This window comes from Mesoplodon mirus (assembly GCF_964341445.2).
Source record: "Mesoplodon mirus genome assembly, chromosome: 13".
Lineage (NCBI taxonomy): Eukaryota > Metazoa > Chordata > Mammalia > Artiodactyla > Ziphiidae > Mesoplodon > Mesoplodon mirus.
This window is the reverse complement of record NC_138989.1, coordinates 5,671,946-6,079,574: the sequence shown is the minus strand read 5'-3', so window position 1 is coordinate 6,079,574 and position 407,629 is coordinate 5,671,946. Positions and strand designations below refer to the sequence as shown.

General features: G+C 54.8%; 2 protein-coding genes and 2 long non-coding RNA genes across 37 annotated transcripts; 1 reads left to right on the top strand and 3 right to left on the bottom strand.

Moving 5' to 3' along the window:
• The first annotated feature begins 14,729 nt into the window (after positions 1–14,729).
• On the top strand, positions 14,730–30,754 carry LOC309814290 (refilin-A). Of its 2 annotated transcripts, none has more exons than XM_082639919.1 (3): positions 14,730–15,121; positions 26,279–26,388; positions 27,776–30,754. In XM_082639919.1, the coding sequence occupies exons 1-3, from the start codon at positions 14,915–14,917 to the stop codon at positions 28,107–28,109; spliced, it is 651 nt and encodes a 216-aa protein (XP_082496045.1). In that variant the 5' UTR covers positions 14,730–14,914; the 3' UTR covers positions 28,110–30,754. The 2 variants fall into 2 exon arrangements, with proteins under 2 accessions (XP_082496045.1, XP_082496044.1); XM_082639918.1 differs by lacking the exon at positions 14,730–15,121 and adding an exon at positions 15,300–17,132 and having other exon boundaries at positions 27,776–30,753.
• A 3,596-nt stretch (positions 30,755–34,350) lies between these two features.
• NCOR2 (nuclear receptor corepressor 2) lies at positions 34,351–259,111 on the bottom strand. 28 transcript variants are annotated; one of them, XM_082641462.1, is made up of 49 exons: positions 258,889–259,111; positions 226,962–227,008; positions 186,742–186,959; positions 179,861–179,988; positions 176,181–176,358; positions 169,354–169,533; positions 166,325–166,438; positions 155,866–155,922; positions 148,986–149,038; positions 138,697–138,763; positions 131,676–131,848; positions 130,589–130,682; positions 127,754–127,932; positions 124,232–124,286; positions 121,643–121,741; positions 107,856–107,980; positions 106,270–106,442; positions 104,196–104,258; positions 91,554–91,696; positions 83,750–83,897; positions 79,375–79,425; positions 77,628–78,255; positions 69,893–70,013; positions 68,879–69,035; positions 64,699–64,863; positions 63,467–63,621; positions 62,653–62,755; positions 62,354–62,458; positions 61,965–62,068; positions 58,541–58,691; positions 55,623–55,763; positions 55,147–55,233; positions 54,145–54,443; positions 51,942–52,296; positions 50,586–50,807; positions 49,759–50,010; positions 48,843–48,992; positions 48,593–48,712; positions 48,301–48,502; positions 45,532–46,073; positions 44,309–44,458; positions 43,935–44,080; positions 43,241–43,434; positions 42,222–42,371; positions 41,438–41,586; positions 40,635–40,688; positions 37,489–37,575; positions 36,108–36,287; positions 34,351–35,507 (listed from the first exon to the last, which is right to left on the bottom strand). In XM_082641462.1, the coding sequence occupies exons 3-49, from the start codon at positions 186,844–186,846 to the stop codon at positions 35,326–35,328; spliced, it is 7,536 nt and encodes a 2,511-aa protein (XP_082497588.1). In that variant the 5' UTR covers positions 186,847–186,959; positions 226,962–227,008; positions 258,889–259,111; the 3' UTR covers positions 34,351–35,325. The 28 variants fall into 28 exon arrangements, with proteins under 28 accessions (XP_082497588.1, XP_082497613.1, XP_082497615.1 ...); XM_082641487.1 differs by having other exon boundaries at positions 41,438–41,583; XM_082641489.1 differs by having other exon boundaries at positions 41,438–41,583; positions 48,310–48,502.
• A 70,330-nt stretch (positions 259,112–329,441) lies between these two features.
• LOC309814921 lies at positions 329,442–346,303 on the bottom strand. 4 transcript variants are annotated; one of them, XR_014295777.1, is made up of 3 exons: positions 345,966–346,303; positions 344,165–344,902; positions 329,442–329,958 (listed from the first exon to the last, which is right to left on the bottom strand). It is a non-coding gene; the product is annotated as an uncharacterized lncRNA (long non-coding RNA). The 4 variants fall into 4 exon arrangements; XR_014295778.1 differs by lacking the exon at positions 345,966–346,303 and adding an exon at positions 345,727–345,817; XR_014295779.1 differs by lacking the exon at positions 345,966–346,303 and adding an exon at positions 345,727–345,817 and having other exon boundaries at positions 329,442–329,798.
• A 23,698-nt stretch (positions 346,304–370,001) lies between these two features.
• Positions 370,002–381,138, bottom strand: LOC309814525. 3 transcript variants are annotated; one of them, XR_014295716.1, is made up of 4 exons: positions 380,975–381,138; positions 376,544–376,726; positions 373,029–373,884; positions 370,002–372,123 (listed from the first exon to the last, which is right to left on the bottom strand). It is a non-coding gene; the product is annotated as an uncharacterized lncRNA (long non-coding RNA). The 3 variants fall into 3 exon arrangements; XR_014295717.1 differs by having other exon boundaries at positions 376,544–376,723; XR_014295718.1 differs by lacking the exon at positions 380,975–381,138 and adding an exon at positions 379,834–379,916.
• Between the last annotated feature and the right edge of the window lie 26,491 nt (positions 381,139–407,629).

Below are 407,629 nucleotides of genomic sequence, written 5' to 3'. Positions count from 1 at the left end.
TATTAACATCTTGCACTAGAGCAGAACCTTTGTGACAATCGATGACTCAATATTGGCCTCTTTTTATTAATTAAAGCCCATTAAGATTCACTCTTTTTTGTTGTACGGTTCTACGGGTTTTAAAAAATGTGTAAGGTCGTGTACCCACCTTTACACTATTATACAGAATAGCTTCACTGCCCTAAAATTCCCCTGCGCCCCACCTATTCATCCCCTCCCCTCAACTCCTGGCAACCACAGATCCCTTTACTGTCTCCATAGTTTTGCCTTATTCAGAATGTCATATAGTTAGAATCATACCATATACAGCCTTTTCAGATCAGCTTCTTTCACTTAGTAATATGCTTTTGAGTTTCCTCCATGTCTTTTTTGTGGCCCGTTTCTTTTCGGTGCTGAATAATATTCCATTGTCTCATTCACGTCAACATTTTTATGAGTGATTTTTCACGAGACCTTCAAAGATGTGCTGATCACATTAAAAAATGATACGAAGCTGGGAAGAACAGTCTGATGAATGATGTAATGTTTTGAGCAAAGCATAGTAAAGATGAATTGTACAGAGATCAAACCACATCTTAAAAAAACAGAAGGACTGGAAATGGAAGATATGAATTTATAACAGCACTTGTGGAAAAGACAGAACTTAGCTGACCTTGAGCTCAGTATGAGTTATTAAGTGCCAGTATTCACTGGACACTCACAATATACCAGACACTCCGTTAAGTATTAATACTTTACACAATTATCTCATTGTGTTCTTCACAATGACCTTGGTTATTTCATGCCATGCTTTCATGCTTTGCACAAGAGTTGCATTCATTGCATCTCCTATGGGAAAAAAAAAAGCATATGTACCCATTTTTCTGTAAAGAAACCCCCAGGAGGTAGGGTCCAGTCCTCCTGGAATGCAATAATGTTTTCTACCATTTCTTCTTCAATGTTTCTAACATGAGGATTCAATTTAATTCAACAAACCTTTATTGAGCATCTACTATGTGCCCGGCACTTTTCCAGGGGCTAGGGATTGATTGGTGCATAAAACAGATAAAGTTCCTTCCTCCATGGCGTTGCCGGCTAATAGTGTGAGAGACACAAAACAGTGAACCTCATAATTTTAGGTGGCGATACATTATATGGAGACCACAAAGCAAGGTGCCCGAATACAGCGACTGGGAGAGGAGGGTGGGGCGATTAGGCAGAATCAGAGCAGAGCCCTGAATGGTAAGAAGAATCCAGGTGTTGGTTCCAAGAAAAACATTTCCTCCCCCTCCATTTCCTCTTTGATTAGAAACCTAGGCACAGAGGGTGACTATAGACAAGCCACTTTTTTGGGTCCGGGCAAGAGGAGAGATCCTAAGGAGCTTCCAGATGTCCAGCTTTCTGTCCAGCTGGCTTCAAAGTAGAGTCTTCCCAGGATCCTTGACCCTGGCAGGTGCCAGGAACCTCACCGTGGGCAAACCCTAGCGAATGTACAGAAAGCAAATCTGAAACGGGGGTATTTTCTTGACCTTGGATTATTTTTGCAGCTCCTGAGTTTCTTTGTACGTTAAGGAACCCTGGGAAATTATTTGCTTAACAAGAGCGTTCGGTATTTCTCAAAGTCTGTTTTTAAATAAGCTGCTTTCCCTTTGCTCTGATTTTTCTTCTCTTTGTTTGGCTTTTGAGCAAAAACTTTCTATCCACTGTGATATTTTCCCCATGAATAGCTAAGTAGGATGGAAAAACAGTAGTAGGAAATGCAGTGGATGGCCAGAATCAGGGTAAACAGCAGCCTGGGAACATTCCAGAAGAACCAGGATCAGCATTCCAACCTCAGCTCATGTCAGCAAGTGGCTCCAAAGCCAAAGTGGCTTAAAGTTCCATGGAGGGGATTCCCCTTGCAAGATGCTGCTTCTCTAAGTCCCTCAGGTGGGACGTGGCAATTGCAGAGGCCTGGCTTAGTGCGTCCTGTAGGGCGGGGGTCCCCAACCCCTGGTACCGGTCCGCAAGCTGTTAGGGACCAGGCCGCACAGCTGGAGGTGAGAAGTGGGCTAGTGAACGAAGCTTCATCGGCCGCTCCCCATTGCTCCCCATTTTTGCATTACCTCCTGAACCATCGCTTGCATTACTGCATGAACCATCCCCCCCCCACTGCTGTGAACCACCCCCCCACCCCCCCACTGCTCGCATTACCACCTGAACCTTCACTCGCACTCCCCAGGCCATGGAAGAATTGTCTTCCACGAAACCAGTCCCTGGTACCAAAAAGGTTGGGGGCCGCTGTTGTAGGGAACAAAGAAAGACACATACTTTGGAACCATCTGCTGGGTGAAGTTGGTGATAGAGCATCTTGTATCCTCAGTCACTTGAGGGACAGTGGCTGATCCGAATTCACCCCGCGATACTAAATCTCGCCTGCAAGGCTGTGACTTGAATTTGAAAGGATTAACATAAGTCCTTGGAAATGGCAACTAAAGCCTTGAACTTTGTTTGCTATTTATTTATTTATAAATTTTTATTGGAGTACAGTTGATTTACAGTGTTGTGTTAGTTTTTGCTGTACAGTAAAGTCAATCAGTTATACATATCTCCACTCTTTTTTAGATTCTTTTCCCATATAGACCATTAACAGAGTATTGAGTAGAGTTCCCTGTGCTCTACAGTAGGTCCTTATTAGTTATCTGTTTTATATATAGTACTGTGTGTATATGTCAATCCCAATCTCCCTCCCTCCCCAACTTCCCCCCTGCTAACCGTAAGTTTGTTTTCTGCATCTATGACTCTATTTCTGTTTTGTAAATAAGTCCATTTGTACCATTTTTTTAGAGTCCACATATAAGTGATATCAAGATATTTGTCTTTGTCTGACTTACTTTACTCAGTATGATAATCTCTAGGTCCATCCATGTTGCTGCAAATGGCATTATTTTGTTCTTTTTAATGGCTGAGTAGTATTCCATTGTATATATGTACCACATCTTCTTTTTAACATCTTTATCAGAGTATAATTGTTTTACAATATTGTGTTAGTTTCTGCTTTATAACAAAGTGAATCAGCTATACATATACATATATCCACATTTCTCCGCCCTCTTGCGTCTCCCTCCCACCCTCTCTATCCCACCCCTCTAGGTGGTCACAAAGCACTGAGCTGATCTCCCTGTGCTATGCGGCTGCTTCCCACTAGCTATCTATTTTACATTGGGTAGTATATATGTGTCCATGCCACTCTCTCACTTCGTCCCAGCTTACCCTTCCCGCTCCCCAAGTCAAGTCCATTCTCTACGTCTGTGTCTTTATTCACAGTGTGTAAAACTGTGTCTTTATTCTAATGGTTCATTAGAACCATTTTTTTTTTAGATTCCATATATATGTGTTAGCATACGGTATTTGTTTTTCTCTCTCTGACTTACTTCACTCGGTATGACAGACTCTAGGTCCATCCACCTCACTACAAATAACTCAATTTTGTTTCTTTTTATGGCTGAGTAATATTCCATTGTATACATGTGCCACATCTTCTTTACCCATTCATCTGTCTATGACATTTAGGTTGCTTCCATGTCCTGGCTATTGTAAATAGTGCTGCAATGAACTAAACCCTTGAATTTAAAAAAAAAAAAAAAGATCAACTCTGAACCACAAGGGCTGTGAAAAGGTCAAATGTGAAGGGAAGGATGTCAATCATGCTTTTAGACAATTTTCTTGGGGGAGAAAACATAGAAAGTAAAAGAAAAAAATCATCCTCGGTCATTTGTCTGCTCTAAGCATTAAAGCGGTTACCACACTTTGGTAAATAAAAATGAACTTAGCTTATTTTTAGTTTTTATCATTTTAGATTTATTTTTCAGGATGAAGTTCCAATCAAACCTCTTTTTTCCTATTTATTTATCATACATTTTTTTCCTCTTGTTTTTGAAATATGGAATTTGTGGCCCCCATGTCAAGTGGCTTGACTCCAGATGACCCTGTTCTGTTACCTGTTACCTGTGGGAAATGAAGCCCTTCTATCCTTCCTTTCCTGGGCTTGTCCACTACCCTGGTGTCACAGGGAGAAGCATTTCATGCTCCTGGGCAGTGTCCCAGTAGCTGGCCTCTAGATACCACTGAGTGGAGAGCTCCTTCTTCTGGATTCTTCTGTGTGAAGGAAAAGCCCTACTTCTCACCTTCCCCATCTCTTCTGTATGGGTCAGGATAAGCAGTGTTAGCTGCTGTAACAAACTACCTCCACATCTCAGTGGCTGCAGAGCCGTCAGTCAGCAGGCTCTTCTCCATACAGTCACTCAGGGACCCAGGCTCCATCCATCCTGTGGCTCCTCCCTCCTTTAGGTCCTTGGAGTCCTCTCCATTCAGCCAGTGGCTGGAGAAGGTATGCAGGAGAAGTTCTACAGACTGGGCCTAGAAGTAGCACACGTGGATCCCACCCACATTCCAGTAGCTGGAACTCAATCCTGTGGCCACACCTAACTGCCCAGAAGCCTGGGGAATATAGTACAGCCTTGTTCCCTGGAAGAAGAGTGGAACTTCAAAACCAGTGAGCGTTAGCAATCTTGTCGCATTTAACCTATTTTCCCCTCTTCTTTTCGGTATCTCCTCCCTGTTCTTGATTATCTCTGCTAAACACTGGTGTGTCTGCCTCAGGCATCCATGTTCACCCCGATGTAGCAGGTAATCCTTACCTCTTCCCAAACCTCCTAGCATCAGTTTGCCAACTTGCTGATCCCAAGTGTCCGAGATGTTCTTTAAGTTAAGCTAGAGTGCATGTTCATTCTTATGCTCCACGTGGGCACATGTGTGTGTGCAAAATATTTATCCAACCTTTGCAAAATATAAACAGCATGGCTAATTGCAGAGAGACACGGTCTAGTTTGAGAATCCATCCATCCATCCCTTTGTTCGAACAATAATTAGTGAGCTCACAGTATACAGAGCATTGTGGTAAGTGCTGTGCAGAAAGGGGGAAAAAAGTTTACAAGGCATGCTCTCTGCCTTTGTGAAATTTATAATCTAACTGGGGAAATAAGAACTAAACACACACGAAGGCAGCAAAAATGCCAAGTCCACACATGCAGAGACAAGTAAGGATCATTCAGGAGAGAAGGCAATGTGGGCCTTCTGTGCACACACCCCGTCTCCCTCCGTCCCCCATGTGCACACGATGCATCGATTCATTTTTGTAGGCAGTGGCTTTCTTCCCCACACCCTCCATGAATTTTCCTGTCCTTTTCCTCCAGTCCTTCACAACTGGTCTCTTTTACTTTTCCCCTTCCATCTCCTGTGTCTTGTCTCCCTTTCTCTGTTTATTTTCCCCCAGTCTTCTCTCTGTCTCTCTCTACATTCTTCCCTTTACAAAGAGCACCTTGAGTTTGTGGTGGCCTCAGGGCCTTTGCACCTTCAGTGTCCTCTGTGAGGAATGCCCTTCCTCAGGCTCTACTCAGGGCCAGCTCCTTTCACCATTCAAACCCACCACCCAAGGGGCTTCCTTGACTCCCCTCACCACCCCATCAACAGCAGCTCCATAGTGGCTATTCTCTATCCTGTTGTATTTGTATAGTATTCATAAGTCTCTGAAATTATCTTGAACTATTTTCTCTACCACCCATCTCCAGCCCCGATTGGAAATTCCATAAGAATGGGGAGCAAGTTTGACTTATCCATGGCTGTATCCCCAAAGCCACACATACAGTAGGTGCTCAATTAATAACCACTGATTGAAGGGATAGCAGACAAGAGGCTCTCTCCCTTTCCCTCAGTGTCTCGGGACTGAACCGGGAGCTTTGCTGAGCTCTCCGCCCACAGCCATGCCCTCCCTCAAGTCTGGTACCCAGACTCTGCCTTCCCAGAGCCCCCGGGCATCAAGCCAGGAGCCTGGAGCCTTTCCTTTGCTTCCTACTCGATGCCCTTGGTCTCCACTTTCAGCCGCAAACCACACAACCAAAAAATCTGTCCGGACTTGTGTCTTCCTTCAGGAATGAACAGAAATGGTATTTGTTTGCCCTTCTCTGCAGTGTGCTCACCCCGGGGCCCTCGCGGCGGGGATACAGGGCCCCTGGCAGCTTTCCCTCGGTCCCTCTGAGGTGCAGAGAAAGAGCTCCGAGTTTGTTCTCTCCCCTGCACCCCTCTCAGTTACTCTGGCTTCCCTTTGGCTCTACCCAGGCTAGACTTAGTCTTATGTATGTTTAATGTGCACAGATATCCTGTCTGCTTCTTTATTCAGATGTAGCTGAGAACGATTGTCCAGTTAGAGTGTTTGCCATACCGGCTCTTGAAAAGCCATAGTGTTTTTTGGAGGACTTTTTTCTCAGTGTAACAACTTTTTCATACCCCAAACCCTCTAAATCAAGAAGTGATGTTTTGGCATTATGGGTCCAGGCACACATACACACCAATTCATGTGACATCAGGCTTTCAACTCAGAGAAAATCATTTGAAACCCATTTGGATGGTGTGCCACATTGGGAAAACCCCAAAACGTTTTGCCTTGCGTAGATTTGCCAAAAGAGAGGCGTAAAGAAGGGCTGCTTCCACAGCTTTTAGTCCGCTGTGTGTGGGCCCCGGGTCCACATGTGTCAAACCCTAAAGATATTTGCGTTTACTTTTAAGTGCAGCTTGTGAGCAAGACAACCGTGAACCCCTACATTGAAAAAATGATAACAAAAGTGGTACAGAAACATGAATGTATTGGGACTTCCCTGGCGGTCTAGTGGTTAGGACTCTGCGCTTCCATTGCAGGGGCCGCGGGTTCGATCCCTGGTCGGGGAACTAGATCCTGCATGCCGCACGGCACGGCCAAAACAAACAAACAAACAAACAAACAACTGGCCTGAACGCTTTGAAACTGTCAGTGTCTAGATGGACATAGAAAGGCAAGGGATTATTCTAGAAGAAAGGACAAAAGAGAAATGACTATTGAGGGTGTGAAGTGACTCATGCTCTTGTCTGAAAATGATTATCAAAGCCTGCAAAGATCTGAGATTTCAGCTTCCTGGCCAGCTAAGAGGTTAGTCTGCCACTGTCGCCTGGGCCCTGGCAAAACACAGGAGATTCTAGGGTCAGAGACAGAGGATGTTGTGACTCACAGCCTTTGCAGTAGACAGAGTGCCAGCATTTTCTCGTGCCCTTTTTCCCGAGCCCCAGGTCCCACAGGGCCACTCAAAGAAAGCCAGGTGACACCCGCACTCACAGTGCCTTGCGTTATAGCAGAGGAACCTTGAGTTGAGGGAACCCAAATATTTTATAATGGACAGTAAGCCTGCCTGATCTTCCCCCGCCTGCCCCGGACCAGAGGGAGATATTATCTTTCTTTCTTTTTCTTTTTTTTTTTTTTTTTTTGTGGTACGCAGGCCTCTCACTGCTGTGGCCTCTCCCGTTGTGGAGCACAGGCTCCAGACGCACAGGCTCAGCGGCTGTGGCTCATGGGCCCAGCCGCTCCGCGGCATGTGGGATCCTCCCAGACCGGGGCACGAACCTGCGTCCCCTGCATCGGCAGGCGGACTCTCAACCACTGCGCCACCAGGGAAGCCCGATATTATCTTTCTTATACTGGGCAGTAAGCGTGCCTACACTTTGCTTTGGAAGGACGCACTATCTCTACCTTCCCAGACAAAGGGCAGCCACGGCTTCTGCTCCCAAGATGTTCTGAAACACAAGAGACCCCCGGAGAATTGACCCTCAGCAATGACAACTGAGAACGTCGTATGCTTGGACGCCAGATTGAAAAAGAAAGCAGCTTTCAAGGACATCCTTGGGATAATTGGGGGAATTTTGATATGAAATCAAGGCTATATAATATCATTGCATTAACAGTTGAGGTGTGGAGGAGAAGGGTGTTTGGGCTTTCATGATATTATTCTTTCAACTTTACAGAACAAACATTGGAAGGGGACACGGCTTCCCCAAGAACGCGCAGCTGGCCCGCCCCCCCGCTTCTCCTGACTTAAAGGACTGTGTTTTTACTGCACTCTGTCACTGATTTTATCCCTGCCCTGCCTTAATTAAGTGCTCTGAAGACATAAATAGGTTTTCTGTTTACTCAAGCTTGGGAGAAGCTGGCAGAAAAGGCCTTTTCAGCTAAAAGCTCCGTAAACCCGAAGGTGTGAACCAGTAAGTTAACAGCTGCAAAAACCCTTTCAGCTGTGGGCGCCTCTGCATGTGGCTGTGAAGTGATGCAGGCGACCCCCTTCTGGAAGGAGAGAGGGGAAGAGCAGCAGGAATACCAAGCTGGGGAGGCAGCCCGCAGACCCTTAAAGCAGAGTTTTAATGATTTCGCTCAAGGCATTGAGGATCCTGAGGCTGGTCCAGACCCACGCGTTCAGAGGTCCCCAGAAGAACGCAGTCCCGGGTCCAGATACACTCTGGATGCGTTTTGTCCTCACCTCCCTCTCCTAGTGGGGCAGGTTGTCAAGAGCTTGTCCTTGCGCGGACCTCGGTCCCTGCCCTCTGTGCACGGGCCCGAGGGCGGTGAGGCCAGAGCAGGCCCTGACCCCCAGACAGACAGCTGCTGCAGAGATAGAGCCGCAGGCTCAGAGGACGTACTAAAAATGAAGAGGTGAGTCACCGGTGAAGCTACGTCCCGGCGGGGACACCAGTGGCTTGCACTGAGGACTGAGCAAGGGCGCTATGGAAAACTCTCAGGCCAGATGGCCAGCAGGGCAGGGGTGGGCAGGGCATCCACTGGCCGGGCCCCAGGGCTGGGCCTGGCTGGACTCACATCATTGTCATTGTACCGCACTGGGCCTCTCACTGAAAACCTATTCCATTGGATCCCATGCCCTTGGGAACAAATCTAATGGGAGAAACAGACTCACAGACAGAGAACAGACTTGTGCTTGCCAAGGGGGAGGGGGGTGAGGAGGGATGGACGGGGAGTTTGGGGTTAGCAGCTGCAAACTAGTATGTATAGGATGGAGAAACAACAAGGTCCTACTGTAGAGCACAGGGAACTACATTCAATATCCTGTGATAAACCATCACGGAAAAGAATATGAAAAAAGCATGTATAGGGCTTCCCTGGTGGCACAGTGGTTGAGAGTCCGCCTGCCGATGCAGGGGACGCGGGTTCGTGCCCTGGTCCGGGAAGATCCCACATGCCGCAGAGCGGCTGGGCCCGTGAGCCATAGCCGCTGAGCCTGAGCATCTGGAGCCTGTGCTCCGCAACGGGAGAGGCCACAACAGTGAGAGGCCCGCGTACCGCAAAAAAACAAAAAAAAAGCATATATATATATATATATATATATATATATATATATATATATGTAAAACTGAATCACTTTGCTGTACAGCAGAAATTAACACAACATTGTAAATCAACTCTACTTCAATAAAAAAAAAAAATCTAATGGGATTTGTCCAGAGTTTATGATAACAAAGCAACTGTTTCTCACCTCTCAGCCCTCTGCCTCTCTGAACTCCAATTAAAGTCCTGATGGCTATGTTCAAAAACTAAATAATGTTTGATTACTGTTATTTGCTGGATTCCCTAAAGGTAGACAATATCTGTGCACTCTGCACATAAAAGATAAAGACTTAGCTCACATTTCACCTCCTTCTCTTAAAAAAAAAAATATATATGTGTGTATGTGTATGCGTATGTGTACTTATATACATATATATTCACTATATTGATTATATGTTGATATATTGATTATACATACACACATATGTATTTACTATGTTAATTACTTTGGTCACTTTACCTAGAGAGGAAGTGAGGTGCTGTGGTTAAGAGCGGAGGCGGGCTAAGCCTGGAGAACTTTCTCTGGCGTCGTGCCGAGGGCTCAGCCTGGCACTGGCAGGCCTGGAAGCTGACTCCAGTTATCCTTACATTTAATCCCAGTAGATTGAATCCTCATTTAATCCCTTTATTAATATCCCCGCATTATAGACGGGGATGCTTAGGCACAGAGGGGGCATGCAAAGCGACCAAATCACATGGGGCTGGGGTTCAAACCCAGGCAGCTGAGCATGCCGACAGCAAGAAGACCCCCTTTCCTTCGAATGGGAGCTCTCCTGGGGGGTGGTCAGTATATACAGCTGTGATCATACCCAGCGGTGGGCAGAACCTGCGCCTCATGGGCCCCATCACCCCACCCAGGGGTGCACCCCATTCCTGCCAGCAAGAGCTCCCCATCTGGAATTTGACAGAGGCTCCTGAAATAAGAGCAGACAGCTCTGATCTGCCCGCAGGCCCTGCATTCTCACTGGGGGAGGAAGGGGGCTTTTCGGTGGGTTTTGACTTTGGCCCCCGCAAAGGGACAGCTCCTTGTTTCAGACAGACTCTTTTTTTTTTTTTTTTTCCGGTATGTGGCCCTCTCACTGTTGTGGTCTCTCCCGTTGCGGAGCACAGGCTCCAGATACGCAGGCTCAACGGCCATGGCTCACGGGCCCAGCCGCTCCGCGGCATGTGGGATCTTCCTGGACCGGGGCACGAACCTGTGTCCCCTGCATCGGCAGGCGGACCCTCAACCACTACGCCACCAGGGAAGCCCCAGACAGACTCTTGAATGATAAAGAATGGGCTCTGCTGTGTGAGTTTAGGCAAAACGCTCACCCTCTCTGTGCTTCCATGTTCTCATCTCTAAAGGTGATGTAGTTCTCCATAGTCTGCTAATCTTTCCAGAATATGATGTCAACCATTGAGGAACTATGGGGAACTATACAGATCCGATTAAATAAACCAGCCACCGCCTCCCCAGGGACTGCTATGTGCGTGACTAGGGCCCTTCTGGGTGCGTCGCGTAAGTACAATTACTCAGATTTCTGTGTGTGGTGTGCACAGCCCACCAGGAAACGGGATGGCCAAGCCCTGTCCTCAGGGGACTTCCATGCAGTTGGCTAGAGCAGGAGGTGATCCGTGAACAATCACCATGTCACATGAGCAGGATCTTTGCTTTCAGTTCAGCCTGGTCCTTTGGGGTCTTCAACGTGCTCCCCAGACGGGCCGTTTGCTTTGGTACTTTCTGTGCAGGTCACAGAAATGCCCGTTTGTCAGGCATTGGGACCTAAGTCTCGCCTCTCCCATTTCACGATACGTTAGTACCGTTGACAGCTTTCCCCCACGTCCATCCCTGCGGCCTCCCCTCTGCCTTTCTGCTTAGTAGCTGTGTGACCACAGGCAAGTCACTTAACCTCTCTGAGCCTCCATGGATTGATCTCCTTTATTTTAAATTAGAAGTAATACGCATGCATCTGGAGTGTCAGTGTAGCTTGTGGGGTTCCAGGGTGAGACAGTGTGTGAGCAGAGGCCTTTGTCAGCTGTCCCTGAAGGCACAGCCCCACTTCATGAATGTTCTTCACTGCTGCTCGGAACAAGTGGCTAATGGCTGTCCATGAAAAAGCCTTTTCTCCTCTGTGCCCTTCCCCTTCGTCGTCTGGCCTTTCTCTCTCCCCCTCACAAAGCAGCCTGGGAAAGCCCCCCTGATGCCGGGGGGCTGGGTGAGCCCCATGGAGCTTGGGACCATTCTAGGTCACCTTTCTTAAAAGCAGGTGACTCCACGAGCTCCTGAACGAATGTCTCCCTTCCCGGGAGTGTGTGGTATGGGGGGTCTCCCTTTCTCTCCAGCACAGGACACCCACTTCAGGACCCCTTGTTGGGGTAGCCTAATAACTTCTTTTCTGTTAAATATCGACTTTCTCTGCCCGATTTTGCTCAGTCTCCACTCTCCTCTCTTTTTTTGGCTGCACCACGTGGCATGTGGGATCCTAGCTCCCTGATGGGACCCGTGCCCCCCGCAGTGAAACGCAGAGTCCCAACTACTGGACCGCCAGGGAAGCCCCTCCACTCTCCTCTCTGTAATCCAGCTTCGGAGGCAATTTGCATCAGATCTTTCCTAAACTCTACAGGTTCCCCATCCCCTGGCCGATAAAGTCCAAATACCTTAGCTCCACGTACGGTCTCTGCAAACCTGATCTCGTCCTCCGCCCACAGCACCTGGTCCAGAGCAGGCACTTGGATCTGCAAAGACCCCGCCCTGCTTGCTCTTCTGGCCTCACGTTACAGAGATTCAAGCTTCCTTTCCTCCAGAGACTGGCCAAGACAGCCCCCCACCCACTGCTAGCTCCTGGCTCAAGCTAACTTATGGAAATTTCAGCTTTTTCTCCCCTCTTTGACATTTGCAGACCATCTGACACAGTGAGAAACAGAAGCTTTTACAGTACCAGCTTTCAGTGGATGGGCAGCCCCCAGCTGGTGGCGGTGGATCCAAATAGGTCAGAGGTCATGGTCACTGGGGTCATTTGTGTGGGCCACTAACTGCGTGTTTGACATTTGTAGTGCAGTCATGTTTTTCCTGCTGCTGGGTGTAGACACATCTTCAGCGTTATTCCATTTCAGGAGAAGTTGTGTGTGGGCACAGGGAAACTTCCAGAACCCGAGTGGGCATGGTCATGAAGGCACCCCTGATAAGCATGAATGGCACAAGGGAGCCAAGATTAGGGTGAGGAGAGTAGGGCCCTCACCTGGAGTCCACAATTTAAGGAAATGTCCCAAACGTGGAAATCGCGACACATACTATATCTTACTGCAGCGCTGTAAAGGCCAAAATTAATGCAAAAGATTCCAGATGATCAAAATAGCAACATTTTAAATAAAGTCAAGATGACACTTCAATGATGCAATCCTGCCCCACATGCCTCCCCCTAATTCCCCACCAGCCTTCGGTGGATGTTGCTGCCAGATTCACTTCCCTGGGCTAAGAAGTAATCCGTTCCTATCAAAGAATTTTCTCCAGGGCAGCCTGGCAGTGAGGGCAGTGAAGACGATCTCGCTTCTGGGGGCTTGAGTGAGTGAGCATTTGGGAAGGAACTGCATCTTAGTGTGCATCTGTTCTGCAAATCACAGCCCCCGCTTTTGTCCTGTGAGATGATAAGTCACCCACGTATTTCTGGTCACGGAGCCCAAGGCTGAGGAAGAATTGAAGAATTGAATGCTTGCCTAAGAACTGAAGCAAACGGAGTCAGCTGTTCTGTGTTGTGTTTTGTTTTGTTTTTTTCCTCCAGAATGCTCCAGATATTCAGAGCTCTGGCTTATTCTGTTTGGGCAGCAGACTTCCCATGGTCTTCCTGGTTGATATGGAAATGGGCTGCAAATTCACCTGATAACATGTCCTTCTGTGCCCCCCCCAGCACTCTAGGAGGCCCCCCAACCTTTCTGTCCCTTCCTGGAATGCAACTCATTCTCAATACTGAGAGCACCTTTGTCCCTGTTGTCCCCCCGCCTGGAAGGCTAGTTCTCTTTCTCCAGCTCACACGCGGCTGTTCAGGACTCATCTTAAAACGTCCCCTCCTCAGAGCGGGCTTTCATGAACACCCCAGCAATGAACTGTCCCTCTGATGATTCTTGCTGGCAGTGCCTTGTCAACGCCCTCCTTGAAACCCACGGCCTTTGCTTCCCGGTGTGTTTTCCCCCCTCATCTGACTGGGCGCCCCGGGGCCAGGCTATCTTGCTCGTGGGCCATTCTGAAGTGGACCCCGCGCTGGGGGCACAGCGGCGGCTTGATCAGTCCTGATGGAATGACCGTGCTTTAGCCTGGTGCCCTCAGTTTGGGGGTGTCTGAAGAGCAGACACCAAAGGGAAACCGAACTAGTGTATCTGTCCACACGCTCACACCTTCCCTGCCTCCTCTGATCCCTTGGCTAGACGAGGAGCCTCTCTCACATTCCTGCTCTTTTCAGCGCAACCTCTAGGAACCCCTGGAGTCCCTGCTTTCAGAATGGAAGGCTGGATCACCTGGCGGGGGGGAGGGGGGTGTCTGTGTGGGTGGATGAGTGGGCGGGAGCTGGACTGACAAGGACCTCCTTGTCAGTCATCTGAAGAAAGGGAAGCAAGTGACTTCTCCCTTCCGAGGAAGGAAAAGAAGGGAAAGATGGGAGAGACTCCGTCAGCAAGCAAGAACCTGCTTGGAAGAAATTGGGGAAACAGCCAGATGCTGGAGGATTCAGGAAATGTTTCTAATCTCCCTGTCACCTGCCCCATCCCCATTTTCACCCGAGGCTTTCCACCCCAGGGGACCAGTATGTTGGCCTTGGGTACCCAAATGATGGAGACACAAATACCCCGGGACTGTGGGTTCGTGTTTTAGAACATCAACAAAGGGGCGCAACGGCCCGCTGGAAAGAGGGGAGCTAAGGAACAGGTCTTGAAGCTTGCGGAGCATTGAAGCCTCTGGTTTCCGCCCGCTCCCTTGTAAGTTACAGATCTTCTAAAACAGAGGTCTCTGAGGATTCTTTTATTCGGACTTCAGTGAGCTGCAGAAACCTTGAAAGGTCACCTCAGACATTACTACTCCTACTACTGTTACTTGGGATGACTTGGGGACCCCACGAGTCACCCCTTGGTGCCGCCGCTGGGGTGTTTATTCCGGAGGATTGCCGGGCTGTGCAGACGCCCTGGGCGCGGGCTGGGGGGGTGGAGGCGCCAGACGGGGCGGTTGCCCACCGCGGAGGAGGCCGGGGGCGGGGTGGGCCGGGAGGAGGCGCGGGGAGGAGGAGGCGCCTAGAAAAGGAGGCGCGGCCGGGAAGGTGCGGAGAGGGCCCGGAGGCGGCGTGCGCCTCGGGCTGGGCCGGGCGGCGGGCGGCGGAGCGCGAAGGGGAGGCCGGGCCCGGCGTGGCTGGAGCGCGGCCAGCGGCGGCGGCGGGCGGGCGGCAGGCCCGGCGTGGCAGCGCGGAGGGGCAGCCGCCCCGAGCGCACGGAGCCGGGCGCCCGACCGCCGGCCCCTCCTGGGCGCGGCGCGCGCGCGCGCGCGGCCGGGCCGGCCGGGGAACCGGGGACTCGGGCGGTGGGGGGCGGGTGGGCGCCGGGCCCGACGCACCGTCTCTCGGCTCTGCCCGCAGGTCCCCGGCGCGCAGCCCCCGCCCCGCCGCCGCCCGCCCCGGGCCCCGGAGCGCGGTGGAGCAGCCCCCCGAGGAGCCGGGGGCCCGCGCCCGGCGCCCCCCAGACATGGTGGGCCACCTGCATCTGCAGGGCATGGAGGAGAGCCTCAAGGAGAAGAGCCGGGAGGGCTTGCTGGACAGCCCCGACTCCGGGCTGCCCCCCAGCCCCAGCCCCAGCCCGCCCTTCTACTCCCTGGCCCCTGGCATCCTCGACGCCCGCGCGGGGGGCTCTGGCGCCTCCTCGGAGGCCCCCGGACCCGGCGAGGCCAAAGCGGTAAGCACGCGGCTTCGCGCAGAAACCGGGGACAGAGCCAGCCCCCCGGATGGGGTACTTCAGGAGCCGGGACAGGGTTCCCCCCGCCATCCCCCCAGCCAAGAAGGTGGCCTAGTGACAGCCACGCTCCGCAGGTGGGGATCAGGGCGCGTAGGTGGGGACGGTCCAGCCTGACCCCTGCAGCCCTCTCTCTGGCTGTGGGCCTAAGGAGTGATCGTCTGTCTTACTGTCAGCAGTAAAAGAGCAGGGGTTGAGGACTGTCCGAAATTCTCCGAGAGGTTGGCTTCAGGCTAGGGGAGCTGGAACCCCAGGTTCCCTGTTTACTGTTCTCCCTGTGCTGCCAACGTGAAAGACTTTTTTTTTTTTTTAACCAAACGCAGACAGGAGCCCTTCCTTCCCGGGGTGTTGAGGGCTGCTGACGTGGAGCCGAGGCGGTGCCTGGGGAAGGCTGGAACCCCAGGTCAGGACACGCGAGAGTTTTACCTCTTGCCGGACTTAGTGGGGCCTTCAGGTGGGCTCCGGGGGTCACCCAGCTTGGTGGCTGGGCTGAGACTGGACTCCCCGCACCCCTTCCCCGGCAGGCGGGAGCCAAGCAGGCAGGAGCCAAGCAGGCGGGATCGGGCGCCTTTGGACTTGAGGAAATGACAAGTTGAGATCCGGAGGCTGCTAACAATCCCAGTGGCGTTTCCCTGTTCTCGCGGCTCTCTGCACGCCTTCACATTGTTTCTGCCGGGTGTCCTAGCACGACTTCCAGTCCGGCGCCGCTTTCCTGGGGCCCCGGCAATGCCCACCTGGTACCTCACAGGGCAGTAAATGCTTCCCCCGAGTTGGAAATCCTCCCAGGAGCAGAAAGGAATGGTTCCCCTGCCTCCAGGACTATTGATGAGAATGTCACTGGTGTCTCCCTTGCTCCTTGGTCCAGTGGGTCCCAAACTTGAGTGGGCACGGGAATCTCTCAGAGATTTTTTTTTTTTAAGTATTTATTGATTTGGCTGCATCAAGTCTCAGTTTCATCATGCGGACTCTTAGTTGCGGCATCTGGGATCTAGCTCCCCGACCAGGGATCGAACCCAGCCCCCTGCATTGGGAACATGGAGTCTTAACCACTGGACCACCAGGGAAATCCCTCTCTTGGAGATCTTTAAAGCATATCCATGCCCACCTCATACCTCCAGACAGTGTCATTTGATTGGTAGAGCCTGCGACCTGGACATCAGGATTTTTTTTTTTTTTTGAGGTACGCGGGCCTTTCACTGTTGCGGCCTCTCCCGTTGCGGAGCACAGGCTCCAGACACGCAGGCTCAGCGGCCATGGCTCACGGGCCCAGCCGCTCCGCGGCATGTGGGATCCTCCTGGACCAGGGCACGAACCCGCGTCCCCTGCATCGGCAGGTGGACTCTCAACCACTGCGCCACCAGGGAAGCCCTACATCAGGATTTTTAAAACCTCCCCGGGTTATCCTCATGTGCAGCAAAGTTTGGGAACCGCTGGCTTAGACCAAAATCATGCGTTGAATTTGAACTTTGGTCTGTCTTTTGGGGGCTGGGGGTAGGAGAGGCGTTCTGGACGTCCAGGGATTGATAGATGTGACCCAGGCTGTTGGCAGTGAAATTGATCCCACTGTCTGAACGCACCAGCTTTCCTGCAAGAGTGTCTCAGACTTGGCACAGTTGAATGGAGGGGGTGGTATTTGGGCTCTTGCGTTGGGAATAAATCCCTGTGGTGTCCTACACAGTGGGCCTTGGAGAAAAGGGACAGGGAAACAGCCTTCCTCTTTATTCTTTGGATGACCCGGAATCCCCCTTATAGAAGGTTTTTTGGATGCTTTTCCTGCCGGCCAGGCCAGCCAGGGGCAGCCATAAGAACAGTGTGCCTGGCTTACTTGTCTTGGCTGTCCTAGTTGATTGTATTTTTTCCCCCTCCTTGCTAACTAGATGCCAGGTATGGGACTGAGCTTCTCTGATCTTTCTAATTTGGCTTGAAGGCAAGACCTGGGGCTGTTTCCACACAGGTAATGACGTCTGCATTTAGATAGCCTTCCCAGGTGCTAGGAGCTGTCCTAAACTCTTTACTTACGACAACTCATTTCATTTTCACAGTAGTCCCAAGAAGTATGTAGGTGCTCTTATTACACCCATTTCCCAGAGGGGGAAGCTGAGGCACAGAGGTTAGCGACTTGCCTAAGCTGATAAGTGGCGGTGCTGGATTAGAACCCAGGGAATTGGGCTCCGGAGTCTCTACCCTTGAACCTTGCATTATCCTACCTTTCACTGTGCAGCTAATTAACTACCTGTGTTTTGTTGTTGTTGTTTTGTTTTTTTTTTTAAAAAAAAAAAACCACAAAATACCTCTGAACCTACAGGATTTGGAAATGCTGCTTTTTTTTTTTTTTTTTTGGTACGCGGGCCTCTCACTGTTGTGGCCTCTCCCGTTGCGGAGCACAGGCTCCGGACACGCAGGCTCAGCGGCCATGGCTCACGGGCCCAGCCACTCCGCGGCATGTGGGATCTTCCCGGACTGGGGCACGAACCCGTGTCCCCTGCGTCGGCAGGTGGACTCTCAACCACTGTGCCACCAGGGAAGCCCATTGGAAATGCTGCTTTTAATAAAAAGAGAGGAAATGGTTGCCACAGGGAAGCCTCTTCTCAGCCCTGGGGCCTGCAGCTAGGGCCCCGGGCACCTAAGTTATTGTCACACAGGCCCCCTCCACCACCCCCCGCCCCCCACAGGTTAACTCCTGTTAAATGTTGCTAATCTGGTGTTTAACAAAACCCTGCTTGCGGGCGACTCACTGACCATGCTTTCCAGGCGCAGATGTAGGCAAAATATTGGCTGCCGATCTTGCACAAAGGGACAGAAACCTCTCCTGCGTCTTGGAGTTGATGGTTTCAAATGGCTGGCTGCAAGCAGGGCCACGTTTGCTCTGGCACCCCCTTAATGGCACCTGTCAGACCATGTGGGCCTGGGGTTCAGCCTGGGGTAGGCACCTTTGTTCTGACACCCAGTTTCCAGCACTGCCTTCCTGGTCAACACTGGTGGCACACACCCCAGCCAGGGGGATGAGCTGCAGTCCTGTCCCCACCCCCCTGGCCACTGAGGTCCTCGCTAGCTTGTCACCGTATTTATTATGCTGGAAGTGCAGGTTAAATTTGCTCACCCTCTAGAAAGAGGTTCCATTTCTCCCCACTTTGTTTTAATAAGCTGGACTTACCTTCTGGACAGTACCCCGTGGATGTAGGGTAACTGGCTGGCTGCGACATTGCCCCCCAAGACGTAAAAGGCACTGGGGAGCAGGCTGGGTATAAATGAATCCCTCAACCCCACCCTAACTTGATCATAGGTTTTTTTCTGGCCCACTCTGTGGACCAACGATGGTACCGTTCCTGGGAATTCCCAAACCAAAGGAAGATCTAGGAATCGGTCATTCGTCCCACCAGTACTTATTGAGCACCTACTGTATGCCATGTGCTGTTTTGGGCCGTGGGTGACATAATGGTGAACAAGATGTTCGAGGTCCCTGCCCTCATGGAACTGGCATTCTAGTGGGAGAGACAGTCACCAACTTAAACATGTGATAAAACACCAGGTGGATTTTTAAGTGCCCTTAAGACAAAGAGCTGGGTTCAGGTAGAGCTCCTTTAGACTGGATGGTCAGGGAAGTGACATTTAATGGAAACCAGAAAACATGAGAGAGTGGCCTTTATGATCATAGGGCTGAAATGTGCGTCAGTCCAAGGGGATGGCAAGTGCAAAGGTCCTGAGGCCTGGTTGAGTTGCAGCCGTGAGGCTGGTGGAGGGCAGTGCAGGGACTTGTGGGCTAAGCTGAGGCCAGAAAGTAAAATTCCATTTGGTCTTTCCAAAATGTACTTGTGACTGTTTTATTTTTATTTTTTAAAAAGGCCTCATGAGCTCCCAGACCCTCCAAATTAGAAACCCAAATCAGAGACTTGACTGAGAAGTGCCTGTGCAGAACAGGCTCTGTGGAGGGCTTGTCTCCCTGCAGTGGGCCCCTGGTCGCCTGCAGGACACCGGGACAGCCAAGGCCGCCTGCCGGGCCAGCCAGGGTTTGCCTGTCAGCTGCATTCATCCCACAAATATTTAAGCCAGGCCTGGTGAGGGATACAGCTGTGAACAGGACAGCCGCTGTCTGTGTCACCTTTGAGCTCTCGGGGCCTGGACCTCCGGCTCCAGATTGAGGGAACACTCTATGTCCTTCCTGCCCCCCTCCCCGTCCTGCCTGGTGGAGCTGTGGGGAGAGGTCGTGCTGCCAGGAAGGATGAGTGAGTGTGTGTGGCAGATACCCATCTCCCCAGGTTAACGTGGCCGGTTCAGGGAACTAGCCCTGTCCCCTCTTACCACCCTCAGGGAGAGCACAGATGGCATTTGGGGTCGCAAGTCGTCTTCTCTGGGTGCACCTTTGAGGGAACAGCCACCACCGGGGTGGGTGAGGTGAGGACAGATCACCCACCTGTGGCACATGAGGGGCTTGGCCGTCCGTGGGGTTGTGACCGGAGGTGACAATCTGAGCCGTTACCCCCTCAGCTGTGGATATGGGTTCTCTAGAAGCCAGTGGCCTGGGCCCCGTCGTGCGTTGCCCCATCACCCCCATCTGATCTCCTGGGCTTTGATTACACGTCGAGTGTATGTCCGAGTGGCACACCGGGGAATTTCCCTAAGGACGAGGTGCTGGTTCCCCGGGCCCAGATTCCGAGGGAAGCCCTTGGGGCCGGATCCGGGTAGAATTGGGGGTGGGGAGTGGGTTGTCTTTGCCCATCCTCGAAAATTTCCCGGGGCTGCCCAGCTCTTGGAAATCTTTGTCACTGCCAACTCTTAGGATCTTGGCTGTCACCACCCCTGCCCCCAGCCCAGGACACCTGGATTTTCTCATTTCTCTGTTTCTGGTCTGTGATGGTGAAACCAAGGCTGAGGGCAGAGAGGGAAGCGAGTTAGGAATTTAGGGCGTCAGCACCCAGCGTTAGGAAGGACAGAAGCACGGATGGACGGACACACGGATGGATGGATGGATGGATGGACAGACGGAAGGATGGACAGGTGAGCGCGTGCGTGGACAGATGGATGGACAAATGGATAGATGGATGGATGGATGGGTGGATGGATAAATGGACCGATGGATGAATGGATGCATGGATGGACACACGGATGGATGAATAGATGGATGGGTAGATGGACACACGGATGGATGGATGGATGGAGGGATGGATGGATGGATGGACAGGCAAGTGGATGGACGGATGAAGAGAAAAATGGATGGACCGGTGGATGGACAGATGGACTGAGGAGACAGGGGTCAGCCCCCATGGCCCCCTTGCAGGCTCACGCTGTGTCCCTGACCAGCGAAGGTGCCTGTGAGCAAGCTCAGGTGCAAGAGAACCAGGTGTGTCAGGCCACGGAGGGAGGAGCCTGTTGGCGGAAAGGAAGGCCATGAGGGGCCAGAAACCCTGGTGCCTCCTTTCAGCCCCCGTCCGCTTAATCCTGGATGAAGTGGCCTCCAGAGGAAATTCAGCAACGTCTCTGACAGCCTTGCATCTCTGTGAAAGGCTCATCTGAGCGAGAAGTTCTACCCGTAGCTTTAGTGTGCAAAGAAGACAAATAGGCCCATGCCCTGCCAGGTGCTCTGGGGGCGAGGGAGTGAACAGGAGCCACCTTCCTGGGAAAATGCCCCTAGGCGGGGACTGACAGGGACTCTCCTTGGGGTGGGCGTGGCCTGTCCTTTGTGCCCTTGGGACTCCTGGCCTCCCTGCTGTGGGGTGGGGGAAACAGATATGGTACAAAGAGGCCTGAAGTCTGAGATCCGGGTGTCAGCAGGGCCATATTCCCTCCGGAGGCTCTAGGGAAGAATCCATCCCTTGTGTCTGTCCCAACTTCTGGTGGTGGCCGGCCATCCTCGGCACGCCTTACCGTGGAGATGCACCCCTCCATCCCTCCCTCCGTTCCCCCTTGGCCGTCTTCCCTCTGTGTGTCCTGTGTCCAAAGTTCCCTCTTTTTATAAGGACACCAGCCGTGTTGAATTAGGGCCCGCCCCCGTCCAGTGGGACCGCATCTTAACTTGATCACATGTGCAAAGACCCTGCTTCCAAAGAGGGTCACATTCACAGGTCCTGGGGATTAGGACATGAACATATCTTTGTGGAGGCCACAAACCAACCCACCAGCATCCTGCTGGCTTGGGTCCATCAGGCGCCCAAGGGCATCTTGGGGAGCGGGCCCGTCCCTGAGCCCTGCCTCTGACCTGTGATGTATGGGTTTGCTCAGTTTCACTGCTCTGAGTGCCAGACCCTGCGCCTGCCCTGTTTGGGGTCTCCTGGACTCCCCGAGCCTGGCCCACTAACCACCTCTGTTGTGCCGTGTTGTGCAACGAGCCTTTTGGAGTCCCTCCCCTCACCCCAGGAGTTGCCACCCATACCCAAGGCCTTTCATAAAAATGATAAGAATTCTTGGGGCGTAAATGTCCCTCCTTGGATCACTTTCCTCATGGGTGCAGGTCAGCGTCCACCTTAGCCCAGCATGGGAGCTTTGGGTCTCAAATCCCAAAACACGCCGAAGATACTCAGTTTAATTCCAGTCGCGGTAGAAGCCATCCCCCACCAGTGAGGTCAGTGGCCTGAGAGAGGCTGTTTCGGCCCTTACAAAGGTTCCCTGTGGCTGTGGTGAGGACCCCCCCTCCCATGTCTGTGTGGGGTCTCCCCGGACCCTTCCTCCTGACACTGACCCTCCGCTGATGGGGGCTTGATACTCCCTAAGTGGAAGGTTCTGTGGGTCACATGTGGCTTCAGCCACGTCCCGTGCGGTGGCAGGTGGGGGACCGCCGTGCGTCACACTGCTGCGCCATCCCTACCTGTCCCTGCCAGCCAGGCCCGGACCCCCCGGTGGGGCTGGGCTGTCACCGCGCGGCACGGAGCTCTCAGGACGGAGGACTTATCTTTCTCTGCCGTCCTGTGGGCCGTGCCCTGTACCGCAGCCAGGAAGGGGGAGCTCTCCAGACGCCGGGGTGTATTTTTACTTCCAGGCGTGGAGTATGTATCCTCACCCGGCGGCTCCAGGGAAGGCACATGAATCACTGGGTGAGGCGGGGCGTGGGGGCATGGTAGGCGGAGGGCAGCCCGCTGTTCTCTGGGTCCCACTTTCTCAGAAGCACTCCCTAGTCCCTACAAACACACCCTGCCTGCCCAGGAGACCAGGGAGCCAGACCAGCCCCCTCCCCAGGCTAGAACAGGGTTTTCCCGGTCCCTAGAAGGAGCTGGGGGCTGGAGGCTGGCCCAGCTGTGTCTCCATCCCAGGGTGGGCGTGTGTGGCGTCTGGGAGTCTGGGGTCCGGCCTTCAGCTCTCAGCTCCCCCGTGCGTTCCCCTGCCCCTGCAGCCCAGGGCTGCGAGGGGACCCGAGGACACCGGCCAGCTTGCGCCCGGGCATCAGCCACATTGTACAGATGAGCAAACTGAGGTACTGTGAACAGGTGGCTGGCACAGGTGGCTTTCTCGACGGGTCCTCTTCAGAGGGAAGCAAGCACCAGGGCCTTTGGGGAAACGAGCTGGGATGTGGCTGCCCCAGGGTTGGGGGGCGGTGAGGGGAACAGGGCGCCTGGGAGCTTTCTTTGCTCCAGGTGGCCCAGGCCAGGCCATCAGGTACAGCGGCAGCAGCAGGGGGTCCCCTGGGTGCTGGAGCCCAAGCCCCATCCTCAGCCCGCCCCCCACGCTGGCGGCTCCGATGGGAATGTGAGTCCAGCGTGGCTGGAGGGCTGCCCTTGTAGGGCCAGCAGTGTGCCTTCCTGGCCGGCTCCCGGGGCTGGCTGGGCTCCGCACACAGCGCTGCCATGTTGATGTTAAAACACCGCTGCGGCTGCAAGACTCGGCTCTGAGCTTCCGGAGCCCAGCGGCTGTGGGATGGCCGGAACTGCCACTGGTCCCTGGAGCCCTGCGGGGGCAGCCTCAGGCCTCGGCAGAGACTGCCTGAGCTGGCTCGTCACCCCCGGGGCCCCTGGATGCCAGCCTGCGTCTGGATTTTCAGAGGCTTCCTCTCCCTCTTGTATCGTGTTCCCAGGTGGGGCAGATTTTAGCTGTTTTTCCACCAGGGCCCTTTGGAAAACGGTGCCCAGAGCTCCAGCTTCCTGGCCTAGTCTGTGAAGTCAGCTTTGTCCCCTCTGTTGGCAGCCAGTGTGGGGAGTGAGATCCGGCCAGAATGGGGCCCCAAATGTGCACTCGGGCCGCGCCAGGAGGCTCAGGGGGACCCGAGAGGGATGGTGGTACCCAGCTCTGTACCGAAGGCTTTGCTTCCCAAGGAAGTCCTCCCTGCCCATGAGCTTGGGAATGGTTCTTTCTTGGGGGTGCAGTGGGGGGATGGAGACCAGTAGCAGGCTGCCGCTCCCCCGCTCCAGTCCTTCCACCTAGAGACACCTCCCAAAACCTTAGCACCCATGTCCATAGCCCCTCACACGCCTGCCTCATCCTCTCTCCTCTTCAATGTCCACAAGAAGGGCCCTGGGAGGCACTGTGCCTCATCCGACTCACACAGGGCCTGGCGCACAATAGGTGTTTGGCGCACAGTAGGTGCTCAGCAAACCCCTGCACACATCTGGGAAAGCGCCATACTTCACGCTTCAGATAGTCTTACGGGGAGAGAGTATGATTTTTATAAGCATCAAGTCATGGAGTTTTACAGCTGAGGCCAGAGCCACAGAGGATGCCAGAAGTGCCTATATCTTGTCACTGTTTTATTTTTTTAACTTTTTTTTTTTTTAAATTTTTGGCCACACCGCGCAGCTTGTAGGATCTTAGTTCCCCAAACAGGGATTGAACTCGGACCATGGCAGTGAAAGTATGGAGTCCTAACCACTGGACCGCCTGGGAATTCCCATCACTATTTTATTTTTAAACTTAAAGCTCCTGAATGATGTATACTTGCTTCTGAAAGGTAGGAGCAGGGTTGTCTCAAGGTTAAAAAGGGTGTGGATTGTACCTCTCTCTCCTGAGAGGACCCCCCCACCCAGGCACCACCCCTCGAGCCTTTGTGAAAAGCACTCAGAATACAAGCCTTTTCTCCGTAGGCTTGTATTCTGAGACTTTTATACAAGACTTGTGTGGCGCTTGCTCCGTGCCGGGCACTATCCCACACATTCACACACTTTGAAGCATTGTCCTGACTGCGGCCTGGGAGGCGGGTGCTCCTGTTGCCCCGCTTTGGGGACCAGCAGGCTGCAGCCCCGAGAGGGGAGTTGTTCTCTGGGTCACATGGTGTAGTAGCTTCCTGTCGCTGCCCTAACAGATGACCCCGCGCATAGTGGGTTAAAACAACACAGATTTAATAGCTTACAGTTCCAAAGGTTAGAAATCTAAAACAGCTTTCACGGGCTAAAAGCAAGGATTTTGGCAAGGCATCCTCTCTGGCTGCTCTAGGGGAGAATTCTCACCTTTCCCACCTTCTAGAGGCCGTCCACAGTCCTTGGCTCCTGGCCCCGTCCATCCTTAAGGCAGCAGCATAATGTCCTCAATTTCTTTCTGACTCTGACCCCCCTGCCTCCCTCTTTCACTTATAAGGACCCCTTGTGAAGACATTGGGGGCCCGCTGGATACTCCAGGACAGCCTCCCCATCTCAAGATCCTTAACCACATGTGCAAAGTCCCTTGTGCCCTGTAAGGTCACGCATTCCCAGGTTCTGGGAATTAGGACGTGCACATTTTGGGGGCCATTATTCCACCTGCTATGCCCAGCAAGGGAGAGATAGGACAGCTTGATGACAGCTGCTGGGGGCCTAGGGAGAACCCCCTCTTTCTCCAAGTCTTAGATCTTTTCTTCCTGTGGTCCTTCCTCGGCCCCTGTTCTGGGGACGCTGTGAGGGGGCTGAGGAGGGGGCTGCGGGGACCATGTCCATAGGCTGATAGCGGATTTGAAGACAGGTGTGGGCCTGGCCCAAGGGCTCATAGGACGGGGGTGGGGAGAGGTGGAAGGGGGGCAGGGCGCTGCTTTGCGCGTGTGAGGTCCTGCCTTTGGACAGCATGGGGTCTGCGAGGTGCCAGGCGCTGGGGCCAGAGGGGTCATCAGGTCCTGAATCTTAAGGAGCTCGTGGTCTGGGGGCGACACCCAAAGGGGTCACAGCGATGGAGACCAGCAGGTGGGAGCTCCAGGAGCCCCTCAGAGGATGTTGGGGGAAGACACGGGAGCTGATGCCTGAGTTGTCACCCTGGACGGACCAAGTGAGAAGGAAAGGGAAGGACGTTCCTAGTACAGGGAACAGCATAAGGCAAGGCACAGAGGCAGCCTGGGCCGTGGCCAAGGCGAGTGAAAGGTATGTGGGCAGAGGCCTGTGTGGGAAGCGCCCTGATCCTGTGTGTGAGGGCAAGCTTGCTCTGAGCAGGAGGTGACTGGACAGGTCTTGGGGCTGCAGCACCCGTCCCGTGGGCCTGAGAGGCGGCCGGGGGACATGGGTGAGGGCGCAGACTCTGGAGCCAGACCGCCAGGGTTCCAACCCCAGCTCGGCCTCTGCCCAGCTGTGTGGCCTCAGGCAAGTTACTTAGCCACCCTGGGCCTCAGTTTCAGCATCTATAAAATGGGGATGCTAGTAACAGCTCCCTCCCATGATCGAATGTATGGAAGCATGGAGTGCTCAGAGCCACGACTGGTGTGGTTAGCGCTCAAAAAGCATAGCTGCTGTGATCTCTCCTCGTCCAGGTGAGGACAAAGAAAGCCCTGTGAAGGCGTTGAATGAGGGGCCCACAGCCACGCACCAAGAAGGGCCGGGAACTCTTCCCTCGATGAGCACGGTTTTCAGTCCCTCGCAGAGCTCTGACCTGCCGTGTCACCCAGGGGCACAGCTTGCGAGGCTTAGGCTCAGGGGCTCCCTGAGAGGGGTCCCAGTTCTACAGGGTTCTGAGCCTGGCTCCTGGAGCTCGGGTGGGCTGGGCGTTGTAGAAAGAGGCCGTTACCACATCCCCTTATTGAGATGCCCAGGAACTGAGGGGCAGGCCGGTGGCTGGGTGGGCATCAGAGCGCTTGGATTCCACAGAGGGACGCTGGGGTGGGCTTCCCGATGGACCCTGATGGACCCCGCAAAGCAGGCTTCCAGAAAACCAGGACTGGAGTGGTGTGGGGCAACCCTGTGGCAAAGGGCTGCTCACGTGACCCTGTGTCCCTGGCTCTCCCCGCAGCCCCTCCCCCTCCCCCTGAGCACCCCGGCGCGCGAGATGAGGCCCCGGATGCTGCCCGTGTTCTTTGGGGAGAGCATTGAGGTGAACCCAGAACCCACGCCCGAGATCCGGTGAGTGGGGCGGCTGGGCTGGGTGGGGCGGGGTGGCCAGGCCGGGGCGCGGCAGCCCCTCCACGTGCTGCTCCCCGAGGAGGCATGGCTGTGATTTGAAGAGACTCTGTCCCCAGGTGGCCTTCCCTGCCACCCCTCCAGCCCGTCCCGGGCCCACATGCGACCATGTCCACGCTGACCTTCACCCCCAACCTGGCTGGGTTTTATTTTGAATTTGCCCCTTTATCCCCCGGGGAGCCATTGCCCTGAATGTGTATTAGGTGCCCTCCCACGTGTAGGACGTCTCAGGTGGCACCTGTACTTCTGAGTTAAGGCCACCCCACCAGGAGCTTTCCCCCAGCCATCTGCCCTCCTTGGAGGGCTTCTGGGGATCGGGCTTCCAGAAGGTGGAGTCTAGGGTCCGTGGGTCTCACCCACGTATCCCTGGGACGCTCAGGATGGATTTGTCCATGTCACCCCGGCCTGCCCAGGGGTGTGGGACCCACTACCTCCTCCCGCTTCCCCTCTGGATAGGGTCCCAGGTCCCCTTTAAAGGTTTTTCTTCCCAAAGAGCGCTCCTTTTTAGTTTTTATCACAGAGGCCCCAGCCAGGGTGGATGCGAGCTGCCTGGGCTCTTGGGAGCCCTGCTTCTCTTCCCACGCGGGTCGCCTGTGGGGTGCAGCGGGGAGGGAGACAGGTGAAGTCCCCACGCCCCTCCCTGGAGCTCTTCCTTCCCGTGTGATGATCTGGGAACAGAGCTGGGGGCACTGGCCAGCTGGTCACTCCTAAGGAGGGTCACTCACCTGGAGGTGCTGCGGCTACTTGTGGGGAAACTTAGTTTGATAACATTTCAAACTTAAGGAAAGTTGCAGGAAGAGTACAGGGAACCCCCGTTAGACAGATTCATTGGCTCTTTCCACTTGGCCCCATTGGTTTGAATATCTGCTCACTGTCTCGTTCTACGTAAACGAAGCTTTCTTCTGACCCGTTTGAGAGGATGTTAGTGACACCGTGACCTTGAACCTCTAAGTAACCCCGGCTGGTGTCCTTCCTAAGTACAGGGACATCCTCTCACATAATGACAGTGCACTTGCCAAAATTGGGCCAGCTAAAGCTGAAACACGACCACTGCCTGGTCCAGTTCCGCCCACTGTCCCCAAATGTCCTTTTATGGCCTATTTTTATCCCAGTTCAGGATCCAGCCAGAGTCACGTGCGGCATTTAACTGTCCTGTCTCTCGAGTTTCCTCCAAGCCAGCTGGGTCCCTCAGCCCTTCCTTGTCCTTCTGACCTGGGCATGTCGGAAGAGCCCAGGCCGTTCTGTGTTCGCACTGCCCCCCGACCACGCGGGACAGTGACCTGGCTGCCCCACCCGGGGCTCACCCCCGTGCTCCCGCCCTCCCCCGCAGCTGCAATTCTGAGGTCAAGTACGCCTCGGAGAAGCACTTCCGGGACAAGGTCTTCTACGCGCCGGTGCCTACGGTCACGGCCTACAGCGAGACGATCGTGGCCGCGCCTAACTGCACTTGGCGCAGCTACCGCAGCCAGCTGACCCTGGAGCCGCGGCCGCGCGCCCTGCGCTTCCGGAGCACCACCATCATCTTCCCCAAGCGCGCCCGCAGCTCCTTCCGCACCACCCTGCACCTCAGCCTGGGCCGGCCCCGCCGCTGGTTCACGGCCAGCGTGCAGCTGCAGCTGTGCCCGCGCCCCGGGCCCGGCCTGCTGGGCCCCGCGCCGCTCTGACCGGCAGCCCGGCCCCCACGGCGGCCGGAGCACGGGCTCCACGATCGGGAGGGACCCCGGACTGTGTCTTGCCCGCGCCGCATCCGCTTTCTCAGCACCTACCTGGTGAGGCAGCGTGGGCCTGGCTTTCCCGAGGAGCCCGGGGCGGGGGCAGGTGGGTAGGCGGTGCCTGCCCTGACGGCCTGGGAGAGAAGAAGGTGTGTGTCCCTGGCTGCCCTTGAAGCGGGGGACACCCCGAACGCCGGCAGGACAGAGGCGTCCGTCCCAGCCTTGGCCGGGGGGCCCCCCCACCAACCCCGGCTCCCAGGCCACGTGGGAGGGAAGAGGGGTGCCATCCAGACACCCACCGCCCCTGGAGAGGGCTGTTTCCAGAGCAGGCCTTTCAGATATGTGCAGCTGGACGCCCAGAGCCATAGCCCAGCAACCTCTGCTGGACGGTGAGCCGGGAGGCTGGGCGAAAGCCAGAAACGCTGCCAGGGCTGGTTGTGGGTTGTGTGGGGAGCGGCCTGGAGGAGCCCCGCCCGCGCTGTCCCAGTGCCCATGCCCCAGTGCGGAGGATGGAGGGCATAGCCCGTCTGCACCGAGGCCTTTGAGCTCTGTGTCCGGAGCCTCACCCGCAGGGCCTCCTGCTAACCTCTGTCCTGACACCTTCAGGACCAGGACTCTGGACCGTCAGAGCCCTTGCGCCAGGTGCCAAGGGGAGGCGTCTAAGCCGTTGGAAATGACCACTGCCACCTGCCCGAGGCTCCCGGCCAGCTGTCAGCTTTCAGATTCCGTGGGGTCCAGTGCCCTCGCTCAGGCCTCCCGTTCCTACGGTGATGACGCTGCAGTGGCCAGTGCTGCAGGGTTCACCACACATGTGCAAGGTCAGGGGAGGAAGACTGGAGACCCTTGTCTCCCTGGGAAGAGCCAGGATACGTGGGTGCTGGGGCCACGGCCTGGGGCTGCCCGCCACCAGTGCCCCAGAATCCCCCAGCGTGGCCGTGGAGATGCCTTCAGATCTGACTGGACCCAGCAGGTGGAGGCTGCCCTGCCGCTCCTCTGGCATCCCCCCCAGGACGGGGCTTTAGCTCCCTCGCTGCAGGGAAGGGCTGCTCGGAGCTAGCGTTCAGGAGAGGTGAAGTGACTGATATATTTTTATATATCTACAGACTGTGCATGTTCTCGCCACAGAGATGCTTTCTGATTAACAAAGAAATAACTTAAGAATCGATTATCTTAATAAAATGTGCAGACTCGAAGAGACTCCCTCTTCCATGTTTCTGAGACCCTCAGGCCCCACCGTGGGTGGGACTGGTCTTCATAGGCCTGTGGCCCCTCCCCACTGCCCACAGGGGGCAGGGAGACACTTGGAAGGCTCAGAGGGAGCCCTATGCCCCTCACCCCATCCCTGTAGACAGCCTCAGAGTGCGCCAGCTCCACCCAGGAGCTAGGTAATAAATGCAGAGGCCCAGGGCCCACGCTGGGACTTGGGTCTGACTCCGGGGACGGTCCCGGGAATCTGCACGTTGGATGCTCCTGTGCTTTGCACTCCGCACGCCAGCCCTCGGCACCTGCAGACGCCCAAAGCCAGCTCTGTCCCCGGAGAAGTGCCCGGGCTGCCTCTGCAAAGCAGGTGGCCTCGGCCTTAGTACACCCTCTGCGCATCGGGTCCACATCCTTGGAGGGGCCTCCGGGGCCCCAGACTGGGAGTGAGGAGGACTCTCGGGGCAGTGTCCTTGAGGGGGAGAGTGCCGGTGCCTTTGCAGGGGCTCCTGCCTCAATGGAGGACGATGTCTAACAGGGCGGGGCCAGGGTGAAAGCCAGGAGGGCAGGGCCAAGAGACAGGGTCATGTCACTGAGAGGAAGAACCTGGAGGCGTCGGCCGCTCAGTACGGGCAAGCGGGGTGCAAACACAGCCTTGGGAACTCCGAGAGCTCAGCCTGTGTAGAGAGGGGACTGTGTGCAGACACACGCTGGGGAGCGCATCGCGGGCACCAGGCAAATGCAGCTGCACGAGTTTGCTTTCCAATCACAACCCTGATTTCCCCACTTGGAAAGATAAGTGGGTTGGGCTTCTTGACACGTGCAATTACGGTGCCAACGAATCCGGTGACCTTGGAGATGCCTCTGGGATTGCCCTTCAAGAAACAACTTCTGAGGCGTGCAGTTAGCGGATGGCCTCTAACTAGAGCTTTCCAGCAGCTGCCAGGCTCCTCCCGGGCGCCCCGCCAACGGGAGTGCGGTGGGACGGGACCAGTTGCCCGAGGCTCAGTCCCTGCCAGGTCCTGCTTCCTGTCCCTTTTGTCTTTCACAAGCATCACCCTGACAGGCCTCAGACCCTCCTGACTCCATCTCGGCACCACCCTGAGGACCCGGGCCGCACATGTCAAACAAGACCGTCTCCTTTGATCATGCAAACGGCTTCCGCCTTCCCCGATGACCTTGGAACTCCAGCCTGGGAGGAAGAGGACGTGGGGTGCAAGGGCTGCGGCCCATCAGGCCCCCAGGTGCACCCCGGTTTCCCTCTGAAGCAGCTGTCTGTCCTACGGGAACCCAGAGGACTTGGAGACCCGGCAGAAAGAAGTGGCAGCTTCATCTAGGTCCCGTCCCAGCCCTTGGGATTTCCACCCCCAAAATAAAGAGCCTGGAGGCCAGTGACCCCGCTGCCCGCCTTAGGGTGCTGCCTGCAGAAGCTCCTCCTGTCCTCTGCCTTCCTCCACACTCCCCGGATCCAGATGCACTGGGCAAGGGGGGCAGAGGTCACTCACTGAAACCCCCTGGGAGGGGAAGACCAACACGGGGAGGGCCCGGTGGCTGGAGGAAAAGCCTGTCGCTTAACTTCTCTAAGCATCTGCAAGGAGGCACATGGACTTACCTGCCTGGCGGCTGGGACAGTGAGAATCCGTGCTGGTAAAGCTCGGGCTGCCATCCAATCAAGCCGGGACCCTGCTGGGGGCAGGTCAGGGTGTCCATCCTCTCTCTCAGAGGGGCAGAAACACTTCCCAATGTCGAGGGCCGGCTCTGGCCCCAAAAACCCATCCTGAGTCCCCTCGCTCAGCCTCTTGTGCCGTCACCCCGGCCAATCTCTGGGTTCATCTCTGGATTCACACTCGCAGGCCTCCAATCAAGCTCGGCGGCCCCCACCCCACAAACAGGTGCCCCGTCCGTCCGTCCAAGGGCTCGTCTCTCCTCCCCAGAGTAGCCTTGGTGAGAACACACAGCCCTGGCGGCCGACGCGTACACGGAGCGCTGCCTCTGTCTGCAGACCGCTTGGCCCTGCTGTCAGAATTTTCTGCATTTAGTCTTCCCAGTGAGCCTGTGAGGTAGCTGGTGAGACATTCTGATGAGGAAGCGTGACCTGGCTGAACCCCGGAGGAGGTCGGGTGGAAGGACAGCCCGTCACGTGGCTGCCACAGCTAAACCCTCCCGGCTTCCTGGAGAAGCCATGAAAACAAAGGCGTCTCCTTTGATGGCCCTCCTTGGCCTTCTAAAGGTGGAATGACCAGGGGGCCCTCCCACCAGCAGCCAGCGATCAAATCAGTTTATCCCTGTAAATATGCAAATAAGATTCACCGTTGCCGGACCACCTGGAGTTTTTTTCTCTTCTCTCTCCTTTCCTTGCAAACCCATTCTTTCTTTCTTGCCTTGTTCCACTGACTCCTGCACAGGTGAGTAAACTGTGTCTCTATAGAGCTACACAGCCCATCTCTGAGGTACTCCTCACAGCAGTATCATTATCCCATTTTACAGATGGGGAAACAGAGGCACAGAGGGTTCAAATGGCTTGGCCAGGGTCACATGGCCATTACGTGGCAGCTGGCTCCACAGTTTGTCTTTACTCGCGTGCTGCACACCCTCTCGCCTGCCTCATACGTGGCCTGGCCCCATCCCCACTCCCCAAGGCGGTGGGGCTCTGTCCTGGCCTTCTCTGCCGTGCCAACCCCCATGCTGGCCCTGCACTAGCCTCCTGGACTGCTTCTCCCTCAATACACCCAGCACCCTTGCAAGCCAACAAGACCCAATTTCAGAAAACCAGCAAATCGCCTTACTGGGCATTGACTGTTCCGTCTCAGAAATTCCAGGGCCTCCACACTGCCTTCTGTCTAAGCCACCCTGGGCTCCTGAATGCCCCTGGCTGGGTTTCACCTCCCGGCCTTTGCCCACACAGGTTCTTTCCACTCAGCCCCTCCCCTCCCCAAGAACCACCACCTCCAGGAAGCCACCCCGACTGCTCCAGGTCAGCTGTCACAGTGTCTGTGTCACCTGGCCCGAGGTGGGCTTGTCCTGAGCCAACCCTAGTGCTGTAGGGACCAACCCGTTCCTGCCCCCCCTGTGGGCGGCAGCTCTTCGGGTTGGTGGGCTGGGACTCCCTCTGCAGAGCCGCTTGTGCCCTTACTGGAGAACTCCTGGCCAGAAAGAAGTGAAGGGACCTGGTTCTAGCTCTGACCTTGGGCACCACCCTCACCATCATAGTGAGGGCTGCAAGTCACCGGCATCAGAAACACCTGGGCCGCTGGATGAAAACACAGATTCCCAGCCCCAACCCTGGACCTAGAGAATCATTCCTATCCTCTGGGTGGGGCCCAGGAATCTGCACTCTAACCAACGTCACAATGTTCTAAGATGCTGGGAAATTAGCCAGCAAGTGTCCTGCGCTTTGCAGATCACGTTCTCGTTTTCTATGGAATCGGATCCTCACAGCATCAGTTCAGCTCAACAGTTGCTAGGGGCTCAGTCAACAACAGAGTCAGGAAGAGAAAGGCAAGATCTTTGCTCTCGAGGGGTTCTGTCCAGTAGCTTGCAGGGTGTCAGCAAAGACCCAGAGGAGAGAGAAGATGGGGAGGGATAATGGGTTCTTAGAGGCGAGAATGACCCAGCTGGGTTTTGAAGTATGTGTAGGAGTTTTCCAGAGAGATGGGGGTCAGGGAACAGCAGGGGCCTCCATTTTAAGATGGAGCAGTAAGAAAACCAAACAAGATGGGGGTGGGATGAACCCTCTGGGGGGGTTGCTGAGGACTCGCTGGGTGAGGTTGGAAGAGAGGGTGGACCCTTCACAGGCACCAGGAGGCCATGAGCTCTCCCTACACCCCACAAACATCACTGTGTGGGGTCTGTGCCACTGGGTGCCAAGTGGTGTCAATTCTGAGGCCATGGAGACAGGGGGATGGCAGAGATGAGCCTGTGGGCTGACACTTGTGTCCCTCCCACCCCCGTATCACTCTGGTCTGACTACAGCTGAGGGAAGTGCCATGGGATGCTGGGTGGCACCAGCAGGCATGGCCAACCCCTTGTGGCTGGTGTGGCCAGCACGACCTGACCCATCCTGGATTCCAGGTGGGGGCTGGCCTGCACCCGGGACCGGAGGGAGGCCCGGAGCAGGACAAGACTCTTTTCTGGCCCAACACTGCCACCTGCCTGTCGGCATCAGTACTACAGCCCAGGCGCCAAGCTGAGCCCTGCGGGGCTCCAAAGACCTCTGCTCATTTCGCCTCACAGCACAGGTTCCCAGGGTAAACTTGGAGCGCCAGGGAGGGTGGGCAGAGTCCCCTGAGGACGCAGATCTCTCTGCATGCCCAGGTCCACACCCTGGGGAGACGAGGTGCCGGGCTGACCAGCAGTTCACAGGTAGGGCAGGGGATGGGAATTTCTGCATCCAGTGGGTCTCGGTTCTCCCCTCCACTGCTCCCCACACCCTGCCCCGCCCCAATGCTGCAGGCACGTCCATGGTGAAGAGTCGCAGCCTCTCTGGAGCTCCAGCCCTGCTCCTGAAGGAACACAGCTCGTGTCTGAGACACGTTCTACCAAGACTGCAAGACGCCAGTTGGCAGCTGCCTCAAGACCCAAGCTGGGAGGGAGGGCTGTCCTCTCTTCTGCTGCGTATCCAAAGCAGTGACGGCAAAGGGTCTGTTTGTTCCCTAACATAGTGTGGGCAGGAATAATTTTTAAAGTATTTAACAGTTAAGAGCTGATGATGGCCTTCTTGGATACCATCACCATGGCTGTGAATATCTGACACCCTCCTCGTGGGTGTGAAAATTCAATACTCTCACCATGGGTGGGACAGTTCAAGGTCTGCACGGTGACATCCTTACCGTGGGCGTAAATATTCGCCTGCAGAGGGGAGAGACTGGTGAGTCAGGGGATGTGCCCTTGTCCCCCGCAGGGTTACACTCCCACCGTTCCCCCCCGCCCCCCACCCCGGCCCAGTCGCCTGTCCTCCTGGCTGCCGGGGCCAAGATAGAGAAGGAGCCTCTGTAAGTCGAGTATAATTCGCTTTTTAATGAGAAGAACGTGTGTAAATGACAGGACGCCACCGCCGTGCGCAGATGGTGGTCACAGAATCCCCTTCAAATTCATTCTGCCCAAGGAGGGGAGGGAGGGAGGACGCAGGGGGGCTCGAGAGCTGGCAGCCCCTGCCCCACCTCGGTCCTGCGGACTATGGGGTCGCCGACTGTTGGCCTGCGCACGCCTCTTGAACGGTAAGCAGAGATCGAAAGCACAGCAGCAATAATACTGGGTAAGTCCTTCCTTGCTTAAAACATCTGAATTAATTCATTGAAGGTATCAAAAATATACCCTGTAAACCAATATATCATTTACACCTGCCTTTCCTTCCCACCGCTGCGGCAACGATGTATGAAAAAAACAGTCCAGTTCCTCGGAGCAGCCGCTCACCCCAGGCCGCACCCGGCCCTGTCGCCCGCCCATCTGGCCTGACTTGGTTTCCAGCGGTCTCGTCGGCTGGGGCAGCCCGTGGGGACTGGGACAAGAGCGCTGGGGCCTGGACAGGGCCTGTGTCCGTCTGTCCAGAGTGCTAAGCGGGATGGGGAGGGAGGGCGGGTGCGGGGGCTGCCAGCTCAGTTTAGACTTTGGTTCCAAATGCGTTAGGTGGGGAGGCAGTGGCGTGGGAGGTGCGTGGTCGTCCTGCTTTGGGTCCCTGGCCGCCCCGGCTGTGCGCGTGTGGCCGCCACACGCCTGCCGTGCCCCCTCCCCGGCCCCTCCCCTCCCGAGCACCAGGTAAACATCCCCTGAGTAAGGTCACTGCACAGGGCCAGCCGGGGCGGGAGTCGTAGTTAAGGCTTTAGACAGGCAAGGATGCCGGCTCTGGACGGACGGACGGACAGACGGGCGCACAGGCAGACTCAGGGGCTCCTTCCTCGGTGGGGGGAGTCGGCAGCCGCCCGCTCCTCGTCCCGCTGCTCCGGCCGCTCGCCGGCCCACCCCGTTCTGAGCCTCACTCGCTGTCGGAGAGCGTCTCGTACTGCGAGCAGAGCAGCGGCTTGGGCTCCTCGTCCCAGGCGTGATGGGGGCCGGCCAGGGGCCCGCTGCCCGCGGGGAGGCCAGGCGGGGGCGGGGAGGCCATGACCCCCGCCTGCAGCCGCATGATCAGGGGGTTGTAGGGAAACGGTGTGGACCCTGCGGAGAGGTCGGGACAGAAGCCCCGGGGGCCCCGGTGAGCCTGGCGGCCCCCAGGGGCCCACCCACCCGCCACCCCGGGAACTGGGGCCTTGGCCTCCTGCCTCCCACCCCTTCTATCTCCTGGAAGCTTTCTCAAACTGCCCGCCTGGCCTCACTTCCAGCACTCCCACGCCACTCATGCCCGGCAGCCTGTTGCCCGGCCCAGCGGGAGCCGCCTCGCTGTTCCTGCCCTCGCCCCCCTGCGTCTGTCCTGCAGCCAAGAGCTCTCTTGGACCTGCGGGAGATCACGCACCTCCCCCAGGGACCTCCTCGCACGCACAGAGGAGTCGGGGGCTCCCCTGAGGCCCCCCCAAGCCTGTGGGACCGGCCCTGCCCACAGGCCTCTCTCGTCACTTCCTGAATCCTGTATCCTCTTTCTAAATCGTGCTCTTTCTCTCCACCTGGGCCCTTACGAGAAGCATCCTGACCACCTGTGAGCCCCAGTTCAGCTGGCCACGGCCCTGGGCGAGTGTCTCAGAACAGGCCTGACCATGCGCTCTGCACACAGTAGGTGCTCGGGCAGCTGACCGGGCCCACCTGCCCGCCCCCGGTGCCCACCTGCGGACGAGGGCCGGTCCTCCCACACGCGGTTGGTGAGTGGGGTCCGGCGGTTGCAGTCTCCCTCCGAATGCACTGAGGAGACGGAGGGTGGCCGGTCCCCAGACGCCAGGCCTGGGGCCGGGGACTTGGCTTTTCGGCTGCTGGGTCTGCCAGAGACTTTGGCCTTCCCGCCACCACCTGCAGGGGGACACGTGGGAAAGGGCCGAGTTGGACTGAGGACAGCGCTCGCACTGTACGGGTGGGGGTGGGTGGGTGAGGCCCTGGACCCCTGCTTCCCGGGCCCCCCAGGGAGGGGGAACAGCAGCCCAGCCCCCTGGGAAGCCAAGGAGGTCGACCAGATGGCCAGACCCAGCCAGGAGCCTGGATTTGGAGGGGGTTTCTACTAGGGGAGTGAGTAGAACTACTTGCAAAGCCCCCTCAGGCTGCCCTGAGGCCCCCTACCCACCAGGGGCTAACACCTCAAGCACGGAGCCTCAGGCCTCTGGCTTGACCCTGACCACTGCCCCAGGACTGTGCTGGGGCTGGGCAGGCTGCAGGCCCTCTGCAGAGAAGCCAGGGCCCCTGAGGCCAGGCCTGGGCCTTCATTAAGTCCAGAAACTTCTGGGGGTCACAGTGTCTAGGTCAGAAAAATGGCTCCAGAACTCTCTGCCTGGCCCTTGCTCTGATATGCAGAGTGTTGATTAGGGACCCAGGGCAGAGGGCGAGCCAGCCCGTCTGGTTTCCCTGATTCATCTGAGTTTGGATCTGGCACACAGATGCTGGTCTCCACCCCATCAGCCCCGAGGGCCAGCCGTGAACATGCCTGCTGGCCGCAGCAGACACTGGGCCCACTGGCCTGGCTGCCGTGAGCCCAAGGGTCCCCCCGATCCACACAGAGAAGGTGGGTCCTCACTCCAGCCTGATCTCCCCCAAGGAGACACAAGCTGGGCCAGGACGTGGGCATCCCGGGACGAATGTCCAGCCGGGGAGGAAGGCAGGGCAGGGCTCGGGCAGCGGCGTGAGTGTTTTTAGAAAAGCGGCAGCTCCTTCGGGCCCAGCGGGCGAGGGCGGGCCGGGGCCGCGCAGACACCTGGGGGTGTCCGCCCGGCTCGGGGTTACCCAACTCCAGGACCACGTCAAACACGCACAAAAATAGAGTCACAAGCTCCAAAGCTGGAGGGGGGTTGGTCAGAGGAACGCGGAGGGAGGCGGGAGGATTAATGACACCGGCTTGGGACAGACGGGGTGGAGGAGGCCTGCAGACCTGGCGAGGTGAGCGCGTGTTCCCTCCGTCCGTCAGCAGCGGTTACGGGCATAGCAGCGGGCAGGCTGGCACTGGCATTCAGAGGGTTAAAAGCATTGGCGCTGAGCGGGTGCTCCTCCCACTGATCATATTTACCCATGAGCGCCTTTCTAATAATGGCCTCCAGCCCCATGTTGGTGCTGGCATGCTCCTGCACCGCCTGGCTTCTGCAGGTCATGAGGCCTGGGAGAGAGACACACACACAAAGGGGGCCGCAGGGGCCAGAGGGACAAGGGGGAGAGAGGGAGAGAGAAGCAGAGAGGGAGAGAGGGAGGAGAAGAAAGAATACACAGTGAGCACATTTTGGCAAAGCAACGATTCTTGATTTCCCTATCTTCCCCCCGTGTTTCCGCTGCAGGGTGATGGGGGCGGAGGGCTCCTTCTGACTCGGGCCCTGGAAGCCCTCAGGAATTCCCGGTGGGGGAAGAGGTGGGCTCGGGGTGGTTAGATGACCGCCCCCCAAGCCTCATTCCTACGCTGCCCTCGGGGAAATCAGAAGCCCCTTCTGGATCCCTAACCCCCAGCTGGGGCTGCTTCTTTTTTAAAAAAATCGAGTGACCTTAAAAAGGAGCGGGGAGCGGGATCAGGGGGTCCCCTTATTTGGGGGAAGGGCTGCTGGGAAACTAAGTCAAGCCAGAGCTCAGTGCTGGGCGTTGGGGGGGGGGGTCCACCCTGGTTCCCGGGGGCTGCTGGGAGGAATGGAGGGAAGGTGACCAGACGGTCCTCCGGCCGCCCCTGCCTGCGAGGCCTGGGACCCTCAAGCCCCCTGTCTGCCCCCGCAGCTGGGCCTAACTCTCCTCCCACCCCCTCTCCCCGCCCGGGAGCCACAAGGAGAAAGAGGTGCAGAGACGGACGGTGGAGAGGGGGGTCGCAGCCATGCAGTTACGGTGCGTGCGGGGGTCAGGGCAGAGCTGGAAACAATCACATGGCCGCCCCCGGCCCGGCCACCCGGCACAAAGTGGTCTGATCAACAACTGTCCCTCATGAATCCTTCCAGACACCCGCTTCAAAGTCACGCCAGTTATGCCTCTTTTTCTGTTTACCAGGTTTTCTGTCCCTCTCTTGTTTACTTGTGAACCATTCTGGGGACGTTTGCAAACCCTGGGGAATGTGTCTCTTTTTGGCATTTTTGTTAAACCAGACTTTGCTTCCAAAAACCTCCAACGAAGCTCTCTGCCTGCCACTGGGCAAAATTTTCATGGATTTTAAAACTTCCACTCTAAGTCAATTGTATGATTACCAAGTGGCCGAATAACGGGTCTTGCTGACCCCTAACGCGTCTGTAAACCGGACTGATGGTTACTGGGAGGCTGGGAGCAACGTGGCAGCATCTGAAATCACATTTCTTAAGCGACTATTTGCCGTCTACGTGTTCATTTTCTTTTCTTCCTTTTAGTTTCAAACTCATTCACAGCCACAGGACCCCTTGACAGGTTTTTAGCTGTGTCTGGGCCATGCTTCATCAGCACGTTAAAAAAGTCATGTCGGTCAAGAAAAAGCAAAATTTCCAGCAGGGGTGAGTGGGGCGGGGAGTGGGGAGAAGCATTTATGATCCTACAAACTGAGACACTGGGAAGTGGAAATAAAAGATGCGAGGGATACAGGTCACGATGGTTCCTCGGTAGGTTAGCATCCTACGATCACAGACGTTACTGAACCTGCCACCCAAGGTCACGGGTCCATGGTCTGTCAGTGCTAGGCAGGAAGCTGACCGTCTCAGGTCCTAAAGCAGGAGCTAATTAAGCAGCAGAGACCGGGGTCTGGGGAAATTTTGTGTGTGTGGCCTAAACTGCTTTGAAAAAACGTTGAATCTAATTTATATACAAGTTCCTTGTACCGCATGAATTTCTACAGCACACACGCACCTGTGTCGGTGTACGAGCATCTCTGAAATGAAAACATGAAGACATTCATTTCTGTCCATCTTGTTGTTTTGACCGAATTGTCTCCTCCCCATTGCCTGAGGCTCAGCCAAGCCCCCAGCGTCTAGTCTCCGGGTGGGCGGACATTCCCCGGTTGGGACCCCCATTTAGAGGCCCCGTGGCCCCCTGATAAAATCCAATGGCTGCCTTTTGCTCACCACATTCCCAGAGCTGTGACGGCCCTCAGGGAAGGTCAGCACATCCCCCCAAAGACTCCTCGTTCCTCCCCACACCGGGCAGGCCTCTGGCGGAGGGGGTCAGCCCTGTCTGCTCTGGCTCAGCCGCTTCACACCAGACACCAGGTGCTTCCCCAGAGCCCCATCCCAGTCCTTCTACAGAGGCAGCGGAAACGCACAGTGTAACCCCACGGGCTCCAAACCATCACAGAAGGCTTCAGTTGCAGTGTAAACATGTGTGTGGGGGCTTCCCTGGCGGCGCGGTGGTTGAGCGTCCGCCTGCCAGTGCAGGCGACATGGGGTCGAGCCCTAGTCCGGGAAGATCCCACATGCCACGGAGCAACTAAGCCCGTGCGCCACAACTACCGAGCCTGCGCAGGCTCTAGAGCCCGCGAGCCACAACTACTGAGCTCGCGTGCTGCAACTACTGAAGCCCACGCGCCTCGAGCCTGTGCTCTGCAACAAGAGAAGCCACCGCAGTGAGAAGCCCGCGCACCGCAACAAAAAGTTGTCCCCGCTCACCGCAACTAGAGAAAGCCCGTGCACAGCAACGAAGACCCAACACAGTCAAAAATGAATAAATACAATAAATTTATATATAAAAAAAAATGTGTGTGAATTTTACACTCATCTCTGGAATACATCTGCACTGTTTCCCCAGCTCCCTGGATGGAATTTTCAAGTAAAACTGATGCTCCACCTATAAAAAAGGCCCACGTGGACCACATGCACACACAGGCCCACTCCACACACTCACATCTCCACCTGAGATCCCAACAGACAGGTTCCGGGTATTTGTGTGTAATTCTGATACTGAACTACATGCACTAGAAGGCCTTGAAATTGAACTCCAAATAGACACTCCTTGCCAGGCCCCGCCGGCCTTTTGTGTGTGTCTGCATCCCCACGGCAGGTGTCTGTCCCCTCTGCATCCCCACTGCAGAGAAGGGGACACACTTGAACTATGAAAGGCCACCTGTCACCATGGCTACGGCTGATGTGAGGCCCAGTGACCTCTGAGGCCTCACTCCCAAGTCTCCTTCCAGGTCCAGACACCCAGCTTGACCTCCCTGGGCGCACAGTGACGGGGGAGGGGGAGGGAGGGGACGGGCTGTCGGCCGAGCAGCCCGGGGTGGCCGGTTACCTGCTCCGGTGATGGCGGGCATGTTGAAAATCTCCGTCCCGGGCTGGCCAATATCTGGAGGGGGATGACGAGATGGGTGAGGCCTACAGGTCCTGGAAAGCACCTGCCCCGCTATGTCCCCTGTCTGGTCTCGGCAAGGTGCGCCACCTGGGAGCTTGCGCAGCGCAGACAGATTTAGCAGGGCTGGGGCAGGGCCTGAGAGTCGGCATTTGGAGCCAGCTCGCTGAGGCTGCTGACCTACTGGCCCAGGCACAACACTTGGCAAGGTTCTGGACTTAGCAGCCTGGGCCAGTGACTGTCTGCAAGGCTGCAACTCCAGCCCCAGAAAGAGAAAAGCCTCTGCAAGGTCCCCAAGCTCCCCGCGCTAATGAGCTTTTTGAGGCCGGGGATGTGATGTTCCTTCTTTCATTGGTTCACCCACTCCTGTGTTCTCTTGAGCATCTGCTATGTGCCAGGCGCTGTGCCGAGAGGGTACAGCTAAGCTAGGACTTACGTCCAGTAACCTCGTAAGTGGGGTAAACAAATCACAGATGTGAGGCGCATCGTGCACGGGGTACACACGGGGTCCTTGTAAGGGCGTGGCCCCGACCTCTGGCGCCCAGTACGAACAGACCCGTGCATGCCAATATCCCCCGAGTGCCCCCTGTGATAACCCAGCAAATGCCTACGGGAAAAAGACGGACAACACGGGCTCCCTGAACGTGAGGTGACGGGCCAGTGGGAGAGGTGGCTGGCGGGTCCACCCGGCTGTGCTAACCCCCGGCCCCCGGCAGCCCCGCTCCCAGGGAGGGCGGGCCCCTTACTGTATTCTGGCTCGTTCCGGTTGTGGGTGTTGAGCTTCTTGTTGATCTCCTGTTTCTTAGATTTGACCATGGCCGAGTTGCTCTCGGTCAGCTTGCTGAAGAAGGCCGGCGGCTGGCTGGTGTTGCCTGGGGATTTGGAGCCCATCCTGCTGCGAGGATCAGACACCCCGGGTCAGTTCACTTGGTGCTGAGCTTGCACACCCTTGATGAACGGGGTGCTTACCACCTAAGCTGCCTTAGAAATTCAGAATGAAGCTTCTCCCACCTCGTGCTTGCTTCCCCCACCTCTTAGGGCCCATGTCTTCCGAAATCCCCTCTGTCATCCACCTATCCTTGGGCTCAGGGTGTCTCTGCAGAGCCCCGGCTGCCCTGGTGGGCCACGCCTGTCTCCCTGCAATAGCCGGACTCCCAGAAAAGAGCCTCGGGAACCAAAGTGGGCTCAGACCACATCTTCCCCTGAGGTCAGGGGGCCCTTTCTCTCCCCCCCTCCCCCCCCCTCCCCGGGGCCCCAGTTTGGTCCAGCACACTTAGCTCTTTATTTCTCAGATCCTCAAGGGCCGGCAACAGGGGCCGGGCCTGAGCTAAGAGACCCCAGCCCAAGGCTCAGGAAGCTGCCGTGGAGGTGCGCCAAGTTTTGACCTTGTTTAGCGGGTCTGAAGCCCCCCGGCTGCACCCCAAAGCCCTTGCCAAGCCCCCAGCTGCACAGTGGTGGATCGAGGCCGCAGGTGGGCAAGGGCCCGAGTCCTGAGCGTCCCAGGAAGGGGAGGGGCTGCCGTGCAGGTACCTGGGCTCCACCTGCTCCCCGTGCCGGTACAGCAGCGGGTACACGGTGCTCCGGGGATGCCCGGGCTCTGCCATGCCCTCCGGCGGGGACACAGGTTCTATACCGTCCTCACTGCTGCCCAAGGCTGACGTCTTGCTTGGCTCTGGAGACCTGGATGGAGAGAGGGTCCCTGCGGTGGTCAGAGCTCAGAGCTCTCCCTCTTGCAGGGGGCGCACCCCTCCCTCCGCTCCCCGCTAAGCCCTGCCTCGTTCTAAACCGGGGGTCGGCACGCTTTTCCTGCAAAGGGTCAGACAGCAAACACTTCAGTAGTCTCTGCTGCATATTCTCCTCCTTTAAAAACGTAAAATCATCTTTCGCTCACGGACCATGCAAGAACAGGCCGTGGGCTGGATCTGGCCCGCGGGTGGCACTTTGTGGAACCCCCGCTGCACCCCAGCGCCAGGGACCCCACTGTCCCCCCAAAGACACGCTGTTGTCTCCCCAGCTCTGGGCGCCACCCGCAATGGCTCCTCCATCCCAGAGCGGGGGTCCCTCCCCGTTCCTCTCCTCTCGGACCAGGGACCCCCCCAGGGATAACCAGGAGTGCAAGTGTGTATGTGCCCGTTAGGAGGCGGCTCTCAAATCACACGGCTCTGCTTCGAATCCCAGCTCCACCACTTACTGGCTGCGTCCCTCTAGGCAAGTGAATTCACTGCTCTATGCCTCAGTTTCTTCGTCTGTGAAATGGGATAACACTGCCTACACTTCCTAAGGTTGTGGTGAGGATCCTGGTTAACAGGCGTGACGTAGTCAGCTTGGTGCCTGGAACCCCCCGAGTGCGGCGTATGTAACAGCTATGGTCCAGCTGCGCCGTGACCTTGAGCAAACTCCCCAGTCTTCCTGAACCTCGGTTTCTCATATGTGCGATGGCTCCGGGTGGGCCTCGCACTTTACTGGGCTCAAGCTTCCCGCAGCAGACACCTAACAGAGCCCTCTCGGTGGTGACCAGCAAGGGGCACCCGTCTCCCACCGCCGCTCACCTCTTGCCCCCTTCACTGTGGGGTGAGCCACGGGCCGGGGCGCCGTGGTCCGGGGCTGGGAGGTAGAGGTCGCTGGGTGGGCGGCGCAGGTCCAGGATGGGGCAGCTGGCCCCAGGGAAGGAGTAAAGGGGGGCCGGGAGGGGCGCGCTGAGCTGCTGTGGGTGGTGTCGCGTGTAGTCCTGCGTGATGACCTCCTGCAGGCCGAGGGTCAGGGGACAGGAGCAGGGTCAGGCGCCAGCCATCTGCCAGGACCTTCCAGGCGGGGTGAGGGCTGGACTGAGCTTTGGGGGCAGAACCCGGGGGCTTGGTCCTTGGCTCGCCAGGGGCTTCGGGCCTGCCCACACAGCCTCAATGCCCCCAAGTGCATGGGGTGGGGGCACTGGCCCAAGTCTCAAAGTGGGCCCCCAGGTGGGTCGGGTTCCCCTGACCAGCGTGTGTAAGATGTGGATCGCGGCTGGGCTCGTGCACCTGAGGCTCCGTCAGCTGGATGAGGGGGCGGATATAGCACCTGAGTTTGAGACTCTGGGACCCCTGGCATGGCTTGCCCTCACCAACCCCGGATCCCTGGCTCACCTCACCAGGACTCAGTTTACCCACCAGGTGGTGCGTGGACCCTCCCCCCCACCCTTCCTCGGGGCCGGGTCCCACCCCAGGTACAAAGGCAACGAGGAGGGGGCACAGGAGGGGTAGTTACACTGATGTGCTGTGCCAGCGTGACCACCCGCTGGTGACCTTTGACGCCTGGGGTGGTCTGAAGCAGCGGGCTGGACGAGGGCTGGCTCTCGGGCAGCGGCCGCAGGTGTGGGAGGTGTGCAGCCTCGCCGCTGAGCTTCCCCGGGCCTGCGGGCAGAGCAGGGCAGGTCAGGGCGTGGCTGGGGGGGGCGAGGCGTGTGCCTGGCGGGGCTGCTGCCCTCAGAGCCCGGCTCTGCCCTCTGAGCTGTGGTGCGAGGCCGATTCCGCCACCTCTGAGTGCCTCAGTTTCCCCACCTGTGCGATGGGGTGACAACGGTCCCTGTCTCACACGCGGGGGGGGGGCGGGAGGGGGCTCAGAGGCAGGGGGGACCCTACCTGGCTGCTTGTGCCGCAGGTCCCCTTCCAGGTGGCTCTTGTCGAGTTCCTCCAGGTGCTTGGGGAGCCCCTTGTCATGGGTCAGGCTGGGTGAGCTCACGGGGCTGACGGGCTCCACCCCATCAGGGCTGTAGCCGCCGCTGTGGTAACCTGAAGCCGGGTGAGGCCGCGAGTCAGGCCAGCGCGAGGGCCAGGCTGTCCCTCCCTGCCTACCCTCCCAGCTGGCGGGGGCCCCCAGGCTGGGGGTGGGAGCTGGCGCGGAGGGAGAGAGAGGGAGAGAGCCAGAGTGGGGTCTGCTGGCCGGCCGGCCAGGGGTGGGGGCAGAGTGAGAAAAGAGGGACGGGGGCTGCAGGGGGAGAGGGCGTAGAGAGGGCCGGACGCAGACGCAGCGCAGAGAACAGGACGCACAGGCAGGCGGGCGGAGGGGGGCGGGGAGAGATCCAAGCAGAGGGAGAGCTGGACAGCAGCACAGGTGGGGAAAGGGACGGAGACACAGCCCGGTGGTGCTGGCCTGGGGGCGGGGAGAGTGAGATGGGGGAGGAGGAGTCTGCGAAGGGAGTGTAGGGGCAGCGGACGGGACGGGCGGTGAGGGAGTGAGGTCGGTGAGGGCTGGGGCGGGAGCGACCCTCAGGTCCCAGTGTCCCCGCCGGGCCACAGCCCCGCTCCAGCACGGAGGACCCCCCTCGTCCCCGGGGCTCCTGGCCGGCGGGCTGGCAAGGGGAGCGTGGGGCAGGGTACCCCCAAGACTCCCTCACGACCTGGGCAGGACGCAGGGGGCAGGTTCCCAGGTCCTCCTGGAGAGTGGCGGCGCTCCCCCCCTCCCCGTCTTCTCTCCACCGTATGCCGGGGGGGTGGGGGGGGTGGGAGGCATCGGCCTGCGCCCCTCTGCAGCCCCACTCCCCAGACAAAGGCGCAAAGGGGGAGATGGGAGGCGCGGCTAAAGTCAAAATCACAGATCCATTCATTAAAGGAAAAAAAGCGAAAATCCAAAACAACACAAAAAAATCATGATAGAACGATGTGCAAAGGATGAGGCTGCCCCCCCCCGCTCAGAGGGGGTGTGCGCGGCTGGAGGAACCATCAGAGCGTGCAATCGACGAAGACGACTTTCAAAACAAAATACCAAAACCAACGAAAAATGGGGGAAAAATAAAAAGCAGAGATCTGAAAATATCTTTAGGCCACAAGACGGAGCGGGTGGGCGGCGGGGCCAGAAGTCTTACCATCGCGAGGGGAGTCGTTGGCCAGCGAACCTCCTTCTCGCGGCCCTTTATCGTGAGCAATTTGACGCATGATTATCGCGTCTATGAAGGTGGCCGCTGTCAGGGTGGTCTTACCCAGAGAACGGAGTTCCAATTCCTGGATGGAAAAGGGTTTACTTTGAGTCTTTTCCCGGTGCAGGTCCGAGGCCGAGGCGGGCGGCGCTGGCTGGTCCGGGCTGGCGTGGTGGGGCGTGAGGCCCTTCGCCGGGGCGCGGGTGATGGCTGCGTGGCCGGAGCCAGGCGGCGCCAGGGGCCGGGGCTCGGAGCCCTTGCCGGGGGAGGATGCGGGCTCCAGCCCTGCACGGGCTGGGGGCTTGGCGAGGAAGGTGTGGCCGGCGTCCGCTCGGGGCCGCTCGGGCCGGGTGACCCGCGGGGCCTCCTTAGGCAGCAAGACAGGCTCCAGGAGGGTGGGGTAGACCCCGTCGAGGGTGCCACCCAGCGGGCAGTGGGTGGCAGGTGGGAATGTGGCGGCCGGGCGGACAGGCGAGGAGGTGGAGGTGGACCTGGGGGAGGAGAGAGGGAGGGTCAGCAGCTGCGGGACTGTGAGGCCGAGGCAGGGTCACTCCCTCGCTTTGACACCCTGCGGAGTCACCCCTGCCCGGAAGAGCTCCCTCTCTCCATACTGCTCTCAGAATAAACGCTGCTGACCGTGACCTGGGAGACCCCGTGCCACGTGGCCTCACCTACCCCATCCACCTGTCGTCCATCCAGCCCATCAGCTTGTCAGCCCAAAACTTTTTACTGAGCACCTACTATGTGTCAGGCGCTGCTCTAGACACTGGGGTACGGCAGTGCACAAAACAGACAAAAGCGCCATACATTCTAGGTCAGAAGAAAGACTACGCACGTCTTAATGTGATAACGTGATAAATTAAACCCCTGTCAGCATGGCAACTGCTCGAAGGTGAACGAGTCTGGGTTACGTTCTACTAAGAGAACGGCAAGGGAGCTCGTAGGCCGGGCTCCCGGGGGACTCTCTGAGGGGCTGGCACACGTGCTAGGTAGGAAGTGAGTGAGCCACGGGGAGACTCAGAACACTAAGGGCAAGGTGATGATGCTCCCACCTCCGCCATCAGGGGCCACACAGGGCTCCCTGTCATCCCCTCTGCCTGGAGCGCTCTTCCTCACCCCAGAGGCTTATGGGTCTAGGCCATAAGCCCTGAGAGGGCACTGCGTGCGTCAACCATTACCGTGTCCCCCAAACCCAGCACAGGGCAGGAGACCCACCACAGGCCCACGAGGAAGAAGGAGTGCACAGATGCAGTCTCTCTGACCTTCACAGGGTCAATGTAACCACCCCTGCTCTGCACACGAGGAAACAGGCTTGGACATGAGCTGGCCCGACCCCATCTCTCGTGGCCTGTCAAGCCTAGCGTTTCCATGAGGAAGCCTTGTGTGAACCCTCTCTCCCAGGGGTCTTACTCAGCTGCCATTGGGAAAGGGCTTCATGTCCCCGCTACAGCTTCTCCCCGGTGGCTGCTGGTGGGAGCTCACGCCTGGGTACCCCGCTCTGCGAGTCAGGTGCTCCTGCCCTGCGTACCTGCTGGGGACCTGACTCAGAGGGGACAAGCCTATGCTCTTGGGAAATGATGTCATTTTTCATAACTGGAATGGTGGTGGGGAAGGTATGATTTAGAGCAGCCAGATGGAAGGATACTTGCATGAGTGGATACTTCATTCTGGAAGAAGCAGCCGCCTCCAAACTGTCCCCGGGCAGGGAGGGGTACTGGGGAAGCTCCCTCCCCCATCAGGCAGCTCTGCCCACAGTCCTTGGGCGGGGGTTGGGAGGTGGGCCTTGGGCCTGTTGTGATAGGAAGTGGACTCCGGGGGGTGGCGGGGGGGACACCTATGGGACCTCTGAAGCTTCTCCCATCTTCACGGAACCTCTGGACTTTGTCCGGGCAAGAGAGACACTATCTCCTCCCTGTAGGGCCCTGCTGAATCCTGGGAGGAACAGGAAAGGCTCACCTCACAGGCCTCACCCTGTCTCTCCCTCTCCGCTCCACAGACTCCATTCCTGAACTCGACAACCTACCCGACTACTCACCCACCCACCCACCCAACTCATCATCCATCTACCCGATGAACCATCTACTCATCCATCTACCCACCCAACCCCCCAGCCATCTACCCAACTCGTCCCCTGTCCACCTACCCATCTATCCACCCACCTCCCCACCTACCGACCTAACCCAACCCGACCACTCATCCACGCACCGACTCAACCCATCACCTGTCGACTCACGCATCTGCCCATCCATTCACCTACCTGCTCACCCATCTAACCCAACCTCCATCCAACTACCCACCCATCTGTTCACCCACCTCCGTCCATCCACCTGTTCACCCGGCTCTCTAACACAACCATCCATCCACCACCCGCCCACCCGCTGTCACCTATCCATCTGCCCCCCGACCTGCCCGTTCATCCAGCTCCACCACCTGTCTATCCACCACTGACCCACCTATGCATCTACCTACTTACCTGTCATCCATCTACTTACCCATCTGAAGTCTGTTATCCGCCCATCCATCCAATCATCTATCCACCCACCCATCCAACTAACCCAGTCACCCATCTATTTACCTTCTCACCCACCTGGCCACCCACCTGCCCAGCCATCCCTCACTCTCCCGTATACCTCCCAACCCATCGGTACACGTGCGCATCCCCCCAACCCGTATCCAGTGACCAGCCACCCCCCCACCTGTCCCCTCCCCGGTGCCAACCTTGCCCACCTCAGGACCGTGGGCGTGCTGGGCTCCACGGAGGTGATGATGCTCTTCATGCCCGTGTTGTGCAGCACGCTGGGCCTCTGCTGGATGGCGTCCTGGGTCCGGGGTGAGATGGGCGAGTGCTGGTGGGAGTGGGAGGCGGGGCGGCTGCCGCTGCTCCCACCCCCGCCGCCGCCGCCGCCACTCTGCTCCGTACCTGGTGGAGACAAGCCGCGCGATCAGAGGGACGGGCCACGCGCAGCCACGGGGACCGCTGGGGCGCGTGCTGGCGGCTGCGCCGTCCTACCGGGCCTCCAGATGGGCGCGTGCTCCACCGTGGTGCTGGACGCGAGGATGGACTTCTCCCGTTCCCGCTCCCTCTCGGACGAGGACGTGGCCGCGGGTTTTGTCAAGTGAGTGGGGCCTCCTGGAAACCCAAAGGCCTGCGGCTCAGCCCCGGACACAGGAAGGGCCCTGGACTTGTCTTCCGGGGTGGAACAGAGAGGGCAAGGCATCTGCCCGAGGACGCCCAGAACGGGGGTGGGTGGGGGCATCACCTGGGGAGAGCGGGGAGCTGCTGAGCCGGCTGCTGAAGTGCTGCGGTGCCGTGGGGAGGTAGGCTAGGCGGTCCATGGCGGTGGCTGGAGTGCCTGGTGTCGGGGGCACCAGCACGGGCAGGTGTGGCACTTGGGACAGGTCGATGATGCCTGTGAGGGAGGAGGCGGGGCCGGGCTGCAGCGGGCGGGGGAGGAGAGGGGCCCGGCTGCCTGCTGGCGGGACCCCCCCAGCCAGTGGAGCACCGCGCGTCCTCGGAGAAGCAGCACGGCCGGATGCTCCCTCCTCGGTCCCCGCACCGGGCCCGCAGGACCCTTCTCTGAATGCCGGGTGCTTACAGCACCCCGTCCCTTCACTCCCAAACCCTGAAGTGGGTGTGGCTTGCAGTTGGCACCCCTGCATACCTTGCTATGCCCATTTTGCTCTTTTGCTGTGCCCTTGGTGTGCCCTTTTTGCCTTTGACCCTATGCAGTCCTTTCCTGGTATTCAATCCCCACTGTACGAAATACCTAGTGTGACCGATTTTACCAACTGGGCCGTAACTAGTACTTGGTTGTTCCGGAAGCACATTCCAGAATCAAACAGCCTCACATTTCCATCTTTTTTTTTTTTTTTTAAACTCCAAGGACCACACATACCAAGAGGACACAAGCACACGCAGAGCCCGTGTGTACGCATCCAGGACACACACCACACACAGCCCTGCACCACCCGCCAGGTCTCTGTGTGCTCTCAGCGCAGCGATACAACCCGAGCCTCTAAGGCAACTGCTCTAGCCGCCTCGGCAAGGACAGACGTGCACGCGTGGGCACGCACGTGTCCTGTGCTCTCAGGACCCTGGGCAGACCAGGAATAAGGGCAATTCTGGGGGGCGGGTTCTGCCCACCCGCGCGACTGGCAGCTCTCTGCCCCACCCACCTCGCGGGCCGGCGGCGTAGTTGAGCGCCAGCGAGGACTCGCGGGGCGACAGGCCCCTCAGCATGTCAGCTCGCTGGGCCATGGCGGTGGCCGCGTTGTGGTGCATCTGCTGCGAGGTGATGTAGTCGTTGATGATTGTCTGGCGGTTCTCCAGTGCCGCCGTGTCGGGGTAGCCGCGGATGAGGTAAGGTGGGTACAGGTGTGGGTAGGTGGGGTTGGGGGCCAGGTGCCGGGGCAGGTAATAGGCAGCGGCTGCCGGGAGAAAGGGAACAAGGTCAGGCCGGCCCACACCTCGGCTGGGAATGCCACGCCCGCCCCGCCGGTCCCAGTGCCCTCACAGCTTCTCCCAAACACCCCCCAGAAAACAGAACTAAGAGCCTAGAAGGAGAAAACCCCTCGCTGCCCCAACACACATGCGGGTGCCTCTGACTGATAATGTTCTTTGGATGGAAATTCCCCCAAACACAGGGCATCCAAAATGGGGATCACTAAAATCCCTCTAAGGGCTGCATCCTGCTAAACGGATTTTCAGATCATGTCCGTCTGGGGAACGCTCACCCTTGAGCCCTCTTTTGATACATTTGCGATTTTAAAAGCACTGATAAGTTCCGCAGGAAAAGAAAACCACTGAAAAACGTTTAACCCAGCACGTCCCTCAGACCCCTAAGAGAAATTCTGTTTCTCACCTAAACTGTTGACGTGATTACACTGTTGGGTCTCCCCCACACCATGCCTCAGTTTCCCCACCTAGTGGCGCCTAGTTGATGCCTGAGGAGCCCTCGGGCTGACACTGATGCCGCAGGGTTCTATGGGTCCGGGGCAATCACCTGCATCCAGAGGGATCCCACGGGGTATGGAGGTGGGGTCAAAGGCCAGCGGGATGTGGCCGCGGTACAGGTCCACGCCACTCACGCCCCGGAGCAGGTGCTCGTAGGGCGACATGGGGTGGGGGTGATGCTCAGGCACGGTGCTGTGTGGGGACTTGGCAATCTCACGGGGCGTGGACGTCAACTTTCGATCCTGGGATGTCTTGCTGGACGAGAGGCTGCCTGTGGGGAAGGGCCAAGTGGGGATGGCATCAGACCTCTGTGCCATAGGTGTCCCAGCCTCCAACACGGGGGCTGCCAAGGCTAGTGCTTATGGGAAGTCATTTGAGGGTAGGGTCTCCGGGATCCCAGGGACCAGGCCTTGTCATCCATCCATTTGCGTCTAGTTCATTTTTCCTTTCATTTATTCATTCACTCACTTGCTTCTGTTTTTTAGTTCTTTTTAAAAGTTCATTCTTTCTTTCCTTCGTTCCCTTTCTTGTGCATTCCTTCAATCAACCAAAAATATTTATTAAGTGTCTACAACATGCTGAGCACTTTCTAAGAGCTAGGGCTCCCCCGCTGGACAAAACAGAAAAATCCTGGCCCCTGTGGGGCTGACATTCAATGTAGGAGATAGATGATCACCTAGTCATCGAAACAGAATCTCAGAGTAACAAATGCTCTGAGGAAAAATTTTAAATGTGACAGAATGCGACCAGAATACTGAAGGGGGGAGGGCGGTCATAAGAGGCCTCCCTGAGGATGTGACATTTGAACAGAGTCCTGAAGGGCGCAAAAGAAACCAGTTAGGTAAAGATCTGAAAGGCGGGTGGTGGGCTGGGGGCGGGGGTCGGATTTCAGGCACAGGGGACAGCACGTGCAAAGGTCTAGAGCAAAGAATGAGCTGAATGTGGTCAAGAAAGAGACATAAAGCAGCAGATAAAGGAATTTAGTAGTAAGATGGAGAGGTGGGTGGGGCGGGATCCTGCAGGCTCCCAAGGCCGTGGAGGAAAAGGGTGATTTTTTTCCTAAGCGCAGTGAGAAGTCACTAGAAAGATTTAAGCAGAACAGTGGCGTAATCTGATGTAAATATTTCAAAAAAGTATTCAGCCTGTCGTTTGGGGAGCAGATTATTAGCAGGACAAGAGAGAAGTCAGGGAAGCCAGGTGATCTGGAGGTGGCCAAGAGATGGAGAGAATCCTGAGGATGGTTTGGAGGTAGAACCCACTGGTCTGGCAGGTGGCATGGATGTGGTGGCCCCGAGGATGCTCCTGAGCTAAGGAGTGGATGGTAAGGCAGTTTCAGAGACCGGAGCCCACCGAGGCCGTGCCCCACCCTGTGGCCCCGCCCCACCTCGCGCCCCGCCCCACGCACCCTCCTGCAGGCGCGGGGTTGGCTCCCGTGTGGTCACTGGTGATCCGCGGGGTAGGTGGCTGGCGAAGGGCGCCGCGTGGTCCTCGTAGGTCAGGGGGCTCTGCCGTGGCTTGCCCAGCTCAGGCACGATGACCGGGGCCCCCCGGGTGATGGAGCCCCCCGAGCTGCTGACAGTGCCCGGCCGGCTCTTCAGACTCTCCTCGTAGCAGGCGCGCTCCAGCGCCCGGGTGTCGGCCATCACGTCCAACGGGTGCACCGCCGGGAACGTCCGGCCGGGGCTGCCGATGATGGAGCGCACGTCGTGCTTTTTGGAGCCGGTGGAGGACGTGCTGGTGTCATACTTCAGTGGGGTGCCCTGAGGAGCAAGGGGGGGGGATGAGCATCAGCGACACAACCTCTCTGAGCCTCAGTTTCTCAGCTATGAAATGGGAGCGACATCTCATGCCTCCAGGGGCGGCGGAGGAAGGGCTTTGCTAAGCCTAAGATGAGCGCACACCTGTCCCTGCCCTGCCCACCCCTGTCCTGGACCCTGGCCACCAGAGTCACCAGGGGGGCTGCAGAAGGGGGCACAAAGTTCAGAGGTCAGCCTTTCCTGGAGCAAGTGGGGGAACCTGTGTTGGCCCTTGGGGTTTGCTGGAAAGAGACTTAAACACCCCCATGAGGGCAAATACCTTCTTCCTGTCAGTCTGGGACTGTCTGCGGCCCATCCAATGCCAAGCCAGAAAAGCCAGCCAGAAAATCCAGTTCCACCGCCCTGAGGCTCAAGTCTCAGAGGTCAGGGCAGAGGTTTATGTTTGCTCTATGGCCAGAAAGGGCAGCTGAAGAAGCAGGGGTCATGGATGAGCTGCAGCCTGGCTGCCTGGGAGAAGACCCAACCCTGTCTGCGCAGGCCGGGGAAACCCAGGATACGGTAGGCTCTGTGTCTTTGCCAAGTAAGAGAACTCTGCTTTTATTCAGGAGTGGTTTTTTTTTTGTTTTTTTTTTTTTTGTGGTACGCGGGCCTCTCACTGTTGTGGCCTCTCCCGTTGCGGAGCACAGGCTCTGGACGTGCAGGCTCAGTGGCCATGGCTCACGGGCCCAGCTGTTCCGTGGCATGTGGGATCTTCCCCGACCGGGGCACGAACCTGTGTCCCCTGCATCGGCAGGCGGACTCAACCACTGCGCCACCAGGGAAGCCCTTCAAGAGTGTTTTAATTACTTTCTTAAGAAGGGGAAATGCCCTTATTTTGAAAAGAATATTCCAGAATCAGACTGGCCTCCCTTTTGGATCCATGGGGAACTCTTGCCAATGGCTTCACAACTGCCCAGAGGCTGAGAGCCAAACCCGTCCCCTGGCCTTCGACAATCTTCCCACCGCTCCCACCTTCTCCCGGGGCACCTCTGTGCCGTTAGCCAACTGTAGGCCTCCTGGACACCCTCCCTAGTCCCTGCCACGTCACAGCCACGCAGCCCCCGATGGATCCCACGCTCCTTCCTCATTCACATCAGCCACCTCTGACCACATGAAGAGACACTGGTCCTTAGGTGGTTTCCACCGACCAGCTCCTCACACAATCAGAGCTCATCTTCCCTTACCAGGCTGGGGCCTCTGGGGGGCCAGAGCCACGGGGGTGGGGGTAGGATGAGGTGCAACATGCCGGTGGGAGAAGTGGATGCCAAGAAGCAAAAATGTTGCAGATTTAGGGACATCTGGATTTGAGATACACAACTTGCCATTTACTTGCTGTGTGACCCTGGACAAGTTGTTTAACCTCTCTGAACCTGTTTGCTCACCACTAAAATGCAAACAGTAAGAGAACTACCTCAGAGTGCTGCTGTGAGGGTTAGATAAGTCATGATGTCTTATGGTTATGGATTGAGGGTTCGATCCATGACTGGCGTTCATTATTACATCTAGCTCTGGGGTTTGGCAAGCTTCTTGACCTCTCTGGGCCTCAGTTTCTCCACCCGGAGAATGGGGATGATAGGTATGACTCTCCTGGGCTGTAAATACAATTGAACGAGGTCCTGGATATAGTATAAAGGCCTTGGTATGGAATCTGGAATGTACGTGATGACGGCTCAGTGATGAGCAGCTGTGTGATCTTGGGCGTGGCACTCAACAAGTCTGGGCCTCAGTTTCCCCATTTGTAGGGGCCAGAGCAGTGCCCATCAGCACCCACCGCCCCGATCTCGGCCCCGCCGCCCAGCCCCGTGCCCGTACCTGCGTGATGGAGCCCTCCTTGAGCGGCCGCGGCGCCAGGGGCAGTTCAGGCGTGCGCCGCATCTCCTCCCGTGGGATCTCGTGGATGGAGCGGCCGGCCTCCTTCACTGTCGCCACCAGGCCCTCGTGGGCCGGCTTCAGCTTCAGGGGGCCCAGGGCCTCCAAGGGCCGGGCCTTGTAGGCCTCGGCCAGGTCCCGTGGGGGCGGGGGGGGCGGGGGCGGCGTGCCCTCACGCTTCAGGAGCTTGGCCTCCCGACGCTGGTAGTCTTCCTGGGCCTCCACGTAGGATCGTGGGATCCCTGCCAGGGAGGACGGGGCGCTGACCCTTGCATCTGCACCCCGCCTCGCCCATCCTAACCTGGGGCCTCCGTGCTGGCAGATTCTGGAGCCAGACTACCTGGGTTCAAGTCCTCACTTGCTGTGTGACCTTGAGCACATGACTTGCCCTCTCTGAGCCTCAAGTTCTTCACACATAGAATGGGAGTAGTAACTGAAACCCCTCACCAAGTCAGGAACATTCAGTGAGATAATACAGATAAAATGCATAAAATGGGGCTCACAGTAGCTGGCTTGCCACTGACCAGCCAGGAGGACTTGGGCAGGGTATCTGACCTCTTTGATCCTCCCACCAATTGTATCTTCCTCTCGGGGTCTGTTCCATACGATAATATATAGAAAGCGCTTGGGGTAGCACCCAGCGCAGAGTAGAGTAGATGCTCAGTATATGACATCTACAAAGTTGAGGGTGATGGGTAGTATTTTGCTTTCTCTTTTTGTTTTCAAATACCTAAGGAATGCCTTGCTCTGCCTTTCAACCTGCACACATACCTGTCATTTACACGTGTGTTACATGCCTTTCCACATACCTGGGCACCCATGGCACTCTGGTATGCCTTCCCTCTCCCGCCCACCCTGACTGTAAACCCAAGGGCTTGTTGTAGCTGCCACGAGGGCGTGGTGGCCAGGCATGCGGGGGCACTTGGGGAGCAGAGGGCAGGGTACCTTGCGTGATGGAGCCTCGGATGTGGTGCTGCTCTTTGAGATGGTGGGGGCTGTGTCGCTCAGGCGGGATGGCGCGGCCCATGAGACCTGGGAGGGGGAGGGCAAGAGCATCATCTCGCGGCTCCCCGAGCCGGCCTTGGCAGTGACGAGCCAGGGTCTACAGCGCCCCCTCCCAGCAGCGGGTCCCTCCAGCCACTAGGTGTCACTCCCCATGATGATAGTGGTGGCGGCATAGGACCACTTCCCGGGCCCTGTGCTACCTCCGGATGGAGCTTCAGAAAAACCCTGCCTCAGTTTTCCTATCTGTAAAGTAGGGCCAACCATCCCATCTCCTCCCTCCAGGGGGAGCTGAGAGAGAGAAATTCTCTCCCTTTCCTGCCATCACCCAGCAAGTAGGGAAGCCCCCGGGGCAGGTCCTAGGCCCTCCCGTTGCCCTTCTGTGCCCCCTGGAGTAGGGAGCTGGGCAGGGCACACACCTTCGATGCTGGCTGAGGAGATGGCCCTGCTGACACGGCCCTCCATCATGTCATAGGTGCGCTTGGGGGCGGCCGTCTCGTGGGGAGGTCCTGAGCTGCTCCTGCCGTCCTCCTTGGAGCACTGGGACATGGACATGCCACCTGGAAACCAGACCGATCTCACGATGAGGGGCAGCCCCAGGGCAACTGTGTGCACTGAGCCCAGAACCAGCAAACCGGCCGGGCCCAGTGGGCAGGAGTCAACAGCCTGCAGTCCAGCCCAGGGCCTGTTCTGCTGGCAGGTAGGTGTGTGCCTTTGACCACGCGCGGGTATGTGAGTCTGTGCACAAACACGTCCACTCGTGGGAGCCGACATGTGATGTGAACATGTGTAACCACGTGCATGTGAGCAAAGATGCACCAGCCGAGTGCGAACATGCAGGGTTACCACAACCATTTGTGTGTGTCACTGTGGGTCTCTGTGTGTGTGCACGTGTGAGAGTGTGTGTGTGTGCGCACCTGGCCACTGAGAGCAAAGTGAGGCCACATGGAATAAACTCTGTGCATCTGTGTCCACGTGGGGAGAGTGCGTGTCTGCGGGGAAGGGGGGAGGGAGGGGACGAGGAGTGTCCACAGCAGAGGCGGCCTCGCCAAGCTAGGCTGAGCCCAAAGGGCGAGCGCCTCAGGCTGGCACGCGGGTCCCCGACAGGCTGAGGGTCTGAGCAGCCAGGAGGCGAGCCCTGAGGAGGCCAAGGCTGGGTCTCGCCCATCAGGCTCGGGGCTCCTCGAGTGGGCCTCTCCTCCCAAGGGTGGCTGAGTCCGGGGGTATCAGAAGAAAGTTCCCGAGAGCCCCGTGCCTGCCCCTTGGGATAAAGGGCGCACTCGCTCTCCCAGGATTTCTGATCATGACCCCTCAGGGCATGAGCTACTCCAGGGGCTGCAAACTGGTGGCCAGCAGATAGACCGCGTTGCTGCTCCAAATTTTGCTCAAAATTAATTGCTGATGTTTAAACACTGAGAGATTTCAGATAAAAACAGAGAGATAAGAAGTCTGGCCAGCGAGCTCACACTCATTACAGGGCGACAGTCAGCTATCGGAGAACAGAGGCGGGGCCCCTGTAGTCACAGCCATCATTCTCCGGGTCCTCCCCGGCCCCTACTGCCTTCCACCCGGCCTGCGGCCCTCTCTATTCCCAGGAAGCACGTGAGTAATTGAAAGCCTTGGTTTACACCCATTCTGCAGATGACAAACTTAAGGCCTGTAGGGGCTCAAGAACTGATCGGGAGGCCTGAGCTGAGATGCCATCCAGGGCTCTGCTCACAACACCTCAACCGCCAGCCTCTCCGTCTGCCCTTCCAGGGCCCCTGACCATCCCCCAGGGCCCTCCGCCGGGTACCGAGGTTGGCACAGAAGACGCAGCTGACACCCTGTCCCCAAGACTGTCTCCACCACTTGGCAGCAGACAGAGGCAAATGCCTAAGCCCCACGATACCACCTCCGCTTCCCAGGACCTGGGGGGCGGGAGGGCAGTCAGGCCAGGCGGAGGCGGAGGGAGAGGAAAAAGCGTCCACCGCCGCCAGAGGAGAAGCAGTTTGCAGCCTTACAGCTGCCAGCCGCTGAGAGGGGCGCCCATTAGCAGCTTTTATCTCCGCGCCGCTGGGTGCCCGAGGCTGCCAGGAAATTCACGTCCCAGCCCTTTACTTCCTTAACTCCTTCCAGGCGGGGCTCCCTGGTTGGGGAACCAGAGAGGGTGAGAGGAGTGAGGGGCACTGAAGTGGGGGGCCCAGGGCTCAAGGGGGTGGCGCATCACTCTGGTCATCGCCCCTTCCTGCCACCCACGTGGTATCAATTAGAGAGCACAGCGTTTGCCCGGAGCGCTGGGCCAGAGGCCTGGGGGACTGAGCCTGAGCTTCTGCCCCCTGGGCCTGTTCCCCTCCTACACGTCTGGCAAGGCTGGCCACAAGTTTGCTTCCTAAATTGTAAAGAACCGGGCAGAGGTGGAGACAGCTAAAGCCAATCCTTACCTGCTGCTGGCTTACATACCTGCAGGGATGGGGAGGTCACCCCCTCTCCTGGTGTCACCCCAGCCTTGCTTCCCTGTGAACCCACCTCAATGGGCCAAACACCCCCACCCCTGCTCCCCGAGTCCCAGGCCTCCTTTGCTCTTGAGGGGCCAGGAGGGCCGACACACAAAAGGACCACTGGACATCACTGCACCTCAGCTCCCACATCCGTGAAATGGGAAGACACTCCTTCACCCTGGCTCTCAACCACACGAAGCTGACAGGAGGGCAACACACTCCCCTAGATGCGTTTTCTGAAGACATTTGGCTGCCCTTGAACCCCAGCCATGTTTTCTGGATCCTTCTCTCTTGACCAACTCCAGAAACACCAAAGTCTGGGGTTTGGTGGCCAAGCCACACTGGATGCGGGCAGGTTTCCATGACTCAAGATTAACAAGGTGACGTCCCATTTGCATCCTGGGCGGGTGTCCTGAGAGCTCTCTGAGGGGGCTTCATCCGCTGGGCCCCCAGCATATGGGCGGCCCCCAGTAAACACCAAGTGACCACATGACCAACCACCTCCAGGTCACCACTGGTCCTCTCACCTAGAGGGTCCTTCCCGGGCATCAAAGATGCCCGAGGGGGTTTCCCTGGTGGCGCAGTGGTTGAGAGTCCGCCTGCCGATGCAGGGGACATGGGTTCGTGCCCCGGTCCGGGAAGATTCCACATGCCGCGGAGCGGCTGGGCCCGTGAGCCATGGCCGCTGAGCCTGCTTGTCCGGAGCCTGTGCTCCGCAACGGGAGAGGCCACAGCAGTGAGAGGCCCGTGTACCACAGAAAAGAAAAAAAAAAAAAAGAGGCCCGAGGATGGGAGGGCCGGGCCAGCCCCTGCCCGCCCACCAGCTCCCGGCAGCTGAGCCGGACGACGGGACTCACCCTCGTAGGACAGCACGTGGCCCTTCTTGCCCTCGTAGATGACGTGGCCCTTGGGCAGCCCGTCCTCCCGGCTGCGGTCCAGGCGGCTTGGGCTGTCCTCACCGATGATCCTGGTGATGGTGCCCTTGTACAGGACGTCGGCTGGAGTGCCCTGGGGGTGCGGAGGGGGTGAGTGCCCGCGAGCTCCGGCCGGGGACCCCCACACTCGCCAGACACGACCCAGCGCGCGTACACGTGCACCTTCCAAATCCACACACAGGCACATGTGTGTCCGCCAGTGCCCACGTGTTCACACAGGTACTGCTTCAAAAGGGCAGAGCCCAGCGGAACACAACCACGCAGGACAAAGCATCAGTAATATTAACAAGTGCTGAACGCTTTCTATACATCGACTCATTTAACCCCGGAAATAACCCTAAGTCAGGTACTATCGTGCCTACTCCCGATGAGGAAACGGAGGCACCGAGAGGCAAGGTGACCTCGCCCAGGGTCACCTGGCTAACGCGGGGCAGAGCCGGGACTGGAACCCAGGCAGTCTGGCCCTGGAGTCTGTGTTGCAACCTGTACCACATGGATTTTACTTTCTCAGAGCCTGGACGCTGGGATGTCAGCCACGTGCCGGTGGCCACATGTCATTCCCAAAACCAGAATGGGGACTCAAATCAGGGCAGGACACCAGAAATCTCAGCTCTAACTCAGGGTTTCTCAACCTCGGCACTGTGACCTGTGGGCCAGATGATTCTTTGAGGTGGGGGCCAACCTGGGCACCGTAGGACATTTAGCAGCCCTCCCCCCGGGCTCTACCCACTAGATGCCGGTAGTGCCTGTGACCCCCAATCTGCTCCCCCCAAGATGTGACAATCACAAATGTCCCTAGACATTGCCCAGTGTCCCCTGGGAGGCAAAACTGCCCCCGATCAAGAAACAGTGCCTTAGAGGGAGTGAGCTCCCTGTTGGGGGTTGTATTCAGGCAGAGAGAAGATAGCCACGTGGGGTAGTGTCCTGCCTTGGGCGACTTCCACAAACACGAGTGGGGGGTCAGAATATGAATCTGGAGTCAGACTGCTGGAGGGCAAACAGCAGCTTTACCAACAAGTTGCTGTGTGACTTTTGTCAAGTCACTTTGCCTCTCTGAGCCTCAGCCTGTACATCTACAAAACGGAGACAATCTCTGTATACGATTCTCAAAGGCACCCGTCACAGACAAGCTGTCCCCAAATCAAGACGTCTCTCTTCTCTTTCTACGATTCCAAGAGCTGACTGAGAGATGCAGCTCCAACTGCGTGCCAAGCCCTAGGCTGCTGCACTTTGAGTCTCCCCCTGGGAGCTTCTCTGCCAAGAAACATCCTTCTGTGGGGTAAGGGCAGCAACTAGCACCCCAGGCTTTCATCCCAGACCCTGGTCTGCAAGCAGGGGAAAAGCAAGACGCCCTGAATCCAGACCAGTTTCCTGAGACGTCTCAAAGCAGACGCCCTAGATAGGATCCCTTGGCCACACTTTAAAAGGCTTGTGCACAAACAGTGTAGAATAAATGGGCTTTAGTTTGGGTGACAGATAATCCAGGGGTGGGAAGCCACCTCTCTCATCAGGAGAGCACACGGCAGGGGAGCCGGCAACATCCCATCAGGAAAGGCTCCTCCAGGGCCAGCTGATAGAAGCCCACCCACTGTAGGTCTGCGTGTGTATGAGTTTGTGTATGTGTGTGTATCCGTGTGTTCCTGAGTTTGTGTGTGTGTGTGAGCCTGTGTGTGTCCCATGACCGGATTTCATCACCTGGGAGTGAGGCTGTGGGGAAGTCTGACCCTCACACATCTGGCAGCTGCCAGAAACAATCGCCAAGGCTGTGAGTGACCCACATGGCTTGGGTCAGGGCCACCTGAAACTGGAGGCCGATGGATGCCCAGGAGCCTTTAATCCCTAACACCTCTGTGAGGATGACTCAGCAAGAGACACTTTTAACAAAGGGAAAACTGCATCAGGGAGCGTCGATCCCCTGCCTGTGTCAGCATGCAGTGGGGCTGGGACTTGAGTGTCTGCAGCCCGGCTTTGGCCCCAGGTACCTGCGCAGCTGCCTTCTAAAGCTCATGATTTCAAAACCAGCAGGTTTTAGAGAAACATGAAGCATCAGGGCCTCTCCTCTGTGGTGTGATCTGAGGCCCCTGGAGCCAAAGACACCTTCCTATGGGAGCCTGTGGCCTGAAGTTTCACCATTCACGTGCGTGTGTGTGTGTTGGGGGGAGGGGTTGTGCGTGCGTGCGTGTGTGTGCGTGTGTCCAGGCTCCCCTTCCTCTGGGACAGCTGGCACAAAACGCTGCGTCCCCTGCTTACTGGCTACACGACCTTGGGTTTAACCTCTGGGCTTCGGTCTTCTCATCTGTAAAATGGGCTGACCTGGATTCTGTGCTAATGTAAACCATCTTGTCTGGAGCGGGTGGAAGGGAAGGAAAGGAAAGCCCTAGGAGCTAAGGACCCCAGGAAGTAGGGGGACTGCCCTCTGTGGTCCACCCGCCAGGGAGGAAGGAGAGGGTTAAACAGGCCCTGTGTACACTAGGAGCCCCGAGCTCAGTTCTGAACCCCCAGTCCTGACCCCGGAGGGCCAGAGTGGCCCCTCTGCAAACCCTTGCATGGGGCAGATGTCCCCAGCCGATCCCACACTCCTTTCTGCGGAGCTGGATGTGGCCAGGATGCCAACTCCAGCCGTCAGCCTGTCAGCACCACGAGGTCGAGGCTGGCACCAGAGGAAACCTCTGTTATCCAGGACTGAAGTCACAGAAGCGAGGGTTAGGGCAGCACAGGGGGGGCCCCAGTGGTGTGGGCGGGCTCAGCTGAGCTGCGGGAGCGTCCGTCCACTCACCGCCTTAAAGGCGGGGCATGTGCAGACTCCCTCACTGGCCCCCAAAACTTTGCTGACCCGAACGCCTCCTGCTCGCTGCTCCAGGCACCACGGACACTTGCTGGTCCTGGCGCACACCAGGGACCCTCCACCTCTCCGCCTTTGCGCATGCTGTTCCCTGGGCCCGGAATGCCGATCCCTGAGATTCCCGCAGGGCTCACATCTCCGAGAGGTCTCCCCGGCTCACCTGTCTCTGCGGCCTCAGCCATTCTCAATCGCAGTGTTTTACTCAACACAAAGCACTGGCTCCTCTGAAGTCACCTGCTCCGTTTTTACCTGTCTGCTTCCTTCTGCTACCCTCCCAGCTCCTTGGGGCCCTTGAGTTTTGTATTCTGCTCAGCACCTAAAACGCCTGGCTCCCAGGCTCACGGAGTGAGTGGGCACCCCACCTACTGAGGCAGATGCTGAGCAGAGATGCTGGGCGGACTGGGTGGGTTGCCCACTGTTTTGTCCACAGGCAGGGCCACGTCCGGAGACACTGCCTGCTAAGTGCCACCCTGGCCCCTCATGCCACAGCCCCAGGACACCTACATGGGTGATGGAGCCGCGGTACGTGATGGGGCTCTCGGAAGGCACCCGCGTGCTGGGGATGCCCTTGGTGATGCTTCCTCCTGGAACCGAGCCCAGAGACGTCCCTGGAAGACATGAGACACGGGCTGAAGGGGTGTCTGCAGCCCCTCCCCAGGCCCCAGTCCCAGAGCCACCCAGACCTGCAAGTCCCCCCCCACCTCCAGTGTCTCGAGGCTGAGGGTCCCCCTGCCCCTAAATGGCGAAGTAGACAACTGCGAAGAGAGGCTGCTGGACCCTCTGGGAGCTGAAGCTTCTTAGCAGGTTTTGGATAAAGGGGCCCATTCCTGCCTCGACCCTCCCAGGGATGCAGGGGCAGCCGCCGGGGGTGAGCCTAGCTCGCACGCTCTCACCTCTCAGCACGGACGTCTCCTGAGCCGCAGGCACCCCCAGGCTCTCCGGTGGCCCAGCCTGGCCCCGTGGGGACAGCTGTTCCTGCTTCACTCCGCTGAAGGGCGCTGGAGAGGGGCGAGAGCAGTGAGCCGAGGCTCTGGGCAGGGATTCAGAAGGATGGCCGCCTCCCTGCCCTGTCCAGGGGCTGAGGGACCTCCCCGCCACGCTCGGGCCAGAGTCCCTTAGGGTGAACTGCCTCCCTCAAGCCCCCAACACAAACAGCCTGGGCCAGCAAGGTTGGGGGGCCCTAGATCCTTACCCAGCTTCTTGGGGTCCATGGTGAGAGGCAGCCCCATGGTGATGGGGCCCACGGGGGCCTTGGCATGCTCTGAGTACGGGACGTGGAGCTGCACAGACATGCCCTGTGGGAGCAGAGGTCGTGGGGTCGCAGAGATCGTGGGGTCGCAGAGGTCGTGGGGTCGCGGAGGCCACAACCAGGGCCTCAACCCATTTTTACGAGGGCCCAAGAGGAGGGGAACCTCAGGATCACACACGGGTCCGAGAGGCTGGGGCCTGAGTTCCGGCCCTGCCGCCGCCCTGAGCAACTGTGAACGAGTCACGGCCTCTCCTGAGCCTCAGGGCCCTCACCCGCGTGGCGGTCATCGTGACCTGGTTTAAAGGAAATGGTGCCCACAAGCGTCTGAGCGAAGCACATGCCTTGCCCCCGCCCTGCGCCACACGGGGGCAGGTCAGAGAGGTGAAGGAGCAGGTGGACCGAGGCTCACCACGTGCCAGGGCTGGGTGTCTAGTGCCTGCGATTTTCTGTTTCGCAGAAGGGAAACTGAGGCACAGAGAGGTTAAGTAACTTGCCGAAGGCCACACAGTCTGATCGCAGAGCCCGTGCTCTTGAATGCCCCATGGAGGGACCCCCCAAGGTCCTGATGCCTGGGTCAGGCACAGCCAGCTCTGACCCAGCCCCTTGGGTGCCCGACCCCCACCCAGACACCGCCAGTGCCAGTGATCACCCCCACCCCGACCTGACAGGTGGAAAGACCAAAGCCCTGAAAGAGGAAGGGGCGTTCTCCGGGCACCAGGCTGCACAGGTGCTTCTGGGGGCCTGCCCCCCACCTCACCTGGGAGATGGCACCCATTTGCCTCTCAAGGACGCTGGGGTGCTTGGTGGAGGAGATGAGGGGCGGCGGGTTGGAGATGGTGGGTGGGCGTGGTAGGACGGGCCGGGCGCTGTCATGGAGGCCCAGGGGCAGCGGGTGACCTGCAGGGCACGTATCTGTCCATCACAGGGCCCCAGGAGCGGTCAGCGGCAGAGCCCCCAGGCCCCTCCCCACCTCGTCCCTGTCCTGCCCAGGGGGGGTGCCCGTCCATACGTGCCCCCACTGCTCCTCTCGTCTGTGCCTGATGAGCCGTCTGCATCCTTGGTTCAGACACCACTACCCCAGGGGAGTCTCCCTCCAGGCCCCCCCCCCACTCCCAGGCCCTGGCCCAAGCCCCTCAACTCTCTCCCAGACTCCTTAACTGGTCTCCCCGTTCCCCTTTTACTCTCCAACACTCCACTCCTCTCACAGGAACCAAAGGGATCTTTTTGAAAAGTCTACTAGTTCACATCCTCCCCTGCTATGAACCTTTATGGCTCCCCACTGCTCCCCCAGGATAAGGCCTTAGCCTCTGACACCACTTTCAGGTTCACCTGACCTGGTGCTTATGGCCTCCCCAGGCTCACTGGGCACCAAGCTTCTACCATGGCAGCCTGAGTCAGTGTCTCAAGCTTCGCCCGCTCTTTCCTGCCTCCGGACCTTTGCACATGCTGTTCCCCCTGCCTGGCATGTCTTTCCCTGTTCTTCTCCTGGCTCTTTTGGCCCACTCATCCTGCAGGATCAGCTCTGCTTAGGATGGCCTTTGCTGACATCACAGTCCTTACTGGTCCCTGGCTATGCCCCTTTGATTGCTGGCGGGGCCTGGCAGGGCTGGAGAACCCAGGAAGGATCTCGAATCCAGCCTGACTATATTTGTAAATCAAAGCAGGCCCCTCCCTCCTCACACTTTTCTCTCCACCTGCCCGTTGCCCACCTCCAAGTCCATGGTGGAAGACAGAGCTCCCACCCTCAGCCTGCCCCTCACCGGCTCACGCACCTCCTAGGGCTCCCCAGCACCAGGGGCTTTCACTGCAATCCTGTAGATTTCTCACATCTCAGCGGAGCCCCCTTCCCCTTTACTGACCAGACCATCCCTCCCGCCAGGACCCTAAGACCCTTCTGCATGCAGTTCCGAGTCAGTGCACACAGTCGGCGCCCAATGATTGCGCGCTGGCTGACTCAGCAAGGAGACCAGGCTCGGGTGAACTACTCACCAGGCGGGGCATAGGAGAAGGCCAAGGGGTCAGGGGCGTGCGGAGAGGCCTTGATCACCTCGCGAGGGGGCACAGGAAAGGGCAGGCCTGACGTCCAACACGAGGGATCCGTGGGCAGCTTCTGGCCCTCAGCCGCAAAGGCCGGGAAGAATACGGGGTTCTCTGCTGAGGGGCAAGGCAGGGCAGTCAGCCATGCTCGGCCAGCCCTCAGGCCCCCAGCCCTGGCTGCCCTGCTCAAACAAGACCCCCTGCGCCTTGCAGCGCCGGCCTCGGCCAGGGGAAGGTCCTGGCCAACAGTGATGGAGCCCCCCAAGTGTGCAGACCGGGCACCACGCTGACTCCTGTGATGTCCTGTCAAGCACGGTTGTGCCTCGGGCTTGGGCTGGGCTTCTCAGCGGCCCCTGATTCCAGCGCTGGAATCCCACAGGCACTTGCCCGGCACCGGGTCAGCAAGGGGCCTGGACAAACTTCCAAACCAGGGGGCGGCAGATGGTGGCACGGGGCCTGCCCACCATCCGATTCTGTGTGTACACTTGTGCTGGAACGTGGTCACATCCACACGTTTATTTATCATCTGCAGCAGAGCTGAGGAGTTGCGACAGAGACCGTCTGTCTGGCCCACAAAGCCTAAAATATTTACTATCTGGCCCTTTCCAGAAGAGGCTTGCTGACCTCTTCAGATGACGAAGGCGGTCAGAACAGTTTGCCATGATCCGTGTATGTGTGCTCCCGCCAGCACGGCTACGGCCCGGATGCCCGGGATGATGAGGATTATCCCCAATTTGCAGATGGGAACACGGAGGCTCGGAGAGGTGAAGTCACCTGGTCAAAGGCCCACAGCCAGCAAGGGGAGCTCTGAGCCCAGGTAGACGGGCTGCAGGCTGTAACCTTCACCTTTGCCACACACACACTGATCACAGGAAGAGGAACAACGATTGGCCCTGGATTCTCAGACCTGGGGACAGCCCGCAGACATGGCCAAAGGCCAGGCTGTCTTCACGGTGTTCTCCCGCTGGCCACTCACTCTGCTGAAATCGGTCCTAAGCGCCAAACCTCTTCCTTGAGAATTGGTGTCAGGCTGGAGGACCGATGATGGCGAGGGCGGGGTACGGGGTGGGGGGCGGGGAAGGAGTAGCCAGCTGATAACGACTGGGGAATGCCGGGCCTGGGATGGGAACGGCAGGCAGGTGTCGTCCCTCGGGCCACCTCCAGGTGACAGAGGGAGTCTCTGAAGACCCAGCGAGGCGAGCAGGAGGGCACTGAGAGCCACCTGCTGTGGGCCCAGCAGGGGGGGGTGGAGGCGTGCGCGCCCCTTGCTTCTCTCCCGGGAGACTGAGCTCCCCCCGGACCTGTGCGCCTGCTGACGTGGGGAGCCCGCAGGAGGCGCCGCAGATGCGGGGAGTAACCCGGGGTGGGGATTCTCATGCTCAACCAACCCCCAGTGGAGGCGCCCCCCACCCCCACCCAGGGCCTGCACCGGGCCCGGAAATTCCACGCACACCCTGGACCTCGCTCGTCCAGCCACCCGACCGCGCGTGCCTGGGCTGCTCTCTCCAGCTCAGCTCCGGCTGCCGTGGGAGGGGGCAGGGGCGGGGGGGTGGCCTCCGGTGCTGGAAGGGAAATCTGGGGCCGGGCCAGGATGGGCCGGCGGCCGAGAGCTTGGAGAGACAACCTGTTCCTCCAGCTGGGCCCAGGGAGCCCAAGGGATGGGCTGGCGGAGCAGCTCCAGGCAGGAGCCGGGCGGCGGGGGAGGCTCCTGAGAGACCAGAGAGGTCGGTCGGGCTGGGTGTCAAGTTCATGCATGTGCCTACGGGTGCTAGCTGCAAGGCAGGCCTTGGTGCCTGTCGCCAGGTGCCCCGTCTCCTGTGCGGAGCGATTCCAGGAAACGGCGCAGCCCTCCGCCGTGCCAACGGGCCGAATGCCAGACTCAGAAAGCACAGGTGGTGGCTCACCTTCTCCCAGGACAGGGCCTGTGACCCATCCCAGCGGGCCCTGCCTGGCCCTGTGTGGTGTCCAGCCACCCAAGTATGGCCCAGCCCGGCTCAGATCTGGCGCCGGCCAAGGCTGTTTGGGCCCCTGACACTGCCACGCAGCTATCCGCCCTGGGCTGGTGCCCCAGCCCTGGAATGTCCTTCCAGAGCCAGACCCCACGTCTCACACTACACTCTCGTCCAGCGAACCCCAGCCCCACCACGGGGAGTCCCGGTCCCAGCGTGGGTGGCTGGCAGGGTCCCAGGAAGAGGCAGACATTCTGCTTTCAACCCCACACTCGGGTTCATCAGGAGGTCCCACTGTTTGCCTTTGAAACAAAGTCCCAATGCCCCCCTTCATGGTCACCCGCACAGTCCAGGCTGCCACCATGGCCTCTTGCATCTGCCCACAACTCCCTGCCGCCCTTTCTCCTCAACAATGGCCAGAGAGGCGGAGAGAGAAGAGATCTTTCTAAAATAAAAATCAGATTGCCTGACCTCTCCCCAGTCCCCTACACACACACACACACACACCCCTTAAAATTCCTCCAGCAAAGGCTTTTTCTGCACCCAAGACAAAATCCCACAGTACCATGGTCTACGAGGCCCTACACAATCTGGTCCCCCATCTCCCTGTCCCACCTCCTATCCTACCCCCTCCCCAGCCACCACGACCTCCCGGCAGCTCCGCCAACACACCAAGCTTGTTCCCACCCCAGGGCCTTTGCACGTGCTGTTCCCTATGCCTGAACGCCCTTCCCCCGATCTTCCCACGACTGCCTTCTCCTCTTCGCGGAGACCCTTCCCTGAGCCCCTCATCACTCATTCTGTTTTGTCTCTTTTGCTGCATGAACCAGCCTAAGGTCATCTTGCTTCCTTACGTGTCCCCCTGTTTAATGTCCTCTTGCAAAAGCAGCAGCTCCTCGGAGCAGGGATTTCATCCTGCTCACTGCCGAACCCCCGCTGCCTGGCATGGTGCTTGGCGATCGTGGTTGTTCAACCAAAGTCCTGGCCCCGTGGCCACAAGCTGGCCTGTGTGCCAGCCAGGATGCACGCCCGCCCGTGTGGGTGGCATCCGAGACTTCCTGCAGCAGGTGAAGGCGGCAGGCAGGGCGGGCTGATCAGCGGGGGCGTGTCTGGCAGGCCCTGTCACTTGTGAGGTGTGGAGCTGGGCTGCTTCAGGGACAGCCCTGCTCTCTGTCGTCCAGCACACAGCACTGCCCTCAGGGAGGCCCATGGCCGAGGGCCGCCCGGCTTTCTAGAGAAGGCGGGACGTCGTACCAGAGGCTGCCGGGGGTGGGGACGCAGGTGGCCCTGGCTGCCCACACCTGTCCCTGGGTTGCGTCGGTCACGGAGGATGGCCTGGGGTCCTGCTGCCCTCAGACCCCTAGAGCAGCCCGCAGGAGCCTGGGCTAGCCCAGCGTGGGGGGAGCCTCTGGGGGGTCAGCCCCCAGTGCCTGAGACGTGCCAGGCTGGTCTGGGACGGGTGTCCCTTTGGGACACAGGCTTGAGACTTCTTGGGCCGGGTCGGGGGTCTGGGGCAGAGACAGAAGATCCAGAGAATGAGAAACCATGCCCCACCTGCCTCCAGACCTTGAGCTTCACGTGGTGACAGTAAAGCCCGCCCCGGGCAGTTGCTGCAACACAGCTGCTCGGGGAATCACCCCACTGGCTCCCCAGTGAACCCAGTGACCTCGGCCTGGAATAAGGTCAGGGTGAAAGCTGGAGGGGGAAGTGCTTCCTGCCCAGGCCTCAGAGTTGCTGCCAGCCGGTGCTGAACCTCGTGGTTCTAGAAGCTCACGTGTGGACTGAATCACGGGGAACCAGAAACTGAGCCATAGACATGTTTTCGTACATGCACAGTGCTTTTGAAAATTTTGAGAAGTTGCCAATGTTGAGAAATTCGAAGGTTTCACATGAAAAGATGGATTAGTAGCTTCTCTGGAAGAACCACCCCAGGCCTGTACTGCTGGGACTCTCGGCTGAGGCCAATATGCACCCACTTTAGAAAGAACAGAAGTCTCCAACTGCCCCAGTGCCCACCCCCACACTGCCTCACCCCCCCCGCCATGTGTCACTCATTTACTTGGCCTGTCGGGCCACTGCGGCCTTGGAGCCTGCAGGAGCTGCTCTGCACACGCAAAGGCCCCTTACGCCCACCCACCTGCCCCCTCTCCCCCATACTCCCTGGGCCACCGGCACACACTTACCCTCCTTCTCAGCAGGAGGCACAGGGCTCCTGCTTTTGCCTCGAGGGCTGCTGCTGGGCTGCTGGGGGCTGTCGCTCTCCGGTTGCACGTGCTGCGGTGGCGGAGGAACAGGGGGCGCCGCGTCCTCCCGGGCGGGCTCGTGGGCTTTGGTGACCTGCTGAGGGAAGCCGGGAGGACTGAGCATCTTCACAGCCCGTCCGTCCATAGGTCACAGAGATCAGGGAAAGCCCTCCAGGCCCCCTGCGTGGGACCAGCCTGGAAACTGAGGCCCAGGGGGAGGCCGCGACGTGCCCAAGGGCACGCGGCTTGAGGGCCAGGAGGGTAGGGCTTTGTGCAGAGTGTAGGGGGTGTGTCCGCCCATCCCAGCTGCCCGGCCGTGGATGGGGGAGCCCCCGTTACCCTCCCCACCAGCCCCTTCGCCCTTCCCCAAATCGCTCCGGGTCTCGGAGGGATCGGGGCTGACCAGTGGGACTGGGCCCGGCCTCGGGGAGTGGGCAGCGCGGCTTGGCGCACCTTGTGCCCCTCACTGGGAAAGCCCTGGTCAGCTCAGAGCCTTTCAGCCCAGAGCCCCCAGCTGCGTTTGAAGGCCCGGCCCACCTCCTCGGAGACGGACGGCTTTGGCCACAACTGAGCCATCCCGAGTAAGGGGCACCTCTGGGGGTCCTCCTGCTGGGCCTGGGGAGGAATCTTCCAGCTCCCTCCTTCCCCCAGCGAAAGGCCTCTCGGTAACTGTGGGCGCCGCCCTCCGCTCCGAGGAGCTGTGAGAGCGGGCTGGGGGAGCTCACTGAGAGGCCTGGGCGCCTCTGGAGAACCGTCGGCGGGCGGGGTGGGGAGAGAGGCCAGGGCGGACACCTCGCCAATCCCCCAGCCTCCCCGCCTGTCTCCACGGGGCTTTGCCCAGGGAATGGGAGACGCGGGCAGAGCCAGGCTGTGCAGGTGCTGGGGCCCCGCCTGCCCGGCCAGATCTACCGTCCCCCCAACAGGAGGTGGAGGTCGCAGGGGCCCGGGACTCACAATTGGGGGGATGGCGGCCGCACGCTGCTTCAGCTGCTTCAGGTCCAACGGCTTCTGGGGCGAGGCGTTGGTCCTGGCGTCGCTGGTCGCGGTGAGGAGGCTAGGCCGTGGCGACAGGAGCCTGCGGGGGAGACCAGCGTCAGGCCCACGGGCTCCCGGCCTCCTGGCTCCAGCCTGGATGACGGGGCCGGAGGGGCTGCCAGAGAGAGGCGAAGGTCCAGGATCACGGGGCCCAGGAGACCTGGGGTCACGGTGGGGTCTCCTCCCTCCCTCCCTCCCTCCCTCCTCTGGTCCATGCAGGCCTCACAAGGGGCCAAGACCCCTCCCACCCCAGCCCAGAGGCCCAGCCAGGATTAAACACTCCTGAGACAGCCCAAGGCAAGGAAAGCCCCAGAGAAACCCACACTCAGGGCCCACACCACGCTCGGCCCTTTGGAAGCTGCCAGAAAGGCCAAGAATCAACCAGCTTAAGGCTTGGGGAGCTTGGGAGGTTCAGAGGGACTCTCCGTCACCCAAATAGGAGAGGCTCAGGTGCCGGGGTAGGGCCTGGGGCGTGGTGCTGAGAGGACCTTGCTTATTGGAGATCAGGATTGGGGAGCCCCCCACTCAGCCCAAATGCAACCTGAGATGCTGGGAATCTTGCCTGCACACCGTTTGCTGAGGTGCTAAAGCGTGCGGGTACAGGCTCTGCATGGAGGGGCTGGTCAGCGTGTACACGGCCCGCCCAGCAGCCCTAAGTGGGGCTGTGGTGTTGAGCAGGGCCTGCAGGTGCCTCGTCCTCTAAAGCAAGGTCACGTCTGTCTGCTGCTGACATGCAGAATGGGGCAGCGCACCTGCGCATGGTGTGTGTGTCGGGGGGGCGGAGTGGGGGGGCTGAAACACGGTGGGATGCCAGCGACAGGGTCACCCCAGTGTAGAGGTGCAGTGTCTGGGATACCGGAGCAGAGCCTGCCCTGGGGTGTGGCTCCAGAGCTGCTCACGGGTGTTGCCCGCTTCAGGAAGTCTTCAGGGATTTCCAGAGCTCGCCAGCACTGACCACAGGGCCCTGCCACAACCCCTGTCTGCCTCCCCAGCTGGCACGAGGGTCTCCAGGGCAGGAGCTGGGTCTGCTGCAGCCTCAGAAGCCCTCACCCACCCACCGGGGCTGCCTGGCTCCGGCCCAGCCCTCGGTTCCCTCCTGTGACCCGCACTTGCTGAATACACAGCAGGCCTGGTGTTGTGCTTGGGGTGTGTGGTTGGAGACCCAGAATCCAATGTCTGCTTGCAGGGCGCCAGAGCCGGCTAGATGATCAAACGGTACACACAAAGGCATTGGCTGTGGGCTGGATTCAGCCAGAGGGCAAAACGAAGGCCAGGTCCCCAAAGCCAGAGGGTCCTGTTGGTACAGCCCTTAGCGTGTACTGTGACCATCCTGGCTGATGCCACATGCAGACTGTAATAAGCACAGCCGCTGCCTTCCAGGTACGATCCATGACCACCAGGATGTAGCTCACGCCACCCAGTGCTGGCTGCCGGACGCCCAGCAAAGAGCAGAACACGGCTGCTTCCCGCAGATGGAGCAGGACAGACGGGTGAGGTGCAGCTGCGGTGCCCGCTGCTCTCTGCAGTGAGACCATGGCCTGTGACCGGGACCACAGCCTGTGGCAAGCCAGTCCCGGGGGCGCTAACCCCCTGGCCGCATCTGCCACATACTCAGCTGAGCGGAGTCAGTCTCGGCGACGCCCACTGGCGCTGCCCATGGCGTGCAGGGCGCAGAGCTTGGCCTGACTTCTCCGTGCTCAGCTGGTCTCCACGGTCCTCTCGACCCGGCTCACCCTCCCTGCCGTCCTCACCTCTCTCGACCTCTCCAGATCCTGCTCACGCTCCAAGGACCACCCGAGGCCTCTCCTGCTGTGGCTGCCCGTCCTTGCTCCCCTGGACTCAGGCCCAGCCCCGTTTTGCCCACCACCCTCGGGCCAAGGCACCCTGACCAGGTCTGAGAACTGATGTTATCACCTGTCCTGCATTCCCCACCTGCAGCTTCAACCGTCACCAAACACTGCCCCACACGCCCGTCACAACTAATTATCAATGTCCATTTAAACCAACTTGCATTTGTAGACTTAAATTTAAAATGAATATATGCAGCCACTTTGGAAAACACTCTGGCAGTTCCTCAGAAGGTGAAACAGAGTCACCATAGGATCCGGCAATTCTACTGCTGGGCATATACTGAAGAGAATGAAAACACACATCCACACAAACACTCGTTCACACAAGATCACAGCAGCCACTATTCACAAGAGCCAAAAGGTGGGAACAACCCAAGTGGCCAAAAACAGATGAATGGATAAACAAAATGTGATAAATATATATACAACGGAATATTATTCAGCCATAAATGAAGTGCTGACACAGGCTACAACATGGATGAACCTCAGAAACATGACGCTGAGTGCAAGAAGCCAGTTGCAAAAGGCCACATACGGCATGTTTCCATTTATATGAAATTCCCAGAAGAGGCAAATCCATAGACACAGACAGAGAAGAGAGATTAGCGGACCAGGGGCTGGAGGTGGGGGATGAGGAATGACTGCTAATGGTCTGGGGTTTCTTTTTGGGGCAGTGAAAATGTTCTGGAATTCAACAGTGGTGATGATTACACAACTCTGTGAATGTACTAAAAACCACTGAACTGTACACTTCAATGGCTGAATTGTATGGTTTGTGAATTATGTCTCAATAAAGCTGTTACAGGGAAAAGATAAAGAATATACTATTTGCCAGCCATGAAATCAAGGGTTTGTTATATGAACTGTACTGTTTCTACAAATAATAAAGTAATAATGTTATACTATTTTTTTTTTTTTTTTTTTTTGTGGTACGCGGGCCTCTCACTGTTGTGGCCTCTCCCATTGTGGAGCACAGGCTCCGGACGCGCAGGCCCAGCGGCCATAGCTCACCGGCCCAGCCGCTCTGCGGCACGTGGGATCCTCCCAGACCGGGGCACGAACCCGTGTCCCCTGCATCGGCAGGCGGACTCTCAACGACTGCGCCAACAGGGAAGCCCTAATGTTATACTATTATTTGCTGTATAAATTACTCTAAAATGCAGATTTTAAAGTTAAAATATAAACTTTTATATTTTTGTAAATATAATTTTACAGGGACACAAAATATGCTTTTATAATACATATAAAATCAGCAAAGCGTCTGTGTCTCACTCTGATTGTCAGTGAACTAGGACCTCCGACTCAGACCTGTGTCCTGCCTTGGTTTCCCGGTGGCTTCTTGTCCAGGCAGGGGGCAGTCAGATTGGAGGGGGCAGGGGTCGCCCCTCGAATGCTCTCAGCAGGCACCAGCTGCGGGGTGGGGGGACAAGCACAGAGGTCCAGACCCCTCAGGATTTCCTGAGGCCCCCCTAACCCTCACCCAGCAAGGCAGGAGCTCAGTGGGGACTGCAGCCATGGGCACGGCACTTCACAGTTGACGAGATGACAGCCTGACAGCTCACGGTAAAGAGGGCGGCATCCGGGGCTTCCCTGGTGGCGCAGTGGTTGAGAGTCCGCCTGCCGATGCAGGGGACACGGGTTCGTGCCCCGGTCCGGGAAGATCCCACATGCCGTTGAGCGGCTGGGCCCGTGAGCCATGGCCGCTGAGCCTGCGCGTCCGGAGCCTGTGCTCCGCAACGGGAGAGGCCACAACAGTGAGAGGCCCGCGTACCGCAAAAAAAAAAAAAAAAAAAAGAGGACAGCATCCAAGAACAAGGGTCTGGATTCAGATCCTCAACAAGCCCAAGGGTCCTGGGCTCCCCCCACCGGGGAGCGGGAAGATGCCTGGTGCTCACGTGGCCCCCAACCCCCCTCATCCCACATCCACGGTGGGCGAGCACCACCTCCAGGGGCCCTCCCCGTGGCAGCGCCCTCCCTCTGTTCTCTTTCCTTTGTTTTCTTGGAAGACAGGGCTTTTATTTTCCTCCCTGGAGGCCTGGGCAGGGTAGGGGCTCTCGGAGCCTGGCACTGTGCACATGACCCGGGACAGGCGGGGGAAGCCAGCAACTTGGCTGAGAGCAGCCAGGGTCCCGCCCCCGACCCCGTATTCAGGGCTCTGGCTCCCAGTTCAAATCCCACCTTTGGCCGTATGACTTAACCAGCTGTGCCTCACTCAGTTTCCCCCCATCTGTAAAATGGGTACGAGAACAGTCGCTCCCTCCGAGGATTGTCCTGTGGGTGGAACATGGGAAGCCCCAAGAACAGCGCCTGGCGCTGAGCGGCTCGGGCACCTTCCCATTCCTGTGGTTTTTCTTCCCACCCTGGAAGACCAGGGCTGGGGTAGGGGGAGGGGCCACAGGGGACTCTGGGTCCTGCAACAGTATGCCCCCTCTCTGCTGAGCCCCCCTTCCCCAGCTTTCTCATCATCACTGGGCTGGGATAGGTGGGACTGTGAACAGTGTCCACACAGACGAAGTCATGTTACTCCCCTGTGCTCCCAGGATAAAACCGCACTCCTTACCTCGACCCCTGGGGCCCTGTGGAGCCAGGTCGGGCCGGGTCCCTGCCCACCTCTGTGACCTCCTCTCCTGCCTTCCGGGTCCCTGCCCACCTCTGTGACCTCCTCTCCTGCCTTCCCCTCTTCCCTTCGCTTGCTCCACACTCAGCCACAGGCCTCTTTGCTGTCTACTGAACATAAGCTCATGTGGCCACAGGACCTTTGAACTGGCTGTTCCCACTGCTGGCTTTTTCCCTCCACGTCTCACACTAAGTGTTCCGATCATCCTTCAATGGCGCCTCCTCAGACAGGCCTCCCCGACTGCCCCTCCCACTCCCCCCACCCCCAATCCCTCCATCACCCACTTATCACACGAGCATTCCCTTTATTCCATTACTGTTCCAGTTCCGTACTGGTCGCTCTCACTAAAATGTAAGCTCCTTGGAGCCAGGACCTCATGTGTCCTGTTCCCGGCACCCCTTGAGCCCAGAATGGCGCCTGGCACACACTGGGGCCCAGTTAATCATTTATGGACTAAAGAAGTAAAGGAGAAATTGCTGTTACATTCTTTCAAAGTTGCAGGGGCTCAGCAGAAGAAGCCGCATTCCAGCCTCCTCCTGGAGTGACCTTTGCGGGGAGCCTGAAGCAGTTCCAAAGTGCCAGGCTGGCTCGTAACTCCATTATCCTGACAAGAAGCCCATAAGCCAGGATACCCACACCCATCTTATACGTGAAAACGCTGAGGCCCAGAGAAGGGACTTTCTGAAGGCCCAGCCCTTCCAGAAAGTGCCCAGGCACCTTCTCTGGGAAGTGGAACAGGCAGGGGCAGGCAAGCTCAAGGCTCTGCAATCGAAGCCAGTATCTCTGGCTGTGGGCCAAGAAAACTCCCAGGTGGAGCTGCCTGGCAGAGAGTGAGGGAGAGGAAAAGCAGGATATGATCTTCCCTCCCCAAGTCGTCCGGGCACGGGCCAGAACGAGATGCATCTTGTGTCTGTCCAGGGACGCCCAGTTCACTGCGCCGGGACTGCCAGGCGGGAGGGAGGGAGGGCCGTGGGCAGGAGGCCAGGACCGGGGGTCGCCTGGGGGCCCACCCATCCCGCTGGCCCTCCCGGGAGGCGCTGGCTGCCAGGGCGCGCTCTGACGCATCTCGCCTGCGTCCTCCGGTGCCTGCCCGGCCCTGTGTGGCTGTGGCCGGGGAGGGAAGAGGTCAGGAGGCTGGCCTGAGTCCAGCCTCACCCTGGGGCCAGGGGACTGGCCTCGGTCACAGAGGGCGTGACAAACCAGGTGTCCTGACTCCCAGCCCAGGGCCCCTGCTCCCGAGGGATCGAATGCTGGCCGCTCAGGCAGGAAGAGCGGATGGAAGCCAGACCCAGCTCGGGGAGGGAAGGACACGTCCCTGGGCGGGGCTGGGGTGGGGAGCAGCTGAAAGTAGGCTGCGGGGCTTCAGGCCTGGCCCAAGAGGTGCGGGCGGGCTGTCGGGATCCAGGCCAACCCGCCGAGCTGTCCAGCCCGTCAGGCCATGTGCACCCAAAACACAGACTCCGGGAGGCCGCTTATCAGCGTGGCTGTCCCATGAGCTCAGCACTCTTCCCACTAAGAGCAGAAACATGTGTTTCCATGACTCTGTCCCCGCGGCCAGCAGGAGAGGGTGGGGAGCCGCCCGCCCTGACCCCATTACCCAGGCGCAAAGAGTAAGCCGAGTGGCCAGACCCTGGCCCAGGGCCCTCCCGGGCAGACCGAGCCGCCATGAGCACTGTTTTCCAAGCTGCGCCCTCTGGGCAGGAAGCTCAGGGTCTCTGTGCCCTCAGAAACCTGTTGGCCAGGCCTTTGCTTATCAAAGGGCCACACAAGCGGGGTGAGGGTCCCCCCCGGACGCAGGAGGCAGAGGACGACGTGGCTCACCGGCTTTTGTGGACCATGTGGGGACCCAGACCAAGTCCTAGTTTCATACGAAACGTTCTAGAAGGTGCCGTTTTCGCATGCCCCGAGGTGGATCGTGGGGCAGAGGAAACGGCTCCTGGGGAACAGGTCGGGTTTGAAAGTCAGATTTTCCTCCCTCTCGTGCTGCCCAGAACTTTTCCGAGAGACGTGAGGGGAGAGAAAACAGACTGCACTGTTTTCAGTCAAAATAAAACTGGCCAGCCTGCCTCACCGAATTCTTCAAGCCACCCCGACGTGAGCGGGAGCCGATCTCCGCAGCTCTGCCCTCCGCTGCCCACGTTTGGCCCTAAGTGGGGTCTACGAGCTTGGCTTCTGGTCGGGGGTCTCGGGGACCCTCCGCGGGCAGAAGAGGAACCAGCAAGGATCCCGGAATCCGCCACTTTCCCCCGTGTCCACCGCCACCAGCCTCACCGGCCCCTGGGACACGGCCGCTGCCGCCTTCCAACCTGTATGTATCCCTGTGCCCCTGTGGCCCCCGTTAACCCCCCGACCCCTCCCAACACACTGCTGCAGGTTTCAGAGCCTGAAACATACCCCAGCTCTCTCGGGCTCTCTCCCTCTGAGGACAAAATGCAGCCGCCCACCCAGCCAGAGGGGTCGCACGAGGCGGGCTGGTCTGCTGACCCTGCCTCTTCCCAAGCTGCCCCCCCGACCCCGCTCCACCACTCAGGGCCTGCATCACGCAGGCTCAGTCCCACCCCGGGGCTTTGGCACTTGCTGTTCCCACTGTGTTGAGGGGAGAATTGCGTCCCGCAAAATATGTTCAAGTCCAAACAGCCAAGTACCTGTGAACGTGAACTTCTTTGGAAACAGGCTCTTTGCAGATGTGACCAAGTTAAGATGAGGTCCTTAGGGCGGACCCTCACCCAGTGGACTGGTGTCCTTAGAGCAAAAGGGAAATTAGGGGACACACACACACAGGGAGGGTGTCACGGGACCACGGAGCGACGCGTCTACGAGGCAAGGACTGCCGGCACCACCGAGGCTGGAAGGAGCCGTCACGAGGCGTGGCCCTGCCGATGCCCTGACTTGGGGGTGGTCCTCTGTGGCGGCGGCTCTGGATGCTAATCCACGCCGCCCAGCACGCTGTCCCTGGCCCTCCCTGTGGCTCCTCCTTCCCCGTCCGGGCTCAGCTCAGAGGCCACCGCTGAGGGGGGCCGAGCCCCCGACGCCGCCCTCTCCCACCACGGAGCTCCTGCGTCCGGCCCGCTCGTGGCGGCCTCCCCTCCCTCCGAGGGCAGGCGTGGAAGTGGCCTCGTGCGCTGCCGTCTCGGTCGGTCAGCGTCTACGGAGGCCGCCGCCGCCGCCGCCGCCGCCGCCCGCTCACCTGTTCTTGTCGCCGCCCTCGGGCTCATCGACCTCGTCCGCACTGCAGGTGGCGCTGGAGTCGCTGTCCTGGGGGGCGCCCGAGCCCTTGGCCGCGGGGCCTTTGCTCCCAGAGCCGCCGCCCTCCTTCTTCTCCACCTTGGGCGCCCCCTCGGGTGTGGCCTCGGCTGCGGCCTCCGCGCCCCCCTTGACCTTGTCGGGCCCCTCCTCGGCGGCCTCCTCCTTGCACTCGCTCTTGACGGGCTCCGAGGGGGGCGCCTCGCCGGGCTCCTCGGCCTTGCCCACGTCGGCTGCCGGCTCTTGGGCCGCAGGGGGCTTCTGCTCCTCCCCCTCTTCGGCCGAGGGGGCGGCTGCAGCCTCTTCCTCCTTCTCCTCCTTGGGGACCACAGCAGGGGCCGCGGCAGGCGAGGCGGGTGCCGGTGGGGACGTGGGTGGGCAGGCGGCTTCGGGGGCCGGGGCGGGCTCGCTGGGGGCCGGGGCATCCTCAGGAGGCGGGCTGGGGGGCTCAGGAGGTGGCGCATCGGCGCCCGGGGTGGGCGGGGGCTTGGTCCCGCTCTGCGCGGTGTCCTTGGCGGCCTCGGTGCGGGGCGACGGGATGCTCTCGGTGTCGGAGCTGTTGTTGACAGTGGCTGTGCGGGGACAGTGAAGATGGAGTGAGCGGTGCCGGGGGCTCAGGGTGGAGGCAGGCCTGGCCCTCCCCACGGCCCCCGACAGCCCCGACGGCACGCCCTGGCTCCAGGCAGGAGCTCAGGGCGCTGTGACCCCCATCGCTTGACACCACGTAGCCCTAAGGCTCCTACACGCCTGGGCAGCGCCCCCGCCGGCCCCTCCCAGTGCCCTGTCCTCCTCTGGCCGCCCTCTCCACCTGCTGACCCTGGAGCCCAGCAACCTGTTAACTTCCAACCCCCCGGGTGGGTGGCCAGCACCCCACAGAGTCAGGGTGGGGGCGGCCAGGGCTGCAGGCCTTTGTTTTGGGGTCTCCTTGTTCTCATCTGGGCTGCAAACCCTGGCTCTGCCCCGGCTGGTGGCCTGGCCGTGGTAACACCGGTGGCCTCCCAGCCTTGCTTTCCCCATCTGTAGGGTGGGGAGAACAGTTCCCACCCCACAGGGGCTGTGACAGCTCAGGGTGACACCTGGTAACGGTTTGCTGTTGTATTATCACTGCTGTCATCACAACACGGTGACATAAAATGGGGCCAGTGAGCTCGAAGGAGCCCATGGGGAAAGGGTCCACACCGACTGCATCCCCCAGCCATTCCCACAGGGCTGGTACACAGCAGGGGCACAATAAGTATCGATCGGATGACTGAACGTGTGTACAGATAAAGGGGGAGGGGACCTTAGCTCCAGACAGGCCTGACTCTCTGGGCTTAACAACCGCTCCTGTCACTTCTTGGGTTTCAATTTTCCCCATTTTCTACAAAACGGGGACATCTGAAACCCCCCACCCTCCACACTTCCTGTTGGGGAAATCAAACTGGGTAAGCGTCGCAGGTGAACACACTAATGAAAAATCAACCAAGCAGTCAAGCCGAGCACACTAATCTGCAGGAGTGAGCCCGGGAACAGCATGGGGAACAGACACTGCGCTGAGGAGCGGGGACAGAGGTGGCGGCAGGGTGGTGCTCACAGGCAGAGGCGTGCTCACAGAGGTGGGGCCCCTCATAGAGAAAAGGCCCCCTTGGGAAGCCCCCCGCCCTGGTCAGGCCCTACCCCCGCCCCCGCCGGCCAGCTGGCCACATTCGTACCTGGGCCACTGCATTCCCCTCTGGGTACCTCGTTCCCAGAGGCGTGTAAGGCTGGAAGGAAGTGAGAGAAGGGTTAGCAGCGAGGTGGCATGAGCGGCAGGTGGGGTGGGAGGAGGCTCTGTGGCCAGGCAGGGCTGGGAAAGGGGCCCAGGGCCCAGCAGACAGCAGGAGGACCTACAGCCCTGTCCCAAGAGCCCTCACCGCTGAACACTCCTGGGTGCCCTTGGACAAGTCACTGGCTCCAGGGTCCTGGGGTGGGAGGTGCTGGCCTCAGAGGTGGGCAGGGCTGGGGGAGAGGCCTTCGGGGCTGCCCGGCCCTGTCTCACCCCTCAGACGCAGAGCCGGGTCAGCAGGGGTTGCTGGTGCCCTGCGCAAACGCTTCCTTCAGCTTTCACTGCCTCCAGACCCCTGGCCTCTCCCACTTTAAGGCCCAGAGCAAAGGCCATCCCTTCCAGAAATAATAATCCCAACAAGAGCAACACAGGGCTCACTCGGTGGGTGCTGGGCTCCGGGCAAAGCTCTTCACACACACGACTCATCTCACCCTCAATAACCTCTAAGTTGGAGATGATCACCATTCTCCTTTTCAGATGAGAAAACAGAGAGGTTGAGTCACTTGCCCCAGGCCACACTGCGTGGAGGCGGGAGGCGGCTGACCCCAACATCCTGTGTCCCTGACCACTGGTTCCTGCCCCTGCCTTCTGACTCCGGCAATGTCACTCCCTCCTTTCACGTCATCAGACCACAGGATGGAGGGGGCCAGCGCTGAGGTCCCCTGGACAAATGGTTTCGCCCCAGAGTCTATGTGTTCATCTACAAAATGGGCGGTTCACGCCTGGCTCTCTCCCTTACCCAGAGGCTTCTCTCCATCGGGGGTTCTCAGACCTGAGTGAGCCTGAGGGCCGTGAAGACTCACATGGCTGGGCCCACGCCCAAAACGTTTCTCACTCAGTAGGTCCAGTTGGGGCCCGAGAATCAGCACTCCTGATAAGTTTGAATCCTGGTCCCCAAACAGGCCAACTGGTTACCTTGGGTAACCTCTCTGTGCCTCAGTGTCCTCATCTGTAAAATGGGGTGATGACAGCACCCACTGGGCTGTTGTGACAATTAAAGGGAATAACTCAAGGCTGTTGCTCTTATGACCACGATCTTTACTAGAGACACTACGGGGCCAAATGGATCACTCCTCCCTCCCCTGGATTCACCTTCAGCCTGGCTATGACAAGGCACTTGCTGCCTGCCCCGTGGAGGGAGGGGTCTGCAGTGCAGTTGGGGCTGGTGGGGTATTCCAGAAGGTTCCACTGTGGTGACCTCAGGCCCTAACCCAGAACCTACCTCACTTCCCCTATCCTGGTCACAGGGACAGAGTTACGCAGCGAATGCCGGCTGGACTGGCAGATTCCAAGTCCACCAGCTACATGACACCCCATGAGAGTGATTCTCCTCTTCCTGGGCCTTGGTTTCCTCATCTGTAAGATGGGAACATCACCCTGTGCCTCTGGGCAGGATCTTCTAAACTGCCTCCCTGATGTGCACAGAGCCATCAGGTGGTCACAGAAGCCTTGGATTCAGCCAGACCAGCACCCCCGCCCCCACTGCCCAGCAGAGAATGCCTCTCCCCCCATCCTTGATAGGTTGTGTGAACCCTACAAGTGACAGGGAGCTCACCACCGCACAGTTCTCTTACTGGGCAGCGCCTGTTCTGCTTTTAATGCTGAGCCACAGACTGGCTTCCTTTAACTTTCCCACCAAGCCTGCATCCTGCCTGGATGGATATTTAAAGAGGGGATTGGGTTTCTGCTCCCTAGGCTCCCTTTTCCTGGCTACAGACCCAAGATCCAGAATGCAAAGACCAGAGGGATCTGGAACCTTCCATCAGACACGGGTCAGGCCTCTGGTCAACTTGGGCTAGAAAGACCCAAGGCTGTCAAGGAGGCCAGACTCACCTCCCCAGGTCCATCCCCAATGCAAGACAGTAATAACCCAATGGCTTGAGTCCCCATTTTCAACCAGGAAGTAGGATTCAGGCTGGTAAATACACTGTGGGCTGGTATAGCCTGAGTTTATTTGCACGTCTTGCTCACGGAGCCAGGGAGTGATTCACACTTTCTTCACACGTTGGCAGAAGTTTGGGAGTTTAAATGCAGAGACAGGCAGATAGGAGGGACAGGAAGGAACTCTGGCAGGGACAGGAGGAGAAAAGGTTCCCTTCACCAAGAACGTGAGGCCCCGCTGGGGAGCTCTGGCCAGGGAGATGGCGGAAGGAGAGGCAGAGACATTCAGCTACGCAGGGGTTGGGGTCTTCAGGGGTGTCATGCCTTGAGGGCTGGTGTAGACCAAGGAAAAGGGAGAGGGGCAGGGGCCAAAGGCAGACTGATCAGTGACCAGGGGTGCAAGCCTGGTGTCGGGCAGCCTGGTGTAACTCCCGAGTCTACAAACACTGATTACACAGTGGAGCCGCAGGTTACGTGGGGACCAGGCTCTCAAGTTAGGTGACCATCTCGTGCAGTTAGAAACCCTCCTTCTGAGAAGTGGGCCAAACTGCCTGTGCAATTTAAAAGACTGATTCTCGCTCTCTCTTTAGCAGCCCTCAGCTGGTGGGAGAATTCATCTAAGATCAGGGCAGACGATGCATCTGTGTGATACCTGGGGTGCCTGGTGTAACTGCCCTGAGCCTCAGTGCCCCCTGATAGAAAGCCGGGGGCTATGCAGTTTATCATCCAAATCGAGACACTTGGGAGTAAAATGAAGCATAATTATATAACTTTTGAATACTTATCGACCAACGGTATTGGTTGTACTTATATTAGTCAACTTGTAAAATAATAGTTCAGGTCAAAAAACTATTTTCAGGGACTTCCCCGGCCATCCAGTGGTTAAGACTCTGCACTTCTACTGCAGTGGGCGTGGGTTCGATTCCTGGTCGGGGAACTAAGATCCTGCACGCAGCACAGTGTGGTTAAAAAAAAAACCAAAAAACTATTTTCAAAAATAAACTTTTTTTTTCTAAAATGTGACACCAGATGTGCTGGCAAGGTAACAGGCGTCACCAGAGCTGGATGCGACCTGGACGTGTAAGGTCACCAAGCACAAGACTGAACTCACAGGGGTCAGGAGGACTGAATGGACAAGTGTCCTGTGGGCGCAGAGATGCCGATTACCATCATTATTGTCGCCACTGTCACCATCATTATCAACATCATTTTCACCATCATCATCACCATCACCACCACCATCACCATCATCACCATCACCATCATCATCTCCATCATCATCACCATCACCATCATCACCATCACCATCACCACCATCATCATCACCATCATCATCATCATCATCACCATCATCATCACCATCATCACCATCATCATCATCACTATCACTGTCACAATCATCACCATCACCACCATCATCACCATCACCACCATCATCATCACCACCATCACCATCACCATCACCACCATCATCATCACCATCATCATCACCATCATCATCATCATCACCATCACCACCATCATCATCACCATCATCACCATCATCACCATCATCACCATCATCACCACCATCACCACCATCATCACCATCATCACCATCACCATCATCACCACCATCATCATCACCACCACCATCATCATCACCATCACCACCATCACCATGATCATCACCATCATCATCATCACCATCATCATCATCACCATCACCATCACCACCATCATCACCATCACCATCATCATCACCATCATCATCACCACCATCATCACCACCACCATCATCATCACCATCACCACCATCACCATGATCATCACCATCATCATCATCACCATCATCATCATCACCATCACCATCACCACCATCATCACCATCACCATCATCATCACCATCATCACCACCACCATCATCACCATCACCATCACCACCATCATCACCACCATCATCACCACCACCACCATCATCATCACCATCATCACATCACCATCACCATCACCACCATCATCATCACCACCACCATCATCACCATCACCATCACCACCATCATCATCACCACCATCATCACCACCATCATCATCACCATCACCATCACCACCATTATCATCACCATCACCATCATCATCACCATCACCATCATCACCATCACCATCACATCACCATCACCATCATCATCACCATCACCATCATCATCACCATCATCACCATCACCACCATCACCATCACCATCATCATCACCATCACCACCATCATCACCACCATCATCATCATCACCACCACCATCACCATCACCATCACCATCATGCCCTCCTCTTGGGGCAGTCCAGGCTCCTTCTCGGTAGGACCCAGGCATTTCTGGGAGAGGTCAGCTCCCACTGCCCACCCTCACCTTCTGCCTCCTCCGCCATCTCCTCTTCGTTCCCGCTCACGCCTGACGCCTCCATCTCCTCATCCTCCACCACGGGTGGGAAGGCAGCCTCCTCACTGGCAGCAGCCGGCGCTTTCTTCTTCTTCCTCCGTGCGTTCCTCTCCTTCTCCTAGGGCACAGGGATAGCAGTGGGTGAGGGCCAGGGCAAGGGCCTGGGCTGTCAGCCCGGGGACTCCCGGTGCCGGAGGCCTGCCACAGCTGCAAGGGACAGTGATCCCAGCCACGTGGTCTTGAGTTGGTTTGAATCATACCAAACCCTTCCCCCCTTGTGCCCAACTGCACGGCCAGACATGCCAGTGGTTATTTTTATCCAGAGCTTCATTCTTCCACCATGCCCCAGATACACCTGGGGCGCAACCTGGCCTATAGGTTGCCCAGACATCCTTCCGGAACAGATGAGGAAGGACTGCCTCTGCCTGGAGGCTCCCCATGATTGCTCCAGCCCTGCCAGCTGTCCTAGCCAGAGCAGTGACCACAGCCTCTGGAGGACACACTGCCAGGCACGGTCAGTACACTGGAGAGAATGAATGAATGAAGCTTTTCCTTGCAGCCTCATCTGTCCCCAGCTGAGCCCCGGGGGACAGGCTAGCTTGGGCAGCACGTCATTTCACCCTACCAGTCTTTACAGGGCACCTCTTGTGTGCCAGGTACTGCCCCAGGGGCTGAGAATACACGACGAATGAGGTAGACAGGGTCCCTGCCCCACAGGCCACCTAGTCGGGGAGATGAGCAATCAACACATCAATTAAAAAGACGACTCAGAGGTGGGGGCATGGCTGCTGAGGGGGAGAGACAGGGTGGGGTGAGAGTGCAAGGGCGGGGCAAGGAAAAGGCTTCTCCAAGGAGATGACATCTGAGCTGAGGTTTGAGTCGAGAGAAGAAGCTGGCCAGGCAAGGCTCTGGATGAGTGGTCCAGATGGAAGGAACTGCAAGTACAGAGGCCCAGAGGTGGCACCAGCTGGGTGGTTCAAGGAACAGAAAGAAGGCCTCCACTGAGCAGCCCCGCACTTCCCTCCACGCCTCCCCCAGTCCCCAGAGGCCCTGCTCCCCACGCAGGGGGCCAGGCGCCCACCCCCAGCTCATCAGCACTCCTCCTTGACAGCTCCCGTGTTTGCACCGCACTGGGCCGGGTGTTCCAGAAGGGTGTCTCTTTACCCCCATGCTGAGCCAGCCAGAGAGTGTTGATTGGCTTACTGAGTGGCTGCATGGGCAGCGTCCAGGGCTTCAACACACGGTCGGCAGAGCCGGGGTATATGTGGAGGCAGAGTGTGCTGGGGGTCCGAGGTGACCAGGGGCTCCCAGGGGAGTGGACTGGTCCCTAAGAGGAGACCCACCCCAGTACAGCTGGTGTGACGGGAGGGGTCGCAGCCTGAGCCCTTTGGGGTCCCTGAGGAAGGAGATGGAACCTAAACACTCCCAGACATGCCAGCAGCTCCCAGAGAAGCCCCTCACGCTGGGCTGACTCGGTTCCTCCCAGAGTTCACGTCCACCCGAACCTCAGGATGTGACCTTTCATAGAAATGAGCTCCTTGTAGATGTAATTAAGATGAGTTCATATCAGATGAGGGTGGACCCTAAATCCAAAATGACTGGTGTCCTTAGAAGAAGAGGGAAATCTGGACACAGAGGCACCCAGGGGAGGGATGCATCCCCAAGCCAAGGAACGTCAAGGATTGCAGGCCACCCCCAGGAGCTGGGAGCGCAGGGCAGGAGCCTCCCCTGGAGCCTTCGGAAGGAGCGTAGCCCTTCCGAAACCTTGATTTCAGACTTTTAGCCTCCAGGATTGCAAGAGGATAGGTTTCTGTACCAGCCTGTGGTGCCTTGTTACAGGAAACAGGAAACTAACGCACCTCCCCTCCGCCAATCCCCCGGCCCCCAGGAGAAAGCCACCATCACCGTACGTGAGTGAAAACACAGCACAGCCCACTCTCGGGCAGATGCTCCATCACCTCCAGGCGCCAGCCGGCCCTGCCCAGCCTGGCCCCTCAGCACGCAGGGCTGGGAGCAAGCCTCAGGGGTCCCCAAGCCCCAGCCCCTGCCTGGGAGTGGGATCACTTCCTGTCCTGCCTTCTTCCTGAGCAAACGGGGGACCTTGGAGTGCAGCCGCTCAGAATTCGGGGAGGAAGAGGGAAATGTCTGTCTGCCCGTTAGTCACGGTTTCCGTCACCAGCACTCGGCCAGGGCCACGGCCCCACCCTGCCGCATGTCCACGGGACCACTGTGGGAACGCCCAGCTCCACCACCCGCCTGCCTCTGGGGGCTGGCGCACCCCGGTCCCGGACCCCGAGCTTCTCCCAGAGGGCCCCCGGCTGGAGCTCGCGGGGGCGTGAGAAAGGTGTGTGGCCTGTGGGTTTGTGGGTGCAGCTGAGGGGTCCCTCTTCTTCCCCGATCTATTTTTAGCAGACAAGGACTCACTTGAGTGCTGGAGCTGGGTGAGGCAGGCGACTGGCTGCCCAGGGGGGTGGGGGGCATGCTCGGAGCCTCGCAGGGAACGGGGGCTCCTATGGGCCTGGCTGGGATGCACGTCCTGCTGGGAACCTGAGGTCTCTCCGAGCCAGCAGCCCAGGCCACCTCAGGCCACGTGGGGTGAGTATGATGTCAACACCAGAATCCCCCCAAGCTCTGGGTTTCAGAGGCTGGGACTTAGTGTCCCAGGAATCATACCAAACCCTTCCACACGTGGCTCTGAACCTCAAGACTGGGACATGTGTATGGAACAGGAGACGCTGGCGATAGTAGTATTGGTAATTACAGCTGATGTCTGTTAAGCACCTACTATGTGCCAAGCATTCTTTACTTATTAATTCACTGGATCTGCACATCTCCTCTGCGAATCAGAGCATGCCACTCCCTACCTCGAACTCTCCAGACGCTCCCAGAACCTCTTGATATAAAACCCAAGTCTTCCCCGCTCCATACAGTCCAGTGTGATCTAGATCTGGACCCCGCCCAGCTCTCTGACTTGCTCACCCTCCTTGGTCTGTTACAAACACACTGCCCTTCTTGTGCAAATGGGCTTACAATGCCCCGGCCACAGGGCCTTTGCACTCGTCATTTCTCTGGCTGGACAGCCTTCTCCCAGACACCCACATGACTCATGTACCCACCTCCATCGGGGCTTTGCTCATACATCACCTCCTCAGTGAGGTCCTCCCTGATTACCCTTCAAAATCAGCTAATCTCGTTCTCCATCAATCACTTTCTACTACTATCCCTCATCTATCTTCAGACCACAATCTGAAATTATCTGTGAGTTAATTTGTCTCTAGAACTAGAATTAACTCAAGGGCAGGCATCTTTGTCTGTTCTCAGCTGTATTCCCAGCACACCAGGAACAGTGCCTGGCACAGAAGAGACACTCTGTAACTACTAATTTAGATGCATGAACCTGATAGACAAAGATGCTGGCCCAGAGAGGCAAAGACACTTGGCCAAGATCACACAGCTCATGGGTCAAGAAACCCACACTTCAATGCAGGTCAGGTTCAAGTACCTCCCTGTCTGACCACCTCTCTCTGCAGGTCTGTGCAGCCTCAGATGGAAGAGGCGACAGAGGAAAACAAGGCAAGGTGGGGCCTGGGCTGAGATGGACAGAGACAGAGAAACACGGAAGCTGAGCCCGAGAGCCTGGATTCACAGATGGGAGAAAAGGGTAACCTTCGGTCATTAGGAGGGGGAGGGAAAACCTTGGAGAAGCCACTGGTGCCAAACGTTACATAACGCTGGGACACGCTCCGCCTGCCCACCCGATCCTGCTTCCTGCTGACGTCGCCCATAGCCACGCTCGGGCCAGGCCTGGTGCAAGGCAGGAGGGGACACCCGCTGACCCTCTGCTTCCCCCACTGCTTCCTCCACTGGCCGAGGGTGACGTGTCTTCCTGAGCTCCAGACGGGGCCCGGCCAGCAGGAATCACCAGGACCTGTCTCCCTCCTGGGGTCTGGAGGGTGTGGGACAGCATCTTGTGAGGACTGCTTGCATTCTCCAGTGACAGGGAACTCAGCCAGGCACCATGGGTGGCCACTGTAAGGACGGATGGACCCAGGCTGCTGGGCCCCCCATCCCTCACTGAGCTTTCTCCGCAGCCTTCAACCTAAGTCCACTCCTTCGCTGTCAGCAGGGAACGAGAACCCGTCCCACTCTCCCCAACAGCCCTTTCTCGTCCACAAGTGACAAGCAAGGCTCCCCTGTTTGTTGGCCTCAGAACACGGCCCATCGGCCCCCACCTTCTGGTCCCCTGCTTCCCAGCAGGACCAGCCTCTGCTGAGTTCTGTGGGAGCCACGTCCAGTAATACAGGTAATGGGTCCAGGAAGGGAAGCCAGGGGCTCCCACAGACTTGGGTTCAAACTCCCTCTGTGGTGTCTCCCTCCTGTCCTCAGCATCTTCACCTGAGGACGGGGTCAATGGGGCGACCTCAGGGGTCTGGGGGAGGGGCCCAACCTGGGCCTCAGGGTCCCCCTGCTGTTCACGCCTCCTCCTCGGCCCACCAGCGATGCTGCCAGCCACCAGCATGTTCAGAGTCTGGGGACAAGGAGGGCGACCGTCTCTATCAGCTTTGGCTACATTTCACTCAGACCACACAATCTAACCCGAGCCCGGCCCCCGCTGGGTTGCCCCTCAGCTCACAAACCTTCAGTGGCTCCCACCGTCCATTAAAGAAAGACCCAGCTCCTCTGCCCAGCAGGAAACCCCACCCACACGTATACCCAGGGCACCTGCCATTGCTTCCCTGGCATACAGTAGGCGCTCAATAAAGGCTTGCTGAGTGTGTGATGAGATGATGCCCAACACTTATTGAGCACAGATCGAGGGCCAGGGCTGGCCCTTTACAAATACGAAAGCCTCTGCTGCCCACAGCAACCCTACGAGTGGGTCTGGGTCTTACCTCCTTTTACAGAGGAGGCAGCTGAGGCTGAGTGCTGAGGCCACGAACCTGCGGGCAACAGCCAGGAGGCGACAGAGCTGGGGTGTGAACCCTCCAGCCCACAGCCCTACTCCACACCATCCTGCTCGGCTGCCTCTTTGAGTGAGTGAGTGAATGCATCAATCAATCGACGAATCAATTGCTCAGGCAATCCAGGAGCAGACATACTCCACACCCAGTTAACAACCGAGGGAGGCACGGCACCCCAGCTGCCAGGCATCTGGCGGCCATGGGCACATGACTACTGATGCCACCGCCTCTGCTACCAATGATGCCACTACGGCTCTCTCTCTTAGTAGCGCTGGCGATGTGCCAGGCCCAGTTCTAAGCACTTCATACCCATTCCCTCGAATCATTCCCACAACAGCTCTTTGAGGTGGGAATTATCCCCATTTCAGAAGTGGGGAAACTGAGGCACAGAGAGGACAAGCCACTTGCCCAAGGTCACACAGCTAGGAAGTGGCAGAATCTGGATTTGAACCTGGGTGTCTTGGGCCCACAGTCCCCACCCTGGCTGTTCCTGCACACGTTATTCAGGAGAGCACCTTGAAGGCCCCTGAGGAGAAAATGGGGTCCGTGGCTTTAAAATAAAAGAATAATGACACTGATACTACGACCAGTAGTTAGAGCAGCTGACCCCCATGCAGCGCCCCCCTCTGGCAGGCACTCAGTCCTTTACAAGTGGTAACTCATTCGCTCTTCACCTGAGCTCTCAGGGTAAAGCCTATCATTCTCCCACTTTACAGATGAGGAAACTGAGGCTCACGGGGTAAAGCCGCTGCCCGAGGTCACACAGGTGCCAAGTCATGAAGCTGGCGCTTGACTCCACTTTCGCCCTGCAGCCCAAGCTGCACCATCCACCTGGCTGGAATCTCTGTTTCCCCAACCCACCCTCTCAAGTTTTGGGGCCCCCAGGGGGCGCGGCAGGGCCGTGCCCCAAGGAAACCTGGAAAGTGAGGTGGGGGCCAGCAGGCTGTGAGAGGAGATACCTGTAACCCAACAGCCTGGGCGAAGCGGGCTGGTGTGTGGGCACCGGCTGGGCTGGGCTGGGCTGAGCAGGGAGTGGGGGGAGGGGAGAGGCGGGGAGGACAGGTCAGAGGGAGAGGGGACGAAGCAGGAAGACCCCTCTGTCCCTGGGGCGATGCTCAGGGCCACACTCCCAGCCCAGTTAATCCCGAGTTGGTGTGTAGAGGCCGACATCCTGCCCCCATCCAAGCACCACCATCACAGAGCTGGATCCTCTCTGAGCTACGGGACCTTAGCAAGTGTTACGGACAGGTGCTCCTTGGCCTCGGCCCTCACTGAGTCTTCCACCCTGCCCAAACCAGAGTCCTGAAAATCTAGAAAAAAGCAGAGCTCCCTGTGTTTCAGGGCGCCCTGCCTGAAGCCCCAGGCGCACCGGGAGCCGACCACACAGCAGGCGGGGATGGGGCAGGAGGCACAGCCTAACCAGACACGACGGGGAACGGGCACAGGCAGGGGCCTGACCCAGGGAAACCTGAGGGTGAGCCTCAGCGCTGACCACAGGGCCGTGGCACAGCGTCCCCCTCTGGCCTAGAATGCTTGGGGTGGGGGTGGGGAACTGGGGAGGGATGTCCTTAAATTCTGCACATGCTCAGGGAGCGTTCAAAGAGGGTGATCCTGTCCCTGGTCCGCCCGCCATGCTGTGTGACCTCAGCAGCCTGCTCGTCCTCTCTGGAGCAAGGCGGGCTCCATGGCGGAGCAACTCAGCCTCCCAGGCCAGGGTGCACATACTTTAAACCCAGCACAAGCAGCCCAGTCAGGGGGAACGGGGAGGGTGGAGAGCTGTGTGTGCGTCCCCCTCTTGTACCTTCGTATCTACAAGGAAATATGCAGCCCGCCGATTAAAAGCATGCATCCTCAGGTCATGTAATTGTGGGTTCAAACTCCAAGTCAGCTGTTTATGAGCCTGGCTAAGCCTCAGTTTCCCCAGGTCTGAAATGGTAACAATGCTTGGCATGTCACAGGTGTGCCCAAAAGGGGGAAGGGAGGGGGATGGAGGGAGGGAGGGAGGGAGGGAGAGAGAGAGACAGAAGGAAGGAGGGAAGGAAGGAGGGAGGAGGGAGGGAAAAGGAAAAGAAAAGGAAAGGAAAGGAAAGGGGAAGAGAAAGGAAAGGAAAAGGAAAGAAAACAAGCCACCCCCAAATGGCCCTCGCTTCCCAGTAACAGCTGCAGAGGAAGCGGCCTCTCCGTGGAGACCATTTACGGGCTCAGCGAGGCGAGCCTGCTCCTTCTGTGCTCCTGGAGGAGGGACGGTCCGTGCCTCTTCTCAGTCCCCTGGAGGCCAGGGCTGGGCCGGCTGCTCCCTGACCTGTCCATTCCTCCCCCGGGGTGGCCGTAAGACTGTGAGTTCAAATGGAGTGCGGGAGATGCTGACTTAGGGTTCCTCTGCCAATGCGCTGACAGCCCTGAGTCCCTGGGGAGTCAGTGCCTGGCCCACCGAGCTCCTTCCTCCCTGCCCTGAGCCCTCAGAGGCACTACGGGCCCTCAGAGGTGTCTGACCGAGGAGTGCTGGGGGGTGGAGGCGGGGAGGCAGAGGTGGGCCTGCGCATCGCAGTACCCAGGAGGGATGCTTACGGCAGGGATCCACCCCTGCAGCATTTCCGGGGGACCACGGAGCGGGAACCTCGATGGGCTGAGACCTCGGCAAAGGAGCTGGCGTCAGACCCCTCCCCACCCAGGGCTCCCGGGCCGCAGGTCTGGCCCCAGGTCTGGCCCGCAGGTCTGGCCCACAGGTCTGGCCCACAGGTCTGGCCCACAGGTCTGGCTGGGATGCCCAGGGCAGTGGCGGGGGCAGTGGCGGGGGCAGTGGGGAGACTCACCATCTTCAGCTTGTGCTGCTGCAGGATCTCATCCAGGTTCTGCCTCTTCTTGTAGTTGAAGTAGAAGTTCTTACACTGGGACACCGTCTTGGAGCCCACCATCCGGGCGATGGCCGACCAGTTCCGGCCGTGTTCCAGGAGGCCTGTGCGGGGGAGGGCGGCAGGTGAGGGGTGGCAGGGGGCTGGACAGGCAGCAGGGGCCTATACCCACAGCCTGGAGGGCAGACAGAGCCCTGGGCGAAAGCAGCCCTGATCCCGGGGCTCAGGCTCACTGCACGGGTCCAAGGTTTCTGGAAAGAGATGGCTGGGGTGGGGGACACCAGAAGGGTGTGGGAGGCCTGGGCTCCCCGGGCTGCATGGGACAGCCTGGAACTGGAGGGGCAGGTGGGTGCAGCCCTGGGTGTACCCCTGCTGAGGCCACTGTCAAGGGTTCCGGGGACTGAGGGCTGAGGTCTGGGGCGCAGACCCCGCCCGGGGCCCCACCTCTCCTCCTCCCCTGGCTGTCTTGACCCAGCACTGACACTCGCTCGCAGCTGCAGACGAGGCCTCGGGAGACGGGCTGTTTTCCGGCCGCACCAAGCCAGAGAAAGGAAGGAACGTGTGAGCAGGGGTGGGAGGGTGGAGTCCGGCTTGGGGTGAGCTGGCCCAGGATCCTCAGCGCCCAGGTTAACTGGGGCACACCCAGAACCCAGAGCTCCCCGTGGACGTCTAAAGGCCCACCCTGGACTCGGGGCCCACCAGGCGTGGTTCAGGGTCTGGGAGTGGACTTGCCTCCCCAAATCACAACCCCCCCATCTCCATGAGCTTCTCACACAGCCTCACAGACTCCTGATGTGGGGAGAAACGCCCAGGAATTGGTAGACCCCATCCCAAATTCACCTAGGGAAGAGAAAGTTCCCTCCATCCCCACAAACTCAGGCCAGAGCTGCACCTCCGAGCCCTATTCCGCTCTCAATGCCATAGACACCAGGCTCTGTAGAAACGTCGTTCCCCCAGCCCCCCTGGAAGCCAGCCCCAAGTCTCAGCCCGTCTGCCCGCAGTGCTCCCAGCACACGCCTCGCACAGGCCAGCGCCTCTGCATCTCCAGGCAGCGCACCTTGTGTGGCCAGGTCAGCCCGAGCAGGTAGGGCCTGCCCCCTTCCTGACGGCTGCAGGAGGGGCAGATGGGAGGCTCCGGCCTCCGGGGACTGCGGGGCAGGACTGGGCCCCCAGAGGGCAGCAGGCATGAAGCCTGAGTCACGGTGCTGGGAACACAGCAGCCTCTGAGCCCCAGAGCTAGACTCATAAGGACTAGCGAAAGATTTCCCATAAAGAAGTTTGAGGCTGTTTTCCTTGAATCAAATCAAGCTGCAAGCAGGGAGGGCTACGGCTGATATTTTTCAGGGGTGTGGGAGCGTAAGGGGCGGACAGTCTGTGTGTCGGTATTTTCTTTCTTTCATTCATCCATCCATCCATCCATCCATCCATCCATCCATCCATTCAAACATGTGCCGGCGGCTTGCTACATACAAGACTCGCACAGAAATAAAACAGCAGCAAAAACAACATCAACGAACCACCAGGCCACACGGCCGAGCAACCTGGAGTTTCAACAAACCACCAGGCCACACGGCCGAGCAACCTGGAGTTTCAACAAACCACCAGGCCACACGGCCGAGCAACCTGGAGTTTCAACAAACCACCAGGCCACACGGCCGAGCAACCTGGAGTTTGCAAAGCCCTGCAAAGACCTGGTTCCCTCTTCTCCTTGCTGTGGAGGCCACGGCTGTTTTCCCATCCCCAGGATGGGGGAAACCGAGGCTCCAGGCATCAGAGGAACTCACAAGCTTACGGGGTGCGCCAAGGGGCCGAGTGGACGTGGGACCCAGGTTGTCTGCTCTCCCGCCTCTGGGCCCGGGGAGTGGGGTGCTAGACTGACAGGCCACCTGCTCCCCTGCGGAGGCCACGGGGCCACATGGCCCCAGGGCAGCTCCTCAGGGTTCCTCAAGGACAGGCACGGAGGGGAGGGCTGGGGCGCGGGATCAAGTGTAACCCAGCCCCCTGACCTTTCCCTCCGCCTGCGCCCGCAGCAGCTGCCACTTCCACAGGACCTGGCGGAGGACGACGGGGACGCGTTTATTTATATTTCCCCAGCCAGGGCCAAGAGAGCCCAGGCAAACACGTTGGGCCGGAACCCCGGGAGGGAGAGGGCGGGTCTCCCATCTGGGCCTGCTAAGGGGTAGGTATGGGGGGGGGGGACGAGGGCCCGGAGGTGGGGGGACGAACGAACCTCAGCGAGGTTGACATTTACAGACTCAACACATAAATAAGGAGGGAGCTTGGAGCTGGCTTGGGGGTTGGGGTCCTACTTAACTCCACTGGTGGCAGAAGCAGGAGCTTGGGTGGAGGGGTCACCCGGCCCTTCCCGAAAGCTGCTCTCGAAGGAGTGCTGGACCGAGCTGTCCAGAAGCCCTGCCAAGAACATGCTGTGTGGTCTCCGCCATCCCCTCTGCTCTCTGGGCCTCAGTTTCTTTAACTGCTGCGTGAAGGGCTGGGCTGAATGCCCTAGCACTGCTGGCTAGGGTCCCTGGGGTGGGGGTGGATGGGCATGAGCTTCCTTCTGGTTCTGGTTCTGGTCCTGGCACCCCAGACTGAGGGTGCCAGGCACAGGGAGATGCACTTTAGACCCCGCCATGCCTCGGAGACCACATGGACCAGACCCAGCTGAAAGCCCCCTCCCACCCACCCCCGTCGACACCCCTCTACCTGGAGAGAGCACCTCTGAGCATGTGCCAACCAAGACCCCCAAGATCCGCCCCAAGCACAGACCTCCTTCCGGGAGAGCCCCAGCCCGACAGCCAGAGAGGCAGGGGAAGGGGCACCAGTAGAAAGTCGGGGGGGGGATCCCACGGGTATAGCACTCCTGAGTCTGCCGCCCTGGGGTCCCTGTCACCGTGGCCCAAAGTCCCCCCCCATCCCAGTCCCCTCCCCGGAGCCACTCACTCACATCCTCTCATCTGCGTCTCCCCCTCCGCCAAGTTTTCCGGAAACATACGGCTTGGAGGATGCTCCAGGGATCGGAGCTGGGAGCAGCGGGCTGGGAGGCGGGAGGCTGGGCGGCCCCGGTGCCGGCTCCGCAAGGCTTCTGGCTGGCGTCTGCTGGCGGCTCAGCTCGGCCTCACATCCTTCTCGTCCAACGGCGCGAGGGAGGGAGGGAGGGAGGGGCCGGGCGGTGGGAGGGCGGCAGGCGGAGGCTGGCTCCGAGGAGGGCGGGGAAGCGGCTCCGTGCTGCGCGCCGTGGTGGCCCAGGGCTCCTCCGGCGCTGCCACCCCTGAGCCGTCCCCCCCCCCCCGCAGCTGCGGGCGTGCGAGGTGCCCTTCGCCGATGCGGGCGGGCGGGCGGGAAGGTGTCGGCCGTGCCAGGCGTCACCAGGGAGCACAGTGTCAGCGGCTCCTCTGGGCACCAATGTGCCCAGCGCGGGCGCTCAGCCCCCGGACCCCCGACGCCCCCGCGGGGCAGAATCCAAAGACCCCAGGGCCTCTCGGGCAGCAGCGCCCGGCAGCGTCGCTACGCGCCAGGGCTCGTCCGATCTTCCTGCTGCCTGACCCAGCGAGACGCGTCAGGGCTGAATGTGACCTCCAGACGGAGGCTCGCGGGAGGGGCGGGGGAGTGTGGCAGAAGCCCAGGTTCGGAAGGGGCGGGCCAACTTGGCACTGGCTTCCCCCTCCCTCTCTCCCCATCCGCGGCGGTGGCGGCGTCAGCAGCGGTAAGAACAGATGAGGGTTCAGAAAAACAGAGCTTCTCCGCCCCGGCAGCGGGAGCAAACAGCTTCTTCCGCCGTCAGTCCCCTGCGCTGGTTCCACCTGGGGCCTGCCCCCCTCCGGGCCTGACGCTGCCATGGTGGCCAGGCCCTCCGTGGGGGACTCTGGAGGTCTGGATGGGCTGGAAGGCGGAGTAGCCTGGCACTCTAGGAGGAAGCTTAGGATGCGAGGGGACTCTTCCAAGTGCAAATGAGACCTCCCACCCCTGAGGAAGGGGGGAAGGGTTTGGAGCCCGTCAGAGGGCTCTCTGCTCCCCGAGGGTCTTGGGACAACGGCGGCGGCCTCTTCCTTCCCTCTCTGAGATACCCGTGACGACTGGGTCAGCCCGCGCCCCATACAAACACCTGCTGTGGACGCCCCAGGCAGCTCCCAGGAGGTTGAAAGTTAACTGAGTTGAACTTTGGAGCAAGATCCAGGTCACGACCGATTTCTCCAACTCCGGGGTCACTGACCTGCTTGTCCCTTCAGCCCTCAGCCTTTCCATCCTGCCCAAGAAACCCAAGGAACGACAGGCCACGGGTCTCTGAAGCACCCCGATACCCCTGCTTTGCCCCCAGCCCTCGCCCTGGGCCCTGGGGCACACCCTCCAGGGCCGGCAACAGATCCCAACCACATCGGGGATGCGGGACGTCCTGCCTGAGTCCCATGATCCGTTCTGTGCAAGGGAGGCCCAAGACGGCTTTTAAGGATGCCAATCCAATCGTGTCACTCCTCGGCTTCAGATCTTCCAGTGATGACCCAAAGCTCTTGGAATAAAATCCAAAGGCCTCAGCGTGGTGCATGAGGCCCTGCAGAGCCAGTCCTGCCCCGCTGTCCAGCCTGCTTCCTACCTCTCCCCTCGCTCCAGCCACTGGGACCTTTTCTGCCCAGCCCTTGGATGTGCCCCAGGACATTTGCACTCACTGTCCCTGCTGCCTGCATGGCTTTTTCACAGCTCTCCTTCTGTCTTCCTTCAGTTCTCAGCTTCAAGTGATACCTCCTCAAGAGAAGCCTTCCCTGACCACTCTCTCCACAGTCGTCCTCCCAGCCACCCTGCCATCGTGGGGTTTTGTCATCTCCAGAGCACTTATCACTCCCTGAAATTAGCTCCTTGGCTCCAGTGCTCAGGGACAGCCGCGTCTCTGCACCCGCAGCTGCTAGGCGTGCAGGAGGCATCTGGCAAATGAACAAGGCTCCAGACACCCTGGGTACCTGGGTTTGGGAGCCCTCTGGGCATCCCCCCGTCCCAGGCATCTCTGCTGCCTCTCTGGGGCTCCCAATTAGGAGCTCCAAAGAGAGGAGGGAGCTGAGCAGTTTATCCCCCCGGGGGGTCCTGGACCCTCCCCTCCCCAGAAGAGATGTCAGGGAGTGCCCGGCTCTCACACCAGGGGCACGTCCACACGCACTCTGTGCCGGTGCCCCAGACGGCAGATTCTGCCAACATCCCCTGTGGTCTGGATTCCCTGACCTCACTTCTAATTCCTAAGGAAGGAGTTTCGTTCTGAAGTGTCAAGAGGCGGGAACTAGGAAGTGAAATTGACCAAGACAGGAAGTCAAGCCAGGAGGTCTGAGTCACAGACTTGGAGCGCAGAATGAGGTGAAGGAGCAGGGGGTAGCCGCAGAGGTGCCAGCGAGAGGGGCTTCTCTGCGTGGTGGCACACGGAGGCTTGGCCAGCCCACGCTGGCTGTCCCGGCTACCCTCGGTGGGGAGCTTCCCATACACCGTCTGGGGGCCTGGGACAAACTGTTCTCACGGGAGCAGTGACTCACCCTCCTCAGCTCACGTACACTGGCCCCCAGAAAGGCCTCGTCCCTGTTATGTCCCTCCGCACGCTGCCACCCGCTCAGGGTCCCTGCTGTAGCCTGGGGTCTTTGAACCTGTACCAGTAGCCAACCTCCACCCCGCCACGGGCGAGTTCTGATAACCTGGGGGCAGGAGGAGTCTTTCTAGCACCTGCAGTCACCACACTGTCATCCATCTGCATCCTGGGAATGTCACAGCTGCTCCCTCTGGGAACCAGCGTCCGCCACCCGCTCCCCACCCCCCGCCGGAAACACTCGCTCCCCATTACCCCAGCCAGCCCTGTGCAGTCCTGAAGTTTTCTGTTCCCTTCATGAAGAAGCACAGGCCGCCTACAAGAGGGACATATCCACACCCCTCCCGCCAAATGCCACTTTCCAAGAGAAACTCCAGTTTGCAAAACAAGATTTTCTGCCTAAAACACTATCAAAGGAGGGGGGAAAATCCAGCAGACTCAGTCCTGAGTCATGCCACTTCCTTATTTTGGAAACTCCAAGCCCTGGGTGGGTTTGACTTGGACCCAGCCCTTGCTTGGCGACCTTGCCAGGAGCCTACTGTGTATCTGAACCTCTGACACTCCCGCCAGTCCCCGAGGGGATTCGGCCAGACAACTTCACACCTGAACTTGGACTTACCGTCCAAGTAAGTCCAAGTTAACTTTTCTGTCCTTCTACTCTTTTCAAAATAAGTCTCGGTGCCTACATAAGCCTCAGCTTCAGCTATTACATCTGCAAATCACAGTGACGATGTGATCTCCCAATACATGATCAAAGCCAATGATCTCCCAATACATGATCACCTTTTAAGATGAAAAAAAAAAAAAATCACCTGTGTGCAACCCAACACCCTACCACTTTGGGAAAAATGCCATGTTCTGTGTCCAATGTCAAGTTTTCCCACAGAGCACAGCCAAGTGGTTTGCCCCCAGGGCCAAGCAGATCTATGTTATTTGCTGGGCAAGCCCCAGCTCACCGCCCCTTGGGCCTCAGTTTTCCCATCTGCGAAGCAGAAGGCATGTGCGCTTGTGTGTGCATGTGTGTGTGTGTGCACGCACACGTGCGTTCGCAAATATGAAGAACTCGCCTTGAGGGTCCCTTGGGAGGATTAAGTAATATCATTCGTGCAAAATGCTGGAACCAGCCAGCAGCCACCACCACGTGGTAACAGACATCATCACTGCTGTGTAACCTGCCAGGGGGCTCTTTCCCTGAGGAAGCACCAACTGGAACGCCCACGTGTGGATTTTGCCCCTGGGAGTGCAGGTGGGCTGGGAGATGCTTGACTTTACCTTCCAGGGTGCTGACAAGGAACAAGAGAGTGGCCTGGAGCTTGCCCTGGTGTCTGGCTGTCCCCCAAGTTCATGCAGAAACCCCGACTCTCTCCTCCTTCTGAGCCATCACAGTGGCCTGTCTCCCACACGTCAGAAGCATCCAGATCGGGGGAGAGCGCACCCAAGACAAAGCTCAGCAGTCTCTCTCCAGGCGGAGGTGGCGACAGCTCCCCACTGATGCCAGCCCTGGGATGCTGCAGGGTCCCTTCTGACAAACCTTTAAGGCCGCCCCGCTCCTGTACATCAACCGTCCTCAGCCCCGCTCCAGGCGCTGGCCCCGTCTCCTGCTGGGCCCTCCCTGATGCCCGTACTCAGAAGTGACCCAGCACCCCTGGTGCATCAGCCGCCAGCCCTGTGCGTTAACCACAGCGCCATGCCGCCCGTCGTGAGCGCCTGTGGGCAGGTGCACGGCTGTCCAAGCACAGAGGCCATCGCTCTCCCTTGGTCCCTGCAGTGAGGACGGCATGAGGCTTTGATGATAGACACGTGGATGGTAGGCCCCACGTTTCCAAGTTCCAAGGCTGGGGACTCACGCCTCCCCTCCCCAAGCCTCAGACTCTTCATCCGTAAAAACTAATTAAACCAGCCAGTGTGCACAGCAAGCATTTTGGAGGTGCAAAGCAATCAGTGGTTTCTCCCTCGGTCCCCATGAAAGGAGGCGAGTCCTGCAGGCAGAGACAGCCTGAAGTTACTGGGGGAGAGTTCGGGGTCCACCTGGGCTCCATCCGGCCCGACAGGCCTTGCTTGGGGCCACCAGATCCTGGTCCCTGCAGCACCCTACTCTGGGGCCGCACACCTCACCTTCTCCCTCCCCACCAGGCAGGCCACACGAGGCCAGGGAGGGGCTGGTGGCCAGGAGCTGGGCCAGTGCCTATTTCTGGTCTGGAATGGTGTGCCTGGGGGCTCCCCTGCCCCCTCCACAGCTGGCGCCCTGTCCACCAGAGAAGGGGGCTGGAGACCAGTAGGAGCTGCCAGCAGAGCCCTGGGCCTCCCACACAGCTGGGTCGAGACTGCAAGCCAGGCCAGGCTGACCTTTCCCAGGGGAACTAGAGCCTCACATCCCAGCCTAGTGCCTGCCCAGCATGGCGCTGGGCCCGAGGGCAGGCAGCCAGCTCCCTGAGGCTGCCCTGCACATGCTCAGTCCTCACTTTGTATGAGCCCCAGGACAGGCAGCCCTGACTCCAAGCACAAAGGAAGGAGCAGGTGCCCACCTGCCAACCTGGAATCCTGCAGCCATCCTGTCCCCTGTCCCACTCTTCCCCATGCAATGGTCTTCCCCACGCTCTCAGAGTAATAGCCAAACTCTATCCCACAGCTGGTAAGGCTGGGGGGTGAGGGGTGGCCCTCCCGACGGCCTCTCCATTCCTTGCCTCTCTTCCCCTCGTTCTCTGGGTTTTAACAGCTTCTTACTTGACCATGCTGCCCTGGCCACAGGGCCTTTGCACATGCTATTCCTTTGCTGGGAGGCCCTTCCCTCTCTCGTCATCTGATTAATAGTAGCCAGGTCCATGGACTCACTCATCCAAACCTCACACCAGCCCCATTCCCATTCTGTAACTAGAGTGCGTGAGTTCAAATCCCAGCTCCACCAATTAACAGCTGTGTGGCCTTGGGCAGCTCACTCCACCTCTCTCGGTCTCAATTTCATCATCTGGATAGACACTAGTAATAGCATCTGCCTCTTAAGGTTTGTGGGATGAAGTGACTTGATATACAAAACGCCTTTAGCTGTACCTGGTACCCAGGCGTACCGACAAGGACTTGATAGTGTTACTTAATGTTATTTCGTGCTTTGGGTGTCAGCCCAAGGGCCCTTCCCCGGCGCTGTGAAGCCACCTCCAAATGTCATTCTACACTTGCTCAGGAGGCCACTCACCTCCAACCCCCTTCCCTGCGGCCCCGGGAAGTGTAGGCACTGCTCAGTGTCACACACCCACAAGGGACAGAGCTGGGACTCAAACCCAGGAAGAAAGGCTCCAGAGTCTGTGTGCTGAACTGCAGGCCTGCCACTTCTGAGCACGTACCGTATGCCAAGGACAGCACGAATATGGCTCATGCCACTCTTAGAATGCCCCTCGGTGATGGCATCCAGCCTCATTTTGGAGGACGAGGGAAAATGAGGCCAAGACAGGGATGGGCCAGGGTCACAAGGCTGAGGAGCCGGTTATCATTACAAACAGTGACAGGGAACTCAGTGTGTCTAAGTCACCACCCCTGTAAGCGCTTCTGTTTTCTTTCACCAAAACCCCACGAAGGTGGCTGTCCTGGATTCAACAGTGCTCCCCACCCACCGCCAAATTTCATGTCCACCCACCTGTAACCTGTGAACGTGACCTTATTTGGGAAAAAAAGTCTTTATAGATGTGATCGAGTTAAGATGAGGTCATGCTAGATTAGGGTGGGTCCTTATAAGAAGAGGAAAATTTGGACAGAGACACGCAGAGGGAAGACAGCCATGTACGATGCAGGCAGGGATTGGAATGTCTAGAAGCCAAGGAGCGCCGAGGATTGCCAGCAACAGCAGAGGTTGGAGGAGGAGAGGCAGGACCCTCCCCCGGAGCCCTCAGAGGGAACCCAGCCCTGCCGACACCTTGATTTCGGACTCACGGTCTCCAGAACTGGGAGAGAATACATTTCTGTTGTTTTTAAGCTACTAAGTTTGTACTTTGTTATGGCAGCCCCAGGAAACTCATACAGTGGGTGATACTCTAATTCCCATTGTACAGATGAGGAAACTGAGGCACAGAGAGGTTGACTAGCTTGCCTGAGGTCACAGAGCTCAAAGGTCCAGAGGCTGAGGTCCAGTTTCTCTCTGGGGATGGGGGACCCTCTGCAGCTCATCCTTCTAGGCCTGGCTCCTGGAAGTCTCCTGGGATGCCTGGGGCAGGCTCAGTGGTCCCAAGGCCCTAGGGACACCTGGCTGCTCACTTCCTGGGCTCCCCGAGGGAGGGACCAGGACTGGCTCATCTCTGGGTACCCCTGCCCTGCCCAGGGTGAGGCACTGGGTCGACGTAAATGGGTAGGAGGAGGGGTGGGTACCATCTGTCTCGGGCACAGCTGGGTTTTGGGTACCTTCCTGGGTTTCTGAGGGCCGGGGGCACTGGAACATTCCTAGTCCCCCCACCCCCGCCCACTGTGGAGGAGGAGTCCTGGGGGCTGCCAGCACCTGCCTCCCGGCCCCGACCCCCCTCCCGCCGCCTGGAACATGCAGCCATTAGCAGCCACCCTGAGCGGTAATTGTCCAGATTGCTATAATTCACGGCGGACAAGCACACTGGCACTCATCACATTATCACAAATGTCACTGAGCAGGGCCTCGGCGTGCACGGTCCCCGGGGGGACTTGCACGCTGCCGTCTCCGCGGGCAGGACCCAGGATGAGCTCGCTGCCGCCACAACCTTGAGACAGTGAGGCGCACTCCCGTCTCAGCCGGTGAGTCATCCCCAGCCGTCTCCCAAAGGAAGAGAGAGAGCAGCCTCTGACTCAGCCGACTCCCCGGTTCCCGGGCAACTGGGAAGGAGCTGGGGATGGGGCTGTCATGACGACAGAAGACACAGCACAGGCTGGCAGCCCTGGGACATGCACGTGGAGCCCCTCACGGCCCTGGTGGGTGGGTCCCCGCGCAATATCACTGCCGGTGGCTGAGATCCCAGGGTCTCACGTGTGGTTAAAAAAAACATGCAATTCCACACAAATGTCCACAACAGCATTATTCACAATAGCCAAGAGGTGGAAACAACCCAAGTGTCCATCAAGCAATGGATGAACGGATAAACAGAACTCCTCTGTCCACACGGAGGAATACAACTCAGCCATAAGAAGGAATGAGGTGCTGACGCAGGCTACGACATGGATGGACCTCAACAACACGATGCTGAGAGAGGCCAGATACAAAGGGGCATAAGTTGTATGATTCAATTCACGCCGAAGTCCTAAACGGGCAAATCCATAGAGACAGAAAGCGGACTAGTGGGCACCAGAGGTTGGCAGGGTTTGGGGAGAATGGGGAATGACTGCTAATGGGTACGAGGTCTCCGTTTGGGGTGACAGAAAGTTCTGGGGCTAGAGAGTGGTGATGGCTGCACAACGCTGTGAATGTACTTAGCCAACTGAACTGTACACTTTAAAATAATTTAAATGGTAGGTTTTTACGTTTTATGTACTTCACCAAAATTAAAGGGGGGAAAAACATCACACATTTTCAAATAAAGCCTCTTTTGCACCCCATGGTGAATCCACACCGAAAACCACAAAGTAGACACAGAAGACGGAAGAAAAGGAAAACGTGGCCCCCTTGGGGGGCTGACAGCACCCACGGACCCCTGGCAGCCAGAGACTGTGCCCACAGGCCCCCGTTAGTGCTCCTCTGAGACACTGAATATAGGACCTCACCTGCGAGAGGAAGCTTCTCCTCTTCTGAATGATGCTGAGGGTCCAGCCCGGCCCTTCCTCCAGGCCGGCCTCACCAGAGGGCGGGGAGCTTGGAGGAAGGAGGTCTGGAGCCTCCGAGGGACAGCGTGCCCGGAGGACAGGAGCCCTGAGGGGAGGGGCCCACTCCCAGGCAGGGGGCCTGCTCAGGTCTGGGGCTGCTCCTGGTCAGTTTCTGAAACACCAGGACCAGACGCTCAGGCCCCTAGGGACCCTTTCCCGGGGCAGGGGGAGGGGAGGGGGTGGGCAGGGCAGGCAGCCCATGGTCCAAGGTCTCAGCCTCCGGGCCCAGCTGTCCTCGCACACAACTGTCCCTGTGCACCTGGGTCCTTCATTAGAAAGGCCATTTGCTCCCCCCCTGAGTCATGACCTGGAGCTCTGGGCACAAAGAAGCTGCACGTCAGCAGTGGGGCCTCAGCAGGACCTTGGGGACAAGAGCCGGGAGGCCCAGGTCACCAGCCCCAGGACCAGGCCATCCTCGGCCTCTGCCTCTCACTCCCTCGTCCACAGAACGGCCGGAAACAAGACTCACCTCTCAGGGCCGGGGTCAAGGTGAATGAGAGAAAGCAGGGAAAATGGGGCTCAGACGCCACCTCAGCCTTGGCCTTCCTGCCGGCGCTGAGCTAGTCTGACGGCCCCTGCACTGGGCACAGGAGAGGGAGGGACAGCCGGAGCATCTCCCAGAGATGGGGGCCGGGGGATTGACGCCGACGTAGCCCCGAAAGTGCCGGGCCGTCCTTGGGACCCTCAGTGCCTGTTGTCTCTGGCTTCTCTTGGCCAACCCGGATGCCCCTCTCTTTTCACAGATGGGGAAACTGAGGCCCAGAGATTGGTCACTGAGCCAGGAAGTCAAGGGCCCAGCCATCCTGGCTCCAATGAACAACAAATGTGCGGGTGGCTTCTACAGAGAACGTGGGGTCGGCACCACAGCGCAGGGAGACGGCGCAGCGGAGGGGAACAGCTTGACCCCGTGGCCCTGCCGCGGTGGCCACCGGCAGGCTCTGCACCTCCCAAGGCACCCAGGTACTCTACCGCCACTCCGTCTGCAAGGCCACGACGTGCTGGCCCCAGTGGCCACGGAAGCCGTACACCGACAACATGGCCACACAGACCCATTTTCTGGAGGACAAAACTGAGGCTCCGAGGAGACGTGGCCCATCTGAGAACACCCAGAAGCGGAGCGTGCCCCCTGCAGACCACACCACAGCCCCGTTTAAGGGCACAGGTCAACCTCCTCCCCACCACACGAGCTGCAGGACCTGGATGCCCATCAAGGGCCATTAGAGCAGCCAGAAACCCCTCACCTTTCTTGGCTGTTTCCATCTCTTCTTCGGTCCAGCGAGAGCTCTCGTTCATCTCCATGGAAGCTGGAAAGGAAGACACAGCGTGTTGGCAGCAGCCTGGAGTGGGGCGCTTTCTCCACCTCTAGCTACTCGGGGCGCCTGCTGGGTGGAGGGTGTGCAGGCACCTGTTTTACAGAGGGGAACGCTGAGGCGATCCAGGGCCTGGACCCTGAGCTGCCTCTGTATGCACTCGGCTGGGAGCATGGTGACCACGTGAAGGCGGGGGGGAGATGAGAAGGGACGTGAGCTTCAGATGGGCAGGGACCTCCTCTGAGCGTGGACCCACTGGGGCCGGATGATCCTCTGTCGTGGGGGCTGCCCTGGGCATTGCGGGGTGTGGAGCAGCATCCCTGGCCTCTACCCACTAGGTGCCAGGATCCCCCACTCCAACTGGGACAATCAAAAATGGTTCCAGGCATGGCCACCTGTCCCCGGCGGGAGGGCCCTGCTCTACAGGGTGATTATTATATGCTCCCCTGACTCACGCGGTACAAGGATGGGGCTGCTCGTGTTACTGAGAAGGAACGCAGCTGCCTTGGAGTCGGGGGAGTTAGCCGGGTGTCTGCTATGGCTGTTCCTGAGCCTCTCCTCCAAGTTCCCCTACACGTGAGCCCTCGCTCTTCCCTGAAAGTCGCTTAAGACGTCGGCAGGGGGGCGAGCGTGAGGGACTTCAGCTGCGCGGACTCAGTGCCTGGAACCGCGCTAGGCACAGGGTACGCACTTGGTAAAGGCCGCTGACCATCAGAGGAACGTTCGGGCAGCTTCCCGGCTCCCTGCTGCCAGCTTTCCCCTTTCCTCCCACGGCACCCCCAGAGGCAGGCTGTGGAAGTGGAGCCTGGGGTGGGAGGTGCCCATCAGAGGGCCTGGGGTTGTCTTCCACTCCGCCATTCGGCCCCAACGTCAGCCTGGGGTCCAGAAGAGCCTCCCCAGAAGTCAGGTGCGCCAGTGCACTCCTGAAGGGAAGGAACCCTCCTGCCCTGGGTCTCCTGGCACTCCGGCACCAGCCCACAGGAGCTGCACGGGGTTTGTGGCCAGCGGGCTGGCTTTGAACCCCAACTGACTGGGACTTTACAGAGGCAACATCCCTTCTCTAAGGTTCAAACAGCCCATGTACGAAACGGGTACCAACGACCTCCCACGGGAAGAAGGAAGAGGTGCCTGGCACAAACCCTGGGTGTGGACGAGGCGGGCGTCTGTGAGACAGGGAACATCACCTCCATCAACTCCCACCCCGGGAAGACATCCAGGTGGCTGGGGCCTCAGCCTGAACACTCAGGCCACGGGTCGGGGCTCCCGCAAACGCCGGAGGGCAGGCCCCAAACGGCCAAAACGCTACAGGCAGCAAGCACACACCGGCTGCCCCCCTGTGGCCGAACTTGGGAACTGCTACTCAATTCTTCTCTTGTTTCCCCCCTTGGGGTAGGGCGTGAGGCTCAGAGCACCTGGGGGTGGGCACCCACTGAGCAGAAGGAGAAACTGAGGCCCACAGAAATGAAGGTACAGGGACTTCCCTGGCTGTCCAGTGGTTAAGACTCCACACTTCCACTACAGGGGGCGTGGGTTCGATCCCTGGTCGGGGAACTAAGATCCCGCAAAAAGGGGTGGTTTTTCGGCGGCTGGCGGGATCTTAGTTCCCTGACCAGGGATTGAACCCAGGCCCTTGGCACTGAAAGAGCAGAGTCCTAACCACTGGACCACCAGGGAAGTCCCAAGGCCAGATCTTCTGAGTGAAAAACAAAACCAAATTGGTGACCTGGAATTTTATGTGAACTCTCCAGCCCTGGAATAATCACGGCTGACAGCCAGTGAGCCTTTCCCACGTCCCAGGCACTGTTCTAGGCCCTTCCTACACACAAAGTCACTAAAACGCTCACCCCACGGGGACAGTTATTACGGGCAACCGCAGTGCCGATGAGGCCGCTGAGGCACAGAGAGGTTAAGGAACTCGCCTCAGGTCACACAGCGAGTGTGCAGCTAATGCTGGGATTCTGAGCCTGCTGTGCTTGCGGCGCCCCTTCCCCAGCCCGAGACTCACCCAGCTCGGCGCTCTGTTGCGGGGTGATGGCCTCCTCACTGTTGGCCTCATTGGCCATTGAGCGGGTGATGCGGCCTTTGCGTCTTCCCTGGCTGTTGGCGGTTCTGCGGCCTTTGGAGGCCACTGCCTCCTTCTCATCGTTGTCTTCCCCAGAGGTGTCATCCGTCTTCTCCCTAAAGGCCAGGGAGGGGAGACAGGGATGGTTTCACCGGAGCCGGGAACCTAGGTGGCAGTTTCAAGAGACCTGCTTTTCCTTAGTAAGATTGAGTGCTGGCTGCCAGCGATTTTCTACTAATCAGAGGGTAGGAAAGAGGGAAAAAGCTTGGGGTGAGGGCTGGCTGGGAGCAATCTGCAAGGCTCCTTTATTCACCAGACGAGGGAGTACGCCTGGTAGCCGTCTGCAATGCCATCTTATTTATGAAAAGGGAGGTGTGAACTGGTAGCTGTTGTCTGCTTTATTCTCCTAACAGGGACGTGGGCTGGGAGTTAACCGACTGGCTATTTTATTCACCAAGTAGGGGTGTGGGCTGGTGGCTATCTGCAAGACCATTTTGTACACCAAACAGAGATGCTCTCTGCTCTCTGCCTGCAAGATTACTGGATTAACGGCATGGGGGTGCAGGCTGGTAAAACCTTCAGGTCACTTTACTCCCCAAAGAGGAGACGTCCCCCAAGGGGCCCTATAAACGGCACTGACTTTGCCTTCCGTATTATCATGGGCCACTGTGGCCTGCAGAAAACGCAAGAGGAGAGTTTCCTGCCGGTCTTATGCAGGCCGAGCCAGGCGTGTGGGGAGCATGTGACCTCAATAACTGGGGCTGGGACTTTCTCAGAAGCCGACTCAGGAGACTTTACTGCGGGGCTCCTCAGATTTATCAGCTCCGCTTTCCATTCATCTTCCTGAAGGGCCTCGCAGGAGCGTCTGGGAGACGAGGGGTAACGAAGCCAGATGCTCTCAGAAGCCACATTCCTGAGCCCACTCCAGGTACCTGGCGCTAAGCCGTGCCCACTCCCCCCCCTTCCTCGGAGTGAATCTCCAGCTGGCTGTGCTCCCGCCCCTGGCAGGCACGGGAGGCTGCCGGTGGGGGGCCCCCCACCCCGAGGCGAGGCTGTGCCTTGATCTGCAAGAACTCACACTGACAGCGATCATTGGAAAGGTGAGGGCTGCCGCCTGCCTGCATCCTCTGACCCCCCCCTCCCGCCCCCAGCATCTCAGGAGACTCGGCCGAGGAGGGGGAGGAGGAGGAGGAGAGGAGGCAAAGAGTTCCAGAGTCACTGCCTGGATTTATTCGCTCAGGAGTGGAGCTCAAATGAGCTCTCAGTCTCTGAGGCCTCCAGAGGCTTCGAGAAAGAAAGGGCGGGCAGGCGGGAGGAGAGAAGAGCGGGCTTCCGGAAGGGGGGCCGTCGGGCACAGGCGGAGCAGAAAGTGCCTCCCTTCGAGGCAGGCGATCTGTAGATGCCACCTCCTTGCACACCCGTACAGGGGGCCGTCCACGGCCCCGTTCAGGCTGAGCGCAGACCACGGCCCTGCCACCCCCAACCCGGGGGTCGCGGCCAGGCCCCTGCCGGGCGGCCACCGGCCTTACTTGATCAGCTCTTCCTTGCCATCCTCCACGTCCGGCTTCTCCTCCTCCTTCTCGGCCTCCTTCTCCTTGTCCTTGTCCTCTTTCTCCTCCTGGCCGCTGCGGGGCATCTGCTGCTGCTGCTGCTGCTGCGGGGCCCCAGGGGAGGGCGGGGGTGGGGGTGAGGGAGAGGAAGACAGTGAGGTAGGTGAGCCTCTGCACCTGGGCCCAGCGAGCTGGGAGAAGAGCGGAGACCTGGCCGCTGGGAACCCAGAGCCCCCCCTGTAGTGTGAGCTGGACAGAAACCCCCGGGGAACTGGGGAGGCAGGAGTCACGGGTGAGGTATAGAAAGTGCTAGTGTCAGACGCCTGGCCTCTTTCACTTGGTGACTGTGTGACCTTGGATGAGGGTCTTGACCTCTCTGTGCTCTGATTCTTCCCCTTGAAATCGTGCCGACCCCTCAGCCAGGGGCGGGGAAGCTGAAATGAGAGACCCCTTGATGAGAGCTGGCATCTGGCACCAGTATTTACGTGGGGCGGAAGCCCCCAAGGCAGGAGGGAGGGGGCCCTGGTCAGCTTCAGGCAAGAGCATGGTGAACATGGGGAAACCTGGGGCCCTGACACCCCAGCCTGCCTGCCCCTGACAAAGCTCAGGCCATCTCTCTAAGCCTCAGTCTCCACATCTGTAAAATGGGCAGATGGAAATGTTGTCCCCAGGTCCCCGGGGGCCCATGTGAGGATGGTTGCTGCTATGATGAGGGTCCACTTTTGCTGCCGTGGGCCTGGTCTTCCTCTCACATCAGTCAGCCCTCAGAGGGGAAAAGAGCAGGCCCCACTGGACAGGAGAGATCAAAGGGGCTCACAGCAAAACCAGCCATCCTTCCCCCACCCCGCAGGCCTGTTCCTTTCATCTCCTTCCCAAGTGGGCGGGACAGGTGCTGGCAGCAGGCTGCTGGCACTGCCCTCACCAAGACAGGGCGGACGTGGGAGCTCCTCCCCACACCGCCACCCTTTCTGTCCAGCCTGATTTCTCTTAAGACACACACTGATTCTCTTGGCCACCCCGAAGTCCTGCTTGCGGGCGGCTGCCAAACCAGACCATCTTTCCATCCCTTGGAAAAGATGAGCCAAGTGAAATGAAAACAAACACGCCGCAAAGCCTTTCAGTGTGTACTGAGGGGCGTGGTCACACCAATTCTCCAACCAAGGAGAAAGAAACCGAAGCCCACGGGGAAGGTAAGGGTGATGTGCGAGGGTTCCCGGTTCCCTTTCTCCCCATCTTTCCTCCACGCCAGGAACGCAAGCCAGTCCCTGGCACAGGCTGCCCCGGCCTGTGACCTCACCACCACCCATCCCCCCCTGCCCCTCTCTGTAGCTTTAATTTATGACTCACGATGCGGCTGAACACAGGGCCCAGCTACAGGCTTCCGGGGACGCCGGGGCACACGGCGGGGGCCTGCACATTCACGGGGAGCCGTGGGCTTCCCGAGGCGGCAGCAGTGTCCACCCCGGAACCTCCTGGCTCAGGTCGGCCCCCTTCTCTCTACTCTGTAAGAGGAGGGGCTGGAGCGGGGGGAACAGCCTCCCTCTACCCCCTGCTCTGTTGCTGTCAATTCCCGATGGGTGGCCCAGTGTCCTTGAACTAGCCTGTCCCTCACCACCACCCCAAACCCTGAAACACTAAACTTCCAACAGCCGGGGAGCTGTGGCCGCCTCTCACCCCTGACACGTGGAGCCTCTGCTGGAGCTGGCCCCGCAGATGGGAGCTGCGGCAGAGTAGACGAGGGGGACCCGGGACCAGGACCCAGAGCAGGGGGAGATGGCACGGCCGGCTGAGGAGGGTTCCCCCTCCCTGGGGGCTGCTCGGCATGGCTGCTGTGGCCACCAGGGAGACATGCCCGGCTTCTGCACACCCAGGAACCTGACGCCCAGGGCCAGAAAGGGCAGGGCCGGGGCTTTCCAACGGCAGGGAGCGTGCCGTCTCCTAAGGCCACCGTTGGCGCCCACAACGCCCAGCTGGGCTGCAGCCGCACTCCAAAGCTTTACCTGCTGTCCCTCCCAGCAGCCGACTCCAGGCTTCCCTCCTGGAGCAGCTGTTCTTGTCCCCTGGGTCCAGGCTGCTGGCGTCTCCAGGCCCCCTGGAATCTCATCCTTGGGCCGCCAAGCAGGCCACTGTCTGCGCCCGGCACGGCCAGCACGGCTGACCAGGGTTGCTGCCCAGCGAGTCTGCACCTGCGCCTTGCTGCCCAGGGCCTTGCTGCCGCCGTCCCCCTCCAGATCCTCACAAAGCCCCACTGCGGAAGATGCCAGCATTTCCCAAGAGCTTCCGGCCCGCCCGACACTGCGCTGTGCACAGTCTATTGACCAGCTCCCAGCCCCTCTGAAGTCCTGAGGATAAAGGCAAAGATGAAAAAACCAGCAGTAACAGTGACCTGGGGTTCGTCCAGGGGGGCTGCTCCTTCCCCGCAGCACGCCGAGCGCCTTGCAAATATCAATACTATTCCACTTACTGCCCTTAGCCTGCCTCAGGCGGAAAAGGGCAGTGATCACTGCTCCCATTCTGCAGAGGAAGAAACTGAGGTTCAGACTGGCAAAGCTGCACTGCCTCAGAGTGAGGGAAAAGGGGGTCTCAGAGTGGGGAGCGGGCGTGACCTTGTCGTCCCCAAAGCCTCGCTGAGAGTCTCACCCAACTCCACACCCTGGTCAGCATCATGGGCCTCAGATGGGGGTGCTATGGGCATCCCTGCCCCTTTCTGCCTAGCCTACCCTGCCCCCCTTGCAAGATTCCTAGAGCCCTGATCTGGGCCTGGGCCAGCCCGTGACGACCCCCTCCCTGAATAATCATCCACTTCACGGCATTAATAATAAAAAAGCTCCAAGTGCCATGTGCCGGGCACATGTTTTATGTACTCCCTCATCTCCTTTACCAACCCCCATCATTCTCCCATTTTACAGAAGAGGAAACTGAGGCACTGCCAAAGCTGGGAAACGGCAACGCCAGGATTCAAACCCAGAGCCTGAGTTGACCCTGGTTACACCCAGGCCTCTCTCCCCCCTGCCATCTCCACACCCCCCCCCGCCTGCCCCCACTCAGTCCCGTGAGGAGGGTCCAAAGTCCCAGTCAGCACTAGAACCTGGTCATTATTCCCGTCGCATCCCACCCAGGTGCGCGATCCCAGTGTCAGACCCCCGTGACCTTCTCCCTGACACTCCAGGGCAGGGGCAGGCGACTCCCACACCCCACCCTCTGGGAGAAGTGGGTGCGGCGACTTCAGAGCCACCCTGGAGCCGTGGCACAGAACCCCATGGACGGGCTCCCGGTTTCCTGGGGCCTGAACTCCACCTCCCTCTGGAGAGGTGTCCGTGCGCCCCGAGCTGAGTGATGCGAGCGGAAAAGGATGAAAGGGAGAAACCCCAGGTCAGCCCTGGTCTTAACCGTGGTTTCCACTGGGAGGGACCGTCAGGCACATGGTGACCACCTGCCTGGCCTCCTGGTGGGCACAGGAGGTGAGCGGCTGTCGTCGGGATGCTCCACTCACTCTGGGAGATGGACGGCGCGAGGCGGAGGCCCCACTGCCGGGCCCCGGTCAGCCACCTCTGTCCCCGAAAGCCTTCGACGTCAGAGGACAGCAGATACAGCGACGGCTAACTCAGGGACAATTCACACGTACTAGGGCTCCGCTTCTGACCTCAGGCCCATGGCGGATGGCAGGACGGCACTTGCTGGGTTTCGTGAGCAATTTAAAGCCACTGTTCTCACAACGGCACACACAGATCACCTGAGAAGCTCTGGGAAGTCCCGACGCCCAGGACCCACCCACACCAGTCGCATCAGAATCTCAGGGTGAGAGCCTGGCATCAGCGTGTTTAAGTTCCCAGCTTATTGCAATGGGCAGCCCGGTTTGACGACCAGAGCATAAGACAAGGAGCCGGCCAACTTTCTGTAGGAGCCACAGATGGTAAACGCTTCAGGGCCATCGGCCCGTCGGTCTCTTTTGCAACAACTGACTCTGCCGTTTGTAGCTTGGAAACAGCCAAAGTGTAAACAAGTGAGCATGGCTACATGCCAACAAAACTGTTTACAAACACAGGTGGGGGCCAGATTTGGCCTGCAGGCCATAGCGTGCCCACCTCTGCTCTCGACCAGCACTGTTCAAACTGAAATGCACACACGAACCGCCTGGGGATATTGGGAAAATGCAGATTCCCACTCCGTGGGTCTGGGGCAGGCCTGAGACCCTGCATTTCTAGGTAGCTCCCAGGGACACCAGATACTCTTGGTGGCCGGACGACAGCGTGAGGGGCAAGGCTTCCGGGGGTCCCTGTTTCACAAAACACGTCCAGGACCCTTGCCACTGGCAGCAGGGGATGCCTGTGGACGCGGGAGAAGAACCAGAAGCCAGACTCCGCCGTCTCCAGTGATTCCGGAGCTCGGGATGAGGTTCACCTTTGCTTTCCAGACACGCCATTGGTCATGCTGACAACGGGCTTCATGCCCAGTGCTTGGTCGTGAACCTCCCAAACCACAGCACAGCTCTGAGGAAAACCTGACCGGATCTATGGTTAGCCAGAGCCATCAGTTCAAATCCCTGAGGGACCCCTACTTCCGGAGCGCTGAGGGCTGGACACACTGAGCCTGCTCTGTGCTGAAGCCTCAGCCTGGGAGCTGTACAGAAAATGATATGAATAAAAACAACAAATGCTGATGAAGCACAACGAACATGTGATGAGGCTTTCTCCTCCTCATCTGATACCTGCAGTTAATAAAATCCTCCCAACAACGCTGGCATTATCTCTGTTTTATAGACGAGCACACAAAGACACAGAGAGGTTAACCCACCAAAGGTCACACAGCATTTCCTAGCGAGATCCTACAGGCAGGTGCTGTGTCTCTCACCCTGGAGAATCACAGGCTCCTCTTCACCCCCGTTTAAGCCAAACTGTTCATCCCCTCCACAAGCACGCGCACAGAAAATACAGTCCCCAACCGTACGGAGCTAGGACAGGACACATGGCGGCTGCAGGGACGAGAAACCTTTAACAAGGCCCAGCACGTGGCAGGTGTGACAGTGATTCATCCTGACCAGCGGGGATGAGGTAGGAGGCCTCCGAGCTGAATCTCCAAAGGCTTTTGGCGGAGAAGGATGAGACCCGGGGACGTTTCAGGGAGGGGACCTCTTCAGGCAAAAGCAGGACGACGTGAAGTCGCCCACGGTCCTTACAGGATGACGTACTGGACTTGGCTGCAGAGCTTGACTGGCTTTAACGCCCGTGCTCAGAACTACGGGAGGTGCCCTGACAGCTGTGGACAGCCACGGAGGGCTTTTTTCAGAAGGTAGAGGGCGAGCAGCATTGATGTGTTCCACGCCGTGTTTTAGGGCGATGCGGCAGCGGGTCAAGGGAGGGGTGGCCATTGGTTCCAGGAATAAGAGGAGAGAGTCCAGTGAAAAGGTGGTACCAACCATCCAGGAAGGAGCTGGTGAGATTTAGTGCCCAGATGACATGCTCAGTCCTCCAAAGGCCTGAGGAGACCTTCCCGACACCCAGCAACACCGACTGCGGCACCATCTCACTCATTCATTCAACAAACACTCTGCTGAGCATGTACTACGTGCCAAGTGCCTCCAGGGAGCAAATCCAGGAGGGGTCTGCCCTCGAGACACCCTATCTCTTGGCAGTGGGGGAAGGGAGATCGCAGGAGCCCAAGGTTGGTGGGAGGCGTGGGGTCAGGGGTCAGGACTAAGACACAAAAGTTTTCTGTTGCCGGCAGCCCCTCCCTGACATTCGGCCCCTACCATTCTGATCCAGTTCACGTGTCTTCCTGGAAGAAAAAGGCAGGCAGGGGATGCTGCCTTGGCCCGTGAAAGGCATCCTTTATAAGACACACAGATATAGGTGTGTGGGGCCGGCGTGTACCAGCTCACAAGTGCAGACTTCAGTTTCCAGGAATTTTGCAGGTTAGTTGTTAGAAACAGCCATTATGTAAAATGGAAACGCACAACTTTACAATTAAAGAAATTATCATAAAGACAATGGTAGTAAGTACTCACAATGCATCCCTTCACCATTACTTGACTCCATTTGGCTGCTACCTGTGCTCCCGTATGCCACTGCGTCCACACTGCAGAAGTAGGATATGGTCCCGTCCCCCGAGGTGCTATGCACACCCCCTTCCCAATTCCACGTTCAGTGGGTAGCTTGGAATCAGCATGATGGGAGCGTTTACACCATGGTAATCGGCATGCGCTACAGTCGGGGCTTCGCCTCCCGAAAGCTGGTTGTTAGACACTCACCAGCGCTCCACTGCACACAGACGTGTCCCCAGAACCTGAGCAATGTTCCGCACCCTCACCCGTGACGTCTGTTCTGCCTGCAAGGAGATGCCTGCTTGAGGCAGCTAAGGCTTGTTTTAACTGTCAGTCGATCCTGTCCCGCCCCTTGGAATAAAATCAGTGGTCCAGGGCACAAGGCCAGGCCATCTACCCCCTGCCTACCTCACCTACCTCCCTAATCCTCACTTTCTCCTCCTGCAAGATGCCACACTTGTTCCTGCCTCAGGGCTTTTGCACTCACTGTGTCCTCTGCCTGGGAGACTCTCCCTCCAGCTCTGCCTGACCAGTTAGTTCCTTCTTATCGCTGAGGTCGGAGCCCAAAGGATCCCTCCTCTGAGGAGCCTTCAGAGTCGGCTCCCTAAAAGCTGCCCTCTCTCCTGTCAGCCGCCTCCTGACCCCAGCTTACCGTCTGGAACCGTTGCTACCACCTGCAAGAACCACACTAATTTACTTGTGCACTGTCCCTCTCCCATGTGCACGTGACAGCTCTGGGGACCTCCTCTGCCCTGTTCACTGTGGCATCACCTAGAATGGTGACATTGTGATGGAAGGACCAAACAAACTGGAACTTGGTCACCGTCTGCCCTCCCCCGGGGCCCCCTCCTGTGGTGGCCGGAGCTGCCCCAGGCCGCACGAATGCTGCTCTTCTGGTAACTATTTCCTGGTTCTTGGCAGCCGAGCATGAAACGCTTGGATGGGAGGTCTGTCTGCCCCACACAGCCTCTCACCTCCTGGGGTCTGACTGATTCACACTCACATTTTCCACGTCCTCCTGGCCCTTTGGTGTGGTCCACCCCAGATGGTGCCGACGGGCAGCTGGGTCTCCCCTGCCGCTGCATCACGGCCCGTGAGAAGGCCGTGTCTCTCGTATCCCAAAACAGCAGCCCAGCTTGCTGGGTCCCTGGGGCCTGGCCTTCCTGAGAACTGCGCCCCTCCCGGGATGTGTCTGGGAGACTGTGGGCCTAGATGAGCCTCCCATAGGTCTCTGCCCACTTAGCACAAAACTGGGCAGGGAATCAGGGACATCTGCTCGCTGGAGCCCTAAATCTGGACACAATCCCGCCCCCAGCGGAGCGGAAGCGGCTGCCTCCCGCAGGCCTGGGCGGCCCGGGAAAGTCCAACCGACCCCCAAGCTGGAGGCCCACCCGGCCGGGGTGGCGGTTTGGGGCAAGCACGCTCGCGCTCACCCAGCAGGCAGGGACAAGCTCAGCCCAAGCTGGGGCCTGCTATGCGGCCCCTCCGGAGATTTCACCGGCTCAGGGGCGCGGCCAGGGTCTGGGAACCGGCACTGACTGCACGGTGGCTGCCCCTCCCCCCGGGGACTGCACTTGGCCAGCCCTGGCCTGGAACGCCTTCCGGTCACGCTGTCCCCTATGCAAGCTGCCTGAGGCGCGGGAGTCTCTGGAGTACAGAGCAACTGGGAACAAGGTCACCTGTCCCTCGGCAGGGAGCTGGGAGAGGAGGCGGGGGAGGGGAGGGAAGATGAAGGAGGGTGGGTGCGGGGGGGACACAGACTGAGAGGGGAGGGATGGGGGAAGGGGGCCTGCAGGAGAGATGGGGGAAGGGGGCCTGCAGGCCAGAGGTCAGGGAGGGAGCAGGCCCCACCTCCCTGGACTTCCCCCCATGACCCCCCAGGAGCGGGAGGCTGGGCGCCCTGTCCTCGTGCCCATCTCCGTGGGAAGAGAAGACAATAGCCCATGTGGCCTCGAGGAGGAGACCCCAACCGGCGCAGCTCCCAGCTGGCCCCCTCCCCTCTGCGGCCGCATCACCCTGGGGGATGGAAGTAGGGGCACTCACCCTCGGGGACAGGCCCCCTCCGCAGCACGGCCCCCCCATCGCCAGGAGGGCCACGTGGACGCCCCCAGTCACTGCTGCGGAGCTGGGCCCTGCTGCCTGGGCCGCACTGGCCTCACAGCCTCGGTTCCCCGACAGTTTGCATAGTTAAGCCGACTTCTGACCGCAGCATTCCTGGGCTCCAGCGCTGCAATTAGCTGGGATAATGTGGCCCCTCCATCCATGAATCATGAACTATAAACTGCTGTGCCGTCACCGGTGCTCCGAGCTGGCCCCCGGCTTGGCTTGGCCGGTGATTCACCTCGAGGAGAGGACGCTGGGGCACCACCCACAAGCTCACCAGCCACTCACAGCCGGATCTCGGGGGCTGGGGTCCAGGAGGTGAGGGCTTGGCCCCCTCCTGCCGAAGCCCAGGTGTGCGCGGCTGGCAGGGGCTAGAATTCCTGCGTCTCCCTCTGTCAGAATACGGGGAAGCTTCTGGAAAGTGGGCGGCATCCTCTCTTAAACAAGAAGGGCATCCTGACACTCCAAATGGCCAACACGTGTCCCAGCCACGGCAGGGCCAGGCAGCAGCGCAGAGGACGCCAGGGCGGCCTTGCCCTCTCGGGTCATCGAGGGTCTGAGACCAGACACATCGGACGGCCGATGCTTTTCAAGCAGGAATTTTATATCCCCTTTCCTAACCATCCACGCTTTCGCAAGGCAACCACCGCAATGACGAACAAGGGGCTCGGCACAGGGTGTGGTGAGGCCGTGACGGGGCGTGTGTCACCTGAACACACGAGGTGACATCTTGCTGCCCGCTCTCTGCTTAAGCATCGGGGCAGGTCAGGACCACCGCAGAGTGTAGTTTGCAAATATTCAAACATGCAGGATTCGTCCCCAGGACGGACTGGCCAGGCCCCTCTCTAGAAGGGGCCTCAGCCGCTACGAACGCCCTCAGCCTCTACGGCCCCTGGGCTAGGACCTGGCCCTCTCTGCCCACCTGGGAAGGGCCATTCCAGCGCCAGAGCACCGCCCCCAGGGTTGCTCCAGGCTGCCGTCGAGCCTCTGCCCCGCCTCGATTGCCCCCTCTGCCACTCTGTGCCCTTCCCTCCCCTTCCTTGGCAGGCGGGGCCTCCCCAGTAAGCACGCCGGAGGCCGAGGTTCTGAGGGGTCCAAGAGCAGGAGCACTGCCAGGGTACTTGTCAGAAGTGCAGATTCTCAAGCCCCACTGACGGGCGCGACCCAGCAATCTGTGTTTTCACGAGTCCTCGTGGTGAAAGTTCAGGAACTTCAGCTGGACGCCAGCTCCATCTCAGGGTCCGTAACTCAGCCTGGGACACATCCCTCCCTGGACCCCGGGAGGGCACAGCCCAAGGACACTGGCCATGGCCAATCTGGAGTGGATGGTGGTATCGGGAGAAGGAAGAAGGCCTACGATCTGGGGAGAGTAACTTCCCACCGTGGGTTCCCCTCCTCCCCAGACTTGGGGGTTTGAGCCTGGAGCCCGAGGCAGCCTCCCCTCATCACCATGGCGGGAATGACCAGGGGAGGGGTGCTGGTGGCAGGTGGGTACCCCTCTGCCTCTGGCCCTGGGCCATGTCCAGCCAACTCAGGAAACGCACCTTCTACAAGGCGGCAGCCTGGAGAAGGGCCCCGCTCACTGACACCTCGGAAGTCCCACCTCACGTCTACCTCAGAGGCTCTTAATCGGGACGGGCTGTGAGATGCCCAGACAGCTGGGCTCGGCTGACACCCTCTCTCTAGCTTCCTGAAGGATCGTGGTCTCGTACGGCTCTGAAGGCGAAGCTTTACAGCCCTGGCATGCAGTAGGCACTCAATAATTGCCTGCTGGATGACCGCACGATATCGTGCATCCAACGCCTCTGTGGAGGTGAGTGGGGGTCAACCTTAGAGAAATGAAGCAGGAGGGGCCCACCCGAGGGGCATCTGTCGGGCTGACAAGCTGAGCGGTGCCACGTGGCCATCCTCAGCTACAGCGTGGCCGGAGCCACGGGAACCACGTGAGGATCACAGCCGGTCCCAAGGTTCTGAGCTGCCAGAGGCGGGCCAAGGATTGATCGGACACAAGGACGGGACAGCAGAGCTGTCACCTGGGCGCCTGCTATGCCTCCGAGGCTGACTGCTCCCCACCCCATGGTGGGTCGCTCCCCAGGCTCCTTCCCACCTGGCTCTTCTGGCTTCACAGAGCAGAGGGTCTCTGCCTGCCTCACGACCAACCACCATCTGCTCGCAGCATCAGCCCACAGGGGGCCGCCACCGCCGGTGCCCATCCATCCATCCACGTGTAGGTGCCCAAGCACATACACCCACACCCACTCCGTACCAGGCTGGGGAACCCCTACCCGTCTCACTGGGAGATTTATCAGCAGGATCACAGGTTTTTATCACATCAGGCCTGCTGCAGCAAGTGCACCTTGAATTACCAAGAGGGGTTGCGGGGTCGGTGTGTCTGTCATTTATTTTGCTGTCACGGGGCAGAGGGAAGAGTTAAGGCCACAAAGTCAACACTTGGGTTGACCCATTTATTCCATATTTATGAACAGGGCTGGCAGGCGGTGGTGAGGGCAGTGGATCTGCCTGGCACAGGAGTCCTTCCAGGGTCTGCACGTTAATTTCCGTCCCCGGCAGGGCCAGGGCCACATGGCACCTCTTTGCAGCCACAGCCGATGAGAGGGAGGGGAGAGCCCCAAAGATATGTCCCATCCCCCAAGGAGACAGGGGCCTCGTGCCCTGCCTTCTTCTCTCCTTCTGCAAGAGGCAGGGCACAGAGGCATCCCTGCTCCATCCTGGGAGCCCCAGCCTGAGACGCCAGCTTGCGCAGACCGTTAAACCTCACCAGACAAGCCCCATGTCTCTCAGCATTGTGGATGCCACAGCTAACCCGGGACAGCTCAGATGAAAATAGGAAGCCAACGCTTCTCCTCTGCTATAAAACACTCCAGGGCCCCCAGTGCCCTGACCCTGGACTCTGTCCCAAGTCACATAATCCTCTCCCTACCTCTTCCCCCAGCCTTACCATACTCCAACCCAGAGGTCTTATACTGAGGGCCGAGGACAGATTTCGAGAGCAAATATGAGTTGTCCAACCTATCCGGTGCTTTGTTGTTATTGGTTCTTATGTGACCTAAGATTTAAAAATCAGGCAAGTTCACATAATTCCCTATCTCCAGCTCATCATCAAAAATCAGATCTGGCAATACAGGGCCAGGTAGTCAAGAGTCAGCTGGAGCTGATATGAGGCACAAGCTCTCTAGTTAGCCCCAGGCCTCACCACTCCCTATTGCCTCCTATGGGTTCTCCATTCCTTCATTCATATAAGACCCTGGAAGGTATTGAGACCCCTGCTCCTAAGACTCTAAGGTACTGTGTACTCTCTCGTGTCCTGATGCTTTTCCACCTGCTGTTCCCTCTGCCCAGGACACCCTCACCTCTGTCCTCATCCTCCCGAGAGGCTGTTCCTCAACCTCATCTTTGGGGTCCCTTACTTGATGGAGCCTCTCAGACAGACCACCGACATGCTGACTTGGAACCACCTGTGTACACTGGTCTAGACAATGAGCACAGAGTCCCCTGGGTCAGCACACAAATGTCCGACGGGCAGATGAGTCAGCTAGCAAGGCATTAACACCGTGAAGTGGAACGCATGGCAGCCAGGACCAGGGGCAGGGGGCACCAACGGCCCCCCATTCCCCAGGACTCATCTGGAGATACCCCCTCCCTAAATGACGTCAGCACACAGTCCTTGCCTCCCTCCACACCAATGTGGCTCTCAGCACAGGGTGAGAATGGCCCAGTCTCTCCCCATCTGACTCAGAACGCTTTCATCTCCAGAGCCCCGAGCCCAGCCACCAGCAAGGCCCTCATGAGCCCACCCACAGGGCCCCCACGAAGGCAGGGAGTCAGGGGGACACTGGGAAGACGAGCAAGAGAACTGACACACAGGAGATGCTCAACAAGTAGCTGACAACATTTTTAAAATCAATCCAGAGGCCTTTATCTCCCCCTTTATTTTGCCACAGTGCACGCCACGCCCTCCTTCCTGCCTCTTATGCCGGCACATTTATGCTCCCTGCCCTGGCATTTATTTGAGTTTCTGCATCTCAGTCTATAAAAATTCCTAAATGCGCTTCAATTTCTAACACGCCACAGCTAGATCTTTACAACTGAATAGCGCCAAGCCAGTAGGCCTTGGTTTTACACATCTGTTAGATGGGCGAGCAGGCTGGCCAACGGTGGCTGCACAAAACTAGAGGAAAACCCTATCCACAAACCAAACGCAGCCACCCTTCAACGATCCAGGCCAACGACAACCAATGCTCAATCATCTTGGCCTGACGTGCAGAATGCAGTGAGGGGTTTACTCTCCCGTCAGCACGTTTGCTTCCCTAATTATGTGTGGCTTAGCCAACAGAAAAGTGGGTCTGTACTCCTGAAGCACAGTTCCCAGAAAGCAAGGAGGAGACACGGGATGCAGGCTAGGAAGCTGCGTGGACCAACCCATCGTAGGCTATGGGGCTTGATCACAGAGTGATGGTTTCACAGGGGACACTGGGACCCCACAGGTAATGGCTGGACTTGATGCCCTCAGGGTCCGGCTCTCTCCAGCCTCGGGAAGGGAAGACGGTGGCCCTGGGGTAGGGGTGGGGGTCTGGGCTGGAAGACGCCAATGACAGGGAGCACCCACCTAAGAGAACCTCTGTGTCCTGTCCTCCCAGCACATGCTAATCCCGGCCTTCGTCCCTTAACCCTGTCCGGTCCCCTAGGCCAGAGGCCCCAGGGAAGGGCCTGCCTTAACCCCCTCCAGTCCAGCATCTGAGAGCAGTGCCCAGAGCCTTCTGCAGCTTCCGGCCTGCATCCCTCCTCCTGCAGCACAAGCCCACTCCCCCTTTCCCTCCATCTCCCCGACACCAAAACACTCGCGAGGCCCCTTTAAAATGTGTGCCACCGACCCCCTTCATCTTTAACATAATTTATGGAATTTTTTTTAAACGAATTCCCTTTTCCTCTAACTCAGAGGTCAGCAGACTTTTTCTATAAAGGACCAGATAGTGAATATGTCAGGCTTTGCAGTTTCTGTCAGGACGACTCAACTCTGCTGTTGTAACAGAAAAGCTGCCACAGTAATATGTCAATGAATGGGCATGGCCAGGTGCCAATAAAACTTTATTCACAAAAACAGGCGGCAGGCTGGACTCGCCCGCGAGCCATAGTTTGCCAAGTCCTGCTCTAACTTAAATCATCCTTCAGTCATATCCGAAGCACTGATGTCTGAAAAACGGCACTCTGAAGTACTGGCTGTTTTTTTCTTTCACATATGCATTACGACAAAACACCAAAAATTCTTTCTAAATTTTAAACGTTAAGTTTGTAGACCAGCCCAAGGCATCCTGGAAGCCCAGCCCTTGCTCTGGGAATGCGACCCTAATCTACCACAGGGACGGTGGGTCACCAAGCCCGGAGTTCTAGAATTTTCCAGGCTGAGGGTGGAAGAGGCCATTTCTCCCAGGTCTCTTCTCTGCTGCTGGGATAGGAGGAACACCCCCAGAGAGGGTCTCCCAGCCGCCACGGAAGGGGCCCAAACTGAGGGACCCGCTGCTGAGAAACACGAGGAGATGTCACCGCACGCTGCCCCCGAACATGCTGGGAACCCACCCAGAAGCCCACCCCGCCCCCTCCTTACCTGGCCCTTGCCGCGGCGCCGGTAGCTGCGCCTCACCAGGCTCTTGTAGTTCTCATTCTTCTTGGTCAGGTAGTAATAGAGGACACACTCAGCCACCGTCTGCAGGATGGACAGAGAAAAGAACTCTGAGGCGTGTGCAGTGCAGGAGGTCAGAGCAGGAGGCCGGGAGCCAGAGGCCTGGGTTCCAATCCTACCTCCTCCAGGTACCGACTGGGTGACCCTGGCCAGCTTACCTAACCTCTCTGGGCCTCGGTTTTCTCACCTGTGTAGTAGGGGTACTAACACCACATATTTCACAGGGTTGTCATGAAGACAAAGGAAGTTAATACACATACGTGTAAAGGACTTAGGACCACAGATCACACCCTGCAGAGGTGTTAACCTCTTCGTGTTGTGGCTGGTGCTACCGGCAGTCGTAAGGATGAAGCTGTCACCTGCCATGCCAGCCCCAGGGGAACAACGCCTCCGGCTCCCCAGCTTGGGTCCGTTCGCTCACCCTAGCTTCCTCCTCCCTAACATTCAGGGCCCTGAGTGACCTCTTCCAAGCTTCGTGCATCCAGCCTAATGTCGCCATGCAACTCTTCGTCTCTTGGGACGTTTATGTCTTTTCTCTGCTTTGGTCTTTGCCCCGCGGACCGGGGTCTGAATCCTGGCACCGCCACTTGCTGAGCAAATGACTGGCGCTCTCGGAACCCCACCCCCTCCTCGTCCAAATGGGACCAGTAAGAGGGCATCGTCCTCAGAGAGCAGCTGAAGGACAGAACACGACGCTGCCGCCACCACCTGCGGCCACGGGGCCCGGTCCAGGTGACAGCTCGCCAATGCCAGCAGCTGTGACTGAGATGAGGTGAAATGTTTCTGTGATGCTCGGTGCTGGTGCCAAGCCCGAAACTGGCCTCTGAGGGGCAATCGTGAGGGCTGCTGGGCGCAGAGGACGGCTGGGCCTCAAACCCCTGCATCCTCATCCACTTCCTAGAATGGACTGTGAACAGAGGCTGCTCCCAAGTTCAACCTGACCACAAGCATGGCCCGCAAAATAGTTAAGAAAAACATTTTATAATCAGATGCCAATATCTGCAAACGGGGGGATGTGGGTGTCTGACTTCCCCTTGAACAATTCAGGAGAGTGCCTTCCCGTGCTGGGTGACCACGGGCTGGCCCTAAGCATCACTTGCCCCTGCAGACAGGCATGGGCTGGCCAGTCCACCGAGCTCCCACCCTGCTATTGACCTCACTCACCACCAGGACACGCCAATCCCCAAAGGCACAGCTGGCAGCCCCAGCTTCAGACCCTTCTGGAAGCTCTATTTAAGTCTCAGCTTGGGCTGCCTCTTAGCCAAAGAACACCGTAAAGTTTATTCTCCAGCGTAGAGACCTCTGATTCCCTCATTCAAACAGTGCTGCTCAACTGCCAATTCCTGAAACCCCTCTGCTTCTGTCTCCGGGAAGCCCCAACCTAGAGCCTCCTGGGTTGTCCACACCCCTGGTAAGAAGCTTTCACTAACACAGAGGAGAGGCTATTTATAGGGCTTGCTTCTCCACACTGGTTTTTCAGGCCGGGAGAGATTTCGCTTCCCCACGCCGACCCATCTCCCTCCTTCTATGGGTATCGGCTCATTGAGGGCAGATGCTGAGAACAACTGTTACCCTTTAAAATACCCGCCTGGATCCGGTTCCCACCGCCCTCCCGCAGCGAGGAAGCATGCGGCCTCCAGTAGCATGGTATTTGCAAAGCTGGGAGTGGGCAGACACCCGGTCTGAGAGACGAGATTCGTCGAAACGCTGCTTTAAACACCCAGAACAGCAGCCCCAGAAAGTAAACCTTTTCAGGAAGCTTGTCTGGCTCCGCCCTGAGGATGCTGGGGTCCAGCGGGCGACTCTGACACGGGGCCACGTCCAGCCCCCCAAACCAGCTCCCTCCTACCTGCGGCTGCTGCGGCCACTGCCCAGCCTAGCCTCGTGGGTACACAAAAGGGGACTTTACTGTTTCCTGGGACGCTTTGTGTCCACCTGCCAACAGGGAGCCCGAGCAGAAAGAGGCACCGCTCCAGGCTGGGTTTGGGGGCAAGGTGGAGCTCAAGCCTCAGTTCTACGTAAAGGTTTATCCAAAGGGGATGAGGATAAACCACACGCCAGCCACACGCCTGGCTTCACATCAGGGGTGTCAGCGTACAGTGACCGTCAGAGGGACCTAGAAAGGTCACTCCATCCAGCGCCCTGGAAGATCGCCACTCTTGCCTATGAAGCCTTAATTAGGATGCCAGGCATGGCATGGCTTCCAGAACCCATGTCCAGTCTGCCAGGACACTTGCTGCCACGTCTGAGGAGCTGGTGCACACAGCTCTCCTGGGGTTTCCCAGCCGGGAGCTCCGCCCTGGGAGAAGGGGGCGGGGCCTGCGGTTGCTTCTCCCAGGAGGTAGGAAGTAGAGAAGTGCCGTCAGACACAGCAAGGAGAGCAAGGGGCCAGCAGGCAGGGGCCTCGTGGGTGGGCAGGGAGGGTCCTTCGGCCCAGCCCAAGCGGCTGCCCCCAGGAGTGGCCGCCAGAGGGGAACGGGGGGCAGGGGGCGCTGGGCCGGCGGGCAGACTCACCTTCCGCTCCAGGAAAGATGCGATCAGGCCGAAGTTCTTGGGGTGCTGCATGAATCTGCGGGGAGAGAAGGGCGGGCCTGAGACCCGGCCGAGGGGGGCTGCCCAGCTGGGCGGCCGCCGAGCTCCCGGGCGCCTGCCATCTCCGCTGGCCCGGCACCGCCCCGCTCGGAGCAATTAAGCCCAGGGGGGTGTGGGAAGGGCCGGCAGGCGGGACGGAGGGCTAAGAGAGGGCGTTCCTTGGAGTGAGTCACTGGTTTTAGCGCCTTTGAAAATACATTTGTTTGTCCTGCTGGAGGCGGATTCCAGGAAAAATGAGGACACGACATGCAGCCCCTCGGTGGGGCTCCCCCCCCTTTTAAACTCTGCCTTTGTTTCTGTCTCCGGCTGGGCCTGGGAAGCTGGGCCTCGCCTGGCCCACGCGGGGCCGCCACGGGCGAGGTCACGGGGCAGGACCCTGAGAGGTGAGAGCAGAGGCTTCGAGTGCCCGCCAGGAGGCAGGCAGGAGGCAAGCCGGCCCGGGAGGCGGAGGGAAGGGACCCAAGCTGGAGGGGTGGCGGGCAGCTGGCACCGCACCAACTGGCTTCCTGCGAAACAGGGAGAATTACTGGGAAAGAGACGGGCCAGACTGAAATGTCAGGGCCACAGGAGCAGGCGGACAGCGGGGGCGGAGATGTGGGTCACGGCTGCTGGGGCCCCGGGGATGCTGGGTGGAGCCTCGGCCCGCCCGTCCCCAAGACGCGCCACCGCCCCGCGGCCTCCCTGGGGAGAGGAGAGGCTGCTGGGGATGCAGGGGCCCCGGGGTCCCCCCACCCCCCCGCCGCCGCCGGAGGGAGCCTGGGCCAGCGCTGGCGATCGTCCTGCCCAGCCCTCCAGATGGCTGGGCAGGAGGCCAGTGGGTCCCTCCCCTGCTCCCCAACCAGACACTGGAGAAGCCAGAGCGGCCTCTTCTCTTTTCCCAGAGGAAGCCGCGAGTCAGAGGCAGCCTTCCCAGCCTGGGATCCTGCCTCGGGCAGTTCGCAAAGCTGGAGGCGGCCTAACGCCCTGATTTTCCAGACAGACAGTCTTCCCTTCTCCTCCCTCTCCCTGCCCCAGTGACACTTCCTTCCCCACAGATCCCTTCCTTGGGGTTTCCCCACGCAGAGATGGGGCCCCAGGAGACCAAGAAGCACACGTGGGAATCTCTTAGGTCACCTGTTCCACCTCCCTCCAACCTACACCTGGGTCCCCTGCCATGTTTCCTGAGAGTTTATTCTGACACGGGGTACCTCCAGACGGCTAAGCGAGGAGGCACTGAAGCTACACCCATTTTACAGACGTGGAGACTGAGGCTCAGGGAGGGGAAATGGTTGCTCGAAGTCACAGAAACAGTAAGTGATGGAACTCTCCGCCACCGGCACGTGATTCTCCGAGGCCCTGAGCGCTATCAGTTCCACTGAAAACGAGAGGTCACCCAGGACCTTGAAAGACTCAAGGTGCCAAACTGGGTCTCAGCAGACATCAGCCCAGCCTGGGCCCCCCATTCTGCAGCTACTGGACAAACAGTGTGAAATCCTTAGGTCGGAACAGCAACATGAAAAATCCAGAAAGGCCAAAACACAGAAAGCGTTCCCAGAAACCTCTTTTTTTTTTTTTTTTAAAGAAAGCATAAATAAATAAAATATCAAACACACCAGGGGGAATTTAAATACCTAATGCAACAGTAATTTTTAGTATCCATGACCATCCTACAGTCACTTCACTGGTTTTTAAATTGTACAACACCAGATACGGGACGACTTGATTTGACGTCTGTTGACCGTGAGGACCTAGAAATGAGCCGCTAGCTACCTGCGTTTCCTGTCTCTGAGCAGTAAACCCCAAACACACGGCAGGAATTGCTCCCCAAAGCGCTATTTTCTGTGGAAGGTCGCTGCATCTGTGTTAGGCGTTCGAAGGTGCACTACACCGTCCCTCTGTTTTTATGTATGTTTTAGAATTTCCATAATCAAAAGCCATCTAAACAAACAAACAAAAACTTTCCACACAAGACCCTCTTCAGTCGCTCCTCCTGCATTTCCAAGTCCTGGTGTCTGCCCTGGCTGATGCACCCCAGCCTTGCCCACGACCCAGAGCCATCCCCATGCCTGAAGCCCAGTCTAGCACTTTGGGGCCACCCAGCTCTGCAAAGGGCAGAGACAGCCCCAGTCCCTGCGGCCTGGTCCCGCAGTGGGTGGCTGGAGAACGTGGGACACCTCTTTTGAAGAAACTCTGAGGCCTTCTCGGGAGGCGGAGGTGAACGTGGACGCCCCGCAGCTGAGTCCCCCACGCCCTCCTGGCTGAGTGCTGAGGCCTCCGCCTTAGTTTCCCACCCTCTTGCCTTATGGGGGTCCTGGGTCCTGAGGAGGCGCTCTGTGCCCAGGATGTGGTTCCCTGGGACACACATTTTGAGTCTGGTGGGGGAAAGGAGCGCTTTCTCTATCTGGTTCCTCACTCGTCTCCCCAAAACAGACATTTTGCTCTTTCATTTTAGAAGAAGCCCCAAGCTTCACCTCTTAGCATCCAGTTCCTGCCTCTGCTTTCCAAAGACCCCCCACCCTGCTCCTTGGCTCCATACGCCCCTCTCCCCCGACAAGCCTCTCCATTGCAGCTGAGCCCCTACCCCGAAGCTGCGGGAGTCTGAATCCTGCCTCCACCATTTGCAAGCTGTGTGACCTTTGTTAAGTGTCTTAACCTCTCTGAGCCTCTGTTTCCTCATGTGTGTAATGGGGATGGCCTGGTAACGCTGTTATGAGGGATTAGAGGGACAAATGCACAAACCCCAGAAAACATCTGTCCAGTGTCTGTGATGAAGGATGTGCTCCACAAATAGCCACCTTCCAAGTAAAATGAAAGCCGAAAAGTCACCGGCCAGCCACATAACCCTGCCCGAGGCTTCAGCCCAGCCTCGAAGGTCCTCCTGCCTTGTTCTTCTGATACACACTGCCCCATTTCACATAAAACTGCCTTGACACTTTGTACTGGTTTGAATAGTGGCCCCCCAAATATCATGTCCTCCCAGCACCTCAGAAGGCGACCTTATTTGGAAATGAGTCCTTTGCGGATATAATTAGTTAAGATGAGGTCATGCTGGAGTAGGGTGGGCCCTGAATCCAATGTGACTGGTGAATTTATAGGAAAAGGAGAAGACACAGAGAGACAGACAGGAAACAAGACCCCGTGAAGACACACTGAGACAGTGAGATCCATCTCCAGGCCGAGGGATGACAAAGATCGCCGGCCACCAGCAGGTGCCAGCCAGGTGCGAGACCTGGGACAGACTCTCCCCTGGAGCCTTCAGAAGGAACCACCCCAGACCACACCTTTATCTTGGACTTCCAGCCCCCAGAACTGTGTGAGGATAGATTCTTGTTGTTTAAAATCACACGGCTGGTGGCCATTTGTCGCGGCAGCCCTAGGAAGCCAGCACAAGCCTCAACAGGGCAGGTTTCTCAGGACAGGGGAGGGTGGCCCGGCCAGGCCCGCCCCCCAGTGACGGGGACTCACTTCTCCCGGAAGGTCTCCTTCTCCTGCTCGCTCCACATGTTCATGACCTGACGGTCTTTGTACACCTTCATGGGGTCGTCCATGAGCCCGTTCATGTTGATGAACTTGATTCGCTGCTGGTCGGCGTCGTACAGCATCGGTGGAATCACGGCCAGCTGGCGCATCTGCTTCTCCAGGTTCTGGAGGGAGATGGAGACGGCGGAGGGCTCCGGTTGGAAAGCACAGGACAAGGGGGACAGGGTGGGGAGGGGGAGGGGTGCCTGCGCCCGCACAGGGGACCCAGGTGAGGAGCCGAGGGTAGGGATGCTCCGGGCAAGACAGGAAAGACGCAAAACCAGAGAGAGAGTGAATGACGAGTTAAAAAATAATAACAGCCCGTGCAGGGGGAGGGAGAATTTAAAGGCGGCCCCAGAGAGGTTTATGGTGGGCAGGGCTGTTAAATTAAATGCAGAGAGCGGCAGCCACCTTATCTGCAGAAAGAGGGGAGCAATGAATCTTCCGTTTGGAAATGCAAGTGCCATAAAATACCGCAAGAAAGATGTGCAGCCCAGCTGGGCCGGACTAGCTCAGGAGACGGGGCCTGGCCCTCCAGCTTCAGAGGGCACGCGGGGTGGGGCGGGGGGCTGCCTTGCTCTGGGGGGGCCCGGTGAGGCTGCAGAACCATCTCCTCGCCCGCCACGCCCCCCCCAGCCCTGGATCCAGCTCCTTCCAGCGCGCCCACTGGGGACCAAGCCTGCCCAGCCCCGTGCTCAGCAGGAGTCGGGCGGGCGCGCTCCTAATGCATCAGGATGGCTATTAAGAGGCTCTGAGCCGCCACTCCGCTGGACTCATTTCCCCAAATCTCTGCAGCCAGCCCATTACTGGCGATTAATTACCCATCTCCGGAGGCAGGCAAGGGTCCAGCCCGGCCAAGGTCAGCCGGTTCAAAGGCTCCGCTGCCCAGCCTCCCACATCCAAGCTCTCCATTCAGCGCTGGGGATTCCCAACAGGAGCAGGGGAACGCAGCGGGGGCAGGGCCCCCCCCAGAGGCCTGACCCTCCCCCAGCACCTTCACCTCGCCGACCTCCTCGGCTGCCCGAGATACACAGCACTGGCAGAGCCCAGGCAGGGTTCCTCCCGGCAGGAGCCCCACCCCTGCTCTGCTGCCCCTCCCCAACCGGGCAGGAGCGCTGACGACCGCAAGCTCCCCGCACGTGGACAGCATCGTTCCTCCCGCCCAGTCCCCTCCTCCCCACCCTCCCAGAGAACCTCAGGTCAGCCGGGGCTGGGTGAGGTGAAGTTTCTGCCCTGAATTCCCTTTCCAACCATCACCCGCGAAAGCTGTTCCCTCAGCATCCCTGGGGACGCTGGTGGCTGCCTTCTTGTGCTGCCAGGACCTGGGGAAGTGGGCCTCCGGGATGAGGGCCGGGGTGGGTGGGAGGGGGACACTGAACCAGCTGGGATGCCAGGTGCCCTGCCTGCACCAGGCAGGGAACACACGGGAAAGGGCCGCCCTCCTCTTGTTCCCATGTGCCCCTGTGGGACGTGCATGTGGCCACAGCATCGGCGGGACAGGAGCTCGAGCGAACCCACAGGCGTGAAGACAAAGGCTTTCCAAGTTCTGCTTGTCGGCAGACTGACGGGTGTTCAAAACAGGGACATAGCACGTGAAGTTTTAAAACGAAGGCTCTTTTTTAACGGCCAGAGAGTCTGAACTACCTGCATCAGACTCACGTGAACAGCCTGGTGAAAATGCAGATTCCTGAGTTCTGCCCCAGACTGGCTAAATCAGAACCGCTGGGGCAGGGCCCTAGGAAACTGCACTTCAAGCCAGACTCCCCCTCGCCAGGACTCTTAAGTCAGTCCGCAGTGAGAATCAGTGGCCTAAGCAGTGCTACCCAATAGAATGTTCTGCCACGATGCAGGTGTTTACTGCCTGCTCTGTCCAACACGGGGCCACTAACCACATGTGGCTCTGAGCAGCTGAAGTGGGACAGAGGAAGTGAATGTTTCACTTTATTTCATTTGTGTGAATTTCCATTTACATAGCCATGTGCAGCTAGAGCTGACTGCGCTGAGCTGGAGCTGCCATACCTCCCATCTGGACAAAAGTTCTGTCTGGACACAAGGCCCCGGGGAGGAGGAATGTGCCCCCTCCTTTTGTGAGGCTCCCTCTTGTCTACTGTAATGTTGGGAACATGCAGGGTGGGGCGGGGGGACTGGCACATGAGATGCTTGACCTACAAGACTTGGGAGGGAACAAGCCAGCACCAGCCCTGCCCCAGGAGCAAACGCCTCCTCCTTCTGCTTCCTGGTCATCTCTGGGCTCTGGTGACCACAGCCAGGGTCACCTGGCTGATAGAAGGTCCCCGGCTTGGTGAACAGCTGGTGAGATGGGAATCCCCCTCTGCCCCCAGTTCTGGGCACGGGGAGGCTGACCTAGAAACCACAGCTCTCAGGCACTCGTGCCCTCTGGCTTCTGGTCAGGCTCAACCAATGGGAAGCACTGAAAGTAGACGGGGGCGGGGGTCGGGAGTGAGAGGCGGGGGTACTTATCCCCTGTTTCCTCCCCGCCGTGGCATCATGGATGGGGCCCTTCCTGGCCGTGTCCTACCAGGGGGCCTCCTCTCCTCCACAGCCCCAGGAAGGCCCCTCTCCCGCTTGTCCTTCAGGCTGGGGACGGGCAGTGTCTACTCCCCTGGTGCCCCACTATCCCACCTGGGCTCTGCCCACACTGCAGTAACAAGCCCCTTGATTTCAAGCATCCAGGTGAATTCTGCTTCCTGCTGGGAGCTTCTCCACGCGCAGGGGACACAGCGGGTGGAGCTGAGGTCAGGGTCAAGGCCGTGGACTTACCTCCTGCTCCGAGAGGCCATCGATGATCTCGGACACCTCGTGCTCACTGCGGGCGGCTGACATGGAGAGCCCGCTGCCCCGCTGGCCCACCCTGCTGGAGACCAAAGGGACACGCTCAGGACCGGCCCCTCGGCAACCAGGGACACGCGGCCGGCACAGCAGCACAGACCCGAGCCCGCAGGTTCCCCAGAAGCGGCGTGTGGGCAGTGAGGAGGGGCCAGGCCTCACACCCACACAGACAGCCCCGAGCCCAGGGGTCCAAGGGAGGGCATGGAGCCCCCAGACTCACCCAGAAATGCCAGAACCCTTTTTCTCTCCTAAGATGCCCACCAAAAGAGCAGATTCCCATACAAATCCCAGCCCTGCCTTTTCGGACCTGTCCCTCAATGTCCTCCCCTGTACCACGGGAATGAGGTGGCACGTGGCTCCCAGGACTAGAGGAGGCATTCGGTGAGATACGCACCGTGAGTGTCCAGTAAAGAGTGAGATCCAGCATCCCTGCTCACGGCCCACCACCTTATCTGTATGACAACAGATGTCACAGCCGCATGTCACCAAGCACCTACTCTGCGCTGGGCACTCCTACGCAGGATCCCACCCTGTCCTCACAGCCGCCACCTGAGACCAGCATCCTTCTCCTTTGATCCACACCAGGGATCTCAAACTCAGCTGCCTTCAGGGGCCGCATAAATGAACGAAGCTGGGAGATACCAGCCTGTGGCCCACCGGAAGGAGAACTCACTCCACCAAAATGGATTTAAGCTTCTTTCAATTAAGTATTAAGGCCGGGCAGGCACCAAGTGACACATCCAAGGGCTTGATGCGGCCCCCAGGCTGCCAGTTTGAGACGCTGCTGTGGTTTCTGTTTCACGCCGGCCAGGGTGCCTCTGCGGACAGTGCCTCGAGCTGACCCAGGCCCTGGGAGTCAGGAAAGGAGGGAGGGAGGGGGGAGGGGAGGGAGGGGGAGGGGAGGGAGGGAGGGGGAGGGGGACGGGGACGGGGAGGGGGCGGGGAGGGGGAGGGGGAGGGGACGGGGAGGGGGAGGGGGTTCCCCCACACACACCGGGCCCAGCCCCCTGCCGCTCACCTCTGCATGCGCTCCTGCAGCTCCCGCTGCTTGCGGATCTCGGGGAACTGCTTCTCGTAGTACTCGCGCACCTTGCTCTCCTTGGCCCGCCGCCGGGGGTTGTTCTCAATGCGCTCCACCTTCTTCTCCCAGGCCTCCATGAGCTGGTCATAGCGTTGGCAGAACTTCTGCTCCTGCGGGGGTGGGGGGGCCCTGTGGCAGCCGTTCCTCCCGCATCCGACACCCAGCCCCTCCCCGGCTCCCCGCTCTGCCGTGTGCCCGGGCACACGTGGGCAGACACGCGATCACACGCGGGCACGTGGGCAGACACGTGATCACGCAGAGACCTGAGCAGACCCAGGCAGACCCGGGCCCCTGAAGAAAACCCACAGGCTGCCCTAAGGACCCGGCCGCCTCGCTCCCTGGGGAATGGGCCACCCCCTGCCGGCCTCCCTCCAGAAAGGCCTCGTGCTTCCAGCCACATGTGGCTGTGGAGTTTAAATCAGGTAAAATTAAGTGACATTTAAATTCAGGTCTCTGGTCCCTATGCCACATTTCTAATGCTAGTAGCCATGTGAGGCCAGGGCTACCACCCATAGTGGGCAGTGCACACAGACCATTTCATTCATTGTCAGTTGCGTCGGACGGGGCAGCTCTGGGGCGTCCATCAGGCCCGGGACGGCTGCGTGGAAAGCATTCTCTTTCTGAATAGTTCCTCATCCCCCGGCCTCAGGCCAGCCATGCTCCCCACACCCAAGGACTGGGTGTGAAGACTCAAGCTGCCGCCCATCCAAGACAAGGAAGTCCCTCTCCAAGTCTAACCACAGTGCTTCCTGCTGTATGCCCTTCCTTAGAGAAAAGACCCCGGCCCGGCCCAGAGTGTAGCTGCCTGGCTTCTGAGTCTCCAAGGTGACCCAGACCTCAAGCAGGCAGGGAGCATCTGGCTGCCTGTAAGACCCGATCTCCCCGTCTCTAACAGCTGCCATGGACAGATGGCATGGTCTGGGAGTCTCGCTTGAACGCCTCCCCGACACTTCAGCATAATCAGAAAACCCGTCTCTGGTCCTCGTGCCCAGGCACCACCCCCCCATCCTGAATTTCAGCTTCTGACCAAGGCAGCTTGTGACCTTGGTCCTCAACAAACCCAGCAGCGTGATGGTCCCCAAGTGGCCGTCAGGCCAGCTTTGAGGAGGAGCAGAACTTGACCTCCAGCTCCCAGGGGGTCCCCAGGTATGTGAGCTGCCCCAAGAACCCTTGGGAGGTCAAGTTCCAGTAGCAGACAATAGCCACACATGTTCGTGGCAAGGTGCCGAGAACAGCACCCCTGAGGGTGAGAACCGGGTGAAGGAAACCCAGCCCAGCCTCCCCACGCTCTCAGCCCTGCCAGAGAGGCCTCGATCTGATGGGCGAGAGCAAGAAAATATGTCAGATGGAGAAAAGGCGAGAACGTGTTCACCCAAAACCAGCAGAGGAAAAGAATGCAGTTACCCGTGAAGATAGGCAAGAAACCCGTAGGGCCACCAACCAGCTGCCCAGTGGAGGGGCGAGCAGGGAGGCCAGCAAGATGCCCCAGCCCTGCCTGGGGCCCTCGTGGAGCAAGGGGCAGGAACAGCCGTGCGGGCACCCACAGCCACACTGCCCAGCCCCAAGCACCACAAGCAAAGACGTGAGTAGCTCCTGAGGACTGTCCAGGATGAGGAAGTCCCCCTCCACATCTAACCACAGTGCCACCTGCTGTGGTCTGTGCACTGGAGGTACTCTCCGTCCACTGAGGGCCGAGGGCACGGGGCGCCTCGGGACAGAGCACGGCAGTGGCTGCGGCCCTTCCCTGGGGCAGCAATGACCCTGCCAGGGGGTTTCCACATAGTGGCCCCGCTGGCCAGGGAAGGAAGCAGGTCACACACTCACATACACACATGCACACACTCACACATAACACATGCACACTCCCTTACACATACTTGCACTCACGTGGACAAATACATACACTTACATTCTCACACTTACAATACACTCACACCCACACACTCACTCATAAACTCACATACACACATTCTCACAGTCACACTCACACCTCAGAGGCTGGAGCACTGCTAAGCTAGTCTGCCGGGTGCCAGGAGCAAGAATCTGCAGGGGAAAAGGAGGATGGCCCCTGCGACCACAGTCTGTGTGTGTTATGAAAACAGGTCACTCTCAGTGGGAATTCTTCTTCGTAGCATCATCATCACCATCAGCATCGCCGCTGACACTAGCTAAGTGCCACTGTGTCACATGCCAGGCACAGAGCTGAGTCCTTCCCGCGACTGACTCTCCCAAACAACAAAAGGCCATGACCGCCATCCCCTCTGTAGAGGCAGGAGTTCAGAGCTCAGGGCCGTCAGCCCGGGATCACACAATTAGGGACGGGAGGTCAGGATCCTTCCTGATGGTTGTTCTGATAAAGTCCAGTGCGTCTACTTTTCCTTTTGCTTCTCATGCTTTTGGTGTCACACCCAAGGTCTGCTGCCCAGTCCAAGGTCGTGAAGATTCACCCCTATGGGTTTTCTTTTAGGAATTGTATGGCTTTAGCTCTTGCATTTAGGTCTTGGATTCATTTCGAGTTACTGTTTGTGTTAATTCTGTGAGGTGGGATCCAACTCCATTCCTGTGAGTGTGGCAGTCCTATTGTCCCAGCACCATTTGTTGAAAGAGACGGTCCTGTCTCACTGAATGGACATGGCCACCTGTCAAAAATCCAGCAGCCAGAGATGTGAGGGCTTGTTTCTGGCCTCTCTATTCTGTTCCATTGGTCTCCATATCTGTCCTTAGGCTAGAACCATGCTGTTTTGATTATTGTAGCTTTGTGAGATGTTTTGAAATCAGGAAGTGACTCTTCCAACCTGGTTGTTCTTTTTCAAGATTGTCTTGTCTCTTTGGGGTCCCCATGAATTTTAGAGTCAGCTTGCAGCTGACAGTTCTGAGCACCCACTGCAGTCTGGACGTTGCTGTGAGCACACTGCTTGCAGCCTTTCACTCGGTGGCCTGATGAGGTGCATGTTACTATAATCCCCACCAAACAGAACAGGAACCTGAGAGCAGGAATTAAATGATTTGCCCCGGTCACTGAGCAGGGCCAGGATTTGAACCCCTCCTACCCTGCCAGGTGTGTCAGGATGGAGCTCTACACTTAGGGAAACGATGAGAGATGGGGTGACCAGGAGGTACCCCCAAAACTGAGGAAGACAGCCTCAGGCCGACGGACAGAGTGCAAGGAGGGAAGTGTTAGGGCGGTGGCTGGAGCCGGCTGGCCAGGGGAACTGGCCTCTGTGGTCACCTGGTGACCTGGCGTCCTCCAGACCCCCAGGGAGCCTGCAGCCCCGTGCAAAGGCCTTCTGCTGGGCTCAGCGGCCCAGGCACCACAGACTCGGGGAAGGCTCCCCTGCTGGCTGTCCCGCGTGTTCAGCGACGCGTGACGGCGACGAGGCGGGACTCTCCCAGCCCCTGTCCTGCTGCCTGTAACTCAGGCTGCAGAAGCAAGTCACGGATGCCAGGGCAGGTCAGGAAAAAGCCCAGAAGTGAAAAATAGGAGGTGCAAGGGATATGAGAGGAGTGAGCGAAACTTTAGCCGTCTCTAAAAAAGAAGTAGATAAAAAAGGAGGGTGGGGACAAGCCAGGAGAAAGAGAAAAGGCAGATTATGCTGAAAATATGCCAGTGCCCACTGTAGTAGGTTCAATGGTGACACCCCCCCCCCAAAAGATGTGCCCGCATCCTAACCCCCAGGTTAGGGGGTTTGAATCTTCAAATGTGACCTTATTTGAAAAAAGGTGTTTTCAGATGCCATTAAGGATCTTGAGATGAGGTCATCCTGGATGAGGGTGACCTCTAGATCCAGTGACAGGCGTCCGTGTGAGAGAAGAGAGGGGAAAGGCCAGCTGAGGATGTAGGCAGAGATGGGAGTCATGTGGCCACAGCTAGGAACTGTCTGGGGCCACCAGCAGCTGGAAGAGGCAGGGAGGAGCTTCCCCTAGCGCCTCTGGAGGGAGCACAGCCCTGCCCCCATCTTGATCTTGAACTTCTGGCCTCTAGAGCCAGAAGTGAGAGGATACATTTCTGTTGTTTTAAGGCACCTAGTTTGTGGTCATTAGTTACAGCGGCCCCAGGAAATGAATACACCCACCGTCCAGGCTGAGCTCAGCCCCTGACTAACCCCTCCTGCCGGCCATCAGTCACACACACTACCCCCGCCAGGCACTGCGCTAACTCATCCTGCAGCCCCACCATGACCCCATTTCACAGATGAGGAAAAGCAAGGCTTAGGGCAAGACGGCTGTCCCAAGATCACTCACAGCGGGTATGGTGGGTAGGGTTTGAATCTGCACATCTCAGCCTTACAGTGCCCCCGCTTATACCCCCTTCCCCCAACACCACACACACACACACACACACACACACACACACACAACCTGGCTTCAGGGGCCGTGGGGCGGGCGAGCTCAGCTTCCCAGGGGAGGACAGGGCAGGCCTGGTGGAGGCTCCTGTTGGGGTTGGGTGCCCCTCTGGGGAAGAGCCTCAGCTCTCTGGGCAGATTCCAGAGCAGGAGTGTAGGGCAGCGTGGGTCCCAGGAACCTCTGAGGAGTGAGGGCCCCACAGAAGGGGAGGTGACTGACGTGGGGAGGGGGGCGGGCGGGGAGCATGCAGATCTGAGGGGTCCCGTCTTGGCCAAGCGCCCTCCCAGTCCTTGCTGATGACGATGCATGGGGCTTTGGGCTCATTTATATAAGAACAAGAATGAGATCATTCCAGACGCCCTCCCATCGCAGCTTCTGTGGTTTAGGAATTCGTTTTCACATGGGCCTCTCTTAAGATGGGCTCAGCTTGGCCACAAAGCGAACCCAGAATTTCTTAGAAGTCTCTCCAGTTCCTTTATCTTTAAATAAGCCCATTTCCCCTCCATCCCCTCAAGGGACCCCTCCACAGGGAGCCCTGGGAGATTTCTGAACAACTTACACCCACCCAACTCCACCCCCCAGCAGCCACTGGGGTCCTTTTAAAATGTAAATCAGATCTCCTTCTTCCAGCCCCAAAGGAACCCCAACCCTGGGCAGGACTACAGGGGAAAAGCTGTGCATCAGGAAAAGCTGTGAATCGTTAGGTGTGATAAAGAGAGAATTTCCTTCCTCCAGGAAGTGTTCCGGGTGAGGGCCTGGGTGTCTGCACCTATGTTCTAACAGCTCAACACAAAAACATTCATACCTACACACACACACACACACACACACACACACCCCGAATATAAAAGAAATGTTAACCACGATGGATTCTAGATAGCGGGCTTATAGGTGTTTACTGTTACTCTTCTGTCAGATTTCCTGTATCACTGTCAAATTTTCCGAATAACTAAAAATTCTTAAAGGTTTTGTATTCTTTATTAAGAATACATTAAGAATAAGTGTCCAACTGTATTTAGAGTAAAATCTAGACATTCCATTTCCAGGTGACCTGGCGCCCAGGATTTTCGACCAGCCCCCCACGCATGCCCTGTACTTCTGGCTTGCCTGCTACATGCTGTCCTGTGCTACCCCCCAGGCCGGTTCCTGCCTCAAGGCCTTTGCACTTGCTGTGTCCTCTCCTTGACCCTCACACCCCCAGGTATTCACACGGGTGGTCCTTTCTGGTCATTCCTCTCTCAGTACTGTGGTCGGGTATCCAGGCTGTCCCCGAACCCATCCCTCTGCAGGGCACTTATCACTGTGTCTCCTCCACTCAGGCACACAGCAGGTGCTCAGTAAATATTTCTTAACTCGATGAATGAGATGGGATGCCCCGTTTCATGAACCCCATCTATCCAGCCAGGCGCCTCTGGTCACCATCCAGTCAATCTGGGAGTCTGAGGAGGTTGAAAAGAAAAGGGAAGCCCACCACTTCTCACCCCGTGGGGCCCTGGGGTCTAGGGTGCCGCCCAACCAGATTCCCAGTCGCCCAGCATCTGGGCCAGAAATGTATCCCTTCTCCAAGGGCCCAGCCGAGGTCTAAGGCCAGAACAGGGTGGGTTCAGAAACTGGTTCAGAGGGACCGAGGCCCTCGAGTGGTGAAATCAGAGCTTTTGTGAGGTGGTCTGAGAAAGAGCAGCTCTCTCTCTGGCTCTAAAAGACTCAAACCTGCTGTAGCAATTCAGGTCCCAAAGGAAAACCAGCTTGTCAATGTACTAATATGCAGACTTGAAGAAAAAAGGCATAGAAATGAAGGTGCAACCTGATCAAACCACTCCTGAACTCCATATCAGCTACACAAATTCCTTTACTGTTTAAGTCCATCTGAGCCAGTGCTTCTTCCTCTCACAGCTGAAAGAATACTAATGGGTAACTCCCTCTCCATCACTCAGTGAATCAGTGACGTAAACGCCCACCCTAAACCACAACTAAAGGTGTTCTTTCACATGTGCTCCCCCTGCCTTGGGCATGCCTCCCAGCTGAGACGGCAGAGTGTGCGGTGGGTTGAAGGAGTCCGTACCACTTTCTAAGCAAGGGGGGCCTCACTGCTTCTCTAGGCCTGGATTTTCCTGAGCCTGGAATGGGCACAGCGGGCTGGGCAAAGCTCATTTCTCAGGGAGCCCCCTGCAGTCACCGCCACCCAGCATACAGCCCACCCCAGTCTTCCACCTCTGCCAACAAACTTCTCTCTTTCTGCCTAAAATAGCCACAGTAGGACCTCCGACAAGGAACCAATTTTCCCGGCCAACATTTTGCTTTCTCCCCTTCCAGGCTGGAAAAGGAGGGGCACAGTTCCCAGCCTCCCCACCCACTCACACCCCAGCTTCCTTGAGGCAGCCGAGCCCTGAGCCCCCAGCTTCACGGAAGCAGCTGCTGTCCTTTCCCATTTCTCTCACTGCCCTTGGCTTTTCTTGACACCCTGGACACGCAGGAATGAGCTGCAGAACCCAGGGATCCCGGTGGGTGTGGCCTGAGTGGCCTGGACGGTCTCGGCTCTCAAGGAAGCCTGGTCCGTGGAGGGGAGGGGGCAACAGAGGAGATTCCAGGGGTGGGGGACGCGGTGGTGACTTACCCATTGTTTCCGGGCGTGATTCCTCCTCTTGAAGTACAAGATTAACTTTTTCCGCATCGCCTGGTTTCTAAGGAGGATGGAAACGGCCAACCGGGCAGGTCAGAAATGCGGGAATTCCGTCCAGTGCTGAAGTTTGCCCCTACTTGCCCCTATTGGCTCCCGGTGAGCTAAGACACATCTGTAGCCCCCCAGGGTGAGCCACGAACTGCCCATGTGTGCCCTTCCCCCGTCACGTACGCGGTGTCCCCACGCACACCTAGGCTGAGCGTGGTCTGCAGAAAAGAAGGTTCCGAAGCGGGGCGAGGTCTTGTGGCTTCCTGCCCTCCCCGGAGCTGCCATCACCCCTACACGCACCCAGGCTCCCCTCTCCCGTCAGCCACACCCGCCACGGGAAACCGGCCACAGAGAAACTGCCACAGCCTTAGAAACGCAGGCCGGGGAGACCAAGCCCCCGAGACCTGCAGCTGCACAGGGGCAGGGTCTTGGGGTCTGGCCTCTGTGACCACAAGCCACCTCCAACCAAGCCCCTGCTGTGCCCCCTGGGGTGGGGGTGACATGGACAAGCCAGCGACAGGCTGGTGGGAGCCAGCGCAGCAGGAAGCCCGGGAAGCACCTGAGGGGTTTCATGCCTCAGCTCAGGGAAGCCAGACCCCTCTCGCCATCAAAGCCCTCAACCAAGGAGGCCACACACAGCACTGCGGGCTCAGAGGGCAGCGGGCGCTTCCCCGGGGAGATGCGGGCTGTTCAGAGAGAAAGAGAGGCAGGCACAGGAGAGAGACACCAGACCAGGAGTGAGGGAGAAGGAACGAGAGCAGAAAGACAGACAGACGGAGCCCCAGAGGAAGGCAGGGAGACAGAGGGAGAAGGAGCGACAGAGAGGTGGATGAGATCAGATCCCAAATGAGGACAGAGGGAGAGGGGCCTGGGGCCTGGCAGAGAGCGAGAGAGAGACAGACAGAGACAGAGACAGAGAGAGAAAAGAGGGACAGAGGGGAGCAGGCCGAAAGGCAGAGGAAGACAAGATCCAAGGAAAGGGGGGCGATGGGTGAACAAGGTCCTGCTGTACAGCACAGGGAACTCTATTCAATCTCCTGTGATAGATCATACTGAATATTAAAAAAGAATGTACATATATGTATAACTGAATCACTTTGCTGTAGAGCAGTAATTAATACAATGTTGTAAACCAACCATACTTCAATAAAATAAAAAACAAATTAAGGGGGATGGAGGCCCAGAAGGAGGCAGAGGGAGACTCAGAGATGCGGACCGATACGGAAGACTCACCCCCAAGCACCCACTTCCCCTCGGCCCTTTCCCCACAACTTCCAACGCACAGCAGCGTGTAGCAGCTGGGGCCTGCGGGGGTCACAGACAGGGCCCGGAGAGCCCATCAGGCCCGTGAACTTGCTTGCCCCCCAGCCGGGTGTACAGCAAGATCAACTTTTCTGGGGAGGGGTCCCCCGACTTGCTCATATTCTCAGCCGCATCCAAACTCTTACCAAAAGCTTACACACTGATGACTGGGAGCCCCGCCCCGTCCAGCCTCCAGGAGGTGTGGTACCTGTGGGCCACCAGGACCCCAACCTCAGGAAAAAGACAAAGAGGAGGGCACTCCAGGCCCTGATGGACGAGGAAGCTCCCCCAACACACGCCTCCCGGGGGCTGAAGGGCCTGAAATCAACCTGCCCTGCGGACCCCATGGGGAGTCACTCTCTGCTCCCTCACCCCCCGCAAATAGACACCACTGCCTCAGAGACCCACCTCCCAGCGGCTGTCGGAGTCTGCCAGCACACCTCATCCCCAGGTGGACCAGGGTCCCCAGGCCTTGCAGTGATTTCCAGCAGGAGGTTGGCATCCCCACTACCTGGTCTCAAGTTGGAGATGCTGATGGGCCTGCATGGTCCCTCTTCACCTGTGGACCCCAGCCAAGCTCAGCCCTGTCTCCACCCATCTCCTGACAAGGAAAGGCCACGCCCACTTCCAGGAGGGTCAGTGAGGGGACCCTCGGCTCCCTGGGTCATTCTGGTCTCGCCTCCCATCGGCCAGGCCTCCCGCCTCGAGGTCTCGATACTTAACATCAGCCTCCCCACTCCCCAGCAGGACGGGCGCTGGGGGTCCTCAGTCACACAGGCTGAGACCACAACCCCTCATTCCACAGCAAGGTGTCTCTGAACAAATCTCAGATGGTCTCAGCCTCAGTTTCCTCATCCGAATAATGGGAGCAGTAGCATTGTGCTTTCATCTCCTCAGTCATTCAGCAAATGTTTACTGAGCACCTACTATATGCCGGGCACTGTTTGGGGCCCTGGGGACATAGAGGTGAGCAAGACAAAGTCCCCGGCCCTCATGGAGGTGACGCTTAGCGGGGCCACACTGACAATAAGCAAGATAATCAAGATAATCCTGGAGTCAGGAACTTACATGGAGGGTGGGATAGTGACTGGGGGAGGGGAGGGTGTAGCCATTTTAGATTCAGGGGTGCAGAAAAGTCTCTCAGAGATGGCTGCGAGCTGGTATCTTGATCACCAGGAGGACCCAGCTGAGGGCGATCCAGAGGGAGATGCACTCCTGGCAGAGGGTACTGGGGGTGCAAAGGCCCTAAGGTGGGAACAAACTCAGAGTGTCTGACAGGAGACCCATGTGGCTGGAGAGTGCTGGGCAGGGACACAGGGGAGCAACAGGGAGGAGGACAGCTGAGAGGTCGGCAGGGCCGGCTGTACAGGGCCTTGTAGGTCGGGGCAATGGAGAGGGTTTGGACTTGGAGACGGCAGCCGAGACGGCCAAGAAGCAATGACAGCCCAGAGCAATGAACCCGCTAGCACCGAGGTCTTGGTCTCTAACACCATTCTCCAATAAAAGGAGCCATTTCTCAGGACTCCCCTGGCAGTCTGGTGGTTAAGACTCCATGCTTCCAGTACAGGCAGCGCGGGTTCGATCCCTGGTCGGGGAACTAGGATCCCACATGCTGCGCGTGCAGCACGGACAAAGGAAAACAAAAAAAAGAGCCATTTCTCCCTGGAGCAATGGCTGCATCCAGAGCTGCGGCAGGAAATACACAAGATGAGCCCAGAACATTTTTAAGTAAAGAAAGAGTTTCCGAGGGCCAAAGCTGGAACAATTTGAGAGGCAAAATAAATAACGCTAGTACTAGATTATAGCCCGAAGAATAAAATAAATAACCACGCATCCACACGGATATAAATAAATGACCGAATAAATAAATAAAGGAGGGAGAAGGGACAAATGTTCCTTACAGAATTCCAATTAATGAACGTAGAAGGACTGAGGGAAGTTGAAAATCACTATTAGATACCACGGTGCTAATTACTGCAGGCTAGACCCTCGCGTGAACGTTAAATCAGTTGGCAAAACTTTGAGGAGAGACAGGAAATGTGCATAGCCTCGAAGCATTTCCCCCAAATATTTACTAATCATTGTGGCAGTTTAACTTGTGTCCACAAATTCTTTGATATTCCCCCTCCAGGAGGTATAGCTGGACTCCCCTCCCCTTGACAGTAGGCTGGATGGTGACTTGCTTCTAAAGCACAGAGTAGGGAAGCAAAACACAGCAACTCAGCGGTGGAGACACGGCTGACACCGCCCTGAGCAAGGGGGCAAGGTCAACACCACCTGTAGTGACATAAACACCTCCAGTCAGGGGTGTCGGATGCTCCTGATATATCATGATGGGAAGGGCACCCCCTCACCTCTGTGGGACTCTTCCCCCAGATCCACAAGCCCAGCAGCCTCCTGAGAAAATAGCAGACACCCCCAAATTGTGGGACATTCTGCAGAATCCCTGACCAGTCCTCTTCAAAAGGGTCAGGGTCAGGAAAATCGAGGAAGACTGAGAAATTATCACAGACTGGAGACCAAGGGGACATGAGGACGCAATGCAGAGCAGGAACCTGGATCAGACCTTGGACCAGAAAAAGGACATTAGTGGGAAAATTGGGAAAATCCAAAGGAAGTCTGTGGTTTAGCTAATAGGACTGTACGTACCGCTGTCCCTTTCGCAGTTTTGATAAATGTACCTTGTTCGTGTCACATATTCGCATTGGGGGATGCTGGGTGGAGGGTATACGGGGAATTCTTAGTACGGTCCATGGGTTCCACGTCCCCAGATACGGGGCCGACTGCACTGTGCCATTTTATATAAGGAACTTGAGCATCGCGGATTTTGGTATCCACGGGGTTCCTGCAACCAACCCCCCTCACTGTACTACCTTGGCAACTCTTCTGTACATCTAGCTATTTTAAAATAAAGACTTAAAAAAAAAAAAGAGGGACAAGACCTATGTTGAAATGCCATAGTGAGATCAAAGACAATTTACTTTAGAGCTTGCAGGGGGCTTGGTGTATGTTATGAATTGAAATGTGCCCCCCCAAAAAAAGATGTTGGGGTCCTGACCCCCCACCCCTAATACCTTAGAATGTGGCCGCATCGGGAAATCAGGTCATTACAGAGGTCATCAAGTTAGCATGAGGTCAAGAGGGTGACCCTGATCCCATATGACTGGTGTCCTTACAAAAAGGAGAAATTTGGACAGAGAGGCAGATACACACAGAGGGAAGATGACATGAAAAGACACAGTGAGAAGGCCACATGAAGACGGAGGATTGGAGTGAAGTGTCTACAGGCCAAGGATCGCCAAGGAAGCCAGCAAACACCAGAAGCTAGAAGACACACGGAAGGATCCTCCCCTAGCGTCTGCAAGAGATCAAGGCCCTGCCGATACCTGGATTCCCGACTTCTGGCCTCCAGAGCTGAGAGAAAATGAATTGCTCTAGTTTTTAGGCACCCAGGTTGTTGTGACAGGTTCTGGCAGCCCGAGGAAACTTGCACAGCCTGTAACAGCTTCAACAAGCACGGTGCTGTGGCTTCGAGCTGAAGAGGCCTCGGTGAGAACAAAGACTCGTGGGGGCAGAGGTGATGCACGGAGCCGCCTCTGTTCCCCAAAGCTACCAGAGGGCACGAATTCTCCCTTGCTGATCCGGGTTTCCTTCCAAAGCAAGCACCGTGACTGGCACCCAGAAGCATCCGCTTACTGCCAAAGAGGACAAATGTCAAGTCCACAGGTTGCAAATGGGCGCAGTCCACCAAGTGGAGCCAGCTCGTGAGACTGTTGTGTTTGGACTGCGGTGCTTTCTAAAAAATCTGAATCTGTTGCCAGTATTGAGAATCAGAAGCTGCTGCATAAAAAGCTCAACATAAAGCATCTCTTTAAAAAAAAATCAGGCAGCCTGGCCACGCTCCCTCGTGGCTACAGACAAGGAACTAAGAACTAACTGCCCCTTTAAAAGCGTGAGGAGCTCACCGCTCACCCCGGTCCTCACCACTCCCTACCGCCTCCCACCAGCCCTTTCCCCTCTAACTTTGTTCCCGCCCCGGAGGCATGCATCTGGGTGGTTCGCAGGCCCCTAGACATCTGGTTTGGGGTGACCGCTTGTCCAACATTCTTCTGGCAAACACTTTTTGAGTGTTTGTTTTGTTCCAAGAAGTGTTTAGGTATTGCAGCTGCTAACGGCATACTGCAGACAAATCTCCTCTGCTGAGATTGTCCAAAAATAGGGAACAGAGTCCAGAGGGCTCTGGAAGGACCGACAGACCAGCAATGTGATGAGTTTGCCGGTGGAGGCATTTATAGGGTGCAAAGGATATCTCAATCTCCTGGAGAAGGCAGGGTTTAAAAAAGCACAGCCTGTCAAGAAATATAGGCCTTGTCGGCTGACACTGAACTAGAGGGAGAAATGAGAACCAGAAAGGAGGAAAAAGGAGATGGAGAGTCTGTGGATGTTCGAGGAGAGTCTGGCCAGGCCCTGGGTAGGACTGGCCCTGGGGTCTATGGAGTTCTGAAAAAGGAAAGTGTGGGGGCAATCAGGGGAGGCTTCCTGGAGGAGGTGAGGTTTGAGATGATGCTTGGGAGAAGTAAAGGAATGGGGTGGGCAGAGGGAAATGAGGAGAATACTGGGTTCCGGGGGAGTAAGGGTGACAGTGAATTTGGAGGGAGTGAGGAGGGGCGTTCAGGGAGAGCCAGACCCCCGACTGTGGGGGAAGCAGCCCACGCAGGGCCCTGAATGCTTTGGGAAAAGCCTGTCAGACCGGGGTGACTGATGGTCCAAAACATGCTTACCAGGGGCCAAGCGCTTTTCCCATGCAAAATGACTCCAGGGAGACCAACTTACTGACAAGCTAAGTGATGTGACTTGCCCGAGGTCACCAGGCTAGCAAGGGGCAGAGTCCGGACTGCAGACCCAGGAGAGGGAAGCAGCGTGGGTGCACAGATCAGGCCGGTCTAGGAGTTTGGCTGTGAGGCCCTGGGGAAGTTATTTCACATCTCTGAACCTCCAGAGCAAGACCACAAGGACCTGTTCACAGTAACCTGGGGCCTGAGCACCCTTTCCCTCTGCACGGCCCCAAGGCATCAGCCAGCCCTCAACGAGGGCTGAGGAGGGGAAAAATCAGTCTGAAGACAAGAAAATCGGGAAGGAAGAGCTACCAGGAGCTAGCAGGCTTCCAGGCCCCGAGGGGAGGAGAGGACACCAGGTGAAGGGGTGGCCACGGCAGAACACACAGGAGCCTGAACCATCACCACTGCGTCAATCCCATGTCCTTTCACCGAATCACCTGTGGGTTCCCCAACCCAGTGAATTCAGCTCCGAGCTCTCCCGGCAGGTCCGGCCTGCAGAGAGGGGGCCAGTCCCTCCACGGAGCATGGGCTGATGCGGCTCTGGGGTTGCCCCCCACCCCATCTCCTGCCCTTTCCCCTGCTTCCCAAAGCCTGGGAGGTCTGAAGAGTCAGCCCCGAGGCCTGGGGCTAAGACACCACAGCGAGTCACCCGCCTCCCCCGTCCCCGACCCCGCCGGGAGCAGGGGTGGCCATCCCCACACCTCCCGAAGAGGCAGGTGGCAGAGGACAGCAGTTGAGGTGGGTACAGGTGACTTCAACACATCCGCAATTGCCAGTGCAGCAGGAAGTCAAGCGTGAAATTAACTTTAACTCTGCAGCCCCAGCGCGCAAACACTGAGAAATTAAAGTGACAGGGCAAGGTCCTGTGGGGAGGGGATAACCTTCCACCTGGCGGCAATTACAGCAGCCGGAGAGAGGCTGGGAGGCGCGGCTGGGGTGACCTGGTGAAGCCCTGCACCCTGAGAAGCAGCCCCAGCCTGATCTGTCTTACTGTCCTCACCAAGCTGTCTTTCTATCACAGGCGTATTGTCTGTCTGCAGCACCAGAATGGCAGGCCTCACCCACTGCTGTCCCCCCAGGGCCCAAACAGCAGCTGGCACAGAGCAGGTGCTCATAAATATTTGAATATTTGAATGAATGACTGAGGGATACCTCTTGGTCTCTGCTGATAAAGTAAAAAGAACAAAAATCACTGAACACTTCCTACACGCATGACACCGAGCTCAGCACTTCAGGGCTAGTAATTCATTGAACCTTCAGCAACCCATCTCACAGATGGGGCAACCGAGGCACTGGTAGTAAGTGACTGGCCACACGAGCCAGATGCTTGGGGCTCTCAACATGCCCCCGGCCCATCGGCTCCCCCAAATCCAATCAAATCACTTCTCAGCATAAACTTCATCGTTGGCCTCCCTTCTCACAGATAATAAAACCCAAACTCCTCACCAGCTCTGGGTGATCTGGCTAGCACCTTCCTCTCCCTCACCAACCCCCTCGGGACATACCCGCCTGCTCTGTCCAGCCCCAGGGCCTTTGCACTGCCTCTTCTACCTGCCTGGGGGGCCTACACTCCAGCTGCTGCACAGTCCCCGAATGTTCCCTCAACTGTTAGGTCCTGCCCTGATCTCCCTGGCTAGAGTCCCCCCTTACTTTCTCTCCCATCACCCTGTTTGCCATCTTCACAGCATTTTTTAAAGTAAATGACTGCACTGACTTAATGATGACCACACTGAAATTAAAATTACAGAAGTGATTATGATTTCAGAGGCAAACTATGAAAAAAAATTAAAAGTTCTAAGAAGAAATCAGTTCAAATAACTTGCTTACAGATACATTTTTCTAACATAAAGCTGACCACTTATAACAGGAAAAAAATCTTAAAATTATTTACCTCTATGTTTTACACTTAAACATCTGTTCATCCGTGACTTAGATTTGGAACAAATTTCACTAGGCGGTTATTTACATAGCCAAAATGTACTCTAGTAGACCAGAGCCATCCTCTGATGAAGATTACAGGATATAAAAATAGGGCGTTGGTTCAATAAGCTTATAGTTGTATTCTACTTAGAGATGTAGCAGTATCCTGTTTGCCAGTATTATTTGTATGGATACCTTTTTCCTTTGTTGTTTGGATTCTATGGCCGTTTTTATAGCCTGAAATCATCCACATTATTCAGCTTAAAATATTACTCATTTTTAGTTTAGTGAAAAAACTTATGTAAAAGTTTCAGTGTAGTAATATTGCTATCAAAATTGTTATGCTGAAAGGAAAAATAAAACTAGGTATATTAAAGCATAAAGAGCTTAAGATAGCTATGTGACCACAGTATTTTTTATTAGCTGATGTTTTCTTATTAACTCACTTGTTTTCTGTCTCCCCTGCTAGATAAAACTTAATGAAAGTATGGGTAACTTCGTCTTGTTCACAGCTGAACCCCCAGGTCCCTAGAACAGGGCCTGGCACATAGTAAGTGTAGTAAGCGTGTATTGAACGAATGAATGTTCCCAGCAGGTTTGCCCAGATGAGAACACCTCAGCCCCATCCCCTAAACCAGCTGTGACAGGCCCGAAAGGCCCCCTGGTCCTCACCTAACATCCATCTGGGCCTCCCCCACCCCCAGCAGTTGTCCCCACGATGAGGCAGGTCTCAGGAAGCTTATAAAGACTACGGTGGCCTGATTGGAAAATAAACCATGTAAAGTTGAGAGGGATTTGGTACCTGAGCAGCGAACACACTCTAAGGCCAGACAAAAGCACAGGCCACAGCGGACACAGAAAGCCTAGCACTACACCAGCGCTCCCAGTACAGGACACTCCCCAGCCCCTGCCAGCCACAGGCTGAGTGACGGCCGGCAATACAGGTGAAGCATCCTCACAGGCAGGTGCTCTCGAGCCCAGATGGGCCAAAGACCTTGCTGGCAACACGGGATTGTCTAGGTTGCTCCATCGGCGACTCGGGGGTGGGTGGCCGTGTTGGGCACCAGAGCCTAGACTAGTCACTCGAGTCCAGAAACTACAACAGAAGGGACCTCCGCAACAACTAGTCCAGCGCCAGGGGAGCTTGAAAACCATCGGGGGGTTTGCATGCCTCCAGGGATGGGGAGCTCACTGTTGCACGTCCACCCTGCAGTTCCACCCCAAGGAAGCTCAGACAATCAGACCAAACTGGACTGCCCGCTGGACCAGCTAAGCCCCGCCCTCCTGAGGTCACACAAAAATGAACCTTGAACAGTTCAATGACTGTGATCCCGAAGGGTCTGCCTCTAAGCTAACAGTCCTGGAGTGCTCGCAGCCACATGTTCCTCAAGGGGCAAGACCCCTTTTACCTTTGGGGCTCCTGGAAAACAACATGAGGTAATATCCCCTCCTCAGCCAAGGAGGCTATGCTCCCACTAATGCATCCCAAGAGAAAAGCCAGCCCCCTTCTGGCAGCCACACCTGGCTCCCAGCTTTACCACGTAAAGTCACTGGTCTCCAGCACAGTCCGGCTGCCCCTGCTCTGCCAGCTCGGCCCACACCAACTGTGGGGGGCACTTCACTGATAGTTTTTCGCTTCTAGCATCCATCTGGGAAAAGGCGCCCCCTCACTGGGATACGTCATGTTGGCCACTCCAAAGCCTCTGGGTCTGGATTAGTGCTCCCAGCTGCTCCACGCTGGGCTGCCCCACAGATGGACACCCTGTGCAGACCACAGGACGGTCCCGAATATGCATACATCAGAGGCCAAACCATGGGCCCCTGCTTGTTCCATGGCCGCCCCCGTCACCTTGAGCTCACTTTCCTCCGCCCGGCAGCATCCTCCTGCTCAAACAGCCCTCCTCCTCTATCTCTCCAGAGCTGTGCGTGCAGCTTGCCCACCCTCCCCAACCCCAGGTCTGTTTCCCAAAGCTTCACGGGGCCACCCCCTCTGCCCCTCCCCTGGCCTCGCAGGCCTCTCCATCCTAGGCCCAGAACTCTCGCCCAGATTGCCCCCTTCCATTCCCTCCTCCAGCACCTGGCCCTGGCTGGGAGCCCGCTGGGAACTGAGAACCCACATCCCACCCGAGGCCCCCACCCCGCTGTGCATCTGCACGGCTGCCCACAGGTACTCACATTTTGATGTTCTCATGATACTGCCTGGTGTCGGAGGGCTGGTTGTACAATGGCTGCAAGGAAAGAGACAGGGAGGCACGTCGGAGCCGGGCCTGGGCTGTGGGCAGCCGGTGCGAGCTGGGCCGGCTACTACCCCACTGCAGAGCCCTGGGACCCCTCAGCCGCAGCGCTCCAGGCCCTGGCACCAGGGAGCCATCCACTGGTGTGGGAACCAGCTGCCGGCAGGCATGAAACGGAACACGGGGACCCAGCCCTCAGCCCCGGCGAGGAACAGGCTGTAACGCTCTGGGCACAGCTGTGGGTACCATGAGCCCTCACCGCAGTGGCTGCCATGGCTGCTCTGCGGGGCACGGGGCAGGGCTGGCCTGAGCGCCCAGGGACAAGCACACACATCCCAGGGAAGCTGAGATCAGCAACGGTCTCGAACGGGGAAGACCGCCAAAGCACCGTGAGATGCCCCGTCACCACCGCTGACCGGCAGAAGACAAAACAGCCTAATAGTGCCAGGGGTTGGTGAAGACGTGAGGAGACTGGAAGGCGTGCACATGGCCGATAGAAACGTACGCAGGTACACGTGCCCCGGAGACGTGAAAAGATGAAGATGCGTGTGCCCTCCGACCCCCTTCCCCTACCGCGGAAGCCCTGGAAGCGGTCGGGCACTGTGTCCCGCCAGGAGATGGACGCCAGAATGCCCGGACCGCGTTGTTCATAACAGTAACGCATTAGAAGCAAGTGTCCACCTCCAGGAAGAGGAAGAAATAAGTTAGGACGCGTTTACGCCTCGAAGACGACACAGCAGTGAGAAATGAATGGACTGGGCGCACGTGCAGCAACACATCTGCAAACGAAAAGGAGGAAGTTGCTGCAGTGTCTGCGACGGGGCAAGAGCTGAGCTCGACGTCGTGTTATCTCCCGGCTGGACGGCAGCGCTGCCGTTAGGGGCTAACCCCCGGGTTCGCATCCCGGCTCTGCCACTGTCCAGCTGTGTGTCTCTGGGTGAGCTACTTAAGCCATCTGTGCCCCAGGTTTTCATCTGTAAATGGGGTTAAACTCAGAGAGTTGTTGTGAAGATCAAAGGAGGTAATGCGTGCAAAGCCCTCAGCCCAGCACCTGGCCGACTGAGAGGTCCAAGACGTCTCAGGGTCATTATCACCATCAGGGTGCAGTGACTGCATTCATGGAAGCCATTTTTCCTGCCCCTCCCCCCGTACCCACGCACGCCCTTGCTTTGGCCAATGGGACAGATGTAAACGTCATGAAAGCAGACGAGGCATTTCTGCTCTTTCTTCCTCTCTTGTTCGCCTGCCCCACCACAACCCCCGTCAAGAGACCACGTGTAGCCTGGCAGAGAGCTGCATGGAGGACAGCAGCACCATCCCAGCAAAACCGTGAGCCGCCAGCTGACCTCCCAGCTGCCCACGGATGTGAGTGAGCTGAGCCCAGTCGAGAGGAACTGCTCAGCTGACTTCTACACTCGTGGAAAACAGCAAAAGGTTGTTGTTTCAAACCACTATATTTGGGGCTGGTTTGTTACACAGCAGTCGCTGACTGATACAATTACCATCCCCATTTTACAGGTGAGAAAATCTAGTCCCTGAGAGGTTAAAACATTTGCCTCTGGCTGGTAAGAGATGAGGCATTCCGCCTCTCAGCTCCAGCCCTGGAGGAAGGAGTTGGCCCTTTCTCTGCTTGCTCCCTTCTCTGCATGCCCCCCTCTTTATGGCTCTGTGTGTCTTTTTTTGTGTTGCCCTCTCTTCCCTTCCCTCTCCCCATCTTCCCTCTCTCTGTCTCACACACCCACACAGGTAGCAGGAGCCTCCCAGACAGCCATGGATGACTGTGGTACAAAAACCAGATACAGAGTGTGACGGGTCAGGCCGGGCAGGTGAAGATGGAGACGTGGTGTCCTGAAGCCTCAGGGCAGGGCCCCGGGGTGAGGGAAGGGGGCACGTCAGGCCCCACCCTTGAACCTCTCCCTGAGCATGGACCTGAATACACCTCCTGACATCATCCCAGCCGATGGGGACCGCCCACAAGCAGCATGGCCACAGGTCCAACCTGCCGTGTCCCCAGGGACAGGCCTCCTGCTCTCTGTGGACAGGGCGGGGTCCTCAAGGAGGGGCCTCTGCTGCCCTGGGAATTGCAGGCAGCCTTGGCTGAGGACAATGGCACCTCTCTCCCGGTGTCCCCCAGGTTCCCTCCATGACAATTCACCATTACTCAGGCAATTGCAGGCCCCAAATCCAGCTGCTCCCCCCGGGATCGAGATGCCGCCTCGTGGCTAGCACAGGCCATGTCCCACCACACTGGGTCAGATGCCCTTCCAAGGTGCTTGGCTCAAAATGGGGAGGCTTCCCCACCCCCACTCTGGGTGTCTGAACAGGAAGGCAACAGGAGAGACCACCGTCAGACTCACTGCAAAACTTCCCAGCCAGAGAGGGGCAAGACGTTACTGCACATGGTGGAGAGCCCACATCTCAGGACAGCAAGGAGCCCTACAAAGACGCCTGTGCTGAATTCCAGGGCATCAAATGCCCGTGTTTAACCCCAGGTGACTCTGCGTCTGGTCCTTTACGTTCCTCACAAGCCAATAAAACACAGGCCGGGCGGGAATGAGTATGGCTTAAAGGTTCAGTTTCTAGGAACAGATGCGCCCCAATTTCACTAGCTGTGAGACCTTGGACACGTGCCTTGAACACTCCAGGACTCGGTTTTCTCATATGGAAAGTGGGTATAGAGCAAATAGGACCTACCTCACTGGGCTTTCGAGTGGCCCAGGAAATGTCAGACTTGGTGACTCAACTGCTTTTTTTTGCTTTTAAAGATGGCAAAGTCTCCACGGTCTAAGGAGGCCAGGAGGGGCTGAAGGACCACATAGAGGGACCCCGGGTGCCAGTGATGGGCGGGGGGCGGGGGGGCGTCCCGTTTCTACAACATGGGATGGGCCAGAACAGGGGAGACTGGCTTCTGGGAGGGCAGCGGGGTCCCAGCCCGCCTCTGACCCGCTAAACTCGCAGGGGAAGGAATCACTTTCACCCTCCAGCCCCGCTGGGTAAGAGGAAGACACAGCACCCTGCCCCTCCAGGTGGCCTTCAGCAAAAGGCCAGGAAGAAGTCAGAGAACACTGTGGGGTGTGCTACCTCTGACCAGAGGGGCTGCCCCCCAAGGAGGCACTCGCTGGGCATTCTTCGAGGTGCACTGAGACCTGGGCGGGAAGGGAAGGCTCTGGGCCCAGGGCGGCCTTGGCTGGCTGTTTGTTGCCATGGTGACGGGCTGGGTGAGGAAGGATCGTGACACCTCCTTGGCTGGTGCACTGCTGAGGGCAGGGCAGGGCAAGAGGGCGTCCCCCGTAACGCCCCTCCTCGCTACCTGCAGGCGGGGGAGCGCACAGGGCCAGGCAACGCCTAGGCGTGTCCCCAGTTAGTGGCCACGCGGCCACCTTGGCCTTCACACCCACAGCAGCTTTCTCTGCTACCTCCCAGGTCTCCAGCCCCCGCCAAGGGGACATGAGACCTAAGAGGGAAAGTCCCTGCCGCCGACCCCACAGGAGTGAGGCTGGGGGGCCTAGGGTACCTGCAGGAAGGCCCGCCCCCTCCATGCCTCCATTTCCTCCTCTAGAAATGGGGACGCAGCCAAATAATCGGAGGGAGAAAGAGAGCACAAAGGGGAGCATGTGCCAGACTGTAGGGCCCCAGACAGAAATGACTAAGAAAGAGAAGCTGGGTCTCGGGGAGAAGGAAGGAAGGTCCCCTCCAGACCTGACGGCAGGCAGCCGGCGGGGGGCCGAGAAGAACCAGGTGGACGAACTGCTAGAAACGGAGTGTCTGCGCTGGCCCTCAGCCCGCTGGTGACACGGCGTTCTTAAAATAACACCTCTGAACAGGAAGGAAACCAGTACTCAAAGCGGCAGGGCGAGGAGGCGGGGGATGGGGCTGCCCACACCCTCCCCCCGCTGCCCGCTCGGGGCCAGGCCTGGTCCCCAGGGCGCAGGGATGGAGGGCCGGGCTGCGCAGAGCCCTGCCTGGAGCCGTCCGCGCTGTTCATCATCTTCCTCTCCCACGAGGGTTTCTCCTGGGCCCAGGCCTCCCCCCGAGGGAGGTCACAGAGCGCCCATCACTGTCTTCCTCGGCTGGCTGTTCCCTGGGCTGCAGGTGGGAGAGACCTCCAGGGAACTGGATTCCCCGGGGTGCAGCCCAGTGACCCGAGACCCGGCGTGAGCAGCACCAGGCCCTTCCTCCCGGCCTGAGCTCAGACTCCTGGGTGGCACGAAGCAGGCCCTGCTGAGGGCGCGCCTCAGGGCTGCCTCTGCTTGGAGGACGCCTCTGGTCAGTCGGGCCTTGTGGTAACCAAGACAGAGGGCAGACCAGTGCAGAAGTGGTCAGCCACAACCCCATGGGCTCAGCACACCTCCCGGCTTCATCTTGTGCTGTGTGACCCTGGGCAAGGCCCTGCCCTCTCTGAGCCTCTCCTAGGACATGGATGGTGACACTTCCACAAGGCCTGACACACAGCAGGTGCCGTGTCAATGTGAGGCCCCTCTCCAGCCCCACGGAAGGCCACCAAGCCAAGAGCCTACCGACTTCTAGAGCACTCCGGTGACAGCCACGCAGCGCCCCAGACCTCGGCCTCCTGCGCCACCAGCCTTGAGGAAGCCTCTACTGTGAGACCACCAAGCAGAGGACAGCCTGCTCGCCCCCGAAGACCCAGGAAAGAATCACTGAAATTGTGAGCCCAGCAGACGCCCTGCTGTTCTCAGCGGCTCCCTTCACACTCCAACCCCCTACTCAGGAGCCTCCAGGACTACTTAGGTCAGGAAATGGGAGAGGGAGAGGGAGAGCCTCCAGGTCTGGAAATGGTTGGGTGACGCCTCTAGTCCTGCCAGCCCCACTGGCAAGAAAGGGAAACCGAGGTGAGCAGCAGCTTACTGGTGGGAATGGAAAACAGTGGAGCGACTCTGGAAAACCGTCTGGCGATTAATTCCTCAAGAGACTAAACACAGAATTAACATGATCCAGCAGGTCCAGGCCGAGGTATCTACCCAAGAGAAAGGGAGACACACATCCACATGGAAACCTGTACATGAATGTTCGCAGCCACTTCCTTTGTAATGTCCGAAAGCTAAACCAACATAACGCCCACCAATGAATAAACGGATAAACTAAATGGGGTCCGTCCGTACAATGGAATACGATTCAGCCATAAAAAGGAATGAAACACCAACACAGGCTACCTCATGGATGAACCTTAAGAACAGGATGCTGAGTGAGAGAAACCAGACACAAAAGGCCACGTATTGTATGATTCCACTGATACGAAATGTCCAGAATAGGCAAAAACCCAGAGACAGAAAGCAGATTAGTGGTTGGTTGGGAGGGAGGGGGGAGAGGAAGGAGCGGGGTGGGAGGTGGGGGGATGGGAGATAAGGAGGTGATAGTTCAGGGCACAAAGTTCTTTTTGAGACGGTGAAATGTCCTCCAATCGATGGTGGAGATGGCTGTGCGCATCTGTGAATATACGAAAACCCACTAACTTGTACTCTTTAAATGGGTGAATTGTATGGCATGTGGATTACATCTCAATAAAGCTACTCAAATTTTTTTTAAAAGAGGCTGCTAGAGACATCCCAGAAAGCATGCCCAAAGGGAAGCAAGGCCGCAGGCTGGGAGCCTGTCACCCATCCCAGGAGAGGCACTGGGCCCCGCCCCTGAGCCGTAGGAGCCCCCCCACTCCCTGTCTGGCTCTGCCGCCTGAGAGGACCTGGGAGCAGTAAGAGGCCAGCTGCTCACAGCTCCTCAGTGGCCTAAGCAGACGGACCCCAGGCTGAGGAGCAGCTGTCACTGCAGAAGAAACTCCAAACAGCTCTGCCTTCCCAAGGGTCCACGACACTGAGCGCTCACCACAGGCCAAGTGCCGCGTCAGTGAGCCTTTTCCCCGCACCAGTTCATCGCTCCCTCATCAAGATCCTCGGCTTCCCCATTTCACAGATGAGAAAACCGAGTCCCTTTCCCAAGGCCACTCGGCAAACACGTGGTGAAGCCAAGTTTAAAATGAGGCTCCAAACGCGTCAGATTTTTTCCCACCCCGCAGCCTTCACACGCACACACGCACGGGGATCCCTCGCTTCCATCCTATGTGCGTGTCCCCACGCGCCGCCCCCGTGGCTCTGCACCGCCCCGCTCAGTGGGACAGTGACAGTCCCAGGCAGGTGGGCACTCTGGCCATTTCTCCCAGGACTCCAAGGCCACCAGCCGGGAGTTCCGGTGCTCCCTTGTTTCCTATCTCTGGTGACACGTAGGGTGACGGGTGCCTGAGAGAGAAAAGGCCCGAGTCTGCTTCCCAGCTCTGCTGCTGACATGGCAGCTTCCCATCAGTAAAATGATACCGACAACAGTAATAATAACAACAAGGGCAAGTGCTAACACTCGGCACTTACTCTCCATCAGGCTTTTCCAAAACTCAGCATGGTTAGTCTTCACTACAACCCAGAGGGATGTGTGTTATTATTAGTCCCAGTTTACAGATGAGGAAACTGAGGCACAGAGAGGTTAAGACACCTGCTATTAAGTAGCAGATCTGAGAGCTGAACTCAGAGGATCGGGCCCAGAGTATGGGCTTTCCACGATAAACTACAGGCCAAATGGGTTGGACTCCAGCTGGTGAATCTTGCAGCCCGACTGGCTGGGCTTGGGAGCACAGCTGGAGCGCCGACGCACCCCTCCTCACCCCCAGTGCGGCCTGCCCGTCGCTACCTGCCCGCCCCTCTCATCCGAAGGGTGGATCTCCTGCCCCCTTCCAAGGACAGGGCTTCTCCTTCCCTTCACCCCCACCTGCCACCCTGCCCACCCCCTCCCAGAGCGCCCCACCCTGTTCCCCAGCTCACCAGCTCCACCTGGGGCCCCAGGCCTTCCAGAATCCGATGTGCAGCCTCGGCCTTCTTCTGCAGGGTGACGGAGAAGAGGAGGAATTAAAAAAAAAAACACCAGCAGAGAGAGAGAGAGAGAGAGACACACACACACACACACACACACACACACATACACACACACACACACCACCCCCCCCACCCCACCCCCAGCAGGCAGCTGCCCAGCCCAGCATGCCCATCCAGGCCCAGGGGCGGAGACGGGGCTGGGGAAGGGTCCCCCTACAAGCCCTCCCGGGGCTGGAGACAAACACAGAGGGCCTCAGCATCCCCGCAGTGGCCCTGGCAAGCCCGCCAAGTTTCGGTTCGAACAAACGCACCCTGTTCTCTGGCGCCGGGCCCCTGAAGCCCCCAGCCTGACGGCCCCCAGGGCCCGGGGCGGGCACAGCTCCTGCCAGGCCTGAGATGCCTTCCTCCGCCTTGGAAGCCGGCTGGGTGTCTACAATTACCTCCGCAGTGAGGGGGGAGGGGGGGGGAGCAGGACGAGATAGAGGCGCGGGGAGATACCCTTTCTAGGATTCTTGTATTTCACCATCATGTGACTATTTCTGAGCTGCCCTGGGGCCTCCCCGCCTCCCCACTCACAACCCGAACTTATTAGGAAAACAGGAACATATGGCAGAAAGGGCTTAGCGGCTGCGAATTCAACAGGCTGGACCCCCGGGGCCCCTGGCCGTGAAGGCGGACATTGTGTCTGGTCCAGGCTCCCAGGCAGGGACCACAGGGCCCGCTCGGCCGGGCCAGCCTGAGGACGGGGTGGGCAGAGAGCTGTGGAAGGTGATGACTTCAGGGCGGGTCTCTGTCAGATGGAAAGCGGGGTGCTCACGGCACAGATGTGGGAGACCTGAGCCCCTCCTGCGACCCAGGAAAGGCTGGGTGCTCCTGACTCAGCCAAACTCGGGAAGACCATCCAGGACTCAGCGTGGGCTGGCAGGACACGCCAAGCGAGACACCATCAACAGGTCGAAACCGTCTCTCAATGATCCCCAAATCCAGACCCACTAAACGCGGGTGACCCAGAGCCCTGCTCACAACAGAATTCGAGGCCCAGGCTTCGGGTGTCGTAGCAGGGAGGAGGGTTGCTGAGGGCCAGCCTCACCCCCTCCCCCAGCCCCCATGACAGAGGGTAGGTATGTAGGTGGGCTCAAGCTGGCACCTAGAACTAGCTCCGCCTAGAGCCCTGGGCCCAGCCCACCCAAGAACAAGCCATGATCTCGGCCCCCTTTGTGCAAAGCCAAAACCCTGAGAGCAGCAGCCTCAGAGTGTAGCTGGGGGCCGGAAAATCAGAGGGCAAATTATTATTGTAATGATGGCCATTTTATTGAGAATCTACTATGAGTCAAGCACTGAGCACACGGCATGCATTATTAATATCTGAATCACACACAACACGAAGTCAGGCAGATATAAGGAGTATCCCCATTTTACAGCTGATGAAACTGAGGCACAGAAAGATGATGTAAGGAAAAGTCCTTTTTCTGATCTCCAAGCTCCAAGAGGGGAGAAAGATAAGGGCTTGTCCCATCCAGGGCCTCCACTAGGCATGGGTCCAGAGTCTTCTACTGGGGGGAGGGGTGCAGACTGGGGGAGGTTCCAGCCTGACCACCCCAGCCCTGGCCACACCTGAAAGCCAGAAAGTGTCAGCCATGGGGTACCAAAGATGGAAGAACTCCCTAGCTGGACCAAGTGAAGGACGAGGTATAGGGTGAGGAGGGAACAGGTTAACTTCCCAAACATTTGAGCACTCACTCTGTAGTAAGCACCAGGGCATGAAACAAAATGAATGATATCGGCCTCTGCCTACAATGAACCCAGTCTAGTGGGCAGTTGGTCATGAGCAGTGATGGCAGATTAAAATGCTCAGGCAGGAAAAGTATGTGTGGTATACGGGGGAGGTATTAAGCGGGTCAGAGTCACTCTCTCCAGAAAGGTAACAGGCTGGGTTTTGAGGGACGAATAGGAGTTTGTGTGCATTTATGAGGCTCTGTCGGGATCAGCAGCAACTGCCCATCTAGATAAAGGAATGATGCCAAACACAGGAAGGGCAGGGCTGGAGCAACTGGGCCACTGGAAACTGCCACATCACACGACTGGGCCTGGGTCTCAGATCTGGGACCCGTATAGGGCCTCTAGAAGCCTGTGTGTGCCGTATGAACCGGAGTGGATTCCATCTTCAACCACACCTTCGCTGTCTCAGGAACACAGGCACCTGGGTAGGGGGCTTCCTGTAGCCCCTGGAGAAGAGACCAGGGAGGAGCCCCTTCCTTACCTGCCAAAGCCACGGGGAGCCCAGGCGACCAGGTGTGCCCTGAGCACCAGCTCACCGTCATACACCTGGTGTGAGAGTTCCTTCGCTCCCTAACAGACCCTCCCCCAGGCTCTGCTCTTAAGCCCTGAGCGGCCCTGGGGCCTTTTAAGACAACTCAGTTTCCAAAAGGCGGCACACCTACGATTCACCCAGAAGAAACCTGCCATGGAACAGTCCTAAAGATGCCTCAACACTGGAACACGGGACAGCGGGGCGGCCAAAGGAAAGGCTACACGGCCAGCGCCTGGGCTCTGATCCACTTGCCAACTGCGTGATCTTGGGCAAGTCCCTTCACCACCCCCGAGCCTCAGCTTCCTCATCTACGAAACGGGGTTAACATCAGCACCACCCCATGCAGCTGCTAAGAGAATTAAATGAGCTGACACACGTACCGCGTGAAACTCAGGCTCTGGCACACGGTGGGAGCTAGGTAAGGGCTGGTTGTTGTTATTATTGCTGTCAACAATCACGACAAGGCCACGGCTCACACCAGGTGACCCCCTACACGTGCCAGGGCTGGATCCTCTAGAAGCCCCATCTGTGTGGATTCCTGCAGGAACCCTCTGCGGAAGGTTCTAGCATCAGCCCCATTTACACACAAGGAAGCTGAGGCTGGGGTCACACAGCCGACCCAAAGTATGCAGCTCAAGTGGCAGCTAAAGGCTGGGACAGGCAGGCCCTGAACCGGCACCCCACCTCTTCACGTCGTCATGGGGACACTTCTTCCACCTCGTGCTACCACACTCCCGCTCCCGGCTTCACCGGTCCAGCTTGTATGGGTGCAGGGTGGGTACGACATCTGCTGTCAGCTCCCGGGGAGCTGGCGGGGATGTCCTGCCTACTGGGCCCCTCCCCCAGACAGGCAGGCCTTTCAAGAAACACACATCTGTCCAGCAGGGGCCGGTGTCTGGGAGTCCACTCTGCTCTAACCCTCGGCAAGTCGCTTCACCCGCCTGGACCTTGGTCTCCCCATCCGCACGACAGCCGCGCTCACCCCGGGTACCAAACTCCCAGGACTTTTACAAGGAAGTTCTACGAGGAACAAAGTGTACGCTGTCCCTTCTTTCTTCATGTCCCTCTTCAAATGGAGGGGAGGCTCCCCCCAACACCCTGGAATGGAGCACGGCCACAGATTCAGACCCACACTAGGAACTCCCTCCCACCCGCTCGGCTGACGGCTTCTCGCCACCACGAGAACCAAAGCCAAACTCTTCGCCAAGGCCCAGCGGGTCTCCCACAGCGCCTAGCCTTTGGGAAGTCACTGCCTGAGGTCACCCTGCTCAGCTGCAGGGAACAAACCAGGAGCACAAGCCAACAGGAGGGGACAGTCCGCCCCCGCTGGCTTCGACCCACCGCCAGGGCTCTTGCCTGACACTGGGGGTTCGGGCTGGGGTCTCACTAGGGAGACGGCACTCCTCCTGCTGGGGACCCCAGGGTCCGAGCGGCCTGGCCTCCCGGGGGCCGGAGCACCTGGGGCACGAAAGACCTTAGTCACCTGTGCAGACAGTCGCACGCAAGCCCCGTGGACCCATAGGACAAAATTCTACGTCTACATCTATAAAAGCACAAACATAGACACACATGTGCCACACCAGGCGACTCACGCACACACGCCTTCACACACGCGTGCGTACAGCATGCACAAGTACAATTGTGTACCCAAGCGGACACATGCATGTGCACAAAGTATAAACACAGTCACACACATGCCCCACGCAAGCCACTTTGCGTACACGTGCGTACAGCCACTCATGTGCCTCTACACATGCCACATAGCTAACGAGTGTACCCACAAATGCCCGGGCGTATCCATGCACACATAACCACAGCTGTGCCCCACACGTGCTGACCCAAACACACGTGTATCCACATATATAGGTACATGGATGCATAAATGCATAGAAGTCACGGGCTCTACCCGTGCTGAGCCATGCACACAATTTGCACACACGAGCACAGCTTTCCAGTTATACACGAACCCACACACATGCGCACGCGTACACCCCCAAACACAAACACACACACACACACACACACACACTATCCCAGCTCCTCTTGGGCAGCGGGGCCAGACCTCACCCTGACCAGCCCCCTGGCCGGCACCCCGCCCCTTGGAGCCCCAATTCTAGCTCGTCAGCTGCCTATTCCAGCCTGAGCTCCAGCCTCACCCTCCTCTTCTGCAGAGTGAAGGCAGCACCCACTCACCCAGGAAGCCCAGGAGCCCAGCCCCTATCTCCCTCTAGGCCCCGCTGCCCAGCCCTCCACACCGCGTCCATCTGCCAAGCGCTACAGCGTTTCGGGGAGCAGTCACCCCCGAGGCTCGGCATCCTCGTCTGTACCAGCAGCCGGAAGACCCCTTCCAGAGCCCTCCCGGGTGCGTGACGGAGACGACTGAGTGAGTGAGGCGGAATTCACGGACTCCTGTTCACAAGTCCGCTAGGACAACGCTCCCTGTAGGCGGAGGAATTTGGAGGAAGCCCTGGACTCCAGGAGCAGTTAGGATGGCCAGACGCAGAGGCAGAGGCAAGGGCCCGGTTCGGGACGGGGCGTGAGCCGCTGCTCTGCAAGCCCCGAATCACGACTCGGGTGGGAAGGGAGTCTGAAGCTGAGCATCAGGGTGCCTGCACCCCCAAAATGCTCTACAAAATGCTCACAGTCTTGGTTCTTACCAAGAGAATTGTTCATCTCTGTCCTGCTTAGACATCATCACACTGGATAAAAACTTTACTAGTAAGATGCTTAAAATCGAAGACAAAAAAGGACCTGGGTCCTACGCTGATTTCCTTCTCACCCCTCAGCAATCAGAAGGCCTCCATGAGTTCTGCTTCCTCACCATCTTTGGACAGGCCACAGTCCTCTCCACTGCAAATATCCTGCTACCTTTTCCCCGCAGAGCCCATCGTGCAGACCTAGCTCAAGTCTCCCCCAGGACGTCTACCTGGATCGCCCACTGCCCTAAATTCCTAGAGTACCAGCGCTGTGCCAGCTGTCCCTTATTTACACATCCTTCGCTAGTGCTGACCAGTGCTGCTTGAGTTTGTTTTACCCAAACTCCAGGTGTGAGCATCCTCCCAGACCCACCAGACCTCCACCTCCCACCCCCGACACGTTCCCTTTGCAGATCAATGAAGACCCTGTCCCCTCTGTGAGCCTTCGCCTGAGCTGTGACCCCCGCGCCTGAATGCCCTCCTCGGGGCGACGGCCCACCCACTGCTTCCAAGAGGCCGTTCGTTCCCAGTCCTGGCCCTGCAGTGCCCGTTCCTGCCCCTCGGGGCCTAGAAGAACCCTGTTTCCTGTTCTGCCAGCTGTGTGCACCTGCCCAGCCCCGCCCACGCAGACAGCCACGCCCCCTCCCCACCCTGTGCGCGCTGACGCCTCGGCCTTGTGCCCTGAAGGGATAATGCGCCAGAGACCACTCTGCAGAACAGCCAGGCAGGCCCTGCCCGGCGGAAAGCTGCGTTTTCCAGCCGGTGGGGCATTTAGAGACAGACCCTTGTGTCCGCCTCTCAGAGGAACCAGCAGGAAAGGGAGGAGGATTAAAATTTAATCCGATTGATCCCCCAAGGGGCAGTAAGTCCTGGCTGCTCCTGCCCAAGGCAACTGAGGGGCTTCCTGCCCACTCGGTTTCCGGCCCCTGAGGCTCAGCCCAGGCAGGGGGACCCCCGCCAACCTTCAGTGGGGGCAGAGGCCAGTCCCCACAGCCCCCACACCAGAGGACTCTTCCGGAGGAAGAGTCTCCCTACCCTCTGCCATTCATTCATTTGTTGAGCAGACATTGAGTAAGCACCTACTGTGTGCCAGGCACTGTTCTAGGTGCTAGAGATACAGCTGGGAGAGAAAGACAGAGATCCCTGTCCTCACAGAGCCTCTGTTCACAATAAACACAATAAACAAGAAAATATGAATTATGTCCAGTGGGAACAAGGGCAAAGGACAAAATGAAAGCCAGGGAGAGGAGGTGTAGACGGTTTTCAGGATGAAACAGAGGGTCAAAATGGGCCTTGGCTGAAAAGGGGACATTTGAACAAACAGCTGAAAGTGAGAGAGTGAGCCCAGTGGGAAAAAGGAGCTGCGGGCAGAGGGTGCAGCCAGTGCAAAGGCCCTGAGGCAAGAGCACGCCTGCATAGTCAAGGAAGTACAAGGGTCAACGGGGGCTGGGGCAAAGCGAGGCATCAGATGAAAGGAAAGAAAGGGGGATCGGGACAAGGAGGGGCAAATTCCTCAGGTCCTCGTGCGCCTGCATGTGGTGGCTTGAGTGTGATTACGTCTCCCCCCATCAGAAAGCCAATGTGAGTGGGCTGGGGCCGAGGTCGCCACTGCGTTCCCAGTGCCTGGAACAGCGGCAGGCCCAGAGCAGATGTTCAGCTACATGGCTGCTGAATGAATGAATGAATGGACAGGATAAGTGTGATGCGCCCTGCGCACCTGAACTTACCAGGCAGAGGCCTGCTCTCGGAATCCCAGGAACCAGGGTTGGAGTCCTAGCCCGCCACTCACTAGCTGAAAGGCCGCGGGGAAATGACCCAGGGCTTCTATTTCCTCATCTGAAAATATGGAGTAGGGGTGCTGAGGGAAGGCCAGTGACTCCCACTGTCAGAAGCCCATCGGGATGAAATCAGCATAAATGGGCATAAAGCCCCCAGCCTGACGCGCCGGAGGGGAGAGAGGACAATGCCTGTGCTCTGGGACCCCAACTTGGTAAGCACCAGCCCAGGCTCGGGGGCACAGGCTGCATAGGCCCGGCCAGCCTCCGCTCCACTGCCTCTGACCTCCTCTTGGGAGAAGCCCCCTCCTCTATCTATTCCCTGGGGCAGGGTGGGGATGGGGCTGACTCCACCCCCAGACTCCAGAGGTTGGCCTAAGATCCAGCCCTGACCAATCAGCGTACTCAAATCCACTGGCCTCCACTGGCTGAGAAGTGAGCTTGTGACGCCAGCCAGCCAATGAGAGCCAACCCTGGGACTGTTGCTGAGACGTCTGGGAAGCGTTTCCCACCTGGCCTGGGAGGGGTCAGTGGGCCTAGAGGTGCGGCAGTCCTTTCTCCATGTCCTGGGAAACTCCGCCTGGGAACGACACCGGCACAGAGAGAGCAGAGGTGGGGACGGAGTACTCCCAAACATCTTCGTTTGAGCACCTGAGTCCACACATACTTGAAGTAAACTAACACCAGCTTTCATTACGAGACTCAATAACCCCTCTTTAGCCTCAACCAGTCTGAGCTGAGTTTTTGCCTCTGGTACCCAAGAATCTTGACTTCCTGGACCCTTCCTGGCACAGCACTTCACAGTTTACAAAGCCCTTCCAGTCACCGTCTCAGCCACATCAACTCTGTGGCCTCAAGAATGTGGCCAGGGGGACTTCCCTGGTGGCACAGTGGATAAGAGCCCGCCTGCCAACGCAGGGGACATGGGTTCAAGCCCTGGTCCGGGAAGATCCCACATGCCGCGGAGCAACTAAGCCTGTGCGCCACAACTACTGAGCCTGCGCTCTACAGCCCGCGAGCCACAACTACTGAGCCTGCGCGCCACAACTACTGAAGCCCGTGCAACTAGAGCCCGTGCTCTGCAACGAGAGAAGCCACCGCAATGAGAAGCCCGCGCACCACAATGAAGGGTAGCCACAGTTCACTGCAACTAGAGAGAAGCCCACGTGCGGCAACGAAGACCAATGCAGCCAAAAATGAAATAAATAAATTTATTTTAAAAAAAGAAAAAAAAAGACTGTGGCCAGGGCCTGGGACGATGGAAGGCCTGGAAGTGAAATAAACCACCCAGCTCATGAGGGCACAGGCTGGACTGGAATCCAGGCCCACCCATCACCCTCCCTCACACAGAGCTGCAGAAAATCAGGGCAGGAGGAAGCGGGAATTCTGGCAGGGAGACCACCCAGGGTAAGACCTGGGAAGGGGTGTCTCAACTGCTGTTGGGGGAGGGGGAGTGCTGAGGCCAAGGAGCCAAAGACCAATCAGATCTGTAGCTATAGCTCTTTGGGGAGAACTGGTGAGACCCAGAGGGGACCCCCCAAATTACTGCTTAGGCAAACCCCCAGGGAAGTGGGGACGAGTGGCTGGCATGGAACGTGGAACAAATTTCCCACAGGGGGCACCAAAGGCCTGTGCCTTCGAGTCTGGCTGGGGAGGGCTGAGGGCTCCAGCCTGCTAGAGTCTGCCGGCCCCCCAAAAGACTGAGCCCCCCAAAAGGGCCAAGGGCACTGTGGTGACATCCTGGGCAAAGCCATCAACTTGCCACCACAGCTGCTGGAAGGAACTGTGCCTGCTCTCCCACCCAAGAATCAGGGAGGGCAGGCAGGGGGGCTGCCTGGAGTGACAGATCCAGGAGCTCTGCCTTTGTGCCCCCTACCACAGGCTCCTGGAGCCAACTCAACCCTGGCTCCGATCCCCAGCCTCAAAGCTCACTTGCTGTGCAGTCTCAGGTAGGTCACCTTCCCTCTCTGAGCCATGGCTTCTTTATGAGTGAAATGGAGAGAATAATAGTACCTATCTTATACGGGTCTGGAGAGGAATAAATGAAATCATGCAAAATATAAACAATAACAAGAAGAAAAGAATAACAAAGACTACAACGATGACAACAATTAATAGTGCCAGCTAGGGGCTTCCCTGGTGGCGCAGTGGTTGAGAGTCCGCCTGCCGATGCAGGGGATACGGGTTCGTGCCCCGGTCTGGGAGGATCCCATATGCCGCAGAGCGGCTGGGCCCGTGAGCCACGGCCGCTGGGCCTGCGCGTCCGGAGCCTGTGCTCCGCAACGGGAGAGGCCACAATAGTGAGAGGCCCGCGTACCGCAAAAAGAAAAAAAAAAAAAAAAAAAAAAATAGTGCCAGCTAGCGCCTACATGGTGCCAGGCATTGTTCTAAGGGCACTACAGAATGAACTCATTTAATCCCCACACCGTGGTACAAGGTAGGTGCTATAATTATCATTTTACTGGTGAGGAACACGGGTGGCAGGGAGACTTAATTAATTTGCCCAAAGGTCACAGAGCCAGGAAGTGGTAGAGGTGGGATTTGAACCCGGGACATGTGGCTAAAGCACACGTGGCCCCTTAGTTCTCCTATCACTGTGACTGTTATTAGTGTTACTTGGGGTAGGGGTCCAGGGCATGGAAGGGCGACCAGCCCTGCGAGGCCCAGCACCCTGTTCCCAGGCCTCCAGCAGGTTCAGTCTCATCCTGCATCTGTTGCAGCTTCAAGAGGTGGAGGCAGAACCAAACCAGTTGATCCAATAGCTTCCTGCCTGGAGCTAGAGCCCCAGGCACCCGCCACATGTTCCCAGGCTCTAGAGCAGCTCAAGCCTTGGGGTTCAGCCCCTGGGAGACACTCTGCTGTGGGTACCCTGAGCCCCTCCCCCTCCAGACACCCAGCAGCTGTCCTCCACAGATCTCTATGAGCTCCCACCATCTGCTACAGACCCTGTGTTCAACCATCCAACAGCCCTTTCCAGGGCTAAATGTAAGCAGAGGCCAGTGCTGACGAATCAGGCCCTGGGATCTGATGGCCCATGGGTTCAAATCCCAGGTCCACCGCTTCCCAGCTGTGTGACTTTGGACAAGTCACTTAACCTCTCTGGGCCTCAATTTCTCCCTGTGTCAAATGGAAACAATCACCATACCTACCCTCTGAGGACTGCTATGTAAAAAACCTGGCCCGTCGCCTGGAGGAGCTGTTCAACTAATGTTTGCTGTTGTGATGAATAATGTTACTATTGTTTTCTGCATTACAGGAATTTCTTCTGCATGAGTACCTAAGTGATTGCCCGTTCCCCCGCTGATCAACTGGCCCCTGAAGCTCTCCTAGGACCTAATGCCTGCATTTTCATTTGCATCCCACAGGCCAGCCACGGTCCACACCAGTCGGCATGTCTGAGCAGAACAAACCACAGCCACACCAAGATGGGTCTCCACTGGCCACCCTTTCCCCCTCCCACACACAAACCCAGGTTTGAGGGGGTAGGGGTGGGGGGGGGTCATACAGGTTCCCATTTCACAGATGGGAACACCAAGGCCCCGGGAGAGAGCCAGGCCCTTCACAGCGACACCTGCATCCCACCTGGTGGCCGGCACAGGGGCTCTGCGGGGCAGGTCAGGGCGTACCCGGTTCTCGTCGTAGATGATCTGCACCAGACTGCGATGCTTCGACTCGATGGGTGGTGGCGACACGGGCTTCTCAGGCTCCGGTGGCTTGGCGGCCTCCTCCTCCAGCTGTTGCTGTGGGGAGCGAGCGGGGAGAGTGGAGTGGTGAGCACGCCAGCAGGCGGAAGGAGAGACAGCGCCCCCTGCCCCTAGGCGGGAGGGCGGCACCCCTGGGCGGGAGGGCGGCACCTCTGCGCAGCAGGGCTGGTGGCCCCACACAGGAAGTCAGGCTGCTAACCATTTCCCCTGAGTCACCCGCAGGGACTCCGAGTCCCAGAGAGGCCCAAGCTCCCAAAGGGGAGGGCCCAACCAGGGCCAACTCCGGGCTCTGCAGACAGCCTTCCTGGGTTCAAGTCCAACCTTGGTGATTTATCAGCTAGGTGAGCATCAGCAAGCAGCTTAACTCCGCTGTGCCTCAGTTTCCTCATCTGTAAAGTGGGGCTCGTGGCTGTGCCTCCCTGATGAGTTAATGTACGTACTGTGCAGACTGGGGGCTCGCTGAAGGCCAGCCGTTATCCATTGTTTCCACCATCAGTACCGTCATCCTCAGGAGAGGCTGTGGAGAGTCTGGACCCAAACTGTCCAGACCGGAACACTATTTCTACTACTTACTTGCTATGTAAACTTGGGAGCTTGCTGAACTCCTGAGCCTCACTTTCCTCATCTGGAAAGTGGGGATAATTAAAGTGTCTATCCTAGAGAGCTGATATGAGAATTAAATGAGCTGATGCACACAAAGCACTCAGCACTTAAAAAGCAGCTTCTCATCATCATCGTTATTGTCATCTGCCCTGGGGTCTTCATACTGGACCCTCCTCCTCCTAACACCATAAAGGACTTCCCTTCATGCTGCTGTCTGCTTTATACCAAAAAGGCAAAGCAAAGACCAGAGAGCTTAAGACACTGGCCCAAGGTCACACAGGAGGCCAGTGCCCAGGTGTACAACCTGACAGGGCATCTTGAGTGAGATGAGAACACTGTTCTTTGCTCACAAGGCTCACACATCCTGCCCATGACCATGGAGCAAACCATTATGAACTCAAAAACACGGCCAAGACGAGAGCAACGCAGAAAGAGCCAGAAAATCCAGTTTTGGCTTCTGGGGGCACAGAGGCCTGGAGGGTTGAGCCGAGCTGCCTCAGTCCCACAGTGACCCGTTGGTAGCTTTCAGAAGGGCAGCCAGCACCTGCCAAAACACTGACATCCCTCCCAACAGCGCAAAACAAACCAAGCCAAGAAATGGAAGGAAACATAGCCAGAAAGGAGATTCTCGCCAGTCAGTGAAGGTCCTGAGGCACCAAACGTTAACCACAGAGTCACCATGGGACCCAGCAATTCCATCCCTAGGTACAGACCCAAAGAACTGAAAACAGGTGCTCAAAAACACGAACACAAAAGTTCACAGCGTGGTTCACGATAGTCGAAAGGTGGAGATAACCCAAGCGTCCATCAACTGATGCACGGATAAACAAATGTGGTCCATCCATCCATACAGTGGAACATTACTTGGCAAAAAAAAAAAGGGATGAAGCACTGGCACAGGCTGCAACATGGACGAACCTTGAAAACATGATGCTGAGTGAAAGATGCCAGACACAAAAGGCCACACAGTGTTTGATCCCACTTGTAGAGAATGTCCAGACAAATACATAGAGACAGAAAGCAGATTAGTGGCTGGTGGGGAAGGGAAAATGGAAGTGACTGTGAATGTGTACGGGGTCTCCTTTTGGGGTCATGAACATGTCTTGGAACTAGAGCTAGATAGAATGGGGTGGTTGCACAGCGCTGTGAATGTACTGAATGCGGCTGGGTTGTTCCCCTTAAAATGAGTCATTCTATGTTTTGTGAATTTTAATTAAAAAAGAAAAATGCCAAAGTGGAATTAAAAACCAAAAATCTATCAAGGGCTGCCCTGAGCCACGTGCCTTCTGGCTGCAGTCACAAACGTGTGCACATGGCCTGTGGCTTCAGCCTGGGCCCAAAGCCAGGCCCAGGGGGACTAAAGGTCCCAGCACTCCTACAAATGGACGTGGCTGTGTGCCAATAAAACTTTATTTACAAAAAGAGGCATCGAGCTGGATCTGACTGGATTTGCTGACCCCCAGGGTAGAGGATGGCTGGGGATGAGGACTCCTGTAAAGGCTAGGGCGGGTCCCTCTGTGGAGGGGACATCTGAGCAGACACCTGAAGATGTCACAGAGAGAAGCAGGAGAAGACTCGGGAAAAGGCAGATTATCAACTAACTTTCTCTCAATTAATATTAAAAATAAAATCATAAAGTTAATATTATTAATCTTCACGTTAACTTTTCTTTGGTTTCGACAGTGACAATGAGGACTTCTTTTCACCACATGACCCTGTTCCCTCACAACCTCATGAGGTGGTGTCATATCTGTGCCCATCTTACAGAAAAGAAACCGAGGCTCAGAGAGGTGAATGTTCCAAGGCAGAGTTAGGAGGCCCAGCTCATACAGATTCCAGAGCCAGGGTCAGAGTCACGTGACATTTCTCCCCACATTATGGATGAGGAAAGTGAGGCACAGAGAAGTAACTGCCCACCCCACATGTCTGGACAGCCTGGCTGTAAACGCTGACCTCCCACCCATCGTTCCTGTGCTGTCCCAGTACAGTAGCTACCTGTGGCTATTCAAGTGTAAATTTCATTTCAACTCAAATTAAACTACATTAAAACTTCAGTTCCTCAGCTGCACTAGGCACAGTTCAAGGGCTCAACAGTCACATATGGGTAGTGGCTACCACTATGGACCGTGCAGGTCTAGAACATTCCCGTCACTGCAGAAAGCTCCCTCGGACAGCAGCACACAAAAGAGCTCTCTTGTCCAATAAACATAAAGGGCATAAAAATGAGCCAGTACGTGGGCCGTGCTCAGCACACGTTCACGACTGCCATAACTACTGGTGTTGATTTCTCCGCGGCAGCTGCTGCTGAATCGGGAGTCGAGAGCCACCATTGCCCCACCCACCCGCACCTGCTTCTTCTTCAGCTTGGAGATCTGCTGCTCCACCATGGTGATCTCGCGGTCCACCCGATCCATATTCTGGATCAGCTCCTCCTTGGAGAGCCGTGGAGGTACCAGCTCCAACTCAGGGTCAGCATGTGGGGGGCTGGGAGGAGACACCGGCTCCAGCTTGCCTGTCAGGCTGCGGTCCTGCGGTGGAGGAAAAACAGGTGTGGAATCAGTGCAGGGGGCACCCCCATCCCCCCAGTAAACCGCAAGTTTCCAGCCATGACTTCAGGCACCAACACACCGGGCATCTGTCGTGCCAGCCCCCGTGTGCCAAATACAAGGTTGCTTACTGATCCCACCTCTCTGCCTTTGCCTTCACTGGTCCTCCTGCCAGGTGTTCCCTCCCCAGCCTTTTCCAAAGTGCAGATCCTTTTTATCCTCCTACATGCCAGTTTCCCCAACCGTCCCTCATGTCGTGAAGCCCTCCCTCTCTCCTTTCCCCATAACACACCTCTCTTACCCCACTTACCCCGTCTGTGCCCTCCCACCAGACCAAACTCCTCGAGAACCGGCACCAAGACCCACAACCTCCAGACTGACGCTCCGTGAACACGTATTCACGATGCTCAGTCCAAACCAGCAAGTTACAGAATATCATACACAGTGCAAACCCAGTTTTGTAGACAATATACACAAACACACAGGAAAACTATGAGAATGGGATACAGAGATGTCAAAAGGAGTTATCGGGGCAGCGGGGGAGAAGGCGGGTATTTTCACTTTCTTCTTTTTAATTTACCAGTGTTTTTCTGATTTTCCTTCACTGAGTATTACTCTTTGTGTAATGAAGTTGTTTTCAAAAATGTGTTAAACAAACAAGGGAATCCTTCATTGAGTTATTCGGCGACTCCTTCATTCCACCAACAAAAGTATATTGAGTATCCAGCACAGCTTGGATGCTCAATAAAAAAATAAAACCCAGTCCTTGTCCCGGAGCACTCACCTGTACAGCCCCGGGTTCAAATCCCCACCCACTCTGCCACCTCCCAGCATCATCCTGACCACAAGCAGATCATCGGCCTCTGTTTCCTCATCTGTACAATGGGACAATGCCCACCTCCTGCCTGCTGTGAGGCTTGAATGAGTTAATATGTGCACTCAGCTCAGAGCCTGGCACACCGTCAGAGCTCCACAGGCATTGGCCGGGGTTGTCCTGCCCCCAAACCCAGCCCCGCCCTGTGCCATGCTCAAGGCCAAGCCAGCAGCTGCTGGCAGAGGAGGCCCCAGGAGGCGCTCCAGGCCGCTGCCTCCCCACCCCCAAGGCAGCTGCAGCCGGAGGACAGAGGACACATTATTCCCGGGACAACTGCAGCCCCAGGGCTGCCAAGTGCCACCCCACCCCCCCAGCTCAAGTTGAGCAGAGGCTGTGCCATTCTAAGTCCACCCCTCCTGGCCTCGGGGTCTTGGTCACACACACACACACACACACACACACACACACACACACACACACACACACACACCGAAGCCCACGGGGCCCCAGTGTCTGGGGATCACCCTGGCCTCATCATTGCCATCCGAGACGTGGGAGAGTTGGCGTCGAGACTCGCAGGCCCTCCACACACCCAGAGCCCTGGGGGCAAAGGCAGAAAAGATCTCAAGCCCTTCAACAGCTCTGATGTGGCCCTGCCCCATGGCTCTGAGGTGGGCCTCCATGCTCCTCAGGGACGCCTAGGAAACCAAACCAGGCACCGTCCCATTCCTCGGCACACCCCACACCCTGGCCCCGGCTGCGGCGCTCCCAGGGGGCTGCCACTGCATCCCCATTGCACAGATGAGGGTACGGGGAACCTGCAGGCACAGGCCTGGCACAGCCCTAAGCCAGCGGTCGGCACACTTTCTGTAAAGGGCCAGGTGGAAAAACACTTCAGTCTTTGTAGGTCAGACGGCCTCTGTCCCAACTACTCACCCCCCACTGTAGTGGGGAGGCAGCCACAGACAGGACACAAAAGAATGGGCATGGCTGAGTGCCAATAAAACTTTATTTACAGACCCACGCGGAGGGCCAGGTTGGAGCTTGCCGAGTTTGCCAACCTGTGCTCTTAACTCACATAACTGTCACAGCCCAACCTGGAAGTGAAAATATGGTTTTCCCCATTTTCCAGATGAGGAAACTAAGGTCCAGTGAGATTCAATGACGTGCCCGAGGTCACCAGCCACAAAGCGACGGAGCCTTGGCTTGGAGGGCACAGGACGGGAGAGACCAGGCCTCATTCAGAACTCTCCAGAAGCAGGCAGAGCATGCAACCAGGTTGCTGGGGGTCCCACAGCAGAAATGGGGTCACCACCATTGCATTCATTCATCCCTCAGAGCCATGTTCTTGCAAGAGCAAGATCCCTTCCAGGTCTAGGACCCCCTGAAATTAGAGGCAAAACTGTGCACAGAAGACAGATCCCCTAGAGAAATACTCAGAAGGAGTGTGTGTGTGTGTGTGTGTGTGCGTGTGTTTGGCCCTAACTGCTCCCAGATAGGAGGGCGGAGGGCAGACACAGGGGCTGCAGGCACCTGACCCCACACACGCCAGACCAGAAGCAGCCTGCGCACCGACCGTGGCATCTCCAGGCCTTTGCACCAGCCACTCCCTCTCCTAACTGCACCTTTGTGCCACCTGAAATCAGACCCCACATCCACGGCCCCTCCCCCAGCCCTTAACTGAGATCCGCCCCTTCCCTCTGTGCCCCAGGGCACTTGGTTGGTCTCCTCCGACAGCCACAATCATTTCTCAGGGTTCTTTTTTTAGCTGGGGGTGGCTGCGTTGGGTCTTCGTTGCGGTGCGCGGGCTTCTCATTGCAGTGGCTTCTCTTGTTGTGGAGCACGGGCTCTAGGCTCACGGGCTTCAGTAGTTGTGGCGCGCGGGCTCAGTAGTTGTGGCGTGTGGGCTCTAGAGCGCAGGCTCAGTAGTTGTGGCGCACGGGCTTAGTTGCTCCACAGCACATGGGATCTTCCCGGACCAGGGCTCGAACCTGCGTCCCTGGCATTGGCAGGCATATTGTTAACCACCGTGCCACCAGGGAAGTCCCATTTCTCAGGCTTCTTGAGACAAAAGGTTTTGGCGATATGGTTCCTGGTGCCCAGTCCTGCTACCTGCTGCAGGAAACCACTCTTCTGCCCACCTCTGATCTTCCACTAGGACTGAGAAGGGACGGAGAGGAGCACAGCAAGAACAAGGGCTGTGGACAGAAGGCTTTCGGGGCCAGGACACCCTGAAACAGTTCATCCAACCCAGGGATAATTCTCAAAATGACATGAGCAAAAAGAACGTTTCCATCCCCAAACCCGACAGGAGCAGCGCAGGGGTGAGACGAAGCAGTTGGCAACCGCTAGGAACTGTTGGAAAAGTCGCTGGAAACTTTTTCTTAAATTCTTGAAGGGGAAAATCCATCTTCTTCAATGACTTCTTCCTTAAGGTTCAGGCTTAGCTTTTACTCTAAGCAAAACCACACAGGCAGATCCATCAACTGACAAATAAAGTGTGGTCTCTCCATACAATGGAATATGATTCAGAGTGACGTACAGACGCGTGGTAAAACACAGATGAACCTTAAGAACATGATGCTGAGTGAGAGAAGCCAGACGTAAAAAGCCACATATCGCGTGATCCCATTGATACGAAGTGTCCAGAACAGGCAAATCCATGGAGACAGAAAGCAGATCAGTGGTTGCCAGGGGCTGCGAGGAGGAAGTGACTGTTTAATGGGTACCAGGTTTACTTCTGGGGTGATGAAAATGCTCTGGAACTAGACAGAGGTGGTGGTCCACACCGTGACTCTACTAAATGCCACTGAACTGTTCGCTTCAAAGTGGTTAATTTCATGGTATGTGAATTTCACCTCAATCTGAATAGAAGATGATGCAAGCCTGAAGGGCGAAGGGTGCTTTCTGCAGTGCTGAGTTTTCCAGGAATGGGACCGAGGGAGCCCGGCGACTGGGCCTCCAGATGGTTCTCCCGATGGCTTCTGGCCTTCATTTAGGCCCAAAGCCACAGGAGGAAAACAACAGTCCTATATCCTCACCAGTCACCGCTAGGTAGCAGTCGGCACCATTTTCCCCATCAGATGCCCTTGGTGTAAAAATTCAGGCCAACGTGGAACAGAAAAACTCATTATGTAAAATTACAGACACAGAGGCAGCAAAAACCTTGGGGGCTGGAGAGGACCCAGTGGGGCTCCCCCTGTCTCAGACCCAGGAAAGGGCAGGGCCAGCCTCAGGCACCCACAGTCCTCTCCCCCAGTCACAATGATGGGTTGCAGGACAGGCACGGGCCTCACTCAAAGGGAGGGAGATAAACAGCTTTGGCCTGGAAATGTGGAGACAGAGGGAAAGTTCTTTTTTTGGCCTTGAATGTGGGAAGAAGAAGGTCTGGAAACTCAAACTTTCTCCTTGTTAATACAACAAGACCACGTGCAAGATGGCAGAGCCAGGGAATGGACAGAGATAGGGACCTCGTAACCTGTCACCTGGATCAAGCTGTGCCTGAAGCCAACAACCCCTCGATTTCAGTTATATGAGCCAGGACTCCTGCCTAAACCAGTCTGACATGGGTTTTCTGTCCCTTTCAGCCAACGGGGCCCCAACAGACAAAGAGATTTTCAGAAATGGTGCTGTTTGTGATGATTCTAAAGTCCCGGAACAAAGTTTGGTGAATTCCAAAGGAAGCCTCTGATGCCACAGGACTCCAGAGGCTGAAGGCCACAGAAGCATTATAAAACAGGACATTTTTCTATTTTATATTTTTATAGGAAAAAGGAACACAGCCGGGGCCAGTGGGGAGGGAGGTGCTGTTAAAAAAAAAAAAAAAAAAAATCCCCTCACATTCCCAGCTCATGTACCCAGCTGAATTCGACACAGCAGATGCAGAAAACATCTGAATCCCTCAGAGCTGTGTTTCTCCCCTGGCTTCTTCCGTTGCCCAGCATTTGCTCATACCTTCCAAATGTTCCTAACAGCCTGCAGCAATTACCGTAGTTGGTCCAGCCAGGCCCCAACACTGGGCCCATCACTCCCCCACACCCGTGGGGTCCAGGAAGAGAAGAGAGAGAAAGACAGCCAGATAGACACAGAGACAGAGATAGAGAGAAACAGAGATACGGAGACAGACAGACATAGACACACACACACCCCAGGCAGAGAAAGAGACACAGGGACAGAGAGACAGAGACATACAGAGAGAAGCAAAGACTGAGAAAGACCCACAGAGGGAGAGGGAGCACCCCCAGGGAGCCCTAAGAAGCAGAAGGACTCCCAGAGCCACTGTCAGGCCGGCCTGGAGACCCTCAGATGGACCCACACGTCTGAGGACTCAGAGCCCAGCTCTGGAGAGATGCGCGGTAGGCAGCAGAGGCCCGACAGGGCTGTCCAGAGACACCCGCCAGCCTGTTCTCCGGGTAGAACCAGACATGAGCACAGGGATATGGCGCACTCGGGGCTCTGGTCCCTCACGGGGGGTGGACATCAAGCATCCCTGCTGTGGCCCTGTGCCCCCCTTCGCATGCACACCATGCCCCTACTGCCCAAGACCCACTTCAGGGAATAGCTTTTCCAATGGCAACATCCCTCCCAGGAGGCCGAGCAGTGATGGAATCCATGAGGAGGAGGCTAACGCAGGGATGGCAGGATGGCAGGCACGGGGGACCAGAGGGGAAGCCCGAGGCGGGACAGCCTGGTGGGCAGGTCTGGGCTACAGACCTGGGCTGGCTGAGCTTCAGTGCCCGCTCCCCACTTCCCAGTGACCGTGGGTGAGGCCCTTAGCCTGGGGCCCCGTCTTAGCCTGGGGCCCCGTCTATAAAAGGTGATCGCAGACCGGGCTTCATCAGGCTGGGAAGGCACCATGGAAGGACACTCACGCTCAGCACAGTAGCTGGCACACAGTCAGGGCCTCCGTGTTAGCTTGTCATCATCATCGTGACCACCCCGGGAAACCCCTTTCCTGTCAGCCCCCCAGTAAAGAACTGGCCTCAGCCTGAAATCCCACCAATCCAGTGTCAGGCAGAGAAGAGGATCCAGCAGGCCCAAGTGGGCCACTTCCCTCCCCGGTCCTGGCTCCCAGGCCCCACCCACCCCCACTGGTGCTGCAGTGAGATGAGCACTGACCTCACCCAGCAGCTGGGCGGCCATTAATGAGCTAACGTGCATCCTCATGGCCAAGAAGGAGCATAAAGGCGCTGCTCCAGCACGTGCGGAAAGGACATCCATCACGCAGCCGGCCAAGGATGAGCATGTCATCCGGCCATAGTCCCGGCCCCACCCTAGGCACTGACAGTGAAATGACAGCCTCTGAGGCAGCTGGGGGACCCTAGGGGACAGACGCATCTGGGCCACTGGCTGTGATTCCTCCGTTTAGACAGAGAGCAACTGAGCTTCTAGCGTGGACGGTCCTCAGGTTCGCTGAAATAGCAGAAAAACCTCTCTCAGCAGCAAACCATGAGCGCTTAATCTGTGCCCATTCTCCCCCTCCAACTCAGCTCGACTTTCTGCTTAAAGAAGAGTAAAATGCAGGCGCCCTCCAGGGCACAGTGGTCCCCATGGGCTGGACACACTCCGGCAGCTGGAGGGGGCAGTGGGGGAAGAGCTGTCCCTCTCCAGCCAAGAAGTGGCCCACGGAGCCAAGCTCATCCCCGGACCCTCCTCTGGCTGCCCAGCCTCTGCACGCCCCGGGCTCAGCCCTTCTCCCAGCCTTCGTCCAAGCCATACCCCCAGCCCAGCATGCCTACCCCCCCGCCTTGTTCCCCGCCCAATCACAGCAGCACCCAAACCCTCAGAGGAGCTCCCGGCTGAGGCCAGGCCTTACCTTGGACAGGTCCTCGGAGCCCCCGGGCTGGCCAGTGGCCAACAGGGGGGAGGGCCGCAGCAGGGGGTCAGGCAGCAGCTCCAGGCGAGGGCGCTTGCTCTCCAGGAATTCCAGCTCCGACTTGCCCAGCTCAGGCAGGTATGAGTGCGACTCGGGTCGCAGGTGAAGCTCCTGGGACCTGTGGGGGGCAAGGGCACACGGCATCACGTCTGCTGCCCGTCCTGCGGGAGGAGTGCCCATCTGCTCAAGGGCGCACAGAGAGGCAGGACTCAAATACAGCTCTGTCTTCCCCCGAGTCAGCATTCATTAACTACGTTTACAGCAAGAGAACGTACTGGTGATTGATTTCCCTGCCCCCTCACTGAGTGTGGCCCCCAGACCAGCAGCCTCAGCCCCTCCTGAGGCTGGTTACAAATGCAGAATCTTGAACCCCACCCCAGACCTACTGAATCTGACTCTGCATTGAAACAAGATCCCTGGTGATTCAAGGGGAAAGTCTGGAAAACACTGTGGGTCTAACGCAGACAATAACACGCATGATGCTGTTTGCAAATCACTCACCCAAAGCAGACACCACTAGCCGACCACAGCACTCTGGCTGCTCAACCTGGCCTGGCCTCCTTTTCAAGTCAGCCCAGCAGCCTTGTGCAGAGGTAGGAGCTGTCCAGCCCAATCTCTCCCAACTAAATCTCCTTAACCCTCCTCCCCAGTTTACAGAGGAGGAAACTGGCCCAGAGAGGCCATGGCCTTGCCTGAGCACACACAGCTGAGCCACGACTCCCAGCCTCCACCTCCAGCTCCTGCCCAAATACTGCCCCTGCTGAAATGCTTTTCCAGTTGATGTTTTTTGCCCAATAGACTTAGAATAGAATCCAAACGCATTCCCCCCACCCTCAGGCCCTGCCTGGTCTGGCCCTTGGTCACCGTGCCCACTGCATTCCTGCCTCAGGGGCTGTGCACTGGCTAGGCTGGAACACTTCCACGCCAGCTCCTTCTATGATGCCTCTTTTCCTTCCTGTCCCAGTGCATGGGGCGTCTCCTCCTAACAGCAGTCTCCCTGCCCACCAGACATACCCCATCTCACCCCATCTCGTTTTCTCTTTCTTTGTTTGCAGCCATCACCACTTGCTTGTTGGTTCACGCATGTTTGGTGGCTGCCTCCCCCATCCCAGAGTGTCTGCTCCACAAGGGCAGGAACATTCATCTGTCTAGTGCCTGGCATACAGCAGGCGTTCCATCAGTGCGTGTAGGCTGAATGAATGTTACTGACTGCAGTGTGGGCTGAGGCTATGCCGCTGTCCTCTCCTCCCTGGGGGCCCGTCTCTCGCCAAAGCCAGGTCACAAGATGCCCCTCCTGCCCACCTGAGAACCAACAGCTTCACAATTACAAGATGCCCTGCAGGAAGCAGGTGGCGTCTACATTTAAACATGAAAAGGGCACCATAATAGGTTAGTGTCCCCCCAGAATTCACGTCACCTCAGAACATCAGAATGTGACCTTCTTTGGAGGTAGGGTCTTTGCAGATGTAATTAACTGAGGTGAGGTCATACTGGATTAAGGAGGGACCTGAACTCCATGACAAGTGTCCTCCTAAGAAGGGCCGAGGACACAGACACAGAGAGGGGCAGAGGCTGGAAGAGGCCAGGAACACGTCGACCTCCTAGAGCCTTCAGAGGGAGTGCAGCCCTCCTGCCATCTGGGTTTCAGACTTCTAACACCCAGGAACTGGGAGAGAACACGTTTCTGCTGTTTTAAGCCACCCGGTGCAGAGGGACTGAAGCCATGGCCCGCAGCAGCAGCGGCCTCCCCGCGGGGCCCTGGATGCCTCCATGCAGTTGTGGCAGCCCAAAGGCCCAGGCCAGCTCTCGGGAATTCTGGTCCCACCTAGGCCATCCCTCAACCTCGCAGCCTCAGCAAGGTGACAAAGGAAGAGACGATGGGACAGGGCCCCTGGGCCAGCCCAGCCTCAGTGGTCCCTGCTTGCCCCTAGAATCACTGCACGTGGCAGGAAGGATCTGAGGGTGGAAGTTATATCCTGGCCCTCCAAAGCTCCAAACCCTCCCATGGTCCCCTCGAAGTTCACCCTCCTGGCCCCCAGCCACCTGGCTCAGCCCAGCCACCCGGCCTCCTCGCCTTTCTGGAACACTCCATGCACATTCCCACCTCCAGGCCTTTGCACGTGTTGCTTCCTCTGCCTGGAAGGTCTTCACCCCGCTCTCTGAGCGGCTGGCTACTTAGTGGCCAAGTATCTCTCCCCTGAGAGGCCTTCCGCGGCCTCTCCAGCCAAATAGTAGCCTTTCCCTGCCTTGCAGGAAACAGGTCACCTGCCTCATTCTGGAGTCACCTTGTGTGTTTGTTGCATCTCCCCTGCTAGACTGTGGGCTTCCTGCAGGCAGGGCTGCCTGTCTAGTGCCCGCAGCCTACAGTAGGCCATCGCATGTTAGAAGCTCAGGATTCTCAAGAGTGCCCTGGTGGCCTAGTGGTGAGGATTCCAGGCTTTCAGTGCCATGGCCTGGGTTCAATCCCTGGTCGGGGAACTGAGATCCCACAAGCCACGTGGTGTGACAAAAAGAAGCAGCAGACCACCTGGGGGGGCGGATAGGGAGGGTGGGAGGCAGGGAGAAGCAAGAGGGAGGAGATACGGGAACATATGTATATGTATAACTGATTCACTTTGTTATAAAGCAGAAACTAACACAACATTGTAAAGCAATTATACTCCAATAAAGATGTTAAAAAATTTTATATACATAATTTTGTCACAAAGAAGTATGATAGTGTGATCAATAAAAGATTTTCAAGCATAAAAAAAAAAAAGAAGAAGACGCAGGGGCTTCCCTGGTGGCGCAGTGGTTGAGAGTCCGCCTGCCGACGCAGGGGACACGGGTTCGTGCCCCGGTCCGGGAAGATCCCACATGCCGCGGAGCGGCTGGGCCCGTGAGCCATGGCCGCTGAGCCTGCGCGTCCGGAGCCTGTGCCCCGCAACGGGAGAGGCCGCAGCAGTGAGAGGCCCGCGTACCGCAAAGAAAGAAAAAAAAAGCAGCAGCAGCAGCAGCTCATGACTCTCAGCAATTAGCGCTGTTACTGTCTCAGGCACCTTGGGGCCCTGCTCTGGCCTTGGCCCTCCCCTCACTTGGGTCCCCATCCGCCGTATGGCTTGCTCTCTCCCACCTGGATTTAAGGAAGGCAAGGCAGGCCCACAGGCCCAGTCTGCCAGCTGAGGGATGGCAGAGGACTCGGAGAAAAGGGGAGGACAAAGGGAGGGGGTGACAAAGGGAGGGGATGACAAAGGGAGGGGGTGACAAAGGGAGGGGAGGACAAAGGGAGGGGAGGACAAAGGGAGGGGATGACAAAGGGAGGGGATGAAGGGGGCTCCCCACGTGCACCCAGCTGTGGACACGTCACTCCCAACCAGCAACCCAGCCCCACTCCCCTACTTCTTGGTGGTCACGCCCTCCTGCCTGGGCCACACACCCAGAGGCCACTGCAGGCTCACAGCGGGAAGTCCAAGGGCCACGTGGATCTTCCCTGCCCATCCCCATCCCTGTCCCAGTCACAGCCGCACCAGGACAAGGGCACAGCCTGACACCTCTTCGTTTAACACCGACTTTGCAAGCTCTTCGTGAGCACAGGCCTCCACCTCCCCGTCTGAGCAATGGACGTGCAAACCCCTCCTCACCTTTCATTCCCGGGCTGAAATTCGGACAGCAGGGAGGGCCTCCTCCGCTGGGGCTGGATGATGGAGCCAGGCGACAGGTGTGAGGTGTAGTCACGGGGGTGGTGCTGGTACTCAAGCAGCCCGACGTCCTGCAGCAGAGGACACAGACCAGTGAGCACCCGTCCCGCTGCAGTGCAGCCCACACAGTGAGGCAGGGCCAGAGCCCCCTGCCCGGTGCTGCTCCTGTACCCGGGGACCCTCCCACATCCTTTCCCAGCCCTCCGATCTAGTCCAGCCAGAGGACATTTCTGGGGCCAATCGCCAAGGAGAAGTGACACATTCAGCTAAAGGACACCTGGTCCTGCCCTCTTTCCAGATGAGACAACCGAGCCCACGTGTTAACAGAGACAAATGGAAAAAGGCACAACCTGCACGTCTGCGATGGGTGCAAGTGACACAGCAAGACACGGGCATCCACACCAGGGGACAGTGGATGACACGGCAAATGCTGATGGTCTGCAAGGCTCGAAGACCAGATTCCAAAACAAAGCCCCAACGTGGGAGTCCCCCGTCTTACAGAGGGAAAACCTACACACGTGTGTCACATAGGCAAGTACAGCTCAAAGTCAGAAGGATAAATCCAGGCAAAACATGCCTTCTTCAGTAATATGCCATCTATTACCCACTGCCATCTGTGGAAAAACTAAACACTAACAAATTAGATGCACCCCGATTAGCAACTACACCCTGATTTGAGACACGTTAAAATGTTTAAAAAAAAAAAAAAAGATAGAAAAGAGAAGCCTTTCAAAGGAGAAAACAGGACAGGCTTCCTATGTGTACCAATCCAAATCGATTAGTTGTGCCTGCAGAGAACACCCAGTTAAACTGTGGGGTGGCAATCAATTAGTGATGTCTGACACGAGTACGGCTTGGGAAAGCGTGGGATTGTAGGTGATTTGTTTTCTTCTTGGCACCCTTCTTAATTCTCCCAATTTTCCAAAAAAATCTAGTCATTCTTTTGCTGTCTGGCTTTTTTTTTTTTTTTAAGCAGTTATTTCTGCAAAGAGAATTAGATGATACCACGTAGGTGTGTTGGAAATGTATGTGTTTCAGACCCTCCAAAACAAACACATGTAAGAGGCTGGGAGGCTGGAGGCGAGAGAGGATGAGTAACTAGAATCAAGAGGGATCCTATCAACCTCAGAGGCTGGAAATGAGGGAAGGGCCTTCCTGGGCAGCCCGATGTGGAAGCAAGAAGCTGCACGGCCTCTTGCACGGGGTTGAGGTATCTGTCCACCCCTTAAACTCTCTGAGCCTCAGTTTCCTCATCAGTGAAATGGATGCCTGAATTCCCTGGCAGTCTAGTGGTTGGGACTCCGCGCTTCCACTGCAGGGGGCACGGGTTCAATCCCTGGTCGGGGAGCTAAGATCCCGCATGCCGCGCGGTGCGGCCAAAAAAAAAAGAAAGAAAGAAAACTGAAATGGATGCCTGACCCAGATGGAAGGAGGCCTCTGTGTCTCCAACCAAACATCCCCCTTAACTCTCCAAGGGCTTCCCTTAAGACTGAGGGCAGCTTCCAGAAGGCAGAGGACTCAGCCTCCCCCCTCCCCCACACTCCACGATGTCGATGTCATGCACAAGGCACCAGGTGCTAATGAAGGAACAAGAAGAAAGGGCTGGAGGGAGGGGGCGGCAGCTCCTGGGATCATGCCGGCGAGGCTGCCAGGCACAGATCCGGGGTGCACACGCACGCAGAGGTGTGAGAAGAAATCGGCAAGCACTGCAGTCTGCTGGGAGGAAAATTCCCTCTCACACAAAAGCAAAATGAACAAAGCGGCAGAGAGGCAGACGGTCCAATCCCTTGGGAGAGGGCCCCGGCAGGACGGCGCCTACCACTGCCAACCGAGGCAGGAAAAGGCACACGGCCCCCAGGGCTCCCGAGGCAGGGGCGTGGGGCAGCCACTGCATGAACCCTTCTGGCCTCAGTTTCTCAGTTTGGGAACCAAGCAGGATGACCTCATTAGCACGGTCTCTCCAAGGAACACCTTGGGGGCCATCTCTGTGGTATCCACACTGATCTCCACCCCAGGGCTCTGAGTGCAGGGACCACCGAGGGTGCCTGCATCTGTACAGGAAGCCAAGAACTAGGGGGACCCCAAGAGAGACCGAAGGTGGGGCTCACTGTGGTCACAGGAGCCTGAAGACACCAGGCACTCAGGCTAGAAACCTCCAGCCACGTCTCAGGACACGAGAACCCTCCACGTGTTAACAAAGCATTCCAACCCCACCTGCTGCCCTCACACGTGTACGTGGCCCAAGCAGGCTCCTGTGTCCGTGACCCTTGGTCTGGGGGGAGCGCTGAAGACGAGAGGATTCAGATCCTACTTGAAAGCCCGTTGACGGGACCGCGGCATCTGAGCACACGGCCAACCACAGGCCTGCTGGCCTCGGCCTAGACCCGCCCCCGGGCCCGCGAACTGGGTCACGTGCGGAAGGACCATGTATCCATTTGTGACAAACTGGAAATGAAACAGACTGGTCCTTCCCACAGAGAGCCTGATAAGCACTGATCTAGGGCAGGAGTCAGCAAACGGGGCCCAAGGCCAAAGCCAGGCTCTGCCTTTTTCGTCAGGTGTCACTGGCACATGGCCATGGCCATTCCTGTAGGTGTTGGCTGAGCTGCTTTCACGCTAGGACGGCAACAGTGCCGGAGTAGTTGTGACCGAGACCGAGCGCCCGGAAAAGCCTGAAATATTTACAGAGAAGGTTTGCCAATCCCTCCTCTAGAGGAAAAGCCCACAGTGTACCCTGGGGGCCATTCGGAAAAGGATACTAGCGGGCACGTTGTCGTCATGACAGCAGCAGCCTCAAAGTCATCAACACTGCACTGTATCAGTCGCGCTTACTCAGCCCAGGCGTTGTGCAGAGGCCTCTGCACACGTCAACTAACTTGATCCTCAGGGTCTTAGAACTACCCTCGCTCAACTGATGGGGAAACTGAGGAACAGGGCGGTAAGGCCACTCGTCCAAAGTTTCACAGCTAGGAAGTCACTGAGGCAGGACGTGAATGCCAGCGGTCTGGCTCCAGAGTCTGTGCTCTGAAAAGCCCTTCTAACACTAAGGCACAGAGAGGCTAAGTAACTTGCCTATGGCCACACAGCAGGCAGGAGTGGCGCTGGGATTGACTCCCGTATCTTTGGACTTTAACGCATTCATTTAGTGCAAAGCTTGCAGGAACTCGAGAGAGAGCTCAGGGGGTCCCGCGGGGCTTGGGAGAGAAGGCAGAATCGAGCTGAGCTCTAGAAAGCTGGAAAGGAGACAAGGAGGGGAGGATGTGTTGGGACCCTCAATCCTGGGAGACCCTCAGTGCCAGGAGCCTGCCAGGACCCTCAGGGAAAGATGTGGCGTCCTGATACTGTGGGGGAGGGAAGCCAAGACCCCAGAGAAGGAGAGAACAGGGCTCAGAGAGGCTCTGAGGGTGGAGCAGGTGGGACTGAACGAGCCGTGCGCACCGTCACCGTGAAGAGAGGCTCTGAGGGTGCCTGAGGCCGGGTCAGGGGAAGCACACCTGGAATTAAGCCCTCCATCTGCGCCGGCGTAACACACCAGGCAGCCTGGACATGACGCAGGCTGAGGCACAGGCCAGCAGAGAAGGCGGCTCCCACCGCCCCTCTCAGAGTGCAGAGCCTCTTTGGTCTCCTGCCACCCCGCCAGGAGGAAAGAGGTGGCTGCCACATTCAGACACTGCCCCGGGCACCTCGCAAACATCTGCCAGTGGTGCTCAGGCCCACAACACCCATATTGCAGATGGGAAAACTGAGGCTGCCCCCACAGGGTTAAGTGAGCAGCCGAATGTCACTCAGTGAGTTGGGAGGAACAGGGATTCAAAGCCACATCTGGAGGTTCTTCCGGGCTCCGGGGTGGGGGGGACTCACCATCAAAGCAGCCCCATGCCCAGACACACTGGAAGAAGCCTCCAGGGCCAGGAGGTGCCACCCTGGATGCAAGCCTGTTGGGAGCAGGTATGGGAGTGAGCTGAGTCCCAGGAAGGTCACAGGTCACGGGGTCCAGGCCCCGCCCCCTCAGCCCAGCAGACCTGCCTCAACTACTGTACAAGGAGCTGGGACCCCTGGGTTCCCACCTGGCCCTTGGATGGGGCATTTGCCTTCCACGCCTCTTCCCCTTTTCCTCCGCCCTCTGCCCCCCAAAAGGGGGGCATCTCACAAACCCTGCCTGTACAGTGGGCTGGCGGTAAGGGGTTAGGGGGCACAGGGCTGCAGGGGGACCTCCAGATTACAGTCCCAACACTCACCTCCCACCAGCCAAAGAAAAGTGGCTCCAGCCCCGGACACATGCCCAGGAGAGCAAGACCCCCCCAGGATGCCTAGAATTCTTGTTCCTGCCTTCCCAGTAACAAGCAGGGGCCCCCAGCTGGGTCGCCCCAGCACGAGGCAGGGTGATCAGGAAGTGGGGCCCCACCGTTGCCACCACACAGGATAAGGATGCCCCGCCTCGTAGCTACCCAGGGCCCCTGCTCACCCCCTGCGTCAGCCTCCTGCCCGGAGGAAGTGACCACTGGGTCCTACCCGGACGCATCCTGCGTCACTGAAGGCCCAGCGGGAAAAGTGCGGGCAGTGTCTGAGATCAGCTGGTGACTCCAAGTGACCTCGAGAGGGCCCAGCTGGGGCGGGGATTGCAGGATGGCAGGGGCCAGAGGGACTCAAGGACTAACCGAGTCTGGGCCCTTGGGGAGGGAGTGGGAGAGGGGTAGGAATCTGGCAGGAGGGGACGAGAAAGAAGAGAAACCAGAGGCAACGGCCAGGAGCCCCCAGGGGAGGCAGCCCCTCCAAGCGGCTGTAGTGACAGTGACAATATTGCAAGTAGACACAGCTGGCTGAGTGTCTGCCAGGCCCTGTCATAAGGACCTTCCACAGATCATCACGTTTAATCCCCAGGAGAATCTAGGAGACAGATGCTCTCATTACTCCATTTTATGGATGAACAACCGAGGCTTAGAGTCATTAAGCGACTTGTCCTGTTTCCTCACCTGCAAAATGTTCCCCAGCTACAAAGTGCAGAGCGTTAAGAGTACCCTCACTTCAGTGGTAAAGAGAAGCAAGTGCAACTGTATACATAAAGGGCGTAAACAAAACACTCACCCTGTAGTAAGCACTCCGACGACAATGCTTAATTTTGTTATTGTGATTATGATAAAGGTGATGACCACACATAATAGTAAATGACCCCCAGGAGCACAATCCTCGGCCCTGGGCACACAGTAGGTGACCAATAAATAGTCATCCATTTCACAGGGGCTCAGAGTCCTGAAGCTGAAGCCGACTGCCTTCTCATGGTGATTTAACCCGAGGCCTATTATTTAACCTCCCAGCCTCAGTCTCCTTATCTGCAAAACGGGATGATAATGCAAGGTGCTCTTTCATTGGGTTGTTTGTGAGAATTCGACGACCTCATCCAGAATGTGCCCGTTTATCACAGCTGGCTCTCAAAAGCATCTTGGGGGCCCAAGTCCTCAAGAGGCCACTGTTTTCGGGACACCCCCGGGCTGGTCCAGTGGGCTCATATGCAAAAACATCTCGCTCATGGAAGATAGAAAAGCCCTCCCACGCCACTTCCTCTCTGCATCTCAGGAGGGACCACACCAGCCAAGCAGGACAGACACAGGCGTGTTCACATAGGGGCCAGCACAGCAAGCTTTGACCCCAGCTGCAACTGCAAACCCTCGCAGTCCCTCACCAAGCAGCCAGGAGGTCAAACGGGGGAGGCCCAGGACCCTGAGAGCCCTCTGGCAAGCCCCTGAGGATATAGAACAGAACCAAGCCTCATCCTCAGGGCCACATGCAACTAGAGATGAAGTCAGGAAACGGGGGTCCCCACTAGAAGGTGGACAGAGTGGGGTGCAGCTCGAAAGAGCTGACCAACGGGACTTCCCTGGCGGTCCAATGTTTAAGACTCCACACTTCCACTTCAGGGGGCACGGGTTCGATCCCTGGTCGGGGAACTAAGATCTCACAGGCCATGCGGCGCAGCAAAACATTTTTTTTTTTAAAAAAAAAGAGCTGACCAAGTGCACGCCCGCTCCCTCGCCAGCAGGCCACCCCCCCACTCACACAACGATGGGGAGACTCCCCTGTGAGCAGAACTAACCCATGGGACCCCCGTGTCGGGGATTCAGAGAATGACACGCACTGGACCTCATTGTCTCAGAGCGCTAAGCATCACTGCAGTGAATAGGCTCCAGGCCCTGAGGATTGGGGAGGGGAGGGTCTGCGAGCCATGGCCCCTAGGAAGCCACCCCAATCCTAAAGCAGGGGAGCCCGGCTGAGGCTGGGCTGACAGTGTATACAGCAGGAGCTCCACGTCTGCATGCAAACCCCACAGCCAACTCAGAGGCAGAGATCCCAGTTCAGCCTGGCCCTGGGCTCCAGCTTCCTGGCTTTAAAATGGGAGCTAAGGGCTTCCCTGGTGGCGCAGTGGTTGAGAGTCCGCCTGCCGATGCAGGGGACGCGGGTTGGTGCCCCGGTCCGGGAGGATCCCACATGCCGCGGAGCGGCTGGGCCGGTGAGCCGTGGCCGCTGGGCCTGCGCGTCCGGAGCCTGTGCTCCACAACGGGAGAGGCCACAACAGTGAGAGACCCGCGTACCGCAAAAAAAAAAAAAAAAAAAAAGGGAGCTAAGAGATTTTACCAGCTGTCCCAGGGCCTGGTAAGGCCACAGATGCCAGTGGTCTCTGCCAAAGCACCCCACCTCCCCGCGGGGGACAGCGAGCCCTGGCAGGACACTGTTGGAGCCACTCTAGCCTCAACTCCAAGGAGAAATAGGAACCCGGGGACAAGAGAAGGCCCCAAAGGTGACCCCAGGCACACATTCGTGCCCCTTACCGTGTGTGGCCGGGCGATCTGCACAGGGTAGGAAACGCCGTGGGGCGGGTAACGGGGCTCGGTGGCCCTCCACGTCTGTGCCACGGGCTGCGTGGACCCCGACATGGTGGTGGTCGTCCAGGGGGGCTCGTGGGCCCCTGTAAGCTCCCTCTCAATGGTCTCCAAGGATTAAAAGCCAGTCTTCGTCATCTGCTCGAGGGCCACCCTGTCCCAGGCACCTGTGAGGAGACCAGAAAAGCAAGCAAGATCAGTCACAGGGCTGTTCCTTGCAGACCCTGGCGGGGCCCCAATTCCTTCCTGTGGCCCCTGTGAGGAAGAGAGGGGTCCTCCGGGACCCTCCTCCACGCCACTGGCAAGCTCCGTGCCCACTGACAGCAGTGGGAGACGCCACGTGGTGTCTGAGGCCTCTCCAAGCCACAGGCCAGCAGCTGTGGCACAAGCCACATCGGTGACAGCCGTGTCCTCCTCCGCTGCTAAGGCCCTCGCTCAGCAGGCACGGGAGCTCTAACTCTGCGGGCATTGCCCCCACGACCCCACCATGGCTCCCAAGCACACTCAGCCCACCCCACCCCACCCCAGGTCCTCTGCCAGTTTGAGTCACCAGGGCAAGGTTCCCCGAAAGCACCTGGCAGCTCAGGCAGGCAACTGCTGTCCCAGGAGGGGCAAAGTCCGTACAACCGTCCAGGGTGATGGTGGTGAACAGGGTCGGCTCGAGCAGAACACAGGTCACAGTGTAACCCCGGGCAAGGTCGGGCCTGCCTGGGCCTCCCAGTGACCCTCTGGGGAGGGTGAGTGACACGACGACGGGGAAGCAGGACAGACGTGAGGTTGGCCCGGACGCGAGCTGAGGGCGAAGCGACTGGGAGCCCGAGGGCCACACCGGGGAAACAGCCGAGGACACGAAGGAGAGCCGGCTGGGCCCCCTGTGGCTCCCGGAGGGGCAGGCAAAGGATGCTGTCCACGGGGAAGAAAGCACTCATGTGCCCATGATGGAAGGAATCCACTGGCTCTACAGATGGGGAAACTGAGGCCCAGGAAGAAGAAAGGACTCAAGTCAAGAGAGCAAGAGAGCCCCTGGTCAGAAGGGGCCTTTGCCCAGAAACCTCCGGGGGCCCCCGACCCCCCCAGGACCCTTCTCTCCCTCTCCGCCAGCCACTGCTCCATGCAGCCTGCCCAAGGTTATAAGTGGCTCCGCCGCCCAGGCCCGGGCTGAAAGCCTGGCAGGTCTCGGGCCTCCTCCACACTCAGCCACTCAGAAAAGGGGTGTCTATCAGGCCCCTGCCATGTGCAAACCCCCCACTCACACCCGCCACCCAGGAGCTAAGGAGAATCCAAGATGGCGCAGGGGCCCAGCACCTGGAAGCCCCCATGTGATGTACCCTCTCGGGCTGCATCTCATGTGTGCCCCCAGCTCCCTGTAATTTCATCACAACGTCCCTCATCGCCCGGCCCTCCACTGACAGCTGTCTTTCAAGGGCGTGGACGCCCTAAACCTCTGCCCTTTGGAGGTCTGATGTGGACGGATACTGGGAGGGAAGACTGAGATCATGGTGGTCAAAGGAAGAACAAGACCCCCCTCCCTCCCACCTGGGGGCCGTGACTGCATCCCACTTCCCACCCCCATCTCCTGCTACAGTAGACTCGACTTTCTTTTTAGGAACCATCTTCCCCCCGCAGACTCCAGGAGTGATCATGTGATCTGGGCCTGGCCAATCAGATTCCTGCTTCCCCTGGGCCAGCGATTGGTTCAGGGATGGGCATCTGACCCAATCTGAGCCAATGAGAGTCAGTCTTGAGACTCTGAGAAGGAACCAGAAACAGGCACTATCCACTGGGGCTGTAAGCCAGGAGGATGAAAGCCTGGAGCTCTCGGGGGGCCACCACTTGGCAGAAACCTACCCGAGACCATACCCCCAGGAAGGCAGATCTGAAGGGGAGAGAGAGCACAGCTAGGTCCTGATACAGCCATGCCTGAAGGCAGATCAAAGCTGCTTCTTCGTTTAGGGGAGCCAAGGCACTCCTTCTGTGTGTTTTGCCTTTGCCAGCCCAACCCAGCTTTCTGTCACTGGCCATCAAAAGTTCTGACTCACCCAGAGAAGGAGGGAGTCACAAAGGAGGCAACCTTTCCATCGGGTGCCGTCAATCCTCCCAACACTGCAAAGCCAAAGAATTCCAGAGCCCAAACTGCCACACCTATGACCACCTCAGGAAAAAAGCCCACATGGACTTTTCCCAGACACCGAGACAGGAGGCACTGTGTAATTCTTTTTTTTTTTTTTTTTTTTTTACAGTACGCGGGCCTCTCACTGTTGTGGCCTCTCCCGCTGCGGAGCACAGGCTCCGGACGCGCAGGCCCAGCGGCCATGGCTCACGGGCCCAGCCGCTCCGCGGCATGTGGGATCCTCCCGGACCGGGGCACGAACCCGCGTCCCCTGCATCGGCAGGCGGACTCTCAACCGCTGCGCCGCCAGGGAAGCCCGGCACTGAGTAATTGTTACGAACGAGGGAACAGTCCTGCTCAGCCGATGGGAGCTACTGTTCATTCCAGTCACTAGTACTGTCACCGCAGTAGCTGCAGCCCGGTCACAGCGGTGCTGTGGACATGGAAGGGACGCAGAACTGCCCCCGCCGGTCCCCACCAAGAGCAACGCGGCAGCCCTCCTGCAGCCCAGAGACAAGAGACTGGCCTTGGGAGAGGGGGCAGTGGTGGCCACCAGTGCTGGGCCCCGTCCCAGAATTCCCTGTGTCCCACCCAGCTCATCACAAAGCCCAGCAGACCCTGGTGGTCTGATGCAGCAAAGCCAGTTCTATTCCGGCCTCTCTCTGGGTTTCAAACGGTTGCCCGCTCTCTGCAAGAGGAAGAGGGCAGCACCTGGCCAGAGAGAAGCTCCATCTGCTTGCCTTTCCAAGAGCACCACGCGCAACTTCCAAGTCGCTATGTGACTTTGCATTGCGTGAGGCGGTGAGAAGTCTAATTTACCAGTAGATCTCTAATCTCCTTTGCCTAATGAAATGCCAACTGGGGATGGCAGCCCCGGAAAGATGCTCACGGCGTGCACTGCATGTGGGCTCCAGAAGCCAGAGAAGTGATACCTTTCCAAACCAGCCCTGGAGAATCCTCGGCCACTTCCCCACCCTCCTCGTGCCAAGGCCTGGCTTCCCACGACCCCAACGTTCACAGAGTGTCCACTGCCGAGCTTGAGGTTCATGCCCCCACCACCCGTCAAAGGATCACTCCACCGGCTCCATGGCCCAGCATCCTCATGTGCAGGTTGTCCCCAAAGCCGGGGGACTCTGGGGATATTGCACCTCCTGCATTCACCACGAGCTTATTTTAATAAGCTCCATTTCTATCTCCCCCAACCTTAGCCACATTTTTTGCCAACTTGAAAAAAAAATTTATTTTTAGGAAAATAGTTTGACAGTTTCTAAAAATGTTAAACATAGAACTACCGTAGGACCCAGCAATTCCACTCCTAGGCACATACCCAAAAGAATGGAAAACAGAGACAAACAAATCAAGGTATTCACAGCAGCAGTATTCACTATAGCCAAAGGTGGAAACAACCCAAGTGCCCATCAACCAAGGAGTGGCGAAATAAACAGAATGTGGTCTATCTGTACAACGGAATATGATTCAGCTATAAAAAAGAACCAAGCCCTGACACATGTCACAACGTGGATGAACCCTGCAAACATGATGCTACGTGAAAGAAGCCAGACATGAAAGGACAGATACCATACGATTCCACTTATAGGAAATGTCCAGAATGATAAATCCACAGAGACAGAAAGCTGACTGGTGGTTGCCAAGGGCGGGGGGTGGGATGGAGGGAGGGGTGTGGAGCGACTCATGAGTATGGGGGTTACCATGCAATGATGGAAGTGTTTCGAAACTAGATAAAAGTGGTGTTTGCGTAACACTGTGAACGGCGGGGCAGGGGCGGGGATTAAGCTTTGACTTCATCAGCAACATTTGGAGGTGCATGCCAAGAAAAAATATGACATTACTTCATCAAAGCCAAGGGTAGGAGAGGATGAGAGCAATCCACGGGGCAACGTGGGGTCTCCTGGATCTGGTCTTGGCTGAAAAGGGTTCTGAGAGATGGATCCAGGTTAGAGCAGGAATGTGATACAGTGGCCCCAATATCACTGCAGGGTCTGGGAGCTTTGGGGTCAGGAGAGGGTGGTGGACATCCATTATCTCCAGACTCTTTGGGGTCCCCGCTGTGAGCTGAGCTCCAGGCTAGTGAATGAGGCAGGGTCCAGGCCACAGAGGGTCTCGGTGCCCCGGCAGAGTGCAGACAAGCAGCAAATAGTGACTCTGAGAGCAGGCTGGGGGCTCTGGAAGCCTTGAGGAGGGCGAGGGGGTGGCAAGGAGAATTTTCTGGAGCGTGAACCAGACACAGCCGGGGGAGGGGGAAGTGGAGGGGGCTCCAGGCAGAGGTCACCACCTGAGCAAGAACCCGGAGATGAGACCAGGCATGTCGTGCTTGAGAAATTCATCAAGTCATTCAAGGCCCACGGACCATGGAAAGGATGGATTTTGTTCAAAGGGCAATGGGGAGCCACGGAAGGTGGTTGAGGGAGAGAGGAAAGGATCGGGATGTTTGACAAGCAGGCGCCGTGAAGAGTGAGCGTGGAACCCAGAGGCCTGGGGGGCTCTCGCAAGCGTCCCTGCACAAGATGACACCGGTGGGACCGGGACAGCAGGAACAGAGAAGCAACAGCAGACGGCGTGCAAGTCGAGAAGAAGCCTGCCAGCCAAAGACACATCTTGCTCTGGGGGTGAGGGAGGCCGAGCGGCCCCCCAGGGACAGGGGCCTGTCAGTCCCCCCTCAGGCAAGGTGCCTCGGGGCTCTGTCCTCAGTTTCCTCCACTGTAGACAGGGAACATGCGTGTCCCTGCTCCACGGACCCAGGAGGACAGCACACTTGTGAAGGGTGCCTGGTAAACAGCAGGTGCTCAATAAGGCAAACGCAGCCAAGTCAGGGCTCCATAGGGAAGAGACAGCGCTCTGGCGAGGTTAAGGACTGGGTTTGCCAGGCGGTGTGGGATGCTCCCGAGCCCCATAGCGCGGGGACACCGCAAGCCCCACCGGGCCTCGCATATCCAAACCAAAAACCACGGGCCCACAGAGCCGGCTGGAGGAGGGCTGCAAACTGCAGGCCCAGCCCATGCTGGGAGCACCCGTGCACACGGCCAGGGCCACGCAGCCACCCTGGGAGAGCCACATAGGCTGTAGGTCTGATTCGGCAGCGCCCCACAAGGCTGCCAAGCCCGTGTTCCATCCACGGAGAAAGCTCACTGCCTGTGATTCTGTGTCTGCCTTGCAGGGCCTAGCATTGCACTGGGCACACAGCAGGTGCTCAACGAACGAAACTGTCAGGCGGAGGTGAGCGCCAGTAACACGAGGTGAGGCTGGAGCCCGCCACACCTGCATCTCCCTGACCCTGCTGGGCAGAGGCCTCTTTCCGGGGGGGATGTTTCTGTCCTGCCCGGACATCCCTTCTCGGGCCCCAGGCAAGACTGCCAGGGAAGCCACACCAAGACACAGACTGCCAGGGAAGCCACACCAAGACACATTCCACAGATTTTCCGAGTTCGAGCAGCCAGGCTCAGATCCGGGAGGGTGGGGTTATAGCCACTGGGGCTGGGATGTCTCTGAGGGCACGGAGAGGTGGAGGGGGTGTTTGTTAAGGGGCCGGAACGGAAGCTGAAATGTGCCTGGGAGCCTTCAGACCTGAGCCCAGGAAGATGAAAGGGAAGCTGTCTGCACCGCACACGCCTGACATTTTCTTGGAACTAACGGGACCGACGCTGGGACTTGTGGCAGGTGGGGAAGCTTCAGAATTTCAAATCAGCTGCCAGGCAGGAGAGAGGCCCCCGGCCCCGGCGCTGACCCGCGTGCTCGTCAGAACCCCCCGTGGCGCTCGAGTGGCCGCCAGTCCCACAGAGGGGACACGGTCTACGACACCCCACCCCAGCCAGCCTGTCTCGGGCCAGGGACACACACATGTGCTGGGAGCCTGTGGGCAGGGACCCTGCCGGTCTCCTCAGTGTCTGACATATAGTAGCTGCTCCATAAATGTTTGTTTCAATTGACTGCTGAATCCCCCATGAGGGGCATGGTGCCTGGCACACAGTAGGTGTGTTTTTTTCCTGGAGCTGCCATAACAAACTGCCACGAAGTGGATGGCTAAAAACAACGGAGATGGATCCTCTCACTGATCTGGGGGCCAGAAGTCCAAAATCAAGGTGTCAGCAGGGCCACACTCCCTCCAGAGGTTCCAGGGGAGGATCCTTCCTTGTCCCTTCCAGCTCCTGGTGACTCCAGGTTTCCTTGACTTGTGGCTCCACTGCTCCAATCTCTGCCCACCTTCGCATGGCCTGTTTTCCCATGTGCCTATGCTTGCTCTTCTTATAAGGACTCCAATTATATTTAAGGCCCACCCTCTCCAGCATGACCTCATCTTAACCAATTACATCTGCAGAGACCCTCTCTCCCAATCAAATCACACTCATAGGTTCCGGGTGGACATGAACTTGGGGAGGACGTCATTTAACCCAATACAATAGGTGCTCAATAAATATTTGCTTTGTTCACTGCTATATCCCAGAGCCTGGCACAAAGTAGGCATCCAATAAATATCTACTAAACAAAAAGGTGCCAGGCAGCCTGGCCCAAGGAGAATGGAGACCCGGAAGCCAGCACTGGGGCAGTGGAGGGAGGATGGTACAGGACTTGAGGACAGAAGCAGTTCTGGGGTGTGAGGCTAAGCTGCTATGGAAACACCAGCTAGAATGAAGCTGACTGTTCCCACCTTGTGTTTCTAGCTTCTGGCATGCTGTAAACATCGGGGACCGGCCAAGCATTTGATGGCCACCTTCAGCAGGGGCTCATGGCACAGAACAGATGCCCAGGAACCCAGCTCTGAACTAAGGCATGGGTGAGCCTCACCCGGCCTGGCTCACAGGAGCCTGTATGGCCCACGTGGACAGGGGCAAAGGCAAAGTTCCTGCCCCCTGCCCTGGCTGCTGCCCACTGTCAACCACGCTTTATAGGCGCCTCCTGTGGGACAGGTGCCGGGACGCAGCAGCGAATAACAGACCCAAACTCCCCGCCCTCGCGGAGCTGACATTCCACTGGGTGAGACGGGAGTAATTATAGGGTGGTGGACAGTATCTGTGCTACGGAGAAAAATAGAAGCGTGAGGTGGGTAGGCAGGGGATGGGGGGGGTGAGGTGCAGTTTTAAAGTGGGTGGTCCGGGACAGCCTCACCAGAAGGCATCTTTAAGCAAAGATGTGGAGGAGGGGAGAGAGGGAACCAGCAGATGTCTTGGAAGGGTGTTCCAGGCAGACGGAACAGCAAGTGCAAAGGCCCTGAGGTGGGAGAGGAACAGCAGGGAGACCCGAACGGTGAGAGTGGAGGTCACATGGGGCTTTCACTCCCAGTGAGATGAGAAGGATGCCACACCTCTGGGCACGGGTGATGTGAAGGGTCTCCTATATCAAACCTGCCCCTGGCATCTCTGGGCTCAAGGAAACTTCAGCTGTGCCCCCTGTCCAGGAGCCACGGGTGCAGGCCTCTGTGCATAAAAGGACTGACCCACCTGTAATCCTAACTCTATTAAAGGAGGAAGACCAGCTTCCTTGCCCCATACCTGGCAAAGAGGTCACTGGGCTCCGTAAGGAGGAGCCAGGACCCCAATCACAGCCTGTCCTTGGCCCTGCCCGAGGGGCGGTGGTCTGGAGTAGCTGAGGGTCACCATACTCAGAGCCAACTCAGGCTGCTGCCCACAGAGGTGCCACCTGCCCCCCGCAAACTGGGACCAAACTAAACAAACCCATGCTCCCAAACTCCACACATTCTGGCCAATCAGGAAATTATCTGGGTATCTACAAGGTGCAGGCACCGTTGCAAACACTGGAGCTACAGCAGTGAACCAGTCAGACCAAAAGGCTTGCCACTCAGAGCTGACATCCAGTGACAGGTCTGTCCCAACCGGGAAAGCTCCCACCCAGGTGTTCACGGGGAGATGGATGGATGGACGGACGAAGGGAGAATGGATGGATGGATGAAGGATTGATGCTAAAATGAATGAGAGATGGATGGATAAAGGAGAGATAAAGGGAAGGGGGAGGGAGGATAGATGGATGGATGGATGGATGGACGGATGGATGGACTGATCAGCCAATGCATATCTATTTAACTGTCCCATTTTCCAGGGGTTTTCTGGTCTTACTTTTTTAACCAACCCCCAGAGCCAAGCGTGTCTTTATTCCACTAATATCCCCCCACGTCAGGCTCCCTGCAAGCCACCATGGGGGACACAGATAAGCATCATCCTCCCCATGACCCAAGCCCATACAAGTGTTCCCCAAGCCCCAGGCTGCTGGGCACAGAACCCCTGGGGAAAACTGCCTCTGGTCCTGAACTCCAGAAGCACAATGGGAGGGTCTGAAGGCCCACCCTCCCCTGGGCACCGCTTCTCCTCCTCAAGCCATAGCCAGCACCCCTCCCTCCTGGGGAAAAGGAGAAAAGAAAAGCCAGCCCACTGCAGCCTCAGAAACATCTCCTCTGTGGCCAGCGGGGTTTACAGTCCCGGGTAACACGATCCATCACGCCACACGCATGCGCCAAGCAACAGCCAGAAAAACAGCTTCCCGTGGGCCCAGACTGTGGCACAGACCCCAGATCTGCTCCCGCCGGGCAGTCTTCCAGGGACCTGCTTCCCCCTCCCCATCCAGCTCAGCCAGGCCCCAGCGACCAGCTCAGCACGAGGCGTTATAAAGAGGATTTCACAAAAAAAACCCAATTTCTGGTTTCCCTGAAAACCAGGGACTCTCACATATTGCCAGTGGGGACGTAAAATGGTGCAATCACTGCGGAAACCAGTCTGGCAGCGCCTCCCTAAGCTAAACACAGAGACACCATATGACCCAGCGATTCCACTCCCAGGCATACAGCCCAAGAAATGAAAACAGGTGATGAGACAAAACGAACATGAATGTTCACAGCAGCACTATTCACAACAGCCAGAAAGTATCAATAGAAACAACCCAAATATCCATCAACTGATGAGTAGATAAATAGAATGTGGTCCATCCAGTCACTGGAATATTATTTAGCCATAAAAAAGGGACATATAAACCATGAAAACATTATGCCAAGCCACATGTTGAATGATGCCATTTGTGTGCCATGCCCAGAAGAGGCAAATCCATTGAGTCAGATGCAGGCTGGTGGCTGCCAGGGGCTGGGGGAGGGGAGGAAGGGGAGAGACTATTAATGGGTATTAGGTTTCCCTTGGGGCGGTGAACATGCTGTAGCACGAGATAGTGGTGACGGTGACACACCACTCACTCTACTAAATGCCCACGAACCGTACACTTTAATATAGTTCAAATGGTAAATCTATGTGTATTTTCCCACAGCAAAATCACTTAGGGGCATGACCGGCTGGAGGCGGGCAGGAGCTACCCACATGGGATGGACACACCCTCTCCTGGTCAGCTATGTTCGTTTCTATCCCCAGCCTGGCCAGCGGTGCTCAAAGGCCAAGGGCTCAGTTCCCCTTCTCTGTCCGGCCTGGCTGGCTGGCTGGAGCTTTCACCTCCACCATCACTTCCCGTGAACCCGACCCCAACTCCAACCTGCCAGCCTGGGCTCCCGCGAGCCTCTCTCTTTCTGCCACTCCCGTGGGCCCAACACCATGCACCACCACCGTCTGTTTACCCGCTGTCTCCCCACCCCCAGACTGAGCTCCTGACCTGCAGTTGGAGCCCCACCTGGTATCATATACATAGTAGGAGCCCTGGAGGCTGTGAGCTGTCACAGCCCCTCAGTCACTAAGGAAAGGTGGTGCCCTCCAGCAGGCCGCCCTAATCCTAGAGATGTACCCTCTCCACCAAGCCACCTCCTGCCCGCGCATTGCTACGTGTGGAAAGTGACCAAATGGGTTCAAATCCCAACTCTGCCACAAGGTAGCTGTGTGACCTTGGGCACAGTCCCGACTTCTCTGGGCTTTATTGTCCCATCTGTAAAACTCTCTTCCAAGGGCCAGTGGAAAGAGGATTCATTGGGAAAAGATCTATGGGAAGTTCAACACCCATAAATGAGTCCCCAAAACAAGAGCTGTGGCTGTTATTACCCTGTGCTGCTCCAAAAACTGGGACGAGGGAGGGAGGCAGGCAAGGTAATGGCCACGCTAGTGGCAGAGGTAGTTACCTTGACTATCCCCACTTTGCAGATGAGCCAACTGAGGCTGGGGGAGGTGAGCCGACCAAATGGTAGAGTGAGTCCCTAATTAGGAGGTGAGACCAGGGACGCCCACACCTGAAAACAGAAAAAGCAGAGGGTGCTTCCCGGGGTGAGCAGGCCCTCGCAGTCTGGAAACAAGGAGAAGGGGGGGCTGCTCTTCTCAGCCCTGAGACCTTGTCTACACGACATCTCACTCATTGCCCTCTTGTTACAGATGGGAAACTGAGGCCCAAAGAGGGTCAGCAGGCTGGTGCTGCATGGCCAGACTCCACCCTCCTCAGCTGGATCGCTTGGCCCACATGGTCCAGGTGTCTGAGGAGGTGGGCACAGTGGCCTGCGCTAAGCCCAGGGGCCACGCGGGGACGGGCTCCAGCTGCACCAGGACATCCAGGTCCTGCGACAGAAATGCCGCTGCAGCCTGGCCGGGAGGCCATGGAGGAGAGACCCCCAAACGCCACATCCTGCATCAAACCTTCCAGGGAAGGGGCTTCCCTGGCGGTCCAGTAGTTAGGACTCTGCGCTTCCACTGTAGGGGGTACGGGTTTGATCCCTGGTCGGGGAACGAAGATCCTGCAAGCTGCACAGCTCGGCCAATTAAAAAAGAAGAAGGAGAAAGAAAAAAAAAAAAACCTTCCAGGGAAAAACATGCCCCCAGCACCTGCCCCACCTCTTACCTCCCTGAAAAAGGATCCCCAGCCACTGGGAGAACCTCCGCCCACCCCCGCCACTGACTCTGCTTCGGGAAGCCCTCCCAGGTCCCTCATACCCGCCCCTTGCAGGTTCTACCTCATCCACAGGCACCCACTCACCGGAAGAATCTGATTTCCCTCACCAAACATGATTGTCCCCATTCAACAGATCAGGAAACCGAGGCTCAGAGAGGTGAACTCACTTGCCCAAGGTCACACAGCCAGAAAGCAGCCAGGCGTCATTCTGATCTCCAAAATCGCCAGCCCAGGCCCCGCACACCCCACGGCCCCTCCCAAAGCAAGCAGGGATGAGGCGCTGGTTGGAGCTGTCAAGGAGGCCAGTTTCTGTTTCCAATTTAATTGGTACGTTTGTGTCCGCTGGGCTGTGGCCAGCTCAGCCGCCCGGCCCTGCTTCCCCGCCAGGGCAAGTTCTGCTCAAAATCACTTCCTCTGTGACTCTTTTTCTTTTTTCCCCTTTTAATTTTAAAAGGAAGAGAGAGAGAGGTTGAGAGAGAAACCACAGCCCTGACAAACCTCCTGGCACACCAGGTCACAGGGTTCCGCACGAGAACCCTTGCCTGGCAACGCGACCTCCCTCTGGGGTATTTCACAAACATGACGCCGGATTTTTCCTGGCTCTTCCTCATTAAGTCCTGGGCACCCCGGGAGGGACGTGGTTTCCATTAGACCCGGCTCCTCCATCTGGCCTTCCAAACGGCAATTTTCTCTGCAGAGGGAAGCGGGGGCGGGGGACACAGAGAAGAGGCTGGTGTCTGGGCGGCAGCTGTGTGACCTGGGCAAACCGATTAACCCCCTGCCCTGAGGCTGGGATGGGGGGTGCGCCTATGAAGGGGGTCCCCAGGAGGACCCTGGGATTCTAAAGGATGAGGGGCTTGGGGTCCTGGGTCCGTCCACTTGGCTGCCTGGGTGGGACTGAACCAACAACCGAAGAGAAAAGAGGCCACAGAACCCAGCGCTTGACATTCTGCTAAGTGAAATAAGCCAGACACAAAAGGGCAAACACTGTAGATTCCGCCCAAATGAGGTGCCCAGAGGAGTCAGAGTCACAGAAGGTAAAAGGGTGGGTTCCAGGGCCTGGGGGAGGCATAGGGGGAGTTCGTGTTTAATGGGCACAGAGCTGCTGTTTTGCAAGATAAAAAAAGTTCTGGAGAGGATGGTGAGGATGGTTGCACAACAGTGTTAAGCGTACTGAACACTACTGAACTGTACATTTAAAAATGGTCGAGACGGTCAGCTTTCTGTTATGTGTGTTGTGCCACAGTTTAAGATTTTTTTCTTTAAATTTTGAACACACACACACACACACACACCTCCTCCAGGGAGGACTCCCTGACCGCTAGCTAAGAGCACCCAGGTGCTCTGTGGTGGTTCCCACTGTCAGAGCAGCCCCCATGAAAAAAGACAGCGTGGCCAAGGGTGCTGCCTAGCACTCAGCAGCCCCTCACAGCCAAGGGCTGAGAGGGACCACAGTCAAAGGCCGGTCTCAGCCCATCTCACCTCAGCACCCCATGGCCACGGGGCACAACTGGGCCTGCAGACTGGCGCCTCACAGCTCTGGTCCCTCAGAAGTCTCCACTGACCAGCCGCCTCCAACCAGATGGCCTGGACCCAGGGAAGGGCTGACCAGAAACTCTCTGCCCCTTGAGATGGGCCCCTGGACCCTGAAACCCGAGGCCAGGCCCAAAGCAGCTCTGTCAATGCCCGCTGGACTGCAGTCTCCACCCCATGGCTCACAGCCAGTGCAGAGCCCCCGAGGGTGAGGGCGGCAGCCCCTGGGTTCCCACCAACTCCCCTGCAGCAACATCTGGCAAACGTGTCCACAGCTGTGCAGCTGCCGGAAACGCCGCCTCCACACACACAAGCCCTCAAGGACGGCTTTCCGAAGAATTTATGGGGTCATCCCTAATATTTCAGGGCAGATCTCTGGGGGACGTCCTCCGCCACATGTGAACAAGGACAAATGTTTCTGCTGCTAAGAATAGCTGCTCTGGGCCGGGAGCCCACCCACTCACCTACCACCCTCCCATGCATCCCCCCCATCCTGGACCCCCAGCAAACCACCAGTCTGGACCCTTGCAGGCCCACCTCCCACAGGCCTGGCTGGGAGGCCCCTACTGCCACCCAGACGCCCAGGCCGAGGGAGAAAGGATCCACTTTGATCAGCTCTGTCCAAATGTGGATGCGACCAGGCCACTGAATTAGCCCGAGGGCATTCGTTGCTGAGTGTCTGATGACGGAGGAGTGATCAGGAATCCAAAAGGTCCTCCAGCCCTGCAGCCAGGAGTTCCAGACAGCGAACGGCTTCCCTGCCCAGGAGCAGCAGTTGATTATCAGTCCAGGGAGGGAGGAGAATCAAAAAGGCTCCAGGGCGGAGGGTCCCAGAGAGAGAGAGAGAGAGAGAGAGAGAGAAAGGGCACAGGAAGGGGGTGGCCCAGGGGATCACAGCTTCCAGTTCTTTCAGGAGAAGAAAGTCTGATTTTGAGACATCCCTCAATTTGCAATTTTTATTTAAAAAACACTGACTTGGGGACTTCCCTGGCGGCCTAGTGGTTAAGACTTCGCCTTCCAATGCAGGGGGTGTGGGGTCGATCCCTGGTCGGGGAGCTAAGGTCCCGCATGCCGTGCAGCCAAAAAACAAAAACATAAAACAGAAGCAATACTGTAACAAATTCCATAAAGACTTTAAAAATGGTCCACATCAAAAAAAAAAAATCTTTAAAAGAAAAACAAAAACACTGACTATAAACCCAATGCAATAAATCAGTCTGACATCCATATCCAGCCCTCACACTGCCAGGATGTGACCTGTGGCTTCTGACATGTGGTCAGCTGGGAGCCACAAGAGAGGGTCCAGCAAAGCCCGGGGAGCTTCAGGGAGGGGGGATGGCGAGTGTCCAACCTGGGCAAAGGCTGGAGGCGGGGCCCGGGAGGCCCCTAATGACAACAGGGAATGGGAGGGGCTGGGCCACTGACCCATCAGCGACACCACCCTAACCCCAACAGGACACACACTGGCTGTGAAAGGGGGGCTGGCTCATCTCCAGCACATGGAGCTGTCCATGGCAAACCAAACCCCATTGTCCTTGGGCCACCAACTCTCCTGCAGCCCTCAGTCCTGGCCTTGGGGGAGGCTGACCCCGCCTCCCAGGTCTGCCCAATCCGCACCGGCCACAGCAGCACCCGCTGCAGTGACTGATTTGGGAGGGGCTTAACTCTCAGGCTGAGCTGATAAACGTTCATTCCCAAGACTAGCTGGAATCCCAGGGATACCAGGCTTACCTTCCACTGGGGCCGCTGAGCCGGCATGAGGCTGTGCCACCAGGGACTGGACAAGGAAAAGCACCTCGTCACCTGAGCCCCTAGATCCAACCGTGCCTGAAGCTCACCTGAGCCTTTTGTGTTAAATACAGGAGAAGCAGGGAGTCTGACAATTGCAACCAAGAGACCTACGACAGCAACGCCCTAAAGCCGAGCTTCTAAGCCCCATGAAATCTCTCCCCAGAATCAGATCTCCTCCACCCTCTGGTCTCCTCACCTGTACAGGTAGGGAGAGGTCTAAAGCCAGCCAGAAGGAGACAAGGGGAACTGAGATGGAGCCCGGGCCAGACTCAACGTAGGAGGAAGGAGCCTGGGACACGCCTGCCCTGTCTCTCACCCAGAAGAAGTGGCGTCTCCCAGCCCAGTCCTGAGCCGTCAGTGGCTCTAATGGGGATACAGCAGACAGCAGCTTTGCAGATAAAGGTGCCCCTCCTGGCTGACTCAGATCTGGGTCACTCCTCAGCCACAGGCACACCCCACCCACACTGCCCTGCGCAGTAAATTTAGCCTCCAGCCTCAGTTTCTGGAGTAACATCCCGAGCGCACTTGTCTCCCTCTCTCTCCCTCTCTCTCTCTCTGAACATCTGCTGTCCTGAACTGAACGTGCTGATAAACAGAGGCCGGCTTGAGCAGGTCCCAGCAGCCCCAGTCAGGCCAGAAGGCAGGCATTGTCTGCAGCCAGGAGGCCAAGCGGGCTGCACCCACCTACCGGCGTGCTACGGGTCCCATTCCCACTGGGGCCTCAGTTCCCTGGGCTGTAAAACGGGCAGCTGCTCCTGGCCTGGAAGGTGGCCAAGGCTTGAACCAGCAGGTGGAGATCCTGACCCCACCCCCCTCAACCCCATAAATACTAACTTCCACCATCCCTTTCCTCCCAGCCTCCATGCGGCCCCAGACTTGTGCCGGCTCCCATTTCAAAGACAGAGAGACTGAGGGTCTGGGAGCGAAGAAGCCTGTCCAATGTCCCACAGATAGGAACGCGGCCAGGGAAAGATGAACAAACACGGCTTCTAGCTCCCAGGTTCTAAGCAGTCACTGTATCAGATCCAAGGTAAGCACCTGGCCCTCATGATCACAACCAATCCCCAGCATGCTGCTCGCTGGCATCAGTTCATCTGATCATCCCAACATCCCTGAGAGGCAAGACTGAGGCACAGAGAGGCTAAGTAACTTGTCTGAGGTCACACAGCAAGCAAGTGGCACAGCCTGGATGCAAACCCATGTAAGCCCTCTCCAGCGTCCACCTCTTATCCAATGTGTGATGGGACCCCATCACCTCTGTACCCCTGCCACCCTGCTCAGGCTGGGGGAGACCCATCTCCCCTACCAGGCTCCAGGTGTCACACCTAACATCACTGCTCATGGGTCCAGGTCAAGTTTTGCCAGCTGGAGGCGACCACGGATCACTGCAGATGGGCCGTGGCCAACTCCATGTCTAACCAGCCAGCCCCCAAAGCTTGCCGCAAACCACCGACCCCAGGCCGCAGAAGGGGAAGGCAGACAGCATCCTTGCCTCCAGCCCAGCCCCCGGCCCTTATCAGGACCTGGAACCCTCGTTGCCAAAGTCCTGCTGCCTTATTTCCCATCCCCCCACAAGCCCAAATACAAGGTCCATGAAAGCAGGAACCACATCTGTTTTGTCCATCGCTGAATCCCAGCATGCTGCACACAGCAGGCGCTCAATAAATGCTTGTTAAATCTACAAACACTCTAAGAGCAAAATTCCAGGCTCTGAGCTGAAGCTCAAAGACCACTTTGTAAACAGAGAAACTGAGGCCAAGACAGGATCTACATAAAGCCAGATTTCAGGGTGTCATCTACACTGGGCCAACGTGTCCCAGAAACTGATCCACATCTATACTGCCTGCTCCATTTTCAAGGTGGCCCAGGACTCTGATCCCTCCCCTCCTGGGAGCTGCAATGCCAGCCCATCCATTAGCCATGACTGGGACTCTGAAGGCCGTCACCACCACCGAGGGGCTGTGTGGCCTTCTCCAGGTAGCCTGCCCTCGCTGAGCCTTGGTGTAGCCATTTCTCAAGGGCACCTGGCAAATGAGGCAGCTTGCTGGGGAATGGCTGCCATCCGGGTGCTAGGTGAGCTGCCAGGCATGTGGGGAATGGGCATTCTGGGCTTGGGGAGGGGTCCAGCGTGGAACCAGGGAGCCTCCTGGTCCTGGGCCTCATCGTTAGGGGCGGGAGAGATAGCAGCAGGCAATGGGCGGGTTCCGGAATCTGTGGATTTGGCTTCTGAGTGAGGGAGGCGGACTCCAGGCTCCTCAGATGGGGCTCCCCACACCGCTGGGCACCCGACCACCTCACTTTGTCCTGGGCCCTCAGGCTTGGGTGGGGAAAGGCACCACGCAAACCCCTCCCAGGGAGAGCTCTCCCAACCTCCAAAGACGGGGGATCACCAGCGGTATTACTTTCCCTAGATCCACTGTAAACAAATAATCACAATCCGGGTGGCTTAAAACCACTGAAATTTATTCTCTAACTGCTCTGGAGGCCAGAAGTCCGAGATCAAGGTGTCTGTAGAGCCACACCCTCCAAAGCCTCTAGGGAAGGATTCTTCCTGGCCTCTTCCAGCTCCTGGTGGCTCCAGGCATTCCTTGGCTTGTAGCCCCATCCCTCCAGTTTCTGCCCATCTTCACACGGCCATCCCTCTGTGTGTCTTCTGCCTCTTTCTGTCTCTCATAAGGACACTGGTCACTGAATTTAGGGCTCACCCACGTAACCCAGGATCACCTCATCTCAAGACACATCTGCAAAGAGCCTTTTTCCAAAGCAGGCCACATTCAGATGGGCTGGGTATTAACAGGTGCACATGTGTTTTGGGGGCCTCCATTCACCCCACTACACTGGCCTCAGCTTTTTTCTGATCGCCCACCTACTGAGAGCTCACTCCCTGCTCGGTCCGACGGCCAAGGCCCAGCATAACCCGCATTAAGAAGATGAGAAAACTGAGGCGCAGACAGTTAAGCCACATGCCCAGGGTCTGAACCCATTTTCTCTGAGCAGGGCACACGGGCCTCCCTCCCGTTTAGAGGAAGCAAAAGGCTCTCACACCCACGCCTCCAGGAGAGGGCCCACCGCTGATGACTCACTCCCACTTCACAGGCCAAGAAGTGGTTCCACATGGTTGGGGGCGGGGGGCGGGGAAGGACACAAACCCCAGAGTCTCAGTTTGCTCCTGCGCCAAATGGGAGCAAATCCCACCTCCTGAAGGGTGAAAGGGGGTCCTGGAAGGCGAGAACCTCTGCCCCCGGATCATCACCACCCCTGCTGATGCTCACACAGCTGCCCACCCAGCCTCCCACCTCAGCACAGAAAGGGCCATTATGACATCACAGGCCTGGAATTATGTTATTAGCCTGGGAAGGAGGCAGGATCCAGGCACAAAGGGCTCACTGTCATGTAAATCCACACTGGGTGGGGGGCGGGGGTAGGAGGCAGCCCCTCCAGCCTTCCAGCTTCAGAGCTGGGCCGAGAAACCGACTCCCAGCCTTCCGGAAGAGTTTGGGCATCTCCAGGCCTCGGAGGTTCTCTCAGACTGGGAAGTGGGCCCTTTCCCAGGTCTGAGCCAGATCCCTGGAAAATAGCAGCTGCTCTGAGGAGGGTCCCCAACAGAACCTGGGTTCCAATCCTGCCTTCTCTACAGCTGTGCCACTGTCCTCTGAGACAGGGATGGCCAAAGGGACTCTGAGGGTGAAATAAAATCATCTCAAAGAGCTGAGCGGCGCTCTGCGCACAGAAACAACTGCACAGGAAACGCCACTACCTATTTTTTTAAACTTTTTATTTTATATTGGAGTAGATGTTGTGTTAGTTTCAGGTGTACAACAAAGTGCTTCAGTTACACATATACATGTATCTGTTCTTTTTCAAATTCTTTTCCCAATTAGGTTATTACAGAGTATTGAGCAGGGTTCCCTGTGCTCTACAGTAGGTCCTTGTGGGTTATCTATTTTAAATACAGCAGTGTGTACATGCACCGCTACCTATTCCACCTCTGAGTACTGAGTGCCTGCGGCTGTGTGTCTTTGGGCAAGCTGCTTACCCTCTCTGTGCCTCATCTGGAAAGGGTGATTCAGGGCCCCCATCACAGGGGTGTTGGAAGGACTCAATATGCTAAGCTGTGCAGAATGCCCGCCCCACCTGGTCAGTCTTCAGCACATGAAGCAGATGCTGTCAGCACCCCTCTCCTGCACCCTGGATCCCTCAAGGCCCCCCATCACCACTTTCCTTGCTCACCAGCCCCACCTCTCTGACTATCTAGGAGGTGCAGACTTTCTGGGGATGCTTGGTGGGTTCCTACAGGGCATTCCTGAGCAAACATACAATTACTGCTTTTCCAAGGACTCTAGTTTTCCAAGAATGCCCCCAAATGCATACTCAGCCCCTGGGAGCAGAACGTCTGGGGTGCAGGGAGGTGAGCTCACCATGAATTCCAGCTCGAGGGACATGGGTCTCCCTAGCCGGAGCCCTCGCAGGTGTGCATATCTGTCCCCATTCACCTTGAGAGGACAGGCCCAGGCCCACAGCTTGTGGGGGACACTGAGTCAGGAACAACTGTTTGCTAAGCACCTATGTGCCCAGTGCCAGGGACACAGTGGTTACCAAGATGAACAAAATCTCACGTGGAGGGTTTGGGGGGACACGGCTGATGGACGTGTGTAAATCCCAGGTGATGACAGTGGCAAGGTGGCAGGAGTGATGATGGGGAGATGGAGGCCTCTCAGGAGGTGACATTTGAGCAGAGGCTCAATGAGAGGAAGCTGTGAAGATCTCACAGAACGGCGTCTCAAGAAGAGCACAGCAAGTACAAAGGTCCTGAGGCAGGACCATGATCGGGGCTTCTAAGAAACAGCAAAGAGGCTCGTGGGGCTGGAACGCCCCTAACCCCCCCCCAACTCCCCGCCCCTCCAGGCTCTGCCCAGCAAAGCCAGAACCTGAGACGCTCAGCTGTGACTGAGCTGTGACTCCCTGCCAACACAAGCCTCCATTACTCCAACATGACGGTGGAACCCCTCTCGGCAGCTCAGACCCCCGCCCCGGGTCCTACAGGCACCCACGTGTCTCCAGCCTGGGATGCTCTGAAAGCCTCCAGAATCCTGAGGCACAAACGTGCCCTTCCTGGACCTCTTAGGATGCCCAAGGGCCCACGCTCAGTTACTAGCCGGCTATAAGGGGCACAGCCATCTGCTGACCCTCTCCCAGGAGCCCCTGGAGAAGCGTCTACCTTCGGATCAGCTTTGGCCAGACAGAAATGCTCTTCCCACGCTGAGTGCCAACGGAGATAACCCAGCTCACTCTGGGGTAAGCTGGTTACACCCCAAAGGCCTTCTCACCACTGCTAGAGGCAGGAAGGAGTCCGAGGGAAACCAGTACCTACCACAGGGAACAGCAGGAGGTACGGCTGCGCCCACAGGAGAGAGCAAGGAGGTCAAAGTGCTCAGAGTAAAGGCGAGGTCAGCCGCCCCAGGAGTGAGCCCACAGACGGAGCTGAGAACAAGTCCCACCTTGGGGCTGCAAAGACAGGCCTCAGAGGAGGTGACTGAGACGCGTGAGCTCTGGCTGGGCCCAGGAAGTGAGAGAAGGGGCCCAGGGTCTAGGCTTTCTGGCTTTCACAGGTCATGAGCCCAGCGCCCTGTCCAGCTGACAAGTGGGGAGAGAAGAAGGAGGGGACTGAGGCTCAGAGAGGGCAAACAACCTCCCCAGGGTCACCCAGCCAAAGAACCTCCACACACAGGCTCTGGCTTGGGGTTTGAGTCCCAGCTCCGGCCCTTACAAACTGTGTGCCCTTGGGTGGGTCACCTGACCCGAGCCTCGGTGTCCTCCTCTGAGAAGTGGGGCTCATACGGCACGCTCCCTTCCCGTGGCTGATTTCGGTATGAAATGAGATAGTGTGGGGCAAACCACAGCCATCACGTCAGGGTTAGAATACTACCAATGACAGCACCCCTCCCCCCCAGCACGTGCCAGCACCTCCCTCAGCACTTGGTGTGAACCAACACATCTCATCTTCGTGCCAACACTGTGAGGCACCACACACTACCCCCCTTTTACAGATGAGGAAGACTGAGGCACTGCAGGGCTAAGCCACCTGCTGTAATTCACACAGCTACAAAGGAGCACACTGGGATCAAACCCGGGACAGCCAGGCCCCAGAGCCTGCGCTCTCTTTCTTTTTAGATCACTGTAGATTCACATGCAGCTCTAAGAAATAATACAGCTGGATCCCGTGGACCCTTTAGCCAGCTCCCCACAATGGTATCATCCTTATAATAGCTGCAACCAGGAAACTGACATTGATGCAACTGGCCTTATTCAGATCTCGGGGGTTTACATGTGCTCACCTGTGTGAGAGAGAGAGAGAGAGAGAGAGAGAGAGAGAGAGAGTGTGTGTGTGTGTGTGTGTGTAGATCTACGCACTGTTATCTCAGTGTAGATTCGTGTGGCCACCACCAACGATGCAGGACAGTCCCACCGCAAGGGTCTCTGCGACCTCTGGTCTGAGCCACCACATGTGACTGTCTTTCTCAGTGGATGGGGGATCGAGTCCCCAGGACCCTCAGGGCAGGGCAGTGGTGGCAACCACACAGCTCTGTGGCTGACCCAGGTGGGCACTGAGGGCTTGGGGGCAGCAAAGGGGCATTCGTGGGATCCTCTGCTGCACAGGCCTTTCCCGAGGTCCCCAGGAGAGGCCTGAGGACAGTGGGACAGTGGGCAGCTGGAGTGGGCAGCCTGGACACCAGGGAATTCCCCACTGGCTCCTGCTGGCCTCAGAGGAGAGGCCCTGAGCCAGCCACTGGCCCAGCATCCGGTGTCACTTACAAACACAGGACAGTTGCCACCCTCGGCGGGAGAGCCAGCCCTGTGCACCCGGCCCCCAGCCACGCCAGGCACTGTCGGGGTGCCTGGCCCAGGCTTGGTGAGGGACAGGGCAGAAACAGGCACGCACTGGGGAAGCCCCAGGGACCGCAGCCCGGGTCCAAATGCAGACCGAGGCTGGGGCTGGGGAGGGACCCTTCTCACCTCGCTGGGGTTTCACTTCTATAAAGTGGGAGGGCTCTCAACAGGGAAGAAAAGAAAAACCGATGGAGACCAAGATGTAGCTAACTTAATGCAAGCTTGTGGTCCACACTGACGGAGCCTCCCCACACCTGCCCGCTTGAGGGCCCTGCGGGTGTGTCTCGGCTTTCCCCAAGGCAATGTGTGGGCTGATCTCCCTGAATGGACAGGAGAACTGAGGCTCCACGGGGCTCCACGACCTGTCCAAGGTCATCCTGTCTGTGAAGGGTGGGGCAGGAACCGTTCATTAGCCCCCTTAACGCCATTCAACAACTTAGGGGTGGAGACAGATGAAGTATCCATTTGCCAGATGGGAAAACCGAGGCTCAGAGCTGTGAAGTGACTTGTTCAAGGTCACACAGCCGGGATGTGAACCCAGGCAGTCTGGCCACAGAGCGAACCAGGAGGTTGCATCCCTCCCCCCACCTCATCCTCACGCCTGTGTGGCCCCTATTACTGCCCCATTTGACAGGCAAGGAAACTGAGGTTCGCACAGGGGAGGCCCAGTGTACAAAGGGACAGAACCAGGATTCCAAGCCACGCCGTCTGGGACCCCAGCCCTCCCCGGCCTGTGCTCACACGCCCCACGAGACATCCCGCTGCCCCCCAACGGCCCCGGCGCACCCAGACCTCAGGACAAGTCACTCCCTCATCCCCTCCGCTTGCAACTGAGGGCTCCTTGTGAGCTCGGGAAGCCCTTCCAACTTTCCAGTGTTTATCCCAGCTCCTCGCTGCCAGGTCCCTGGGCAAGCCTGGGCCAGTGGCGCTGATTTCAAACCAGACGCGGGCGCCCAGCCAAGAGCCGCCGCGGTGGGAGCCGGGCGCCGGGGCAGTCGCAGCGCTGCCTGCACCTGGCCCCCTCCCCTGCTCCATGGCCACTGAGGCACCCGCCCCCCAAATCCCCAGGCCCCCAACCCACCCCCCGGGGCCAACACCGATGAACAGACGCCAGGAGCACCACATCCCTGGTCCTGCCCGCTCCCCCGCAGGGACGCACACGGTACGGGGGCTCCAGAAAAGCAGCACCGTACCCCCCACGCATCACTCCCATCCTCCCGGGCCACCTGCCTGCCCAGCACCCTTTCTGGGGCTTCAGCAACTCTGATAAGGCGTCAGGGACCGCTGTGCCCCAGCCATCGCCCGCCTGCCGGGGCACAACTGGGGCGTCAGAGCACAAGCCCGTCGGCCACCAAATGCGGTCTCCGGCGCAGGTCCCGGTCCTCCTGCGATCTGTGGCCCCCAATCTCTGCCCCCTCTCCCCCCGCCGGACGGCCGGGTCACACCGCATCTCCCTGCCCACTGCCAAGCCCGGAAACTTCTCTTACCCGAGCACATGACCGGCCTCTCGCTCACGTCAGCTCCAAACACAACTTGAAGGAACTCTCCCACAAAAACAGAAAAAACAAAAAGAAAAGAAAAAGAAAGAGAAGTAGAAGGTGCCAGCAAGTGGGTCAGCGGAGTCCACACACACACACTGTTCTGCTGGCTTCCAGAGGACACGCCGCGTCCAACCTCAAACCCATCCTTCCTCCAGGGCTGACCCGGGAGAGGGGCGGCCCCTCCGAGCAGCCGTGCCGCCTTCCCGCGAGACTGCGGGCTCCCGCCCCGGCTGGGGGGGGCCCTGCAGCCGGCCCGGCCCCCAGGCCCCCGGCCTGATGCCCCACTTAGACGGGGTGGGCAGAGGTCCCCCAGGGACCACCCACGGGACCACCCGACCCACAGCAGGGTGAAAGCGCGGCGTCGGGCCCCAGGATCCCTGCTTGCCTCCTGCCCCTCCGGGCCTATAAACACAGGGAATTACATAAGTCCACTCCTCTCGTTGGGAAGCCAAAAGTACGAGCTTTTTCTCCTAGCCTTGGCAGTAAGTAATAATTCCTCATCGCCATGGTAACCCTGGCGGGCTTCCAGCCGACACTCCGGGAGCTGAAACACGGGGAGGCCTTTTTATAGCTCGGTAGAAAAACCTCACTGTTCACCGCTCGCAGGCGAAAGCGAGCTCCAGGCCAGCGTCTCCTCCTTAACCCGTCTCCTCCCAGCCGGACCGTCCACCCAGAGGGCAGCATGGCCGGCCCGGCCTGGCCCGGCCCCGGCATGAACCGAAGCCGCTGCGCCTGTCCCTTCCCGGCCCTCCCGTCTCCAGGGTGACATGGCCACTGGGCAGGCTCTGTCTTTAAAATATTTGTCCTTGTCATCTCAGGAAAAGCAAACATGACCCCCTCACATTGGTATTCTGAACCAGGGTCGTAACAGTGACAGGCCCAGAGGGTGAAAAAAGACAAGTCACAAACACACACGCACGCACACAGTCCAAAATGGACGGCTTGGTGGTCAGCCGGGGGTCTGAACCTTGGCTGCAGCTAGCTGTGCGCCTCAGAGACAGGTCTGAGCTTCTCTGGGTGTCAGTTTCCCATCTGCAGCCGGGCAGGCTCTGTTCTGCTTCCCCAGCGCTCCGAGCAGCAGTGCTGAGGTGTCAGGGGAAGCTCCAGAGGGATCTCCAGACTCGCCCCCCTGCCCCCAGCACCCAGGAGTTGGGCCCAGTGCTGTCTGCCTGAGATGGCATCCTGAGAGATGCCGAGGGGTCCCACGGGGTACAGATGCAGGAACAGGCCGCACGGCAGGAGGCACAGCAACTGCAAAAGTCTGGAGGCCGGATCGAGTTCGGTGTGTTGCAAAAGCAGAGAAAAATGGTGTGGCCGAGTGCAGTGGTGAAGCGGGGAGAGCATTAGAGGTCAAGGTCAGGGAGTGATGGGAGAGGGGTGGGGGAGGAACGGCATGAGAACTCCGGGCAAATCACGTAACTCCGGGGCTTCCCTGGTGGCGCAGTAGTCGAGAGTCTGCCTGCTAATGCAGGGGACACGGGTTCGAGCCCTGGCTGGGAGGATCCCACATGCCGGCGGAGCAACTAGGCCCGTGAGCCACAACTACTGAACCTGCGCATCTGGAGCCTGTGCTCTGCAACAAGAGAGGCCGCGATAGTGAGAAGCCTGCGCACCGCGATGAAGAGTGGCCCCCGCTTGCCACAACTAGAGAAAGCCCTCGCACAGAAACGAAGACCCAACACAGCAAAAATAAATTAATTAATTAATAAACTCCTACCCCCAACATTAAAAAAAAAAAAAAATCACGTAACTCTGTGGACTGGAGACCCTCCCAAGAATAATAATGACAATGATAGTTAACGGTAGCACGTACTGTGTGTCCAGCGCTGTGTAAGCCCTTCACATTTTAACCCCTCTGTCCTCAGGACAGCACAACAAAAGGCAGGGGCACCCAATATACAAAGAAGGAAACAGGCCCAGAGAGGTCAAGTGGCTTGCCCAAGGTCACACAGCTGGCAAGTGGCTGAGCTGAGGTTTGAACCAGGCAAATCTGGCTTGCATCAACCCTGCCATTGGGTACAGTCAGCAGGGATTCAGAGAGTGTTAGGGGCAGATCACATTTGTATGTGATCTGAACTGGCCGGGGGACTGGAATGGCCACTAGGTGACCTGTGAAGAGGCCCACGTGGAGGCCACATGTGTGCTGACTTTCATCAGCTCACCCTCCAGCCTCTCCCAGAGTATTGTGGAAGAATTCTACAGATCTGCCTTCTTTTATAGGTGGGGAAAACGAGGCACAGAAAGACGTGAGCGACCAAAAGCTATATTTTTAGACCAAAGATCCCGCCCATCGACTTTCACCCTGACTGCCAGGAGGCCATGAAACTCAGGAACGGGCCAAACCAGCCCCACCAAAACACCGGCAGGCAGGCGGTGGGGGCCCAAAGCAGCAGGCTCAGAATGCATGGGTTCCTTTTGTTCTTTTCTGTTTCTTTTGACACAGACCTGCACCCAGACTTTCTCAGAGGCTGGCCCTGGAATCAGGAGTAACACATCCACAACCCCACCAGAGCTATTTACGCTTCGGGCAGGTGTGATGCTGGGCTGTGTCATCCCGGGGTCACTTTTTGTGCCTCTCTTCTCCAAGAAGCTGGGGAGCAGATGGTTTGCTGAGTGACTCTATGAAGATGGCAAACCATCACAAACCAGAAACAGCCCTTGGCAGCCCCATCTAGGCAGAGCCAGTCACCAAACCCAAGTTTACATTCAGAATAAGTTAGTGTGTGGTCGTCTGCTTAGCAAAAGAAGGCCTCATCCCCCAAGCCTCTGAGGGTGAGCATCCCTCGGTGCTCTGAAAAAAACCAAGATTCACCAACATGTACTTCTAGGAACCTGGCTTCGGGCAAAGCTTTGGACGGTGGAAAAGATAAGTGAAGACGTTACAGGATACACTGTGATGGGGGCCACAGAAGCATGGGGTCCCCAAAAAGAGGCAGGAGGGGTCCCTAGACCAAGTGGCCCTGGGTAAGACCCCCAGCCTCTGCAGACATCAGTCTGCTCAGCTCTGAAATGGGGCACACCTGCCTGTTGTCTCTGTCACGGTTAAGAGAAACTACACCTCTAGGGGTGCTCAAGGGACAAGAGGAGACCCACAGTCACCTCTCCTGCTCAGCATCCAGCTCCAAGTGGAAGGGATCCCCACTCACTCCCTCCCCATGTGGCTGCCTCCTGACCCGGCCAGTCTCCAAGATAAGGTTGGAAGCAGGGGGACTTCCCTGGTGGCACAGTGGTTAAGAATCCGCCTGCCAATGCAGAGGACACAGGTTCGAGCCCTGGTCCATGAAGATCCCACATGCCCCGGAGCAACTAAGCCCGTGCGCCACAACTACTGAGCCTGCGCTCTAGAGCCCGCGAGCCAGAACTACTGAGCCCGCGTGCTGCAACTACTGAGGACCACACGCCTAGAGCCTGTGAAGCCCGCGCACCGCAACGAAGAGTAGCCCCCGCTCACTGCGACTAGAGAAAGCCCGCACGCAGCAACCAAGAGCCAACGCAGCCAAAATTTAATTAATTAATTAATTTTTAAAAAAAGGTTGGGAGCAGGGTGGGGGCTGGGGGATGAGAAAGAGAGAACAAGCTAGGAACGTCCAGCTGTGTTTTTACATCTTCCTCTCTTTTACTGAACCCCAGTGCTCCCAGATGTGGGTGGGTGATTACCCCCTCCCTGGGCAGCCTAGGTTTCCTCATCTGAAAAGCCACTTACAAGATGATTTTGTGGATGTCCATCTGCACAATGAGGGATTCGTCAGCCATAAAAAGGAATGAAGCACTGATTCATGCTACCACACGGACGAACCTCAGAAACATCATGGCAAGTGCAAGAGGTCGGACACAAAAGGTCACATTTTGTATGATCCCATTTATATGAAATGTCCAGAACAGGCAAATCCAAAGAGACAAAGCCAACTAGTGGCTGCCAGGGGCTGCGAGGAGGCAGGATGGGCAGTGAGCGCTGTTGGGTTCAGAGTCCCCTTGTGGGGTGATGGAGATATTTTAGAAGTAGACAGAGGGGTTGGTTTACAGCATTGTTTTTTTTGTTTTTGTTTTTTGGGGGGGTTTTTTGGTTGCACCATGCGCGTGGCATGCAGGATCTGAGTTCCCTGACCAGGGATTGAACTCTGCAGTGGAAGCGCAGAGTCTTAACCACTGGACCACCAGGGAAGTTCCAGTAAATGTCTGTTTGTTTGTTTGTTTGTTTGTTTATGGCTGTGTTGGGTCTTCGTTGCTGTGCAAGGGCTTTCCCTAGTTGCGGTGAGCGGGGGCTACTCTTTATTGCAGTGCTCGGGCTTCACACTGCGGTGGCTTCTCTGGTTGTAGAGCATGGGCTCTAGGCGTGCGGGCTTCAGTAGTTGCAGCATGCGGACTCAGTAGTTGTGGCGCACATGCAATCTTCCCAGACCAGGGATAGAACCCGTGTCCCCTGCATTGGCAGGCGGATTCTTAACCACTGTGCCACCAGGGAAGTCCCAACATTGTTTACAAAAAACCAATGAACTGTGCACTTTCAAATGATTAATTTTACGTGTCGTGAATTTCGCCTCAATTCAAAATAAATAAAGCGGTGGTTTGGTTGAATGGACACCATTCCAGTCCAGTTTACTGATCTTCTGAAAGCCGTGTCCACCTTTAAGAGTCCCTGATCTCAGGCCTGGAGACATCAGACATTCAACAAACACTTATGGAGTGCCAGCGACATGCATTGGACACGAAGAATAAGCAGGAACAGGACGAAGATCCCTGCCCTCGTGGGGGTAACTTGGGGAAAGGTGAGGAAGTCGGCCCCAGATAAAGATGTGATGAAATTCAAGGAATGACAGTAGCTATGGACTGGTGGTTTCTGAGGTGGTGACAGCTCGACAGGGGCCTGGGTGGAGTAAGAGAGACAGGTGTGGAAACGTCTCAGAGAATAGTATCCGAGCCAAGGAAACAGCCAGGGCAAAGGCCCTCAGGTAAGGCTGCATTGCACTTGGGGAGCTCCAGGAGCAGCCAGGCGCCAGTGCAGCACAGCAGGGAAGGTCAGCCTACAGGGATCGTGTCGGTCTTCAGAGTCCACCAACAGATCTTTAAGTGTGATTAAAGTAAAATTCACAACTGCATTCGTTTCCTACGGCTGCTAAAACAAATTCCTACAGACTGGACGGCTTGAAGCCAGAGCAGGGTGTTCTTTCACAGTGCGGGAGGCCAGCGGCCCCACATCAAGGGGTCAGCAGAGCTGTGCTCCCCCCGAAGGCTCCTGGGGAGGATCCTTCCTTGCATCTTCCAGCTCCTGGTGGAGCCAGGCTTCCTTGGCTTGTGGCCACATCACTCCCTTCTCTGCCTCTATCTTCACAAGGCCTGCTCCCCGCTGTGTCTTCTCTTATAAGGACTTTGGTTGTCAGATTTAGGGCCTATCCGAATCTAGGATGATCTCATCTTAGACCATCAACTTGATCACATCTGCAAAGGCCCTTTGTCCAAATGAGTCGCATTCACACGTTCCAAGTGGATATTTCTTTGGGGGACCACAACTCAACCCACTGCCACAATCAAGACTCGCCATTCAGCAGCATCAAATGCCCGGAAACATCCCTCATCTCCCCTCTCCTTTCCACACTGATTCCAGGGGACCAGGCTGGAAGCTGCAGGGGCAAATGCTTGAGCATCTTGAGGAAATCCTCCATCCCCTCTCCCAGGGGGCCCCCTGCAGCTGGCCCTCTCCCGGCCTGAGCCAGACAAGAACAGACCCCAAAGAACCCAGACCCCCTTCCCTGAAAGACGTACCCATGAGCCACTCACAGGCAGCTGGCAGGAAAGGGGCCTCCTTGATGGGGAGCCTTTGCCCCTGAACGGAGATTTCCCCAGACCAAATGCACTGCACTTCATTACTTCTTCCAGGCACGAAAGCATCACAGTTAACCCCTGGGCCGTTTTGGCTAAAGGTAGTGAACTGTCCCTTAGGGCTGGTTTCCTGTGTGTTGTTTTTATTTATTTATTTTTATTGATTTATGGCTGCGCGCAGGCTTTCTCTAGTTGCGGCGAGCGGGCGCTACTCTTCCGTTGCGGTGCGTGGGCTTCTCATCATGGTGGCTTCTCTTGTTGCGGAGCACGGGCTCTAGGTGCGCGGGCTTCAGTAGTTGTGGCACGTGGGCTCAGTAGTTGTGGCTCACTGGCTCTAGAGCGCAGGCTCAGTAGTTGTGGCACACGGGCTTAGCTGCTCCGCGGCACATGGGATCCTCCCAGACCAGGGCTCGAACCCATGTTCTCTGCATTGGCAGGAGGATTCTTAACCACTGCGGCAACAGGGAAGTCCCTCTTTTTATTTTAAAAAGGTGCCGCTCCCACCCACAGCAGCTTTGAGCTGGCCGCAGGCAGGGCTAATTGCTCACATCGAAGCGCAGTGCCATCCTGCAGCCAAGGGCACAGAGCAACGGGCAACGATGGCTGGGGCAGGGGAGCCCACGCCTGGGCAGCAGAGGAAGGAGGAGGTGTCCAGAGAAGCTCCTGGCCACCACCAGCCAGATGCCGGAACCCAACCCAGGAAGAACAAATTACACCAGACCAGGGACACACTCCCAATGTGCCAGGCACTGGGGAGAACAGGTTTCACACCTGTGTGCTCCCTGATGCCTCACAACAATCCTACGGGGTGTTATCATCCCCATTTTACAGATGGGGAAACGAAGGAACAGAGAGGTGCAGTGACTTGCCCGAGGGCACACAGCTAGTAGTGGCAAAGTCAGGATCTGAACACGGGGGGTGTGATGCCCAAATCTACATCACTAACCACTAGGGTTTACTATCTCTCAGAACAGGTTGAGCTCCTCTGGAGGGCTCTGGGAGAAATTCGGCAGCCTCAGGCCTCCACGTTTGGAAATGGTATCTCTCTGGAAGCATTAAACGTGAATTCTCAAGTCTTGGGACCCTCTGTGACATTCCCTGGACCGGTCTGCCCAGATCACGGAGGACAAAATACTTTGAGATGAAAGTCACAGCTAAGAGCAGAGGCCACAGAATGATGACAGCCAGCTGTGGCCACCAGGGAAGCTCTTTCTGGCACACACAGTGTTTTTTAAAAAATTAGGACATTGCTTATAAAATCCAGATTTCCAGCTTCTCTTGGAAAAAAAATCAGAATATCCAGCATGCCAGTTAGCCACAATCCCCACCCCTCCCTTTTGCCTCATTCCTTTCCTTGACTGCGTCTGAGTTTGGGACACTCCTTTCCCTCACCTTGGCCACCTCCCCCCAGTGTTGAAAATAGCTGAACAAGCACTGAAGGCTTCACTGGGCAAGGAAATGGCAAAGAGAAAGGAGTGCCATTCTTGGGGCTGCAGGTGACTCTCCCTCCCCCCTGGCTTGCTGTGCTGGTGGCATGGACCTGCCTGAGAAGAAGGCCCACAGAGAAGGAAGCAGCACTGAGACAGAGTCCGCTCTCCAAGGTGTGCTTTGAGCCCCTGGATCCAGCCATGCCTGAACGTGTCCTACCCTGGACTGTGCCATTAGGAGTGCCCGTCAAGTCCTCCTCGTGGCCTAAACCTGAGTGTGTCTCCACCACAACTCAGGAGTCCTAACGAATCACCCTCAGGTCTCGCCTCAACTGATACTTGTCCAAAGAAGCCTGTCCGGACCACAGGCAGATTCGAAACGTGTTATGCTCTAGTGATACAGCCTGAACTCTGTCCACATGACCCTTACTGTTTAACTGACCCTCTCCCTCTGGACACTAAACTCCTCAAAGGCACGAACCATGCCTGACTTCCATCACTCTGACCCCAGTGGCCTACAAATATCCAGAACATTCCAAGTGCCCAATAAATGTAAATGAATCAACCAGCAAAAGAACAAAAGGGAGAAGCAAAAGCCATTAAACTTGATTTCTGCCTTAAATGTGGTAAAGGACCCAACCCCTGAGGTCTATAGAACAGCCTCAGATCCAGAGAAGTACTCCTGCTGCCCCTGGCTCTCAACATTCCTGAAACATCATGACCCCAGGGCCTTTGCACATGCTGTTCCCCCAACCCCCAAACCTAGCTGGCTCATCCCTCTTCCTTGCATAGGTCTGGTTCCTTCTCATGGTCCAGGTGTCAGTTCAACTGCCACCTCCTCAGAGACCACCCTTGATTCCTCTACCTAAAACGAGTCCCCCAGAAAGCAGAGTTGCCCCACCCTGCATCTTTCCACAACCAGCATTTCTCTGCCTTGCAACAGCATGTTTGTTTACTGTACTGCCCATCTCCCCATCAGTCTATGGGATCCACAAGGCAAGGCCCTGGTGTCTTGTTTGCTGTGTATCACACCCCACCCCACTCCCAGGAGGCCATGAGGACACCAGGCTGGCTGCAAGGAGGCAGGAAGCAGACCCTCATGTCCGGACCAGTCCTGCCCAGCCCAGAGCAGCTGCTGCATGCCTGAGGGCCCTGTGTTACACGGGGAGGCTGGCCCGCCGCCGGTGCAGCCCTGCCAAGGGATTCATTTTGGCTCCAGGCTCAGGGAGGGCTGCAGGTGGAGCCTGCACAGTGCCCATAATCAACAGCAGGTGCTGTGGAGTCAAGCTTCCTGGGTTCAAATCCCAGTTCTGCCAGCTGCCAGCTGTGTGACCTTGGGGAAGTCACTTAACCTCTCTGTGCCCGCAGCATCCTTACGTATAAAATGGGGATGATAATACTAGCCCCTACCTCGTAGGGCTGCCTCAGGAAGTACATTAGTGAATGTACATGATACATTTAGAACACAGCCTGGCATAAAGTAAATGTGCAGGAATCAGTAGAAATTATAGGGTTAATAAAAATGATAATGGCGGGGCTTCCTGGGTGGCGCAGTGGTTGAGAGTCTGCCTGCTGATGCAGGGGATACGGGTTCGTGCCCCGGTCCGGGAAGATCCCACATGCCACGGAGCGGCTGGGCCCGTGAGCCATGGCCGCTGAGCCTGCGCGTCCGAAGCCTGTGCTCCGCAATGGGAGAGGCCACAACAGTGAGAGGCCCGTGTATCGCAAAAAAAAAAAAAAATGATAATGGCAAACTGTCACATAGCACTAAGGCAAGCAAAAAGTCAGGAAATGTTGGCTTGGGTAATAAATGCAGTATTTGCTCTGTGCCTGGTCCTGTTTGAAGTGCTTTACACAGGAGTTCCTACAAGGTATGCTTGTTATTATTCATTCAACGTGTTTGTTCCAGCTCTTCCAGGCAGCCTCCCCAGATTGCTCCAACCCTCAGGAGCAACATGGACACACACAATTCCTCATGTGAGTCTGTCCTCAACTCCCCTCTCCGTCCTAGGCTACAGGGAGGGGCAGGAGGGCCCCCAAACCCCATAAGACTGAAGTCAACACAAGGGTGTACATGCCCCACACCAGCCCAAGCTGCAGCCCCTGCTGGACTCCCAAAAATGCAGGCCCCATCGGGCACCCCAGAAAGTGAAACATGCTCCCTCACTGCAGTCTGCAGTGGGGCAACTCTTGGTGGAGGCCTGGGCATCCCAAGGGCATCCCAAGGGCTCAGGCCCCACTGCCCCTGACAGGGTCAGATGTCTGAGACACAGGGCACACCGTGAAAGAGGCAGTGACTTTGGCTGGGGGTCTGGGGTCTGCGTAGACGGCGTGTGAGAACAATACTGTCCCTCCAGCCACTGCCATCCTTTCTGTCCCCCAAATGATATGGGTACTGCTGGTCTCCTGGCCACCTAGCACAGCAAGGACCCCAGCGAAGCTAGCCTTTGGCGTGCACAGGCCCTTCACTTCTCAGACAGAAGAGGCAGACCCCTCCATGCCAGGGACCTGATGTGGCCCCAAACCAGGTGGTAAGAGCTGGTTAGAATGCCGGCCAAAGCACCCACCTGCTGTGTGACCTCACTCAAGTCCCTCCACCTCACTGAGCCTCAGTTTGCTCATCTGGAAAATGGGTCTAATGATCATTATCACAGGCAGGACAACGAGTGTCCAAAGAGCCAGCAAATCAAAGCCACAAAAAAAGAAACAGAAGATCTAGAAAGAGGCTATTTTAATTTCTGTAAATGGGCTTGCTTTGTCATTAAATGAGACAAAATTTTATTTCATGGTTCAGAATGGTTTCTGTTTGGATTTACGGCAGTCCTGGAAGGAATGAGTTGATCTTTTCAGCATTTAAGCCTCTGGGTGCCTTGAGCCACCCTAAGTTAGCATCTCCCTCAAAGGGCACACGCTCAGCAGAGACAGCACTCCAGGTAACCCACACAACAGGACCTGGAGGCTAAGTAAGGAGACCTGGAAGGATGCGGGCTCTGGGGCAGACAGCATGGGTTCGAATCTCACTGGTTGTGTGACCTCAGGCAAGTCACTTAACCTCTTTGTTCCTCAGTTTCTTCATCTGTAAAGTAGGGATGACAACAATCCCTACTTCACAGGGGGGTTGGAAGATTAATAAACTATAACAGGTAAAGTGCAACACGATTACTATGATAAACCCTGTTATTGTTATTGCTGTCATTTGCTGCAATTTCAAAAGGTTTAGAAACCCAACTGCAGGATAAAGACAAGTCCACCTGGATCCCTGGTGTCTGGGGGACCAGCACCACCCAGCTCACTGGGATCCCAGAAAGGCAGCGCCTCCCTCCTCCCTCCTCCCTCCAGCTGGGGGCAGGGATTCCTATCAGACGGAAGGAGATACATGTCAGAGCTGAAGATTAAAAACAAGTACAATTATCGGGCAGGCATCCATCCATAATTATGAATTTGATGTAATTAGGCACCCCACTAACTTCATTACTTATTTATTTACGGGATTGCTTATTTAATTTACAGGCCTCCTTCTCTGAAAAGTCATCTTGGCTAACACCCCTCAGGCGGGGGAGGAGGGGACCCACTCCTCTGTCCCCACCCCCACTCCCCATGCTCCTGCCTTGCCCCAAAATAGCTCCCCAGAAGACCTCCGTGACTGAGACGCAAAGCCTGACATTCACTCAGCAGTGCTCAGTGCCAACCTGGAAGGCGGAAGGTGCAAAACATCCTTTACACCTTCATCTCTCCAGCAGAGGAAACCCAGGGGGAAGAAGGGTGATTCTAGGCACCGCCACCCTGTCACCAATTCCTGACGTGACCCTCTGGACCAGCAAGCACATCGGTGCAGCCAATGGGGCTGGTACTTCCCAGCTTGGAGAAGGAGAAAGAGCACCCAGCTCTCACCAAATGACCTTCGATAAGTCACCTGACTTCTCAGAGCCTCAGTTCCCGCAACTGTCAAATGGGATTATTAAGAACAACACTTACAAGCTAGCTAACCCTAAACCCCCCAACTGCTGCTAGTCATTGCTACCCTGTGGCCTCAGCCAATGCAATAAGGCAGGAAAAAGCAAAGTGGTTTAAAGACTTTCTAGCTTCATTCATTAATAGCCAAGAACTAGAAGCAACCTAAAGGTCCATCAACTCATGAACTGATAAACAAATGGAATCATATAAGTACACAATGACAAGTGAATCTCAAAAACTTCATGCAGAGCGAAAGAACCCAAACACCAAAAAGTACATACTTTATGATAATTTTATTATGAAAACCTAGAAGTTTCTATAACCTCTATGACAGCAGATCAGTGGTTGCTTCTGGTGCAGGGTGGGTGGAGATTCTTTTGGGGGTGATGGAAGCGCTCTACAACCTGATGGTGGTGGTTATATGAATGTTTACATTTGTCAAAACTCATGGAGCTGAACCCTTAAAATGGGTGTATCTTATTACAGGTTAATTACATATCAATAGGCTTTTTTTAAACTGTAACAGAAGAATATATACATATTTTATTAATACCACTAACTCCAATCCCCATGCCCAGGGAATATATCCCCATTTCCAGGTCAGGTCTGCTGGTTCCTTCACTGCCCCTCAAGTTCCCCCAAAGCCCCTGATTTATGAGCCCTGGACAAGTCAGGTAAGGACTGAATCCCAGATTTATCCCTTCCTTCCTGGGTCATTTAGGGCAAATCACTTTGCCTCTCTGCCTGTCAGCTACAAAAGCAGGGTTATAAATAGCATGATCCTTGGAGAGTTATTGTACACTAAAATGAACCAAGGTAAAAGTACCTGCTGCAGGCCCTGGCATACAGCAGGGGCCTCGTTACTGCTGCTGCTAAATGATGAACGGGCAAGCTCCAGGCCCAGTGTGGACAGGGCTGGCCAGTATTCTTGTCCCCCCCGCCATACATAAGCCCCCGGCCACAAGACTCCCAGCCTGGGTAGCTGCCTCCACCACTGAAGGGTCCAGGCTGCCAGGGTTCCAGCATTTAACTGATGCCTGCTGTCCGGGACAGGACACGTCTCCTTGACTCCACCCAACTCACTCCTCCCAGGAGAGGGGACACAAAAGGATGAGGGCCCTGTGGGGAGGAGCTGGCCCTGAGGGCGGGGCAGTATGCCATAGAGGTCACTTGGGGACAGGAGCTGGCCGGCAGAGAAGACATCCTGACGGACAAGGGGCGTCCTGGCAGTCAGGCCATCACATATACACCAACTGGGGCAGGACAGGGTCACCCCAGAGCCCACCCATTTACGTAAGAAAAAAGACAATAGGAAAAGGACGGCAGGGAGGGGGCTTCGGGGACTGAGGGGCTCTGTGCCAGCTCCCAGGTGCCTGTCTGAAGGTGGCTCCTGCTGCCCTGGGAGTGACGGAGCAGGCAGGCAGCGCCTGGCAGCCATGGCAGGAGGGGTGTCCCCCGGGCCCGATTAGAGGGCCAGCCGCAGACAGACACGCGCAACTGTCAGCCTCGTCCTCCCAGCCCGCCTTCAGAGGCACCATTAATTGCTGTCATTTGAGGGTGGCCTGTGGGGAGAAGGAGGGGGGCTGCGGGAAGGGGAGGGGAAGGAAAAAGAAGGAGGAGGGAGAGGTGGGGGATGCAGGGAGGAGGGGAAGGGGTGGGGGGAGGAGGGGGAAGGACAGCTTGCCCAGGGCTGAGCATCCTGAGCTGGAAGGAGAGAGAACCACCCATGCATCCTCCTCCTCCACCCAATGAAGGGACCAGCGTCCCCCCTCCTAGGGGCAGAGCTCGTCGACCCACTGCCCAGGTGGGGCAAATAGAGTCCAGAGAGGTGTGATTCTGTCCATCCCAGCCCTGTGAACCTCCCCTCGCCGCCCCACACACACCTGGCCACTTGTCTGCCTGCGGGTTGGTTGGTCCTGATCTTCCTCCCCAGGGGATCCAGAAAGCCTGGCCGCCCCCCTCCCATCCACCTTCAGCCTCCACCCACCCCCAACCCCTCCCTCCTCCTCTCTTCGCTACCAGGCACCACGCTGGGAGAGGTTCAAGGCTGGCAAACCCCACTTTCCCACGGTGCCCCGCACTCACGCAGCTTTCCGGCCCAGGATGCCCAGCGTTCCCCTCCACCACCTCCACCACCGCAGGGTCAAAGCCTACACGCCACCTCCTCCCAGGACCGCCACCCTCACAAAAGATTCTGGAGCTGGGCTCCCTCTGCCCCTTGCACACAGGGGACATCACATCACCTCCCTGTGCCTCCGTTTCCTCATCTGTAGAATGGGGATAAGGACAGTGCGGTGTTGAAGCGTTTGCTGCTGTTACATGATCATCCAGGACTTCTGTCTTCCTCGACCCACACACGTCTCCCCTTCTGCCTCTTATTGTGGCTCTTTCTCAGAAGTGCCTGCTACCCTGCCCCTGACTCCGAGCCCACCAGACCCAGCCCACCCTCCCCCCCAAGATGAGGAGGGTCTCAAAAGGCCTCCCAAGCTGGAACATCTGGGTGTGGGGTCCATATTGTGCCTCTGTCTTCAGGAGGGGAACCCAAAGCATCTGCCCGGCCTCCATGCCCCCCGGCGGCCCCCGTGCCAGACGCCCCTGCCCGTCCCCAGACAGGCCTTGTCTCTGGGCTGAGGAGCCCCTTGGGTCCTACCAGGGGGCTCTCCCAGGAGCACTGGCTTCCTCGGCAAGGGGAGGGACCCCCGCCGCCCCCTCCCCCGTCTGTCTGCCTCGGCCTCCCTCAGACGTGATGGATCGCCCCAGAGGAGGAAGCTAAGTGCCTGCAGACAAAAAGCCCTTTTATCGTCCTCGGGTGGGCCACTGGAGTGACAAGCAGATAACTCAGCCACAGGAGGAAGGCTCTCCATTAGGTCTGTGGTGCAGATGGATGGAGGACCAAGAGGCAGAGGAGGAGAAGGAGGGAAGATCACCCCAGGCAAGGCTGCCTTCCTTCCAACTTCCAAGGCACCGAGAACGCCAGGTAGAAAACCCAGCTGGGGGCTTCCCTGGTGACGCAGTGGTTGAGAGTCCGCCTGCCAATGCAGGGGACACGGGTTCGTGCCCCGGTCCGGGAAGATCCCACATGCCGTGGAGCGGCTGGGCCCGTGAGCCATGGCTGCTGAGCCTGCACGTCCGGAGCCTGTGCTCCGCAGCGGGAGAGGCCACAGCAGTGAGAGGCCCGCGTACCGCAAAAAAAAAAAAAAAGAAAACCCAGCTGGGCTGATCACTTTGGGTGGACCACCACCGGTGTCCCCCATGTTCCAAGATAAAACCCATCTCTGTGGGGCCCAGGGCCTGGCTCAGGAAGCAGGCAACCTCCAAGGCTGTCCCTCCCTCCTGCCTACTGGGGGCCCCCAAAGGCTCAGGAACAAAGGAGCAAGGCCTGACTCATGCAGACTCCTGCAAACCAGGAGGCCCATTCCACACAGCCTCAGGGCCTTTGCACGGGCTGTTCCCTCTGCCTGGGAAGCCCTTCCTCCAGAAACCTGCAGCCTCCCTTGCCTCCTCCTGCAGGTCTTTGCTCCTTCTCAGGGAGGCCCACACTGACACCCCCCCATCTGAAACTGCAACCCCCAGACCACCCACACACTCCCCAAACCCCCTCTCTGCTGGTTCTTCACCCCAGCGCTCCCCACTGAAGGGCACACTACGTATCTGACTTGTGAACTGTCTGCCTCACCCAGGGAGGACGGGATTCTTGTCCAGCTTATTCCCAGCTCTATCTCCAGCACCCAGAAAAGGGCCCAGCACACAGTAGGTGCTTTAGAAAGAATCGTTCAATGAATGAAGAAAAATAAAATCTCCCAAGAGCAGCCAGTCCTGAGCCAGGACGTGCCCAGCAGTGCCCTCAGCAATCCTTGGAGGACAACCATTTGACAGATGAGGAAACCAAGGCACAGAAGTGTCTCAGCTCCTTGGGATCTGCACCCAGGTCGGCAGGAGGCCCGCCCACTGCAGAACCACCCCAGAGACCCAGGACGCCAGTCCAGGGCTGGGTGTCACAGACAAGGACTGAAACCCGCCCCCAACCTGCTTCTCGGCGCTGCAGCCTCAGGGAGGCCCCTTCCTATCTCTCGGCCTCAGTTTGCCCCTCTGCAGAATGGGGTTGCACAGGTAACCACCTCCCCCCACTGTCCCTCCCAGGACACTGCCCTCCAGTCCCTACTGCACTGGTGTGGTCCTGATGAGGGAACAGCAGTCAGAAGTGCTGAGCAGAAAGTGCCAGAACTTGACCCCATTGTGGACGCCAAGGGTTGGGCTGGGGGCTCCTCAGACCCTCCTCCGGCCCTCCTTGGGGCCAGGCCCGGCTGACAACCCTTCCCAGCCCTAGAAGAACAGCTCAGTCGGTAAGGGGTAAAGAAAGATGCTGGGAGCGCTGAGTGAGCACTTCCTACCTACTAAGCACTGGTGCTCGCAGCAGCCAACGCCCCACGTCCCGAGCCCCAGCAGCTGAACAGTGCTCGGTGACACAGAGCCAGGAAGGGGTCAAGCTGTCATTTGCGGGGGGCCAGTGCCTGCGCCCCAGCAGCTGCACCCACTGACCAGCCCTTCCTCACTGGCACGGACAGGGGCTAGGCACCCCACATGCCCTCCAGATGTGTTTCCACTGCTTCCCCAAATTGCCTGACTCTCCAGAAGGCTGGGGGGTGGGGGGGTGCGGCATTTCCTCACCACGCCCACAGGGGTCTCTGGCCACATGACTGCCTCTCCCAGGCCTGGGTCAGCTGGTCACCCTGTCCCCGGGGGGTAAGGACAAGACACAGGGAGGGGACCCGCAGATTCAGCTCCCTCCTCTGCCAGGGCTCCCAGCTGCTTCAACAAAAATACAGAAACCAAAAACCTTAGCAACAATCGCCAGCTCTGTGGGGGATTTGATTCCATCCCCATTTTACAGATGGGGAAACTGAGGCACTGGGTGGCTCGGGACCCTGCCCAAGGTCACGCAAATAACAAGCGGCAGACAGAAATATGCACTCAGGCAGCCAGGCTCCAGGGTCCCTGCCTGGGACCACTTGCCTCTCCTGGTTGAAAAGAATATAAAATAAAAGATGCCTCCCTCTACCACCAGCCAGGCCAGTACCTGAATCCCCTCCTCCAAGCCTGTGCTGGGAATTCCATGGCACTTTCACTGCTGGGGCCCGGGTTTGATCCCTGGTCGGGGAACTAAGATTCCACAAGCTGCACCGCGTGGCCAAAAAAACAAACAAACAAAAAACAAACAAGCCTGTGCCCACCCCACTGACCCTCAGCTGGACTACCTTCCCTCTCTCCCTGATACCCCAAACTCTGCCAGTACCCCTAGGACCGCTCTCCACTCCCCCTGATGGAGAAGCTTTCTGGAGAGGTCCCTGCCGTCAGATGTACCAGGTCGGCGGGGGGACAGGGAGGGCAGTGGGCACAGACCAGCCCCACATGGGCCTCGGTCTGCTTGGCTGTAAAATGGGTGCACTGGGGAGGAATCTGCCAGGTTCCCTGGGAGAGTCAAAGAATTAGCCCCAGCTCTTTGCTTCCAGCTGAGACATGGCACAGGTGACCCATCTGTGCTTCGGTTTCCCCATTTATAAAATGAGGATAACAGCCCATTTTGGAGCATCGCTGTGAGGGTCACAAAACACGGTGACATGAAAAGCACTGTGGTGATGGGCTTTTGAGCAGCTCCTCTGTGCCAGGCGCTGCTCCATATCAGCTCATTTAATTGTCACAGCAACCCTATGAGGGGACACTCATTACCCCAGTTTACAGACAGGGAAATGGAGGCACAGGGAGATGAGTGATTTGTCCTGGGCACCCGGCATGAAAGTGGCAGTGCCGGGACTGGAACCCCGGCTCTCCCGCTGGGCACGGCGACCACGGTGGCACACAGGTGTCCAGCCCGAGGGCCTCCTCCAATGTCCAACGTCCCAACTCGAGGGCCAACACACAGGCTCCACGCTCTCCGAGCCTGCAGCCCACCATCAGGGCACAGAAGCGATGTGGCCATGAACCCCAGAGACAGAGAAAACCCACCATCACACAGCTGCACTGTTGGAACAACCCCTTCTCCCAGGCACCATCTGCACATCAGTGCACTCAGCCAGAAAATACCCCGTCCCAGGGGAACCCACAACCTCCACCCTGAGCAACACTGCTGCCCAGACCCCACCCCACAAGGCCACACAGAGCCCACCACCACATCCGCCAGCAGAACCTGGCACCCCGGCAACTGCCGACCCCCTGCCCACGAGAAGGTCCCAGCAATATGAATCCGCTCGAGACAGCAAGGAGGGATAGATGTGAACCTACCAGAAACAGCCACCAGCAACGCTGTGTCCTCAAAGACTCTGGGGGACCTGCAGGGGAAAACACAGGTCTTGTTAGCAAGGATCGCAGCATCCCCATGAATGGGCTAAGGTATGACCACATCAATGTGCAGGTAGAGACGGCAAGGCCCACTGGCCTGGACCTGGGGCACTGTGTACATCAGGCCAAGTGTTTCTCCACGACAACCCTATGAGGTGGTACTGCGAACCCATTTGACAGAGGGGGAAACTGAGGTTCAGAGAATCAAAGTCTCACGCCCCAGGTCCCACAGCTAGGAAGTCACAGAGCTGGGATTCCAATCTGAACTATGTGGCTATAAAGGCAGCCCACACCCCAGCAAAGCCCCCAAGGGACCCCGGGCCCAGATCACACTGTTGCTGTGAAAATCCCCCATTAACTTGCCAGAGGACCCTATGAAAAGTCAGTAAGTGACACCTGACGGAGGGGTGGGCCTATGACTCTCATTCAAGCACTTCTGAGTCACCATTCAAAGTCAAAACCAGCACAGTAAAAACTAGTGTCCAGAATATAAAAAGCATGCTCACAAATAAATAAGAGCCAATCAACCCAATAGAAAAATGGACAAAAAGACTTGATAGAACTTCACAGAAGTGGATATAGAAATGGCCAATAAGCACTTGAAAAGATGCTCAATATCATCAGTCAACAGGAAAGTGCAAACTAAGAGACCACTACACACCCACCTGGGTGGCTAAAATAAGACAGACAATGCCAAGTGTTGATGAGAATGCAGAGCAACTGGAATTCTCAGACATCACTACTTCAATGCAAAATGGTGCAACTACTTTGGAAAACAGTTTGGCAGTTTCTTACAAAGTTAAACATACATTTGGGTGACCATATGACCCAGCAACTCTACTGCTGGGTATTTACCCAAGGAAAATGAAAACATATGCTCATACAAAGATGTGTACATGAACGTTCATAACAGCTTTATTCATAGTCACAAAAAACTGAACACAGTCCATCCATAGATGAAGGGATAAACAAACAGCGGTACATACATACCATGGACTACTACTCCACAATAAAATGGAACAAACTACAGACACACAACCACATGGAGGGAAGTCAGACTCAGATGCTAAGCACACGCGAGGATTCCACTTATAAGATTCTGGGAATGGCAAGACGCTACTTTCACGAGTAGAGGGGGCAGTCTGCAGGGGCAGTCACACTAGAACAAAAAGATGATTCCCACAAAAGTTAGGATGTTAATCACCTCTGGAGAGAAGAGCGCACGTGACTCCTTAACAATTATTCATTAATCTGCAGCCACGTGTTTATGCATTCTTTTTTTTTTTTTGGCTGTGCTGTGTGGCACGCAGGATCTTAGTTCCCCGACCAGGGATTGAACCCCTGCTCCCTGCATTGGGAGTGTGGAGTCTTAACCACTGGACAGCCAGGGAAGTCCCTATGCATTCTTTATTGTGTTAGCTTCTGTAAGAAAAAGAACAAGTAAACAAATAGCAATGGGCAGACCACCAGAGAGAGATCAAAACCCTGGCTGTGGTCCCAGCTCCTCTACTGACAGCTGTGACCTTGGAGTCTCTGACCTTGGTTTTCCCATCCAGAAAATGGGCCCACTCCCCACGGCTGTCTCCAAGACCCGTCCGTTCGCAAACATCTCAGCCTCGAGTGGACATTTAGGGAACCCCTTCTGCACCCCTTGCCCCCATTCAGGGATCAAAGGCGAGTGGAGCTGCGGCTTCCGGCTCTCATGCAGGGCTCAGGCTCTGGGCCCAGGCTCCCTGGGTTCAAATCTGGGCTCTGCCCTTCCTAGCTGTGCACCCTGGGACAAGTAGCTCCACCTCTCTGAGCCTCAGTTTCTTCATCTCTAAAATGGAAACGAGGGGGACTTCCCTGGTGATCTAGTGGTTAGGACTCCGCGCTTTCACTACCGAGGACCCGGTTCGATACCTGATTGGGGAACTGAGATCCCGCAAGTCATATGGCGTGGCCAAAAAAATTTTTTTTAATTTTTAAAAATGGGAACGATGATACATTAAAAACACCGACCTTACAGGGATGCCGTGGAGGTAAAGTGCTTGCAGAGCCAGCGTGGGCTCACTAGCAGCACTCAGTTCCTGTGGGGCATTACATTACCCCAAGGCAGGGGCTGGCAGCTAAGCTCCAAGACCCCAAGGAGCCCTAAAAGGCGCAGCTGCAGGCGGCTCATGGGGAAGGACCCTGCCCCGACCTTCCTGTCCTTTTAAGGTTTTTTTTGCTACAACGCCTCCAGGCTTGACACTTGTCCTGCCATCTGCGGCAGCTCGAGAGACAGGGCCCTGCAGGAAGGCTGGAAACAGGGAGGCCCAGGCATGTCTCCGTAGCCATCCCAGCCTCCCAGAAGCCTCTGTGGCCAGCCCCCTGCAGCAGGTCCTGCAAAGGGCTCAGGCAGGGTCAGGTGGCTGGGCGCTCTCCCCAGGCACCACTGTGGAAGGCTTGGGAGATCAGACCCCACCCGCTTCCCACCTTCTCCCAGCCCCAGCCAGTCCCCCCTGCAGTCCCCCAATGGAGGCAGAGCCCCTGATGGCGTGAGGTCAAGACCGGCCTGGGCCGGCCCCACGGGGCCATACAGAGCATCTCCCAGCAATGCCGACAACACGCAGGTCCAGAGAGCAGTTCCCAGCCTAGAAAGCTTGGGGACTTCCAGGGAGAAGCGACAGCCATGCTGTGCCCCACAGAGGGAAGTGAAAGGTGCGCTTGGCGCTTGGCGAGAGGATGGAGGATGGGGAATGCGGGCAGAGAACAGCTGATCACAGCATGGAGGCTGGAAGGAAACGGAGCGGAGTGTGTGTGTGAACGCCGGGTAGGCAGGGCTGATCGCCGCAGGGCCCCTCGGATTGGGATTTTATTCCCAGGGGCAGGGAGACCCTTAGGAGGGTTTCGCATGCAGAGAGACGACAAGTCCCACCAGAATTTGGAGAGTGCGTGCAGGCTGTGGAGTGGAGGATGGGTGAGGGTGGAAGCGGACAAGTGGATGGGATGGAGGGCATTTTGCAAGTAGAATTCAGGCGGGCAGGCGAGGGATGGAAGAGGAGCCTTGGCAGCTGTGCTGGGCTCCCGGCTTGGACAGCGACAGCTCTGGGGTGGGGGTGGGGGGCGAGGAGAACCACATGCACTTCCTGTGGCCTTTCTGTGCTGCGGCTGCTTCCCCGGTACCTCATGTAATCCTTAACAACCATCCCGGGAGGGAGGGAGGTACGGGGGCTTCTGTTTCCAGGCCAGGAAGCCGATGTTGAGCAGTAACTCACTCAAAGTCAGGAAGGGAAGGGAAAGAACCAGGATTTGAACCAAGTCTTTAAGCCTCGGGAGCCGGGGCACTGGTGGGGGGACCCTCCTTGGGCGTGAACAAGGAGAGCGGGAGTGGGGAGGTGGCCGCTCCCAGGCTGACCCCAGGCGCCCCCAGCAGGGAAGGGGCTCAACCTCTCCCTGAGCAGAGCTGCACCCAGTGGGACCTCCGTGGGCCCAGAAGGTCCCCGGGTCCCTGGGCCTCCTAGGAGGGGGGCGGCTCTGACCCCTGTGCAAGGGGCTCAAGCCAGGGGGGAGAGCCTCTCGTTCAAGGTCTCAGTCACGCTCGTGCTCACACGGCTGCACGTCCTCAGTCACACACGCACATACTCACGGCCTCATTCACTCACTTGTTCACACTCACGCATGCTTGCGCACACTGTGCTTCCACACACTCCCACACACGCGCGCTTGGCCCAGGAAGGCTCCGCAGGGGAGCCTGCCCCCCGCACCGTGTTTCCAGCCTCGGTCCTGTCGTGGCCCAGCCCAACTGCTGAATCCCAGCCCCATCCTCCTCTCCCCCAACCCCTGGGGGAGAGAGTGGGGGAGGGAAGGGAAGGGGGGCTGACCAGACTGGTTTCCCAGCAAAGCAGATACAGGAAAGAGGATGGTTTCCAAGGGTTCCCCTCCCCCAGGCCCTCAGTAACCCTCTCTTAAGCACTTCAACAGCTCCCCAGGGCCCACGGGCTGAGGCCTGCCCCCACATGGCACCAGGCCCCCAAACAAGCCCCATCAGGCCCCCCTCGGAGCTTTGGCCCTCAACTCTGCCATTTGCCCTCCCACCCCTCCTCTGCCTTCCCAGCACCAGCATAACACTGCCTTTTTCCTCCTCCAGGAAGCCCACCCAGACTACCCCAGCCACAGAAGTTGACCCAAAGTGTCCATCCACCCTGCTCAGAGACAGGAAGCTAGCAGTCCAAGGCCACACAGGTGCAGGAGGGCAGAGCCAGCTGGGCTCAAACCCAGAGAGAGCTGTCCAGCTTTGACTGGGATACCAGCATCAACCTTCGGCCAGTTGACAAGCTTGACAGAGCCCCTGCACAGGGATGGGGCCATGAATACGAAAGACAAGGGTCCTCGGGGGACATGGTCACACCTACCCACACTCAAACACCACACAGATACATCAAGAAAAGAGCAAGATGGGGAATTCCCTGATGGTCCAGTAGGTAGGACTCCAAGCTTTCACTGCCAAGGGCGCAGGGTCCGATCCCTGGTCCGGGAACTACGATCCCACAGCTGTGTGGCGAGGCCAAAAATAAAATAATAAAATAAAAAGAAAGAAAAGAGCAGGACGACGTCAAAGGGCAGTGACTGAAGTAACAGACATAAACCAGCATAAACCTGCAATGAATGACAGGCAGGATGGGGGATGGGGGGAGGACTAGAAGACAGGTAGGGTCTCCCAGGAGATGACACTGGAGCCCAGGGCTGAAGAGATAAGGAGGAAGGCACAGCAAATGCAGAGGCCTGGAGATGGGACCCAGCTAAACTGGAAGCAGTGGTGGACGGGGCGAGGCGGGGGGCGATACTGGCCTGGGTTTTATTTCCAGGGCGAGGCCACGGGAGGGGAGGGGCACATTCGGATCTAACACATAACCAAGTAGAACAGTGTGAGGCATGGCCAGGGAGGACGCTTCCGTGTCAACCCCTGTCGGCTCCATGGAGGTGGTGTCCTCTTCCCCAGGCCAAGCCTCAGCCTCTCTCTGCACTGGAGTCTCTCCTAAGGTCAGACCCTGAGGGCTGAAGTCTCAGTGCCAGGCAAGTGCTTGGTAGCTGAACCTCAGTACCTCCAAACCTTTCCCACCAGGCTGTGCCGCAGCCACCCAGAGGCAAGGCCCCGACCCCGCTGGCCCCTTGAGGCCCTAGCAACACCAGGCCTTTGCCTCCACCTGTTCCCTGGGCAGGTTGCTAAAAGTGATTGCACAAGCCAGGGCTCAGAACAAATCCTCCCTCCCAGCCCAGCCTCCTCTGGGCCTCCAGCCACGTGGGCCGTACCCTCGGCAGGGCCCCAGGAGGCACACTTTCCACGTGTGAGAAGGAGAGGGGTGTTGAGGGAGCCCCTGCAGTGCCTGCAGATGATGGGCAAGGCAGTGACGGAGGCTGCCGGGGTGCCAGTCCTAGCTCGGCCAGTCCTGCACTGGGCACCCAAGTCACTTCATCTCCCCGTGCCTCTATTTCGCTGTCTATAAACTGAGGGGTGGTAACAGTGTCCCTTCGAAGGGCTGCTGTGACCATTAAATGAGTTAATACAGCAGAGCCCCTCAGAGCAGTGCCTGGCACGGCGTAGACCTCAACAAGCTTATTAATCACAGTCAGCACTTTCTGCATCTCCCCACTTCAGGACCCTCACAGCAACACTCCAAGAGAAATGGGGAACCAGAGAAACTGAGGCACGGAATGGTCACCTGTCCCAAGTCTCTCAGCTGGAAGCAAAAGAAAAAAGCTGGGACATGAACCCTTTCTTGAATCCCCCACTCCCAGGGACCCTGGCAAATTCCTCCCCAGTGTGCTCATTTCACAGCCAAACAGACTGATCCGTATCAGACAGGTCTGTGCCCACAACTTGCCCTGGTATAAGTGACAGCAAGTTGTCTCTCCAAAGAACTCCTACACATCCCTCAAAGCCCAGCTTATGATGTCCTCTCCCCTCCCCTCGATGAATAAGCCTTTCCAGTTAGTCCAGTCATATCCTGGCCCTCACCGCCACCTCATCCAAAAACTCTGCCTGGCCTTGAGCCTTCCCGGAAAGGGCCTGCCTTATCCCTCACTGAGGCCACAAGGCCTGACGCAAAGGCAGGTGCACAGTGGGAACAGCAGGGTGAGGCTCAGAGTAAAAGAGGCTGCATACAGAGGAGGGTTCAGCACAGTAGAGCCAACGCTGTGAGGTGCAGCTGACAGCAGGGCTGAGAGAAGGCCTGGCACACAGTGGGCCCAGCCGACTCACAAGAGACCTAACACAGTGCCCGGCGCACAGTGGGGCCAGGATCACAGAAGGCACTGGGGGAGGCCTGGACCTGCCTGCCGTCTTTCACCCAATCCCCACACTCCCCACCGCTGAAAAGCCCCCCATGCACCTCCCATACCCGTGCGAGTCCCACCCACACTCACAAGCCCAATGGCCTCCTCGTCCAGGCAGCCAACACTCCCTCATGCTCAGCTACATGCAGTCTGGCGGCAGTCACAAAACCAACAACACCGGCAATAATAAGAGTGGCCATAACTGGCGTTTAGTTACTCCCGTGAGGACACCAAGCCGAGCCTTCACGTACTCACTTAACTCCCGACAACCTTTCAGGTAGGCTTATTTGCTTATTTGCTTGCTTGCTTGCTTACCTATCTGTCTATCTGTCTATCTATCTATCTACTTATTTATTTTGCTGTACGAGGGCCTCTCACTGTTGTGGCCTCTCCCGTTGCGCAGGCTCCGGACGCGCAGGCTCAGCGGCCATGGCTCACGGGCCCAGCTGCTCCGCGGCATGTGGGATCCTCCCAGACCGGGTCACGAACCCGCGCCCCCTGCATCAGCAGGCGGACCCCCAACCACTGCGCCACCAGGGAAGCCCTATTTTTTTTTTTTTTTAAGTCTACGGAGCATTTTTTTTTTTGGCCGCGCCACATGGCATGCGGGATCTTAGTTCCCTGACCAGGGATCGAACCTGTGCCCCCTGCTGTAGAAGCGTGGAGTGCTAACCACTGGACTGCCAGGGAAGTCCCCAGGTAGGTTATTTTATTATCCCCATTTTAAAGATGAGGAAACTGAGGCTTGGGGAGGTTGAGTCACTTGTCCCAGGGGTTATACAGCCGAAGAGAGAAGTCAGGACGGGCACCCAGGCGGCCTTAACCGTGCACACGGGGCTGAGCACTGTTACTGTCAGTGGTACCCCTGCCCTGTGTTCTCAGACCCTGAGCCAGGCAGCAGTAACCCGACTTAACCCTCCCTGCAGCCTCCTGAGCTGCTGCTACCCATTTTCCAGATGGACAGACTGAGGCTCCAAGAGGGGAATCGCACAGCCAGGCTGCCGCCCACTTCAGTGGTTCCCCACCTCACCCCCAGGGGGCGGGATCTCCACGATTCTCTCCCCAGTCAGTGCAGAGGCCAGAAGCCAGCGCCTGACAAGAAGCAGGAGCCCCAAATAACCCACAATATCCCTACGCGGTCATCACCTCCTCCCAGGGCAGGATCCCCTGCCAGGCTCTGCCGTGCCAGCCCAGGAGCCTTGGCGCCGGCCCTCAAGAGAGGAGACGCTCCACCTGCAGCTCCCGCTGTCCCATCTCAACCCCCTCAGTGGGCACAGGTCAAGTTCGACCAATCTGCCAATGAGCCCAGGAGGCTGGGACAAGGTCCCTGCCCGGGACCCTCAGGGCTGGAACCAGGTCCCCGAGCCAGCCTTGGAGAAAAGATGCTCCTCCACCTGCAGCCCCTGCCTTCCCATCTCAAACCCCCTCAGTGGGCACAGGTCAAGTTCTACAAAATCACCCAGGCCCCGGGGGCTGCTGCAATGCCCGCCACTTTGAGGAGAGGGAAGTGATGCCCACGTGAGCCTCCATGTGGCAGTGTGAACCCTACGAGGCCAACATGAGCAAGCCACGAAACGTGCTCTACAGACGCCCTAAACGCGATCCCGCAGACCCGGGCATTGCCCCCAGTGGGCAGGCATAACTTCCAGAAGCCACCTCTGCAGGCTGGATTTGGGGACTTCAGGTACAGTGTGACCCAGGCACCCAGGGCAGAAGCAGTCCAGGGCCCTGAGGCGTTAGGGTGTGGGGGACCTAACACCCCTCCCAGAGCTGCCTGGGTCTGCCAGACACGTCTCTTCACACCCGATGAACCGGGACGTCTCCCCTGTCCCCTGGGACCGGGTGTCGCCCTTCCCTGTCACTGTCGTAGCAAGCAGCCCAGACAGCCAGAGCGGGAGGGAGGCAGCTCTTCCACTTAGAAGCCACTGGGATATTTTATTTTCCTTCTCAAGTGACAGCTGAGGCCGGCTCTCCTTGAAGCTGCGGAGAGGCAATCATGGAGAGTTCACCCAGGTCTCTGATTCCCCACCAGACTGCGGCAGCCAGCAACTGCCAGGGCATGGGGGCAGGGCAGTGGCGCAGCCAAGCCAAGGCCACAGCCAGTGTGGATGTGAGTGGACAGGGCCTGGGGGAGGACAAAAGGGGAGGAGGGGCTGTGGCCCAACGGAGGGGGACACGTGGTCCCACCCAAAGGGGGCACAGCATATCCAACCATGGGGGGCACAGCCCCAGTCCAGGGGGCTCAGGTCCATCCAAGGGGGGCACACAGTCAGGAGGAGAATGAGGATCAGTACTGATCCTGCCCACAAGCCCCCCAGCCCCCAGGTCCACCTATCCGGGCTCCCAAAAGAGACCTGCACTGATCACAGGCAAAACCACCACAATGGTTGCCACAGCAATAATAATAGCCCCTCCTGCACGCACAGTCACCATGTGCCAGGTCCTGGGCCATCTATCCTGACCCCATTTCACAGATGGGGAAACTGAGGCCCAAAGAAGTCCAGCAACCTGCCCGAGATGGCACAGCCAGGGAGGGGCAGGGAGATGGGGGCCCGGGCGTCCTCCCTCGGCTGCCCCATCCTCCCCCCGGCTCCACCCTCAATTTGGCCCCAGAACACACTGCTCAGAAACCTCCCGCCCGCCTCCTCGCTACGGGGCGTGGGGCCATCTGCGGAGACAGCAGCCGACAAGAGCAATTAGACGCCAGGAAGGAGCCAGGATATCGACCGTTTCTGGAGGAAAGGGGGGCAGACGGGGGCTCAGGCCACACGGGTGTCGGCAGCCTGGCTCCCGGCCCAGCACAGGCCAAGTCAGGGCAGGCAGCACAGATCAGGCCGGGAGGGCCAGGGGCTTCGCTCCGAGGCCTGCGGAGGCCCAAGACGGCAGCACGGAGAGAGAAGCCATTTGTCCGTCTACCTGTCTGTCCACCACCGGCATCGCCAGCTGCAGACACCTGGAGCTCCCCTGAGGCTTTCGCTGCGTGGGCACCGTGCTAAGCCCTGTAAATTACTAACTGGTTTAATTCTTACAACCACCGTACACATGAGTTACTATGACTCTCCCCATTTTACAGATGGGGGCAATGAGGCAGAGAGGCAAGAAAGTGTACCCAGGGTTCCCACAGCTAAGATTTGCATCCAGGCATCCACTTTAACCACACATCACCTCCGCCTGGGAGTCCCCTGAGGGGTGGGAGATAAGAAAGTGGGCTTTCTGGGAATGGGGCACAGGGGACTGCATGGGGTGGAAACTTCCAGAAGCCTCTGGAAGTCCCTCAGAGGCCCCATCATAGGCTCTCTGTAAAGCTAATTCAGTTTCCACCCTGTCGGAGCACAGGCCAAGGGCCCTACAATGCCAGCTGCTGGGTTCCCCCAGGAGGACGCTGCCTGATGGTCAGCCGGAAGGGAAAACCACTGCATAGCCTCCCACCCTGCCCCAAGCTTCCCTGACCAAGAGCAGGATCTGGGCCATTAGCGGCTGCAGGGCAGGGCTGGGGGCTGCCTGGGAGAGCAGGGGTGTCATGAAACCAGCGATTGATCCCCAGAAGCAATTAACTGTCTGGGTCAAGAGATGGTGAAAGAGATTTGTCACTGGGGTGCCCAGGGGATATTCCAATGAGTCCAGCAACCCAGGCGGGAGGGGTGGTTCCCGCTGACCTGGTCTCTGCACACTTCTGGAGCACCCCACTCCTCCCCCACCCCGACAGAACTACCTCTGCACACGCCCGCTCCCCAAGACCAGCCCCGACCCACCCCCGCATCTGTGACCCGTGCACCAGGGGGACCAGCCTATCCTGCACAGATGGGGACAGAGAGGCCCAGCAAGGGAGTCCATACACAGAGTCCCAGAAGCCCCGGATCTGGCCCTAGACCCAGACCCAATCCCAGCTGCACCAGGTTCTAGCTGGGCGACCCCACGCCGGTGCCTAAATTCTGAGGCTGTTTCCTCTGCTACAAGGTGGAGGTGATAAGCAGGGGAGTTAAAACCAGAACGGCTCAGGCACAAATCCCAGCTCTACCATTTTGTTAAGCCTGAGGCCGTCACCTTGCTCCTCCGAGCCTTGGTTTCCCCATCTGTAAAATGGGGGTGATGCCAAGGGCTACTTTGTGGGGAAATATGCAGTCTGGCACACAGCAGGTGCTCAGTGCAAGCTCACCATCAGGGTTCACCAGCCCACCTCCCCAGTGACGCAAGCCCAGCCCCTCAGCACCTAGGGCACCAGGCTCAAGCCCTGAGCCAGGTCATGATGAGAATACCTGGGGCACAGACCCCCCCACCCCAGCCTCTGAAGCATGACCCAGTGAGAGACGTAGGCCACCATCCCCAACCGGGCTTGGCGACTGCCTGTCTGGAGAACAGAATCCCCTGGACACACGGCCCTCCACCCAGATCCTCCACGGACAGAGCTGGAGGGGATACAGGGCATGGGCCTCCCCTGTGTGAGAGTCCCCCAGTGAGCCTCCCAGCTTTCACCCCCTCGTGTCTGCATCATTTCCCTCCATGCATACCCTGGGCACATGCGGCCCCTGGGATCCCCTGTTTGATGACAGTAAACACCCATAACAGCTCCCTCGCTGTTCCCACTACACAGATGAGAAAACTGAGGCCCAAAGCACCCAGCAAAGGGCAGCCTCAAAGCCAGCTCTTTGTGATGTCCCACAGGAGCTCAGCAGGTGCTCAGAAGCCCGGGTCACCGGGCCAGGGGGCAACACTGAGTCACAGTGAGAAACTTGGTAGAAACTGAAAACAGCCCCAGAGGCCCCACGTACTGCCCAGAGTGAGTCGCGCTGATTCACAACCGGGCTCTGTGTTGGAAAGTTCCTGCTTCTGTGGTGGAGTGGAGGTGGGGGACACGGGGCACAGAACAGCCACTAGGCGCGAGCTGTGAACTGGCCTCAGGGCCTCTAGATCACATCCAGCCTCGTCCACCACCCAGCGCCCCATCAGCCCCATTAGGGAAGTGCCCGGGGGGGAGGGGAGGGGAGAGCATGCTCTGGGCCACAGAAATACGGACACAGCATGAAAAGGGGATCTAGGTGTTCCTGCCCTCCCCTGCCCAGGGCACAATCAAGATGTGAGCTCCTAAGGCCCAATGCCCGGTCTTCACGCTAAAGACACTTGGGCCTGATCATTCGTCATTGTGGGGCTGCTCTGTGCACTGGAAGATGTTCACAGCATCTCTGGCGTCAAACCGCTATGCCTGTGACACCTCCTCCAGGCTGGGATAAATGAAATGTCTTCAGACACTGCCAAAAGAATCCTCGGGGGCTCCCCTGGTGGCGCAGTGGTTGAGAGTCCACCTGCCGATGCAGGGACATGGGTTCGTGCCCCGCTCCGGGAAGATCCCACATGCCGCGGAGCAGCTGGGCCTGCGCGTCCGGAGCCTGTGCTCCGCAATGGGAGAGGCCACAACAGTGAGAGGCCCGCGTACCGCAAAAAAAAAAGAATCCTGGGGGCTATGTCGCTGCACTGACCCCACCCCTACCCTGACCCTTAAGGGCCTCTATTCCTGGGCAGGAAATAGCAGTCAGTGGCACCCACCCTCCCCTGGGCCGGCCCCTTGGTCTGGTCAGTTCCAGACAGGGTAGAACCCACTTGAGGGACAAGGGACCTGTGTCCAGGACCCGTCCTCCCCCTCCTCCAGGTCAGGCCAGGGCTGGTCTTGCTGCCAAGGGACCCATCAGCCGTCAACACTAACTGACCAAGCCCCTATTACGTCCTGACACCATTCCAGGGACTGGGGGCCTAGCAGTGGACAAGACAGAGGCAGCTCCTGCTTCCTCGGAAGTGACCTGATGTGGGAAGGCGGACAACACACCACGGGAAGGAATCAACCAAGAAACTTCATCGATCAACAACTACAGACCTAAGTGGGGGGCTGGGACAGTGGCTGCAGGGGGTGCGGGTGCTGCTTGATTGGGCAGCCAGGAGGTCCTCCCGAGGGTGACCTCTGAGCTGAGACCTGATGGCAGCCGCCACGCCGATCGCAGGGAACAGCATCCCTGGTGGGGGAACAGCAAGTGCAGCGGCTGAGTGCAGAGGCTGGGGTTGGGAGGGATGTGGCTGGAGCGAGAGCCAGGAGATGGGTCAGTGAGGGTGAGCAGCTCCCCGGCACCCTTGGGGCCTCTGGGTTTATTCTCAGAGGAGGAGGAAAAAGGGAACGGAGAGTGTGAGACAAGGAGCTGAAGATTCTCATTCTCCTTCGGACAGGATCCCTTTGCCTGCAGCATGGAGAGCACAGCAGGGGCAAGAGAGGATGGATTCAGGGGCCAGGAGGAGGCTGTGTGGGTGCCAAGCCAGACAGTGGATGGGGGAGGGGGACCACAGGGTCTGGTCTGCCCTTATGAAAGCAGGGAGGGTCTCGACCACAGGGGTCCCACCCCCCACTAACAGCATATCGTTGTTTTTGTGCTATCAGGGCCGAGGGGGTCTCCAAGGCAGGGTCCCCACTCTGGAACATCTCAGAAACCGGCAGGGATGTTTTTGGCTGTCCTGTGACTGGCACTCAGCCAGTGGGACAGTCCCACGCCACGAAAGTCACCCTCTCCACGCGATTTTCAAATAGCCGTTAAAAAAAAAACCTGCCAGAACCGATCCAGACACCAGCTTCTTCTTTAGCATCACTTTCATGTGTTTCCAGAACCGAAACGCTTCTGATCTCACTTGCGTCGCATCGACACTTACTCCTTCTGAGCGGGAACCAGCAGCACCTCCTCCCACTTCCTTTTATACTACAGTGTACACGGATCGTTGTTACTGTCGTTGTTAATTCTGTGCAAAGCCAAGACCGTGTGCAGGAGGAATTTCAGTGCCAAGGAGTAAAGGGGATTTTCCAAGTATATGCTCTAAATATCGTCAGGGGCTGTCGGGATGCTGTGTGGCTCTGGGTAAGTTAGCCGACCTTTCTGAGCCTTAGCTGTTTGCCTGTAACGCAGGGAAAGCGATGATGCGGTCGTTGCTAGCTCGCGAGATTGAGAGGATCAAACGAATGAACGCGGCAAGTGCCTGCCGCTATGAGACCCGGAAAAGCACCTGGCCCTCGGTCCATCATCGCATGTGGCTGAAGGGGCTGGAGGCGGGTGGGGGTAAAAGGCCCCAGCGCAGGCCCCGGCTGGGCAGGGGGTGGAGGAGAAAATCCCGCACTCCCTGCGTGGGCCAGGTGGCTCCCCGCCAGCCGGGCTTTCATCTCCAGGAGATAAGCCGCCTGCTCAAGTTCACGTTCCGGATCAAATGAACCCACTTAATCGCCTTAGGGATCTCCACTGAGCCGGCTCCTCGGGGACCCGGGGAGGAGGGCAGCTGAGCCCCTCCAGCCAAGACCCCCACCTTCGCAGCCAGGCATGGAGAGGACACCCTGCCCACCCTCAGCCCCAGCCCGGCAAGGACCGCTGCAGCGCCCCCCCAAGGGCAGGTGTGTGCACACTGGCCTTCCGAGTCTGTGCACACAGGTCACCTGCTCACCGTCACAAAGCACCTACTGTGCGCCCCGTGCCCGGGCAAAGAGGCTCTTAATCCCCACAGCCTCCCAGAAGGCAAGTGCTACCACGAATGCCACTCTCCAGATGGGGAAACTGAGGCCCGGAAAGGAAACAGCCAGCCCACGAAGGCGACAGAGCTCCTTGCGGGATCACCGGCAACCCTCAGGGCAACACCTCCCCCACTTCACAGATGAGGAGACTGAGGCAGGAACGGGCCTTAAGTCACCACCATACGCCAATGCCAAGCCGGGGCAAGTGGGCAGTGCCCGTCTATGCCTGTTGGGGGGTTGGGTGGGGTTGCTCATGCCTGGCGTGGTCCCAGCCACATCCTCGCACTTGGGACAGCTCCTGGCACACAGTAGGGACCCAGTGAGCACATCTGAATGAACAAAATCTACATGCTGGACACAGACACCAAGGAAGACTCCCTCACGGGACCTCTCTGCCCTCCTAACAGCCCTCATGTACCACAGGCGTCCTGGGGAGTGTCTGTGCCCCCCAGGGGACCCTGGGCAATGTCTGCAGTCATTCCTGGTTGTCACAAAGGGTGGCGGGTACCACTGGTAGAGACCAGGGATGCTGCTAAACATTCTACAGTGCGCAGGACAGCCGCCAAAACGGAAGTATCCAGCCCAAATGTCAGCAATGCCCAGGTTGAGAAATCCTGCTTAATTGAGCACCTACAGTGTGCAGAGCTGCACAAAACCCTGCAAGGGGACGAGATCACAGGGGTGAGGTTTTCGTGTCCAATGTCACACAACAACTGCAGGGCTGAGGACGGTCCCGGGTCCAACTGACTCAAAGCCCCACCCCAGAGCCGGCAATTACCTGCCCCATTCCTGAGGATTCCGACCCACCAGGTCTAGAAGTGCGGGCTGCAGAATCTAGATAGCTTCCCGTTCCCGAACTCTCCCCACTTCCAGGCAGCAACAGTCTGAGCTGTTCCTTTCCATCAAAACCCACAGACACCAGGATGCCAACAGTCTGTCTCTCGGGCGGGGGGGGGGGGTGGTGAGAACATGGTTGTATTTTTTTCTTTTTTGTGTGTGTGCAGGCTTTTTTTGTGTCTTAATTTTCCAATTTCTAGAGAACACAGGGACTTGCCTGGCAGTCCAACGGTTAAGACCCTTGCCATGTGGTATGGCCAAAAATAAATAAAATAAGATAAAATAAAATGAAATAAAAGAAAAGAAAAATACAGAGAACAGGTTGGTTCTGCTTCTGAAAATCAAGAAAGTCTTTTTCATAAAGCAGCTGTCGAGCCACACGCCCTACCCAAGGCCTTGGCCATGGGGAGATCTCACACCCCACCACAGAGGGCCAGCCAGGGGAGCCCCCTGCAGAACCTGCCAGCATCGGCTGGAAGAGCCACAAGCCAGCAGTCCCACTCCCAGGAATACGTGGAGGAGGAGAGCACGTGAGCACCTGGAGGCACTCAGAGAAGCTCCAAACACGGCAGTCAACCCAAGCGGTGTCTAGGGAATACACCAATCACATGGCCTGTATCCCCGTGACGAGATACTATCTCTACAGAACTTAAAATTCATCAACTAGATCTAACTGCACCAACACGTTGCAAAATCCTATTTTCTTTTTTTTTTTTTTCTTTTCTGGCCACACCACGCAGCTCGAGGGATTTTAGTTCCCAACCAGGGATGGAACCCAGGCCCTCGGCAGTGAGCGTACGGAGTCCTAACCACTGGACCACCAGGGAATTTTTAAAAATAACAATAATAGGGGCTTCCCTGGTGGCGCAGTGGTTGAGAGTCCGCCTGCCGATGCAGGGGACGCAGGTTCGTGCCCCTGTCCGGGAGGATCCCACATGCCGCGGAGCGGCTGGGCCCGTGAGCCATGGCCGCTGGGCCTGCGCGTCCAGAGCCTGTGCTCCGCAACGGGAGAGGCCACAACAGTGAGAGGCCCGCGTAGTGCAAAAAAAAAAAAAAATAAATAAAAATAACAATAATAGGTACACGATTCGCCTTGTGTATTACACTTCGAATCCTCAAAATGATCCTAGAAAATAGGTACTATTTCAGTCCCTATTTTACATATAGGGCAACTGAGGCACAGAGTGACACCTCACAGCTGGAAAGAGGCCAGGAGGGATGGGGACCCACACCATCAGAATCCCTGCTCGGGACCACTCCAGTCTGCTTGCCTGTCTCAACGTGGAGAGGAAATTACTAGGCTGAGTTATATAAAAGCTGTCAATATTCGACCACTTTTGACCTACAAAACTGGCAGAGTCCTGTGGCTCATTCTAATAGCAAATTGCAGAGCGGCAAACACAGAAAGACACGGCCACGTGCATCTTTCCAGCCTGGAGATGAGACGGGGGCCCCAGGCCGTGCAGGAAACCATGCAGAGGCCCTTGCAAGTGTGACAACATCTTTAGACGAGCACATGTCCAGTGGAGAAGTGGCAGTCTCTGGGGAGGAAACTCAAATGACCAGAAAGTCACCTGTAATTTTTATTATTTTTTTTTTTAATAAAAGGCAGCCGCCACTTTAGCCAGTGGCCCAGAGCCCAGCCTCCTGGACTCAGGCTGGCTAGAACATTCCCACCGTCTCCCCGTGGCAGCCTTTCTGCCCCCCAGACCCCATAGAGCCTATCCACGAGCAGTGGTTCCCCAGGGCCTGGTCTCCAGAGCCTCCTCTTCAGGCAAGAGAAGCTCTCCCCACCTAAGGATCCAGTTTCATTTAATTGCAGGCTTCAGGTTTCTGGACGCCGGCCCAGAGGGCCTTCGGGCCGAAGGCGTGGGCCATTTTCTTTCTTTTCAATAAAGCCGGGAAGGAAGCAGCATGTGGCATCGCCCGTCTGCTCCGAGAATGTGGAGCACTTGCCCCCTGGGAGACCCCACCCAGAAGAATCATCTGTGGCTCGTCACAGCTGGGCGGACAGGCTGGGGACACAGTTTTTTCCCCCCGGCCCTTCATTGGAGCCAGGTACCCCCACCGGATTTGAAGGAAAAAAGAAAAAATGAACACACAAACATCCCTACTTCACACCACTCCCTCCCCGCTCCAAAACCTCCAAATGGTCATCTCTCTGCTTCTAGATTTTTTTTCTTGCATTTCTTTTTCTTTTTTTTTTGCAGTATGCGGGCCTCTCACTGTTGTGGCCTCTCCCGTTGTGGAGCACAGGTTCCGGACATGCAGGCCCAGCGGCCATGGCTCACGGGCCCAGCTGCTACGCGGCATGTGGGGTCTTCCCGGACCGGGGCACGAACCCGCGTCCCCTGCATCGGCAGGCGGACTCTCAACCACTGCGCCACCAAGGAAGCCCTTGCATTTCATTTTTTTCTCCAGCACAGCCCTGTACAGTTTGCAGGTCCTTCTGTTCGCTCTGTGTCCCTCACCCATAGCCCCAGGGCAAGGGCAAGACACGGAGCGGTCACCTGATTCCAAGGTCACTGGCTGCAGGGACACACACGGTCTAAATGACCAGGTGGCACCTGGCTGCTAGGGGTCTCAGGGAAGATGAGGGCTCTTGTTTGAGTTTCCTCTTGCTGCTGTAACAAATGATCACAAACGCGGTGGCCTGAAACAGCACAGATTTCTTATCTCACAGTTCTGGAGGTCAGAAGTCTGAAATGAATCGAACAAGGCGAAAATCAGGGTGTCGGCTGGGCTGTGTCCCTGCAGCAGGCTCTCCGCGAGCCCGCATTCCTTGTTTTTTCCAGCTTCTAGAGGCTGCCTGCACTCCTTGGCTCCTTGCCCCTTCCTCCATCCTCAAAGCCAGTAGCACAGCATCTTCAAATCTCTTGGACTAACCTCCTGCCTCCTCCATATAAGGACCTCTGTGAGACCACCAGGATCATCCAGGATAACTTCCTCCACCTCAGGGTCAAATGACTGGCATCCTTAATTCCATCTGCAAGCTTAATTCCCCTTTGCCATGTAACACAGCACAGTCACAGGTTCTGGGGTTCAGGGGCACGCACATCTTTGCAGGAGACCATTATCCTCCTTCCCACAGGCTCCAAAAATCTCTGGGCCTCGAGGGAACTGCTCCAAAGGCCCATCTCACAAACCCTGAGCTCCAGCAGGCAAGTATCAAGTCCACGTGACTCGGTCTCTCCACTCCTACAGAGCAGGCACACCCCGTTCCGTCATCTGTATGGTGAACACGTACCCCAAGGGTGCCCAGTCTAGCCTTTGATGAAAATGTGACTCAGGCAGAGCCCTGTGGCTCATCACTAGAGACTTCCCTAAGATGACAACAAATAACTCATCGATCAATTTTCTTGGGCAACTTTTGTGGGTTTTGGGGGCCAGTCACAAATCACCCTATTGTTCATCCCCCACTCCAGCAAGATCCATAACAGGGAAGACGCCCTGTTGAAACGTTCATGGCCCTGCATTCTAGGTCAAGAATGCCACTGGCACCAACAAAGCAAACAACCTCTGGGAAAACGGAAGGCTTTGCAAGGTTCAACTGACCGGTAACACGACTCATGCTTGGAAGACCACCCAAAGGACCAAGCCCTCACTACACAGCTGATGGGTGGTGAGCAGGGACTGGGGAAGCAGAGGCCACCCAATGTGCCCAGCAGCACGGCCACTAGGGGCATCCCTGGTGTGAGTCAGCACCCTCCCCCCATGGCTGCTGATGACCACACCTCACTGACCCCTGCCCAAGAGCCGGGTCTCCAAGGACCTGGCAGTATGGACAGGGACAAGGTGAAACCTGCCCCATGACAACGTAACGATATTAACAATAGTAGCCATCGCAACGCGAAAGATGATAGAGGACACGATGTAATACTCTCCTTGCTTCAAAACCCTTGTGCGTCTCTTTCCTGCCAGGAAATCTGGGAGGAGGATGCCAAGGCCCAGAGAGGTTGTACAAAAATTACACAGCAACCCAGTAAACAAGATGGGTCTCAAATGCCCGGCGCCCGCCCCATGGCCTGCCTCCCAGTCCAGGACCCTCCAGGCAGCTCCACCTCATCCTCCTCCACATCCCTTCCACCCTTCTGGAAAGGGCCCACCTCCCCTCCCCAGGCTCCCTCAATGCCCCCCTCTCACTTACCTCCCCTCCAAGGAAAACACTTACCCGTCCCCCCAGTGTCATAGCACCCACCAAACCCTCCACACTTCCCTGGCTGCCATCCAAACACCGTGGAGGCGCTCTTTACAGCATGGGGAGCTCAGAGGCATCCCGGACACATGGCCAGGGGCTTAGGGGCACAGAGAGGGCAACAGGGGCCCAAAGGTCACACAGCAAACCTGCAGAGCAGCGCCTGGGGTGCACATACTCTTCCACCTCGGCATTCCCACTGGGAGAAGCACAGTTCCAGGAGGCGATGCAGCAAGGGGGCAGCAGCCAGAGCCCAGGTGCCATGAGGTGCAGCTTCCTGCCTGCCGCTGCGGCTGCTATTTATAGTCTAGACAGCGGGGTCAGCTTCCTGCAAGGCAGAGCCCAGGAGCCTGCGGGGAGCCTGGGAGTGTGACCTCGAGGGAAACAGGCCAGGCCAGGGCAGAGAGGTGAGGTGAGGTGCCCAGGGCTGGGCACATGGTGGACCCAGGCCGACCCCCCTGCCCGGGGATCCACAGTCCATGGGCAAGGGAGACAGGAGGAAAGGCTAGGTCCTGCCTGTGACAGACACCCACCAAGGAAAGCGCTTACAAGCCATGTGCCCTGAACCAATGACATCACCACTCTGTGCCTTGATTCTCCCATCATTAAACAGGGAAATTAACAGTTCTGGCCACAGCTGTCACTGTGGTCCTTGTGGGGCTCTGGTTATCGTGGGGCTTAAATGAGCTAACATACAACAACACGGAGTGAGCTCGCCCATAAAACCTCTGTCAGCTCAGCCCCTAGCCCTGCCCAGAGACCAGACAAGGAAGGTGGGGAGGAAGATGGCATGCACACAACCTGTCCACGGCAGGTCACCATCATAGAGGCCACCCCAGGTGCCCTAATCCAGCCCACTCCCCTAGGAGGCAGGGAAGACATTTACCGCCATTTTACAGATGCAGAAACTGAGGCACAGAGTGAAAGAAGAACCCAGCCCAAGAAAGGGAGAAGGGTTCCTCCTGCCCCTGGGTTTCGTGAAGTTACCTGGGGTCTTCTCTCTCAGCAAACAACAGACAGGCCTCACAGGCCCTGGGAATGCCCGCCTCGGACCCTGCAGAGCTTACCTCCCTGTGATGGAGGGGACAGGCACATGGGGCCAAGAAGGAGACGTCTCAGGCCACAAGAGCAGACAGAGGCCACCTGCCTAAGGGAACACGGGCTTAAAGTCCCCCAGGCACCTGGAGTCATCCGGCTATGATGCCTCATCCTTCCTCTAAAAACCAGCACAGCAAACTGACACCACCGCCACCAAGCACCAATCGGATTGAGGTCTTTCTCTGTGCTCTCAGCGTCAGGCAGCAAGCCCCTTCCTGTGTGACCTCACTTAACGCTCCCAACAGCCTCGAGAGATGAGCCACCTGATTGTGCCCATTTCGTGGATGGGAAAACTGAGGCCTGAAGTAGCCAGGACCTTATTATCTCAAACCTCAGCCACTCCAGAGCTCAGGAATCAGCTCTGCTCTGCAGGGGACTGTCACGACCACCCACAGGAAAGACAGGGAGGGAGCAGCTGAAGGCCCAGCGACCTCCGGGGGTCTGAGGAGGGCCACAGGTGAGGGAAAAGGTATCAGATGCAGGGAAAGGCAGACAACTTGGGATCCCAAGACATCCTGCATTGGGATGCCAGGTCAGGCCACGCCCAGCCAGAACCTGACATTCGACACATTTATTGGGCACCTACTGTGTGTCCAGAGCTGTTCTAGAATGGCGATGCAGCAGGGAATGTGGACCAAAGTCCCTGCCCTTCTGGAACATGCATTCTAGCAGGGATGACAGACAACAGCAAGCTAAACAGATAAAACCATAGTTCATCAGAAGGAGACACGTGAAGGAGGGAAGGAGAGGGCTTGAGGAGGAGAGGGTACGATTTTAATTAAGACCAGAGAAGGACCCACAGAAAAGGTGACATCTGAGCAAAGATGGCAGAGAAATGACGCAAGTCGCACGGACACCTGGGGGAAGAGTGTTGCAGGCAGAACAAGTGCAAAGATCCTGAGGCAGACACATGTCAGGTAAATTTCAACAAGGAGGTCAGTGTGGCTGGTACAGAGTGGGAACAAGGGGAACAGATCAGAAAGGGAATTGGTGGAGGGTGGGAGGGGCGGGGCACAGACTGTGCAGGGACTTTTAAGCAAGATAAAGAGTTGGCTTTTATGCTGTCTGAGATGGGAGGGCTCTGAGCACAGGAGGGACAGGCCTAAAAGAAAACCCTCTGGCTGCCATGTGGGGAACAGATGGTCAGGCTGACTGGTGAGGAGGCTACTGCAATAGTCCAAGCAAGTGATGATGAGCGCTGTATTAGGTTCCTGGAGCTGCTGTAACAACTCATCACAAACTAGGGGGCTTAAAACAATACAAATTTATTCTCTCATAGCTATGGAGGTCAGAAGTCTGAAATCAAGGTGTCGGGTGGAGTGGTCCCTTCTGGAGGCTCCGAGGGAGTCTGTTCCATGGATCTAGCCAGCAATCCTCGGCTTGTAGACGCATCACTCCATTCTCTGCCTCCGTCTTCACACGACTTTCTATTCTTATAAGGACACCAGTCCTACTGGATTTAAGGCCACCCTACTCCAGCACGACCTCATCTTAACTAATTACATCTGCAGCGACCCTATTTCCAAGTACGGTCTCCTTCTGAGGTTCTGGGAAGCACATGAATTGGGGGAGGGGACACTATTCCACCCAGTACGGTGGCCTAGATGGAGTGCAGGCAGCAGAAGTGGGCAGAAGTGAAAATGGTTAAGAATACTTAGGAGGGTGGCAGACGGTGTCGGTGGGTGTGGGGGGCAAGGAAAAGTGGGCGCCTCCCAATCTCTCCCCCCGCTTTCATCCTCCCCTAGTTTAACTGGTCACAGGAGTTACCCAGGAGTCACCACCACACATAATTCCCACCAGAACCCCACCCTGCAAACCTGGCCCAAGCCCCAGGACCCTGGTGACCCCTGACTCCCGCTGGCCTCTGCAGCATCCCTCCAGGGCCCCCGCTCCGCTCCTGGCCCGGTGGTGGCCGGTGGCTTGGCAGACAAGCCCCACTGAGCCCCAGGGCAGCACGTCCCCGACCCCCCACCTTGGCCCAGCAGGCTCGCCTCGTTAGCCTAACGAGCAGGGCCGCGGTGCCAGGCAGTTGCCATGGCCACGGGGACGGCACTGGGCGATGCTCCCGGAGGGTCTGCGGCGGGCACCAGAGTTCAGCGTGAGGACAAGCAGGGACCCCCGAGGCACCCCCTCCCCACGGGGCCCCCTGCTGTGTGCACCCTCAGGCCTGGCCTCAGGGACTTCTGACTGCCAGCATCTCTCAGAGAGGCCCCCTGGGCCACAGAGAAAAATCCACTCCCCTCCCACCCACCCCTCCTGACCTCCTGGCCAGAAGTCCCCCCTCCCCCCCAACACAGCACACAGTTATTGCAGGGGTGGCCGCCAAGGGGAGGTCGGAGGTCAGCAGACGCCGGGGCAGACAGGCCTCCAAGGCAGTGAGAAGGGCCTGGATTTCATGCAAGAAGTGCCGGGAGGCCCTGAGGGCTCATGGGGCTCTGAGTCAGGTCAGGGCACTCACCCACAGGGTCCACCCAGCAGCTCTTCACAGAACAGACTGGGGGCAGGATGGAGGCTTCTGCAGGCGCTGGGCGGGTGAGAGGGCAGCTGGGGTGACCCCCAGCTCTCTGGCTCGGCCCCACACTCAGGGAGGAAGCCCAGGCTGGGGGGTCGGGGGGCGAGGGGGGACCGCGGGTCCGTTTTGGGACAGATCGGGCCTGAAGCCCCTTTGGGACAAAGGGAAGGAGGCTGCTGGATCTACCTGCCTGGCCCCAGGGTGGGCTCCGAGGGTTTACGAGCCGCAGACAGGAAGGAGAGGGACTAAGACTCGGCCTGAAGCACGCACTCACGCCTCAAATGGCCCCTCAGCTCCCTTTGCCTCACCAGACCCTCTGAGGTCGTGTGTCATTCATCACCCCATTTCACTGGTGAGTAAACTGAGAAGCTCTGCACAGAGGCTCCATTACTTGTCCTAGGCTGCATCGCACAGCCAGCCAGTAAGAGGCAGACACCAGACTCCGCCCCGTGGCTCATTTGAGCTCTGTTCACAAGCCCTAAAACACAAACACACGTCACCAAAAACCAAGCCAACCCCAGGAGACAGGAGGCAGAGAGCCTGGGCCCCCGGGTCTCCGGGAGACACACCCACACATGCCCTCCAGTGGGTGGCCAGTTGCCGGTCTCATCTGATTCCACCCGTCGGTTACTTTTTCTCCCACTTCCTTTCCAGCTCAGAGGAATATCCCAGGGTCAACAGAAGGAAGCAGAAACACTGGAAAGCATCCACAGAGCACCAAGGCTGGGACCGGAGCCCAGAGGCCCCTCCATGCGGACACACCCGCAGCACCGCCACCGCAACCATTCCAAGATCCCTGGGCCCCGGGTATGGAACAGACGGGAGTGACCCTCCACCCAGGAGTGGTAAGCTCGTCACCTACCCCACTGCAGGGTCTTCCCTCAGGCCAAGTGGCCCCCAAGGGCCCCGGGGCCTCCAATAGGAATCCTGCACCTTCCAACCCGCTCACGGTCACCTTCCCAAGTCTGACCCAGGATGGACACCCAAAGACCCTGGTTCTTGCCCAGGGTATGACCTTGGTTAAGACACTCCCTGGGGCCTTGATTTCCTTCTGGAATCACCTGTTAGGAGACCACCCACCCACCACCCCGCAGGCACGCAGGGGGCACAAACCTGGAAACATCTCGCAAGTGTTTTCCTCTTCCCTACTCCTGTCTGCTCCAGCCCACCCCTCAAGAACTGAGACAACTGTCATGAATGCATAGGATAAGGTAAGGGGCTTCCCTGGTGGCACAGTGGTTAAGAATCCGCCTCCCAATGCAGGGGACACGGGTTCGAGCCCTGTTCTGGGAAGATCCCACACGCCGCGGAGCAACTAAGCCCGTGTGCCACAACTACTGAGCCTGCACGCCACAACTACTGAAGCCCACGCGCCACAACTACTGAAGCCCACGCGCCTAAAGCCCATGCTCCGCAACAAGAGAAGCCACCACAATGAGAAGCCCGTGCAGTGCAATGACGGGTAGCCCCTGCTGGCCGCAACTAGAGAAAGCCCACGCGCAGCAACAAAGACCCAACGTTGCCAAAAAATAAACTAATTAATTAATTATTTAAAAAATCAGAAAGCAAGGTCAAGACAAAAAGAAAAATCAGGGACAAACCAATCTGAAATCAGGATGAAGTTGGTAAAACCAAAACACAGACCAGATCAGATTGCTGAAGGCAGGCTGCAAACTTGGCTCCGAGCATCCTAACACTCAAAGCAAAGAGGGAAACAAGATGGATTAGAGACTTTGCAAAAATTTGTGAAAACTATGTAGCACCACACAGAAGGTGTTACAGCAACTCTGTAGCGCCGGACAGAAGGGATTATAGCCTCAAACATCATCTGAGAGGCCAAAAAATGGTGCCAAAGGTCATCTGCTTTAACCATCCCCACTGCCCTACTGCATTCTACAACAGCATCAGCGTAACTCAGCAAGAACAGCGAGCCAGGCAGAAGGAGGGGTTTTGGGGCCTGCTCGGTGCGACCCTCAAACTCATCAGGGCCCCAGTTTCCTTGACATAACCCTGGAAGGTTATGCTGAAGTTAAAAAGAATGTGGGAGGGGCTTCCCTGGTGGCGCAGTGGTTCAGAGTCCGCCTGCCGATGCAGGGGACGCGGGTTCGTGCCCCGGTCCGGGAGGATCCCACATGCCGCGGAGCGGCTGGGCCCGTGAGCCATGGCCGCTGAGCCTGCGCGTCCTGAGCCTGTGCTCCGCAACGGGAGAGGCCACAACGGTGAGAGGCCCGCATACCGCAAAAAAAAAAAAAAAAAAAAAAAAAAGACTGTGGGAGCTCTCTATCAGGGGTCAGCAAACGTCTTCTGTAAAGGGCAGTAGAATCAATATTCTAGCCTTTGGAGGCCTTCCGGCCTCTGTCACAACTCCTCAATTTTGCTGCTATAGCCTGAAAACCACCACAGACTAAACATGAATGAATGGGCATGGCTGCGTTCCAATAAAACTTTACTTCCAGACACTGAAATTTGAATTTCACTTAATTTCACGTCACAAAATACTCTTCTCCTGTTTATTTTTTTCAACCATCAAAAAATGTAAAAACCATTCTTAGCTTGCGCACCATATAAAAAAGCGGAGGTGGGCTGGATTTGGCCCGCGGGCCGTAGTTTGCTAACCGCTGCTCTCTATATATTCCAGAATAAACTCCTAAGATGTATTATAATTTAAAGGAGGAAAGTAAGATGTGAATAGGATGTGATATCATTTGTGTGCTTGTTTTTAAACGGAGCACACACATCCAAGTCCCTGTCAGGCGGACATATGGCCAGAGTATCTCTGAGAGGAAACTTTTCCCACGTGTATCTGCCTTGGGGGACAGAAATGGGATGGTAGGAACAGGAATGAGACTTACTTCGACACCTCTGGGCTCTGTTTTAATTTTTTAACAGGCCCATGCTTTTTCTTGTAGTAAAACACATTTTTATAAAGCCCGAGGCAAGTAGCAGGGTTTCAGTGCGTTACTTTTTGGTTTTCTGTATTTTTCAAATGAAAAATAAAAGTAACGTTATCCCTTGCCCCCCAAAAAAGTTAATCTAGTTGTTATCTACATGGAAAGACATCCATAATGTGTTAATTCATAGCAGAAAAACATATGGACCATGGTGGCCCCTATGGGAAGCAGGCCTTCCGGATGTATCTGCAGGTGCAGAAACAGACAAGGCGGGGGCTGGACCATCATCTCTACGAACCGGGATTCCTCTGAGCCTGAGTCCAAGACCCATGGACCTGAGCTCAGCTCACAGTGGGAGCTGCCCACACTTTGCACAGACCTGGGGCTGTCTCCTGTGCTCGAGAAATGACAGCCAGGGAAGGAAGTGGGGGACACTGAGCCAGCTCTCCAGTCTCAGGGACAGTGGCCTGGTAGGACCAAGAAGGGTGAGAACATCCAGCCAGTGGCCTGAATTCAGGCCTCTGGTCCTGAGTCAACAGAGAAAGCAAGGCTCTAAGGTCAAGCTGCCCAAGAGGGACGGTGCCCACCACTCACATTTTAAATGTATTAAAATCATGTAGCAGGGTTTCCCTGGTGGCGCAGTGGTTGAGAATCTGCCTGCCAATGCAGGGGACACGGGTTCGAGCCCTGGTCTGGGAGGATCCCACATGCCGCGGAGCGACTGGGCCCGTGAGCCACAACTACGGAGCCTGCGCGTCTGGAGCCTGTGCTCCGCAACAGGAGAGGCCGCGACAGTGAGAGGCCCGCGCAGCGCGATGAAGAGTGGCCCCCGCTCGCCGCAACTGGAGAAAGCCCTCGCACAGAGACGAAGACCCAATGCAGCCAAATAAATAAGTAACATAAATTTTAAAAAAAAATCATGTAGCAAATAACATTCGGATCCTAGATGGCACTAGCATCTCTTCAGGTGCTCAGTGCCACCTGAAGAGTGGAGGGTGGCTAAGGTGTTGGGCAGATGGGGCAGGTCCGGAACGTTCGCACCATCACAGAAAGGTCTCCTGGTCAGAGCTGCCCCAGAGGCTGGTGGGACAGGAGGGGGTGGGGACATTAGGAACGGGGGCAAGGGGAGGTGGACGGAGGGCACAGGAGCCTGGGCCAGCACCCAGGAGAGCCTCAGGCTTTGCTGGGAAACAGGACCACAGAAGGGGGTGTGTCCTTCCAAGATGACAAGGATACAGTGGCACCAGGCAGAGAAAAAACACACAAAAGAAGGAAAACACTCAGCTGCTAAGAGCCAGGCCCTGCTCCCATACACAGAATCTTGTTTCATCATCCAGTCCTGGGCCTTCTGATCAGGCACAGCCACATGTGGCTTTTTAAATTTAAGTTAATTAACATGGAATAAAATTACCAGTTCCGACAGCGCTAGCCACATTTCAAGCGCTCAAGAGCCACACACACCTAGTGGCTACGGGACAGCAAAGATCTAGAACAGTTCCCACCATCGCTGGGAGCGACTGGGCAGTGCAGCTGTGGACAGTCCTCTGAGGGGGCGTTATTTTCCACCCCTCCCCCACTTAAGGATAAGGAAACTGAGGCCACAAGTTCAGAGACTTCGCTGAGTTTTTAACTGAGGGAAGCAGGATTTGAATCAGGTCTGACTTCAAAGGAGCCCTTTCTAGAACCATCCCTGCCCCCCGCTGCCAGGTGAAGGGGAAGCTCGGCCCTCCCCCAGGAGGCTCCCTGTGTCCTCCCCATCAGGCTTCCCCCCACTTTCCAGGCTGCCCAAGCGCTCCAAGTTCAGTGCCTGACAGGCGCTGGGGGATTAAAGGCGGAATGGAAAACCTCAGCCTTCAGGGGCCCAGGGAGAGAGCTGGGCACATCTGTGAATCACCAACCAGCCCGACAGGAGAGGAGCCTGCCGCCTCCAGAGAGCAACAAGCCCAGGCCTGGGGCTCAGGTGAAGAGACTATGCCATGAGAGGATCCCTCCCAGCAGCCCTTTAGAGGGAGGAAGGGGTTGTGTCCAACCAGCCTGTCAGTGAGGACCTGGGGTGAACAATAAATTCTACAGCAGGAAGCCTTTCCTCTCCAATGGTTGGTGGGGGGCAAAGTAGCAACAGCTCCTGTGATATATCATGACATCCATCGGGTCCTCACAACAATAAAATCAGAAGTAGCATCATCATCATCATCATCATCCCCATCTTAGAGATGAGCAAACTGAGGCTCAGAGAAGTTAGGTAACCAGTCCAGAGTCACACAGCTTGAAACTGTAGGGCTGAACATCAAACTCAGCGCTCTCACTTTCAGCCCCTTACTCCTCTCCCCTACCCCCAGTGGGCCCTGTGCCCAGTGTACAGGCCAGGGCACCCAAACTTTCAGAGGGGCAGGGACCAGCCCCGGGGCACTCTGCTTACATATCGCTAAGCCGGGACTTCAACTCACCAGAACTTGAAATGATCAGAGGTGCGGATCTCGGACAAAACACTCCCAGACTGTCCTCTACTGTTGGTTTAGGATGATTCTTTATGGATCTTTAAACGGAAAGTTCCTTCCCCCAGGGCTAGCCTGAGCCCAGCTGGGCGTGGTGGTATGGAAGTGCCCAGGCAGAAAAGCCTCACTTCGGTCTAAAAGAAAGATAATGATGATGATTTTGATCATCATAAGCAAAAGTCACACAACCATGCGACCTTGGGCTGGCCTGGCACCTCTGACCTGCGCCCTCATCTGGAAAATAGGAAAAAGCTGTCATCTGCCCCAGGACCTCTCAAGGTCTCCAGCTACAAAGTACCCCAGGGCTGCCCGCCAGCGTACAGGCACTCATCTGATGCAGCTTTCTGGAGTCTCGTTATATGCCATGCTAAATAATTCAAAACCATGTTTTCATTTCAAAATAAACACAGCCCCATCGCCAGAGCGAATGCCAAATTTGCATGAATGTTTAAGATAAAAGGAGACTTCAAAGAAACTTCAGACCTGCCTCTGGCACTGCCCCTCCCCAAATCCTAGAAAGAACAAGTTCTCAGTCTCCTGCCCCCTGGGGCAAAGATCTGCAGGTGCTGCTCAAATAAGAAACATAATTTCTTTTTTCCTATCCTCTATGGCAGCTCCACAGAGCAGGTCTGCAGTATGTTCATTCTTGCTGCACCAAAGCGACCATGAGTAATGCCAGGTCTTAATTCTTGGTTCCGCATCCAAACTGTGTGACCCTGGGCAAGTCATTTAACCTCTCTGTGTTTCAATTTCACCATCTATAAAATGGGATAATAATAGCCCTGACTTCACAGGATGGTAATGAAGAGTAAAGGGGTAGATTCCTGTTGAGGGCAGATCCTGGCACATAGTAAGTGCTTTCTATGTGTCGGCTGTTATTACTATTATATTATACATAGTATTTTCCAGCTCCTAGGCCAAAAGTTCACTTGACAGGTCGTAAAGTCCCTTCCCCCCCTCTCCAAGGATCACTTCTCTGGGGGCTCCACATACCCACCCATGGGACAAGCCTTTTAAGATGACACCCCTGGCCTGACCCTGGGCAGCTTGGCCCTCCCCAAGCAGCAGCCCAGGCTCAGGTCCCCTCCTGGCCCCCTTTCCTGGGTGCCTGGGGCAGGAATGACCAGTTCCCGCAAGCTGTTCCCCTTGCAGGGAGTCCAGTCTCGGAGGTGGCACCTGGGGAGGCTGCCGTTGGCATTAGAGAGATGAAGAGGAAACAGAGGAGGAGGGAAAAACACACACAAATAAAAGCTCTCAACCCCCTACTGTCAGAGGCAGCATTTGATGTGGGGGACTTTCTGTTCTCAGAGCTACTGGAAGGAAGCGGTGAGAGTCCCAGCTCTCCTGCCTGTGCATCTCTGCTTCTTAAGAAGGGAGCCCCCTCCAACTTCTCCACCCACAGGCCTCAGGTCTGGGTGGGAACACAGCACAAGGTACCTCCCCGCTGCAACTCGCAGTCGGGGGTGGGGGTGGGGGGATCCGGACCAGGCAGCCTCCACATCCAGCCTGAATGGCAAGACGCTGGGGGCCGGGACTCCTGGGGCCTCCTTCCATCGCCAGCCAGCGGGCAAGCCGGCCAATCCTCCCACCCCCATGCCCTGGGAACAATCAAGCCTTCCCAGATCGGGCCTTTCACGCAGCTAAATTCGTGTTTGCAGAGCTCTCAGAAATCTTTAGGAGGTGGTATGAGTATTATTAATTGGGTGAAAAGAACGGATTATGCCAAATAAATCCTTCCCACGTAGCCAAACCCTCGCTGAGGGAGGGAGGGGGGTGCGCGCAGCCCCACCAGGGGTCTCCATCCCTCAGCGGGGCCTGACAGCCACATTACCATTTACATGGATTTATCAATAGTATTGATCCCGGAGCAAGCGTAAATAGCTCGGTGGGAAGAGGCCGGGGCTGGAGCCCGCTGCGTTCCCGCCCCCACGTCTGGGTACCGCAGACTCCCCGGGCACCCAGCGGCGGCGGCGGTGGTTAAGTTTCCAAGCAGGGACAAGGCAGCCGGCGCGGGGAAGCCAGACAGCGCCCGGGATGCCCTGGCAGCCGCCCCACCGGCCGCCGCCGCCGCCGCTTCCCAGCTCACCGCCGGCTCCGGGCCAGCCGGACTCGGTCTGTGCATCTGTTCAATGGGCTGAAGGCGCCACCTGCCCTTCTCGGTCCTCACCGGGAAAAGCAAAGGGAGGTGCAAAGAAGGCCCCTTCCCTTCCCCAGATCTCCAGGCAAAATGCAAGGCAGCCCCTTCTCACAAAATGTCCGGGCCACTGGATTAAAGGCCAAGTTTTAGAACCCAGGAATCATAATAAGAACAGTGGTTGTCGTAACACATATACAAATACCTTGTCTGTATTACCACCTCACTTCTCAGAACAACCTTCTGAACTCGGTACTATTTTTACCCCACTTTACAGACGAGAAGCCTGAGGCACAGAGAAGTTGAGTAATGTGTCCAGGGTCACACTGCCAGTAAAGTGGCAAAAGTATGATTCCAACCCAAGGCGTTGAGTTGCAGAGTCGGCTGTGAAAGGCTCAGCTATCCCAGCTCACATCTCTTCCTTTCTCTGAGGGCTCTCCCTGCACCCACCAATCCAAAAAAAAAAAAAAAAAAGAAAGAAAGAAAGAAAAAGAAAAAAAAAGGCCACCCACGACGAGGTACACAACAATGCCCTGGGACGCCCTCCCAGCTCACTCCTGGCCCGGAGAGCCCCTTCTATCAAAGCAGCCGCGGGGACCCTGATCTGGTTTTAAAAGGGCAAAGTCAAGGCCACCGATAACACAACCCAACGAGCCCAGAACTCCACAGGGATCCTCTCCCCTTCCCTCCTCCCTGCCTCCCTCACACATCCTTCCTCCAAATCTGCAAAAGGGAAAAAAAAAATCATAATAAAACCAGTTCTCACCAACAGGGGTGGAGGAGGAGGGGGAGGAAGGGAGGAGGCTGAGCCGACAGAACAGATCCGCCTCCGCTGCCTGCACCAGACCCTCGGAGAGCAGGAGCGCACGACAGGCGGCGGGAGGGCCCTCGCTGCCAAAAAAATAAACCTACAATGTAAAAATAACGCCGGGCGCCCCACGCTAATTGGGCCCGGGCGACAGCAGCTCACAGGTACAGCGTGTCTCGCCCGCCCGCCCGCCTGCCTAGCCCTCTCTCCCTCCCTCGGGCTTTTCCCTGCAAGCGTCCGGGGTAGGGAAGGCGCGCCCCACGGGTCCCTCCCACTCCCCTCCAAGTCTCTGGGGGTGCTACCCCAGCACCAGGGCCTGGGGCCTCCGGGTCCAGCCCAAGTGGGATCAGCTCCGAATTCCAACTTCCCAAACTAGTGGCATCCCAAGTATCCGCACAGCCTGGGGGAGGGACCAGGAGGCGGCCCAATGAGGCGTCACCAGCCGCGGGAGGCAGGCCCAGACACCAGGAACACCAGCCCACGGGGGAGGGGGGAGCAAGGGGTGCCTCTCCCCGGAGACCCCCATCCAGAGCCCTCCGGTCCCTCGCCCAGGAGCGCCACCGCCAACACCACCACCCCCGGTGGCGGGAACCCCCCAGGCGCCTTCCGCAGCAGCCAGGCCGGGGAGCCGAGGGTGCCATCTCCAGGGGTTCTCCAAAGCCGCACTGCCCGCTGGAAAATAAGGCGCAGTGTCACCCCCCCAAGTCCGAGGCCGCTTGGGGAGGAGGGAGGCGCATGGCGGCCATGCCCCCAGGGCCGTGGCACACGGTGGGGGGCTGCCCTACGCAGTTCCAGGGCGCCCCCCGCCCGCCCACCCCCACGCCACTTCCCTCCTGCCCGCCCCCTCACTGGGGAGCTGGAGTTCCCCTAAGTTCCCCGGCACCTCCACGCACGCGGGCCGCAGTGTCTACGAGGCGCCTCACTCCCCAGCAGGCCACCCCCGAGAGCGCCAACTCGGGAGTGCAGGGGCCCCGCCAACTCCGCCGCGTGCGCCGCCCGATCTTCCCCGATTCCCCCGGAAGCGCGCCCTGCGCCTCACCCCGGCCCTTCGCGGGGACCCCCGGCCCCAACTCACCTCACGGAGGTGGAGGCGGCGGCGCCCGAGCACGGGGCGCGCTCGGGCTGCCCGGGCGCTCAGGCAAGTGGCGGTGCCGATCGGGCTGGGGGCGCGCAGCAGGCCCGGCCTCCAGCCGGGGCGCGATCCTCCCGCCGCCGCCTCCTAGGGCGCCAGCCCCGCGTCCCTGGTCCGCAACTTGGCGCGCATCGCGGGGCGCAGGGCGCGGGCGCACGGCTCGGGCGGGGCGCGGGCGGACGCGGGGCTCCGGTGCGGCCCGGCCTGCCCGCGGCTCCGCTCCGCGGCGGCGGCGGCGGCGGCGGCGGCGGCGGCGGCGGCGGCGGCGGCGGTGGCGGCGGTGGCGGCGGCGGCGGGAGGGGGAGGAGGGGGCGGGGCAGGAGCCCGGGAGGCGGTGGCTCGGCCTCCCGGCTCCTGGCTCCCCGCCCGCACAGACGCGCCCCGGCCCGGCCCCCTCGGGCTCCTTAAAGGGCCCGCGTCGCCACCCCTGGGCCTGCGCTCACCCACTCGCGCGTGCACAGGCTGCCACACAGATACACACACACTTGGGCGCGACGCCGAGTTTCTTTTTAGCAGCTCCGCGAAGGAGGAAGGAGGGGGAAAGCGCCTCCCCATCCCGCCCCCTCCTCCTCCTGCGGGCCGTACGCCTTCCTCCTCCCCAGCCGCAGATACTTCTCTGGAATAGCGTTTCAGCTATTAAATTATAACTCAGGAGCGGCCAGTGGATGGGGAGGGGTCATATGGGGAGGGCCACACACAGGGCCTTTAAGGGACCCACACAGCTGTGCAGCGACACCCACGGTGGAGCTCGCTCTTGGGGCTCTGGCACACAGTAGGGCGCAGAACTCTCCCCAGTGGACATTCACACACTGGGCCTCAGCAGAGAGAACATCTAACCCAGGTGAACACGTGGGGAAACTCACAAACCCCCGCAGACGTGAGCGTAGCCTAGGACTTAGACTCATAAGACATAAGGTCACCCACAGATAAACCCCGGACACAGACAGGAGTTCACACACGCAGGCATACACACACACACACACACACACACACACACACGAATGTCCGTTTCTAGAGGGCGAGGATTTCTGCCCTTTCACAGTAGGGACGCAGTGCGTTGCGTGAACTCCCATTTGGGGACTTTCAGGGACACAAATGCACAGACACGATGCTGCAAGCTTGTGGTCGGGCACACACAGCACGAGTAGGCAGGGTCACAGACGAGCACACATGTGGACACTCGCCCGCGCACACGCAGGCGCTCACCGCTCCAACAGGAGCCCCACTGGCTGCCCTGACAACGGTGTGTCCTCATTTACCCTCCTCCTGCCCCTCCCAGACAGCCCTCTCAAACCCGGGGAGATCTTTTAAACAGCAGAGGGCACTGGGAGCCCCAGACCGGGACCCTCCCTCCTCCTCTGCTTTCCCCTAAGATGTACGAGAGTTTGAAATTTTTTTTTTTTTCAGTTCAACTTTCCTTTTTTGGAGCGACGTCTCAGCAGATTCAGTTCTGCCATCTGCCAACATCTGAGAACCCCCAGGGGGAGTGGGGTATGGCTGCGGTGGGGAGGCGGCCATGCGGTTTCCAGGGGCTGGGCGTGCCTCTGCCTCCAGCCGGCCTGCAGGGGTTGCCAGCTGCCCTGGCAGCAATGTGTCCCTCTCGGCCTCAAGATTCTCGGGTCCTTTTTTCCTGGGGAGGGTCGGGGGGAGCACCTGAGGCTGAGGAAATCTGGAAAAAGGGAAGTGTCTGTGGAGGGGCAGTTTGCAGTTTGGAACAGAAAGGGGGGGGGTCTCAGGTCAACGGCCCCTCCCTTCCCGTCCTCGTCCCACCAGCTCCAGAGCTGCCCGACCAGAGCGTGGGAACCCACAGGTCAAAAGCCAGACCTAAGGAAGGAAGTACTAGCCTTCCAGAGGGGTCTGGGGGAGGGAAGGGAGGGCAGGAACTGGGGAGCCCTCCTCAGCCCTCCCACCAGGCAGGCTCCTGAGCCCTCACCCTCAACCCCTGGTCACCTGAGAACACTCCCCAGGATTTGCATTTCAATGAGATTCCGCTCTGGGATTTGGCACTGAAGAGAAGGGTTTGGGGTAAATTCAGGGGTTCCTTCTTCCAGCTTCTGCCTCCCAAGGGTTGCCGTGGGGCTCTGGCTGAGTCTAGGGGCATAGGAGGGGGTCAGGCAGGCAGGGGGACTGTCAGCTTTGTAATGTCCCAGGGGTCACATGGAAACCCCTCGAAGAGCCAAGTAGAGACTCAACCGTCGGTGTCCTCTGGACCAACCCCGTGACAGATGGAAACGCCCAGGCCAGGAGAAGGGGCGGCATTTTTCTGCAGAAGACTGGCCTCTTGCCCACTCCTGTCTCTCTGGTTATTAATCTCATCCTCATGGGCTGCAGGGAGCAACACAAGTGCATGTCCTCAGAGCTCATGAATTCCCTCCAGAAACCCTCAGATGGGGGCTTGGGGGCTCCTGAGATGGGTCCCACGATACAGATGGGGAAACTGAGGCCCTGGGAGGTTAAGAAGCTAACTTGCTGGACTCACTCAGCTAGCAATTCCAGATGGGTGCTCTGAACCCTGACTCTGGAAGGATGAGGTGGAAGAGGTCTCAGCTGAGCCCCTATACCCAGCCCCCCACAGATTGCATCCCATGCCCTGAGTGCTACTCTGTGTTCTGCATCTTTCGCTACTGGGCTCTGAGCAGCAACCCCAGGGATCCACATGTAACTAATGGGAACAGCAGCTTTGAAAAATTGCTGAACACTCTGGCCCACAAACAGCCTCTCTGGAGGGCCCCTACACCCCTCGGGAATGAGGGTTAGCTAAGAGCTTCTAATGTATGCATCCAAGGGGTTCTGGCCTGAATGGAGCCAAATTCTGCCTAAGGTTCAGATCCCACTGTCCCCCTTCCAATCATTCAACCTTTTCCTCCTAAATACCTGGCAAACTATTAAGCTCATCCCTGCCTCAGGACCTTTGCACTTGCTGTTCCCTCTGCCTGAGACAGCAATCTTCTAACTTCCAGTCCCAGGTCAATATCACCTCCTTAGAAACGCCCTCACTGAACCTCTATCTAAAACCCCCAAGGCACTCTCTAACCCATCCCCTTATTCCTTTTCCTCACCATCTTTTGCCATCTAAAATTATCTTGGGCACGTTGCTTATATATTGTCTTTTGTCATCAGAATGTCAGCTCTATGAGAGCAGACACCTCATCTGTCTGGCTCACTGCTGTATCCCCAGCACATAGTAGGCACTCAATTAAAATGTATTGAGGGACTTCTCTTGTGGCGCAGTGGATAAGACTCTGTGCTCCCAATGCAGGGGGCCCGGGTTCGATCTAGATCCCACATGCATGCCACAACTAAGAGTTCGCCTGCCGCAACTAAGACCCAGCACAACCAAATAAATAGATAAATATATTTTTTAAATGTATTGAAAATGAGGGAACAAATGAATAAATGAATACAACACAGGGGAGAAGGGGGCTGGCTGGGGGTCAGGCTTGGCCCTGGAGAATCCAGAAACAAGGGGGGATGGCTGGCCTGTTTTCTAGCACTCACTCCTCTGGGATATTTCAGAGTCGAGCCTTTACTTCCCTCCATCTCTCATCCTCTAGGTAGAGGGAGGCAGTGGGGGGGGGAGTTGCTCCCCGAGCACAGCCCAGGGCCTGACACCCAGGAGATGCCCATTCAGGGTCACTGAGTCCATATGGAAAGCCACGGTGTCAGATCAAACTTCCAGCCACTCCAGTGGCTGGAAAAAAGCCCCCCTGGCCAACCCTGGAGAAACCAGGCATTTAAAGGGTAAGAACACAGGCTGCAGGGCATGGTGCCCTAAGCCTCCTTGACCCCAGTGGCCCCAAGAGCTTCCCAGGCTGGCTGGTCGGAGCACCCACAAAGGAAGCCCCTCACTCTCAGGACCTCTATCAGCGACAAGCCAAAAGATGCTCAGATGAGCATCACAGGGGCAAGCCTCACATGCACAACAGAACAGTGTAGACACAGGAGATCTTACATATACTTTTCATACTTTTGATGTGCTTTAAAATGGGAAGGGCAGGGACTTCCCTGGCGGTCCAGTGGTTAGGACTTCACACTTCCACTGCAGGGGGCCCAGGTTCGATCCCTAGGCAGGGAACTGGGATCCCGCAAGCCATGCTGCACAGAGCACGGCCAAAATAAATTAATTAATTAATTTAATATAATATAATATAATGGGGAGGGCAAACGCAAAAGCCCACAGGGCTTGGCAGGAACAGCAGGTCTGTGAGTGGAGGAGAGGTGAGTAATTGGCACACCCCATGCCTGTCCCCAGACACTCAGAGCCACCCTCTGTTTAAAACACAAGCATGGCCAAGCCAAACAGCAAACGCCTGGGTGGGCCACAGTCTGCAGGGGCCAGCTTGTTTGTGACCCTGCAAAGCCTTCGCTCCCCAGGCTGGTTTTCTACTCAGTGACCCATGCTTCCCACCCCTAGTGGAGGGGCCGGGGACAGGCGGGAAGTGGAAACTTCTAAGTGGACAGGGAACCCTTTTCCAGAAGTATGGGCAGGAGGAGGGAAAGCCTGGTTTCAATGAATGCATCCCAGCTTTGGTCATTCAGTATGTATTTTAGTAAGCACCTACTGTATGCCAGGGGCTGTGAGAGGGAAGAGCAAAGGAGATCAAGCCCAGCCTCAGGGACGGGCATACGGCGGGGAGTCGACACTCAAAATCAAAGTTATGTCAATGCCTGTGTGCTAAAAGTCCGTTAAAGGGAAAGAAAAATATGCTGGTGTTTGAAGGATATTTAAATTTTACGACACAGAGGATTTTGGAAAGGACAGGATTTCCCCAAATCCCCGTCCTTTCGTGCACAGGGGAGTCCAGGGTGCCCCTCCAATCTCACAGTCCTGCAAAAATATCACTGAGAATGTCATTCAGAGCCACCAGCCACCCCCCACTTCACTGCAAGAAACTGCCGTGTCACCCCCGGCTTCCTCTGAGGTCTGTGCCTTTATTTATGACACTGTGTTCATTTCAGAAAGAAGGAAAGGGAACGAGATCAAGCCCCTGTCTGATAGGCCTGATTATATCTGAAGATAAACAACTCATTTTCTCCCAGGGCTGCACTTCTGGGGTGTTCTGTTCCCCTGCCCATCTGCTTGAGTCTTTGCTCTTAGGGGCCAGTGGGATACGAAGAGAGACATCCAGGGAGGAAGATGGTCCCCGTAGGGCTGCTCGTGGTGGCCAGAGGTCAGGGCTGCCAGAATAGACGTCAACGGGGCAGGCTGTGTGGAGCCTGGGCGTTCCTCCAATGAAACATTCGGCAGCCGTGGACAAGCACAGAACAGGCTGTGCATTCTGATGGGGGCAGAGCTCCAAGATACATTGTTTAGCACAAAAGCAGGTACAGACCTGGGCGTGCAGTGGGGTACCTCATGCACAAAATAGAAAGGGGAATAAGTGTGCAGCTACATGCTCGTCTGTGCATGGCTACTTCCGGAAGGGTATTTATTAATTCAGGAGTACCTGCTGTGTGGTAGTCACCATGTGAACTAGGCTCAGGGAATTCTGCCGTGACTGAAATAGGCAAAGTCCCTGCCCTCCTGGAGCTGACATTCTGAAGGTCGAGATGCATAAGGAAAACGAAACAAATGTATCATACGCTGTATTAGGAGGTGGTATCTGCTCTGAGAAAAAGTAAGTCAGGAAAGAAAGACACAGTAGAGGTGAGGGAGGGAACCATGCGTGCAGTATCTAGGCAAAAGCCCAATGTGCAGAGGGCACAGCCAGTTCAAAGGCCCTGGGGTGGGAATGTGCCTGGTGTATTCAGGGAACAAGAGTGAGGCCAGTAGGAGGAGAATGAATGAGTGCACAGTGAGGATGGAGGGATGCTGTGGGAGCTTGGATGGTAAAAGGACGCACAAGAGACTGATACTAGGCGTTGCCTCTGGGTGGAGGGGGCGCGCCTGGGAGTTGGGGTTCGGATGCGGGGTGGGGCGGGGGGACGGCAATTTGCTTTGGCCACATCCCGAGTGGACTGTTTAAAGATGCATATTGAAAGTTCTTTTTTATTTTTTTTTAAGCTTGGACATCTGGTTTTGGACATCCCTGCATGCGCTTCTGGATTTTTTCTTGAGATTCAAGGAGGTCTCCTTTCTGGCATCTTTGCACCACATTTGCTGTTTTCCAGCCTCCCAGAGAATGTTAGGAATTAGCCCCTGGGTGGCCTGACCTCCCGGTTGGGCCTGGGAAACCAGCAAAAGCCCCAGCCTTCCCAGGGTGGCGGCTGTGCGTGGACGTCCAGGCAGTGTAAGAATCCACATTGCAGGGGTTACCACATGCGGTTCTCAGAGCAGCTCTGCCTTGAACCTCCCTGCATATGGGCCTAGAGCACAGGCCCCTGGTCAAGTCAAGATCAGAACTCAGAGGCCTGTCCACAGCCGGAGAGGCTGGAAGTCTTGGAGCTGGGCATGTGTGTCTTTCCTGGGTCCCCTCTGGCTTTTACCCAACAGAACCAATAATAACTCTCATTTTAAAAATATCAATGTGGCAGGTTCAACTGACTCAGAAGGGCCCTCCAGGCCTCTCAGCGCCCTCGGGAATTACTGAAGACCCAGCACTGCGTGTACGAAGTGTGCAGAGCCCTAAAATCCCAAGGGAGGGTCCATCTAGCAAGCAAGAGCAAGTTGAAATGGAAAGGATTCATGGTTTTGAACCAGACAGATCTGGGTTCTACTCCCAACTCTGACACCTCATTAAGTCACTCAGCAAACATGTATTAGGCTGGCCCCATGACCCAGCAGTGAACGGGACTCACATGGAGCTAGCTTTCTGCCAGGGCAGTGTCTATTTCTCCCTCCTCCTGGCGTGCCTTCCTGGACAGCAGAAGCCAACACTTATGTTTTCCAGACTCCCTTGCAGCGAGAGTTCTGTGTGGATTCTGGTTCCAGCAATCCACAGGTAGCTCTAGAATTCAGGACAGTTATCCACGGGGTAGAGAGAGAGTCCAGCCATTGGATTAGGTGCACTGTAGTGGGGCAGGTTCTGGAACTGGCATCTGAGGGCAGCACCTCATTCAGAGGGTGGCTTCCCGAGGGCAGCAGCTCCCCTGGCAGTCCAGCTCTGCAGTGTGTCTCTGAGTGTCATTGTCTGGAAGCTTTGCCTCAAGTACAGAGGCCACTTAATACCCTGAATGGCATTAACACCCTTAATATCCTTCAACCACCAGAGCCCATTCTCTTCCATGTGAGATTAGGGACTCAGAAAACAAACAAGTGGGACTTTCCTGGCAGTCCAGTGGTTAAGAATTCACCTTCCAATGCAGGGGTGCAGGTTCCATCCCTGGTCGCAGAGCTAAGATCGCACATGCCTCGTGGCCAAAAAACCAAAACATAAAACAGAAGCTATATTGAAACAAATTCAATAAAGACTTTAAAAATGGTCCACATCAAAAAAAACTTTAAAAAAAAAAAGAAAAGAAAACAAGCAAAGAAAGAAAGAATAAGGTTAAAAATGGTGGTGATTGCCAAAAGGAAGCTACTCAGGGACCAAGAAACCTGGAGGAAAGAAGGGAGAAGGACAGGCTTGAGGTTAGGTAATCAGGGAGGAAAGGCTTCCCTAAGGAGGTGACATCTAAGGTGGCATGCAGAGGTTGAGAAGGAGGCAGGTATGCAAAGGCCATACCGTGGGAAGTGACTCGGTGTGTTCAAAGAATGGATAGAAGCCCAGAGTGGCTGGAGTGTTAGGAGAGGCAACCCATTTTACTTCCCTGGGCCTCAGTTTTCCTCATCTGTAAAATGACTCACTGCCTGGCCAGCCTTAACAGGTGGTTTCAGGAATTCAGTGAGCAAAGACAGCCGAACACCCTTCAGAACTCCAAAGAGCTGGGGCACTTCAAAATCTTAAAGATCTTTCTTCAAGAGCTCTTTCTATAATGAGCCCTGAGCTAGCTCAGCATTTCCCAGGGTTTATTGACCTACAAGAGCTGCATAGCATAATGGTTAGACACACATACCCTGGAACCATACTGCCCGGCTATGTGACCTTGGGCAAGTTACTCAGCCTCTCTGAGCCTGTTTCCTAATCTGTAAAATGGGGAACAATAACAGACCATCCCTCATAGGATTACTGTGAAAATTAAATGAATCAATGTGTGTAGATCAGGCAATGTCTGACACATAGTCTTTTATAAGCATAAATCCTTTATGGTATTTCACTGAGCCTCATAACCTGGTAAGATTGGAACTGCTACCATCCCCCCTATACCGATGGGAAAATTAAGGCACAGATGACGAAACTAAGGCTCAGAGAGGTAAATCGCCAGCTCAAAGCCATCAATGGGAAGCAATTCACCTTTAACCCCAGCTCTATCTGACTCCTGAGCCTTCCCTGCACCATCCCACAAGATCCAGTTGGGTCATTGCTTTGACTGTAATTTCCACTGCTCAGAGGAGGCATTCATACCAGTGATCGAATGGGGGTGCAGGATTGATGTCCCCGTGCCCAAACATATGGCTCACTGTCCCCACCTTGGTCCCCTGTGCATTAGAACATTACTCAGAATCTGGTTGGTATGACTCATCATTGTCATAGCACCTGCCATGCCAGAACAATCAGTTTCACTAGACTATGTTGAACAGGCAAGAAAGCAAGAGGGACAGCAGCAGGGGAGGGAAGGAGCCTGGGGGAGACCACCCTGACTCCCCCAGCCTCACCATCCCCACCCTCCCCGTCTCTGACGCTGCTCCAACACACTGGCCACCTCAAACACACCCAGAATGCTGCCTCAGGACCTTTGCACTAACTGTTCCCTCTACCTGGAATGTTTTTTCCCAGATGGCCATGACTTGCTGTCTCACCTCCTACGTGTCTTTGATGAAATGGTGTCTTCCTACTCTTTCTAAAACAAGCCCCTCCCCAAAGCTCTCAATCCTCCTTTCCTGCTTAACTTTCCTCCTGGTACTTATCACCTGGAGACCTGAGACACACTCCCTGATCTCACAGGGACCATCTTCTGGTGAGAGGCATCAGACAAATAAACAAATCAATACACAATGGCATGTTGTAATATCAGCTAGTATTGAAGGAAGAATAAAGCAGAGGGTGACAGAGGGTGGTCAGGGAAGGCCTCTTTGAAAGGAGAGAGCCAGCCATGAGGATATCCATGGAAAAGGCATTTTAGGCAGGGGGTACAGCAAGTGCAAAGGTCCTGAGGTAGAACAGATGAGCCTGGCAAATATGAATGTCCTTGTACGCCACACAAGGAGTCCAGACTTCCCCTATCAGCACTGGGGAGACCCTGAAGGGTTTTCAGTAGGACTGTGGTCAGGTCTGGGTCACGTTTCAGAACAGTTATCCTTTTGAGCAGCACGAGGTGGGAGGCCTCGCAGTGAGAAATGATGTGTCAGGTCAGGGGCAGTGAAGTGGGGAAGAGGAAACAGATGTCGGGGAGGTTCAGAAGGCAGGATGTAGATGACCCATCCCCCCGGCATCCAAGCACAGGGGGAGACCTGCAGGGCTGGGCATGGAGACAAGTCTGGGCCAGGCGAAGGGAGTGGAGCCCGTTTGTACCTGTAAAACTGTTTGCTTTGGCAGCTGCGTGGAGGAAAAATTTCAGTTTATGTTCCCTGTGATTCCTTTGAAGCTATTTATGGAAAGGCTTACACTGAGGGTGCAAGGCCCATCTTGTTCTCAAGGTCATCGGAGTCCAAGCCAAGCCGGTGAAGGGTGTCTGATGCAGGTGGATCAGGCCTCCTCTCATCCCATCTCATTATCATTCTTAACTTCTCCTTGCCTCAGTTTCCTCCTCTGTGAAATGGGTATCATATAAGCCCTTTCCTCTTCGAGTGGGCCTGAAAATTTTTTTTTTTTTTGGCTGCATTGGGTCTTCATTGCTGCTCTCAGGCTTCTCATTGCAGGCTTCTCTTGTTGCAGAGCACGGGCTCCAGGGGCATAGGCTTCAGTAGCTGCAGCACGTGGGCTCAGTAGCTGTGGCATGTGGGTCCTAGAGCGCAGGGGCTTCAGTAGTTGCAGTGCCTGGGCTCAGTAGTTGTGGCTTGTGGGCTCTAGAGTGCAGGCTCAGTAGTTGTGGCACACGGGCTTAGTTGCTCCGTGGCATGTGGGATCTTCCCACACCAGGGATCGAACCTGTGTCCCCTGCATTGGCAGGTGGATTCTTAACCACTGTGCCACCAGGGAAGTCCCGGGCCTGAAAATTAGATGAGATGCTGATGTAAAGTCTTTAGCACAGTGTTGGGGCCACATAAATGTCAACCTTACTCATTTTATTAGTGGTTACCAGGAAGGGGAGAGGTGGGAGTGGGCTGGAGGAATCAGGGATGACTTCCTGGCAGAGGCATGACTAGTGCTGGGACTGGTTAATAACAGCTAGGGCTGGCTGGGCTCTTACAACATGCCAAGTTCATGCTTGAACTTCCTGAATCCGTGTAAGAACCCTTAGAGGTAAACACAATTATCAGCTTCTTGTTATAAATCTCCTGTAGCTGCTATAACAAATTATCACAAACATCGTAGCTTAAAACAACACAAACCTATTACTTTACAGTTCTGGAATCAGAAGTCTGAAATGAGTCTCATAGGGCTAAAATCAAGATGTCTGCAAGGCTGTGTTCTTTTCGAGGCTTTGAGAAGAATCCATTTCCCTGCTTTTACCAGCTTTTAGAAATTGGTGGCCCTGCATCGCTCCGACCCCTGCTTCAGCGTCACATCTGCTTCTCTGACTCTGACTCTCCTGCCTCCCTCTTATAGGGACTCTTGTGATTACATTGGGCCCCTGGATAATCCAGGATAATCTCCCTTTTCTGAGATCCTTAACGGAATCACATCTGCAAAGTCCCTTTGTCACGTAAAGTCACATATTCACAGGTTCCGGGGATTAGGGTGTGGACATCTTTGAGGAGGTCATTATCCTGCCTATCACACCCATTTTATACACCAGAAAACCAAGGTGAGAGAATCAGCCCAAGGTCACCTGGCTCAAGAGTAGAGCGCTGGCCTTGAACCAGGTCTCTCAGACTGCAGAGCTGACCGTCACCACCCTTTCGGGATTCTGGCTTTGCTGTGTTTATCATTTGAACCTGCATCTGGGTGCTCCAGCCACCCTGCTTCACCAATTATTTAACAAATATTCACTGAACACTTATTTTGTTCCAGGCACTGGAGATACAGCAGCAACCAAGACAGGAGAACATTCCTATCTGCATGAAGCTGACAGTCACTCAGTTGTATCCATTACAATCCAAGTAACAAAGCCCAGCACACAGCAGCTTGAACAATGAGATCATCTGTTATTTCACAGAGCAGGAAATCAGGAGGAGGAGGTAGTTCGGAGTTTGGTTTATTAAGTGCCACTGTCATGGACCCCCAGTTTCTTTCCATCTTTTTTGTTTCCCATCCTCAACTTTGTTCTCTTCTCAAATTCCCTTATGATCACAGAATGGCTGCCAGCTAATACATCCAGACACAACAGCCAGGAGTACCTGGAGAACAAGAAACCTTTCCCCAAAGCCCGCTGCCGCCTTTTGCTCATGTATCATTGGCTAGAACTGGGTGCCATGCCCATGGCTTAACCAATCTCTGGAAAAGGAACTGTGATCAGATAAATTGCCTGAGACCAATCTGGCTCCTCCCCAGAGCTGGGGATGTGTCGCACTGTGTCACATGAAGAGGCATGGGCCTTTAAATAAAACCAGGCTCCCACAGCAAGAAAGAAGGGGATAATTACTCACTCATCCAATCGCCTGAGTTCATATCCTGGCTCCGCCATGCTCCCTCTGAATAACTCTCTAGGCCTCAGTTTTCTTATCGGTAAAATGGGTATAATAATGGGACCTAATTCATAGGATTGTTATGAGAATAAAAGGAGTCAATGCCTGCAAAGCCTAGCTCTCAACATACCTCAGCTACTATTACTTTTCCTTCAACCTACTCCTCAGGGTGGGGCTCAGAATATCAATTCTTATTCCATTGCCTTGACTCTAGAAGATGTTTTTCTAGTTTCTCCCCAAATTAAAATGGAAAGCTGCCCCAAATGACTGTACTTCAAGACCCCATCCTAGAAGCCAGTGGGGAAAGGACTCATGTGAGCCCTCTTCCCAGAACCAACAATAATTTGAGAGGTACTCACTAAGAGCTGGGTGCTGGCTAAGTGTCTGGCACACAGGACCTCTCTCAAGTTCACCTTTATCAGCTGCCAGTAACAGGTGAGGCCCAGAGACACAGAGCAACTTGGCTCAGGTTACCAAGAGCAGAAGCAGAGAAGTAGGATCTGAACGCAGGTTTGATGGGCCCTGAGGTCCAGCCTGCAGACGCATCACTGTGCCCTGTGCAATGTTTTAAACATCTTATTGGCCAGAATTGGGTCACATGCCCATTCCTGAACCACCCCAGGCAAAGCGGATTGGCTCACTCTCACACTAATCAGAGTCTTGCCTGGAGCTGGGGGCGGGGCTCAGCTGCCCCTGAGGTCTTACAGCTGGTGGAGAAGCCCCATAAAATCAAGGTCCCTCCTGCTGGGTAAAAACCAGCAATACTGCCTACGCCAGTCTTTCCAGAAGTGTGACATCTGTACTGCTTGATGGCACGTGTGGTGATTTTAGGTGATGAAATTTTTAACAGATTTTAGATAAACAATTTTAATAGTTATTAGGTTTTTGTTTTGTTTTTGTTTTTTTGCCGTGCGCGGGCCTCTCACTGCTGTGGCCTCTCCCGCTGCAGGCTCAGCGGCCGTGGCGCACGGGCCCAGCCGCTCCGTGGCATGTGGGATCTTCCCGGACCGGGGCACGAACCCGTGTCCCCTGCATTGGCAGGCGGACTCTCAAACACTGCGCCACCAGGGAAGCCCCCAGTTATTAGTTTTTATAGTAGTTATTATTACCTTTTATTTGTGGCAAGTGATACTGAGTTTTCTTTTATGCTAGCTATAGAATTGCCTTTAAAAATAAGTTTAGGTCCCACCATTAATTAAAAATAAATAAATAAATACAAGTTTAGCCAAATTTTCATACACTCGGGTGGGAGTGTCAAATGGTTCAAGTACTTTGGAAACTCTATCTACTATGTCTGAACATACACACACCTTATGACCCCAGCACTTTCTATCCCAGGTATATACCCTTTAGAAATGTGTCCATGTGTTCATAAAAACACACACAGGAGGATGTCTACACAGGGTATATTCATTACATCCCAGGATAAAAACTCCCCCCCAATACCCATCAACCTAGAATGGATAAATACATTGTGATATATTTACACCATGGAAGGCTACACCATAGTTACACATGACAACGTGGATGAAACCAGACACAAAGGAGTCCAAACTGTAAGATTCTATTGACTTGAAGTTCCAAGTGAGGCAAAACTAATCTGTGGTTAAAAGTCAGGATAGTGGTCACCCTTGGGGGTTAGTGACTGAAGAGGTCTGGGTAGGGGAGTCCTGTGACAGTTAGGGAAGGTGGTTTTTCTTGAAGTGAGTGCTGGTTACACCAGTGTGCTCATTTGATGAAAATTCTTTAAGCTGTACATTTGAGACCTGTGACTTTTTTTGTCTGTCTAACATACTTCAGTAAAAAGTTCTAGAAGGTAAAGCACTTTAAAGAAAAATATTAGGGGCTTCCCTGGTGGCACAGTGGTTAAGAATCCGCCTGCCAATGCAGGGGACACAGGTTCGAGCCCTGGTCCGGGAAGATCCCACATGCTGCGGAGCAACTAAGTCCGTGCGCCACAACTACTGAGCCTGCAGTCTAGAGCCCACGAGCCACAACTACTGAAGCCCACGTGCCTTGAGCCTGTGCTCCACAACCAGAGAAGCCACCACAATGAGAAGCCCGTGCACCACAACGAAGAGCAGCCCCCGCTCGCCGCATCTAGACAAAGCCCACGCACAGCAACAAAGACCCAACGCAGCCAAAAATAAATTTAAAAAAATTTTTTTAATTAAAGAAAAACTATTAATAAAAAGAAAAATATTAGCTAGACAATAAAGCCAATGGTACACTGGCTTATGAATATGTGGAGGTTTTCAGGAATGACTGAAGTCTGAGAAGCTTATACCATCGTTATTATCATGCCTATTTTTGGTGGTTGGAGTCACATGAACAGCAAACACCTGTTGTTGATGATGCACACTAAGGAAAGAGGCTGAGGAGAACAGACGGTGCGTAGAGAGGGCTGTTTGCTTAAAGATTATTTCATTTAGCATTCAATGGAAGTAAATCTGTCTTCAGTTGCTGGGATGGCCTCTTGACATCCTCTTTCTTTAGAACAGCCTTGGGAAGGCCCAGCCCAGTCTCAGCAAATATGAGGCATGCCTACTATCCCTCCATATTCCACTCCCAGGGCAGGCATTGCTAATCGATCCTCTCTCTTGTCCATTGATTCCAGGCAAAGCCTTTAATTCTTCGGAATACAATGTCAAAGGGAGTTGCAGCAAACAACTGCAGCTGGCACTTGGATGACATTTACTTGACATTCCAGATCTAAACCTCTGCCCTGTCTTAATCAGGAAGATATTAAGCCATGGGTCCCACCTCTGCCTGGGGCACACCCAGGAGACCCACCATGACCAGGGTGTGTGGAAGAGGAGAGGTTGACAGCTTCTGCCTGAGACTGTAGCTCACACTGTGTGTTTCCTGGACACCATCTCTCTGCTCGTGGTCCTCCCTGCCCAGCCTGCAGCTGCCTTTTTGCACCCCCACCTCTGCCTCTTCTACACAGCCTTCACTTGTAGGCAGAAGGGCCTCACATGTGTCCAGCTGTACGACCCACATACAAACAGATCCCACAAAATCACCACCTAGTTTTCATAGCCAGAGTACTACCAATCAGTTAACTCTTGTTTTCTGTATTAATGGAGGCATGGAACACAGGGAGATAATGGCAGATTCATTTTGACCTTGGGATGCCATTTAGGACTCTCTTTCGTGCAAAATCTTTGCATAATTAATCGTAATTTGATTAGGCTGTGTTTTTGCTTGACAAGCATCCATTCCTTCTCTTCCCAATAATGGCATCTCAGTTTTCCTTTAGGGAACCTTTCCTCTCTCACTACTAAATGAAATAATCTCTAATGTGGTTTGGATAAAAGATATGGCCCAACTTGGGCAGGTCGTGGTGATTGTTTCAGGAATGGGTATAAGACACAACTGGGCCAATCATAACTGGCCGAGTAACTGGAGCATTCAGTCAAGAAGTGCCCCCCTTCTGCTCAGGTTGCCAAGATGATAAGAGGTAACCTAACAGCTGTTGGCACCATCTTTCCTCCACTTGAAGAAATCCAACCTTAGAATAAAACCAATACAAAGGAAAGCAGACCCAACATATGGCAGGATACAGATTCCCAATGATATCATTTAAGCACCTGGATCCAGCTGTACCCAAAATCCATACCATACCTCTAGACATTTCTGCTTAAGACTATTTAAATTGGATTTATTTCCCTTGCATTCAAAAGACTCTTGATTGGGCTTCCCTGGTGGCGCAGTGGTTGAGAGTCTGCCTGCCGATGCAGGGGACACGGGTTCGTGCCCCGGTCCGGGAAGATCCCACATGTCGCGGAGCGGCTGGGCCCGTGAGCCATGGCCGCTGAGCCTGCTTGTCCGGAGCCTGTGCTCCGCAACGGGAGAGGCCACAACAGTGAGAGGCCCACGTACCGCAAAAAACAAAACAAAACAAAACAAAAAGACTCTTGATTAATACTGGTTTAAGTAAATAAATAAATAAATATTAAAATAAGTCTGAGTAGCTTTATAAATAGACAAGAAATTATTAAGGGAAGTGTCCTAAAAACATGTGGGATAGGAATAATATTGTCAGATAAAGCAGATGCAGAAGACACAAGGCAGACAATCAAGGAATTGATAACAATTCCTCCTATAAAGATAATGAAACCACTATTCAACAGATCCTTTAGGAGGATGGGGTCCTAAGGGGCCATCTGCTCTACCAAGGGGTCTCCCCATGAAAATAGGAAATTGACATCAGTCAACGCAAGGTAGCTAAGTGAACCCATGTTAGCTTCTTGTGATTATCATATTTTCTTCTAAATAGTCACGAGCCATCTGTGTAAAGCTCTGTTCCAGAATTCTGCTAAGAACTCTGGCTGTCAGACATACCCCATCTGGGGTTTCCAGAATCCATATTATTTTTCCCTTTTAGAAAATTGGGGTCTTTGCCCATCTTCAGGCTCTTCTCTCGCGTCTTTTCTTACTGTCTCCCTGCCAGCCATGAATTCAGCTCTCTCTATAGAACATATCTTCCTCCTGTGGTATTTGAAAGAACATTTGTCCTCAGTGGTGAAGGCAGAGCTGCATCAAAGATGCACAATTCAGTGTTCTTACTGTTTCCTGAGCACGTGACCCCCCAACACACACACACAAGGGATCCATCTTTGACATCTCATTATTTCCCCTGAATTTCTGACATCCCTCTTCTTGTAAAATTCACCTGAATACCTTATTACTTGTTAAAAGTAACACACACATATGATAAAATAAGTTCCAACAGACCCAAAGGTCTCCTCCACCTGGGCTTCCAGCTCCCTGACTCCCATCCCCAAGAATGGCCAGAGTTATCAGTTTTTCCTTCCAGAGATATTTTGTTGCATATACCAGGATATACGTGCGTGTACATATATGTGTTTGTATGCCATACATATATGTGTCTCCCTGACACTTTTTTGCGTGCACGTGCGGTAAGAGATACATAATATAAATTTACCATTAATGACATTTAGCATATTCACCATTATCACCACTATCTAGTTCCAGACCATTTTCATCACTCCAAAAGGAAACTGGTACCCCTGAAGCAGTCACTCTCCATTCCTCCCCTCCCCCAGTCCCTGGTAACCACCAATCTGCTTTCTATCTCTATAGATTTACCTATTCTGGATATTTCCGATAAATAGAATCTTACAGTATGTGGCCTTTTATGACTGGCTTCTTTCAATTAGCATCATATTTTTGAGTTTCATCCATGTTGTAGACTGTGTCAGTGCTTCATTCCTTTTGATGGCTGAAAACTATTCCATTGTATTCATAGCCGACATCTGGTTTATCCACTCATCTGTAGATGAACATCTGGGATGTTCATACCTTTCGGCCTTTGTGATTAGCGCTGCTGTGAACATTCGTGTACATGTATTTGTTTGAATCCCTGTTTTCAGTTCTTTCTGGATATACACCTAGAAGTGGAATTGCTGAGTCATAGAGTGATTCTATGTTTAACATTTCAAACTGCCATATTTTCCACAGTGGCTGCACCATTTTACATTCTCATCCACAATGCCTGTGGGTTCCAGTTCTTCCACAGCCTCACCAACACTTATTTTCTGTTTCTTTTTTTTTCAATAGTCATCTTAATTGATGTGAAGTGGTGTCTCCTTGTGTTTTATTTGTTGCTGTTGTTTGCGGTACGTGGGCCTCTCACTGCTGTGGCCTCTCCCGTTGCGGAGCACAGGCTCCGGACGCGCAGGCTCAGCGGCCATGGCTCACGGGCCCAGCCGCTCCGCGGCATGTGGGATCTTCCCGGCCCGGGCCACGAACCTGCGTCCCCTGCATCGGCAGGCAGACTCTCAACCACTGCGCCACCAGGAAAGCCCTCCCTGTGGTTTTGATTTACATTTCCTTGATGACTAATGATACTCTCCTTTTTTAACACAAACACAGACCTCTATGCACACCATTTTGCTTCTCGAATATTCGCTGAATGATCTATAATTGGAGCTTATTCTATATCAGTTTAATATTGAATCCATGTTCTTCCCAGAGCTGCATAGCAATCCACTGTCCTGCTTCACCAGCCAGTCCCCTACTGAAGAGTGTAAGAATGTATCAGTCTACGCATTCCACATAATGCTGTAACAAACATCCCCCAGTGTACATCTCTGTGGGCGTTCCTCTGGTTTTCTAACTTTTCTTCCCTGGAGTCAAGGGCAGCCCCCTCCCTGCTAAGTTCTATCTCCAAGAGTCCTTCATCTTGCTCTCCCAGATTCGGCAACAAGAAAACCAACAAAGATGAGTGTTCTTTCTGAGATCTCATTTTATTCCAGGCACTTCAGGTTCCAGGCGTCACTCCACTTATTTCTCCACTGATTCTTTGAGATGACTTTTTTAACACCCATTTTTCAGGGGGGAAGACTGGGTGTAGGATCCCCCACTGAACGTAGGATCCTTGTCCTACGTTTCACAGGATCACTGGAGGCAACAGGGTCCAACCCCTGGTCTGTCTGACTCCCGGGCCATGCCCATCACCTCCAGGCAGCTCTCTTGCTTGGGACATCTGGAAAAAGGTGACCAACCCTCCCAGTTTGCCCGGGACAGAGGGGTTTCCCAGAATGTGGGAGCTTTAGTGTTAAAACCCAGAAAGCCCCAGAGAAACCACTGTGGTCTGGAAAGTCGTCCAGCTTGTGTTGGGGACACATTGCCATGAGTCATTTATGCCTTTCGTCCTTCCTCTGTTGGTTTGGGACTCAGGGGCTTTGGTGGGACTTGAACCCCAAACCTTGACTCCTCACTTCCCCCACACACACGCTGGCCGGTGCAGCCTCTACCCCCAAATTTCCCCTCCCACTCAGCCCCAGCGAGGCACTGGGACCATGACCCGCAGTGAGGCAAGCCAGAGGCCTGTCCATCAGCCAAGAGAAAGCAAATTCCCGGCCTCACTGCCAAGGTTACTGAGTCAAGGAAAGTGGAGAAGTACCCTGCATTCCGTCTCCTTGGGCGTCTGCATTTTCTTTTTTTTTTTTAAATAGGTGTGAATGTTTATTTATTTGTTTGTTTGTTTATGGCTGCGTTGGGTCTTCGTTGCTGCACGCGGGCTTTCTTTAGTTGCGGCAAGTGGGGGCTACTTTTTTTTTTTTTTTTGCAGTACGCGGGCCTCTCACTGTTGTGGCCTCTCCTGTTGCGAAGCACAGGCTCCGGACGCACAGGCTCAGCAGCCATGGCTCACGGGCCCAGCGGCTCCGCAGCATGTGGGATCTTCCCAGACCGGGGCACAAACCCGCATCCCCTGCATCGGCAGGCCGACTCTCAACCACTGTGCCACCAGGGAAGCCCAGGGCTACTCTTCATTGTGGTGAGTGGGCTTCCCACTGCAGTGGCTTCTCTTGTTGAGGAGCATGGGCTCTAGGCGTGTGGGCTTCAGTAGTTGTGGCACGCAAGCTTCTGTAGTTGTGGCACGCTGGCTCAGTAGTTGTGGCTCACGGGCTTAGTTCCTCCGTGGCATGTGGGATCTTCCTGGGCCAGGGTTTGAACCCATGTCCCCTGCATTGGCAGGCAGATTCTTAACCACTGCACCACCAGGGAAGTCCCTGCATTCTCTACAGTTCCTTGAGTTCCCATCACTCATCTTGGGATGGAAGGAGGCATTCAGGGCCCAGGAGTTCAAAGATACCTATCTGAGTATTTGTGCCCCAGCCAATTTGCCAAATAAATAACTCAACTCCGTGGCACAGCCAGCCAGCGATGGCTTGGTCACATCCATAATCATTCAGAACTGCTTGCTCAGAGGAAATCCGGGGCCCTGGCTCAGCCTCTCCTCACACTCCTGGTCCGCCAGCACCATAATTAGCTTATTACCAGCCACCTCGTGTTAATAACCTTTCTGTTCATTACTGCAAGAGGAATTAAAGAGAACTTATAGATCGCGGCCAGTAATCCATTTGTAACCTTGCATTTTTTCCCTGGGTGCCGGGCAAAGAGAGAAGTCAAGGGAATTTCCATCCCCACCTCCTCGATGCTCTGGTTCTTCTCAGACAGTTTTGTGATGTGGGGTTGACAGAGCTTCCCCTTTCGGTGGGCGCATCTCAGGTTCTCCTGGCCCCCAGGCTGGACAAAGCCGAGGGCACTAAGCGGGCCAGAGGGGGCCCTGGGAGTCCTCCAGAGGATGGGAAGTGTGGGGAGAGGATGCTTGGCCTCCCCTTGGCCTGGCCATAGTGGCCAGCTGTGGTCAGGTTGTGGTCCATCTGGCGGCTTGGTCCTGTGGCAGTGCTGTCATTTGCCCACCCAATGGCCATTCTCCCTGGACTTGTTCTTGATGGGAGAGGCTGCCTCCCCCAGTGGAGGCCAAACATTCCGGCTCCTTCCTTCCCCAGTGCAGGGAACCCTGTTGGTGCCCTGCTTTGATCCCTGGGAGGCCCTTCACAGAATCTGCACCTCCTCCCCCAGGTTCTGTGAACTTGACCTCTGACGGCTCACACCCGTGACCTTCCTCAGGAGGCGGACTTGGTGCTACTAGAGCCTCCTTGCCTCCTAGTCTAGAGTGTACGTCCCCTGTCACGGCCATCTGGCTGCACTGACTGGAGCAGGGGACGATAGCCCAGCCTCCTGTCTCAAGGCGGGACAAACTCTATGGTGCCCCAAGCAGCCCATGGGACCAGGCTGAGGCTAAGACTTGACCTCAAACTGCCCTTTGCCTGAATTCTTCCCACTTTCCTGCCCCAATTCCCCACCCCCTTCCAAACTGGCCTGGGAGCACGTCCTTAATAATACATCACCTGCACAAACATGTTCACCGCAGAGTCTGCCTCTGAGGAGACCAACCCAAGACACCCATTCGTGGCTGGGAGAGGCCCTGTGACCCTGTTTTGGACAATGGACCTAAGGGAAGTCTGAGGAAGGTTTTCCCTCCCTGATGAAAGAGTGAGACCTGTGAGGGCAATCCCCCTGCATTTTCGGTCCCTAAACACAGTTGTGTGGAAATGGGTGGCTGTGGCGACCATTTTGAGACCCTGGGGGAACATGTCTGCCACACCGAGGAGGGTGCCGTGGAGGCAGGCAAGGTCTCGGATCCTTCCTGATGCCCTGGAGTAACAATCCTGTGCCCACCTCTAACTAGACCTTTGTTTTTGTGAGATTAGGCTAAATCCTTTGTGCGGAATCTTCTAGCTAGAAAAGCTGTTACTTGCCTCTGGAGGCATGCTCAGTGACAGAGCCCCCCAACACCCCTTCCAGCCCAGGGGCTACATCTAACCACACCGGCAAACCCCTTTCTAGTGAGCGAGTTAGATCTGGGGGCAGACGGTCACCCTCATTCTGGCCAATGACCAGTGGAGTGACACCTTCTGAAAGGGCTTGGGCTTCACCTTCCTCAAGAGATGCTACCACTCCATGCCAAGACCAGTCAGACCTTGGTGGGCCGGGCCAGGACCCCATCTTATAGAACAGGGCTGTTTTGCAAGGCACATATGTATCAAGGACTCTCCTGTGAAATACAAATGGGCTAGTAGACAGACATTTTTAGGAGTCTTTTTTTAAAAATTGGGGTATAGCTTACGTACAGAAAAATGCACAAATGTTCCCATATGTATACATATGTACACACTCCACTCCAATCAAGATGTAGGACATTCTGGCACCCCAGGAGGTTCCCTTGTGCCCTTTGTGGCCTACCTCACCCTCACCCCAACCCTTGGCAACCACTGATATGATTTCCATCCCTATAGCTTAGATTTGCCTGCTCCAGAGTTTCATATAATCAGAGCCATACAGTATGTATTTTTTATACATGGCTTCTTTCACTCCACATAACGTTTCTGAGCCTCATCTGTGTCATTGCATGTATTCATATATCATCGCTGAATAGTATTCTGTGGCATGGATATACCTCAGTGTGGTTATCCATTCACCTAGTGATGGGCATTTGGGTTGCTTCCAGTTTCTGGCTATTATGAATGACGTTGCTATGAACCTGGGTGTCCAAGCCTTTGTGTGGACATATGTTTTCATTATTCTTGGGTTAAATACCCAGGAGGTAGATTGCTGGGTCATGTGGTAAGCGTGTGTTTAACTTTGTAAAAAAACTGCCAAACAAAATGGATAACTAAGAAGAATCTGCGGTATAAAAAAATAAATAAAATAAAATTCAAAAATTCAAAAAAACCCCCCAAAACTGCCAGACAGGTTTCCCGAGTGGCTGTACCGTTTTGCATTCCCACCAGCAACGTGTGGGACCTCCAGCTGTTCTGCCTCCTCACTAGCACTTGGCATTATCAGTCTTTCTATTGTCAACTCTTCTAGTTGGTCTGTAGTGCTTTCTCATTGTGGTTTCACTTTCTTTGAGAAGCAGTGTGATTGATGTGCATAGCTTTCACAGAGTGGAAAGCACCCTCCCTCTTGAGGCCTCTCAGCTTCATCTCTTAATGTAAGGCTCAGAGGGAACACCCAGCCCACCCTGGGATCCCCTGCCTGGGCTTGGGAGGGCAAGGCATTCCTGTCCTGCAAGGCCCCTGAGTCCAGAGAAAGGTCCCTCTGGGTAGCTGGCGCCTGGGCCATGATATGCTCCATACTGTTCAAGATGGAGGAGGCCACATCCTGGGGGCTGTTGGCTGACCCTGGGACCCCAGCCCCTGAAGGAGACAGGCATCATTGTAAATAAAATGGGTCTGGGGCTAGCACTGCAATGGAGCACCCACTGCCATTTCCCAAGTATGCAACTTTGGGCGAGGAATTTCCACTTTGACCTCAGTTTTCTCTTCTGTAAAATGGGTATAATAATAGAACCCATCTCATCGGGACATCATGCAAAGCATCTATCCCAGTGTCTGGCACCCAGGGAGCACTCGAGACATCGAAGTTACAATAAAGACTTCATTTCCTCAACAAATAGTATAGCCATCCTTTAGAAAAACAGGAGTAACCTGATATTTGAGTCCTTACAAAGCCTTGTACTTTTTCTTTTTTAAGTAATTCCTATTTTTTTAAATTTTTATTTTATTTATCTTATTTTTGGCTGTGTTGGGTTTTCATTGCTGCACGTGGGCTTTTCTCTACTTGCGGTGAGCGGGGGCTACTCTTCTTTGTGGTGCGTGGGCTTCTATTGTGGTGGCTTCCCTTGTTGCAGAGCATGGGTTCTAGGCACGTGGGCTTCCGTAGTTGTGGCACGCAGGCTCCATAGTTGAGGCTCACGGGCTCTAGAGCTCAGGCTCAGTAGTTGTGGCACACAGGCTTAGTTGCTCCGCGGCATGTGGGATCTTCCCGGACCAGGGCTCGAACCCGTGTCCCCTGCATTGGCAGGCGGATCCTTAACCACTGCGCCACCAGGGGAGCCCCCTGTACTTCTTTATTTCTCTTTCATGAACTTTTTTTGGTATTTTTTTTAACATCATAGCCTGGTTTGGAGCAGCAATCCCCCAATTTGAGCATCAGGATCCCCTGGAGGGCTTGTGAAAACCCTCCAGGAGATTGCTGGGCCCCACCTCCAGGTGTCTGATTCCATAGGTGTGGCCTGGGGCCTGAGAAGCGCATTTCTAGCAAGTTCCCCGATGGTGATGCTGGGGCCCGAGGACCACACTTTGGGAACCACTGGTTTGGCGTATCAAAATTAGCCTCATGGGTCTCAGCCTGGCTAGATATTAGGGTCATCATTTTAGAACTGCAGGTGCCTGTCTCCTGCCACCCAGGATTTTTATTCCACTGGTTTAGCAGTGGAACCCAAGGACATCCGTATAGGTGGAAAGCTCCCCCCAGGAGATTCTAAGTAAACCACCAGGTGAAAAGCTCCCCCCAGGAGATTCTAAGTAAACCACAGGTGAGAACCACAGCCTCTGCCTGAAACCACCTCAAATTATGCTGCGTGGGAGTCTTATGTCAGATCTCCAAATCATTTATACAGAGAGAGCGCCAAGAAATTTAATCCGATCTAGCCATTATAAGTCTGCATTCATAGGTGTTGGATGTCACTATAAACAAACCTCTTAAAGGTCACTTTAAAAAGTAATACAGGAAGCGGTTCCTTGCTGGAGCTCATCAATAATACACACCCACAAAGCAAATGAAACAAGCAATGTCCAAATTTATGCAAAAGGGTATTTGTGGTCTGGGATAACATTTCCAGTGGCCGCGTCATATGTAGATTCAGAAAATGCCATGTTTGAAAAGTTCTAGACATACGGGGAGCAGATGGGATCAGCCAAACTCCGTTTGATGATTCAAAACACAACGTCAAGGGCACGGATGGAGGGCTCGAAGAACATTATTTCATGAATGTAAGCCCGGAACAAAAAGACATATTTCTTAATATCTTATGTAACTTTTTAACGTGTGACTTTAAATAGGCGTAACTAGGCATATATAACTTTATTACTAATATGAATGTGCAAGTAAACATTTGACTATTTAATTTATACCACCAAACTTTTATACTTAAGTTGATCGAAAACATTGAGAGAGGAACCCTCTCACTGCTATAAAAGGGAGTTACCTTACATCATTTGGAGATATACATTTTTTTTTCTTTTTTTTTTTCAGTACAATGGTAAACAAGACAGATGAGGTCTCTGCCTCTAGGAAACTGACATTAGAGGGAGAAAGACAACAAACAAATAAATACAGTCTCACAATGAGTGCCATGATGAAAACTAAAGTAGTACAGAAGGAAAGGACCACCAGGGAGAGGTGCAGTTCCACTTGAGCAGAGACCAAAATAAAGAGAGGAATTGAGCCTTGTGAATACCTTAGGGAAGAGAATACCTGGTGTTAGGGACTATAAGTGCAAAAGCCCTGAGGTGGGTACACGCTGGCACTGTTCAGGGAACAGCAAGGATGCCAGTGGGAGGGGGGAGAGTGGGCAGGGCAGGCCAGGTCTTGCAGGGCCCAGAGGGAGGTGCATCGTATTTAGTCTGATGGAGCAGGAGTGCCCGCTTCCTTTGGGGCTGAGTGAGAGGTAACTCCTCATAATTCTAGATCTAGGACCTCTGTCCACAGCTGGGTCCAGCATTCTCGGGGCCTCCAGGATGGAAGTATTAATGTTTCCTGCTTCCCCATCTGTCTCCTACCTTCCCCCTTCTCCAAGGAGGACACTCAGGGCAGGGAGGGGCCGCAACAAGCCCCAGAGGTTAAGTAAGGGCTGTGCCTTCCCACCTCCAACTGTACGATGCAACTCAGTTGTGGGAGTGAGCACCTACCTCCTCCTGGAGACCAGGTACTGACCTCAGCGTGGCGCCACCAAGGTCCCCACAACACCTGCACCGGAGGCTGCAGCGAGGAGCCCACACAATCACTCTTTGTATTTTTATGGCCCTTGAGAGTTTACTTTGCTTTCCTGCCAGGCCTTTGTCATCCCCGGGGTGGGGGTGGGGGGCAGAAAGACAGGACTGATGGTACCTACTTGGTAGGTTAGGAAAATGAGAAAGAGCAGAGAAATCCCAGATCTCCAGAACCCAGCAATCCTGATTCCCATTCCCTGTCTGGCCAACTCAGAGGTGCAAGAATCCAGGCACATCTGGACTTTCCGCACCCTACCGTGGGCTCTCCTGCTGCATGCTCCAGCCACATGCGGGTGATGGGGACAGGGCCAGCTTCCTGAGTGAGCCACTTCTGCAGCCACACAGGGACCCACACTCAGAAGGGCCCCAGGCTTGGTTTAATGCTCTGCTGTCGCCATCTTGAAATTCTCAATCATTTTTGAACAAGGGATCCTGTGTTTTCACTTTGCACCAGGACCTGGCAAATGATGTGGCTGGCCTGGACAGGGTCTGCGTCCTAGACGCATGTACTGGGACCCCGTTCTAGACGCACGTACATGGTCCCTGGCAGCCAGTGGAGACGTGAGTTGTAGCCTCACTTCAAGGCTCCAAATGCTGTGGCCTGCAGATCCCCCTGGCGACTCTCCAGCCCCCGTGTTGCCATGGACGAATCTCTGTAGATGTCGGAGATGCTCTTAGCAGACATCCGTGAAGTGATGTCTGGTTTTGGTTAAATATCCAGAGTCACTCATTAACTTGCCCCACAAGCAGACTTGGAAGCCCTCCCGATATAAAACCTCCCCCGCCATCCCTGCCACCTACATCTCCTGCCGGAAACCAGGAGTCCCTCGTTCAGGGGCTGAGGACCGAGGGGCAGGGGAATGGCTCACAGTCTGGCAAAGCCTGCATCTTCCATCGTGTGAAGGTTTCCTCACCCTGCTCTCTCCTCTCCTGACTGGGGTCAGAGGCCATGTCTACCTGGTACCAATTAAAGGGGTCCAGGAGGGCATCCTGCTTACTTTGGCCACTGGGTCTGAAATTCCATCAAAGCAATCCTGTTTTGTTTGGGTGAAACCCATACTTTGAACTGTTTTGCATCTCGCACTGTAGTTTTTACAATGATTTATTTACAAGTCTGTCTCCTCTCCAGGTCAGAGCTTTGGAGGGAAAAGTCCATGCCCTGTTAATTCATTCTTCAAGAAACCTATTCCAGGGCACCCCCTGTGTTGAGACATTGGCTAGTACAAGGACTCTAGAACAGTCTTTGGATCCTGAACACTAAGCAAAGGGCATACTCTGCTTGGGGGCCTCTTAGTATTTGATGAATGAATGAATGAAAATTATGACTTACATTTGTTGAACACCTACTAGGCTCCAGGCACTGTTTTAATCAGTTTGTATGTATTTCCTCATTTAACTCTCATAATGACCCTGAGTTTTGTGCCATTCTTGCCCCCATTTTACAGAGGAGGAGACTGAGGCACTCAGAAAAGACACTTTACTTAGAGGGTTTACAACATGCATACACATACACCTGCATGCACATAAACATGCACCTCTGCCAGCCAGAAACTAGTCCATTCACAGGCAGGCAGGGTTCAGAGCCAAATTAGCAAAATATCTTGACATGGTGTTTATTTCCTCTCTAGTTCTCGAGTTCTAATGACTGTTTATTCTCATAAACATCTAATTTGTGTGCTCAGCCTCCCAGTCAGAGTGCAGTGCCAAGTGGCTCAGAATGTTTGCTCTCTGGTGGGGTATAATGCCCCTCCCTGCTTTTTTTTTTTTTTTTTTTTTAAATAAAACAAGACTCCTCGGAGCCCATGCACCTTCTGGCATCTCACAGGTGGGACATGTTGTCCTCTGCAGCCTCTGGGCCTCACCAGGCCAGCAGAAGCAGGCTGGAGGGGAATGAGGGTTCCCTGCAAAGATGGCCACCGGCAACGCCTCCCCTCCCGGCAGGTGCCTGAAACTCCTCTCACCAGGAGGTGGAGTCTCCTGAAAGTGGGTGGGCTCTGTGAATGCTTTGACCAATAGGAAGCAGCAGAAGTGATGCATGGGCCAGTTCTGGGCGAGAGAGAGACCTGACAGCTTCTGCTTTCCCTCTCTTGGGACCCAGCTGCTGCCACGGAAAGAAGCTCAGGCCAGATTCCAGACAAGATAAGCAAACACGTGGACAGACTGAAGCTTGAGGAAATGAGAGGGGGACCCCACCCGCCCTTCCAGCTCTTCCAGCCGGTGCCAAACATTGTGAGTAAGACCATGTGGACCATCCAGCCCCAGCCAGCACCCCGGCCCACACAAAGTGAGACAGGCCCCCCCCCGCTCCACTAAGTCCTGAGGGTCAGCCCTGCAAGCAGCCTGTCCCCATGTACTCCCTCTTTCCCACCCGCTGGGAGCATGCCTGCTTGTTTTCCCAACAGGTGTTAAAATAACGACCTTTGGGCTAAAAAGGAAACTGTGTGCAGGGGTGATAAGAGGGTCTAGCTGCCTGAACCGGAAGGAGGGAGGGAGGGAACGAAGGTGGGGACAGCCTGGGGGGGAATTGGCAAATTTCAGGGAGGGCTGTCAGTGTACTGAGGGGCACAGCACTTCCTTTCCTTTCCCTCCCCATCAGAATTCAACCTCCGTCATTTCTTCATGAACAAGATTTGCAGGAAACAAGGGCATAAGACCAAGAGCCCTCTCCTGCCTCAGGGCCTTTGCACTTACAAGTCCCTCTGCCTCAAATGCCGACCTCCTCCCCTCACCCTTGTTTAGAAATAGGGTCACTGTAGGTGGAAGGAGTTAAGTTAGGATGAGGTCGGATCAGAGGAGGGTGGGCCTTAAATTCAATATGACTGGTGTCCTTATAAGAGAGGAGAAGGCCATAATAAAGACACTGACACAGGCAGGGAGAAGGTCATGTGACAAGGGAGGCTGAGATTGGCAGGATGCAGCTGCAAACCAAGGAACTCCAGAGATCGCTGGCAACCCACGGGGAAGAAGCTGGAAGAGGCAAGCAGGGATCCTTCATTAGCATCTGCACAGGGAGATGGCCCTGCTGACACCTTGATTTCACACTTCTGGCCTCTAGCACTGTGAGAGGACACAGCCTGTGGTCCGTACTTTGTTACAGCGGCCCTAACAAACTAATACACTCCTGCTATGCCCTGGCCCAGTAACCTGGGACTTCAGCAAGTGCTGTTCACTCTGCCTTCAAAGTACACCCCAGATCAGCCCCTTCTCCCCACCTGTAGTGAACACCCTGGTCCAACCATCATCTTGTCTTGCCTGGACTATTGCAGTAGCCTCCTCCCTGGTCTCCCAACATCCACTCATTTTTTTAATGTCCTTTTAAAACATAAACTATTTTATGGAACAGTTTTAGATTTACAGACAAATTGCTAAGATAGGACAGAGTTCCCAACGCCCCACACCCAGTTCTCCCCATTCTTAACATCTTACATCCATACGGTGCATTTGCCCCAATGAACAAATAGATCTTGATACATTATTATTAACTAAAGTCCATACTTTATTCAGATTTTCTCGGTGTTTCCTAACGGGCTTCTTCTCTCCAGGATCCCATCCAGGACAGCATGTTACATTTGGTCCTCATGTCTCCTTAGAGCCCTCTCGGCTGTGACGGATTCCCAGACTGTCCTTGTTTTTGACGAGGCGGACAGTTTGCAGGAGCCCTGGTCAGGGATTTTACAGGATGCTTCTCACTGAGGATTGGTTTAATGCTCTTCTCAAGCTTGGACTGGGGTTACCAACTCCAGGGGCTTTTTTAAGCTGTATTGTTCAGGGTAGAAAGGCAGGTGGGTGCAGAAGACCAAGGCAGGGTCCTCCAACTGGTACTTTAAGGAATATTTTCACATTTATGTTTGTATATTTCTGTTTGTACATCCCTAGGTCACCCCTGGAAGGACACACAGAAACTGGTCCCTGCAGATGCTTCAGGGGCAGAAAAGTGGACACGTGGGGAGGAGGTGGAAGAGAGATGTCCTTTTCACTGGGCCATTTGAAAAAATCTTTAACCATGTGTATATGCAACTGAAAAAAAACAGAGAGATAAATTGAATAAAACAGAGCATGCCCCCTGCTCTGGGCCTCCAGCCCCTGAGAGCTTGGCAGGAGTCCAGAAGGAAGGTGAGATGGGGAAACAGTTGGCCAGGCAACTGGCTGGCTGGGACTTCAAAGGACTTCAGAGGAGCTGCCCTGCCCAAAAAGGCCCACCTGGGGCCAGGGTCATTCACCTCTGGGGAGGGAAGGAAAGGTCAGCCCCTGGTGCCGTCGCAGAACATCTCCAGGGAGTGGGATGTGCCTGCCAGGCCACATGGGCAAGCAGCTTCACCTCTCTGAGCCTCAGTTTGCTAATCTGTGAATTGGGGGTGTTGAGAGCACCTGATCTCTAGGGCTGGTGGTAGGATGGATGTGAATGTGAACATCAAAGGCTTGGCTCACAGCTGAGCTTAGGACATGTGCTCTTCACACTGAGAATAAAAACAAGCCTCCCTCCCAGTGGCCCACAAGGTCCTGCGTGAGTCACCCCTGCCCACCTGTCAGGCCCCATCCCCTTCTTCCTCCTCCAGTGGCTGGAGTGAGAAGGCTAGGAGGTACAGTCACAGGGGGTGTGGGGTGCAGACTCTGCAGGGCCTGGGGCTTTACAAAGACTTAGGATTTCACTGTAAGTGAGATGGGCCCACAGAGAGCTGGGAGCACAGGAGTGGCAGGACCAGGCTCCTTCTGGCTGCTGTAAGGAAAGCTAGAGGGCCAGGAGGATGCCCGGAGAGCAGGGAGGGGGCTACTGCAATGGCCCAGGCAGGAGCTGAAGGCGGCTCGGACGAGGGTAGAGCCCACTGGGGGCGCAGCTGGGAGACAAATCCACTATCACATGTGGATTCCACCTGTCCGGTACACGGTCACTATTATAGTTCACCTGTGGACCCGTCAGCCCGTTCCAGCCCTAGAGTCTGGGACTCCCTGCCCCCTTTCCCATGAAGACCCAGGCCCCAGGGACTCTGTCCCACATGCCCCTGGGCTTTTTTTAAGGGTCTCCGTCCTGAGGACCCAGCAGAGCATCCTTCAGCCCCCTGCGCCCCAGGCAGGTGAGCACGCTGCCAAGGGCACCCCTCTCCTTGAGCACCCACCCTTTCCAGAGAACGACTGCTCTGGTTGCTACATCTGTTTTCATTTGGACACAAGTGCTCATAGCAGCCTTGGTCGTACTCGCCATAGCTGGAAACATCCCACATGTCCGTCAGTGGGCAAACGGACCAACAAACCATGACCTGTCCATATACAAGGGAATACTTTGCAGCAATGAAAAGGAAAATGAGACACGGATACCTACAGCAACAGCTGAGAATCTCAAAGGCACTCTATTGAGTGAAAGAAGCTGGATGCAGAAAAGCACACGCTGTACAATTTCACTGTGTGAAGTTCAAGAATGGGCAGCCAGCCTAGAGGGACCGAAAGCATATGCACGGTTTCCTGCAATGCGGAGGGCATGGGGGGGCAGGTAAAGGGGGAGGTGATTAGAAGGGGCAAGAGGGCAGCAGCCAGTGTTTATTGAGATACAATTCACATTCTATGAAGTTCAGCCTTTTAACATAAAATTCAGTGGCATTTAGTACATTCACAAGGTAATATAGCCATCATCTCTGTTTCCAGAACATTTTCTTCACTCCCCAAAGAAACCTCATACCCAATAGAAGTCACCCCCATTCCCCCTCCCCTAAGTCCCTAAGCACCCACTTATCTGCGTTCTGTCTCTATGTATTGGCCTATTCTGGACATTTCACATAAATGGAATCATACACTATCTGGCATTTTGCGTCTGGCTTCTCTCACGTAGCATCATGTTTTCAAGGTCCATCCATGTAGTAGTCTGTGTCATTGCTTCATTCCTTTTTACGGCTGAATAACATTCCATTGTATGGCTATGACACATTTTGTCTACCTCTTTACCAACTGATGGATATTTGGGTTGTTTCCAATTTGGTGTCCTTAAAAACAATGCCACTACGTGCAAGTTTTTGTCTGGATACACGTTGCTGTTTTTCTTGGGTTAAGTACCTAGGAGTGGGATTGCCGCTGGGTCGTATGGTAGTTTGCTTAACTTTTGAGAAACTGCCAAACAGTTTTCCAGAATTCCTGCCAGAACTTTGACATGAGCTAATAAGCATCTGGAACAATCGGGAAGGTTCTATTTACCTCTTTTCGTCTTTATGAAAGGTATAATAAATGATCTGTTATGTTCTAGGAATGGAGTGATGGATGCTATGGACATGTGCCTGAAGAGGATCTGGGTGGCTCAGGAGAGGGGCAGCGGGGGGTGGCCTGAGCACTTGGGCCCCTGGAGTTGGGCTGCCTATTTTCGAACCTCCCCACCGCTTACTCACCGTGGCCCTCGAAGCGATGCCGGATTAGCATTGCTGCAGACCCAGAAAAGCAGAGCGGGGAGAAAAACAAAAGAGCCACGCTTAGCACAGGGTCCCGTAGCTGCCCTGCTCTGCCCCCACATGCCGTGCCCGGGAGCACGTGACTGTAGGCATCATTTGGGGCAGTGATCTGGACTGGTGCCAGCCTCCTGGGTTCAGATCCCAGTTCTTCCACTTCTTTGTGTGGCCCCAGGCAAAAGTACAGAACCTCTCTGGTCTCAGTCTCCCTCTGCATGAAATGGAAATAATAACAGAGCTTGCCTCTAAAGGCTTAACCCGAGTGCTTCTTGCTTTCCAGGACTGAGTGTGTGCCTGGGAGCGTGTGCCACTCTGCAGGTGTCTGTGAAGGTGTGTGTGAGTGTGGACGCGCCCTATCCTTTGCCTTCTCCATTGGGCAGACTGGAAAGCTGTCTGAGGAGGCGTCATTGGCCAGTTTTCCTGTGGTTCTCAGAACCGTTTTCATTGGAGCCAGGCTTGTCCAGGGGCCAGTGAGGGGATCAGCTTCTAATCTGAAGCCAATCATTTAATGGGCATTTATTCAACCCGACCCAGCCGGTCTGTGATTTCTTCATGATGTCCCACTCATGAGCTTCCAGCCCACGTTACTTGGCAAGGTCCCTGCCTTAGCTTTTATCAAACACCCAAAATTAGGGACTTCCCTGGTGGCACAGTGGTTAAGAATCCGCCTGCCAATGCAGGGGACACAGGTTCGAGCCCTGGTCCAGGAAGATCCCACATGCCGTGGAGCAACTAAGCAAGTGCGCCACAACTACTGAGCCTGCGTGCCACAACTACTGAAGTCAGCGCGCCTAGAGCCCGTGCTCCGCAACAAGAGAAGCCACCGCAATGAGAAGTCCACGCACCACAACGAAGAGTAGCCCTCGCTCTCTGCAACTAGAGAAAGCCCGTGCGCAGCAATGAAGACCCAACGCAGCCAAAAACAAAACAGAAACAAAAACAAAAACCCAAAACTATAACAAAATACGTTACCAGCTAACATTTACTGACTGGCACTGTTGCCAGGCACGGGGCCAAGCATCTTACATGCCCCGTCTCATGGAATCGCCACAATTCTGTGATGCAGTAAGATCGTCATCATCCTGATTTTACGGAGGAGGAAACTGAAGCACCGCGGTTAGAGACCTGGCCCAGGTCCCACAGCGAGTGAGTGGCAAGCTGGGGTTTGAGCCACCGTCAGCTAAGCCTTGGTCCTCCTGGCCTGGGTCCTGAGACCCCCTCCTGGAGGGGCTGGTGGTCTCATGGCCCCATCCCCGTCTGGACCCCACATGGCTGATTCACCATGCTGTGGGGATCCCAGTCCTGCCAGGGCCTCCCTCGAAGAGACCCCAAACCCTGAGCACTTGTGACTTTAACAAGAAGAACTGTTCCTGAAAGTTGGGGTCAGGGCTGCTGGCGGGGGAGCAGCAAGGAGGGGGTCCATTCTGGGGCAGTTTCTATCTGTCTGTCCATGTGTCTGTCTCTCCTCCTGCCTCTTCTCAGAATCAACGAGAATCCCTCTTTCCTCCAGCCATGCAGTTCCATGAACAACATATCTTGTTTCTGGAACATTCTTTGGGCTAGAACTCCCACCCCATGGCTTCCCCTAATGATTGTCCCAAGCAAAGGCCTCGTCTTCCCACCACCCAGGGCCTTGCCGAGGTCAGCTGAGGGGTCGGCCTGGGTTGGAGGGAGGCCCGAGAGGACGAAGCACCCGGGCTGGGAGGTATTGTCCTCGGAACCACGAGTGTTGGTTGAATGAATAAGAGATCCCCTAAAACAAGGCTGCAGGGAGGTATTGACATCGACACTTTTCAGATAAAGAAACTGAGGCTCAAGGTCACATGGCTTGTAAACAGAGGCGCCAGGGCTGAAACCCGGGTCAGCCGGCTCTCTCCCCACCCAGAGCCCCTCAGAAAACAGGGTGAAGCTCTGCAGGAGTCCCTGCGTGCCCTCCTTTTGCCCCCTGGGGAGAAGCAGCCAGCGAGAAGGGAAGGTGCCAGGCAGCTGGCCTTTCCCTGGAGGCGCAGAGCCTGCAGAGTCTGACTTGTGAAGGCACAATTCATCTGCCCTTGGGCTGCGCTGGCTCTGATCCCAGCCTGGTGGTGACTGTCACTCCAGATAGAAGAGGGCGCCTCTCGCCATGGCAACGGAGACGTCACCCGGGATGTATTTGCACAAAAGGGGGTGTCGGGAAACACCCACACGCTGGCAGCAGGAACACGGGCGCCGTGGCCTCTGTCCCTGCCTGGGGACAGCTGCTGGGAGGTGGCCAAGCCTCTCTGAGCAGCCACGGCCTCCCCCAGCCCTCGTGTCTGCCCTCCCAAGAACTGGGCTGTTTTCTATTCTTTCCTGACGTAAAGAAGGAAGGAGAGGTGTGCAGCCAGATGCATCTGCTCTGTGCCTAGTGAGGTGCTGGCCACTTTCACGCCTCTTTGACTCATGACCATTGCACAGACGAGGAGACCGTGGCAGAGAGAGGCAAGGAGGCTAACCCAAGGCCCGGGAAGCCCCTCACGGCATGGCGTTACTGGTGGGGCTTTGGAGGCAGAACTGGCGGGGGTTCAAATCCCTGCTTCCCCAACCACTAGCTCTATTTCCTCAGTGAAGTCATTGAGTCTCTGAGCCTCAATGCTCTCATCTGTAAAATGGGAACAGTGATCGTTTCCAGAACAGTCACTCATCATTTTTTTTTTTTTAAAGGCTGGGCCAGGGCTGGCACTCATCTTTTTTTTTTTTCCAAGCGTGCAATTCAGTGGTTTTAGTATATTCATATGGTTGTGCAACCATCACCACTCTCTAATTCCAGAACATTTTTCATCAGCCTAAAAGGAAAGCCCCAACCCTTCACAGCCACTCCCATTCCCTGCCCCCAGCCCATAGCAACCAGCAACCTGCTTTCTGTCTCTATGGATTTGCTGATTCTGGACATTTCATATAAGTGGAATCCTACAATATGTGGCCTTTTGTATTTGGCTTCTCTCACTTAGCTTGTTTTCAAGGTTCATTCACCTTGTACCACATATCAAAACTTCATTCCTTTTTATAGCCGAAAAATCGCCCATCCTACTGATAGACCACAATTTGTTCGCCCATTCATCAGTTGATGGACATTTGGGTTGTTTCCGTCTTTTGTCTGTTGTAAATAGTGCTGCTATGAACATTCATATACAAGGTTCTCTGTGGATGGATGTTTCCGTTTCTCTTAGTCTCTACTTAGCAGTGAAATGGCCAGATCATATGACAGGTGTATGTTAAACTTTTTAAGGAACTGCCAAACTGTTTTCCAAAGCAGTTGGACCATTTTGCATCCTCACCAGCAATGGGTGAGAGTCCCAGTTTTTCTACATCCTCACCAGCACTGGGTACATTGCTGTCATTTTATTGTTGAAGAGGCTTTTGAAGACGCTAAAAGTAACAAAAGAGCCCATACATTACTCATAATAGTCAACTGACGGAAGCAACCCAAGAGGCCATCAACAAATGAATGGATAAATAAAATGTGTTACATACATACAACAGAATACTATTCAGCCTTAAAAAGTGCCCCCTCTTGGGCTTCCCTGGTGGCACAGTGGTTGAGAGTCCACCTGCCGATGCAGGGGACACGGGTTCGTGCCCCGGTCCGGGAAGATCCCACATGCCGCGGAGCGGCTGGGCCCGTGAGCCTTGGCCACTGAGCCTGCGCGTCCGGAGCCTGTGCTCTGCAATGGGAGAGGCCACAGCAGTGAGAGGCCCGCGTACTGCCAAAAAAAAAAAAAAAAAAAGTGCCCCCTCCCACTGTGGGTACCATATGCCAGATAGGCTGAGAATGCCCCTGGAGGTTATTGATGCTGTCCTTGTAAATATGAGCTTAAAATGACTAGCTCACAGAGACGTTAAGGCATTGAAATAATCGAATGAGTGTTTTTATAACATACCCACCTGGCATGACCATTGACATAACTTCTGATCATATGGAATCCAAACAAATAAAATGCCCAAATATTGTTTTTTTTCTTCCCTGTTGCACCAAAAAAGGAAGGAGATTCTGGCACAAGCTACAACATGGATGAACCCTGAGGACATTATGCTAAAAGAAATCAGCCAGTCACAAAAGGACAAACACTGTATGAGTCCACTTATATGAGGCACCTAAAGTAATCCAATGTAGAGACATAAGTAGAAGGGTGGTTGCCAGGAGCTGGAGTGGGGAATGGGGAGTTAGTGTTTAACCGGGATAGAGTACCAGTTTGGGAAGATGAAAGAGTTCTGGAGATGGATGATGGTGGTGGTTGCACAGCAGTGTGAATGTACATAATGCCACAGAACTGTACTCTTAAAAATGGTTAGAATCGGGGCTTCCCTGGTGGCACAGTGGTTGGGACTCTGGCTGCCAATGCAGGGGACATGGGCTTGAGCCCTGGTCTGGGAAGATCCCACATGCCGCGGAGCAACTAAGCCCGTGCGCCACAACTACTGAGCCGGCGCGCCACAACTACTGAAGCCCACGCGCCTAGAGCCCATGCTCCACGACAAGAGAATCCACTGCAGTGAAGAGCCCATGCACCGCAAAGGAGAGTAGCCCCTGCTCGCTGCAACTAGAGAAAGCTGGCACACAGCAATGAAGACCCAGTGCAGTCAAAAAAACAAAACAACAACAACAAAAAAGATTAAAATCTTAAATTTTATGTTATGTATATTTTACCACAAATTTTTATTTTATTTATTTTTAAATATTTGGACTTTAATATTTTCATGTTTTTAAAAATATTTATTTATTTTATTTTTTGGCTGCATCAGGTCTTAGTTGCGGCATGCGGGAGCTTTGTTGCCACATACAGGCTTCTCTCTAGTTGTGGTTCTCAGGCTCAGTAGTTGCATCGCGTGGGCTTAGTTGCCCTGCGGCATGTGAGATCTTAGTTCCCCGACCAGGGATTGAACCTGCATCCCCTGCATTGGAAGGAGGATTCTTAACCACTGGACCACCAGGGAAGTCCCCACGAATTTTTTAAAATGCAGCATCCTTTAAATTTTGTCCTTGAGTCAACTGTTTTTGATTTCAAGTCATCCAGTCTACCATGTAACAGGAACAAAATTCTGCCCCTCTGGGCTTGAGGGATGCCCAGGGGAGAGGCTGTGACCCATTTGTGGCCTGTGAGACATAAGGGGAAGTCTGCTGATGGCTCCTGGGCAAGAGAGGTCTCACTATAAAATGAGAAAGATACAGGAAGAGAGACTTGTTCCCTTCTGCCCACTTTCCTTCCTGCCTTTGGATGTCATTGTGTGAGGAAGTGATGTCTGGAGCTGTGGCAGCCACCTTGTCACCATGAGGAGACGGCCAAGAGAATTTCCGAGATGTCAGCCCTGTGTTATGATATTGAGGAACTATTGAACCCACCTGGGCAGTGCCTACTTCCTGATGTCCTACTAAGTAAACAATGGATGGCCTCATGATTTAAGTCACTCTTAGCCCAGGTTTCTGTTACTTGCAGCCAAGTGTATTCCTAGCAGATTCAATACACTCCTCCTTCTATGGATTCAGGATTCAGGGTTAGCAGCAAGAGACTTTGAGTTCATCACAACCTGGGCTGGCCAGCTGTGTGGCCACCGGGAAATTGCTCCACCCCTCTGGGCTCCCAGTTTGCCTATGGCCAATTGGAGACAGTAGTGCAATATCTTTTGTAATGTAGGTGGTGTGAATTTAGTGCATTACAGGATGTCAACATGTGCCTGGTACACAGTAGGGGATTATTCAGCTATTCCCTGGGAAGCAGGATGACCCTTTTACCCTGGGAGCAAAAAATAATGGCAATGCAGGACTGTGTCTGGGCGGGGCCGTCCCCGGCCACAGTCTTGGGCTGTGGCATTTTTTTCTGGCTGCCTGAACTGAGGAAGCTGCAGAAGCCTTGGGCTGCTGGCTGGGGAAAGGACAACGATGCAGTGTTGACTGGGGGTTTTACTTTCCCTTCTCCCGGAACAAAAGCGCTGAGCATTTGCTTAGAGAAGGCTCATAAATTCCCAGCCACTGCACAGCCTTCCAACTGGAAACGAGTCAAGCGTCCAGCGTTCCTCTTTGCTGAGTTCAAGGTTGGCCCCCCTGTTGTGCTGGCACTCGGGATCCCCTGGAATGAACTGAGTCGTTGCAGGAAAGTGGTGGTTGGAAGGAGCGGCACTGCCCCTCCCAGGAGGGACGAGGGAATCTGGGAGACAGGCAAGATCACCTAACAGGGTGTCCATTACCCTGAGGAGTGGAGAGCAAGCAGGTAAGACGAAGCTGCAAGTGGCCACAAGGCGAGGGTGGGGTGTTTTCACGCCCCTTAAGGGAGGGGGTGGTGGCAACTTTGACCTCATTAGCGAGGCTGAGTTCATCTTCCAACGGCCGGGAAACTGGCTGACCCATCTTACACTCATTCCCCAGCTGCCTCGCCTGAGGCTGTTATAGACAGGATGTTTGTGTTCCCCCACAAATTCTTATGTTGAAACCTAACCCCTATGTGATGATTTTAGGAGGCAGTACATTTGGGAGGAAATTAGGTCATGAGGGTGGAGCCCCCATGTATGGGATTAGTGTCCTTAATAAAGATGCCCCAGAGAGCTCCCTCCACCACATGAGGACACAGACAAGGCAGCCCTCCATGAACCAGGAAGACACAGAATCTGCCAGCACCTTGATCCCAAGATCCAGGCTCCAGAACCGAGAAATAAATGTCGGTTGTTTATGCCGTCCAGTCGGCGGTATTTTGTTATAGCAGCCTGAACTGGCTAAGACAGGCCCAGGGAGACTTTGGGGTGATCCTGGAGGCAAAGGCGCCCACCGCCCCTGCAGAGGTGGGAGGTCCAGGTGGCCAGCTGCACTGGACCTGCAGTAGGTAGGCACCTGCAAGGTGGCAAAGTGCTCTGGCAGTGAGCATTGTGGCAACCCCCAGTTTGTTCAGCCCGACCTTCCTCAGGCTCCCCCACCTTCACTTCCCCAGCCATTTGTGCCAGGCCTTCTTCTCGAGGGGCTTCTTAGACCAGCTGCTGGTCCTACCTCCGTCCTCGAGGGAGTGATTCTGAAAAATGTTCCCATCCTCAGGAATGCAGACTCACTGCTTCTTGTTTAAAAAAAATAAAGGCAAATCCTAATGCAATATGAGCAAAAGCTAGGCTGCAAGAAATCCTGGGGGGGCCACAGAGAATGAGGAGGTGTGGCGGGAAGGTGGAGGTACTGAGTGCCGAGCGGAGGGCTTTGGGCTGAACTGGAAGGCAGCAGAGAGCTGGGGGGGGGGGGCTGTTGGGGGAGGGGAGAGCTCTGTGTTGGGCCTGGACAGGCCCAACCACACAGGCCTCCTTATGGGCTCTTGAACATGCCTGGTTGGGTCCTGCCGCAGGGCCTTTGCACCTGCAATTCTCTCGCCTGGAACATTCTACCCCAGATCTTGGCACGTCTTGGGTCAAAGATCACCTCAAAAAGGGGTCTCCAATGGCCTTTCTAGCGTAGCTGCACCCCTTCTGTCACTCTCTTCCTCATCAACTCTTTTTACGGAATTCTCTCTTCCTGTTGCCCAGACTTCCAGAATTGCCTGTTTGTTTACGGTCTGTCTCTTTTACTGTCGCAGCCCCAAGTACCAGGACTGTAGGATGAAAGAATAGGATGAACAAATGGATGGGTAGATAGACGGATGAATGAATGAATGATGGGGGTTGTTTTGGGGGGGCGGTTAATCGTGGCAGCATGCACAGTGATGTCTTGAGCCTGCAGGGTGTCCGCTCCCCTTGCAGCCCCTGGCACACTCGAGGTTGGGGAAAGCTCGCTGATGGCCCTGCCCCAGGGGGCCCATTCTCCCCCCAGCGCTGTGCAGCAGCAAAGCTTTGAAGCTGCCATTCCCTGCTGGGTCTGCAGACGGGAGCTGCCTGACGTTTCTGCAGGGGCAGGAGGCTGGTGGCGGGGAGGGGCCATAAAGCAGCTGAGCTCTTGGTTTCCTGCTGGAGAACCCCGCAGGGAAGCAGCTTTTTTTCCAGAATGCCAAGAGCAGTCTCTGTCCAAGGCACCGGGGTCCGTGCACGGTGAAGCGAGGCCTCAGGGCTGCTCTTGGCAGCAATCAGACCCCTCACAGGGCAGGACAGGAGAAGAGAAGCTCGCAGGCTGGCGGGCTCTGCTGACAACTGCACAGAGCAACCTTCAGAGCCTGAGGGATGAGACCGAAGTTTCCAGGCAACAAGCAGGCGGCCGTGGGAAGGACCCGGGCCTGGAGGAGAGGCACAGCGGTAGTGGGCCTAGGTCCTTAGTAACAGATAGCGTTTTTCAGAGATGACTGCAGCAATATGCCCATCCCACAAGGTCTTCTCACTGTAGGACCCTGACACCCCTCCAACCTAATGGGATGGTTTACATCACCTCCCTCTTGAATCTGGGCATGTTTATGACTCATTTGTCACCAACAGAATGTGATGGAAGGGATGCGTGTGGCCAAGGTCACAGAGGGTGGTGCAGGTACATTCATGCAACAGCCCCAAGATGCCATGTAAGTGCTGTGACTGCCGGGGCTGCTATGTCGTGAGGAAGCCCAAGTAGCCACGACCGGATGCCAGGTGTACCTGTTCTGACCCACAGTCCAGACGAGGTCCCAGCCAGCAGTCAGCTCCAACCACTAAATAAGATGCCTCTGCAAAGCCCTGCACGAATTCTTGACCCACAGAATCTGTGAGTATAATAAGACGACTGTGGGACTTCCCTGGTGGTCCAGTGGTTAGGACTCCACACTTCCACTGCAGGGGGCACTGGTTCAATTCCTGGTTGGGGACCTAACATTTTGCAAGCTGCATGACTCAGCCAAAAAAAAAAAAAAAAAAAAGACAGCAGTTGGAGGATGCCATGGAGTTTTGGGCGGGGGTTTGTCACCCAGAACTAGTACCCGTCTACCCTGGCACAGGGGCTTTGAGTCAGCATTCTCACTGGTCTCCCCACCTCCACTGTGTCCCATGCAGCCACCTACCACCCAGCCAACAGGTCAGGCCCTTCCCCTGTTCAGAATTCCTCGGGGTGGATGTGACTTTACCCCTCTCTCTGAGGGTAGGAAACGTGCCCATCTTTCATCAGATTTTGCCACCTGGCTCTTTGCAGGCCTCCCACCCACCTGATGAAGAAATTAAATCTTAGAGAGGTTTCAAGGGGTCACTTTGTCTTCCCAAGGACAACATGGTCAGAGTAGACTTAAGCCTTCTAGAAGGTAGGGCAAGAGTTCCTGTGGCCTCCCGTTCTTATGGTCGCTCCCAAAACTGCAGTCACACAATAACCACACCGCCACCAGCAGTGACAGTAATCGTGGGCTTGCCCTGTGCCAGTCACTGTTCTAAGCACGTCTTACACGTCACCTCATTTAGACGCACTCATCGTCCAAGCCGGTATGATTCTTGGGAGTAATTTCTTTTTTGTTTTTCATTTCTTTTTTATTTATTTATTTTTGAAAATTTTTGGCCACTCTGCACGGCACGTAGGATCTTAGTTCCCCGACTAGGGTTCGAACCCATGTCCCCTGCATTGGTACTGAGGAGTCTTAACCACTAGACCGCCAGGGAAGGCCCTGGGGGCAATTTCTTACCCAGATGATTGGGCTCCAGAGTTTGTAATAGTCAGGATAGGCCAGGTTATGCTGTGGTAACAAACAACTCTGCAATGTCAGTGACTTGACACACAAAGGTTTACTGTCCCTCACACTACACGTCCATGATGAGTCAGCTGTGGACTCTGCCCCAGGTTGTCCTCACACCAGGACCCAACCTGCTGGAAGGTGTGTTAGAACGAAAGAGAACTCTGGAAGGTCTCACGCTGGCAAATGAACGTGCAGCCTGGAATCACTCACACTCAGTGGCTGAAAACAGTCACATGGTCCCCACTACCCACCAGGGGTCAGGAAATGCCCAGAAAAAGAAATATGTGAGCAGCCTGTGCTGCCCCAGAGTCTGCAGGGCACAGTGGCTGGTATCTGGGTCCAGCATCCCCAAGGGTGCCACCCAGCCCTCCCTCCCCTCCAGGGTCTATTTCCCCCTGTGCCTGGTGAGGGACGGGCACCCACCCTCACAGAACCCACCTGTAGTGGGCAGACTAACAGCCCCCCAAAAGATGCTGTCCTGTGTTACCTTACAAGGCGTGTTACTTTGGCATATGTTACCTTACACAGTGTGTTAGCTGGGGCTGCCATAACAAAATACCACAGACTGGGGGGTCCTACACAGCAGAGATTTATTTCCTCACAGTCCTGGAGGCTGGAGTCCAAGGTCAAGGTGTGGGCAGGGCTGGTTTCTCCTGAGGCCTCTCTCCTTGGCTTGCAGACAGCCATCTTCTCGTTGTGTCCTCACGTGGTCTACTCTCTGTGCGTGCATGCCTCTGGTCTCTTTTTGTATCCTAATCCCTTCTTGTACAGGCACCCGTCTCAGTGGATGAGTTTGAATGACCCCATTTTAACTTATTTGCCTCTTTAAAGACTTTATCTCCAAATGCAGTCACATTCTGATGCTCCGGAGATTAGGGCCTCAACATGTGAGTTTTGAGGGGTCAGAGTCAACCCATAGCCCATGGCAAAAGGGACTTTGCAGGTGTGATTTAGTTAAGGATTTTGAGATGAAGAGATTATCCTGGGTTATCCTGGTGGGTCCAAAGGCATCAAAGTGGCCCCTACAAGAGGGAGGCGGGAGGGTCAGAGTCAGAGAAGGAGACAGGAGGATGGCCGCTGAGGTTGGAGTGGCATAGCCATGATCAAGGAGCAAGAAGCTGGAAAAGGCCAGGAAATGGACTCCCCCACCTGCCACGAGCCTCCAGAGGGAACCAGCCCTGCCGACACTTTGATTTCAGCCCCGTAAAATCCATTCTGATCTTTTGCCCTCCAGAACTGTAAGATGATAAATTTGTGTTGCTTTGCTGCTAAATTTGTGGTAATTTATTAGGGCGGCCACAGGAAACTGATACCGCTTGAAGCACCCATCCTTGTAGAAACTGCCCCCAGACCTACTCTACCCCCAGACAGAGGGACCCAAAGACCCAGAGCCACCACCTTGGATGATGGGGGACTGTAGGAGTTCGTAGTAAATACAAAGGGCGTGCGACCCCAAACGGCGGATCCCTTTCCCTCTACCAGGGGGACAAAACGCCTACACTCTCCACCCTCCAGCCCGCCCTGACCTCCTGACCTCCTCTCCGGCCGCACCCAGCTGCTCTTTTCAAACTCACCAGGCCCTTCCCACCTCTCTCGGCCTTTGGCCCGGCTGTTTCCTCTTCCTGGTGTCCCTGTGTGCCTGACTCATTGTCAGCCTCCAAAGAACGTCCCCCCACCCCCACCCCGGCCCCTGCCTGGCTCAGCTGAATTAATCTCATTTCACTCCCTCAATAGACGTTTACCAAGTGTCTCTTCCATTCTCACCGGGAGGTGACCAGGACAGACACACAGCCCTGACCTCAGAGCAGATCGGACGGAGAATTCCATGTTCCCTCCCTGCCCCATCTCCCCACCCCGGCACACAGCTTCCCCTCTTAGCAATAATTGGCATTCGGGTGACGCATTTGTTACATCCAGTGACTCAACACGGATACATCGTTTTTAACTAGAGTCCATAGTTTACATCAGGGCTCACTCTTGACGGTGTATATTCTGTGGGGTTGGATAAATGTATAACAACAGGTATCTGCCATTATGGTATCGTACAGAATAGCTTCACGGCCCTAAAGATCCCCTCTTCACCCATTCATCTACCCCTCCCCCCCAACCCCTGACAACCACTGATCTTTTTACTGTTTCCGCATAGTTTTACCTTTCCTAGAATGTCATAGAGTTGGCATCACACAGTTTGTAGCCTTTTCAGACTGGCTGCTTTCACTTAGTACCATGCAATGTGTCTTTTCAGGACTTGAGAGCTCGTTTCTTTTTAGTGCTGAATAAAATTCCATTGTCTGGACGGACCACCGTTTAGTTATCCATTCACCTACTGAGGGGCATCGTGGTTGCTTCCAGTTGGGACAGTTATGAGTAAGGCTGCTGTAAATATCCGTGTGCCGGTGTTTGTGTGGACAGACGTTATGAAGTCATTTGGTAAATACCTAGAAGTGTGAAGGCTGGAACACGTGGTAAGAATATCTTTAGTTTAGTAAGAAACCGCCAAACTGTCTTGCACAGTGGCTGCACCATTTCGCATTCCAACCAGCAATGAATGAGAGTTCCTGGGTTTTTACACTTTCTCATGGTTGAAAAAAAATCAGAAGAAGAGTAGTATTTTTTGGGAGATTGGAACTGACATATATACACTATTATGTATAAAATAGATAACTAATAAGAACCTGCTGTATAAAAAATAAATAAAATAAAGTTCAAAAATTCAAAAAAAAGAGTAATATTTCATGACACCTGAATACTACATTAAATTTATTTATTTGTTTGTTTGTTTGTTTTTGCCCTGAGGCTTGTGGGATCTCAGTTAATTCCCTGACCAGGGATCGAACCTGTGCCCCCTGCAGTGGAAGCGCATGGTCCTAACCACTGGACCGCCAGGGAAGTCCCTGGCTACATGAAATTTAAATTTCAGAGCCCATAGATAAAGTTTTATTAGAACACAGCCACCTCCATTCATTTAGGTATTATCTATGGCTCCTTTCATACTACAAAAGTAGAGTAGAATAGTTGAGATGGTTAAGTCCCACACAAAAACATTCTACCTGACCCCTTACAGAAAAGGCTTGCCCACCTCTGACCTAGTAGAGTGATTTACGTTACGTTGTTGTGCATGTTAAACTTCACTCCTTGCGACTTCCCTGGTGGTCCAGAGGTTAAGACTCTGCGCTCCCAAAGCAGGGGGCCTGGGTTCAATCCCTGGTCCACGAACTAGATCCCACATGCCACAAGTAAGAGCCCACATACCATAACTAAGAGCCTGTGTGCCACAACTAAGACCCTGTGCAGCCAAATAAATTTAAAAAAAACAAAAAACTGCACTTCTCTTTATTGCTGAATAGGATTCCATTGTGTGAGTACACAACAATTTATCTGGTCACCAGCCAATGGACATTAGGTGTCTCCAGTTTTTAGCTATTATGGATAAAGCAGCTATGCACTTTTGTGTATGAGAATATATGGGACATATGTCTTCATTCCTCTTGGGTAAATGCCCATGAGTGGAATTGCTGGGTCATGATGGCAGTATGCTATTTCCAACCAATGTCCCTTTTATTCCATTTCACCCAAAGAAGGGTTCCTTTCTTTGCCCTTTGCCCCTTGCCCTCTGCCAAACTAGACCCCAAAGCATTCATTGCCCAGGGGAAGAATAAGAGAGTCGAAAAGCATAACAAAGGCTGTTAGTTTCAGAAGTCAAAGCTCTTGAGTTGCAAGAACCTGGGCTTTTGTGCTGCAAAGCCAGAGCTATGAAGAGCTCCAGATATCAAATTGGTGCCCCACAAAATAGATTGGGGTGGTGGTGGAGGATGTATAGTGATAAGCCAGACTGTGCGCCCAGGAGGAGATGATGGCTCCTGGGGCTGGGACACAGAAGCCAGTGGGTGGAGAGACACTACCAGATGCCCATCAGAATCTGCTCTCTTCTCCTTTGGGCAAGCAGCAAGATGGCCCTTCCCAGCATCCTTTTTTGTTTGTTTGTTTGTTTGTTTGCGGTATGCGGGCCTCTCACTGTTGTGGCCTCTCCCGTTGCGGAGCACAGGCTCCGGACAAGCAGGCTCAGCAGCCATGGCTCACGGGCCCAGCCGCTCCGCGGCATGTGGGATCTTCCCGGACCGGGGCACGAACCCGTGTCCCCTGCATCGGCAGGCGGACTCTCAACCACTGCGCCACCGGGGAAGCCCCCCCAGCATCCTTTGAAGTTAGCGGTGACCACGTGACTGAGCTCTTGAAGGCTGACCCTCTAAACCTCCTCTGTATGATTCTTTTTTTTTTAAATAAATTTATTTATTTATTTATTCATTTATTTTTGGCTTCATTGGGTCTTCGTTGCTGTGTGCCGGCTTTCTCTAGTTGCAGTGAGCGGGGGCTACTCTTCTTTGCTGTGCGTGGGCTTCTCATTGCTGTGGCTTCTCTTGTTGCGGAGCATAGGCACGTGGGCTTCAGTAGTTGTGGCACGCAGGCTCAGTAGTTGTAGCTTGCAGGCTCTAGAGCGCAGGCTCAGTAGTTGTGGAGCCCGGGCTTAGCTGCTCCGCGGTATGTAGAATCTTCCCGGAGCAGGACTCAAACCCGTGTCCACTGCATTGGCAGGGGGATTCTTAACCACTGCGCCACCAGGGAAGTCCCAAACCTAACTTTTCTAGAAGCTGGAAGTTTTGATGTATGTAAAATATCCTCCTCATCAAATGGCAGCAACTCATTCATGCTGGCTCGATTCAGCACGTCTATGGCTGGATTTGACCTACGGGCCACCAGTTTGCAATCTCTGTCCATGGGTTCAATTAATAAGCATTTATGGAGCACCTACTGTGTGCCAGGCACAAATAAGCCACAGCCTAGGGAACTGTGGAGGGGAGAGTAATTTCCCAGCAGAGACCCAGAGGGTCAGGAGGGGATGGGCAACCCAGGCTGTTGGAAATCCCCTTGCTGCTCGTCCCTCAGCCTGGTAGCTGGCCTTGGGCAGGGGTTTCCTCCCTCACCCAGCCTGTGTGCATGTACAGAAGCCCCGCCCCTCCTGGTATGGAGGGGCTGCATGGGTGGCCCAGCAGCCTCCAGGCTTTTCCAAAGACTTACTGGGGAAAACTTTCCCTCCCTGTTGCTCAGAATTGTTCAACTCCCAGCCTTTCGCTAATTACTGTGCCCTTGAGCAAAAATGTTAATCTAAAAAATGTCAAATTATAATGGCTTACTTGACATAATTGGAACAAACAAGATGAGCAGGGAAACCACATCAGCCCCTTGAAGGCCCCGGCCGGAGGCAGGGCCCACCTGGCAGGAGGAGGCCAGGCAGGCTTCAGCCCCCAGGCAGGGCCAGCCACCAGTGGGGAGGGCCCGGGTCCCGGGCCTGGTGGGAGGAGATTTATGGGCCTTATGCCCCTTGCCTTGGGATATCGCTGGGCTCCTCTTTCTGCAGTGGGTTTCCAGCCAGAAACCCTCGTCGGGCGTGGAGCAGTCAGCGTGGATGTGAATCCCATTTCCCGCTGTGTGTTCTGGGGACAGTGATTTCCCCTCTCTGTTTGCCCCTTTCCTCATCTGTGAAATGGGGCTAATAAGAATGTCCACCTCCAAGAGTTCTCCACGTGACAGGTTTGTGAACGCTGAGCACAGAACATCACACACAGCAAGTGCTGGGTACACAGCCACCCTTGTGGTTGATGCTGGGAGCCCTCACTCAGGCCCATCTGAGGCCGGAGAGGAGGTGCTTGCCTCTGTCCTTCGTTTCTCTCTTTTCTTGCAGGGCCCTGTCCCAGCCCTGGCTTTAGCTATAAGGTCCCCATTTGGGGGAGACTCAACCTCCTGCCTGCCTGCCTGCCTACCTTGCTGAGAGTCCAGTAAGCAGGATTCCAGAGATTCTAGAGCCAGCAAGGAGGAAAGAAAGGAGCTGATCATCTCTTGATAAGAGATGCTCGGAGAGCCCTTAGTGGAGGAACAGCCCAGCCCTTCTTATCTGAGCAGATAAGAGGGTGAGTGGGGTGGGATCCACCCCTGCCCAGGGCTCATGCCTGCACACCAGAGCTCTCGCAATACCATCAGAGCTTGTGCGTGGACACTAAGGCCCATGCACACACCCAGAGCCCATACATGGCTAACCCTCAGCCCCAAGCTCTCTGGATAGTTGTAAGCGCTGGGATGCTTTGGGCTGCAAGTAACAGAAAATCTAACTCAAAAACAGCTTAAACTAGAAGTGAGCAAACTACTACTCAAGGGCTGGCTCTCTGTTTTTGTTAATAAAGCTTTATTGGAACACAGCCATGCCCATTTATGTATTGCCTCTGGCGGCTTTCACTCTAGAGCAGCAGAGTAGACCAGTTGCGACAGAGACTGTCTGGTCTGTAATGCTTAAAGTATTTACTCTCTGGTCCTTTACAGAAAAGGGTTGTCAGCCTCTAGCTTGAACTATAAAGGAGACTAATTACGTCATTTGATGAATGCTTACAGTGAAAGTGGTCTCTACTTATCTATGACTGGACAACAGCTCACCCCCAAATTTAGAGGTTTAAAGCAACAATAATCATTTACTATCTCATAGTTTCTGTGAGTCATGAATTTGGGAGTGGCTCTGCTGGGTGTTTTGAGCTCAAGGTGTCTCAGAGGTTGCAGGTGGAGGTGTGGGAGGTTCACGCCAGGTTGTGAAAACACCACCTGCATGTATGTGTCTGGTACCTGTACTGAGAAGACAAACAGCTGGCATTTCTCAGGTATCTTCCTTCATCTTTATGTGTTCTTTCCAGCATGGCAGCCTCAGAAAAGCCAGACATTTTACACTACAGTTCATGGTTGGGTGTCTCAAGCATGTCCCAAAAGAGAGCCAGGTAGAAGTCATTTCACTTTCCTGTGCACCCACTCGTCAGAGCCATCACAAAGGTCCACCTAGGTTCAAGGAGAGGGACCTGAACTCACCTCTCCAATGCCTCAACATGACCACCAAGAATCCAGGATCCTTTCATCTTTCTGCTCTACTGAACTTGCTCTGGGCTCAGCTAATAGCCCCATGGTCACAAAATGGCTGCTGAGGATTCAGCATTTCAAACAAACACAGCAACCCCCAACAGAAGAGGAAAAGGTCTTGATCCTGTATCTCTCTTTTGTCCCCAACATTATTATTGAAGTATAATATACAAAAGAGCACATAGATGATAAGAACACAGAGCAATATATTTCCAGAAGTGCCACACATCCGTGTCGCCAACACCCAGACAGACAAAATAACCAGAAGCACTCAGAAGCCCCTTTACTCTCCCTCAGCCACTACCCGACCATTCTCCTCAAAGGTGATAGCTTTCCTGACCTCTATCACTGCAGCCGACTCTTGGCTGCTTTTGCCTTTTATATAAACGGAGTTGCACCTAAACCTGCTTGTGTGTCTAGCTTTCCTCACGTGACATCACATTTATGAGCTTCTTCCACACTGTTGAGTGCAGTACCAGGTCATTCTTTTTCATTGCTGTGTAGTATTTCATTGTGAGACCCCACAGTTTGAGAGGCAGCTGGGTTGCTGGGGCAATTATGAAAAGAGCTACAGTTAGTATCCTCGTAGGTGTCTCCCTTTGGAAATAGGGGTGCATTGGCTGTAAAACAAGGAGGGGAATTTCTGGGTTATAAGCTAGGTGAAGTTCAGCTTCAGTAGAAACTTCTGAACTGTTTCCAAAGTGACTGAAAATGTCCCTGCCCCCATGTTCAGGAGCCCCAGCACCCCACAATGGGTGACCCATTATGTCCAGTCTCCTGTCCCAGCATCATCCAGCCTTCCCCCACTAACTTATTTCCTGCCTTCCAGGGTCCAGAGCCATCAGCTCCAAAATGGGCTATAAACACAAGACCTGGTGACCTCCAGAGACAGCAAGGGCTGTAAATGACACCTCAGTAAAGAACTTTCCAATCTACAGGTTTCAAATGGGGATTTTTCTTTTTTTAGGACAATGGCTGCTTATTGCAAAATGTTTAGAAAAAACTTACAAGTCTAAAGAAGAAAATAAAAGCCTTCTGTCATCTCATTGTTGTGCAAAAATCTCCATGGATATTTTAATGTATTTCTTTCCAGTCTTTTTTCTATGCATTTATATGGACATAAGATTTTAGCTAACTTTCTTTCTTTTTTTTGTTTTTGGCTGCACCATGTGGCATGCAGAATCTTAGTTCCCCAACCAGGGATGGAACCCGTGCCCCCTGCAGTGGAAGCTCCGAGTCCTAACTGGACTGACAGGGAAGTCCCTGTAGCTAACTTTCATAACACACTTACTATATACCGAGCACTGTTTCTTAAGCATTTCATATATATTAACACATTTAATTTTCATAACAATTCATCCAAGTGGCTATTACTAATCCCTACTTTCCAGATGAGGAAAATGAGACCCAGAGAGGTGAAGTGACTTGCCCAAGGTCACACAGCTGTTCATCGGTACAGCAAAGACTCAAACTCAGCTTTCTCAGCCCAGTTTTGCTTTTAACCACTACAGTGTGCTTCTCCTGGCTTTGTTCTTATTCATCTGGAGTCAGAGGGTACAGACTGGACATGATCATGAATTTAGGAGCTCTGACTTCAGAGCCTGGGAGCCCCCATCCTCCCAGCCCCACTGTGGTCAGGCCACAAGCAGCACCTCCTGTCTTCTGTTCACGTGCTTGACTCCGGAGGGTCCAACCTGAGGACACTGGTCACAGAGAGCCAGCCTGACCTCCTGTTTCCCCCACCCCAGAGCCTCTGCAGAAGGTAGACGTGTTGGGCGTTTACCTGTCCACAGCCAGGTGCCTTTCATCTTTGCCTCTGAAGATAAAAATCTGTTGGCCTCCAAATGGATTTCTGGGAAACACCTAGCCATTATTCACCCGGGCAAAAAATAGAAAGACAATCACGCTGCCCCGGGCTGTCCTCCCCAGTGCATGCTGGGTCACTGACACATACGTGGCACTTCCCAGATGCTCCAGGGGGATGCTGGTGCCCAGCAGTTCTGACTCACCGTGGGCATGAGAGCCAGACTCTGCAAGACCAGTGGTGGTGGGAGCTGCCCCGCCCAGAGCTCGGGTTCCCCGACTCACCGCACCATGATCTTGGGCAAGGTCAGGCTCCTTGAGCCTCAGTTTTCTCATCTGGAAAGTGGGTATGATGATACCGTCTTTCATCACAATGAAGCTGCCATCAGTGTAAGCCACACAGTGATGATATGTACCACAAAGGAAAAAGTGTTGTCACTTAAACTGCGACAAGACACAGGTTGTCAGAAATGTTTCGATTTCAGTGGTGAGGGAAAATGGGTTTCTGAGTGACAAACTTGTGTCAGCCAGCCTAACAGGGTTTGGCGCCGGTGCTGTCGTGCTGTCACTGTGACCAATCTTCTCTGACTTTCTCCTATTTTGCGGCAAGGGATGAAAAGCAGCACTAATTTCCCCAAGGGGAATCAACCTCTGGACCTCCCGTCCTGACCTTCGTGGGGGGGTGGGGAGCGTCCTCCCAGAGACCACTCCACAGGCTGGGATCCTGGTGTTTTGCCCTCCACCCCCAGGTGACCAGGGGGACCACCCCTTGGTGACATCATTGTTCTCTCTGCTATAATAAAAGGCACAGAGGTGGCCCTAAGGCAGCAAGGCCTCTTCAGTAGGGAGGGGTCCAAAATGGAGATGACCTTCCAGGGCAAGGGAGAGACAGGCAACAAAGCAGATGAACAGGAAACACTCCATTATAACGTCAGGGAGACACGAGGGTCAGAAGAAAATAGAGCAGAATGAGGGTGAGCGAGCGATGGGGAGGGTCCAGGCTATTTAGATAAGGAGGTTGGGGAAGGCAATTACCATGAGTGGTGAAAGGTGAGAAGGAGCCAGCAATGCAGACTTCTGGGGGAAAGGCATTAGGGCAGGGGGGGACAGCAAGTGCAAAGGCCCTGAGGCAGGAACAAATCTGTGTCTGAAGAGAAGAAGGAAAGCCACTGAGGACAGAGCAGAGTGAATGGAAGGGAAGGGGGGTAGGTGATGGGATGGGGAGAGGCAGAGGCCTTGAAGGTCATGTGACACGAGTGGATATTCTTCTGGGAACAATGGGAGCTACTGGGGTTTAGAGCAGAGAGGTGGCATGGTCTGGGTGATGTTTGCAAAGGTCTTTCTGGCTTCTGTGGGCTACAGGGGGCAAGGGCAGCACTGACTTCATAGGAACGTCCTGGAGGTTACATGTAAGAATCCATGCAAAGTGTGCCCACCATACCTGGCATATAGTAAGTGCTTGATTAATGGTGGTCAATGTGGATATTGTTGTTATATTATTATTATCAAGATTGCATTTCCATATGCCAACAGAGGCCTCAATCCTGACATGCATCCAATCCCCAAAAGCTCAGAATCTGTCTGGGAAGATTAATTCCTCCAAGTCAGGGAGCCCCGTCCTCAGGCCCAATGAAGGCTCTAGGACCTCAGGGGAAGAAGGGTGAGCTGGGACTACCCACCTCTGACGTCCCTTCTCACGCCCTTTGAATGTTTCTCAGTGCAGAACGGGCCGGATCAACCCCCCAACTCACTCCATGCCTTCTCTCAGCTCCCTAGAAAAGCCACCATCTGTGTGCTCTGAACACAGTTGCCCACTGGAAAGGCTCCTCGGCCCCAGCTACTGTTCCCTGCTCAGAATTCTCTGTGAATCTTGGCTGCAACAGTCACCAACTTGATGTCTGAGTTAATATTCCACGAGTTTCCCCAAGTCAGAGATGGTCAGAGTTTGCAGGAAATTCTGAGATGGCCAAGCTCAGGGTTGGTGAATACATAGCCCTTCTCTGTGCCACATCCGAGCAGACATCACTAATCACTCTCTCCAACTGAGCTTGGACATCACCTCTTCAACCTGGACCTTCAGGCAGCCACACCGCATTGCTAAGAATCAGCACAGGAGGAAAGCTCATTGTTTCACCCAGTCTAGCACAAAGCCCTCACTGTATACTAGGAAAACTGAGACCCACTTATGGGAAAGAACTAGAATTCAGGCCCCCTGACTCCCAGCCTATAGTATCACTCCTCAAGGGCAAGGGGACGTTTGTTATTTATGTCTTCCCCAGAGGACCTGGCTACAGCAGACATTTGTTCAACAAATCACAGGAATTAAATAAATGAAAACCAAAGAAAGAAAAAAGAGTTCCAGCTGCAACAGGTGGAAACTGGGTTGGAAGTGAGGAAGAAATTCATGACATCAAGCGTTGCTAGATGTTTAGAAAAGTTGCTAAGGGAAAATTTCAGAGTATCTTTCCTTGCAGGACTTTAAAAATAGTCCCGAAAAAAAAAAAAAAAAAAAGCCCTGATTAAGTACCCGTCTGCCTGGGAAGCTCCCACAGAATTCTGAGTTTATTATTCATCCATCCTCGACAAGTGTTTGCTGAGCATCAACTATATGCCAAGCGTAAATCAGTCATCGAATTAAAGAGCAACAATAACAGCTAGAATCTGTGTCTCTGTATCCATGAGAGATCTTAGGCTGTGAGTGTCAAGCCAAGCCTGGGAGCTAGATGTGGCTCCTTCCAAGGCAGGTGTATTTGTTATCTACAGCTGCGTAACAAAATACGCTAACACTTACCGGCATAAACCAACTCTAAAAGTTTATTGTCTCCCATAGTTTCTGTACGTCAGGAATTGGAGATCCGCTTGTCTGGGTGGTTCTGCTTTGGGGTCTCCGTGTGGCTGCAGTCATGATGCCAGCCAGGGCTGTGGTCATCTGAAGGTTTGACTGGGGCTGGAGGACCTGCTTCCAAGATGGCACCCTCAATGGCTGTTAGTAGGTGTCTGAGTCAGTTCGGACTTCCATAACAAAAGCCCACAGACTGGGTGGCTTAAACAGCAGAAATGTATTGTCTCAGTTCTGGAGGCTGGAAGCCCAAGATCAAGGTGTCAGCAGGTCTGGTTTCTGCTGATGCCTCTCTCCTTGGCTTACAGATGGCTACCTGTCACTGTGTCCTCACATGGCTTTTCTTCTGTGTGTGCATCCCTGGCATCTCTTCCTCTTTGTATAAGGACATTAGTCAGATTGGATTAGGGCTCACCCTAACAGCCTCATTTTAACTTCATTACCTCTTTAAAGGCTCAGTTTCCAAATGCAGTCCCATTCCAAGGAACTGGGACTCAGGGCTTCCATATAGGAAATAGGTAGGACACAATTCAGGCCCTAAGAGCAGACCTCAGGTCTTTACCAGCAGTTGGTGGGAAGCCTCAGTTCTTTGCTCCCAGCTCTGCAGGGAAAGGTCCCAGCATTGCCCTTTCCCCCCAGTGAAGCTCCAGTTCCATCAGGGTTAAATCTCATCTTACCAACCTTTGGATCTGAACGCTTTTCACACAGCATCCAGCCCGAGTCATTTAGTAATTCATTCAACAAATATTCACGCTCCATTGTGCCCCAGAGCTGGAGGTGCCATGGCAAAAAAAGGGAAGTCCCAGCCTTTCAGGAGCTCATTGCTCTACAGGTGGGACAGAGAAGCAAGTGTCCCATCCCAGAGCAGAGTGACGACATTTTAAAATAATAAGGGGGGCTTCCCTGGTGGCGCGGTGGTTAAGAATCCGCCTGCCAATGCAGGGGACCACGGGTTCGAGCCCTGGTCTGGGAAGATCCCACATGCCGCTGAGCAACTAAGCCCGTGCGCCACAGCTACTGAGCCCGTGCTCTAGAGCCCACGAGCCACAACTACTGAAGCCCGTGTGCCACAACTACTGAAGCCTGCGCGCCTAGAGCTTGTGCTCCACAGCAAGAGAAGCCACCGCAATGAGAAGCCCGCGCACCGCAACAAAGAGTAGCCCCTGCTCGCTGCAACTAGAGAAAGCCCGCGCACAGCAAAGGAAGACTCAACGCAGCCAATAAATAAATTAATAAATAAAATCTATTTTTAAAAAAAGAAAAAAATTTAAATAAATAAATAAATAAAATAAAATAATAAGAGACGCCGCTCACCGAGGACCCATCTTGTACCAGACGCTGGGTCAAGCTCTTTACATGTATGAAGTCACTGAGCCCTGGGGGAGGTACTGTTGCCACTCCCTCTTTACAGGTGAGGATAAGTAACCTGCCCAAGGTCATATTGCAAAGAAATGGCAGAGCTGGGCTCCAACTCAGGCACCTGGGCTCCCAAACCCAAGATTTCCACCATGATCTTCTGCGGCCATGGTGATTCTTACTGAGCGGGGGAACCGCAGGATACAACTAACGCCCAATGGATTGGCAAAAAGTATAAAGTCCAGCAACACCAGGTGCTGGTGGCGACGTGGAGCCCCCTGGGACCCCTCATGCTTGCAGGTCGGGGTGTAAACCAGCACTGCCACCTTGGAGATCAGTGCAATGCTAAGTACCCAAATTGAAGACAGTCATATCCCATGATCCAGACATCCCACTGCTTGGTGTTGACTCTCAAGAGAAATGAAGTCTTGTGTCCACACAAAGATGGATGCTCATAGTAGCTTTATTCTGGAAACTGGAAAAACAAATACCCATCAACAGGTGAACGAACCAATCGAAGCGTATTCACACCACGGAATCCTACTCAGAAATGAAACAAAGAATCGAGACACACAGCCACCTGGGTGGATCTCATGCCAGTGGAGAAGCCAGACTCACAGGAGAACATACTATATGATTCTATTTTTTTTGGAAAGAGGCAAAAACTGATCAACAGTGTTAGGGATGTCTAGCTGGGTGGTTAAACTATAATGCACATAAGCAACATAAGGGATGTCACAGGGTCTGGTAGGTGGTTAGCCCTTGGGGAGATGGAGGGGATGGTGATCGGGAAGGACCACATGGGCCGTGGGTGTGGGGTGGCAGCTAAGTTCTACTTCCTGCTCTGGGTGCTGGTACATTATGCTAGTTTCATAATTATACTCCCCACTTTGTTAATGTACTATTCCCTACCTGTGCTCTATTTTGGGAGGTGAAAAGTCATGGGCTTTGGTGTTCAACATGCCTTAAGTATTTATTTCTTGAGCACCTACTATGTTCCAGACCTAATGCTAAACTATTAGGGATACAGGGAGAACCAAACAGACATGATCTCTGCCCTCACAGGGCTTATGGACAAGTGGGACAGACAGATATTAAGCAGATAATGACACAGGTGTCTGCAGTTTGCTTATATCTGTGCCAAGTCAATGAAGAAGCATCAGGAAGGGCTACACATGCTGGTACCAGAGAGACCTGTGTGAATGAATCAAGAAGAAATAGTAGCCAATGCTTCTTGCTCTTTGCCCTCCAGTATATATAAAGACATTGTTCTATGTTCTTTTCTTAATTCCCTCACTCAGGCTCTTTAACAACATCATAAGGTAGATGGTATTTCTATGCCCACTTAACAGATGGTAAAACTGAGGCATAGAAAGCTTCAGCAACTTGTCTAAGGTTACCCAGTTCAAGTGGCAGTTAGGTGGTCTGACTCCAAAATCCCTTGAACCTGAGTCTAGCCTGCACCCTAAGGAACTGATCTTTAAGATGAGGCCTGAAAGATGAACAGGCTCAGCAGTAGCTTTCGCTAGGAAAGCAGGGAAGAGCATTTTCACCAGGGGGACTAGCATGTGCTAAAGTTCACGCTGGAAAGCAGCTGTGGTGTCGGAGGGGCTGGAGGCTGGAGCACAGTGAAGATGTCCAGAGTCGCTGAACAGGGCTCCCGCCGAGCCCCAGGGCCAAGTACAGAACTTCAGAGCTACTCTTGGTCCCAGCGTGTCTCTCACCCTCTGCTGGGTGTAATGAGAGCTCCCTGGTTGCTGCCAGGATGAAATGGAATCACATGCAGCTGGTCCTCACCTGCATTAAATCTTTTCTTTCCCCTTTCAGTTCAAGTTCAGGGAAATAGCCTCCAAAGCCCAGAGCCATGAACAACAGTTGTAATACTACCGATATAAGAGATCTGGCACCTCCCTGCTTCACGGAGCACCCATGGGTGCACACACAGCCCTTCTGCTACGTGGCATTCGGTGCTTCCATAGTCTCCAGGGACCGATGCAGCCTCATCAGGGCCCAGAGAGGAGCCCCCGCTTCCTGGGAGTCAGGCATCTGCGGCGCCCACACCAGCCACCCGACTGGGGAGGGAGCAGCAATTTCACATTCACACCCTGAACGACACAACCCCTAATTAGACACGGAGGCACTGCGAGCTAGCGGAGGTTGTGGGAGATGGTTCCTGTTTAGTAAAAGTGTCATTTCATCTCTCTCTCGCTGCTTTTGAAACTTGCTGGTGATAACAGAGATCGGAGAAAAGAGAACGCCCACAGAAACACATGCCTGGGGGCCGAGGCGCACCGGGTGGGCGTGTGAAGCGGCAGCAAGTACACGCACTCACACACGCACGTCACGGGCTCACGTGGCTGGGCTCCCAGCACAGACACCGTGCTCCGCTCCCCGGTGTCACGGTGGAGAGTGGGACTCGGGAGCCCGCAGGTCCTGGGTTCAAACCCTGGATCCGCTGCTGGTGGGCTGAGTGTCCTCAGGCAAGGAACTTGGCCTCTCTCAGCCTGCTGTTCCTCAACCGTAAGACGCAGACGATTCGTTACAATGATCTCACCCTCTTCGTCCTTGCTCTGTGTCTGCAGGGGCTGAGTCTGCAACACAGGAGCTGCACCCCGTGATGCAGCACACCCCGTACCCTCTGGGCTCTGGTAGGGGCTGACCGACAGGACGCATCGGAGCAGATCAGAGGGCACAGGTTGGGGGAGAAGCAGGAGGGGGGGCCCCTCCGTCCCTCCCTCTACAGGGCTGAGGTTTGGCTGGTCCCCCTACTGAAGGTCGCAGCTCCTGGTGGGCAGCCCTTTCTGAGAGCTGCCTGTAATCGCCTCCTATTACTGCAGGAACAAATGAGCACATCCTCAGTGGCTTAAAACAGCACAAACTTACTTCTTTAGTGTCTGGAGGTCAGAAGTCTGACACAGGTCTCAATGGGCCAAAATCAAGGTGTCAGCAGGGCTGTGTTCCTTCTGGAAGTTCTGGGGGAGTGTCTGTGCCTTGCCTTTTCCGGTTTCTAGAAGACGCCAATGCCTTGGTCATGTCCCCCCTCCTCCATCCTCAAATCTCTCTGACTCTGAACTCCTGGCTCCCCCTTCCACTATTAAGGACCCTTGAGATGACAATGGGCCCGCTGGATAACCCACGATAACCTTCCCATCTCCTGGTCACCTTCCCTCCCCTTGGTCATATAAACCAGCCTAGGCACAGTTTCCAGGAATCCGGCTGTGGATGGCTTTGCAGGCCATTATTCCACCTCTCGCTCTGGCTCCGTGTTGCTCTGGTCCCCGACCCTCAGGTCTAGGAACAGGAAGGGGTCCCCACGATGCTAGTTTCCGGGTGCTACATCACCCCTGCTGCTTCCCTTAGCCTGGACACCCCACTGTCCACCATCCTTTCATCTCATCTCCCCACTGACCTCCATTCAAAGTGTCTCTCCGAGCTGTGTGAGGACAAAATAAGCCATCACGTGTACCTGTAACACCCTCAGCCTGGCGTCCGGCGCGTGGTGAACGCTCAGCACACCTTCATCATCATTCTTTTGTAAATTTCCCTCACTAGCTGCAGGACCCTTGAAGGTGGGAACTGTATATTTTTATCTCATTTTAAAATTTTATCTCATTTATCTCGCTAGCCCAGCTGCTCTCAAAGACTAGGTGCTCAATTATTCATTTAACAAACATTTATTGAGCACTGACCGGACTCTGGGGAGGCAGAGGTGAGAAAACTTAACCCCAGGAAGCTTCTGGTCTAGTGAGGGAGCCTGCAGCTATGGCTGTCATCAGACAAATGCATAATGACAAGACTGCCACCCAAATATTCATGGAGTGCCTCCCTGGGCCAGCCACCAAATACCAGGAGTACCAAGTGAGAGAGACACAATCCCTGCCCTCAAGGCGCTGATGCTTTCAGGTTAGTGAGAGCTATGGGAGCTGTGTGCTCATCTCTCTAAGCAGGTAGTTCTTTTCTGATTCTCAGATCGGGTCTGGGGGAAGTTCTGGCAACTCTTTAGATTTTAATCCCTACGTCCTTAATCCGGTGTACACATGTGAGCAAGAGGAAAAGATAATCGTCACTTACACTCTTTTAAACAAATTTATAAATAAATTTTGAACTACGTCCGTTTAAAAAAAAGTTAGTTTCTCATTACTCCTGTAACAAGTTACCCCAAACTTAGTGGCTTAAGCAACACAGTTTCCCTGGACTAAGTCTAGGTGCCCGCAGGGCTGGTTCCTTCAGGACGCTCCGGGGGAGACTGGCTTCCTGGCCTTTTCTAGCATTACATTTCTTGTCTCTTGATCTCATATCACTCCTACTTCTTGCCTCTGTTGTCACAGCTCCTATTTCCTCTTCTATGGTCAAGTCTCTCTCTGTCTTCATCTTTTTTCCTTGTTTTTTTTTCAATCATGCCGTGCAGTACGCAGGATCTAGTTCCCCGACCAGGGATTGAACCCAGGCACCCTGCATTGGGAGCACAGTCTTAACCACTGGATTGCCAGGGAGGTCCCCCTCTTCTTTTTTTTAACTTTCCTTTTTAAAATTTTAAATTTATTTTTAGTTTTTTATTTTTTGACCGTGCCGCACGGCATGTGGGATCTTAGTTCCCCCGACCAGGATCGAACCCGGGCCCCCTGCAGTGGAAGCGTGGAGTCCTAACCACTGGACTGCAGGGGAAGTCCCTCTGCCTCCCTCTTTAAAGGACACTTGTGGTTACATTTAGGCCCCCCTCGCCCCCCTGCCATCATCCAGGAGGATCTCTCCATCTTGAGATCCTTCATCACATCTGCAAAGTTCCCTTTGCCATGGCAGATTCCAGAGATTAGGACCTGGGCATCTTCGGGGTCCACTATTCTGCCCACTGCATGCACGACCTACAGCCCTCCCAGGGCCCATTCCGTCCACCACATTTCTGTCTGTCCCTGTGCCAGCACATGCTGATTTGCTTCATTCTTTTCAGCCTAATGGGCACTTGCACAGCAACGGCCAGTGTGTTAAAACCACACTGGCAGCATTCACAGGGAAACAGTCAGGGTTCTACGCTCCCCTGGGAGCTGAGAGGGGTGCTGACCAGCTCTGAGAGAGTTCTGGACACGACTGAGCCTTCCCACTGCCAATACCCCCCTCCAAGGCCTCCAAGTGCCCCAAGTCAGAGGTGGCTGGTGCAATGTGTGATGTGACACCAAAGCCGGGATTTGGGGACAAAGGTGGCATAGAAGCAGAGGTCAGTATACATTAGGAAAAAGGAGATAAATTGTCCTGAAAACATAGCCATGTGCATGCAGACCAATGGGTGCCTACTTAAAACTCAATAGTTTCCTTACGTTTTATATTTACATTTATCATTTACGTAGCCCCATTTTAAGTACGCTGGTTAACTTTCAATTGCCCTTTCAGACCCTCCCTGCTCTGTGCATCAGGAGGCTGACCCTGTGGACTACATTTCCCAGGATCCCTTGCACCCTCATTTCCTGCTGGGTTCAGCCAATGGGAAGCAAGAGGGAAGTCTGGAGGGCGGGAAGGGAGAGAGGTTGGGGTATTTCCCCCACCTCCCTTCCGGCCTCACTGTGATTAGAAGAAGGGCTGTGTTCTTCTCCTGAAGGTCACTCCTGTTGATGGCCCGTCTCCTCCAGCTACAGCTCTCTCTGGGTTCCAGTAGCTACTCCTTCTCCACTCCTTCCAGCCTAAAGGTGGTAACAGCTGCTTGTTTTCACTAGCCCTGGACACTGCAACATTTATTCTTGGTTTCCCTGCACAGACCGTGCCTCCACCTTTGTAGACTGTCCCTTTGTTAACTCTCCCAATTATCCCATTTGAGTGCTGGAACTCATACAGATACACTGAGCAATGATATTTGTGACATCACAGGCTTGATGTGCCAGTTATAACCTTTGAACACATTAAAATAAAGATTGATTACTAAAGCAAAAAAATACAGTGGCGTTCTACTTAAAATCATCTCATATGATATCATTGGTATTCATGGCACTCAGGGACATTGTCATGGAATAAGCCCTATTACAAGGATAATACAAAGCATGTTTGGCCTAACCATGAGGACCAAATTATCACACATCCTGAGGGAGTGGGGTGCAGCTTGCCAAGGTCAGACTGCACTAGAGATATGGCTTGGGGGAAAGAGAATGGAGGAAGGTGAAGTCGGTGTAAGTACTCTGGGTACCACCTAAAATGTTAGATTCTGGTATTTCAAATGGGACACTTACCATTTTTGTAAATACTTACTTTTATGATGCTGTAATACTGCACTACTCAGAATTCTTGCAAGTGACAGAGACCAACTACAGTGACTTTATTAGTTTCCCAGACTGCCATAACAACATACCCAAAACTGGGGGGGCTTAAAACAACAGGAATTTATTGTCTTACAATTCTGGGGGCCAGAAGTCTGAAATCAAGGTGTCAGTAAGGCCATGCTCTGAAGGCGCCGGGTGGGGGGGATCCCTTCCTTCCTCCTCTAGCTTCTGGTGTTTGCTGGCGACCCTAGGTGTTCCTTGGCTTGTAGATACATCATCCCAGTCACGTGGCCTTATCCCTTTGTATCTTCACATCATCTTCCCTCTGTGCATGTCTGTCTCTGTGTCCAAATTTTCCTTTTTTTATAGGGACTCCAGTCATATGGGATTAGGGCCCACCCTAATGACCTCATCCTAACTTGATGACCTCTGTAAAAACCCAATTTCCAAATAAGGTGACATTCTGAGATACTGGGGTTAGTACTTCAACATATCTTTTTGTGGGAAGGGACACAATTCAACTCATAACAGTGATTCAATTTACCCAAAAAAATGGAAATTACTGGTCTGCATAATAAGAAAAATACCTGGAGTGTGTCTTCAGGTGTGGTTTGATCCAGGGCCCACTGCCTTCATGATTCGATCTCTGGCCCCCCATCTCTCCACTCGGCTTACCTGTTTTGGCTTCATTCTTAAGCAGTCTCTCTCCATGTGGGGACTCCAGGCAGCTCCAGATCCCTGCTCTCCCAGCTGAGCAAAAAAAGCAGAAAATATTCTTCTTTCTCAATACTTCCAACAAATTCCTCAGGCTGACACCCAGCTGCCTTGCTTGGATCATGTGCCTACCTCTGAACCAATCACTGAGATCAGGAGGCGGGACGATACTGATTAGGTAGGCCTGAGTCACATGCCCATCTCTGGGGAAAGGGGGAAAAGGGGAAAGGCAGGAGCCAGGTCCTGGCTGGCCTCACGGCCTAAGGCGAGGGGAGCGCAGGTCCTCCAGGTGTGGTTCCCAGAAACAGGGAGCTTGGGAGCCAACCAGCACAAACAACAGGTACCTGCTAGATGCCTGGAAAAAAAACGAACCCAGGATGAACACCTGCCGGTGGCGCACAATAGTTATCTTGGGAGTCAGAGATTTGCAGAGTTTTCACTGCCTACAGTATGCATAGCTGACTTCTGCCTTGCTAGAACTTTCTGGAAGAATGACTTTTTGCATTCCCAGGGGTGCAGTTTCTGAGAAGGAGGTTAGCATGCACAAACTGTATTAAGGTTGGCCCTTGGGATCAGCCCTATGGGAAGGGAAGGGAGGGAAACAGGAGGGGCAGAGAGAGGGGGCAGCTTGTGAACCCAGTGCACGGGGCCTCTGGAGCTAGGAAGCCCTCCCAGAGGAGTCCTGTGGGCAGTGAGCTGTCCAGGGTTTTCCACTGGCCTTCCTCAGTCATCACAGGATTTCCCAACCTTGGGACTGTTGACGTTTGAGGCCAGATCATTCTTTGTTGCGGGACAGCAGGATCCCTGGCCTCTACCCACTACATGCCAGTACCACCCCCTTCCCGGTTGTAACAACAAGAAGTGTCTCCAAACAAAGCCAAATGTCCCCTGGATGGCAAAATCGCCCTGTTGAGAACGGCGGGGTCCTCAGATGAGGGCAGTTCCAGGGGGATCATCACCCAGCAGAGGTGGCTTGGCAACGGCAGCCTTCCCGAGGTAATCCCCGACAGCACTCCCCAAAGCTAAGGCAACAGGCCCCTCCTGGAGGACAATCCGAGCGACCCATCTTAGCCTGCACCCTAACAAGTTATCAGAAAAATGTTGATTGATTGATTGACTGATTGGCCAAGCCACGTAGCTTGCGGGATCTTAGTTCCCCGACCAGGGATGGAACGCATGCCCTCGGCAATGAAAGAGTGGAGTCCTAACTGGATCCCCTACTGGACCGCCAGGGAGGTCCCCAGAAAAATATTTAATCGAGGTAAATAAAACAATAAAACACCGTGTTCCCAACATGCAGCTGGGGAAAAAATTAATCTCATGTGATCTCCTCCGCAATCCACTGGGGGCACATGCCCTGGCCCCTCACCTCACCCAGCACCTCTCCCACAACCAGTCGGCTCTCTGGGCAGGGGCTGGGCCACCTTCTCCCCTACAGGGATTACACAAAGTGTGTTTGCACATTCAAAGTCTCCATGACCTGCCATGTTGGTTTGGCCTTATTAGCGATCCCCGTTCCCTGTCAATAAAACCTTGATTTTGTCCAGGTGCTGCCTTGGTCCCACCCTTGCCCCGCAGTGGACACTGGTCAGTTAAACCCAATAGTGGGAGTTCCGAGGCCTCCCTTGTTTCACAATTGGCCTAGGAGGGGTTACGTGGAGATCTCTAGCAATAGGGGAAGTGTGTCGGCCAGCTTTGGGAAAGATTTCCTTGTCTTTACATATGGCTGTGAGGAAAGGCTATTCACTCTGCTGCCTTTAGGGCTTTGTGACAAGATGCCTGGCTCACCAGCAGCCATATTGCACCATGAGGGGATGAGCCTAAAGATGGCAAAGCACAAAAATGGAAAGAGCCTAGGTCCTGGTTGACACTAAGTGGGCTGCTGAATCAACCAGCCCTGACACCATCTCTGTCTTCCAGTGCTGTGACATAATACACACTTCTTCCTTGGAGAAGCCATTTTGAATCAGGGCTTCTGTTATCTATGGCCTCTTGATTCACTTGGAAAAGTCCTGGAGCCACGAAATCTATTTCCCTTTGTGTTACCCAATGTTTCTCGCACTTCTCTGAGCAGAAAAAAAAAAAAGAAAACTTTAAAAGAACACTTTAAATCAAACCTTTTGATTTTCCTCTTTAGACAATTAGCAAATGTAGCAAAAGCTGAGATACTTGGCCTTGGTGGGTTCAAATATGGTTCCCTTACTGACCAGCAGTATGACCTTGGACAAGCCCCTCTCCCCCAGGAAAGCTCCTGGGCAGGGACTGATAATTATCTTCTCAATATCCACCCTCCCCTTCTTCTTTAGCCACAACACCTCAATTTTTATCTGGGCAACATTTCCTAGCCTCACTTGCATTGAGGTTCAGCTGTGTAGCTAAAGCTGGCCAGTGAGATGAAGGTGGAAGTGTTTCATGGAACTTCCAGGAAGGCTCCTTAAAGGAGAATGACTCAGTTGAAGGATGATCTCTTTCCTTCCTCCAGCTGCCTAGAATGCAGATGTGATGGCTGAAGCTACAGGAGCCATCTTGGACGATGAGGTAACTTTGAGGATGAAAGTTACACAGTAAGATGTGGAGGAGTCCAGGGCCTGATGCGTAATAAGTGCTGAATAAATGGGAGCTGTGATTTTATCATTAATATCTACAGGACCCAGGTTTTCCCTCCACTGTATTCTGCAGAACACAAGATGCTGTGTTCAAAAAAATTGATCTTTTGATACAATTGGGATATGCCTCCTACAGACACAGAATGTACATTTGATTATTAAAGGCCTTAGTAACTCCTGTACTTTCTTTTTGTTTAACCCTGCATGTCCCAGATTGATTTGGGTACTAAACCACACCCTCCTATTATCTTTTATTTTAATTATACCTACTCCCATTTCCCTGAACAAACTCCAGGAAACCCTGATCTAACCCAGAGGTTCTCGAACTTTACTGTGCACACCAATCACCTGAGGAGATTTTTAAAAGACAGACTGTAACTCAGCTGGTTTCTGGTGGAGCCTGAGATTCTGCATTTCAACAACCTAATGCTGATGGTCCGGGCATCGCACTTTGAGAAGCAAAGAGTAATAATGTCTCGTACAGCATGTCTTCATCTTACTGACTTCTCAGGCAGCCCAGGTGTCATGGGGATGAGATGGGCTTCAGCCTGTCAAGGTCAGGTTCAAATCTCACTTTACTCTTAGAGCCGTGGGCTTTTTGTCCATGTCACTTTACCTTTCTGAACCTCCATCCTGATGTATAAAATAACCCATTTCTCAGAGAGTGGCTGAGAAGGTCAAAGGAGGGAAAGAATGAACCAAATAACAAGAATATCAACTAAACTGTCCCTTAGGTACAGATGAGGAAACAGGTTCAGAGAGGTTAAGTAACTTACCAGGGACACACAGCCAGGAAGTAGAAAATCTGACTCCAGATAAACTGCTTTGATTTCCTCATCAGAAGGTTGTGGCGAGGTCTGAGGAATAAGGCCATCATTTTACGGAATTCTGGGTGGGAATTGGTGTCAATGGTTATTTTTCTGCTTTCAGCCCCCAGAGGGTCTTGGGCTCAGCAAGGCAGGGTCCCAGGCTGTCTGGCTGTCTAAGGATTGATCTCAGCCAGGAGGCTAAGGTGTCTCCATCCACTCTGGGTCACCGGGATCAACCTGTCAACCGCTGTGGAGTAGGAACAAGGCGCAGAACGCTCCCTTCCTCTTGGCCTAGTCCACTGGTGAAATCATCTTCAAATCCTGGGATGAGCAAATGAGGTCATTCGGGCAGGCCCTGCGGCTGCCTGATCCACCCTGCAGCCCTCGCTTGGGCCAGAGGATCCGTTCTGACAGCTTTGAGGTTCGGGTTCGCTGGAATCAGTCCCCATTGATGAGGCACTTTGGGGCTTTGTTCAAAGCACCCTTTCCTCTCTCATCCCAGACCTGGGATGGGAAATAGTGGTGCCATGAGGGTAGAACAACCAACTCCACCCTGATTTGCTCAGGACTGTCCCTGCTGTAGCACCAAGAGTCCTGTGTCTCAGGAACCTCTCAGTTCGGAGCAAAGCGGGGCGGGGGGGGGCAATTGGTGACACGCCCCCCCCCACGGTGGGGACTGGGGGCTTTCTGTTCTGTTCCCGTGCGGAACAAAAGGCCTGTCCGGGGCTTCCCTGGTGGCGCAGTGGTTGAGAGTCCGCCTGCCGATGCAGGGGACACGGGTTCGTGCCCCGGTCCGGGAGGATCCCACATGCCGCGGAGCAGCTGGGCCCGTGAGCCATGGCCGCTGGGCCTGCGCGTCCGGAGCCTGTGCTCCGCGGCGGGAGAGGCCACAGCAGTGAGAGGCCCGCATACCAAAAACAAAACAAAACAAAACAAAACAAACAAACAAAAAAGGCCTGTCCGCCTGCCCTGCTCCCTTACAACTTGCTGCTGTTTCTGCGATGGCAGAGCAGGGAAATGTTTGTCTTCCTGCCTGTGTATCTATGCAAGTACCCCCCTCAGTCTTGTCTCCTTAGAATGGGGATAAGGGTGCTATTCTCCTGGAGGAGCTGCCAAGAAGCTTAAAGGAGGTAAAGATCACAAGGGACTCAGCAAAGACTGTAAGCGCCCATACAAGGTGGTGCTTTTATAAAAAAAATAATAATAACACAAGGGGGACTTGCTGACAAGGCAAAGCGAGTCCTGGGGAAATTTCTGCAAGTGGAGGAGGTCACAGCAGGAGTGGGATGTGGGTCATGTGTCCACAGTGTGCCAGGCCCATGGGAGGCATGCAGTTGATTCATCTTGAGAACTACACAGTTGGGAGTATTATTGCCCCATTTTATAGATGAGGAAACTGAGGCTATGAGAGCAGTTGGCAAGGGTGGCTCCCTCTCCCCCTCTCGGCCGCAGCTCTCCTTTCCTGACATTCTGGGAAAGGAAGAGACTGGGTCATCCGTCCCCTGGCCCAATGACGTCCAGTGCCCCAGAGACCTCCATGTTGGAGAGACAGGACCATCTTGACTCTGCCTGGGGTGCTCCCCCAGCTCTTTTGAGGACCCCAGGCCTGGGATGCCCTCCCAGACTCTGCCACCCACACCTATGACTCAACTTTGTGGGGCAGGAGCCTCAGTTTCTCCCTCCATAAAATGGGGATAATGGAGCCCTGAAGGCTGTTGAAGGGAACTTTTGTTGACTCACAGAGAGCCAGTGCTGAACTGCCCGGGCCTGGGCACCTTGGGGCTCATACAAGGGGCCAGTATGAGAATTCTGATCAGGGGACACCATCTCCTCCCCGCAGAGGGTCGGGGTGTCTCTGTCACGCTCCCCAGTGGTCAGCAAGCCCCCCATATTCTGGTTATAACGCCCCGCTTACTTGCTGGCCTTGCCCATGGGTCTGTGAGGTCAGCAGAGCAGAGCCTTTCCTACCTCCTGCCGGCCAGGTCCCAGGACCAGCCCCTCCGAGCCTCGGCAGGCAAGCTGAATCCAGACACTGTCTCCTGGGGCCCCGTCCCCACCCTGCACTTTGGAGGGACAAAGCCACACGCCCACTTGCCACCCTGAATGGACCCCAGACCAGCCATTCTTTTTTTTTTTTTTTTGGCTGCGGTGCGTCTTCGTTGCTGCGTGAGGGCTTTTCTCTAGTTGCGGTGAGCGGGGGCTACTCTTCATTGCGGTGCGCGGGCTTCAGTAGTTGCAGCACGTGGGCTCAGTAGTTGTGGCTCGCGGGCTCTAGAGCTCAGACTCAGTAGTTGTGGCGCATGGGCTTAGTTGCTCTGCGGCATGTGGGATCTTCCCGGACCAGGGCTCGAACCCGTGTCCCCTGTATTGGCAGGTGGATTCTTAACCACTGTGCCACCAGGGAAACCCTAGACCAGCCATTCCTGAAGTGTGGCCTAAGGACCCCTGGGGGTCTGAGACCCTTTGGGGGGATCCACAAGGCCCTCGTTTTCCAGCCCCCAGTCAGTGAGCTGGCTTTGCTTCACTGCCTTCCACCAAGAAGACAAATAAATCACAACAGGCTGGATGTGGAGCAGATCTGAAGATCCAGATCCCAGACATTAAAGAGATTTGCACAAACAGAAAACAAGGTCACTCCTGCCACATATTTTTTGGCTTGAGACAAATCATTTTTATGACAAATCATTATTTGTCATAAAAATATATTATTGACATTAACATGTAATAAGTGTATTATCTTTCTTTTTAAGTGAATTAATAAATGCATGTTTTAAAATTTTACCAATCTCTAATATGAGAAATACTGAATAATAGAACTCATATTAGCAAAAGCTCTTTGCTTGGGGTCCTTGATAATTTTTAAGTGTCATGGGTCTGGAGACCAAAAAGTCTGAGAACCGCTCCTTTAAACAATGGTCTCCCTTTGCTCCTTAAATTAAAATGGCTAACGGTTACATAGCACTTTCTATGTGCCGAGCATCTGCCTAGACATTTTGCATAGATATTTTTATATAAATGTGCACATAAGTATTAACTTAGTAACACAACAGTCCCCTGAGGTGAGTTCTAGATGCTCCATTCTACAGATGGGGAAACTTAGGTTCAGAGAGGGGAAGTCCCCTGCCCGAGGTGAGGGGTGGAAGGGACTTGAACCCAGGAAGCTGGAGACTTAACCACTAAGGAGCCTTGCCTCTGGGGAAGCCACACCTCCCCCACCCCCGCCACCAGGACCACCCCAGCTAGTCCGGGAGAGGCTGAGAATCAGGATCAAACCACCTGGAATCCTCAAAGTCGGGCCCCCGCTCAGGAAGTCCCCCAGGGTTCACTAGCTGGATTTCCCAGAGTCTAAAGCAGAATAGGGCGCCCCCTGGGGTAACCCCAAGCCGGGCCTGTCCAGATTACCTGTTTCAGAAGAGCGTGGCCACCCCTCACTCCCTCCCTCCAGCTCCCAGCCTCAGGGGCTTTGCACCTGCTGTTCCTTCCTGCAGACGTGCCTTTCCTCCACCATGGGGGCCCTTCAGCTCATCCAGGCCTAATGGGTCTGCCTTAGCAGCAGCCCCTCCTACCCCCATCCCTCTCCAACCCCTTTCTCTGCTATATATTTCCTTAGTAACACTTATCACCATGTGACATTATATTACATATGCCCTGGTTTAGGATTTAACGTCTGTCTTCCCTGTGAGAATCAAAGTGCCGTATAAAGAACCAGGCACAGCGACAGGTCCCACTGCTCTTGAACTAGTGAATGAACGAGCAGAGGATGGGAACAGAAAAGTCACGCCAGGCTTAAGGGGCAGGCACCTCCTCTCCCCGTTCCCTGCCTGCCCCCCCAGCCTGGGCTGATTGTGTCTACGTTGATGGCAAAGGCTTGCCAGATTTTTTGATTTTTCAAAAGAAGCTGAACATCCAGATTTTTATGTAGCATCTCCTGTTTTTTTAATTCACTAGCAACTTATTCAAATTACCAAAATGAAGAAACGGCTTGGTGAGCCAGACCTTATGTAGCTAAACGCAGTCAAGTTTGGCAAAGTGGGCCCCCCTTCCGTTGTAAGGGGAAGTGACATTTGAGCGGGGGGGGGTGCGGGGGGGAGGCTTAATAGGGGAAACTTAGGCACAGGCCAAGCAGGGGGGCTGGAGAAGAGGAATCCGGGCCGAGTCGGGTGGGGTGGGGGGCCTATGAGCTGTCCCCACCCCGTAGACAGGCTCATACCCCTCACCCCTCTCTTCGGAAGTACTCCCACTGACCCACCCCTGGTCCCAGCTGGCTGAGAGCCACGCACTTGAAGCATATGCGTGGAGTGTTTTGAGAAGGAACACACAATACACAGCAAATAAGGCTGCTTCTCCGTCTGGCCCGGACACGTCCCTGCACTCCGCCAGATGGTCCCCCATCCGCCTCCCCAGCTGAGGCCAGGGCTTTGTGAGGCTCGGGTAGAGCCTCCCCTCCATCCCCCAAGAGGTGGCTGGGAACTTCTCTCCCCAGGGGCAGCTGGGAGGATTTTTCTTGGCCCACGGACAGGAAGGCTGATTCAGCTGGGAACCTTCTGGATTTATAACCCCACCGCTTCATCCCCTGGTGACCTCGAGCCCCAGTGTGCTGGCGTTTATTGCTAATTGTTTTCAGACAGATGGCATGGCCCAGAGTCTAATTCCCCAGTCTAGGGGGCGGGGATGCTGGGGGAGGAGGCCATGCCCTTGACCGCTGCTTGCATTCTTGAAGAAAATGTTCTGGGTTGGGGGGGGGTGAGCAGTGACAATGGTGAGGGCTTACAGAAGGGAAGCATGTCAGGGCTTTGGGAAGGGAATAGGGGAGGAGGAGGAGGAGGAGGGTTTTTCTGTTTGTTTTAATATTTATTTATTTATTTATTTTGGCTTCGCTGGGTCTTCTTAGTTGTGACACGCGGGATCTTTTAGTTGCAGCATGTGGACTTCTTAGTCGTGGCACGCATGCGGGATCTAGTTCCCGGACCAGGGATCGAACCTTGGCCCCCTGCGTTGGGAGTGCAGAGTCTTACCCACTGGACCACCAGGGAAGTTCCGAGGAGGAAGTTTTGAAAGGAGCGAGTCAACCTGAGGGTTCAAGAGGCTGATAAAGCTGGGTGAAGAATGCCCCCTTCTCCAGGAAGTCCTCCTGGATTGAAGTCTGTGTGACAAGGAGAATCTCTCCTTTAGGGTTGGATTTAGGGATAGAAGGAAGTAGGAGATTTGTTGGGAGGGTGGAAGACCCGCCCACAACCTAATAAGCAGCCCTCACTTTTTAATATGATTGCAATATAATTCAAGGGCTTACAGAGTCATCTGGATCCCACGAGTGCCAGGCATGAATGAAGATGCCAAATTACAAGTGAGAAAAAGAAGGTGGCCTCTGAAAGGGTAAGTGACTAGCTTGAGGTCACACAGTCAGTCCACAAAGATTCACTGAGCACCCACTGTGCCAGGGACACAACAGACAGCAGAGGGCAAGACCAACAACCTCCCTGTGCTCACAGTTTCCAGGTTTGTGAGAGGAGGCAGACATTCATTCACAAAAAAGTGAGTTCAGAAATAATAAGGACTGGAAAGAGATAAAATAGGGAGACGAGGAGTCAGGGACCTTAGGGGAAGGTCAGGGAGGGCTTCTTGGAGGAGGCAACCTTTGCGCTGAGCCTTGAAGATGGAGTAGGACCCAGACGTGCCTAATCCCAGGGGAGGAGCATTTCAGGCAGAAGGAACAGTAAGTGCAAAGACCCTGAGGTAGGAATGAGCTTGTTGTGTCCAAGAAACCAAATAAATAGCCAGTGTGACTACAGCAGGGTAAGAGTCATGGGAGGTGAAGTGTGGGATGTGGTGGGTCTTACATAAGAGCTGCGGCCCTGAAGCCTGTTGGCCAACATCATTGGCCACCAAACACATCCACAACTGAGTGAAACTGGTGAGCCAGGGATTATAACTCTATGTTCCAGCTAATGAAACCAGGGCCCCCTCTGAGAGGGCAAGTCCCAAGTCAGCCACCAGCTAATGTGCAAGAGAATTGAGATTTGAGTGGGTGTCCTGACTCCCTCAGCAAGCTCAAGGCAGAGAAAGTAAGCCTGGCTTCCATGGGAGGCTCCGCAGAATTTCTGAAATGCGTGCCAGTTTTCTGTGTGTGTGACAGTTAGATTGAACAATGGTTGGAAATCTCTTGAGCCAGTGGCTGACACATAAGAGAAAACCCAACACTCCCTGGGGTAAACAGAGGAGAGAATTTATTGGGTCATGTAACTGGAAAGTTTCAGGGGAAAGTGACTTCAGGAATGGCTGGATCCAGGGACTCAAAAGTTCCAGGAGTCACTCTCTCTTCATCTCTCAGTCCTGTTTGCCTTTGCAGGCTCTCCCCAAAAGATGACAGAAGCACCTCAGGAGCACCTAGGATGATCAGCAGCTCAGCAAACTCCACATAGACAAAGCTTCTCTGCTGCAGTAATTTCAGCAAACGTTGCAGGGTGGACTCTCATTGCTTCATTTCAGGTCAGATGGCCATCCCTGAGCCAATCACTGTGGTCAAGGGAATGCGCTTTGCTGATTGGCCATCCCTAGAACTTGGGATGTGGAACCGCTCCTTCTTCTCACGGGCTGCAATTGGGAGAGAGATGGTCCCAAAGGAAGATGGAGATGCAAAAGCCAGAAACAGGAGGAAAGGATGCTGGGGAGGCCAAAGCAAGCATGCCCACTGCAGAGTTGGAGGGCGTCTCCTTCTGTATGCCTCCTACGGCCATGTCAATGTCAAGCGACTCTGCAAGGCACAAAGACAATGGCACTGGCAGCCCACGCAGCCCCTGCCATGTGGTGGCCCCTCCCCACCAGAAGGCTGGCAGAAGGGGTGGGTTGTAGGAGCATCCGGAGTGGCTGCTCACAGGCCTCTTTCAATCACTGACATCTGGCCTCGCAGTGGGACCTCCTCTCCTTATTCATTCAATAAATATTCACTCCTCATCTACTTGGTGCCAGGCACTGCACTCAGCCCTGGATATATAACCATGAATGAAACAGAAGAAAAAAAATCCTTCTTTCTGTTCCCCAAACATACCAAGAGAGGGCCTGCCTCAGGGCCTTTGCACATGCTGTTCTATCTCCCTTGCCACGTACTTCCCACTTCACTTGGCCTCACTCCTACTCACCCATCAGGTCCTAGTGAAGCATCTCTGCTCTGGGAAGCCTCCTCTGTGCCCCTGGGTGAAGTCAAGCCCCCCAGTTAAGCTCCCCCCTCCATCTCTCCGTGGAAACTCTCTTGACACTCATCCCATATGGAGGGAGAAGCAGAAAGGTGCAGTGGTTAGAGCACAGATTCTGGCACCACAGGCTGCCTGGGTGCAAATCTTGGTCTCTCACTGAAAAGCAGTGTGACCTCAACCAAGTCACTTAACCTCTCTTAGCCTGCTTTTTAAAATGAGGAGAATGATAATCCCACCCAGAGAGGATTAAATGAGATACTATATGTCGGTCGGGTGCGTGGAACAGGGCCTGATACATCGTATGTGATCAACAAATGCTGTTGTGGTCATCATGTGGAATTACTTGGTCACTGGACATCTTCCCTGCCAGGCTGCAGCTCTGGAGAGGTCAGGGCAGGGCTTTGCCTTGGGCGTGGTTACCCCTGGTTTGCAGGTGTACCTGGTGTTGCACGCGAGGTCTGGACGGGAAGGGAAAACTCAATCATCACGTGCAAACTGGACGGATGTTTTGCTCTCTGAGACCTGTGGACCCTCCATGCTACACCCCAGGGGCTCCCCTCTCCCCTCCCAGGCCCCTTACTACTGGGGCTCATCTGAGCCACACCCTGCCCCCACCCCAGCCTCCTCTAACGCCCAAGCGCAATTAAGCCAAATTTTTTATTTAAGATATTTATAAAGGCACTAAGACTGCCCTCTAACATCAGCTTATATATTCTTAATCTGCCGTTAAAGTGATTTAAAATGGAGCTCGACAGACAGGAGTGATGAAAATTAAAAGTCTCCAGCACCTCGCGTCTGGCTGCGGTGCCCCTACAGACAAGGACTCAGGGGCGGGGGCGGCTGGGCACCTCCACCCCGCTGTGTGCCAGGCTCTTTCTCCAGGCCTGGGGCCGCCAGGGGCGGGGGTCTGGGGAAGGAGCCACCTGGAGGGGCTGCGCACGCGGCCTAATGAACGGTGACATCTGGTCGTCTGTTTAATTAACGAGCCGTTCTCGCTGTGGCAGGACACAGGGACCTTGCAGAGGTCCCTTGCAGAGGGGAAAAAAAAAAGCTCAGGGAGAGAGGACTGCAAATTTACAGACTGATTTTTTTTCCTGCCTCCTTTTAGAAACCGGAGAATGGAACCCGGCTCCTGTCTTTCCTTTTCTGCAAGACAATTTCCTGGGACTCATTTCCCGAGTATCCTGGTGGGTGGACCAGCTCCCAGCCCATTCTTCTCCCTCCTCCCCACCCGCGGCCCTCCTCCCACGCAGCCCCTTCCCAGGAAAGTCTGAAATAAATGAAGGTCACAAGCACATGGGTCTGCAGCTTCCTCCAGGCCCGGCCTGAAAAGCCGTGGATCAGCAGTGAATTAAAGCTCCCCGTCGTTGTCAGCTCCCTCTTCCATAAATGTCTCTCGGGTCCCCTCCACCCACTGACAATGTGCCGCCACCTAAGGAGATAGCAGCCCTGGGCGGGGGGAGGGATTTGGAGATCTCACGTTCCAGGACGGGCCCACCAGGTGGTGGCCTTGCAGAGCACAGCCCTGTCCGCAGGAACGTCTGGCGGTGAGTGTAAGGACTCCGCAGGGATGGCTCTGCCCTCCTATCTCCCCAGGAGATCCGCCCCCAAGACGGGCAGCTCTGACCGCGCCCAGGAAGATGCCCGTAGAAGTTTCTCCCTTCAACACCATGGAGATTTGGGTCTGGAGTTCAGGTGGGAGAGAATGATTTTGGATGTGCCTAGGTCCCTTTGAGACATCTGAGTGGCAGTACTGAGTACACAGGTGGATAGGCCACTCAGAAGAAAGCTCTGGGTTGGAGACAGAAATGTGGGACTCATTGACACGTGGGTGGGCGCCAGAGCAGTGGGGGTGGGGGGGACTATAGAATGGGGAGGGGACGGGGTTCCGACAGCCTTGGGGATCTCCCCAGAGGTGGAGAACAAGCAGCGCGAGAGACAGACCCTCAGATGTTCTCCCGCGACGGCTCCCTGTCATTTTCTGGTGTTCAAGTCCCTGTGTAATCCTCTCCCCTTGTATGTGGGCAGGTTCTCAGGCTTGCTTCTCCCAGTAGAATAATTCTTAAGATCTGCAGCCTGGAGGGCACTTCATAGCCAACAGAAAAGCTCTGGTTGGGCAGAAGCAGTTCAAATCCCAGGAGGAAGGAAGGCAAATGGATTGCGTGTCATTTCTGAGCCCTGTAGGGGAGCGCGAGCCACACCCCAGGCCGAGGGACCGGCCCTTCCCGACTCGGCACCGGACACATGTGGGAACCCCCGGGTGAGGCTTCCGCCTTCCCAGGCAGCCTCTGTCTTGTCTAGGGTGGTGGGCCTGGGGCTGGCGGGCAGCGAGCCCAGGAGGCCCCCGTGCCACACCCCACGGCTGAGCTGGGGATTCTGCCCTCGCAGCTGGGCTGACCTCCTGCAGGCGGGCCTCCGTCTAAACAAGGGCCCAGTGTGTTTCCCTAGGCGAGGATTTGGCTGAGGTTAGCCCAAGAGCCTGGTTCAGACAGGAGCCCTTTGAAGGCAGCATGAATTGGGCTCAATGTCTCCATCCAGCTGAGACTGGAGGTGGGGGGCAGGGGCCCAGCCAGAGCGGCTTCCAGAAGGCCTCTTGTCCAAGGATGAGAAGAGGCTTGGCGTCCGTGCCCACCTCCGGTCCCGCGGCAGCACCCTCATGCCACAGCACAACACTGCAGCAGCGATTCCCACAGCCTCTGCCAGAGCGAGCCCCGAGCAGGACAAAGATGGTCCTGGACAAACATGTGTGATTTGTAATACTTATGCATGTATGTTAAGGTGTACTAGATAAAAGCTAGCTGGCCCATCCCATCAGAGCTTTCTCAGATTTTATTGCTTTGTGCGAGGTGACATCTATTGACAGTTAAAAAGGGGCTTACTGGGAACTACCCAAATGTCCACCAGCAGTGAATAGGTAAGTGAATTGTGGTACATCCACACAGTGGAAAGCTGCTCAGCAATGCAAAGTAATACTATCCTGGTCTGCACACCATGGATCTATATGTGGAGGGCTGGGGATGGATGCCATTCTTTGTTTCGTTTTGGCCGTGCCACGCGGCTTGTGGGATCTTAGTTCCCCAACCGGGGATTGAACCCAGGGCCTCAGCAGTGAAAGCACCGAGTCCTAACCACTGGACCACCAGAGAATTCCCTGGATGGCATTCTTAAAGGAGGAAGATGCTGAGCCTGATGTCACGTGGCACAGGGGCCAAAACACAGGCTGCTCTAACGCTCCACCCCTGTGCTGGCACCCAGTCTGTGTCTATATCAAGGCAATTGTCCCCAAGAATGTCCCCCATCCCTCCTCACCCATCCATTGTCTGACTCTTACTCAGATGAACTTATTTCTTTCTCTCGGCTTCACTTGGCCCTGCCTCTGGCCTCTTCAAACCACTCCCTCCCCCACCCCGGGGCACAAATTAATCTTCCTAAAGTGCTGCTCTGATTGAGGCTCTCCCCCCTGCTCAAGCACCTTCAGTGGCTCCCTATTGCCAGGAAAATAAAGATCAAATGGCTCAGCCTGGTGTTTCACGTTCCCAGGATTATCTGAGCAGTCTTCTGTCCTATAACATACACCATCCACAGCAGCTAATTTTACGCTGTTTCCTGAATGTACATCACGATTTCTCACATCCTAGCCTGCTCTTTCTACCTCCCATGCCCTTTCCCACATCCCTGACTGTCAAATCCTGTCTTTTTTTTTTTTTAAGATGCAGCTTAAATGCCACGTCCTCCTTTCTGGTCAGAATCAAATACACCCGCCTTCATCATTTCACTGCCCTGTGTCTCCATCCTGAACACCCTTATCCATTTTCCCTTGGGCCATAGTGAGTCGGGTTCCACTCTCAGGGGATCAGGATTTTAAAACAATCACTTGAGGAGGGTAATGCTTAATCCAAAGGAATTCTGCTCTGATGGTGAAACTTCAAGCACCCGTGATTACAGAAGAGGGCATAGTGTGGATCAGGGGGGCCCTCCCTGTAAAGCACTTAGACCAAAGGCCACGAACTCCAACAATTAGAGTTGAGGAGAGAGGCTGTGAGCTGATATTTGTAGGGAAGACATCACAGAAAAGGAAGAATTGATCTGGACATGGACGGTGGATGGGACTCAGGGAGGTGGCATGGTTCTGGGGAAAGAATTTGGAATTTGGACTTAGATAGGCTTGGACTCAAATTCTTTTTCTGCGTCATTAGAGGCCAAGAGTCTTTTGCTTATCCTAGAAACCTCAATTCAAAATGGCCTCAGTTAAAAAGAAAAGATATTGGCTTTTATAATGACAAAGTCCAAGGGTAGTGCCAGCTTCAGGTATGGCTGGATCCAGGGGCTCAATCACTGACCTCAGCATGCTCTCTCTTTCTGTCTCATGGTCATTTTTCTCTATGTTGGCTTTATTCTCAGGTAGGCCTCGCCCTCAAGATGGAAAAGGCATCCCAGCAGGCTCAGCTGAACATTCATGATGGTTAGTCACCCCCAAAATTCTCTCTTCCCAACTGTTCTAGGATTACCTCTGAGTGGACCAAACTGGGTCACCTGATGGTCCCTGAACCAATCACTGAGGCTACAGGTTTGGAAAATTCTGATTGGCCACGCTTTAGTCACATGCCCATCTATGAACCAATGGGTGGAGTCAGACTAACCCCAAACCACATGGTCTGAGGTGAGGGAGGGGTCATCTTCGAGGAAATGCAAGGACAGTGACCAGAAGAGGCATCCAAAGCAACCGATGTTCCCTAAAACTGCTGAACAGCTGTGGGAACTTGGGCAGGTGCCTTAGACTTTCTGATCCTCGGAGCCCATGGTTGTGAAGTGGGAATATTACAGGCCGACCGCAACGTGGAGCTGTGGAGAGTTAATGTGCGGATGTTAATGGAAGCAGTGAGCACTCACTAGGTACCTGATGAAAGTCCACAGAATCAGAAGCGGGGAAGCACCTGGACTGGAATTAGAGCAGGAAATGGTAGGCGTGGCAGTGTATTTTACAAGGTGGCCACAAGTTCTTCCATCTCACAAGCTATCTTTACAATATGAAGTTGTCACTCCTGCAATTGAGAGGCGGGGTCCATGTCCCTCCTCTTGGCCAGGGCTGTGGCTATGATGGAAGTGACACTATGTGACTTCTGAGGCTAAGTTACAGAAGGTGACACAGCTTCTTCCTGGCCCTCCTGAGATACTTCTTCCTACATGTTGTGAGGCCGACATGTTGTGAGGAAGCCCAAGCTGCCCGAGGAGGCCACAGTCCGAGTTGAGGTCCCAGCTGATAACCAGCCTCTACTGTGTGAGTTGCAAGATGTGTGAGCGAGCGAACAGCAAGATGACCCCAGCCCCAGGGACCATGTGACTGCACCTGAGACCTCAGTTGCAACTCGGACCCTGCCTGAGACCACCTAGCCGAGCCTCGTTGATGCCAGAACCGTGACATAATAAAATCATTGCTGTTGTTTTATGCCACTAAGTTTGGGGTGGTTTGTTACATAGCAACAGATACTGGGGAGAGTGAGCTAGTCCGAGGGATTGTGGGTGGAGGCTCTCATGGGGAGCTATTACTTGTCTGATCGCACAACAGAATCTGTCTCCAGAGCTCACTCACTCCCATGCCTGGGTTAATGCTAGTCTGTCGAGAGAAGAAAAGGAGAGGCCACGCTTGAGGCCCCTGAGGCCCCTGAGCTGCACACAGCCCTGTGCCTGCTGGCAGAAGCTGGCTCAGCCGTACCACTGGGTACTTGCTGTGAATTTCCCAGGACAATGTGGTGGCCCACATGCTTTGGGACAAACTGTCCTTTGCAGTGTTGGTCCTTCCAGAAGCTCAGGCCCAGCCCGCTCTCACTGACTCGTGAATGGCACTTGTCACCTTCTGAAAGTGGAGGAGTGGGGAAGCAAATTACACCCTTGAAGGTGAACTTGCTGGATGTTTGCATAACCCAGGCTGGAGAATTTCCTTTTGCTGAGGTTGGAGGAGGCTGAATCGCAATGGGCCCCCCGTTTTTCAGCCCCATTCTGCTCTCCACTCCCTCACTCAGGTCCTGTGGGACTTCCTGGTTCCCATTCTGTCCTGCTACCCTGGGCAGGTCACCTCTGAAAGAAGGGAGATGAAGTTGAATGTGAATTGTACCCGGGTGGCATCTACACAGATCAGGAGATAATCCAGCTAATTGGATCCTTTGAAGCTTACAAGGAAACATTCCACTCTGGACCTCAAATGCCCAAGCTGCCACACACACACACACACACACCCCACTCCCGGGGCATTCAGGCATCTCCGCCCCATCCCCCTGCAGCACTCATGGGACCAGTTCCTGCCCTCTCCACACCTGAACTACCATTTGCTTAATTCTTTAAAATCCACCACTTGCTTTCCCTTTAAGAACATACATTGACTTAAAAAAGACAGCTTAGATTACCCCATAATTGGAAAGCCAATATCACATGTCATAAACAGAAGGCGACCGTGAAAATAAATACAAGGACACGAAGGAGATCACCAAAATCTGGCTTCCATCCTGCTGCCTGACCGGATGAAGTTTTTTTGAGATGGAAATTTTCTCTTGCTTTGTTGTAGAGATACCTGAGCCAGCCTCAGTGAGCCCCGTCAAAGACATGTCAGCACCCCGTGGAGACTTTCTCCTTCAAGTTGGCAGAAGAATGGAAAGAAGAAAGGGAGGGACTTTCTTGTCACTGAGGCTTATTTAATGCTGTCTCTGCATCCACCCCAGGTCCTCTCAGCCACGGGGGCAGGATGGTCATGATGGTGAATGCTTAAGCAGAGCTTGCTGTGGGCTTGAGTCAATTCCAGGACATTCAGTGCACTACCTCATTTAATCCTCAACAACCCTATGAGTTAGAAGTAGGTGCTGTTATCATCCCCACATGGGACCCAGAGAGGTTAAGTAACTTACCAAAGGTCACACAGCCAGTGAGTAGTGAAGCAGGGATTTGAACCCCAAGCTCCCCAGCTCACTGCCTGGGAAGCACAGGTCTACACCCATCAGGTCCAAGGACAATTGCTTGGAGTCTCTGTACTGGGTTGAATAATGTCCTATCCAACCCCCCCTCCCAAATTTGTGTCTACCTGTGAAGGTGACTTTATATGGAAATAGGGTCCGTGCAGATAGAATTAAATTAAGATGAGGTCTTACCGCAGATGAACGGATAAAGATGTGAGATACACGCACACACACACACGCACACACACACACACACCCGTACACAATGGAATGCTACTCAGCCATAAAAAAGAATGGAATAATGCCATTTGCAGCAACGTGGATGGACCTAGAGATTGTACAAAGTGAAGTAAGTCAGACAGACAAAAACAAATATCATACGATATCACTGATATGTGGAATCTAAAATATGGTACAAATGAACTTACTTCCAAACCAAAACAGACTCACAGGCATAGAAAACAAACTTATGGTGACCAAAGGGGAAAGTGAGGGAGGGATAAATTAAGAGTTTGGGATTAGCAGATACAGACTATCATATATAAAATAGATAAACAACAAGGACATACTATATAGCACAGGGAACTATATTCAATATCCTGTGATAAACCATAATGGAAAAGAATATATATATACATATATATATGTATATATATATATATGTATATATATGTATATATATAACTGAATTCCTTTGCTGTACACCAGAAACTAGCACAACATTGTAAACCAACTATACTTCAATTAAAAAAAAAATAGATGAGGGCTTCCCTGGTGGCGCAGTGGTTGAGAGTCCGCCTGCTGATGCAGGGGACACGGGTTCGTGCCCTGGTCCGGGAAGATCCCACATGCCGCGGAGCGGCTGGGCCCGTGAGCCATGGCTGCTGAGCCTGTGCGTCCGGAGCCTGTGCTCCACAGCGGGAGAGGCCACAACAGTGAGAGGCCCGCTTACCGCAAAAAAAAAAAAAAAAAAAAAAGATGAGATCCAATGACTGGTGTCTTTATAAGAATATGGAAATCTGGACACAGTGATACACAGAGGGAAGACAGCCATGTGACCATGGAGACAGATATGGGAGTGACGGGGCCACAAACCAAGGAATACCCAGGAAGCTGGCAACCACTAGAAGCTGGAAGAGACGTGGAAGGATCCTCCCCTAGAGCCTTCTTCAGGGGAGCACCGCCCCGCCGACACCTTGATCTCAGGGTTTTGGCCTCCAGAGCTGTTAAGAGAATATGTTTCTGTCTTTTAAGGCACCTAGTTTGTGGTAATTGTTATGGAAGCCCCGGGAAATGAATACAGTCATCTTGGCCAGTGTTTGGGGGGAAATGTCTCCCAAGAGGATGAGAGTCTCATGGGAAAGGGGTCTGGAGTTCACTGCAGGAGGTCTCTTGCTTTTTGTTGGAAAGGCTGAATTCCCAGCTTTCCCCAGCTGCTCTGACACCTGCGGGGGCAACCTGACCTTCCCTGGTCCTCCTATGCTTCTCTTGCTGTGTGACTTTGGGCAAGTGACTTAACTTCTCTGAGCCCCCAATTCCTGTCATGGATTTAGCAAGAAATAGACCCCCGGGAGGCAGCTCTTATATCTCAGTAGATTTAGGCTTTAGGACGCTTCACCATTTAGAGTTACCTCCCTGTTGGTTTGCCTGCTTGTGTCTGTCTAAACCAGTGTTGTCCAGCAGAATTTATTTTATTTTTTATTTTACTTATTTATTATTTATTTATTTATTTTTGGCCGTGCTATACAGCATGGGGGATCTTAGTTGCTGGACCAGGGATTGAACCCACGCCCCCTGCAGTGCAAGCACAGAATCCTAACCACTGGACAGCCAGGGAATTTGCTAAACAATGCAAATTTATTCCCTTACAGTTCCTGAGGGCAGAGGTCTGAACTGGGCCTTACTGGTCTGCAGTCAAGGTGTTGGCAGGGCTGCGTTCCTCTCTGGAGACTCGGGTGGGGAGTGGGAGGGAGGAGAATGTGTTTTCTTGCCTTTTTCAGCTTCTAGAGTCTCATGGCCCCGTATCACTCTGACGTCTGCTTCCATGACTGGATCTTCCCCAACTCTGACCCTCCTGCCTCCCTCTTATAAGGACTCTTGTGGTTACACTGGGCGGCCCCTCCAATAATCCAGGATAATCTCCCTTTTCTGAGATCCCGAACTGAATCACATCTGCAAAGTCCCTTTGTCATGTAAGGTCACATATTCACAGGTTCCAGGGATTAGGACACGGACACCTTTGGGGGCCATTATTCTGCCTCCCAAACCCCATATGGCTAGTGGCTACCATACTGGACAATGCAGGTCTGGACCTTCCGTTCCTAGAGGATCTGACACTGATGTGTCCCCTGAGCCAGGCACACAGTAGGTGCCCAATTAACGTGTTCAATTAATGAAATTTGAATACCGCCTCTACAACATGTTTGTTGAAGGATGTGCTGGCTGTAAACTCTTAAGTCCAAGCTAAACTTTGCAAAATGGAGACCCGTATTCTGGTGCCTCTAACAGAGCCTAGGCCACTCCTTGGAAATGCTTCTTTTCCCAGCTCTACTGTGTGACCTTAAGCAAACCTCTGTGCATCTCAGCATTGACTTCCTCATCTGTACAGTCTGAGAAACAGCTACCAAAAGCCTCACAAGAGAAAAGAAAACTGAGGCACAGAGAGGCTAAGGGGCTGGCCCAAGGGCAAGGTCATGAGGAAGGGGAGGAATCTGTTCCAAAGTCCGGAATGCACTTCAGAAAAAGGGTGTGAGAAACCAGTAGAAAGGCTTTCTGCGCCATCTGGGGAAGAGAAGATAGCCTGGACCAGGGGTAGAGTCAATGACTGACTTCTTAAATGCTGTGCTATCTGCCTGAAGAGCTCTAAACTTTTTCTGACTGTTGAACTCCTACTCACCCATCAAGACCCAGTTCAAATGTCCCTTTTTTAAGGAAACTGTCCTTGACTCCCTGAACCCACTTCTAATGTAACAAAAAGAGCCCAAGATCCCTGGACCTCCCACAGAAGCTGTGCTGCCCCATCACAGTCCAGATATTTTAAATCACCTGCCTAAAACCACATGGGCCAGCAAGTGACAGATCTGGATCGTGAACCCAGGTGATCTGGCTCCAATGTCTATGCTGTCATGAGGCTATACATACACATTCAGCACACACCCACACATCCCTAACTGCACACATATAAACACATGTACACACATCCATATATACAAACACACACATGCTCACACAATCCACACACACACGTATACACATCACATCTATAAATACATGCACGTACACACAACACATGAACATACACAGTCCTATTCTTTTGCACATGTGTGACCATTGAATGCACGTGCGTACATATGTGCACACACCACATAGACACGCAGATAGACCAGACGCGCTTGCCCCTCGCACAAGCTTGTTCCCCTGCACACACGCATACAACATGCTGGCCCATGCACCAGCCCGTAGGCCTGTACACATAGGCGTGCAGGAAGCCCACCTGCCCACACACCCCTACATAGGGGCCTACACCTAAAAATAAAATCTAACGCTTACCACTGGGACAGCATGGGTAGGCACACACGAATGCATGTGTATGTATCCTCACACATCTAGCTAAAAATTCACATGTACCATGAACTCAATCACAGACAGAAAAATATCTAACTCAAATATGTGAACTGGAATATTCAAAATTCCACCTTCCTCCCGTGCACCCCCAGACATGCAAATGCATACTCGGGTACTTGCTCCGTCTCCTGTTCTCTGTCCCCAGGCCCCACCCTGCCCACCCTCGCCAGGGTAGGAGGTATAGCAGGCAGCACGGTGTTCGTGCTGGGAAGAGGGACGGGTCCAGCCCCAGCCCTGTCCTCAGAGCCCACCTGGCCTGCTCCTTGTCTCCCTGATCACACTCCTTCTGACCCCTGCACCACCCGGCCCATGCTGGATCCTGGGGCCAGAGGCAGGCCCAACACACTCCAGGGGCCCCAGATGAGGCCCAGAAACCTGGGAGGGACAGGGACCCCTCCACCCACCCTCGAGCCTGCGCCCGCTGTTCCCGCTGAGCAGAGAGGAAGAGGAAGCACAGCATGGGCCGGTGGGGAATGGGGGGCGCCCGCCCAGACAGCCTTCTGCGCGGCCAGATGGCCAGCCATCTGCAGTCCCCTCCTCCTCTGCCGTGGTCGGGCCTGGTGCCGGGGCGAGCGGCCTCGGAGCTGGCCGAGCACGGTGGAGACGTGTGCTGCCTGCCAGGCTCGGGAGCTGTTCTTCAGAGGAGGCCTGCCATGCCCGGCTGCTGTGGCCCAACCTCTCCCCCCATAGTGCAGGCACCTCTGTTCTGGAAGATTCTGGGGCTTCGGAATCCAACCCCTTCATCCAATCACTCATTCATTCCCCAAACACCAAGTGCCTACTAAGTGCTGCTGGTCCTAGAGATACAATGACAAATAAAACAAATACTTGTTGAGTATCTATTCCTCTTGGTCTCTGCTCAGCTGGACAAGTTGGGGTCTCCAGGGTGGAGCGAGGGGTGCCCGTCCCCTCCCAGACTTCTGGGTCTCATCTGGGTCCACCGGGTCTGCCTCTGGTCCCAGGATCCAGGCACTTTTCTAGGAATCAGGGCTATAGCAAATATATATTTGACAACAAATATATATTAGACATCTACTCTGTGTCGGTCACTAGGCTGATGACAACAGCGAGCAAACAAATGTGTATTGAGCACCTACTATGTGCTGGGAGCTGTTCTAGGCACGGGGAATACAGCAGTGAGCAAACTAATTGTTTGTTGAACACCTACTACATGCCAGGCACTGGGGAGACAGTGGTGACCAAGAAGGACACGGTCTCTGCCCTGACCAAGTTTGCAGTCTCCAGGGCAGAGGGGACGGATGAGCTATAGGGAATACATGAAAAATAAGGGGTGAGGGAAGGACAGTGGTATGCTTATCCATTTGGTCATTTTAGACGGGCAGTCAGGGATGCCTTCTCTGAGGAGGTGACATGGAGCAAGGAGTCAGCCCTCAGGCTCCCTGGGGAAGAATGTTCTGGGCTGAGGGAACAGCCAGCAGAAAGTCCTGCAGTGGGAACGGGCTTCATGTGCCCGAGACAGCTGTGGGGAACCAGGGCCCCTGGGCCCGAGCAGGTGAGCCCAGGGAGGGGCAGGGGTGGGAGATGAGGGGTGGGTGGGGCCCTGGTGGGGAGTCTGGGGAAAGTGAGGCCTGGGAAGAGACCCCAGGGATTTCGGGGGGTGGGGGAGCAGTGGGCACGTGAGGTGACAGTGATATCCCGACATCCCAACATCCTGTGCAAATGTTCTCCCTGAGGCCCACCTCCATGAGGGCTGTATCTGCATTGGTCCTGGTAAGTCTGGGAAATGAGCACCAGGATGATTCTCATTTTACAGACCGGAAGGTGGAGGCTCATGAGAACCCTGCGGTCCGGGGCCCGCATCTCACTGGATGCTCCTGATGCTTCCAGAGCAAGCAAAGGAGACGCCCCGAGCCCACGTGGGCCCTACCCATCACTCCTGGCGGCCCCAGGCTGGTCCAGCTCCCAGTCAGTGCTGCCCCAGCCGTGGACTCTGAAGGCAACGTCCCCGGCCGACCCCTCTGCTGGCGCCTGAAGCTGTCAGCCCTGATTCCCCGTGGGCTTAGTCACCCCATACAAGTGACATTTATTTATTCCCTCGCACGGAGTGTGGCGAGAATTAATTATTCAGCGCCAAGGAAGCACTTTGAACATAAAAAGTGCTGAGGATGACCGTGACATTACAGAGAATAATGTTCCCTCCTCATGCCCGCCTGCAGGTCTGGGTGCCTGAGCTGTCGCCTTCCATGGTCCCCTGACCACCCCCACCACCCCCGCCCGTGATGGGGGCAGAAACCCCCTGCATGGGGAAAAATTATCTGAGCTCAGAATTTCTTTTCTATGCAAGCAGGAAGGAAGAGAGGGAAGGAAGAAGGAAAGGAGGGGAGGAGGGGAGAGGGAGAGAGGGAAAGAGGGGGAGGAAGAAGGAAAGGAGGGGAGGAGGGGAGAGGGAGAGAGGGAAAGAGGGGAGGAAGAAGGAAAGGAGGGGAGGAGGGGAGAGGGAGAGAGGGAAAGAGGGGAGGAAGAAGGAAAGGAGGGGAGGAGGGGAGAGGGAGAGAGGGAAAGAGGGGAGGAAGAAGGAAAACAGGAGAAGGAAAGGAGAGGAGGAGGGGAGGGAGGGGAGTTTCACACATATTTTTCAGCTGCTCTGTGAGTTACGAAGGTGGTACAGAAGTGAGTCGCAGTGATACAGTTACAGATTATAAGGCACTTGCTCTGTGTTATTTTCATGAGGTCTGCAAAACAGGGTGGTTTCTCAGAGCAGAGAACGGGTTGCAGCCCCATTTTACAGATGAGGAAACTGAGGCTCTGGAAGGAGCAGCAAATACCCACCTCCCACAGCTTGGCCACAGTGGCCAGGAGCGAAACCTGTGAAAAGGAGTGTCGGGGGCTGACCCCAGGGGCTGTTCGCCGAGAGTTCTCACCTCTGTCAGGACAAGCCCCAGCTCCCTGGGCACCGGTATCCCCTGGGCACACGACACCAGCCCTTGAACCTGAGCCTCTGCCCTGTGGCCACCCTGAGGATCCGTGCATCCCGCCTCCCCCAGCCGGATGCCAGAGGGAAGGAGGCGAGAGGGGAGGGGAGTGAGGTGGTGGGGAGACAGAACAGCTTGCCAGGGAGGTTGAAGTTTGATTTGATTTAATATTTACCCCAAAGAAACCCCATCAGGCAGAAGAGACCGTGGAGACCGGCAGAGCTGAGTTTGCTGTAATTGCCAAGTGAGATGGTCTTTGTTCTTACCTTCAGAGGGAAAAAAAGGGTGCAGGCCACACTTGACTCCCCGCTCTAGGCCAGAGCCAAGCAATCCTAGTGGAGGTGGAGAACGGGGTCTCTGGGCCATCTGCACGCTTCTTTCTGGGGGTCCCAACTGTGCCGTGATTCATCTCCACACACCGCAGTGGCCAGAACCATGCCTGCATTCAATAGGGGCCCAGTAAATGCCTGCTCGTGCGTCCCGGGTGTCAATCTGAGGGCCCCTGTTCAGTGAAATAGGGAAGGACTGGGGGAAGCAGTGGCCTTGCTGGGACAGGTGACTTAGGCTCTCTGTGCCTCAGTTTTCCTATCTGTAAAATAGGAGCAAAAATGCTAGAACAACACCACAGACTAATGAGGATTCGAGGACTTGTTCCCAAAGTGCTTAAGATGGCAACTGGGACTTCCCTGGCAGTCCAGTGGTTGAGACTCCAAGGAAGATGCCACACTTCCACTGCAGGGGACACGGGTTCGATCCCTGGTCAGGGAACTAAGATCCCACATGCCCTGCTGTGCAGTCAAAAAATTAAAAATAAAAATAAAGTTAAAAAAATAAAAAGACAGCACCTGGTACGCAGCAAGTGTTATTGAAGGCGGAGCTACTGGGAGGCAACGATCCAAGCAAAGCCCCTGGCAGACAAGCGGTCTTCACAGCTAGATTCAAAACCTCTCACCCGTTCCAACCTCCTGGACAGATAAATGGCGTAGGAAAGGGGGCGGGGTTCCCTGGTGGGAAGGAAGGTGCTGGCCTCAGGACCCCCTCACCTTCCCACCCCCCCACTCCCAAACCCCGCTCAGACTGCAGGACGCTCTTCATGTTAATCAGGCCTCAGGGGTGGCCCTGACGTTTCCCTGTGTGGCCGCCCCCATGGGTCATAACTGAGTGATGTGTGTTTTGAGCCAGAAGACACTCCGGCTGTAAGTCAGGAGGCTGCGCAGGGGCATGGAGGCTCCTCAGCCACCTGGCTGCCTTCAGCCAGGGAGGTGGGTGGAGACCCCACAGGCTCCTCGGACGGCTGGGAACCTGCTGGAGGCTGCTGCCATGGCAACAGCGCTGGTTGCCCTCACTCCGCGTGGGCCCCATCCTGCCTCTCCTGGGCACTGAGTGGGCTGGGACTCAGCTGGTTACCCCTCCCTCCTCCTCCCCCAGGGGTCACTCGGGGGTCCTGAGAGCTCCCTGCCCACTTGCTACCCCAGCAGAGCAAAGCCAGCTCTAAGACATCCCTCTCTTAATAATAACTAATACCAGCTGACACGTATTGAGTACTCAGCTCTTTACAAGTATTAATTACTTAATTATCATGATAACCCATTTAATAGATAAAAAGACTATAGTCCAAAAGGGCAAAATTGCTTGCCCAGGATCACATGACTAGTAAAGAGCAAAGCTGGGGCTTGAACCCAGGATGCTGGCCCCGGAGTGCCATTGCATAATATAACGCAATGGTTAAGATACAGACTCTGGAGTGAGACAAGCTGTGTGAGCCTGGACAAGTTACTGAACCTCTCTGGGCCTCAGTTTCCCCTTCTGCAAAGTGGGATAATAGTACCTGCTTCAGAGACTCCTGGGAAGGATGAGATGAGTTAATACATGCAAAGAACTTAGAGAAGCAACGAGCACAAAGTAGGCGCCTGGACAAGTTACTGAACCTCTCTGGGCCTCAGTTTCCCCGTCTGCAAAGTGGGATAATAGTACCTGCTTCAGAGACTCCTGGGAAGGATGAGATGAATTAATACATGCAAAGCACTTAGAGCAGCAACGAGCACAGAGTATGCGCCTGGGGCTTACCCAATTTTCCCCTGGAAACAGATGAGGATTTGCAGCCAGGTTCTCCTGGGGAGGCCAGCAGGGGGAACAGGACAGAGAAGGAGGGGATGCCAAGCTGAGGTGTCACTTGAGTCACCGTCCCAGCCCTCGCCTGATCCGTGGGGGGTTCTGGAGCGTGAGTTACACCCCGAAGTTTGTCCTGCCTCCAGAGCAGGGGGCCGGACCCCCACACCGTCAGTGGTCGCCTAAGGGCTGTCCCAGCAGGATGACAACTCCCAGGCCGGTCAGGCTTTCTGGACACGGGGCCAAAGCACTTCCAGCTGCCCAAGAGCTGTGTGCAGAAGCAAGGCAAGAGTACGGGCAGTCAGGAGGAAAGCACACAGAATTGCAGAATCAGAGGAGAGACCCAGGCCTTGTGGGTGGAGCCCTGCCTGCTGTCCTAGACATTGTTATTTACCTTCCTAGGACGCCACAGCAAACCTGTCTGACCAGTAGAGTTGCCCTCGTTTTGCCAGAAGGTCACTTGGTTTGGTCAGAGTCACACAGATTTGGGGCAGGGGGCCAAAACTCTGGACTTTCAATTCTCCACAATTTTCACTGCACCCTGAGACCTGGTCGTGGGTCACCTTCTGCAGTACCTAGAAAAGATGATGCTTACTTGGGCAGGAGGAAAGTTAGCAGTTCAAAGGCCTGGGACACCTGGAGGAGGTTGTATCAGTCAGAATGTCTTAGGCAGCAAGTTAAAAAATCTGAATTCAAACAACTTTAATAATGAAAAAGATTTCTATTTTCCATGATAAGAAACCCTGAGGTGAAGGAGCTCCCGGGCTGGTTGATTCAGCAGCTCAGTGGTGGCATCAGAACCAGGCTCTTTCCCTCTTCTCTTTTCTGCTGCCCTCAATATAGATCATGCTCTTCAAGGCCCCCAAATGGCTGCCCAGATCCAGCCATCACATCCCACCGGGACAAAGTACAGCCCAAGATGAGCCAGTCAGCTCTTTTTGTGTGTTTCTCTTTTTTAAGAGCAAGTCAAGATCCCCCATAAAACCCCTACTGGGGTCCCCCTCACATCTCATTGGCTGGAGTTGGGTTATATGACCCAACAAACAAAGGGACACAGGGACCATGATTGGCTTAGACCAGGGGTCAGCAAATTAGGGCCCGCTGGCCAGGTCTGGCCCCAACCCTGCTTCTGTAAATAAGTGTCACTCGTGCACAACCATGCCCACTTTTTTACATACGGCCGCTTTCACGCTACAACGGCAGAGCTGAGTAGTAGCAACAGAGACGTTCTGGCCCACAAAGCCTAAAAGGATTATTATTTGACTCTTTACAGAAAATCAGTTTGCTGACCCCTGACTCAGCTAATTGGGATTCACCCCATGCTGGACTGCGTCATTGTCTCCGAGGGATGAATACTGAACAAAACGATGCTCTCTGGGTGAGGCAGGCTGGTGTCTGGACTGGCAGCTAAGTCATCGTCTAGGTCTTTGCTACTCAAGGCGTTGTCCATGGACAAGTAGCAACAGCCTCACGCGGAGCAGAACCCGGGCTACCCCCCTTCCCAGACCAACCACACCAGGACCTACATTTGACCAAGTCCCCGGGGGGTCTGTGCACGTGGGAAAAGCCCTAGCCCTGCAGAGGGCTGAAGGCACAGGTGGGGACAGATGGGCAGCTGCCCTGGATTGACACTGAGGCGGCCTGAGTTCAAGTCCTCACTGTGACCTTGACCAGCTGTGTGGCTGCAGGCAGGTCTGGCCACCCCTCAGGGTCTTAGCACCCTCACCTGCTAAACGCCACGTGTTAGCATCCTGGGACGGCCATAACAAGGTTCCCCAGACTCTTGGCTTAGAGCAACAGTTCTGGAGGTCAGAAGTCCCACATCGAGGTATCGGCAGGGCTGGGCTCTCTCCAAAGTCTCCAGGGGAGGATCCTTCCTGGCTTCTTCCAGCTTCCCATGGCCCCAGGCGTTCCCCAGCTGTGGCTGCATCCCTCCCCCCTCCACCTCCATCCTCACGTGACTTTTTCCCTCTGTATCTTTCCTCTTCTTCTAAGGACGCCAGTCATATTAGATTAGGGCCCTGAATGACCCCATCTTAACTGGATTACATTTGCAAAAACCTTATTTCCAAGTCAGATCCCATTCACAGGTTCCGGGGACTTCAACACATCTCTATGAGGGACACGATTCGACCCATAACAGGTGGTGGCACCACCCACACATGACACGCAGGTGAAAAGGGGACACACATGTTTGTGTCTGGGGGGAGGACAGGGCTGATGGAGGAACAGCTGGCCAGCTATGCGGGAAGCTTCCTGAAGGTAGCTGGCCCAAGGTGGCCTCCAGGAGAGCATCTCTACCCCCTCAACTGCCGCCCTCAAGGGCCTGAGCTGCTTCAGGGACCTCCTGGGTCTGTCGAAACCAGGTCCAAGAATCCTCAGCAATTCCTGGATGAGGATGAGACAGGCAAGGCATCCAGGTGCAAGTTTCAAGGAAGCGCTCGTTCATTCTCAGGTGCCGCCTCTGCGGAGAGGGCGCACCTCCTTCCACTCTGTGCCCTGAGTGCCTTGCTCACCTCACGTCTTGACCAGTGCTGGTCCTCAGCTCTGCCTGTCATCCCAAACACCTCTCTGGGCCTCTGTTCCCAGTTGTGGGTGGGGAGCAGGTGGGCTCTGCCCCAACATCTACTGTGTGAACAGATAAAGTCCGTCTGACTTAGATAAACTGAAAACATCCAGACGTGTACCCTGAGCACCTACCTGGTGTTGAAAAGCCAGGTATATTGAGTGAACGAGGAAGTAAATTCCCAAATCCAAATTCCTCACCGTGACCCACAAGGCCCAGCATGATCTGGTCCCGCTCACGTCACTGGCCTCATGCCCACCATTTCCCCCCTAAACCATGAGGCTCCAACTCCACTGACCTCCAAGTGCTTTCCAAAACATGCCAAGCCCACTCCAACCTCAGGACCTTTGCACACACTACGCCCTCGGCCGGCATGCGTTTCCCCAGAGGCCCAGGTCTGGCTCCCTTATTTTATTCAGATATCTGTGCAGATGGCACCTCCCCAGAGAGGCCTTCCCTGCCACGTGATCAAAGTAGACACGTTCACTCCACCCCTACCTCCACCCCACCAATACCCAGTCACACACTGTCCCATCAAACTACTTTAGTGTCTTGATAGAACTCACAACTGGAGTGTGGAGTTCTCACAGGCATTTATTGATCCATTGGCCATGTCCTCGGTGCCTACAACAGTGGCTAGCACAGAGTAGGTGCTCAGGAAAAATTTGCTACTTGACTTAATGAACCCGTTTCCCACTGGAACCCAGCCAACCTCTTAGGGAACACTCAGGCATCCCCAGGCCCCTGCATCCAAGGTCTGGCAAGCCTCGCCCTGCAGTGGAATTTTCCAGATGAAGCTGTTCCTTTTGTGCTTCAACCAGGCGTTTAATCTCAGCTCGGTAGCTGGGCAGGAAGGAACCTGCTTTGCTAAAGGACTTCTGTCCTAAAGCTGCCAGGTAACGTGAGAGGGGCCTCTCAAGAGGAAAGCACAGCTCCCCACCCCACCCCTGATAAGCATCCAGCGGCCCCCTCACCTTTTCCAGGAAGCATGCCTCCACCCACAGCCGTGGCCAAAGGCTGAGACCACCCTGTGCTCACTCCCCAGCCGGCACCCCTCAAACTGCACGATGGCCCTTCAGCGGGCCAGGAGATCTTAAAAACTCCCTTTAAAAATAGCATTACTAATTTTCTTTTTTTTTTTTCCTCGTTAAAAATTTACACATGTAATCCACATGTGCTGACAGTGAAAAATGCCAGCATTTCTAGTGGGAAGTAGATCATCATCCCCCAGATTCCAACCTCCAGCATAGAGATGAAAACCACAGTCAAAGGCGGTGGTGCCCTTGGGAAGGACTGGATTCCTTTAACACATTCTTGTATGGCGCCCCTAGCAAATCCTCTAGGGCTGTTATATTCTTACCCCCATTTTACAGATGGAGAAAGTGAGGCTCAGAGAGGGACCGAGCTAGCCAATGGTGGGCAGTGGTGAACTCAGACAGTCTGGCTTTGATCCTCACTTTGACCACTACACCATACCACTTCTTGGCAGAAAATTTCTTGATTTGGTTTTTAACTTTTTTTTTTCTTTTTTTCCCATTTTCTGTTCCATGTTGTTCTCTGACTTGCTTTTCTCATTTAACACTCCACGTCTGGCACATCAATTCATGGCAGAGGGAATTCCCTGGCAGTCCAGTTAGGTTAGGACTTGGCATTTTCACTGCCGAGGGCCCGGGTTCAATCCCTGGTCAGTGAACTAAGATCCTGCAAGCTGCGAGGTGTAGCCAAAAAAATAAACAAATATTTCTTTAAAAAATTCATGGCAGACACACATAGGTCACCCCATCCTTTTCAATGTCTGTGTTGTATCACTAGCCCCTGACACACAGCACAGAACTACTATGATCATTTGGGTCAAAATGGTCCATTTGTGATCATCTTAAATTCTCAGTGCATAATTCATTTGAATGTGCCCTATAGTAAATATGTGATACAGTGAGTACTTTTGGGGAAAACTGGTAAGATCTGGGCTTATTGGGCAGTAGAAGGTCTGAGTTTCCCTGTCACCCACAGACTCTAGGCTAAGTCTGAGATGGTGCTGGTGGAGAGAGTTAATGCACTATTATCCAGAATGTTCCCAGCTCCAAAGAGGCCACAACGGTGAAACGTCCCTTTTGCTGATCAGCTACCTGTCTAAGGACTCCAGAATGTCAAGCCTTCAAAGTACTGTGACTCATTCCCTGAACAACGATGCTTGGTAATTCACAAAGCAGCCCTAGGTACACCACAGTTTATCCACACCTCCAAAGAAAGTCCTACTCAGAATCTCCCCTGAGCAGACCAAGAGAAACAAGTCCTCTCTCCACTTCAGGCCCTGGATGCTTTTTTTGGGCTGGCATAAAGGGAGTGAGGGGGGAAGGGCATGAGTTGTCACAAAGTCAAAACGAAACTGCCAACAACACAGTTCTCTGTCTCCCAAGAGTGACTCACCCGGTGAAAACCAGAATATTGTTCCAAGTGTCAAAATCTGCAGAGCTGCCTCCAAGATTTGGGTCTTATCCAGCTTAAATGAGCCAAACATTCCAGCATCTTCCTCAGGTACCTGTGAATGGTGCATTGTCTTCTCCCTGTGGCTTTTGCTTTTGAAAGTTCATAAAGAGGAACCCAGGAGGTCAGGAGACAGGAGGGTGGCCATTTCCTTCCCCAGGACAACATTCAGACAGTTTCTACATGGCTCCCAGCACCTGCCTCCTGCCAGGGACCAAACCGGTACCGTTGGCACCCAGGCTGCCCCAGAGCACATAGGAAACCAGGACCCTGGCTGGAGGTTGAAACGTACTCCTTTGGAGAATCATCCAGCCTCCTCAGCACTGGTGGGGCCAGGCAGCGGCAGGGGGTTGGTTATCATCATTAGGGGAGGGTTAACTTTGAACAGGGGAGAAATGTTTTAGAGTAATGTTATTAGCACTGGATTCTGGAATGCCTTTTCTATTCTTCTCAGTAATATTCTCTGCAGCCCTGTGCACCCCATAGAGGAGGAGGAAATTGACTGGTTTGTAGATGGGGAAAAGGCTGAGCCATTTCTAGCTCCTGGTTTTATTTATATGAGGGAATTCACAAGGTAATCTCAGAACACTACAGTTTGCCTTGTGGGGCTGGCTCGATCCCCATCGTCCTACTGAGTATATTTTTGGTGCATATGTTAATCCATAATGAGTCATATAAAAACCAGGACAACGTGACCTATGTCAGTTTTCAGCCTTGACGGTACTGGGATGGGAGACGGTGGGGGTAATAGTAGCTAATACCTATGAAGAGCTTTGTACAGGCTGGGCCCTGTCCAAACACTTTGCATGAATTAACATTTAACTCAGATAATGGCCCAACAAGGGAGGTACTAATATGATCACCCTTTTACAGATAAGGAATCTGAGGTACAGAAAGGTTAAGTAACTTGCTCGAGGTCACACAGCTAGAAAATGGCCAAGCTGGGATTTGAACCCAGGAGACCCACCTCCATGGTTTGTGATCTTAACTCTAGGGAGTGTTGTGTGATTGTATCAAATCTAAAGATATTGGCAATAAATGGACTCTCTGTGACAGACACTGTGACTGACCCATCACAAATTCCCAGCCTTTTCTCCATTCCTGCATCAACCACCATGTCCAGAAAGGCTAACTATTTGCTCCCTCAGGATCCTCTGCAGTTCTGGCCAATGAGATGGAGGCTGAGACCAACTGGTGAAACTGTGGGAGAGGTTTTGCTTTCCCTAATAAAAGAAGCAAAGGTAGCTGATGCCCTTGTGCCCTTTATTCATGCCTTGAACATGGATGTGATGCCTGGAGTCATGGCAGCCACCTTGTGATCTGAGGGAGCGGCCAAGAGACGCACAGACAGTGACCTGAAATGACCTGAGCTTTGGAGCTGACTCCCACCTCCCAGACTTCTTTTTGAATGGGAAAATTAAACCCTGTTTGTTTACATCACTGGGTTAGGTCTTCTGTTACTTGTAGCCAAAGATCATACCAAATATTCTTTTCTCCCTTCCTCTCTCTTACTCCCACTTGAAAGTAACTGGTTGTTAAAAGCCAGCATCTTAGAAGAAGTAAGGGGACAGGGAGAGGCCTCTTTCTGAGACTATTCGATATGGAGTTCCAGCCTCCTGCAGCCTTTCCAGCTTTTTTTTTTTTTTTTTTTTTTTTTTCTGGCCTCGCCTCACAGCATGCAGGATCTTAGTTCCCCGAACAGGGATCGAACCCGTGCCCCCTGCAGTGGAAGTGCAGAGTCTTAACAACTGGACCTCCAGGGAAGTCCCTTTCCAGCTCTCGTTTACTGAGCACCTACTGTATTCCACGTATCCATGTGTATCATGGGCTCCAGGTTAATTTTTCCATCAACACTCTTACCGCCTAGGAGGGAGACCACATTTGGCTCCATTTTACAGATGATGACACTGAGGTGCTGGGACTTTAAGAACTTGCCCAGTGGGTGGGGAGCAGATTCACCCAGGCCAGCCTGACCTCAACCGCAGGGTCTTCCTGTTCTCAGCTGCGGTTGCTCCGACCCATGACCCACGGTACAGCCCTCAAGAACTTCTCCAACTCGTCAGATTCCAGGCTTCTGTTCCCTCCTGTCCGCTCAGGGTCAGTGCCTTGCCCTCAGTGCCTCTGCATTCTCATCTGTAAAGTGGGGATGACGCTAGGACCCACTCACAGGGCTGCTGTGCTGATTCAGTGGAATAATCCACTGGGCACGGAGCCTGGCACATAGGGAGCTCTCAACAGACGGTGTTCTTATTATTACCATTATTATTACTAAATACCCAGAGTCCTGTCCCCAAGAGTAATTCCCCAGGGCAGCAGTGAACGGAAAGGAGAAGCTGAGGGAACCCAGCGTCTGATTTCCATTGAGCCAGGCCTGATTTCACACTCCCCCAGCCTGGGCACAGGTGTGCCCTTGGGTGACACCTTGGAAGGCTTCCTGCAAGGAGCCACCTGAGGAAGAAAGCTCCTGCCAGACACCTTGTCTGGAGAGGAGCACACATTCAAGGAAGGCTGTCTCCTGCCAGGGGCTCAGGGGCTCAGGGGTTGGCTGTCAGCATCACGGTCAAGGCTGGCCAGTGCACAGGGCTTGGAAATCACCCTTTCGATCCATGCCAGGGTGGCTGCCAGCTACTGCAGCAGGGGGAGAGAGGGGGAGAGAGAGAGAGAGAGAGAGAGAGAGAGAGAGAGAGAGAGAGAGAGAGGGAGAGAGGGAGAGAGGGAGGGAGAGAAAAAGACATCTCTTTTCTGAGCCCCAGGCCACAACAAAGGGAGTCAGCCTCCAAAAGTGGAGGGGAAGGGGCTCTGTTGAATTAATTAATCCTATAATGACAATGTATTAAGTGCCAAGCGTTGGATACACACGCTTCATTGAACCTTCACCACAGCCCTCTGACAGAAGTACTATTACCACCTCTATCTTGAAGGTGAGGAAAATGAGGCACAAAAAGGTGAAGCAGCTTGTCCAAGGTCACACAGCTGATAACTGGAGGAGCCATGGTTCTAACCCAAGTGCCCAGACCCCTGAACCAGTGTTTCTAAGCAATAAAGAGGTAACAAGACCTTTAGTCCTAATGAGTCTCATTCTAATGGGGCTGGGAGAGGAGGAACCAACTATAAACAAAGCAACAAGTGACGAACTAACTCCAGGTGGTGACAGCAAGTGGTTACATCACCCATATCTGTCTGATGAACCTCTGTGGGGGGCCTTGGAAGGCTTCTAAGATGAGATGGAGACTGGAGCCATCCTTGAAGGAAGGGTGGGATTTTAACTGGGAACTCGGGCATGAATACTGTGGAGCCAGAACTTAGTATGGGTACAAATGCAGGCATACAGTTTGTGTTCCATAAATGGTCATTGTAAAGGGTATATTGGGGGTTACACCATGGGAGGCTTTAGAGGTCTGGAGGAAGTGTTTATAAATCTTCTTCCGGGGCTTTGCTCCAGCATCTCCCAACCTCAGTGTTTCTAGACAGTCAGCCCCAGGGCCTGGGTCCTGATTGGTCCAGGATGATCATGCCCCCCAACCAGAGACTGGGCTAGCTGTGATCATGTGACACAATCTGGCCAATGGCAGGCAAGTTTCTAAGAAAGATTGTTCTCACCCTCAAAGAGGAACAATCCATCCAAGATGGCTCTTGTATTAGTTATCTATTGCTCATAACAGAAGTCCCCCAAACTTAGCAGCATTAAACAACAATTAAGTATTATCTCAGTTTCTGTGGGTCAAGCATCTGGGAGTGACTTCAGGGGTGATTCTGGCTCGGGGTCTCTCAGGAAGTTGCAGTCAAGATATCAACGGTAGTTGCTATCATCCGAGGGGTTTCTGTTCAATCTCTCTCCCTTCAGGTGAAGGTAAAAGGCGTCAGAGGTCAGCTCATCCAGTCCCAGCCTATAGACACCCAGTCTCTGGCTTTTTCCTGACACACGGATCCCAGCTTGAACATCCCCTCCTCCCTGCCCATGCCAGAGATTTTCATTCCTATCCCCTCTGCCTTACTGCCTGAGACTCTGCTCTTAACTTACCTTACTTTGTTCCTTCTTGGTTATTTACCTTTTTTGGTGTCTCTACCCCCAACTAGAATATATACTCCATGAAGCATCAGATTTTTGACTGTCCTGTCCTCTGCTAGATTTCCCAGAGTTTAGCATAGTGCCTGGTATGTAGTAGGTGCTCAATTAAATATATGTTTGTGGTTTATGTAGTATAAGAAATAAGTGGATATTTCACAGCCCTGAAAGTGATCTGGGACATCAGGGAATTCTGAAGAACCAAGAAAGAGGCTGAAAATTCTGTCTCTCTTTTGTGCATGCGCGCGTGCACACACACACACACACACACACACACACACACACACACACTTTTTCCTCCAACTGCCTGCATCTAGGTTGCTCTCACGTGCAAAGCCCCCAGGTTCAGCCCTCTCTGGTTTGCTTCCCAAATTGGCTTCTCCAATCCCACACCACCTCCTCCATCCTGTACCTACCAGATCTGTGAGGCCACCTGCACAACAAAAATTACATGGAATTTGGAGTCAGACAGACCTGGTCCATATTTGGAACTTTCCGCATTTGATCTGAACTTGAGTGGCTCACTTCTCGTTCTGAGCCTCAGTTTCCTCATCTGTAAAATGGGGCAAAGCAAGACCACCATAGCCTGCCGTCTGCATGAACATGAGTATGCAGTTATTTCAGACGTGGAAGGGCATTGGACTTGCCTGGAATAAGACTCCCCTCTCTGCTGCCTACAGCGGCTCAAACTCTCTCCAGTCCAACCCAGCGGTTGCCCCTCCTCTTGCAGCTGCTCCCCAGAGAGTGTGAAAGCTTAAATGGCCAATATTTTCCCCAGCTCAGCACAAAGCGCAATCATTTCAGGGCAGCCAGGAAGGGCTGTTAGCTTGATTGGGTCCTTTTTTCATCTCCACGTCAGCTGTTAGGCTGTTCAGCTCACACAGGGTGACTGCTCCTTTATTACCCAGCTCTGGCGCGGGGTGGGTGGAGTCCTTAAGTTATGGCAAGAATGTGGCGCCACTGCATACCACCCCACACAGCAAACGCTTGGGATAACTCCTCTCTCTATTGAAAAACTAGAAATAGCACCTCATTCCCAGCCAGGAATCAAGTCCAAAGCCCTCCACCTCCATCCCATGCTGAAGGTTCCCTAACCCTAACCCCACCCCTGCTTCCTCCTTTCTATTTGGGCAGGAGTCATTTTTTTCAAAGACCTCCAGATGTACTGGGGTTAGGGGAATGATTACTTTAGAACACATTGGTTAACTACTTCTGCTTCCTAATGGAGGTGGTACAAAACACTTGATTCCTTTACCATCCTATACCATTCTCTACAAATGCTTATAGAGAAATCGCTCTATATGTTTTCCATAAATTCACTTAATTAATCCTCACAGCAACCCTAAGACAAGTGCATTATCCGTATTCCCATTCTACAGACCAGGTTACGGAGGCAGAGAGAGGTTAAGTAACCTGCCCAAGGTCACACAACTGTTGAACAGAGGGTTTGGGACTTGAACTTAGATCTTCTGGTGCCATTAACTTACTCGCTAAAGGGAGGGGAAAGTGGACATGGCAAAGGCCAAAGCTGGTTTGTCTGTGAGGCTGGGGTATGGGGAAAGAGTGGATGGCCATTTCTTTTGTAGGACACAATGATGAGGGTTTGGAGCCTGACCTTGGTAGGGGGCTGCATAGGAATGTTTAGATAATAGAGTTTCTTGGGGAGTGAGAGAAGGAAAACACTGGAAAACAGGAAAGTGGGAGAGTCTTGAGAAAAAAGACTGGCTGCCAGACCTCTCCCTTGCTCCCCAAACCTCAGCAAAGTCTGCTGCAACCAGAAATGATCCAGGTTGGGGGATAGGGAGCGGACAATTGTATAGCCAGAGATAGACATCCAACTCTCAGATTTCTTGTTTCATGTAACTGAAAAGTCCCGGGTGGATTTCAGGCCTGGTTGGATTCAGGGATGCAAATAATGTCGTCACTTGTCTCTCCTTCCTGGTGCTACATTCCTCTAGGCTGGTTTCTTTCTCAGGCAGGTTCAATTACATCCCACCAGCATAGCAACATAGCATAGAAAGAGAGATCTTTTTCCCAAGTGGTTCCAGCAAAAGTCCCAGGGAAGGTTCTCATTGGCCCAGCCTGAGTCACATGACTGGGTCACAAGACTGTCCCTGACCCAATGGCTGTGGCGATGGGGAGAGTTTGACTCACTTAAAGGGTGAAGTATAATGGAAGGGTGATTCCCCAGTGGGACATGAGAAATTTCCTTCCAGAAGGAAAGACCCTAGGCAGGAGGGCCACAGACATCCACTGTGGGGCCCTGAGGTGAAGAGGAGGAAGAAGAGAACAGTTGTACAACAGCATCCACCAGTGAGATTAGGAGGTTAGGGGAGAAGCCTCAAGTGATCAAACCGCATGGTCCCTGCTGCCTACTCTCACCTGAAATTGCACAGAAATCATGCTCAGGGTGCAGGGCTGCCTGCAGAATGAGCAATAAGAAAAATGCTTTGAAAGTCAAGAGCAGAGAGCTTAATAATACACCTCAGTTTCCTTTCTGTAAAATGGGGTCAAAAATAGTACCAACTTCATAAGGTTGTGAAGATTAAAGGGGTTAATAACTGTGAAGGGTTCAGAATGGTGCACATAGGAAAGACGCAATGAACACTGGGTTCTTGGGACTTCCCTGGCGACGCAGTGGTTAAGAATCCTCCTGCCAATGCAGGGGACATGGGTTCGATCCCTGGTCCGGGAAGATCCCACATGCTGCGGAGCAACTAAGCCCGTGCACCACAACTATTGAGCCTGCGCGCCGCAACTACTGAGCCCACATGTTGCAACTACTGAAGCCTGTGTGCATAGAGCCCATACTCCACAAGAGAAGCCACCATGATGAGAAGCCAGTGCACTGCAACGAAGAGTAGCCCCCACTCACTGCAACTAGAGAAAGCCCACACACAGCTACGAAGACCCAATGCAGTTAAAAATTAATTAATTGGGGCTTCCCTGGTGGCGCAGTGGTTGAGAATCTGCCTGCTAATGCAGGGGACACGGGTTTGAGCCCTGGTCTGGGAAGATCCCACATGCCACGGAGCAACTAGACCCGTGAGCCACAACTACTGAGCCTGCGCGTCTGGAGCCTGCGCTCCACAACAAGAGAGGCCGCGATAGTGAGAGGCCCGCGCACTGCGATGAAGAGTGGCCCCCGCTTGCCACAACTAGAGAAAGCCCTCGCCCAGAAACGAAGATCCAACACAGCCAAAAATAAATAAATAAATAAATAAATAAATAAATAAATAAATAAATTTAATTAATTAATTTTTAAAAAACACACTGGATTCTTTGTTAATCCAGGCCACATAGACCCTGCATATTCCCACTGCCACACCTTTGCCTAGATTTTCCCTCCACTACCTCCTTGGCCACATTCAGCCCTCCTCCTCCAGGAAGACCTCCTGGGACCCCCAGTGCACTCTGAGCCTCTAGAACCCCACGGACCTGAACCTCAGCTCCAGCTCTGCTCTTCCAGCTGTGTGACCCTGAGAAAGTGGCTTCACCTCTCTGAGCTGGTCTCCTCTTCTGGAAATGTGAATAATTAAAAGCACCTTGGAGGGCTCTGATAGATTCTAAGCCTTTGGCTGTATTAAGAGGCTAGGGTCTCTCTGGGGTTGGGGTCCTCTCCCTCGCATTTCTCAGTGTCCTAGGGAAACCCCATTTAAAATGCTGATAAGTTCAGCTTGGGTTCTCACAGTTCAGAGCTGAGCCCTAGATCTACACATAACAGGCTGTGTGACACTGGGCAAGTCACTTTGCCTCTCTGAGTCTCAGTTCCCTCGTGATAATCCGTTGATCACAGAGAGGTTATGAGGCTGCCAATAGCCTCTACACTGTGTCTAGGAAAAGTAGACATTCATTCAATGGGCATTCTCCTTTACCCCTGCTGCCAGTCCAAATGCCACCTCTTCCAAGCAGTCTTCTGTGATTATACAACACTGATGCCCTCTTGCCTGCACACTGGCTTCTTGGAAGTTCAGATCAGGCCAGTGTGCCTTCAGAGTCCCTACTGCCTGGCATGTGGCCCTGTAAACAGTGTGTATTCTAGAGATTTTGAGACTGATGATGATGACGATGATAATGATGATGGGCGAAAATGTCATTTGAGACCTCCCAGGTGTCCTTAACTCTTCTCCCAATTTAATTTCAGCTTAACTTGATTCCAGAAATCTTTTCAAATCCACGTTTGCAAGGATGTAGGTAAAAACAAACACATAAAACCCAGCATCTGCTATGTACCCAGCTCTCTCCTAGGCTAGCCTCTTTTTTCCAGTTTCAAGCAGTGTCTTTGCCTTTAATGATGAGGCTTTCATGCAAACAGAGTTTCATGGCCTGCATGATTTGGAGTGGCACACACAGAGGAACACTTTTTACTGTCATAGTTATGTATTTATTTTAACTGGGAATTGCATTTGGCTACATATATCTAAAAACCCAAATCACAGTGACTTACTCAAATAAGAGATTTCTTTCTCTTTGTTAAGAGACAGCTCCACCATGCCATCGTAACTCGAGCCCTTTTCTAAGCCTTTTATTCTAATGATCACCTTATGGTCACAAGGCGGCTGCTCTACAGCCAGCATTGCATCTAAATTCCAGGCAGGAAGAAGGGAAAGAACAAAGGGAAGGAGATCAGCCTTAGTTCCTTCTGTTCCCCACCCCCATCCCTTACTTTTTAAAGAACTTTCACAGACCTAACCACAGCTAACTTACATCTCATTTGGCCAGAGGTGGATCATGAGCCACCCTTACGTGCAAAGGAAGCTGGGAAAGGTGGAGTTCAAACTGGGTACAGTGCTGTCCTAAAGAAAACTAGGGTTTTATTACAAAGAAAGGTAAGAAGAACGGATAATGGGAAAGCAACCCGTAGTGTGGACTACGCACACCAAACCTATGATTCGCAGGAATTATTGCTTAGAGCTGCAGTTCTCATGCTTGAGCATGCGTCAAAAGTCCCCTGGAAGGCTTGTGAAAACACAGGTAGCTGGGCCCACCCCCAGAGTGTCTGACTCAGTAGGCCTGGGGTGGGGCCCAAGCATTTGCATTTCTAACAAGCTTCCAGGTGACTCTTGGCTGCTGGTCTGACACTACACTTAGAGAACTGCTGACGGCAAGGCAAAGTCAGTACTCAGATAAAAATACATGAATTGTTTTTATTTATATTTATATTTATTTATTTATTTGCGGTATGTGGGCCTCTCACTGTTATAGTGTCTGCCGTTGCAGAGCACAGGCTCCGGCCGGACGCGCAGACTCAGCGGCCATGGATCACGGGCCCAGCAGCTCCGTGGCATGTGGGATCTTCCCGGACTGGGGCACGAACCCGTGTCCCCTGTATCGGCAGGCGGACTCTCAACCACTGCGCTACCAGGGAAGCCCATGAATTGTTTTTAAAGGGACTAATAATGAGAATGCAATGGTTTAGCTATATTATTAGCCAGGACCCCAAAAGAAAATAGAGGAGGGCACAGTCAGATGGGAAACCGAGAAAACTTAACAAAGCGACCATTTGTAAAAGTCTGGGCAGGGGATAGTACCCCTCCCCCAATAGCAATATGGGGAGTTGTTACAGCCCGTGAAAGGGACAAGGGTGAGAGCCTTACTAGAACCCGAAGCCGGGTGCTATAGGAGAGGAACACGCAATAGGAGTCTTATCCTTTATTGAAGGGACACAGCCCACCTGAAGCAAGGCAGAGAGGAAGCTGGGGAATAAATACCTTGGCTTCTTTCTCCACCAGCCTCCAACTGCCAGCTGGTACCTCCCATTGGCTGAATCCAGCTGGATACCAGAGGGCTGGGAGGTTGGGGGATGCAGCCCACAGGGGTCAGCCTGTATGGAACAGAATGGAAAAGGGGTGGAGAGTAGACCTGCAGAGACAAACGGAAGATGTCCAGCACAGACAGAGAAAATATCACGACATCATGATATACAGGAGTAGCTGATTTTGGCAAACCACAATTTAAAGTAAGTAGCCACCCAGGGCTTCCCTGGTGGCGCAGTGGTTGAGAGTCTGCCTGCCGATGCAAGGGACACGGGTTCGTGCCCTGGTCCGGGAAGATCCCACACGCCACAGAGCGGCTGGGCCCGTGAGCCATGGCCGCTGAGCCTGCGTGTCCAGAGCCTGTGCTCCGCAACGGGAGACGCCACAACAGTGAGAGGCCCGCATACCGCAAAAAAAAAAAAAAAAAAAGGTAATAAAGTAAGTAGCCACCGAGTTCCTTTATTCATTCATTCGATTATTCATTGAGCACCTGCTGTGTACCAGGCACTCTACCAAGTGCCAGGGATTTAGGGCTGAATTAATCATGACTCCTGCCCAGAGAGGATGCTGTCCTCTGGGGTCCAAGGCACTGTGGTAGAGGCCGGGGCGGGTCCCCTTCCCCTGCCTCCCTGCAGCCATAGCCCCACCAGCCAGACTCACTGTCCCTTCCACTGATCTCATTCACTTGTCACCCACAAGAATTTTGGGGTGATTTAAGCTTTCATTAAAGTTTAACTACGGGGGAAAGACTGCAACAACAACAAAAAATCACCTGCTTCATCAAAAATCACAATGTTATGTGCTGAAATAGGGGCCGTGGGACTATGCTGGGGGGATTTGGTTGGGATTAGGGACAAAATGCACTGAAACCGCTGGGTGCCCGCACGCCCCCATGGTAACACCCCGTAACCCTTTATGCATATAGATTTCTATCCGGCGAACTGTTATTATCATTGTTTCCCCTAGCCTTCAGCGGCCCTTGTGCTGCCATATCAGCCTTACACAAAATGTCTGTCTCCACGCTCAATAGCCAATAACAAAAATGATGAAGAATCTGATGCAGACGCGGATAATTGCTCTGGCTTCCTCTGGTGAATTTAAATAGCTTTCTTGAGTTACTGCTTTTGACACGATCAATAAAATTGAGCTATTGCTGTATCAGGCCTTTCAGCAAATACACAGGAAGCTGTGCTCCTAGGGCTGATGGTTCAGGAAGCCCAGCTGTCCTGGCGGGCAGGGCCAGGGTCTTGGGGACAGTTGATGGACTGAGGACAGGGATGTACTGGACTGACCAGCAGCCCAAACAAGAAAAGCAGGTGAACTTCAACATTCTGCCTTCTGGCTGACCACACTTTTCCTGTATCCCTTTCCCCCCAACAAAAAAACGGCAAAACTTACCTGTCTGACATCCCATTCCCTGTGTTTTCTAAAAGGACAGCTGGCCAATGAGATACCCCAACCTATGCCTGGGTATTAGCTCAGCACCTTCCAACAAAGGAAGTGACCCCAAAGGTGGCATTGACAACACCTTGAGACCAAAGATTAACTCTCGTGGTGAGACGTTAGATAAAGGAAAGATATCAAGACAGGAAAGAAAAATTTTAGGTAAAATTCACATAACGCTAAATTAACCATGTTAACGTGTACAACTCAGAGACATTTAGCCCATTCAAAAGGTGCAACCACCACCTCTGTCTAGTCCCAGGACATTTTCATCACCCCAACAGGAGACCTCACACCCATTAAGCAGTCACTCCCCATTGCCGCCTCTCCCCAGCCCCTGGAAGTCTGTGTCTTCTCTAAGTATTTGCCTAGAAAAACTTTTTTTTTTTTTTGGCCTGGCCGCACACGGCTTGCGGGATCTCAGTTCCCCGACCAGGGATTGAACCCAGGCCACGGCAGTGAAAGCCTGCAATCCTAACCACTAGACCACCAGGGAACTCCCCTAGAAAAACGTAATGCCTTGTAACCCCAATATCGGCTGGTTGAGTCCATGTATTTTGAACAGAGGCTCTAAAACCCAAGTGCCTGGAAGAAATGAGGCTGCAAGAGTGATCATTCTTATTCGGGCTTCTCTTGGACTTAATATTCAGGGGTCCAGGACTTCCCTGGTGGCACAGTGGTTAGGAATCCTCCTGCCAATGCAGGGGACATGGGTTCAATCCCTGGTGTGGGAGCATCCCACATGCCGCAGAGCAACTAAGCCCACGTGCCGCAACTACTGAGCCCGCATGCCTAGAGCCTGTGCTCCGCAACAAGAGAAGCCACGGCAATCAGAAGCCCGTGCACTGCAACGAAGAGTAGCCCCCGCTCGCTGCAACTAGAGAAAGCCCGCATGCAGCAAACAAGACCCAACGCAGCCAAAAAAAAAAAAAAAAAAAAAAAAAATTCAGGGGGCCAGAGACTGTAAAGGTTTAGACAAGAGAGAATCTCCAGAGTCAGGCTAACCTGAGTTTAAATCGCAGCTCCCTTGCTTTTCCAGCTGTGTGACCTTGGGTACTTGCTATGTCACCACTTTGAGCCTCAGTTTTCTCATCCCATCAATGGGGATTTTAATTGTACACTTGCCTCCATGGGTTGCTGTGGGGATTAAGTGGGGAGACACAGAAAGTTCAGTTCAGGGCAGGCCCTCGGGGGCTACCCTGGGTTGAATAGTGTCCTCCCCAAGTTCATGTCCACCCAGAACTTGTGAGTGTGATCTTATTTGGAAATAAGCTCTTTGCGGATGGAGTCAAGTTAAGATGGAGTCACGCTGGATTCAGGTGGACCCCAAATTCAGCGACGGCTGTGAAGACACAGGGACCCAGAGAGAAGACAGCCAGCCCGGCAGCTTCGAGCCAAGAAATGCCAAGAGTTGCCGGCAGCCGCCAGAACCTAGAAGAAAAGCAGGGAAGGACCCTCCCCTGGAGCCTTCAGAGGGAGTACGGCCATGTTGCCACCTTGATTTCAGACTCCTGGCCTCCAGAACTGAGAGAGAATACATTTCTGTTGTGTTAAACCACCTACTTTGTGGCGTAATTAGTTAGAGCAGCCTGAGGAAACTAGTACAGGGAGGGTTGGACAAGTGGAAGGCCCTGTGATCACTGCTGGGTGATAACGGAGTCGCTCAGGAGGGCAAGTGGGTCAAGGGACCCAAGGGGCTACGGAAACTCTCTAGCAGCCATCATAAGAGTCAGACCTCACCTCCAGCTGCCTAGGCCTTTCAGGAGGGTAAGGTCAGGGTCAAGGATGGGTTTTGGTGGGTGAGGGCTAGAAGCTAAGTGAGGCCCAGTCCCAGGGTGAGCTGAGGGACGGGTGCCCAGGCCTCTAGACTCAACAGCCAGCTGCAGAAGGAAAAACAAGCAGCTTCTTAGAGGGGTGCCACCTGCCCCTGCTGGAATCTATCCCCCGGTCTCCTTATAGCATGGTGGAGGCAGGATACCACTGTTAACCAAGCCGTCAAGATGGATGCTGATACCCCAGAATCAGAGATGACGTGGGAGGGACTTCCCTGGCGGTCCGGTGGTTAAGATTCCGCGCTTCTACTGCAGGGGATGCGGGTTCGATCCCTGGTCGGGGAGCTATAATCCCACATGCTGCGGGGCACGGCCAAAAAATTTTTAAAAATAATAAAAAAAGAAAGAGATGACCTAGGGAGACACCATGGGGTGGTGTCCACCCCAAAGCTGCCTTCCCGCCTAGCCACCCACGGATCAGAGGCCATCCCCAAAGTGCCGGTTACATCCAGGATAACAGCCACCAAGACGTCCTGCCCGGCTTCCCTTGCACCCTGAACTTGACCCTGGGAAGCCCTGTTCTCATAGAAAATGAGCATTTTCCCAAGACAGCCCAAAGCAGAACGAAAGAAGCAAAGCCAAGGGGAAAGACGGTCATCAGCATTCATGCTACGGTTTTGCCCATTTCCACCCGATAAAATCCACACGGAAAGAATCCCAGGGAAGCTGGGAGGATGCAGGCTGAATTTTTGAGAAGATAGTTTTGGATTTCCCGGCTAGTGGGCTGACAAAGGCAGCGGGAGAATGATGAACTCCTGACAGGTCAAAAGATGCTGTCTTGCCCCGGGGGCTTCCAGATAAGGGCAGGTGATTCTTAAGTCTTGCTCAGTACATGTTTCACACCAATACAGAGGTTCTGGGCACCTGGGGGCTGGGTGACAAGCCCCCAGGGTAGGTAACCACGTCCTTGTCCCAGCTCTGCACACGTGCACAAGGCAATCACTTGGCCTGCATTCCCTTGGAAGTCTCTGATTGCATAAATGTTATTGCAGATCTGGTCTCTGACCTGAGGAGATTCCAGCCGAGGCACTCACAGGGCTCCGAGAGCTTTCAGAAGAACTCCAGTTTGAATTTCTGAAGCCAAACCAAACACTGGACTCGAAAACGTTTTCTTATTATCTCATTCCCTGACTATGGAACAATCACCCCATTGAAAAGCCGTGAGCCCGCCCAAGTTTTAAATTAAACCTCTTGAGTTTTCCCTCTGAGAGCAGATAAAAATCCTTCCAGCTTATGTTTTGAGGAAAGAATTTGGTTTGTGTGTCTGGGTGTGTGTGTGTGTGTGTGTGTGCGTGTGCGTGTGCGTGTGTATTTCCCCTAAAACTCATTTTCTTTTGTTGGATACTGTGAAGCTCTGTTTAAATATTTTACTTGAGGAAATAATTACGTTTGATGAATGTTGAAATACCCTTCCAGGAGCCAGTCCTGCCTGCTGCCTGGATTCCAGAATGAAGCCCTTTCTGAAAGAAGAGGTGAGGCCCCTTTCCAAGAAGTAAGCCCCCTAGAGTGGTCTTGAAGAGCTTTGCTGACGTTGTTACAAGAGGTATTTATTCTCCACCCATCTATTTATTCGTTGGATGTCCACCACAGGCTCTGAAAATCCACTGCGTATAAAAGCTCAAGTTGCAGTGATGGAGCGCAGAGAGGGAAGAGAGTGGGTTTTGTTCCTCGGCTGCGGCAGGAAGAGGCCCGAGCTCTGCTGTGGGCTCCATCCTGAACAGCTGGGCGAATGCTGGCCAATTCCTTCCCCTCTCATCATCTTAGACGCCTCCCCCGAAAGGAAGGCTAATCACAGGAGCTCCTTTTGTGGAACCGTCATTAGCAAATGCACGGGAAATACTTGCTGCTGACAAACATTTGCCCAGCGCCTACTATGTGCCAGATTCTGTTCTAGGCACCGGGGAGACAGCGGGGAACAAGACAGACAACATCCCTGCCCTCATGGAGCTGACGTTCTAGAAGGTGGGAGAACTCATCTGTTTCAGACTCTGAGAGTAGTTTCTGATTTCGTTTTGGAAGCTATGCAGGGCTTCGTGTGGTACCTGGTACATAGGTCAACACTTCTCTTTTTCTTTGTTGTAATAAAATGAACGGTAAACCACCAAACACCAGAAGGGAAGGGCCCAGCCACAGTGGGTATACGGGTAGGGTTGGTGGCAATTCTGGGTCTGGAGGTGGCGGCCACTCGGGGACCCCCATGAAGAATCCTCAGCCCAGCTGAGATGACGCTGACCACACTACACTGATAAAAGTGAGCAAAAAGGCCAGGTTCCCCTCTGCCTGCCCTCCACAGCCAGTGATGAAAAGCCAGCTCTGAAACCAAGGGCACAACCTGGCAACACGGTGGGGGAACCCAGCCTGCCGACAGATTGGGGTATTTCACACATACGCCAAATGTCTGGCTTCTCTGGAAACATCGCGGAGATTTTGCCACATTGGGGCGGATTCCTGCCCGGCTGTGCAGGGCTGGGGTCTCTGCTCTCCAGGTCACTCCTGTCCCCTCCTTTATGTACCCACATGGCCTCTGACAGCACCTGAGTTTTCAATCCCTTCTCTAAATGGAGTGAGCAGGAGTTCTGATGAGGTTACGGGTGGCACTTTAAGTGAAAAGAAGCTTTCTCCATCCTGGTCAGTGCGGGCGTGGGATGGTGTGGTATGAACCCAGGACTGGGAACCAGATAATCAGTGGTTCAAATCCTGGCTCTGCCACTCAGTGGCTGTGTGATCTTGGGAACCTCAGTTTTCTCATCTTGAAAATGGGAAGCTGTGTCCCACTAGGCTATTGCAAGGAATGAATGAACATGAAAGGTCTACTATGCACCAGGCACAGTCAGGGCCAGGGACACAAAGGACTAGACAAGGGGTTGAAATCCAAAACCTACAGAGATCAGACAGGTAATGTAAATGAGTAAAACAGCTTGGGTGTGGGGCAATAGGGACTGGTGGGGAGTGGGGTGACGTGAACAAGAGAGCACCCGCCTTGTTTAAAGGCCAATTCCGGCTACTTGTCATCATGTCAGAATGTCGGGCCCAAGGTTACCAAATCTCCTGATTTTTTTTTTTTTAACAAAAGCCACAGATCCAGATTTTTAATGTGAAATCTCTTAACTTTATTATCTTTTTTTCACCGTGCCACGCAGCATGTGGGATCTTAGTTCCCTGACCAGGGATCGAACCTGCGTCCCCCTGCAGTGTAAGCACGGAGCGCTAACCACTGGACTGCCAGGGAATTCCTGAAATCCCCTAACTTTACAATGATGCCAATTAATTTGTTAAAAATGATAAAACTGTATGCAAGGGCAACTAAATCCCTTTGTGGACCACCCGTAGGCAACGTCTCGGTGAGAAACATGGGATTTCCGCTCTCGCTGACTGTGCAGCCTGGGCATTACAGCGGGCAGCTTGCTACAAGGAAAAAATTTCACAATTCTGGATTTACCATTTGCTATCATTCTCTAAAGGGGAAGCACTGAGAGCCGGGAAAGTGCATTCTGAGGAGAAAGGAGAAGTGTCTTGAAGAAGAGATGGTTCTGCTGAGACCTGAAGGCCTGCAGGCAGGCCCAGCAGAAGGAACAGCATCAGCAAAGGCTCGGCAGCGGGACTTTAACCTGCTGGCCTAGGGACCTGAAAGGCGTCCAGCACGACACAGATCCCTTGCCAACACAAGGGCTGCTTGTTCCATCTCTCACCCGCGTGGCAAAAAGGGGCAACCCTTCTAGAGAATTCTGTGCCAAGCTCAGGAATCACCAACCAGAATGCCAGCAAGTGGAGGGTGAATCAGGCTACCCTGGAGACACCCTCCCCATGGACCCGCTGGAAATCTGAACTGGGGGACCCTCTTCTGGGCCTCTCTGGGCCTGACCTAATCCACCACCCAGGTCTTAGGTCCCAGGCCCTGCCCCATGCCCCTCTTTCCTGAAGGAGGGAACCTGGACACACTTCAGATTCTTGTGCGATTATGTGCTGTTTGGGGCATCTGGGGCGAAGCCTGGCACATTCCAGAACAAATGGAGTTAGCGGGGGGTTCGGGGGGGAGTTGGCACCCCTTCAGCAGGGACTAGAGGGGAGGAGAGGAGAGGGGGCACATGGAGACCCACCCGTCTGGGTCCCATTCTTCCCTGCTGAGTCTGGATCCAGTTTTGAACTTCACCTTTTTCCTGCTCTGGCCTCAGCCTGTTCCAGCTCGCCATGGGGTCTTGGAGAGGTGCTATGTGTCGGCGGGAAATTCTTCGGGGTCAGGCTCAAGGTCAAACTGATTTGCATGTGAGCACCTGCTTCAGGCCAGCACTGGGTTTACGGGGAACCAGACAGCAAAGGCTCCACCACACCTGGAGGTGGGGCCGTTTGGGAGGCAAAGTTGAGGGGACCCCTGGTGCCCCTAAATCCCTTACAACAACGGTCGCATAGAAGCCCAGAACCTCCTCTTCCTGCAGATGCTCCATTAAGAATGTTAAGGGCCAGGGCTGGGCATACAGTCAGTGCTCAATAAATGCACACCCAAAGAAAGTATGATCTGAAATGGGACCGAACAAGTCTGCTTCCTGAGATCATGCTCCACAACACAGGGAGCTTGTACACTCTCCAACGACCACTGGGAAGAAAAAATATTAATAAGTTCAACCCTAATCAAATCTGGATAATTTCACTAGAAACCTTTCCATAATTTCATCAGCATTAAAGGATTACAATAGCAACAAATTAAACCAACAGGCATGAATTTAGTTGCTCAAGAGGAAAATGTAGCTTGATTTAGAAACGGATGTTACAGTTTATTAACCAATCTAAATTAATTCGATTTTGAGCCACTGTTAAATATACATTAGGATGTATCACCCAGTAGCATAGCTGGCAGGAGGAGAGAAGGGAGGGGATGGAAAAGAAGCAAGGCCAATGTGAGCTTTGTGCCTGCACACAAAACGGTGTGTTGATTCTGCCGTTTTGGGCTGGGGGCTCAAAACTGGAGAAGGGAGTACCATCCGGGTCTCCTAGTAGCAAGAATTACAAACTCAATTCAAGCTGGCTTAAGCCAGAAAAGGGGTTTCTTATCTCAGTATCTGAAAATGTCAGGGCTTGTCAAGCTTCAGGTACAGCTGAATCCAGGTGCTCAAGGTCAATAGGACTTGGCCTTTCTCTCCTTCTTAAGTCTGTTTTCTTCTCTATAGACTTTACTCTCCATCAAGATAACCACCAGCAGCTCCAGATTTTCATTCTATCGGCGTAGCCACCTCGCAGAAAGAGAGCACACCCCAAATCCCAGGTAAATCTCTCACTGACCTGGCCAAGGGCATGAGCCACTCTGATGGGCTAGGCTCGGGCCCCTCACTCATCCTTGAGCTAGAGAGAAGAGGATGGTCAGATCCACGTGGGGCAGGTGGACGGCAAGCAGGAGAGGGGCAGTTCCCAGCCTTGAAGATGGAGGAAGCAGCAATGGCCCTTCTAGAATGCAGGCCTCCTCCAGAAGCTAAAAGAGGCAAGGAACAAATTCTCCCCTGGAGCCTCCAGAAGGAACCAGCCCTGCCGACACCAGGATTTTAGTCTGCAAGACTCATTTTCGACTTCTGACCTCCAGAATGGTAAGAGAATAAACATAGATGGTGTTAAGTCACTAAGTTCTTGAGATTTGTCAGAGCAGTGAGAAGAAACTAATACACGTGTGTAGGACCATGCGTTCCCCTTGGGCATGAGGCATCAAACCTACCATGGGGTAGGAGAGACTTCAAAGACAACAGAGCGAAAATATTTTAGGCTGCAACAATTTCAGATCTACTAGGGTCCAGAATGCAAGATTTGCTTGAATGGCTACCCTAAAATATAAGCCGTCAAAGACATCCCAGGCTGCATGCAGGCTGTTTGTTTGTTTGTTTTATTGCAGTGTAGTTGATTTACAATGTTGTATTAGTTTCGGGGGTACAGCAAAGTCAATCAGTTATACATATACATATATTCGCTCTTTTTTAGATTCTTTTCCCATATAGGCCATAACAGAGTACTGAGTAGACTTCCCTGTGCTGTACAGTAGGCCCTTATTAGTTATCTATTTTATATATAGTGGTGTGTGTATGTCCATCCCAGTCTCCCAGTTTATCCCTCCCCTCTCCTTACCTCCTGCTAACCGTAAGTTTGTTTTCTACATCCGTGACTCTCTTTCTGTTTTGTAGATAAGTTCATTTGTACCCTTTTTTTAGAGTCCACATACAAGCAGTACCCTATGATATTTGTCTTTCTCTGTCTGATTTACCAGGCCGGCTGTTTCTACCTGTGTCTTCACAGATCAGGGCATCCACTAGCAGATTCAGCACCATGACAGCCTTGACCGTCATCCCCTGGGGTCTCCCGCTGCGGGGCACATGCGTGACTGATTGACAGCCCCACTGCTGTGCTCTGAACCCACCCTGAGCCCCACAGGTGCTCCCACCAATGACCCAGCGAGGAAGGGAAATAAAGGTAGGCCTATCCCAGCAGGATGTGGGGTGCCTCCGATGGGGGACCCTGGCTCCAGGATGCCCCATCAGCCTGCACAAAAACTTCCTTAGAACTGTGCTGAGGCCTGAGCCCCTCCTGTCTCACTCCGCATGGAGGCCAGAGTTGCGTCTCAGCCTGAAGCCTCTCCCACCTCCTCCTTTTCCCCTAGAGCTGTTTTCCCTAATCACCCAGTTGCACATCGAATCTCACCTTGGCATCTTCTTTTTTCCTTGTTGTTTTTTTTTTTTTGCCGTGCCACGTGGCTTGCGGGATCTTAGCTCCTCGACCAGGGATCGAACCTGTGCTCGCGGCAGTGAAAGCCCGGAGTCCTAACCACTGGACCGCCAGGGAATTCCCTCATCTCGGCATTTTCTTTCTTTTTTTTTTTTTTTAATAAATTTATTTATTTTGGCTGCGTTGGGTCTTTATTGCTGCGCGCGGGCTTTCTCTCGTTGTGGCAAGTGGGGGCTACTCTTCGTTGGGGTGCGCAGGCTTCTCACTGTGGTGGCTTCTCTTGTGGCTGAGCACCGGCTCTAGGCGTGCGGGCTCGGTAGTTGTGGCTCGCGGGCTGTAGAGCACAGGCTCGGGAGTTCTGGCACACGGGCTTAGTTGCTCCGCGGCATGTGGGATCTTCCCGGACCAGGGCTCGAACCCATGTCCCCTGCATTAGCAGGTGGATTCTTAACCACTGCGCCACCAGGGAAGTCCCTTGGCATCTTCTTGAAGGACCCAAACTGACCCAGCACTGTGAGAACTAGAAAAAGAGAACTCCCTGGGTGGATGCATTACAACAATCAAATGCTTCTTCCAGGATAAGCAGCTGAGCAAGCAAGCCGAGCACGGCCCGAGAGCACCCCAGTCCCCTCTCCAGTGGGCGCCTTTGTGCAGCGCACAACACACACACTGCGCGTGGCAGGCTGCTGAAGACCGCTTGGCTGGAAGGGGATTTTGGACGGAACACTGATGCAGGCGGGCCAGGAAGCTCCCATCTCACTACGCGGGGGACCAGGAGAAGCCCAGGCACACCCTGCACACACAGGACCAAACGCTACTCCGCACCTGCCCTCTGGGCTGTGCCCACCACGGGCACCCCAGGAGCTGAGTGAAGACACTGTTCTCAGCTAGGACCACTTTGTGTGGCCTACGCTGGGTTTTCTAGAACCTTGAATGACTAGATGGCACCCTTTTAAAGGTGGATTTTAGCTTCTCTTGAAAACTCAGCTGACCTCATACACAGAGTCCATGTCGTCCACTTGGGCAGTGCCACTTCACAGTGACGTCGCTCTCTGGCCAGGCCCCGTGTATCCCAGCCTGCCACAGTCCCCACGTGGGCCGTTCCAACCCCTCTCCTGCCAGGGCTGGCCAAGCTGGTGATGCCACCGACTCGCTGTGTGACCTTGGCCCAGCCGCTGCCCCCCTCTGAGTCCTCCTCACACCTATTCCTGCAACCGAGGGGGACAGGCTCTTCTCATCTTCAAGGGCCCTCCAGCTCCGGGCACCGACATCGCTGGGGAAGATGGAGAGGGAGATAAAAGAGAAAACAGTTCTGCTTAATTGCCTCATTAAGCTCTCCTTGTTGGAAAGCCAGAATTGGAGCAAGCTTCCTCTGTTTTATTGCTTGCTTGCACCCTCCCCAGCTGAACGATGCAGCTGAATGCTGAGGGGGAGGGGGAGGGGCCTGGAGACAGAGGAGGGTCCTTGGGAAGGACCTGGCCAGCCTCAGGCATGGTGAAGTTCACATCCCTGTCAGGGTTTTATTTGGCCACATGGAACAGAACCCCTCCAAAGCCATTTTTTGTTTGTTTCTTTCTTCCTTTGTTTTGGCCAAGTCTCGCATCTTGTGGGATCTTCGATCCCAAACGACGAGGGATTGGACCGGGGCCCCGGCAGTGAAAGCGCCGAGTCTTAACCACTGGGCCGCCGGGGAGCTCCCTCCCCGACAGCCACCTAAAAGAGAGTGGGATTTATATTCCTCCCATGTGCCAGTGATGATTACAAACGCTACTGTGGAACATGACTTATGCAGGTGCCCAGGGCTGTTCTCAGCATGGCACAGAGATGAACTCATATTAACCCATGTCTTGGGGTGATTAGTGTCTCCCCAAAATTCACATCCACCTGGAACCCGTGAATGTGACCTCATTTGGAAATGGGGGGTTTGCAGATGTAACCAAGTTCAGACGAGGTCATACCAATCAGGGTGGGCCCTTAGCCAATGATGGCTGTCCTTATAAGAAGAGGGAACTTTGGACACAGAGACACACAGAGGGAAGACAGTTATGTGTTGACAGAGGCAGAAATTGCAGTGATGCATCTACAAGCCAAGCAACATCAAGGACGGCCGGCAACCACCAGAAGCTCAGAGAGGGGCACGGAATAGATTCTCCCCCAGTGACCCCAGAAGTCACCAACCTTGCTGATGGCTTGATTTCAGATTTCTGGCCTCCAGAACTGTGAGCGATTAGATTTCGGTTTTTTAAGCCACTAAGTCTATGGTACTTTGTTGTGGCAGCCCAGGAAATGAATACACTCCAAGAAGTGGGTTCTGTCTTCATCCACATTTTACAGATGGGAAACTGAGGCACAGAGAGGACAACTAGGGCAAAGTTATACAGCCTGTAAGTAGTAGAGTCAGGATTTAAACCCAGCCCATTGGGTTCCACCTCAAAGATTTTCTGCCAGAGAGAGAGGCACATGCGCAAGTGGACACGCGTCTGTGTGCACAGATGCAGCCAGGAACCTCTGCAGGGCCACCTGTGGGGTGCAACAGGGTACACACGGTGCTGACACAGAGGATTTGGCCCGAGTCCACAGAAAGCGCCTGTGAAGTGATGACGAACGGGCCACGGGAACCGAGTCGCCACAGCGTGATCACATGATCACATTACCAGCTCAGTTGGAAGGAATATGGCCAGTCTGATGGATGAGATTTAGCAGGTCAGAGCCTTTGCTGATGGAATGATCCCCAATCGACTGTGCGTGGCAGGAAGCCTCAGCACAGGAAGGAATGCCTGGGCTGGCGATCAGCATGGACCATCAGGGGACGGTGCTCAAACAGAGAACGGGACGTCCTTGGAGAGCTGGGGCTTTCCTCTGACACCACTTCCCTTAGTCTGTCTGAGCCTTTGTTTCTTCCTCCGTGAAATGGGGCCACGGATACACACAACGTGGATGATCTCACAGATGTTATGTTGAGCGGAAGAAGCTAAACACAAAAAAGCACGTTCTGGATGACGCCATTTCTATGAAATTCTGCCAGGAAACTAACCTACGGGGAGAGAGTCAGAATAGTGGTTCACTCAGCAGGGTGGGTGCTACTGACAAGGAAGGGACCCAAAGGAGCCTTCTGGGGGCTGGAAATGTTGTGTATCTGGAGCTGGGGGGTTGTTACTTGGGTATATACACACATGGGGAAATTCATCAAGCTGCACCTTAAGATTAGTTCCCTTTACATATATATGTAAATGCATATGTATGTATATTTCATTGGAAGGAGGGAATGGAGGGAGGGAAGGAGAGGGGAGGGGAGGGGAGGACAGGATGGAAGGAAGTTAGTTTTCGGTCACTAATGTCCTAAGTATTAAATCCTATAAAACGGATTGACAACTCGGGGGCTGGTACAACTTTTATTCCCATTTACAACAAGGCAGTAATTCCGAGGATGCACAGTTGGAACCCGGCAGATGGACCTTTCACCTGCACTCCCCCAAGTACCACCTCCTTTTCACCCTATGAATCCCCAGTCCTAGTCAAGAACAGTGTGGTGGGCAAAGCAGAGTTACTCCAATGAAACTTCATGGCCACAGCCCCCAGATCCTCCCCTGAGCTCCAGGAGAAAAGGAGGTGGTTGGAGGGCAACGAGCCAGGGCCCTTTGGGCTCCCCACCCCGGCAGCACAGTGGCAGAGACCGTCCTAGTTGTCCCCCCAAATCCAATGGCCCCTTCTTCCTGAGTAAGAGAAACCCTGACTTTTAGCTGGGCGCACAGCTGGCGGGAATAAAGCCAACATTTCCAGGCTCCCTTGCAGCTAGGTGTGGCCGAACAATTCAGTCCTGAAACTGAGTCCCCCTAACGCTGAGTTCCCTTATTGAGTTTATGATTAATCTCACTCTGCAAACCTTTATTCCCTTTCTTGTCCCCTCTGACCTCAATCCTGTGCTAACTGAACACTAATCACCCAGAGTCAGATGCTAAAATTGCAGTTGTTGATGACATCATTAATGTACTAAAATTGCTCTTATAGATCTCATCATTAACGTACAAACTCAGGGTGTTTCTCCAGGGCAATATGAGCTCACAGACACCTGAGCCATGGATCATTTGACCAGAAAATCATAAACCAGAGACATCCTGAATCCTGATTAAGAAATGTCACATGATGATGATTAATCTCAGCCTCTATTGTTCTTCCTCTTTTTAAAAAAAACCCTTAACTCAAACACCAAGTGGGAGTGGATCTGAGGCTTGTCTCCCACTCCCTTGCTTGGTGCCGTGCAATAAATTCTTACTTTGCTGCAAATTCCCACTCTCAGTCTGGCTTCCTGCACCACAGGCACGCAGGCATACTGCTCTGTTTCAGTACTGGCCACCAAGGTGTAAGTGGAAGCAGTATGTTTGATGTCTGGGAAGGATCCTTAAAGGGAAGAGAAATGGTCGTCTTCTGGCCTTCTCCTTTCTACTGGCTGGAATTCAGATATGGTGGCTGGAGCTGCAGCAGCCCTATTAGACCATGAGATGCAAGCCACGACTCCCTCCTGATTTTTTTCTTCTAAGAAGTAAACTTCTATCTTGTTTAAACTCCCGTTCCGGGGTTCTCTTTCAAATGTTTTCCTAACTCATAATGACAATAAAGTGTCCAAGCAGTCACAGGGTTTCAAGGTTTTGGGGGTAGCCTCCAAGTAGCCTTGTTTTGTTTGAAAGGAAGTGATCTTTTTTGAGGGTATTCCTGAGGCCTTAGCACCGATCACAGAGGTGACATTTGGAATGACAGAAGGACCCAGCCATGCTTGTATATTTTGGACTTGTGTGTAGAGGCAATGTGATTTAAATACCTCTAACCCATCAAGTGTTACCCACCATAGGGAAAAATATTTCAAATAGCAAACTAAACTCCAGCAGCTATTACATCATCCCTATTCCAAATTCATTTTCTCAGTATCTTGTAAATTGCAAACTATCTCCAACATAGAAAGGGTAAAGTTAATAACAGTAACAGATTGTCTATCTCCAACCACGCGAATTAAACAGATATTAACACTTTGCCAAATTTGCTTCAGATCTCTCCTTTTACAGAATTAAAAGGTTGCAGATCCAGCTAAAGCCCTCCTTCTCCCACAAACATACACAGCATCCTCTCCTCCAGCCCCACACCCCAGCCTCCAAACCCAGACTTCTCCTACACAGACTGTCTCCATAAACCATAGGTGGTGTGGTAAAAACCGCTTTCTTATCCTAACTATTTAAATTCATTTGCTCATACATAGTTGAAGCCATCACTTTACTGCAATTTATGTAAGACTACTGAGCCCATTGGGAGGATGTAGGTCTTTGGGGAAATTTTATTCCACCAATATTGCCCAAAGACATATGTGCTATTTTATTTTCCTCTAGTCCATGTTACAGTAAATGTGTAAGTTATTCAAATTAAAAGAAACAGCTGAACTGTGTACCAGCTAAAATTACCCTGCGTACCACCAACAGTACCCTACCAGCTGGGAACACAATCTAACCAGCCCCATGAGAGCTGGATTCTGTGACCCCACTCTCCTCCGAAGGTCAGCCAAACTAGAATGTTCCAGACACTTCTTATCGTACCCTGTGACAATAAAAATAAAACTTGAGCACCAATCCCCGTGATAGGAATATCTCTTAACTTGTAATTTATGCATATGTCCTCTGGTATTACTCAGCCGTTTTCTTACTGCTCACCTGTATTACTGGAATTATCCTCCGTCTGTCGCTTCTCTGCAGGGAGACGTTTAAGCCACTTGTCCATTTCATGAGGGTTACTTTAGTTAATCCCAGGTACTCTGGTCTTAAAGTCGCTAGCCCGGGCTTATTCACGCTGCAGTTCTGACAGGTGTAGAGGGCACTCCTTCACCCCAGGTGCTGCTGAAAAACAAACAAACAAGCATTTATTGAATGCTTACTGTGTTCCAGGGCTGTTCTAAGCTGCTTTACTCAGACTAGCTCATTTAAGCCTCACAACAGCCCAGGAAGTGGTGTTATTGTTCATTTACAACTGAAGCTCAGAGGCTGAGAAAAGGCCAAGGTCACAGAGCTGTCAAAGGGGAGGCGGGAATTAAACCCAGGCTGACCAGCTCTCAGCCCACACGCTTACTTAGCCAGTGCCCTTCAGCCCTCCTGCAGGAAAAGGGCAACCCTCTGTTTTCTAAGGCATCTTGGGAAGGGATTGTGACATGGGACCCGCTGACATTTGGCCTGAGAGCAGGGGCACCCATAACGAGTCGGACCTTAAATACTAGTAGAGAATCTTTACCTGTGGATTAGGTTCTAAAGTGAACCAGTGAGTTAAAAAAAGTTAATATAACCAGTTATCCTTAAATCACGCCTAAAGTAGAAGACCATGCCAGGGAAGTATAGCACAGCAAGCGGCTCCTCTGTTGTGTGTGCAGGTCTTTGCCTGCTTGCTCTACCCTTGGCTGTGACCTTTATTTGCTGGGCTGTGCAATCAGCTGGCTTCCACCCAGTGTCAGCCAATGGGAGGCACCAGTTGGAACTGGAGGGCGGGAGGAAGGGAGCACCCAGAGTGTTCGGAGTATTTCTCCCCTTCTTTCTTCTATGTTTTTTTTTTTTTTTTTTTTTTTTTTTGGCCACGCAGCTTACGGGATGTTAGTTCCCTGACCAGGGATTGAACCCATGCCCCCTGCAATGGAAGCAGGTGTCCTAACCACTGGACTGCCAGGGAATTCCCTCCTTTGGTGGTTTTCTCCAGTAGTGGCTGCATCTCTGCTGCATGTCTACTGTATCTCTAGCTCTTGCCAGACAGCCCTGCCAGGGCTCTAGTTCCGCTGGATGAACCAAGCTCCTAGTTTGGGTACCACCACCTCCTCCATCTGTCCCTCTAGTTTAGCAACGGCAGTGGCTTCCTGCTGTTACTGACCACTGGGCTTCCCAGCTCTTCCGTCACCTGTGTGACCAAATCCCTGCATTAAACTCCTTTTGTTGAAACACCTAGGGTGATTTCTGTTTTCCTGATTGGACTCTGATCGGATACGCACTGAACAATGTTTGGGGGCCATGTCATATCAAAACTATGTACATTTGGTTGGCATTCCAAGTGTTGATAAGTAGAGCAACTGGAACTCCCAGATGTCATAGATGGCAGTGAAAACTGGGAGAGCTACTTTGGAAAACTGTCAGTAGCTACTAGAGCTAAGCCCATGCCTCGTCTATGATTCAGTAATCCCAATTCCAGACATGCTCCCAAGAAAAATGCTTACAAATGACCATCAAAAGACATAGACGAGGGGCTTCCCTGGTGGCGCAGTGGTTGAGAGTCCACCTGCCAATGCAGGGGACACGGGTTCGTGCCCCGGTCCGGGAAGATCCCACATGCCGCAGAGCAGCTGGACCCGTGAGCCATGGCCGATGAGCCTGCGCGTCCGGAGCCTGTGCTCCGCAACGGGAGAGGCCACAGCAGTGAGAGGCCCGCGTACCACAAAAAAAAAAAAAAAAGAAGACATAGACGAAAACATCCACAGCAGCTTTCTCTGAAATAGCCCCTCTATTCATACAACTGAAAACTGCACAGAAATTTAAAAAGAACAAACTGTTGGTTTACATGTCAACATGAATGACTCTCGCCGCCAACGGAAAGCGGAAGAAGCCGGACACCGTGTCTGTTAAGAGCTCATCCGCTGTCGTTTCATTGAAGTGAGGTTTGGGAATGGGTATAAGGGATCCACGTGATGCAGTCCCAACAATAGGGACCCCCGGAAGGGAGGGGTGGGCTCTGCCGGGCATGAGGGCAACTTCTGCGGTGATCAAAATCTTCCACGTCTGGATCAGGGTGCTAATAACCTTGGCGTAAATGTGCAAAATCCATCTAGCTTCACATTTAAGATTTGTGCACCTTCCTGTGTATTGTTCCTCAATAAAAATTCTTAACTTTGACCATGAAGTTCTCTCTCAGCTTGGCAATATGACCAATGACTGACATGGCAGTGGGGACAACAGACATCCCCCCCGCCCCTGCAAGCAGGGATGTGAACAAATACTTACACACTCATGTTCACAGCAGCACTATTCACAATAGCCGAAAGGTGGAAGTAACCCACGAGTCCATCAACAGATGAACTTAATGTGGTTTACATATACAATAGAATATTGTTTGGCCATAAAAAGTAATGAAGCTGCTGTGAACCTAAAAAATAAAGTCTATTAAAAAAAATAGAGAGAGAGAGTGTATATGGGGGGGGAAGAATGAAGTACTGATACGTGCTACGGCATGGATGAACCTCAAAAACGTGACGCTAAGTCAGCCAGAGGCAAAAGGACAAATACTGTATGATTCCAATGTGTGAATTTTGTAGGGGAAGCACCATTCAGTCTATAGCATGTACATTTACTACAATAAAAAATAAAGCAAAAAAAAACCCCACAAAAAACATTGTATATATATAAAACACACACGCACAAACCCTGACCCGCCTGGCTGAAGACAGGAATGACCCTGGTGCAATTTACGCTCCGGAGCCCAGAGCCCTGCGTGCAACCAGGCTGAGACCACACGCTTACTTTTCCTGTGCTTTTCCTGTGCTCCATCCTGCCTCTCTCTGTGGTCTTTTGCCCCAGGAAATCACTCCTGTAAGTATCCCTCTCTCTCGGGCTGCAATTATTAGGAGCAGGGGTGCAGGGGCCACACGGGGACTCAGACCACAGCCCTGGGCGTCCACCTCCCCATCCCCCCCTTTTTTAACATTTATTTATTTATTTGGCTGCATCAGGTCTTGGTTGCGGCACGCAAGATCTTCGTTGTGGCATGTGGGATCTTTCGTTGCGGCGCCTGGGCTTCTCTCTAGTTGTGGCACGGGCTCCAGGGCATGCGGGCTCAGTAGTTGCGGCGTGGACTTAGTTGCCCCAGGGCATGTGGGATCTTAGTTCCCCGACCAGGGATCAAACCCATGTCCCCTGCGTTGGAAGGCGGATTCTTAACTACTGGACCACCAGGGAAGTCCCCCCATCCCCTTCTTTACCTGCAGCAGGCTCGGCCTGGCTGTCTAAGTGTAAAGCTGATGTGGCACCAGCCTGTCCCCAGCGTCCAAAAGTCCTTCTGAAGCCTGTGGAAAATCTGGTTTGAGAGCTAATGGCCAGGAACGGCCAGGAACAGCAGGTCTCTGCTCCCTGGGACCTGCCCCCGGGCCCCGCCTGCCGGAAGCGAACCGTGTCTTATTAAATCCACAGTCAGCACGCCTGACCCAGACTCTGATCTCAGGGGCGCGGCCCCGTGACCTCACCAAGGGGTTACCAGCTGAAGCCGTGAGCACAGAGCACACAGGGGGAAGGGGAAGGGAATCACAGGGCCCGGGGCCTGGCCTGGGAAGTCTCATTTCTGGGTGGCAGAGAGCAAGCAGGGGTGTCTCAAAGATACACACAGCTCCAGGTTTCATTCTCGACTTTCTTTGCTGAAATAATCACTGTGTACAAACATGAAATATTGGGTCCCCAGACAGCACTAATTGTTTCTCCTCTGAAAGGACTGGTGACAGGATGTTGCACTGAAATAATTATGGCTTTTGCATGTGAAAGGGGAGGGAGGGGAGGAAGGGAGAAGATCTTATTTGATTATTTATAGTAAATAGCAGGAGCCCAGTTGGATAAAGAGAGAGCGTTCCATTTTTTTGCAGAGAGAAAGGCAGCCACCCCCGTCTGGGGCTGTGGAGTGACTTCTGGCCGGACGTGGGCTTCTTCACTAGGGGGACAAGAGACTTTGCTGGACCAGAAATCGAGAAAGATAGATATGCCCTGTTTGACTGAGGGCAGTCGGGTGGCTGGTGGAATCCGGGTCCCTTGTCCTAATTAATAGTCAAGTGTTAACAGTGTAAAGATTGCCAAGATGTTCCAAATATGGCCCTCCATGACCTACTGGTGTTTAGAGAAGAAGACGTGGGGAGAAGGGAACATCGCGTGTTAAGCACCTACTACGTCCCTGCTGGGTGCTTTATCAGCATGCCTTTCATTGCCTGTGGCTGTATGTTCAAATATGCAACAAAGCTTTATTGAACACCTACTATAAGCTGCACGGCAAACAATCACAGAAGCTCAGCGCATAGCACAATAAGCATCGATTTAGCTGGGTGCAGGGTGGCCGGGACCCACTGCTCTAGGCTGGCTCACCTGGCAGTCTCTGGAGGCGTCACCTGGACGGGTTTTGCCGCTGCAGGTTGGGTGATGGAGCGGCTCAGAGGCTCAGCTCTCTCATCCTCTCTCTGGGACCAGCATCCTCTCCTCGTGGGGATGGAAGAGGAGCAGGAGCGCAAGTAAAATCCAGCAAGGGGTATGCTCGGACCTGCCACGTGGTTAAAGCCAAAATCAAGCGGTAGAAAAGCAAACTCCGCCCCCAGAGTGGGAGGAGCTGGGCAGTGGGAGGAGCTAGAAGAGTGGGAGGAGCTGTGCAGTGGGAGGAGCTAGAAGAGTGGGAAGAGCTGTGCAGTGGGAGGAGCTAGAAGGGTGGGAGGAGCTGGGCAGTGGGAGGAGCTAGAAGAGTGGGAGGAGCTGGGCAGTGGGAGGAGGTGGAAAGGCGTAGAGGGTGAGGACTGGAAGCCAAGGCCAAAATATGCTGCTCGCACATCTTCTGTGCCAGACTCTGTGCTGTTTGCTTGAGGAAGCCATTGTTTATTAGACACCGAGTGTGGGCCACTTATTCATACATTCCGCAAATATTTACTGAGCGCCTGCCAGCCAGCACTGTGGAACCGGCACCGTGGAGTGCTGGAGAAACCCTTGTCAACAAAAACAGATAAGTCACTGCCCTGGTGGTCCTCACAGGGTGTGTAGGGGGAGGAGGTCACAAAACAATGTACCGCGTGCATGAATGTCAGCTATGCTTAGCGTTGTAAACAAGAGGCGCTTGTGCTAGGGACGCCTATAATACGGCACCTGACCTAGCCTTGGGGGCTGAGGGAAAGCTCTCCTAAGGAAACCATCGATGATGGAGCTGAACCTTGAGAGATGCGTGGTAATGCCCTTGTGAAGGGGGAAGAGAAAAGCATCCTGGGAGGAGGGCTCAGCAGGTGCAAAGGTCCTGCAAGGAGAAGTTTGCTTGCAGAGGCAGAGAAGGGTGGGGAGGCTGGTGGCGGGGGAGGCTGGTGGCGGAGCGCGGGTACAGGCAGCATGCTATGAACACCAGCCCCCAGGGCACTGCGGCTGATCGCCCAGTGGGCACAGCACTCAGAATCTGGCAGCTCTAAGGGCTGGTGACAATGTCCAGGACCTTAAACAGAGCATATGCTGCCTCTAAAATAGAAAAGAGTGGCAGAACTGAAGTTAATAACTGTCAACTTGGATCTTGACAGAAACTGTATTTTGTTAACAAGTCATGCGCAGCTCAAAGCAACTCTTAGAGGTCCCTGCTTTTAAACCACAGTAGTGGTAGGGCTGGTGCTTCCCAGAAGGTGGAGTAGGTGTGCTTTTCCCCTCTTCTTCTCACTACATATACCTTAAACCTAATGCTGGCTTACACTTGTGTAGTCTTTTCCATCTGCAGGCACTGCTTCAAGTGCTCTAAGACCCATTCTATTAATCTCCCCCATGTACTATGTCAGATGTTGGTAAGCGTTAAGGACAAAACATAAAACAGGGCAGGGAACCCAGGAGGTGCAATTTTAAGCAGAGTAGCAGAGGCGTCGCCACCGAGAAGGGGTCGGTTCACCTAAAAGGGGAAGACGGCACAGCCCGGAGGCTGGAATGTGCCTGGAAAATGTCAGGAACTGTTAGGAGGCCAGTGTGGCTGGTGCTGAGTCAGCGAAGGGGCCAATATTGGGAAACGAAGGCAGAAAGGGCATGGGGGCGTGTGCTGAGAAGCCTGAGCTGGTATGTTGCATTAAGAATGTACAGATTGGGACTTCCCTGGTGGTCTAGTGGTTAAGAATCCACGCTTCCACTGCAGGGGGCACGGGTTCAATCCCTCGTTAGGGAACTAAGATCCCGCGTGCTGCACAGCCGAAAAAAAAAAAGAATGTGTAGATTGGGAATTCCCTGGCTGTCCAGTGGTTAGAACTTGGTGCTTTCACTGCTGGGGGCCTGGATTCCATCCCTGGTCAGGGAGCTAAGATCCCGCAAGCTCCGCAAGCTGTGCAGTGTGGCTTAAAAAAGAAAAAAAAAATGTGCGCAAGCCACCCAAAACGGGGGTCAGAGACAGGTGGTTCCCTCAGCATCCAAGCTCCCATTTTGGGGAAGTGAAACCCACGGGGTTGTTCTCATGGAAGATGCAGTTTCAATACACCCCTACAAAGGAGGCGGAGTCACAAGATTTATTCCTTACGCATCCCAGAAGCGAGGGCACATGATGAGTTGGGGAGAGAAGGACGGTCTTCTGCCCCAGGTCACCAGCCAGCAAAAGACAGAAAGCAGGGTAGGGAGCACTGATGACTTCAACGGTGGTTGGGACAGAGATCGCTAACTTTTTGCGGGCTTAACTCTAAGTGGTTATTTTCAAATGTGCCCCGGGAAGATCAAAGTGGGAACTCGTGGCGGGCAGCCTAAACTCAGCCTAAACTCTAAATGTCCGGACTCTGGATGTGAGCAGGGTTATCAAACCATAAATTGTCTGGGCAGCAACTCAGAACAAAAACAGTTGTTTTTCTCATCACAGGAGGTGAGAGCGTACAGAGCTTTGAGACCACAGTGAGAACTTTGATTTTTACTCTGAGGGAAGTGGGAGCCATGGAAGACTCTACAGCAGAAGAGCAGGTTTTAAGAGGATCCCTCTGGCTGCCATGTGGGGAATGGACTCAGTGGGGCCAGTCCAGGCTGGGACCTGGGTGACGGCAGTGGAGGTTAGGTAAAGTGATTAGACTCTGGATCTATTGTGAACAGAAAAGCAACAGGATTTCTTAATGAATTGGAAACCGGGAATGAGAGCCTCAGGCTGCTGGCAGTTGACAAAAAGAGGAGTCAGGGATGACTGAGGATTTTAGCCCAGCAACCAGAAGATGAAGTTAGCGTCCACAGAGATGGGGAGACGGCAGCAGGAGCAGGTCTGAGGTCAATTTTAAACACGATCAGCGTGAGCTGCCCATGAGGCATCTGCAGCCAGCCAGGTTTTCCTCTAAGGACACAGCAGCAGAAAATGTAATGCACTGTCTGGTTGAAGCTTCTGAAAATCTTCACTTGTCAGATTTGTTCTCCTCTGGGGATAAAACAAACCGACCAGATCTTTCTCCACCATCTCTCCTGAGCGCAGCAAGCCTCCAACTGGGTCGGCCTCAATCGGCTGGGCAGCTGGCGCCATAAATCACCGAGTGATGATGCCAGGGCCTTCAGAGGACGTCTCCTGGTATGAGGCTCAGACAATAGAAGGGGATTCGGATGAGCTCACACAGCGGCAGGCACATTAGATTTGCCATAAATTATTACAAAGTAACAGGAAATCACAGTGATCTCAGCTGAGCTGCAGAAGGAACAAGGGGAGGGTGGAGGGACCCTCACAGCCCTGCATGCTCCAAATCATCACCTTGCTCTGTGTGTGTGCACACACGTGTGTGCACATGTGTGTGTGTTTGTGTCCCAGAGTAGACCATAAACAGACGTGGCATGAATGAGAAATGTGAAGGTTGAGAACATCGGGCGATTTCTCTGCTTAGCTACTGAAAAGCTGTGTGTCCTTGAGCAAGTTACGTGACCTCTCTGAGCCTTGGTTTTCTTATCTGAAAAATGTCGACAATAACTACACCTACTTCATAACACAGCGGGGGAGGAAGTGTGGTAGCATTCATCCCTAAACCATTTGTTGCCTTTCTGGTTCTCCTCCCCAGCACACAGTAGGATTACGTTTCCCCGCCCCTTGAATTTAACTGAGGTCATGTGACTTGCTTCCACCAATGAAACATGAATGGGAGTGATAGTATCGCATTAAGAGCCCATGCACGGTGCACCATGATTCACTGCGTTCACTTCCCTTCAAATGTTCTGTTTACCAACAGCAGAGCTGCTCAAGAATATATATATATTTTTTAAGATTCTTTTCCATTATATGTTATTACAAGATACTGAGTAGAGTTCCCTGTGCTATACAGTAGGTCCTTATTGGCTATCTATTTTATGTACAGTAGTTTGTAACTGTTAATCCCAAACTCCTAATTTATCCCCCCATCCCCCCTTCCCACTTTCATAACTATAAGTTTGTTTTCTATGTCTGTGAGTCTATTTCTGTTTTGTAAATAAGTTCATTTGTATCATTTTTTTAGATTCCACATCTAAGTGATATGATATTTGTCTTTCTCTGATTTACTTCCCTTAGTATGATAATTTCATCTTCTTACAAGTACAGCAGTCCTATTGGATTAGGGCCCACCCTAATGAGATCATTTTAACTTAATTACCCCTTCCAAGACCCTATTTCCAAATACAGTCACATTCTGAGGTACTGAGGGTTAGGACTTCAACATATGAATTTTGGAGGGGACACAATTCATCCCATAATGGTTGGTTACCCTCCTCTGACAGCGCACAAGGAACTGAAGTCCTGCCGACACTATGTGAGCACATAAGCGATCCTTCCCCAGTTGGGCCTCCAGATGAGACCCAGTCCAGCCAACACCTTATTGCAGCCTTGCAGAGGAACCAGCTAAGCCGAGTCCAGACTCCTGACCCACAGAAACTGTGAGATAAGAAGTGTGGGTCATTTTAAGCTACTCACTTTGTGGTGATTTGAAAAGCAGCAGTAGACAATGAACAATGAGTCATATCAGCACACTTGTCCAACTTTGTTTCCTTCTGCTGATGCTCAGCACAAAAGCTTCTATTTCCATATTCTCAAGATATTCTTCTGGGAGAACTTCAAGGACCTACATTATTCTTCAGGTTCCTCTTCTGCTTAACCTGATAACTCATCCCACTGGGCTCTCAATCCTTCACTGAAGTGATGGAATTTTGTTTTTATCAAAGTGCTTTCACATGCTTCGTTAATCTATCAGTTCATTTGCTTGTTGGGTTTTTATCTTCTTTCAAGTCACACAAGATAACTGTTCCCTCCTAAATGCAGCTGGGAAGGTGAAGGTCAGAGAGGTGATGCAATCATTGAAATAGACTCCATTCTCTGGGTGCCTTTCACATCACTAATCCAAGCAGCAAACTTGTTGGAGCACAAAGATGCTCTTTGAAAAAGGGATTCAATGGAAAACTGCAGCTCCACTTAGAGATGCACATTGGGTATGTTGAAGGCACTGATAAATCCAGCACGGGGAGAAACCACTTCAGTGCCTTTTGAGCAACACTGCTCTGATGCACACGGTGACATTGCAGGGTAAGTAAAATTATCCCTACTTTCCAGATGAGAACATTGGGGCTTATTCTAGCACCTTGCCCAAGGTCCCCCAGTTGATACAGTCAGCCTGGGAGGCAGACCCAGGCTGGGAACACCAGAGCCTGGCCCCATATGACTTCCTAAACCAAGCAAGGAATTGAATAAAGCTTCAGCGGATCCTAAGGGGTTGGTTAAGGTCAAGAATTTGCTGGAACAAGGGCAGGGGCTGACTCGGGGGCCAAGTTGATGTTGTTTCTGCTGAAAATATCCCCTGGGTGAAATTCCAACCATTTCCTTTTGCTTTTAAGAACTACAAATACATATAGTTTTTAAATTTTTATTTTCTTTAAAATGAAATGGGATGAAGGAACTGGCCATCTGGGCTCTGGTGCCCACTGAACTAACATGTGCCTTTTTCCCCAGAGATCTTGCTGGGAATAGTAATACTGTTATTAATAATGGTTCACATCTAGTGAGCCCTCGTGTGTGCGTAGGGTGTGTGCTGTGCTAAGCACTGGACAGTAGTTTCCCATTTAATCCCAACAAGAACCCTGTGAAGTTAGGACTGTTCATGCTCCATTTTGCAGATGAGGAAATTGGGGCATGTAGAGATCAAATGGCTTGGCGAATACCCGGCCAGCAGCAAGAGGCAAATGGCCTTCAGACACAGCGGGAGGAAACTTCGTGAGATTGTATAGAGAATTGCCAAGAGTATGAGAGATTGTGAACCTTGCCAAAATTAACATTGACTACCGGCCTTGGTTAAAAACAGCAGCTGTTTTTACCATGTGCCTAGTGCTGTTTTCAGGCCTTTGTCTGTATGCAGTTGTTTAGTTCTCAGGACAATCCAAGAAGGGAAGAAATGTTATCATCATCCCTATTTTCCAGGTGATGAAACTGAGGCGCAGAAACGTGGAGTGCCATGTCCAGGGTTCCATAGCTAAGAAGTGGCGAAGCTGGGACTCCAGCACAGAGCCCTGTGCCCTTAACCTTGCACTCCACTGCCTCTCTGGGCCTTACCTCTTTTCTTTCCCGTGTTAGCGCATTTTGCAAAGGCAGAAACTGAGCCTCTGCAAGGTGATGCAGGTTGCTCAGGACCACACAGCTGCATGGAAGCAGACTCAATACCTATTCGACCCAGAGCCAGTGTTCTAACCACCAGGCTCCCCCATCACTTCCCGGGAGCACCTGATGCCAGGCCAGAGGTGAATGGGTTTCGCCTTCACTGTGCCACATGCAGCTTGACCAGACAGGCCCCAGTGGACCCCACCCTTTCCAGGCCCATTGCCACTCTCTGCTGAGATAATGCTGACCCAAAAGATCAGAGGCAGAAGATGGCTTGGTGCTTTTCACATCTGCTGCTTGCTCAGCATTCTTGCTGAACTTAAAAAAAAAAAAAAAAATCCTTGAGAATGCCAGAACCAGAGCTGTAGCTTGCTTAAAATGAAAAAAAAGAAAAGAAAAAACTGATAATGTCAGGAATCTTTCTTGCAAGCCAATGCAAATCAAACGAGCTTAAGCAGAAAAGGGAATTTATTGGCTCAAGTAACTAAAATTCCAGGAATAGTTTCAGCTTCAGGCGTAGCTGGATCCAGGGGCTTAGATAATGTCATCAGGCCTGAGGGTCTCTCTCTCTCTCTCTCTCTCTCTCTCTCTCTCCTCTCTCCATGTTGGCTTCACTCACAGATGCCACATGGTGGCAAAATGGCTGCCAGGAGTTTTATGCTACATCCCCGAGATGGGGCTCTAACAGAAAAGAGATGCTCCCACAGCCAAGTCTCCAGGATCAGCCCTAATTGGCTATCCTCGACCAATCACAGAGGTCAGAGGAATGCAATAAGCTGATTGGCTTAGATCAGGATCCTCCTCCCTGGAGTTGGGGGTGCACCATTTTTGGACTAAGAGTGGAAGGCTGGATCTCCTGAAGACTGATAGGGCTGCTGCCAGAGCAGGAGGAGCAGGTGCTGTGAAGACAGACACAGATTTCACTGGGCCAGGAAGCGAATCAGACACTGTGTGCCGGCATCTTCTGTTTGCCTGCCTCACTCTTCTCCTTCCTGCCCCCGGCTCTCTGCCTGGACGCTGACCTACACCCCCCGCAGCCCGCTGCTCTCTGCCTTCTGTATGCACTTGGCCGATGCGGAGCCCCTGCAGGGCTCTGGGGGAGAGGGAGGTCAAGGGCTCCCTAGGGCTGGCTGTTTGCTTCCACTGAGGGGCACAAGGCCTCTCAAGGCAGCAGATGCTACATCCTCTCTCCTGCTGGTTTCTGCAATTTTCCCTCCCCTCCTCCCTTCCAGCCCCGGGTGATAACAGCTCCTCCATTTCTAATCCAGGATTTCCCCCGGGCGTGCCCACACCTTTGCAAATAGGCCCTTTATTCAACCCTCCTGGAATTACCCTTCTGTGACTGCGCCTCCATTTCCTGAAGCCTGGCTCCCAGAAAAGATGCCGAGAGGAAATCCAGTCCGGGCCGGGACACCTGCCTTCTCCCGTGATCCTCGTGCCCCGGCCCCGCCCCCAGGCACCCCGACCCCACCTGACCTTCCCCAAATCCGGAAAGCCAGTGAGTTGGGGAAGACGAAAAAGTTCTGATGCTGGCACAACAACGTGAGTGTAACTTAATGCCGCTGAAGTGCACACTTAAATACGGTGAAAATGGTACATTTTATGTTATGTCTATTTTACCACAATTTATTTAAATGCTTGGGCGGGGGAGAGCCAATACACACGAAGCCTTCTCCACCCAGTGGCCCATTTCTGACCCCGCTCCCCAAAGGGGGCGGTTCTAGAGACTCCTGCTGGGAGGCACTTGATGAGGGAGGCGGTCTCCTCTGAATCAATGCCGTATTGATTCTTGTTTTGTGGAGAGAACAAGGCACAGGCTGATTTCCTTCCAGTGGATCTGAACTTCAGATGCCCACAGGCCTCGGGTACGAAATGATGCAAACCATTTCCGCAGCCAACAGGGAGGCGTCCCAGCAACCGGGCCGTGGCCGTCCAGGGGGCGGGAGGGCAGGGAGAAAGGCGTTTGGCAAACCCGACCTGGGAAGGAGCCATGGTGACACGGTCCCATGAGAAGCCCAATTCCCCTTCCCGGCGCGGGAGCTGAGTCACCCTGCCCGGGCCCCCTCCCCCCCCAGCAGCTGCTCTTCCTCCTGTGGGCTGGGAATGCCCTGGTTCTGAGGACAGACGCCCACGGTCAGCAAATGAAGGATGATCCCTTCCGCTGGGAGAAACGAGGAGGCAGACCACACGGCAGCCCAGGTTCTAGATGCTGGTGATAAAGAAGTGAGTCCAGAGACCAGTGGCTGCCTTCACCCAGCTGGCATTCCAGAGTAGCTCGGAAATATAAGTGAGCCACATGCAGAATTAAAAATTCCCTGTAGCCACGTTAAGAAAAAAGGAAAAAGAAGGAAAAAAAAAGGCAAAAGAAACAGATGAAATTGTATATAGCACAGGGAACTCTACTCAATATTCAGTGATAACCTATGAGAAAAAAATCTTAAAAAGATGAATATATGGGACTTCCCTGGTGGTGCAGTGGTTAAGAATCCACCTGCCAATGCAGGGAACACGGGTTCGAGTCCTGGTCCGGGAAGATCCCACATGCCACGGAGCAACTAAGCCCATGTGCCACAACTCCTGAGCCTGTGCTCTAGAGTCCACGAGCCACAACTACTGAAGCCCGTGCTCCTAGAGCCCATGCTCCACAACAAGAGAAGCCACCACAATAAGAAGACCACGCACCGCCGCGAAGAGTAGCCCCGGCTCTCCGTAACTAGAGAAAGCCCATGCGCAGCAACAAAGACCCAACACAGCCAAAAATAAATAAATAAATAAACAAATAAAAAAAAAATAAATGAAAGAATGAATGAATGAATAAATAAAAGAATGAATATATGTATAACTGAATCACTTTGCTGTACATCTGAAATAACCCAACATTGTAAATCGACTATACTCCAATAAAATTAAATTATAAAAAATTATTTAAAAAAAAGAAACAGATGAAATTAAGTTTAATGTTTTATTTAACCTAATCGATTGAAAATATTATTATTTCAGCATCCAATCCACATGAAAAACTATCAGTGAGATATTTACATTCCCTTTTTTCATGTGAACACTTTGGAATCCACTGTATATTCTACATTTGCAGCCCATCCCAATGTGGATGGTCAATTCTCCTCGGAAATACTTGATCTATAGTTTGATTTCATAAAATGAACAGTTAGAAAGGTAGATGGACCCACCTGAGTTGCTCTGCAGAGACTGAAGTCTTCCAAGCACTGCATATCCAAAAATCCTTTTGTTTTAATATTTGCGTCCACATTTGTCAAAACCAGCTGGGTTTTTCATTTTAAATTTAAATTGATTAAAATTAAGTAGAATTTAAAATTGTTTTGCAGTCTCACCAACCACATTTCAGGTGCTCCATAGCCACATGCAGCTATTGTTTTGGGGCAAGGCAGGAGAGAGACGATTAAAATATATATAAATAGAATCATTTCATGTACATGGAATCACAGAGTAGGTCCTCCTTTTGTATCTAACTTTTTTCATTTAGCATAATTATTTTGAGAGTCAGCCATGTTGCTCCTTTGTGTGTTTATATACCTATAATTTTAACCAAATGGAGGTTAGTGCTAACAAAGAAATAAAGCACAAAAGGCAAGGCCGAAGAGGGGTCTGGAGTTCTTTTAGACAGAGAAGAGATCTGGGCAGGCCTCTCCGTGGAAGTGACATTTGGGCAAAGACTAGAAAGCAATAAGGGTCTGAGCCATGTTTGGATCTAGGGGAATAGGGACTAGGCAGTGCAAAGGTCCTGAGGCAGGAGTATGCCTGGTGGGTCCAGGAAGCAGGGCAGAGGTGGGGAGGGCTGGAGTGGATGGACGAGGGGGAGAAAATGAAATCAGAGGGGTCTCAGGGCCAGATCTTGTGGATCCTGTGGGACTTTGTAAGGACTTGGGCTCCCACTCGGAGAGTATTGGTCTCCTCACTGGTCTCCACTGCCCCTTCCCCAGTCCATTCTCAGCCCACTTTGTCCTCTTCTTGTCTGGTTTCTTTCATGCTGCATAGTTATGCTGAGAATCATCCATATTGTTATGTATATCAATAGTTCATTTCTTATTGTTGCAGAAGCATTCCATTGTGTGGATGAACCACCGTACGTTTCTCCATTCACCTATTGATGGACAATTGTTCTATTTCCAGTTTTTAGTTATCCCGAAAAAAGCAACTCTGAACATTCACGTACAAGTCTCCTTGTGAACATACGCTTTCATTTCTCTTAGGTAAGTACCTAGAAGTGGGATTGCTTGGTCCTATGGTATATCAGGTATATGTTTAACCTCTTAAGAAACTCCCAGACTGTTTTCCAAAGCAGTTGCACCATCTTACATTCCTTCCAGCTGTGGATGAGAGTTCCCGTACCTCCACGTCCTCATCAACCCTGGATACTGTCTGTCTTTTTAAGTTTAGTCATTCTAGTTGGTGTGCAGTGGTATCTCATCATGATTTTGGACTACGAGATCTTTCAGGTCCAGACATTCACTGATGCATTCAACAAATATTTGCTGAGCACTCAGAAAGCCCCAGGCACTGCACAGTTATGAAGGAAAGCAAGCACAATCTTGTGGCATGCTTTGTGTATGAGACTGAAATTTACCAATTGTTGAAGCACAGGAGCTTTAAAGGCACGTGATGCTAGGAGAGTGTGAAGCGGGAAAGCATGATCTGCTCTTGCGGGGAGGGAATCGGGGCAGGCTCCTCTGAGGAAAGGGCATAGGAGTTGAGCTCTGCATAATGAGGAAGAACTACCTAGTTGAGGGGGAAGGAGGCAGGGAAGAGAACTCCACATACAAAGGCCATGAATGAACTGGGATGCCTTCAGCTGCAAGTAACGGCTATGAAGAAATTTAATTATCTCATATAATAAATAAGAAGCCTGGAGAGCATCAGTTTCAGGATGATTTTGGCTCCACAGTCAAGGGACTTCCCTGGTGGTCCAGCAGTTAAGATGCCATGCTCCCAATGCAGGGGGCCCAGGTTCGATCCCTGGTCGGGGAACTGGATCGCACATGCTGCAACTAAAAGATCCCACGTGCCACAACTAAGACCCAGCACAACTAAATAAATAAATAAATATTAAAAAAAAAAAAAAGAACCTAGGAGCTTACTTTCTGCCCTACCAAACTCAGTGGGTCAGCCATGTTTAGACTCATAGCCTTAAAAAGGTTGCTGTGGCTCCAGGCAACACTCTCTCACACAACAGTGAACCGAGCAGGAAAGAAGGGTGTGGTAACAAGAAGAGCTTTCTTCTCATGTGCTTCTCTCTTATTAAGGGGGGAAGTCTGTCCCCAGCAGAGTTCCCCTAACATCTCATTGGCTAGACCTGATTCTCATGCCCACCTCAGATCAACAAGAAATAGGACTTCCTTGGACCTATCTGATTAATCTCCTGGGAGAGGGCAGCTCATCCCCCAAATAAAATCCAGGCTCTGTTGGAAAAGAAAAACAGGGAAGAGTTGCTGGCACCTGGGCCTGCCTGGCTCATAGATTACTATTTAACTGAATTGGCTGCCATCTTAGGAATGTTTAGGTTGCTGGCCTGAGGGAATTCACCTAAGGCAACATGGCAAAAACTGAAGGACAGTCCAGGTGGCCTCATTTCATACGCCAAGACTTGTTTCTCCCAAGAGGGCCCAGTGGGAGGCACAGCTGGAAGCAAGGGGTGAGTTACATGAGCCCACCCCGAGGCTTTCTTTTTTTTTTTTTTTTTTTTCCGGTACGCGGGCCTCTCACCGCTGCGGCCTCTCCCGTTGCGGAGCACAGGCTCCGGATGCGCAGGCTCAGCGGCCATGGCTCACAGGCCCAGCAGCTCCGCGGCATGTGGGATCTTCCCGGACTGGGGCACGAACCCGTGTCCCCTGCATCTGCAGGCGGACTCTCAACCACTGCGCCACCAGGGAAGCCCCACCCCGAGGCTTTCTGAGTGAGGGTCCAGGGCCACCCTGTCCATGCACCACTGAAACATCTGGAGTGGAGCTGGGGGCTGGGCTTGGTGGCAGCTCAAATCCTCCTTGGCACCGACCCTAGTCCAGCCAGCCACTGGCACTCAGCCAGTCCCCTCTCTTGCAAAACTCTTTGTTTTTTCACTTCCCTGTGGGAAACATCTCAGCGATTCCAGAATGCAGCTCTGAAGAGGAAGGTCAACCTGCAACAGGACTCGTCGAATGTCGGCCCTAACTCCATCCCACCCCCTCCCAGGTGAGGGGAGCCCAGCTGGGTTTATGTACAAGAGTCTGTCCACATCTGCCATTATGTGTTCTCAGGGGGAGTGGGTGAAGCGTGTGTGAGTGGGTCTGTGTTTGCAGGGGGCGTGGACAGCCCCTGACAGGTGTGTGCTGCTCTTTTCATGCATTCGGCCAGGATTGACAAACAACCAACCTGGTGCCTGGTGCTTCTGAGTTTCCAAGAAAATAGCAGGAACAAGATTACCCCCAGCTAGCAGGCTTACATCCTCCTGGGGAAAGAGATAACAATAAATAAGAAAAAAAAAAAAGGGTCATTTTAGATAACACTTCTCCATGCTGGGATGCAAGGAGAGCCTGATGAGGCCTTAGATTCTTCTGCCTAAGAGGTCAGAGCAGGCCTCTCTGCACAGTTGACATCTGAGCCAAAAACTAGGTAAGAAGGAGCCAGCTGTGCTAAGACCCTGGGGAGGCTGGTTCCAGGTAGAAAGTGCGTTGAACACAAAAGCCCCGAAGTGGGAAAGTAACCAAGGAAAAGAAAGGAAAGTCTGTGAGTGTGGGGGGCAGCGTGTGTGCCGCTGAGGCTGTGTGTGAATATGATTGGAGGGCCTGGATATGAAGTCAAATCAGACCAGGAGGACTCTGTGGGCTTTGTCAGAGAAGATTTACTCTTTCTGGAAACCCTGGAGGCAGCTGGAGCAGTTAAGAAGCTGTCTTTGACTCTCGGGGCTGGGGGGCCGTGGGTGGTGTGCTCCTGGCTGAAGATTTCCTTTTCCAGCCTCCCTTGCAGACATAGGTGGTCGATGAGTGGTGAGCAGTTGTTAGGACAGACTTCTTGGAAACCGTTCTGTTTTTGTGCTTTTTTTTTTTTGTCAGATTTATTGAGGCATAATTTATACACAGTGTTCAGTAGCATTCCAGCAGTTTTCAGGAATTTTGTGCAGAGGTTAAACTGTTGGCATCTTGAAATCGGCAGTGCTGGGAGTATTTACACCACGGAAATGGGCAAGGGCTACACATCAGGACTTCCGGTTACCTGTTCCTACTCCCCCCAACCCAAAATAAAAAACTGACTTAAAAGATGCAACTGATATACATTTTAGCCTTTTTATGAACAGTTCAATGAATGTTGGCAAATGCATAGAGTTTGTGTATCCATCACAATCAAAATACAGAACCTGTATCATCACCTCCCAAATTCTCTCGTTCCTTTGTAGTCAAGCCTTCCCCCACCCTAGTCCCTACCAACCACTGATCTGTCTGCTGTTCTTCTAGTGTCGTCTTTTCCAGAATGTCATGTAGATGAAATCACACATCTTCTTTCACTTAGCAAAATGAATTTGAGATGTACCCATGTTGTTGAATGAATCAGTGGCTCATTCTTATTTCACTGTATGGGTACGTTACAGTTTATTTATCCATTCACCTACTGAACCTGCCCTTGCCCCTTTCCCCTCCTTCCCACCTACATGTGGACATGATGACTGGAGCTACAGCAGCCATATTGTCACCATGAGACAAACAGAGGCCACAATAAGAATGGTAGTGTAAAATGGAAGGAGAAACCTGAAGACAGCAGCCCTCAACTGTCTACCTGCCTCCAGACTTCTTATAGTAAAAGAAAAAGCTCTTTTACCTAATCAACTCTTAAATGGATTTTCTCTTACTCAGCCAAATCTAATCCTAACTCAAACACTAAGCAAAGTCTAAACTTCTTTCCTCTCTCTCGCCTTGTGGGTTTCTCCAGGAGAAGGAAGGGATGTTGGAGGGCTATACACTTTAGATAGAGAGGGGAGACCATTACATGAGACAGATTCATGGGTCAGGGTACAAAGGACCCTCCAAGCCAAGTGGCCATTTCCTTCTCACTCCTTCCAAACTGGGATTCTCCCAGAATTCAAAGAGTGTATTCGTTTCCAATGCTGGGAAACAAATCACCACAAATTTATCAGCTGACAACACAGATTTATTATCTCACAGTTTCTGTGGGGCAGGAATGCAGGCCCAGGCTAGCTTGGTCCTCCACTCAGGGTCTCACCAGGCTGGAATCCAGGTGTCAGCGGAGTTGTCATCCCATCTGAGGCTCCGGTTTCTCTTGCAAACCCCCTTCAGTTGTTGGCAGAATTCGCTAGGACTGAGAGCCCCACCTTCTTGCTGGTGGTCAGCTGGGGCTGGCTCTTGGCTCTCAGAGACCAGTTAAGCTGCGCCCAGCGTACAGCTTAATTCCTCAAAGCCAGTGGGGCGGGGCGGTGGGGGGGAGGGGGGGTGGTCTCACTCCCATCCGCTAATACAAACTTTTGTATAACGTAACCAGGGGGGTGACCATACATACATACATACATACATACATACATACATTTATTTATTTATTTATAACCTTTAACATCAGCTAATCAAGGGAATACCCATCCCATCATACACACACCCCAGCAGTGGGGATTGCACAAGGCTCGCACACAAGAGGAGCGAGGGTCTTGGGGCTGTTTTAGGATTCTGCCTACCGCAGAGGACAAAGCTTTTGGTGGAGGCCTGGCCTGATACAGATGCCAAACCCCAAGTCCCGGGAGGGCACAGAGACACCCCCCCCCCCAGGGTGGTGTCCACAGTCTCACTGGGAATCCCCCACCGGCCGATCTTGAGCAACAAATTGCTGATTCCTCACCCTGCGTGACCCAGACGCTCTTGAAAAATCCAGGAGAAGTGAAGGAAAGCAGGGACAAGCCTGGAGAAAGCCAGACTCAAGACGGAGCCTTAGGACTTCCCTGGTGGCGCAGTGGTTAAGAATCTGCCTGCCAATGCAGGGGACACGGGTTCGAGCCCCGGTCCGGGAAGATCTCACGTGCCACAGAGCAACTAAGCCCGCGCGCCACAACTACTGAGCCTGCGCCCTAGAGCCCACGAGCCACATCTACTGAGCCCGCGTGCCACAGCTACTGAAGCCCGCGTGCCTAGAGCCCGTGCTCCGCAACAAGAGAAGCCACCGCAATGAGAAGCCCGTGCACCACAACGAAGTGTAGTCCCCGCTCGCCGCAACTAGAGAAAGCCCGCACACAGCAACGAAGACCCAATGCAGCCAAAAATAAAATAAATTTAAAAAAATAAAATAAATAAAAGACAGAGCCTCAAGAGGGTTAGAGGAGGCACCACCACCACAACCAGAGGACAAAGGGCCAGAGACATGTGAAGTTAAGAGGTTGCGTGTAATAGAAAATCCATTTACTGAGCAGGGCGTGGATCCACAGGGAATTTCTAGTGGCTGCAGTCTGTAAATACAAAACAAAGCCAGCTGCCCACAGAAGGTTACCTCCATTTTACAGGTTAAGAAACTGACACTCAGAGAGGTCAAGTGACTTGCCCAGGGTCACACAGCTAGTTAGTGGCAGCACTAGGATTTGAACACATTGGATTTGGCTGGTTTTTTAATCAGCCAGTAAGTCCTACTTAGTAGATCGTGCAACCCTTGACACCCACTCTGAGTCAAACCAGGGGGTGAGCTGGCCCTCAATGAGCCCATCCCTTCTCAACAAATGGGCCGAAGTCCCAGCCTTCCTCTGACAGGAACCCCTGACACACAAAGATGGCTGGCGCCCACGCCAGCAAAAGAAGCATGCAGATGGGGTCAGGAGTCACTAGACCACAGACGGAAGGAGCCACATTTCCTTCTCCCATGCCACCAACAGGCCAGGGAGGATTTGCCGAGAAGCTCAATCTCCTTTGAAGTCTGAGTCACCAGATGAAGATTCTATTTTAAAGCCCCGATAAAGCAAAACCACTGAAACCGCTTAAGCTTGAGCACGCACACCCCCCAGGACCCTGGGGTTGGTTTGACGGTAACTGAGGATGAGTCAGAGCTGGCCTGTTACTCGAGAATGATTCAGCCTGAGGCAGTCACAGGGCTGTGGCCATCAGGCTCCCCTTACAGGTGAGAAAACAGGCGACAAGAGAGGTTGCACCACCTACCCGAGGTCACACAGCTCATGAGACAGAAAATTGGGAATAAAACCCCAGTCTCCCAATGCCCCCCCAACGCTCTTTCCTCTTACCTTAGAACGAGGGGAGAATTCTCCCTCCCCTGTTGTAGAGAATGGTTGCTATTTTTAGCTACACTCCCCTTTCTAATAGGAGCAGAACCCTGGATTTCCCTCACCTGCCAAGACTCTTCAGTACAGGATGGTCCTGTGCGGCTCCACCCCCTCAAGGGGCAGAGCCTTGACCCACACGTGGCCAATCAGAGCACTGTTAGCCAGGTGATTGGCTCACAGATGGGCATGTGACCTAAGCTGGTCCAATGAGAGTAAAGACTAGGATTGTTTAGGAGTTACAGGGGAGAAAGTGTTCCATCTTTTCCACTAGACTTGAACCAAGGCAGACGTGAGTTAAAACAAAGATTTACTACTGTAGAGCACGGGGAACTCTACTCAATATTCTGTAATAATCTATGTGGGCAAAGCATCTGAAAAAGGGGCTTCCCTGGTGGCGCAGTGGTTAAGAATCCGCCTGCCAATGCAGGGGACACGGGTTCGAGCCCTGGTCTGGGAAGATCCCACATGCCTCGGAGCAACTAAGCCTGTGCACCACAACTACTGAGCCTGTGCTCTAGAGCTCGCGTGCCGCAACTACTGAAGCCCGCATGCCTAGAGCCCGTGCTCCGCAACAAGAGAAGCCATTGCAATGAGAAGCCCGCGCACTGCAACGAACAATAGCTCTCACTCGCCACAACTAGAGAAAGCCTGCGTGCAGCAACGAAGACCCAACGCAGCCAAAAATAAAATAAAATTAAATTTTTAAAAAAATCTGAAAAAGAATGGATATATGGAGATGTATAACTGAATCACTTTGCTGTACACCTGAAACTAACACAACATTGTAAATCAACTATAGTCCAATATAAAATAAAAATTAAAAAATAAAGTTGCAAAAACCTAAAAAAACACACAGATTTATTATCTTATGGTTCTGGAGCTCAGAAGTCTGAAATGAGCCTCACTGAGCTAAAATCAAGATGTCAGCAAGGCTGTGTTCTTTCTGGCCATCCTAGGAGAGAAGCCATGCCTTGCCTTTCCCAGCCCCTTCTAGAGGCTGCCCACCTTCCGTGCCTCGTGACCCCTTCCAGCAATGGCATCGCTCTGATGTCTACTTCCGTAGAGTCGCACCTCCTCTCTCTGACTGGTTCTCCTTCCTCTCTTTCACTGATAAGGACCCTTGTGATCATGTTACCCATATGATAATCCAGGGTAATCTGCCCATCTCAAGATCCTAAACTGAATCACATCTGCAAAGTCCCTTTTATCATGTAAGGTACCACAGTCACAGGTTCCCTGGGATGAGGACATGGACATCTTTGGAGGGGTCCATTATTCAGCCTACCACAGAAATCAAAACCATGAGTTCTGAGTTGGAGAGAAAGTAAATCCTGGTCAATGTTTTGAGCCCCTGAGTCAAGCTGTACCTGAACCTTTCAGTTACATGATGACTATCGCATCCCTTTTTTGCCTAACGAAGTTTGAGGGTTTTGCTTTGTTTTATCACTTGCAAACAGAGGCTGACTAATACAATCCTGAACCCATAAGAATGTCACAATGAGTAAGAGTCTTGAGAGTCTCTCTCACGTGAGGCGGAAGTTCTCTGACAGCAGGGACAATACCTTATTTAACTTTGCATCTTCGGACCACGCACAGTGCTGGCATAACAGGCGGTACTGAACAAGTGTTTGCTGATTGAATAACAATTTGCTGATTGAACAACCGTATAAACACCCTCCCATGTGCCCTCCATCAGCGCCATCGCTAGAACAAGAGGGCAGAGAGAAGCCTCAGCAGAATTTTCCAGGGGTGAATTGCAGGCCAGTGCTTTCCTCTCTGGAGGTGGCAGCTTGCTCAGAGAGAGGCCCTGAGAGTGACCCAGACAGAAGGCTCAGAGAAGACCTGACCTTCGTGGGCAGCCAGCAGCCCTGCCATCCTGAGCCAGCACTTCCAAATTACTCCAGGAATGGCAGCTGCAGCCCTCCACCGACAAATCTATCTGAGTCATTTCTGGTCAGGAAGCGCCTCGCTCTTAAATGAGAATCACAGCAGGTCCCTTTGAGCACCCGGAAAAGACAGACTCCTCATGTTCTGCGGCTGCAGGGCCAGCCGGCCAAGGCCTGGGGAGGAGGGTTTTCACGGAGCAAGAAGAGGAAATGAGAGAAGAAAAATCTCCCTGGAAAACCTCAGTCTCTGTCCTCAGAACTGAGCTATCATTTTCATCAACAAAGTCCCTGCAATGTTTGTTCCCACACACGTCTGAGAAATGAGGTCTGAGGGAGTGTGCCTTCTCTCTTTCCTGCATCCCACCCCAGACACACCTGCCTGAACCTTTCCCATCCCACACTAGAGGGTCTCATGTCTCCTCTGTGAACTCCGAAGGGCAGGGCTCAGCCTTTGCCACATCTGCACTAAGCCTTGCACTCAGCTCATAGTGCATTTAGGTGTAACAACAATGTAAGTCTTTGCACATGCTGTTCCTTCTACCTGGAACACCCTTCCCCACACTGGCTATACCTTTGACTGGCTACTGTCTCCTACTGATGCTCGAAGAATAAGTAGATGTGTCACTTTTGTTTATTTAATCAACTGAGATTGATACAAAGAATTAATGGCATGTATATATGGCACTTAGGGTGTACCAGACTCCGCTCCATCTATTATAGATACACATAACTTACTTAATCTTCACCAAAAGTCTAAGAGATGAGAAAACTGGCACAACTGGTGAGTGGCAGACGGACAGAGCTGTCCACAGGGCTGGTTGTTTAACCCCTGAGCTGTACCAAGCTGGGGACTTGTGATCCTCGGGGCAGACTCCCTGGACCCCTGCATTTTAGTCAAGTCCTCTGCTGTGTCCGCCACCAGCCCCCAACAGACCCTGTGCTCCATGAGGACAGGAACGGCCTCATTCAACTCTGAACCCAGCACCATCCCTGAATGGATGTGTAAATACATAAATAATTGAGGATGCAGTCAAGCCACGTGACCTTGGGCACTTGACCTTTTTGTGCCTCAGTTTCTCCTTTGTGAAATGGGGATGATCAGAGCAGCCACCTTGTCAAGGGTGGACCTGAGTCCCTCCTCTTATAGGACTCAGGGGGCTCTCAAAAGTGATTCGAACAAGAGATGGGGAGGTGGTCTCAAAACACAACTTTAAGTTTGTGATTGAGGTCACACTGCCCCATAGAGGCCCAAAGGGGTGATGTTATAAATATTAACAGGCTTGCCGGCCTAGGCACCCACCATCAGAACGAAACTGGCCATAACCTTCACCCAGGACAGTGGACTGGCATGGATCCAGGTAACTGGGGCCCCCGGGCACCTGCCAGGGGATGCAGCTCTGCCAGGTGGGTGCTCCAACCAGCCCACACCTGCATTGTGACAAGCCAGGGGGACCTTAGAGGAGCAGGAACGGTGCCCAGGATGAGTGAGTCACTGGGGCCCTGTGCAGATTCCAGGGGCAGCAGCCAAGCCTGGGAAAAATGGGGTGGGGGGGCACCCTCCACTCTCCACCCAGGTTGTCCTCCCCACACCCAGGGGAGACTCTGAGGCCTGCCTGGTCCTGATACCCGCCAGGCAGGGCTTCTCCCTTGGCTCAGGCAAGCGGCTAGAGGGGTCCCATGGATGGTTCGGGACTTTAGAAGTCCAGGTTGCTGAAATTCACCAAGCCAGGAGTCCCTCAGAGAGCTGGGCTCAGAGAGAGCCTCTGAACCCACGTGTCTCTCTGATTCTGCTTAACAAGTGTAAGATCGTAGGATGACTCCTGGCAGCTCCCTAATCCTAAAGAAGCCAAATCTGGATCTTGACAAATTATAGCCAGGGGTTCTCAAGCAAGCTAGCATGTGTGGGCATACTCTGGCAGAGGAGCGACCTATCTTTGGGGACAGGAATCACAATTGCAAGCTGGCCCCAGCGGGCAGCTGACTTCCACTTACACACCCCCAGGGACGGGGAGCTCACTCCTTTCTGAGTTCCTGACTCAGGACCATGAATTGAGTTCACCTCTGCAGAGAGGACTCCAGCAGCCACCCGCTCGCCCAGCTCTGCTCACACAGCTGCAAGTGCATCTCTGTGCTTTGTCAAATTCACTGCTCATCCTCCCCCAGCCCCACAGCCATTGAAATCAGTCCCAAATTGCCAGGAACCCCAGACCCTGGGCCTCCTAGGGCTTTCCTTCTTCATGGAGCTTATATTCTAGAATAAGGAGGCAGACACCCCCAAACAATCAAAGAAAGAAATCTATAGTTACAAATTGTGATAAGTTCCACAGAAAGAAATGGCAGGCAAAGGAGACAGTGGTTACTTGTAAATATGAGTTTTGACACCAAAATATTAGAACTTCCAGGATATTTCCTGGGTTTGGGGGAATGAGGATTTTTGTCCCAAAAAAGAAAGAAAGGAAAAAAGGAAGGAGGGAAGGAGAGAGGGAGGAAGAGGGAGGGAGGGAAAAGAAAAATATAAGGAGAGAAGAAAGAAGAGATGTTCGGTCCCCATAACTATAATCTAATCCAGGAGTCAGCAAACTATAGCTGCAAGCCAAACCCAGCCTGTTTCTGTGCAGCCTGAGAACTAAGAATGATTTTTTTTTTTTTTACATTTTTAAAGGGTCGTAAAAAAAAAAATCAACCAAACAAAGAAGAACATGCAACAGACCTTACGGCACACAAAGCCTAAAACATTTACCATTTGGCCCTTTTCAGAAAAAGTCTGCCGCCTCTGTATCCCACCCGTTTAAGCTCTAGAACAACTTTCCCAGCCTGGACGAGCTGGGAAATGCAGAACAGACCAGACAGCAGGGACAGACCAGACAGCAGAGAATTTTCCATTTCTGCCCATGAGGCCAAGCATGATCCATCATAAACCTTTCAAAGCCAAGGCCCAGGAGGTTAAGTGATTTCTGCTCCAGCTCCGTGAGGCGAGGTCAGGGGCCGCGGGAAAATGGATGTCCTCACACACCAAAGAAAAAGGAGTGGTCATGCGGCCTCTCTCATTATCCATTTCTCATCAGCTTTTTAGAAAGCAAGGGAATGAATTTTACCTGTTCTGCGCATGGTGAGGTAGCATTTCTGTTTTATGAAATGAAGGAAGAGAAAAGACCTAGTTATGAGTCAGGGTTCTTGGTTCCAAGTGATAAAATCCCAATTCAAAAGGATTGAAGCAACAAAGAGAATGTATTGGACCATGTTATTGAAAAGTCCAGGAGTTGCACAAGCTTCAGGCATAGCTGGATCTAGGGACACCATCAGTATTCATCCTCTCCTTTTGTTCCGGGTTAGTTTCATTCTCGGGGAGGCTCTCCCCTCATGAGGCAACATGGCAGCACTACATCCCTTCCACTTGCCAAGCCCAGCCTAAAGCGGTTCTCTCTCGTTAATGTTCCAAAACTGAATCTCATTGAATGCTGTCTGGATCATGTGACCCCTCCCAACCAATGACTGTGGTCAGGGGAGGGAATGAGATGATTGGCCAGGTTTGCTCATGTGTTTCTCCAGGAGTGTGGTGGGAGGGACCAGCCGGAGGGACCCGCCCTACCTGAACCACAGCCGCGGAGAGGAGAGGAGAGAAGGGAATCGTTTGCCCAAACAAGTTCAGGGGTCCGTTCTCAGAAGGAGGAACAGGTGCTGAGCCGTCAAAAGCAACTTCTGTTCCCTACAGAAGCCAACTGATATTTCTGTTATCTTTCTTTTCTTTGTTTTTGGCCACGCCGCGTGACTTGTGGGATCTTAGCTCCCCGACCAGGGATCAAACCCAGGAGCCCCGCAGTGGAAGCCCCGAGTCTTAACCACTGGACCGCCAGGGAAATCCCCCAACTCATATTTCCCAGGCAGCTTTGCTAAGTTTCACTACCACCCATTTTATAGTTGAGTAAACTGAGATCCTGGAGGTAAAGTCAGTCTCTCAAGGTGACAAACTTAGTTCATGAGGGAGGCAGGGTTCTAATCATCTGAGTCTGACTCATACTCCTGCTGCCAACACTGACCGTCACGCATCACCAATCCTGCCCTCAAAGAGCCTAAGGACCCTGTACACAGTCAGTGTGCAATGAACGCACATCACATCGAATCGTCACTGAGTGACTGCCCCCCACTGGACCATAAGATGCCTGAGGGTAGAGCACATGTCTGTCTTGTTCACCGCAGCATTCCCACCACCTGTACACAGTAGGTGCTCCAAAGACACTTGGCAAATCAATGCACATGGCCTTCGCATTTAGCACCTAGTAGGTGTTGCACAAATCGTTGGTGAATAAATGAATGAATCTCAATGGAAGTCAAGCTGCCTGGCTGTTCAAACCTTTCTAGATCATTAACAAGACAGATGGAGATAGGGAGATGGAGGAGGGGGGAGGGATGAATGAATGAATGAAGAACAGAAGGCTTTTCTAGAGTCTGAAGCACTCAGAGCAGAATCCATAGATCTTGTCCTAGACAGTAAGAGTGCCAAGGTTACTTGGAGAGCAAACCCCAGTTTTGGAAAGGGACACGGGGCCTTTGTGAGCCAGGAGGGGGTGGGTGGAGCTGGCAGGAGGAAGCCAGGTCAGCCGGAGCCCAACCAACCGGCTGTGCCAGGGACACGGCGCCCCGCCCCACTGCCCCTGACCTTGCTTCATCCCACAATAGAGCATCCATTGTAAGTGGGTAATTGGGTTCCGGCGCATCCCCTCCCCCGGCTGGGGGTGGAAGCGAAGGGAAACACAATCTGTTTTCTATTTGTCACAGCTGCCAAGATGCCACTCCCTCCTCTGTCCCCCACGCCCGCCCCCTGAGCGACAGCCGCGGTGACATTCCTTGGCTGGGGCTGAGCATGGATTAGAGCTGCCCGCCCAGGCTGGCTAACCCGGGAGGATCATGACAAAAACCTAAAAACAGCCTAACAGGCCTCCCAGGCTTTGTTCGTACCCTTACCTACGGGGAACCTAAAATATTGTCCTAATTGGACAAAGGAGGGGTTCACGTCCTGGCTCCTTCTCTTTGTAGCTGTGTGACCTTGAGCCAGTCACCTAACTTCTCTGTGCCACAGTTTCCTCATTTGTAAAATGGGGATGATGATAATCCTAGGAAAGGCTATAGGTTGTCTTTTTTATTTTTATTTTTTGTCTGTCTACAGGAAATCCTCTTTCTCTTTTTAAAAAATTTTTATTGGAGTACAGTTGATTTACAATATTGTGTTAGTTTCTGCTGTACAGCAAAATGAGTCAGTTATACATACACATATATTCACTCTTTTTTAGATTCTATTCCCATATAGGTCATTACAGATTACTGAGTAGACTTCCCTGTGCTATACAGTTAGGTCCTTATTAGTTATCTATTTTATATATAGTGGTGTGTACGTGTCAATCCCAGTCTCCCAATTTATCCCTCCCCCACCCAGCCCCCCACAGTTTGTCTTGAATGTGTTCATCCAGGCAGGGTGCTGGGCATGTAGTGTTTGGTAACAGCTGGTGATCGTTGGATTTACTGTTTAGGGAGCTGGCGCTTCCCTGTTTCAGTTTGCAGACTTGAATGTCTTTGCCTCAGACCACTCTGAGGTGGGGGAGTAAAGGGCAAATGCTCAGAGAGGGTCCTCTGTGTGAGCCCCGGGGTTGCCTTCTTGCTCTGAGCACTCACATCCAGAGGATCTACTGGGTGTCTGGTGTGTGCCCATCTTAGGCCGATGGGAGAAAAACAGGGAGGTAAGAGAAGGTACATAAAAAGAACTGCAAGGTTTGGACTCTGCTCTAACCAACTGAGTTGGGTTTGAAGACAAACAGGCTCTGGGAATGCATCCCCAGGCCCCCAAGTTCTGTAGGAGTTGAGGGAATGCAGCAGGCATGGAGGGCTTCCTGGAGGAGGTGAGCCAGGTTTGAATCCTGCCTCTGCTGGGGATCTTAGGCAATATGTGCACCTCTCTGGCCCTTGTCATCTATTGGGGACTTCAAGAAAAACAGTCCAAGTCAGCCAAGCCTTAATAGACAGGATTAGGGCCATTTATGAGGAAACCAAGACATCCTGAACTTGGCTTTTACTGGAGGAAATCCCAGCAAGGCCTTGGCCTGGATGTTCAGAGTGACCCTGCCCCAGCCCCTGAAGGTCCAGCCATAGACAGACCTGCACTGAGGTCTGGCTCCATTCCCAAGCCACTGAACACCTCAGGCAAATCACTTAATCTCTGAGACTCAGTTTCCTCGTCTGTAAAATGGGACACCATGCCCACCAGCGTGACTGGGAGGGCTTAAGCTAATATAGACTTGGCACACAGTAACAGCTCAATAAATCACAGCCAATACTCCTAATTTCTAGGGCCAAGAGATGTCTGAAAAAAGGGGGGAGGGATAACCAACAGGCAGCAGAAGCCAGGGCTTATTTGTGGGACTCATCAAGACCCCCTCCTCCCCTTTTGATGAATAAACTCAGATGTAGCAGTAATAGCCAGCATTAGTTCTGAATGACCTCAGGTGCACAAAACAGGGTGAATCATAATCTCCTGACTCACTCCCATTGTTGGTGGGTACCTGGCCTGTTTTTATTTTATAGGTTTGTCTATTTCTTTATTACTTTCTGTACCATTTAATTTATTATTCCATAATATAGCGGACACTCATGTGAATCACTCCCCAATGCAAGAACAAGGCTATGACTCCTACAGGTACCCATGTGTTCCCTCACCTCTCCCCAGGAGTGAGCACCATTCCTTGATGTAATAAGTATTTATTTTGTCCTCACTCCGGGCCAGGCACACAATCCTGAATTTGTGTTGGTCATTCCCTTGATTTTATTTTCTTTTTCCGCATCACGCAGCTTGTGGGATCTTAGTTCCCCAACCAGGGACTGAATCCACGCCTCCTGCATTGGAAGCGTGGAATCTTAACCACTGGACAGCCAGGGAAGTCCCCATTCCCTTGCTTCTTTGGATCAAGGTCATTGGTTGCGTCTGTGGGTACGTGTGCCCGCACCAGTGGTCCTCAGGCTTGAGTGTGTTCAGAATCACCCAGAGGGCTCTGAAAACAGATTCCGGGCCCCACCCCCAGAGTGTCTGATTCTGCAGGTCTGGAGCAGGGCCCAAGAATCTGCATTTCTAACACATTTCCAGGGGACGCTGATTCTGCTGCTCCGAGGACAACACTTTGAGAACCACGGCCCTAAATCATATAGTACGGAGTTTTAGTTGTTTGCAAACTTCATAACAAGGGTGTCATGTTATAGGTGGTCTTCTGTGGCTAGGTTTTGTCACTCAACCCCAGTGATTTTTCTACCAGGGGCAAATTTGCCTCCAGGGGCGGTTGCTCAATGTCTTGAGACATTTTTCTTATCAAGACTGGTTGGGCGGGGTGTGTTACTGGCATCTAGCGGGTCGGCTCCAGGTATGCTGCTAAAACATCCTACCACACCCAGGAAGCTCCCTCCGACAGAATGATCCTGCCCCAAATGTCAACAGCCTCAGGAGGAATAAAAACAGTTGTCCACACAAAAATTTGTACACAAATATTCATCATAGCATTATTCACAATAGTCGAAAAGCGGGAGCAACCCAGATGTCCATCGATAGATGAATAAATAGCATACGGTCTATCCATCCGAAGGAGTATGACTCAGCCATAGAAAGTAATGGAGTTCTGACACATGCCACAGTGTGGATGCACCTTGAAAACGTGATGCTGAGTGAGAGAAGCCAGACACAAAAGGTCACATATTGTATGATTCCATTTATGTGAAATGCCCAGAAAGGACAAATCCGTGGAGACAAAAAGTAGATTGGTGGTTTCTAGGAGCTGGGAACAAGGGAAAGGGGAGTGACTGATGATAGGGAGGGGGCTTCCTTTCAGGGATGATGCAAATGTTCTAAAACTGATGGTGGTGATAGTTGCACAACTCTGTGAATGGACTAGAATCCATCAAATTGTACGATTTAAGTGAGTGGGTTGCGTCGTACGTGAATTACATCTCAATAAAATTGCTATTAAAAACAACAATGAGGGCTTCCCTGGTGGCGCAGTGGTTGAGAGTCCGCCTGCCGATGCAGGGGACGCGGGTTCGTGCCCCGGTCCGGGAGGATCCCACATGCCGCGGAGCGGCTGGGCCCGTGAGCCACGGCCGCTGAGCCTGCGCGTCCGGAGCCTGTGCTCCGCAACGGGAGAGGCCGCGGCAGTGAGAGGCCCGTGTAGCGAAAAAAAACAAAAAACAAAACAATAATGAGGGGCTTCCCTGGCAGTCCAATGGTTAAGGCTCTGCACCTCCACTGCAGGGGGCACAGGTTCAATCCCTGGTTG

Bases quoted from the DNA above. Each gene is read 5' to 3' on its own strand.
- LOC309814290 (XM_082639919.1), top strand. From the start codon at position 14,915: ATGGTGGGCCACCTGCATCTGCAGGGCATGGAGGAGAGCCTCAAGGAG. The intron at 15,122-26,278 runs GTAAGCACGCGG...CTCTCCCCGCAG, and splicing joins GACCCGGCGAGGCCAAAGCG to CCCCTCCCCCTCCCCCTGAG. The intron at 26,389-27,775 runs GTGAGTGGGGCG...CCTCCCCCGCAG, and splicing joins GAACCCACGCCCGAGATCCG to CTGCAATTCTGAGGTCAAGT.
- NCOR2 (XM_082641462.1), bottom strand. From the start codon at position 186,846: ATGTCGGGGTCCACGCAGCCCGTGGCACAGACGTGGAGGGCCACCGAG. The intron at 166,439-169,353 runs GTGCGGGTGGGT...CGCTCCCCACAG, and splicing joins CCAAGCTGAAGAAGAAGCAG to CAACAGCTGGAGGAGGAGGC. The intron at 50,808-51,941 runs GTGCGTGGGGCG...CCTTCCCCACAG, and splicing joins AACCCCGCGCCTGCAGGAGG to GCAGCCTCTCGTCCAGCAAG.